At 41.8% G+C, this 576,716-nt stretch overlaps 3 protein-coding genes across 3 annotated transcripts; 2 read left to right on the top strand and 1 right to left on the bottom strand.

Moving 5' to 3' along the window:
- Positions 1–90,229: 90,229 nt before the first annotated feature.
- On the top strand, positions 90,230–167,684 carry SIPA1L1 (signal induced proliferation associated 1 like 1). Its single transcript, XM_009978920.2, has 20 exons — positions 90,230–91,727; positions 100,920–101,050; positions 101,698–101,886; positions 109,671–109,845; positions 117,035–117,138; positions 118,350–118,507; positions 122,108–122,684; positions 123,816–124,090; positions 128,582–128,857; positions 138,094–138,243; positions 143,322–143,446; positions 146,196–146,314; positions 147,770–148,209; positions 153,837–154,076; positions 155,147–155,312; positions 159,113–159,356; positions 162,454–162,600; positions 165,062–165,176; positions 165,656–165,737; positions 167,541–167,684. Exons 1-20 carry the CDS (start codon positions 90,230–90,232, stop codon positions 167,682–167,684), a joined length of 5,355 nt encoding a protein of 1,784 aa, XP_009977222.1.
- A 75,811-nt stretch (positions 167,685–243,495) lies between these two features.
- On the top strand, positions 243,496–532,038 carry RGS6 (regulator of G protein signaling 6). The gene is made up of 17 exons (XM_086613609.1): positions 243,496–243,588; positions 432,763–432,862; positions 470,569–470,619; positions 472,010–472,116; positions 474,418–474,469; positions 477,340–477,404; positions 480,387–480,463; positions 483,407–483,488; positions 483,997–484,071; positions 485,115–485,213; positions 486,919–486,980; positions 491,400–491,510; positions 495,579–495,704; positions 505,003–505,189; positions 519,564–519,653; positions 529,906–529,959; positions 531,877–532,038. Exons 1-17 carry the CDS (start codon positions 243,505–243,507, stop codon positions 532,036–532,038), a joined length of 1,584 nt encoding a protein of 527 aa, XP_086469735.1. The 5' UTR covers positions 243,496–243,504.
- On the bottom strand, positions 274,834–275,622 carry LOC147528596 (endogenous retroviral envelope protein HEMO-like). Its single transcript, XM_086612798.1, has one exon. It carries the CDS (start codon positions 275,620–275,622, stop codon positions 274,834–274,836), a length of 789 nt encoding a protein of 262 aa, XP_086468924.1.
- Positions 532,039–576,716: the final 44,678 nt, after the last annotated feature.

The following is a 576,716-nucleotide window of genomic DNA, read 5'->3' as shown; positions in this document are numbered from 1 at the left end:
TCTAGATATGAGCAAAGAAACTCTTATCTGTGCTTCACTGACACCAAAATATTTCAGAAAGCCAGAGAGGTGTAGGGAATACTTAAGATCAAAGTATTTTTGTGTTTGAAAATGACCTGAGAGTAAATTGAGACCCTGTTGCAATGTAAGGAAAGAACTGATTGAGCAGCATGATAGAAGTCCCTTCTCCTCTGGAGTAAACTTTGTGGTGTTATTGACAGTTTTTCTAGGGTATCTTACTGACTATTTTGGGTAAGCAATGTGCAGTCAGTTTATCTCGAGATAACGTTGGGAAAATTCTTGGAAATGTGTTAAAAATTTGTGCATCTCTAGAGTGCTGTGTGAACAGGATCATGGCAATCCTGTGCCGAGTATGTGTTTGCTGTATGATCTCTTCCCTGTGCAGCGGAGTGCTGTTTTCTTAATACTTTGGCTTTATGTGGCTGTGGTGGTGGAGACCCTCTGATGGGGAAGTCCTTTTAGGTCATCATCTTACAAAGTATGTGTTACCCTCTGAAATATCATAAAAATACCCATCTTTAAATTTGGAAGCATTCCCTTGTTGAGAAAAGACTGAATCAAAACTACAACTGCTAATTATTCCATACTCAAATACTGAAGTGATATATGGGATGGTGGATCTCTTTGTTCTGAATTTCAAATACCTTTTAATGTAACATAACAATAATACTGTATCTTCCAAATATTTGAAACTTGGCAACAAATTGTTCTTATATGTAATTTCTAGGTCACCATTTGTGACCTTTCTAAAAGCTAGTTCAGCAGAGCAGTTCTACATATGAATTATGAGATTACTTGCCATGGGTCAGGAGAAGATCCATTAACAGAGTGCACCAGTCTGGGCTGATTTGATTTGTTCCCCATCTGTGGGACATCAGGACTGTGGAAGGTCATCTCCAATTCCCCTTACATCAGTCATGCTGAAAGAAGGAAACTCTGCCATATTTGGCAACTAGATCTGCTGCATTTTTCAAATGTTTCTGCTGAATCTCTTGGAATAAAAGTCAAACTATATCCAAACCTAACTTCAGAGTGTATTGACAGATTTTAAGCTTGCTTATACCTGGTAAAACTAGTATTTTAGATAAAGTTCAGGTGTGCTTTCTAATCAAAATTGATGAATAATTGTCTGGGGTAACTAGTAAAGCCAGTGGAATGAGATCTTCTGTTTGGGTGTCTCAGAGCTCAGCCCTCTCTCTTGGCAATCGCTGTTGAAGCAGTGTTGGATGGAATCTGTGTTTTTCTAGCACAATTGAGAATTTTTCTGCTTAGAAGCCTAGGGTGCGGAGGTGCTGCCACGCCAGCCTGGCATAAGCCCATGCAGCCCCTGGAAAGTAGCATCTTGCTTCTTTACTCTTGCAGCTCCAACTTGGCTGGTCCTTCCTTACCACCTCTGCTTACAGATGTGTTACAGCTGCAGGGTGGGCTGAAGCAAGGGATGGATCCTGCTCAAAGCCAACAATTCCAAAGAAGGGAGAAGACAGCTCTCCGCCACTATCAGCGTGCACATGCTTTATAATGGGTTCAACTGGCCCTGTATGGCCTTAATAGGATGTTTCTGAAATCACTTGTCACTTAGAGTATGTCTGGGTTTTTTTTATAAGCAAGATTTAAGTTGTGCTTGTGCCCCACATCCTTGCTCTAGATTGTTTGAATTCCATGTGATGATGCATTACTAATATTTTCTTTCCCGTGCTTCCCCTAGTCCCATCAGAAGCTGTGATGCATTTGTAGTAATGACACTGTCATGTTGTTAGGATTGGGTAAAATCATTTAAGGCCTGCCTTAGGCTCTTCATAGACACTGCCAGTGGAGGTTAAGAATTATGTAATAATCCTATAGATTTTCAAAATGGGTCTCCAAATATATGGGGGAAAAAATTCTGGTATTGGTTAATTCAGATGGGCACAATGCAGCTGAGACAGTCTTTTCTGTGAATTATGTTCCTGTTTGTGAAACAGTTTGAAGCTTTGTTTGTGTGTTCTCAAGAAAGTGCGTTTTGAGGCTAATCTTGAAGAATTTTAAGTAAAGCTTACCAAGTTTTACTGCAGGCAAGCTTTGGTAGATAGGAATAATGTGGACAGTATCTCAGAATGACTGCTTGTCACTGGGTTTGTTCTTGTTTAAGGTAAGAGAATAACCATATTTAATTTTTTTTTAAATTAAAGACATGTACCTATATCTACATATTCAAAGGAATGACATGTCATGTGGAGTCCATAACTTCCATCTAATAGCACTGATTTCTAGCTCTCCTGTTAGTTTAGCTCACTGAGCTGTGCGACATTTTGATGGTCTGATACAAATGGACAAATATTTTTATGAAAAACTAAAGAATGGTGTGTTAATTTTTTCCCTCAAGATTTATAGACACTTTTTATTTTTTTAACATTCAACTGGTGGAATGTAAGCCTTTACTGGCGTGTTTATTTGAATGAATCACTGGAATAGGCTTTTCTTAATGATTTTATTTAGAAGAGTAGTCATGTTCTGCCCTAAAGGATACAGGGAAGCAGTCGAATTGATTTGTTCCTTTGTGTTCTTGACTGATGGACAATGACTCCAGTAGACTAGAGCATAAGATGCTATTTGGATTGTGAAATTGCTGAAAAAGAAATGTTCATTAGTAATGGGTACAGGTTTTGTGCTTCTATTACTAATTCTCCTTTTATACTTGAATTTTTTAGCCTGGCATAAGATCAGAGATTTTTCTCCTCTTTAGTACAGAGTGTCTTTGATTAAGAGATGGAGGTGGATAATGGATGTTTCTGGGGTGGTGGGTGAGTAGGGTGCTTCTGCTGTGGCTGAGATGAGCTGCTGAGAACACTATGGCTGCTGCTGATGGAGGTGTCAACGCCTCTTCCACCCCATTTCTGTGGCTTGGGGGAAAAAATCCAAACATTACTTACTGGTCTCTCTAGAATTGCCAGTGTTATGTTCCCCTGCATACTCTTTTTAGTTTTATATTCTGTAACATCTGTAGCTTCTGCAACTTCTGTAACTGCTGTTTGATTACACTGGCCTGATGCTGCAGGTTTGCAGTCACTAATGTTCGTGAACCTTTCCTTAAAGAGTATCTTTTTTTAAAGTAAAAGTAAACTCAGTTTTCTGCATCTAAACAAACAAAAACCCCAACAAAACCTACATTATCACCTTATGCTACAGCATTATATTAAATAACTTTTTTTTCTGTTCGTGTGCTTCTAGATTGTGTTTTTCTCCAGCACTAATGAATACTTACTGAAGTGTAGAATTTCAATTTGTAGCAACATGGAAACATTCTTGTACTTCATTAAGAATGGATAACCTTGCCATTTTCTTTCTTCATAATCTAATTTCCCATGTTAACAATTTTCTTATTTTAGTATCTTTCCTGGAATTGCAGTTTCTTTGGAAAAAAAGATGTCTAGTTTTTTGGTATTCCTGTTAAAATAATGAGTTGTGCAACAATGGATTTGTCTCTGTATCCAAGAGTGTTAGTGACAAAGTGTTTTAACTGCAGTGTTTGTAAAAAAACAGATAGGTTATTTTAGCACCCTCTCCCTGCTGCAAATAATAGCAACCCCCTCTCCGACTTCCTTATCTCTATCTCCTAACTTGAGTTCAATCTCTTATCTTGTAATTCTCATTTAACTTAACACCATGGTACTTCTAAAGATAATGTATTTAGTGTCAAGATCTGTCAGTGGTGTGTATTGTAGAACATGCTGTCCATCAATGCATCAGATACTTGCTTTGACAAAGACCATTTTTTAAAGACTCTCTACTCTCTATTGAACATACTCCAGAAATTAATTCCAAAAACTTAAAATAATCTACCTGCAGTAGCCTAATTTCTCAGTGCTGCTGGTACTAAGGGAAGCAGGAAAAAGGACATATTTGTGAATTCATGCTGCTTTGTTTACTGACAAATAAGAATCCTATGTTGAGAGCCACGCATTCAAAATCACTTTATTTTTAATAAAAGAAGAAAAAGTGTTGGCCAGATTGTCAGCTGTACCCGTTCCGCTTGGACACAAATAGTTCTGTAATAGTGAGTCCACCTTAAGAATAGTGTTTGAATAATTATTTAGTACATTGATGTGGACTGGGTAGTTTTTCTGGCGTTGAGTTGAACAGTTGAAGTTGGGAATAGACTTTCATGAATCCTTAATAGTTAGCTATATTAACAGTCTCTGGATTCACAAGGTACCTTCTAACTTTTCTCTTTTGGTTTGGGTTTATTAAAAGTAATATATTCAGAGTGTTCTGTAACTCTCTTCCCTTTCTTCCCACAGATGAATGAGCACTGAGTTCTCAAAATGTTACATCTCATCTTATTAGTGAAACTGCAGCAATTTTGGAATGGACAAGAATCAAGGCAGATTCCAAAACTAGTCTGTTCAGATAAAAATCTGGTGTCGAAGAGTCTGTTGCTGTTCGTGGCTGGGCATGTAGTTTGAGAGAAATTACATTAGTGTTGAATTTTCTTTATTGTGTGTAATTTTGCTAATATTGTTGGAAATTCAAAAGTAGCTGGTTCTGCTGCAACTCAAATATTTTTCTCATCTGAAAATGAATATAAAATCTAATTTGTTTTTCCCTCACCCTCTCTCCTCAGAGCTCTATCAAATTACTGTCTGTTCTAGATTCAAACTCTTCATGGAAATTAATCATTCTGACCCCTGTGAAGTAAATATTATTTTCATTAATGGGAAAATTGCAGAACAGACAAGTAAAATTGCTTGTTTGAATTATGCAGAGCTCTTAGACATGTGGTCAAATTGCTAGACTGTGCCTGTTTTAATAAATTCCTTACAAAACTTTTTAATGTAAGCTGTAATAATATTGATGCTGTCTAAGCAGTCAGAAAAATGCTTTTTTTTGTTTCTTGAAAAGTTGAGACCAAGAGGATAACTGTGAAATATTGTTTATAGGACAGTGTATCTTGATGTGTGGATAAATGAGTTATCTACCGAGAAGAGCACAAAACAGTTTGTAATTTTCCTGGGAAAACACACAAAGAACTGTTTTAAATTTTATCTTAACCTGTCAAAAAGCATGAAGGTGCTTGAATAGGTAGAGAAATCCCCAGTCTTATGGAAATTACCAAGTCTGCCAAGCGAGTCAAATGAAGATGGAGACGTAAGGTGCGTGTGTTTTACGGAATAACAGATTATCGGTTCCCATGAAACGCAAGTGTAACAGAGGCTTCTGCATAGAAAATGGAAACTTTGGGTGTGGCAGGAGAAGAGTGTCTTGCATTACTTTGGTCTCTTTCAGTAGGATGGAAATAATAAGTTCTGCTTTATTTTGAAGTTAGTATGGATGAATGTTCTCTTTTCCTTGAAGAAAAGCTTGTAACATAGAAAAGGAGAAGTTTGGTTACATATTGTCGTGGGTTAGACTGCTCCGGCAACCAAACCCTACACAGTCGCCCACTTACCTTCCCCCAGCCCCAGGGATGAGGGAGAGAATTAAAGGATAAACGGGAAACCCATTAGTTGAGATAAGAACAATTTAGTACAGATGATTTAATACACAGTGTAGATGTTCACCACCCCCTCGTATGCGAAGCCCATCTCGTCCCGAAGCTGCAATCCCGGACGAACGCAAGGCCCTGAAATAGAGGGGGAGAGAGAGAGAGTACTCCGATAGTGGGGAGTGCTGGAATAGGGAGAAAAAAAAAGGCAATAGAGCAAAAGTGCAGAAGCACAAAAGAGCAAAAGCAGCGAAAGAGCCAAAGCGCAAAAGCCCTTCTTTCAGCTGACCCTCGCTTTCATACTGGGCATGATGCTGCATGATATGGAATACTAATTGGCCAGTTTGGCCCTCAATCTTAAGTTCCACCACAAATCACAAGGGGAATCGTGGCCCCCTTGTCCCGGCTATGCTCCCCCCTTGTCCCACCATGCTTCTGCACTCTGGCCAGGACATGGCACACTGAAAAGTCCTTGGAGTTTCACTTCCAACTACAAACATCAACTTGCTATCAACATTCTTCTCAGAGCGAGCCTCTGAGTAAAACCAAAACATGTAGCTCTTCTAGCTGCTAAAAAGAAGAGCTAACTCTGTCCCAGCTAAAACCAGGACACACATGCAAACAACTTTCTAGTCTCTTTGTTTAAGTTGAATAACTGTCTCTTTGTTATAGTTGAATTTTGAATTGGGGTTAGAAGAAGACATGATTTATGGAGTGTGAAACTTCTTAGAGATTACTAGGATTTTCAGTTTGTCAGTTTCAGAGCTTTTGAAGACTGAATGAATTCTGCTCAATGGAGTGGAATTTTTCATATTCTTTTGGATATTTTGAAACTATAGTGATGTAGTTAATGCCTCTTTTAATGAAATTTATGGGGAATGTACATCTATACAACTTCTATTGTGAATCTTCTATGATTCTATGATTCTATGATCTTCCTTCTGTAGCAGATGTATCGTGTACATTTCTGGTGTGCTGTGAAGGGGGCTGGAGGCTTATAGAAGTGTGCTCACAACACATGTGCGGTTAACATAAATCTGTGTTTGGATATTCCTGGTTTAAAGACCTTTTGTGGTAAAGGGTAAAGTAGTGGAGTTTATGCAATATGCCAGTATATTGTGAAAAGCAGGGGAGATGTGATTTCATGTGTTGTTTGTTGATAGATGTTAGTACCTGCCAATGGGGACCCATTGGATCAGTGTGTGCGGATGTTGTTCAGTAACGCTGCTGCATGGCTTTTACTTTGTTCACTGTTAGGCAGTTCTCTGCCTTCTTGTTCTGGATGTCTGATTTGTCTAGCTAATGTATTGTTGCTTATGTTTTGAGTATTATGAGTTCATCAAAGTGCTGATGAAAGCCTTTATATAAAGGTAAGTTGTTACAGTCCTTTGCCATGGGTGCTTGAAGTTGGAAGACTAATATTTCTTAGAACCAATTGGCTAATGGATGACCTTGAGCAACTCCTTTTCTTTCTCTTGCCTTGATTTCTCTTTATTTGCATTTGGTTTAATGACATTTACCTTATCTGCAAAGCACTTTGAACCCTTATCAGTGGAAAGCTTCCTAAAGGCGGCATATTCTTTATGGTCCTTCCTCTGTTTTCATGGACAAACAGCTTTAAAATTCCAAATCTGGAAGTCAGTTGAGATACCAGCTTAGTTTTTAATTTAACAACAGTTAAATAGATTGAAATTACATAGGAAGCAGTGAGGGGAGCAAAATAGAAAAGGAGTGAGCTTTCAAATTGTGAATTTGCAAATTCTTTGCTGAATTTGCCCATTATCCTTGCTCCTCTGGTGTTTTCTGCCGTAGACAGGTTATTAGTTCTTTTCTTGGCAGCAATGACTCGTATGGCGGAAAATCCTATCCGCCTTTAATAGCCTAACTGACAGAAAGCCAGGCTGAAAAACAAGCAATAGGATAACAATAGGAAAAACTAACTTTTTAAAGAAGGAATATTGGACAGCAAAAAGGATGGGTCACTCCTTCATGTAAGGAGGTGGGAGGAAAAACTGGACTCTGGATTTGTTGGTTTTCTCCATTTCAAACTTAAGAATTTGCATTCCATACTTTCAAGTGCTTACTGTGGTCAGGAATAACTCCAAAGTTCATATTTTCGTGATTGTGCTCTGTAAATTCCTTGATGTTTCAGTTTGGTTAGCTCAGCACTGGACAAAAGCAGTAGCTCATAGATGAGAAACTCTGTCCAGTCAGCAGTATCTTCTTGGTACATGTATTTTACTTGTAGGATGTGCAGTTATATGAAAGGTAAATGTAAAGCCATTTATACGCTATGACAGTCATATGCTGTGTGGCCCGAAAAACTGGACTTAGTGTGAAAGCATGTAAGACATGGTGGTTGTGAATAATCAGGAAAGGTTATGGTTTACTGCTGTAAAATTGTTATGAGCATCAGAAGAAGCCTTTTCAGGTGAAATAAAATTAAATGAAACTTTGTTCCATTACTCATTTTGAGAAAAATGTTGAGAATTACAGTAATTGACTCCTGTTGACAGGGCAGCAAAGAAGTTAATGAATTAAACGCGATGTTACTAATTTTGATTGATACTGTGTAATTACGATGTCAAAGATATTTGAGTTTGTATCAGGCTGTAAATCAGCATCAGACTTCTAGTTTACTCGTGATGAGAGGAAAAAAATAACACACAAAATGAGAACTCAGACACTCCCCCCAACCTGAGCTGAATCTCTCTTCATTCAAAAATTGAGATATGATTCAATTTCACATCTCTCTATACTGCTGTTTCGCAAAAGGGTATGAGATGGTGAAAAGGTTTCACTAGTTTGGCTTTCTTCCTGGTTAGTAGCATATCTCTGGCAAATTCCTGAAGGTCTTAGTGTCTGAAAAGCAAAAGGTATTCTCTCTGAATTTTAATGTCAGCAGCAGCAGAGAATCCCCTGACAGCCCTCTGTGGTCTTCTAGGGTTTTTTTTTTCCCCTAAAAGCCTTAGTCTGACTGGAGATCTTACAGCCTGACAGTAAAAGACATCTTTCCAGACTGCCTTGACTGTTCTGTTCTCAGTAAGAAGAAATAAAACTTCATTTTACCTAAAAGTGAAACTTATGGAAGAATGCAAGAGATCAGATTATTCTGGCAGTGACTCTTGAAGCAAATGTTCTTTAGCTTGACAAGCTGAGCATGAAAGGATATGCTTTATTAGGATGCAAATTCTATGTATGTGCTTGATTCGTTGTGTAATGTTTTCATGCATTTTTGATTTATTAGAATTATGTGTGTATTAGTACGTAGAAAGGCTTTTTATTGAGGTGTCAAAAATAGCATTTCACTGTTCACCAGGGCGAAAGTCTAGATGGCTATAATTTCAAAGTTTAGTAGGAGTCTATGTACCTTCTTTTATAGTAACTGACTCCAGTTTTCCTTGAGTAATGGCTTTCAATTCTTACTACTTTGTACACATCTTTCTTTTTTTTTGTACTTGTTTCTACATTGCCTTACCTCATTTCTTGCTTCTGTGCTTTTACCATTTCATATTCATTGTTTCAGATCCTCCTTTTTTCTGAAGGTTTTACTGCTGCTGAGTTTTATACCTGCCTTTGATACTTGATCCTTTCATGCCTTTCTGACCCAGAAGAATTTGTACCTCAGTGAGCTTCAGGAGCAACTGTTTTCATAGATTCATGATTCATAGATTTCTAGGTTGGAAAAGACCTTAGAGATCATCGAGTCCAACCATCCCTAATCCCCATTAAACCATATCCTCAAGTAGATCATCCACCCTATTCTTAAACACATCCAGGGATGGGGACTCAACCACCTCCCTGGGCAGCCTATTCCAGTGGCTGACAACCCTTTCAGAGAAGAAATACTTCCTAACATCCAACCTGAATCTCCCCTGACTAAGCTTATGCCCATTTCCTCTTGTTCTATCACCCATCACTAATGTAAAGAGTCCTTCCCCCACCTCCCCACCATCTTTTCTCAAGTATTTATAGGCCGTAATCAGGTCTCCCCTCAGCCTCCTCTTCTCCAGGCTAAACAGCCCCAACTCCCTCAGCCTCTCTTCATAAGTTTTATTTTCCAGCCCCTTGACCAGTTTAGTCGCCCTTCTTTGGACTCGCACCAGGAGCTCAATATCTCTCTTAAAGCGAGGGGCCCAAAACTGGACACAATATTCCAGATGTGGCCTCACCAGTGCCGAGTACAGGGGCAGGATCACTTCCCTGCTCCTGCTGGTTACACTATTCTTGATACACGCCAGTATCCCATTGGCCTTTTTGGCCACCTGGGCACACTGCTGGCTCATATCAAGCCGGTAGTCAACCAACACCCCCAGGTCCTTCTCCGCCAGGCAGCTCTCCAGCCACTCTTCCCCGAGCCTATAGCGATGCTTGGGGTTTTTATACCCCAAGTGAAGGACTCTGCACTTGGCCTTATTAAAGCTCATGCCATTGGCCTCAGCCCAACGATCCAGTCTGTTCAAATCCCTCTGAAGGGCCTCCCTACCCTCGAACAGATCGACACAGCCTCCCAGCTTGGTGTCGTCCGCAAATTTACTGAGGGTACATTCAATTCCCTCATCCAGGTCATTGATAAAGATGTTAAACAGAACTGGACCCAGCACTGAGCCCTGGGGAACCCCACTGGTGACCGGCCTCCAGCCGGATTTAGCCCCATTTACCACCACTCTTTGGGCCCGGACGTCCAGCCAGTTTTTAACCCAAAGGAGGGTGTGCCTATCCAGGCCAGCAGTTATCAGTTTCTCAACCAGAACACTATGAGAAACTGTATCAAAGGCTTTACTGAGGTCTAGGAAAACTACATCCACAGCCCTTCCCTCGTCAACTAGGTGGGTCACCCTGTCATAGAAGGTGATCAGGTTTGATTGGCAAGACCTGCCTTTCATAAACCCATGTTGACTGGGCCTGATCACCCGGTTAACCTGTATGTGCTCGTTGATAGCACTCAAGATAACCTGTTCCATGACTTTGCCCGTCACCGAGGTCAAACTGACAGGCCTGTAGTTCCCCGGATCCTCCTTCCGCCCTTTTTTGTAAATGGGGGTAACATCCGCCAGCCTCCAGTCCAGCGGAACTTCCCCAGTGAGCCAAGACTGTCCAAAGATAATGGACAGGGGTTTGGCAATGACATCCGCCAGCTCTCTCAGGACTCTCGGGTAGATACCATCAGGCCCCATAGACTTGTGGGCATCCAGCCGAAGGAGCAGTTCCTTGACCCGTTCCTCTGGGATCACAGGAGCTTCGATTTGCTCTCCCTCCCTGCTCTCAGACACCGAAGGCCAGCTCACCTGGGAACTACTAACCTTATTATTAAAGACTGAGGCAAAGAAGGCATTAAGGACCTCAGCCTTTTGTGTTTAAAGAGTAATTTTGGGAGCTTAGCTGTGAATTCTAAGCGTGCTGCTTTTGCTTGCCGTATAGGTTTGTGCGAGTCAGTTGGCTTGGTGCTTTTTAAAACCCTGTTTTACCTATGTATCTGACGTGTATGAGTAATAGCCATTAGTGCTTAGCAGTCTTATAGTTGAAAAGATGTATGAAAATGGAGTTTACTTTGTAGTAATGTTATTTATAGTTTATGGCGTTTAGCATCTTCAACGACAGCATATGTTTGGCTGGAGATGAAACTTAGAGCCCTGTGAATGCTTTGTTTAGAGGTGGCCTTCCACAGTACTGGTCTGTAGGCTGTTCTCCATTGTGGCAGCGTACCGTGGGTGCAGGAATTTGCTGCTAGGTCATCTGCTAGACACAGGGCTTTCAAAACACCAGCCTGAAGACTCCAGGGAATTAGGTGCTCAAGTCCTATCTCCTTGTGACTGGGGTTCACAAAATAGGTTGCAGGCTGGTGTCCAATGCCATGGGAACAGCAGCATCTTCTTTTCGTTGCAATGCATCATCTCATGTTTGTTGACGTTTATGGGTAAAGCTTGCCCTGACTGTCTTCATTCCTCTGATAGTAATTACAGTAACAATTAGCTAACGCACATACGTCAAAAGCCTTTTGTTTTTATTATGAAGAGAGAGACAGACCTACTAAAAATATTTTCATAGCTTTATGATGGCACAAGAATGCTTTATGTAGGCTTCTTTATTTAGAAATTATACTGCATATAGGTGGTGCCTTCCTAAAGGAAACAGAAAAGGATATTTTCCATTGATGCTTGTTCCTTCTTTCTTTTGAAAATCTGGGTTAGTTAATAGGACATCCTGAGAAGCCTGCTAACTTTTCTTCGGAGGTGAGTGGACTGAAGGCTGTCTATGCTAGGGAGGAACATGTTTGGTTTTTTTCAAGTGTCTCTGAGACAGAAACATCTGAACTTCTTGTAGCTGTTTTTTCAGCGGTTTAAAATGCTGTTAGATTCTGCTGAGAATAAATGCTAGTTATACCTAGTGTTTCTAGAGAGCATTCTCTTCCCCTTCTTTTTTTTTTTTGAAATGGCTCTGGCTTCAATTTCAATACTTTGTAATTTTACTAATTCTGTAAGGCTTCTAAAGCTTTGAACTGCTGTTCTGCAGGTGACTTGCTGCTCCATGAGAATAGCTTTTGCAGGATGCGGCAGAGAAGTGGGGGAAGTGAAGGATTCTTTGGGTAGGTGGCAGATTCTGAAATCAGGGGGATGAATCTGCAAGGATTCCTCATCTTGCTTGTAGTACTGCATATTGACATCTGGAACATAGCAAACAATCCTTTAAATTCTCTTCAAGTAACACATTTTAGTTCTTCTAAGGGTGATGTAAGAAAAATAGCCTTTTTCAGTAGAACCAAGTTCTTTCTTCCCTCTCCCCTTACATACGCCTACACCAATGTTTTTTCAGCTCTGCAAGTGTGTTTTTTCTCACTCTCTCTGCTGTGTAGGCGGCCTTCCCAATCACAATTGAGCTTCACAGGCAATCTTTTGCAGGGGGGAAAAAAAAAGTTGTCTTTACGCAGCAGGTCTATAATTTAACACGAAAGAAAACGGAGAGTTCTGGGTTAGAATTATGATGCATTTTAGCAATGCTAGAATAGGTGAAGAATTTTGCCCTAAAGAACGCAAGGAAAGTTTTTCTTGACCGGAAGGTCACCGCCTGTGGAGATTATTGTTTACCTGCTGCCCAAGTAACTTGCCAAAATGTCAGCAGCAATCACAGGCAGATAGGTTTTAAACCTTTTACTTGCTTCATTAGACTGAGTTATAATTGAACTTTTCTACCCCCAAATTAGAATGTGGTTCTGCTTGAAAGAGACAGGCTCAGTTTGTTGGCAGTATGAAAGTTAAAATGCAGTTCTTCCTGGAATGCTGTTTCACACGAGTTTAGTTCTCTCGTACTTCTTGGAAATGGCTTTTGTTGCACTTGATCGTTTGTTTTTTTTTTTTGTACTGCACCTCTTTTAGTGATGCTGCTCACTTTTCCAAGGTCTTAATTTCACATGCTATTTTATAAATAACCCTAAACTGAACTTGCAATGAAAAAAAAACAACCCTGAAAGCTATATTATTAATTGCTTAAAAGAAGATAGTGATAATTACTTTCTTGAGGTCTGTTGATAATGCACTCTGGCACTTTTTAAAGCATTTTGGTTGATGCTAGTGTGTTTGCCACCAAGTATTCAAACTTTAGTCAACTCTGCCTAGAAGTAACTTTTGGGAGACTAGCAATGGATGACTTAAAATTATTGGCTTGTCAACCTATCAAGTTTCAGAGATTATTGTAATAAAATAGATAGCCCTTGTACCATCGTTTTATGTGCAGCTTAAGCTGGCATTGCAGCTGAAAGCAGCCATCCGTGTCTGCTTATCCTGTCCCGTGTCTTCTCTGCCTCGTGTTAGCACGAGTGCTTGTGTAGCCATGCAGTGAACTAGATTGGGGAAAACGAGGTTGGAGAATTGATCTAAGTCTTCTCCAGTCTCCTTAGAGTTGGATTCTAATCTGTTTCTTTGATATGATTCACTGCACGTCTCCTCTAACGCGTGAGCTTAGTGGGAGGAGAGGGAGACAAAAATTCAGTGGTGGTGTGTGCTCTACCTCCAGCTTGTGCCTCTGCAGAGTTCTTGGGACTGCAGCATAAATCTCCATGGTTACATCTGTTCGCCTAGTCTAATTTTAGAGGGCTCCTGTCATCTACAGATGCAAGCCTTTTGTAGCAATAGGCAGAGGTCAGATGTTAAGGCTAATGCTGAAACAATACTGACTTTATTACAGGACGTGGTAAATAAAAAGTTTCAAAGCTGGTCCTTCCTTTTTTGTCACCACTCTTGGAGACTTCTGAGGGGACTGCGTTTGGTGTCTTAAATAAATTCGCTTCTGCTGTCCCTTGTGTTTTGACATGTGTGATAGGCTTTATGTTGAGTAGCGAGGAAAAAAAGTGGGCCACAGCACTGCTAAATGTCCCCTTTCTTTCACGTGCAACCAAATGTTTCTTTAGTTTCCAAATGCCTGGCAGAACGTGTTCTGGGAGAAAATAACTTGGTTTAGAGAAAGGGCAATAAAAGAAAGGTTGTGATTGTCATCCAGGCTTTCTGAGATGAGTAAGTTTAACTGCAAAGACTTAGTAGGTTCATGGTTTTCTAAGTCTTCATTGTTGCTTCTGGCTTCTAACAAGCACAATTTCCACGATACCCTTTACCTTTTGAAAAAGATTTCACCCGTTCACTTCCCATTCAAATTTTATTCATACCTGTGGTCTTTCTGCTTCTAGATTTCACCGTGCTATGCTTCATCTGAAGCTGGTTGTGATAGCCACCGGGAATTTTGCTAAAGCTGCATGTGCCTGCCTCCTCAGGAATTTGGATAGGTAAGCGCATGTTCCGCTTTCTGTACCATCTGACAGTCACCCTTTGGAGTGCTGCTAGTTGCCACAGAATCAATGCTGGCTTTGTGACTACTGATACCACATAGTGTTTCATACAGTACAGAAAGGGTGGTCTGCAGCAGGATGGATTCCCCAGCCAAGTAGGCTGGCTGCTGCTGAGTGCCAGACTGTATCCCAGTCTGTCACTGAATGCATTCTCCATATACGAGAGCTTGTTTTGGGAGGGAGATACAAGGGGAGTAGATGGCTACTTCCTCCTCTCTTTCTACTAGGTATTTGTGGAAGTGTTCTTAAAAGCAGATTGGACTCTGTTCAGGCTGTGACAGAATGCCTGGTTTTGTCACATTTTCAAAAACACAGTAGTTCTTGTAGGTGGTTTCTTACAATCTACTTGTGAAACTAAACCTGTGTTGTAAGGAAGAAAGGGGATGATTATTCTGAATGTGCCTGATTCTTGAAAAGGACTGCCTTTTGGTACATGATCTATCCTTTCACAGAGAAATACAATATACTTCTAGGGAGTTTGAAAAGATAAAACGGATGCTGCAAGCCTGAGGTGCTGCAGTTCTGCCCATGCAGCCTTGCCCTCTGCCTTGTATCAAATGCAAGTCCTTTGTGGATATGTAATGACCTGGTTCAAGAAGGCTGGAAAATTGCTGTGTCGAGGTTTGGGGGCTGGAGGGAGGAGGGATAGGGAGCAGTTGTGTTGGCTTTGCAAAGATGGGCAGGGGTGGATTTGTGTTCAGACGAATTGTCTTCCTGAATGACCTCAACATGTTGTGCAACCATAGTGCTGCCTGAAGGGAGTTGACCAGAATACTTGCTAGGGACCGCAGGGAGAAAAGCATTGAGATCTGAACTTAGATCAGTTAAAGCTGATTTGCAACCAGGCAGTAAAAACGCAGCCCCCTCTACTGAAGAGATTTTAATGATCTGTTTATTAACAGATGTTGAAAGCTATTGGTGTGGAGTATGCAAAGGAAGTCCAGTCTGGAAGTGACAAGTGGTGGAATAAACATTACTGCTAAAGAAAAAAAACCTCCCTTGTAGCATCAGTTTGTCAGTCTATGGGGTGTCTAAAGAAACAAATAGGTTTCTTATCTGAGAGAATCTGCCCTGCAGTTGTTTTTGCAGTTGTTTTGGACAATGTCGTTGTATCGAAAGTGTCAATTTAAATCTGTTCTTCTGAAGTACTCTCAGCAAAGCTCCAGTGTGTTGGCAGAAGACTGCTTAGCCTCTGAGATTTGATTTATTGTTGCAACAAAACCTTTCCTTCAGAGAACATATATATCTCTCTATATATATATAGGAAACAAATGTGTGTGTTCATGTATCTAGAGGAGCCCTTGGAAAAGACTGTTTTAATTTTTTTATCTTTCCCCTTGAATCGTCTTACGTTTTTGCTTGGCACAATTTTTAGTGTTGATTTTTACATGCAATCATTATTATTGTGTTCTTTGATATATAACTCTCAAAGTTACAGACAGAGGAGAAAATGTTGTGTCCATCTCTTTCCCACTGCACCATACAAAAGTTTTTGGTTTTGATCTTATGGTTGCAAGAGATACATTTTGATTCTAAACACTGTGTAGTGGAGCATGGACAGTGAAAAAGGACTGTCCTGAGTGATGAAGTAAAAGCAGTCTCTTAGCTGTTAATTTAACTTAATAGTGGGAAGTAAGTGAACAGGTTTTTTCTCCCTGCTGTGTTTGGAATCCACAGTTTGGGGTTGTTTTTTGTCGTATATGTTCTGTAAAGAATGTCCAAGTAATTAAACTAATTTTGCCAGTGGTAGTATCACCATGTTGTACCACTGAAATACTTACTGTAAGTGGTAAGTTCCTTTTTATTATACACATGCCATTTTTGTTCACCAATGGAAGTTGTTTCCCCATGGAATTTTTTAAATTGTTAAATTCCAGCTTGTAACAAATCTATTTATACAAAGTTGTATTTAAAACTTAATTTGTTTCACTAGTTCTGGTTCAACAGTTCACTGTTTCAACAGTTCTGGTTGTTTATGAGCTTGTAAGTTCATGGTCCTATAGATCCTGTCTTATTTACTGAAATTCATGAGCAAGTTTTACAGTTGGGAGTTAAACATTTTAGTAAAGCATATCTGTGTTAACAGGTTGTATTTTTAGAAATAGTGACATGTTTCAATAAAGCTGATTTTTGCTTATGTTTCAAATACAGAATCTAATTGGATTTGTAAAGATATATAGATGCAAGATGTTTAGCAGCGTAGACAGTTTTGTTAAGAGTCTCCACATTCTTCTTTGTTGACAGAATAAAACTAGTAAAATTCTGCATACAACTTGACCTGAGACTGCTTATTTCTCCTTGACCTGCACTTTGAGGAGGACTGGGAGGAGGGAAGAGGAAGGGATGGTCACTGTGCCTGAGTGGATGATGTTGACCTTAAGTTATATTTTATAGGATAATGTTTAAAGCTGCTGGTTTTATCTGTACTATTCTTTTCCTGTTGACAGGTTGAAGCCCCATGGCTTCATTTATCACTGGTAAAAAGGCCTGGTTGCGTCAGGTGGGGTTGGAGTGGGAAACATTTTGCTTCAGCGATCCTTGCTCTTTCACAGGGCTGTGTTTAAGAGTACATAGTGCTGTGTTCCCTGTAATGGGAGATGGCAGCTGTGTGGGTACTGTTTCTCTGAATGGCCAGGAGATGTACAGAGTTGTGTTCCTTTCTTATGTTCTGCAGGTTTTCATTCTCTTCAGAAATTTCCGCAGGGTTTAGTCGGGTGATTGTACAAAGGGTTTCTGTTATTGGGATTTTGTAGGTCTGTACTTCAAGTGGTTTCCCTGAGGAGTATGAGGAAAGTTAGTATAAACCCCTGCAATTAGTGCTTACAGTCTTGACCTCCTTAGGTGTTGCTTGGGGAGTGCATGTATGTATTTTGTATGCATGCATGTACCTGTGCACGCATGCACCTGAGAGACAAAGGGAATAGGAATATTGGATATTCTCATTGACACATGTGTATTCCCAAGTTAGCAATTGTCTTCTATAATGTTTTGGTACTGTGGTATTGCAATGATAACTGCAGTTGTTATCTTTAAATGGAAAAGAAACAAAGTGTTTAGTATAGTTTATAGTTTAGTATAGAAAGTATAGTTTTACTTTCTTTTATGTTTAAAAACAGTGTGGTGAATTACTCGAAGTTGGCATGTGATAGTTGAGAGATTATTTACTGTACTCTAGAACTGGAGAGTTGCGATTGGACCGTTCAACAAAACTGAATACTGTTCTTCATAGCTAAATATGCCCATTATAATGGGAAATGGGCGTTCATGAGAAAAGTCTCACCTTCGTTTCATTGCGTACAAGACTGAGAGAATTGCATGTTCAGAAACTAAGTGTGTATGAGTAAGAGAAAAGCCTGGATCCATTAATTTCTGGCTACCTGTAAGGTGGCGAGGGTTTTATCTTTGATCACTGTTTTCTTAGTTTGGAATGAATGAGGACTTACTAGTATGGATTGTAATGATCAACGTTCTTTTCTGTTACGGGCACCTGTCGACTAGGCAAGCCGAGAATGAGGGTACATATGCTTTGTCTGCAAGCTTCCCGATTTCAAAATGGTTAGGCACACCCAAGTTAGCTTTAATCTAGCTAGCCTGGATTAAAAAAGATTGCAAGGATTTAACAGCATGGATTTAAGCTTAGCCCGTTTGAAGCTGTCAGGGAGTCTGGGTGCTTAATCACTGCAGTCCTATGCCCTGGAAATAGAGTGGGTTTTGTAAAACATGTATTATTCAGTTCTGTAGCTTGCATAAATGTGGAGAGCTGTGGTAAATTAATTACATATATTATTCTGTGTATGGGTTTTTGCTAGTTTTACCTTTAAGATATGGAATGTAGTATAATTTAGAACTAGTAACTATGTACTTAGTACTAGGTATGATTACAAATGTACACTGATTAACAAATAGGATACTTTCTGTAGTTAATCCTGCTGTAGTCACATTTTGTGGGACTGGCTGGTGAAGAATGAGCAACCCTGGTATTTTGAGTTTCTGTATGGCTCAGCTTGCGTATTTCTAAAGTACAGTGTACTATACTTTTTAAACTTCAATAGCAACTGATTTCTGCAGTTAAAATATTTTTCGCTTTTGCAAGTTAGTAATAAGAATTGGCAGTAAATTTCAGACATGGAACTGAAGTGGAATCTGTGAAGCAGCAAAAAAAAGTAAGTTCATGGACTGAATTAAAAAACATAAAAAACCCAAAGAAAAAGAAAACCCACAAAAAAAAAATCCAACAAGAAAAAACACTACTCCTCTCAAAAAACCCACACCAAACCCCCTGGGGCAAAACAAAACAAAACAAAAACATCACACAAAACCAAAAACCCAACAGAACGGACCATAAAGTAGCATAATTGGGACCTGTGAACTTCATTCCTGTGCTGCCCTTGACTGTTAGTGTTATTTCTCTGCTTTGTATTTTTTACCTGTAGAGGAAATACGCTTGATTTCTTTGTAAAGTGTTCTGAAAACACGTGCAACTGCTACTACTACAACTGCATTGACTGTTAGATTTCCTAAATTCATGATTCAGAACAGATACACCAAGGTGAAATTCAGCATTTATTTGGAAAGCATCCAGTTCCAATGAAAACATTTATGGGAATTGGGAAATGAGCAATTCTTTTGTTTTCAGATAGATGGAATAATTTAAGAAGACTCGTTTATAGCCTGAATTTGTTCTGGTGTAGTTTCCAGTCACTGGTGGTTCTTTATCTCTGCTTGAAGGAGAGATCAAATTCCTTTCTTCCTCTTGCTTTGTGTGTTCTTGCTGTAGACATTTTAATTTTTTTCTTCCAGTTTTTCAGCATCCTTTTCGCACTGTAAAATCAAGAACTAATTGCAGTTTCTCTGTGCTAAGGGAAGTAACATAACTGCTTTGCTCTCTTATTTAATATTCTTACGTTTTTGAACATTAGTGGATTGCTTAAGATTAGCCACAACTAGGTGTTGTGAGTTTTTTCTATTGTGTACACAATCAGGGAAGCTAACTAGTAAATTAGAGTAACGCACAAAGCTGTCACCTGTGAAGATCAGAGTTCACACTTTCCACTTGAGATCAGAGAAGATCCGTTTGCTTTTCAGTCTAATTGTATTCACAGCTTATGCATAATGCAAGAGCACAACTTAACTCTGCTCCATATGATGAAAGATCAAGATCAGTTTCTACTAGACACTATGATGCTATCTTTACAGATCCCGTCAGCATGAGGCATTAATCATGTATTTTTAAGTATATAACATAGCATGCATGTATTTACACATCATAATGTGAATGATGCTGTATAGCTTTTGCATTAATAGTAAAGCAATTAATAAATAGTGCTTCCTGTTAATTTATATATATATTTCTTTTTAGCATGTTGGTATATCTGTTCTTATGCCTTGTACTTGTTAAATTATTTATGTCCTCAGTCACTAGTTTATTTCATCGTTTCCACATATGAAGGCTTGGTACTAAGATATGGTTCTTCAGTACCTCGAAGCTATCCTATTTATTGACCTTCAAGACCACTAATATTTCATTTCACTGAGTCTTTTTCAAATTATGATTAATCGTATTTTTTTAAACAAAGGAAGCTTATTGTTTGCAGAAGTTGCAAACAATTTTCTAACTCAGAGTAGGGAGAACTCAGCTTTGACATTTATGTATGGTATTTTTACAGAAGTAAGCTGAATGTCTTGACATGTGTTTGAACTGCAAGTTCTCCCATGCCTGTACCTCTCCAATAGGAATAGAAAGGGGGAAGGAGCAAGTGATTTTTCATGAGATCTCATTAAGGTAAATTTTTGCATCTATATAAATTAGGAAATACACAAGTGGAGAATTTTCTCTAAATTGGGAAGTCCAGGATGGCAGAATCTTTTAAAGTTGAGAAATTGGTTAGGTAGAATTAAATTGAGATGTCATGTGGAGGACTTTTTTATTTTATTGCTCTTGGGTGTTTTGTGTGTGCTCAGACCTTCTTGGATTGTGTGAGGATGGTCCTCTCCTTCATCCACATAGGCTGTGTCTGGAGCAGTGCTGGCCTGGCCAGCCTTCGGTTCCTCCACTCTGTATGGAGACAAAGTAAAGACAGGAAACCTGCTTCCTCATCTTTTTGTTGGGCTAACCTGTTTACATGGTCCCATTTCTACTTGGGTAGCTGTGATACAAGAAACACTGGAGAAGACATCTTTTTCTTTCTTTTTTCTTCTTTGACTTTAAAAAAAAAAAAAAAAACAACCAACAAACAGACCACCAACCAGCCTTGTCAGTATTGGTGTAGCATGGCTCCTGAAAACCTTGATTTCTTTTTTTCGTGTGACAGTCAGACCTTAGGGGAAGAGCCACTGCTGTTCTCGCTTCCTCATGCTGCTGTGCTGTTGGTAATGTGTTTGTGAAGCCCATAGCCCAGAAGTGCTGTAAGTGTGTATGTGTGGTAATTCAGACAGGATTTTTCAGGATACGAGGGAAGCACTGAATAGTTATTGTTTAAACTCCAATTTAAGTTCAAAATAATTTATTTCTTTGTGCTCGCTCTTTTATTTTCTTAGTCCGTTCTTTTTCCTTTATTTTCTCTACTGCTTTTAGGCATTTATTTTTTTCAGTGTATCCTACCCTTTTTATTCCTCTCTTCTTCCCTTCTAGCACCCATGTTAAAGCTCTTTGCAGAGGCTGACTGAGGAGAAAGATTGAAGTTGAGAACCAGCGTACCTTTCCTTCTTCGGAGAAGGGAGTAGCTGCTGCTTTAATGTCTCTAAAAAGAAGTGGCTGTTGGGATGAGATTATTTGGAAAGAGGATGAGCTGCAAAATGACTGGGTCCTGAGTGCCTTCCCAGCTGCGATTAATTTAGAATCAGAAGTTTATAGCATTCTTTAAACATTTGCATGTGTGATGATGAAGGAGTGAAGGGAGACAGATGTGTGTTCCTTGCTATTTTTTACTCCTCGTGTCTCTCCTTGACTGTAAAAGGGACACGGGTCAATTTGGTAAGACTGAGAATTTGAGAGAGAAGAGTAGGTAGAGGCAGTGGCTATTTAAAATTTTTGGTGTGGAATGAACCTGTAGGCCAAGCACTCCCTTTTGGTTTAATCTGCAAAGCAGTTGTCATTTCTTCAGTAGTGAAGGCTGATGTGTTTTTTTTAGCTTTGCTTTTATTAAAACAACTTGGATGTAGAAAGGAATGTTGAGGCTCACAGCCATCTTTATAGATACTTAAAAGATACTCAGAAGAGCAGGTTAAATATTTGGACAAGTTGGATGCATTTTTCTTATACAGTAAAATCTTAACTGTTGTCTTTCATCCAGGAATCCAATGTTACAGTTTACTGTATTTGGTGAAATCAAAGTTCCCTCTAGCCTGGCGGTTCTGCCTTTGGCAGAGCACAGCAACAGATGCAAATAGAGGAATATAAGAGAGGTTTGTAGCTGTAGGCTTACTTAATGTCTGGTGACGTCTGGCTTAGGACTTTGTGCATCAGGAAATCCAGTACCTTTTGCTCTTTGCCCTCGTTTGCCTTGTAATTCTGCTATAGTGTGGGGGATTTTTTTCCTTCTTTTTTTTTTACTTGGGAAGAGCAGAACAACTGCATTTGGTACTGAAGGTCAAAACTTTATACAGTGGTATGACAAAAGATCAGCCTTCTTTTTGGAATAATTCCTAATCCCGTCTATGGCTGTTTTTTGTCCCCTGGTAAGCTCTGGAGTGTAAATTAATGGATACAGATGTCTTCATAGTCTTCAGTGTCGTGAATTCTGCAAGGAACTGAGAAATGCCAAGCAGTATCTGTAATGGATCTGCTTATCATATTTGTTTATCTATTTGGTACAGTCGCCTAACAATAGATGCTTCAGAGCTGTGTGAATCATTGCAGTATATAATTTTTCTAGGATTTGGACCCCTGTATTCATGGTTAGGGGTTAAACTTTCCTATGCTTACCGTAGATGAATAATAGCTCTACTGATATGTCCAAAGGCATGCCTACTGCATTTTTATTACCTGTTTTTATTGTTACTCCATGTTCACCAAATAATATGGCTCTGCATCCTTCTAGGATAGCTGTGCAGTTACATACCTTCAGTCCCTAGGAGTCTCCAGACAATGAACAAAATGATTGAGGTGCTCTTAAGGTCATTTCTGGAACTGTTCATCTACAAAGCAAAGAGGATTGTGGCTGATCTTCTTCTAATGTTTTTATATAATCAAGATCTAAGCTGTTTTCTAATTTTGCCTCTTCCTTAGATGAGTGATTTCTGAAACAAATCAATTTAAGAAACCTTTTGAGACCCTTAGAGCTTTAATGTGCATGTGGGAAATTGCAAGAGTGTATTAATACACACTTTGAAATTCTGGTATGGAAGGTGTCAACAAACATCACTGTTGGACAAAATTTTAAGGTCCTACAAAAGCTGCTTCGTCTTTTGTAACCAAAGAACTACAGTTACTGGTTTTGCTGTTTCCTGTCAGGAACCCTTTTTGGCCATAATTCCATTATGACAAAAATAGAAGAAATTTTCTTCCTTGTCCTTTAGCAAGCAGTAGAGAACTGACACCTTTCTCTTCCCTTTTTCAAATAGAACCAACCCTTGAGGCCCAGGTTTGGGTTTGGTGCTCCAGCTATAAGCCTTACAGAGACAGCTGCCTGTTCTCTCATCTCAACTGCAAATACAATCTAGCTACAAACCAACTTTATTCTGTGTTAATGCCTATGCTGTGATTATGCTTCAGTTCTAAATTGACCAGTGAGGCGTGGAAATAGTACCTCTTGCTTGGCATTTGGATTGTCAGTGCAGCTCAGGATCATCCTAATCATGACCAGTATGAATTTAAAAATGTCTGTCTTTCATGCTTTCTATTTCAGCTGATCCGTCTAGGCATAAAACATAGTTATCACCTTTTTCTTATTCAGTCTGTATTTGCTTGCTTTTTTACGGTTTCGTTTTGTGGCTTACAGTATTAGTTTATTTTTGCACCAGACCTGCAATTTCAGATGTTGTGTTTGAAAAACAGTGTTTGTACAGTAAGTACTTCTGACAAGGAATTGCAGAACTATATTGAGCTGTTATTAGTAGTAAGTAGTATCAAAAATCAGAAACTGCTGTGTCAAAATCTTCTTGCACTTTGTGTTAGAGGAACATACACGAGTACTTTTGGTTTCTTGTCTGTTTCATAGTACTAAAATGTAAAGTATATTCAAATGTAGAGGACACAGATGTTACCTTGTGTCTTCTGTTCCTAAAATATTATACTTCGAGTTACACAAGGAGGTGGTGTTTGGAGAGGTCTTGTTCCTGGTTTCAGCAGCTGATAAGCTCGTTTATATCTCCGTTGTGCCCCCCCTACACTTTTTGTTTGTTCTGTCCGTCGTTACTGCTCAGAAGTAAGGGAATCTCCTCGCATTTTAAAGTAGTGATGAAAACACTGCAGGTAATATAACTGTTAGGTAAGCTAAAGCTTGTTTATTTGAAGTATTTATTCTAGGTTTTGAGTCTGGAGCTTTTATTCCTGTGGTTAATTGTTTTTTTTTTCTGAATCAACTATTTTTTTTTTTTTTTATTTAAAAATAATAAGGAATTCCTTTCAACAAGACAGTGTTTCTAAAGGGGTGTTGGGGAAAAAAGGGCATCTATTTTAATTGGAAAAAAACATTGCAGGGATGTGTTTTATGAGGTGCTGCTTAGGAAGCAGTGTGGTAGGTGTCGTACTTTGTGGTGGTGGTCGTGTCTTCTCAGTGTTGATTGCGGTGCAATAGTGCAGATGTGCCAGTGAAAATCGGTATGACTGTTAGTACTTCTTTGCTGATGCAGTTTGGTTACTGCCGGGCACAGCTTGCCCTTTCAGTCCTTGCTTTGCAGAATGATAAATGTTGCACACTCTCATCGTTTTACAGTAGCTCTTCATTTGCTATATTCAGGGAAGCAATAAGCTTACATTCCTGCTTTTTTCCATGGGGCTCTTTATCACGAAAGTGTCCTACTTGCTGTGCTACTGACTTCTGTGTGGCTCTAGTTCAACTGTTACAGCCATTTAAGAATTTATGAGAAGGTAATTCTGTAAAATGTTTTTTCCTGCAAAACAGTTGATTGTACACAGAAAAATGTATCTGTGTTCCAGTGTATATTCAGGATTAATATCTGGTATGTATTATTTAACTTTGTAAATATAGACAATTCAAAACAGAGGAAAAAATAATTGGAAGATGCTTCCTTTTATAGCTTCAGTGTTCAGCAGTATGTTGTCACAAAGGTGGGCAAATAAAACATGCTTTGACTTGTTCTTTTGTTTGGTTGAGAGATTTTTGATGGGGGAAGTTTAAAACAAACAAACAACCTAATTTCTATGCTAGACAGAAATATTCGTACTTTTTGTGTATGTACTGTTTTTTAAACCTGCTTTAATGATGTCTAGGCTTTCCTAAGAGCTTTTGAACCTGCTGATTTCCGTCAGTTTGATGGATAGATACAAGTTTCAGTGATATTAAGTTCCAAATAGTTTGTGCACAGTGGTAGCTTGATAGGAGAGAAATCCAATGTATTGCCCTGATGGGGTGTGCAGTGTGAGCAGTTCTCAGGGAATGAACCTAAAAGTATTAAATTGTGGAGATGGAAGGTGCTTTGATGCATAGGGCACAAATTGATAAGAAACTGAGTTTTGTTAGTGTTTTGGACTCAGATTATTACCCTATATTTACTTTTATCTCATATGCACCAAATACTTTGTCTCTGCTTGTACCTCCAGCATTGCTCTAGGATAGCTGTGCAAGTAGTATTTTTACTAGTGACAGATGTGGATCTGGATGATCTCAGAGAGGCTTTGGTTATATAGGATACTGTTTTAACAACAGACAAGTAAAGTTCCCTCAAATTTTAAGGACAAGAGTCAGATTGGATGTTGATTTGGAGATCACATACAAAGAAACTGCAAATTGTGTTGAAGATGGAAAGTCTATGGGTTTGTCAGGTAGTAGAGAAGTTTGGAGAATATTTAGAAAGATATTTATATGTCTTCTCTGCCTCTCCATCTTAGGCAGACCTGATGCTTTTTAAACAAAAGCAACAGTTTCACTTGTCTTTAACAGTAACACTCTCTTGTGAGTTTACATGTATTAAAGATGACCCTGAGTGTAAGATAGCACTGTAAATTCCTTTGTTAGTCAGGGAAAGTATTTTTGTGTTACCAACAAATTTAATAAGTATTTTCTTAAGTCCCTTTTCCTAGTTTGAGAGTTTTTGCAGTGTGTGTGTGCTAGTGCATGAATTATATTGGTAAGAGTTTATAGGATAACGATAGATCTGTCAGTCAAGAACGGGAGAAACCTCTACATCATTTACCTTTATCATAACAGTATGATCAATATAAAACGTAACACATAGGCCAGTATTTTGTGGTTTTCATATGAACCAGATGATGCTTTCTTGTACTTGGAGAGGTACAGACATCTAAATCCAGTAATAAACTAACTTTTATTTGTTGGAATGGAGGCTAATGTAAAAGCATCTTTATTCTGACAAAATACTTTGAAATAGAAGCTTAACTACACCTACCCTCATCCCCAAAACAAAAAGAAAACCTCAATCCTAGGGAGTTTTATTGATGATATTTTAAGGCCTCTGGCTAATCTTTTCAAGACTGAAATGCCTTACAATGATGTAGGATTTCTTTTCTGGGCTTCAGTAGGTGTTTAGACAGCTGTTTATTCTGTGATTTCTTTTTTTCTTTCTTTCTTTGTATTCTGTGGTTAAGAGGGTGGATTCTTAAAGATTTACCTGATATGTAGAAAAACTGTTGTCTAAAAATGGAAATGATGAACCAGGAGCCCTGATCTTTGAATTATACTGCTGACTTTGCCAGAGACTAGTAATGCTACTGTCTCTCTTAATCATTGATCTCTCCATATAAAGTGTTTTTTGCCTTTTAGGGGCATTGAAACATAAAAAAATTCCTTCTTTTACTTGGGAGTCGATGGTTGTGAAGACTTCTTGGTAAATAAGATCAGTGTGGCAATATTTAAGAGCTCACCACTGTTTGTTCAGACTCCCAGTTTCCCAAACAATAGCAAAATGTAGGAGATAAATACTTTGAGAAATGATTTCTGATAGAAATACTATGTTAGGAGAAAGATCAGCCTTCTGTAGGGTAATGATAAAATTATCACTATTCCTTACTTTCCATAGCATCTGTCTTCCTTCAGGTGTAACGATGCTGCCCTATTCATGTGGATGTTGGTAACTTCTTTTATTTTAACATGTTGTTTTATGTTTTCCTCCAACTTGTTTGCCAGCTTCCCAATGTTTTCTCTGTTAAAGCAGATGTAAGCAAAAGAGCTGTAAAGAAAGTTTGTTTTTTAAAACCTCACAAAATCTGTTGTATGCACCAAATAGATAATTGGGGTTTTTTGGATTCTGTTTCTCAAGACGAGTGCTGGTTTATCTGAAAACACTGCATTCTGTCCATAGTATCAGAGAAATAGAGCTTTCTTGGATGTATGCCAGCAGTTACCTTTGTTGTTCTTGCAGTACTGCAGGTACTCTTTCTGTAAGTGGAGGATTTTTGCATTCCTTCTCTTGCATATCTGTTGGACCTGAACTTCATGATCTAGTTTCACAGATGATTTAGAATAGTCCTGGAGATGAAATCAAAGTGTTGTTCTGTCCTTCAGCAAATATTTTCACATGATATATAAGGAGTTTGGGTTTTCAAACTGCTTTTTCATGTTTTTCTGGCTTTTAGATCTGTGAAAGAGTAAATATGCTTACATATTTTTAAAGGAAAAGGGGAATGCTGTCTCTTTATAGTTTTACGAGCTTCATAAGTGTGTGTTTGCCACTTTGTTTTGATCTACCAGTTCATAGAAATTAACTTGTATATGTGAATAACTTACTAATTTTCTGGCAAAAAGGAATGTTCATGAAGGAATTGGGTGGTGGTAGTATAAAATCTAAACAGGAGTTGCTGAAAGTGAGTTCTTTAAAAGGCTGAAAGGTGGTGTCATACTTTGGTAGGTGCTGTTGGCACTTCAGCTCTGATAGGTGGTCTATCTGTACTGACATAAATACACATTGGGTTTTGGAGAAGTAAAAGTTGGAATATTATTACTGTTTCACAGCAAAGCTGAATAATAGAATCAGAGCTAAAATATATGCGTGCTGTGCTGGGTTCATGTGGTGGGGTTTTGGTAGCGGGGCAGGGGCTGCAAGAAGCTTCCCTGGCTTCAAAAGCAACCGGACCTGCCTCTGGCCAGGGCCAAGTCAATCAGTGCCTCTGCAAATGCCATATTTAAGCAGGAGACAAAGGAAGATAGTGAAGAGAGGTGGGAGGCAAGGGGGGGTCCTGTCCCCGGCCTCCCGTATGGGTGGCTGCCTTCACCAGGCTGCTGCCGCTTGGCCAGAGATGGCTGCGGCAACATGGCTCGGAGTGCGCTGAAGTGCCCCAGTCCCGGGGCTCCTGCTGGGTGGAGTGCGTTCTTGTTGGAGCTGCTGAGGCTTGTCAGTCCCAGCGCAACTGCAGTGGAGAGAGGGTTGAGACCAGAGAGAAATGGCTACACAGACACCAAGGTCAGTGAAGATGGAGTGGGAAGAGGTGTGCCGGAGTTGAGATTCCCCTGTAGCCCGTGGAGGACTCTATGCCAGTGCAGAGATGCGTGAGTTCAAAGGAGTTCATAGAGGACTGTCTCCCATGGGAAAGGATCCCATGCTGCTTGAGATTAGCGGTGGAGCAGAGATGCATTTGCAGTCTGTGGGAAGAGACTCCGCACTGGAGCGGGTGGCTGCGCCCTAGGAAGCCATGAATCTGTGGGAAAAGCCCATGCAATCTGATGGGTGAGGACTGCATCCTGTGGGAAGGGCTCATGTCAGAGAAGTTCAGAGAACTGTTTCCTGTGGGAAAGGACCCTGTGTTGTAGCAGGACTAGAGTGTGAGGAGTCCCCCTTAAGGAAGAAGTGGGGTAGAAACAGTGTGAGATGAACTGACCACAACCCCCATTCCCCATCCCCTGCACTGTTATGAGAGAGGATGTAAAGCTGAGAAGAAGGGAGGGGTGGGGAAGGTGTTTTCTAAGACCTGGCTTTGTTTCTCACTATCTTCTCTGAAGTAGTTGCTAATGAATTAAATTGATTTGTCCTCAAACTGAGTCTGTTTTGCCTGGGGCCATGGTTGGTGGGTGATTCCTCCATGCTATCCGTTCAGGAGGTTTTCCTCCTCTCCATTGCACTGAGGAGGAGTGAGCGAGTGGCCGTGTGTGTGGTAGCTTAGCTACTGGCTGGGTTAAACCATGACAGTGCATCCACAAGTAAAAGTAAAATCTAAATTGTTTCATATTAAAAGTGTAAGCACAGTGTATGACATGAGCTAGAGTCAGAATGTAACTACTTTCTAAAAGGAAAAACCCTCACATTGAAACTTGGTTTAAAATTGTAACTGCTTAGAGATAAATTGCCAAATGTGTAAAAGCAGTGAAATTAGTATGGATATCAGCATTACTGTACAGTCTGTAACTTTTTTAGTAACTGCACTAATTAATTCTATTTAAAGTATTTCATGTTAGTTTTACAAGAAGACCAAGACAGGAGGAAACTGAAGTTGTGAGGAATTTTTCTATTTGAGGAGAAGGACTTGAAGGGGAAGGGAAATCTGTTCATGCGTAGTGTCGCTTAAGTCACAAAAGTGAATTTATGCATAAAGACCACTTTTTATATTTTTTACATTTACTGTAAACATTTGAAAACTCTTGGAAAGCCAAATATATGTAACTATTAAAAAGGTGAGGTTTTGTTTTCAGTTGCTGTCCATCTGTTTTAAGTAACCTTAGAACCAAATTTTAGGATCTACTCTGTAGAATAAAGAAGAACTATCTGCATGGTATTTCAAAGAGGACAATGGTGTTAAGTAGACTTGAAATATTTACATCAACTTCTTGTACTCAGTAGTTGTAACACTTTCCAGAATGATATTTACCTTTCTGGAACAACATGTGTTTTATGACTCTTAATTAGTGTGTGATCCAGTACAGCTCCCCAAGTTCTTTTCTGCTTTATTACTTTTTAGATGGCTAATTCTGTGTGTGCAGTTGGGGTTTTTTATTATTACTTTAATTATCTCTTTCAGACTTAGACCGTTTTGTTCTCCTTTCACCTGCAAGTATTTTAATTCAGTTAACTTTAGAATCCCTGATTTCCCAAGCTAACCTGAAATTCGGATCATCTCCTCCGTACTTCTTGCAACACCTGCCACCCAGTTCAATAGCATTCTGTGGATTCTTCAAGGGGGCTTCTGTTTGATCGGCCAAATTAATACTGAAAATACTAAGCAAAACTTGCTGCAGGTCAAGTTCTAGCTGGACTGACCTGAAGTGCTTTCTGTTTTTTATACTGAGCCACTGCTTTAGTTCTCTGAAAGCAAAATTTCCAGTAGTTACACTTATCTACACTGATTATTTTGGATCTGCTCTCTCCAGGTCATGTTGAACAGTGTCAGAAGTGTCATTTACATAAACTACACTTGCTACTTCACTAACGTTTACCCAAGGGAGAATATTATATTGGCTGATGTGGCTTCCTGACTGTAATTTGTCTTTCTCCTCTAACTTAAACTGATTTTGACCCCTCTTCTTTTCCCCAGTAATACATCCAAATCTTTCTAAGCATTAGAATTAGGTCATTTGTCTTACTACTTCTTAAGTCTTTTCTTATTTCTTCACTGTTGTTAAAGGACATGTACCCTGTTTCATATTGCTCTGGGATCTCTCCTGTGCTTTGATAGTTCTAAAACCAAATCAGCAATAGTTTAGGAATTATTGAGACTAGTTATTTGTATACTCTAGTATGCATTATTGTAAGTAGGTGGATTAAACTTCATTTTTCCAATTCAAAGATCAATTGATTACTTTGGCTTTTGTTTTTTTTCAAAGGAGGATGTATTTTGAGTGTTACTTCTGCTAATGTTCTTGGCTGCTTCCTTGTGGAGCCCTAGAGTGTTGGGGTCTGTCATTATCTAGATGAGATTCTAAAATTGGCTGGTGATGCTATGTGCCACCACAGGTTTAACCTTCTCTGTAGGCTTTGAAGGCCTGGGTGAGATCCAGAATCAATGTGGGCTGTCTAAGCCAGCATGCTATTGAAAAGCCACTATTAAGTAACTCATTCTTAATGAATTTGAGAGTAGTGTTGTTATTTTTCAAAATTAAAAAGGTAACAAAAAATTAAAAAGGTAATTTTTTTGTGTGTTTGTTTTTGTTGTATGCAAGTGTGATTTGTAGCCCACAACCTCCAAAACTGTCTTGTAGAGCTTTGCTGGTATTTCACTCAGGAAGACTTGGAGGGAATAACTAATTCTGTGTTGCTATTGCTAACCACCTACTTGAATGTATGATGCTTTTCTGCAGTTGCTATCTGGGCAAGACTAGCACTGACTTAAAGGTCTTCTTGCCTGAGTCAGAACAGGAAAAAAAGAGCGCAGGGAAGGACATTCTTGGCTTGCAAAGATATAAAAAGCTAGACAAGTGAGTGGCCTATGTGATTATTTTTGTTGTACTATATCTGTTGTTTGAGCAGACTTGCTGTAACTTCAGCAGCATACAGTATTGCTAGGTATCTTATAAATCTGTGCTGCAGTATAAGTTTTGGAACTGCCTGTCTGATAGGTCTCCTCCTGTGATGACTGGAACCACTTAGTAGTGGTTCAAAAACTCTGTTCAAATAGCTGTAACACAAGTACATGTGCTGAAAGCTGAAGCCACGGTGACTGGAAACTATCCAGACATCTCTAACAATGACTATTTTCCTGAATGGTTGCTGTTTGACAAATTTCTTCTGTGAATTACTGATCCAATATTGGACATGGTCTGCTAATTACACCTCTCCAACAGCACACTAAAACCCCTACTCCAAGAAGATATTGTATCTCTTCCTTTATTTAATTCTATGAAATAGACTATACTAGTAAAATCAAGGCATTAAAGTGCAGCAGAAGACAGATAGAAATTCAGTCTGGTTCACTATTTTTTTTTTTTCGTAAGGGTTTTCTGATAACTTCTACATACATGGGGCTTCTTTTAATCTGTCATGTCTGGGAAGGCATTTTAAGTGCAAAACAAGTTAAAAAAATAGTTCAAAATGGCTCAAGAACTGAAAATGTAGTTGCGCAGCAGAATTTTACATTAGTTTGCCTTTTTTAACCAGAAAGAAAATTTAAGGATATTTTCTAAAAATAAAAATTGCAAGACCTAACCCAACAGAATTACATTGCTGTCTTTAGGAAAATGTTAACGCTTTTGAGTGAAGGTTGATTTTTCTTTTCTGTTTATGTTCCTTTCACCATCGTTAGTGGAATGAATCTCACTTGTGAACAGCTGTTGAAATAATAAATCCTGCTACTCAAGTTATAGTTTTAGTTGTTTTGTTTTCTTGAAAGTCCCAAGCAGATTTAAAAGCAAAACCAAAAACCTCAGCTGTTAAAGCCATCAGAGGATAAAGTAGGCAGCTTACACAACAGAAGTTGCAAATGGAAAAAATATTAAGTTAAATAGAACATCTTTGAGTATAGCATACACATTGATTCACTGAATGCTTTTAAGGTGGTGTTGTAGTTGGAAGGGGTCATCCTGGCTCGCTCCATCTGCTGATTTGATGGTTGTTTGAGGGTCATTCACCCAGGAATAGTGGGTGAGGATGGGGTGTTAAGTCTGAACGCCAGGGCACAGCACATGCACTTGTATTGCCTTGTTAAGCACAGGGGGCATCTCTTACATGTCTTGCTTGATTCAGCTAATAGAATATTTCATGGTGGAGTGTGTTGCAGTACAGGTTCTGATGCATTTGGATAAAACTGTCTCACCTAGTATCAAGTTGTACAGTTTAGTTCTTGAAACTGTTATGTCGGGGTTTGCTCGAGACTTTTTACTACTTAAAAATTCTTTTTCTCTGCCTGATGCATGAGGGCAGCATATCTTGAATTGGCTACCTACAGCTGCCTGCCCCCTCCTGCTGTGCTGAACAGAAGGCAGAGTTGCTCATCAGTCAGTCCTTCATTTGCTGAGGTTCTCAGCCTAGCACTGTAAGACAAGTCTGCATTGGTGATGGTTTGCTTTAAATGCCATTCTGGAAATGTTAGTGCTATCTTGACTCACTGGTCAGAGCTCTGGGACTTGCAGTGCAGGATAAAAAAACAGTTTAGCTTAATCTGCAGTTATTTAGATGAGTAGCTCTAGCAGTCCCATCACTTGGAACTTAGAGAGGGGCTGTTGTACTGTGAAAGAGCTGTCTCAATTTGAGCCCTTTTTGTCAAAGACTTTTAGCTCAAACAGATTACAGATGCTCATTTTAGGTTTACTGTTCTGGCAGCTAAGTTTGCTGAAGGACCCTCATTGTGCTTCACTCACCGGTTGTAGCAGTGGCTGGACTTTGCAGGGGCTGGTAGGACACCTGAGCTTACCCTGGTGGGTGACTGCCATGCCTGAGTGTGTCTTCTCCTCGTGTCACTTTCCTCTGAAATATCGGCCTCCGTGAGCTGTGAGTCTCCAAAATGAGAGTGCGGGGACAATCTGTTCGATACTGGTAGTGCTGTCTGTGTTGGCATCCAGCGTAGAGCGGAGGGAGGAAATGATTGTGATTCAGATACCAGAGGGCTGAAGAACAGAAAGGAAGAAGATGCTAGGCTGGGAGGCAGAGGGCTGGGCGCTTGGAGAGGAGGAAGGAAAGACTATAAGAGCCAGAGACTGTTTAAAAGAAAAAAAAGGAAAGAAGAAGAGGGAGAGAACAGGACAAGGAAAGGTGGGAGGAGTTGATTTAAAAGCAGCGAGCAGGAATGAGTAACAAAATGAGGTTCTGAGGACAGGGAAAATGCAGATAATTACTTGTTTGATTTTTAAAAAGTCCTGGATGGCTTGGACCATTCTTCTGTCAAAGTGCTCATGTTTGATTGATACTGCTGAGGTTTTGTGGCAGATCCTCTCAGTGGAAGGATCTTTTTTCCCAGGAGTATCATTCTCCAACTCATTGGCTCTCTAGATCTTGAATTAATTAACTGTGAACAAGAATATTTTATTTATATACTTTTGTTTAGTTTTGTCTCTATTTTATCAGCTGCTGCATCTTTGAAGAGAGATTTCCTGTGCCCTTCTTCAAATGCCTGTGATATTTCCAAGATGAACCATCTTTCTGTAAGTGGAGGTCTTTTGTATGGACAGATTTCTAATATGAATTAGTTGAATGCATTAACTGTGTGAGTGTGCAGAGAAGTCTGAAGAGTTTGAAAACTGGATGGTTTTAGTACATAAAAGTTTTCAGATTCATAATTGAGAATAATGATGGATGTTCAGGGGAGGCTGGCTTTTTTTTGGGGGCTTTGGTCATTTGAAATGAGTAGCATACTTGTATTATAAGCTTAGACAGTGATAATAAAAGCAGTACTTGCCTCTGTCAACATTCATGGGGAAAAAAGTCTCTGGAGATTTCTGAATGTTTTATTTAATGATGAGAATAGTAAATCTGTCCTGTGTAGTGTCTGGGTGAGCTGTCTTATATCAAAACGTTATTAATTGATTTTTATACTTTACAGCTGTGTTTTGGGAATAAGTACTGGAATGAAAGCCAAAAGCTCCACTCTGGATTGTAAGAACTGTATTGGAGAAGAATTAAGGGATTGATTTATTTTTCTGGTTTAGAAATTTTGAACAGGAGGAAAAGGGAGGGACTTGAGCTGCTTACTTAACTTGATTTGTGAGCAGCCTCAGAAGTAGTTAGATCATCACAGGATTATGGCTAACCAGATGTATGCAAATATCCAGGTGTGTGAAGATGAAGATAGGCACCCAGTGAGATCTTCGTTTGCACTTATATCCATTATTAACATTGAATTGTGCAAGTAGGAGTTTACTGGGGTTGCTGAAGAAGTGTGTATTTGCTTCTTTAGATATGAATACTGTGAAGGCCAGTCTTAAAAGCTTTTGTCTTCTAGAAATACTGATTTTTACACTCTGGATGCATTGTATGTGTTAATCAGTTCCTTAAACATTGTGTTTTGTCTTTGTTCTGAAACTTGTGGTGTAAGGTCAGCAGTAGTCAGTGGCTACTGAGATGGTGTTTGCAGTACATGGTACAGTATGAATAAAGAACTATGCATGCTTATAACAAAGCTTGCTTCAGCTTGAGTAAGAGGAATTGTGAGAGTTCTCTCTTCTCCCCAGTTTAGAAACGTATATTTTCAGGGAAATAAACAGCTTCACAAATAGCTATACAGTAGGAATTTGTGGAGGGAGTTGACCCTTAGATTTATTTTTCCTTCACAAGGAGACATGCCTTTGGGTGTTGTAATGTGAGCTAATTTCAATTTTGTTGAGCCGTGAGTTGTCTGTATACATGTGCTATAGATTGCTTTTTCTCCTCTAACTTGGAAGGAATACACAAGTTCTTAAAATCTTTAGGATATACTAAAGCTTAAGTCTGTAGACTTAAATTACAGCTGGTGGTTTTGCGTTACAGGTAAGCAGTACCCTGAAAGACTGAAGTCTTTGTTTCTGCTCCTCCTCTCTCTTCTGTTCTTCTCCCTAGTTCTCACACTTACTATGAGTTGATCTGCTGCATCATCTCAGCAAAGAGAGACTGATTTAGTTTTTGTTACTGGGTTTGTTTTCTACTGGTGTGGAAGTTGAATGTGTCTGTAATGCAAGGAGATGACTGTAGGCCAGAAATAGAGAAGGGAGGAATGGAAGAGGTGGGAGGATTCAATCTCCCTGTTCCTGGCAGTGGCAGGCCATCAACTGGGCTGAAGCTGTAATGTTGAACTGCAGCCCTGGGCTCAGCATGAGCCCCCAGCTCAGTCCCTGCAGGCCTCGTAGACCTCAGTATCTGTTTTGTTGCTAATACAGATTGCATAGATCAATGGTGTGGCATCTAGACAGCTCGAGAGTATAGACACATACAATCGACATTGTTTTGCAGTGCAGAAAATTACAAAAGTCTAGGAGAATACAGCTGTGTGTTTTCGCACTGTAAAATAATTCTCATAAATCCTGTGCTGCAGCACATTCTAGGAGACTGTTCAGATGAAACATTGAATTCTCTGGAATCATGGCTGTGAAGAGTTAAGACTGTGTGTAGTACCATAATTGTTTCCTTCTGTGTGTGTGTTGTGATGTGGGTTTCTCATGTTTCCCCAGCTGCTGTATGCTTGTGGAAGAGTCTTCCTGTTAGGACCCCATTGTGGTCTCTTGAAAATAATACAGTGTTTATCTGATAAAACAGTAATTCCTTTATGATAGGATGGGCCTACTGAGGACATGCAGCATTCACTGGAGAAGGATTTTCCTTTCTCTTCTCTTCAGCCCTTAGTTTTGTCCTTTCTGGAAGCCAGAAAAATGATGCTGAGCTGTGGGAAGCAGGAGACAAGTAGGGCCAAAGTTTGCAAGGGGGGAGTTGGGTTAGACAGAACCAGAGCTGCTTCAGCTGGACTTACGAGGATTGGAGTGGGAGAGAAAAGGGATGCAGAAGACTGTTTGGCTTGTTAAACTGGGGGAGATTTGGTGGCTGGGAGTTGCAAAGATCTGGGGCAAGCCAGAAACAGCTCTGCTTCCCCATCTGCTATGGTGCAAGAAGGAAGACAGGTCTGAATGTGAAGCTCTTGTGGAACTGTGGTGGTAATGGATTGATGTTGTGCTGCATCTTACTTGAATTGAAACATCTGTGATTGTGTACTCTGTTTTTGTTCCTACTTTTAACTAACAACTTATACCCAATTGTGTTTTTGTACATGTGCTGATGTTGGAAAGAATTGTGTGAATGAGGTTTTCTTTGAATGAATGGTGGCTGTTCTTTGTGCTAAGTTTCATGTAGAAAAAGAAGGAAGAGTGTGTGTTTGTCTTGTACTAAAAACAGACCCTCGTATTCATCTGTTAATAGGAAGGATCTTAATCTATGTTATGTAAATAACAAATAATTAAACTGAACAGTTTGTGCAGCACAGATAGCTGAAAACTGCATCCATGTGGCCTAGAGAATAGCTAAGGAATAGGACTTATCTCTCAAAATCAGAATTAGTTTGCAGATTACTGAAAACAGGAAAAGAAAATGGACTGTCTGTACTAGCTATCCTTATGTTGTTATGAAAGCAGGTGTGTGAATTTAATAGTCATAGTAGTGGTACCATAAAAATGCCAGTTGTGACCTCTATGCTTTCTGCAGAATTCAAATTTTAAAATTCTTATCAGGCTCTTTGGTATACAGAATGAATGACAAATATAGATGGCTTGCTGCATAAACCTCTCAATGGTAAAACCAGCAAATAATAGTGAGATTATTGAAGCCTCCAACGCAGAAACCTTTGACCTTTTGTCTCATCTAAAAAAAACCCTCTCCATGCCATTAGTGGCAAAAAAAGTTGAAGCCTTAGTTATTGGCTTAATTGCTTACATTTTATATAAAAGGATTTAACAGTATTTCAAGTGATCTGGTTTTCAGATGTAAAAGTTCAAGAAACTTCAACTAGAAGAGGATTTGAGAAAAGGTTTGATTTCAGTGGCTCCAAGAAAAAATGTAGAGCTTCCTTTTTTTTTCACCCACTTTATGTAAACACTCTGTGCTTGTACCAAAACTATTTTTGTTTCATGAGTATAATTCTTACCTGCAATTTCATCTCTTCATCCAGTGTTAATTTTAGTTTTTAAAAAATGCACTAAATTTTGTTTTTAAAAGTTGAGACTTTATGAACTTGAATACATCAAAAGAGTAGGCCAGTGATTGGGAAAACAGCCACAAACGGTGCAAAGTGTGGAATAACAGGAGAATGGCTAAGAGCTTGTGCTGTCACATTTCAGTTTAAAATAACTGGAGACATAAGGAAATAAGCAAATTATTTGATGGGTTAGCAATGAGCTTAGCTGGAGCAACTTGAAGAGAAGCAAGGGCAGCCAACAGCTTATCAATTTGATGGATTACACCTCAGTTTTTACTTTAAAAGAAATCATTAAAGAAAATCTATTGCTTTCATATGGTTTACCAGTGTTTGTTCTCAGGTTGTGGTGTGTGAACCAGCAGTGGAATTTAGAGCCTGTCCATCATGTGTAGACCAAAGTGTTTTTGATAACCATGCAATTGAGCAATAGGATAGGAATAATTCAGTATGTCTTACAAAATGCTGAACAAAATAATCAGAGAGAAAATAGAAAACTGAAGGTCAACTTGGAACTGACTGATAGTCGTCTTGGTGGTCCTGAGACTAGGCAGGATTTCTGACTTCTTATCAGTGGAGCTGCCCCCATTTAACTTTAGACATCAACCTACTTCCTTGTTTATATTTTTGCATCATATTGTGTAGAGCTTGTGCTGTGCGTGCTCATGGTGCTCTGCTTGCAGAAGGTGCGGAGAGTTTTGTGTGTTCCCCTCCCACCCCAACCGCTTGCATCTCCATGATGCTTTTCAGAGCTCTGCTCTTAGGTGTGTGTGTTTGACTGACGAGGCCAAGGGTGTTGAATCGGGGCTTCACGGAAGAAATGTCTTGAAAGAAGGCAGGTAGTTTTTAATGAGCTGGTGCTGACCACCCGTTTCCTCCCAGAATTTTACTGGGGAAGAGAGACCTCACCTTCTGAAGTTTCTGACAGTAAGGTGGTGTTTCAGAAAGTGAAGAGTGCTTTGTGAATTCTTAAAAGTCCTGAGAAGACTTTTCCTTTTGGTGAGCCTGTGTACCTGTTAATGGAAACTGTCTTGCGTATAAAGATACAGGAGAGGTTGAATCACAAATACTGATAATTCTGCTTTCCAGTTAGTGTTAGTGGAGACATGAAATATATGTTAGGGGTACTTAAAATGGCTGCATGTTTAAGAATATGCAAACAAACGTATTCTAATGAGGATATATTCACAGATGTAGGGATTTGAAGGTTTTTCTGTAACAAGTAATATACAAATACCCATCTGAAACTACAGCCAGTGAAAATTGCTACTGTAAAGTTTATTTTGATAAGTTTTTTTTCCCTAATCAGCCTTCTATTAATTTTCAAAACTTGTCAGAAACTATGGAGTGGATCTGCTTTACCTGTCATTAAATTTTCACTGCTTACAGCCATGTTTAATATTTACGGAAGTTGGCTATGATTATATCAAACTCTCAAAGCAGGATTCAGTTAAGAAGAATTTGCACCTCAGGTGCCTCCTTGATGCTTAGCAGCAGCATTTTAAATTGTTAGGGAGAATGAAAGCAGCTTCAGCATTGCATTGTGGCAGTCAAGTCTACAGTGATTCCAAGTGTAACCGCCTATAACCAAATACTCCTGATGTATGGATATTTCCATTTTTTTTAATCAGTGTAAAGTATTTTATTTTCTTCTTTATAAAGAAGTCTGCAGGCTGTTGGTGTCTTTCAGATGCCTGTCAAGGTATCACCACAGCTCTTTTCATGTATATGAATTAAAAGTTACTGTATCTGGGAGGGAAATATTTTAATTGGAGAACTTCCTTTTAAATTTTTGTAGGTAAAAATGTATCCATAAATTGCTTCCTCCTTAAAAATAGCAAATGCATTAAGATGTAGGCTAGATCAGAAATGTGGACTTAATTCACCTGGGCATCAAGTCACAATATTTATATCTTACTGTGCTATAAAATATCTATAGAATTTACCTTTTGTGGCTAATACAAATTTGAGGAACAGTAAGACTTTTCAAATGTAAGTTTTATAGCAGTTTCTGCATCAGCATAACAATGCATTTTAACTTGAGTATGTATTCATAGTGTGCAAGAGAAGGACCTCAGAAAGCTTTGAAAAAAGAACAGAAGGGATGGGCCGCAGTGGCTTGTGTATTAAATGGAATATTTATAAATGAGGTTTGTGTTGCATTTTATTAGTTTGTTATTGCCTTATGAATTCATATGTTAATTTTAACGCTCTTAAGCATTGCCTTAAAGAGCATGCTGCGGATGTTTTGGTTTTTCTCTTTTTTAGTTGTTTATTTTCCTTGATTAGATCTAAAGGGCTTTCTTGTGTCCTATTTAACTTAAGAACTATTAAACCTCATCTTTTCCTAACTCTGTTTTCTAGCTCTTTTGACAAGTTGTCTATTGCTTTGTTTCTCTTTTTATTGACACCCTCCAGGGCAGAAGCAGGGGTGAAGATGTTGCAGCTGGCATAATGTCCTCAGAACTTGGTCACAGTGGAGTAGTGTTATCAGGAATGTACAGTGTCAGTTTGAAAACTTCACTATGGGGCGAGAAGGTAGTCTGCTAATCAAGCAGTGCTTGGGTTCAAGGGGAGTCTGTGATCATTGCCGATTTCTTTCTTTACTTACAGCTCTGTGCACCAGACTGCCTGAAACGTGCAACTACAGCTTTTGGGTTTTTTTTTGCAATAGTTCCTTTTTATGTGTGTCAGTAACATTTTCTGTGATTGATGCATTTAGTAAACTTGTTTACTTTCTAAACTCACTGGGAAGAACTAGAAAAATAAAGAATTATTTTCATGATTTCAGAAATGCAGTGTTATCACACCTGTTTTTCTAATATTATCCAATAATTCATGGCATATTTATGTTGATACAGAAATCCTGTAGGCAACGAGTTGGCTTCTACGTAGTATTTTCTTAGCTCATGTAGGTGCGCAGTTAATTGTGTGTCCGTGCTGTGGAATGTCAAATCATAAATGCACTGTAGAAAATACATAGGAATGTCCACTGTCTTTTTTCTTACAACTTAGAAAAGATGAGATCAGTCTTGAAGTAAAAATATTCCTGGTAACTAACAAGATAAACTGAAAAATGGGCTTAACATTATGTAAGAGCATTCATGCACAGGGATGACATTGGCTTAACTGAGTCAGTACAGCGTGACTTCATATATTCAATTGCTGTCATTTGTACATATTGAACTCACTTCCCCCCAGGGTACTTACGGACAACCATTCGATCTGTTTTTCAATGTCAATTTTTTCCATGTTTAAGAATATCTTTGAATTTCACTAATTAAAAAATATTCAACTATGGATTTAAGCCAAACATAATTATTTCTGTTCTGTTGCTCTCCCTACATGTGTCCCCCATCATGCATGCACAAAGGGCATGCTTAACTTCATACAGTGGCATGAATTTTTGTTAGGTTTGGGGTTTTTTAACTGTTATATACAGTAGAAAAGTTGTTCTTCAGTGGTGAATGATTATGTGAAATGTGCTTTCTCAACTGGCACCCTGGTGAGTTACCATCCTCTACACAGAATTTGTAGCTTCAGTAAGTGTGTCAGGTAACCAAATGATGGAGAGTTTGACTTGAACCAGTTACATCTAATGGTTTTGTATGAGTGAGAGTACACTTTAAGTGACAACCATACAGAAGTTCAACACTTCACAGCTTGCTAGTTTCATTAGAAGTAGGTTTTAAATATTAGGAGAATAACGCTTGACAAAGTAAATAACTGGTACAAAGGTCTGAAAAGAAAAATGACAGTGAAAACAACTTTCAGTAGTGTATATAGCCTTAAAACTACATATCTGTAAATCAGTTCCAAGGTTCTTGTGGTGGTGATTACTTTTAAGAAAAAAAAAAAAAGGGCAATTAAATTGAATTAAACACTATGAATGGCTTGATACCACCTCCTCCTCCCAAGTGCTGAAATCTTTATGAATCAACAAATGCAGAAATTTGTGAGCAGTTTTTCTGAGAGGCAGATTAATGATGCCTGTGTTTCTAGTAGGGAAGAGATGATGGGCATGGGAGTAGCCTTCCTCTCTGCGTCTTGGAAATCTGCAACATGGGAATGTCTTGGAGACTTAAGCTTTCCTTTTGAGGAATTATCTGGAGATTTTTCATTAAATTCTCCGTGTGCAAGGAATCAGCTCATCTGTTGGGTTTATTCAGGGAAAATTAATAAGATTTGTATAGAATGCTCAAAGTACTTTACTTTCCTTTGTAATGGTATTATAAAATTATATTAGCCTTGGAAGAGGTGCTTTGCTGGCATGTACTGCAAGGATGCTCTTTTGTTTTGACTGGTTATCTGCTGTTGCAGCAGATGAATGCTGTTTCTGAGTTAGGCTGAAGAGCATCCTTCTGGTGTCTTCACACAGAATGCCCTAGTAACCAGCCTCCTTGTTGCTTCAGTCTCCTTCAGGTGATTCTTAAATTAAGAACATGTGTATTAACTCATTCCCTATGGCTATATCTAAGCAGAAAGGGCAATTTTTATTTATTTTGTTACAATAACAATATTTCCTGGCAACTTAATGAGTTTGTGCACAATTTCAGAACACAGGCTCATCAGAAGCTCCCGTGGCTCATGAACGTGCAACTTTTCATCCATTTTTATTTTTTTATAACAGAGTATTAAAAAATCCATACAAGCGTATATTACCAGAAGTGTTGTTTTTACCAGTAAAGCTGGAAAAATTTCTTGACGTTACTCGTTTACAGAGGTGTACTTTCTTTTATATGCTTCTGCTTCCTGATTGGTTAATTAATACCTGTTTCACTCAGACTCTCTTCTTGTGCGAACGAATTATTTCAAGCTGTCTTCTCCATCTATTGTCGGTTTTGGGAATGTGGCTTTCCAAAGTGCACCTGCATGTTTTCAACATGCTCTTAAAACATATAGGCAAAAGTATACCTTCTTACGCTTTTTATTTCTTTCGCCTATGTTGTTTTCTTCGTTTCTTTTGCTGGTGTGTGATGACCTTATCAGAAGTTTTTACTGAAAATGGCCTCTAGCTTTTATCTGAACATGCTGACTTCTTCCACTTCTGCAGATTTCACTGTACAGCTGGAATAGCTCTGCTTCACTAGTTTAATATGAAAAAGGATTCATTTATTAGCCTGATAATCTCTGTTTCTGGAGTTAAGTCATATTTGCATCTGGTGGAGTTTGTGGAAGGCTGTTTTCTCGGTACAGCGACTGTGGGAAATACATCATACATAATCTTCAAGAATATTATTTTCAGTAAGTGTCATATACCAGATGGCTTTAAGACCTATTAAGCTATCTGTTTTTGTTAATCTTGCCTTGCTTGCTTGAGACCTCAAAACTTAATTTCCCCACCTGCTGATAAATATAGGGTCATAGGAATTGCCATATTGGGCCAGACCATCTGTTCTTTAATTAGGAGTAGTAACAGATGCTTGGGATGATGACGCAAAAAAAATCTACAATAGACAGTTATGACAATAATATACTCCATAGTATATCTCTCTGGGATCCTGTTAGTTTGGCTTGTTTTGTAAAACTCAGACATCTGTATCTTTCCCAGCTCTTTGTTTTTAAATATTTTCTATTACGATGTAATTTTATCTTTTGTTGTCCCCTTTAATGCTACTAAGCTTCTGGCTTTGCAATCCTGTATCCCTCAGTGGTGTGTTCCTCAGGTAGAGGTATGAAAACATTCCTTCTTGTTGATGGTGAACATGTCAGCTTTCAATTTATTTGAATGCCTTCTCTTGCTCCTGTAATATTCTGGGAAGGAAATTCTTACTCTGCCTTTTGTGTGTCATTACCTATCCTTTTTTGGGGGTTTGGGGAAGAATCTTATTCTTCCTGATTTTCCTCTTCATATTGATATTCCCATGCTGCTTGTTATTTTTGGTTCCTGTCTTTACAAGGCTTTCAGCTAAACTGCAGTAACTGGATGACTGAAATTTCCCACCATGCTTCAGCTGAGAAAACACCATTGATTCCTGTGAGAGAAAATTTTTCTCATGCCACTGAAGATACATAATTTGTAGGAAATACTTGTGGAATTTTAGCTTTTAATTGAGGATTATATGCTTTGTTGTACTGGTGAAGGTGGCTTTGCAAGGGGAACATTGGCTAAACCTTTAACAGTGCTGCAGCGAAGTGCTGCTCTGAGCAACACGTGGCACAGGACTACAAGGCTAGGAGAGTCCCGTTGTGGGGATAGGAGGGTGTCTGTGCTTCCCTTGGCAGTCCTATACCCAAAATGAGAAGCAACACTTTTTTTTTCTTCGTCAGCTAGAGTGGTATTTAAAGAATTGATGAACTGAGGGCAAACGTTTTTGCTGGTAGTAGCAGCCATATATCTAAACAGCAATACCCAAACCAGGGGTTATGGCAGCTACAGATGGGCACAGAACTCAAAAGAAATTAATTTGTTGGTTTTCTGCATCCTGTGCTGATCAAGAGCTGTTGGTATAGAAACCAGTTGATGTAGATTAAGGTTATAGTTTTAAATATCTCTGCAAAAGGGGTCTTAGTTATCTTCATTCTTTTTGGTTTTCCAGGGAGAGGCTTACTTCTTGGTGGAGTATTGCTTGGGTATTGCCAGCCTCCTTAAATTGCTTATGTTTTCCTACATAGGTGCTTAGAAAGCTCATTAAACCTCAAGGTGAGTGCGAGTTAGTAGAAAAGGAATCGATAGGATTTGAGTGAATGGCCGTGAAGGCAAGTAAGAAAATTAATGGGGAGGAGAGATTCTTGTCAGATATGTTAGTAAAGGCAAATGAAATGTTGAACCCTATCCTAACTATCAAGGGAATGCAGTTCTTTTTCTAACCTGCTTCTAAGCATTAGAGCCAGCAGTCTTTGTTGTGTTGTGTTCAGGTTTCCAAGGAGATTTAAGATATTTTTGTGAAACTGAGAAAATGAGAAATCATGGAAAGAGAGGAATTTTAAAATGCATGTCTAACCACAAAATACAGAGTCAGGGAGGACCTGTAATATGCAGTATTTTAGGGGTAGAACTAAATGCCGTATGACTGGAATTGTCTTTTTCACCAATAGTAATGATTAGTGTTTAACTGAGAGCTATTTTAGGATGATAAACAACATTCCTTTCATTTTTAACTGCTTGGAGGGGAGACCAAGTGCCTAGTAATAGATGGTGTTTATTCCAAAGTCTGCAAGACTTCTTTACTTAGGATCAAAAACCCTAAATTGTTACTAAGAAATTAAGTTTGTTTAAAAATGCTGGAGATCTAATTCTTGAGCTAACTGTTTGGATTGAAAGTGTTTAATGAATAGATCTTACAGATTGAGCAACCCAGGAATGTTCTGTGTCTGGGATGTTAAGAACTATAAAAGACTATATGAAATACTTCAGTCAACTTCTTGAGGAAACTGGAAATTTTCAATTGACAACAGCATGTGTGTTGCATGCTATTATATTTTGCACGCAAAAAGTACTCAGATGCAGACTTAGGCTTGGGAGTTCTGGGTAGTTGTAGTGAGTTCTATGAAACTGCTGGAAGACTGGGCTAATTTTGCTAATTGTGAACACATGCCATGTCTTGTGAAAGACCTTATGAATTAATAATCAAGAGGTGGACTTCTGTATTGGTGGTGGCACCACGATTTTAATGTCATAGAATATTTTAGTGCAGCATTGTTAAGGTTAGTTACATGAGACTTCAGCAGATATCAACAAAGGGGAGACTAAGTAGCATCTGTGCTTACATAGTGCATATTACATACTTGCTGCTGTATGGCCTGTTTGGATTTAAGATTTATTCTAGTTATACATTGTTGTAGATTTGTTGTGATTCCGACTGTATTTGTATTTCATGTGTTTATTTGAATTCTCTTGTGGTTTCACTTCTGCACTGTGAATCTATGAAAATTCAGAAGGAGAAGATTTAATGGAAACTAAAACCACTACCATGCTGATTAGAATTTGAGCTGGAATCCTGGGGTGACTGCAGTAGGGACTCTAGGTAGTATTGGTGGGGAAAAAAGAGGAGATTTAATGGGTATGGGGAACATGTTGACTGCAATTTAAATATAGTTATTGCAGTAAATCAATCAGCAATAAACAGTGTGTCTATTGGAAATCAGTCTTTTTCAGTACTACTTGTTTAAGGGAGCCAGCAACCCATGGCATTGTTAGATCCCCAGCTGTCATAGTTTTGCTTCTTGTTTCTTGCATAGATTGATGAGAATTTTCTTTCCAAGCAGATAATAATGTGACTTTTAATATACAGAATACTTGATTTTTTTGTTTGTTTGTTTTTTCCAAAAACTATGTGGTTTTGGAACATCACTATGTTTTAGTTGGCATATCTCTTTAGGGTGGTTTCATGCTGATTTTTACTTTTAAGACTTGAGGTTTGTTTTACTGAATGTTCTGGGAAGAAGGATTTGCCTACGTTTACTTTGTAATATGTCAAGCCTTAATTTCATCCTGTCGCCCATTAAGATACTTGAATATTGTAAACAAGCAAGTGAGCTGAAAACTTATTTTTTTTGCATTCATGAAAATATTTGTCATATCATATTTGAAAATACTGTTGTTTTTGGGAAATCATAGAACACAATGAATTGCAGAAGTTCTGAAGGTTATGAATCGATTAGAGGATGTTTTATTGATGCAGAAAAGAGGACGTGTACCAACTCTTTATGATTGTGGTTTTCACTTAAAGATACCGATTTCTTAAAGTAGCAGGCCTCTGAACTGCAAAAATGGTGTTGTGAGCTTTGTCTTTGCTTGAATAATATGATATGTTTGAGACCAAGATAAGAGAAAAAAAGCTTGAGTAACTTCAAAAAAGGATTGAAAATGCAAGAGCTTTGGGAAGCAGTAACAACTAAATATTACTGAAGGTTACATTACCTAGTGTATAGGGGCAATTATTGAGTTGTTTCTCATCAATTTGGCTTTATATGTTTAGAAATGGTCGAAGTGTGTGTGTGGAATTATGTAGGGGCCAATTGGTGTGAAGAGTATCTTTTTTTTTTCTGTTGGTTTTGGCACCTGAGTTACCTAGTGCAGAGTGAACTTCAGTCAGCACTTCAAGTTGTGCAGATGTGCTTTCCGAACGTCACTGAAGGAAAGTGAAGATTATTCTTTTTTTTTTTTTTTTTTGTAGTGAATGAGGTTCCAGTGAAACCTCAAAACTGAGAGGAATTTCAAAAGGAAAATAAAATGATCATCTGTCAGGAGAGATTCATTGGCTGCTATTCAGTACAGAAAACTGTGCAAAATGCTTGTGGCCAGCTAAATGAATATGGATGTGTTACATTACTTTTTTTTTCCTTACATACATAACACAACATGTCTAAATAATTTTGGTTTAGACATAATTGGAGTTGGTTAATGCCCACTTTGTATTTAAAACTTTTCTGAAAGAAAAAACATGCTTTTTCTGAAAATCAGTTTTATGCTAAAGGAGTGATAAAACATCATTCTTTACATAACTGAATAGAAAAACACTCTTCATCTACCTCCCATATAAAACCAACATCAAGTTTCATTAAAGGTATGGTTTGCTGCTGTAAACATTTAGCTTGTTAAAGCATATGAGAATAGCCCTTCCTAAATGTACTTCTTTAATAATTTTATCCTTGAGGACCAGTGGGTAGGGTATCTCAAATTGCACACATCCTGTCCAAGGAAAGGTCTTGATTGCGATACATATTTTAATATAAAGTCAGAAGAACTACTGTCTATGTTAGATTTAGTAATTAAAATAGTAAATATAATTCTACCAAATGCTTTTATTTGCTATAGAAATGAATGCGGTGAATGAGGCAAAGATTTTGCAGCAAAAAGTGGCTATCAGAAGAATTAATTGAGCATTTGTATAGTAATAATCTATGTATTAGAAAAAAAATTGTCTAAATAACAATGCAACAGCTTTTCCAGATTCGTCTTTCAGTTGTGATGCTTTAGAAGCTTTATTTGGTCAGTTGTTTTAAAGAAAACTGAAGGTGGATTGCAGTATTAATTGCTAGGCTGCAGCAAAATGCTCTGGTCCCCACAAAGGGCATCTGTCAAGCACATCTTCTGACATACTTCTTTTTCTCCAGTGTGAGAGAGATTGCTGCTCTTCCCTGCATGCAGGTGTCATACAGGTGAATGAAAATTGGTACACTGAAAAATGAGTGCTGCTTGTGTAGCAATACATCAGCTGTCCCTAAGTCTGCCGGTTCCTGTATGAGGCGCTCTCTCCTGTCAGCGTGCACGTAGGTGTGCGCACCTGCGCTCTGGTGACAGGGCTGCTTCCAGGGAACTTCATGGAACGCAGCAGAGTTCTCAAGTAAATGGTTAACCCTTCAGCTTAGGAAGGTGGTTATGCACTACCCCTACAAAACAGAGCAGAAAGGAGGTCTATTGATAAGCAGTATTTTAACATGCACAGTGTGTATATATATACACACACACACAGGCTTAATGCTTTTGCGATCTGTCTTTTGCAGATGATACTGTGTACCTTTGCACAAGCTTTCAGCTTTGTTTTCAGCTGAGACAAGAGGGAAGGCAGCATGTTTTCCAGCTAATTACATTTTATACTTTACACAGGGACTTTTGTTTCACGTCGTACTTCCAGGAGCATTTCAGAGCTGCATTGCAGCTCTTGCTCTGGTATGGTCACTTCTCACCTCTGGCTCTGTCTTCTCCCTTGAAATGCTGCCAGGGGTTAGTTGAGTTGGAGAAGAAATGAGCTCAAATTTGTGTTCATAAAGCCATTAAGTAGGTGCATGCTTTAAATCTGGATCAGTTCTTCCATCCAGCTGCCTACATGTATCCCTGACAGTAGAGGAGAGGGAGCATATTATTTGGCTGCTGCTTTTGGTGGCAACGGTGACCTGTTCTGGTTTGAAGGGCTTGTGAGGTGGCAGCATCCAGATGCCATATTGCCTCCCTGGTAGTGACTGATGACATGCGAAGCTGTCATATCCTGGGAATTTGAAAGAGGGATGTCCACAGATTACTGTGTTCTGTGGAACTGTTATGTAGCAGCTGTTAAGCAGGTATAGCATATGCTCTTTGGTACTTTGGTTCTGGCAAAAGAAGTTTTGCTGGGCCAAGCAGGATTGCTAGCACTGACGTTGAGCCAAGGCACTGGAAAACTTAAAGCAGCTCTGAGTTTGTCAATGTTTGGTCAACTTTCAGAGCCTTTGTAGATATAACTTGAAATTCTCAATTTTTTTACTTTTTTAAAGAAAGATGTACTTTTTGCTTCACCTCTGTTTACTAGAATTTGCAGATTATAGTTGTGCAAGTGGTGATCATTCTCTCACTCTATTTCTGTCAGTGAACTTCTCCTTTTTCCTTCTAGCTGTTGTAAACTTAGTGCCGCAATGTCCTACTCTTTACTTGGGACTAAGGTTTTGTTCTAAACTCGTATCAGCTGTAGAAACGTGATAGAAGAATGCTCTTTTTACAAAAAAAATTCTGTATAGAGTGATGAGTAGTTAGTTTCCTCCTCTTTTCTTCCATTTCTTTTCCTTTGCTGCTGTCCTTTCCATGTGAATCTTGATGTATTGAGCTTAGTACAGACAAAAAATTGTTTACAAAAGTTGCTTACTACTTACTTACACTTTTTTTTAATTTAAAGGAGTAAGAACTATGAGAAAGGGCCAAAGACAGGCTAAGAATATCAAGTCTTTTATAAATATCAAGTCTTTTTTGCTTTCTTGATGTCTGATGTGATTTTTCATGTGTTTACAAGCAAAGATGTAACCCTAGTTTCTCTGATGACTCTGAGTTTTGTACATCTCCGGCCCTGATAGACAAGGCACTCAGGAAGTTGTTTTCCCTCTTGGAGAGCTCCATTTTGAAAGGACTGTCAATTTGGCTGTTTGATACGTGTTACAGTGCATAAGGTTGTCACTAGGGAAGAGAAACAATTTAGTTGGGTCTCTTCACTGACAATGGGAAAGTTTATGAGGTCATCTTTGAGGTGGACTTTATTGGCTACTGGCTTTAAAAAGAAAATGCCAATGGATTATGAGGAAGAAGGAGGGAGGCATACCTGTTAGGACAAGAACATGTAATGAAGTAATGTGATACAGTAATACAGAAAAGATTGAAAATGCAGTGGTGTGAGTCAATGCATATAAAAAATGCTGGTGAAGCAACATTGTTTTCTTAAGTGGTAGGACATTGTCCCCTTGAGATCTTGAATTTGGCCCTAACTGTGGTGGCACAGCATCTACATCTGCCTTTTTTCCTTGTCGTTCTCCTTGAGGCTTTCTATTACTGTGCAGTGAAAAAGTGACCTTTATGGTACTCCATGTATAGGGTTACCTGTGCTGTTTGCATTATTATTCAGTTTGTAAAATGAGTACCTCATGGATGTCTTCAGAGCTAATTAAACGTCCTTGCAGGAACCAATTTTCCGTAAGCAGAAACAGCAGAATCATGATACTGTGCTGCATCCCAGCGAGGATGAAGCTTTTTCCTAACTGCTGCTTCTGTCTTGGCTAACAAGTTATATCCATTTTATCAGTCTCATTTACATGCGAGAGCTCTAAGCAGAAACCTCGGGGCATAGTAGTGCTTAATGTATAATAAATACTATTTGCTTTTTTAATGGCTAAATGAAATGTGCGTTTTAAATTTTTAACAAGAATCTTTGTAAACATTTTGTACAGCTTTAAAACTAATCTTTAATGTGCTCTTTAAGAGGTCTGGTTAATAAAATATATTTTCTTACTAATGCTGTCACACATAGATTTAAACAACAAAAAAGAAGGCAGTAGCTGAAAGCCATTTAACAATTTCCTAATGGAGTGATGCTAAGAAAGAGAACAAGGATATTCCAGCAGTACAGACCTTTGGCAGTTTTGGGAGGTGAAAGTAAGTTAATCAGTGATGCCAAATCTGGAAGGTGACTGTATGCAGATCAGGACTGAGGCATATTGATGGGGCTCTGAGAGCCTTGTGGTGTTTGTGCACTGGTTCCAGCAGTCTGTTTCCTGTTAAGTTAATCAGATGCTTATGACTTTTTACAGCTGTTTAACCTGCAAAGGGCTAATTTTAGCTGCTTTATGATGTACAATAGGAATGCCAAATATTACTCTCATTCTTTTTTCTCATCTTTACAAGAAAATTAGGGAACTATTTAACTGAGTCTTACCTAATTCCTCAAAACAAATCTTTCAACAAAATATTACTGAATAAAAAGCAGGCTTTTTTTCCCTCCCTAAAACTTCTCCCTTGGCTTTATAGCATTCACCCTTGTCTTGTTTGTCATCAGCCTTCCGTTTGGTATGGTCTTTCATCTACTAATATGAATAGACAGTGGAGAAAACATCTTCCTTGTTCTACATCTGTTCCTTTCTTTACCTGTAGAAAAGTGTTTAGATCTATCTCTATTTCCTGAAGTTAAAAAAAAAAAGACTTGTTTCTGTGTAGGGAAACGACATTTTCATTTTCTGCTTTTAGCTCAGTGTCACGCTGCTGTAATGATTACTCACTGTTAGCCCTGTAGGTTGCTCTGGTGAAAGTGTATTTGCAGAACTTTTTAATGCATCTTAAAGAAGCTATTTGAGAGCATGTTTCAGGGTGTTGGGTTTTTTTTGTGGGTGTCGGTGGTGGTGTCGTTTGTTTGTTTCCCCCTCAAAGTGGTGTGGTTTAGGCCCAGCCAACAACTACGCACCATGCGCTGGTCACTCACTCCTCCCCCCACGGTGGGATGGGGAAGAGAAAATATAATGAAATGCGCATGAGTTGGGACAAGGACGGGGAGGATCACTCAGCGATTACTCTCACAGGCAAAACAGATTCAGCTTTGGGGGAAAAAATCAATTTGACTTGTTACAAGTCAAATCAGAGTAGGATAATGAGAAACAAAACCAAATCTTAAAACCACCTTTCCCCTAGCCCTCCCTTCTTCCTGGGCTTAACTTTACTCCCAAGTTCTCTACCCTCCCTCTCAGCAGCACAGGGGGATGGGAAATGGAGGTTGAAGTCAGTTCATCACATGTTGTTTCTGCTGCTCCTCCCTCCTCAGGGGGAGGACTCCTCATGCTCTTCCCCTGCTCCAGCGTGGGAGCCCCTCCCACAGGAGACAGTTCTCCATGAACTTCTCTGACGTGAGTCCTTCCCACAGGCTGCAGCTCTTCACGAACTGCTCCAGCGTGGGTCCTTCCCATCAAGTGCAGTCCTGCAGGAACATACTGCTCCAGCATGGGCTTCCCACAGAGTATGACCTTCTTCAAGTGCATCCACCTGCTCCAGCATGGGGTCTTCCACAATCTGTGTGAGGACTTCTGCTCCACCATTAATCTCCACAGGCTGCAGGGGAATCTCAGCTCTGGCACACCTCCTCCCCCTGCTTCTTTGCTGACCTTGGTGTCTGCAGAGTTGTTTCTCGCATCCCCCTCCTCTATCCCCGTTACTACACTGGGCATGACTGCAGCGGGCAGCTCGGCATGAGACCCCCACCTCTTTCTGCTGCAGGTTCCTCAGCAGTTGTGGTGTTTGTTGGTTGATTTTTTTTTTTTTTTTTTTTCCCCCCCTTCTTAAATACATTATTGCAGAGGCACTATCACTGTCACTGATCGGCCTGGCACTGGCCAGAGGTAGGTCTGGCTTGGAGCCAGGGAAGCTTCTAGGAGCTTCTTACAGGAGCCACCCCCATAGCCCCTCTGTCGCTACCAAAACACTGCCCCACAAAGCCAGTACACAAAGATACCACATGCTTCATATATGAGAGTTGTCAGCATTTGAAACTGTAGATTCTAGCAAACAAAAGGCACTACTGCTATAAAGTGAGTAATCTCTCTAATGGATGGCATGTGTTATGTCACGGTGTTAAGGAAATCAATTCCACCAGATGCTCAGCTGTCTGCTGGCCTCCAGCTCCTGCTTCCCTTATCCTTCATACCCAAATTGCTTGGAAAGTATTTGTGGTAATAGGGAAAGTGGACTTTGGTGTATTTTTGGCATCTTGGACTAAAAAAAGAATTTGATATTTCTTGCTGGGCTGTAGTTCTTAAGAATTTTGTTCCATTTTTAAATTAGGTGGTAACATTAGAAGAAAAATAACTAACAATCTAACAATCAAAAAGTGCATCCATTTCTTTTTCATCTGCTACAGAATTTCTTCTGACGTGTTGTCTTATGGGATAATTCCTTTCCTAACATGGTTCCTCTGTATTCTAAAAAAACCACACAAAAGCGGTTACTGTCTTTGGGGATGTATGTGTACAGTTTCCTTGCAGGCTCAGAGTGTTGAAAAAAGTTTTCTGCAAAATAAAATATCTCCTTATTTTTTGCTTTTATTTTAAGCACTATTCTGTACTAAAGTTCCTTACTGATGTTGAAGCGCTCTCATGAAGTGATATGTTTGACTCCAATTTCTTTTAATATCCAGTGAGCTATTAGTTTAATACAAAGGTGTCTTTAAAAAAAAAAATAAAATTGATGTCCTTATCTTCTCTGATTTTGTGTTACTATAGTTCTCATTGGCAGTTGTGAGGAATGGTGGAGTAAATAGTTAAATCCCTGAAGATATGTGGCTTAGTAATAAATTCAGAGATGACTTCAATAATAATACTGCATAGACAGTCTTTTTGCAAGGAAATTCAGTTCAGTAGTACCAGCGTTATAAATTGGTCTTTTCCAGCAGTCAGTATGCACGGCACAGCGGAAGAATGAAAAGTGACAGTTGCTTGTTCCTGTGTAAATGACACAAAAAATTATCTGTGCCAGAACTTTTAATTGATCTTTTTATACCTATTAATAATTATCCTGAATACCAAAATGAAGGTGAATATGAATGAAATTACTAAGATTTTTAGTTAAATGCATGGGTTTTTCTCATACCCTTCTCCCTGAAACAACACTTCTGTAGAAGCCTGAATTCAAAGACACTTACCCAGTTTTCTGGGATTCTCCTATTTAAATATCTAAAGTATTGTTGTAAGTGTATGTTAACATATTTGCAAAGCTATGGCTTCATTTATTTATTTGAGAGGTTCTTAAACTGACTTTGTGTATATGATTTTATATTTGGGAAAATCTGCCACCTTTTTCCCCTTTGGCAATATATTTTTCATTACTTTTTGTGGAGCTTTTGCTAATACTATAGTGTACTGAAATTGTTGTAATACTGTTGCTGCATAATGATGTTTATCCAAGTCTCTCTTCCTGGCCAACATTTTCTTTTAGGTGTCCAGTGAGCTATGTAGGATATCCGCCTGCATGTAGATAGTTGATCTGTCTTATATGTTTAATCTACATGGATATATCTACATTGATGTATCTGTGCAGAAATATAGTTGCAACTATTATGTATTTTGTAGGTATAATATAAATATTTTTTTCTGAAGCTTCTCAAATTGGCATCTTCAATTATTAGGTTTGTTTCTCACCTGCCTAATCTTTTCCTAGGAGTTGAAATAAATGTCAGTATTTGGTTTGCAGGAAGATAGGAAATGGCGAGAATAATACATAGAGAATTATTTTTTTAACTGTTGTTACTGTGCCATGTTCCTTTAATGAACCAGAATTTATAAGAGCATCTGGTTGGGTTGAAAGTTGTAGTTAACTAAAATGAGGTTCTGTAATAGAAGTTTTTGGCAGCCTTTGTGGTAGATGATGTTGATATCCCAGCTTTTAATGCTGCAGATGTATTTTTCGGAACACCTTTCATGATGAGTTATCCTTAATATGATTTATCCTTGTTTAAAATATTGATAGGTTTGGCAATTCACAAGGCTAGATGGACATGGCAACATTTCACACTCTTGGACTTTAAAACTAAGATTCCTCCAGTTCAAAAAGTGGAGCATATTAGAAGTTTTGGTTACTTTAAAGAGTTAACTTCCTTGATTAAATGGATTTTATGGTTTTGAGATTCAGAGGCTGATTAACAGCTATATTTTAACACATCTATCAAATTTTCTCTTCTGCTCTGCTAATCACTTGTGGAGCTTCACAATTAAGCTGAACGTGTCTCACTTTCAGGTTACCATTGCTGTGCCTTTTCTGAGGCATATGGATTTTTTTCAGTGTAGCTCATATTGCATGGAAAAGCCTTGGAAGGCAGCTACAGACAGGGTGAAGTGTTTCATGCTGGTGTGAAAGTAATGCTGTATCAGCTAAATAAATAGCCGCCCAGCTCACTTGTCGTTTTCGGCTGTTTGATATCTATGCCGGCTAGAACAGAGTGAGTATCCCTGGTTAAGTCTGGTGCTTTGGATGCACTTCTGCCCTGTTCTCTGCGTTACCGTGTCACACTCATGTGTCCTCTGCCATGGCTTTCTGTGTTTCTCTTTGAAACACTGCTTGTTTCTCTGCTTTTTGCGCTTCATCTCTTGCTGTTGCTCGGTACTTCCGCAGGGTATAGAATTACTCACCCCGATACATACTCCCTGTTTGAATGGATTCAGTTGCCTGCTTGGAACATCAGCTGACTGAGCTGATCTGTGATGACTTTTTTGAAAGGGATTGTTCTGTGTTATGATTGTGTCTGTGCATGTTTTGAAAATTGGTAAACTTGTGAACGGTATATTCTGTTATATTTCAAGTGTAGATTGTATAGTTTTTATTTTGTGCTCAGACTTTTTTGAAAAGTGAAGTTAATTTTTCTGGTGATGTAAACTGTTGGTAGTTATACATCATTTAAAACAAATGTTTGTGCTGCTGGATTTAAAAGCAATTTCTCTTCCTCCGTTGCTGTGCTAGACTTGATCATTGTTCTAAAAATATGGGTTGTCTTTTTTTGTACATTAAAAATCCTGTAGTTGTGTTGGTATAATTGCTTGCTGACAGAGAGGATGCAATTGATTTCAGAATTCTTGCTCAGCACAGTAATTTGATCTTCAAACCGTGTTTTGTACTTGATGTTTGAAAATGACCTTTTGGGGTCCCATCGGGAACCTGGAGTTCTGCATCCATCTAGAAAGCAGTGGCCGAACACAGGTAAACGGACCTGTGCTTGGAGCTTAGATACCTAAGGCACATTAAGCGTGCACTGTCAGGACAGGAGGCGAAGGAAAACTCCAGCCATTTGTGGTGCTTCTTCAGCTAGAGTACGCGGTTGCTGTAATTAACAGAACTATGAGCTGCATAAACATAAAACTGTATGCACTTGCGCTACGGTGGTAGGGTTTTAACCAGGACAGTAGTAAATCTAGCAAGCTGCTAAAAGCTTAAAAATGCATCTTGAGTATACATCGTTTTTAGTGCTTTTCTTCCCTGGGTTTCCTTGCGTATCATTTAACATCAGGAAAAAAAGACAAGGCTTGAGTAGAAATGTGTGTATCAAATGTCTGAAGTGCTTAGGAGAACAAAGAGCATGTGAAATGTCTGAGCTAACTTCATTACTCAGGCATTTTTTTTGTGGAAATTTATGGGTTTGGTTTTTTTTAGGGTCTTCTTAACAATTCACTTGGCTGGTATCTGTTAAGACTTTCTTCCACTGTCATTGAATCTGCTCGTTCCTGTCCAAGACTGTATGAGATGAAAATAATCCCAAATCTACCAATTTGATGCAGGAATTCTTCATGATCTGAGTTGCCAGGTCTTTGAGATGTCCAAAAGGATGTAGGGCAGAGTCTGGGCTGATGGGAGGTGTTTGCACCTTCCCTTCCTCTTCTTGGGACTTTATTTTTGCAAGGTGGGAGCTGTCACAACTTCCCTGATACCTCACAGGATGACAGTGTAGTTGCACAATGTTGACTGAAACATCCATCTAACTCTGTTTCCTTTCTAGTTCATCTGAAGGCTTTGCTTCAGGACTGCTGGGTTAGTAGGCCTGGTTTTAATTCAGGAAGATGACTTCGAGTTTACAAAGGCTCATTGACTCTTCTTTTGTAATTTAAAGATATTTCCTTTCCCTCCAGTGAATCAGAGGAAATTTCACCTTCTTTCTGTCTCCCAAGGATTTCTCTCATCTTTTCGATATGGTCTAAGCCTGCTTGAATCCTACGTTTCTGCTGCTACGTAGCCAAGTCAGTTGTGCAACTATTGCTTTATTTATACAGCAATAGAAAATCTGCTGTTTGATCTCCTTAAAGCATATGAGACATTCAAGTTTGTGGAAACATATCTTTATTTGATCATCATAGATAATAACCCTTCCAATATTTCACGAAAAGAAACGAAATTTCTCTGCCACAGGAAATAAGTTTGCTTTCTCATTTAGCAATGACATCAGTATCTGTTTCTAAAGTTTGGCTTTTTCTGGAGAAGACCCTACGTATCTATTTGGCTAGCAAAGTAAATCAGGCAAGCTGTGTAATATGTGTGAGTTAAAATAGCTTACTGTTTTTCTGATCACTGGGGAAATTACTAGTCAACAAAAATTGATGAGTTATTGCAGCTTTCATGTTTTTGACAGAAGAGCAAAAATTGTTGCTGATTTTTATTTAGCAAATTCAATGCTAATATTTGACTAACAAGTGTAACTGAACATCATGGCCTTCTCCAGCTTTCATTACATTAAACAATGGACAGCACTCTTCAACTTCGTATGAAAATATTCCAGCAAGTTAGGAAATTCAGGTGTCCCCTGGGAGTTTTGACTGAAGTGACTCCTAATCTGATACAGGAGTCCTTTGGGGTTTTACTCAATACTTTTTTCTTGGACAAACGTCTGTTTATACCCTTGAGTTATATGCTGTGTTACTAATTTTGTGATCTTTTTAGAGCTGTTTTAGATTCTTGATCACTTAATGGAATAAAGTAAGATTCACTGAGGTTAGCACTGTTTCAGTTTTTTATCCAACTCCAGTACTTTAGGGAAAGCTATGTGGTGGTGTTTGAAGTTTAAATGGCTTAATCCTTTTTTGCTGATGGTTGTTTGTATTGAGAAGTAGATAATAGCATGTTGAAACTGCTGTATCACTTTCCTGTTTGAAGATGGTCTTTACCATAAATGTTTTGCTGAATACAAAAAAATGAATAGTCAGAGTAAAATGGAAAATCTAATCCCTTTCCAGTGATGGGGAGGTAGTAAAATATTTGCGTGTAATGTGGAACTACACTGACTGTAAGCGGGCAGGCAGAATGGTATGTTCCATGATTTAGTGATGGGAAGAAACCATTTCATTGCTTGATGGCATTTTCTTGGTATACTGACTTCTCAGAGCTTTGAGAACCACTTTAGTTTTTCAAAAATAATTGCTTTGTAAGATTGTGCCTTTGGGGAGCTTGGGTCAGTAGTAATAATTTGAAAGAATGTTAAGGTTACTGAGTAGCAGATTTATAGATTGAGTTAAATCTTTAATGGTCGGTCGATGAGCTTTGCTTAATTTACCCTGTGTGATTTCATATGCGTGTAATTGCCTGGACCACCAAACCGGTGTCAAGTTGAACACCAACTTCTCTCCATCCTGCACATAATATGCCTTTTGAAATCTGGCTGTGCTGCCAAAAACAAATTCCAATGATGACTTATAAAAGTAATAGGTCTAGCAGATCTAAAACCAGAAGTTGGCCTAATTTGTAGTTTTTAACAAAATTTGAGAAATGCTGACAATAAATAGGTATATGTCAATGGTCAAAGAGTATGTCTGGCTTTACAGCAGAGGCAGTGTTTGTAATCTTATGAGCCTCAGAGTTGGAGAATGTCTGATGCTTTCCATCCCTCAGTTCTGGGTCCACTAACACATTATCTTGGCCTAAAGATTGACCTCACAGTTGAAAAATATTTATAAACGTATTCATGAACCTTAGTCTCAATACCTCTGCTATTACTCACACCTGAGTCACTATCCTTTTCCTAGAGCATCTTGTTGAAAAATAATTTGTGTCGTAGTGAGTATAAAGAATAAGTGTACTTGTAATCTTGGTGAGTTTTACGAAATGGCTGTACCCCACAATTTGTACTTTTTCTTAACTTTCAGGTCAGATGTTGTTCTGCCACAAAGACATAAGGTTTGTGTTTTCACTGTTGTCTCCAAGAAGAGAGGAGGAAAAAGACAAAATTATAGTAGTTTCATGAATGATCAGGGCAAACTTCTCTTTGGTAATGTCAAGTTGTCATTAAATGCTGCTTTCAAGGGCCTGAAGAATAAACTCTTCCAGATAAAAAATGCTTTAAAAATTCTGAGAATTTTTCATACTTGTCATCATCAGCCTAGATGGAGCTCTAAAGTACATTGCTGATATTAGTGAACTTTGACTTTACTGCAATTTTGTGAATTATGTAAAGTGAGTCTTTAGATTAGCCTTCTATTAATAGTTGTCTCTTGTTCTCATGTTTCAAGGTTATATTTGTCATTAGCATTTTTCTGTCTGAGCTCCAGTTGCTAAAGTATCTTAAAGGTCACAATTAGGGATGCTGTCTTAACATTTTTCATTGTTTAGATGTGTTTTCTATGGAGTACTTGATCTACAGTGCACAATGTCATGCTAAGTGTTTGGCAAAAAGTTGACCGAAGTTGTTCCTAAAGTGATGGCTCTCCAGTCAATTCATTGAATGGCAGCACAAAATTATATTGCTGGTTTGCAGGCACATGCTAGGTGTACTAGATTAAACAGTTAAACCAGCACTTGGTAGACAGTACAAATAGTTTACCGTTGGATTTCTGACCAGGTTAGTAACAATGCTTTTTACAATTAAGTTTATTTGAGGGTTCCTGCTGTAAGTGCGTGATTTCAGTCTCTTAAGTGTTTCAACTGACTTCAGATATGATCCAGCAACTTCCAGGAATGAACCTCAAGGGTTTGGGGTTTTTTTGTGTGTAAGTTGAAAAAAATGTATGTGCTGTTCTTTGAACCTAGACTATAGTTGTTTAAGATCTGAAGCAGAAACTTAACATTTGAAGGATGCTACGAGGGATGTGACTTTTTTCACTTTGCCTCAGTGAATTTTTTCTAGAAAAGTGATATCTTTGTAAGCCTTAAAAAATTGTTAGCATTTATGCAAAGGGCCTCTAGAGAGTTGAACCAGTATATCAGCAGGCACAGCCTCTACAGATTCTCTTTGATTCCTACTATTGACTGTACTATTAACCTGATTTCCTCTCTGCAGGGAAACTGAGCAACTTCCCTCATGTGTAGTCATTCAGATGTGTTTACTAATAATTCTGTAATGAAAATCTTTGATACTTGCTTTAAAGATATGAAACTTAAAACAGGAGACTTCCTAATTCCAGAAAAGGACACTACCCTTCAACCCTCTTAGACTCTGAAAATGATTGTGCGTTGGCTAAAGAGAATATTTAAGCCTGTGGTTATCACTTAAAACCATAAATTCCTGTCCTCATCCATAAACTGCTGATAAATACATGTGTGTGCGTTCAAATAAATCTCCTTGATGCTTCATCTCAGTTCTTGCAAAACAGACTCGATTTGCTTTATGTTGTGTTGATTAGGTTTTCTGTTTTCTTGGATATCTATTAAACCAGGATAGCTTCACCAAAACTTTTGGAAGCAGGGACACGCGAACTGGGAAGAGAGGTCTTGGCTTGTTCCTCTTTCTGCTGTGTATCCTGTAAGAGAATAGTTTTTGCCCTCTCTTAGTGGTGCTAAGCTTTTCTGGCATTTTCCAGCTGTGAGCTCCAGAGAAATTGCATGAGAATATTCCTTGGGAGCCTCTTAGAGGACACCTGGGTTTGGGAATTTAATGGTCTTGTGGAACAGCTGATTTGAGCAGCCATCCTCCTTGTAGAGGAATCAAATTTTGCTTCAGCTTCATGCTTCAGTATCTCCATCAGCATTTTAAAATGTTTACCTACATCTTAGGGAGGGATGTGATGCTTAGAGCAATACTGCCCCACATTCATTTAAATCTACAATGGAGAAAAATATTATATATCTACAGAACTTACAGGAGGATTTGCAGTGGGATTTTTTCCCCTTTTATTCTTACTTCTTCAGAGATATTTAGTTACCATAACATCATAAGATAATTGTTAAATGCATACTAAGCGCTTTTTTTTGTTTTAGCTTCTTTTGCTGCTTATGTTTGAAAGTATATGTAGAATAAAACCTCCTCAGTCACTCAGGAGCAATATGATAATTCTTCAAAGGCTTTTATTCTGAAACTAAAATATTGAATTGATAAATGTGATGAAATATTTAGGAATAGCACTATGTTTTTTATACTTTGAACCTAACCTGTGTTGTAGTGCTTATTAATGTGTAAATCTCGATTGAGGCTAAAAAAGGATGTAAAAAATATTGTCTGTTGTCGGTCTTTCAAAAAAGTAAAGTGTTAAACCATCTGAGATGTTACTACTGCTTACACAAGCAGAACGTTGTGATATATTGCAATTTGAATACTTAATCTCCCTGACTGCTTTTCAACTAGTAGTGAAAACTGCCTGTCTGAAATATCTGTCCAAAACCAGTGATGAAACGGACTTCTATACTTTTTCTGGTTTCTGGTGCATGCTGTTTGTGTCTCTGTGTGTTAGGGTAGAAAATGCAAATAATTGTGTTTAACAACAGTAAGCATGTTGTTGCTGCTTAGGAAACACTTTTGTTTATACGTTGAACTCAGTCATTGACACTGACTTGGGAAGATGAGGGAAGCACAACTGGTTACCAAACTCAACAGTAGTTAGTGATCCATCACGTAGCTGCATGGAGCAGAATGTGAAAGTAAGAAATACATCTGTTCTTTGTGTGACTTGGTAGTGGGTAAAGTGCTGTGTTGGCTTAACTTCAGACTTCCAGAAAGGACATAGCTATTGAGAATTCAAGCCAAAATCCGAAGTTTTGAAGGAAAGCAAAACGTTGTGCTTTCATTTCTGCCGGATGCTGAATCTGAGGAGCTGACATTTCAGCAGCAGTGATGTCTTCATACAGATGATGAGTACAGACTGAGTCATGTAATCTTCAGCTTCAAAAATTAAAATTAATCTGCTGTACATGAAGTTTTTCATTGCTGCCAGCCCACTCTGAAAACTTAGTTATGCCATATTTGCCAGTGTAATTGCAACGGTTTTGGCTGGCTTTTCTGTTTTTGTTTGGGTTTTGGTTTTCTTTTTATAGAAAAGAGTACGTAGTTTTTCTAGCAATTTGCTGACAAATTGCATCTAAACAGCTACAATGTCACTTTTTCTCTGAGTTACTATACCAGTTCTTATGAACTTCAGGCTTTTCCTCTTAGCAAGCTTGATTGATAGCTAATTCTATGTCATTAAAATCCAAATGAACATTAAAAGAGTTGTGGTCAATGGCCCGATGTCCAAGTGAAGGTGAGTGACAAGAGGTGTTCCTCAGAGATCAATACTGGGACCAGTGCTGTTTAACATCTTTGTCGGCGACATGGACAGTGGGATCGAGTGCACCATCAGCAAGTTTGCTGACGACACCAAGCTGTGTGATGTTGTGGACACGCTGGAGAGAAGGGATGCCATCCAGAGTGACCTTGACAGGCTGGGGAGGTGAGCCCATACAAACCTCATGAAGTTCAACATGTCCAAGTGCAAGGTCCTGCACATGGGTCAGGGCAATCCCCAGCACAAGTACAGGCTGGGTGGAGAATGGATTGAGAGCAGCCCTGAGGAAAAGGATTTGGGAGTGCTGGTGGACGAGAAGCTCAACATGAGCCGGCAATGTGCACTTGTGGCCCAGAAAGCCAACTGTGTCCTGGGCTGCATCAAAAGAAGATTCTGCCCCTCTACTCAGCTCTCGTGAGACCCCACCTGGAATACTGAGTTCAGCTCTGGAGTCCCCAACACAAGAAGGACATGGAGCTGCTGAAGCGGGTCCGGAGGAGGGCCACGAAGATGATCCGAGGGCTGGAACACCTCTGCTATGAAGGCAGGGTGAGAGAGTTGGGGCTGTTCAGCCTGGAGAAGAGGAGGCTCGGGGGTGATCTTATTGCAGCCTTTCAGTACTTAAAGGGGGCCTACAGGAAAGCTGGAGAGGGACTTTTTACAAGGGCATATAGTGACAGGACAAGGGGCAACGGCTTTAAACTGAAAGAGGGCAGATTTAGGTTAGAGATAAGGAAGAAATTTTTACATTGAGGGTGGTGAGGCACTGGAACAAGTTGCCCTGAGAAATTGTGGCTGCCCCATGCCTGGAAGTGTTCAAGGCCAGGTTGTATGGGGCTTTGAGCAACCTGGTGTAGTGGAGGGTTTCCCTGCCCATGGCAGGGGGTTTGGAACTAGATGATCTTTGAGGTCCCTTCCAACCCTAACCATTCTATGATTCTGTGATTTTTCTGGGTAAGTTACAGTCACTTTGAGGTTAAACAGTAATGTGGATTTTTTTTTTTTCATTCTAGAACATTTTTTTAAGGATTTTAAGCAAATATATTTTATTCAGCATTCGTATTTTGCTACAGGGTCAGTAATATAAGGGAGTCAGTTTTACGGTGTTTGATTTTTGCCTGAATTAAGACACATCCATGTCTTTAAATGACAGTATAATCAATTTGGGAAGGGCAAAACCTGTTTCTCTGAGCCATATTCTTTGAAATATAATACCTAGTGGTCAGCTGTTTCTGAAGTGGGGTATGTAATATCTTTGTACATCAGGATGTGTTAGAGGAACAGTTAGGGCATGATGTTGGATGTATGGAATGCTTTTGAAAACTAGGTGGCCAAGAGAAAATGAGGGAAGACAATTCAGTGCTTTGAAATTTCTACTCTCCGATGTAGGAAGTTCCTTGTTATGTTTCCATCATGATTTTTAAGGACAAAACAAATATTGGGAAAAAACAATCTGAAGGAAATGCTAGTAATAAGGATCAAGATACAAGTTTGCTTTTAAATTCTTTTGGTTCTGTTGGCATTTTCATTTATTTCTTACTTCACTTACTACAGTGATTGGCTTTTCATCTCAAGTTGTTTATATGTCTTAAATTACTGATGGTTCCATGTGGTGGTACCACCATATATGAATTTCCTGACATGGCCTATGTGCCTGGGCAGTGTTTCCAATTTCTTGCTTGCTAGCCTCTGCCTGCGTCCACCTCCTGTATACTGTTTTGTTTTGTCCTGGAGCTCAGTCAGGACTTTCCTATTTAGAATCAGAATCGTTTATGTTGGAAAAGACTTTTAAGATCAAGTCCAACCTAACAGTGCCAAGTCCCACTAAACCATGTCCTTAAGTGCCACATCTACACGTCTTTTGAATTACCTCCAGGATAGTATCACTGTTTCCTATGGGGTCACATCTACCAGTTCCCTGAGTAAGCTGAAGTCACCTCTTCCAAAGTCCAGGATCTTGTGCTCTGCTGCTCTTCTTCCTCACTCCCCCCAGGCTCTTAACTGCCTCTGTTTGTGGTCGCTGCAGCCAAGGCTGCCATTGAGCATCACATTCCCAGCCAGGTGTTCCTGGTTTGTGAACAGCAGATCCAGCTGTGCGTTAGCCCATCCAGTACCTGCATCAACAGCTTATCCCTGTTGCTCTGTAATTTTGCAATCAAGTTTGAAATAAAAACATTTTTCCACTGCGTTAGACACTAAAATGAATCCTAGTTGATTAAAAGAACATGTGATATTGTATAAGTAATGAATTGGTATATCCTGTAGCCGTTTGCTTTTCTGTATAAAATAGAAATTGGGGTCACCTCTTGGATGGTGATAAAAATACAACAAAGGGAATTTTTTTGTACATATCATCAGTATTTTGAGGCAGAAGCAGAGGCAGATTAACTGGAATCAATACAAGCTTTAGAATCAACAAATTATTTTTCATATGTGCTAAATAATCATGTGGGAGATATTCACTGCGAACAAGCTGGTAATATTTTTCTCCATGCAGGTCTGAAAAGAAATTTTTGTGGTAACAGTGACATTTGCCAATTTGATCCTAAATTACTACTTCCACTCTGCTAGAGTGTTGTAGTTTTTACCAACAGGGATTACACAGTTACTCTCTAGAGAGTCTTTTTATAGAGAGATGACTGTTAGTCTTGCCGGCCGTTTAAGTCATGTTTTTCTGTTGTTCTGGTGGATTCCTTATTTTTTAAATATCTATGTTCTCATAGAAAGAATTTGAAGAGGAAAATGATGAAACATAAAATTTAGCTTTAAAACTTGGTTATTTTACCTCTTCAGTTTACCGCAGAGTTTACACAAGAATCGTGTAATCTGTGGTTCACATTTTCAACTCAATGATATTTTATTGGAGGCTGGAGAAATCAATAAATGACTCACAGCCAAGAGGTGTTAGCATCATACTAATGCAGTTTATTTGGTGGTTTTTGGTGAAGAGAAAATGCTGAGGTATAAATAAATAACCTAATGGTTTCTGTGGGATTGTGAAACCTACATAGGTTAAATATCCTTATCACATGATACCTTCGTCTTTCAATTCAAGGTTGCCTGTAACAGAAGATCCTCTTGATGCATTAATGTTAAATATTTGTTATCTTGGTCCTGATAATTTTTGAACTGTTTTCTATTTAATAAATATTTATATTGGAGATACAGTTCAAAATAGTTGCTAGCTATGAGACTAAATAAAAGGCACTAGAGAAAATGTAACTTCAAAGTGATGAATATTTTTCCCAAGCAGTGATTATTAAATCAAGATGCTGAGCATCAGACCTGGAAGAGGATGGTAGGCGAAGAACTATGAAATACTGCGGTACCACCCATTTAACTTGCACATCACCTGTTGGAAGGTGAATGTGTGGCAGAAATGAGCCTGAGTTAAGAGGCAGCTCTTGGGCTGCAGTTCTCTGTCTCTTCACCACCACCACCAAACCTTCTTTCTCTTCTTTCGGAGTTGCCCATGTTTTCTTCGGGTCTTCTGTCTGATCTCACTTTCTGACAAAACCACCTATGATCTGGTGGTATTCTACGTGTACAGGAAGATGCATTTGTTGGCCAGTAGTCTCATCCATGGTGTCTCCTTTTCTTTTTAAAATGTACGTTTTTCGTACCGCTGAGTAACAAATGGGGTTTGGGCTATTTTTATCTTCCTAGGCAGACAACTTTGCTTGTTATCATCTTTGAGGGGGAAATTCAGACCTGTAGTTCTTGGTGTCTTTTCTTAGTCCCAACCCACTTGACCAGGTAGGGCAGTAATCATTTTGAATGATGACCACTGTCTTTTCAGAGCAACTGCAATTAATGTAAAGTGTTTCTTCTGTGCGACATAGGTCAGCTATCTTGTAGATTTGAAGTATGGAGTTTGTTTGGCTTGCCTCAATAAAACAATCTTAAGGTTGTGAGTTTTGGGTGGGTTGATTTTTTTTTTTTTTTCTTTTGTATACAGTATCTGACTCATCCCATGGAGCCGTTTTTTCTGCATTTGATAAAAGATGAGTTTTCCCACTGTAAATTTAGATTCTTTTCTTAGTATTTAACATAAGGCAAGCCTTAAAATTTGTATGGTTTTTTTGTCTTAATGTTAGACTTTTTCTTACAGGACTAATTAAATACATTGTGTTTTAAAATACCTTCTCTTATATGTTGGCTGCTTTTATGGTCTGTTAGTTACTTCAAGACTATTCTGCTTTAGTTTAAAATGGATAAGAACAATTCTCTTGGAAGACTGATCCTGTCTTAGTTACTTGCATCTTACATACAAGCTATTGAGTGATGATCTTGACAACTGTGTTATGTATCATGTTCCGAAAAATTTAACAAGGTGTTTTCTGCTCTTTTCCCCATCTTTCCCTCCCACCCTGACTGGGTGAGTCTTGATCTGCTTGCAAAGGCAAGATTCACACACTAGGGAAAATGTCACGAATTGCTGGTACATTTGGAGGGGAGGGGATTGTGTTCTGCTTTGTCATCTTGTGTCTTGACAGCTTCAGCTTTTAGCAGCTGCTGTACACAAAGGCTTGATGTTGGTACTGAATTATTCCCCACTACATAAGTATGAATGTTATTACTGCATGCTAAGTTGCAGGCTGTAGAAAATAATAAAATGAACAAAAAATAATATTGCATGCTGCCGTTTTAACCAGACACACAACTCTCTAGATAGACAATGAAATCCTTTGAAGTGAAGTCTGGACATCAGCACACCACAAGCTTGATTAATGTCAGCTTCTGTCAAATAGCGTGGATCTCGGGCAGCTTGCTGTAGAATGCTAATCTCTGCTTTATTTTTAGCAAACCATTAGTCTCTCACAGGGGAGTGTGGGAGTAATTGTCAAAGCTGGTGAAGGATTGCTATTAAACCGAATTGCCATAGCAGGTGTTGGGTGGGATCTCCTTCACTCTTATCAATTAGCAACTAGTGGCTTCACATTTTTAAAGACATGAGAAAATCAGCCCTGTCATGCAATGACTTCCTAGCTTTCCTTTTGGCATTGTTAGATTGGGTCTATTGACAAGTATTCCTTTTGAAGTTTTTGTTCTTCATCAACATACAAGAATTTGTACTATGTAAATCCTTTCCTTAATCTTTCAGCTCATTTTTTGAGAGGATCTTTTGTAGGGGACTGTGTTTAGCCTGGATTTGGTAAAGAACTGAGACTTTTGTAACCATATTTGCCCATCCATCAATCTCTTTCTTTTATCCCTCCTCCCTCAGTCCAAAAGGGAAAAAAAAAAAAATCCACCAACATTTTGAGTTTTAATTGGCTGCTGATTTCCATCCGTGGCAGAGGTGTAAAACTCTCAGGATAGAGTAAATTGTTGTGAAAAGTGGTGGTTAAGTAGAGGAGACAAGTCTAAACGTTCACTGAGAAACAGCTAAGTAAAAGCTAGACCATACCTATCCTGAGTGGCCACAGATGCTGCTGCCCCTTGCTTTGCCAAGGAAGGTACATCTGCAGGCTTGGTTATAGCTGTAGTGTTTCATGGTGTGGAAAGGATATACGGATGTATGAACTGGGGAGAGGAGGGTGCGAGGACTGTACAAATAAATGGAGCCTGTTGGTCTCAGAACCATCGGTAGTGTGAGTTGGGACTGCAGGGAAAGTGGTGAGAGGCTAGTTTCTTTCCATCCTGCATGTTGTCTTCATACCAACACTTGCTTTGTCCATCTTTTTCAGTCCACTTTGCTCTTCTGAAGCCAGCGGTGTTTGAGGGATCTCTTCCTTCAATTACCTTGAAAGTTGGAGCCTTTCCTATGGTTGCATAGAAAAGTCTCAGTTATCTTTGACTTATCATCATTGGAGTCCAATAAAAGAAACCCCAAACAAACAAAACAAAAAACCAAAAAAACCCCACAGAGTTTAAGAAAGGTAAGATAGGAGAGGAAAAGATCATACTGTGCAAAATGTAAGCCCCTTGTTTTGCATATACCTACTCCTAGTCCTGCGGTTTACCCAAATGGCTCCTCCGTTTGTTAGTATTGCAATCATGATCAATTATATTTAACAGGAGACTTATGTAACTTTATCGATTCCTTTATTCCTACCTCTCTGAGAAGCTTGTTACACACACGTGGATATTCAGGAAGCTTATGGCAGCACAAGAGCAACTCGAAATAAGCACAGTTCCTAGCAGGGGAACTCTTAATCAAGCACTAAGTTGAGAAGTCTTCTGTGGAGTGATGATCCAGCTTTTTGACGATGGAATCAGAGCTAATTAGGATTAATGCTCTCCTCCAGATCATAACTGCCTCAGCTTCTCTAAGTGAAAAGCAGCTGTTAAAGTACCATAAACATTTGTTAAATAGTTGACCTGCAGAGCCAGCTCCAGCACCTTGCAAATTAGGAAATTCTGTAAGTTTTCAGTTTATAAGGAATGGTAGAGACAGAATTCAGCTTGGAAAAATCTGGAAGTGGAGGTAATGTTTGTGCTTTTATTTTTTTTCCCTCTATCTTCATGTCAGAGGAATGGGTATCAGATAAAAATATGGTGGATAAAGCTGTTACTGTGTTGTAAGCTTGGATATTAGTTTGATGACCAGCACAAGTTCTGTCCATTACTGAGATTTCACACTTGAATGTTCCGAGTAGGATTTTAACGGAGCACAGGACTTGTACTTCAATCTCCTGAATTTCTGTAGCAAGTTATCTCTCGGTTACTAAACCAGGGCAAATAATACTTCTGCAAAAGGCACAGAAGAATTTGTTTCATACTGTTGTTCTCCAGTTTCAGTGAAGTTTTTGCCTCTTACTGTAAGCTCTTCCTCCATGTAGCCATAAATGTTTGAAATGCCACTGCCTTTTAAGAACTTTCTTGTCTCCTGCCACTGAAAGAGTGGATACACAGTGAAGAAAATATAGTACAGTACTAAAAGTTGAACCTAAAGATGAAGGTGGCATGATATGTAGGAAGATTAATGCCCCTATTGCTCTAATAGGATTTTTACATCATTTTTATTTAGTTCTAATGAAACATTAACATTGAAAATATACATTTCACTGGGATTTTTTTTTTCTGAAACAGGTTACAGTCTAGTTTTGAACCTTGTCAGGTTTGTCAAATAATGCGAGCAATCAGGCAGAGATAGTAACACTGACAATATTTGTTTATCTATTGCAATATATCAAAATATCTAATTTCACAGTGCAAAAGTTACCTGACACTTGAGATTTCTTTAGATGATTTAGTAAGAGGTTACTGGACAAACCAGTGTTTTCTGTTTTCGTTTCTAGTGTGTGCCAGTGCTTTATGTAGTAGAATAAATTTAATCTCTTAATTTGGAAGTATTAAAGAATTCAGTTACATTTGCAACTTCATCTTTCAAATACATGGTTGTCATGTTTCTATTTTATTTTTGACTTGGTAAGTTAATCAGAGTCATTCTCTTGTCTATTGTGAAAAGCTCTGATATGTTCCAGTGTCCATCCTTAGGAAGGAGCATGGAAAGAAAACCAGTTGCTGTGCAGGTAGTCAGAGCCACTGACTATAGTTTCTTGTCTCTACTTCACAAGAAACCTGATAGTATTCTCGATTTATTAATGTAGCGTACACACTTGTGTATGTCAATTGCATTTCTAGGGCTTGATTGTTTTGCTTTTTCTACTGAGGATTGCAACTTAATCCATGAAGTATTTTGTAGATACAGAAATCGATTTTGGCCTTTGATTTGGGAGAAGAAGGAAATAACACTGTGGTATGAGGTTACGGGAAGACTATTGAAAGTAAATGTATGTAATTATTTGAATATCCCTGCGTGTGTGTGTGTTAGGTAGAAGATGAACTGGTGAATCGTTTCACACTAAATTTTTTTTTTTCAGTTTTGCATTCATGGTTGACACTGCCTTACTTCCTATTTATAAAGTAAAAAGATACAGAAGTAACTCCTGTCTTGAATTGAAATCCATACTGCTAAGATGTCTATTTTTATTTTGGCTAATGACTTCATCAGAGAAGCAATGCATAGCATGTTGCATACCACAGTAACGTGTTCTCTGGCCAAAAGCAGAGCCTGTTGATAATGGGAGCTCCCTAGTGATTAACACCTTTTTTTTTCCATTTGCTTACAGAATTTAATACTTATCTATTGCACTTCTGTGGCACAGCCCAGTGTACGGCATGGCTGGCTTAAATACAAAGTGGTTATTTCAAGCAATTATTTGACTTAAAAGTCATCTATGTTATACTAAAAAAATAACTTAAAACTTTTTGTTAACAGCGGACAACCTGTCATCTTCATCCTCTCCATACATTTGTATTTTAAAGGTTTAACAAGTTAGAGGATGAATTATATTCAAGTTCTATCAATAAGGCTTTTCTATGCAGAAGAGTAGAGTGAGTATGGTTTGAAGACAAATCAATTCACTTTTTAAAAGCCAGTTGTTTAAGAGCCTGAAGTTTGATTTGGAGTTCTTAACCTGTTAGTTCCTAGACACTTGTCATGATGATCTGCTCTCAAAAAAAGACATTCCTAGTTGTTGGTAGTGTGATAAATGAGATGCGTGAAAGGATCATCAAGTCATAATGAGTTATGAGTATAACCGGAAGAAAAAAAAAATCACGCAACTTTCTGTATCTTTTCCTCTTCTTGCCTAAATGAAGGCTTTTAAAGCTAATACAAGTAGCTTTAAACTGCATTTTTGTAGTGTCCCTCAGTTTTGCAGTCATAACCCTTTTACCTGACAGCATGGAAACATTTCAAAAAGACTTAAAACATTTTCTCAAAGCTTCTAGGAGTGCAGAGGAGTCTTTTCAATAGTTTCTACTGTATATGAACTGATTTTTAACTGCAAATTACTGTAGCACTGTACTGTCTGCTTATGTTCTGGTTTGAAAGGTGATATGAATAATAATAAATTATTTACATTGCCAGTTCATGCATAAAAATACTGTTTTTTACTAAAGTGCTGTTTTCTCCCCCACTCTTGTTGCCAGCGTGTTTCATTTTGCGCAGATATTTCAAGCTATCTGGTAATTCTCTGTGTGCACCAAAGGCTTCTCTCTCCTCGTTTTCTCCTCTGCTGATTAGCTATTGATCATTAGCTGCAGGAATTATGTGCTAATACAGCATCTCTGCTGGAAGATAGGCTGTTGATCTAAAATATTATTTGCTAGGATCAATACCCTAAAATGCAGCATTTTACTGCTGCCACTTCTTCTCATTATCAGTCAGCATCTGTTCAGACTACTCACTGGATTGTTACACTAGCAGCTCAAAAACCAATGTAGTAATTCATTATCCACTGATTCTGTTGCTCACAAATGTGGGTGTAGTTTTTTTGTCCTGTCTATATAGGAATTCCTGCATAGGAATGATGATAAGGGTGTATTTTTATGGTATTTTAAACCCACACTTTTTAGCTGATGTGCTGGTACATTACTATTTCAGTTAAGAAATATCTTTCTTATTTATTAATATTTTAAATAGTTTTCTATTTAGGAACTTAATTTTTCATGCTAGATTTGAAAACTGAAAGCTACGATTTCTAGATGTACTCACACTTTCACAATTAGGTCTCATCATTGTTTCTGTTTCTCAAAGTTTTACTTACTCTCTGCACTGTGGATTGCCTTCTGTCTTTATAAAGTTCAATTTTAAGTCTCTGATCTATGTTCTTGATGGTTTTGTTTTCTTCTATGGGTATATCTTAAGGGAGCTCTGACCACTTGTTTGAGGACGTGTGAGGTAGGTGTGGATGCGTTGCTGTGGGTGTGAGTTGGGTTCTGCAGGTATCACTAGCACTGTGAGTTGAAGTACTGCAGCACTAAGTGTATCAAAATGAAAATAGTGTGCAAACAGTGGAAATAAATGAAACTTTTGAATTATTGTACTTTAAAATAAACTCTCTTTTTCAAAGTTAATTTGATCCCATCTACAAATTCTTTATTCAGATAAGATTGCCTTAATTTACTTTGAATATGTAATTTAGATGAAAACACAGTGCAAAATAAGAACTGAAGAATTAAAATATTCTTAAATATCTGAAAAAAATTTTAATCTGTACTAGGAACATTAATAGTTTTCACAAAGATTTCAGATGTAAGCAAGCTCAATAAAACTTAATTCTCACAAGAGCAATAGTCATCATATTCAGTCTATAAAATGTTATGAACTGGAAAATTTCAGCATCTTGTAACTGAGATTATTACATATATTCAAGGGGATGTTCTTCCGTGATTCCCAGATGCTGTGATCTCTCAGTGATCATTTGCAGCAGCAGTGGAAGGAGATCTGTTGGCTTTATTTGCACATCTATTAGCACTAATGCAGCATCCTAGTTTCTTTCCAAGTGACTTGTAGCCAGCCTTATCTTCTGCTTTTTTTTTTCCTTCTATCACTGTACTGTCTTCCTTTGTTCAGATTCCACATACACTTATGACTGAAATATTTTCTCCTTCCATACTTGGAACTGAGAACCTTTCTCCTTGAAGTTAAGTAAAAATAGAGTTAGTGGGGGTTGATGCAATGACTTTGTAAGAATGAGAAGTTACCATATAAATTCTAAAACAGTGTGGTTTGAAAAATGGCAATATCAGTCCGTTCCTAGTGCGCTGCTTGCACAGTTCGTGTATAATATGGCAACACCACAAACTGATTTTTTTTTTTAAATCAGTTTTCCAGTACTGTGACATAGTAGCAGTGCACATCTCTGAAATATCTCCTAGCATACGCAGATTTTTCAATTTAAGGTAGGTACTGTTGATGATGTAGCTTGGTATATAATGTACTTTTCACTTTAAGATCAAAGCTTTCCTTTTGTTTTAGAAAGGAAGCTTTGTAGTAGCTTCACCATTAGCTGTGATAAATGAATGGATGGGATAAATAACATGAAGAAAAAAAACAACAATTATGTTTCTGCCTTCCCCAGGCACATCCTTTTCGTTCTCTGTTTATTTTCTTCTTACCCAGATCCTCTTAGACTGTTAAAATAGTCTTGCACCTTTCCGTCTCCTCTGTTTTTGATTTGCATCTTCCCAGCATCTCACATGGCTTTGCAGAAAGGTCTTCTGTTTAGGAGCTGTGGGTTGAGAGTGCCACTAACTCTAGCTAATGTTAACCTAGCTAGTGTGGTTTTGTAAACTTCGTCTATAATCAGTGAGAAGAGCCAAAGTCTCCTTTAGGGGACAATTCAGAGAAGACCTGACTTAGATGCTCATGTTTTGGATTCAATAGGGTAAAGACAGACAAGGTTTTCAGGGAAAGAGCTTTTAGTTAGAGCAGTTCTTGTGTTAGGAAAAGTCCTTAAGCTAGCTTTTAAAATGCGGTTAGATATAGCCCTCTTAATGTGATTGCATATGTTTGCAAATTGCCAAAACATGAAAATGCCTATTTTTTGTGATTTGACAGGCAGTCTTGGGAATAGCTGACATCAGAGTAATAGATCTTAAATGAGTATTTTGAAGTCAGCTTAGTTCTGAAAGTAATTTAGTTTCTAGAAGCTGTGTTAGTCTGTACCTCCCCAAAATTGTTCTTGGCATCCTTTCCTAATACGCTCCTTACCTTGGGACTTTTTTCCCCTTTCTCAGTTTATTGACTGCTCTGACCTAATGACTCTCTTTTTTTTAAAATTCATTTCAGTAGAGAAGTGTGTTGGTTTGGGGAGATAAATTTGCAAGACAGAAGTAGTAGCCAAGTTCTTAGTACAAACTTAGAGTCAATGCAAATGTAATAGTCTATAAGGGCTTTACCACTGCTTTTCATGTGAGATGGTAATATAAATAACATCTGTTACTTTCAGCTAGTTTCTCATATTAATAAAACTTGATAGTTTAATAAGAACAAAAATAGCTGCTCTGAGTCAGGACAACTGCTGTATCTCTTTGTATGGAAGAGAAAGGTGGGAGCAAGCAAGTAGTTATACATATTGTGATATGTTTTCCTAGTTTCTAGAAGTCTGACTGAAGAACTTCCTCGACTGCATGTTGAACTGTTTGTACTTGAAGCGCTTGATGAGATTTTTCTTATATGAATTTATCTGAGTGCTTTGTCAGTTTGGAATCTGTAAGTCATGATTATGAGGTTCATAGTTGAATTCTGCGTACTTGTTGGTTGCTTTATGGAAATTTTCTGTTTCTAGGGTAACAGAACTGCTTGTAATATTTCAGTAGACAGACCGTGAGTTCGTAGCACGTAACTTCCTCCCCCATGCTCTCCCCCTACTCCCATTCCTTTCAGAATTTCTAAGATTCTTTTTGCTTTTTGGTGCACAGGAACACTGAACTAAGGTTTTCAGAGACCTATCTGCAATATCTGCAAATGTTTTCTTAAGTCACAAAAAGATGATTAGGGTTTACCATTCCATATGTATAGTTAGGGAATGTCTCTTTCCCCTTTGTGTGTTTATCAATATTGAAGAAGCAATAAAGTGACATAGGCAATTCGGTCATTATCAAGAGAGATCTCTGCAACTCTGCATTCCAGCTATTGTTGAATCTCTTCACTGTGGAATCTTTTGTTACGAGCTCAAATAACCATACGTCATCAACAGACTTTGATGTCTTACAGTCTTTTCTGAATTATACGCAACAGTGTTGAACTGCGTGTTCCCCGGTGTTGATAACTTCTCTGTGGAAGTGATCATGTGTAAGTCCTTTCCCTTACTATCCTGTGGTTATTCATTTAGTCATTCATGAGGACTTCCCCTTTCATCTTCTAATGGTCCTTTTTTCTTCCACAGTCTTTAGCAAGTTATCTTGTTAGAGGATTTAGGAAGTCAGTCGCATATGAAACAGACGTGTCTCATACTGGATGATTCCTTCAAAGAAATGTAATATATCTGTAAGGCAGGACTTCTCTTCCCATTACATCATTCTGTTTTGATCCACTAATTTTGGTGAAATTAATTAATTATTTTCTTCTGTTTAGTTTAATGATCACATAGGAGACTTGCAATTTTTGAGCAGTCAAGAACATGGGTGATATGAATGTCTTGTGAGAAATTTTACCCTCTGTTCTATTACATTCAGTTACATTCTGAAGCAGTAATATTTTTCAGATACTTTCTTGATGAATCTTGTCTTTGAAGTATAAAGGAGTATGAACTATATGTAAACAGTGAATTGTCTCAGGACTACGAACTCTTCTTAAACTACTTGTCATTCCTGTTAGCCTGTAAAGAAGGATGACTTTCAACCGTTGGCCAAGGAACCATACACAGTAGAGTGAGTTGCCCTGAGCAGTTGTTGCATCTTTAATAAAGATTAAAATGAATTGGAAACATCTTGTCTGGCTGTAAAAATTCTCTGGTGATGTTTTTACAGCAACAGTTTACAAAGAACAGACACTTAATTATGTATGTGAAGAAGTCTGAAGACTCAAAAATTTGTTTTGCTCCACTGCAGAATTTCTGCCTTCTAGTAATTGTATTTTTTTTGTTGTATTAAGAAAACAAAAAATTCAACTTTACTCCCTCTTCTGAGGTAATGAACTACTTAAGAATGTCAGAAATTTCATGTATTTAATTACACAGAGAGATTATTTATTCATTCTTCACAGTTTATATGTTTGAAATGTGCAACTAGAATGCTTGCTTATCCTCAGTGGAACTTCTGGCAAGTTTATATGAAAGTCCAGGTGACAAGAAATTTATCAAAAAGCTTTACTTTGAAGAAAACCAAATATTTTCATTATAAAAGTTAGTGTTTTGAAGAGCTACTGTGATCTTAGAAATCTGTGCTTACCAAGCGGTTTTAAAACTGTTTTTATTTTGAGCCATCTCTCACTACTCAAAACCCAATTTTTTGCCTTACTGATTTTGGTGGATGATGACTGGATGGTTAGGATCAAGGACAAAGTAGTAAAAAGAAGTAAGTATCTGTAGAAGTAGCATTACAGCGTTTTTTGATGTAACAGCTTTTTGCTGCATGTGACCTACTCCAAACAGATTTTTCTTTTGTAGTCTTACAGAATCATAGAATGGTTAGAGTTGGAAGGGACCTCAAAGATCATCTAGTTCCAACCCCCCTGCCTGGGGGGGTTGCCATGTTCATGGTAGGCTTGAGGATTAGAGGAGATTTTGTGAGGGTTACAACCCGAATTGAGCTGATGGGATCTGATTTTTTTTGTTTTCTCCTACCCTCCCTCCCCCCCCCCCCCCCCGCCCTCCCCTCAAACCTCCTCCAAATATATGTCAGCTTAGTTACACTGGCATCTTTGTGCAAAGTCCTAGAGATTTAGACTTACGTAGTATTGAAGAGAATTTCCTTCAATGAGAGGATAAATTATGTTTTAGGAGCTCTAGTTTTTCCATCTGTGTGAGTTGTTCATCAGTTGGAAATCTCGCTTCTCAGCAGGCCTGTGGAAATTCAGAAATTGCCCCCACTAGCAGTGAAGGGCTTTTTTTGTTCGGTCTTGTCTTGTGAGAGACACCTCTCATGTTTCTGCTTAGATTCAAAGGCTGTGGCTTGACGCCCTGCAGCTTGCTTGTGAAATAATGGGGACATAACAGAATTCTTAAAAGTGTGTAGAATCCAAATTTTGGAAGTCTGCTAGTGTTGTCACTGTCGCTGTGCACTTGCAAAGTACAGATTTTAAGCGTGACATTACTACTTTGGCCTGTGTTCAAACCCTCTGGTTTGGGGGTAGGTTTTGCCGGCGGATACTTGTCAAAATAGACCCTACACTGTTGCTATCGTAACCAAGGGGACGTTTTGCTTTTTGACAAAGACTTAGCAGTGCTAACATCACATTGGTTACTGAATCAGCTACTGAAATTAATTTGTCATAAGACAAGCATTTTTCTTAAAGGTTGCCCCCAGAAAAAGCTCTGTGTTGTAGTTCAGAAAGTGGAGTTGCTTTCAGCAGTGATGGTATCACCAAGCAAAGTTTCCTTAATGGAAAGACGTATAAGATAATTTAGTCTTTATAGGGTGAAATCAAGACCTAACTTATCTCAAAATGTAACAAGCAGATTGTGGAGCACAAGTACAATCCCTTTCTGATCAGAATTCCTACCAAGAAATTATGTGATGCTTCACAGTTGCAGAAATTTTCAAGTAGTTTTCAGATATTCATCTGCCTAATAGATAATATGCGATATTGATAAAATTCCCGCTTCACAGTAATGGAAGAGTATACAAAAAGCAAAAAAGAAAGTGTACATGCTTAAGAAAATGCAACCCTGCGAATCAAAGAAGGCACATTTGACTTCAAAGTACTGTTTGAGTTACTAAAAACTCTTGAGAAATCCCAGCAGGGCCTTCAGCTTGTGAACAGGAGATGTGGCTCCAGCTGGTGCAGTGGGAATCGTTTCAACTCTCTGTGAGCGGGGAAGGTACATTAGCCTTCAAAGTCTGCTTTCTGTAGAGGCTCTGCAGGGGCCTGGACATCATGGTGGCAAGCATAACCGAGGGGGGGTTTTGCAGGTGTCACCATACTCAGCGCAGGGATGAGCAGCAGCCTTTATACCAATGGATGATTCAAGCCGATTCCTGTGGTTTAAAGTTGGATGTTAAAGGTTTTACAAAGTTGTGCATGGCTGGAGAAAGTCAGCCCCCATGTGCACAACTCAAGGGTGAAAACTGGCGCAAGAATGGCATTTCTCTTTTTCAGAAAGAGTTGAGGAACGTTCTTGCTGAACTGTTATCAACGTGATTTTATATAATGATCCATAATCAGAAAGAGTATGCAAGGCTGATTAAGGCTGTTGATGCAGTGAAATAGGAATACACCCACACATGTACTTTCTGTAGGTAATTTGCTTTTGAAGGTTTAGTATTGGGATCTAAATGACTTCAAATCTGTTTTCGTTTTATAAAATGCTTTGCATTCATGTAAACCAGGAACACATGTATATACTTCCTTTTACTGACCATAGCCGGAAAAAAGATCACATAAGGCGAAAAGGCTTTTGCCTTGTACTTCCTTAGCTTTTAATGCAAAAACCTCTAGTAGACACACTGGACTATGTTTGTGATTGTTAGAAAGAGGTAGGTTTATTTTTCTTTTTTTCTGCCAGATATTGTAGCCCAACTTACAGCAAAGACAATAAATCTTCTAAAGAATAAATTCACTGGTCTTGGACTGGAAGGGCAGTTGGTAAGACATCTGTAGTGTTGTGAAACCTGGAGTGTACTGGCATGGACAGGTCAGACACGCACAAGTTTAAGTAAACTTTGAGATAACTAGTAACATCCTACCATCCACCTAAATTTGCCTCTTATGTTTAAAGATGTCTGGATGAAGTGCCAGTATGGCTGGCATATGTGTGCTTGTAATAGACTGATTCTTATTTAAATTGCAAAGTGTATTTTTTAGGTGTCAGTGCCACCTTGCTTGCTCTTTTCAGTTTGTATCCTGCTTTGCCAGCTTGACTGTGTGAATTCGTGACCAGAATTACTTAATGTTGCTTCATGCTGGTATTGCAGTTTGGTGTAGGTCGCTTTACAAAAGGGTTGTGCACAGATTTTCACAGTCACTCCTTAAGAGTTGATGTATGTGACCAGCTAGGTATTATTTTCCCTCTGTAGTTACCGGACATAACTCTGTACCTTTCGTGGGTTACTCATATAGCTATCTTTAAAATTTAAGTACTGCCTATCTGGATGTTTTCAATTGTTTTCATTTTGTAGTGTGTGCTAGAAGTATAGAACGTAATGTTCCTATGTCATCAAACCAAAGGGTAGCATCCACCTGTTGATCACTGCTGAGATACCTACATGAGAGAATTTCTAAATAATGAAAAATCCTTTCTTGATTTTTCCACATGTAAAGAGTTCTTCCACTATTTAAGTCTTCTGAAATCCAACCTGAACACCCACTCATAGCACAGTGCTCACAAGAAATGAATCAACCAAAGTATTTATATCTAGCTTTATAATTTTCTAAACCATAAATGTTGCAATTATGCAGCATGCAGATTTCTGCTGAGTAACTGCATTATTTTGGCAGGTAACTTTTTTCTCTTTCCACATTCTTTTATTCACCCGTATTAGGACTTGAAACATTTTAGATGTAGAATAATAATTTATATACAACCAGTCTGGCTTTTGTCTTGTGTACATTCCTGTATGCAAAAGGAGAGTGCTATTGGGGTATTCATTCATTTAGCAAAGTGCAAGGCTTGTGTAGTTGTGCTCTGTTCCCTGCTAGGTCGTTAGAGCTGTTTACTGGTTTATCCATCAGTCTTTTGCATTTCACATGGAAAACTTCAGACATCCCTTTCAGTTTCTAAGGTGATACCATTAACGGCTCTAACACACTCATATTTGTTAGCAGATGCCTAGTGCTCAGAAATTCATTTCAATTGTTTACAGATCCCATCTATATTTTTCTGATAGATTTTCATACCCCAAAAATTGGTGAATGCTTGCTTAAAACAGTGTTTCTTTTAGTCTTAATTTTAAAGGATGTTGGATGTATCTACAGGAAAATGAACAAGAAAAGCTATATAGAGTCCTATGTGGAGGCTGAGCTGTTTTTTTCCTTTATAGCCATAAAGATGGTATTTTGGAAAATAAATATGTAATACATGTGGTTGTCAAAGGACGAAAAGCTCTTTATATGTGTTTTTTCAAAAATAGCAAAGTGAGTTATCCCCAGGGATCTCTGTCATGCCTGCTTATGTTACATAAGAGTTCGAAGCCTAAAAGCTTTTGTTTCTATTAGATTTATGGTGCCTCATAAGTTTAGATATACACAGCATGTGTGTCAAATGGTAGCAAAAGATGGCTTTCCTTTTTGGTCTGTGAGATGATCCTCGTGCTTAACTCTGAATAAAACCAAACACAGCGAATAAATAAATACATTCCTCGGACAAAGATCACAACATTTTATTTTAGGAATATCCATTATATCAGAGGATTGAGAGGAGTTGCCATAAGCACCACGCAAACAATACGTAGTGACTTACTGAATTGGTTGCCATGCCTTCTACATAAACAATTTAATTGTCTGAAGAAAAATGTTATTTTTTCTGGTTCTAGTTTTTATTTGCACTTGTGCATGAAGTAGTCTTCAGAAAACACAAAGCATGGTTCCAGAAAGAAGATTGCGCCCCACGTTCAGTTTCGCTCTTTGGGGTGGAGTATATTGGAGAGATTCACCATACAGTGAACATTCCATCAACATTAGTACAATACTGGTCTAGATGTTTGCTAGTGGTAGTGATTTAGAATCCTTTCTAAGTTAATATGTAAGTAATTTTGAAGCTCCTTTCAGTGTTCCAGTGAAAGGACACCAGAGTCTGGCTTGTAAATGGGATTGCATGTCTGTGAGTTGAATGCTTGCAATCAAAGTATGAAGCTGATGGTCTAAGACAAAAAAAGGAAAGCATGGAAAACATGAGAAAGTGAAGAGCTGCTGGAAATTATTCTTGCTTTCATATAAAATCTGTTACTTACCAGTTTTTGCTTTTATCTTTTAAGATTGTTATCTAAATAAGAAGACAGAACTTTTTTTCCTTTAAGCCCTGTCTTTTATCCTACTTGTATTATGAAGGGGATTTTAATTCTTTTGGGTTTTTTATTCTACACTTTTAAATCAAGTTCTTTACACTGATATGCCAATATTCTTTTGAGGGCTTAAAAGTATAATAATACAAAACTTGTCATTTAAAAAAAGTAATTTGGCATATTGTTGAAAAGAATATTATAGATTTTTCAGGTTTTTTTCCAAAAAGATTTATAGTGGAGGATTAAAAATAAAACAAAACAAAAACCCCAAACTAAAACAACTCCGAAACACTGCTTAAGTTTTGCTTACAAGTCTGTATCTTCCTTTAAGGTTTTTAGTTGACTTCCTTTCTTGGTGTTGCATGCTTGACTGTATGTGGCAGTTACTTGAAACAGAAGCCACTGTACTTCTTGCAAGGATTATTTGATAATTTTCTCAAATTAATTTATATATCCTTTCTTACCTGTTCGAACATACGAACTGTTAAAAGGATCTCTTACTCTCTGTAGCCCTTGTATGACTTTACAGTCTGGACTATGATTTTTGGTATCATTGTTTTCACACTGTCTTTACCTGACCAAAGTTCGAATACTATGAATACCTAATACATTTTTGCTCTGGAGCCTATGCCAGGTTATTCAGTTCTGTAATTCAGAGTTTCCTGTAGAAACATCTGATAAAAACTTAGTGGTGTGAGGTTTAAATTTGTTTGCTTTTCTTCATATAGCAGTAGTGAATACAGTTTCATTAAGTGTGTAAACCATTTGTAGATTTGAGAACAATTGTTTAAATTACATTGCAATTAATGGATTAATTACAATGTTTGCTTATCTTATATTTATGTACTTTTGTCTCTAGTGTACTCAAACTTAACTTTTGAAAGATAGCATTGTATTGTGTGTAAATATATGTAGATATATGTGTACAAACATATGCATGATAGATATCCCTACACACAAACACAAAACACCTTGCTATCATAAAACAATACCATTCAGATAGACCAGTGGATGTTTTTTAATTAGGTTATATGAGGGGAACCTTTTTTAAGCCGTATGCTTTGAAAATACTGTATTTCAGTAATAGCTTGAATGTGTTTTTCACTTTACAAACATAGTACTTTTATCTCTGTAACTTCCAGTTGTTTCCTGGTTTGGGTTGGGGTTTTTTTTTTTCTTTAATCTACAGAAACTGTAATAGACTTGAGTAACAATCTGCTTAGTCCTTTCGGGTCAGTGGATAAGAAGCAAATTCATCGAACACATATTAGTTATTTGGAAGCTTGAAAAAATGATCTGTTGCTTGATGAGATGCTCAGCTGTCTTTTGAGTGACTTTTATCGAGGGAGCAAAGTGAGATGTGAAATTCAAATCCAACAGCGTTTGTTCTGCTCTGGAGATCGTGGCCAAACAGGCTGTGTGGCAGAAGTGTCTCTGGATTGAGAAGGAAGGATTTGAAGGGCAGTAGCTTGAGAGTGCCCATAGATGGGCTTAGAGTGCCCATAGATGGGCTTAGAGTGAAGGGAGAGTGTGGGACTGGCTGCTAGGAGGCCTGGGGTATGAGTGAAGGAGTGATGGAGATGCAGGAGTCAGGAACACCTGACGTGGGCATCTTGTAATAATCTCCCTGCTTCTGATCCTCCTCTCCAGTGCTGCAGTAAGACTTAAAAAGCAGGAGCAATAGTTGCAGGAGCATGTTCGGGCATGTGTGTGAGTAAGAAACACTCTCTAGATGGTTAGTACGGGGGTTCTGGGAATAAAGCCTATTGATTTTAGGTAAAATTTAACATTCACTTCTGAAAAGCTGCTTTTGTTTCTCCCTTAAACATGTGACACTGATCAATCAACCTATGGCGAAAAGGTACTCTGTGGAGGTTTGGGAGCTGGATGACTTTTCATGAAGATGGCAGAGTAGAGCCTTACAATTGTTTTGCCAAATCATGAGTTTAGTAGGGAGAAAGCAACTGCAGTGACAGAGCAAAGGAATAAAACTGTGTTGGGAAAAATATTTTAAACACTGGCTACATGATGTGTTTGTATTTTTTTACAATACAAACTATTTTTTTTTACTATTATCAAATTAGTGACACAGTCTAACACCTATCATACAAAAAAATTACCTTTGAGTTGCACTGCAGACTAATTAAAAGCAACTGGGAAGTTTAGAGTTCAAACATCCTCTTTCTCTCTCTTCCAAACTGACGTCTTTCACTCAACTCTGTTGTTTGCGGGATGTCATGAGACATGTGGTGATGACTGCTGGCACTGGTGTGCCAAGTGTGGCCAGCAGGAATGTAGCCGGTGGTGCAGCACGGAGACCACTGGCTGAGCTCTGTCTTCATATTGGTACCAAAGTTAAGCTGGAAACAGGCCTGTGGCCAGGCTGGCGGAGGAGTGCAGCATATGAGTCTTTCTGCTGTGGAAGTATGAGCAAGGATGCAAACCTCAGGAAAGCACGTCCGTGGTGCTTACTGTAATGTACAGCAGTTCCGCTGAACTGTACCCATACCAGCAAGTATCAGCCCGTTTCCTTAGGCGTTTGTTTCTTGGTCTGGGTTTTTTTTTGTGTTTGGTTTTGGTTTGTGACTATTCTTAGGTCAGAGCCTTGTAGCATCAGCAGTTAGTCGTTGATTAACTCAAGCACTTTACAGATAAGTAACTCTTACAAGAGACCATATATCAGAGAGCAGTCTTTCTGTTTCTGGAACCATTACCCAGGGATGAAAGATGTCAACAGCTAGAAACTGGAAAAGAAACACAGAAGAGAAACATCTCTTTAAAAAAAAAAAGGGGTGGGGGGGATGTAAGTGGAACTCTTTTATAGCTGCTAAAAGTTTACGTTCTTGAGAAATGGTATCTGGGAGCTAGAATATTTTGCTCTTGTGTTTTGGCACTGGTTTAGAGTTGCTTCCTAGACAGCAAGTGCTGCTATGAAAAATAAACTATTGTTGTTAATAATCTAATTCCAGGAATAGGCTACAGTATAGTACACAGTAAGACTTGTCTGTGGGGTTTTTTTTTTTTCAGATCTTGTAAGTTATCTTCCAGGAAAGGGGTTCTGTGTTTAATGAACTAAACGAGTGACGCTGGTAGCAAAATGCAACATGAAAGTTGAAGTGGGAATGACCACATGCAGTGCCTTTTCTCTCTTTCCCTCTCTGTCTCAGTGAAAAAGAGTTTTAAAGAGTTTGCTTCAGCAACAGTTACTTGTACACTTGAGTATTGTGATATCCTTGTCTTGATTAATGGTTACAAAATTGACGTGAAAACAGAGGACACAATTCTGACTTGAGATATTCTATTATTTGCATGCAGACTCTTGAGTGGGAGGTCATAATGGAACAAGATGTACTGAAATGCACAGGTAGAAGATTACCATCCTCTGCATTCCTATATATGTCTCACTTCGATAGCTTTTGTTATGCTTCATTTACCATCCTGTTATGACATGAACATTTTACCACTGACTGCAAGTGAGTATGATTATTGATTGTGACTTCATGGTCTTCTGCACAGGGAGGCCAGCTGGTTCGGTGTGCTCTGAGCCGACTGACGATTTATGACTGTGGTTAGCAGGGCTTGACAGCTGAGCAAGCAAATTCTGCTGAGTGCCACAGTGTGTGAGCTCAACCTCAGCACCCTTCTCCAGCAACTGCACACCTTCCAGTTGTTTCAGCATGTGGCAGGGCAAACTTGTGTTTGCCTGTAGAAAGACATACTGCAAGAGTGCAGAAACTGATGGTAGTAATCATATTAATTACTGTTACTTCTTAAAAATCAATGTAATCTTGCCAAAGTTCATATATTTTAGCATGACCTACTTCAGCAGTGAATGAAGCTAAGAATAAAGCACTAACAAATCTCAGCAGATCAGTGCAGGTGATCGTTGTGTATATGACAACAGATGGCAATCTGTTTCCTTAGAGCAAAGGCTCTCTTCCAAGGGTTAGGGAGCAAGGAAACACTCAGAGAAAAAGGCAGAAACACAGACTTGCTGACATGTAGATCAGCGGCAAATTTTGTAGAAAACATAAACTGGGGAGATGAGGGAAGAAGAAAGAAAAGTTGTAGAGAATCTATCTTTCATCCTATGCAGAGATGACAATTGTCACAAATTCAGTTAACATAAAACTAACAATTCCTCTAAGTGAAACAAAAATAAAACTGATAAGCTAGTAAAATATTAAGCGCCACTTATTCTTCACATAACCTTTCAGTTGATGAAAACTTCCTCTAAAAGATGAACCTTTTAACTTTCCTTCAGTTATAATGATGAAAGTAATCCTGGGGAAAAAAAGGAGAAAGTTAATAATAAGTACCCACAAATCCAAGTATTTATAAAGATTAAATTGAGTTTTTCTTCTCTGAAGGATTTATTTTATGAAATTGGACATTATTTTGTACATATAAAAACTTAATTGGCTGATAAATGAATGTTCCCCTGGGATTTAATCTGTATTATAATTCAGATAAGAATTTGTGGCAAATAGGTGAAGCTTTCATACATAAAATATTTTTCGTTGTTCCTATATTTCTGGTTTCAGAAGAGCTGCTAGTTTTCAGGTTTTATGACAATGCCAGTTCTTCTACAAGTAAAAGTTAACAACGGTTACTGTCAGTAACGTGTGAGTGTGTTGCACTGAGTTTCCTAAGTTGGCTAAACTTCAATAAACTCTGTGGAATAGACATTATTTCATTTGTTTTTTAAAAACTACCTGCTGTAAAATGCTGTTACGGCTATAAATGCTATTAATTACTCCTAATCTGACAGTTTTTGGTATTGTAAAATATCCCTGGTAATATGTTGCATTTGCCACCATCTATTAGGTTTTATTGTTTTGACTGGAGGATTGAGAGAGAGGGGTTACGGAGGCTTGGCAAAAGGGAGACTTTTCTAGAATTTGAAAACTGATTCCCTCCTTCCCAAATTTTAATTATAAAATGACACTTTTTAATGAGAGCTGATGGTGAAATATGAAGTCTTTCCTCTGAAATATTAGGAATCATAAATAATTTGCTGCCTCCAAATCAATCTCTGTCAACATTAGAGTATTAGGATCATTAGCATACGTAATCCTATGATCATACAGTCTGAAATCACAGCATGTTCCCAGCAGATAACAGAGTAATTAAGTCTCTTCAAGTAAGACTCAGTTGAGGGTAAAGTCACTACTTTTTAAGGAAAAAGAGCACAATCCCACATAAATTAAATTTAGGAAAAACTGTAATAGAAGGTCTCTGAATTGATGAATAAGGCTTGATCTCCTTTATTCCATTCATCTGAACAAGTGTAGAATCAGAGAATCATAGAACAATTTGTGTTGGAAGCGACCTTAAAGATCATCTAGTTCCACCCCTCATGCCATGGGCAGGGACACCTTTCACTAGATCAGGTTACTCAAAGCCTCATCCAACCTGGCCTTGAACACATCCAGAGGTGGGGCAGCCACTACTTCTTTCTTATATCCAATCTAAATCTACCCTCTTTAAGTTTAAATCCATTGTCCCTTGTCCTATCACTACACACCCTTTTAAAAAGTCCCTCTCCAGCTTTCCTGTAGGCCCCCTTCACGTACTGGTAGGCTGCTATAAGACCACCCCAGAACCTTCTCTGGGCTGAAAAACCCCAACTCTCTCAGCCTGTCTTGATAGGAAAGGTGTTCCAGCCCTTGGATCGTCTTCATGGCCTACTTCAACAACTCCATGTCCTCCTTGTGTGCGGGACTCCAGAGCTGAACACAGTACTGCAGGTGGGCTCTCATGAGAGCAGAGCAGAGGTGCAGAATCACCTCCCTCCACCTGCTGGCCACGCTTCTTTGGATGCAGCCCAGGATATGGTTGGCTTTCTGGGCCACAAGCGCACATTGCTGGCTCATGTTGAGCTTCTCATCAACCAGCACCTCCAAGTTCTTTTCCTCAGGGCTGCTCTCAATCCATTCTCCACCCAGCCTGTGCTTGTACTTGGGATTGCCCCAACCCATGTGCAGGATCTTGCACTTGACCTTGTTGAACTTCATGAGATTCACATGGGCCCACCTCTTGAGCCTGTCAGGGTCCCTCTGGATGACATCCCTTCCTTCCAGCGTGTCAACCACACCATACAGCTTGGTATCATCAGCAAACTTGGGTACACTCAATCCCACTGTTCATGTCACCAACAAAGATGTTAAACAGCACCGGTCCCAATACCAACCCTTGAGGAACACCACTCGTCACTGGTCTCTACTTGGACATTGGGCCCTTGACTGCAACTCTTTGAGTGTGACCGTTTAGCCAATTCCTTATGCACCAAATCCATTGAATCCATGTCTCCAAGTCCAAGGAGATGTTGAATTATCTTATTTGACTGCCTGAATTCCAAGATAGATTGATTAGTGTGCTGTAGTTGGATTTTTTTACTAACCTGAGCAGATTTGAGTGAGATGGTTTTTTTTAATCAACTGCTTGTGTTTGCTTCTTTGTAATCTGCCTCTGGATGAAATCTTGGCTGGTTGGTCATCTTCATTTTCCTGGTGACTAACTTCAATCATGAGGAATAATAAATCAAGATCTCGACTTACTTGCCTTTTAAGAATGATGTAGGCCTGCAAAACTGTCTTGCAATTTATCTCCAAAGACCTTGTAGTTTGGTCAGAATGGTCCTTTGTCCTATGACTGGAATTCCAGTTTTGAAGGAGGGAGCAACGTAGTGGAAGAGGTATAAATAGAAAGGGAAAGAATGAAAACGAGTTTGCTTTACCAGTTACTGCATGCAGTCTGATAAGCACATCATTGATTTTTCGAGCTTGATCTCTTAACTGGTTTTTAGTTGGTATAATCAGCACTAAATTTAAATTACCTCTTTTAGAAGTTTTTGCATGTAGTTTTCATTTCTGACTTTTTGTGTATGTAGCTGTTCATCTGAATATTTTGTTGGCCTCCTCAATAAGTTCAGATGAATTGGAGAAGCATAGGCTTTCCCTGGTTATGCTAGTTTATCCTTACATGTTCTGTTTGTATAGATATTCATAGCTCTACTTTGAATTACGTTTTTTTCTGTATTGAAATAGTAATGAAATTGGAATTATTACTCTTTGCAGCTACTGCTCTCGTCTTTAGAAGTAGGTACCATACTGCCTATTTTATAGTTGTACCCAATTTTAATAGACTACATATTTTGTATCAGCAATTCTCTTACTTGGTGTTTAACTTTTGACAGGTTTTCAAGTTCGTAATATCATCTGATTATTGGTAACTGATGGTCATTTATATCAACTATGATTCACCCTGTCTTTGATGCTGTCGTGTTTTGCAAGTAACGAATATGAGAAAATGTTACAGTACAGATTGCTGTTTCTTTTCCGTTAAATCCGATGATCAGTGTACTCGGGACCTAGACTTTTGGAGTTTTTGATGTTATTGAATACAATGTTCTCACTTTGTTTTGGTTGGAGCTAATCAAACCTTTTAGATCCAACTGTTAGATCTCAAATTAGACATCAGGGAAGGAAGGTCTAGGGAAACAACAACAGACAGGTAGGTACAGTCTCAAAAAAAAGTAAGTGATTTATTTCATATAAAAATAGACACAGGCAAAGGTGAAATTCAGTTCTTCAGGGTATATCAACTATTGCCTTAATCATCTATTGGCTGTATTCCAGCTGCTACAGCAGATGAAGTAGGACATTTGCAAAAACCTGCAGAACATGAAGCAGTTGGTCATCAGGTCGACATCCTTAATGCTGAGTCAGGAACAGAGGAAGTATTTCCTTTAGAAAATATACTGTGTGGTTGTCTAACTAATGACTGTACCGTACATACGACAGGTCAAGTTCCACAGACCACTTAGTTTTATTTTTTGATATATAATTTTTTTATAGCTTTATATACATATTTGTTTATATCTATAGATAACAGATATCTCCTTAATTATTTAGGATTGTTGTCCTTGAAATCTTTAAAGGGGAAAAAAATAATTGGGATGGAGGGGAACTGGTAGCATTTGGGTGCTTATATGGTTGACACTAAGCTTGGGACCTTTTAGAGCTGCTGCGTGAACTTCTGCCCTTAAGTTAATGAGAAAGTTGTACAAGGAGGTTGTCTATTTCTGGAAGGACCAACACTTGAGTGGGGCAGGAAATATATACTTGTGAAAGGGGAATGGTGAAGAACAGAAATCTTGGGATTCATTGCAGGCTGTGAAGAGGAGCGTGTGGTAGCGGACACTTAGAATCATAGAATGGTTAGGGTTGGAAGGGACCTCAAAGACCATCTAGTTCCAACCCCCCTGCCACGGGCAGGGAAACCCTCCACTACACCAGGTCGCCCAAAGCTTCATCCAGCCTGGCCTTGAACACTTCCAGGGATGGGGCATCTACACCTTCTCTGGGCAACCTGTTGCAGTGCCTCACCACCCTCTGAGTGAAAAATTTCTTCCTTATATCTAATCTAAATCTGCCCTCTTTCAATTTAAAGCCATTACCCCTTGTCCTATCACTACACGCCCTTGTAAAAAGTCCCTTTCCAGCTTTCCTGTAGGCCTCCTTCTTCTGCCTGTTTTGTGTTCCACCCTCAGCTTGGCTCTTCCTTCACTATCCCTTTAGCTTGTCTTCCTCCTGCCTTAAATCCAGTTCTCATTGTTTTCCTTCCATTCTGCCTATGAAAGCAAGCCTGTGTAGCCCTTTAGAAAGGGCTATGCAGTGTTCCCGTTTCACAGAGCTTATTGCATAAACAATATTTACTGCGGCGCCTTCAAAAAGCATAGACAGAACATAAGGTTGCGTGATGGCACACAGTGTTCGCATTTTTCCTTCCTTGATTTGATCTGTGCACAAAGTTATTTCACCAGCTTGATCAGTTCTTAAACTGGAGAGTGTTTCAAATTTGTTACAGTTACATTTGAAAATTCAGTAGTTTTGCAGCAGCTGAATGGATAGACTGCCTTTCTAAAGTTCTAATTGTGTAAGTAGAAAAAACCTATTGTTTCAGCGGTATCATTGTAGTAGAATTACAAGGAAAGTAACTGCACTTACGTAAATGGCTGAGCGGATACAATAATACCTTAGATCACTTGCGCTGTTCTTGTTAATGTATGATGCAATCAGCTTGCATTTTAAGTATTACTTTGTGTTTGGCTTTATATAAATAGCAGCTGCTTCAAAGGAGTGTTGTCTATGGCAAGTGAGGTTAAAACATGCCACCTTTGGAGGCAGAAAGTGCTCTGGCTTGATATTTAATCAGCACGGAGAAAAGTACTCCATAGTTTTGAGAAGAGGCTGCAGAAAGTACCGGTTCCCCTGGAAGCACCAGAAGGCCTTGATTTGTAGACAATACTGTATTGTCAACGCGGTGCTGGTTCAACAGCATCTCTCTGCACACATTCGGCAAATATTTAAAGGCTACATTTTGTGTAATTGGTTCAGCCTTTGAAAATTATTAACTTCTTTGTGTTAATACAAAGCAAGCAAGATTTTATCTTGGCAATCTCATGCTTTTGTCTTCTACCAGCAAGGATGTATTTGTGGATTACTTTTTTTAGCTCCTCAAAGGGTAGTATACTAACTGCTTTGTAATCACTTTGATACTAATGATGTATGGGAAAGCATTTAATTTCCATGGCTTTGTAAAGCTGGATTATACAGGAGCTGTGGCAGACAATGTTTTGTTAGCCAGGGAAATAAATGGAACTTTTCTTGTCAGGTTGTTTAAAAGTATATGTGTCTATTTAGCTTTAGTCTTTATATATGTTGTGAAATCTGGGCAGAGAGAATACATACTTGCTGGACTATCTAGCTAATCTGCAAATAAGGCTGTGCAAAACACAGAATAAATGTTACTGACAGCCATTCTCTCTGTTATAATTTTGTAATCTTTTTGCTAATTAGCTTCCTTCCTTTTTCTTGTTAGCATATCAGTTATTTACATTAATGGAAAGTTGAATAGGCATTGTTAAAACTTAATCACAATCAAGGATGTATGACTTGTAAATGGTAAATTCTTTAAAGCATTTGTATACAAAATTTGGAGTCCTGGTCTGGTTCCTCTGTAGTCTCTACAGGAAATGTATGCTATATGTGTCCTTCAGCTAAGGAAATTAGCTGCCTACTTATGCTTTGTAAAACTGTCCACTAACCGAACTAAAAAGTATCACTAAGCAGTTCATAAGGAAAAATCGTATTTAGGTATGGAATCCAAATGTAAAAGTGTTTTTTTCAGAAGGCAAACCAACAATATTGAGAAAACTCTTCACACTGTATAACACAGCTCTGCGTTTTTGAGATGATCAATGAGTTTTAAAAGCATGTTTGTTAGAAATATTAACTCTTTGTAATAATTAGTTTGATAGTTTCAGTTACGAAAGAAAGGTCTATATGAAATGATTAATGCTTTTATTTCCCTTTTCTCTGTTCTAGGATTAAAAGAAGCGTAAGCAATTGGATTACAACTCTGACATTTTGCAGTGCAAGTGATGTTAAAACAAGTTGAATGTATTGGAGCATGGCCACTTCTTAAAACGCAAAAGTTAAATGCTTATCAAAACCAACTGAATATCTGAATTTTCTAGACATCCTGCATTTAACTGTGTCCTTAAACGTCCATGATTAAGATCTCATGCAACCATTGTATATTTTGGAGACTATTCTCCAGAAGAGAACTGTGCATTTAAAAGGCAGAAATGACTGTGTTTTCTCTTGGAACTTACTAAGGTTGAACATACTGAAAGATCATGACCAGCTTGAAGCGGTCCCAGACCGAAAGGGCTGTTGCCACTGGGGTATCAGTCGGGACAGATGGCACCTCAAAAGTCCACTCGGATGACTTTTATATGAGGCGCTTTAGGTCACAGAATGGTAGCTTAGGATCTGCAGTCATGGCGCCAGTGGGACCTCCTCGTAATGAAAGTTCCCATCATGTTACCTCTACCCCTGGAGTCCCTAAAATGGGAGTTAGGGCAAGGATTGCTGACTGGCCCCCGAGGAAGGAGAACATCAAGGAAACAAGCAGATCTAGTCAAGATATTGAAACATCAAGTTGCCTTGACAGCATGTCTTCTAAAAGCAGTCCTGGGAGTCAGGGAAGCTCTGTTAACCTGAATGCTAGTGATTCTGTCATGTTAAAGAGCATCCAGAGCACACTTAAAAACAAGACCAGACAATCTGAGAATCTAGACTCGAGGTTTCTTACACCTGATGGCTATCCCAGTTCCCCAAGGAAAGCTCTTCGCAGAATAAGACAACGCAGCAACAGTGACATTACCATAAGTGAGCTTGATGTGGATAGTTTTGATGAATGTATTTCACCCACTTTTAAATCTGGACCATCTCTGCACAGGGAGTATGGCAGCACATCTTCCATAGATAAGCAGGGAACTTCAGGGGAAAGTTTTTTTGACTTATTGAAGGGCTATAAAGATGAAAAGTCTGATCAGAGAAGTGCAGGCACAACTAAGCTCAGTGAACTCCTCATTGCCAGTGGAAGCAAGGGTTCAGGATTCTCTCTAGATGTGATAGATGGACCTATTACTCAAAGGGAAAATCTGAGACTCTTTAAGGAAAGGGAGAAGCCACTCAAGAGACGCTCAAAATCAGAGACGGGAGATTCATCCATTTTTCGTAAGCTTCGCAATGCCAAAGGTGAAGGGGAGCTTGGGAAGTCTTCAGATCTTGAAGATAACAGGTCAGAAGATAGCGTCAAGCCTTGGACTTGTCCGAAGTGTTTTGCTCATTATGATGTACAGAGTATTTTATTTGATTTAAATGAAGCAGCAATCAACAGGCATAATGTTATTAAAAGAAGGAACACAACCACAGGTGCATCTGCTGCTGCTGTAGCATCACTTGTCTCTGGACCCTTGTCTCATTCTGCAAGTTTCAATTCTCCAATGGGCAGCACTGAAGACCTGAATTCAAAAGGAAGTCTCAATATGGACCAGGGGGATGATAAAAGCAATGAACTTGTGATGAGTTGTCCTTATTTTCGTAATGAGATTGGTGGGGAAGGCGAGAGAAAGATCAGCCTTTCCAAATCTAATTCGGGTTCCTTCAGTGGATGTGAAAGTGCCTCGTTTGAGTCAACTCTGAGTACTCATTGCACGAATGCCGGAGTAGCAGTTCTGGAAGTTCCCAAGGAGAATCTGATTTTACATCTAGACAGAGTCAAAAGATACATTGTTGAACATGTAGACCTTGGTGCATATTATTATCGAAAATTCTTCTATCAGAAAGGTAGGTAAATTTTATTTCTCCTTGTCTTTTATTAATGATTTTTGTTTTACCAACATAGAAGATTCAGTTGATGTGTAATAGTATTTGCAAGAATTATTTTTTATTAATCGTCAGTGCTTAAACATGGTATACTTTGCTGATCAGTACATGCTATGTTTTATAGTGTGTTTCACAGTGTTGGAGTAAAAAAAGGTGGATGATTTTAGTACTGATGTACATAACAATTAGCAATAGCTGCAAATTATAAGTGTCTTGAAACACAGTTTTGGTATCCATGGGAGTGCGCAGGGGTTGGCACTTGAAAGATTAAAAAAGAAAATAAAATGTTAAATTACAAGAACTTTCTTCCTTCCGCATCAAGACTCGATGTACCAAGGATTTAATGGTGTGCGCAGCTTGGAAAGTTAGCTTTTACAGTAATCTTTGGACATTTTAATATCTTACTCATCTGTTTCAAAACATGGGGGGGTTTTGATTTATTTTAAGTCAAAAATATCATCTAAATAAAAATAAAAATCTATCTTCCTCCTTCACTATTTTCATTATAGCCATCATTCTAGAAAGAAAATTCTAATTTGTCAAATTCTGCAGAAAGAAGCTCTCACTGTATATACCTAACTTTATAGATATACACACACACGTTAAAATGACAAAAATGTATGTGAAAAACAGTACAATTCTCTTATGTGGTTCTACTAAAACCAAGGATTATAATTTCCATTGGAGATATGCTGGGGAAATAAAAAAAAAAAAAATCAAGTCAAAGCTTTTTGAACTATAGAAACAAGCAACACACAAATATTACCCAGATGCCACCCCCCTCACCGAAATGATGCTGGCAGTGGGAGATGCAGATCATCCTGTCTGTTCTTCCTGATTCTAAAATTGATTAAAAAGGAGTGCAAACCAAAAAGTTCTTTAAAGCATAAGAGTTCTGTTTGCAGGGTTGCGTGCCTTGCCGTGGTATTTCCTGACGGATAGAACTGATCTAATGACAGACCTGAAGAGTGCTTGTTCCTTAGCTACCAATGATGAGGATTGGCTTTCATCTCTTTAGTGAAAGCAGCTCAAAAGAGCTTGTTTCCTACAGATTAAAGCAACAGGGGTGCCTGGTTAAAATAAGTGGATGGTCAGTTCAAAAAAACTTGCAACTTGTTAACTGTGTGTAACAGGTAATAATCTCATCTCCCATTTTTCCCTAGCCTCGAAATATGTACATCTCTTGCCGCCTCTTCCTTGCATTCTCCCTTGGGTGGGTGGCTCTTGTCAGGCTTTCCATAGTTTCTTCTTTCTGCAGTCTTCCTAGGGCAGAGAGGTAGCCTTTGCAGCATGGTTTTTGAGTGCTGATCCACGTCCTGTGGAGAGAAAGGAGTGAGGAAAACTGGTTTCCTGACAACAGTAAGCCAGATGCACAATATAGGATGAGGTATGTTTGGAGGGGAGAGCCTGAGATTAGAGACTTTTGCCTGCCATTACATTCCCATCTGTCTCTCTCCAGAGCAATTTGATTCCTTATCACTTGGGTGAGTTTTGTAATGAGCAACTAAAGGTGCAGTTTCATGTTACAGCTGACCTGATTTAACAGCATTTCAGCACTAAAAGGGGAAGACTTTATTCCTCCCCCTTCCTTGTCCCAGTTCTCTTGTTTTCTGAAAACTTGATAAGCTAGTTCAGTTTACTAACCAAGCAGAAGTTTTACCATCACAATAAATTTACTTCTTATTGCTTGGTTATTTCTCTACAGCTTTAGTGAGTCAAATCAGCTTTCCTTGCAGTCAGGGAAGTGCCAAAGCCTAGTGCCAGGTAAGCAAAGGGAGCGAACAGTAGAAGAAGAAGGAGGTTAGAGTGGGATTTCAGCCCTTAAGCAACAGCAATTTATTAGTTTGGTTTATCCTTAAGGGAAACCACACCTTCATGCTACTACAATGCCAATCACCATTATATCTCCATTTCTTTCTAGTTGCAATTAAGATGAATTAGATAAAATTGATATAACTTAGTCCTAAGGACATTGGTGAGGGGTAACCACATATAAAAGTGTCAGTATGTGCATGCAGTGGGTTTGAAGGAGTAGAAGAAGCTGTGATTTTTTTCCTTAAGCCCTAAAACTGGATTTTAAATTCACTGTGCTCATGTTCAGTCCAGCAGGCATGAGCCAGGGCATTGTTCCTACCCAAGATTCTTGTCTGAAAAGAGGTGTACTTCAGAAGCCTCATCTGATACGCCTAAACACCACAGTTCTACAAATACTAAACACATTTTGTTGACCACCCAGTGTATTGTCATCCCCCAGACAAACTTCATCACTATCCTGTCTCTTCCAGATTACTCTAAAAGTTAAAGCAGCATAACAGGGAAAAAAAAATCAAGGAAGTCAGTTGTAACTGAAAGTTGTGATGATAGTATGAAGCAGGTAATGATGCGGAAACTTACTTGTTTGAAGAGGAAGTTATCTTATAATATCTTTGATGTTATGAATGAATAAGCAATGATGAAAGACAGTTTCAGTGGGATCAGCTTGTCAAGTCAGCAGGCCTTCAGTAGTTTTATAGTATGAAGCAAAGAATTCTGATTCAGCAACAATAACTTAAAGATCTCAAACCAGGAGAATTTGACAGAATTGGAGAACTACTGAAGTAGTCCTAGAGCTTGTAAAGAATAAAAAGTGATGACCCGGAGAATTGTAATCCTTTAGTTTGTTTTCATTCCAATTTGAAATAACAAAGTAGGTAATTTGGGACCATATCAACAAAGAGCTGCTAGTTAAAAATCATTAATGATGTCAGTCAGCATGATTTAATGAAAAGTAGGTCTTGTCATAAAAAAAAATCCCGCACTGTTAGTCTTTTGTGTCTTATAAAAAAAAGACAACCAAAGCCATTGCATTGATATAGTCCATTTTAATTTCTCCAAGGTAATTTGGTAAGATGCTGATGCCGGCTTGACTGCAATCTTTATTTATATGGAAGTAATAGCTCATTCTTTACCGATACGGTTACTTGAATGATAGATGAATCTCAAATTTTAGCAGTGTACAGGGGAGGTATCAGTGAGCTGCAATATTACTAACATGGTCCAAAATGTTTAAAATATCTTAATCTAGTTAGTGTAAAATATTTTGCCTGTAACTTTTATGGATAAGTCTTGTATAAGTACATTGATGAACGCAAATGGCTGAACATTTGTACGTAAAGGAAATACCAGGGTGAAATCAACATATTATCTGACCTTTTACAGAGCAGTGGTGAAACTATTGGTGAATAATACTCTGGCCTGGAGTCTGGACTTCTAAATGTGAAAGTACTGATAGAAATATTTTAGTGGACGTTAGAAAAATGGTACAGATATTGGCAAAATAACTTTATAACAGTAGTTACCAAGGTTGGATTCAGCTCCTCTATTTTATATCTGAGCTGTTTGTTGCAGACTCCCTTTGTACTCAGTGTAGAGAAATGAACTTACAGGATAATACATATTGCAGTCTTACTTCCCTCAATTCACTACAGAAAGCTCATACACAGCTAACTCACATGGAGATGCCTATACTTATAGGAGATAAATGCTACTCTTATATTGCAAAAGATATATTTGCAAGGTGACTGTTTAAAGGTGTATTTCAACAGGTGTATTTGATAGGAGGCCTTGTAATTAGAAGTCTTAAGTCTAGATGTTTATAAGCACTGAGATACGTGGTAATGCTAGTGCTAAAAAAGAGCAGGGAGGAAGCCAGCACAAGAACAAATTTGTGAAAGTTACACGAATTTGACCTTGAAATAAAATGAAACTTTGAACAAAAAAGATAACTATACATGGGAAAAGCTTATTAAAGGAACTTGTTAATTGAGTTTTACGTGGCAGTCATGGTTTTTTGTATGATGTTCTTGCTTCTCTTAACTTCAGTGCCTGAAAAGACAATTTCTGAGCTGTTTGAGTTAACAGGATCTCTTCTGGCCTCTGTTTCTTAAAAGAAGGAACTCTGTTGGATTAAGATGCGTCTTTATTGGAGGCATAGATGTAGTAGGTAGCTGGACAGAGCAAGGCTGGCTTCAGTTCAGTATCGGTGTGCTTTCTCACTTGTGTCGTAAAGTATATGTGCTTTCAGCTCTTGCTGCTTGGTTGTGTCCAAGGGCAACTTTGAAATCTGGACCCTCTGGAGTGAAATTAGAATACTGGCTGAAATACATAAATAAGATCATTAATAACATTAAAAATGTTTCAAAGTTTGCTGGTACTGGGAAAAAAAATATTAAAAATCTGTGATTATTGAAATAAAATATTTTGTCTCTAAACATAGTGCATTTAGAATTAGAAGGAAAACGGTGTGGTTTTTTGTTGTGTTGTTTTGTTTTGTTTTTCCTCTACACAGTAGCACCACATGTAAGGGCAGGAGGAGCAAAGGGAGGATTTCAAGAAGCTACCTGTCAGTTGTTTTGGGGCTACTTTCTGGACTATTTTTTTCCTAGTACAGAATTCTAACATTTGTTTGTCCTGTGATTGTGATGAGTATAAAACCTTGCAACTAATGTTCTAAGAAAACACATGTTAAGACAGCTAATGAACTTTTGTTTTCATAAAAAGTATATTTTTTTGACAGAAACGAGGAACAAGTTGTTCAGGCCTTCTTACTGAAATGTGAGAAAAGATGTTTAAATTTTTAAATTGAAAAGAGGGCAGAGTTAAATTAAATTAATGTTTTTAAATTGAAAGAGGGCAGATTTAGGTTAGATATAAGGAAGAAATTTTTCACTCAGAGGGTGGTGAGGCACTGCAACAGGTTGCCCAGAGAAGGTGTAGATGCCCCATCCCTGGAAGTGTTCAAGGCCAGGTTGGATGAAGCTTTGGGCAACCTGGTGTAGTGGAGGGTGTCCCTGCCCATGGCAGGGGGGTTGGAACTAGATGGTCTTTGAGGTACCTTCCAACCCTAACCATTCTATGTGTTCTTGTGTGAGAAAGTGAGATTCTTACTTAAATACTTAACTTTCTATCCCCCACAATTAATTTTGTACTATTGACAGCAATGCTTTGGTTCATTTAAGAAAAAAAAAAAAAAAACAAACAAAAAAACAAAGAAGCAGAACCCTTGAACTCACTGCTTCTGGACATAAAATCACATTTCCCAGCAAAGGGAAGTTGTCTTAGGTCAACCCAAAACTTACAGTCCTATCTTTTGGCAAAGGCCAGCAACAGATACTGAAGGCAGAGTAAGAATAGAGCAAAGGCATAGCGATACTTTCCAGGTGTACTTTGCCAGCCTTTGGCGATGCATAGATAGTGGGCTACTTAACCTGGTGGTAGTATCATTTGTATTTGGTAGTCTTTGGACTTACTTTCTAGGCTTTTATCCAGCTGTCTGTTACCCTGAATAAACTTTATCATTCACAGTAGTCCTGCAGCAGCAAGGAGTTCTGCAGCTTGACTACATTGGTCATAAAGAGCCGTTTTTTATTGGCTTTGTCTGCTGCCTTCCAGAATGAAAACTAGGGTCATGAGATTAAACGGTCTCACTTCCAGGTGAAAAAGTTTGAGTTTGTGTTATTTTATAAACCTCAACTATACCTCAACTATATTGCTCCCCTCAATCATGTTTTGTTACCCTTCTCTGAACCTTCTCCAGTTCATATCAAGGCACAGTGTTTAAAACACAAGGAAAACCGCAGACTTCTGTAGTGTCGTGATGTTTTCCATTTTCCACTTAGATTATGGCCAAGCATTTGGAATTTCTATCATGGAGACTTGAATTTCCTATACATGGGTAAAAGCTTTGCATATATATTCTGGATGAAGTCTTAGAAATGTTTGTACATTTAGTTAATGGGTTAATTAATTAGCAATAAAGTGTTTTTTCAAGGAGAGACATGCTTATTAGCCTATCTGTAGCTTGATATTACTTGCTTATTATCAACAATAAAACCATACGGACGGAGAAAATTGTTTCCATCAGCTTGTCTAAATGCTGCTTTGAAAAGAGAGCCCATCACTCCGGACAAGCAGTCTGTTCTCTCTGTCTGTCTAGTTGTGTCTGGGAATTACAGTTCTAATAGAAAGAACTGAGATCATCCACTCTCAGGTGTTTTGTTTTTTTTTTCACTGAGCTCAAAAAATGCTGCCCTCTTGTTTCCAGAGAAATGCTGGGCAGGGTTTTCTTTCCAGTGCTGTAAATACTGTAGTAGGATTAGAGGAAAACACTTGATGCAGAGGTTCATTCTGAAGCTAAATGTTTGGGATTTTTACTTCTAGTCTGATTACACAAAATACGTCAATTGAACATGATATCCAAAGGTAAATAAGATAAAAACACAAAAGAACCTCCTCATTCAAAATCAAGTGCGTTTACTTGGATTTGCTTTGCAAGGGAAACTTGTAAATATCTGCCAGGAAAATGAGTATTTTCACTTTGGTTCTTTCACTGGAAGTGTTTTTTTTTTATTGTATAAGTATTTAACTACTTTTAAAAATATGTATAATCCGTTTTAATGGCCAGGTACAAGACATTAATTATTTCTTTTTGGCATGGATTTATGAATTAATTCATGCCTTTTGCTAATTGTCTCCTGCATGTCTTTTCATTAAATAACTTTTCAACAGTAGTTTAAATGAAATAATGTCAAGCTTGAGAAGTGTTACTTTCAGTGAGATTCTGTATGGGGTGGAGGAAGAATCTGTTTTCCATGCTATTCATATTTGGCATAAAATTCTTGAATTATAGTTGTGAAGTAGTTCCTGGTTTTACAATAAAACTCCTAATTAACTACCTTTAGATCGGATATTCAGCTTTGTGTATTTAAATTCTGCTACTGCTTTTCCTGCTACAGGAAAGAGAAAATGGTTGGATGCAAGGAAATTCAGGATGTAGTGGAAAATCAGTGGAGATGCAAAAAACTCTGTACCGCAAGGAGAAGATACAGGGGTATATGCTGTAGCTTGCAAAATGAATACAGAGGTGGAGTAGAAGAGGAGAAAGAGAATAAAGATGAAGTAGTTTAGTGTGGAGATGGCCAGGCCGTCTCAGGTTTTGAAAGCTGCATGATATGCTCATAGAAAATTGAGCTAATGTTCTCAATGACTATGCTGCTTCTGCGTTGACCATTTCTGCCGTAAACCATTTGAGCTACAAACATGCTGAAAAAAGCAAGTTGCTTAAATGGAGGAAGAAGAAAAGCTAGGGTGCTGATAAAATGGTTTGGATTTTAAGCAACAGATCTCTGTGGCATTTACAAGGCTCATATCAGTGGAGCAGTATAAAGATCTAATTAGGCTTATGTGGATGGTCTAATTTATTCATAATTTCCCCACTCATGACTAATTCAGTCACCCAAAACTTACGCCAATATTTACAGGATATTCCACAAGATAATAAAAGAATTTTGAATCTTAATTACCTCTATGCAGAATATTGGCTTTTGATGACTTGCAGAGGAATTTGGTAGAAAGCAAGCTTTATAATGCTGTGAGCATGTTTCTTTTGTCTTGCATGCTCTCAAATCTTAAATAGAAAACACTGAGGAAAAGGTAATAAAATACCAGATACTGGAGAACAGAATATACCCCCAAAGGGCTTAAAGGGGTGGACAACTGTGTGAAGACAAAGGTATAATTCTAGGGTGCAAGTTTGTAAGGCAAAAGCGCCTACTTGAAAAGCATTTAGTGTGTTGCAGGAAAGTATAGCAAGAACCAGTCAGTATAATTTTATAAAGAAGTAGAAGAGAAAAGGAAGCACTCAAATTTTTAACACTGTAAGTGATTATTCTTTGGAAAAATTACTGCCGTTCACTTTGGATGGAGTGTATTTCAATATCTACTTTTAGTATCTTTAAAGATGCCATTCTTGATATTAAAGTATTTTACATTTTATCTATATAGCAGAATAGCTCATATTAGACTGCTCTTAAAGTTCTTGTTTTAATGTTCTAGTTGTTTTAAGAAAAACAAGTAATCTGTATATAGTAGTTCAGGCAGTGTGGTTACATTTCCTTTCATGGCAGTTACATCTTTTTTTCACTCCACTGAATTTCACATTTCTTCTTTGATTTGTTGAAATTTACGATAGCTCTAACTTTCTATTTTTGTGCATGTATAAATTCTTTCATGTATGCAGTATACGGAAAGTAATGACATAGGATGTATTTTTCTTGTGCGATGCTTGACTTCTGTTTTTTACCGTTTCTCTTAAATTCTCCTTTCAGGTATTGTATGTTAAAATTAAGTTGTTGTCACTTGACATATGTGCAACCTAATGTACATGTTGCTGCATTCGTGGTGGTGTACCTCTGTCATTAGTCAGGATAGTTCATAACACTCAGAAGGCTCAATAAAAGAGCCTTCAACACTGATCTCTTAAATTGTTGAGCTTTGATTTTTTTTTTTTTTTAATGCACTTTTCTAATGTTTTTTCATGTAAATATTTTTTCATGAGTATAGTTAAACAAGCATAAAAACGTGTCTCAAACAATCTCCTGTTCGGCTAATGAGCAATTTCTCCAGCCCTGTGTTCTCTTCCCTGCCATTTTCCCAACTAGGCTAGTTTTAAACTTTTAGCACTTAAAACTTACTCTTTGGGCAGTTCAGTGCTTTATTGTTTAATATTTATGCTAGTCACTGTGTTTCTTGTGCTTTATTTTTCTGTGGTACTATGCTTTGGTTTTTTTACTATGAACAAATCTTTAACTTCTTTTTCAGCTTCATCATTTTCTTCCTCTTTTATAGTTGCGTCACTTGTTTGATTGTTTTTTGCTTTTTCCATACAAAAATAAATAAATTACATCCTTTGCTAAGTACTATTGTTTGCTGCTCCCATTTTAACATAGTGGTGAGTTTCCCACTTCGGTGCATTTGGCTTTCTTGTTTTTATTTTTAAGAGGGGGAAATGGGTTGTACTTATTCAGCTCAACGTGAATGAAACAGATTGCCATGTAAGAGCCCGTGTAAGAGGTGTGTCTTTTAGGCCTGTTTAAGGAGAGATACAATGTTGAATTACAGTCTTCTGGTACAAATGGAGCTCATTTTAGAACTGAAGCATGAGGATGAAATCCTGGTACTACGGAAGACATGCTCTTAGTGACTCTAGTGGAGCTGGCAATTTATTTCCGCTATAACAACTAAACGTTAAAATATAATTGAAGTGTAAAAATTATAACAGATTTTTAATTTTGTGGTTTTTTGTTGTTTTGTTTTGGATTTTTTTTTGTATGCAAGAACACTGGAACTATTTTGGGGCAGATGAGAACCTGGGTCCAGTAGCTGTGAGTATAAGAAGAGAGAAGCCAGAAGAAATCAAAGAAAATGGACCTCAATACAACTACCGGATCATATTCAGAACCAGTGAGGTAAGCAGTTTAGGAATGATAGTAGAAGAAGCTAGACATGAACGGGCAAAACCAGGTGGTATGTGTGGGGTTTGCAAGTTTTTCAGCATTGATAATAGATTTCTGCCTCGTCTATATACGTGTAATCCAGGAATCTCCTGACCAAGTTATGACACATGTTTATATTGAACAGAATATGAGTAAGTGTATCAGTAAGTGGGTTGTTCCATAACAACCAATACTGAGGAAACTCTGAAAGTTGCTTTGGTGAAAGCTTGAGAAACTTACAGGAGCTGTACTGGCTACAAGCAAGCAAAAAGGAGGAAAATGGACTTCCTCCACCTTTATATGTGACAGTGGGTAGATCTGAGAAGTGAACTTTATACTTCGAAATTCTCTGCTAGAAATACTACTAATAATCTTTTCAAAGTATTAGTTTCCTGTAAAACTTAAATCTGTTGAATCATTTGAAATATTCTGACTACAGTTAGCTCTCAGTCAGTGACATGTTGTGTTATCAGTGTGTTTCACGCAACATAAGTCACTTAATGTCCTCAATCTCTATTGAGAATTGGAAAAAGAGTATGTTTTACTCCACTGCTATTGCTAATCAGCCTTTTCTCAGTGCATGATTCAATATATAAGCTATTTTTGTTTTGTATGCTTAGCTAATGACATTAAGAGGCTCTGTGCTGGAAGATGCTATCCCTTCAACTGCAAAGCATTGCACAGCCAGGGGACTTCCCCTAAAAGAGGTGCTGGAGTATGTGGTTCCTGAGCTGAATATCCATTGCCTAAGGCTCGCCTTCAACACCCCGAAAGTCACAGAACAGCTTATGAAGCTGGATGAACAAGGGGTAAGTGCAGAGTTCTAGAATGATACAAATTGTCTTAAACTATCAGATTATTGCCATGAACTGCAACATTGCCTTTTAGCTTTAAGTGATTATAACCAGTCTATTAAAATGCCTCATTTATACTGAAGCTTGACATCTGTAGGGAGAGTTATGTTGCATGCCTTTCCCCAAGTTTTACAGCATGTTTGGTTTTTAGATTAATTTTAGATAAACATTATGGCAATTGTCCACTTTAATTTACTTTAAAAAAACAACTAAGTGATTGTTTTTCAAAGACTGTGGGGAGAAGGGAGTCCTGTTCTGGTTTTCTTATTGCTAGTATAATGAGAATAGAGATCTCTGGTGTTACTAGGTGTTTTGTTGTAATACTGTAGTGGCACAGCCATTACCAGGGTGCTGCCTGTGTATTTTTTCCCTTTTTTTTTCCTCCCCCCTTTCTTCCACTGAAGCAAATTGTGGCAAAATATTCTAAACCCCTTCTTCGTACAAATGGTTTTCAATTAATTGATAGTCCCTTGGTCTCTTGAAGATGGAACTGAGGCTTGTTAACTATATAGCTTAGACTTAGCAAAATGAAAGTCTATGAGTAAAGTGAATTTTATTATTAAAAACTTTGACAGTGACATTTAACAGCTCTGAGTACTGGGACTGTCTCTTTCTCCTGGTCTTTGTGCTTCTCATGATTATGCTTTCCTGCACAGAATTAACATCTATGTTGTTGTTTCTTCTTGCTGTGGGTCTAACATTGGCATCATAAAATTGAAAAAGGTATAATCATTGTCTGCCCCACAAGGGAGAGACTATAGCTGTTCTAAACAGGTTTTTGGGTGACTATCATGAAGATTTTGTCAGCCTCCTAGTGGTTTGGTTATTAAAATAGGCAAGATAGAGGATACCCCGATAAATACCTACTGGAAGCAAAACTTGAGCAAAACACTTCGTCCTCTAGTTAGTTTCAGAACCTCTCCTGTTTCACTGAGAACAGCAGCATACAAGAGGATGAAGAAATGGGTAGCCATAGCTATCACAGAGCATCCAGACTAACACAGGAGCGGTTGGTTATGTGTGGTCAGCCAAAGGTAGATGTGGCCCAGTACTGTCACTGACCATCACCAACAGTGGGTGCCTGACTAAGAATATGAGAACAGGGCAGGCATGGAGTGATACTTTCATAGCTCCTGATACCTTGTAGGCTTTTATAGGGCTCTCTATCCTACCCCTCTGCTTTACTAGCTTGACGAGTCCTAGTTTAGTGAGTCATTTCTCATGTAGAAGTTGTTCTGTACTTCTGATCATGCTTCTGCCTCTCTCAAGTTTTTCCAGTTCCCCTCCTCCCATGCCACATATATTGTAAATCAGTACAGTTTTGAAAATGGGGAAAAAAAATTGGTTTAGTATGTTTTCTTATATCTTTGCTCCCTAATAATTACTGATATTTTATTTGCTTTATAGTTGCTACTGAACACTGAATGTGTCTTCTCGTGAATGCCTAAGATCTTTTCTCTTAGGGGTACAAGTGAGAGCTCGCTGCTCTAGATGTAAAGTTGGGTATTTTTATACCACATGAATCACTTCAAGCTTTACTTGCACTGAGGTTCATTTGCCATTCCTTCAGCCAGTTATCCACTATCATAAGTTCCTTTGGTAGCTCTTGCAGCCAGTCTTCAACTCCAATACTGTAATGACTCAGTAATGTTAGCAAACTTAGTTACTTTATTATTCATCACCTCTATCAGATTGCTAAAGTGTGTGTTGAATACTATACGTCTAAGGTTGTAAAGTATAAACCAGTTGTCCTGGTTTTAGCTAGGACAGTTAGCTCTTCTTTTTAGCAGCTAGAAGAGCTCCGTGTTTTGGTTTTACTCAGAGGCTCGCTCTGAGAAGAATGCTGATAGCAAGTTGATGTTTGTGGTTGGACGTGAAACTCCAAGGACTTTTCAGTGTGCCGGAGTGCAGAAGCACGGCAGGATAAGGGGGGAGCATAGCTGGGACAAGGGGGACACGATTCCCCTTGTGATTTGTGGTGGAACTTAAGATTGAGGGCCAAACTGGCCAATTAGTATTCCATATCATGCAGCGTCATGCCCAGTATAAAAGTGAGGGGCAGACGGAGAGAAGGGCTTTTGCGCTTTGGCTCTTTCGCTGCTTTTGCTCTTTTGCGCTTCTGCGCTTTTGCTCTATTGTTTTTCTTTCTTTTTTTTCTCTCTCCCAGTACTCCCGCTCTCGGAGTACTATCTCTCTCTCTCTGCCCCTCTCTATTTCGGGGCCTCGCGTTCGTCTGGGATTGCAGCTTCGGGACGAGACGGGCTTCGCATACGAGGGGGTGGTGAGCACCTACACTGTGTATTAAATCATCTGTATTAAACTGTTCTTATCTCAACCCACGGGTTTCCCGTTTCTCCTTTAATTCTCTCCCTCATTCCTGGGGGTGGGGGAGGGGGAGTGACCGGCTGTGTGGGAGGGTCAGCCTAAGCCACGACACACATGAATCACTTCAAGCTTTACTTGCACTGAGGTTCATTTGCCATTCCTTCAGCCAGTTATCCACTATCATAAGTTCCTTTGGTAGCTCTTACAGCCAGTCTTCAACTCCAATACTGTAATGACTCAGTAATGTTAGCAAACTTAGTTACCTTATTATTCATCACCTCTATCAGATTGCTAAAGTGTGTGTTGAATACTATACGTCTAAGGTCAGATCTCCGCCTTACTCTGCAGATCATTTTCTTCAGCTCCTGTTTGGCTTTTAGCCAGTTACATGTCTAAGTGAGTTCCTTCTTCTGTACCCTGGCTATTTAGGGTTTTTAAGACTTTGAAGAAAAAGCTTAGTTAAACGTCTCCTGGAAATTCAAGTATGCTCTGTATCAGCTGTATCTCCTACATGTACTCACTGGCTCCTGCAGAGAACAAAACGGCGATAAGTCAGCAGTCATGTAAAGTTGAGAAAAGATGGGTTTACTGTATAGCCTGCTGAAAGAAGGATGGAATTTTTAGATGCTTACACTGCTCAATATAACTACTCTATTTCACATTAGGAGATCCTAATAAATTGGGCACCTGAGTGTTTTCCTTAGATGGTTAGAGCAGTGATTCCAAATATGACACATTCAGTGTTGATGGTTTGTTACCTGATCCTCAACCTAATCTGCCCTTCATCCACAATCAAGTTTGTCAGGCACTTGAAGACTCAAGGATGTCTCTCAGTCTCTTTCCAAAGTTTTCTATTTCAGCAGTGGAAAAAAGGAAAATCAATTCAACATGAGTCCATAAGTGAGCCTTTGGATTCAAGGATAAGTACCTTCCAGATATGCCCATAAAGAACTTGCAATCTCAATAGCGTTGATGGGAAAATTTTCACAAAGAAAATAAAATCTAGCAGTAATTTCTATTTTAAAAAATAAATTCCAACATTATTTCTAATAAGAACCTAATTTAAAAATTAATTTAGCATATTTTGCTTCAGAAGGCAGTTATGTCTAAAAAGTGTGAGATTAAATTACCCTTATTTCATATCCTGTATGGCATTAAGCTCCCACAATATGGTGTATAGTATGGTTTTCTGTTACTACTTAAACTTTTGAAAATCATTAAGGACAAGTGATAGTTAAAATTGTATTATCCACATCAAAGCATTTTCTGGTTTTGCGGTAATGAAACAGTTTGACACTTCTAACAGAAAAAGATAAGAACACTCTGTACTAATTAGAAGCTGCATTTTTTATCAATTCCAAGCTAACAGAAAAATTTGGGTAACAGCTGCTCTACTAATTAGGTACACAGAATGTTTATCACTTCTTCTTGCTGTTTCATTACAGCACAAACAGGTGCCCGTTTGATGTAGCAAATAAGATGTTTTGTAAATTTGAGAGTTAAGATTATAAAATGACCTTAGCCTGACTTAGCCATTGAATTTCACCCAGTAAGCCCTTCATTGAGCCGAATTCATATGCACCAGTTTTGATTAAGGTAGTCTGTTTTTTTTATATTTCAGTGAGGTTTTAAAGCAGTTGGTGGTTTTCATATTTAAGAATTTGCAGGTTTTTATTTGACTGTATGTGCTTTCTGCTTCCAGACTTCTCATATCTTTCTCTGCTACAACTTAAGAGTCATTTTGGTGTGAGATTTTTTTCCAGCAAAGGGTTTTGTGTGCAGTGATTAAATCATCTGTTGGTCTTGTTTGTGATAAACTAAACAGATTGCACTTTTCAAGCCTTTCACTGCAACATATTTTCTCTGAATTTCATATCACTTACGGCTGAGCTCTATCTCTTGTACTCTTTCCATATCTGCATATGACATCCAGTGTCAGAAAGGGAATATTCTTCTTGCCCCAATTTTATACTGGTGTTGTACGTCAGGTTGCATGTTCCTTACTTCCCCTTAGATTGCTAGAGTCATGGTTACATCTGCTGTTCTGTACATATGGCCCACATTGCTTGTCACCTAGCTGTTCTTTTATTGGCCTTATTGAAATGCATTCATTTGAATGGTTCTGTGTTAAAAAACAATCCAATCATTCCATAGGGCTGCACTGGCTTCCTGGCTAATTGCCATCTACTAATCTTTGTCTTGAATGCAGGGTTCATGGTAACTTACTTTAGGTTTGCTTTCAAATGTGATTTAAAAATTTGAATATCAGGGGATTACTGATTTATTCTAGTAGAAGTTTATGGCAATTCCTCATTCACAGGAGTACTGAGAAATGTCAGTTTGTTTTTCATATAATTCCATATTTATAATATAAACTTGTTGACTGGTTAAATCCAAGATGTGCTTTCTGCAGTCTTTCACTAGGTGCTAGACAAATACTTGAAGTGCACTTTTCCCACATATAGTAATGTGTAAATACTTTTAGATTATTGAAACGAAGCTGCTGCTTTAGGAGTTTTACCACAGCAGAGTTCATCCTTCAGATCCATTCTTAGCTTTTGCTTGGAGTTAATACATGTCTAAGGACCCTAGGTTTATCAGAAGGAGGTATAGTAATGGAGACTGCATGACTTTCTTCCCCTAGATCTGCTTTTTCTGATTCAGAAGTACCAGCTCGTGTTGTCCTTACAAAACTTTTTTTGAGGTTCAGCAAATCTAAGAACATAGCCAGAAGGCTGTTGATGAAGGCACTAAGTTTGATTTCTGTGAGGCAATTAGCTTGCAGTGAGCGAGATCATGTAGTTTGCTAGCAAAGCAGAGATCATAGAAATGTACCTGCAAACCTCATCTAGCTGCTGTGATTCCTGAGAAAATTTAAATCTTGAACAGTTGTCATGCAGAATGTTTTACAGATGGATGGCACAAGCTTTTTTCCTCTGTATCTGGATTGTTTTGATTGTTGTATACACTGGTTGTTTTCAATTTTTGTATTTTTTTAGTGAATGAGAAGAGGAAATAAATAATCATCATAATAAATTGTAACATTAATTTGCATGTGCTTGGTGTTTGTTTTACCAATAAATATCTTTGCTTTAAGTCTTAATATTTTGGTGCCCAAAATATGCAGTCTTCATTCTTAAAGGTGAATGTTTTGGTTGGATCTCTCATGCTGAAAAAGCATGTTTCCTTTATACTTACACAGAAAGCATTTCAAATAGTTAACAACGAGAGAAAGAAAACAGAAGCATTACTTCAGGATACAAAATTGGGTTTGTTTATTTTTTTCCTTTCATTTGCAGTTTTGGATGTTGGCCTGTAATGTTTTTTTCACGAGAAATAGATTGAGATGAGGACAGGCTGAGAGAGTTGGGGTTGTTCAGTATGGAGAAGAGAAGGCTCCAGGGAGACTTAGCAGCCTTCCAGTACTTCAAAGGGACCTACAAAAAAGCTGCAGATGGATTCTTTTATCAGGGCATGTAGTGATAAGACAAGGGGTAATGGCTTTAAACTGAAAGAGGGTAGATTTAGATTAGATATTGGGAAGAACTTCCTCACTCTGAGAGCGGTGAGAAACTGGGACGGGTTGTCCAGAGAATTTGTGGCTTCTCCATCAATGGAAGTGTTCAAGGCCAGGTTGAATGAGGCTTTGAGCAACCTGATCTAGTGGAAGGTGTCCCTGCCCATGGCAGAGGAGTTGAAACTAGATGATCTTTGAGGTCCCTTCCAACCTAAACCATTCTATGATTCTATGCTCTACTCATATTTTATCATAAGAAATTTGGACATACTTAAAAGATGTGAGTCAAGTAGTCACTGTATCGGATGAATAAAATAAGGGATGCTCAGAGTGACAGGCGAGGAAAAGAAACAGCCTAGAACTGTGACTCGTTACATATGCATAACTTCTTCAATGGGAGTAATCAAGCTAGGTTGATCTTTACCCTTCTTTTTTCCTTCATTATTTTCCTACTGCTAATACTTTATCCCTGTCACCATTCATCTTTGGTAATAAGACTACAGCAGTTTTCAGAGTTATTAAATTTTAAAATTTACTTTAATTAAGAACAGAATAGGACCGCTTCTAGGGGCTTTTAAATTATCTCACCATAAATATAAGAAGTTAAAATTAATAAATTTCAGTTTAATGATGTGTGTCCACATCGTCCCAGCAAGTTCCAAAACCTTTTGTCTCACTGACTGTGGTATAAGCTTTGAGAGCAAATCACAGTATATTCAGATGACTTTTCTTCCAGTGCCCTTGCAAATAACTGTTTTCACTTCTCACTAACCTGTAGCCCAAACTTGTAAATCTCGTGCTGGTTTCGATAGACTTTCTTGTGATGTTACTCTGGCACATCTACTTGGTATTTATTTAAAATGGAGCCTCTGCAGAAATCTGTGTGTGGGAGGAAAGATTATTTACCCTGCTATGATTATGCATTTTTACTAGATGAATTACATGCATAAACTCCACGGGTCTCCTTTGCGCTCTGCCAGACAGAATTCCCGCCTGTGAAGTTGGTTTTGGAGATGGTAGTAAATGGCTGTGGGTGCTGCTTTCATCCCTTCTTCAACTTCAGTTTCTGTAGTCCAGACATAAGGGCACAAATGTGGTCTGTGCATCAGTTTGGAATTGGTGGAAACAGTTTGCTTTGATGAATCACAATTATGGTTGGGTGAAAAATTAGTTTATTCATGTCTTCAGTTTCTGCTGTGTTAGGAATATCAAACACCAAATTAGAGGAAAAATTGAAGTAAAAAGCACAAATATATTTGAAAGTCTATGCTAGTAAATAGTATCTTTAAAGCATTACCAGCATTTCTCAATTTAGCTGTTTTCCCTGTTACTGCATTTTTAAGTCAGAGAAGGCCAACTGAATGCCATGGATTGTTTCAACATTGCTAACAGGTGAATGCACTAATAGGTGAATAGTTTTTATCTTATCTTTGATGTGAGAGTGTGTTAATTTTGTCACTTATTATAGAAATGAGCACACACCGTGTCCTGCCCTTCTGCGTGGAAGCTTTAGCATAGGATAGTAACCATGGCACCAGCCTAAAGTGAGAGTTAAGTTCCTGGCATTTCTCAGCCAACGCTTTCCATATGGCTGAGTGTAAGATGTTCACCATTTGCAAGCTGCGGTGTTGTCCTCCTGAAAATAAGGAACATAAATGTTTGTTTTACTTGGGAAAGCATTTTGACATCTTTGGATGAAATGTGCCATTGTTGAGGCAGTTACAGTGGGAAACAATGAGAGATTTTGGAACTAGACTAACATTTGAAATTAGACTGATAATTAGGTATTTTTTCTTCGTTAATTATGGGTTTAATAAAAAACATAAAGTGAATTCAATGAATAAGTTGCTGCATCACTTGGCATACATATAAGATTTTCATCTTTTCCCCTTTGCAGTTAAGTTACCAACTTAAGGTGGGTATCATGTACTGCAAAGCCGGGCAAAGCACAGAAGAGGAAATGTATAATAATGAATCAGCAGGTCCAGCTTTTGAAGAGTTTCTTCAGCTCTTGGGAGAACGAGTTCGACTCAAGGGATTTGAAAAGTATCGTGCTCAGCTGGATACAAAGAGTAAGGCTTTTTCATTTTTTTTTTTTCCCTTAAGTGAACAAAATGCATCATATGGTTACTAACAGACTTTTTGTTGAGAGTTCTTAACAACAACCTCTGCTATAGGAAGACAGTAGCTCGATACTAGAAGTGAAAGCAGAGGAAGTATGTAATTTGACCAATACCCATGTGGTCTTTCAGCTCTCATAATTATTGGATTTTTGTGCTAATTTGTTATGAAATTATCACCAAAGCTGCAACAAGAAACCAGTAACTATGCAACCATTATCAGCATAGCAAATCCATCATCAGTGTGTTGTTTAAAGAGAAATCAATACAGTTGGTATGTCATAATTTTTTTTAATAATATGCTAATAGACTGTCACAAAAAATTTTGAGAACCCGTCGGTATAACTTCACCTTGACAAGTTGATCTATTGCTTTTTTGCTGTGTCTGTTGCGTGTCTAGGCAGTTTTGTGTTCTGTTACCAAATATATTGTTCGTTCTGTGATTTTTCTTTTGAATTATGGAAATTAGAATGGTTTTGGCAGTTGCATTATTAGCTTTAACTGTAAAGCATATTGCAACAAAAATACAGTGGAAAGATGATCTTGGGTGACAGTATCTATAAAAGAAATTCCCTACTTCTGGAATCAAGCTTGTGAAATACCTGTTTATCAGCTAGTGCATGCTATATTCAATTTGTAAATCTGTTTTAAAATATTCGGGGAAATTCTGGCCTGTCTTTCATTTCTTTGAGTATTGGAACTAACCAGTTCCTATGGAAATCTTTTGTTATTTTGCCCACTTGCAGCAAAGGAAATAAAATAAGGAGTTGATTCATGAAAGTTGAAAAGCATTCATCAACTTCAGTGCAGCAAAACCTGTGCTTTTGTCATGGGTCTCCTATCACAGATACAGTAGCTTGGTGTGTTTTAGTGCTCCACCATTCTACCTTGTGTCCTTGATTCTTACGGGCATCGCATTGCCATCTCCTCAAGACTGTTCTTCATAAGCCTCATCATCTCTCCTCAGAGGGTTATAAAACTTCCTGTGATTTTTAAACCTAAATTAATGCCTGTTTCACACACATTTACCATTAAGCCAGCTTTCTTTTAGTTGCAATATTTATATACCCTCTTGTATTTACTCCTTTGAGTGCTTTTACACATTGCAGCTGTGTCTCCTCTATGCTTTTGTGATGGTACCCTTATGCCGAGTCTCTCTCATTGGTAGGGGAGACATGGATTTCCCCCCCACACACGTGGTGTTACCTGATAACCTTTCTCTGCACTGATCCAAGTTTGAATTCAGTCTCTATAATTTTAGTGGCTAGAATTATAGACATGATTTCAGATGAGATCCAGGCAGTTTCTTGCTGTAATATTTTCTCACCTTTACTGGAAATATATTACACAATAATTCTCAGGCTGGGTTTTCCTTTTCTGCATCTCTGAATTGTTATTTTATCAGTTATAAAAATAAGCTAAGTCAAAAATCAAATGTATATAGAAAATAGAAAATATTTATTATTTTATAGCTTATAGTTTTGTATTGTGATGTCCTTGTTACTTTTAGTAGTTAAAGTAAAATCCTCTCTTCCCTTTCTTCAGGTTTCGTTGCTTAAGATATCTGAAGAAAAACCCCTTTTTGGTGTCAGTCGACACACACTGGTTTCTAGACCATGTAAATGATGAATGATTAAGAGTTGAGTCATCTGCTCAGATATACCCATGAAAGCTGTAACTGTGTCTTAAGTACTTGTTTGAAATTTCCTTCTAAAAAGCAGAATTTTCCAGTAATGTTTGAGTTCCTTCTTGTTGCTTCCGGCTCAAGGAAAGAATTTTGTTAGGTTTTGATTTTTATGTACTACAATCTAGCACCTGTTGAATGCACACGTATGTAAACTTTTAGTTGACTGAATCTCTCCTGGTTTTTAAGGTTTTCTACTCCATGTTGAGAGCTGACATGTCTTTCAAGTTGCCCAGTAGACCTACCAGCTCCATTTTCTTTCAGTCAAGGTTTACATGCTCACATGTGTGGGACCTCATCAGCTAGAACTGCTTAGGAACCTCCTCAGTTGTCTGAAATCTTTCAGGTTATTATGTTGTTTGCAGGCTCGCTCAGGAAACACATGACTACACAGCATATGTGAGTTCTTAATGAGCAGGTTTAGACAGCAGCAAATGTGAACAACGGCAACAAACTTTTCTGATTGATCTCAATGGTGCTATGTTTTCCTTCATGCTAGTATGCAAAGCACGAACAGAACATGACGGGAGAGAAGGTGGTATTTTGGGGGCACAACACTAAGCTCCTTGGATAGCTACATTTGGAAACTGCATTCTACACGGGAAGTGGCAAAAAAAAAAGGCCACCTTGTGATAGGCAAAATGCTAAAGACTAGAGATGGTCGCAAGAGCTGCATCTCAGGTATGGGGAATACGTGAACAGCAGAATACAGACAGGCAATGCATCGTCGATAGCTGCCCTGAGTGATCCATCAGCCTTTTCTGCCTTGGCCTGACCACAGAAAGGCCTGCAAAGGAGGAGCCTGTGTTTTTTGCCATGGCTTAGGTTTATAGGATTCTGTTGAAACAGCTGGGTCTACAACTAGGAAGCGAGCTTCTCCCTTTTCTAGCTCTGTGCTCCTCTGTTGCTAGAGATCACTGTCATAAAATATTTCTTGCGGTCTCATTACTCAGGAAATTTTCCTGCATAAAAATTCTGTTTAATGTCAGCACAGTTGATTGCAAAGATGCCCTTAAAAATAAATGTCTGTTCATTAACTTCCAAGAAAGGTCAGAGAAATGTAGGCTATTTGGCTAGTTTCTATACTTTAGACAATACTTTACAACCTATGGAAAGCAGATGTATGATGTAAGAGAGGATGAAAGATTTTTATTTTTTTTTCAGTGTGGAGGGAGACTGGTTTGTATACGTACTCTGGAAATTTTCACAAGATATTTGTAATTTTTGCAAATTAGGAAAAGTAAAGTTGCTCTAGCAAAAGGCAGTTTCAGAACAGTTTTGGTTCTTAGAAATTTTTAGAATTAGGGGCCTAATTGGGTAAGTATCCATAACAGAGCCAGTTTTTAAAAGGAGGAATCTTATGCATCCTATTAACTGAAAGCCTATTTAAGTGTATTGAATCCTTCAAGGGCTTTAGCTTTGGATCTCTGCCAGTGCCACTGTGGAAAAGAGCTGCTACTTTTAAAGTTTTGTTTGTATATTTCTAGAATTACCAGAGGGGAAGCAGTCTATCTCCTGGCAGCTTGTAGGCTTTGGATAGGAAAGAGAGCTTGAAAATGTCATCTGTCCCACTGTTGCTAGGAAGTTTATGGGCACCACTTTAAAGTAATAAACATCACAGTAATCTTTCAAATTATAACTTCAATCATTTTGCTGTATGTTTTAGTTGTAACGCATGCTTTATTTCCCTCCCCCTCACTCAATCTTATTTCTCAATATTTTAAATTGGTAAATGGGATCAGCAGGATAATGCTCGGCCTGGTAACCTGGTGTGTGTGTGCAGCAGAGTAGTAGAGTGGTTGGTTTAGGAAATGGGGGAGATTGATGTGAGTTGTAGGAGTTTGTGAAGAACCTATTTGATGAGATTATAAACTGAGCTAATAATAGTAGCTTTCTGCATTAGATGTTTGTACTGCATGGTTAAGACATTAGAAGAATATGAAACTAGCACAGAATGTATGAAATAGATTTAAAATCTAGGGAATGAATGGACTTCAAATTGATGTTTGCGGTATACTGACATCTCCTAAATTAATGTTTCTAATTCATATAGATGTTACCTTACACTCCTTGACTTGTACTCTTTTAACATCTTTTCAACCACATAGAAGTAAGAATAGACTTACTGTTGGGTCTGAGGCTTTCACTGGGAGGCCGATAGTCAAAGGTCAGAGGTTCCTGGATTGCTTAAGAAGCAAAAATGGGGATGGAGGTGCGTCCATCTGCTTTTTTTATGTTTGTGTTACACATACAGTTTTGTATGTTACAAAATAAAGGATTCCATCCTCAGAAATAGCGTTGGAAAACAACTTGGATATTACAGAAGTTGAACGTGAGTGTGTGGTGTAGTCCTTATATATGACAGAAAGGAGAGCAGGTTTGGCAAGTGCTGAATTTGGGCCAATAAATAGGAGAAACTAGAAATAAGGCAGAGCTTTTTAACAGTGGTAGATGGAAATAACATTAAGCTCTGAAGCTTCTTGTTCTTTGCCTTTAATTGTGAGCACAGCTGCAGTTGGTATGGTAGCAATGCCTGTTGCTTATCTGCCTCATCATTATAGTTTATTTTTTCATTTTCCTACAATTCCTTGTAACATATTTTCCTTTGAAAGGAAAACTGAGTTTGATTTTCTACTCATGTTGGGTTTTGTACAGTTTTCTAGTGCAGAGGTTTTAAAAGCTGCTATAGAAGCAGGCTGATGGTCCTGTTGTTTTAGTGACATGAATTTGTCGTGCTGATGGTGTCAGTTACAGTTTTGAGAACTGGTGGTGTTGAAAAAAACCACTTAAATGGAATTGGTTTAAGATTGTCCTTATGAAAATAGCTGAGAGACATTGGAAGAGCAGAAGAATAAGGTGGATTTTTTAAGGTGAATAATGATGGAAGGTAAAGAAGATCAGATAAGTCCTCAGCGAAGTAACCAAATCCAGTAATGGGACAAGACTGAGAAGGCAGCATCAACAGGTATGCCATAAAGTGATGGCAGGAAAGGATGTCTTATTGTTAAAAGGTGCTAATGAATTTGTAGATCCCTCAGGTCTCTCTTAAATACATGAAAATCAAAGTAGATTGCTTACAGTTCTGACCTTGAAATGATGTGCACAGTCTTGAATTTTGCTCCAGTGGCAATGATTTGATTTAGAGCAAACACCTGTAATTATTTTGTTGTGCTTCAGGAAAAGTGTTGTGGACTTGTAAGAAAGGAGAAGTCTGAATGGTGAGAAAGATGTGCAGTCTGTAGTGGATACGGACTTCTGTTTGTGGTTGAATTTGAATAACAGATTTAAGCTGTGAAGTACTTGGAAATAATTGGAATTGTTAAACATATCATTTGGATTGTAGCCTTACTACTTATTTGCAGAACTGGTGCTGTTCTGAGAAAGAATCCTTTTCTGCCTGAAATGAAGTCCATCCAGGAAAGCTGAAAGTTTGTCTTAAATGCATAAGTGTTGTTCTAGCATATTATTGGTCAGAACTGCTTTATTCTTTTCTTCTTCCCTCCACCCCTTTTCAGCCCCTTCCCCTCTTTTCAGGCCTTCCTTCCCATCTCTGTTGTCTTACCCACTTCCCTTTCTTTTGCACCTGCTCCCCCTTTCCAGTTCTCTGTAATGTTTTTGTATGCTCTATTTGTGAAAGATGATGTACAAATTAGCGTATTCACAGCTAGACAAAAAAAAAACCCAACAAACAGGAAGGAGTTATGTTGATGTTTAGGTGACTTTCAGGTGCATCTGCCTCCTTCAGTGTGCATTGTAATATCAGGCAGATGATAGAGGCTGCTGTGAGCTGGGCAAAGATGAAATGATTCCCTTTCAGCTCTTATGCTGTTGTAATTAGCACTGAAAAGAAAATATTTAGCAGTTAGCTAGTTTTTTGAAATGGCAACATTGAGTGCTGGAAGAGAGCCCAATCTCCTTGAAACATCAACTGAGGGGTTTTTTTAATAAGATTCTATGAGTCTTTTTTTTTTTCCTAATTCCAATTTTATTCTATATATATGATTTGGAAATGCGAAATCTCTATGCAGCTATAATGTAGAAAACTTTCCATTTCATTTTATGGATGATATTTTGGTTTTTCATTTACAGCAAAGCTACCTCTATTTTATTATTCTGAATTTGACAAAAACCCAAGAACTTCTTGTCAAAGCTTATACCCAAAATGTAGGTAAATAAACTGTATATTTATGGTACTGTAAATGCCTCACAAACCTCAGAGCTACTATCTCCTTAGTAACATGATCTCTCTGCTAATAAAAAATTCCAAGGTGTAGTATTTAACAACTTTTTAAAAATACATTGATATAAATAGCTGAGATTATGTAATATAGCAGCATGTTTATATAACTTCAAATAACCAGAATGCTTTTTTCCATATATAAATCTAGTTAATTTTAAAATTCTGTTTGAAAATGGGCTTTTTGCACTGTGAACAGCAATTATATTTAATATAATATATTCACTATTTCAACTTTAAATGTATTACTACTTAAATTAATGGAACATTTTTCAAGGTCTTTTTTTTTGAGAGAAATAAGTAAAAACAGAAGTTCCCAATTTGTCTGTAATCAAGTGTTGTCTTCAACCAACACTTTGTAAACTTTAATAATATCCCCTCTTCTTTTTTTCTTTCTAAACTTCATAATCCTAGTTTTTATCATTTTCTCTCCACATGGAAGTCTCTCCATCCACGTATAATTATTTTTGTGGCCTGTTTCTGGATCCCTTCTCTTTCTTCTATAACTTTTAAAATAGGGTGGCCAGAACCCAAAACAGGTGAGAGTACCTTCGATTAATATACCAGCATCATAATGTCGTTGTGGGCTTTTTCCATCATCAGCTGTAAGCATGCTAGCATCTTATTTCAGTTTTTGACTTCTCCTATCCGTAAAGCACCTGTTTTAGTGAAGATTTTATGTGACTTCATGACAGTTAATTTAGTCCTGATATTTATGTTTAAAAGAACCCATTCTGTTCCTTCATATATTGTGGGTTATATGTCCATTGATATTTAATTATGCATGAGATCATTGTAGTCATTCGCAGTATCTGTCTACCTTCCTTCCTGAAGTCTTTTTCACACTCCTTACAGTTCAGTTTCGTTCCAATTAGCTTGAGAGATTAGATGGTGTCTGAAAAGTATTTCAGACTTTGTTACTACTTTTCTTGCTTAAATAGGCTTTCTTCAGGGTTTTCTGGTATAAATTCCCTATTCCTAACAAGTTCTTCATTGGGAAAAGTATGCAAAATTATACATGCCATCTGTACATGTCATTTGGTTTATCAGGTGAATAAACTCTAGGTAAGTTTTTACTTGCTGACATTTCAGCTAGGATCAAGGATTAATAGGTTTTCTTGTCTTGCCTGATGATTTTCTTTTATAATGATGAAACTTTGGTTTTAAACTTTTTTCTTAAAATAATTCTTTTACTTTCTCTTTTTTTCTTTAACCTGAAGCTGATTCAACGGGTACTCACTCTCTATACACAACATACAAGGACTATGAAATCATGTTCCACGTTTCTACTATGTTGCCGTATACTCCAAACAACAAGCAACAGGTAGGATGGACCATGCCTGTTTAGAATTCGTTTTTTTTTCTCCATCTCAAAAGTAGCTGAACTATTGAGTACTTACGAAATCTTTATTTGTTGCTAACAAAGAAAACACTAAGAATCAAAAGTAAAACTGGCCATCTCTGTCAATAAGATAAGCAAAGCATCATAGGAAGATGTTTAGTTTTTTCTCCATAGGACTGTTTTCTCTTTAATTATGCATTATTTACTGAAACTTTGATGTAAATATTATACCATGTCAGTAGCACATCTGTGTTACATAAATAAAGAGTTCATATCTTATGTCAAAAGGACCATAGCATACTTGACATGATTTTCAACCTTCTGCAGTGAAGTCCATTGCACTTTGAAGGATTATGTTCAGCAAATTGTAATATGCAACAAATCACAGGTGGTAAGTGGGGTGGTCCAGCACACTGCGCGAGAAGACATGAGACAAAATCCTTCGTTTATTTTTTTTATTTATTGTTCTGAAGAGCTACGTAGACTAACTTGCTTTGTTATTCTGAAGTACCTGATCTTGTTAAAATACTAGGCTATCTTGTTTATGGTGTGTATGCATTTTACTCTAGAAACGATGTTATTTTGTGTTTCTGCAAATAAAACAGAAATTTCCTTTAACAATAGAAGATAACGCAGCTTTCTTTTTAGTTTGCCTTTGTACTCTAAATTTTATACTACTTTGTAGTTTATCTTTCTCCTTTACTGTAGTCTTGGATTTACTGAAAGAAGCCTATCAGAAAATTATGGTAGTGTGTCTTAAGGACAATGATAACCCTTTTCAACTTGAAATAGAACCTACTTCTGGCTTGCAAAAATGTATCAAGTGGGAAATGTTTACCAACTTCCATGTATCAGTGATTACTCTGATACTAGCAGATGTTTGTTGTTGTTTTCGCTTTTTGCATAGCTTAAAATTTTCTCCAACGGGATCTTCCTGTATGTTACATGTAGAAATGAAATAGAAATGAAATCATTGTGAATATGAAAATGTCTGTGCCTGAAATTTATTAGATGAAGAATTAACATTCTGGTACTTGTCATATAAATCCTCAACTGTTTCAATTTTCAGCTTGAAGTATCATTTAGAATAAAAAAATTCAAACAATAGTAATTTATAATAATGATAAATAAATAAATAATTGAAAATTATGAAAAGATTGTGTCTTAACCTGTGCATCTTTTTTTTGTTAAAGCTTCTGAGAAAGCGACATATTGGAAATGATATTGTGACAATAGTTTTCCAAGAGCCTGGAGCACAACCATTCAGCCCAAAGAACATTCGATCCCACTTCCAACATGTCTTTGTCATTGTAAGAGTGCACGGTCCCTGTACTGACAGCGTCTGTTACAGGTAGCTACTGCTAGTTTCACTGGAAACTTGAAATCTGAGTGCAAAGAGAGGTGTCATTCCTCTTTTAAATTCTCAGTAGGAAAACATAGTGAAAGATAGAGGTTGAGGAGATTTTTAGTCATGTGATTGTAGGACACTTTCTAAAAAATAAGTAAACACGCATGAGTATGTAAAGAAAACAAACCCAGTGAGGAAATTAGTGCTGTCAGTATGTGTGTACACACACACATATATATGTTTTTTTATATATATGAAATCAAGCATTTGAGAATGATTTTAAAATGCTGTTCTCACTTTCTTTTTATTGTCTTCATTAAGAGTGTGCTAGAAGAGTATTTCTATTTTGATTCTTATGAATTCACTTTTTCTTCGTGTAACTTGGGCATCTGAGCTTATGTTCGTTTTTGAAATTAAGACAGCGAAAAAGTATGACTAACCTTTGAGAAAAAGTTAAGCTCTGGAATGTTTTGTCTGCAATATCTTCATCTCCTTCCTCATTTAAATCCAATAAAGAAATTGCATTTTGCAGTAAAAAATTATCTTAGTGTGACCTTGAAGTCAGTATGATTAAAATAGAAAATGGTAATTGATAGTAACAGAATTGCAAGATGAGATTCCTATTTAGCGTAAATTTTTAAGCCAGCTTGAAAGCGTATGGAAATCATGGGTTTGAGTTACAGTTCTTTTTATGATCAATGAAACTTTTTACCATTGTTATATCCTAAACTCTTAATGTATTTTTATTTTTAAATGTTGACTGATCTCAGCAAACGTTTCTAAACCTGCTTTATTTAAAATATGAAGTGTCAGAGTAATGGATTTAGAGTAGTTATCTTGAAATGAGGTAGCCTTAGAATAACTTGTCTTTACTGAAATACAAATGTTCACCTAAGTGTTTTATTCAGTCAAGTGCTTATTTAGAGCAAGAGCTAAGACTACAGGGTCTGATACGATGTGCTCATGTTTTTCAAATAAGTTTAGTAAGGTTTAAAGGCTTTTCCCTCCCCATAAGTTTTTGGTAAAGCTCACACAGCGCTTCTGGAACTGATGCTGAAATTGTATTAAATATTTAAAATGTAGTAAACTTTCCTGGATTTGGCCTGTTTGTGTTAATACTCATTTTAAGGCAGCTTATTGACAAACTCCACTGCCACATAATTTATGTGGACATAGCTCTGTTCTTAAATTTTAGACATATGTTTCAGCTCTCACTGTACAGAAACTGATTTTGAAGTAAAGGCAAAGTAGGAAATACATCCACAAGGGCTACAGATGCATTTTCCATTTGAATTGGATATTACAAACACAGAGAAATAGCTGCTTTTGGTTATTATTTTAAATATTATGACTGCATATTTTCAATTTCTTCCTTTTAAAAGGCATGGGAAAGATTTATACTTGTTACACAGTAATAAATTTAAATATCTCAGGGTTCTATTTCCAGCCTTCAGACTTCTGAATCGTTTTCATTTTTCAAGAGTTCACAACTACCAAGGGCTGGAACATTACTGGTTACTATTAGTGAATAAAATTTGAGAATTTCAGCTTTAGTGATGCTACAGGCTTAAATTTTAACGGTAGGGAGAGTAGGCAGGAAAAAAAATGTGAGAGTAGGAGCATTGTATATTCTATGTACTGTCCTTAAGATTAAAATCCTTTCTTTTTTTGTCCTCTCAGTGCAAACACTTGATTTAAATTTATAGAATTCCATTATGAAAAGTTTTTCTAGGAAACTTTTCAAAGTAAGTTTGACCTCTTTTCACTGAATTATTTGGAACAGTTTCATAGATTCATAATTCTAGACAAAACAGGAAGCCATATCACATAAAAATGTACTGGAATTTATATTAAAAACTACATAAAAGGAACAAAATCAAGCACTGTCTTGGCCAGTGACTCTCCCTCCCAACTAAGATAAACAATATTTCAAAAGTCTGACTTCTCTGTCGGCATTGTTTACTTTTTAAAACTTCTCTAGCATATTTCAAAGATCAAATTCTTATCCCTGTGGTTCATGATATTGAAAACCTAATCAAACATTGTCACTAGGAGTTTTTCATTACATTCAGTAATTGTGTTTAACACTTAAGCTTCTGTTTCTTAATAACAGGTCCTCTAGGACCATTGAAGATGATCAAGAGTCAGATGGTTGCATTGTGAGCACCTCCTGTTGCATATTTTTAGAAATATTGGCATACGTTTGAAGGAAATATGGCAGTCAATGACATCTTTCAATATCAGTTGCCAGAAAATATAATTTAAAACAAACAAACAAACAAAAAACCACACAAACAAAAACCAAACAAAACTCCCACCACCCAAAACCAGAAGATATGGTTAAAGATTGAGTGACTTAATTTTTATTTTTGGTGTTCCTGTGTGCACCACCCCCGCCCCCCGCAAAAGCTTTAGTAGTGTTTCTGCCATCTCAGTTATTGATATTTTTTTTTGAGTAATTTCTCTCATTATGCTTAAGGATTCAGATAAGTTAGAACAAAGTGTGAAAATTAATACCAGCCAGTCTCTCAGATGAATCACTACTTACATTTCTAGTGTGTTCAAGTTTCTTCTTATTTGTCTTTATAATCTCCATTACCATGATACTCTGGCCAAAATGATTTTTCAGATCTAGTTACACAAATGTGGTAAATCAGATTTGGACTGTTGGAGCATTTCTTGTCACAAAGCTGATGAAGTACAATTGTCAGTCTCTTCTTAGGACAGACTGCCAAGTGGATGGTAGTGGACTGGACTGGCAAATCTTCAATGATGCCAAACAATTCTCATTTGCTCTGTATCCAGAGAGAATTGACCAGGGAGAATCGCGAAGCTTGTCATCATTGCCTAAGGCAATCTTATTGTCAGTCCATCGCTTGATACAGAAACTAAAAGGAACAGTTGAAAAAGAAAGCATCTGTTTAATGCCTCCAAACTTCTAAGAAATTTCTTATTTCTAGTATTTTTGAAATCTGCTTCTATCACTAGCATGCAATATCAGCTAGTGCAGTTTTAGATCCAGAAATTTAAAACATAATCAGTAGTGTGATGTATATATATGCATTCAGTCACCAGAAGATGATTCTTGCAATGAAACTGGCCTTGTGGGATGACTTTATTGTCATTATCTTTTTAATGTGTCATTTTTATCTGTATCTCTAGTATTGATCGTGCATTTTGCATTGCTTTCAGGTGAGCCTTTCGCTTTAGGTAGCTAAATTATAAGCTAATCTTTGTAATAGTGTGTGTTAGAAATTTTCTTTTTATAGTAAAAACAGACAAAATTCAGAACTACTGTACATGAGTGATTACTTTATGAAAAAAAAGCACAATTTTGCACTTGAAGCTGTCTTTAAGCTGTGGTGCTAAGTATGATTCAAAAATGCCTAGCCGCAAAAATAAGTGGCCTTCTGTTTATACAGTAAGGGGGACATAATTTCCACACTGTCAAGATTAAAATGTAAATATAGACATATTGCTGAGAAAAGGAGAGAAAAATTGAAGGGTTAAGGAAAAAGGGAAATGTATTTTCTGTATTCAAAAACTGCTTAATTTGCATACAGTGAAACACTCTGCTACTTCTTTATTCTTTTATTTCTTTAGTGTTGCTGTGACAAGATCCAGAGATGTACCATCCTTTGGACCACCTATTCCAAAAGGTGTCACATTTCCTAAATCAAATGTTTTCAGGGACTTTTTACTAGCCAAAGTCATTAATGCAGAGAATGCTGCTCATAAATCAGAAAAGTTTCGTGCGATGGCCACCAGGACCCGTCAAGAGTACTTGAAAGACTTGGCAGAGAAGAATGTCACCAACACACCTATTGACCCTTCTGGCAAGTTCCCCTTCATCTCACTTGCTTCAAAAAAGAAAGAAAAGTCCAAGCCTTACCCAGGAGCAGAGATCTATAGTTCTGGTGCTATTGTATGGAGTATCCATGCAAAAGACTACAGCAAGGGTATGGAAATAGACTGCCTCCTAGGCATCTCTAATGAGTTTGTAGTCCTCATTGAACAGGACACGAAAAGCGTGGTGTTCAATTGCTCCTGTCGAGATGTGATAGGGTGGACTTCAACAGACACAAATATCAAAATATTCTATGAGAGAGGTGAATGTGTTTCTTTGGAGAGCTTCATCAGCAACATTGATGATATCAAAGAGATCGTCAAAAGGCTGGAGGTTAGAATGTGTTCTCTTGTTTGGTTCCCCTTCTTTGCTTTCTCCTCTCACCCTACCGCCAAGTAAGACTTCAGTTTAGGTAATGCTTAGGATGTCTAAAACTTCTAATTGTTTATAATGAAATCTATAAGGACTTCCTGCTTTTATTTCTCAAAATCCAATATTGCTTTCTTTTTTATTAGGTAACTGCCAACCTCAACTAGTTGTGTGTGTCAAAAAATGTCTCAACATATTTTTTTTTAAAAAAAAAAAGAAAGCAGGGTCTTCAGATGCATAAATTACTCCCACACAATAAGTACAGCACTGTCACTTACTTATTTTCCTTGTTTTCCTTCCTTTTCTGTGTTTTGTAGGCTTGTTGTATCTTGTTTCAAGTGAAGCTGTAATATCTTTGAGACTGACTTATTATGTTGCCAGCAGGGTGCAGTCCCAATCCCTACTGCAACCTTCAGATATTCTCTGAATGCATGTGATAAACTAAAAATGCAGTGAATCATGGTATCTGTCTATAAAACATCTGTCCATGCTCATTTTTTATCCAGTTAGATTATGAAAGAATGTGTTATATTTTTACTGTCTTTCCTGTAAATTCACATCCGTAGTTGTATAATACACGACTAGGAAAAAGGGAAAACCAGGCCCTATTAAATTGTTTTTGACAATATTCATGCTCATGGTACCTAGAAGAGTTGGCATAGACCCCAGTTTACTGTGCTTGGTAGCAGCATGCCACCACGTTCTGACTGAAAGTAATCTTGCAGTTACTAAAACAGCTATAAATGTAGAATGGTTTTTTGGTTACTGAAGTGTAAAAGATTACTTAGTAGAGTTGCTTGTGTAACGTCATGTGTTTTTTCTGTTGTGTGCTGCCATGTATCTTCTAAAATTCCTGTGGTTTCAGTAAAAATTTCAAGGCAGAACTTGAGTAACCAGACTCTTTTGAAAATACTATTTGGAGTGACAGAACCCATTTCAGCTGATTATGTACCCAGGACTATGGTATATATTCCTTCATCATGTCCCACCATTGTCTTGGATGTTGGTTGATTGTACAAAAATGGAGCCCTTAAACATCTGTTAGCACTGAAGGTCTCTCCATGCATTAAGTTCTGTCTTCATTTCAATTCACAGCTTGTGACTAAGGGCTGTGAAACAGTGGAGATGACTCTGCGTAGGAACGGTCTGGGTCAGCTTGGTTTCCACGTAAACTATGAAGGCATTGTGGCAGATGTTGAGCCCTATGGCTACGCGTGGCAGGCAGGACTGCGACAAGGCAGCCGGCTGGTGGAAATCTGCAAGGTGGCCGTAGCCACTCTGAGCCATGAGCAAATGATTGATCTTCTGAGAACATCAGTAACAGTGAAGGTTGTCATCGTCCCTCCGTATGAAGACTGCACACCACGCAGGTATTGTATAATAACTACATTTGGTCTGAAATTATATCTTGATTTGTGGGGTCAGGGGGGAAGAAACACCACAGAATACACATTCATCTCCAGAAACCATGGCATAGTTATACTATAGCATCCAGTGTTGTAAGGTGAAAGAAGAGGGCAGGAAAAACTGCCTGTATTCAGACTCTAGGCCCCACAAAATACTCGTTGAATACCACAGTTAAGTAAAATGTTTGAAGAACCTCATGTATCCTTTTAATTCATGGAATTTAACATGGAAATCAAGCAACTTTCTGTTGACAGTTGTGTGTTTATGATGCGTCAAAATTAATTGTACCTTTCCCTCCCTGCTTTCCCATTTCTTGGTGGTTTGCAATGTCTATGGATATAATTCTTGAAAGCTGTGAATAGACTTAGTCTTCTACTATCGCAAATAAGTAAGGCTGTAAATGATGACAGTATATCAAAGGTATGGATCTAGCCAGAGAAATTGCTGAAAATTGTAATTCTTTCCTCAGTAGTAGATCTTGCTGCATCTCTCTTGCTTCCCATCCCTGTTAAGCCTGAGGCTTGTGTCAACCGTATTATTGCTTTTATAGCTTCAAAATGTTACTTGATCAGAAATAAGCAGTAATATGTGCTTTTTTTTCTAATTTGAACATTAAGTCCCTCTGTTTTTCCTGAACTTGCACTAAAGCTTTTTACAATTTTTACTGCTCCCATCTGAACTCTCTGCAGTTATCTGTAGCATTCAGCCACATCACTGAATCTGATTCCCATATTGCTGACATCCTATATTAATATCTTGCAAATGCTATGTGATTAAAATTGAATGATTTTTAATGGACTAAATTTGCCTGCAGGCTAGCTCAAGGTTTATGCTAGATTTGCCAAGAAGAAGCAAGTACAGTTATCAAAGTTCCATGTGTTCCTTGCAGTGAGAGACTGAGAGTGCATTCTTGCACTGATGCTCCCTAATCAGGCAGTATCTTTGTAGGGGTAAATGCTAAATCTTTGTATACTTAAGGTTGGGGCTGAACTTAAAGGCACGTTTATTACATTGGTGTGAAATTGTGTCTCCGAGCAAAAACCTTGTACGTATGTAAAAGAAGAAACCATGTTTGTTTTTGCTGTGAGCTGTATGAACTCCTTTTGTAACTGGTAGCAAAACAGGAGCAGAGAGAGAAGAAAGATTTTGTCCTTTAGTTGTCAATGGAAAATTGAATACATGTCAGGGATTAAAATGAGCAGTGGCATAAGGTCACCCATGAGGTATTTGGAAAGCTTTTGTACAGTATTTAGCAGCCCAAGCAAATGGAAAGTTCAGCTGCAATCATAGCAAAAGGATTAGAGCAGAAAAATCTGTGTGGAAGGCACAGTTTCTATTATTCCTGAACTAAATTAAATACAGCCAAAAGCAGGCTTAGCTTTAGTGTGTCCAAACTCATAGCAGGAAGAGAAATTACTGCACTTTTTGAAATACTATAGTCATCATCAGTGAGTTTTGTTATTGTCTTGTAGTGAGCAAATGGTCACGGTGGGTTATTACCCAGTTATCGAATTTCATAAAGCAACTCTTTATCCTCTTTGCTGTATGCAAAACCATTAAGGTTTAGGAACTGTGTCTTGAATTTGTAGCTGTCCTACATATATTACTATAGACTTGGCTTAAATCTTTGCACAAAGCAGTTTTTTTGGCATTCAGTTTTCCAAAATTGGAATCTTTTCGTGTCCTCTAGAGGTCATTTAGTATTTTTTCTACAGTAACATCTACAGACCGTAACTAAAATGAAGATCAGTTCTGCTTGTTATAATACATTCATATGAGAAGCAGTCCCTATCCTAATAAATTGGTTGGCATGATGATGGAGGAAGAGCAGGGGTGCAGTTAGGTATCTAAGATGACTTGTCTACAGGCACATGTACGAGGTCAGTAGCAGATACAAAAATGTATCCAAATACCCTGATTCACAATCTAATACCCTACATGGAGGCAGGCCTTGCTATGGTTATATATCTACTAAAAAGTGGTCATTAAAACGTTGCCACTGAACTCATTTCGTGGACCCATTGCTGACCTTGAAGTTAAGCATACAGCAGCAAGAGGAAATTATGTATTCTTGCTTCTTAAACTGTGACTGTGTCTGCAAAAAAAGATAAACCCAAACTACTAAAGTATATAATCACTAGGGAAAGAATAGCAAAGACATAAAATATGAAGATAAAATAAAAAAGAGAGGTATCAAGATTTTAGTTAGATTGTGACTAGACTTTGAAAACAGATCTCCTGATCGTCTCCATGTACCATACAGTGCTTCACATCACAGAGTGGCCTGGGAGCAGACAAACAGTTGCTTTCAGATGAAGCTGAACCTACATAGAGTCATAGAATGGTTTGGGTTGGAAGGGACCTTAAAGATCATCTAGTTCTAACCCTCCCGTCATGGTTCTATTAGACCGCACAACTTGCTAATGTCAGCATAGCCAGATAACAAGTTATCTGGTTTATATTTGAGGTGGGAAGAGATACTGGTATTTCTCAGCGGTAATGGTGTAATCACTTAGAGGAGGAGCTAGAAGTAGAAAATTTTGCACTGATTGGTTTTTTTTCCCCTTTGTCGTGGTTTTTTTTTTGGACTGAGGGTCGAGACAAGAACCGAAAGGGAGCACCCACCAAACATGGTCTCGGGCAAAACATGACTCAGGCTTACTTCTCAAAACGAAATAATTTATTAACAGTTACAAGAGACACAAGGGAACAAGAAAACCGGTTACTTGAGAGGAGAAAAGAGAAAACAAGGCCCGATCTTAAAACAACAACCTCCCCACCCCCTATTTTCCTTTCGTTCCTGGCTCTGCCTTCCCCCCAGCGGCGCAGGGAGACAGGGAATGGGGGAGTACAGGTCAGTTCATCCATGTTGTTCACTGCCGCTCCTTTCTTAAAGGAGGAGGAGTCTTTACAACATTTTTCCCTTGCTTCGGTGGATCCCCTACTCACAAAGAAAAAGTCCCCAAACTTTTCCAAAGTAAGTCCTGCCCGCAGGATTGCAATCCTCCCCATGGATCGCACCAGTTCGGGCTTTACCAGTCTCGGCCTCTTAGGGAGCTGCTGCCACTCGCGTCGGCGTGGGTCGTCCCACGGTCTCCAGATGCCTCCACGACCTCGTCGTGCATTCCATGCCCCATTATCAACAGTACCTGGTCGCGCATCCCCTGCTCCACGACCTCTCCTGGGCTCAGGCATCTCCTTCCCGACGTGGGTTTCTCCACAGGCCACGAGTGGGTCGCTGCTCCGCCGAGTACACCCTGGCTGCAGGGGGGCCGCCTGCCATCTCACACCGATTGCAAGGGAAGCCTCAGCTCCAGTACACCTCCTCCTGCTCCATCTTTGCTGACCCGGTCGTTGTGGTTGTCTTCTCTTAGATATTAATCCTCTCTGGGGGAGCTCGGCCCGGCGGGCACCCCGGGAGCGGGGCGCTTACCGAGTCCCCCATGCGGCTCCCCCGGCGCCATCTTGAGCACATGGCGCCGGCCCGGGCCCGAGCGGCCGCTCGGCCGGGAGCCGGGAGCGAGGGCCGCGCCCTCCTGCTCTCTCCTCGCTCCTGAGCAAAAAGCCCCTCCCCGCCCCTTTGTCTCAACTTAAATAGGGCAATTCGCAGAGGCGCCGCCTTGGCTCAACCTCCCCCGGGGGGGATGGGACTCAGATCTGGTGGCACAGGGAACAAATCCCCTCCCCTGCCACCAGAACACCCCCACACACATCAAACTATCACACCCTTCCTGTTAGATAAGAGTGTGTGTAGATAAAGTTACCACAATAGAAAGTTCACGTAAATAAAAGTATATGCATTTGTCAAGAGAAACACCAAAATTATCCTCACCAAAGCTGAAGGTCACACTACTTTCCAAATCTCTCATTTTGAATGTATGCAGAAGTTTGCTATGCATCTTATGTGGACTTCATTAGCTCATGTCCTGTTTTAGTCCAGTTTTCAAGCTGTCCTGATTATACATCTTTAGGAAGCAAAGGGCATCTCTTGAGCTTGGCATCTACAATTTTTAGCAAGTGTGTTGTTTTTGTAATGTGCAAATTTATCAACTGAGGCACTCAAAAGTCAAAGATGTTTGAAAATGAAGTGTAATGCATTATTTCATGGGAATCTTGTCTTCTCATGGATGTCTGTGCATCAGAAATATTTCTCTCAAAAAGGACAAACATTTAAGTTCTTATTTGTCTGGGTGCAAGTAAGTTCTAAAAACCTATGACTTTTTTAAATTAGGAAGGGAAGATACAATTCTAGCAGATTTTTTTAGCTTTTATGACCCAGTAATTGGATGAAGAGCACCAAAATTTGTTAAAGATGTTTTTAAAAAGCAAAATCTTGTATTTACTCTTTCATAGAATTGATTCAGCTTCTGTCTTCAAATTTCTATCTTTGTGAACAGGGTATATTTATTATATATTTTTTTTCATAGCAGCATGTTAAATTTCTTCATTTCCAGGAGTTCTTCAGAAAACTACCGTATGCCAGTGATGGAATACAAAGTGAATGAAGGAATGTCATATGAATTCAAGTTTCCCTTCAGAAATAATAACAAATGGCAGCGAAATGCAAGCAAAGGACAGGGACCTCACGTGGCTCAGGTACCATCCCAAATACAAAGTCCAGTAACATCTAGGATTGGCACTGGGAAAGAAGGGAAAATGCCACCACCAGAACGAGCAGCCAACATCCCCCGAAGCATCTCTAGTGATGGGCGCCCATTGGAGAGCCGAAGGTATGTGTGTTCTACGCAAATGGCTTTTCATTGATGCTCAGAATCTTGTCTGGAAAAAAGCACAATGGATATATCTACGTATCTGAAGACTGCTTTTAACCTTGCTTTTAGTTAGTCACAATGTAATATGAATATAAGCGAAACATTAGCTACAACAGAACACCTTTCCTGGCATGATTAACCACAAAGTGTTACGGGATTGTTAGGCTGCGTTTCCCTGTGTTGGATGGTATTCTAAAACTGCTGTATTGTTATTTATGTTTTAAATGAGTTACAAAGTTTTACATCTCAGTGTTCCAGAACTTCTGCATTTTGAAGAAGTAAATCAAAATTTTAGCTTGTTTATAGACTTGGTGGAGTTGTATAAAGCTCCCAAGGCAAAAATAGCATCTAACAGGGTGTTTAGCAAGAGAATTCTGACCAGCACAGAAGGAAATTTATCTGATTGGGGAGTTTTCGAACGTTTTAGGCGAGAGAAGGGATTGTTTTAAGTTTGCATTTCTCCTGGGTGGTTTGGGGGTTTTTGTGGTTTTGTTGTTTTTGTTTTTTTTTTTAACAGGAAAGTGATTATTATTAAGATACAGGTATTAGATACATCCTGTCACAGAATTTTTATTCTTTCATGGAAAAAGATGTATTTGATAGTATTCAAATGAACTGTCATTGTTTTGATTATCTATACAAATTTGTCACTGTCTTTGCGTTTACAAAGAGATTTGTGGAGGGAAACAAACTCGTAGCTTGTATTTCTTACTTTGGACAATTCCTTAGGGGAAAAAAAAAAGCTGTAAAGCAGTGGAAATAAGATGCATGTTGTAGAAAATTTAAAGTGTGTTCTAATGAATTAACATACATCCTGAAGAACTGGGGATCAAAAAAAAAAAATGTTCAAAGATGATACAGCCAAGACTAAGAAACTATCAAAGTGAAATTGAAACTTGTGTGGACACTTGTGTAGGACACCTTGTTAAGAAATAGTAATAGTTGGTAAGGACTTCATTTTCTTTCTTTTTCATTCGACACATCGTACTTCTGCACTCAAACTGGTTAGAGAGTGCTCTCCCCAACTGTAGTTTTATGTAAGTTCAATAGATGTACACTTAAAGCTCCAATCAGTGTGAGTTGCAAAAGAAGATTTGCAACGCTGAAAGCACTAGTAATTTCACAGACAGCCTGATTAGATTGTCTGTGAAAAAGGTTGCAGAAGCCAGTGAGACACTGGACTTAGCTCTCTAAGTAGTATATTTGGACCAACATAAAAATTGCATGGTTTAATCCCTGTCTGCCTGTTACAGCTGAATACAGGCAGATACTGAATTTTGAAGGTATAGGAGCTTGGCTGCTGAGTGTTTTTGCTCTCTCCAGTGCTGTAGAATCTCACTCAGTAATTATGGAAGGTGTGGTAATACCTGGGCAAAGTTTAAGGCAGTGGCAGAAGGTCAGATTCAATTGAGTTGCTGATTTTTTTTCAGACTCTTCCATCTCTTCATGGTATTAATCAGAGTTTTGTCTAGAGTCTCGAGTTGGCTGTTCCACGACTTGAGCTGAGGAGAGTGAGCCTTTGGCTGCACTGAGAGATGGGGTTTTATTAACTGTGATTTTCTTGTGCATAAAATCCTATATGGGCAACATCGCACACGTAAAGCATCCAAGATTTATCCAGTCACTGGATGCTTCTAGAGGGGAGTTATGGCCTGACAAATGTTTGCAAAGTAAAAATTACATTTCCATATACTCAGTATTTGTTTCCAAAAAGTGAAACTGACTTTCCATTTCCTTCATTTTCAAGACATGTAGCTGGGGTTTTCTCCTCTAGGCATTCTTTTAAGTATTTTTATTACTATTATTCAAAAAGGATTCTATTGGACCCTTTCATCCTTAAAAGTATGTTATCAAAGTAGCTCTTAAGTTCGGGTGGGAATTTTTTTGGATGCCTGAAAAATGTCTTCTGTCTTATCTTCCTGATCTGCTAAAAATCTTAGTCTTGGCTGGATCAAGTTTAGATACAACAGCAGCTGCATAAGGTTAACGTGTTTCCAGTTAAAGTGAGGAAAAATACATTTTGGTCATTTTAAAGGAATACTGGAGAGAAAAAAAAGGCAGGAAGCTCGCTCAAGGACTCGTTTGTCTTTTCTGTGCATGATGAAAGCTTTACTTTTGAGGAAGCTCAGGTACATCAATTCTTATCATGTAAAATCTCTAAAAACATGAGATTTTCATAGCCCTCTTAACTACTGTCTCAGTTTATCACCAATAACTTTCATACTTCTCATAGTGTAAAGATCACCTGTCAGGAGGTGGTGGGACCTGTGTATGTTTCTGGTGCAAGTAGCAGCAACGGTGCTCCGCTGTGCTTTTTTGCTCCCTGCCATTTGTTCTTTGCTCAGCTCTCAATGGGTTGGAGAAATGGAGGATCATGGGTCCCTGTAAGGGGACCTCTAAGTAACATGATTAAAAACTTGAGCCTACTGTATACAAGATGACTACTTCAATGTCTCTCTCTCTCTGCAGTATTTATGTTCTATAGAGCAATTTTAAGGGATTTTAGAGAAAAGCACCTGTTGTTGTGGGTCATTAGCAAAGCAGTACAGATATCCTAGATTTCCTTACTACCATTAAAGCTTTACTTTCAAAAAGAAGATACTACCTAACTGTCAGTGAGGCTGGAAACTTACCTTTGAAGATCAACATCAATAAGTAATTTCAGTACTAAATTATAGCCGTAACCTCAATTTTAGTCTTTGGTTGTGGTCTAGGTATCACTAGCCTGTCTCTTGTGTTTCTGCAGTGCTGAGCCACGGTTCAGACTTGCTGATGTTTGACTGATCTTAACACTTAGTTGTTCTGAGACTGGAGCTGATGTTTCTCCTTGTGTACTCCTGCCTTTTGACTGCATGTTCTTTGTTTATTGAGCCAGGCGCAGTGACAGCGATGGCAGATCTCATCTGCTGCTAAGAAACAGCCATCTATAGTTTGTGATCTATGTTTTAAGGGACGTGGCACCTGAGAAACACGTAGTAAATTGATCCATGTGGCTCTTTGAGCTCTGAATCTGAGATGGTTTTTGGAACTATGCTGATAGCAGTTGCCCAGGACCACAGGAGGTCAGTACTGTCGTTAGCCATAGATCCAGCAGGTGGGATTTCAAAGACTGAAATAGAAGAGGCAGGCATTATAATATTTCTGATGTGTCAGAACTGACACGGTACTCGTTTTAATGGTAACATATCAGCAATAAATCCATGTCCACTTAAGTATTTAGAAGAAAATCTGAGGAGCTAAGGGGTTTAGTTTAAACAAAAACAGTTTAACAGACAAGTGTTTCCCTTTGAGTACAAAGTGCTCTCAGAGAACAGGTAGTACAGGTGTAACTCTGAGTTACCTATTAGTCATATTTGACTGATGATTACTGTATATAGCTCGAGCCTCTAAATATGCATACTGAGTGATATAAATGTGTGGTTTACCCCAGCCCATTTAACTACGCTAAAAATAAATAAAAGCACCACTACTGGTCCTGATAACAGGGTGGTTTCACCACATATACATAAAAACATCTTGCCTCCTTATGGAGACTGCTATTGTAGGTGGGAAGGTAGCTTGCTTGATGGTCCCTGATTCTGAGAAGGCAAACAAATGGCCAGTCCTGTGCCTGACCAGCAGAGTACTTAAATTTGCCTTTATTGGATTGTCTTCATCTATCTGTCTTACTAGCTTATACTTAAATTCTCCCTATTCCTCATAGTATCCTGGGTCCTTGAATGTATTCATGATTGATGTGCATATTTGTAGGCAGGAAAAATAACCCAAAGCTTTATAAATCTTAAAATAAATCTCTAATGTTATTGCAACGTTAAGATTGAAAATAATCTAATAACATAAATGCAATAAATTCCAAGTTATGGCTTCTTTCACAACATTAATTAGTCCACACGGGACACTATATAGCCTATAACCCAGAATAAATACCGGAGTGATACATTAAAGAAAACTACAATAAACCACATATATGTGAAGTATGGCAGAGCTAATGTTATTGGAGAAGATTTAATTTTAGAACTTTTTTCCGCTCAAAATTTTCAGGTTTTATTTTGTACACTTAGTTTCCAGACTTTATTAAGAAAATAATGTGCAGGGAAAGGAGATGAGAGAGTGTTAGATGATAATCTCTTTGTAATTAACTTACCATAAACTGGAACTAGTCTTAACTAAAACTTGGTTCAACAAATACTTGAAAAATGTGAAGACCCAGTGAGCAGAGCATTCTGCTGGACTTGGGTGCTTCAGTGTGCAGTTCAGTGCTCTTCTGGATGAAAGCTCAAGGCTCCAACTAGAAAATTTCTGAGCACAGTCAGTATTTTAAACCAAATGGAAAACTGAATTATAATACGACTATGGTCAAGCACTGGCCGTAAAATTCCACAGTATGACAGTATTAGAACAATATTAAGACCGGTTTTAAGTCTTACTGAGGACTGTGGAGCACAGTCTTGCCCTAAAAGTTCGTACTACTACTTTGAACGATGGCTGTGTGTGGTCAGTGACAGTAACTGTGCCAGTAGTAGTTTATAGGTTAATGTCTGTGGATAGATTCTGGTTTAAGCTGTTCCCATATTATATAAAAATCCTAATCTGCTGCTGCTTAGCCTGGATCAGTGACATTTTTCCTAATATAAACAAGCCAGTGTCTGTGCTCATCTTGCCACCTGTCAAATGAGCATTGTAGTGCATGTGTTGCTGACCTCACAGGGTTTGAGAATGTGTTATTTTAACGTTTTCTAAGTCTTCAAATTACAACACATAACTAACACAAGGTTATATTTTATGCGTTTCCTACCAGCACCAGGACCTAGAGCTGGATGTAGCAGTGGACAAAGATTTGTTGGTACACCTGGCTGTAGGACCAAACTCTTGTGTTCCAAAAACATCTGAGAAGAGCCATGCTATGTCATGTCAAGAGTCGGTCTCTCTTGTTTGACAGTGGCCATCAGCAGGGACCAGGGAAAAGCATAAGAAATGCTTACAAGTATAAAGGAAGACTCCTTACCAGGTCTGACAGTCTCCTGGCTGGCTGCTGTTTAAGGTTGCCTGGACATGGATGCACCTGTACTGCTGTGTTTAACAGCTGTAGAGGATATCTCTCCATCTAGGTGTATGCTTATTGGTCTCTTGAGTTGCAGGTCTCCTACTTGTTCTTTTGTCAGGAGGAATACTGAATATTCATTTTGTTTGCTTGATCCGATATAATACACGTTTGGATGAATAGAAGCAGGTGTGATAAAATTCTCTATCATCTGTGGAGCCATACAGCCTATTCGGTGTTTCTTCATATGGAATCCATCTGTACCTCTGGTTGTCCCATTGCCTGCCTCTGTATCTTTTCTTGTTTTAAACATATTTTCTGAGATGTGATGATACGATTGAAGAAAAATATTAAAGAAGGTAGACAGTGTGATGTGAGAAGGTTCAATATGACAGCATAATTGCATTTTTCTGTTTCATTCGCTATCTCCTTCCCCAAAATTGCTGATATTCTTTTTTCCTTTTCGAATGGTTTGGTTTACTTTTTAACATGAGCGCATTGAGTCAGTGTTTTCAGAGAACTGTCACACCTTGCAGTGTTGTTAGGATTGCAAAAATCAAACACATGGAAGGTAAGCATGCCAGAATTAAGGTTTGCTATGCAATTTTATTCAGAACTCTTGTGTCACTGTATTTTCTGATACTTATTTTGATTAAATTACGAGAATTTCTTTTAACACAGGACATCTGCCTCATTCAGTTCACACAGTGGATGCAGCTCATTAAAGAAAAGCTATTTAATATTTTATTCTCCTCTTCATTACTCTATCCCTTATATATTGGATGGCATTCAAATCCTGTTGTAAAGATGCAATTATTAATTCCCCTCTAAGCTTTGCAGTGGCACCCATTACTGTAGTTTCTGAATGTTTCATGGGTATTAATTAAACCTAATTTTCAAAACTCTTGTGTGAGACAAGATGTCTTTGGCCTTTTTCAGATTAAGGACAAAGGTAGAGAGAGAAATGATGTTCTAATCATTTGCTGTGTCTTATTTTGGGCATCTCATATTTGGAAGTGTGCCCAGTATTGTTAATATTTTGATCTATTCAGATTACAGCTTCAGTTGACTTCAGCTGCTTTGGTAAGTTTTTAGCTCAGAAGTGAATCAAATAAGGCCTGTGAGAAACTTGCAATTAGTGACAATGCATGAAAAATTTAACAAATATGGCAGTTGTCATGTTGGAGTGCTGCAGCAAGTGCAAGATAAGAATTCAGTTTGCTAAGTCAGCACTGAAATGCCTTGATTATCAGGCCATCTTTTCTCTTCTGCCAGCCTGCGTCTCCTTCACTTCTGAGCTGTGCAGCTCTTGTAGAAGTTGTAGCATAAAATAAAACTGCATGGGGCACTGGTTCTAAGGGAGAAAGCACCTGGGTATGGTCATATAGCTAAAGACTACCTTAGGCCATAGGCATAAAGTGTGCTAGACTGACGTTTTTCTTATGCTATGTATATTACATGCCTATGCATACTGAAGACCTGGGGAAAATTACAGCTAATGACATGGAAGTTAATTTATTAAGAGCAAAATGGATGCTTTTGATGTCTGTGTCATACTAAACAAAATAAACATACGCCCATCCCACTCACTGCCTTCACAAAAGGTGATTTTTTTTTTCCCATGCTTGGCAAGACTCAACCAGTACTTCCAGGATGAGCTGGATCTGTTAGAACTAAATCATGCATGGTATAATCCCAGTTCAATTGACTACAACATAATTGTATCTGTTTAATGCAATGGACGCTTGGCCTATTTTTAAATTCAATTATGAGACTCATGCACTTAAGTGTTTTGGAATTTCTTCTTAAAGCTGTCTTTTGAAATAGATAATAGCTTGGTTTAGCTTGGTTTTTAATTATAAATAAAAGACAAGCATAGAATATCTTAACTATAGGGGCATACTGCTAACAATACTACTTTTGTCTTGGGAAGTGCCTTTCATCAATACATTTCAAAGCAGCTCACTAAGTCAATTCGAACTAATTTACTCTAAAGTTCTTTTGTCTTATTTTTATGATTCACATAAAATGAAACATCTTGCACTATTTATGTTTGTTTAGTGCTATTATGAACTGTACCAACAAAATGTATTACTGCTTTAAATAATAGGATGTCCTACCTGACTGGTTGTTCATTGCTGTTGTTCAGATGACATTTATAATACAGTTTTGTTTGCCCTTGAGGACTTTCATCTTTGTAAACGAGTTATAACTCCATGACATAGTTCTGAAATCTTGACATTCCTTCTGAACAACGCTGTTGCTTTTTGGTAAGGCATAGGAAGTAAAGAAAAGGCATAGCTGAATCTGAAGTGAAAATGTAAGCATTTTCCAACAGGAAATCAATTTGCAGAAATTATTTGAGAAGTAATTAGTTTCCTTGACGTAAATTCGAATTTAGTATTTGGGGAAAAGGTCATACTTTTAAACTGTATATTGCTCTGCAAGCATAACTGAGTTTAAATGTGTGTGCGTATATGGGTGAGTGCATGCTCTTGGATGCACATATCTGTGTTGGTCAAACTTTTTTTTCCCTCCTCTTTATAAGAGTGCCACTGGGAGAATGAACTGCTTGGCTCTTGGCTCCCCAAGTTTCCAACTCTTGAACCATGTTCTTTGCAATCAAATATTTCAGAACTGTTGCTTCATAAATGTGAGAGAAATTAAATTTAGTTCAGTAGACTAGAAAGAAATTACTGGATTTGGTATGGTACTTGTGATGATCAGGCATTAGATCATTCCTTTCGTGTCTGGGAAAAACAGTTACTATTAGTCATATGCACTTCATGAAATTCCAGATGATCAAGATGTTTGGTCTAGTCCCTACTGCTCTTTCCATTTTAAGATTTTGCTAGCTTACGGCTTTTTTGCAAAGTACTGAGGAAGACAAATGCACATTTGATATAAATATATATTATACATACACACTCTCTTTGGATATATATATATAAAAGTAACATTAATCAGTGCAATGTTATTTTCATTTTCAAAAGAATTCTTGGACTTTGAAAGTTCTTCCAGCATTGTGGTGAGAGCTAATGAAAATCCGCCACTCCTTTACAGATACACATTGAGTGACTAGGCTATCTTGCAAACCTCCCAGACCAAGTTGTGTACTGAGGCAACTGTGTGTTTCACTGACGTTAATACGCATTTTTTAAATGTTAAAAGTTAAATTGCTATTTAGCTTGTGTAAGTTACAGTATTTTTCCTAGTTAAAATGGGTAAAGGTTTTCGTTCACAGTAGGATTTTGATGTTCATGGATGGTGTAATTCAAATGCCACTTAAATCACTGCAGGAGTTCTGAATGGATTCAGTCACCACCAAGTAGAACAAAGAGCTAGCTAGCAGCAGTGAATTTGGTTGGGGTTTGGGAAACAAAATGCACAAAGCAGAAAATAATCTAAAAAAGTCTTCAACTACAGCGCAGGATATACGAGTTGAGCAGTATAAGCCTGCTGCTTCCAGCTGTTGTGCCCAGGTGCATGAGTTACAATTCCAGCCCATTTATTTGCTGTATGGTTATTCTGACAGGATAAAGCTTCATATGACTCAGATCTGTATTTTCAAACAGAGTTCTGATATGTTGAGACAGTTTTATATTAGACTGTTAAGTTTTTAGAGGAGATTTTTAAGGTATTTATAAATAACTATATTTTTTTAGTCCTTGTGATTTAATGTGGACAAGTTTGGTGACATAGAGATAAGCCTGATACTCTTGGAAAAGTTCGCATATGCTACAGTTAGTTTAAATTCCAAGCAAGAGTTTGTTTTGAGAGTTAGAAATATTTTCTTCTGTTTGGTATTTGGGTGAGAAATGTCATGCTTGGTTATTCCTTACAAGCAATCTGTGAAAACAAATCAGAACTTGAGAAACTGGAATGTTTTCCTAGTGTGTTGGGATTTTCCTCCCATACTTGCATGTCTCCCCTTCATCCAGCTCTTTACAGCTGATTTTCCACAGCTTCCAATAGATTAATAACGGGAAAAAGGAGAAAATGTCTCGTTCTTCAGCTGACTTCATTTCTGCTGTCTCCATGATGCCGTGTTCTTTGCTGATGTGACAATTTGCATGATGCTGTCCCTCATGCTTTGCGCTGTGATACTGCTGTTCAGTATTGCTGATTTGACGGGCTCGTTTGCTTTGAACAGGTTGTCTCCCGGTTCTGATGTCTATGTCACGGTTTCATCTATTGCCTTAGCAAGATCGCAGCAGTGCCGTAATTCTCCAAGCAACTTATCATCCTCAAGTGAGACTGGCTCTGGTGGGGGCACATACAGACAAAAATCTATGCCAGAAGGGTAGGCACCAGACTTTTTTCATATTCTTTTTAGGCAGATTTTCTGTTCTCTGTTCCATTTGTTGTAATGTATATTAAACTAAAGGAGTGCTTCCTTACACAGCCTCCTGTCAGCTGTTGTTTACACGCATTAAAACTTGTTTGTTTTCAAATATCACTGTCATGCTTCTTGAAAAAGTCAGTTTTAAAAATCCCTTACTTCCACTTTTTCCCTTTGCGACCTAACCCCTCTCTCTGATTCTAGTCCACAACTGCTGAGGTTGCTGTACAAAGGAACCTTTATGTATTTAAAAATCATCATTAAAGGTACTGGTTTCATGTCGCAAATTGCTTCATTTCACAGGTTTAAATTCTAAAATAAAATAAGTAATAGGTTTGGGACTTGGAGTCTGTGCTAATAGTTGAAGCAAAGTAGTGTTGAGTGCAACTAAGACTTCAGATGTGTAGGCACAAAAGTGCTAACTAGTCCACGGCAGCATCTTTTTCACATATTCACAGTCATCCTATTTTAAGGCACTCTCTTCCAACTTCCCAGAAATCTTCAGACTCTCCGAAGTGATCCAGTTTCAACGTAAGGGGCAACTCAAAGAGGAAGAGATTAAATCTGTATCATTTTGAGAGAGCGCTGAAAGGAGCAATAAATCAAGCATCTCCAAGTAGGAAAAAAATAATTGGCAGCAGCAGAGCTGTCTGCCACATTCCACATTGCTTCCTATAGAGTAGATAAAGGGGCAAAACTGCTGATAGTTCACACTATAGAGCTTCCCTCTGAAGTCTTCTTGAGTACGTTGCACGTCATTGTGTGTAATTCATTGTGGTTTGGGTCTTCTATAAAGCAGAAGTATCTTTTTTTACTTCAAAAAATATATTATTAGTAAGGTTAAATGCCATTGACAGGAACTGCTTAGCACAAGGCCCTGTCTTTTACCTGTTTAGATGCCTGCAAGGGGACACTGCTCTGTGTCAGTCCAGAGAATGCAGTTCTGAGCATGTATTTGAAGAAGTGCTGCTTCTTGCTCTAGAGTACTGAAGATTTGTCCTCCCTGCCCTTCTCCTTGCAGCTCAGTTTGAGGTTTCCTGAAGAGGCCATCCCTTCTCTGCTGCATACCTTCATGAAGGCTTTTATTTGTGAGAATCTCAGGCCTCTTCAGGTCATTATATAAGTTCGTGCTTAAGTCCTACTGACATGAGGAGACTTGCTCTAAACCCATTAAACTGTGCTGTAATGAAAGCAAATAGAAGCGTGTCCAGAGCTCTGCAGCTGGAAAAAGCACTTAACTGCTTTATACACTGCATACTTCCTGGCTCATTGATGCCAGCAGCACTACTTACATGTTTCTTTGAATTTTGAAGAGCAGCTTGCACTCGCAGTATCTTGTCTGCTCTTTTCCAACTACGTCATTTGATCTACAAGAAAGATTTTGCTGCCATATGTCCTTAGACCATCACAGCCATAACTGCCTGAGTAGGAAGAGATTTTCAGACATGCTGGGGTTTTTGTTTTGAATTGGCCTCAGAGCACACCAGCACCCATCCCAACCCTTTTCCATCTTTTAAGTTAATTATACACGTATGTTCACTACAGCATTCTTTGAACATTTTGCAAGTTCAGCAAAGAGATGTGTCCTAGAAACCTTGTGTATACAGTCTTTTTTGTTTTGGAGTTTTAATTAGATGCAAGGAAGCACTGTTTAAATGAATAATTATAAGAAGTAATTAATAAATTAATTTTTGCATGCTCCTTATTGGATGCTTTTTAAAAAAAAAAGAAAAAATCACTTATTAAACACCAATTATTTGACTATTATGTTATATTCTTATAGGACAAGCACTTTGCCTCCTATACTGTCCTTGTACACATGAATTGTATCTACTCAGGACTTTCCAAACATTTTCTACCAGGCTAAATAGAAGAAGGAAACTTTCTCTTGCTGCAATAAGCAAAGTAACGTCTGTCACTTTACTAAAAATCACTGCAGTTCCATGTGCATCTTCTGTCGAGATTCATCTGAGACACCAGATTCAGGGCAGCTCTGTAGTGATGTTCAATGCACCAGGTAGAGCTGGTCAGTGATTACGCCGTATGTGTTGTTAAAATTGGGGGGAGGTATTGTAGCATTCAATTGCTAAGGTGTTGGAGAGAAGGACGGGTTGGATTAGTGCCCAAGGGGGGGGCACCATGTCTTGAAGGTAATCTTCCTGAAGCAAGGCTTCCCTGTGCTCTGGGTCTGCCAGTTCCTGAGATTTCCCAGTTCTGGAAATCTCAACTGCGTAATTTGTGTATAGATTTCTTTCTTGTTGCATGATGTGACAGATTTGGAAAGTTTGTGAAACCTAAATGACTGGAAGCATGGGTGTGAGTCCAGCCTCTGTCAGACATCAGTAACAGCAGTAACTGCTGCATCTTCCAAATTATTGGTCTATGTTCTGACTTGAGTATAGGCAAACACTTCACTGCCTTCAAGAATATCCAGCTTGGTCTTGATGTATCTGTTTCATATGCTTATCCTGTGTTTACCTGAAGGTACATACACGTAATAAATGATTGTAAAATGTAAAAATGAAATCCAAAAATACAGAAATAATGAGTTTCTTATGACATATATATATCGAAAGTATATTTGAACAATTTCACTGCTCTCTTAATCCAGATTGATTTCTCCTTCGAATTCTTTTGAGTTCATTCCTACATACCCTAATGTGCTATATATTTAAGCAGCATAGAATATAGCACCGCCTGCATTTATTGTTCATGCTTTTAAATACACTCACTTCATGTAAAAAGGCAATCGAAAGACGTTTCTTGCTGCTCAATTAGTAGAGCAGTGATTTTAATGCAATAAAAACAGAAACATGGTGGGTTTGTATATCTCTAATCTTGAAAAAAATCTCACATCATAAAATATGCCAAATGCAAAATTGACTGCTTCTATACATATGAATGTTACAGGGTTTAGGTAAGAGGACAACATATAGAAAGTAAAATAATGATGCAGTGCGACTTCATCACACCAGGTTTTCTTGAGGTTTTGGCTTTTTCTTTTTGATACCAAATTCAGCTTATTTTAATATTAAAAGATATTTTTCCCAAAATACTTTACAAGTCTTAAAAGTTTGAAAATTACCTCAGATCAGTCTTTAAAGAATCAATCAACTTTTGAAATGTTGTGTTTAGACTTTTTATGTGTCTATTGAATTGGTATTGAATTCATCATGTTTAATTTAGGTATTTGATTAAGTGAAATCCTAGCTAGTCTGTGTGAATAAAAAAGGAGAAACATTACTCACTTCACGCAATTTCAGTTTCAGTTGTGTATATTCAGAAGACAGATATATCCAGGCTTTCTTCACTTTTTTCATTCATCAAACCGTATGTTGGCTATACCAAGGAGTGTTGAACAAAAAGGAAGTAAGGTCATGTTTGGGTAAAATTAAGAAGACTCAGATTTCAAAATATGACATTTTGGAGCTGTGCTGCATGTACAGGCATGTTCCAGCTGCTTGTCTTTAAAAATGGGAGTGGGATTTTGTTGGTTTGAGTCATATGATGTATCTTTGGTGGGTTCATTTGAGTTAACAAGTACATGAACTTTCAAATGGGATAACCGCATTGAGCTTGTTCTGACAGTTGGGCAGATGTCTCTCTTACATTAGAGCTCATGTGGGGCAGTCTGTAGCTAGTGCAGTGAGTGCAAAACACAGTTTCAATATTTTATTTTTCTGTTATGTTAGACACTTGGAGCTAGAGAAACTCCTTGATATATAGAGAATTTATCAGCTTGTTGCAATTCTTTTGGGTGTTACTCTGTGCATGTAGAGTTTGGGATTTTTTTTTTTTTTTTTCCTTCAGGATATGTCTGTTTGGAAAAAAAAAAAAAAGAAAGAAAAAAAACACCCCAAAACCAAAGACAAACAACTAACCAACAAACCCAACACCAAAAGTAAACCTCAGAAATGCATTATCCTTGATAAATGCTTAATGATCGATCTGCTAATTCTGAACCCAGCTATAATTCCTATAGATTTATAAGTGATTTATATGTAATACAGAATTATAGATTTAATTCTTACAGGCTTTTAGGCATGTAAGGCATGTAGAGTTCAGTATGGCACAGAGGTGCTGTGTGTCTCCTTTGTGATTAGATTTTTCACCTTGAGTTTACTGTATCTTTATTGAGCTTTCCGAAATCCATCTGACAAATCTAGCAGGGTTTACAAAGTCCACCAAACAGTTTTCCTTTTGCTCTGTATACTTTCTTCTACAGCGACAGGTATACATGTCTCGCTGCTTTCCTATAGCTGTATATAGTTTACACAACAGTCCACTCAAATTTTATTATCAAATAAGTTAATTTACAGAATTTATAACCCCCAAGTTTTGGCAATCCACAACCAATACAGTCAACTTTATAAATGCTTTTTTAAAATATTTGGTGGTGTAATATTGTCCCAAATGAATCTGTTGTTTGCATACATGTCTGCATCACTTAGGTGTGACCTTACTAGTCTTTTGCTTAGAACCCAGGAAAGTGGCTGAGATACCATTGGATTGTCCCAGCAAACTTTCTGATGCTCACTTTAACTAGTTCAAGGCAGTGCTTTCCCAGTTAAAAGCATCCATTCTTGGTATCTCTTCCAATAAACACACCTCATTTCTTTATGTCGCTTTTATCCAAACTTTTAAGTTTTACTCATTGTTGTCAATTTTCTGTAACCATGTAATGGTCTGGTCACCTTTCCATGTAAATATCTATGTAAATGAAAACTAATAATTTTATTTCTGGATGTTTTGGTCTGTTTTTCTTTAATTGTATGCACTGTAACCAAATGTTCTTGATCAAAGATGCTCAATAAATTAATGTGTACTGTAATTTTACGCATTAAAGGTGCTAAGTGGGTCCTGAGAGCTGATGCAAAAATTAAATGGAAAAGCATTATAAATCCCTCAAGCAGTTGTGTTATGCATTGGTCTGCCCTGTCGTTTGACACTAGCTTCTTAAAAGTGCTCTTTTCCCCTTATGTGAGATTTATTTGTATTTAAAATCATTATCTGCTTTGTTTTTTGGGGTGTTACAACAGGTTTGGAATTAGCCGTAGATCCCCTGCTTCCATTGACAGGCAGAACACGCAATCAGATACGGGTGGTAGCGGCAAATCCACACCCAGCTGGCAAAGAAGTGAGGATAGTATCGCTGACCAGATGGGTAGGTAATTAATTCTTTACAATGAATAAGTGCTAACCACAAGGTGACTTTGGCAATACCTCTCTATGCAGAGGGATAACCCTCTTAAGCACTGTGTTTTCAGCGTCTTTGAAAGTTAACCTTGTTCATCGAGATGAATAATTAAGTCTGGAGCATGTGCTAGCTTCTGCAGTCTGTTTCCTTGAGACCTACAAGCATCACCTGAGGAAGAACTGATTTCAGTTCTTCATTTGATTGTGGGACTAAATCTACCTTAATGCTCTTAGCCTGAAACACTCTGTTCTTTTAGAAGTGGTTGAGTAGACGCATTTATTAATTTGTCTTGCTGTTGAGGACTTGTTTGACCTTACCTTCTCTCCCGAGTGGCTTGGCTTAGTTTAATTTTTGCTTAGTTTGTCTAAAGTGTTTATGATGCTCCCTTTCAAACGGTGCTATATAAATGCAAATTGATTGTTTGTCATTGAAGCTATATGTACAAAATGGAAAAAATGCAATTAAAGTTTAAATATTGAAGTAAATCTATAGCTTGGTAATGGCCTTCCACCAGTGTTTACATTTTCATTGCATTTGGCAATTAAGCTGTCAGCTGAGGGAACATATTAACTACATAAAACAGCTGGGTACTGAGAATTTGCTTTAAGTCTTCATTTGAAGTTTTTGCACATAGACCTTTTGCTACAGCTATGGCTTGACTTGAGTGGACACTAGTGAGATTGACACCAGTGGAAACGTCCTGTCTACAAACACCATTGATCCAACATGATGACTATGGTCAAGATTGCTAGATTGTTTTTTTTCTAACTTTGTTACCATAGATTAAACAATTCCATACTTTTTCTATTGCACATATAGATCATCATTTTACTGCATCACAGCTTTTGTTCTTTATAAATGGACTAATGTTGAACACAGTAAGGTTCAATGAGATCAGCAGGAGTTTGAGGCAAACACCAGCCTCGAGTTGTGGAGGTGCACTTTGTTCACATAGCTTCACAACCTCAGTGAGCCATGCCTTGTTACTGAAGCCATCTGTCAGTCCCTCCCTTACAACTTCCCCCATACTTCTTGCTAAAAAGCTGTGATTATACTCATCTGCAGTTCTCATTTTGACAGAACAGTTTTTAATTTTGTATGTTTTGTTACTGTGTGATGGTAACGACACATGTGAAACTGATCTTTTGCTCAGCATTACTTTTGCAGACCGCAGTTGGGTGTTGGTGTTGGTCCTGGCACTGAGTGGAGCTGCCAGCAAGTTCTGTTCTACAATGTCAGATGTCATGATGTTAGCAAAATAAGTAAGGCCGAAAAGAACAGGAAAAGTTGGGTGGTAAAGAGATGGCTTCAGCATTTGGCAAAGGCTGGAAATGCATGCTGAGATATAATCCCTGTATTTTATCTCTTGTGTATTGTCCTGCATTCATAGAGTTGCAGTTGGAAGCTGCATCTCTGACTGGAGACTTTATTGCCAGTCTGGTGAATCTAGGTGGAAGTTCAGTTCTATGACAATAAGCACATTTCTGATTGGGATAATCTGTCTCAAAGTAAGTAAGGCATTAGATGCAACACATCCACACACTCACTCCTTCCTGGCCTATTCTTAGCTACAGAAGACCTTTGTTCTTTGTGCCCCAGCACTGCTTGCTACCACTTGCCAGGGAGAATCAAGTTTGATTTTTTTTTTTTATTTAATATATTTAAAAAAAAAACTTTTTCATTTGTTTTTGCAAAAGCTAGTAATGCTGCAGATCAAGATGAACAAACAGTAGCTGTGTTAGGGAACGCACTGCTAATTACCATGGGTATTGTTAAGTACTTGATGTTCATAAATGCATATTCTACTTAAAAGCAGCATTTTAGAAGTGCAGAATATTGCATAACTACAGGAGAGAAGGTACATGTAAAAAGTCACAACTGAGAGATTCTTTTAAAAATACTGACCTTGGGCTCTGAGACGGGCTGTGTCAACACCCTCTAGACCTCTATAGTTACCTCCTGGGAAAATGTAAGTTTAATTTGCAAAGAGCACTCCTGTGAGTCTCCATGTAAGATGAGTGATTTGAATTCCATCCAGTTTTGTCAGGTTTAGTTCAGTAAGTATTTCTTTTGTACGTCTATACAGCTTCCGCATTCACAGCCTGCAATTTTTTAGGGACTATTGTGATTTCAACAGATTTTTTCTCTCTCTTCAAATAGACAACATTTATTTAACTCACCTTAACTTTGACAAGAAATATGTATAGTAGTTGTACTGGAGGAAACATGTTCATTTAAGTGATCACTGTAGACCTTTGTTATTGTCCTGCCTTGCGTAGAATACAGTTTAAGGAAACGTCTACCTTAGTTTTTTTTAATCTCTTGTCCACTGACAATGTGCTTATATACAATGTGCTTAGATACAAAGTCAATACACTGTGAAAATGAATATTCCGCTGTTTTAGTGCTCCGATATGGTGCTGTTGGACAATCTGGGGATGTTACCACTCAGGTTGTTCTAACAAAAGCCAGGATGGTGGCTGCTGTTTTTTGTGAAGTCTTACTGATTTACGCCAGGCAGGAATGGGCCCTCACTTACTCACCTGTGTTTTGTCACAATGTGTTTGTTTATTTGCAGTGAATTTCGTACTAAGATATCCAAAGGTTTTGACTTGGTAGTATTGGAGAAGTTGCAGTGTAAAATTAGGTTATGTATTTTCTTAAGTTTGTTGCACTGCATATGCTCTTCAGTACATTGTTGTGTGCTGTATTGCAGAACCAACATGCCATCTCCCAGCAGTATCAAAAGTGCTGCCATCCTTCAGAGAAAGCCCCAGTGGAAGACTGATGAGACAGGATCCTGTGGTTCACTTGTCTCCGAATAAGCAGGGTCATGTAAGTTATCCTAAAAAAGGAACGATCTAGTATTTTGCTTTTGCTCCACAAACTCTTGATACCAAAAGTGTTGTTCAAAGTTATATTTAGGGTGTCAGTTAAAAAGAGAAAGAAAAAAATCTTCAATCCCTGTTCGCTACTAGAACGTGGAGAAAGCAGTAGACCCAGACCTGTTGTTTCCTGAATCCTGCAGAAGCTAAGCACTGCCTACCGAAATGTTTATTAGTTAATAAAGATTTGTTGCTAATTGAACAGCAACTTCTTTTTTTTAATCTTGTGATAAGTAGAGGATTTGTGGGAGTTTACAAAGCTATTCCTAGGCCTCACATGTGAGACACAGTTTACTAATATATTTTATAATGCAATACTCAGAAAGCTGCTTCTTTAAAACAGAGAACAGTGATCTTGCTTTTGGTTTTGTATTTTCTCTATTTTCCTCATTTAGTATAACTATTGCTTTTTTTCCTTGCACACTGTTGGAAGACTTGGTCTGAAAGGTCTGCTGGAATCCTGCTGAAAAAAAATCGTTCTTGTTTTATTCATGTTTAAGGTGTAAATGATAAATTCTGTCTTTTCTGTCTCCGCAGAGTTAGATATTCACACCTTTTTGGAGACTGACACTTCCTGATTTATATACAGAGAGATAGATACCGAGAGATAGATAAATGCAGTAATGTTCATAAATTTAAAATGTCTTTAAAATTATTTATGACACTGGAATAAAAACAAAACAAACAAAAAAAACCCCAAAAAAACAGCCTTTAAGCTTTAAACTACCCAATATCTGTATCACTTGTGGTTTTTTAATTGCATTTATTTAGATGTGAGAAAGTCTTTTATTGATTCTTGTTATTCACTCCTGCTTACCAGCCTTCTTCTTTCAGTAGATTTGGCAGTGTTGCTTTTAGGTTAATTCATAACAACACATCTTTATTATTAAAAAAAAAACAAACACACCACCAAAGAAAAACCAATAACAACACACCTGTCCTCATATTCTTAGGAGCACACACTAGTTTTTATAGTTAGATTGACCTGTTTTCCATGAGATGTATTTGAGTTTATAATGATGTAATACATAACTCATTAGCTTGCGTGCAAAGTGCAGCATTGGAATTATTAATGCTTGCGTTCTTCTCATTTAGTCATTGTTAAAGTAAATCTTTATTATGTGGACAGACGGATGGTGGGGAGTGATGCAGTTCCTAATGAAGAGCAGTAACTTTAATTGGAGTTAACTAGGAGTCCAGATCGACTTGCTTAATATTCCTCCTGTTTTTTGTCAGTTCTGGCTTTTAATCCCCTTATTGTATCTATCCAATACCTCAAGGTAAAAGAGCTTCTATTGTGCAGTGGTGACTTTTGTAATCGTTTATTTCCTCCTCCTCCTTATTGCCATAATTCTGAAATAAACCTACAACTGTGGGTTTTTTTGGATTGTTGTTTCTTCTGTAGTCTGACAGCCACTACTCCAGCCATTCCAGCAGCAATACTCTCTCCAGCAATGCCTCCAGTGCTCACAGCGATGAGAAGTGGTATGACAGTGGAGAGCGCACTGAATCAGAGCTGAACAGCTACAACTACCTTCAAGGGACTTCAGCTGATAGCGGCATAGATACCACTTCCTACGGACCTAGCCATGGCAGCACTGCCTCCCTGGGAGCAGCAACATCTCCCCGTACAGGGCTAACAAAGGAGAAAGTGGCACCACTGTGGCATAGCTCCAGTGAAGTGGTCTCCATTGCAGACAGGACATTAGAAAAAGAGAGCCACATGGACCGAAAGACTGAGTCTTCACTGAGCCTGGATATTCACAGCAAGAGTCAACCAGCTTCCAATCCTCTAACAAGAGAGAACAGTGCTTACAGTCTTAGTGATGCTGTCTCACATACAAGGTAATTTTCACCTCTTAAGAGATTGACCCCTCCACACATTTTCCCTTTCTCACTCTCTAACCTGTCAAAAGTGAGAAGTGGATGTTGGAAGAGAGAGGGTTCTACTTATGTTAACCAGTGTTTTGAAAGATCTCACTGTGCAGAATGCTTGAAAATTAAGACCATCTTTAGTCTTTGCATCTGCTACTGCTGGTAACAGTAAAGAATGTCTTTGAGAGCATATTCCATACTGCTGCTACTGGACTAATGCAATACAGACGTGTCTGATGTGTTCATAAGGAATATCTTGCAACAACTGCAGTTCCTATGTGCATCAGAAAGGAGATGAGTCCATTTTATTGATGAACAGTTTAATATGGGTTTCTTTTTTAGTCTTGCAAATACACATTTCAGATGTTTTGCATTTTTTTCCCCCGTCTCTTTGTTTAGAAGCCTGCTTGCGGTCAGTATGATCAATACTGAGAGCAAGTTGCTTGGAAGTGCTAGCATGTAGATTTTAATCTCGTTCTGCTGCAGACTTGTCGGTATGACACATTACAGTCACCTTCCCTCTCTCCCTCAGTTTTGCCACTTGTAAAATTGGCAATATCAAGTACATGTATAATGTGCTTGAACACCTCAGATGGAAGATACCCACTTTACAAGTTAATCAGAGCTGCTAGAGACAGAAAATATTTTAGACCGTTTTCCTAACCCATTTGCCGAGAAGTATTCAGTGTGCTCTTTAAAAAATACTCATACTGTGTCACACTAGCAACAAGAAAAAAACACGGCTCTTCCATGAAAGATATGTGACCATCTTAATTTGTTGGCCTTGTGGAGCCTGACTATTGCATTTTTATTCTTAAGGTGCCTCTGTTCTGAGTGTGCAGCTATAATACCTACAGACTGGAAGTCTGAAGCAATTTTTGCTAATTGTTTTGAACAAAGCTACATTTATGCAAGGCTAGATGTTTATCAGTTTAACAGCTCCTCATACAGTAGCTGCAAATAGGGGGTTGTCATAGAGACTGTAATGTAGTGAATGATCTCGATGTACTTCATCATGGTAATTTTGACTAGATAATCTATTAACGGTGGTCCCGCTCTGGTTTTCTACCTCTCTTGGTTGGCCATTTTTGATACTAAAGCTCATAGGTATAAATCCCACCCAAGTCTTTGAGACTTGGTGTTTCTAGTAGCTATGCATGCATGAAGGACTTCAGTAAGTCTGTAGAAAACACTAAGCAGAGGGATTTACTTAGATTTTTGGGCAATGTTAGCATATGCCCCTTTCTTGAAGGTAACAATCTATATATGGTGGTTATGTACAGTTATATACCTTTTAAAGACAAGCATATTTATATGAATTATATGTCGTTTTTTTAACATTCATTAGAATTTACTACGTGCCCTGTGGTACTTGTCTGAATGTAACTAGCGGTAGCATTAAATGTGAGATTCTCATACTTGTGTTGTTGCGCTACTTATTATATGTGATAGCATCGTGTCTCCAAAAATGGTATTTTGTCTGGTTGCTTTGGATTAATTTATGTGATGTTTCTCTGATGATACTGAAATGATTCTCTGCATGGGTTTTTTTTTGAGCTGTTACTGAAATTTCCAGAGTTTTTCAAGTTTTGTTTAAAAATCAGGTATTGAAAATGCAGCTCTTTGAAAAGAGGAGAAGTAGCAATTTGTAGAACACACGGGGCATGATACTTGCAGTATTTCTCAATACTGCAACCCTTGCACCCATGTCATTTACTTTGGTGGAGCAAAAACAGACTGACTTTTGTTCCTTCTTTATTATTTCTTAGTTTTGAAGACTAGAACATGTGTTTAGTGCCTCACAATAAAGTGAAGGCACAGTATGGGCTAAAAAGCTTTCATTTTGTTTCTCATGGCATCCTCAGTTGGTGGTTTCACGCTGAGCAGCAGCGCTGCTGACCTGAGGAAACCCTAGGTCCAGGTGTTTGCTCCCGACTCTCCCATAGCTCTTTCTGTGGAGGCACAACAGCTTGGAGCTGGAGGCTTATTAAACCGGCACTTCCAAAATGTAACCACAGCTGCCTGCTTCAAGGAGATGAAGGAGGGGAGACTAAAGGATGATTCTGAACAGGCTTCTTTTCATGAGAAACGAACAGCTTAATTGGTGTGTTTCTCTATCAGTTTCTAAATTGTAATCCTTTGTTGCTTCTCACTTTTTTACCTTTTGCCCGTGGATGCCAGAATGACTGTGATGCCTTTAGAGTCGAGTTTCTGAGCAAGAAGAAAATGAATTTGGCCCTAAAAAGAACTCAGTGACAAAAAGAAAAGAAAATAACCACAAATTAGAGTGTTTGTGTCTGTAGAAGACAGGAGCGATAATTAGTGTTCGGATCATTTGATGGTGCATAAAAGAACTTGTACCTGAGAATTGGTGGCAAAATGTAAATTATAGTGATTAACTTTTACAGCAGAGCTTCTGGCTGGGTTTTATTTTTCTTCTCCACCCTCATTTCCAAAGTCCTTCCTGATGATTGTGCAGATTTCTCATAGCATCCCAGGAGAATTGTATTATGTAGGCCAGTAATTATACAGAATCATTATAGCTGAATGTCATTAAATGAAGCCATATGTGCTGATGGCATGAATTCCCTAGGAAAAAAATAAAATCAAACTTTCATTTCCACCTAAACTGTACAGTTTCTTATGGTCCTCTTACAAAAACTAAAAAGAAAATCATACCTACCTATTTCTAATCAAGTATCTTTTTCATTATTTCTAATAATTTTAAGATACTTAAAATCTTATTTAATGATTGTAGAATACTTTTATGAATCACTTATCTGCAATTCTTGCAGATTGTCATGTAGTATTGGAATCTTTCCTTAATTTAATCCTTGATGTCTCAATAATTGAGATGGCTATCTCTGTGTCCTGAGAATGAGGACTGAATTTCTTCCAGATGTAATCAAGGTGATCCCGGTGTCTGTTACAGGATGAGGAAGCCTCTGCATGCTTTCTGGTGTCGAATACTCCTAATACTTGCCGTTACTACCATAATGCTCCAGCTCCAATTCAGTTTTTCTAGAGTTTATCCAAAGCCTTTTGCTCCCCAAGTATGCTCTCAGTTAACAAGTGTGTGTTTCTGTCTGTCAGTATCCTGTTGACCAGCCTGTGTTTACTTGTAGGGCAAAAAGCTTCAGGCACATCCACAGTGCATAGTTCCTGCAGCAGAATATCCTCTCAGAATAGTATATTGTAAAACCACAGCTCAAAATATGCAATACACTTTAAAGAAAAGTGTATTTAAAATTGTTTGATAATTTTGCTTATTTGCCTGGCTGCTCTTGGCATCTATTATATGATACATATTATAATAAATATTAAAGTAATAATACTTAAAATACACAATATGAATATACAATATTATATATAATAAAATGTTAAAATATTTTATTCTATATACATATGCATTTTACATATAAATTTTATGTAGAGCATCCTGAACATCATTATTTACCCTCTTTGCCTAGTAATGTTAAGGATGAATACTACTAGCTTATCTAGGAGTTGTTACTGGTTTTTATGGAGAACTGTTTTCTCACAACTAGCATTTCCTTGAGAACTACGTGATGGATTAAAGAATTCTGAAATGTCATCAGAACTTCCCTTTTCCTACACTGAAGCAAAAGACTTCTCCACTTCTTGAGTGTATTTAGAAGGGGATAAAAATGAAAAAAAAAGAAATTAGCCTTATGTGTTTTCTTTAAAAGTGTGCATCTTCCCCAAGTGTTGGCAGTTTAATTTTGCAGTGGTGATGCCTCACAGATGGGCTGGTTTACTCAGCATGCGTAGGAGTTTTCTTTCAGTATTGAAAAAGAAGAGAGAAAGGGGAATGACAAGACGTTTACTGCCTCTCCCCCTAGCTCTTGTTTTTCTTTACTTTCTTGCTGTAAATTATATTTACTTGTATCTGTTACAAATAGGAAGGTTGTGATGTGCAGTGCCAAATATATGGGCTTGATAGACGGGAAAATGTCTTCCTATATTTTCCCAATCTGCTGTATTTTGTATAGGCCTTTCAAATGTACAGATGGAGGGAAGAAAAAGATAATTCTATAATACAAAATTTGTATTATTGTCGTTTGATTTGCATACATACGGGGGCATGCGTCTTGCCCCGATGTGAGGGACTTCACAGCCGTCCCCATGTACACTAGGCGGAATCATGGACTGCACCAGCCAGTGCTGTTTCGGGTGGGAAGACTACAGTCCACGTGGACTCCTCCTTAAATCCACAGCCCTTGACTGTTGGGAGTCGTGGTGCTTAATTTGAGCCATATGAAAATGAAACATTTCAAAGGTAGTTTTTTAGACTCCAACCATTGTCAATGGAGAGAGAGGAAAAACTCCAAAGCATTAATTCTGCATGTATATCTGAGACACCTAATTTAAAATGAGGAGAATCACCTCCTAAGGATGTTTCTTCATTGACTACAGCAGGAGCCAGACAAGTGGCATAGATTAGATAACTGACTTCTATAAGGCTAAATGTAGGTAAGATTATTTTCCCAGGTGCTAACGTACGTTTAACCTTAAATTCTTTTTTCTGTTTCAGTAAGAGAAAGAGATGTTAAAATGCATTACTTTATCATGATAAGAATAGAGTGGTGAAGAATTTTCTGTTAAGCGAAGAAAGAGGACACTATTCAGTGACTTTATTCAGCCTTCCAGCTAATTTTTATTTCTCAGTCAGAAACTGTTCTTTACCATGGGGCCATCTGTTTCAAATTCCTTCCCTGCAGTGTTGGCTAAAGGGATGAAAATGTGACTGAGTTGCATAGAGAACTGATAGAAAACTGGTCTCCAAATATATAATGCTATTTCCGTACTACGGCTGTACACAAAGTTTTCCCGTACTTAGAAATGCCTGACCTTTTAAGGTTGTTCTAGTAAATATTGTCTTAAGACCTAGTGCTCCTGATATTATGCGGTTGCATCAGATTCGAATATCAACATAACTAAAGAGTAGCTCCCATTTAAAGCCCCTCTCCTTCTTCCAACAATAAGCTGCAGTTGATCATCCCAGCTCTTTTTTCAGTCTAAACAAATTGTGATATATTTGCTCAGACTTCTCAATTTAAGAGTCTTTTTTAGCAAATAGTAGCTATGTTTCAGGCAAAATCCAGGAAGCCCTCTTTTGAAATATATATAGGATTCTTCTTTGATTTGTTGTGGGGTCTTAAAGAGATGTTTCTTGTTGCTTAAGTTCCTTCAAAATATGTTTTCTTCCACAGCCAGGAATTCCAGCAAGAAATTGGACTTGGGTTCCCTTTTGCTCGTTCAACTACAACTATTTATTACTTTTAATCTGCCTAATGACTGTGAACCCTTGATTTCCCATATGTGAAAGGGAATGGGGGGGACAGTGGTATGTCACATCCTTAGAGGTTGCTTACAAAATTTTTCATTGCTATGTGAGGTGTTTTTAATGAAACATTGGTGGAAGGCTCTTAAGAAGAGCAAACTGGTTTTGCTGCTCTACCCACTATTGATGAGAGTAACGTCTTGTGCCCAGAGTTCTGCTTTAAAAATAGTTAAAAAAGGTGCATGTACACACATTTGAGGCAAATGTTGTCTTTATTGTGTTTTTCTCCTAGTACTATGAGCTCACGACACTCTGCCAGCCCAGTTGTTTTCACCAGTGCCAGAAGCTCACCTAAAGAAGAGCTTCATTCTGCTGCTTCTCCACAGCTCGCACCTTCTTTCTCCTCCTCTTCTTCCTCCTCATCTGGTCCTAGGACTTTCTACCCTCGCCAGGGTGCTACTAGCAAGTATCTGATCGGATGGAAAAAGCCAGAAGGGACAATAAACTCAGTGGGGTTTATGGATTCAAGAAAGTAAGACTGTTTTTTGGTTCTCTTGTTTGGTTGTTCGCTTTAATGGTAAAGAAGCATTGAGATCTGTGGCACTCCTCTTTATAGAAGAGCTCAAGACTATTTAATAGAATGCTTAGTCTTCTGTAGAACTTAATCTCTAATCTAGAGTTCTACAGTTAGGCTTAAATATTTGATAGTCAGCTAATCTCATTTCCCTGTTAACTTTTAAAAGATTTTTTTCATCATTTCTGGAATGCTGTATGGATTTCAGTCCTCTTAAAGCTTACCTTTCCTTGGGACTTCTTAAAGGTGACTCAAACAGTTATTTGAGTAAATATTAAGAATCTTCTTAATGTAAGGCCTGAGTTTTCCTTAAGCCTCTCATCCATGTAGCAGTACTGTGCACGCTGTGCATTAGCTCTGTGACACTCCATGTTGCCTTGTTAAGATTGCTGCCAGTTTAACTGGCTTCAAGCAAGCCAAGGTGTCTCTGCATTACAATATGCAACCATGTCTTTTAGAAGAAATTGAGAAACAACTTACTAGTGAAAATGTTGTTCCTTTAAGTCTAGTATGACTTGGGAAACAAGTGGTTCAGAAAGCGCATTTCAAACAATTTATTCAACCCTTCTTGACTTTTACTGGGTCAAGCACAGTATCCCTAGATGGTACCAATAAATGACTGTCAAAAGGAAATGGTGAAACATTGTGATAACTACGCTATAAAAAAAAACAGTTAAAAGATTAAAGAGACTTAGTGATTTGCTGCTTTTGGCCTCATTGAAGACATTTATATTTTTTAGCTTTGTACAGAATATACATTATTTTAATAGATTCAGTCCCTTATTGGGAGAATGTATTACAGTAAGCTTTAAGTGTATTGCTAATTGATGTTTTTAAACAAGTTTATTGCTTCAACAGGCATTCGTTAAGATGAGGGTCTGCTGTATTAGTGAAACTCCTTCCCTCCTCTGTGCCACCTACCTAGGTTTTTTCTTTGAAAATCTTGAGGGTGCTATAATTCTTATTTCATTCATGCCTCCTGCCCTAGGGCTTTGAGACCTGAATGTGTCTGTTCCATTTCATTTAAGACGTCACCAGAGTGATGGCAATGAAATGGCCCACCCTCGGCTGCGTGCTTCAGCAAGAGATCTACGAGCATCACCAAAACGAGCATCCAAGTCCACCGTTGAAGAAGAGCTGAAGAAACTGATAGATCTTGATAGCCCAACACCTGAATCCCAGAAGAATTTTAAGGTATGTTAAAGACAGTTTGTCATTTGGCTATCTCTTATCACAGTTAAGTAAAATCTGAGAATGCCTGAAGAGTGACACACAGGTCCTCTTCTGATCCAAGTCATAGTTCTGTTGTTACAAAAATAGAAATGTGTAAAGTTACTCTTTATAAGAATTTGATGATTTTCATTGCTGCCTAGGCATATCAACTAATACAGCAAATGCTTCACAATTTAGAAAAGGAGGAAGGCCATGAAGCTCTAAGATTACTGTGTAGAAAATGCCGAGTGCTTTCAAAGCAGTCAAAGCTGAAGTGTTCTTTCATACAGAGGGTCCAGAGGAGGGCCACGAAGATGATAAGAGGGCTGGAGCACCTTTCCTATGAGGACAGGCTGAAAGAGTTGGGGCTGTTCAGCCTGGAGAAGAGGAGGCTCCGGGGTGACCTTATAGCCGTCTTCCAGTACCTCAAGGGGGCCTACAAGAAAGATGGGGAGAGGCTGTTCAGGAGGGCCTGTTGTGATAGGACAAGGGGTAATGGTTTTAAAATAGAGGGAGGTAGATTCAGATTGGATATTAGGAAAAAATTTTTTACCATGAGAGTGGTAGAACACTGGAACAGGTTGCCCAGAGAGGTGGTGGATGCTCCATCCCTGGAGACATTCAAGGCCAGGTTGGACGAGGCCCTGAGCAACCTGATCTAGTTGGAGATATCCCTGTTCCTTGCAGGGGGGTTGGACTAGATGACCTTTGAAGGTCCCTTCCAGCCCTAACCATTCTATGATTCTATGATACAGAGCTTACTGAGTTGGACTTTGCATTGAACTCCAGAGTTTCTCAGATAGGATCATTTGTATTCTTAACCATAACAGGAAAGTAAAATGCAAGACATTCCCTGAATTCTCATCATGAACAGAAAGTCATCCATTTGTCACAGACTTGTCTACTAGAGAATTACATTTGGGGAACAGTTTCCTTACTACAGTCACGTCAATATTGTTGCGGTTTTGTGTGCAAATTGAAAGAGATGAGATTGCATTAAAGGGTATGCCAAATTGCAAAGAACATTTAGGGCTGCTGGCTCATGGAAAATCCTGTAGTGTTCTTCTCTGATTGCATCACTAGACAGTGGCTTGTTGACAGTATTGAAACTTCTTGCAAAAGGCACGCTTTTATGCCTCTCTAATCCTGTTACTGCATGAGGACCAAAAATACTTCTTAAACAAATATTTATATAGAATAAATACTGAGAAACATTTCCTGATGTGTTTCAAAATGTGTATAAAAACACGAAAGTGCTTATGTTAATTTTAAAAATCCATCATTTTGAAGAGAATGTCTTGATTTCTACGGTTTCCATGTACAGTCAGTGCTTAACAGCTCAGGCTCATCACTGAGAGCCCAAATGGTTTCCACAGCAACCATGCAGAAGAGAGCACTGCAACTTCTTTCTTTGCTTGTAAAAACCCAAAGTGGCTTATTAAAATTTGTAAGTGCTAGGTTCCATATACAGATTATTTCAGATGTTACCTTTGAGGCTGGAGGGAAAAAAAAGCCTTGCCAATGGCAAGATGTCTTTTTCTTAGGTTTGTGGTGGTTCTGAGGGGAATGGAACATGGGCGATGTGAGCATCTCTTGTTGATTGGTTTGAGCAAGGGGATTGTTCTCATTCCAAGAAATTGCATTCTGTTTAAAGAGGTGAACTGAAGACCATGAAGAGTGTGTATGTTCCCAAGTTTGTTGTTTTTCTGCTTTGGGGTTAGTGAATCCATTCTTACCCTGATCTTGATTTCCTGGTGACTGTAACAAATATGTTAACTCAGGTTATACTTTTGATAAATTTCAGCAAGTTACTGACATTGTAGCACATCAATAAATTAAATCTTTTCCATTTGAAAAGTAACTGTCATTTCTGCCCACTGCGTGATTTATATTTCATATTACAAAAAAGTTGATCTTATGGAACAAAAATCTTTTGACAGTTTAAAAATAAAGAAAAATTATGATAATGCCCTTCATTACTTCACTGCACAAAGACCAAAAATTCTCCTCCTTCCTGTCTTTTGACTGCCAAAGGCTTTTGTTTGCTAGTAGAATTTGTTCTAGGCTGTGATTTTGTCTTCTGTGTCTTTTTGTCTTCCCAGCCTTCCTTATCTCCTTACTTACTACTTAAACATTACATCTTCTCAGACAGGTCACCCTTTTTTCTCTTCCTTCTGCTCTATTACCAGAAGACAATTCCTACTTGTATTGCCTCTGTGCTGACTTCACCAGATGTTCATATCTGTGCAACCTTTTCATCTTAAGGTCTGACATTAACTTGTGGTTCCAGGTCCTAATTCTTTAACACTAAATGAACTATACAACCCTCGAGTAAACACTGCTTGACATAGCAACTTTCTTTTCCTTTGCTGCTTCAGGACAACCGTTGGGAGATTTCACTGGCTTCTAATACAAACTTGCTGATAGAACTTTTAAATTTCAGAGTAGAAAAGCAGTTTGATCCTCAGTGCAACATAGTGCCAACTGTGTACCAGAAGTTGTCATTTCTGTAGTGTTAACTGTATATGCAAGGTTCATACTGTGATGGACGTGTCCTGAGGGAGGCAACGCAGAAGGGCGAAGTTGACTTTCCCATAGAAAGTTGGCATGGGACATGGCTTCTCTTTCCTTCCTCGTCTTTTGATGATAGCAGGTTTTTTGAAAGTACTCGTAATTGTTTCTGATCCTTAATCATAAAACCAAAACATGCAGCAATCTTTTATTATTAAAACTCTTCATGTTTTGGAAAAAAAAATTTCTGGCAGATTGTCTTCCACTGTACAGTACCAATAGTCCCTCCTCCATGTTCTTCTCCCACGTTGTAGTGTAGGTTTTTGATCACAGGAATAGAGTGCCGTCTGTTTAAACATTTTGTTTTCCTTTCTCTGAGAAGAGAGAACTAATTTTATGTGCAAATGAGCAACTCTATAATGTTTAATCTTTCCTGAGATTGTTATCTCTTTTTTTTTGTTTAAACTTACTTACAGAGCAAATGAGGGTGGTGAGGTCTTCCTTTCTGTTTGCCATTTCTCCATGAAAACCTTTGGACCAAATTTCAACCAAACAGTAAAGAAATGTTCTGTCTTAGAAATAGTTATGTTGCTACGAGTTTCATGAAAATCGGTCTGTCTGCTGCTGGGAATGGTACGCATTCTTTGGTAGCAGCGTGCTGACACTGGCCAGAGAGTATGTAACTCCTGGCTGACCACAGCATTGCTTTCTCCTGTGTGGAGCATGGAGGAAGCTGGGATGATGGTGGGGGTAAGGCACAAGTTCTCTTGCTCGTGGGACTGCTTAATTTTGATTCAAATCTTTCTGAAGAATCGAAGCGGTGGTAGGCGTTCCTGGTTGTTCAGTAATACAAGACTTTTAATTAGTTGGCATTTGCTGGGGCTCTGCCTGCAGGAAGGCAGCCTCCCCAGGCACAAGGGAAAACTCTGGTTTATGCAGCATCCAGTCTGTTTCAGTAAACATTATCTCTGCTGCACATCAGCTCTAGAATCCACAAGGGCTGCCTGAGGTTTCAGCTTCAGGAGAAGTTTGAAAGATATTTAAAACGTGAGATTGGCTAAAAAAGAAGTATATATACTATCTAGTTATAATCTCCTGCAAAGCAGAATACTTTAGTTCTTTTTCCTATCCACTCTGAAAAAATAGGTTAACACTTGCTTTCTTATTTATAAAAAAAAGTTTTAAAAAATTATTTCAGTATAGACTTCAAAAGCTTCTTTATTGATTTTTTTTTCTCATTTCTTCTTTTATTTGTTTTTATGAATGTATAGTCACACACTCTGTCCTGTCAGTCTCCCTTTCCCAGCACTCCTACCACAAGGCGTGCCTTGCAAAGGACTTTGTCAGATGAGAGTATTTACAGTGGTCAAAGGGACCATTTCTTCACCTCGCGGGCCTCGCTCTTGGACCAAGCCATGCCAAATGATGTGCTATTCACCAGCACGTACCCTTCTCTCCCAAAGTCACTGCCATTACGGAGACCATCATATACTTTGGGAATGAAATCACTACATGGTAAGTGTATTTCCCATTTTTCTACTTTCAAGTAGAAAATCAATTCACAAATTGATTTTGAAGTGAATCCCTTGTGAATCGTCTTAAGGGAAAGTTTTACAGCAATTAATACTTCCATCTTGATTTTGCTAAAATGAGGAGAGTCAAGTGACATGCCTGAAAACATAAAACAGGATCGGATTTTTTTGCTACCCCCCTCACTTATAAGACTGCATGACCTTGTGGAGGGAGCACAAAAATTTGCCTCATCAGCTGTAAGTTTTCACTAATTCTTCCAGGAGTCATCTGGACCAGTTGAACCAATGGGCAAAAACATATGCCTGATTATCCACCAGTGACAACTTCAAGTGTAGTTCCTTTAGTGTGGGATTATGGGAACCAAATACTATTAGGAAAATAATGATATAAAAGGGGATAAATACCAGTAGACATTTGGATGTACAGCTACACCAGATACAGCTTTTATTGCACCAGTGTGGTTTTAAATTCACTCCCTTACCATATTCATTTTACGGGACATACAGTTACTTAATTTTAGTCACACATCAACAGCTAACAAGAAAAAGTTACTTGGTAAACTCCTGTCAAGAAGGTGCTCAGTTTTCCTCTCTTAGTTTACTGAAAAATCTCAGTAGGATTATCTGACAGGCTCTGTGTTGCTGCACATGAGTGTCTCAGTTGGTGAGAAAGGGAATTTTCACAAGTTCCCACTGTACCTCGTAACTAAATGTGTACTAAATGTGTTTTCCAGAAATAGGGCCAGATCTCAGTGTAGGATTCTGCACTGTGTTGTGAAGAAGTACATATCCGCTCCGATTTATTCGTGTTTTCGTATGTTTCAAGAGGAAAACACAAGGCTATCAATAGATTCAACTCACATAGTGGGCCTTAAGCATAGTCTGTATTTAGATACTTGAGATACATTTGACAGTGCAGGCTGCTCAAGAAATCTATTTTAATTTTTTTTCATCTGCCTGTGATCACCAGGCATCAGTTCTCAGTGTTGAACCTGACATTTTCATGAGCTGTTGTTTCTGTATAACATGTTTCTTGCATAAGAGTTAGGAAACCGAGCTCTCTTAATTTCTGCGTTTTGTGCACTAGAAAAACTTCGCAGACTTGGTTACACTTGTAACTGGGTGATGGATTTGGCTTCTGAGGGCCCAGAGTCAGAAGATTAATGATCGCATCTGAGTAGAAGTGGAAAGAAGCACTTGGTCTCTTTTCGTTCAAATGCCTGTATTTTCAGAAAAGAAACCCACAAATCCTTCTTTCACTGTCACATTCTCTTCAACGCCAAACCGATTACTCCTCCTAGCGCATAAGCTTTATACATGTGTCAACAAAACAAGATTTTCCATTTCCTATAAAATGTAGGCCTGCATGATAGAAGAACCAGCTTTTTGAGTGACACACAAATTGTCTCCCCCCATGCACAACTTGCCTTTGCTGAGAGAAGGATTAAGTGGAGCTGGATATTTAATACCACAAGTATTTGTTGGCTTCCAGCTATTCAAAATTATTTTAATTCAAAGATCTTAATAACAAAGAACAGCCATTCCAGAGCACCTTTGTTTGTTTTGAAGAGGGAAAACAGTGAGCTAAAAATATTATTTACTCATCTGTCTTAACAATCCAACTCACACTGTTAAAACAGGTAATTTTTCAAATGGTTAGGTTTTTTTCTTCTATTTATCTTTTCACTAATCTTAAATATTTTCATGTTAAGAACTTCCCAAATAACTGCCCTCTCTTGGGGATATAATACAAGAATCCTCAGTGTTAATATTGATCTGAACTTACGATGATAAAAAGTAAACATGGACAGAGAAAAAGAAATAAAATTCAAGATTTTTGAGCAAATAAGTGAATGCAGTGTAGCTTTTCTGGTCGTCACTTCCTAGCAGCAATATTATTTAGCTAAAGCTATTAGAAAGTTATTTTAGTTACTAAAGTTATATAGTTATTAGACTATCAAAAAAAAAAAGAAGGAGGGGCAGGAGGTAAAAATAAGCAACACAACTAGTGATGCTTGTCTTCCAGTGGGCTTGTGTCCAGCCCACCATGCTGTCTTCCTGTTTGCTCTTGTCCCAGATGGATTCTTCACTGTACTCTTCTTCTCTACAGCCTCCTTCCAGGTGCCCAAGTCCTTCTTTTCACCCCTACATCTCTGGTGCTTCTAAAACCACCTATTTTTCAATTTTTTTAAATTTTTTCAAAACTTTCTTTACACCCTGACAGACAGCATGAGGAAGCAGGTTGTTGCTGCTTCTGAGCTTACACGTGTGCTGACTGACTAGGCATTGTTCTTTTTTTGATTGTCCAGCCAGTAAACTGAAATAAAGTGGATAATTGTTGGTTCACAATTTGGTCTTTCTCTAATTCGTGGCAATAATTCAAGTGTTTCACTTTGCTAGGCACCAGTTTGCCCAAAAGTTACAGGGATTTTCTATCCTTCTTTCAACCGTGACACCGATGTTTTTTCCATAGTGAGCCACTTATGGGTGGGTGTGGGTATTTTTCAGTAAAGATCAAGAGGTTTCACGAAATTGGTGAGAGATGTGCAATGTGGGAAGTCATTTTAAGGGTTTTCTTGTTCTAATTCACCTTGGTATGCCTAAGGCTGCTCCCATTGGTTTATGAGATTGTAAAGCGAGGAGGAAAAAAAAACCCGGAGTTTTGTACTTTTACAGGAGCAAATAGGTGCTAGGGAGCATAGAAGCCCCAGCAAGCATCAGAGCCCTCCCCAAGTATCTTCAGCTTGTGCAGAGGCAGGAATCATTGGGTAAAAGAGTACTGCCCCCAGCCCCAGTGCTGGAGGAAGGTAGAGATTGGCTTTTGAAGTGCTAAGCTGCTGAGATTCAGGCAGGTTAGAAAGGAGCTGAATGTCCTGGTGAGAAGCACTGTCTCAGAAAACTGGCTTGTAACATGCTGTATCTGATCATCTACAGTTGATCAAACATTCTACTGAGTTCTGGTTCCAAAAGTGCTATCCCAGAAAAATTAAAAATAAGAATGCAATACATTGGTATTAAGAAAGGAATTTTGAGTTTGGTTTTCTTTCATGGAGTTTATAATTTGTTCTGCATTACTCTAGGAGAGTTTTCTGCCTCAGACAGCTCCCTCACAGATATCCAGGAGCAAAGACGGCAGCCCATGCCAGACCCTGGTCTTATGCCATTGCCTGATTCTGCCTCTGATCTGGACTGGTCAAACTTGGTAGATGCTGCCAAAGCCTTTGAAGGTAAATTTTCAGAATGTAGTACTTAGAAAGCTGATCTTTGTACGTGCTTCATTAAGGAGTGGTTTTAATCTTGACTCTTAGTCTGAAGCTAAAGCTCATTTAAAATAGCAACTCAAGTCTTAACAGCGTAAAACTTCATATGAAATACTCAGATACCGTGTCTTTATACCAGCGTCCCTCTGTGCTACAGTTTGGCCAAATCTCTGTAAAACTGGCTACTTTTCATTTCATGTAGAGCAGTTGCAGACATCACAGCTAGAGTGGAAAAGACATCTGGCACAAAATGGTGAAAGTAAAGTCGAATAGCAGGGGAAAAGCATATGAGCACACTAATGATTGCTTGCTTTTACTGCACTAGCAAAAAGTTTCTGTAGTGCAGCTGAAGTGCACTGCCAAGGTAATTTGGGAAATATGCCTTGTTTGGTATATACTTTTCCATTGCCATTCTTCCCTTTACATACTCTGAATGTGTAGACTTGTGCATAAGTGTCGTTTAATCCTATGGCACTTTCCATCTCCTTGACACTTAGGAAACTGAAGAGAACTGTAAGCTGCCTAGATGTATTTGAATTCAAAATTACATACACTTCAGCCCAAAGGGAGTTTACCTTACAGTTACTGTAATCCAATGGAAGAGTCTTCTACGTGCGTTAAACTGAAGTGTTTTTTCCCTAATCTCTGCATAAATGCTGTCCCACCTTCATGAAAGTGTTTTCACTGATCCTGAATCTTTGAGACATTATTCTGCATGGTTGGAAAAGGCTGTGAAGTAACGTGCTTTCTTGGCTGTTCTCTGGTAGCAGCCATATACATCATTAGGACAGCTCAGGTCAAAGCTGGTGTCCAAGACGTACATGTGAGCTCTGCTCTATTGCCATAGGAGTTGTAGGATCAGCGTGTCTGATATTTCTGCTGTGCAGTATTGGGAAAGCATATTCAAAACAAACCTTAGTCCTCAAGAGGAGATGAATTCATAGTGATGGTTTTTTCACCACCACATAGGGATGAAACCCAGGTTTTAATGCGTTTCACTGTAGTTGGCAATTTCTGTTTAAAAGTTCCCCTTTTTTGGTTAGATTTATTTGACTGTCCTCATTAACCTGAATCCCTTGCTTTTGTAGGCCCCAAACTCACTTGTGTTTCTCTTTAGAAGTGTGAACAAAGTCAGGGTGGTGAAGGTAACAAACTGACAGCTCAGATGAAGGAAAGCTGGGGTAATGTGTTGGCTGGAACCTTCATCTCACCACTGTAAAAATATGTTCAGAGTTGACTTGTAGAGGGGACAGCTGTCTGATGTCAATATGATCCCATTGTGTAGTCTCTGCCAGGTGCCAGTAGGGATTGACGAGTACCACGCAGCCTAAACTCTCATTTTGTTATCCTGGGCACCTCTCTTCTACATCATTGGTTGGTGTCTTCAGCACAAGCCGCCGAAGTTACAAATAGTGATACCTGCAACCAGCTGAAACAAAAGCTGCCTGGATCCTTGAGCTACACCAACCTTCAGTATTTTCATTCAAAGGCAAAAAGAGAGGAGCAAAAAAATTCCATCAAATACCAAGGCACATTAATTTTAGCCTTTTTGAAAGCACTGAATAAAAATATGCCAAGCAGAAAAAAGACAATGCTGTTCTATTGCCAGTGAGAGACCAGCAGCTGCTGAGGGAGAGAATGTTAATTTATTAAACTAAAAGTGTTTGTGTTGCTGTTTGTGCTAGGAAACTCCAGAGGTAGGGGCGGTCAGTAGTTTACAGTTGCACCACATGTGATAGTGATTGAGAGATATGTTAAAACATCTGAGCAGTTACAGGACAAAAAAAGCACAGACACAGGGCAGGAAAGAGGTTTCACGTTTCAATCCGAAAACGTTTTCTAAGGCATAAGGAAAAAATTTTGGGTTCTGAAAAATTGCATTGGTCATTTTCCTTTCCATATGTAAATTGTGCACAGTGAGCTTTTCCTTCCTCAAGATGAAGGGATCCTTTATAGAGTGAAGGAAGCTAAATATAGTTCCTGAGTTATTGAGTAGTGTCATGCAGTTGTACCTAGGAAGTTCTGCACAGCACTTGTTCTTCCAGCTTGGCTTCTTGCCTCTCTTGGAACTGGCCTTGGGTGGACTCCACGAGTGCTGCCGGGGTCTCTCTGCTTTGTACTCTCTAGCATCTCCCTCCTGGAGAGCTTCCTAGCCTGAGGGTGATGCATGATCTGTGTGAGCCTGCAGTGCTGTGCCAGAGCTAGTGCTTGCTTTTGGAATCCAATACAGTGGACAAACTGGTGCAAAGACTTGGCATGCCAGTTTGCTTCTGTCAAGTGGATATTGGTGTGTCATATCATCACTTGATCTTGCTTGAAACAGACTTTTTAGGTTGCTTTGAGATCCTGCAGTGTAGCTGTTGTACTGTGCATGAAGAGATAATCGTTACTGCTGCTATGGTTATTCTCTGTACGTTTACCTTCTCAGTTCAGCGAGCTTCATTCTTCGCTGCTGCTGATGAAAATCACAGACCTGTGAGCGCTGCCTCCAGTAGTGATCAGGCTGAGGACCAGCTTACTGCACAGATAAAGCCTTATACAGGGTGAGTAAACAACACCAGACATGCAGGCTTCCTCAGCTACAAACTGAGGAAAAGAGTAGGAACATATTTATAAGCCATCTCCAGGCTTTGCAGAACTCTTCACAAGTTCTCATGAAGAGGATGATGGGAAGTGAAAACAGAAGAATTGTAAAGTACAGTTGAACCTTTTTGCAGGTTCTTTCTTGTTTGAGATGTTCATGAACGTGTCCAGAGCAACGGTATTTCAAGGCACATATAATGAGTAGAAGTAGAGAGAAGTCAAGTGATGGGATGGCCCCAATTAATCATGAGTTAATTCTGTTGATTAATGTGCTGCATGTGTTCCATGTACTTTTGTTCTTTTTGTTAATTTTGTGAATTCTTAGTGTACCTGACTGCCTACCTACATAAAGCCACTTGGTATAGCCAAGGCCATTAGCTACCTTATGTGAAGACAGTGGATCACATCAATACCTATTCTTGTTTCCTGCTTCCCACAGTAAAGAATCTCCTCCAACTCTCGCCTCTAAAGTGGACCAACTGGAAGGTTTGCTGAAGATGTTGCAAGAGGACTTAAGGAAGGTAAACATTTCATGTACAGAACATCTGTAAGACATGTATTTAGTGCTGATAGGTGATGCTAATAACTGTGTAATCCTTCTTTGCCATGCCTGAGCCTGTGACAATCTCATCCTTGTAAGAGAAAGACATTTCTTTAGTACTTTTCTCAGGCTATACTTCTAATTATGAAAGAGTAGGGTGGAGTGTCTAAATTTGTAGGCATTGGATTCCTCTGCTTAAATTAGGAGGGTGATTCAGAATACCTCCACTCCTAATTTCAGTGGCACTGTGAAAGGCTTGAAGTTAGTCCATGTAAGTATGTCCTTCTGATGTTGAAAAGTTAACAGTGTTATCTAAATATATCATTTCCACTGTGGAAACTTCCTGTATTCTGTTACTGTCTCCTTGGTCCAAGAAAGTTCTGCTGTGATCAGATGAAAAGTCTCTTAACTGGGGAAGTTATTTGCCGGAATATTTCCTACCCTTTATTTAGTCAACCATCAGCAGTTGTACGTACATGTTGTATGTACAGAACAGGGCATGCCCAATTTGTTTTCATTATTTGAGGAGCCAGCTTCTGTATTAAAATTTAATATAGAGAAATCCTGCTCATTCAAGCAAGAGTGAGGAATGAAACATCGCAAATATCATAGAAACATAGAATGGTTAGGGTTGGAAGTGACCTCAAAGATCATCTAGTTCCAGCCCCCCTGCCATGGGCAGGGAAACCCTCCACTACACCGGGTTGCTCAAAGCCTCGTCCAACCTGGCCTTGAACACCTCCAGGGATGGAGCATATACAGCTTCTCTGGGCAACCTGTTCCAGTACCTCACCACCCTCTGAGTGAAAAATTTCTTCCTTATATCTAATCTAAATCTGCCCTCTTTCAGTTTAAAGCCATTACCCCTTTTCCTATCACTACATGTCCTTGTAAAAAGTCCCTCTCCAGCTTTCCTGTAGGCCCCCTTTAGGTACTGGAAGGCTGCAATAAGATCACCCCGGAGCCTTCTCTTCTCCAGGCTGAACAGCCCCAACTCTCTCAGCCTGTCTTCATAGCAGAGGTGTTCCAGCCCTCGGATCATCTTCGTGGCCCTCCTCTGGACCCGCTCCAGCAGCTCCATGTCCTTCTTGTGTTGGGGACTCCAGAGCTGAACTCAGTATTCCAGGTGGGGTCTCACGAGAGCAGAGTAGAGGGGCAGAATCACCTCCCTCCACCTGCTGGGCACGCTTCTTTTGATGCAGCCCAGGATACAGTTGGCTTTCTGGGCTGCCAGTGCACATTGCCAGCTCATGTTGAGCTTCTCATCCACCAGCACTCCCAAGTCCTTTTCCTCAGGACTGCTCTCAATCCATTCTCTGCCCAACCTGTACTTGTGCTTGGGATTGCCCCGACCCACGTGCAGGACCTTGCACTTGGCCTTGTTGGACTTCATGAGGTTCTCACAGGCCCACCTCTCCAGCCTGTCAAGGTCCCTCTGGATGGCATCCCTTCCCTCCAGTGTGTCCACAACACCACACAACTTGGTGTCATCTGCAAACTTGCTGAGGGTGCACTCGATCCCACTGTCCATGTCACCAACAAAGATGTTAAATAGCACTGGCCCCAGTACTGACCCCTGAGGAACACCACTCGTCACTGGCCTCCACTTGGACATTGAACCATTGACCACAATCTTTAGATATAAAACCAGGTGTTACTGCGCATAAAATCCTTATACAGACTGAGACTCATGCTCGCTTAAGAGATTCTTGCCTCTCCATATAGGTAGGAAGCATGACCTTAAATGTCCACTAAGATCTGTATTTTTTTCCTCGTGCCTAAGGAAAAAGAGGACAAGGCCAGTCTTCAGGCTGAAGTGCAGCACTTGCGGGAAGACAACTTGAGGTTACAGGAGGAATCCCAGAATGCAACCGAGAAACTGAAGAAATTCACTGAATGGGTTTTCAACACAATTGATATGAACTGAGAACAGTGTACGGGGAAGGAAACTATCTGTTTTGAATATTATTACTGGGACTTAAGCTTTAATGCCACCTTAATCATGACATGTGAAAGTATAGTCAGAGCACTTCCCTGTTCTTCATCCTCCAATAACCCTTTTTCGCATCTCTGCGCGCACTCAGAACAATTGCAGATCAACAATCAATGTCTGCCTTTTGTAGAAAAAAAACAAAGTAAATAATTTTAAAAAGGTAAAATAAAAGTTTAACTGCTAAAATGTGAATGTCTATTTTTTGCACATTGTCTCTTTATCTGTTATGTACAAAATGATTTGGAGGCCGGATCAGGCTTGCTGTTCCATCTGCCTCTGTTTCCATTAACTCCTCTCTCTCTGTTTCAGGTAATCTGCTTTTCCTTGCAGCTTTGGCAAATATAATGACATCTAGAAAATTAGAAAGAAATGTTTATTTTACTGTTCTTCTTACATTGTTTTCTGAAGTATGCCACAGACAAGGGGATGTAATGCAATGTTTTAGGTGTCTCCTTAGCAATTTGCGCTTGATTGCTAGTGCTACCTTCCCATACGTTACAGAGAACGCGTATCCATAGTGTGTATGGTACAGTGCAACCAGCATCACAACATTTGGAGAGAGACTAGAGACGTGAGCCATGGGTGAGGCATATTATCACACATCTATTGCATTAGCATTTCCGGTAGCCTTTGTTTCCCGTGGAAACAACGGCTGCAAGTAACTTTACGAGCAGCAAAACCAGGCATGCTGCAGTTCATGCCGTGTCAGGCAGGCTGAGAGATACCGAGTGCTGTTGCTGTACCGCTTCAGGGCAATCCCCTTCCCTCCCAGGGGAATCTGTTGCTTGCATATGTGCAGAAGACTTGGGCTGAAGTTGTAAAGAGATTAAGATTTCTTTCCCACGAGCTGTTTCCATGAAAAACCACACAAACCATCTCCATGCACCTACCCTCCCATTCTATTTCTCTGGACTTCTCAAATCACAACAAATTTGAGAAATGTTTATTCCACTTGTGTTTTATTACACGAGAGGTCTGATAAGTCTTTTACTATGGTAGACAGGAAAATGTAAAGGTGAGTTAGAGAAGTGTATTTTTCAAAGTACTGGGGTAGGATTGGAGCTCTGAAATCCCCGATCCCCAGTGGAACTGTCTAGCATGAGATTTCACAAACTGCCTCATGCCAGGAAAGTTAATTTCCTGTTCTTTGAAGGAACAGCTGACTTGCCACAACATGTTACCTCTCCAGAAAATACCTTTTAGGTGTCAGAGTATGACATTTAAGCGCTGCAGTCTGCACAGACGTTGAACTGTGCAGCGTGCTAAGGAACCTTTTCCTGCTCCCTTCTGAGGACGCCGTCACTACCTTGATAAATATTGCCTTGCATAAAGTGCGGTGTATTTAGGGGTTAATTTCAAGAGCATCCACTCCCTCCCCTTTACCGAATTCTCAAACAGACAGATTAAAATCGTTGGGCATAGTCTTGTCACAGAAACTTCCAGGCTCTTTTCAAATCCTTTTTTCATGCTCTTTAATCTTGCTCCACACAAGTACACACTACACTTCAACCTCAAACTTCATTTGTGATGCTAATCCCCATGGAGTTCTTCTCTAATGTTTTGTCATGGAAATGGATCTCTTTGGAACTATTTCTGGAGTGCTTTTGTAAAGGTTTAGAATGTCTAGGGTTTTTTAATGACTTGTATGAAGGAGATTTATATAATGCCTCATATTATTTGTAAATGGGAAATATTGCTAACATCTCTGAGCATCCTGAAGTCTTGCTTTTATTCTCTTTTATTTTTAAGTTTGGTTTTTATTTTATTTCAAAAAATATTTTGGGACTTGGGGCAGACTATTTATTAGAGTTTTGCAACAGAGTTCTTCTTGTATGATGCCACTGAAGGCTACTTGTAAAATTCTGACAATAAAACTCATTTTAAAGGCTCTTCTAAACCATTTTCTTCTGATTTTGTTGGGTTTATCGTTTAAGACTTTCCAGTGTCCGTTTCTTCCTGTTTTCTTCTCGTACCGCTTTTCTCAGTGCTTAGCAATAGCAGAGTTTCATTCTCTATCAGATTTCTACTTTTTATCCCTTTGAAGGCCATTGCTTGGTATGTATACACACGCTTTATCCCTTGACTTTTTACTTGTATGACTGCACCAATGTGTTTTCTTCCCCCGTTTACAAGGTTTTCCTACGTTTAAGAGTGACTCTGAGCTTCACCAGGCTGATATGGTAAAGGAAGGGCAGAGAGTTTTTATCATTTATCAGAATTTTAGAATTTTACTCGGAAAAATTGAACCTGATTTAAGTCAAAACCAAACTTGCCTTGGCACATCTGCCCAAGGGCACACACAGCTTTCAGCATCCCAGAGCCAAACCTGTGAGTATGCAACATTAGATGTTAAGTTTGTTTTCCAGATCTCCTCCTTTGACTTAGGACATGACCTTGAACATGTTTTTTCAGCCTAGTGGATCAGTGTTCTGCTCAGCTCAAAAATGCGGGACTAGTTCAGTCTGCAGGAAAGCGTCTTCCAGGTTCACTGAATGGATCCTTAAAAGGCACGTGGGGAAAGAAAATGCATCTCTTTATCAGTGACATCACCCAAACAAAAGAAGAGCTCTTTTGCTTGGGTGATGTCACTGATAGAGAGATGCAGTGAGAGCAAATAAATAGAAGCATCTGATTCAAAAACAGAGGTTGACTCTTGGAAAGAAAACTAGCTGCTGTCTCACCAGTTGTAATTGGATACTGGTAATTGAGTTGAAGCAGAGAGTTTCCTGCAGGTCAAGCAGTTGCCCTGCCCACATTCATAATGAAGTCATGCCACAGGTTCCCACGCTCCACCATGCACACTGTGAGGTCAGCCTAGACCAGGGCAAGAGCTAACTTGCAGCATCTCCTTACAGCCAGAGTAGTTACTGGCCTGAGCAAAAGTCGGGTGACTGTGGGAGGACCATGGGTAACAGGGACTGCCTTACTGTTTCATCAGTTTCTTGGGAGAAATGGGTGTTTTATATTCGTGGAAACAGTTTTGTGTTCCTTGTTTACGCTCCAGTGCAAAGGAGCTCTTCTCTCTGTGATAGTATTTTGGATAGCTGGATGTGGCTGGTACAGCAGCAGGAGGCTGCCTGCTCTCAAAATCCCCACATCAGGGGGGTCACCATGGAGTGATGCTGCTTGCATGATGGATAATACTCTTTCAGAAGTGAAGCAGGGTGTTAGTAACAGATCAGAGGGTATTGGTCTGTGGTGAGAAGCGAGCTGAGGCATGCAGGAGCTGGGATTGTGAGGGGACAGGCTGGTGGGAAGGGGACTGGGGAGCTAGTTAGGGAGTTAGGAGAGAGACATTGTGGGGATGAAATGTTAACATGTTCAGGTTTTACTCCTCTAAAATCGTTTCTGTGGGAAGCTGTGTTCTGGCCCGAGGAATGGGTATTGTGAGGAAGCCTTTTCCCCAGCTTTTCCTTTTGTGGGAAAGGTCCCATGAACCAGGCACAACCTGGGAGGTTGTCGTGTCTGTTTTTAAAACCTTTACATAATCCTTCTCTCTTCTCCTAGTGTTGCCTTTTGGATAGATGGTTAACAAATCTCGTTATAAAGCAGTCGCTGTCTCCTAGCAGACACTTTAGCTGGTGTTAGTCCTCTGTGTGAGCAACTTGCTTTGTTGCAAGACAGCAGGAGAACAGAGGCAGTCTCTGTTTACCAGCTGGTATGGCATCCAAAATTGGATTCTGCTGTCCCTCCTCCACCACTGCAGCTGGAGCAGAGACGTGAGCTTTGCTGAGGCAGTTAGTAATGGACAGGAGCTGGGCAATGAGATAATGAGGCTTGTAAAGATGCCTTCACCTCTTCCCAATACTAGCTGTGGTGAGGAAATCCTTGCTGTGCTGTTTGAGGTGAAGCTGGAGGGGAAAGAGCTCATAGAAATACTTAACTTCCAGAGCTCTGCAGTAAGAGCTCCTTCCCCTCACAGAGATTTCTGCTTCACCTGGATGTGAGGGGAGCAAAGCTGAGGAGTGTGAGTTGGACTCATTGGAGGCCAAAGTCTGGATTTGGAGCCCCATTTCCCCAAGACACATAGTGGCTGATGGCACCTGCCTACACCCCCTTTCTGCAATGGAGAACGGCTGCAGTGACTGTCCAGGTCAGACAAACCCTCCCCCCCTTTCCATTGCAGCATCCTGGGGGAGTCACGCTCAGCTTTGGAGAGAGGCAGCTGGCTGCTGGGGGACCTTGCAGAGGGTTTTGCCCCACTTAGTATGCAAGGTCACAGCAGGCAGATTCCTCTCTTCAGCTTCCCCTGCACTGGCATGGACCTGTCTCCCTCCAGAAGAGGATTTCAGTATGTCATGACCAGCTTGTGTTTCTCGCAGAAGTTTGGTGTCTGAATGATTTCAAGTGGGCTGGGCTGTTGTGGCACAGCAAAGTGTGGACAACTCAAGCGGGAGCTCCCACAGGGAGTAAAACTGGGCTGCTGCAGCAAGCTACACGGCCTTCCCAAACCACAGGGGTAGGCGCTGCAGTATTTGTAGTCTATCACAAGGTAACTCAGATTGGAAGGATCTTCAGGAAGTCTCTAGTCCAACCTCCAACCAAAGCAGAGTCAGCTCTGAGGTCAGACCAGGTAGCTCAGGACTTTATCCAGCCAGGACTTGAAAAAAAAACTCCAAGAATGGAGACTGTACGGTCTCTCTGGGCACTGCATGACTGTCCTCATCATGGAAAAGCTTTTGTTTTTACAGAATCATAGAATGGTTTGGGCTGGAAGGGACCTTAAAGATCATCTAGTTTTCGCCCCCCCCCCCCCCCCCCCCCCCCGCCGTGGGCAGGGACACCCTCCACTACACCAGGTTGCTCAAAGCCCCATCCAACCTGGCCTTGAACACTTCCAGAGATGGGGCATCCATGGTTTCTCTCAGGGTAATCAGTGGGATTGTGTCACCTTGGCAGCAGTTGCAGGCTATGTTTTGCCTACGTTCCTCCAGGAGCTCATGGTGCAAGATTCTGTACCCTCCTTGAAAGCCTGTGTGCTGTCCCCTCCCTGGGGCCAGCAGCAGCAGAGCACCCACATTTGCTTTCCCTCTCTTGCTCCTGGCAGGAAGGAGGCCCTGCGGCTTGGTGCATGCTGAGCTTTGCTTGCTCCCCTAATCGACTTCCTACAGTGCAGTTCTGATTCTTCCTAGAGATTTCTCATTTCTGTACTCGATATTGCCTGTTCATGCTTTAAGCAAGGCCTGGACTGAGCCCCCTGGTTCTGCTTCACTCTGCACCGCCGGCGAGAAGGACACAGGAGCTGCCAGGTGGGGAGGCACAGCTGCTGGGCACACCGTGCTCTCAGCAGCCGAAGGAGGGACCATCAGCTTTGGGCACACAAAGAAGTCAAAGACTGAGAATAGGGTGTGTTCAAGGGCTAGGACTGACTGCGGTTTCCTAACCTCACATGATAGTGGCAAATGCCACCAACCAGTAACTAAAAGGAGGTTTCAGGCCACAGGGGCAAAAAAAAAAAAAAAAAACAGGGACTTGCCCTGATACTGTTTTGAGCTTCATTCCTGTTCTTCCTCTTGCTTCCTCCCACCTGCTCCTGTGCTTCTCTTCCGGTGGAGTTTGTTTGTTTCTTCTGGTGGCTGGTAACTGGTGTTCTGACGCCTGGGACCTGGTGCAGAAGGGTGACTGCAGCAAAGCTGTGACTGACTGCCTGTGCCTGAGCTGAAAGGTGAGAGACTGAGCTGAGCAGTTGAAGCACTTCCCTGAACAAAAGAGCTTAACTGCTCACTTGGTTTTGTGAAAGGAGTCGAGGCACATTTGCATCTTCTTTGCATCTCACACCCAAAATTGAGTTTGCTTAACCGGAGCTGGGAGGCTCAGCTGATAACTTCTGCGTGGAAGAAACAAGCTACATCATGCCCAAAGAGCTATGTCGCCTGGGATGTGTCTACCCACACGCAGCAGAAACAACCACTATGCGCTTGCTCAGTCCAGCTCTGCACGGAGGAGCAGCCCACAGCTCCACTGTGCCAGCTCCTGCTACAGGGATGACAGTCTGGGGAGATTTCAGCCTCTTTACTTCCTCCCTGACCCATCACATTTGATCCTAATTCTGGGATAATACACATTTATTTGTTTTAACATTCTTTGCAGCTCCTCGCTTTCGTGTTTTGGGTTGGTTTTTTTTTAAGAGGTCAGGTTTTTTTTAAGCTGTGCACAAGCATTTGACAAATGCTGTTCTTCTTGTGACTGCTTCACACTGGTAGATGAGTCAGCCACCACAGCCTGCAAGTCCTAGTAGTGTTACTGACTGGCAGATGGCTGTGACCTTGCTTTATATTCTTCCTCTGCTCACGCTCAACATGCAGCCTGAACTGAGGAAAAAGAAGGAACAAAGAGGGGTATGTAGAACTGGCTTCTTGCCTACTGAGTCTTTGTCTGTTAATGTTGATGCTTGCCTATGTTTTGCCATATTTAGGACTGTTGAAACTGAAAAATTTTGCATGCATGAAGTTTCCAATATGACCTGGAAATCCCTCATGGAGGGCAAACATTTGGGAGCTGCACCATATTCTGCTAACTGTTCAAGCACCAAGCAAGAAATCATCTCCTCTGCTTGATGAGAAGCTTGATGGGGTTACACCTATAGCGTGGAAAACATTAGTCTGTGATTTCTCTTTCAAGGCTTCCATTGCCTAAAAGCCACATGGAAACTAGCATTAGTTCCAGTGCTCTGGTTTGTTTGCCCTGGTTTCCTAGTTTGATCTCAACTGACATTCTCCAGTTAAAACCTGTAGGTTTTAGCCAGATTTGTTTTCTAACCGAGCCGTCTTTATTAGATGGTCAAAATATGAGACATATCTCAGCCTACAGAGAGGAAACTCATCAGAATCAGAGCACGTAGTGTGGGTCTCCGGTCTGCTGCAAGATGTCCCCCACCAAGTCCTGCCACTCCTGTAGGTCGGGTGCGCTACCGATGTCATGTCATCTTTGTGGCTGTAATGGGCAGAAATGATGGCAAGTGTCTCACAGGAGGGTGCTGGCAGGCAAAAACATCCCCATCTGAGGTCAAGAAAAGGCAGACAAGTTCTTCACACAACAGTCGAGAGGAGCCACAGCCAGCCTGGACAAGTGCCCTTGAGGTGTTTTCCCAGCAGCCGAGTGGCCAGCAGAACAGGAAAAACCAGGGCTGCTCTCTGTGAGACACCGACCATTTCGTGTCAACAGAAAAGGGAGAGGCAGACTGAAACTCTGCATGTAAGCACACACCAGTCTCCCTGTTACTGAAGTTTCCCAGGTGAGAAGTGACGTAGTCTTGGAGCTCGCCTTTGGGAACACGAGAAAATTTTGCTTCAGCTTCATGAGGTTTTTGGGAGGGGAGGGAGAGTTCCTTTGTTTTTTTAAGGCATACTATCCACTTGCAGCCTAGTCTGTTTTAAAATAGGCTGTATTTTAGAGGTTTTATACAGGACAGATTTGAAAAGATAATTGGTAGTATCTAAATACGCAGGTAAAGGCAGTATTGGTTTCACAAGGTGCTGAAGTGGGTGAAATGCTGAATTTCTGCTGGCTCCTGATCTTCACGTCTGTCCCCATGTGATGGGGGAATACCAACACAGTTTCCCCTTACGTAGCTCTGTATTTGTGGGCTTTATAGCCACAGTCAGCCAAAATCAGGAGGCTTGAAGGGAAGGGTCCTGCTTTCAGAAGAGCCTTTCTTTGAGTTGTGGAAGAAAGCAGAACATGAGCCATGGAATCATAGAATGGTTTGGATTGGAGGGGACCTTAAAGATGTAGTTCCAACCCCCTGCCATGGCCAGGGACACTTTCTTCTAGATCAGGTTGCTCAAAGCCTCATCCAATCTGGCCTTGAACACTTCCAGGGATGGGACATCCACAGCTTCTTTGGGCAACTTGTTCCAGTGCCTCACCACCCTCAGAGTGAAGAATTTCTTCCTTATAGCTAATCTAAATCTACCTCCTTTAACTTCAAAGCCATTGCCCCTTGTACTATCACTACATGCCCTTGTAAAAGTCCCTCTCCAGCTTTCTTGTAGGCCTTCTTTAGGTACTGTACTGCTAGAAAGTCTCCCCGGAGCCTTCTCTTCTCCAGGCTGAACAGCCCCAACTGTGCTCTGGCAGTCTTCAGCCTGCTGCTGGGTCCCTGGGCCGAGGCTCCAGGCTGAGCTTGGAAAAGCCTTGCTGACCCTTTTTTTTTTTTTTTTTAGACTATTGTGTTTTGGAGTTGTGGTTGTTAAGCCAAGTGCCATCGATCTTCAGGCTTGGGGGAGTAAACTGATCTCCTCTGTAGCCACTAACAAGCTTTCCCAGCCTATGCTGTGCTGGATGTGGTGAGAGGTTTTGTGGACTTTGCCACAGATGGGACCGGGTCCTCATGCCACGGCCTGAGCCTGCGCAACGGGTCCTGTGCTCCAGAGCCAGCGTGCTGCGCACCCGGCTGCACGGCTGCGCTGGGGACAGCCAGACTTCGCTCTCCTTTGTAAGCAGCGATGAGCCAGGGAGGCCTCGTGCTCCCTGGAGAAGCCCTCATCAGTGGAGGATTTGCTCCCTGCAAATCTACCAACAACTGCAGTTTGGCTCTGGCTCGTGTTTCATCTGCACCCTGTACTGAAAGATTTGGATGAATGTTTCTGGGTTGGTGGTGTCGCAGTGAGAAATAAACCAAGAGAGTGACTTAAATGAAGCTTATTTAGGCAGTTGAACATGATTGCTGTTGGATGCACACAAATCCATTATAGGGTTTTTTTTATTCTGTCCTGTGCTTAGACTTTTTAGATGCTTTGCTGAAGAAGGATGTGTTGATTCTCAGTGTTTCATAGCACTGAAGCATGCCGGTTTGCAACTAAACGTGACTCTTTGTATTGTAATTGCAGTACATTTCCTCAATCAGGGGATACATTAACTACTGAAATATGGATTGCTGTGTGTGTTTTAACAAGTCACATTCTGATGTCCACATTCTTATGTCAGAAAATGATGGATAATGCATTCAGTTTTTTAATTTGATTAATTTATATGCCCAACTTGTGTCCATTTGGATGGAAACTAAAACCTAGTACAACAAAACAGGAGATTTTCAGTTAAAAATAATAACATTAAGTAAGATACAATAGGAAAACAAATAAGTTTGTTAGACCTAACTTTCTGTTTGAAACAGAAAGGCATGATTTTTGGTTAGTTAAGTGAAATAATTGATCTAGGTCCCCCTATCCCATAACTTTTGGAATTGGTAAGTCTTTTTTTGACCTAGATTAGAAAAAACAGAGAGAAGCCTTCTTTCTTCAGTTTCCCATTGGTTTCTCAGCTTTAAACAAGCCGATCACTGCATTGCACTAATTGGAAAACAGAAACGAGGAATATGTTGTTTGCACCTGCATGAGGGATTCCTGTCAGAGAGAGACGGCTATAGAGCTTCAGGAAACATTGATTCCGTGTACTTAGTCAGTGGTTTACATCAATTCATTGGATTATCTGTTTTTTCAAGTGTCAGCAAAAATTATCCTGTGGAAGTTATTTTCATGTAACTTCAATACTGTTAGCAGACTATGGCATATTTCACATGTACCGGTCTATGTCGGCATTATTTTAAAATTGTAGGATGAGTAAGCTGAATTTACAAACATGCACAGTGCCGGAAGCAGGGACTGGGGAGCCAGGGTGGAAAGACTCCCTTTCCAGATCTGTTGTGCTCTGACACGAGACTGGAGGGGATGCCATAAAGCTCCCTTGCTAAAGCACTTGGTAGTTCTGCACACCTAGTCTTCAGCGCTCCAGCACTGATCACTGAACTGCCACTGTGTACTCACGAGGTCAAAGCCTTGTATGTAAAGCATGACCAAAAATCACTTCCTACAATGAATTTACAAATTTAGGCATTCAAAATCAGTAGCAACCTTTAAGGACATCTTAATCTTAGTGCCATCCACTTTCCTTCAAGTTTGCTGTGGTCTTGGTCTGGTAACACATCCCAGGAGCTACCTGACAGGCAAATTGTGGCATGTACAGTAATCCATTAATTATTTGTTCATACAAGGCTTTGGTGATCGAACTATTCAGTGCTCGTTATGCTATTTATCAGCCAGTCTTGCAGAGACTTCTTAAATTGTGCTAGCGTGTTTGCCTTTGCCTGCCATGGAAAAATGCATTAATGCTGAATCAATTTGTTCTCACATTTTCAGTGAATGATGCAGCATCATAGACAGAACCAGGCTGATTTTGAAATTAAAAAAAAAAAAAAAAAAAAATCCAAATGTAGAGACGTAGGATGTTATGCTTCTGGCCTGTCTGTAGCCTTCTATATATTTAATACCTCGCTGATGGCAGCTGAAAATTTCTTCTGCCGCTACATCTATGCTGTGAGCTAGGTTTGGTTTCATTTCTAAGACTAGATATATTAATAAATTAGTTCTTATTAAACCAAAATACTTTTTAGTTATCCTTGTCTGGACATGAATAAATACTAATGAAATATTTTTTTTAATTTGATATGAAGCAAGTATTCTTGATCTGAAGCAGTACTCCCCATGCAGGGCACATGTGAGCTCTCAGCGGGTTGGTAGTGTTGGGTGAGATGGAAGCCAGCCTGACTTGATGTTCAGCACTGGGTGTCCAGCTACAGATACAAAACCAGGGCAGATGTACAGGGTTATTCCCTACAACAGACCTACAGCAATTTGGTTTAGTGACTTCCTGACCAGCGAGGTCATGATTGCATGCAAAACTCCTCAGTGGATTTTCTGCCATGAACTTTTGTTTTATGTCTTTCAGAACCCATGTAAGCTTCTTGTGTCCATACTACAGTGTCTCTGCAGCTACCCTCTCGTTAGCTTATTCTGAGTTTCACCCACCAGTTCACCTGACTCTTCTCAGTTTATGCAAGGCAGGTACAGCAAATGATCACTCCCTATTTACTGTCCCCCAAACCATTCATGATTTAACATACCTTTATTGTATCATCCTTCAGTTGTTTCTTTTCCAATCTTTGTCTGGCCTTAGTATTACGTTTTGTATGGAAGCACTTTGAAATCTTCCCTGTTGCTCTCCTCCAAGCCCTTTATGTTCTGCTATGTCGTTTTGCTGAAGGCAGGACCAGAAGCTCGTGCAGTCTTTGGGATGCAGATGCACCACTGTGTTATCCTAACGTTCTCCATTCTAACTGCTACTGAACATAAACTAAGCTGATGTTATTTCTAAGAATCAGCTCAAGAGCCCATCTTGACATAATGAGGTCAGCACTACTTTTCCCATGTCCATTATTTTGAATTTCTAGGTTGCACTTTTTCTGCTGTTTTCTCACCTTGTCACTTGGTAGCATATGGTTGGTTTGCAGCTTTTCACAGATGACCCTTCTGTTTTTACTCAGCATGTCCTCATGCCACCAGGAGATTTGTCACATTTCTTACCCACTCATTTGCCAGGTAATTTACCAAGTCCACCGAACATCGCAGCTTTCAATAGTTATCCCTCTGATACTGCCCTGGTGAACTCCATTGTGAAAGATTGCCACTTATTTCCACCTTTTATTTCCCATCCTTTAATCATTCATCCACTTCTTATCCCATGAGAGTTTATATTCCTAGAGAACCTTTGGGGAAGAAGCTTGCTTCAAAGCCTTTCAAAAGGATAAGCAAATGCGTGTATGCACTGAGTCTTTCTTGCCTACGTACTTGATGGCTGCTTCAAAGACCTCTAATAGAGTTTCCAACAAGAAGACAACATGGGAGGTGGAAAGGGGGAGAGAGGGCGAAAGTGCCAGTATTACCTCCCTTCTACCAAACAGCCCAGTGGATATAGAGTTTGTCCAGAATGCTGAAAGACTGCTTCATCACTTTCTTTCTCTGAGAGGGTTCGATATTGCATCTCCCAGGGAAGCGCCCTAAGCACCAGACTATTACCTTAACTTGTATTTTCTCTCAGCTTTTCTTGTTAGATCTCTCTCATTTGGCTTAAAATACGCATTGACTTAGGGATGAGAATTTCTAGCCAGGTGACTGTCATTTAGGTTCCTTTTTATCTGTTGCTGTTTCAGTGAAGTGGAACCAATGACAATGAAAAGACTGGCAGCAGAATTACTTACAGTCCACAGACAAGGATACTTGATTAAAAGAGAGTGAGAATGAAAAGGCTTGTGCTGGCGTTTGCTGCACTGCCAAGTAGAAACCTCAACCACTTTCTTCACAGTGAAGTCCAGCCTCCATCATCCACCTACTCCTATTCCTCCCAGAGAACACCTTAATCTATTGAACAGTCTTGCTTTGTCTTCAGACACTTTGAGGGATGATGTGTATGGGGAAAAGTCTGGGGACAGAACTACTGGAAGTGGGAGCAATGCAGGGGTGTGTGCATCCAGAGCTTCTATGACGGGGGAAGGAATGGAGGCCCTGAAATCTAGCAGGCAAGTTGGAAGGAGAGGCCCCAGAAACAGAGAGGATTACCAAATCCTGCACTGAACTTGGAGGAGAAGTTGGAAAAACCTAATAAAAGGAAACAGGACGGGGAGAAGGCAGGTTTGGGGCACACACAGCTGACATGGGGGAGGGACCTGCAAGTAGTTTCTGGAATGAAGGACGGACAGCAGGCAGAAAAATAGGTAAGGGGGTGTGTTGAGGGAGACAAGAGTCCCTAGCTGGTGTGATATCCTGGGAGCCCCCTGTTAACACCTCACTGTGTTTCAGTGCTCTGGCAAGCTGCAAGCCAGTTTTCAGTCCCACTTTGGGCTGGAAGGAGAGGTCAGTGCCTGTGTTACTCTTCAGAGCATTTCCCTTTCTTGTGGATGTCACTGCTCTGAGCAAGCATGCTGTGGACATTCCCAACCCCTTGACCTATCCAGGTCCCAGCATGTGTTACAGACAGCTTCTCCAGCAGAGATATGGAAAGCAGGGATGAACATTGCCAGCTGATGGGGAAAAAAAGGATGTGACTGAAGCCAGGTAGTTATAGGAGGATTATAATTAAGTCAAATGACAGTTGATCAGCAAGGAACTCTTTTCCCTTTGGGCTTGCAGTAATAGTGTGAAGCTCTGAAGAGGAGCACTTGCCCAGCTGGGCTCTTCAACTCTCCTGTCCTTAGGACCTTGCAGATGGCAAATCAATCGCAAATGTCTCTTGCCTAGGTAAAACAAAGCACTTGCACTTATCCTACAGAAGCAAATCCTGCTGTGTTCCCCAAGGATGAGCTAGGCCTAATAAGATCTTTTCTGTATCTGATGTCTATGATAAAGCCAGAAGTCCTTAGTAGGGTATTAGCTGACACAGGGATGCTCTAATGCACTTCGTAATTTACTTTTTATTAATGAGGTCTGACAGCTGTTTCCAAAACGTGCTTCAGGACTGCATGGTCTCCTTGGAGAGGTTTCTTCTTGCTGTGTCAGGTACTTTGGGCATTGAGAGACAATGATAAAAATGTTTGTGTGTGGCAGCTTTCCTCCATGCTTTTAAGAAGGCAGGACTGAGCGGTCAGCTATTGCCAAGACAGAGCTAGGAACTTGGCTTCAGGACTCTAAATCCTTTGGCCTCAGATAATAATTTGGACCTCAGTGCTTCTCCTGTCAGTGCTATGATTTCTTCAGATGTTCTCTTGGAAATTGCCTGGTCCAAAGGGCTTTCTGAGTGCCACAGGCTGCTTATGTTTAACTCTCTGATCACTGCAGTTACCAAGCATCTGATTCTTGGAACAGCCTTGCGATGGCTGGGAGCTGCTCGGATAGGGGCAAAAAGCCCTGGACTTGGAAAGGACTTAGAGCAGCAGAGACGGTTTCCGATCCATGCCGGCTGAAGCTAACAGGAAGATCTGCACTGAATTCCGGATGTGCTGGCTCACTTTGGGCAGGATTTTGGCAGCTTGCATGGCTGTCAGATTGCAACATTGTGTGCCTTCAGTGGCAGACAGGAAGTGGGAGAAGAAGAGCAGATTGTAGCCGGCCAGGCAGCTGGGAGGTAGCTTGATGCGGTAGGAGGGATCAGGCAAGATTGAGATCACCAACTTTTACAATGATGAAGGGAGAGGTGGGTAGAAGCCACGAAACACTCCTTGTCTTTAGCATGTTTTTCTGACCATGGTCTGAAAAAAAAATTCCATTGGAAAGATGAAGAATGTAATACCTGAGAAATATCTAACCTTTGTCCAACAGTTTGTGTGTCTAGGGTTTAGGTGAAGGTAGATACTTTGTTAGAAATGTTAGTTTTTCTTAAAGTGCTTGACCTGAGCTGGAGAGGTGGCAATGGGTGCTCTGGACCAACACACAGGGTGTCATGTGCTCTCTGCTCCCATGGCAGCTCAGTGAGGCCTTCTTCTAGCCAAAGTCCACCGGTCCACTGAACACACAATCTTTGACCTTGACCACAACAAACAGTCCAGGTCCATCTGTGGGTCTTCTGTATAAGCGCACTTCCCATACTGTAGCTCACAGGTGGTGCTTTCAAGTGGGCCTGCTGCTCTTAAACAGGCTACTTCCAGTTGCTGCCGATTCAGCCTCCCTACAGCTTCAGACACTTCCGAAGGCTTTTCCAGCCATCCTCTTACCCGTCACAAGTAATCGAAAGTCTGAGTCTGCGTCTGCATCTGCATGTACACTTAACCTGCGAGACACACGCAGTGCTTTAGCAGGAAGCAGACTCCATGCTGGGTCAGGTGAGCAGTCCTTTCCCCCGTAAGTGTCACAAGCCTTCGGTGGCAGACAGAGGGGCTCCTCTCACTGCGGGCTGGAGACCGTCTCAAGCGAGCAGCGTGGAGCAGCCCAGTGGGGAAGACGTGCAGGGCTGGTTAGCTGCAGAGGAGAAACGCCCTGATAAGCCATGGGAAGGATGTTTTTGCCCTCACATGAAGTAAAATGAGAGGAAAGGGAGGGAGGCTCCTGCACTGCCACTACGATTCTGGGGGTGTTTGACTCCGTTGTGGTCAGTTTCATCACCGACAACAGGTCTGTAGGACTCAGTCCGCGAAATGCTGTACCTGCAGGATGGGCTGTATCCCCTGCAAAGCGCCTTGGCCCAGGGAGGGTGAAGCCCCGAGACCCAGGATCAGGGCAGCACACAGCCGGGCAGTGCGGGGAGCTGATGGTGCAGCAGTCACAGCCTGGGACCTCCCGGATCCGTGTCACCCCCCTGGGGACACTCCTCTGCGCACTCCTTTTCTCAGGCCAGGCTTCCTTCTCTCGGTCCCGCCACGGAGATGCCTGGGCAAGGAGCCGCCTTGTGCCAGCTTTCCAGCGGGGGATGATCCGACCCAGCTTTATGTTGCGCCCTGAGGAAAGCTGAGCGGCGGGGCGGCCGCGGGCGCCTGCGAAGGGCCGGCGCTCCCTCTGCCGGTACCGCCGCCAAGCGCAGCCCGCGGCCGCCGCGCCGCTCGGGGAAGGGCGCCCGGAGGCGGGAGCTGCCGGGCTCGGCACCGGCCCCGCGGAAAAGCTCGCCCGAGTCCGGAAGGCGGCGATGGGAGCCCGGCTCTCCCCGGCCCCCTCTGCGCTGCCCGCTGCGGGCCGGGCAGAGCCGAGAGGTGCGGTGCTGACAGGGCAGCCGGGGCAGAGCCGCTCTCTGGAGCCGGGACGGCTCTTTACCAGCCCGCGGCTCCTTCGTCTCCTGTCGCTGCCTTCTCCCTGTACATGGCCCTCTCCCTTCCGTCAGGTTTTTTATTTGTTTCCCCCTCTCTGCCACTGTCGCTCCCTTTCTGCTCAGTCCCTGTGTGAAGAACAGCCGCTGGCCGGACGCCTGTCCTCTCCTTTGCGGCCATCGCGTTTTAAAACCCAAGGGCGAAACCCCGAGCTCAGGGCTGTGCTGGCAGCATTGGCCAGGATGCTCTTGGGAGTGCCGTATGATAATCTGCCCTCCCCAAAAGTTGCCATCCACTTTTAGCATCCAGGAGGCCTTTTGTTCCTAATGGGCAAGAAAAATGCTATTATCTACCCACTTTTCTCCCTGAATACAGCCTCGCTACATCCCAGCTGGGTGAAAAGCTTGGCCCCTTGGATACAAGGGCAGGCAGCTGTTCCAGAGGTTTGTGCATTTTTCCCAGCAGTGTGGTCATTTTGAGGGGAATAATCTTGTGCAAGTCATTTCATGTCTCTGTCTTAGGTTCCCAGTGAGGAGAATAGTCACAGGAGCACTAGTTCCCTTGTGTTTTGAAATCAGCTTGTAAAGAAATACTTACATAAGATAATATATACTTATATTTTATACTTATAAATTCCTTATATAGGAACAGTGCTCTGCTCTCTGCTAACAAAAAACATTGCGTAGGAACAGTGTTACTGCTAACCTTGTGGAAGGAGACGGGGCAGCCGCACACTTAGGGGCTGTGTTGAAGCCCAGCTTATTGTAATAAACAGTTCTCCTTTGCGGGCCTGAATGCTGTCTGCCGGGAAAAAGATCCCGTTGCTTACAATTATGGTTTTTAATCTACGTGTCTACTTGTTACTTCAAGCATAAAAGTTGCAATTTGTTTCTTTAAGAAATCAGGGCTGATTTATCTTTGGTTTTGCAGCTGTGTTTCTGAGGGGTAACTGTGTGTTTCTCAGCTAGTAAACACTATTAATATTACGTAGCTGTCATGATAAAGAAGAAAGCATGCTGGTAGTTTGGCAGAAGTTCCCTGGTAAAAGAAAGCATGTAATGCTCTTATTGCATGATTTCTCTATTCTTCTCTTGCTTCACGTCTTCCACAGATGCAGGCTGGAGATGAAAAGAATTGCACAATCTGGTTTTCTTGCAGAACCCACTCACTTCTCAAGAATGCTCCTTTAACTTTTTGTAAGTGACAGCTCTGCTTAATCCCTGTTTCTCCTCCTACCTTTTTATGGTTGTAAAAGTGTTTTAGATGTGTAGCGTGGTTGTCATAGGCCACTTTCCTCCCGCTGTGCTGAATCAAGGCTGTAGACAACAGAGCTTCTTCTCAGCAGGTGGAATCAGCTGTCAAGTGATAAGAAATGTGCAGTTCCTGCTTTTTACATCTACTGTTGTGGGCTAATGGATGTGGTTGCTAATCTTAAAGCAGTAGCAGATGGAGAACATACCCTAGCTGTGCCTTAGTTTTTCTTGGGATGAAGTTTTCAGTTGTTCAGCTGGGCATAAGGTGGTGATAGGGTCAGTATAACCTCTAAGCATCATCTGTAAAATTGCTGCTGTAGGTGTTCCTCAGCTAGAAGAAAACTGATGACTGTTTTTTGATGTTTTCAATGAAGTTATGTAAGCATGAAAACAATGCTGAGTGTATTGTCCACATACAAACAGCTGGAAACCTGGCTTACTCACAGGGCTTATAAAGCAGAGCTTTCACCACACATAAGAGGTTCTTTCCTAGGGGCAGCTGGCAGCTCACTGGACCCAAGGAGCAGCTGGGTGCAGTGTGGGGCTGCTACTGCTCCCTGGGACCACAAATTTGCAGCCACATCAAGCACATTAATTAAGAAGAAAGGGCAACAGGAGGAGGTGTATCCTCTGTAGGCCTGTGCTCAACAAAGTCCTGAAGGCCAGCGTGTTCTTTCTCGTGTGTATGTCTCTTGCCATAACTATCAAATTCTTTCAGCTCTTTTCCTACAGCAGGCTCAGAGCTGAAGCACTCAGCTGTATTCCATTGAGCAAGCTGAAAAAGAACAAGCAGTTTGATGAGTGGTGAAAAATTTGTCCTTACAGATTTGGCTGGAGAACAGGCTACGTCAACGCTTTCTCCAGGGCAAGCAAGTCCAAGACGCAAGATTTGGTAATGGGTTGTATGTTGTACGCTCTAGTCTTCTTGGCAACAAGTAGCAGGAATCAGAGACAAAACTGCATTTACCTGCTGCTGGGAGCTCATTCTTCTCCTGCACCTGTCTTGATTCTGCTAAAAGGAAATGTGGATCAGCAAAGCTGGAGAAACCAACAAAAACTGACTCAGCTCCTACCTTCAAACTGAAGGTGAGTGAATGCCAACAGGTAGCCTGCCAAGCTAGTGTCTTTGGTGAACTTTGCTTCTTTCATCTTTGTTATTTTTCTTCTTGCAAGACATGTTTTGAGAATCTAGTCTGGCACTCGATGCCTAGTGAGCAAATGCAATTCCCTGAAGTCTTGCTAGTGCCGTGATGGGAAAGAGGCAGCAAAATAATGGTAGCAGGTCATGGAGAGTCCTGCCTGTCCTCCTGACAGCTGCAGCACTTTCCACTGTCACTACTGCCATGATGGCATGAGGTTATTACTTATCCTACCTAATTTTTAGAAATGCTGCAGCGCAGCAAGGAGGATGTAGGGTAATTAAACCCTGAGGTCTTTCTGCTTAGCTAATGCAAGTTATTTCAGGTTCCCTAGCTGCTCTTCTTGGGGATCCCATCAGCTTCCCCATGAGAAACCAAAGGGCCTGTCAGGAGGCCAAAGCTGATGCAGTCAGAAAGGTTGGTCCAGAGATCACGTTGACACTCAAGGGGACAGCTTGACACACATCAACTCATCCTCCTGCTGGGCTTATCCTTCAGATCAAAATGGTGACCTTTGGTGACTTCTGACAGATCACATTCCTCAGCTCCACAGAGCGCTCAGCCCTTGAAGTCAGGTTGAAAAGGCTCATCAGTCCCACACATACTTTGCAGTCAGTGTGTAGCCAGTACCATGCTGTATTACAAAGCAGAGAACAAATGTGTGTGTAATTGCAATTGAGAAACTTTACACCCTCCTATGACCACTATGTCTGAGAGTAGCTGTGGAGCAGTTTCTTAAAATCTAACACTGTAGGTCTGAGAGAAATGCGTTTTGCGTACATCCACACTGCCAAGGTGAGTAGATTATTAATTACACAAAACCAGCAGTTATCTTGAGCATGTGATCCACACCCGACCAGCAAGCCCAGGTTGGAACCACTGTTAAAAACTGGTGTAAATGTGGAGAGGAGATGTGGAGAGAGGCTGTTAAAGCTTATTTTAATGCTTAAAAGCTTATTTTAATGCTGTAGTGTAGGCATGCTTGGAATGAGTTCCCCTGACTTCTTACCCTCCTCTTCTGGCCCAGGTCCTCTCAGGGTGAGAAGCCTGTTCTTTGTGAAAGCCAACCTCGAGTGATCCCAGGCTCCAGCCCTCCCCCAGACCTCTGCAGTGGTGTGTTCAGCATCTTCCCAGCAGCCTGGGGGAGATGACTAGGAGCAATGGTGAGAGCAGAGAAGTTGCCTGATGTTGCCAGGCCTTCCATGCACTCAAATGTGAGGGAGGAAGGCATCAAAGAGCTCCGATCTCAGTTTCTGGTCAGCAGAGAATAGTGCCTGACATGCTTTGTTACACACCAACCTGAACTACCTGCCACAAGCGCTCGTTTTGCCTGCCTGCTGCAAGGTGCTGCAGATGCTTCAAGGGGGCACCATCGATTATAAATCTATGCGGCATCTTGCACGATTCAGATGAACTTTCCTGATGCTCTCACAGTATGAGCCTATCAAATAATAATAGTAACAGCACTCTGCTGTCTCACAGGATACAGAGTAATGTTTCAGATTCTTGCCTAAAAGTATGAGGATTAGATCATGAACTAAGAGCCATTTTGGCCTGGGTGGCCTGGAGTCATTCTAGCCTCCTGCAAAGTACATCTGAGGGTCAAGTCTTAACTGGCTGGTTTATGTGAGAATCACAGAAGTCTTCTCCTTCCGTCCAGGGTTGTTTGTGTCACAATATGCTTTTTTAATCTCCCTTTTGTTTATCCCTTTGCAGAAAGTGGTAGGCAGAAATCTACAACTATTTTTCAGTAGCCTCTAGCACTCAGTGATTTATCATCTGAACTTACCTCCTTCCAAAATAGTGCTGTACTTACAGTTTCAACCTTAAAGTATTTCTCTATACTGCATATGCCTTGGCCTTGTGTCTCTTTTGAGTTATTGTCTTCTTCCCGAGGGATCTGGCTGTTAACGTTTCAGAGCTGACATTAATGGGGCTGACCCAGACTGGCTGCCCGGGTGAGTCAGCAGAGCACGAGCACTTCTGCCCGGGCTTCCCATGATCCATTCACAGAGCCCCTGTATTGTCTGGCACAAAAGCCTGCCTGCCTCTGCCTGGTGCTAAGTGCCTGGGAGGGAAAGGCCAGGGCATGGGCAGAAGTGGTTTTTCCTGGCCCCCATCTATCGGGATATCACATAGTTATGCTTTGTGTGGATGTGTGTTCGACACACAAACTTTGATATACTGGACTACTGAAAGTAAGGACTACTTTTATTTGCAGCCAGGGTTCATGGGGTCAGATTAGCACAGATATGTTCGTGCTGTGCTACTTTTGGTGTAATAAGCCCTGCCTGCCCTTGGCTTTGACGGTCCCGTCATTCCCTTGCCAGGGCTATGTGCCCCACGTGCTCCTAGCCGGGCTGGGCAACCGGGGCTCTTGACCCACTGATGTCAACCCAGGGACCCTGGCTTTCCTTGCCTGGCCAGGACAGAGTCCATGCAACTGGCCAGCCTTTGTAGACACGCCCAAGGCAACAAACCAGCATCTGGCTTTAGCATTACAAGCAACAAGCTGTACTGGGTACAGCTGTTCTGTGGGTTCAGACCTGATTTCCCAACTGCATTACCCCACCTGGAGTTGGAGCAGCTGGAAGCTGGGATGTGATCTGCCCCTGAAGCACAGGGGTACAGGTCCTTCACTCAAACTCTTCCACTCTTGAGTTTTTCCTCTTTTCTGTCAGGGAAGCCTGTGTGGTGCCTGCTACTTGCACCCACTGGGTGGAGCAGCTCCCTGCTCATTGCCTGCTGCCTGGGTTTCCCCATCCAGAAAGGCTGAGCTCCAAAAAAAAAAAATCACAAAGCAAGCAGAGACGAGGAAGGGTCAAGGCGACGCTGAATGAAGAGCTGCTTCTGGCCAGCTAGGGACAAAGCTGAATTTTACCAGAAAAAAAGGCTAGCAAACGTCTCTGTATAAAAGCAAGGTGGGGAAAACAGTCTCCATGAACAGCTATTGCTTAATCAGGAGCAAAGGGGCCACTTGAGGGCCTCAAAGCCCCTTAAAAATCTGTCTTTGAAAACAAGCAAGCAAACATAAAAGCCAAAGTCCTCCCAAACGTGACCTTTGTAAGCCCCGTGACAGCAGTAACTTAGTGCTGTAGCACTAAGGCAGAGCATCTGTCAGAAAGGGCTCCGTGGCCGTGGAAAGAGCTAGTCAAGATAGTTCAATCCAAATAATTTTCTGTAAAATTTGGCCATTAAGGAGGATATTTAGAAAGGGTGTTAAATTTGGATTTTAGTAACAAATTCAAAAGTAAACAAAGCAAGGATAATAAAAGCATTTTGACAGGAATTAGTTTAAAAATCTGAAGGTAGAGTTTGTTTTTTTTTTTTTTTAAATGTTGGCTACCTGAAAAAGATCGACTTGAATGTTTTCCTCACCTTTGTTGTAGTTACTACAAAAGAATGAAAAAATTCAAAACATATTTCTTCTTTCTACTGTAGGGGAAGGAAGACACCCACCCCACATGCATCCTGTTACAGATAGCAGCATTTAAATAATGCTTGGGAGTTTTTTACAGTTTTTCTTTCTTTTCCCCTGCAGCTGCATGAAGCATCTAGAGAAGAGCCCAATGGAAGCAAATGATGCCGCAGCCACCACCACCTCCATCACACGGGGAAGGTGTCCAGCAGAGAAACCCAAAAGCAAGACTCAGGATGCCCAGGGCCTGCTGAGCACTGCAGGATCAGTGGTAAGGAAGTTCATCTTCAACACTGGTAAAGAAATGACACTCCTCTTATCCCTTTCTTTGTCTGGGTAGCAGCTAAGCGTCTCATATGTATAGACCTATTGAACCAGTCGTCTCTTTCAGACCTTTCTGCTGAAATAGGTCTACCCACAGGAGGGACAACAGCCTCTGAGGGAAAGCCTATCCTATTCTTCTCTGGTCTCCAGTGGAAGTGAGGGTCCCCTGAACCCACACTCTTCCTATACATCCTACTCTGCTTTGCCAAGAGGTGCCTGTACCTTTTGTAGAGACCTGCAGTAGATGTCTGTGAGACGGACAGGCTGATATGGTGAGTCTGTGCCTGTGACAGCATGGAAAATCCGTCTCTGTATCAGTCCAGCCCCAATGAGATGGGTGTCTCTTTGAGAACTAGGTCAAATTTTTCTGGTCTCAGGCAAGAAGATATGGTAAAGCTTTTCCTACAGGAGCCCGTGAACTTGGCTCAGCTAAAAAATAACTTCATGACTCACTGAAAAGGTAATAGATATCAAAGTCTCTGAGGAGCTATGAGTCTTCATTAACACCAGTGCATGTTCTGGGCCCAAGGCAACAATTATCTCCAAATTATTATTCCCCTAAATCCCCATATTTCTCATATCTACTGTGGCAGAAGGACCATAGAAGATAAGAGGACAGCTGGAACTAGAGCATCCTTTAGCATCAGGAGTGCCGTTGCTGGATTGTCCTGGCCTAGTGATGGAAAAAGCAGAGAATCATTTTCTCTTCCTTCACCATTGCATTTTTTTTCCAGTGCCCAGTGCAAGCCATAGAGCTGTCAGTCCCTTTCTTAGTTAAAATTCCAGCTTCCAAAATGGTTGACCTGTTCCCTATCGCTTTTATGCTGCAGGAATTTCTAGTAACACAGGAAAAAATCCAACCACCTACAAGTTTGATCTAAGCCATTTCAGAACAGGGAAAAAGCTAAAAGCTTTTCTTTAGCTAGGGTGATCAATGTGGAGACCATGGTAAAGATCTGTTCTATGCTTCGAAAAAATATTTGGTGTACTTTGAAAAAACATTCGTTGCACATTTTTGTACTGCAACATATTATGACTTCTGGAGGTAGATTTTCCTGAGGAGGGAAGTAAGAGGCAGACATAACTCGTGAGTGATCTTTACTGCAGTGAATGAGTATGTGAATGGAGTTATCCCAGCAGTATGATGGCAGACCCATGAATAGACAAAAACTTTTAGTAACTCGTAGCTGAAGGAGGCAGAACGTACTGAAACCAAAGGCAATGGAGGGTGCTGGGTAGGAGCTTGACAGCGCAGGACAGGGAGCAAGATGGGATTCTGGGTGCTGCAGAGTAGAGAGGCAAATAAGAGATGTAGCTCAGGGACAAGCTTGCTTTATGGACCCAAGGCAGCCAATATCTCCTGTGCAGAGAGTAAGCAGAGCCCCTCTGCATGACATTTAATGATTTTCTGGCAGTTAAGAAATGCATTTTTATTGTCACAGAATGCCTGTGTATCAACGCCTTTCTTCATCGCGTGTTCAAGGAATTTGGTTTCTCATCAAGTCCTCCTTGAAATGTCTGGTGCAGGCGAGGGAGAACAGCTTGTTAAAATTCTTTTGCTGTTTAATTTCCTTCGGTGGATCCTTCCCTGAAGAGCTTCTAATGAGACTGACCTTTATTAGCTAATTAGGCTCATTGAAATGGCACAACCACATTTAGTGTTTTTACCTTCTGTGGGTATTCCAGATTAAGTTCTCATCATTAGTCAGGTTGGAAGGGGACTTGTAACCATGTGTGGAGGTCAGCAGTGCAGAGTCCACTTCACCTTCCTGTCCCAGCCACTGATATTGGCGGGGAAGCTGTGCCTCATGCTGCCAAAAACCAGTTTTGACTACATTGTGATAGTATTGACTTTATTCTGTACCTACTTTTAGCTAGTTGCATGCTTATGTATGTGCAAAACAGTTGCTACATACCAGAGACCAACCCAGAGTTTACAAATAAATTCTCAGCATTTACAGTGTGATATAGTAAAAGCATCCTGTCACAAGAGCAGTCTAGTCCATCAACCTGTGCTGTGCTGTCCTGCTTGACCAATGAATGGAAAAAGGTGTGAAGATTTAACAAATATTGGAGTCTCTTTGAAGTCAAACTTCGACCAACCCAGGTTTGTCATGGTGGGCACTGCTGCCAATCTTTGATGGCTCTTCCAGCAGAATCCTTCCTGATCTCATTGATCTTTCCACTTATCTGGAAGTGGCACACGCAGCAGGGCAGCATGTGGTACTAGCAAGCTGGGAGAGCAGTAAAATCACGAGATGACCTCAGCTGTTATTTCCTGGTTTCTGCATCACTCTTTTCCGCTTTGGGAGCATCAGTGGGGTAACTACTGTACCATACACATTTATAGGGGAAAAAAAGATTACAGTATCCATCAGATAAAACCGACTTCGAGTCCACCTGCCAGTTTTTGAAAAGAATTCTTGCAAGATTATTCCATGCCAAGGAAAAAAGAAAAAACAAGGTAGTTTCCTTTTGATCATCACTGTTAACTGATGCCTTTTGTTGCTGATATTGTTGGTTTCTTAAGGACTTGTTGGTTTTCAGAGGATCTAAGCATGAATCAGTTTTATAATCTCAACTTTGGCACCTCTTTGCTGTTGAGAAGTTTGAACTGCGTTGCAGAGACTGTCGCAGAAATTTGTGTCTGAGCTCCCCCTAAGGACGAATGGGAAGTATTCCTGTGCTCAAGGCTCAGTCCCAATAAATTGGTTAACAATTTAGCCATCCACCAAAGTGCTTTAAGCATGTGTTTAATTTAAGGGCCTTGTAACCCTCTCGCGTTGCGTACTTGACTATCTTTTTTCTACACGAGAAGGACGACTTATCACAATCAACTTTAATAGGAAAGTTTTACAATAAAGCAAAGCCATTAAAAAGAGGAAATTACAGTAATGTAAAAAACCTTAGTAAATGGCTTGTACTTAATAGTAAGTGCCTCTGCTGTAACATACACATTAAGTGAATCTTAAGGGAATTAATGTAATTCTCCAAGGCCTCACTTTTTTTTTCTTTTGTGCAAAAGCGGACTGTGTTTCATTAACATTTTATATGTGTACAGTTTCCATACTGCTTCAATCTCTTCTTATTATCTTGTGTGGTTTCAGGTTTTTTTTTCTTTTGTGCAAAAGCAAACGGTTTCATTAACATTTTATGTGTGTAGAATTTCCATACTGCTTCAATCTCTCCTTATTATTGGGTGCTGTGGGCTAGACATGGTGCTGCTTCATCAGCCTACCTTCCTCTTGTGTTGATCTTGAGCTGCAGGATTGACAGCATCCCCTTTGAAGAGGGATGCCAGGGGAAGCCACTGCCAGTTAGCAGCTTGTCCATTCTGCCCACATGTGGCTCCAGAACCTCTTCACCGGTCTCTCTTATTTAGGGGGTTTGATGTATTGCCAGCAGACGTGGCATATAGCGTTTCTCCACTGACAGTAAGTCAGATTTATATTTATATGTAGTACCGTAGCAGAGAAATGAATAAATGTACCTCTCAGACTCCTTTCATCTATGACTTTTACATTGTTAACATCTTTCCCCTCTCTGCTATGTCCAGTCCTCACCTTCACAGCATTGCAGCAAGCGGGATAAGGATAAAATGACTGAGCCTCGTATCAGCTAGCGAGAGGCAGCAGAAAATCCTGGGTATTCTGGTGAGATGGCTTATAGTATGGTGGAATTACAGCGAGTAGCCCTGGTAGTGTGCAGTGAGTGCAACAAAGCTACTAGAAAGTTTCTGTGAAATTTCTTTATTAGACTTATTACTATGATTTTCCCCAGGACTAGAAGAACTTACGGAAGCCTTCCCAGTGATTTCCTTGCTTAGCAATGCTAATTTTTGGAAAGGCAACAAAAAGCCTTGTGTTCATGGAGAGGGCTGAAAGCATCACAAGTCTGACAATAAATGCAGACCTATTCATGACATGATCCAATAGCTGTAGAAACCACAAAGACTTCCAAAAAACCCTGGCAGAGTTCTCCCCCGCCCCAGATGGAGGAACTACAGTGTTTGCCAGAGCCAGTGGCTAATGCAGGTTCCTGGCAGGGTTGAGTCATGGTGAGCAGATTTAAAGCATTTTATTTACTGCTGGCTAAACCAGGGAATCGTTTCACATTTGCATGTCCCCCCCCCAGGAACAAAGAGGGATGGATTAACGCACAGACACCATATCTTGCAATCACATCCCTGTTCTGGAAGTGAGATTATTTGCTCTGAATTAAACCAACTCAGAGACATCCTGCTGGCTCTCCGGAACGCAGCCAGGAGAGCTGGCCACTGTCACACAGAGACATCCCCACATGCATGCCTGGTTCTGCAGGACCGGCAGCTGCCACAGCTCCATCGCAGGGACTCCTGGGTGTGTGGCACCAGCTCACTCCTGACTGATGTGCCATCACTTGGGAACCCTCAGAAATATTTATAATATTGGTTATTTTTATCCTCTTTTCAGAGGTAGTATGAAACTCCTTCATGCAAACATTTGTACTCTGATACATGCTCATAATTTACTGGTCTTCTTTGTACTTATCAGAGAAGCAGAAGACATCCTCTTATTTAATGAGTGACCTGAAAGATTTTCCTGTATGGCCAAGAAAGTTGATGGAAATGGTGCTTCCTAAAAACACAGGGACAACAGCATAGGCTGTCTATTGTAATTTATGCTCGACACTCGTTGTAATTCAAACTGACCACTGTAGCAAAAGAAGTCATTGCCCTATGACTCAATTAGATATCAATTTCTTTCATGTTCTCTTGCTAACAGACGTTCTACTGTAGCTATAGTAGACAGAAGATGATTATCATCTACAGTGTAAGTTATTTACTCATTCTACAGCTCACCTTGTTGCTGCTTGTTTGTATCACCAAAATTTTAAAGCTCTTTCCTGAATGTGGTCACTTGGCGTAACTTCTTAATAAAGTTATCAGAAGGCAGTCAGAGATCCCATTCACCGCAGTCAAGGGGTGCAAAACATCTTTTTACTACTAGGAAGTACTCTGTTTACACTGAATTTTCCTGAGCAATGTTGGCTATGATAGTCATTGCTGATTTCTTAAATGTAATCTAGGTCATCCACAGTGTTGTCCCATTGACTTTGTTGCTTCGGTGGAGCAGCCTGTAGGAACAAGAGATGATCCCCTATGAACCTATGCACTATCAGCGGGTGTTTCTTCTGCTTGGAAGATTCTCTGTGAGGATATTCTGTGATCCACAACTACCAGATTATTTCTAAATATTGCCTTGGTAAGGAGGAGGTGGAGCAGAGAATCAGGTTAAGGGACACTTGTAAGAAGAACTGACAGGACTTCTGTTGGGATTTGTATTGCTTGTGTTGTCACTGCAGTAACTCCCGCTTGAATGTATGTAGATTTTGGAGGTGATAGCCTTTATTCTTGCTCCCTTTCTCATTGCTCCTTCACAAAGTCTGTTTGCACTGAGCCCCAAAATAGGTGTAGCTGCTGACTGCAGGGTGTCAGCAGAGCTTTTGCTGCTTCTTGTAGACCAAGCAAAATGTGCACATGGCTCCATCTGAACATAGATCCCAGGACACAATGCAAACCAAGCTCTGCAGAGATCTTGAATACCACGCTACCATTCCTCTTCCCAGCCTTTCTGTTTTACTCTCATCTCTTTTGTATAATTATTTATATACTTTTTTTAATATAGTTTATTTCATAGAATCATAGAATCATAGAATGGCATAGGCTGGAAGGGACCTTAGAGATCATCTAATCCAACCTCCCTGTCATGGGCAGGGATGCCTCTATGAATATTTCATATGAAATATTCATACAAAAATTAATATTCATAAATAAAATTAACATCTAATATTTCATATGAATATTAGTGATTTTGTTGTGCTCTTAAATATGCTTAGGCTTTGGACTTCAGTGAGTACTTCAGCTTAGTATATTTGCTATCTTTTATATTTATAATCTTTCTGGATCCATTCTGAAAACTGTATTTCAAGGGTAAGTGTTGAAGAAGGGGTGGAAGGTGAATATCAGAGATTCTACATCAAACAATTGTAGTATTTGCCCACTGTTTGGATAAAAGCTGTAAAAAGCCCCAGGGATTTGTTCTGAGAATCATGAGTAACCATTTCCAAGACACATAGTCATACAGGTTTGACCTGCCTGAAATTTTTCTGAAACTCATTTGAAATCTGGACTGGTTTTGAGGTCAAACTATAGATCAGTCACGCAAAGTATGGCTCACTCAGTAAAATACTGAAAGAGCACTTCAGCAATCTGAGACAAAATACAAAGCTTTGAACTAGCTAGTAAAATCTCTGATGCCATTGGGTTTTGTCACTGTAGTAATGATGTAGGCTGTCTATGCAAGGAGGTCTGGGCTCCTTTGAGAGTCAAGATCTAGGTCTTGAATTTTGGTTTCACCTAGAGGAAAATCTGAAATTCTCCATTCTGAGATGTCACGTTAGCATCAGACACGTAGATTCCAAGGTCTGATATTGTTTAATTAGGGTGATTTAGTATTTGCTATCTACCTGCAATGTTTGGCTACAACTCCAGTTGCACTGTCTCATGCAAAGAAAACGACTTGGCCCTGGGACAGAGGATGTGGGTGGTGGGACTGGCTAGTGTGCAGCCTCACCATGGGGCCACCCTTTTGCTGCAGGACAGCTAGGCCACCGCAGTCCTCTTTGGCAGTGCCTCAGGGAGCAATGTCAGCTTCGAGGCTGACCGTGCAGCAACTCAGTGCCAGTGGGCTGGAGCTGCTTGCCAGCACGTGGCTGAGAGAGAAAAAGTTCCCTTTGCCCTTCGTCATCTTTTCCACTCCCCAAAGGAAATCTGGCCCTAAAAGCTGAGGGCATTTGATGTGCCAGTGGTGGCAGCAGAACTGAAAGCTGGACGGACCCTTAGGACAGGTTAGAGCAGATAAGCTGTCAGACATATAAAAGGGCATTAAAAATCCCTCCTACATCCTGTTCGCCACTGCCAGCTGGAATAACACAGTAAGAAAACTAAAAAAAGGACTGTGAATTATTTTAATTAGGGCACCAATGCTTAACAAAAGTGTAATGCAGAATAAATTATCTTTAGGTCTCCTCTTAGGAGAGCTCACAGGTGTTCCCTGAACTGGAAAAGGGTAACTGGATCTTTTTTCCCCTCCATGCGCTGCTTAGCCCTGCAGTCCCAAAGGGCAGTTATATTCTCCCAGCTCCCTGGCTCTGCCCTCTTTCCAGCACTGGCAATAGCAGTGGCAGCTCTTAAATGCCAGGAGCAGATTCAGCAGAGGGATGCAGGGATCCCGTTTGAGGACAGCACGTGCCCTCTCTGCCTGCTATTTCATCCTATGTGTTGCCTCGCTCTCAGATAGCGGCTTCTTATGTCTGCAGTGAACTTGCTTCAGAACGGAGCCCACCAGCTTCTTCCCTCCAGCCAGCACTGCCTTCAGCTTTATGCAACTCTCCTATGGTGGTTTTGCTATTCAGGTAATTCTCTGAAGGGAGAGCCATCACTTTACAAATCCGCCTCTTCTCTTTTACTCTGTGTGTGCATATATATGTATATGTGTGTGTCTCCCTCCTCTTCTTTTACTCTGTGTGTGCATATATATGTATATGTGTGTGTATACATGTGCATATATGTTTATTTGCCCTCTTCAGGGGCTGCTGAGGGCAGCAGCTGACCATTGTTTCAGCTGGAGCTTCCTGCAGACCAGTAAGTCCTGGCTGTGTTTGCTCCTTGTGTTGATGAAGAACCACAGGCTTCACTGGCTACGGGCACTGTTTATATCACACTGATTTGAGCAAGGGAAAAAAAAAATCCCACCACAACATTTTGCTAGTCTTCTCCAATCAGGATTAATTGCTCTGCTGAAATGATAGGGGAAGCTGGAATGCTAAATAATACTAAAGAACACTAAGTTCACCAATAAATATTTAGAAGTGGATGACAAAATAGATGTCATTTTTCTCAGAAGAAAAACAAATCTTTGCAGCAAAAGGTAGAAGAGAGGAGAGGGAAGGAGGAAGAAGGAATGCATTTTTTCTTCTGTATAATTTCGGATCTTTGAAAGAAGGACAGTATAGTGGGTGGACACTAGTAGATAATGACCTCAATGCTTTAACTGGCTGAAAGTCCCTTCTATTATTTAGATCTTGGGTTGTGAACGCATTTTTTTGGTCTCTGCTTTAATGCCCAAAGAGAAATGCCAGACTCTGCATGACAAGTCACTTTGCTGAATGGTGTTATCTCATTCCACACTTAGGGATGTGTTTTAAGTAAATGGAGAACAGATTTTGCACTCTTCAAAAACCCCCTCTGTTAGTTACAGTGTCTTGACCAAAGGTGTTTAAGTTGATGATGCAGAAAACTCATCTTATGGCTGTCCTGACTTTACAGGATAGACAGAAGGAAAAAGTGACAGGAGCATGTTTCATCCAGTAGCATGCCATTTTACTTGAAATACCCAGCTCTAGAAGGCTTGTTGAGCACAAACGTGACATGTTTTTCCCAGTTAGCATGTGTGTATGCAGTGGCACTTAGATATTTTTTGTTCTTGGGTTGGTGTCACTCACTTGAACTCCATACACAAATGCATTGACTCTTCTTTAGCATGTAATCTTTATATTTGCTTACACTTATGGAAAATAGGTTTTGAGCCCATATATACCTGTTAAGAGTTTTCCACTCACTGGAGAAGGAGGTCGTGTTATGCATTTATTTTGAACTCTCTTTGCCAAGACAAATGTCAGCATAACATGAAAGATGATGGAGAATCAGATAATAAAACCTTTTTGCATTAAAAAGCTTCTGTCAAGTCATTTTATTACCCTGTCACCCATAGACAACATACCCTGCAGCTGAAGCATGTAATCTGTTTGCTGTCCTTAAAGTTGGTACGATTTGCCCCACATGCTTTTAGCTCCAGAGATCCGTCAGTCCTTACCATCAGCACCTTGCCTTGTGAGACCTATCTATGTTCTGTGACAGATACGCCATTTTCACCAAAAGGGTTGCTATTTCTCCCAGATCACCGTACACGCCTGTATGTATGCACTCCAAAGCCACGCTTCCCTTTTGCTGGCAAACAGCTGTCTCTGATCATGTTGGCACAGAGGGTCGTGACCTGCCCAAGAATTTCTCTTCCGTGTTGTTAATACTGCACAACATTCAACTCCTAAAATTTTGCTATTTCACTTATCATTTTAAATAAAACCTCAAGGTGACAGTAGCATTGTCATTTTGGGAGTGTAGGATCTACTTTTTTTATTCTCAAGTGCCGCTACACATCGCTCGCTGAATGTGATATTTTTGTGTCATCTGAAAACATGTTTCTGTGGTAATTTGTTATGGATCTTTAAACTTGACTGTATCTGATGAAGGCAAATGATAGGATAACTGTGCCAAATTCCCATTATTTGCTATTTTCCAAGTTACTAATTATAAAATCATAGACAGGAAGAAGGTGAGCTTGGAAGACACTGGGTGCTTTTGGAGACCTCCAAGGCTACTGCTGGGATCAAGGAAATAAAACCTGGCATGGTGTCAAAGATGATGAAAACACCTGCAGGCCTTCAGAAAGGAGAAGGATGTGGGAGGTAAGTGACTATTTTGGAACAGGGCAGCAGTGCTGACTGTTCTGGGAGAGACCACAGAGGACCCGGAGGGTTTGACAGCAGAACTAGCAAAGCTGCATTCAATGGAGAGTGCTCTGCCTCAGCAAGTTTTTGCACCAGGAAGGAAAAAAAGATGTTTCTCCACAAATATGGACTAAACCGAGCTTCCCTTTCTAAGCCTGTGCTAGCCACACACACAGATCATCTCCAGTGCTTCGTAACACTACGCAGTGCCCATGGGGAGCATAGCTTGTTTGCCTCGCACATTCAATTCAACTTAAAAAATTTGTTGAGTGAACAGATGGCTGAGGCCCTGTATTCCTCTGAGTAATATGTTGCTGGGCTTAGTGCAGGATGAGAGTTGTGTCCTGGGGCTTCCTGGTGGACGAGGAGGAATTTTTCCCTGCATGTTTCTTTTCCCTTTTGCACAGCAGAGCAGGACAAGCAGCGCAGACATGAGCCCCGAGTTGTTTCAGCTTAAGACTATGAATACCCAATGCATACTCCTCTTCTATAGGCAGCTCCAGGGAACCAGTCAGGTAATTTAAGGCTCTTAGTAAATATAGAGTAAGGAGATAAACTTCCTCCAGCAGCTCTTCAGCTTTTGTACAAGAGGATGTCTTGCAGAGGGATGACAATCTGATGGTAACCCTTCATCAGAAGGGAGTGACGGAGAGAATCGTGATCCACGCAGTGAGAGTTGTGGCCATTAATTACCAGAGCAGGTGAGATGACAATCTTGTAGCTTCATTGCACCTGGTGTCCTCTGTCTGTCTTCCTGTAGCTTCCAGTGGTATTTCTTCAGCTTGCTTTCAAGCAAGTGCACTGTGCAATGTAACTGAGATAGTACAATTACTCCCATTACTAATGCATATGCATAATTAAATCCAGAGGGCTAATTCACTGCTTTGCAAGCTTTTTATCACCTAAGAGCAAAAATAGGATTCCCAGGCAAAGCTCACTTGCAAAGTAGAGGCCAAGTTATGCAGAGAACTTGATTTTAGTATTTCAGTGCTTAGTTCTTAGGTGCCCTGATGCCCAGTGAAATGAACAGCCTGGCTAAGTGGCTATTTAGGTGCCTAATTAGAGCTACAAAAGCTGCCATGCAGTCAGAGACTCTCTGAGATGGTCAGCAGCAAATGCCAAGAGAGGAGCCGGAGCCACACGTTTAATTTTGAATGATGGGGGCACCTTCCTTTTTTCATGCTGCTCATCCAAGACATCGATGACCTAGGTGGCTGGCCCAGCTGTTACCCATAATATTCACCAGGCAAGTTTAATCCTCCTTCTCCAAGATTTATGGTAGGGGTTTGCTGGTACGTCCAGGAGTGACAGAAACACACCTCAGCCAGCTCTTTGGAAATACTTTGCCCCTCTTTCTACCACCCTTTTCCTTATCACTGCAGTGGCAGTTTATACCATCCCACCACCCCATTCCTGCAGCTATGGTCTGTGCTTGCTCTGGGCTGTTGAAATTCCTATGGGATCCCAGTGAGCAGATACAGCTGCTAGAAGAGGAATGCCTTATCTGTGAATCCCTGGAGGACTGAAATATTGAGTTATTCAGTGCTGTCAGGACTCGAGTATGTTTGAGCAGGCCCAGAGGCAGTATTTTAAGCGACCAGAGAGCTTTACTGATGGGATCTTAGGTATCACGGGGATTCAGCCAGCTCCAAAGTTAGGCAACAGCTGAAAAGGGGGCTCTGAGGATTTGCATTTTGAATGAAGGAAAAATCTAAAAATCTCTCTGTAGATTTAGACTGCATAACTGTGCAAGACAGGAGGCCACGGGGAGCCAGCATTATATTATATTAATTGTCTGAGCAAAGTGAAACCTAAAATTCCCCTCAGTGCTCTTCTGTCTGTCAGAGTCCTTGTTCAATAGCTGAAGACTGTTTAATTTAGAAATGTGTGTGACAAAGTCCTCCAAGATGCAGTATGGGTAGCATTCCTACTCTGAACCTCAGAGAACTGACTGCTGGAAATGAACAGGACTTCCAATCAAGACCCTCTGTGACTCTGGGTTTGGAAACAAGGTAAGAAAGCACTACATGTAGTTGAAATACGTAAATCTGCTGCAAATAGGTTCTGCTTCGCAGAAACTTGGTTGCTTTCCTTTATTCTTGTGTATCAGTGTAATTGTGTTATTGAACTGGGAGCGTTTCTGGCACCAAAAGGCTTTAAGGCCTAATATAAAGTATGAAAGTCTGGATTCCTGCAGGACTTAACTGTGGAATATAGTGCTATACTGAGAACAGAGAGTGATGGGAGGAGCAACCAATGGTCTTTGAAGGATGACAAAGAATGTATATGTGAAAGACTCATTTTTATGATGCATTTGGAGGACCCCTACTTGACTGAGATCCAAAATTTAGATTTTAGTAATTTTTTTATGAGAAGGGGGCTAAAGCAGATAAAATATCTGTTAGTTCCCATTAGGGATACCTGTGATCAGGGCTGGCTCAAGGTCTCTCAGTGATTTGGACAAGGCTCAGCTTTGCTGTGGTAGAGTAATAATGTATCTGGCTGATTTATCCGGCAGAGGTGCAAAGATGGGCCAAGCAGGATGAGCAGCCAGAGAGGTCAAAGGGAGCTTGTTTGGTGTTGGTGTTCTGCTGCCTGGGAGGGGTCCTGCCGCTGGACCAGTGCCCTCCGACTGCGGTGCGCCTTGAACATCTCTCCGTCATTCATGTATGATGCACTGGGCAAAGGCCCGACTTGACCCTCATCTGAGGTTGGTCTTTGGGACCTTTGAGTACTTGTTGCCCAGCTGAGCTGTTTCACACAGCAGATTTTGGGAGAGGCACTGCTTCTGTTAATCAGGTCCTGCCTAGGCACTGATGTTGAGAACCTAAAACCAGAAGGGGTCACCTTCACGTTGAAGACAAAATATTTCTCCATCACATTTGTCAACAGGGATAAGGAAGTCAGTGACTGTGGAAACCAAGCCAGCGGCTTTCACTGCCCACACTGACAGCAGTGCCGGAACAGGCTGGTACCAACAAGGACCAGCAGCCCTCTTCTGTAGAAATTTGCACACAATTTCCATTCTAATCCTTAAAGGTGAGCTCTCTGCGAGTGAGGATTTTCACCTTGTCATTACTGTGCTTGGCACATGATGCGTGTTTGTATTGAAGATCTGCAGTTTTTCCATGTTGCTTTTTTTGTAGTTAGAAAGTGTCAGAGGTTACTGTGCCCACATGGAGATGCTTTTCCAAGCTGGAAACTAGGAAAACTAGGACAATGACCCTCTGGCATGCTGCTAGTAATGAACTGTGTTTGAAAAACAATGCTTTTTCTAAGGGACTGCACATAATTCTCATAACAGTATTTTGATTCTGGCATTTATTATCCTCATCTGAAAGTGGCTGGGGTTAGTGAAGCACGGAGAGTGCAGTCTATGCATCCAAGATGAGGTTGATACTGGAAGGACACCATAGGTCATGCTCAGTGCTGTGCTCCCTTGCTGTCAAACACCAAAAGAGGGGCCTCTAATTGTCAGAAATGGGAAATAATGGCTGAAGATTATCAGAGCAAGTGGAAGCAACATAAATAGATCAGGAAAAGCCTGGAGGCTGAGGCAAGACTGAAAACTTCATATAGATCCCTTCCTGATAGCTTTTGATTGAAATCTTTCACGTGAAAGTTTTTTGGAGTTTAACAGTCTTCCATGGAGTAAGTCAAAACTAATGCCCAGAAACAGCACACAATCAAACACAAACTTTTGGGGTTTGCTTTTCTAGGTAAAAATAATAATTATTATATCTTTCCCTCTACATCAATCAGTAGTTAGATTTTTAGTTTCCCCCCAGAAACAATGTTATTACTCTGCATATTCCAGAAATTTAATTGAAAAACCTGAAGCATAAAGAAATGGAAAATACTATGTGCTATCCTCTTGGCTTCAGCAGGTACAGTATCTGCTTTAATTAATAATGATGTATCTCTGCAGATCAAGAACAAAAATACAATCCCTGCTATCAATCCTTACATTAAATTTTTAAATGATCCATTCAATATTAACTAAATATAGCTACAGCAAAATAAAGAAGAAGAATTTGTTTGTTTATACTCCCACAACTATGCAGGACATTATTCTGTGTGTTATCTCAAAGATTTCCTTTCAAATTCACCTGATTTGAAAGGCAGAGTTTCTCCTGACTATGCAAGTCAGCAAAGAAAGCATCTGTATTTTATCAAATTCAGCTGCACTTTTCTTGCTGAAGCATGTTCAAAAGCCAACAGATCTATTTTTGTGATTCATTGCCGTCCATTCTGCTGCTGTTCAGTTGAAGGAAGCTATTTTTGTAATTATTCAGTAGAAAATTTGTGAATTTAGTCAGTAGTGAAAAAGTTCCAGACATCTCTCTGGTGAAGGTTGATAAATAGATCAGGAAGAAAACTGTTCCTCTACAAAAGGGAGTGAGCTGGCCTGGGAGAGGCTGGCACGCAGCTCTGAACTAGTGCCACAAAAAAGAAAAGCTCTACTTTGAAGCAAGAGAAGGACAAAGATTGTCTTTTGCATACATTGAGCCTTTTGCATGTAAGTTATTTAGTATTGTATTAGTCCATCTATTGTATTATGAGAGAGGTCTTGAAAAAGGTCTTGAAATATTAGTCTGATGGCTTTAGCCAGCTCAAAAAAAAAAAAAAATTGAGGCAAGACTGAAAAATGTGTAAGAATATCCCTTCTGGCTGCTTGAGGGAGATGAAACTTTTTTTTTTTTTAAAAGCATAGGAAACATGCCTCTCATCAGATTTAACTATGGTGACTATTAGAGCAAAACCTAACCAGCATCCTCAGGATTGGTTTGTGACTCCGTCTCCATTGTGGACTGATGAACAATGTACCCCTTCCAGGAAGAACACCAGTTTACTGCATTGGTTCTCAAGCCCAAGAGCAAGCAACAAGTTGTCGTTGTATTTAGCAAATCAGAAACCTTCCTTCTGGAGCTGTTAAAAAACTGGAGACCAGGGGAGAAAATATGTGGATGGGTTCACCTTTTGAGATGATGTGATCTACAATGCTCCAGGCATCCCAGAAACTGAGGACAGCTGCGCCCTCCAATCATCTCCACACTCCATAGGCAAGAGCCCTGCCAGGACTTCGATAGGTAAGGGAACACATCTTAGGAGATTGCCCAAGGATGGTGATAACTGGGCCCTGCTGGGTGGGTGGCCTTGCTCTGGGATGGGGTAGGTCAGGGTGTAGAGGTGGGACTGCAGCCTGGGGCAGGCTGGCAGCGCTGGACGGCAGTGTTACACAAGTTCAACCAGGTTTTCTTTCTTCTAGGTTTAGGACTAAAGACAAAGCATGCCATGCCTGTGACTGGAAATGTGTGTGTTTCGGAGGGGGCATTTGGAAGTCCTATCGTGACCAGATTCCCTTCGTTTCCTTCTCCCATCCTGTCTCTTTGCTTTGTGGACAAGTTTCCCATGCTCTTTCCTCCCAGCTCTCTTCCTCTTTTTCTCAGTGTGTACTAGAGTGTTTCCCATGCCTCTTCTGAGCTGACTGGGCACTGGAAAGGTCACAGAGCTAATCAGCAAGCTTTGCCACTGCAAAAGCAATATATAAAAACCCAACAACCATAAACCCAACAAAAACAATCTCCCCTCCTCCTTCCAGTTCTTTAGCTTTAGGCAGAAAGGACCAAGAGGGAGGAGAGTGCATTGGCACCAGCCCAGTATATGTGCATTTAACATTAAGCCTGCGAGAACAAAATATACTGCAGGGAAGATACAGAATTTGTGCAGCCAACAGTTTACTCCTGTTATGGAGTTTGCCTGTCACTGGTGATGGCACAGAGTAGTGATTACAGGGATGATAATAAGCCGGGGCAATGTGCCTGTAATCCCAGTACCGATATACGCACCAGCACTGTCACTTCAGAGACGTGTGGAACATAGCTTTGGCAGGGAGATGTAAGGCAGTAGAAGCAGCTGAATAGGTATCATTGTGGCTTTGTTCCACCTGCTTGGGTCCTGAGTTGGGATTTTTCTTCTGCTGTTCATCTCATTTCTCATTGTAATACCTGAGTCACACTTTCATACAGCAAATATAATTTACAGTGCAGTTACACTGTGTGACTCTGTTTCATAATACCTATAATTATCATTCATTCGTGTAGCGAAGAGGTTAGTTAAATCACTGAACGAATTACTTACCAGTCTGCTTTCTGAGTTACTACCTCACATTTTAATTGCTATGGTACTTTCTGCACGTATATCTGAGGGTTCCCTGCATGACAGTCACTTGTCATTTGTTAAGCTTGTGATCAAATTCAGCCTGTTTACAAGTATACGGTATTTGTTTGTGTGGCAGTAGTGTGTCAGGTCAATTAGAAAAGTTGAATGAATATCCAGACTGGTAATTCACACCTATCAGTCCTACCTGAAATCCCTGCCCTACTGAAACATGCGTGTACCCCAAAGAGCTTAAGAAGGGCAATGGGGTTGACTCTTGTTTTTAGGAGCCTCCCTGTTTTATGTGCCCTGCTTTAGAGGTGATCCAGAGCTGCCTACATTTTAAGTGATTGGCAAGGCTCGTGATGCATGGCAAATCCTTGGGATCAGGGGAAAAGTCATGAAGGCCATCGCTGTCCCCTTCCCGCTTCTTCTGTAGAGCCGTGGGTATCCTTCTGCTGGATTCAGCAGGGCTTGGCTTCCACTCAGGGATTATGGCTTTGCATTCCCAATGGTGACATTAGCTTGATGTAACTCTTTTTGTTTTAAATAAAAAGATCTTGCCCACTTTAGCAGCTTATGAGAATCAGTCACACTTCAAAGGGTTCCCAGGCTGAAGTCCTGTGGCCGTTTGATGTTAGAAGGTGGCAGGAGACAGCTCCCTGCTTCCTTCCTTCCCCTTCTCTCCTGTCTTTGTTCTTTATCCCAAGATAAAGTTGCTGGCTGGAACCAGCAGCATCAGCTCGGCCAGCAGTGAAGGTCTGCCATACAGCGCTGAAGAGTTTCCTCAGCCAGCCTGGAGCCACTGCAGTACAGCCAGGTCAATGAGCCTCTTCTTCCATGCTTTTTGTCTGTTTGACTACCTTCCTCCCTGCCAGGACCTCCTTCCAAAGCCCTGGACACCTCACTCTCCCCTTCACTTCGCTACTCCTTCTTCTCTCCCTTTACCCCCACCCCTCTTTTGCTCCTGCCAGCATCCTGAGCTGGATGTCCAGCACAGATCAGGATGGGGTGGCCATGCACAGCTCCTGCACAGCCAGCACAGGACCACAGAGCTGGCAGAAGTCGGTTGTACCTATTCTGCCTCAGACCTCTCTGTTACTTCCCCTTCAAATGCCTACAAATGCTTCATTGGTTTTTCAGGCAAAGAGAAAACAAAAGAAAAATAAGGAGAAAAAGGTATAGGAGGCAAGTAGAAAGCAGCAGAAAGACAGTGAAAGAGTTCTTTCCAGCTTTTATTCCTACTCTCCTCCTTTTGATACCTCCCCCTTCTCCTTGTCTCCCTGTTTCTGTTCTTTCCATCCTTCCCTCTTGTAATTCTCTTTTCCTACTTCACAATCTCCGTTTGCCTATCTATGTTCTTTATAACGTAGTACTTTTCTCCTGGGGAATTAGATTTCAAACCTAGAGAAAAACTGCCTCTGCACACTGGAGGAAATTGTCACTTGGGTTGTATTTCTTTGAGGGTTTGTGACTGTAGGATTTTCAGAGTACCTTGGAGTACAGAGGCACTCTGTAAAAGGCATTGGAAACTCATCCCCTAAATCTCCCATGAGTCCAGGACCCTGTCTGAAACCTTGGGATGACAGGTGCTGTGAAAGGACCATGAGAACACAAACCACTTCAGCTTGTCATGCCAAAGGGCCTGTCCTCAAGTCTTGCCTTTCTGCTTGGTAAGTACCAGCTGCTGGAAGGGCTAGTTGCCCTGGGGTGAAGGGAGGAAGAAGGACGCAGTGGTGGGAGCTGTGCCTCAGCCAGCTTGTAAACTGCCTTTTTACACTGTCATGGTTTTAGGCTGATCCAGCAACTAAAACTCACACAGTCTCTCCTTCTCCAGTAAAGTAGAGAGGAGAGAAAAAAAAACACAAAGGGACAGAGAGTTGAGACAAGAACAGAGGGAGCACCCACCAACCATGGTCCTGGGCAAAACAGACAGGGCTTTCTCAAAGCAAAACAGTTTATTAATGATTACTTAGAAGGACAAAGGGAAACAAAAACCGATTACTCGAGAGGACAGAAAGAAACAAAACCAGATCTTAAAACCGACACCTTCCCCCCCCGCCCTTTCCTTTTCCTCCCGGCTCTACCTCCTCCCCCCAGCAGCACAGGGGGCAGGGACTGGGGGAGTGCAGGTCAGTTCATTCCGTGCTGTTACTGCTGCTTCTTTCTTAAAGGAGGAGGAGTCCTTACACCCTTTCCCCCTGCTCCAATGGATCCCCTACCCACGAGGAAAAATCCACAAACTTCTCCAGCGTGAGTCCAGCCCACTGGAAGCAATCCTTCCCCACAGATTGCTTCGGTGTGGGCTTTACCACAGTCTCGGATACTTAGGGAGCTGTAGCCACTCGCTCCGGCGTGGGTCGTCACGCAGACTCCAGATGCCTCTCTGCCTTGTCTTGCACCCCAACACGACCATCCTCAGGCTCAGGCATCTTCTCCCCACGGGCTGCGAGTGGGTCTCTGCTCCACCGAGGCCGTCCTGGTTGCAGGGGGGCCGCCTGCTATCTCACCATCAGCCGCAGGGGAAACTCGGCTCCGGCACACTTCCTCCCGCTCCATCCTCACTGACCTGGTGTTGATGCAGCTGTTTCTCTCACATCTCAGTCCTCTCCAGGTGAACTCAGCCCAGTGGGCACCCCGGGAGTGGGGTGCCCCTGAGTTCTCCAGCTGGCTCCGCCGCCACCATTCTCCGTGGGCGGCGCCGGCCCGACGCAAGCAGCCGCCCCGGCCAGGAGCCAGGGAGCGGGGGCAGTGCCCTCCTCCCTTCTCTGCTCGATCCTGGGCGAAGCACCTTTTTCGGTTCCTTTGTCCTGACTTAAATAGGGCAATTCGCAGAGGCGCCCTATTGGCTCAACCCCGAGGGGGATGGCAGTCTGATCTGGTGGCCAGAACTAAGCCTAATCCGGTTCCAAAACCGGGGAGGTCGCAGGGAGCAGAACCCCTCTCCTGCCACCAGAACCACCCCCCCCTCCACATCAAACCATGACATACACGTACAAAAATTAAGATAATTATATCTCTTTTAATAAGAGGCCGTTTGTGTGCTGTCGCTTTTGATATGTATTTAGAAGTTTATCTAGAAGGAAATCACAGGGAAGTGCCTGCCAAGTATATCCCCAGAAATATTTTTGAAACTGTCATCCACAGGCATTGAATACTAAAGGCTGTTCAATCTCTCTCCCACTCTCTTTCTCTCCAAGCCCCCACCTCCCACTCTCTGGCCTGAATTTTGTAGAGAAAATAGTTTGGCTTTTTACTGCAGTGTAAAGAATTAGTGTATCACTATACTGGTCCCATTTGGTGCCACCACTAGTCCAGCTGATCTTTGGATCTCCAGTACTGTGAAACTGATGGATTTTTGGAGTGGTTATGCTTGTTCTATAGCCATCAAATACCTTAGTCATGATTTGCATTCAAGTGGCCATTATGAGTGACTTGAGGAAGTGAAATCCAGAAGGAAACCTAGAATGTGTAAGGAAACTGAGTCAGGTTCACGGCACAAACTTACCTAGAAATCTGTTGAAACTGTCCAAACCGATCCCTGTACGCCCATGTCCTGCATCTTGTGAAGGCGCCTGTGTTCATTGTTACCAAGAATAAAAAACTTGAAATTACCCGGACCTCCTGATGTTCACTGCAGTGAAAACAACTGGAAACTACAATATTGAACTGTCAAACTATACCATGAGGAAAAGCAAAGGTGACACCTTTGAAAGCAAACACGACACTCTCCAATAACCACTGACCAGTCAGTTGTATGCCTTAAAAACACAGCTTAGAGCATATTTATATTTGATGATAGTGAAAATATGAAGCATGATCCTAAACTGGAAGCAGGTGTAGATCAACTCATTGCAAAGCTAGAATACAGAAACAGAGGATCTGGCCTGCAATATCGGTATTCTCATATGTTACCAGGAAATCTTAACAGAGAAACAAATATTAGCAGAGGTAGAGGATTTTCTGACATCACACAGCATGCATAGTGACTTCAGTTTAAGAAAAAAACAGAAGGCAGCTCTGGTGCACACTCTTCCTTGCACAGAGGATGTCAGGCAAAAACAGCAGGAGGCCTGTATGGATGAACAAGGAGCTCCTGGATAAACTCAAACACAAAAAGGAAGCCTACAGAAAGTGGAAGCAAGGACAGGTAGCCTGGGAGGAATACAGAGAAATTGTCCAAGCAGCCAGGGATCAGGTTAGGAAAGCTAAAGCCCTAATAGAATTAAATCTGGTCAAGGACATCCAGGGCAGCAAGAAAAGCTTCTATAGGTATGTCAGTGGTAAAAGGAGGACTAGGGAAAACGTGGGCCCTCTCCAGAAGGAAACAGGAGACCTGGTTACTCAGGATGTGGAGAAGGCTGAGGTACTCAATGACTTTTTTGCCTCAGTTCTCACTGACAAGTACTCTAGCTGCACTGCCCAAGTCCCAAAAGGCAAAGGCAGGGACTGGGAGAATGAAAAAGTGCCCACTATATGAGAAGATCAGGTTCAAGACCATCTAAGGAACTTCAAGGTGCACAAATCCATAGGACCTGATGAGATGCATCTGCAGGTCCTGTGGAACTGGCAGATGAAGTTGCTAAACCATTATCCATCATAGCAGTCCGGTGAAGTTCCCACCAACCGGAAAAGAGGAAACATAGCCCCCATTTTTAAAAAGGGAAAAAAGGAAGACCCAGGGAACTACAGGCCAGTCAGTCTTACCTCTGTGCCTGGCAAGATCATGGAGCAGATGCTTCTGGAAACTATGCTAGGGCACATGGAAAAAAAGGGACTGATTTGTGACAGCCAACATGGCTTCACTTAGCGCAAATCGTGCCTGACAAATTTGGTGGCCTTCTACGATGGGGTTACAGCATTGATGGATAAGGGAACAATGACTAGTGTCATCTACCTGGGCTTGTCCAAAGCATTTGACATTATCCCCATGACATCCTTGTCTCTAAATTGGAGAGATATGGATTCAGTGGATGGACAACTCAGTGGATAAGGAATTGGCTGGATGGTCTCACTCAGAGAGTTGCAGTTAACAGCTTGATGTCCAAGTGGAGGCCAGTGATTTCAATTATTTCAATTTAAATATATTTCAGTCAGATATAAGGAAGACATTTTTTACAATGAGACTGGTGAAACACTGGAACAGGTTGCCCAGAGAAGTTGTGGCTGCCCCATCCCTGGAAGTGTTCAAGGCCAGGTTGGATAAGGCTTTGAGCGACCTGATCTAGTGGAAGGTGTCCCTGCCCATGGCAGGGGGGTTGGAACTAGATGATCTTTAAGGTCTTTTCCAACTCAAACCATTCTATGATTCTATTATTTCCATTGCTTATTCAGGACAGACACTTCAAGATCTATTGATTTCTTTTCCTACATGTTTTCTGTGATTCAGTACTTGAATTTCTATTAGTAATTTGGAGTCCTGAATATAAGAGGATCACCAAACACAGAGCCAGAACTGCCATGCTTTACGCCATCTGTGAAGTCTAAAGTGTGCAGTATACAGTTAAAAGCACAATCCGTCTGCACTTTGGAGTCACGGGGATTTTTCAATGGAATGAAGTGGATATACCAAGTTGGACTGAATGCGGTGAAAACTACCTAAAGAAGAGTTTGACTCAGACACCTCTACTTTTAATTGTGTTATTTTAAATACTTCAGCAAAGAATTGGATAATTTCTTATTCTGAGTTAATTTGTCCATCATTCATTATTTCTTCATGACATTACAGTTCATGTATTGGCAACTTCTGAATTTCTAGGTGAATGTAATAGCTATGAATCTTGGGTTCATAACTGGTTACAATGCATAGAGGCAAAAAAACCCAAGTTAACGGTCATTCTGAGGAACTGACTAATTTGCTCTCATAAGTGGATACATAAACATTAATTATGTTCTGAAGGGCTTCAGCTATTAAAACCAAGTTAGAAGGAAATACAGGACCGTCTAAATTATCAGTTCTGCTTTTAATAGGGATGGCCAAAACCACTGGTGACGCCGGTGCTCCCCCCTCCACACAGTGCCCTTTGGCACCAAGCTCACCTTGCATAAGGTTGACAATTAAAAGGTTGCCCACCACATTCCTTACCAATCTCTGTCACCAGACTACAGGGACTTTGGTCAGTGACACTTACTTACTTTTTTCTCTACAGTTCAAGTTTTGGAGAGAAGTTATCTCCAATATTATGGTTCAATACTTTACCTGACAGAGCAGGTTTTTTACTATTGTTATTTACTGAGTGCTTGCATCATGACTGATGCCATCTCTGAATAGGACAACACAGCGTACAGGGTATGTACCTGCGTGTATCTGCATCAGAGGTTGCAGAGATTGGGTTTGGAGAGGTGTTGCACTAGGTGTACCTGCCGTGCTTGGGAAATGCTGGTTACACAGGGCCAAGGTTCTGTGAGCAGGATGAGACCCTGCAGCTCTGATCGCTAGCAACAGTGAGAGCAAAGACATTTCCCTAGACCATAGGTTTTTGCTTCTTTTCGCAGATGAAAATTAGTAGTCACCAACCATAGCAATCACCTGTACTTGTGTCTTCCTTGACAGCTGAGTGAAAACCAAACAAACCCAGTCCTCGAGTCACTGCTCTGATGCATGTTTTGAGTAAATAAAAAAGCTGCAGTTATTTCCTGTCAGGGTTAGCGAGCCTTTCATTTGGGCAAGGTGGTGCATATCAGAACAGTCACCAACTTGTGTTTCCTTGCCTGGCTGTCACGCACTGCTTCAGCTGAGTGCCACAGTTGCCTCTCAGCTGCTGCTGCTGCATTTCTTCGGGCGCTGGGGCTGATCTCTGCTTCGAATGAAGCTGTGTTAAAATGCTTGGGTTTTAATCATGTTATTTTATGGTGCTCCTGGTTGCTTACATTTTTTCTCTTGCTCTGTGTTTTAAAGTGCATTCCTGCACTTCAAGAGATGGAAATGCATTCAGGATGAATGATGTCTGCAAGATAAGAATACAGCCATTTCTCATCCTTAGTTTACTATGACAACATACTGTTGATACATCTCCTTTAGCAAGGCAAAAAGCAATTTTAGTTTCTTTCAGCTCAAAGTTTCGCAAAATGTCGAAGCGGTGCTGAGTGTAGAGCAAGAGTAAGAGTGATGGCGGGTTCTCAGCCTGCTGCTGGATGAGGGTGCAGTGAGTCTACTATTGCAAGCTCCTGTAAGAAACCTGAACCTTGGCAAAAGGTCATCCAGTCTTTTAGGTCCTATTACTCTCCCTGAGACACTATTTTGTGATGTGTTGTCAAAAAATGAGCAGAACAATAATACATGTTTATTCCAGTTTTTAGCTCCTTTAGCAGAGTGACAAGAAGGATGGTCAGAGATGCAACATCTAATACAGGTTGTGTTTAATTAATTTCCAAATAAATTCAAAGGAAAGATAATTGAGTCTGTCCCTATAAGTAATAAAGTACATTAGAAAAAGGATTGCTATTTCTGATGGATTTAGATTTACCCTTTTTGGAGGTTATTGGGGGCACCCTGAGAGGAAAAGTGGGATAGGGTTTTCTTCTTCCCAGACACTGAAGTACTAAAGGAATACTGCTGCCCATTATGAGAGGAAAGTGTGAAAAGCTCTTTAAAAAATGTAATTCCCTACAAGTCTGGCACAGCATGGGACACTGAAGTTTTATTCTAAAGTATATCTTTCTGTGACATTACAAGCCAGAATGCTCACCTAACCATATCAAGACTGGAAAACTACTTTTCCTTTTGAGGTACAAAGCAGGGAATTAGTCTCCGAAATAGTTAATTACAGCTTTTCCGGGAGCAGTTGCATTCTCCCATCCTCAAAATCGGTTAATGGAGAGACCACCAGTGTATTTCTGCAATTCACAACCATTTACACCCCTTCCCTTTAGCCAGGAAGAGCCCCATGCTGGTTTGCAGTATTCGGGCCACAGAGATTCGGTTTCTCTAGTGGATGCAGGCTGGTACCACCAGCCACAAACACGCACGCTGTGTTTTGGCAGACAGAGCTGCTGATGTTCCCCATTAGGTCAGGAAATGTGTGGAGTTTTCCGGTCTCTGCAAGGTAAGTGCTGTTTTGGCCAATGTCCCAGGGCTGTGGCATCTGTGGAGGAGCTGCAGCACAGTGAGGAGGTGATGTGGCACTGCTTCCAGGCTTCTCCCTATGCCCGGTAGAGAAACTCCTCTGAGGCTGGGAAGCTGGGAGTTGTGAACCAGAGGGAAAATCATGTTCTGAACGAGTTTTGGAATATGAGCTAGCAGAAAATATACAGCCACTGAACCTGGGGAAGTGAAGAACAGCAAATATAGCTGCCTCTGGAAAAATACCTCATCTTCTCTCAGGACGCAGCCCTCAGTTCAGGCTACTCATCAGAAAAAATACATGAAACACATAATGGCCTCAAAACAGGTAATAAAATAATTTGGAGAATGGCAAGATTTCCATATGAGAACAGATGGAGAAGGTGAAGCCTGAATATTTCACTGAGAAGAGGAGTTACAGTGTATATGGTTTGCACAGTGCTAAGTAATACAGAGAAAGTACATGCGGGTCTGTGCAAGCTTCCTGAGCGCAGGAACAGGGGAGTGCCGAAAGAAAAGGGAGGACAACAAAAAAAAAGAGGGAAGAGTACTTTTACCCATTTCATAAGTACCCTGTGGAAATCCTTGCCATGGGATGTTCGTCAGGAGGTTTGTGGAATTCAATACCAGCAAACACTTAATTACACAGTCCCAGTTGTTTTCCTTGGGGCAGTTGAGTAACTGCATGACCACAAATGATGCTGTGACAAGCAAGGTTGTATCAGGATCCTCCTTGAAAGCCTTGGAAAGTGTTATTAAATAGTGTGTTGGGTGATATGAAGACTGCTGAAAGATTTTGTCTTCTCTTGTTATTCACAGGATGCCAAGAGTTTGGGAGGCTTCAGGTCCCAATTCCAACTTACCTGTGACAACACATAGTAGGTTTGGGGTTTTTCTAATTATTAATTTCTTGCTTTACAGGGTGCTTCAGTAAGCAGCTCTCTGCAGACAGAGATAGGAGAGGACAATCAGCGTGGCAGATGCTGCCTGTGGTTTTATTGGCCTTTCCAAGGAGGCTGAGAGGCTGCTGCTCTCCAGGAGCATTGGAGATGTCCCAGTGACTGTCCCCTCAGAGTCCAAAGCCCATACAGCATTCAAAAATCACTACATCCCAGCAGTCATATTTCGGTAACTGATGAGAGCTGAGGCTCCTGGTCCCTGCCAGAGAAGGCACTTGAACAAGAAGCATCTCTGAACTGAATGAAAACTGAATGCCTGAACTCCATGTCCACGTTCTACAGAATTTCAGGTACTTTTTACTGACTTATCTCTGTGCTACAGAGCATAAAATTCACTTTGGTTCACAGACACCCCCCCTGCATCATTGGGCTTGGAGTCCTCTCTCTGTCCCCATTTCTGGACAGATAAAAGCATTTTTCCAGTAGAGATGAGAAAAGGGTCATGTGATGATTTTGCTACCCCTTTTTTTTCCGTTCTTATTACAGGAAAGTATTCTTTGAGATTTTATTTGGCTGAATTCCCTTATAACCCTCATTTGTAACAACATGTCATCTCAGATTACAATCAGATATTTTTGCTGTAAAAAGCAAGGGGAGAGGAAGGGCTGGTGGTAGGAGAGGATGTATTGACTTGCCTATATTCTGGAAAGGGGTATACGCTGTCAGGGTTTAGCTTATACTCTGGAAAGACAAGAGGTTTAGATTTATCTGTGTATGTTCTGGACATGCCCAAGCTGTACTGTTTGTAGCTGGGTAGTCAGACCACCAAAAGCTTCAGAGACCTATTTACCACCTATTTCCAAAGAGCTGGGTCAGGTACCTCTCTCTTGTGCTTCGGGCAGACGAGGCAGCTGTGCCAGGTATGCCTGGACTTGTGTGCCAGGTAGAGCAGGAGAGCCTGCCTTAGGGCACAGGCTGTAAGCAATGCTGAGTAAGAATTGTTTACTTTTGTTAAAAAATGCCTGTCATTACAGTCCCTAGTCCCAGTCACTCTATGTCTGATAATATAAATGTTTAATGAGATCTTCTAACATTATTTTCTCCTCCCTTATGCATCCCAGTATTATTTTATGTTCACTGTGTCCTGAGGAAATGATGGCACCAATGAAGGCAGGAATAACGAGGATTGTTCTGTATAGCTGAGCATTGCAAATAGAAGGTAGTAATTTGATGGGGGGAGTATGAGTTATGAATCCTGTGTTTATGAGCTGTATTTATGTACTCTGTATTTATGAGCCATAGTTGATATATGAACATTCATTCTGAATTCAGAATATGAATTCTGCAAAGCTAGACCCAAATCTGTGTTTAGGAATGCTGTTACAACTTCTGGACAGTAAAGAAAATGAATGTGCAAGCATTTCTGGTGCCAGTCTTGAGACACGCAGTTTTGTTGCTCCATCATCAGCCGAGTTAGCAGTTTTCCTGTAAAGATGATGCAAGTCTCCCTGTTTCTTTTCAGAGAAATGCATAATTCCACGTCGACATTATGGAAGAAATAACTTACAGGACACGAGTGCCAGTGTTGTGAGAGCTGGTTGAAAAACTGGGAACTGCATATAGACAGCAAACAACAAAAGTGTTCAGGGATCCCCTTTTACCTGACCTTTCCCACATTCATCATGATCAGTGATGAACAGAAAGCGAAGGACCAGGCTGGCCTCCCTCCCGTGCTCTGACTGAAGTCCTGACACACCGTGCAGACAAAGTGAAATGGGAGACCGTGCTTTTATACAGACATGGAGGGTGAGAGCTGACCCTTGGTGATGGGGAGTAGTGGAGGAGGGGGCGTGCGGACAGAGTGACATCTGGGGAGAGCAGGTGTGTCATGGCAGTAGAGAATGACCAAATGGTGCCCTTCAGACTGAGCTTCAGTTCAGGGGATTACTTAAGAACAGAACTACCTGCTTTCCAAAAATACAAGATAGGAAAAAACTCTTGCTAACAGCATGGCAATTGCTTCCCAAATAAATAAAGAGAGAATGAGAAATAGGAACCCTGTCAGAACACAAAATAAGTCATGGTCTTTATCTCTGGAGGCTGTTGATTGCAGTAAACAGCAGCCTGCATTTAATGTCCCAGGTCTGTGAAAGCATAAATTTAAGTAGGGAAGTGCATTTCTTACAAAGGGGACATTGTAATATTCTTCTTCATAATGAGGTTGGGCAAAATGCGAGGTGCTGATAACCTACGTATATGTATTCTCAGAATCTATAATGCCTGTTAAAATTAAGGCAGAAGCACTGAAGGAAGAAGAGACTGAGTAAAACCTGCAATGTGCTGGGGAGATTTTGTAAAATGGTAGTATTTACACATATGGTAACCAGATGGCACAAAACTTCTGAAAAGAGGATTTTACTCTTCATTCTTGTTTCACTGGCTCTGAATATTTTTCAGCAGTTGCTGTAGAAGTGTTCTCTGTATAAATAAAGTTGTGGGATAGACAATGGGCAGCTTAAGACTACAGGACATTCCCATGGCCTCTACACCCACCATGGTATTTTTCCCTGCCTAAGGCTACTTAGGACCTTAATCTGGCTTAGACCAAAAATGCTTCCAGTGTGGAGATGGGTCTAGCTGCTATATTAAAAATACATAATTTCCAGCTATTTGAAGCTCCCTGGTAATGCAGTCTGTTAACATTTTGCCAAAGTTTTTTTCTTAAACTGCAATAGCTAAAACTTGAATACCCACACAGGAAACTTTTTTAAAATGCTGGTGCATATGCAGGGTTGCAATACTTCAGTAGGGAAAAAACAGCTTGAAGACAATTAGGTGAAAACTAGGAAGATATCTCCCTACAGTGGATTGTATCATGGCCATGATAGGATGGTCTAAGGCAGCAAATAAAGCGATCAGGAAGATAAAAATTGGGTTTCAGATTAGTCTCACTTCTGTTTTCATCTCTCATGGTTTTTTGCAGTTATCAGTCGTCAGGAATTTTTCCTGACAGTCCAGTGGTTCTAGCTAGCAAGGCAGTGTACAGGCACAGAAAATTTTCATCTGCAGGGACAGTCACAGAGCAAAATTCTTTGATATTATTGACAGACTAAGCCTATCCCTGCAGCCAATGCTGTGTGCAAAAAGTATCTTTGAAGCTGGTCTTATTTTTTTTTCTTGTGTAGTAGTTTGTCTTGCTTTTTATGAAAACTGTTATTCATTGAACAGCTGTTCTCATGATCTCATTTTAATGGTGGCTGCAAAGCAGGAAACCTTGGATTTCTTGAGCTCTCCTACCTGACATCTATGTGGATGTTGCAATATTAGGATATTTTTCCATATTCCTTTGTACTTTTTACTACTTTTCCTTTGAAAATATGTAACAGGATAAGTCATTAAATGTCAAAAAAGAAGCATTAAGCCCACAAGGATTAAGTGAGCCATGGTTCAGCACACTTTTTTTTATGCTTGCTTTCTCCTCAGGTTTAGGAAACAATCCTGAAGGCTAATTGTTTGTCTGAAACTTCCATGAGAGTTCAGAGTGCTTTGCAGAAACGAGTCCCTTCTGACTAAAATGCATCAGTCGCGTTTCTTCTCCTCCAGCTCCCACCCTTTCACAGCAGGTCTGAGCTGGTTGTCCAGGCTTTCCCTGAAAGAAGGAAGAGATGGTGTCAACTCCAGAGAACAATACCGCAATACCTGCTATCATCAAATCTGTATCTAAAACAGGAGAATTGCCCCCTCGGTGACCACAGAGGAAGTCAGGGACATTGCCTTAGAGGAGGACCATTTTGCCAGGCAGACATCCTAAGGTGAATGGGCCACTTAGTGCAGGAGAGCAGCCTTACTGCCTGGGTCCGTGCACCATCCCCATCAGGTAACACGGTCCTTCAAGGCTGAGCTGGAGAATGAGCAGAATATTTTTAGCTTTCTTTGGAATTAATTTCTGATAATCTAAATTACTGTGAAATTGATTGGAAGATTAAATTAATATACACATTGGTCTAGCAAAGACCAAAGGAGTGCATCTGTTTTTAAAATGATGCAGTCAGGGAAGAGCCAAGGCTAGGTTTTGTCATGGAACGTAGGATTTTAAACTCTAGATTAAAAATGAAACCCACTGAAAATTTTTAAAAGCAGACAACTAAAAATCCGTGGGCAGGGGCTTATGCATGGAGGCTAGAGGGTAGGAAGGAGATAAATATGCAGAGAGCGGGTGGAGGTAATGCTTTATGTTGCATCCAAAATGAGCTAAAAGCTAATAGCCTTTGAAAAAGTCAGTTGTGCCCCCCTGTTCCAGCTGTAGACATCATTTGTTGCCTTTGTTTTCCATCAGATCTGCCAGTCAAATTGACCTGTCCTGTGGCCATGTGGCCACTAGATTGATCGGATGGAAGCTCAGGGAATGTGTGGCCAGGACCTAGGTGAAAAGAGAGCCTTTTGGTAGGAGGTACCTGTTATATCAATTGTATGCTGACATTGTGCTCCTCAGCCCAGCAGACTGGTGGGCTTGAGTGGTTGGTAGAGGCTACATCCACGGGGTGGCCCCTGGTGAACATGCAGCTCCTTGCAGATGTGGAAAGAACTGTAAAAGTTTCATTTTCACTGAGAGCTCTCAGTGCTACAAAGCAAAACAAAAGCATGAGATGTAATAAGGAACAGAAGCTTGCCTGTCATTTCAAGGTGACGTCTGAGCTCCTAGCTAGGCTAGATCTCCAAAGGTGGCTGCTACACTTTTGATTCTTGGTGTTTTACTTAGAACTATTCAGTTTGGAAACTTCATGTATCAGACATACAGAAGTAAGGAAGGCTTAGCCCACTCAAGAGGAAGAGACGCTGGAAATACTTTCGTGTTTTCCCGATCATTCCAAAAACTGAATAGTTGAGCATCTAGGAACAGAGACTCTCCTTCGTGTCCTGAAAGGATGAGGAGGACCAACTGATTATAACAGAGTGAAAAAGCTCTCGGTTTTTAGCATGTGTGGGTAGATTATAGCTCACAGCCACATGAGCTGATCTGTGGGCCTTTTCTAAATATGTTCCAGCTGTCACGGAGAGTATTACTCCTTTGCATAATACGGGGTTCAAAAGAGAAAAACTGTAGCATAAGGTCTCTAAGTCACTGTAAATACAAAGATTTTAGTCAAAGCGAGGTGGTCCAATGGCGTATTAAGGACTTTCTTTCTCCATGTTTCAGTATTCATGTTTGTTTTCCTGCATGTTATTGCCATCAGCTGTTGAGCTAAAATGTGAGAAACCTTTTAGGAAAGGAGGAGAATGAGAGACAGGCAGTATCTAAAAGAGTGTCTGCCTTCTGTGAATGCTAATAAAAGTGAACCTCAAGATATTTACCCAATTATGTATTTGAATGAGACATGAAATTTGCTTCACCTCTGCTCAATCTTCTTGAAGTCTGTCCCATTAATATTTTAATAAAAGAACTTCCTGACAACAAGAAAAAAAAAGAAAAAATGAGTTTTAAACAACTATTTTGCAGAAGGTAAGTTATGAACTTGTAAATATTTGTACCAAAAACGTGATGCTGAGTTGCATTAGCAGACCATACTCAAAGAGCAGTTACAAACACTTCATTGTCAAAATGTAAAGATGAGTTGCACAAAGATCCACAGAGGATTGCTCTAGGTCTTGTAGTGTTCATTAAATTCATTAATGAGCTGGATGATGACACAAGGAGAATCATTATCAAATTTGCAGATAATTTCAAGCAGCAAGAGACTGCAAGTACATTAGAAGCCAGGATTAAAATTCAGTGATCTTGATAAATTGCAGATACGATCTGAAAAATGTGGGTATCATTCAATATGAGTAAGAACTACATTTAGACAGGAACAAGGAACTGCAGAAAAGCAGGACAGCAAAGAACTGTTTTCACAGCAATTCTGAGGGAAAATATTTAGCAGGCATCCTAGACCACAAATTGAACAGAAGGCAACAATGCTGGGCTGGTGCAAAAAAAGGCAACACCGCACTGGGCTGCCCATGCAGGCGCAGAGCGCTCTGCTCAGTGCTGGTGAGGCATCAGCAAGAGTGGTGTGCTCACTTGTGGACACAAGAAAAATATGGAACAGCTGCAGATGGTCCAGAGGAGAGCAATCAGATCGGGGAGACATTGAAAAAAACAAGCTGTAAGGAAATAAGATTGATGCTGTCTAATCTGGTACAGAAAAGTCAGTAAAAGTCTTAAAAAAATGTGAAATTCTGCTCTGAAGAGAGAAGTGATAGCCTACTTTCTACATCCATGACGGAGGACAAGAAGTAATGGGCTCCAATTTTAACAAGAGAGATTTATCTTCAATATTAGCATGAAACTTTGTACACATAGTGTTTCAGTAAACACTAGACTAAATTTCCTGGAGTGTCTACGGCAGCCCCAGCACCGAATGTCTTTAAGGACGTGTCAGGTATAACTTAGGCACAGCTGAGCCTACCTCGAGGAGTGGGGCAGACTCAGTGATTTTCAGTCCCCTTCTGTGCCACAGTTTGATAATCAGAAGCAGAACACACACCCCACACCCCCCCCCAAGTAATTTACATGTTTAGTTAAAATTAACTATACTATTCTGAATATGCATTACTGCAATCGGCTTCTGGGAAATTTAGGCTTCAATCTCTAAGAATGGAACCAGGAATGAGTTGAAAATGTCAGACTTTGTAACTTGTCAAAATCTGGGCAGATTTTCACAGAACAGCATAGCCTTGTCACCAAGGCCCATCTCCCTGATACATTTTCAACAATAACCTCTAAACACGGGCATATTCAGTTATAAGAATATATCTAACACAGGCAAAAGCCTTTTTTCACCAGATCTCCTTGGAGCAAGTTAAACTGGTTTTGCTGAAACATAAAAAAATTAAAGATAGAAAATAAAAAGCCAGCCTCACAAGAGGGAGTCTATAAGATGAAACATTTTGGCCCAAGCAGTTGCAGAATGGCAGAATTTCAACCATGCCTGCCATAGTTATTTACCCGCAAGTGGATTTGAGGACTCACTGTTTCATTAGCGTTTGTAATGCTCTTTGAGATCCTAACATGAAGTGTATTACATCTCTTAAGGATTTGTGGAGTTTTTAATGGTGATGCAGATCTGAAGCAGTTTCTTGGATAATTAGAAAAAAATATAATTAAACCCGTGTTTTTTAAAATAGACCCTATGCATTATTTTGAATTATGCATTGTGTAAGTGTGTTGTTCTCACATTCTAGTTTAACAGAGCAGAACAGTTTGAAATGTGTTTTAATTGAATGGGGCTGCGTCAGTCTCTTTTATTATCATAGCTTAGCAGGCTGGATGTTGAAGTAAGTAATGTGTTTCAAAGAGAGAGCTGCTGGTGAAGTTCTGGCCAGAGAGGTAGAAGAGGAGACCAGAACTGAGCCCTGGCCTCCACCTTGTAGTTCATGCTGCCGAGATTTGCAAAACTGGCACCTGGATTCCTGGCTTCATAGTAAAGGGAGATTCACAAAGCCTAGGGAAGGTTAACCGCAGTTCAGCGAGGCAAACCTCCTTACGGTCGTCTTGTGCTCAGCAGAGAGAAAGCAAAGTTCTTTCTGGCACAGCTCTAAGCATCTGAAGTTACACTCCAGCTTTGAAGATCCAGCTGTATCTACCCACCGTCTCTAGCGAAAGCCTAGAAAAATCAGGTTCACTAGGCTAATATCTCTTTTTTGAGTCCTCCTGCCTTCCAGCTCCCACTCATTTATTGAGTGCTGCACAACTGACCCCCACTCAGTCAGATCTCCTCCATGTGTAGTACTTTTTCAGCAGCAGACAAGCTGGAAAAATAATTGAAAAGTAATGCATTAACGATCAAGTGAATTTGAAAGTGAGTTTTAGGGACTTCTCTTATTCAAATTGTAGAACTGTTGGACTGCTCAGTCTTTACTGCTGTTAATAGGAGAGGGGGGAAAAAAAAAAAAGAAACAAAATTAAGTAACTGAATATTCACCAAAAGCAAATGCCAAATGTTAAACTCCCCTGCCAAAACCAGAAAATGCACTATGATGTTTAGCTACATAAATTAGCCAAAGAACAAGTGTCACCATGTGATTTAGATAAATCATCAACACCCTGCAAATTTTTCATAACCATTAGAGAAAAGATTTTATATATAAAAATGTGTGTGTACACAAAGTGAATATATATAGATACACAAACACACAGACATGCATTTCGATACTTGAACTGTGTTGGTGGGTACTAAAAATCATCCAAGTACAGAAAAGAAACATGTTTTATGGTGATGTTTGCAGTTTCTTCCATATGTTAAATGCTTTTCCAAAAGCCGGAGATGATATAGTTTCTGCTGTGACAAATGCATAGTTTAATAAGACACAGATAAATAGCAGCAAGAGAGAGCTATAGCATGCAAACAGCATGATCAGGGCTATGAAAGGCACATACTGTATCTTGCTAGTTTTAAGGGTTTTTTTAAACACATTTCATGCCTTCCTCCACACTTCAGGCTCCTCGTTCCCACTGCGCAGCAGCTCCCATCACAGCTTATGTAATTAATCATCATAAAACCTATTTCAAACAGAAAAAAAGTCCAAAGGAAACTTTTGCAGTATCGCAGAAGAAAAAAGACAAGGATGTTATGATTTATTCAAAGTAAGTGTTCCTTGTGCACCTTTTCCAGTCCAGCAGGCAAAGACTGACTGCAGAAAGCCCAAATTCTATGGGAATTCACACATTTCTGCCGCTTAGTGCTATCAGCTTTCATAATATTTGGACACTCAACATGGAAGAAGTGGAGGATCTACCTGGTCTGGGAAAACTTTACAAGTTCAGATCAGATGGACGGAGTCTGGGCAGGAGTCTGTTCTTGACTAAGGACAGAAAAGAAGAAACATCATTAATTACCAAGGAACTGATCTCCTAGTGAACTGAAAGAAGTGGTGAAGAGATCTTTGCAGATTCCTAGCTGCTATAGAAAAAAATCCCTAAAATTCCCTCTAAAGATCCACTTTTTGCAAAGGAAAGAATGAGACTGTGCTAATCTCCTCATTCAGCCAGTGCTCTGATTTGTTCAGATGTGAAATTTCCAAGGTGGGAGACAAAAGGATGGCTATACTTGGCTATGCTTGAGCAAGAACCAGAATATTGAGGAAACGGAATCTTTCCCCTTCTGATTAGTTGTATTGCTCTTGGTCTATTCTGGGACTCCAGGTGAGACAGTATGAGACCAAGCTTCTTCTACAAATCTCTGTTTAATACTTCCAGCAAATCAGGTCTTCTAGACTGTCCCAGGTGTATTTGCGAAGATTGTGAATTTTGCTTTCCCACAGTGTTCTTTATTGGTAAAATTGAACAGAGGGACTGTTACTGATGCTGTTCTGAGCTTTATACAAAAACCCAATTATTCTCAATACTTTTGGTTTTGTGATTTCCCTAGATTCAAGGCACAAGATCCTCCATGCCTGAAATTCATCACCGTGGTTTTTTTTTTTCCTGATGGTAACAAGTCAGTGAGAAGTTTCTCAGAAGTCATGCAAAATTTAAGAAGCATTAGATCTGACACAAATTTCATGTTTGCAAAGACAGCTGAAATCCCTTTGCATCAAGGGAGGAATTCAGTGAAGCTCCATGAGGCCAAAGCATGCTGGCTCTGAATGGTTCCTTTTAAGTTGTCTTTGTTCTTTAAGCTTGCACGGTTGTTGTAGATGTAGAAGTATACGTTTGGCTTGAAGCAGTTTAACTCATAGCTCAGAAACCGGCAGTATACGTTACCGGCTTTCTTCAGCCTGACATGTTCAATTTCTGCAAAACACGTTAACGTGGATCAAAGGAAGCCTCTTGTGGGCAGAGATCCCCATGGGAGGATTCTCCCTGTCGAGAAAGCACTCACACTCGTATAAACCTGGCAGATGTGGCAGCATCTCCTACGCTGGCTTGCCCTCTATATGGAGGTGTGCAGGAAGGACTCAGCATAGAAAGGCTCCCCATACTTGACTCTCCGATGACAAAATTTCCTGAGAATCTCTGAGATGGAAGTTGAAGGAAGAGCCAAACTTCTGCAGACCTAATGTGTTTTGGAGCTGCATGGGTGAAATGTTTTTCTAGTTTCTCCCTTTTTCTGCTGAATCCATATGGAACGTAGCATGCACAACAGAGTATTAGGAGTTTTTAAAGTATACAGGAAAGCTGGAGAGGGACTTTACAAGGGCATGTAGTGATAGGACAAGGGGCAATGGCTTTAAATTGGAAAGGAGTAGATTTGAATTAGACATAAGGAAGAACTTCTTCACTGTGAGGGTGATGAGGCACTGAGACAGGTTGCCCTGAGAAGCTGTGGATTCCCCATCCCTGGAGGTGTTCAAGGTCAGGTTGGATGGGGCTTTGAGCAACCTGATCTAGTGGAAGGTGTTCCTGCCTGTGGCAGGGGTTTGGAACTAGATCATCTTTAAGGTCCCTTCCAACCCAAACCATTCTATGATTCTATAATGCTTCCATAAAGACAAGCTAGGAATCACAGGGCAGTACAATGAAGCAGTAGTTGAGAGTACTGCATGTAGTGCACAGTAAAAGAGAGAGCAAACATCACTTGACCTGCAAGTTGTTGGTTGCAACAACAAGATGTAGAATAACTTTTTCCTTCTGGTAGATGAAGTAAAGTAAGCAAAATTAACAGCACCCCACAACTTGCTCCCACTGAATGCTAGCATGAGTCTGTACTGCTTGCAAACTTCCAAACTTGCTAGTCATTCTAGCCACCAATTCCATACACTTAATTGAATGTTTACAAAACAAAGGATCCTTGTGTAAAAAGGCTGAGGAATTAAAGACTGCTACTACAGTCTGATACTCAAAAAATACCATGAAACAAGCAAAGGTCTTTGAGCTGACATTTTAAAAAAACCTACAATATGAGACATAAAAGATGTGCTAAAACCTCCTTAAAACTACAAAGAAACTGTGCCGTAGTGACTGCCTGAAACAAAATAGGAGAGAAGAATTAATCCACCAGCTAAGGTCTCATTTAGTTTGCTTTAACAATGTCTGTAAAGCTTATTGCTCTGTTGTTCTAGTGATGTAGGCTAAGACATAGAGATAAGAACAGCCAAGACATCAAAAGCTGTTGTAAAACTAGGTCACTGTTAAATTAAACATTTTAGGAAAAATAGAACCTACCTTGAAAAACTCGGAAAACCTCTTTGCTTTTTTCATGCACTCAGCCAGAAAGAGGCACTTACTCCACTTTACTGCCTTCATGTGGAAAAAGCACGGGTTAGAGATGTCTTGGCACCCACCCCCGAGCCAGCAGCTCCATTTTTTCTTGTAATTAACAACTATTGAATATTTATGAAGTAAGTGCCACGGGGTAACACTTAGTCATCGGCTCAACAATGCTGATGGTTTGCAAACTGAAAGGAAAGCACTGGCCCTACCTCAGAGCACGGCAATCACCACAGCTTCTGCTCTTCAGAGTTTTCTTCAAGCACCAGGAGAGAAGAATACTACAGACAGAAAGTTAGCCATACCTTCTCCTTTTTTCAGACAATCACAGGAGAACATGCTGTGCTGTGTCTCCCTTCTCCATGTGAAGCAGCTCTCGAAATACCCTGGAGACTCCCACTGCTGAGCTGTGAGTGGGAGAGTTAGCACAGGCCCTGCGAGCACATGTAACTCTAGTGTCAGCCACTGTAAGCAGTGATTGAATGTTGTACCTATCTCGGCTTCTTTTGGTTTTAATGGTGTATCATTACTGACAGGTGATGTCCTATAATCAGTGTTGAGCATGGTGGTCTCTTCTGGCTTTAAGATCTCATTGTAAAGTACAGCGGACAGGGGACAACAAAACTCTTGACCTGGCTGGAAAGTGCGTAGCAGTCCTTCGCCACTCATAATCTCTGAGCATAACAAAGCATTGCCGATGGAAGGTCTATTTTTCCACAAACATTTCTGTATGCACTTAGTTCTCCATGAGCTAGAGATGCCCCACTGATCTAAATGGAACAGTTCCTGCATCTCTAATCACGCTTATCAAACTGCTGGACTCTCCTGCTGGGAAGGGGGTTAAACCAAGAAGTGATCTCTGTCATGAACCAAGCCTGACTACACTGTTTTCAGGCTCAATGTAAATACAAAGCTAGCTTGGTTTCTTTTGGTTTTAATTATGTATCATTATTTTAGTAGTTAATGCATGAAATTAAAAAATGTTACTGTGCTGTTTTTCTTTGCAGCAGTTATTTCCTCAAGGGATCAAAGAATAGTCATTACTTGAAAGAACTCACTAGACAGAGATTCGTTTAATTATAGTCTAAATGTGAAAATAAGACATGAAATATTATCCAAAACTGAAATACCATTTAAACTATTTTTATTTACCATTTATCTTTCCTTTTATTTGTACTTTTTGATTACAATCTCTTCTGTTGAGCACCACGAAAAAAAGCAGAGTGGTCACTTTTGCTTTAGTGTTTCCTTTCTCAACATCATATGCTGCCATAGTACAGTAATACTCATCGTGGAAACACTGCCAGGAAACATATTCATAATTTCTTTGAATTGCAATTTTAGTAAATGTGAAATACTTTCTATCAATCCTGTATTTTGAAAATGGAATTTCTATAGAACTTGCATTTTAGTCTGAGTTAACTTGATACATTCAAGCATTTAGACCGTTACGTGCTACACGTTCACTCCTTTGAGGCAGCTGGGAGAATAAAGACCATGCAGAGCAGAGATGAAACAGTTTTTTCTGAATGGACCTGGTATAAGACACTGAAATATTTCATCCTTGATGTTACATGAAGCCATACCCCAGCATAACTTGCTATAACTACTGATTGGAAATGCTTCGCTGAGAAAATTTCCACACACACACAAAAAATGTCTGTTTCATAGGTAGCCACTCTCTCCTTCCTCCCTTTGCCAGAAAACTTTGTGTGGCAAATAATGTATAACATGCTTAGGTTCATCTGAAGTGGAATGACAAGTAGTTTAAATTCAAACGTGATACAAATGTAAATATTTTTAGATTCATTTTATTTCAAAAAACTGTTTAAAACAATCTTGTGATCTTTCAGAAGTGCAATCTCTTTAAACAAAAACATCAGAGAAGTTCTACCAAGATTGGGAGGTTTTAATCTGCCACAGCTGAAATCTGAACCAAATCAATTGAATCAACACCCTGTGAAGTCCAGCAAGGTTCAACAAGCTCAAGTGAGGCACAACTTCGGGATTTTGCCACTAAGATTCAGTTTTGAGCGTGACAAGGAAATAAATTCACAGTCTGTGAAGATGAAGGACCTTTTTTAAGGAGTGAGCACGGGCAAGCTGCACAGGCTAGAACGTGGCATTTGCAAGACTAAGGGAGGAGCATCCAAGAATGGTAAAGATGGAGATATAGATCCAGTAGAAACGGAAGTGATGCAGAGTCGCTCCAGAAGTCTTTTTTTCTTCAGAATTTATCATTTGAATTATTGTGGCAGTTTCATGTACTGGTCATCACCAGAAAGTCACTGTGCTGGGCACACCACGACCATAACGTAACAGGACATCTCTGCACAAAATGGCTTTTGGTGTCCATCAACAGGCTTTATCAAATACAAGCTAGGTTTTAATAGCATTCAAATGAAGTAAATCTCCAGGATGTTTGGAAAGGGGAGAACGGGGACACCACACAGTGTACATAGGTTGGTAAAGTAGCCTTTCCCCTGTGGAGCTGGCAGCCTTGCGATGAAGAGTTTCAACTGCAAAAGTAAGTCTGACATGGAAATCCAACCTTGGAAATGAAGGAACTTTTCACACAGTGACGGATGCAGAGTCCTCCAGTCAAGGATCTGGTCCAGTGCTTTATAGCGTAGCGCTCTCAGACTCCAGGGTCAGTTTTGGGTGACTTGGGCTTAACCTGCTTTCTGGAGGACAAGGAAAGGAACGAAAGTCTTATCCCCTCCAATGGAGAAATTGATGGAGAATATCCATAGGAAGTGTCCAAGGTACTTTGCACATCTACTTAATGTATGGGAACTCATCCCGGCCAACAGCACTGGCTTTTCCCCGTGTGACACGTCTGCTCAGAAGAGCCGTCTCTCTCACCGATTTCTCTAAGCCGTGGTGCCTGTTACCAGCGATAACGGTGCGCCGAGTCCCGGGCTGCTCCCGACCCCACGCGTTAGCTGGGAAATCCTGGGTGCTCGAGAAGCGTGACCCAGGGATTAGGCTCTCATGGTTATGGATGGAGGAATTCTACTGAGCCCTTTAATCACGGGATACGGCACATAAATCAGAGTGCAAGGGGGACAGAAGGCCTGTCCTCGGCTCCTTGCCTGCCCTCGGAGCTGCGCCCAGTCGCCCAGAAGCAGCCGAGGTGGTGGGACGGGGTCGGGTGAAGTTTCTCCGCGGCAGCGGCAAAGGGCGATAGGCTCCACAAACGGAGGGAAAGCGCTTTCCGCCGGCGCCGGTGCCGGGCCGAGGAGGTGTGCCCGGGCTGCCCGCAGCGGGCGCTGCTGCGGCGGGGCCGGGGCCGTCACTGCCCCCGCGGCCCCGCCCGGACCGCCGCCCCCGCCCGCCCGGCGCGGGCTCGGCGGAGGGTCGGGCGGCGGCAGCGAGGGGCTGGCCGAGGCGGGGCGGGGGGTGGAGGCGCGGTGTGCCCGCGGCGCTCCGGCGGCAGCGTCGCCCTCACCGGCTGCGCCGCCGTCCCCGCCACAGCCTGAGGGGCGCTGAGGAGAGCGAGAGGTTTTTGGAAGAGGCGCGGAGGAGAGCCCCGCGGGAACCGCCAGCCCCGTCCGCAGCGTCGCGCCATGGTGCGGGCCCCCCTCCGTCCCTGAGGAGCGGTGAAGCGGGGGGCGGCAGGGGACGGCGGCGGCGCGGTTGCTAAGGTAATGGGAGCGGGCTGCGCCCTGGCGCCGGTGTTTTCCTCGTTACCCGCATCTGTTTGGCCGAGTGGTTGCTGCCCGGCTCTGCCCCTACGGCGGCGGCCCCGTCCCGGCCCCTCCGCGGAGAGCGGAGCCCCGAGCCCCGGCCCGGCGGGCGCCCCGAGGAGGGGCTTCGCTCCGAGTTGGCGGCAGTGGACAGGTGCAAGGCGGGGGGAGGCTGTGCCCCTTCCCGGGCGGTTCGGGACCCCCCTCCCCGAGGGCGCCGTGGCTGCGGTTCGCCCTCCCGCGGGGGCATCAGAGAAGGGTGCCCGGCCTTGGGTCACAGCCCGGTGGGGCGCTGGGGGCACCTCGGCTGCGCCCGGGCGGTGCGGGGGTGCCCTCCCCCCTCAGGGCTCGATTTGGGTTTAGGGGACGCGGTGTCCCAGCAGGTACGAGGGCTGTGCCCGGGGAGCCGGGGCTCGGTGGGGACACGGGGCAAGTTGTGGTGCCCTGGAACCGCGGAGCTTTTCGAGGGGGGGCTTGGAGAAGGACAAGGGGGAGCAACTGCTGGGGTACGGCTTGAAGGGGGAGCTGGTGCCCCGTGGGAAAACTTGGAAACTGTTTCGCTTCGGTAGTGTAAGGCATGATACACTTTCATCCGCCGACAAAGTGCGTTTGCATGAAGACAGGTCGGTGTGTGAGAGTAACGCTGCCAGGCGCTCTCCTCCCAGAGCCTTAATCTCCTGTGACACTAAAAGCGCCTTCTCAGTCACTAGCTGCGACGGCATAAATAGAGGAATAGGTTGCAGGGATAGCAAGGAGCTTCAAGTTTGTTTGTTTGTTTGTTTGTTTTCCTGAGGAAGATGCAGATTTTTGTGTAGTTAATGGCACGCTGCCGCTTGTACGGTGCAGACATAATAGCAGTCAGGGCTGCTGCTCCGAAGAGCTGACTACGCCTGTGCCTCTGAGCTTGTCGTCCCATCTCGCTGCCGGACGAAACCCTCGCTGGGACGGCCTGGGTGAGTTGGGGCTTGCCGCAGGTCACCTGCGAGGGGCTGGCCAGAACAGCATCCCAGTTGTAGCCTGTGTGCTACAGAGCAGCATGACGCTACCCAGCACTTCCTTGAAATTAAAGATTATGGATATGCATGATTGCTCTTGATTGTTTTTATATTATCTGACTGCCAGCGTGTAGGAATTGGAAAGCAGGAATATCTGTCTTTGATAAACAAAGCCGTACTGTAAAATTCACCTTTGTGTTGGCGTGTTATGCTGTGTACTGGTGGCTTCCCACCCCAAAGAAAGCTACATTTCATTTTTATTTGTGTGTTTCTGTGGGAAGTGCTTTGAGAGCTGTGAGTGTGAAAAGTGCTTTGTAAAGGTATAATGTTATTTGTAATTGCTTGCTGAAGAACATAGCGAAGGAGGTAAACTGTAGTTCAAAGCTTTGGGGATTCAAGGCATTTGATATCATCGTAAATATTCTCCAGGGTTGACTTGGGTTTATTTTGAAGTGGAAGATTGTGTATATTTGGTATCATCCATTTCTTTCTTTTTTTTTTTTTTTCTTTCTCCTTTGAATGCCAGGTTTATCCTAATCTTGCAGATCAGAAGAACTTGCGGTTGTTTGCTGTGTAGTTATGGTCCGTAATACTTTCTCACTAGCTGACTGGGAACACCTTCACTGTACTTCTTTGCAAATCTACTTTAAAATGAGGTCAGATGTTGAAGAGCAGTTATTGACTTGGGGGCATATTGTTACAGGCACAGGATAATAGTGTTCATTGCTTGAATGTGTGTCTTAAATGCTGAAGGAACTGTTTAGACTCAGCCAATATTGACTTTATTTTTAGATGAGCTGTTCCTTTTCCTCACAACCTGACTAATAGAATAATTAATGGCAACATTTCAACTTCTTTTCTAACTGGCCACAGATGTGGTGGAGTTAGCCCTTATTTTTTCCATTTTGAAAGGCAGTAGTGATCAGAAGGAGAAATAGTTACTTGCTAGGCATCTCGTACTGAGGTTTATAGTAACAGATGTTTGAAAATTACTGTTCACCTACCTGACTGATTTTTCTGGTTTCTTCTTGCTACCCTTCCCTTCTAAGAAAAGGCATAAAAAGAGGCTCCATATAGTCATTGTTGACACTGCTTGCTTTAGTTTCTCTCTGATGGTTCCTGTGATGCAGGTAGTGCAGATACCTATTTTAATCAATGACACCTGAGGATAAAAGGAGAAGGTGTGTCCTCTTAAAGCAGCAATTACCACCTTGCTAACCACTTACAAGATTGTTTCAGTGTCTAGCATGTAATGCTGGTGGAGCCCACTGGTACAGCAGAGGTGAGCAGAGCACTGTTCGTTCACGGGAGTAACCCTGCATTGATTAATGTTTCTGAGGCAGCTGGAGGAAAGCTGAGTGTGTGTACTGGAAATGCTAGGATCCGTCATCGTCCCTTAGAGCAGCCAGGAAGGGGAGAAAAGGAGAGGGCAGTCCTGTCCCAGCAGACTGCAGCAAACTAGCAGATGGCGGGGGAAGAAAAGAAGCTGCTGAATGTGGAGTAGCGGGAAGACAAAATAGCTGCAGTGTGTCATCTTAACACAGTGCGTTAGGATGCTATGTTAGTCTGTGGTGAAACTTCTGAATCTTACAGTGCCGTGGCTCAGGATTCCTAATGCAAATATAAGGGTGTTGTGGGGTGATTATTTTTTTACTGTTCTCGATAACAATATGAGTCTCTGGATTTTCAAGAATGAGGGATAACTAACCTGGAAGCTCTGGCTGGAGATACCTTTGATATCTAAATCAAACCCTGCAGTTGTAAAGTGGCAGCAGAAGGAGGGCGAGCTGCTCTTCCCATGCCCAATGTTACAAGAGTGCAGTTTTGCCCTTATGATGGGTTATTGTGTTGTGTGTGCTGATCACCTGAAGCTTCAGTCACATTTCTGCAAGCACACCTAGGCTGTCTAGAGGGGAGGTTGTATGAACAAACAGATCCACTTCACTGAGCAGCTCTGGACTGTTTCAAGGTACAAATAGTGCATCTAGTTGTCAGAACTGAAATGCTCCTGGTTCCTCATGGGACTCTTCTCAGCTTCTTCATGGCTGCGTTATTGTCTATGTCAATTCATACAACAGTATTGTAATTACAAAGAAAACTTGGGTACCATAAGAATATTATGTTGATGATTTGGAAGGGTATTTCTTCGCATCAGTCTTTGAACTGCTGTCATCAATGTTGCATAAGACAGCGCTCTGCCATCTGAAGTATCAAATGAGATGTAAGCGAGATAATGTGGCCCTGTGTTATTACTGAAGGTGTAGTAGTACTTTTAAGCCTGAACGCTTGTGGCTCTGCCTGCATATGAGAGAAAAGCTGACCAGACCTGTGCTGGCCAAGCACATTTGAGAAAAACGTAGGTGCCTGTAGGTGGTGATGGACACCACCTTGGGTTTTCGGAAGCATCTGGACGAGTCAGTCACTTGGTTCTTCTGGAGTTACACGTCTGACTTCCTCAGGCTACAAAACTTCCTCTTTGCCTCTTTGAGCACTTATGTATAGTTGAACATCTGTTGTTGTATTCTGAACTAGATTATTACCTTCCTACGTCTCTAACTTCTTTTTTTTTTTTCTGCCAATTTCTGCTTCTGCTCTTCATCTCTTAACTTGCTGCGTAGTGTACTTCGAAAGGACTGCTTGCGTTGTCATGGTGGTGGGTTTATGGGGGTTCAGAGGCAGCTAGAGTGCACGCAGTCTGAAGTATTTTGAAAAATGTGGTGTATCTTTATACGCTTGAAAAGGTAATGATAGATGTATCTGGAGAGTTCTAAACTATGTTTGATTACAACTTTCCTTTGGTAATATAGTGATTTTTAAAGTTTTTAAAGGATGATAATGTTAGTGAAATCCACAGTGTTTTCTTAATCTATATGAATTTTACCATGAAAAGACTTTTCCATGATTTCAGTTACTGTTTCCAGCTGGAGTAATAGTGTATTGTGGTGACTGGGGAATGAGCTAATTTCTGCTGTTGTGCTCTATCTGTGAAGAGAAGCAAGAAAGAGGAGCTAATTTGTATTTTCCTCGTTGGTTGTCAAGCTCTAGAAAGATTGTGGAGTCAAGAGATACTGCTGCTACCCACTTGTGTTGCATCAGATCTCATACTATTTTTTAACATCTCTGTAGCTGGTGGCAAAGAATGTGGAGAGAGAGAGAGAGAAAGAGAGGTATATTAAAATTTCAGTGAGCAATAAGGTTCTGACATTTTGATGTCCCAGGAGCTCTGCATTGTCAGCTATCTGTTCCTAGACTCTGCAGCGGCAGAGTAAGGCACAGGTACTGCACTTCGCCTGTGTGGGGGTGGTGGGGACCATGAGGTAGGGAGGAGGAATTAGTGCTGTATTTTGCTGTGAATCTTCAATTACACATTACAAACATCATCCCAGTGGAAAGGGACAATATTTCTTCTTTTTCACTGTGCTTATAGAACTTGGCATCAGCAGTGAAAGGTTCACGGGGTAGTTAAAAGCTCCTCAGATTGATTACTATAGACCTACTATGCTATGGGGATGTGTGTTGAGCGAATGATAACTAACAGTTTGGAAGTCAGGGCTTATATGTTCAATTTATTGCTCCGTCATCCATAATGTGAATATGGGAAATCACTTAATTTCATTGTGATTTAGTTTATCGTTTTGTAAAAGAAAATAATGTTTGCCTCTATCATGGATGAGTAACTAGTTTTAGATTATGCCTTCACTAGTGTAACAGCAGTCTGGCAGAGACACGTATTAAAGGAACACAATTAAAGGAACTGTCTTAACAGGAGTATGATAGTGTAACAGCAGTAGTAGGAAAGTATATTAGTATTTATAATGTACGTAGCATAGATTGGTATTTATAGTAGTCCAGTTCTGGCATTGTGGAGTTCAGAGTAGATGAACCACTGCAGTGGGATGTGTAGATCTGCTGAACTGTGTGGGTGTATGAACTTGAGCTAGCTAATTCAGGAGTGGCTTGGAATGTTTTTACATTGCAATTACTGAAGTGATTTGGACACAATTTGCATCTGAAAAGGCTCTTTGTCGTTTTGATAAACAGTAGGACAGTGAAATCGCCATATGTTGCATCATGTCATGTCCATGAGGTACACGGGATGCAACCAGTTGTGTTCGTTTTCACCAAGGGTTGCATGGTGCCACATCTTCAAAAGCACCTGTGCTTTTGGGCAGCAAATTTCCCATTTTATTTGATTGCAGAGTACTTGCAATTTTCCATCCTCTTGAGAGTGAACAACCAGCAAGAACTCAGCACTTTGGCGTGTTTTAAATGAGATTGTGCATTCACCGATCAATGCAGGGGTGGGTTGGTTGTTAAATCAACTTGCATTGAACTGTTTGAAGGGACCTTTATTTTAGCAAGCTCAGTTTGGAACATGGAGTATAGGTGGACCAGTTCTGAATTTAGAATCTAACAGGCACTAGGGCCTATGTATATATTATTAAAAAATATTTTGGTTTTTGTCAGCCTGTATTAGTATTCAATAGTTTGTGCTTCTCATTCAGTTTTCTTGTTGAATCAATCTTGTTCAGTTGTTTTCAACTTACTGGGTATGGTGTAAAATAGAAAATGCAGTCCATCCCCCAGAAGTAGCTTATCGTAGTTGCAATTAGTATTTTCTATGGTTCATAAAGTACAAGGCACTTCCAGAGATGGTGTTATTTGATGGACCAGCTTCATAGACAGGATGCTCTTAGCACACTTTAACTGATCCAAGGAAGATGATTTTTCAAATAAGGATTTATATTGGAGAAGAGATTAGAAGTCTACCCTCAAGCTCTGTGTTATCAGTGCTGTTACTCATTTCCACAGGGAATGATTCTGGCCAATAAGTTGGCATCATTGCAAAACAACAAGATACAGCTTCAGTCTCTGCTTTGCAACTGCTCCTTGCAGACTGATAGCAGTGTACAAATACTGCAGTAGTTTGGGATCACTGATTCAGACGAAGTTCAAAGTTGGGCTGTATCTGTCTCTTTGCATTTCTAAATTCGTACAGCACTGACACTTGTTTCAGTTAAATATTCAGCATATATTTGCTGTTACGTTCTCTGTAGCTATCCTTGGTAACAGCGTGTTGGCTCAGAGCCTTTCCAAGAGCCCTTGCACTCACAGCAGTATTATTTTATTGGAAGGTAGATTGATTACAGGTGGATACTGCATTTTGCTCTGAATTCTTTGGAAGAAGGATGGATTTATTGGAGGCAGTTTCTTCCTGGGCATAACATCATTCTGGTCCATTAAAAGTAAATTTAGTATGCAAGTGCCCATTTTAACAATTGATTTCATAATAGGAAAAATTTGCTTTGTTAATAAGAAATTCTTGTGTCAATATTCACTACCACCCATCCTCATTCCACTTTTCCTTTTGATTGTCTTGCTCTCCTTGTTTATCTGTCAAATAATAGATTGAAAACTCTGAAAGTGGGAAAGGTCTTCCTTTTAAGACAGCAATGCTTTCAGCACACCTTGAGTGGACAAAACAGAAAAAAGGTAGTGAGTATTTCTCTGTTCAAAAAAAAAAGAGAGAATACCTCTAATAACGCTTCAGAGAATTCGGGACCTAGTCAGTGTCAGATGCCAAGAAAGTTACTTTATCTTGGCTTCTACCCTTAGGTTTCCTGGATGTAACATTCAGTTGCAGACAGTATTTTCAGGGTTCTAAACCAGCCACAAACATCTGCAGGTTAGAAATATACTGAATCAAAATGGGGTGTGGCTGCCTGGGGAACGGGAGGAAAATAATCGACTTCCATCATTTATCAAGAAGCAGTCTGATCATCTGCCAGGTGACTGAGACAGGTCACCTGTGGCTAACACGACTGGAACAACTGGAACTGTCCATCCTTAGCGTCGTCTGTTATACAGGTATGTGACAGGGTGAGTACTACCACAGTTGTCACAGATGGAGAGAAAATTGCTCAAAACCACATAGCGTGCCCTTTGTTGGAGGTGGTGCAAGGCCTTGGTGGTCCCTCGTTAGCAATGTTCTGCTTAGAACACCACACCGTGAATATTTACTCATTTTATTAAAGGACATAGACAATTGGGAACAGCAAGTGATTGGAGAGGAGTACCTACAGAAACCAGTTGCTCACATTAGATTACACAGTGGGCTGAGTTTAAACTTGTAGACTGTGTCTATCTGCAGGAAGCCAAGTGACTTGGATTGCCTCGTGTCTGAGAGAGAGTTCTGTCTGAAAGATGGCTGTGTTGATAGTGCCTATCCTTGGCCAGAGGAGGTCCTCTCTGATATCTCTGTGGCCTGAAGATACAGTGGTCATTATGTGTGTTTTTTTCCCCAAGTACTGTGTTTAAGAAATGTGAGATTGTCCTGCAGTCCACCAGAAGAATGAGGTTATGCATCGCATGACTTAGGATGTCTTGGGAGGCTCTGTGGGGTTACAGAACATACTGAGAGAGTGCTGGAGGAATGGATAAGGAGTAAGGAGCCAAACCCTGTGTAAGGTCATCCATGCTTACTTTTGGGAGCAAGTGGTGATGAGGGAGAAACGTGTTCCCAGACCTATGTCCGCATACTGGTTTGGACCTCTACAAAACAGAATCTGAGAGCAAACTAGCAATTAAGCAGTGTGGGTGATCAGGAGCCTAGAACTCACTCCCTGTGCTAGTACTGTGTGGAAATGTAGACATACCTGTGGGATGTTTTGAGGCAAGTTTTTCACAGGAAGCACTTAGTTACATGCATGGAAGGGGACAGCACCTTTAGGAAACATCTGTAAGAGCAGTAGAAATTGGAAATCCCAGTTTTCATCAGGACCCCAGTTTCCCTAAAGAGAAGAAAAAGGGAGTGTCCTGGAATTGGATTCTTTTTCCTGCTCTTGCAGGGCAAAGCAAAAGAGTCTCTGCTGTTTCCATGCCTAGATATGCGCCCATCTTTCATCCTGGCGGTTGCAGAGCGAGAGATGTGTTGAGCTCCAGTAGTTCAGCACGGCACTCCCTGTGAGCTGGTACCTCAGAAAGAGGAATGGAGTCCTTTAGAATCCATAAATTCTCCATTATAAACAACACCGCTTTCTCACAAACAAAGAGGAATTAATTTGGCAAAAATTTGAACGTTAAGTGCAGTTGCTGGAAGTGTTTATACTTTATTCCTTAAAAAAGGCAACAGACTGAATGTTGTTGATAGTACTGCGGTACTCAGCATTTGCAAGGAGGGGCAGAAGGTCTAGGATCATCTTCCACCAGGAAAGTATTTTCAGAGCAACTTCAGTTACAATTTGATGTCTAAAACAGTCATTGGAAGGATTTTTAGCTGCTTTGGGAGCTGTACTTCAGTGATTGGAAGCAGACTCCCTTTGCTGCTCCTCCGTGCAAGGGAGCAGTGCCATGGTATCCAGAGTGGCACAAGTCTGTCACTACTAACTGTGGTGTTGCTCCCTACATGGGGATGCCCAGCCTCTGTTTCACTAGCCCTTATGTCTTCTTCATCTGGTTCAGGAGAGGAACATGCTTGCAGAGCCTTGTTCCACTGAGTGCAGTGGTCAGCAGTGCCGTGTGTAATACCAGTATTTCCCCCTCCGCACCAGTAAGGATACTGGAGGAGATGGTGGAGTTTTGATCTCAGCTTCAGTCTTCCTGGCTTTTGCCTGTGTAAGACGGACGTTGTATCAGCTCCTCTTTGGAAAGTTGTTTCACTAGTCATACAAGTTTACTTCTGAAGGAAGAGTAGAACTGATTGTGCAGTGCTCTGATTGAGCTACACTAGTTGAAAGCAAACTGCATAGCCCAAGTTGCATCTGGGCATCCTCTGGTTGCTGTACTCGCCTAGGTAAACAGGATAACTTCTACGATACTCTGTATGTTGTCCTCTAGTATACACACCTTGCTTGGCACGCCCAAGTCCTGGTTTAATCATAGAATGATTTGGGTTGGAAAGGGCCTTAAAGATCATCTAGTTCCAGCCCCCCTTCTGTTAGCAGGGGCACCTTCCACTAGGTCAAGTTGCTCAAAGCCTCATCCAACCTGGCCTTGAACACTTCCAGGGATGGGGCAGCCACAACTTCTCTGGGCAACCTGTTCCAGTGCCTCTCCACCCTCTGAGTGATGAATTTCTTCCTAAGATCTAATCTAAATCTCATCTCCCCTCTTTCAGTTTAAATCCATTGCCCTTGTCCTGTCACTACACACCCTTGTAAAAAGCCCCTCTCCAGCTTTCTTGCAGGCCCCCTTTAGGTACTGGAAGGCTGCAATAAGGTCTCCCTGGAGCCTTCTCTTCTCCAGACTGAATAACCCCAACTCTCTCAGCCTGTCTCCATAGGAGATGAAGTAATAGTTAACCAGGAGAGGAACATGAAGACAAGTTTCTTTCTTCTCAGTGCAATTCTAGAGAGACTTTTGTAATGGGTATGAAATATCAACTTAATGGGGACTAATTGAATTCAGAGTAACTGATTATTTTTTTCCCCCTGTTTCTTCCCTCCTGTCACCTTAAGAACATGATCTATTTGATCTAAATATTCTAGCAGACCAGGTAGGGATTTTTCCTATTAGGTAATTAACCACACGCTTTGCTGATCCGATACGTGATTTCTCAGGCATGTAAAAAGCCATGTAGTCTAGCTTTATTTCACTAATTAGAAAAAAAAAATAGCTAAGTATTAATGGCATGAAATTATATTTTACTCTGGGTGCTAAAGCTCTGAATCTTTCATGATTTGACATTAGCGCTACATGTCAATTACAAGCTACTCTTGAAATACATTAATTACATAGCATAAAGGTAGTTTCCACTTACTCTCACCCAAATTTGTATTTCAGCTGAGTGGTGCTGGTAGATACCTACATGGAGATTCATGTAGTAGATTCTATTTTCTGGGATTAAATTTTTGCATATTACAACAAACTGCCTCATTTTATCTCAGATGTGCAAGAAATGTTTTGCACTGCGAATTTTGCTTATGAAGTTGATAACTTATTAAAATGCAGGATAAGAGTTCAAAATATGACCTCATATTGGGTTGTTAAATCCAGGTGATATTTTCAAGAAATAGTTTGTTTCCCAGAATTTCTTCTAACTTCATGTTTCTTCTTTCTTTCTCTATAATCTATAAAGCCCAGAGTCTGTAAAGACTCCTAGATGGGGTAATTTCTATGAAGCACATTGGGTTTTGTGCCTAGAAGAGTTTTCTTACAGCAGTCTTGTTTACAATAGTCTTTTCTTACAGTAATCAAGGTGTTTGAGAACACTAGTGAGAATCTCTAAATTTTTTTCTTAACTGTTTTCATGGAATTTACATATACACAGAGATTAAATACTGACAGTATTTATGGATGAAAATATAAAGATTGTTCTCTTGAAATTTTATTGTTAAACTTCTGTATCAGAAACTCTGAAGAGGTGAGCTGTGGAAAAAAAATGGTTTTCTTGCTTTTTGGAGCGTTTTTTTTTTAGTTGTTTATTCCAGTTTAAAGGAGTTCACTGATCCTTTTGTAACATATGGGAGCCGTATCTCTTTGCAGCTTCTGGGTTTTGGGAGAGTTTGAGGAGCCGGATCGGATAAGAGAGAGATAAAACTCTTACCATGATGCAGTGCGTTTTGTCAGTGACTGCTTATCTAGTCCAGCGTGCTTATGTTTCTCAGGAAAAAAGCAGAACTGTTTTATAATGAAGAGTAAAACATAAAAAGAAAAAAATCAGCGAGAGGCAAATGCACCCTCTCTTTTTAGCATATTTTTGGGAGTATTATTTTGAAGGCTTAATAGGCCATCTTATCGATAAACAAGAAGTTGAAGACTGCTGATTTGCTCCTGGTGTGTGGCAGAGTGATAGAATGGTTAGCGCAAACAGTTTTCAATTTTTATCACTTTTGCTGCTGAGGAGTCTGGATTACTGCCAGCATGGCTATTGTCAGAAAAACAGGTGTAGGAAAACTGCATCTTTTGAACCTGAAAGATGGAATTCAGAGTCCATTTAGTTTTTGAAGATACACATTTGGGTTTAGATTGCTGGTGTGTGGATGCAGCCTGGTATGAGTTAGCCACTGCTAATGTAGTAAACTGCTTGTAGGAGTAAGGAGCTGACTGTACACTTCAGGTAGTAATTGGTGAGGTTCTTAATGGAGGCTGTGCATGAGTACTTTTAATTTTTTTTTTTTAAAACCTAAACAAAATGTTTGTTTTCGCCTTTCCATGCCCCACGTAGCTGTAATGTCTGTATAAGACCAAACAGGATTCCCTTTTGGCTGATGCATTGCAAATGTGTGCTTAGAGAAAGGTTCAGAGGGCAAACTCCGTTTTTAACCTGTGTAGTGACATAGGCTTGACTTTCTGCTTGTTTCTGTAGTAGACTGAGCTGGCAGTAAGGAAAAAATTGTGTAGAAAGAATAGATTTCACTAGGATCCCTTGGAAAATTAGTCCTGCAGTTCTTTTATACCAGACTATCAGTTTTTGAAGGTTTTTTGTGGTGTGGTTTTTTTTTTTTTTTTTTAACAGAGAACTATGGAAGTCAGATGTGGACTTTCACATACCATTATATTAATTTAAGGGTTGGCAATGCAGCACGACAACATAGTTTTAGGGTAGAAAATCTGTGCTTTGAATGCGGACAGTCTATTTGCGTTTGCAGCAGGTACCCTGCATCACTGGAGCCCTGGCTCTGGGCTCTCCGCCCTTCTACTTGGTGGTCTGTCCCATGGCTGAGATGGAGCGGTGCTCCCTTGGGGCTATGCTGATGTTGCTCCTTGGTGGGAAGTGTCGCTGCCATAGGCAGCAGTTTGTCTGTGTTCATCGGGCGTTAAGTCAGTGCCACAATCCTCAGGCTAGTGAGAATGCCCAGTTTGTGAACTGGCTTTAAACCAGGCTTTAGCATGGCAGGAGTGCAGGGAAGCAGTCCTGCATTGCTCAGTGCTGAGCTCTGCTCAACTCCCCTGTGTTAAAAAGCACAGGTGTAATGGGATCCATGGGGACCCAGCACTGCTGTGCTATCACCTGGAAGAGCCAAGAGCATGCCTGTGTCTTATCACTCTCTTATTTTCTCCAGAGTCTTTTTTTTCTTCTAGAATAAGAACACCATCTAAGAAAGGATGAGCCCTGACAATTCCTAAGGGCCTTGGTGGACCCCTGGTCCAGAGTCTCTGCTAAGGCTCATGCCAGCATCAGCAGTGCCTGGCCTGCGCAGTGGGGATGCCCACATCTCTCTGCTCCAGGGTGTGCCTCGATCCTACCTTGCCACCTGTGACATCTATCCTGCTATTGCTCCTGCAAAAGTGGCCCTGCTCCTGACTGAAACCCAGCAGGAGATGTTGAGCACCCATGGGAGGCACTTTGACAAATTTCTGTTTTCCAACAAGTTTGTCTATATTGATTACCTTTTGTAGATCTTCAGAGGCAGTCGGTGGTTCCCTCTGTCACCGCGAACAGCATGACAGTCGCTACTGCATATTGTGCGAGATGTTTTTGTCTTGTTGCACCAGAGTAGATGAAAAGCTTCATGATGTGCTATGGGGGAAAATCCTGAAGTATTGGAAAAGATCAAGTGAGCTGACAGTATAACAAGAACAACAGACTTTGTAAATGTAGACGTTCAAAGTCAATAATGCAATGAGTGAAGTGCAGCTAAGTAATGCTGCAGAGGGCTTTTTGATTAGAAATTGGAAATATCTTCTTTAAAGGAGTGTTACTCAGTTAATTGCAATTGTTTTCTTTTTAAGTATGCAAATATAATCTCAGATGTACTGTGTGAAGGGTGAACATGGTTTTTATATACTGCAGGTGAAGCTGAAACTCGGATGGCTTGACACAGACTTTCAACTCTGCTTTGTAATTGCCCTCAGAAAGTCACATAGATTCTCTACCTAGTTCCTACTCCACTCAGTTGAGTGGTGATACCTAGAGCCTCATTCTTCAGTGCCTTGAAATCATGACTAAGAAGTGCTGTGAAAATGCACATTAGTGTAAATAATTTGAAGCAAAAATTTTAAAATGCTTTACCATTTGAGCTAGAACTGTATTACTGAGTTTCAAAACTGGTACATGTGTGTACATACGCATTTGTGCCCATGTTCATGTGTGTGCATGCATACTTTATAAAAGAAAGAAATGAAGGAATCTGGATGAATGTAGGTTATTTATCCTTGGTGTCTATTATCTCTTGCTTAAAGGGATTCCTCAGCTGCTTCTGGCTTCAGTGGAGAATGCCATGTTACAGTAGTAGCCATTTTACTGCTGAGACAGGACAGAGCTGGGATGTGGTCTGAGCTTCTCTTATTCTAGCACTTGACTGGTCCTTGGGAGCTGATAACTGACAGCTAGAATGGCTTGGGGCTGTATTATACATGTAATTGTATGCTGTATGTGTATATGATATGCTGGGGCACTTTGCCTGTGGAAACGTGAAAAGTGGATATAAAAGGGAATAGGAAACTATCTTCTTAAGTAAGGGAGGTGGTTTAGTGGTGAACTGTGTTTTGAGAATGAATGTGTAGACTATGCATGTGTGAACATACTTAGACCTTTTTGGTCTCAGTTTTTAATAAAATATGTTGAGATGGGAAATTTCAATACTTTTAATGTTATAGAAATTGAGCTCATCAGACAGCTTTAGTGCCAGTGTCTGTAAGAGGCAATGTTCCCTCTTAGGCTTGGAAAGGTCACCACATGGCTCCACAGCAGCATCCAAACTAAGATGTATCTTGACAAATGTGCTAGTGTGAGCAAAATTTGAAATACAGCATTTGACTTAGAGTTTAAGGTGTCCTTACTGCACTGTGACTTTATTTTTTTTTTTTTAACTAATGTTTTTGCCTCAAGCTTGGCATGACCTGGAGGAGATAAGGCAGCACTTCTCCTGTGCTTTTAGAAGATAGTTTTGGCTAAGGAGTATTATGCATGGTTGCTTACCTGTATCCTGCTGCCTCTTCCGAGCTGTATCACGAGAAGTGACGGAAGCTGCTTACTCTGAGCGAGCAGCTATGCCTCCCTGGTTCCTGGCTGCTGCCTCAGGGTTCGGGAGGGCCAGAGGCAGCTCTAATGTCCACAGGCAACAATCATCAGCGTGCCAGACAGTCTGCTGCACTTGCTGGTTCCAGTGGGGTTTTGCTCTGTCTCACAGCAAGCTTTTTGTCCTCCTTGGCTTTTTGTCTGAGGGTACCTCAAAAGTTCTGAGAAAAGTCTAAGCCATTTGGGCTTTATGGCAAGGAAAGGAAGTGTGCGAAGTATTAATTGGTCTTGTGTTGAATGGGGGCTTGTGATAGAAGATCAGAACTGGGGGAGAAGTGTGTCTGTGTGATGACCCAAACCACAGCTGTATGTGACTTGGCGGCCCTCGCTCTTGGGGTATTGTGCTTTAGACAAATCAGTTCAAAGCATTTAGCTGTCCAACATGGTGTGATAAAATCCTGCACTGTGTGAAGTCTGGAGCATGTGTTCCCTCTGTACCGTCCTCGTCTGTCTGCGTTGGAGGTAGTCGCGTGTCCTCGCCATGCTTCCCTGCAGCCTGGAGTGATGCTGACTTTTTCTCCTGTCCTTGCAGCCTGAGCAACGAGAGGCAAACATGGCCCAAGCACCTGCTGATCCAAGTAATGTGGAAACCACTGACCCAGAGGAGAGTTCTCCAAATATGATAGTCTACAGAAAGGTAAGGATTTGGAGCTGTTTGCAAAAATATATTCTTATGTGGCTGGCTTATAAAAGGATCTCACGCTCCTTTTGAAGTCAACAGTATGTTTCAGGCTGCTTGGATGCATATCTGAAATAGTTTTCAAGAAAGTAGTTATTTTAAACTGAAGCGTTTGAGAGCTTGGAAGTCTTATTCTGTTCAGTGGAAGCATTTAAACTTGTTAGTATAACACATTTGATGACAAACTAGTAACTTGAAATTTATAATTTCTTGTGAATAGTTGTGATGTAACTTTAGCTGATAGTTCAAGTTTGTCAAGTCTAGCTAAAATGATTGTACATACCTTCCAAGTTTTGTGTCACTAAGCATAAAGCAGGTGGCATACAACGATATTTTAGTACGCTATCTTCTATGTCTCATGTTGTGTTTTTTGTTGCATAATTTACAGCTTGATTCTTTGCAGGTAGTTGTTATTACTTCCTATTGCTTTCCTTAAATTAAAAAAGAGGAACCTCTCAAGTGCCAGTGAAAAATTAATTAGACAAAGGTAAAATAACGGCAGTGCACTACGTCAAAGAACATTCTTCCATCATGATAAAATGTTTTATTCTGAAGTGATTTCAAGGTAGTATAAAAGATGAAGGGCAGCAATCTGTTGACCTATTTGCTAAGGCATTGCTTTACTCTGGTGTAGGTGTAGGTTATCTATGAAACTGAGTCTTTTTGTAATTTGATGAAATAATGTAAATATTTTTTATTTAGCCTGCAAAATATTTCTTATGTAGTGAAGAAGTGCTGTATGGTTCTGACAAAATTGAAACTTATTGCATGGCTTAAATAAGCTACCATTCTGTTAACTCGAGAGCTATAATGCTAGCTCAAATCAAGTTTCTTTGTGTAGTATGATCTTGGGTAAAATTTATATTTTCACTCATTTTTACACCTTACAAAATAGATATAAATAACTAAAATGTGTTGGGTGTATGTGGTACTGTTTTCTGCTTGCGTGACCGCAATCTCGATGACTTTCATATGCTGAGAAAATAATTTAGGTTTCATATAGAGCATAAGTTATTTAAAGTGTTACTTTTTGATAACCGTGATTTTGGTTTGGTTGTTGCATATTTGATTTGGAATCTGGAATTGTTAACATGGGAAATTTTTCTGGGTAACGTGTAGGCTTGTTTGTTTTGAATGTGTTATGAACACACTTTGGCTGCTAATTTGGAAGTAGCAGGAGTCGGTTAGTCAGATTATCTTTCTAGAACCTGTTTGCTGAGAGGTCCAACACCCCAGCACGTTGAAGCAGATTCGGGATATGAAAGAAGTTTTTGGTTGCATGACCTAGAATTAGGGCATTAAAGCTGTGACTCTGCAGAAAATCCAATTACCTGTTCTTGAAAACAGTATGTTTTATTCGAATGTGCCTCACTTCCTATTCATCTTATGGCATTTCTACTTAAGGATTTCTCAGTTTCTTCGCCTTTTACTGTTTCATGATTGTCATCGTAGAATAAGACTTGCATGTTCGGCGGTATCAACGGGGAATGTACTCGTACCATTTGATTCATCTCTCCTTACTGGTGTTCCTGAGATATCAGTATTATCAGCCCTTCATAATATATAATATAGTCATCTGTCAAAATACATAGTTTTCTTTGAGAACAACGTGCCCCATGCGTTGTTCAGTAGTACTGTATCCTGTATTGTCAATATTAAGCTAGTGCATGTCTGTTAGGTTTTTTGTTGAGGGTTTTCGTTGCTTTTATGAGTAGGGTTGATATTACCTATTCTTCAAAGTTAATTTCCATTGGTGATTGACTTTCTAAATCTAATTTACTGTTTGATATTAGTTATATGTATTACACATCAATTATATGTTCCTTAGTGTTGAGAAATCATGTGCAAAATCTGAGATAAGACTTATTCACTTGATTATCTCTCCTCTCTCCAAATGAGTGTTTAGCTCTTCATCTCTCATTTCCTTTCAAATGGCTTGATTGCCAGTAATGAATGAGAAAAACACTGCACTGGACTCCCTGAAATACAGAACACAATTTGCCAGTGTATCTTATAGTTCAGAGTTGATATTGTGTTACAGTAAAAGAAAAGATTTGCTTCTCACAGCAGGGATCCTGAGATGCAATTGTTGATGCCCCTAGGGAAGAAGTAGTAAGGGTGGGCTTCAATACTGGGAGCACAGTAATTCCTGCTGTGTCAGCTATTCTGTTGCTTGTTATAACTGTCACATTTGTGGGTTTCGAGAGAGGAAAGCCCTACAAGTACAACCCCAAATTGTTCATGCTTTCTTTACTGAGGCGCACTAAGGTCTGTTCGAAGTTCATAAGCCAAGAGGGTGGTTGTAGTAGCCTGGTTTTCTTTATAAATCACTAGCAAGAGATACACAGATCTAAAGGACAAATCAGATCTTCAGTGGTGCTGAGTGACCTCTGTCTGTTTCGTTTGTGGAGAAAAGCCTAGAAGAGGCTGTTCTCTTAAATAGGTAAAACTAAGTGGGACGGATTTTGGCCATGCAGAACAAAATAAACTAATTTATTTTGACTCCAATTAGTTTGTGATATTCTCTATGGACTCCTGCAAGAAAATGGATTCTAAGTGCTTTGATTGCTACAGCAGATGGTTTCAATGAGATAAGTCTTATTTTCTTCTGCCTTCAAGGTTAACCTTTTGGGGGCTGATATTTATCAAATTGAGACTTTTTTTTTTTTTTTAAATCCAAAATCCTCAATGTTGCCCTGCTGTTCTGGAAGACATCTGTGTGTGAATTAGGTAGTGCAGATGCACTCATTAGAGTAAGTAATGTTTAGGGTATGATTTGCCTCACCCTGCGCTTGTTAAAATGAATTGTACCCTGAACTATATGCGCTGTATTGACTAGGTCTCTGTTGTCTGTCGTGGGTGCCTGACACCTAGCTGTCAGGTACTTAAGTCATAGGGTAGACATCTATAATTAAGCACCCTGCATCCCACTCCTAGGATTTGTGCTTCCTCTCATCTCTCTGTATGTGTCGGTATGGGCTGGTTATAGGGCTCTGAGTAGTGCTGCAGTAAGGACGTGCTGTCATTTATCTCGCGTGGCATAGTGATATCCATTGAAAAATGTAAGGGCGCTGCAGAAATTGCATTGCCGTTTAAGTACTGCTCTATAAGTAGAATGTAGGAACCATGTTTTCTTTAATCGGTCTGACCACATCTGGAGAAGATGTTGATGTTGTTTTTGTTGAGATTACTACTGGAAGAGTGGTACACAGTGCTTAAAAAGACTGTTTGAAATGCGTTATCCTCCTTTTCATGGGAGCAGGTAATGCCAATACACAAGGGCTTCTGTGGAAGTGAGTGACATCCCAGTCCTCACTTCAGTCTGTGAGCATTGTGTGGGTGCTGCAGCATGGAAGGAAAAAAATGCAATAAAAAGCCAGTGAGAGGAGAAAAACACACTCCAAGCAAACAGTAACAGAAAATATCAATTGATTTTAAATGCCTGTCACTCTGCCTTGAAATCCAGCCACCTTCGATTGCCTTTCTGGCTTCCAAGTGCTGATTATTATGTCCCAGGGGCCCTTTGGCTCATCGTTCCAATAATCCAGGTCTGAAGGTTCACCTTCTGCAGGCTGTATCGAAAGACAAACAGTTCATGGACACCTCCTGGCACCAGACCTATTAGGCGACCTATTACCGAAATAATTTGACAAATCAAATCTTCTTACACAAAGGACGATACAAAATTGTCATGTCACTGAAAAAAAAGAAAAATTGTAGTATTTAGGGCTTGACAAAATAGGAACTGAAAATACCAATAAGGAAGAATTGTTTAGGACTACCTCGGGAATGTAACAAAAAGGATGAAAACTGAAAACACAGAAATTGAAATCTAGATTGAATAGCAAGGCGTACTTGTTCCTGAGAGAGATCTCTTAGGATGAGGAGGAGTTCACAAACTGTACTGTTAGAGATGTTTAGAACCACTGTGAGCATGCATGCTCTGAGGCATGTCAAAGGGTATCATCAAAGAAATGACCTGGATTATCTGATGGTACCTTTCCATCTTTGCTTAATTTTGCCAGACACATCGTCTATATCTGCTTGCTAACATCAGCACTTAGTGAGTTAAATTTTGAATTTTTGTGGTTACTCATCGTAAATCTTTTAAACAAGCAGGAAAATTTAATTTCCAAAGGCAATTACTGTTCTAAGTAAATGTAATACAAACTTGCAGCTGCCACAAGATGCTTTCAGAAAAATCTGAGTTGTTTGCTACCTTCAGTACTTGGCAGCCTTACCCTCTTTTTAAATGCTGCTTTAAGACCTGAATTATAATCATCTAAAAAAAAAAAAAACCAAACAAAAAATACAACCTTACATTAGCAGTTTTTCTCCAGACAGATTCCAGGGTTCCAGTTATGGCAAATAGCTGGAGCATGGCTGTCAGACCTGGTCCAACATGGTGATGGGGTGGGAAATGGGAGAACAAGCAGCTGTCAAGACGGATGTACCTGTGCAAAAAACGTATGTACCACAAAGCAGTAAGATGGGGGAAGAGGCTGTTAAAATTAGATGTTCAGATAAAAAAAAAAAAAAAAAAGCTAGTATTGGGAGCTAGTCAAAAGACCAAGACTATTTCTTTGCTCTTAAGTTGTGCTAAGTATCACGTGAAAAACTATCTTGATAGGACACTGTCCAAGCAACCGAAAGCAGATAAAACCCATAAGAGCATGGTCCAAATGATGACTTGTTGCAAAGAAAGAAAAAACTGCAGTGTGTTAAAATGAGATAGATTACATGCATACAACTTTTATACTTTATTAAATGAAAGCAGTCTGCATCTTTGAGATTTCCTTACCCTTTCAAGATTATGCTGTTCTAGTGAGAGACAGCAGAACCTAAAACGCGTTTTAAACTGTTGAATACTTTTGACATTCTTTTTATTTGTCTCTGGAGTTATATTTTAGGATTCTGCTGCATGTAAAGGTCTTGAACCTTATTTTTGTACATGAAATCTGAGATTCTCACACAATTGCTTCTATTTTGTATCTGATTCTTTTACATAAAATTATAAAATAGCGGTGATAATGCATGAATTGATAACACTGTAGACCTATAGTTTTCAAATTTTACACAAAGATTTTTTTCTGTACTGTCATTAGAGATTGCTTTATGGCATTTTAAGCCACCTTGCTCTTGACATTTCCTGATTTTTTTTTACTGTTTCCAGACTAAAGGCAGTAAACCAGGATTAAACTAGGACTGAATTTGAGAGTACATATCAGTACTTCAGGAACTGAAGTGCACGCAATTTTTAAGTAACCCCCAAACTAGCGTCATTAATGTTGGAAAAGAAGTTAAAACCCGATCTTGTTACCAATATGTGTTGATGTACAGGGTAGGCAGCAGGGCAACTTTAACTCTGCACTTCTGTTTTGCACATTGAAAAGGAGGTGTCAGTTAATTTATCAGTGCACATATTTGTATGCCTTGGCTGTATGGAAAAGTTGACCATTTCTTGAAACCTTGCTAACTTCTTTATCCAAGTGATCTCCTGTGTCAACAATTCTGACTGCATAGGGTGTTGCATAGAGAGGGGAAATGCCTGCGTGCACGATGGGCGGCTTCTTAAATTGTGGCTGCAGCAAAGGCAGAGCTGCACGGTTTTTATCTAGGAGGTTCCTTCTTGACATTTCCTGTAATAACAGGCGTAATATTCAATAATTCTCCTTTGCATACCTCATATAGCAAAATCCAGGGGAGAGGAATCACAGTAGTGGTGTTCAAATTTAATCCTATGGGGGGGGGGGGGGGGAGAGAGAGAGAGAGAGAGGCTGTGCTGTACAATAGGGGACAAAGATGAGAACGGCTGTGTGCAATGGATCTGTTGGGTAGGAGCAGCAGAGAAGAGAGACCCGGGTATGCTGGTAAGTCATAGGACAGTCATGGTCCAGTATTGCACTATGGCAGTGAAAACCACAAATATCATCCCAGAGTATCTTGAAGAAATGTTTCTGGGGGAGTGATAGGTGTCAATAGCATTACGCAAAGGGCTGGTGATCTGGCCTCATCTAGGTCACGATGTAGTCTTCTCTGTTGTCATCTTTTGTCTTCAGAAAACACAACCTAGTTACACAGAACGGACTGAAACCAAGTGGCTTATTTAGCTGAGCAAAACAAAATGAGGTAGGAGAGATGTAATTACTGTTCAAGAGTGCTCTAAGGGATAAATGGCAGGCAGGAAGAAGACCTTACTAAGTTGAGAATAGTACTGGTGTGCACACAATTCTTTATAAATTTCTGATGAATAAATGCAATCTGGGAATTAGGAGGTGGTTGCTAATTCGCAGAAAAATGGAGCTCTGGAGCAGCCGCTGCATGGAATGGTGCAGCATGTAGGCGTAGGCATGTTTTTGAATAGGCCTGTGTGACATCATCTCTTGCAAAAGTAGCGAAGGAGACACAATGAGCCAAGAAGTCTTTCTAGCTTTATGTTTGTACCTTCTCCAGGTTACTTTGAATAGGGACTGTTGAAAATACCTGCAAACATCCTTTATTCATGCAATAGCAAACAATTTGTACCTCTGAAGTGAGACACATGTAGGCGTCCTTGAACAAAGCTAATGCTACTGACCTTGACTATAGCTGTCAAGGGAACCTTGGGGTAAAGCTGGGGACTGAGAGTTTCATTTCCACATCTGTTAGATCATTAATCATTCACACACGTCTAAGGCATTAGCGTAAAATCGCAAGAAGTTAGTGCTCAGAGGACTTCAGAAGCTAACTTGCATCAGTATCATTGTTTAGGCACAAGTAAGGCTGCCCTACAAGTGGCAGAAACATGTTTTTAGAGTCAGGTGGAGGTGCTCCACCTGCAAGGAGGGCTTTTGGACACTTTGAGGTTTGCTGTTTCTTTCCATCATTTGTTTTGCAGAGCTCGTTAAGACTTAGCTGAGGTTAAAGATTTGGCTTAGCAGGTGGTGTGCAAAGTTACAAATAGGGAAATGCATGGAGCATGGTAGGTAGGTAGACCCCAAATAACTGTTTTTCTTGTTTCTAGATATATAAATAAATACATATATGTACACACACACGCTTATATGCCTTTGAAGTACTGAGGATGAACAAATAACCTTTATAGTTTTCCTGGCCATATTGCTTAGCCTAATATAGGAGATACATAAGATAGATAAATATATCTTTTTTTATATATGTTCTAAGAATATATATGTGTATATGTATGATATATATTCTGATATATCCCATATGCCTGAAATATTTCCATTCAAATAATGCATGCACAAATAATTCTTGTTTGCATTTTACACGTATGATTCTCTTTCTGGTCTTGGAAAAGGTGGCCTTAGCCTCAACTGTAAAGGTGGCCTTAGCTCTCTTTGTAGTTAGAGCTTTTGGTGATAAGCCTATAGCTATCTTTTTTTTTTTTTTTTTCTTGGTAGTTTTCTCCTTATTCAGAAGCAGTTGTCTATCTTTAAATGTATTTAGTTTTCCTTCCTCTCTGGATCATCTTCTCTCTGTTCCTGTTTGCAACTGAAACAAACTGTCTCTTGCACCCATCAGAGTCTAATTACGGTGATCTATTACTTTAGCTGTTCTCAGAGGCAGAAAAAAGATGAGCCAGGACCAATAGCTATGACAACTTCGAAGTATATTTTTAGCAAAGCACCAGTGCAAATTTAGAATACAGAGATAAAAAGGAAAGGTTCAGCTAGAGGGTAAGATTATGCCATTCTAGCTGTAGCACTTTGTGCCTTGCGTTTTTGGAAACGGTTCTCTTTTATTCCCCTGGCATCTTTCTTGTGTCATTCTTTGTGTATTTGTTGTTGTCAGCATTTTAAGTTACTGGTCTTGAAGTATTTTCACTATGTTTGTTGATTTATTTTTGCATGTTGTTTTGGGCAAGATGCTGAATACGAATGTTTTCTTTACACCTAAAGAATTATTTTAGCCATAGGATTGTTTCATTTGTTAAAACCAAAACAAAATGAAGTAGTGAAGTAGTAGAGCTGCCATCCCTGGAAGTGTTCAAGGCCGAGTTGGATGAGGCTTTGGGCACCCTGCTGTAGTGGAGGGTGTCCCTGCCCTGGCAGGGGAGTTGGAACTAGATGATCTTTGAGGTCCCTTCCAACTCTAACCATTCTATGATTCTATGCCAGTCCACCTTGTTCCAGGAGGCAGCTTCTGCCTATTTCACATGCAGTCTTAAACGCTAATATTCAAATGGAAGAGAAAGAGTTTGGATTGAAGTGGATGAAGTGATCACCTTCTATGACAGGGTGACCCGCCTAGTTGACGAGGGAAGAGCTGTGGATGTAGTTTTTCTTGACCTCAGTAAAGCCTTTGATACAGTTTCTCATAGTGTTCTGGTTGAGAAACTGATAACTGCTGGCCTGGATAGGCACACCCTCCTTTGGGTTAAAAACTGGCTGGACGGCCGGGCCCAAAGAGTGGTGGTAAATGGGGCTAAATCCGGCTGGAGGCCGGTCACCAGTGGGGTTCCCCAGGGCTCAGTGCTGGGTTCCAGTTCTGTTTAACATCTTTATCAATGACCTGGATGAGGGAATTGAATGTACCCTCAGTAAATTTGCGGACGAAACCAAGCTGGGAGGCTGTGTCGATCTGCTCGAGGGTAGGGAGGCCCTTCAGAGGGATTTGAACAGACTGGATCGTTGGGCTGAGGCCAATGGCATGAGCTTTAATAAGGCCAAGTGCAGAGTCCTTCACTTGGGGTATAAAAACCCCAAGCATCGCTATAGGCTCAGGGAAGAGTGGCTGGAGAGCTGCCTGGCGGAGAAGGACCTGGGGGTGTTGGTTGACTATCGGCTTGATATGAGCCAGCAGTGTGCCCAGGTGGCCAAAAAGGCCAATGGGATACTGGCGTGTATCAAGAATAGTGTGACCAGCAGGAGCAGGGAAGTGATCCTGCCCCTGTACTCGGCACTGGTGAGGCCGCACCTGGAATATTGTGTCCAGTTTTGGGCCCCTCACTTTAAGAGAGATATTGAGCTCCTGGAGCGAGTCCAAAGAAGGGCGACTAAACTGGTCAAGGGGCTGGAAAATAAAACTTATGAAGAGAGGCTGAGGGAGTTGGGGCTGTTTAGCCTGGAGAAGAGGAGGCTGAGGGGAGACCTGATTACGGCCCATAAATACTTGAGAAAAGATGGTGGGGAGGTAGGGGAAGGACTCTTTACATTAGTGATGGGTGATAGAACAAGAGGAAATGGGCATAAGCTTAGTCAGGGGAGATTCAGGTTGGATGTTAGGAAGTATTTCTTCTCTGAAAGGGTTGTCAGCCACTGGAATAGGCTGCCCAGGGAGGTGGTTGAGTCCCCATCCCTGGATGTGTTTAAGAATAGGGTGGATGATCTACTTGAGGATATGGTTTAATGGGGATTAGGGATGGTTGGACTCGATGATCTCTAAGGTCTTTTCCAACCTAGAAATCTATGAATCTATGAAATCAGGGAACCATTTTTTTTTGATTTTGTACTGTAACTTCAACTAAACCTTATTCTATCTTGATTAATAAAATATCACTTCAGAGAATTATGAACTTCTTTCATAAGGCTCGAGAGAAAGTTTGAGTGGGAAGATTCATTTCAATAAATAGAATTACATGTGCGGGACCATGAAAATATGCAAATGAAGTTCCATTTAAAAACTCATGTTTTGCATCTTAAGACATTTTGAAGCACGCTTTCTTTTTTTCATGAGAAGCTGTCATACCATGTTCAAGGGAAAGCAATTACTTTTATTCTTTTTTTCTTTATCACTGCTGTTGTCCTGTATCATCTTTTTCCTTGTCTCTCCAAAGTTAAATGAACTGAAGAAAATTAACAGTAAGCAGTTAATCAGACACTGGAGTGCACAGGTCTGCTTAAAGAATTGTATTCTCATTCTTGAGTATATTTTATCTACTTAAAGGCTACGTGTCTTTGAGGGGGAGGAGAAAAATGAGTAAAGGTCTTCATTTAAGTAAGATGTGTCCCTACTTACTTTTCTTTGATGTTAACGGACCTTATTAATATTATCTTGCATTAAAGTGTTTCAAAATTGTAATTTGGGCCAATAATTTGGTGCCTTTGAAGGTAACGTGATACATATTTGTGGCATAGACAAGAAGAAATGACAAAATACTATATGTATTTTTGTAATGCTTTAATTGAGTAGCTGCATGAATGGAATAGGTAGGAAGAAGAATTTAATCATGGAACACGTTAATGAATTACTCAGATCTATTTCTGGGTTGAGAAAGAAAGCTGATCAACTCCAATTTTTTTTTTTTTTTTTAAATGGGGTTCTGCAAGATTAAAGTCAAATAGAAATTGTTCTGTGGTTATGTTTTTAAACTCTAGATGGAAATGGTTTTGTGTACCAGTCTTCTCAGAGTATAGTGCTGCAGGTGTCACTTCTGTTCTCCTCCTCTATCAGCTATTTTCAGTTGTATTTTTTCCCCATTCGATCAAAATCAGTTTGGTGGCCATTGCATATTAGGAATTTTCCTCTCTGGCTGTGTTACCATTTCCCATGTGCTTTCCTTATGTCTTCCATTAGTTGGCAGTTTTAGCAAAGACACCTGGAACTGGAGGGCTGTGGAGGCTGTTTAACGACCTCTGTATTTGTAAGCACAATTCTCCTCTGCTTGCTGGCATGACCATGGCTGCAGGAGCTGTTTTGGTGATGCCCCAGATAAAGGGAATATTTCATTCACTGATGCTATAATTAGATGTCTTTCCTCATCAGTAAATCCACACAATTTTCATAAACATGGGCTTGTAGCTATGTACAAATTAGCTCATTCAATAACTTGCACAAGATGTCATATAAACCTTGGCAGCGCTGGGTTCTTGTCACTTGCAATGTTCCCCACTGGGCTCTTAATAGTAAAATTAACTTGAACTGTGTTAATTATATTTTTTCCATGCGTGGTAAAACAGAACTACAATAATGGCACTACTGTTGTCTGTTCACTTAAGATAGTCCAACTATTGACGTGTATCTGGAATTATCTATGAAAAAAAAAGTGGCTAAACACACTTTTTTTTGAATAATGTGAAAGCATCTGTTCTTCGGAACCAAGGAGCTGAAGTGCTTTTTTCCTTAGTCCTGTTACCAAGAAAGGTGACCTACTTTGGTAGTGATTTTTTTTTTTTAATATTTTTGACTGGAAAGCACTTAAAACTTCTTGAGTTAGAACAGGTTTTCCTTTCTACATGCAAGAAAGAAACCTCTGTTTTCTTTTTCAACAGTAGAAATGGTATTTAAGTTGTCCATAGTGTTTTTAGCATCGATGGTGCTCTGTTCCTCCCACTTGAGATGGCCGAGAGCTTCAGGGCGTGTAGGAAAGACCTTGACCCAAACTTGCATGAAATTGTGGCAGGCTAAAAGTTTTGTGGTGGTGGCCTATACTCTGGTTCTGTCTTTGCTAAACTGTTCGTTTTGTGTGCATGTGATTGACATTCCTGGGTAATTGTGTTTAAAGGAAAAACGGGATTCAAGGAGAATGCAACAAAAGTAGGCAGAAAGGATAAGTGAACTGGAAGGGTGATGCATTTTGGAGAGAGTTAGGACTGCAGATTGCTTTTAAAAAACAGCATTTGCTGACTTAGAATTGCAAGAGATATTTAGAAGTACTTAAAGCAGTTTTTCAGCCGTCTTAAAAATATCTGACTTCACTTGCTGGCTGCATGCAAGTTCTAATTTTAGTCTGTTGCTGTCACTGTTGTCTTTAATTGTATAATCTTGATGTATTTGAGAAACATTTGGCCAAAGAACGAGGCCCTGAGTCCCCTCTGAGGTGCAGGCAAAGGCACGCTGAAGCTATGTCCTCCTACTCCATTTTGAAGTTTCCGGATTATTTTAAATTTTTCCTTTCCCCCAAGTCTTCCATTTGACTTTACTGTTCTGAAAGTGTAGCTGTTTTAAGTTGTAAGTTTGGGTGCCCTTTAGGCCACTGTTGTCTCAACAGCACTGATTTCAGCTGCCAGGCTGAGGGACAGCAAGGAAAGGGAGACGCGGTCATGTGCTGGGGCATATACCCTGTGGTGGGCACTGCTTTACTCACTTGATCTTGATGCATTCAGTTGAAGTGCTGAGAAAAAGACTCAATGACCAGAGAAACCATTTAAATATGTCAAGTTGCAGAGAGCTTCCTGCAGTGTTCAAGGACAAGCAGCTGAGATGCTTCTTTCTAAATGAATTACAAAAACGTGCAGGAATTAGTAAACCAACTCTATTAATTATTTTCTCTCTAGTGTCTTAATTTTTTTGCATACTTATTATGGCAGTTGACCAGCTTTCTCTGTGGCAGCTGTGCCACTGCAAGAGTGTTTTGAACAGGGCAAGCAAAATCCTTAGGCTGAGAAACTGGTTAATGGAGGGAGATTGCAACGGGAGAGGAGGTGGCTGTTTTAGCTTCTAGGCTTACACCTCGCAGCCGGACTTGAATCCAAAGCGTAAGAAAACCATGACAATTTGTCACCTCTTTGTGGGTCTGTTGAAAATAATTTAATTCTGGTTGGTTTTGTAGCAGACAGACATCCCTTGCAAAAGAAATTATGCTGGAAACGCTGAAGTAGTATGAATAGACATGTCCAGAAAATACCAGTCTGTCTGTTTTGACTCTGATGGTTTTGGGTTGTGTCAGGACCTGACAGTTTGATCCTGTGGGAAATTAGCAGTTTAGAAGGGAAGACAGCAGCTTCAGCACAAAGGAACCCCTTGGCTCCCTGTGCACCCCCTCACCTTGCCAGAGTTAACTCCTGAAGAGGCTTCTCAGATGTTCTTCTGGTCTTCCCCATGGTGCTCACCAGTTTGGATAAAAATACCCAGATCTTAAGTTATCTTTCAATTTAACTTCAGCAGAATTTGAGAAGAGCTCTTGGAAAGGTCAAAATCCATCTGGAGAGTGCCTGGGAGGTGCATGAGGTACCCCTCATTGTCTGTGGTATTGCCATCCATGAAGTCAAAGCTTTTTTGAGTACTGGCTGCTGATGATGTGAAAAAAAACCCAAAACAACAGACAACCAACCAAAAGAAAATCAAGAGAAAAACACCATCAACAACTGAATAGAATGAAGCTGATGGTGAACATGGTAGTAAAAGCCTAACCAAGTGATGGGAGATTGCTGGAAAAGGACTTTTCCACTGCCTATAGTGAGCAGTTTGTAACTGCTAAGAGCAACAAGATGACAGTCAATGTGGCTGTTTTTTACGTGGAGCACTGAATGTTTAATCTGGTTTATTATATTCTGTCTTTAGTAACCCAGGGACCTTGCTGTCTCTGTCCTTGTGTATTTACTAAGTTTCATTTTTGTGTGGAGTGAGTTTGTTTTGTTTTTTTTTTTTTTCCCCCTCAAACATTGCTGCCTTAGATCTTAAGCATTCATTGCTAATGCTGGAATCTGATCCAAGAAATGTCTTTTTACCTCTGTGGAATGCTTAGTGTACAAAACTTGAATTACTGCTGACAAAATGTTTACTAATGGAAATTAGTATTGTCTTCCCGGATTCCTAAGGATCAGACTTTTGAAAGAAACATCTGAAATATTTAATAAGAATTGTTGTTAGTTGTTGTTAATTTAATTACTTGTTGTTAGTTCGGTAAATTTGCAAGCAGCTGAACAAATAGTTGAATCATTATAAAATGGCTTTATAATTCATAGAGGAACAAAATGTCATGAGGTACATTTGTTTGGGGATATCAGGATGAGAGTTTTTTATTTAAAGAAACTGTTTATGAGAACTTGTGTGCAAGGTATCAGTAAGGATTTTTCTTGGAGTTTCTGGTGGTGTGTTTATCAAATCCAAAGATGAAGACCTAGACTGGTCAAGTATTGAGTATTGCAATGCATCCACCTAACACATTGCATTGATATAAATTCTTTTGCTGCCTCATTGAGGGCAGCTATTTGAACCCAATCCTGTGGCATCAGGTGTGTGTTGCCACAGCTGGACTCCTGACTTCTGTTGGCTTTTTTTCCTTCCTCCTGTGAGTTGGTGTTTTTTGGTTTTGTGTGGGTTTGTCTTTCTGTTGGTGTGTTTTTTTTTTTTTTCACGTACCTTTTCTGCTTTGTGGAATGAAACAATATGTCAAAACCATTACCTTTTTTAGGAAAGCAAACTTGTTTATCATCCTTATGAGACCGTTGCATCAGTGATGGGCTGAAGCAGTGGTGTAGGAACTTTATTTCTTTCATACTTACAGTGAGAACCAGGGACTGGGTAACTTCAGCATTTTTTAAATTCGTATTCTGGTCTGATGACTTCTTGATGTTGGAAATTTTTCCAGAAACATGACAAGAAACAGATTCTCTTCTGTGTGGCTTCCTGGCTGAAAGTGGAAATGTGTAGGTGCATGTCTGAAACTGTCCTCCAGATCTTGACAGACATAGCAGGTCAACTAATCAGGGAGCTAATTGAGGCTATGTTATCACTAATTGTTTACTCAGGACTGCAGAGAAGAGCTCGGAAATGAGCAAGTGGTCCCACATGATGGAAGAGCAACATAATGAGGAGAGGTGGGTTAAAATTGTGTAGGAAGAGCCTTAGGCATAATTAGGTGCTCAGGAAGGAGAGGAGGGATGGAGTAACACTTTTTTCCCCATCAGATCATGTGTTGAACCTGACTCATGGTAACTTTTAAGGTAATGCTCCCATAAGAATTGGACATTCCTGTTTGGTGTGGCTAATGGTTCATTCTTTGTCTAACCTACCCCACACTCCAGAATGACTAAAGCATTTCTGTGCTGAAGCAGGTGAAGCTTTCAAGATCTTTCACCCCCCCACACCTTCTTACCTTAATTAAAGCCAGAGTGCTCTTTCTCTTAGGTTTATACAGAAAGAAAACAAAATTTTCCACAGAGTTCTGTAATGGAAATATAGCTCTCATCAAGTGCTGTGGAAATCAGGTTAAGTAAAAGCAGGGGCTTTTGGCCTATTTTATACGGGTTCTGCTAGTACTTTGGGTCAGAGCATGAGTATCCAGGCAGTGGGTATTTGAATTTTTTTTTTGTACGGAATTTGAAATTTTTTTTTTTTTTTACACATTGCTGAAATAAAAGCTTCTCCTTGCTGAAAAATTAATTACTGAGTGTTCCAGCACCTTATAAGATATTTATATGTTCTCCTGAGTCCTGTCTCTTCCTGTTTCAAAGTGCTGTCTTGAGAGCAGTTCAGGCAAGAGAACGGCTCAGCTGCACTTCGTAATCTTCCGCTCTGCCAAGAAGTCTCAAGACAGCACTCGAAAACAAAGAGACATACTCTAGGGAAAGTATGAATACTAGATCACTCTGGTTTAATCATTTGGGACACAGTGGCCTCAATTTATGCATCTGACGTTTTGGGGCGGGTTGTTGTTGTGGTTGCTAAAGTACATCTCAAAATTGTTAAATCTAGGGTTCTTAAAGGCATTGGAAATCTCAGATGGGTAGGTAGTGCTGTTGTGGTACTGTTGTCCAAGGTCTGTGTCCAATGTATAAAGAATTTGATGACAAAATCACTTGTCTCTTATTTTAATGGCTTCTTGTAGTGTTTTCATTGTGTGTGTTGTTTTTTGATATTTTTCCCCTTGTCTTTGAAACAGAGCAAAAAGACTAATTTGCTGGTTTTGCTTTGTTTGGGAATGTGCAAGATAGATGGTGGCCTGATTAAATAGCATCCTAGAGTTTCTCGTTCTTAAAGGGGAAGTAGTCGCTAGCATCAAATCTGTTACATAAAGAGATAGCCCTTCAGTAAAGTGGGTCAGAATATTTGTTCTGGCTGTGTTGGAGTGGCAGCAGTGAATCGATGTACTTCATTGGTGCTGCTGTAGAGCTACTTGGCTCAACTCTGTTCATAAAGTTGTTTTCCAGTGTTGCAATCCAGATGTTACCACTAACTTGCCTTGCGTTTGTTACTCTTGACCTTCTTCATGGTTTATCAGTTTCCTTCAAGTCAGCTACCTTAGTGCCTCCTCTGAATGAGTGAGAAGCTGTCATGAGTTTCCAGCATCTGAACATTGTGTAATGTAATTATTTCTTTTATTCAAGACTTCAACAGGAGGGAAGAAAAAAAATATTTGCATCTGATAAAGTTTGTCAGATTCTGCATACTGAGCTCCATGCAGCAAGATGGACACATCAAATAAAGACCCCAAATCTACTGGCAGTGATGCTAGTAGTTAAGTGCTGATGTACAAAATATGTCTTTTGGAAGCAGTGTGTGTGCAGAACTAAAGTGAAACCTCTTATGAAATACCGCATCATGGTAATTTACAGAAACATAAGGATTACATCTTGTTCTGTGGAGAAGCAAGAAGACAGAATAATGGCACAGCTTAATAGGTCCCTCAAAACCAATTTCAAATATGAAGGAAAAGCTGTAGATCATCTTTTTTCATGTATTATGACTGGCTGGGCCGGCAGCGTAAGGTAAGACAGCTGCTGTGTGGTAGTGTTTGAGCATATCAGGCCAGAGCCACCCCCCCTTCTGTTGGATCTTAATCCTCAGAAGCCTGGTGGAGTAGGTAGGGATGCTCTCTGTAAACGAGCACAGGGGCGCTGGGGGGAAGGAAGCACGTGCAGATGGACAGCAGGGATACAGGGGGACAACTTGCTCCACTTCTCAGGTGACTCCATTGCTGCAGCGAGTGCTGTCCCAGGGCGGCAGCTGAATGAAGAGTGTGTGAAGTACAGCCAGAGTCTCTGCTGCTTGTTCCCAGATGTGCCTTCAAAGTTATTGTCTTGACACCTTACATAAGAGTGGAGGGAAACTGAGGTTCGTGGCCTTTCCTGCTCTGAGATGGTGCAGGCAATGTTATGTTAGGACATGCACGATTTGTCTCTGCCTCCTCCAGCTCCTCTGTGCAAGAGGTTCTTTATAAGTAATGTGGCATAAGAATAGGTATAGGAGGATCCAGGAGGCTGTTTAGTCTGCGCATTTGTTGCCATGTTGTGGACCTCAGTGTCCATCTGTGCCTGCCTTAGTCCCCAAGTGGTATGTGAGAAGCTGGGAACACATTTTAAAGCTGACAGGTCTTTTAGCTTATACAGAAGTTTGCCCTGTGCCTGTATCCCAGTGAAAATGTCTGAAGTCCTCAGGCAGAAGCAGCTGACGCTATGTATTTGTATGCAAGGCAGCTGAAGCATCGGTAATACTAACAGTGTCAGTGGTCTTGGTAATCTGTCTGGTCTCTGTCAAAGGAGCCTTTGAGAGCAAAGTTTCAAAGATATAAATGCGAAAGCGTTGTGTTGCAGTAGTGGGTAGTGAACGCGTTGAAGGTCAGTTAAGCTGTTTGACATCATAGTAATGCTGGGGCCAAAGGGTGGCTTTGTAACGTTGGGAATGAGGAGAAGATAAGCTATTTTGGGCTGTACAGGGTGAACTGTCCTGCTGCCTTCCGTATCATATGTGCTTTTCCTCCCTGTAGGTCATGCTGCTGTCTCTGTTCTGTGCCCTGCCTTTTGAGTTACTGTGCCTTCATTCATGGTTTTGGATTGTCTGTTTGTGCAAAAGCAGCATGTTTGGATCCTTTGTTCTTGCTGATTGAACTAACATCTTTGACATCAAACTTGCAATATGAAGCTACAGAGGAAATTAAGTGCGTGGCATGCAGCTTATTCTTAGTTTCCTCTACTTTTGTTTTGTTTTAATGATTTTGGGAGTACTGAACTAATTAAAGTGGCCAGTAGCTTTCAGTATGTAGTTTAGTCTCAGACAAAATTACTATCTTGCTTCAGTCTGCTATAATTCTGTAGGAAAGTAATTTAGCGGTAATAATGTTAAAAAATCAAAGCTAAATTTGTTGAATTGGATGTACCTCTGTAGAATGGGGCTTCTTTCTAACTAATGGATTCAAATTAAAATGAAATAAATACCCATAATGTTTATAGAGATTTTACTGTACATAACGATTTCATAGACTACTGAAACGCAGCCACTCTTAGTTGAATAAGCATAAGAGTTCAAAGCTGAAAGCTGCTTAATAGCAATATGAGAGCTGAAAAGGCGTCCTGTATGCAAAGACGCTGTAGAAAGATTCAGCTGGATCAAAAGCTAATAACTCAAATTGGAAATTGGCCTAGATGCTGGGACTGATACCTTTGCTGTCACTAACAAAAATAAGCATTCGGTCAGTAGCTGGCATTAAAGTCTGAGAGCTGACTTAATACCATGCTGAGCAAGGGATTTGATCGTACCCCGTGTATTACCAGCACAGCTTCTGAAGCGCACCACATCTACTTTGGAGTAGTTCTACCTGCTAATTGGACTTTTCCTTGCAAAATGCTAATTCAGATTTGGCTGTCTTTAGGATTGTTAATGGCTTAATCCAAACCCAGTTAAAGTCATTGGATATGCTCCCCTTGCCTTTAGCAAGGTTTTGATCAGGACTTACGCTAGTACAAATGAAAAGGCTTGTGAGATTTCACCCTAAATAATTTTCTTGTAAATGAAGAAAAGTGTATGTGTGTATATGTATGTATATTTTGATCATAGAATCATAGAATGGTTTCAGTAAGATGTTCAGATAAGTGAAAAGTTAAAGTGCATTTTTACTGGAGACTAACTCACGTTTGCTAGGAACCAGCATATTCTTGTGTGATTTTTAAAGTTAGAGCAATATCATTATTAAAACCCGAGATCCACCACTGCTGCGACAGGTAGCGAGGAAGATAAAGCTTGTTTGTAGAGAGCTTGAAGTCCAAATAGCATGGGCTGCCAAGATGGTCAGGAGTCTAGACCATGTGTCCCATGAAGGCAGGCTGTGGGAGCTAGGCTTGTTGAACCTGGGAAAGAGGAAATCTAATAGCAGCTTACAGAGGATCATAGAATGGTTTGGGTTGGAAGGGTCCTTAAAGATCATCTAGTTCCAACCCCCTTGCCATGGGCAAGGAGACCTTCCACTAGATCAGGTTGCTCAAAGCCCCATCCACCCTGGCCTTGAACACTTCCGGGGATGGGGCATTCACAACTTCTCTGGGCAACCTGTTCCAGTGTTGTGAAGCTGAGCCAAGCACTTATTGGTCGTGCCAGATGAGATAACAAAGGACACAGGCTCTGAATTAGAGCTTGGAGAGTTCAGGTTGGATGCTAGAGAGAAAAAATTTCCCTTAGGAGGGCAGTGCTGCACTGGCTGGGTTACCAGAGGAGCTGGACCTGATGTCCGGGGAAGTTTTCTGTCCATGGCAGCCTATTCTGGGGGAACCATGGCCGAAAACACCCTGCTGTACTCCCTCCTGGCCAACTTGCCTCTAGTTCTCTAGGTGCACTTCTGAAAATGGGCAAAAGGGATTTGTGAAAATAAAGGCTGTTGCCCCTCCTAGACGTATGTAAAACTACCTTTTGCATATATTCTGTCTCAGCTTGTAGGAAGGGGCTGGCAGCTGCTGCTATCACTGTAGCGCATTATTCTAATTTGCTTTATGAAATGCAATTATTTTACCTTTTGATTATTAAATCCTTTTGGACATGTCCAGCAGTAGTATAAATTCTCTCTGTGATTTTGCAACAGAAGACTGGGCCCAATTTTTTTTTAGCTGTTTTAAGCTTAAATCCTCTACATGTAATTTCTGAATGTTAATGTGCTAAGAAATTAAGCAGGAAGAGGAAATTTAAGAATAACCGTTGGACTGTTGGATATAAGCAATACAGAAAATGTCCTCTATTAGTAAAAGCTATGTAATATGTATAATATTCATGTATTTGAATGTATAACATAAAGGTGTGTGCATACGTATGTGTGCATGTCTGGGTTTTGCATAGGTACAGTGTATGAATATGCATGTGCATGGCTGTAGGGTTTATCTTGCTTGAAGAGATAGGAAGAAATATCCTGGGATGTAGGTAGTGGAGAGAAATTTCACAGATCTGGGATTCTATTTTTCTTTCTTACTTCAATTCTGTTGACTTCACTCTGCCTCAACCTGTTCAATGAAAAATATCAAAAGCCCTACTTTTCCTGTATCATTCCTTTCCTTGATCAGTGACTTCTTGCTAGTACAGTTTGCCAGAAAACAGCTCATGTTTTCTTTTTGAGAAGGCTTTGGCATTTCTTTCTGTTATGGTGCCAAGGAAAACCAAGATGCTATAAAAATAGCAAAAATGAAATGGAGATGCTACTCCAGAGCTGCTATCCTGGAATTAAAATGAAGTCATAATTGTATAGGCAGTATAATCTTATAAACTTACAGTAATAAAAAATTTATGGTATGTTTGAAGTATCAGAACACTTACTAGGTGAGTATCCTGTCCTGGCTAAACTGTCCCTGGCACGGTTTCCACTGGCCCTGCAGGCACCTCAGGAGGAGCCCCCCAGGGTCAGCACTGCTGGAAGAGCTCTGCCCCTTGGCAGAGGCTATCCTCTTTGTCCCTTAGTCACCAGTATGAATCTGCATTAATAAATCGAAGACATCTCTCTCTGTATTTGTATTTTCCTGTATCTAGGCAGACTAAGTCTAGCCTTTTAACCTGTCGTTTTGCTTTGTCATTAGGTAAACTGGTCAATTCCTGCTGTGCATATGAATGCTTTTCTCGTTCTACAGCCTTCTGTCCATGGGCCTTCATTCTTTTTCATTAGATATTTCTTTTTGCTCCACCTTACATAGGTTAAAAGCCTTAGTTTCTAAAGCATTTAAAAAAAATAAAAAAAAGCTCTGCAGAAGTCTGTTAGCATTACTACATCCCCTCTAGCATCTTTTGTGTATATTTTCTACCTACTCTTTAGAAGAGAAGCATCCTTTCTCCCTGTGCCTGTGCGGCACTTAGCCTAATGGCCCACGACTTGAGCTCGATCTTGGTTTGGATTTGGGCAGAGAAGGAGCCCTATCCCAAGGGAAGACCCTTAGGATACTTTAATTACAGCTGTCTTGTAAAATCAGAGTAGCATTCACCTCCTGATGGGTTTGGATTTCTGGAGATGCACATGTGGTTTATCACGTAGATATAATTTTAAAGCAAAACAAAGTGTTCTCGAATTCCTTTAGAACTAGAAATCAAATGAAAGAGTAACTGAAATCCTGAATAACAAAAAAAAACTTATGTTCTTTCTTCTACACAAATTTAAAACATAGCTAATTTGCCTGTCTACCTCCTGTCTAGTGGTGACAGAAATCTGACATTGAAGTGAATTTGCAGTTTGAATACTGAGGTTTGTGGAACTACAGTTTAAAGCCAGTGGAGCAAATGTTTGCAGCTTACTGGGATTAATTGACTGCGTTTCTGAACCAGCATTTTGGCTTGTGGAGCTGACTTCTACCAGCTATCTCCTCTTCACCATACTCCCTAGTGCTTAGCAGCCAGCAGGTGCAGGTACTCCACCAAGTCTTAAATGTTCTTAACTACTGAGTCATTGCTCTTCAGTGGCAAATAGTATGAAATGATCGATGCTTTATATTTCTAAATGAGAACTTGTTCTCTAGAAGAAACTGATAAATGTTTCTCCTGCAGTTCAGGCTGGGCCTGAACCATCTTCAGGTGTGCAAAGAGAAACAGGAGATAATGCTGAGTTCCAACTGCTGCTTTCTGGGTTTTTTTTTTTTTTTCCCCCCCTTGAAGTATTGGTGGAAGTTTCTACTGTGACAGTATTTGAGTTCAAAGTCCCTTGGTTAAAATTCGATGAGTTCTCCTTCTGTTGAGGTTCTCCTCCATGTTTGCATGTACTTTACAATAGATGGTTAAAATTTCCATTTCTTCACAGTTCATCACTCTCCCCTGAGACTGCCAGAGATAACAATTCTTATGCTAAGTAAGGTGTTAACCGTGTTGGTGTTATGACTGGTTCCCAGTTACACAATGGCAACCCCACCAAATCAGGCCATTTGGATTAGCACTTGCTTAAGGAAAATGAAATGCCTTTTTTCATATTTACACTCTCAGCACCAGATTCAGAGCAATTATATGGAGGTTGAAGGCTGTATATATAAATGTGTCGAACCATGTATTTTTACCAGTGTGTTGAGCTCTTTCTGTCCAGATTAGCTGTCTTCATTTCTGCTCCATTTGAGGAGAAAGAAACAGTGTCAAATAACCAAATCAGAGAAAGAAAAAAAAAAAACAAACAAACCAAACCCACACAACCTGATAAAGTGTTATTTTCAGGCTTCTGGAGTGGTCTTTGTAATTCTGTGGGAGCTGGAGCTATTTGAAAGACAAAACCTACAGTTTTCATGATTTGGAAAACTATCAGAGCTGCTGTTTTCCTGGAGTTGATATCTATTTAAGTAGCTAAAACTGGCCCCTTCCCACCATATTTTAGCCAATTAATGAAACAACATTAACCTTACTTTGATATGGACTTGCAAGTCAGTGAACTCAAGCACTTTCCTATGTTTTGGTCATTAATCTTAAAAGAAAATGCTTCCCTTATCAAGGAGATCAGTATTTCATTTTAATGTTTACAGAAATGCCTAAGAAATTACTGGAGAACAGAAAATGGAAGAACTTTTAAAAGTCAGTGCTAAATCCCTTTTCAAACTTTAACACAGTTTGCTAAAGATTCCTGCTTCATAGTCCACATTACATAGGCTAGATCGTTATTTTTGAAATAATGATGCCTTTGCCTCTATTGTCCTAATTTATCTGAATTCTTATTGTAGGACACCTATAGGAGATTTATTAACAATACCTTAAAGAAAACAATGAACTGCAGACAATATTTTTTTTGTTTGTTTGCTTTGCTCCAGTGAGTCTGTCTTTACCTCAGGAGAACTGGTGCAGGCAAATTACCTCCCCAGCAAGTTTCCCTCTCATCTTGCTTTAGTTGTCCTTAGAGGAGGGAGCTTGGCATCTGACTGCAGAGCTTACTCTAAACACTTTGGGTGGTGACTTAAACCAGCAGTAGAGTAGAAGAAATTAAGGTTTTATACTGTAGCCAGAATTTTAAAACACCACTCTGAAAATCTCAGCCTGTAAGTTTTTACTTATATATCCAGGTATGGCAAAGGTGTGATGCCTTGGAGCCCTCAATGAGTTCAGAAAGGAAACTCTTGAGTGTGCCGTTTTTGAAACTCCATGCTCTTAAGGTCCTAAACACATAAGGTTTCCTCAGTGTCTAAATAAATGCTTTAAAATTGGCAAATTTAAATAAAAACAGTACTTGTAACCATGCGGTTGGCATAACACATAAATAAAATATGTTGGATAAATCTGTTCACTACCATGCCAAATAGCTACAGTGCTAGCAAGAGACAGTTGTTGTCAGCTGTTTGGACTCCTGTATAGTTTAAAATGTCAATGCATTATTGCTGAATAGTGGAAAGGAAAATGTGTGCTCAGAGTCCCACTCTAGAAGTGTACTTTAGAGAGAGAGAGAGAAATGTCAGGATGCAAGATCAGATGGTGAATATCGTAGGATTTGGCTAAGGTGCTTGATATGTAATGACATCTTAGAGTTATATTGATTATTTTATTGCTTGTGCCAAAAAATGGCAGTGTTCTTGCCTGGGTTCTTGCTGAGCAGGCAGATTCAGCCCGAAATGTACTTCCCCCCTTTTATTTCACTGCTTTGTGTTTGTTATTAATTCCTTGTCCTTATCTCATCTGGGAACTCAAGAGAACAAATGCATAAGAACCTCAAACCCCTTAAACAGGGAGAAGAACGCCTGAAACATTAGCAGTTTTTGTGATCTTTGAACTTTAGGAGGAAGAATTATATTTTTAGCATATTCCAAGATTTCCATCATTGGATCAAACACAGTCTAGTTCATTCTCCTCTGCCGGTGTCTGAACACTGTCTGATATCAGCCCTATCAAGGCCATGAGAGTGCTGTCAGTTACTGCTCTAGCATGCATGTCAGTGTGTGAACTGTATTGTTGCAATCATTTGGTTTGCAGAATTTGCCAGAGCTGCATAGATGGCAACGGAAAAGACCTAGAAATGGCAATGCCCTGGTCTGAAAGTCTTGACTTTGGCCTGGTTGTTTCCATTCAGAAGCTTGGGGATAATATGAGAAATTGTTGAGATGGTCCACCAGGAGCTGGGTCCCTGTCATGGTTTGATGTGGAGGGGGGGGTGGTTCTGGTGGCAGGGAGAGGGGTTTGGCTCCCTGTGACCTCCCCGGTCTTGGAACCGGATTAGGCTTAGTTCTGGCCACCAGATCAGACTGCCATCCCCCTCGGGGTTGAGCCAATAGGGCGCCTCTGCGAATTGCCCTATTTAAGTCAGGACAAAGGAACCGAAAAAGGTGCTTTGCCCAGGATCGACCAGAGAAGGGAGGAGGGCACTGCCCCCGCTCCCTGGCTCCCGGCCGGGCGGCTGCCTGTGTCGGGCCGGCGCTGCCCACGGAGAATGGCGGCGGCGGAGCCAGCTGGAGAACTTGGGGGCACCCCACTCCCGGGGTGCCCACTGGGCTGAGTTCACCTGGAGAGGACGGAGATCTGAGAGAAACAGCCGCATCGACACCAGGTCAGTGAGGATGGAGCGGGAGGAGGTGTGCCGGAGCCGAGTTTCCCCTGCGGCTGATGGTGAGATAGCAGGCGGCCCCCCTGCAACCAGGACGGCCTCGGTGGAGCAGAGACCCACTCGCAGCCCGTGGGGAGAAGATGCCTGAGCCTGAGGATGGTCGTGTTGGGGTGCACGGCAAGGCAGAGAGGCATCTGGAGTCTGCGTGACGACCCACGCCGGAGCGAGTGGCTACAGCTCCCTAAGTACCCGAGACTGTGGTAAAGCCCACACCGGAGCAGTCTGTGGGGAAGGATTGTTTCCAGTGGGCTGGACTCACGCTGGAGAAGTTTGTGGATTTTTCCTCGTGGGTAGGGGATCCATTGGAGCAGGGGGAAAGGGTGTAAGGACTCCTCCTCCTTTAAGAAAGAAGCAGCAGTAACAGCACAGAATGAACTGACCTGCACTCCCCCAGTCCCTGCCCCTTGTGCTGCTGGGGGGAGGAGGTAGAGCCGGGAGGAAAAGGAAAGGTGGGGGGAAGGTGTCGGTTTTAAGATCTGGTTTTGTTTCTTTCTGTCCTCTCGAGTAATCGGTTTTTTGTTTCCCTTTGTCCTTCTAAGTAATCATTAATAAACTGTTTTGCTTTGAGAAAGCCCTGTCTGTTTTGCCCAGGACCATGGTTGGTGGGTGCTCCCTGTGTTCTTGTCTCAACCCTCAGTCCCTTTGGTGTTTTTTTTTTCCTCTCCTCTCTACTTTACTGGAGAAGGAGAGACTGTGTGAGTTTTAGTTGCTGGATCAGCCTAAAACCACAACAGTCCCTAAAAATGGGAAGGTCTATTCCTCAAGCGAGATTTCTTTTGCTTAGGTTTCTTTGGTGACTCTGACTTTCAGGATTTTGAGATTGGAGATGGACAAAGCAGAGAGGGCTTCATAATTAAAAAAGAAAATATTCATGTTGATCCACGTCCTGTTTTATCTTATTATATGGAAGCAACTAGAGAGGACCAAGTTATCACACCAAAAATCCCTTCCCCCAGAAAGGTGGTCAGCTGTAGCTGAAAACATGTCTCTGTGTATTTGACCCTGGTTTCTTACAGCAACAAGTCTTTTATAAACTTTTCATTGTGAAGCTGGGGATCATAATCCTTCCTAAATCAAGCAATGAATAAATCTCTGTTCAAATCCAGTCTGTCACCTTTGAAAATATTGCCTCCAAGTAGTTTAAGCTGTGCTGGATATGCCATGAAGTGGGAAAAAAAAAAGATTAGCCTTCCTCTGCTGTCTAAATAAAAGAACAAAGTCCTACACTGCATGTTAAGGGAAAGAACGAGGATTGTGTAAAATAGGTCAGAGACTTATTTATTTTTAAAAGGCTTGGATTGAGAAAGGAGAGAGAATAAAATTTTCCATAAATGACGATCAGGTAACCCTAAAGTGCAATGGTTATGAAATCATTATGCCCCAGAGGGACTGGAGGCATCCGCCATTGCCTGCTGCATTGTACTGCCTCAGGGATGTGATTCACTTACGATAACTAAAGTTCTTATAGTGGAAATACAGTAAGAACATGGAGAGTCTGAAGAAGTTTCAAGGTTGTGGCTTGGTACAACATCTACTGTTCATGTTAACCTATGCTGTTTGCTCATCTGTAAATATCCTCTTCTTTATATAGTTTCTTTGTTGTTTGACCCTTGGTGGGTGGCACCATAAGTGAATGTTTCCTGGGACCTGAATGATTTTTCAGTGCCTTGGGCACCATTAGCATGGTGCTACTGCTCAAGTGACTATCTGAAATGTAAATATGCTTGATAAGGACTCTAACAGCTTCACTACTTGCCGGTTTTAAGCAGCATGGAGGTGGGGATCGTACTCATTGTGGTCTTCAGGACAGTAAAGATGTGTAGAGCATGTATACTGCTTAGAGAGGACAACTTCCGGATGACCCTAGCTTTTGTAAAGTACAGTTGGTACTAAGTAAGAAACGTCCCTATTCTCATTTACTTTTGTTTGGTGTGGGTGCATGTATAAGTGGAGGTCTCCCACTCCTCAGGTATAGTCCAATAGAACCTTTTACAGCCTACTTTCTTTACCAAAAGTACTCCCATCGGTTTCCTCTCAATTCTGAGAAGACGATTCCGAAGAAAATCTTGTAATTTTTCACAATATTAAGAATGTGAAAAACAGGGGACCTTGTCTTCACAGTGGAGGCGTAGCTAAGATATTAAGAAATCTAAGTGTTGAGAATTTAAAGTGCAGTAGCTATTTTATGATTATTCTCAACCTGGTTATTACACTCCCTTTCTGTAATTTCACATAATCCAATTGCAAATTGGATAGACTTATCTTAGACAAAGAAGTTACTGTGGAACAAGAATGTCAATCTGAAAAGAATCACCATTTGAAAATCAATTTTCTGAATTTTTTCATAGGTAGGTAACTTCTTACATTCTTCATGAAAACTTCTTTCTACTTCATATAAAACATATGTATTGAATACAAAAAGAGAAACATAGTGGTGTCAAAGTATAAATTTTCCATACATGAAATTCTGTGAAGCACTTTTTCTGTTTGCATTGCACCGAAGACCATAAGCCCATCAGCACAACAGAAGTGCAGTGTGCGTTGGCAGTGGCTTCATTCATCTGGTATAGTCAATATATTTTTCTGAAGACACATCTTAGTTGCTTTTACCAAGAGAAAAATGGTGTATTTCAGACTATGTAGTGGTGCAAGACGTGCCTTACCGATGTGTTTTTACTTCAGCGACTGTGTATTAGAGTTTTAGGGGTTTTGCGTCTTAACCACCATGGATATTGTTTGAAGTATTATGGGTAGCAGCAGATTTACCAGAGGCACACGTTTCTCGAGAGGACAGTTTGGAGACGGGTTGCTCCGAGTAGATTGACCATAGAAATTTGATGTTCTCTATCGGATGTAGCAGTCGGGTTCACTGGCACTGTGTCAAGTGCTGGGCTCTGCCTGCCAACTGCCTTTGGGTCAAACCTTTTGGGTGACTTCTTTGGTGACTGATGTCTGTTGTGAAGCTGTCGTCTATTCAGAGAGAAATAACTGATGATTTTCTTGCAACACCGAAGATGCACTGCTGGTGTCTGCTGACCTCTGCATGACCTGGGGATGGGGTAGTCATGCTCGGTAAGTTGCAAGATTTACTTATTACTTACGCTTCAAATGTAGGCTAATTTCTCTCTGAAATCTATGTAAGCAAGATTCAGGTTTAGATGCTTTTGACTACCGCAAAGTTAACACTACTTGCTTTATTCAGAAATGCTTTAGTGTTGAAGTTGTCAGTGGATTTCTCAAGAATGTGTTTCACAGAGATGCAATCTAGCCAATGACAAAACCTAACTATCTTATGTTACATTTCCTTTTTCTTTGATATAATAAAGTTCTCTGACATGTATATATCCCTAAGTACAACCAGGCTTGTGCATATATATGAAAACCAACATCTTTCTATGCTTATTTGTGTTTATTGACTATAACATGGGATATCCATGGTTTCTTGAAAAGATGTTTGTGTCTGTTGTTTGTCTTTGGCATGGCAGCACTTCCTTGTTTGCAGGTTGGTTGGGTAGATGATAATCCTTTCACTCCTTGGACTGGCAGGAAGGAGGATATGAGGCATAACTTCCTACACAGCTGAAGTACGCTGGTTGTTACCTAGACTTAAAGGAGTTGGACTTGTCACATCATTATTATATTTCTTTTCCCCCCTGTTACTTGCTGCTTGCTGTTAGTATTGGAGGTATGTTGAGATCATTATGAAGAACTTTGAGGCTTTTTCTACTTTTAAAGGGATGAAGATGGTGTTCTTACTTTGCTTCTTCACCCTTGCAGTGGAGACCACCAAAATGCCTGAAATGTAATACCTATGGAGTATTACACTATATAATATATAGTATATAATATATGTATAAAATATATATATGTGAAATACCTATATAAAGAGACTAATAGCATAGTTTCTGATTGATTTCATGGTTTGATCTTCTACTCAACGCTCATAATCTGACAAAATTAAGCTGTATCACTCAAAATTGAAACTACATAATGAAGACACGCTTTTTTTGCTGGTTTAGAATCATAGAATGGTTAGGGTTGGAAGGGACCTTAAAGATCATCTAGTTCCAACCCCCCTGCCATGGGCAGAGAAATCCTCCACTACACCAGGTTGCCCAAACCCTCATCTAACCTGGCCTTGAACACATCCAGGGATGGGGCATCCACAACTTCTCTGGGCAACCTGTTCCAGTGCCTCACCACCCTTGATGTAAAAAATTTCTTCCTTATATCTAATCGAAATCTCCCCTCTTTCAGTTTAAATCCATTGCCCCTTGTCCTATCACTACACGCCCTTGTAAAAAGTCCCTCTCCAGCTTTCCTGTAGGCCCCCTTTAGGTACTGGAAAGCTGCTATAAGATCACCCCGGAGCCTTCTCTTCTCCAGGCTGAACAGCCCCAACTCTCTCAGCCTGTCTTCATAGCAGAGGTGTTCCAGCCCTCTGATCATCTTTGTGGCCCTCCTCTGGACTTGCTCCAGTAGCTCCATGCCCTTCTTGTGTTGGGAACTCCAGAGCTGAGCACAGTATTCTAGGTGTGGTCTCACGAGAGCTGAGTAGAGGGGCAGAGTCACTTCTTTTGATACAGCCCAGGATACGATTTGCTTTCTGGGCTGCCAGTGCACATTGCCGGCTCACGTTGAGCTTCCCATCCACCAGCACTCCCAAATCCTTTTCCTCAGGGCTGCTCTCAATCCATTCTCCACCCAGCCTATACTTGTGCTTGGGATTGCCCCGACCCACGTGCAGGACCTTGCACTTTGCCTTGTTGAACTTCATGAGGTTCTCACAGGCCCACCTCTCCAGCCTCTCAGGGTCCCTCTGGATGGCATCCCTTCCCTCCAGCGTGTCCACAACACCACACAACTTGGTGTCATCTGCAAACTTGCTGAGGGTGCACTCAATCCCACTGTCCATGTCTCCAACAAAGATGTTAAATAGCACTGGTCCCAGTACTGACCCCTGAGGAACACCACTCGTCAGAGGCCTCCACGTGGACATTGAACCCCCAAATGTAAAAAAGGTACAATTAAAGTTGATTTTTGCCTGGGATACTCGAGTTTGCCAAAATTCCACTGAACACAACCTTCACCCAAAGCATTCAGCACCTGTCATGAATGCTGATGAGAACAATTTGTTGCTCAGCTGAGGCACTTGGAAAACATACACTAAAATCATATGTTGCATTAAGCAGTGACAAAGTAAAGGATAAATCATCAAATACAGTTTTGAAACCAAAAAGGTTTGGGAACCAAAGTTCAAAGGCAGTTAGTATTTGCTGAATTTGTGGATTTTTCCCATTCTGGATTTCTCATTGCCCATGGCAGGAGTCAGCCCTCAGGCAACGAACAGAAATGATCTCGCATGGCTATGAATAAAAGCAGGACCTGCATAGTGCTTGAGAGATATATACGCCTGCTCTTCCTTATTGTCTGCTCTGCATCAGTATTCCCACGCAGCACTGAATGGTAACCATGCACTGCTTTAATAAGAGCATAGCCAGCAGACTAAGGAAAGGGGTTTTCCTCCTCTGTCCAGCATTTATGAGATAAATCCGAACTACTGTGTCTAGTTTAGGGATCTTCAGTACAAAGAGACAAACTACAGCCAGACAGGTAGAAAGGCTATCAAAATGTTTAAGGGGATGGAGTACATGGCATAGGAAGTGAGGGTGAGAAAACCAGATTCATTCAACTTTCATATCATGTTTATACCTTTTTATACCTCTGCTTACCCTGGACATGAGTTAAATGGGATGGAATTAAGAGGGACTATTCCTGGGCTGTAGCAATTGTATTCAGATCTGTACCAACAGCTTAATATGATGGCGCTCACAAGAATGACTCTACCATGCAAATAAGCTTCCAGAAGAAAAGATACTACATTTTAATTTAAGATCATCTCCTTTCCTATATGCTGTGGTGCTATTTCGTCTTGGTGCTTTGGGCTCGTCTGCCCAGGCAACATAATGGTTAGCGTGGTGAGCTGTGAGCTTACAGAGTCTTAGCTGCCTTTCCAGAGGTGCTGTAGAAAGAGTCTTTGTAAACATGCTAATTTCCTTCATTTTGAAAGCATGTGTTCATCTATAAGTATCCTTGGGAACTGGTGGAAAAAAGCCAGTAAGCTGTAAAGTCGCTCCTCAGCTTGCCATTCACTACCTTACCATGTCGTCAGACCCCGCTGTTTTCTCCAATCCCGGGTTCGTTCACCTGGTGTGCAACAAGACAACCCACACACTGAGCTGAGATATTGCTTTATTACAAAGCTGTGCAAGTTTGGGTGCCTGTCCCAAGGCAGCACACTCCTTCCAAAATTCAGTGTACACTTAAACAGCGTGTATTAATATATTGTATTATTCTCTTAGACAATTAGTGAATTTTCTTTCACCTAGCAAGTAAATTAGTTCACATGCTCAGTCCTTTGCCTCTGTCTCGTCCTTTTGAGTCTGAGGTTTGTTTTGGGTAGGTGGTCTATGCATCGGTGGTCGTGATCTCCTCCTGCTGCATTTACCTTTCCCCTAGTTGCTGCTGTGCATGCTGACAGTCCAAAATGTGATAACAAAGTTCATACATTTTCTGGGATAATCCCCCTTCAAGGACAGCCAACTTTTGATAGGGAGTTTCTCAACTAATCACTCTTGACAACTTCAAGAACGGTCATCCTGTTCTCAGACCTTGGTGCGTCTCTGTCTTCTTTAGATACGTGCAAACAACTTTCTAAACCCTTCATGCAATTCTTTCACAAAATTTAACTCCTTCATTGTTGGATAACAATTTTCCCCTTTTGAGACTTACCTAATTCCAATTTAGATGAATCTCACCTTTCTTGTGGTCTTTGTACAACATTTTCCAATACATTGTATAGCTACATATATATACACAAAGATAATCAACACCATGAGCAGAGTTCCAAGTAGCTTCTTAACCCATAGGCTCCAGTCAGGAAACCAGAATGTTAACCAATTCCATACTTCTTGAAATCCGTAACAAGTGTCATCTTTTTGTATCTCCTGAAGAATTTTAGTCTGTTTCCAAATTTCTTCTAAATCAGTCTCTATCCTTCCGTTCTGATTGACATAAACACAGCAACTAGTATTGATTAGGGTGCAAACTCGCCCTTCTGATGCTAACAGCATATCTAAGGCAAAGTGATTTTGAAGGGCTGTTTTCCCTACTTCTACCTGCAAAGCTCTAATAGCATCAACTGTTCGATTTTCTATAATTTCTAATGTTGCTGATATATTCACTATGGCCTCTTCTGGTTTGCTGACTCCTAACCATGGTATGAACCTTCTGGCAAATGAACGGAATCCTGTTGGTCGCTCAGTCAATGGATTGTTTCTCTTTTGCCTCTTCATGTATGATCTTAGCCATAATTGATTTTCCCCTTTTAGTTCTTTTATCATTGTGATATTTGGAACTATAGCTCCTAAAGTACAAGTTCCTGACCAATTAGGGTGTAAAGTTTTCCAAGCTTTATTACCACAGAGCCAGTACCATCCACTTCCTTTAGGAACTCGCCAACCTGTCTTTTCCTTATTAGGCCATTGATAACCAATTTCAGGTATACGAGAACAGTTAGCATAGCTTCCCATATATTTTGCTCCAGTACAGTTAACAGGTCATTTCCCATAGAGAGAGGTTTTTTCCCACCATTTGTTATTATTGTTACATCTCCTTAAACATTGATAATAATTTCCTGTCAAGCTATAGACTTCCCATTCTTGTTCAGTGTCTTCATTGTACACAGTTTGGTCACTATCATTTCTTGCATATTTTACAAATTCCAAAAAAGAGAAATTAAGAGGAACTCCTATTAAAGGGATACCCATATTCGAATGCTCCAGAAATTGAGTACAAATCCAACAATCTGTTTTGTTAGCAGCTTGTACCATTTTAAGAACTATTTCATGATACAAATTCCAGCTCCGTAGATTTCCTTGACTTAACTGAATCTGTGAGTTTGCTATACCACACAACAGTAGGAAAATGAAAATAGAATACATGATAATACAAATAATGAAAAAAAAATAAAAAAGAACAATTAATACATAAACAATCAATATAATTCCCTGAGTACAATCTAACTCAATATATGATGTAGGTCCAGACCCGCTACAATTCATGTGAGCCTTTTTAACTCCAGTGGTTTTATTTCTTCTGATTTCCACTGGTCTTCAGGACTCTTCTTTACTCACATGTAATGAATCCAAGAGTTATTCCATTGACCTTTACAGCAGTATTTCTTACCAGCAACACCATATGTTGTCCTTTCCACTTCTCAGTCAATGGTTCATTTCTCTATGTCTGAAGGCACACTTGATCTCCTGGTTTGAAGGGATGCATAGGTGTGTCCAATGGAACAGGAGTTCTTGTCTGACTGTACCTGTGAAGAGAAGACAAGGTTGTGACCAAGAATAAAAAGTATTCTTCAAGTATCTGATTGCCTGAGATATGCATCTGTTTATCTCTTTCTGTTAAATTTACTTTATAGGGTCTACCATAGAGTATTTCAAATGGGCTAACTTCTTTAACCCTTTCAGTGATACAAATATGCATGAAAGCTATAGGTAATAAATCTACCCATTTCGAATGGGTTTCCCGGCATAATTTTGTTGCCTGTCTTTTCAGGGTTTGATTCATTCTTTCTATTTTCCCATTCAATCACGGTCTCCAAGGGGTGTGTAAGTCCCACTTTATCGGTAAAAAAATTTTGAAACTCCCTGAACTACTACTGCTACAAAATGGGGACCCCTAACAGATGAGATCCCTTTTGGTACCCTAAATCTGGGAATTATATCTTTTAACAAAAACTTGACTATTTCCCTAGCCTTGTTGGTTTGACATGGGAAAGCTTCAGGCCATCCTGAGAAGGTCTCTGCTAACACTAACAAATATTTATACCCATTGATTTTGGACAGTTATTCAGAAAAATCAATTTGCCAGTGCTCTCCTGAAAGGGATCCTTGTTTTGCTTCTCCTGGAGGAGGCCTCTTCTGTATTTTTGGTTTATTTCTGAAACAAATTTGACACTGCTTAACAAGACCTTCTGCATACTGAAGCATTCTAGGGCCAGCTGCATATCTCTTAATGCTGGAAACCAATGCATCTGCTCTCATACAAGTAATATTATGTGTCCCATTTAATAATTCTCTCATAGTTTGAGGAGTAACAATACATTGTCCATTTGGCATCACCCACCAACCATCTTTGGTCTTAGTATGTTTTAAAAATTCAGCTAATTTGTTCTCCTTTTCTGTATATCTGGGAGCTTTTATTTCAATCTTTGTTTCTGGAATTAGACCTCCTATTATTTGATTAAAGGAAACTCTTTTCACGGCCTCATCAGCTTTCTGATTATGTCAGTCTGTCCAATTTGAACTTTACAGTGTATCACAGAGACTTCTAGCAAATTTACAGCTTTCAATAATTTTAAATTTCTGTTCCATATTTCACAGGAGTTCCTTGAGAGGATAACAATCCTCATCCTTTCCATATTGCTCCATAGGCATGCACAACCCCAAAGGCATATTTGGAATCAGTGTATATATATTTACTCTTTTCCCTTGTCATAGTTCTAAGAGCCTTGTCAAAGTAATTATTTCTGCTTTCTGTGCTGAGGTGTTCATGGGTAGAGAATGAGATTCAGTTTTCTCTTCTAAAGTTACTACTGTGTATCCAGCTTTTCGTTCTCTATGTGAGACGAAACGACTGCTACCCATGAACAAAGTCCAATCTCTTTTTTCTAAAGGTATATCTTTTGGATCCAATCAGCTGGAATACACTTGTTCAATAGTCTGGAGACAATCTTGTGTTAGAGTTTCTTCACTGGCAATTGGTAATAATGTGACAGAGTTTAAAGCAGTGGAGGTTTTTAAGACTACATTGGCTTGTTCCGCTAGTGGAGCTTCATATCATACCATTCTATTTGAGGACAACCAATGATGCCTCTTTTATTCTAGAACAATCAAAACTGCATGTGGAACAAATAAAATGATCTTTTGTCCTGTAGTTAATTTCTGGGCCTCTTGAATCAGCAGTACAGTTACTGCCACTGCTCAGAGGCATGCAGGCCATCCTTTACTTACTTCATCCAGTTGTTTAGGGAGGTAAGCCACTGGTCTCTTCCAGTCTCTCAACATCTGAGTTAAAACTCCCAAAGCCACATGTTTTCTTTCATGTACGTACAACGAAAAGGGTTTGGTCAAATTAGACAACCCCAAGGCCAGAGCCTTCATTAGAGGTTCTTCTGGTATCATCAAAGCCCTCTCGATCCTCCACGGTCTACTCCTGGACTTCTCCTGGACCTTTTAGGGCTTCATACAAAGGTTTGGCCATCAACCCAAAATTAGGTATCCAGAGTCTTGCAGCAACCTGCCATTCCCAGGAAGCCTCTGGGTTCCCTCTTTGACTGTGGAGGAGCAATTTGGCAAATTGCTTCTTTGTGGTCAGTTCTCAGCTTCCTTTCTCCTTGGGAAATTTCAAATCCTAGATACGTTACAGTCTTTTTGAATATTTGTGCCTTTTTCTGGGATACTCGATATCCAGCCAATCCCTGAAAATTCAGCGAGCTAATATTTGTTTCTTTACATTGTTGTTCAGTATCAGTTCCCAGAAGTATATCATCACATACTGCAGAAGAATAATAGATGGATTCTTACCTTGACAGTGTTCTAGTGCTAATGCATTGCCGAACAAGGCAGGACTATTCTTGAATCCTTAGGGCAAGACTGTCCACCAAAGTTGTACTTTCCATCCAGTCATTAGACTCTCCCATTCAAAGGCGATTAGTTTCTGATTTTGTCTTTTGGCAAAATACAAAAGAAAGCATCCTTTAGATCTAATACAGTGAAACAAACGTTCCTGAGGAATTGCAGTTAACAAGGTATATGAATTTGTTACTACAGGGTGAACATCAATCACTATTTGATTAATTGCTCTTAAATCCTATACCAATTGATATTCCTGGTGTCTTGGTTTTCTTACAGGCAAAATCAAAGTGTTAGACTGGCATTATCTCAAAAGCCCTTATTTCAAAAAATTAAATTTTCTCTTAATGTTTCTAATCCCAATGTTGCTTCTAATTTCATGGGATTATGTCGTCTTCTTACAAGTTTTGTGTTGGGTTTTAACTCTACTTTTACTGATGCTGCTGCTTTCATTCTTCCTGGTGCCTTAGTAGTCCAAAGCGTAGGAATAACAGCATTCACAATTTCTTTGGGTACCTCAGAATTCTTAACTTCTTTTTCCTGTAAAAGACACAGCTGGGCTTTCCAAGCCTTATCTTGTGGGATATGAGGTTGAATTGAATTTTTAGAAAAGGTTATTTGTGCTGTCTGTTTACTTAACTTAACTCTTCCCAAGAGAAGCACCAGACATTCAGGCATATATAGAAATTCATGTGTCAAAACCTTATTCCCGATTTTATATGTCATTGGTTGTAAAAAGGATCTTTCTTCTCACTTTCCCGTGACCTCAGCAATTGGTATAGAAAATTTATGTGCAGGTCCCTTACAGGTAGTTACTACTGAATAAGTTGCCCCCATATCAACTAGAAAATCTACAATTTTGTTCCCTAGCTGTACTAGAACCAGGGGATCGGCGGGGGAAATTTTCAAATTCACCCCTGGTCCCCTTCATTCAGAATTGTAGTTCCCCATCATTAATAAATCTGCCTTGGGCACTTGACCGCTGCTTTGTAGGTGATCTTATTCCCTATTCCTCAATTTCGGACAATCCTTTTTCCAACGTCCTTTTCTACAGTATACACAGTGATCCTGTCCAACCGACGCATTACCTGGGGGTCGAGGAATGTTTCCTTGATTTCTTCCTCTGAGAGCATCTCTCCTAAAATTTCTTCTTCTGTCTGAGGCATCTACTGTTGCAGCAGCTGTCAGGCTTGCTTGCAGTCTTCTGTCCTTATGCTTTTCTCTCTGTTTCTCCCTCTCTACTTCATCCTGCCACCGATCTAACAGTGTCCTGTACAACACTTTGCCCTCCTCTCACACCAGTATCACTAATACCACTACTTTCACTCTCCAAATCCTTTTCTCTTTCTCTGCGTTTAGCTACCAGCAATTGATCATCCTCCTCTTCCTCATTCTTCTTAACGCACCCTTTTGCAATATTACATGCAGAACAACACCTCTGTCTTTGCTTCCTCTGTCCACTTTCAGCTAATATAAGTATGCCATTAGAATCATAATCCAACAACTTACATTTCTTTCTAGTCTCATGATCATTTCGCAAAGTAAAAACCAAATCCACATAGGGGGGTACTTCTCACTTATCCGTTTTTCCACAAAACAGTATTAATTGCAGAATAGTATTATAATTTAAGGATCCCAATTCAGGCTATTTTCCCCCATCATCTAATTTATACATTGGCCACCGTTGTTCACAACAACACATTGTTTTTTCTTTTGTTAGGGGATCTCCTCCAGATTTATCCCTATATTTCAGGAGTACGAGGGGATACTTCAGTAGAGGAACCAGATCCCATATTAGTTGACTATCTTATTCAAGATTATCTGAATACAAATGCAAATACAAATTGTTTCTCTACCTTTCCCACTCCAACAGTATCTCATCTTAGTGTTACACCCTTGTGTTACTTACCGTCGAGAAAGGGAGAGGAACTTGTGGAGTCCTTGATCAATAAGTTGGTGCACGCTGGAGTCCAGTCAGTCACTTCTCCTCGCTGGCTGCGGCAAATCGATCCGGGCAAGGCTTTTCAGCACAGTCCCACCAGAGTTGCCAAAACTATTATCCCAAATCCAGGATTCGTTTGCCTGATATGCAATAAGCCAGTCCACACACTGAGCCAAGATATTGCTTTCTTACAAAGCTGTGCAAGTTTGGGTGCCCGTCCCAAGACAGCTCACCCCTTCCAAAATTCAGTGAATGTTTATACAGTATGTATTAGCATATTTACATATTCAGTGTTATTCTCTTACACAATTGGTGAATTTTCTCTCACCTAGCAGGTAAATTAGTTCGCATGCTCACTTCTTTGCCTCTGCCTCTTTCTTTTGAGTCTGGGGAACGTTTTGCGTAGGTGGTCTATACGTTGGTGGTCGTGATCTCCCCCTGCTGCATTTACTTTTCCCCTAGTTGCTGCTGCGCATGCCGACATTTCAAAACATGATAACAAAGTTCATACATTTTCTGGGATAATCCCCCTTCAAGGACAGCCAACTTTTGATAGGGAGTTTCTCAACTAATCACTCTTGACAGCTTCAAGGATGGTCATCCTGTTCTCAGACCTTGGTGCGTCTCTGTCTTCTTGAGATATGTGCAAACAGCCTTCTAAGAACCCTTCATGCAATTCTTTCACAAAATTTAACTCCTTCGTTGTTGGATAACACCACCACATGTGAATGGGCTGTTTGAGTACAGTGCAACATCTGAGGCACTGGAATACCTTACAAGTCAAACCATCAGCCCTCATTGAATCCCTCCATTTGGCTATTAAGCAGGATAGTTTGATGTTTGAAGGCATTTCTTCTTTTCCTTTCTTTCTTCGTTCTTCTTAAAATCATTTTTAATGTGTTTTGTTTCTGTCGAGTAGAGAGTAGCTTCCATAAGCAGTTTCAAATACAGTGCTTTCCCACGGGGGCAGAGGTTAGCCAGCAACTATTGCCCAGCTCATCTGTAGGCCTTCCCACTCTCCTTGGTGTGAAGGTCTGAAAACTCTCTGACTTCTGTTATACACTGGGTAAAGTTGTTTTACAGTGACCTTCTGATGCAGATACCAGACCTGCATTTACCTGAAGCCCCTTGCCTGTTTGAATTAGTTGGAGCCTTTTCCTTTTTTTTTTTTTTTAAGTCCTATTTTTTGGATCAGACTGAGGCCAAGAAAGCTTGTTTTGGAACTGACTACAACAATGTGCAGCATTTTTTGGGAAAGGACCACTGAAATGCTCTGTTTACAGAAATTGTAATCTTCAGATGTTGTTAATGAAATTGTTGATGTTAACTAGGTGCTCAGATACTTTTATGAGTCCTAATTTGCCACTGAGTGCAGTTACTTAAGCCTGGGGAACTTTCTTTAAAAGAAAAATTCAGCGACTGCAAATTGACTCAACCACCTTTGAGCCTTTCGGTCCAACTCACTCTTTGTTCTCACTAGCCTTCATGCCATGTTTAACTGACTCTGGATAAAAACCACACATATTGACCTCCAGGCAGCCAGGAGTGTTTTGTCTGAAATACTGTTCCTGAAAGCTCCCCTTACTAATTATTTGCCGTGAGGCTTTCAAAGACTTCAATTATTTTGCACAGTAGAAATCTTACAGCTTTTAGACTTGGAGTACTTAATCAGGTCTTTATGGTTATCTTTATTTACTTAACATTGTCTTAAAAAGATGAAGGGTAGCTTTGTGTTTTGCTTTCCTGGATGGTACATGTATCTCTGTTTTTTCCTGTGGAGAGACCTGAAGATGGCCAGCCATCCCATGAAGGCTGGAGAGCTGGCCATTCTACTTCACATGAAAAAAGAAGAGGTTTGAGAATTTTTTTCCTTCCACATTGATTCTCCAGAAAATTTAGTTTGAATGTGGCATAGTATCTCCTTTTAACAACACTAGCATACTTCGTTTCAAATTTTACCATTTGTTAATTTTATATTATATGATCAGGCTTATTAGGTATTTTAGATTTTTTTTTTTAAACTGCAGTGATAATTGGTGCTATAGTTGATACAACGGAAATGTAGAAATAATAAAAATAAATTTATATCATAAAGTTGTGTTCAAAAATGAGAAATGAAATGAACTGTGGTGCATTTTAATTCGTCGTGGATCTATGCTGAAAGATTCAAATGGACATTTGTAGGATTTAAGTATCTAAAATGTAGTGGTTTGACTCTTTCTGCAGCAAACAGCCCTTTTATTGTGCATCAAACTGAAGCTGGATGCAGTAGTACTCAGGTGCAGCAGATCAGAAATCCTGTTACAGGGTTATTGGAAATCTGTAATGAAAGGAGTATAAAAATGATTAGTCAGGAGAAGTCCACCTGTGCTGCTAAGTGCAAAACTCCATACTGTGCTCTTGCATGCTTTTATTTCTTGTTCAACTGCAATTTATTGTGTTTGCAATTTATTGTGTTTACAATTTATGTCTGCCTCAAAAGAAAGCTGGATTTTTCTGGTGAATGTTCAAGGGTACTGTTGCTTCTGTCTTGAGGAATACATCTAGGAACCACTCGATCCGAGAGTATGTCAAGGTGTCAGTACTGCCCAATGTGCCTTGCTATATGTCCTCAAAGCAGTGGTGAAGTGTTGGGAACATGTAAATTATCTGTAGGTTTCAGTGCTTCTTTGTCAGGATGGATCATATCATTCATAGCTGTCACAGGCTTGCCTTGGGATTGCTACTAAGCATGATGCTGCTATGGTATTTCAAGCATAGTTTGTGTTTTCTAAGTCATGTTCATAACAATGAATGGAGAAAAAAATGTTTCAAACTTCAATTTTATATATGACAGCTCAGTCTTGTTACAAAAGCAGGAGTCAGGTCACTGTATATAGGCAGTGGTGATTTTATGCTCTTGTTCCTTCTAGTCAGTGTCTACCTATGATTTGACCATATATATATAAAAAAAAATAAAATATAAAAACCCCAAACCCTCCAAAACCCCTAGATTGTTACTTTAGCGTTGTAAGAAGGCTACACCCTTTCCTCTTTTTTGAGGCAGTGCTAGGGTTCAAAAATGCAACGGCAAGCATAATAGGATCTTCATTCAACTCATGGTACATCTATGTGGGAGCGCTCTCAGAAATAGAAACCAGAGGTGAATGGGCAGTCACGAGGGCTTAGATTTTGTCACAATGCGCCTCAAACTTGAATGCAAAACCAAGAACTATGTTAAAGGAAATATAACGGTGCCAATGGCAAACTGCTTCCCCTCAATGCTGGGGAAAAATTCCACACTAATGACTGTATTTGTGGTGCTACGTAAGAGAGTAAAAGGACTGACAAGTGGTTCCTGATGAAGATCTGAACAGGTAATATGTGGTTTAGTCCTGTTCGTACTGATGGAAGAACTGAAATGACAGGTTCCGATAAGACTGACCTTTGGCAGTTTGCCTGCCTACCACGTATTGTAACTGAGTAAATAAAACAGCTTTTGCATAACACAAATGGCTGAAAAAATGCATGTAAGCATTTTGCCATATTCACCATCTCTAATTTAATATTTGAGCTCCAAACTTTAGATAAAAACTTCCTGATTTTTTTTTTCCTGTTCTTGTCCAGGAAATAGAATACTTTTGTGATGATAACAACACATTACCCTGAACAATAAACATGCAGAGCTTCGGCCTTCCTTGTAATGCCTTAGGAGCACTCATGTTCTAATAAGGATGTAGTAATCCCAGATTTTAAGGTGAGGCGTTTGACGTGCTGCTTTGTGTTTAACATGGCCCGGTAGTCACACTTTGATGATGGAATGTTGAAGAGCGTGTATGATGTCGTAAGACCAGCTAACCTGCATCTAATTTGTCTTCTCTCTGCTTTGTCCTTGTCTAGAAATGGTGAACTTTTGTGGGGGGCTGATCAACCTCTGCTTATTATCCTTTAAGATCCTTTTGACTGAACTGTTGCTCATCATCAGGAGAGCTCAGTCAGGAGACTGCAGCAGGGCACGCTTATATGTTCGAAGTGCCCTTGCTGTGATGAGCTGAGATTCTTTGGACCTCATATTGTGAGTAGAGTTCAGTGAGAAGGACTCACAGAAGTGACATGGAAACAAGTGGATGTAATGTCAAATGGAACTGATGCCAGCTCAAGCTTAGAAAATTGTATTCTTCACTGTTTTCATGTTTTGTCCTGTAAGCCAATGCAGAGAGAAGACATGAGATTGTTTGGACTTTCTCACTTTCAAGGGCTCTTTAAAAGAGAAGGATCTGTCTTAAAAAAGAAAACTACCACTAACCAAAACCACAACACAAGATGTTAGTCAAAACCTTTCTGTTTTCCAGTTATTTTCCTTCTTGTTTATGTTACCATCTTTTCCAGAAGTTGTGATGTACTTTGTTCCTGGAGACATCTTTTATGAGCTGATGCAGTTAAGTGCTCTTCTGTGTTGAAAAAAAGAATAATTCTGCTGTACAAATGCACTTTACTCTTGACTTACTGTTGTCCTTTAACCTGAGCTTTTCAGGTTGCTTCGGTTTATGTTGGCCATGGAAAAAGGCATAGAGAAGAGAGAGCTCACATTAGTGCTCTTTATGCACAAACATGTTTTTTCGAATGCTGGAAGAAGAGTCAGCAGGCTTAAATTTTTGTTGATGCTGGCTCTGCCACTGACCATAGAATTGTTTCAGTTGGAAGAGACATTGAAGATCATAGAGTCCAACCATTAACCTAACGCTGCCAAGTCCACCACTAAACCATGTCCCTAATCACTGCTTCTACACATCTTTAAGTACGTCAAGGGATGGTGATTCAACCACTTCCCTCGGCAGCCTGTTTTGCAATGCTTCACCCTTTTGGTGAAGAAATTTTTTCTCGCATCCAATCTAACTCTCCACTGGTGCAACTTGAGGCCACTTCTTATCATACTGCTTGTGACTTGGGAGAAGAGACCGACACCCACCTTGCTCCAACCGCCTTTCAGGTAGTTGTAGAAAGTGATAAGGTCTCCCCTCAGCCTCCTTTTCTTCAGACTAAACCACCACAGTTCCCTCAGCTGCTCCTCCTAAGATTTACTCTTCAGACCCTTCACCAGCTTTCCTGCACTCCTTTAGACACACTCTAGCACCTCAGTGTTTGTCTTGTAGTGAGGGGCCCAAAACTGAACACAGCCTCACCAGGGCTGAGTACAGGAGGACAATCACTTCCCTAGTCCTGTTGGCCACACTATTTCTGATACAAGCTACGATGCTATTGGCCTTCTTGGCCACCTGGCCACACTGTTGACTCATGTTCAGCTGGCTATTGACCAATACCGCCAAGTCCTTTTCCACCGGGCAGCTTTCTAGACACTCCTCCTGAAGCCTGTAGTGTTGCATGGCCTTGTTGTGACCCAAGTGTGGCCTGACACTTATCCTTGTTGAACCTTGTACATTTGGCCTTGGCCCATTGGTCATCCTGTCCAGATCCCTCTGTAGAGCCTTCCTACTCTCAAGCAGATCAACACTTGCACCCAATTTGATGTAATCTGCAAGTTTACGGAGGGTGCACTCAGTCCCCTCATCCAGATCATTGATAAAGATGCTAAACAGAACTGGCCCCAATACTGATCCCTGGTGAACACTACTTGTGACTGGCTGCCAAATGGATTTAACTCCATTCACCACCACTTTTTTGGGCCTGGCCATTAAGCTAGTTTTTTACCCACTAAAGTGTATGCCCGTCCAAGCCATGAGCAGCCAGTTTCTCCAGGAGAATGCTGTGGGAAAGTGTTAAAGGCTTTACTAAAGTCTAGGTAGACAACTTCCACAGCCTTTGCCTCATCTGCTAAGCGGGTCACCTTATCATAGAAGGAGATCAGATTAGTCAAGCAGAACCTGCCTTTCATGAACCCATGCTGACTGGGCCTAATCACTAGATTGTCCCATACATGCTGTGTGGTGGCACTCAAGATGATCTGCTCCATAACCTTCCCTGGCACTGGGGTCAGACTGACAGGCTCGTAGTTCCCTGGATCCTCCTTCCAGCCCTTCTTATAGATGGCCATTATGTTTGCTAACTTCCAGTCAACTGTGACCTCCCTGTTTCGCCAGCACTGCTGATAAATGATGGAAAGCGGCTTTGGTGAGCACTTCCACCAGCTTCCTCAGTACACTTGACTAGATCCCATCCGGTGCCATAGACTTGTGTATGTCTAAGTGGTGTAGCAGATCACTAACCATTTCTCCATGGATTACAAGAGCTTCATTCTGCTTCCTGTCTTCTAGCTCAGGGGGCTGGGAACTCACAGAACAATTCATTTTACTGTTAAAGACTGAGGCAAAGAAGGCTTTAAGTACCTCAGCCTTTCCTCATCCTTTGTCATTATGTTTCCCCCTGCATCCAATAAAGGATGGAAATTGCCCTTAGCCTTTCTTTTGTTGCTAATGTATTTACAGAAACATTTTTTACTGTCTTCTATGGCAGTAGCCAGATTAAGTTCTAGTTGGGCTTTGACCCTTCTAATTTTCTCCCTGCATAACCTCACGACATCCTTGTAGTCTTCCTGAGTGGCCTGCCCCTTCTACCAGAGATCATGAACTCTCCTTTTTTCCCTGAGTTCTAGCCAAAGCTCTCTGTTCAGCCAGGCCAGTCGTCTTCCTTGCCAGCTCATCTTTCGGCATATGGGGACAGCCTGCACCTTTAAGATTTCCTTCTTGAAGAACGTTCAGCCTTCCTGGACTCCTTTGTCCTTCAGGACTGCTTCCCAAGGGACTCTGTCAACCAGGCTCCTAAACAGGTCTAAGTCTGCCCTTTGGAAGTGCAAGGTAGCAGTTCTGCTAACCTTCCTCCTTAGTTCTCCTAGAGCTGAAAACTCTATCATTTTGCGATCACTATGCCCATCACATCATCCAGAAGTCCTTCTCTGTTCACAAACAGCAGGTCCAGAGGGGCAACTGCTCTAGTTGGCTCCCTCACCAGCTGTGTCAGGAAGTTATCTTCCACACGCTCCAGGAACCTCCTAGACTATTTCCTCTCTGCTGTATTGTATTTCCAGGTAAGTTGAAGTCCCTCATGAGAACAACGGTTAGCAATTGTGAGACTTCTCCCAGCTGCTTATAGAATATTTCATCTGCCTCTTCATCCTAGTTGGGTGATTTATAACAGACTCCCATCATGATATCTGTCTTCTTGCCCTTCTCCCTGATTCTTACCAATAAACACTCAAACCCTATTGTCACCATCATTAAGCTCTAGACAATTAGACAATCAAAACACTCCCTAAAATGCAGGGCTGCCCCACTACCAGCTGAGACATCTTCGCAAAGTGGTTTCACCTATTTTCTCTCTGTTTCCTGAGCCCACAGAGTAATTGTAAAATGTTGTGAGATGTTCACTATTGAGAACTGGTTTTCTGTATTATTCGTCTTACTATTTGCTCTTTTACTGAATTGCCACAGCATTCATCGTTTTGAGAGCCAGGTCCTTAGAAGGGAATGCTCAGGCATGCTACAGTTTGAATAGGAATGAACATGAAGAGTGACTTATCAGTAGACCTATTGAAATCAGATACAGATTTCAGCACAAAAAGATGAAGTAAGTGTAGAAATGGATTTATATTGCAGTAATATAGTTAACGTTCTTAGGAAATAACATGAACCTGCATTTTTGACAGCCCAGCTGGATACTTCTACGTCAGATGTAAATTAAACTTACTGGCATTTAGTACTGTGCTCAGAAGCGTGCTGCACTCTGAATAAATGGCACTTTGTTATTCTTGGGACTGCAGCAGTTAGCACTTCTAAATCTCTGGAGTAAGGTATGCCCCTAACGACAGAGCACACAGTGCTGGCTAAGCTTGGCAGGTTTTCTGCTTGATGGAAAACTGGGTTGCCCAGAGCTCTCTAAGTATTTGCTAGCTGGGGATCAACGAGCAGCTCACGGCGATAACGCGTTCACTGATGGGAACGTACTCCCCGATACGGGCTTGCCGTGTGCAGGCAGATGTGAGATTGAGCACGCAGTTGTGCAGGGCTGGTGCGGTCCAGTTACATTCCTTTAAGGCTATGGTGAGCCACAAATGAAATGTAATTTCAATAGCTTTTGATGTATATAGTTGTAATTTTTTTTCTTTCTGTGAGTGTAAATGCCAGCAACCTACACTGCTTGGGTGTTCAGAAGAAGAAAACTGCAATTGAAATAAATGTTTTCAGGGAACTGAGGTCCTTGGTCAGCTCTGTGTTGCGTTGAATGCTTAAAATAAGGCTCAAAAAAGAACAGACGAGAATGCAGTAAACTGTCCTGTGATATGGAGAAAGTCCATGCAAGTGTTTTGCTGCTTTCCTAGTAGTTTGCTGTTCAGAATTTGTTTAACGTTTGTTAAAAGTTTTACTAAATGAGCACATATGCTCCATTACCGTAACTTTTACATAGGCTCTGTACAGCATTTTATGTTTTTGTTGTTTTAATTTTTAATAGAATCCTTGCAGTGAACAGGGTTTGGAAAATGCAGGTCTTAGTATGGAGCTAAGGGACACTACGGAAGGTTCCTCCAAGTACCCAGTACGTGTCACCATCCACTTAGTGCCTGCATTCTAGTTATAACAGTTTCACCTTAGATTACAGAAAATAGAAAAAACTGGGCTGGAAAATTCTGAGACCTTGCTGGAGAGCTTCGAATTTCTATACCCTGAGAGTCTGCTGTTTGTCAGCCTGGAGTTCCTCATTTTTAAATCAGTAGTTGGGCTTAAAAGGGGGTCAGGAGGACTCCCTGAAGGCATCTATTTGCGAGAGAAAAGATATGAGAGAGACTTGAAGAGTTCCTGTTGCTTGAGAAATCTCTTATTTTTCCAGAGGGCTTGTAAAATGAAATTGTAGACTCTTCCTCTCTCTCTCTGAAATTTAATGTGATGGGTAGAAAGGGTGGAAAAAGAGGAGGTCTGTATCTAGAGCTGCTTGGCTTTTCTGCTGGGAGGTGGTACAAGGGACACAGGAAGAGTGACTTCTATTTACGCACCTGTTTTGCTTTTTGTTAAAACATTTTGGGATTTTCTCCCATTATTCAATTGCACCACCATATAAATTCTTCTTGCTTTCTATTAATTTATAGAAAATTTCATTTTCTTTAAACAAATTTTCTCTGGAATTGGAAGACAGTCCAGAAATAATTTTAGCACCTTCTGTGGAGAACTGCACAGTCATAAGTGTAATTGTTTTCAGCAAATGTGCTGCAGCAGTGCTTGTAAAAGAAAACGCTACAGGATTCAGATAAAGAGCGAGCAGCACAAGTGAGAAAAGCTGTGCCACGTTATTGCTGTTTTCCTAGCGTCATCCAGGGCTCGCAGCATCAGGCAGAACGTGGTAGCCCCATGTGCTGAATTCAGGGTAGCTCTCTTCTGCTCTTTAGAGGCTCTGTGAGGCCTCGGTCCTCTCTGGGGATGGAGAGGGAGCAGGTTCCTTCCGCAGACTGCGTCCACACCTGCCGCTGCCGTGCATCCCACCACCGTGGCAGATTTATATATTTGTTAGGAGGATTAAGCTGGTTTGGGCTTTCAGCTGGAGATAGATTGTGTGTTGTCTTGCCTTTTTTTTATTTTTTTTTTTTTTAATTAAAAGTGATGGGTTTGGGTTTTGTTGTGTGGAGCTTTTTTCCCACTTCCATAAGTATTAACTGTCAAATTGCTCAGAAACTTTTAATGTTAAACCAGCCCTGATTGGGCTGGACAAAGTGGACAGGATTAAGGTGGCTTGGTCAAAGGAATGTACTAAATGCAGATTTTACTGCAGAAATAAAAATATGTAACATAAGGATGTCCTCTATCACTTGTGGGTTATGTTGAGAGCGTTTCAAAAAATATTCTTAATCATTATGTATTGAGGACAAGCTGCTGATGGAATAAATGATGAGGGGTGCCATGAAGCATCCTAAATGATTGGCTCTGAGGGCTTTTGTTCCCCATGAAAATCAATTTTAAGTTAAAGGGCCTGATTATTTCCATGCAAGTGAAAAATATTACTCGGTGTACATGTTGCGTACTCTCTGGTACTTCAAAAGCATTCGAGCACTTCGTAAGCACTTCATAAGACGTTCAGGAACAGATAATCCTGTTTCATATGAAAGCTGTTTTCAAACCTTACTTCAGTGTGTAACTGAGACTCTTCAGCTTTATTTTTTTATTTATTTTCTTGGGGAATGAAATCCCTACCCTGATTCTTCTGATACTCACACAAATGTGGGAGACATTGGTCGGTAGCCTTGCAACCTCCTCGAGTTAGGCTGTGACAGTCTGTTTTAATCTTTCCTGCTGGAGCTATTACACTTGGTATACATAATTAAACAGTCCTTAAGCAAGAGAATGGCTTAGGCCCTGGTGTATGAACAGATTAACCCTTGACGAGTTGAGCTGTCCTGATTTTAGAAATCTATCTGCAGTGGTTATTTGCCTCGTAGCCTCACAAGTGTCAGATATCAATGAGCGTTTTACTTCATCTTTCAGATAATCATTTAATTTTATGCCACTGGATTGATAGGGAAGCCATGTTACATGATTCTGTAACAGTCTGCTGTTCTTGCTTGCTATGTTACAATAAAGAGGGAAAATAAACCAACTGCTGTAAGGTTTGTATGCTGCTAAACAGGCATTTAATTTTATGCGAGACTGTCTAGAGAGATGTTGCACTACAGTAACAGCACTAATATGGCTTATGAATTGAGAAGTGGTGCTGTTTAAAGGTGTCTGCAGAAATAAAAAGAAATGAAGATGTTTATAGCAAATGTCTGTCTGACTGACAGCTTGAATGTCGGCAGCAGGAATTGCTATTAACTCTGACAAAGAGGAGAGATGTAGCCTTGTAAGTGGAGGCTTCCCTCAGCTGTAAATGAGTTGTATCAGAAAAATGGAGCATATACAAGCACTTCAGAAACCATTTGAATTAATTGAAAATATCCTATTAAGGCTGCAACTATTCTTTAAAAGAATAATTAAATCACTAAGTGAATAAATGGTGTATTTCAGGTTTTCTCTGTCTTTATTGATTGATTTAGATGTCTGAATCTCACCACAATCTCATCTGAGTGATCAGCAGCAGTGGTCTTTGAGCACGGTGGGTCATATTCAGACAGGTCAGGAGAGGTTACAGTTTTTGCCGTCCTCTGTATGACCTCTTTGCTTACATCGGGAATGAATTTGGCCTTCTGCCTCTCTTCCCATTGCAGCCTATACTTCTGTCCTGTACTATCAATGAGTAATTACAGCAAGAGAGCTGCTCTATTGATTTTTAAACCCTTCATGAAAGAAGCTTCTTGAAAGGTTTTGGTGCAGACTCATTTAAAAGGTTTTGTTGCTGGTTTTCATTCGTATTGAGTCTGCCGTCACCGGCCTGGTGGGTGCGTACTGGTCCCAGGCAGCCAAATCTCTCTGCCAAGCAGCACTGAGAACAGGGGCTTCGAGCTTTCTCTCACCCAATTAAGCCACAAGTAGGCTGAGAACACAAATGCTGGGCAGTTTCAGCTTCTCAGTTTTGTGTGTGCTGGGCCAGACTCAGTGTGGCATAGACTTGGCCTCTGGCCAGTTCAAAAGTTTCATACCTGGTCTCTAGATGCGCATGGCTGCTGTCGTGCTGCCATGGATGTCCTTCTCGAGGTAGATCGGGATTTCTGTTTTTCTCTTCTCCACCATGCTTTGCAGGGAAGAATGGACGTCACCATTTAGCACTTACAGGGTGGGGAACAGCTGTGCAGCCTTTCTAGATACAGAAGGTTGATGCCTGTTGGGACTCCAGGAGGCCACGGCTATATGTGTGCATTGCTGCTTCAGAGAGTCATTAGGTTACAGCACAATGTAAAGCTCAGCTGGTGCGAGGACGTGTTTTCCCCAGCTTCGTTTGCCCCTCATTCCCGTGCCTGGGGTGCAACAGACAGGTTGTTATTGCTGAACCGCAACTTTGTGTGTAAGCATCTCTTATCAACCAGCGTCAATCTAAAAGCTCTCAGTTCTCCCGTATGCATCTTCATTTCGTGAAACTGAGGCACGTGTAATGCAATGTAAGTCGTGAAATTGCTAGGAGAAAATCCCTCATCAGTTGATGGGAGGCCTTCTGTTCTGCCCGGTAAACCATTCTTTTACTTTGGAAAGATCACTGCTTGAATCCATCCTTTGGTGGATCCTGTGCTGTCTCTTCATTAGGGCTCCTCTTACATGCAGGAGACAATGATGAAGAAATCCACATCAACTAATGGCTGTAGTATTTGCACAGGCCTGAACCTCTATGACCACACTTTAAACTAATTTGAAATGCAGGTGCTAAGTAATAGCTACTACATAATAACAATGTGGTTTCCATTTAGCCATAGAGTAGATGTGTGGCAAGTGTAGGCTAATAAATGGCAAGTGCTTATTCTTCTCAGCGACATCCGCTACGTGTGACACGGGTCAGCTCTGTTTCATTACTTTGAGTTTTCTCACCTTTCAAAAAGTACTTTTCCAACTGTCCTGGTGTGGATTAAAATACCCACTTGCCAGAAACTCTCTCATTAACTATATAATTTTACAGCTATTTTCCTGGTTCAAGGTAAGTATTGATTTGTAAGAGCATTCATGCTAATAATAATTCTATATAACTGTTGTTTATTTTTTTATATCTAGAAGGCTATATTTAGAATTTATAATGGCTTTATCTGTTGCTGTCCTGAAGGACGATTTCATAAAGGCTTTGATGTGCTGTTGATTGCTGTGCTAAATGCAGCAAGGGTAGGAGGAAACCTGAGGTAGGAGTGAGTTTGGTTTGGGTTTTTTTGTTGTTTAAACCAATGATGTGTTGATTTTTAAAATAAGTAGAAAAAAAAAGATACAGTGATAAGGAGCTGATGTTTTGAATGAAGCTGTTCTGCTGATTATTTGGCCAGTGTTTAGGAATGGTCTCATCCACACTGTCATCATTATCAGTAAATCAGGGTACTGAGAACGGGCTGTCAGTAACTCAGATCTGGAGTTAATGGAAGAAGTAATTCAATTCCCAGCAAAAAATAAAACATAATGAAATGCAATTTCAAGCTAATATTTAAATAATCTTTTTGCTGTGGCCTCTCAAAAATAGAAATATAACAGTTAAAAGTAAAGGTTGAAGAGGAAACAGAAAAATGAATATTTAACTTACATTTCACTTCAATGGTCTTTTAAGTTTTTTTCTGATGTTTGTATTTGGTTTTGGGCATAATACAGAGTAGACTACTTCTGAAAGTACAGTAGTTTTGAATAATTTTATCCTGGAAGATGTTTTGCCAGGATATAGCAGTTCTGTGATGATTTATAGCAAGAAAAACATCATTCTTTCCTTTCCTTTTTTGGGGATGGAGTGGCTTGGATGACTACATGAAGTTGAGAGTTTTAAGCAGTATAAGCTATTAATTTTTAAAATTCTGAAGTGGAGAGCATGACTTAAGTTGTTTTCACCCCTTATGCAGAGAAGCATTTGGGGCCAGATCATTTGGTGCTTTGAGTTGACAGAGCAGTTCCAGAGTTCACTGGTGGTTGTGCTGAGGTGATCATCGAGCGTTTGGATTAATTTCCATGTGTTGGCTCATGGTATGGCAAAGAGATGAGTAGGCATTTATCCTAAGAGTAGATCACTGTAAATTGGTAATATAATTTCTATAGAACAGATAGTGGATTGAAACCCCCACTTTTCCTCTGAAGTTAAAAAGTTAGTACTTTACAGAAGACTCGTCTGGTGGATTTTCAGAAGATTAGCAGTCCTTACCTTAAAGCAATTAAATAATGGAATTAAAGTCTAGTTATAGAAAATAATAATGAATAACAGCAAAATAAATGTACAAATCACTTGGGTTTGGATGCTCTGGCTGTTTCAAAACACACCCTTCCTATTTTCCAAAACGCTTACAAAATTAGACCATTCTGTATTACTCTAAGTTCAAGGAATTGAATCACCACATTAGAGGAGACCGTAGGACAAGTTGTCTGGTAGTCTATGAGGCACAAATTGCAAGATCTGTGCTTCCCTGGTAATAGCATCATGTTCATGTTATAATCGAAAATGTTCCAGTTTATTTCAAATTACTCTAAGCAACAAGGCTCTGTACTGCTCCTCTGATAGACTGCTACACCATCTGAAATATTAGTGTTAGCAAGCATTTCAACTTGCTCAGGTGTCTTTCAGCTCATCTGCTTAACCTCAGCAAACAGTTTCTTTCCCTTTATTAATATGATTCGAACAGGTATGTAATTTCCAATTCATGCAGCGCGCAGCAGTATGCTGCTGTTACAACAAGCTGTAGAGCAAGGATGGGGAGCCTCTGGCAGAAACCTGTCTGTCCTGGGCCACCTCAAGGCCCTTGCCTTCTTTCTGGTTGCCTCCTTGCTCCTCATCTGCTCTCTGGTTACTGCATGGCATTCACCATGGTTGCTGCACAGGTGGCCACGGGACATGTGAGTACACTAATATTTTTGGGCTGCACCAGCCTTGCTGTGAAAAGGGCTCCTGAGGCAGCCATGCAGACCTGTCCTTGTCCCTCAGAGGACAGCAGGTGTGGATGCCATCATGCTAGGAGAACTTCTGTAGGGATGTCATCCTGTTCTCCCCCTCCCACAGGAGAAGAGAGGGCTTTGCAAGACCAACCAAAGATGACTGGGAAGGAGGAAGGAAGGTGTAGGTCCTGATTTTACCACTAAACACTTGAGATTGATCCCTCAAATGGAAGTGGAAATATGAGGCCTTCTGGCTTATGCCCTGCAACAGGATTATAGCAGGGAAACATGCTGGGAAGCATAAAGTTTTGGAGAGAGCTTTATCTGGAAAGTGAGCTATTTGTTACTGTGTGCTGTTCTGAATGCACGCTGCTTGTGAGCTGCCACTGAGCCAGCTTGGATCTGGGAGCTGTAGGTCAGCATGTCTGTAGACATGTGCTGATTGTGCACCCACCAAAGATGTTTGAAAGTCCGGTTTGGGCTTCGGAAAGGCCATGCCTCACCTAGGGATACTGAGGTTCCCCAAGATATCCAAGATGAGGAAGGAGGTTGCAGTGATGAACGGGCTTCCTCAGGAACGTGTCTGCTAGCTGGAGGTGGTGTGGTTTTTTAAATGTTGCCTGTGCCATAGATTGCCAGCATTACTGTGTTACTGAATTGTGACAAATGGATTTTGGAATGGAAGCTAGATGGAAAGAAAAAAACCATTAGTGATATTATTTATAAAGCCTATTTACAAGATTTACATTTCTCTGTCCTCTTTCTGCCAATGATATTAGTGTTGATGAATTCTTATTTAAAGAAACATAGATCTTACTATATCAAGGGGTAAATATGCAGTATGATACACGGGGATTAGCTGCACGAGTCATTATCTTTGACATGCTGTCTTTAGTGCTGCTACTCCTTCTCAGCAAAGGATCTTTTCTATATTTAAATAATTTTAGCTGAAGAAAAACAAGATGATTACCATGCCCTCAGATCTCGTCTAATGATTTTTTGCCAAGGTCAGAACAGACATGGTCTTGTGAAGGAGGCGTTTGCTAATTTTGAGCATATATTGTACGTTTGTAAAACAGCAACTGCAATGGTATTAGTTCATCTCATTTCTCTGGAGTGGTGACAAAGCTAATAGAAGACTGGATCAGATGATTTTTATATAGCAAACATTTGCTGCTAAGCAGCCTACTGACAAAATGACATAGTCTTTTAAAGCCTTTTAGCACATGTAAATCCTTCAGCATTTAGCTGATTTGTATGAAAGTGAATCTTTCCCAGAAGTTTCCCCCATATAACCACACTTCATTTCCAGAAGGTAATTATACCCTTAGAGATGAGCTGAGTTGCAGGAGCTTTGTGCCACAGAAAATCCTGAAGGTGGGATTACCTGTCTAATGATGATAGCTACTCCCCTTAACGAGCTTCTTATTGCCAGCGTTAGGGTGTCCTTGGTAAACTGTATTTGTAGTGTTCCTTGCATCCAACGATACTCTGGAGGGGACTTGCTAACAAGAAGCTCTTCAGTTCTGCCATCAAAATGACAGAAAGACTAGGGTGATTTTCCTCCTCTTGCTGGAGTTCAGCTTTGCTGACTAAAGTTAAAGCACTCTGCCAAGGATGAATCATCGGTGGCTCATAAAAATAATTTCTCCAGAGAAAATTTTTGGCCTCTGAAATAGGCAAAGCTGTGGCAGGATTTCCCTGAGGGAAGGTGCTCCTTCCCAAACACAAGGCTTCATCCTACTTCCAATTATCCAAGCTTGAATGCTTTGACTTTGCCTGTATATCTAACGAGTTTCAGCGTAAAAATGTTCTAGTAAAATGCCAAAAACTTAAAGGTATTCTTCATCACTGTCTCTGTTTGTTAGGGTCTAGCCTGCTTAAATGAGGAAACAAAGAAGTGGGTTCCCTGGGCTTTCGTTTCTCCGCTCTGCCAGCACTGCTGTGCCCTGGTCCTCCAGCAGGAAACTGCACCCCACTTGGGGTGTAGTGCTCTCAGGGAGCCCTGTTTTCATCTTTGGGCTGCACATTGTTGTTGGCTTTTTAATTCTGCTCCCAAGAGTGCAGGTTTTCTTAAATGTCTAAAAACTTCCACAATATTTGACCCCTGCATTTTGCTTATTTGTTTTTATTTTTAAAATTACTTCTGGCAACACTGTGAAATTCAGCCCTTTCGATTCCTGAGAAGCCAGTGCAGTGTGATTCAAAAGCAAGACACACGCATGGTCTAATGTTTGTTTGCCTTCTTAAAAAGATTTATGAAGCGTAAGGCTCATTATTGTCAAGGTGTTTGGATTTGGTTATATGAAATCTCACTTTATGGCTAGCTGTAAAAGGCACCAAGATGAAATTGTGAGGAAAAGTAAGAGTGTGTATGAGACAGATGAAAGACAGTGATGTACCTGAGGATGCTCAGGGAATAATTTTTAGACTGCAATTAAACTTCAGAAGGCTGTGACTTCCAGTCCTACACTAAAAAAATTGGCTTTTCTGAATTAAATTTGCAAAGATGTTACCGTTGTCAGCAGCAGTGGCTCCTGGCTCTGTGCCTAGCCATGCTTTTGCTCAGGAAGAGATGTTAGGCTGTTGAGACAGTGTTTGGGTACCACTTCGAGGTAGGTTGTGGTACAACTGGATCGCGGTTTGGGAGCCTTCTACAGCTCTACTGCATCTGTCACATCTTTGACATTTGATCAAAGAACAAAGGGAAAAATAAAGGTTGTGTTTCTGAGGCGCTTTAAATGTACTAATCTGGAGAAAAAGTAAATTTTTTTTAATTTTGATTATTTTTCTGTTGTAATGTGAATAAAACAGGTATACTACTGGCAGAATGGTAGCACAAATGCACACAACTCTGAAATATTGCTGAGAATTTCTGTTGAAGCTTTATTTCTTCATTAAAAGCACCTATGCTTTCTGCTTACAGAATACTTCTTGACAAGAAGGTTGATAAAATACTGATTTGCCAAGATTTGACAGTTTGAGTTGACGGAAATTTGCACTGTACTGGAAATCACAATATTTCAGGTTTTTCCATTCAGAATTGGAAAGAAAAGCAGCATGTTATCTGTTTCTGTCCTAATACACAAACTTATTTTGACTGTCATGACATGAAAAATGACATAATAATTGCGTATGTCACACGAAGGGGGACGATGGTAATGAAGCCAACTGTTTGACTGTCAAAATATTTAGTTTCATGATATCGTTTCATGATTAATTTGGATGGCACTTCATTAAATATTTGCTGAAATCCATGTGTATCCCATTTTCACTCTCAAACGGCAGATAACCACGTTGGAGACTTCTAACGGGATGAACATACGAGGGTGACTGTTTGGTCACCAGCCCTCTGACACTAACGCTGGCTCGGGCAGCTCTCGTTGCCCTGGGGCCTGGTGCTCTGCTAGGTCCATGCAGTAGAAAGATGGCTAAGAGAACTTGTGAGGACGTTTTTAGCCTGTGAAGGAGGGAGTAGAGGAGCATAATGAGGGAGCCATGTTTGACTTTGAAATGCTCTTGGGGGTCATATATTTCCACGGCTGGCACTACAAGATTTACCGCAGCCCCTAGGAAAGAAGGACTGGGTAATGCCAGGCTATTAGATCTCTATTAGATCTGGTGCTAGAAAAATGATGCATTTTATGAGTAACTATTAAAATATATTTTTTCTTTCTAATCACTGGAAACACACATCCCTTTCTATGTCCCAGCCAGGGATTCACAATAAGCAGTGAACAAGCCTTTGGTGTTGATGTGAATGGGGTGTTTTGACAAACAAGAGATCAAGGCTTGGCCCTGTTGATTTTGCAGGGCTGATCGGTGAGTCTAAAAGTGAGACCAGTGGCAGCTGAAACTGCATCACTGTCTCATACAGAAGAAACCAGAGAACTCACTGCTGCTTAGTCTTTAATTTTTGCCAGGGTATTAGAAGACATGATAGCAGCAATGCCCAATATGTATCGCAAGTGGTAGCATAGTTTATCACAGATGGAAACAAACTCATTTCATGTTCAGTAGACTATGAAATGAGTCGCAGCTGTTCTCTCCCTGGCGCACAGTGACACACAGCTCCTGGTATAGAGCATCCATGGTACAGCTTTTCAGCTACTTCCGTCCTTTGCTTGACGCGCATTCCTAAACACCTCTCTGGGAGTCAGAGGCAGTGGGTCAGCTCCTGCAGAAAGGACCAGCATGGTTCATTGGTTTGGGGCTTGGGTAAAGGGCTGAGGAAGCTTTGTTTCTAAAACAGTAATTAATATGCTTTTCTGTTCAGAAATTTGAGTGTAGTAATACAGCTGTAAGGTGCAAAATCTCTCCAGTGAGCTTTTTTAGTGATAATGTTTACTTCTGTAGTGTCTCACAACCAGGTATTGTTTCATAGAATCATAGAATGGTTAGGGCTGGAAGGGACCTTCAAAGGTCATTTAGTCCAACCCCCCTGCAAGGAACAGGGATATCTCCAACTAGATCAGGTTGCTCAGGGCCTCGTCCAACCTGGCCTTGAACGTCTCCAGGGATGGAGCATCCACCACCTCTCTGGGCAACCTGTTCCGGTGTTCTACAACTCTCATGGTAAAAAATTTTTTCCTAGTATCCAATCTGAATATTATTTGTATCGTTCCAGTGAAGCTACAGCTCCTTGAAATGGCTAGATCCCAGGACTTGTGTGGCCTCATGATGTCTGAAGGCCCTGGGCAAGAATCTTACTGCTTGCCACCTTTCCTGTGCTGCTATCCCTGTCTTTATGAGATGTGACAGTCCGTAGTTTTATACTTTACCTATGGCAGTTTAAAATGCAGAGATTCTTCCCCTGGTTTTCCCTGCATTGCTGCTGGCACGGCTAACTCTTGCACACCACCTGCCAAGATCCTTATCATGACTGGAAACTGTTTCTCCTTTTGGGGTTTATTAGGCTGCTTACTAATAAGCAGCAGCAATAAGTTAGCTCTGTTACTCAGCAATCCCAGCTCCCCTGGCTCTGAGCAAACCAGTGAAGACATTAGGGTGGTATACATTAACTCTGGCTTGTTTAAGGAGTTTTCAGTACACAAGCTCTGACTGTCAAGAGCGGTGGTACTTTCTTTGATTTTGTTTCTTCCTTTAGCTCAAGTAGTCATCTAGTCCTATTTGTCTTTTAATTAGATCAGCTTTTGTTCACTATTGGAAGATTAAAAACAATAGCAGTGAAATAACATTCTGATTGCAGCACCTGGTGCTAAATGCTTGGTCTTGGATGCAGGTGGTCTTGGTCTTGGATGACAAGTATTGCCCAATTTCATAGAGCTACCCAGTTAATGAAGTTGTATTATCCAAGCTGTGCCATTTTACATGAAAAAGAAAGCGGGATCCAAGTCATTCTGTGTTTTTAGACTCACCTTGCAATAGAGAGTTTATCCTGTGTTGTGGAACTGTGCTCTGAATTTTAAGATTTTTTTCTTGTTGCTTAATTGTTCCTTATGCTCTTGGAAGAAAAACTTGAAAATGTATACAATCTGGAAAATGCTTCAGAGCATTCAGTCTGCAAGAAGTTTGAAGCAAAGTGTGAAGGTGTAAGCTTTCCTGGTGGTGTTACAGACTTTGTAGTGTGTTGCGCTGATGTTGAATGTTTTTCCAGGCTATTGAGGAACGCAAAAATTTTTCCAGGGTCTGGACAGACCCTTGTGGTTTAGATGGCAGCTCAGGCTGCCCTCCTGATTGTTCAGGAATTGGGCAGAAGGCATGAGTCAGGAACTGGAGTTCAGGTGGTGGCTGGGGGTCCTTGAGCAGCCTGGACTGCGGGGTGAGCTGAGTGTGCCTAGAGGAGGCAGGATCCCTGAGGATGCCCATCTCCCTCTTTCTTGCTCCAGTGAGGAAACAGAAGGAAGCCCTAATCTGAACTGTTTAAAATCAGCAAAGTATGAGGATATAAGAGTTTCTGACTCCAGTCCCTGCTTTTGCATCTCATATAATGCCTTTCATAAAGTAATCAATCTCAAGTTTAAGCGTGTTTAGAAATCCTCTTCACATTTCTAGGCTAAGCTTTTTAATGGGCAAGTTTACACCCATTTACTCCACCGCTGTCATTGTCCTCTGACTTAATCATGCTTCCCCCCTCCCCAGTGGTTATGCTAGAAGAGCAATCCTGGCTTTTCTTGGCTTTCAGTCCACAGGACTAAACAAATCAAGCTTGTAATCTGTAGAAAAATGTGCTCTTCACTTCCCTGATTATCCTCAAATCCTCTCTTTGCACTTTTTCCAGTTCAGATACTTGTTTTTCAAACAGGAGTGACCTGATTAGAAAGTATTTCAGATGGGGCCTGTCATGGTGTAGGCCCAGCCAACAACTAAGCACCACGCAGTCACTTGCTTGCTCCTCCCCTCTGGTGGGATGAGAAGGAGAAAATATTACAAAAGGCTTGTGGGTCGAGACAAGGATAGGGATGGATCTTTCACCAGTTATGGTCATGGGTAAAACAGGCTCGACTTGTGGAAAAAATAAATTTAATTTGTTAGCAATCAAAGTAGAGTAAGATAATGAGAACTAAAACCAAATCTTAAAACCACATTCTCCCCACCCCTCCCTTCTTCCTGGGCTCAACTTTGCTCCCGATTTCTCTACCTCCTCCCCTGCAGTGGCACAGGGGGACAGGGAATGGGGGTTGCAGTCAGTTCATCACATGTTGTTTCTGCCGCTCCTCCCTCCTCAGAGGGAGGACTCCTCACACTCTTCCCCTGCTCCAGCGTGGGGTCCCTCCCACAGGAGATAGTTCTCCATGAACTTCCTTGACTTAAGCCCTTCCCATAGGCTGCAGCTCCCCATGAACTGCTCTAGTGTGGGTCCCTTCCATAGGCTGCAGTCCTTCACCAACAGACTGCTCCAGCGTGGGCTTCCCATGGAGTCATGATCTTCTTCAGGTGCATCCACCTGCTCCGGCATGGGGTCTTCTATGGCTGCAGGTGCATCTCTGCTCCACTGTTAATCTCCACGGGTGGCAGGGGGGCCGCCTGCCATCTCACCATGGGCTGCAGGGCAATCTTGGCTCTGGCACAACTCCTCCACCTTCTTCACTGACCTTGACGTCTGCAGAATTGTTTCTCTCGCATCCCATTCCTCTCTCCCCACCGCTGCACTGGGCCCAGCCAGCCTGATGAACCTTGGCGACCCTGATGGGACGAGCTCTGGAAGCGGGGAACTTCAGAGTGCTCCCTGAGTTTCAGTTTAAGGGGAAGAAATGCCTTTGGCTGACACCATTGGGCTGCAGGGGACACTCGCCAGCCCATGGCTGCAACTCGTGCCTCACCCCTCTCTCCGCTGCAGGTTCCACCTCCATTTTTTTATTTTCCCTTCTTAGATATGTTACTCTAGAGGTGCTACCACTGTGGCTGATGGGCTGGGCCCTGGCCAGAGGTAGGTCTGACTGGGAGCCAGGGAAGCTTCTAGCAGCTTCTCACAGGAGCTGCCCCTGTAGCCCCTCCCTCACCACCAAAATCCCACCACACAAACCCAATATAGGGCCTCACCAGAGTCTTGTATGGTACTGTCTCTTTGGTGTACCAGAAGATCAAGTCAGGCTGTCAGACAGCATGGGTTCTCTTTTCACGTTGAGCAGGTGTGTTATCCTCTGTGCGTGATGGCTTGGGTGAAAGATGCAGAAACGACGGCTCGGTCTTCGGAACCAGAGATGTGGCTTTGGCTGTTAATTTCTCTGTGCCAGATGGACGGGGCTGATCAATGTGTCTGGCTATCGTAAAGTTAACTAGAGATAATTTTTATAACCAGCTAGTCACCTAGCGGTTTCTTGTGTAATTTTGGTGTGCTATTCTTGACAGATATATCAACAATTGCCAGCCAAATATTGGAATTATTAAATGCCCAGAGCTCTTGAGTGACGCAGTCCAAGTCACTCTACTGTTTCAGGTAATGAAACCTTAGATCAAAAATGTACATTCATATTTTATGCTGAGAGCTGCTGGGTATCTTTATAGTTTTATATGATTGCCTTCCTTTATGAAGGTCACTCATTTCAGTAAATATGTGCATATGTAATTCTGCAAAGTTTTGAGCTATTTTTGTGAGTGTGCTTTTATGTCTTCGTTTTTCTTATGCACTATCATTCTCAATATAACATAGGATCATTAGCAAAAGCATTTCATAAAAGAAATATGGAGGGATTAATAAGTAATGGCATACTCAGAATTCAAAATAAACAAAGATTGAGCACTTGAATTTCTGTGTTGTTAACCCAAGCAATTACAGGAGCAGATACTGCATTGGTTAAGCTTGGAGAGACCCAAAGCTGTGCCTACCACAGATGTATATTATAGATTATTTGTTCTTTAAAAAGTCCATAATTCAGTTTTCAGAATAAATACCGTAAGTTTGCCAATTGTTGGCATTTTACACTTCAAATACTTTTTCTCTAGATACCTCATTTGGTCATGTTGCTGTCTTTGAATGTGTGGGATGACACGTTTTGGATTTTATTTCAGTCATTTTTCTTTTTTTAAGTCTGCACTGCGTAAAATGAGATTCGTGTTCTTATGACATTGTTTACTTTAATCTTGCTTAATTATAAGATAATGTTCACAGTGGAGGAGTATGTGAGGCAGGGAATGGTGTTTGCAGGTGATTAAATGTACAATGAAGCTAAGACACTAGATAATTACAAAAGCTGTTGGTTGTGATTGTATTCCAGCTTTGCAAACATTATTCATGTTGTACGGAGAGGGGCGAGAAAGAGGTAAACTGCAACAATTTTTATGCCTTTTTTGGGTGGTTGCATTGCTTTTTCTTTGCATTTGCCTTAGTTGCCACTGTAAGGGCAGGTGGGTTTTTTAATAAAATATACATTTAAAAGTCTGAAATCTTCCCTTAAAGCTTGAATCTTTTAAAGTTTGGTCCCTGCCTGAATATGAAACTGATTCTTCTTAAGCTGGGGAAAATTGTCTAGTATTAATTCTTAATAAGTTATGGTACATAAAATTAAAATTGCACTTTTACTAGGAAAACGCTCGATTTCTCAGTTTTAAAAATTCTGCAATCCCTTTTATACAGTTCTGTATTTACCATCCTGAAATCTCCAATACTTATCAAGGATAGCTGGCAAAATGGAGCGAATGTATGGTGGTATTTCAGATATAGCATCTGACCACATGTTTAGGCAGAGTATGATCCTCAAAAGGGGAACATTACAGATTGAGCACAGCCTCAGTTTAAGATGTTTGGTAATGGGATTGTTGGAGTAGCCTTAATACTCTCATAACAATTGATTATTTTTTCTTAAAGCTTTTTCACTTGTAGAAACAGCAGTGCATTATGCTGAAGAAATGATACCTTCTATTTTTACAATTAAAGCTGCATTTCAACTGACTTGGGGAAAGGTGACCTTTTTTGGTGATGCCTGTCCCTTTCTGCCATCCAGTTATGTACATCGTCATTTATCATCCTCCTGGTTTGATAAATGATCCAGTGGCTGCTCTGAATACTGGAGGATCATTCAAGGATGACTGGTGCAGGAGGTGGGATGAGAAGGTTACTCTCTCCAGAGCCACATCAATTTAAGAATGTAATCCTGCAAGCTCTATTTTCTGTGAAGAGGAGTAAGAAAAGTGTAACTCCCTGGTTTAGGTGGTACTATAGTTCATACCAACCCAACTAGTCTTTTGCTGAATTTGAGCCTCCTCTGCTCTTCTCTGGCTGCCGGGGCAGCGGGGAGAAATACTGTCACTGCTGTTTATGACTTCAAACCTTCTGATGCTTTGATTTGGGAAATTGGGAAAGGTTTCTGTCAGTGAGTAAGTTCTGGCTTTCAGCATACCCGATGGAACTTGTCTCATGACTGCGCAGTGGTCCAGTACAAATTAGGAAGAGGACTACTCATTTTTAAGGATGACCTGCAATCATTTTGCATCTGCTACAGTTTATTTTTCATTTTGAACATCCTGGGAATGCTTTTATCCTGCATCAGACAGGTATGAACAGCTCACCGTAGCTGGCTGTAATTACAAGCATGATTCATTAACACTAGTGGAGAGTGTCCTTAATACTTTGTTTTCTGAAGTGAAACAGAAAAAGTGGGAATTGCACAGTGACACTTACTGTCTGGCTAACCCAATTTTTTTTTTTTGTCATAGCAACAGTGATGACATAGAACATTAAAGTAATCCTCATTTTGGAGATTATTTTTAACAGGGGCAGTGTTGCCAATAGCACAATAGGCCTTTGATCTTCAGGAGTTGCTATTTTTTGACCTCCTCAAGTATGGTGTAAAGCTCTGCTGTAGGAATGTATTCTCTCAACTGCAGAAAATCCATCATGGAGTAGGGAGCATTAAGGGATATAACTGATCACTAATTGAATCTAATTTACCTAAGGTATATTATAGAAAATTATTCTCATTGTTAAAGTATGCAGACAATATCTGTAAAGTGGATTAGTGATCAGATTTTTTTTTTTTTAGGTTCTCTTCCCATCCTCAAAGGGAAAAAGGCAGAGGAAAAAATGTATTGTGGTGGTAGTGTTTGTTTTGGTTTGACCAGGTTTCCAAATTTTGAATTTTTAGTTTCATCTATTGGGAACTTCTGCATATTGCTTTCAGTCATTCCCCTCCCTGTGTGTTTAATTCTCCTTCCTAGATATTTTTTTTTTTGCTAGATTATCAGATGTTTCATGCGCTGGTGCCTACTTTGGGGCCTCAATGAGTTAGTTGAGCACAGTTACAGCTCCTTCTAGGGCACCACATAGCCACTCTGAAGCTTGTAATTCTTGTTGTTAAATAATGTTAGGTACTTCTTTGCACTGCGTCATAGCACCAGATAGGAAACATTTGATCAGTTGCAAGGAGTTTTCTTTCCCTTCTGGTATTTTCATAGAATCATAGACTACCAGGTTAGAAGTGACCTCAAGGATCATCTGGTCTAGACTTTCTTGATAAAAGAATGGTCTAGACAAGATGGCCCAGCACCGTGTCCAGCTGAATCTTACAAGTGTCCTGTGTTGAGGAATCCACCACTTCCCTGATGAGATTATTCTGATGGCTGATTGTTCTCACTGTCAAAAATTTTCCAATTGGAATATCCCCAGGAATAACTTGTACCCATTACCCGTCATCTTTTCCGTGTGACTTTTTGTAAAAAAAGAGTCTCCATCTTCTTTGTAGCTACTCTTTAAATACTGGAACATGGTGATAAGGTCTCTCCTAAGCTTTCTTTTCTCAAGGCTGAACAAACCCAGTTCTCTCAGACTTATATGGCAGGCTTGCCAGTCCTTTGATCATCTTTGTGGCCCTTCTCTGGACCCTCTCCAGCCCGTCCACATCTTTTTTGCATAGTGGGGACCAAAACTGAACACAGTATTCCAGCTGTGGCCTGACAAGTGCTGAGTAGAATGGGATAATGACCTCTTTATTTCTGCTGGTGATGCCCTTGATGCAACCCAGCATCCTGTTGGCTTTCTTTGCCACAGCAGCACAGCATTCACTCATATTTGGCTTGCTGTCCACCAGGAATCCCAGGTCCCTTTCCACAGAGCTGTTTCCCAGCTGGGTAGATCTCAGCCTGTGCTACACTCCTGGATTATGTTTTTCCAAGTGCAAGACTTCACACTTGTCCTTGTTGAACTTCTTAAGGTTCTTGCTAGCCCACTCTTCCAGCCTATCCAGGTCTTCCTGCAGGGTAGCTCTGCCTTCCAAAGTATCCACTTCCACGCTCAGTTTGGTATTGGCAAACTTTATCAGGGTACACTTGATCCCATCATCCAGGTCACTTATGAAGATATTAAAGAGCGTTGGGCGCCATATCGATCCCTGCGTGACCCCATTTGCGACAGATTGCCAGTTTGAAAAGGAGCTATTTACCATCACCCTCTGGATGTGACCTGTCAGCCAGTTCCCCACCCACCACACAGACCACTCCTCTAGACTGTAGTGCATCAGTTTGTCTAGGAGGATGCTATGGGAAACCGTGCTGAAAGCCTTGGAGAAATCCAGGTAGACAATGTCCACTGCTCACCCTACATCAAGTAAGCAGGTTACTTCATCATAGAGGGCGATCAGGTTTGTCAGGTACGGTTTGCCCTTGGTGAATCTGTGCCGGCTTTTCCCAATCACATACTTCATTTGACTTGTGATAGCCCCCAGGAGGATTCATTGCGTAACTGAAGTGGAACTGATGGGCCTATAATTTCCTCCATCTTCCTTTAAGCCCTTCTTGTAGATGGGGGTGACATTAGTCTTCTTTCAGTCTTCTGGGAAGTCCTCCAGTCTCCATGACTTCTCAAAGATTACGAAGAGCAGCCTCACAATGATATCAGCCAGCTCTCTTAACACCCTCGGGTGGGTATTGTCAGGGCCCATCGATTTGTAGGGGTCAAGCTGCTGTAAAAGTTTATCCCTCTCCCAACCTCGTGCACTCCATAGAGTTTCTTATCTGCTTTTTGGTGTTTGTTTTTTTTTTTTTTTCATGTGAATTACTGGAATGACACTCTGCTAGACCCTGTAGAAGGCTTTTGGCCAATTTTTGTCTCCTTAAAGTAAGAATTTATCATCCATTTCTTCACCACCAGCCCAATTAGAATAATAGTGTATCAAGACACAAGCAATTAATTAGTAGCGTAGGGCTGCCTGGAAAGTGAGAAGACGTTTTCCTGTTCAGGAAAAGAGCATATCTGTATGTCCTGCCCTAACTCAGGTTGAGACTGACTGCCCTTTTTAAATTAAGGTTATGCCTCCAAATATAGCGATGTTATGTGAACTAGTTAAAATGACATACTGAAACTGTACATTCTGCAATGGATTACACATTTTATTTCCGATACTGCAAAGCCAAGCAAAGAAGTCCTCAAAAGAGCAAATTGTATTGAGCAGACAATAACTTTGCCTTTAGGCTTTCTCCGTTTTTACCACCTACTATAATTTACATTTATCATTTATGCTATTATTATAGTTATTATTTATCATTGTTATATTTAGCAATTATTATATTTATTCTTATTATAATATTTATCATTATTATATTTATAATTTATAGTATATTTGTATAGTGGCAATGTAAGTTATTTACTGACTCGTTCCAAAATTTGGCATGTTTTTGTGGTAATTTCAGTAAATAGATAATTTCTTAAACTTTAAAACTAGAAAGGGCTTTGAGGTGAGCTGATTTGACCACATATATAACAGGCAAACATGTTTTACAGAATTACTCTTTCATATTAATCTCTAAATTACACTAAATCACTCCATCCTCAGGAAATTAAACATAGGAAGCGGACAGGAGAAGTGATGCTGTGTAAAGCTTGTTAATAAATGAGCCTTTTCAAATGCTGTTTTGGAGAATAACATTTCTCAGGTAGTCATTTCTTCCCATCTGTTAATTAGGCTATTTACGCAATCTTGAAAGGGTTTTTATTAAAGTTAAAACTGTCACTGTGAATTTATTATCTCCGAGTTGCTCGTATAGTCCTTTCATGGAACAACAACAAAGCCACCCTGAAAGGAGGTATTTTGAAGGAGCTCTGTCATGCAGATGCTGCTATGGATGGATACAATCAGAGCAGCCTTACCAGTGCCTTCTGAGTGCTCCAGAAATGTCTAGGGACGTAGCTTAACTGCCAGATCTGCTGCATTTCCCATCCGTGCCGTTTGGCCGAACCTGGAAGTGACAGCTCATTGAATGACAGTGCTTAAAGAAAAGTCCCTGCAGAAGTTCTCACAGGTGAGTTCTTCTGCCTCACTCTGGCTGTCGTTGATCCCCTGCCAGCACAGGAGGGTGTCTGCATTAGTGACTATTGGTGTTGCAGCAGTTGACAGCATCACCTTCATCTTCCATGGGATTACTTTGAAATGGCAGTGTTTTGCAATACCTGCATGACTCACTAGATCGATAGGGAAGAACAATTCAAGGTGTATGTTTTGTGGAGGAATTCCAGTGCTTTCTCTCCAGGACCTCTAATGCTCAGCAAAACAAAATCCTCAGATGTATGAAGTGGAAAGGGGAGGACACATCAATACAAGTTTTGAGCCTGGAATTGTGCAGGCTTAATTGAGACCAGTGCAACACTGTGTGGATGCCTCAAAAGGCAGTGTGAGCATAGATAAAACTTGAGTAGCTCTGGTCTTGCAAAATCAAGCATTATCAGTGCCTAAAATATACGAAAGATTGTGTATTGGAGTTAGGTTTTAGGATGACTTAGAAACCTTGAGGTACCTATGCGGACATACTTCTAAACCACGTACAACAGTTGAGCGCCTTTGTTTACGGGATTAGTTTAACAAGTTTAACAAGGCTGTTATCATGGAAGTAAGGGTAGATAGAAACATCCTCTGTTCATTGCACCACAATGATGAAGACCACGCAATCTGTATTGTGGACTCCTGAAGGGCTCTGCCCACGTGCCCACCCAGCACCTGCGGTCAGCCCAAGAACCTTTTCCTAGCTGTGCTGTAAAACTAATGAAGGCTCATGCCTTTGGGCAGGAAACGGTCTGCTGTGGAATGACACGTCTGCTCAGGAACACTTCATTTTTCAGTTCAAAATTAATTTCCTTTCACTGTGGGTATGAGCTAACTATTATAGGACGATAATGAGCTCGTGGCAGCTACCACAGTTGTCATGCAGCTGAAGATGTCAGGCATGGCTTAGTAGCCCGTGCACAGCTATTCATCATGATCACATCAGTCTCTGGGCTCTGGTACCTGCAGGTCCATTAGTTCCTAACCTCTCCTCTCTGCTTTTACTGAGACCTTCTGCAGAGGTGCATTGCTTTTTGGGGGTGGCCTTTTTATCTAATCTTTTTTAAGACTTTCTAATTCTGAAATGTTTTCTTATTTTTAGGCTGGTTTGGTGGCAGATTGAGCTCTACTATATGCTCTGGATCATGGGTTTTGTTGTGACTTTCATTCTAATCTTTCTGTTTGTTTCTAGTTGGAGAAATATATTTTTGTATTGTTTAGTAACAGTTGTGGGTTTTTTTATTCTGCTGCTATAATCAATATTTGTTTTTTGAAGCTGTGAATCAGTTTGTAGGGATATACAAACACTGTGGTCACAGGCTGTGCTTCCCTGAGTTGTCAGAGCTGAGGGCAATGCAGATGTTTATGCAAAGGCCACAAGGTAGAGGTGTGGGGAAAGCACCACTTTCTGCGGTGAGAGTTCCAGTACGAAACTAGACTGGGAAAGAAAGAAAGAAGCCCCGCACCTTCCCTTTCCTATTCCAGCATATATTTAAATCACATCCTGCTTGTACTGTCTGAAGGATGTGTAGGAACAGGATGTATTGCTAAGAATAAGTAAGACTGAATAAAGAAAAAGGCAATTTTTTTGGTTGTTCTTGGAAAGACAAACAGTTTGACTACAGAATTTGTCAACTGCCACTGAGTTAATTGCAACTGAGTGCATAAGCAAGGAGTTGCTTTCAAGGGCTTTCTGGTTTGGGGAAATATTTTACACAAACTTTTTCATGTATTTTCCATCTTCACTAGTTGTCTTGAGTTGATTTAAAAATTATTTTAGAGGTTTTAATCACTATAAACCCAAGATTTTCTGATTTTAAGCTCTAAATTCTGTCCTACTGTGTGAAGTTCATGCTGGGGGAGTCTTAAACATTTCCACCTCAAAGCTCTGGCCAAGTTAGGGTTTTGCCGTGGGAGACAATAAGTTCATGTGGCCACAGGAGTATGAAACAGAGCTTCTGAGGAAGCTTTCATCTGCAGACCTTGCAAGCTGAAGCCTTGGGGTGCAAGTGCAAGCATCTCATGACTTGAATACTGCAGGGTTCATTTAGCTCTATTTGTGATTCCTCTGTAGAAACATGGTACTTAAGAAAAGAGGAGCAATGCTTTTTCTTTTTTTGCAATTTTTTTTGTTTCTGACTGTTAGATCAATGAAACAACTACTTGTCATGTCTAATTCTTTAGTGCTGTTTTGACCTCTGAAAAAGTTCTTTTGCCTTTTTATTAGTTGACATTCATATGGTGCTGTTCGTATGCAGCACTAGACTTGGTGAGATGGAATGTGTCTCCGTAAAACACTATGTCTGCAGTTAAAACGGTATTAGTTATTTAAAATAATATTTTAGGCATGAGATATCATCTATGGTATGGCTATATATGTAAGTAATAAGAAAGCTGTGCCATGGATTCACAGGTCATTGATTGCACCACAATTCCTACCTCTCTCTCTGTGTACTTATCACATGGTAAGTAGAAGGTAGTTTACTCCACTCTGTTTTGCACTTATAGTAGGGTAAGAGTAGGCTGAATTTTACCCATTCCCCAACCTTTGCCCTCAGCAGCATAGCCAGGGCATCCTTGAAAAGCTATAAACTTTTTCTCCTTCTCCCAGACTGTATCACTGCCCAGCTGCAGCAGAAACCTTAAAAAAACAAACAAAAAAAACCAACCAACCAACTAAACAAACCACACACCCCCCAAATCCACAAAAAAAACCCACCAAAAAAACCAAACAAACCCACAAAAAAAAAAACCAACAAAACATATAATATCTTTATGAAAGTAAGTAATGGTCTAGACTAGAAAATGATATTTCCAGCAGTGACAAATACACATGGATAGTGCTGCATGACTAATCTCTGTCTTGAAACTTTTGTTACAGACAGGTATGTTCCAGGTCTGACAAATGAGTAATAAATTTGTTTTGCCAAAACTGCACTGTCTGCAGCAGAAGCTCACTTAATGGCTGCAACGTATTAGCTGTTATTATCACACACTCACAACTCCTCATTTCCATTCCTGGCTCCAGTGATTTTCTGTTGCCTGATTAAATAAGACCTTAAATTAATTTTTTAAAACTTAATTTAATAATTAATAATAAGAAGTTTAACAAAAATAAATAAGGTTAAATAAAAATTGTCTTGATCTGTTTAGCTACGTCAGTTTGTGCTCAGTTGTCACGTTGTGTACGTTTTGCATTTGAATGAAATTGAGATACATTTTGGACATAAATTGCACACATTTCAGGTTTCATTGCAAGACATCTCAGAGCAGATCAACTTCTGATACATGCTATAGAGGGAGATAAACTTGTTGATATTACAATAAGAAGTTTCAAAATAGCATTCCCAGGAGACCTTACTGAGTGTGCTTCCAGAAATCGCAGGGAAACTAGATGACCTGACTAGATACTTACCTAAATCATTGTGGTTCCTGTTTGAAGACAGATACAACACTAATAAATACTGATTGGTGAGAATTAATATGTACTTTCTGATTATTTTTTTTTAAACATAAAGTTTAAATCTGTGCATCCCAGCAGCCTTTCCACTCTTCTTATCCAGTGTTTTGCTTTTCTGCATGTCTGCTACCAGAAAGAATTCCCCAGATGTTACAGTTCCAGTGTTCCTGCTCTGCTGTGGCTGCAGAACTGCACTCTTTCTCCCTTAGGCACACTACTGCCCAGACACAACAGTATTTGTTATTTATATTATTCATATAAACATGAAAAAAAAGTTACTGAATAAAATACTATAGATAGCTTCTAAAGAACAAGTTTGTTTTGTATTTTCCCTGGTGACCTGAGTACAAAATGCTCAGATGACGCAATGCTAACAGCTGTATAGTTAGTATGGGAAAAGACTGGGTAAGCTTGAAGATTAGAGCAGTAAAAAAAAAAAACAAAACTGCATGAAACTTACTTGTCCAAGGTGCAAGCCTGTGCATGTTGAATCAAACCCATTAATTTCTTCCTTCATCTGTATTAAGTGCATGCTTTGAAGAAGGTGAGAGTTTAGTAATCATAAAAGGAGCCATGAAGGACCAATGCGATGTAACAAACCAGATGAAACTGGGATCATACAGTGTTCTAGTTGAGGACTGAAAACGTAAGGCAAGATTTCTGCACTCAAATACAGTTCTCCATCAAGACCTCATCTTTAATACCTTGCATTTTCAAGAAAAGTATACTAAAGCTGGAAGTGATATAGAAGAGAGCTTGCAGGAAAGGCAAGGATCAGAGAACCATGTGCTGACAGCTGGTAAAAACAGAGAGAAGAACCTTTCAGTGTAGTAGAAAGTGTGGCTGTCTGGAAATGGATAGCTGTAAAAAAATTTGGGATAGACTTTGGAGGACGTTTCAAAGGAATGAGCTCCTCAAGAGTTTTCCAGTAGGAGGAACGTGGAATTTGTAACTTCCCTAACAAAAGATAGTCTGCAAAAGCACAGGATCGAATGCATAGACTCGTGAGGTTTCTTCTGGTTTTCTGTCCCTAAAAATGCATAGCAGCTGTTGAGCAGTCTCTATATTTGGCTGAGAACCTGTGTTTAGTTTTAGTTAGAGGGTTACGTGTTGGAAAAATGTGGGCAACTCATTTTATGTTCAGTTAATCACATCCTCTCTATTTTCTACTTTTCCCACAGCATTTCGTGTTTTACCAGATTGGCATCTTTCAATGAAAAAAATGAAGTAATGTCATTCCTGCCCTGCTGTTGTGGGAAGAAACTCTGAGAAAACCAGAGGAAGGAGTCTAGGGCTATAAAGCCACAACTTCTGGCTAGAGTATTTATAATTCTAGAATTTTTGCACCAGAACGGAGAGAGAAATCAGCTGAAATCAGCTATATACACTTGAACAAGATGAGAGAAATTGGTCATGAAGGCTTTTGTCAGATATACTGAGTTATCGGGGAACAGACAATCTTGACTTTGGCACTTCTATGTAACTTGCAATCAGTAATGAAAATAAAATTGCATTTAGCAGTAGAGAAGAAAAACATTGTCTTGCTGGCAGGCCTATAGCTAATTGTACTAGCAATCATTTAACTGCTTTTGTGCCCACTTTTTTCTGCCGTATATACAAAATATGTAGAAGTGGAGCAGCCCTGAAGCATATCATTGAGATGAAAATGCTGAACTTCTGAATGCTTACTTCCAAGGGCAATCTTTGTGTTGTTTTATAGCTTAGAATTGACAAGGAAGACAAATTTAATAAAATGTTCGTACTCCCTCTCTATTAGTGACTCTTATTGTTTGCAAAGATCGTATTCCAGTGTAGTCAGAAAATGTTTGACCAGCCTAAGCAGATGATTTAGTGACAAATTTCAAACCTATTTTTTACAGTAAAGGATCTGAGGTCTGCAAGAAAACATGGATGTTTTTACAAAAGTTCAACTTGGAGCTAGGGGAAAGACTGTTGTTCAAAATGCTCGTTCATTGAAACTGAGGCTTTTCATGAGGATGTGTTGCTTTTGACTGGTTTTTGCATAAGATATTGAGGTCTGGAATGAAATGTCTTCTAAATAAATTGAGACAAACCTGTGATGTTCTGTAAAAATACTTTAACTGCAGAATAACCTGCTAATTAGGAGTCTGCTAGGATGTAGCAGATTCCTGTCCAGCAGCATGTTCTGCCCCGTGCAGCCCACAGCCTTTGATCTCTCTCGTTGCACCAATTTCTCCACTGTTTTGTCCTAAACCAGATTTGTAGCTATATTTCCTACTGTTGTGAGAGGGACGAGGAGGAAAGTAGGGGACTTCTGGATTAGCACAGATGATTATGTGAGACTCTTTCTTCTGAAAGTCCTTGTAACTCTCTGGTTTAGTATACATCCAAGTTTGCATGATACATGTGTACTCGTTCATTCTGGAAGGAAGAACTCCAGAGCTTCCTAGATGTTAGACTCCAAGTCTCTAACCGTTCCTCTTGACATTTGGGAACCTTTCAGATATTGAACACTAAAAGGTATGGTTTAGAGCTGGCCAGAGCTTTTCGGAAGGTGGCAGGACATACTTGTGTCTCCTGGAAAATGCCTGTAGTTAGTGCTCTGTCCACTGCTGCTCTTGTACCACCTGCGAGAGTCATTACCTAGGCTTACCAGAAAGAGTAACATGCTAATATGGTGCCAGTCTGGTAGAAGTGGCTACTTGTGGAGGAGAGCCCCTCCTCCCAGACTCTAAGGCTTTTGCGGCTCAGAAACTGAAAACCAAGCTCCCCTCTCCCTTCGGAACCAGTTGTTCTTACAATCCCATCTGCGGGATGCAACAGCAGCAGCAGTTCCTTGGGCATGTGTGGGCAATGAAGCACTGAAGCCTGGATCTGCCTTAGAGGTACTGCAGAAACCAGTCCTGTGCCAGTGACAATTTGATTTTCAGATCTGCCAAGAATCAATACAGTGTTTACTGAAAATGATCATTTTGTGAAGATACTAATTTTTCATCTTTAGGGGTGAAAGCAGAACTCTTTTAAGGATTAAATATTGCCATTCTGCACAGGAGGGATGCTGGTTCCAGTGTGCTCTGTGTGGGTTATTTTTAGGCGTGGAAAAGTCTGCCCAATATGGTTTATTTCTCATGTTTTTACCCGGTGGGGATGCTTAGCAACTCTATGACTCTGCATTCATTTTAGATGTAAATGTTGTAAAGCTCTGCTTATACTTTTCTGTATTATCTGAAGCTATGTTTCTTGTTTGGGTGACATCGCTAATTAGAGACATCCTTAGGTTTTATTTAAAACCATGAATAAGCTAGACTCAGAATTTTGGCCCTGTTGTTTGCCAGCTTCTTTCAGAATCTGGAGATATATCTGTGATGATGTTTCTTTCTTTTAAATTAATTCTGAAGTTGATGAATTATTTCATGTTGGTTTGTCTCGTGATACTCTGATAGATTGGCGATAGTATGGATTTATTACAATCAAATAATTTATTTTTTCCTGGAGCCCTTGGTTAACCGAATGCCCTAACCTTTCTGTTCTCACTCTGTATTAGATTTCAGTCTTGGCTTTGATAGCCTTCCTACTATCATAATTAGATTTCTCTATGTAGACCTATTCTGAATATATGTTCAATTTATGGTGTTGTCGCAATGCATGCATTTTTAGGATCCAGCGTGTTGCCATTTGCCAGTTTGAACCGTACAGTTTCATTCATACTCTTCTGTTGTGATAACTCATATACTTATCCCAGTTCATTCATAGCATTAAACTTACCTCTCTGAATAATTGTAATTTGTATTTTTGTTTCTTCTGTAAACATTTAAAAAATAGTCAAAGTTTTTGGAATCTCTGAAAAGTCTTCCACTGTCTCTAACCAAATGGTAGGTAGGGCTGAGGAGTCTTCTTGCAGGCTGTAAATCAGCATCTTTCTTTGCTCTCAATTTTAAGATGGTGATCAGGTGGACTGTCTGCCTGAAGAGCCAATTGCCCATCTCTTTAACTGGTGGGAGACCAAAGTAGATGCTGATCTGAAAATTACAACCATATTAATAGAGATGTTTTCTGTCCAAATTGTTCTGATGCAGCACAACTTTGCCTGCTATCGGTCTATTTTGTGAACTTGGTCAATGCAAAAACACTTTTAAATTTTCTAAATGTATTTTTTATTGTGTTGCTTTTTAAAGTAATCTTCTGTTTTAAAAACACTTCGGTGGTTAGGCTATCCCGCCTGAGATGCCCAAAACCTTTCAGGGGGATTCCTGAAGCTGAGTCTTAAAGGAATTTTACTCTAGGACCATTCTCTGCATCCTGAAAAGCAAAAGTGGCAAATGTATGATAGATAAAGGGAGTTACACCATGGGAATGGTAAAGGTCAAAGCTTCAAACATTTGCTGTGATTACACAGTAAATGTGTTGAGCCTGTTCTCCGCCTGCTTGCTTGGCACTTACCAGCATCGCACAACATTATCACGCAACCTGGGACCCTTGTGATATCAGTAGGGTATATGGGAGTGTAAGCCAGGGTAGGAACTGATCTCATACGCTGACTTGACCAAAGAAGCTGAACTTGTGGCAGACGTAACATCTGCCAGGTAGTACAGTTCAAGAGTGCGAGCTGCAAAGTTCATGAAGTGGTATGGTGACAGTTTGCTCTTGCTTAATTCCAATAAGAACTGGATCACTGGATCTTTCTTTTCAATTAAAAAAACCCAAACAAAATGTGCATTAGCACTCCTGCCTCCTCCGTGAACAAACCTAAATGTTAAAATTTAAAAAATCAAGAGCAAAGCAGTGGTTTGGGACATTCTTCTTTTTTTAATTATGAAAATCTATAGATTTTTTTCCCACCATGTCTCATTTTCTTTAGGTGCCATCTATGTTTAAAGCCAGGAGTTTTAATTTGAAATACACTGAAATTAATCCTGTGGAGCAGGAAGGATATCTGAGGCGTGAAGGGTAATAGTATTTCTTCACAGTACAGAGAAAATTATTATGTTCACTTTCTAAGGAGACTTTACTATAGTGTCTCGTAAGTGCTTTATGAAAGAAGCCACAATACTTGTCCTTCATGGACGAGAAATCGTACGTTTCCTGGGATTACTGCCTTTCTCTAATCCGTTTCGTTATCAGCTATTGTGAGAGGAAAAGAGCAGCAGGGGTTTTTGATCCTCCTGCAGCTGAAGAAATGCCAGTCTTTAAAGGAATCTTTCAGGGAAAGTAAGGGACAGCAATTACGGTAATGATTCTGGCCCTGGTTTGACGATGGACGGAAGCCCTTGCCATCTGCTGCAAAGAACAGCCGTTTCCCATGACCCACTAATTAAGCCTGCACCAACGTCATTAATGGCCCTATTTGTACAGGACAGTCTATCTGTGGGTATGTGGGAGCGTGTGTCTGTTTGCATCAGAAGAAATTGTTCCTTTACGTCTGCAGCAATCGGCTTTCTTGCAGAAATACTGGCCTTCATGACTGGTGGTGTTTTAACTGGATATGTGCAAATGTTGCTGGACATGTGCATGTCATACAGATGGTCACCGCTGAAGAAACGTCATGAGATCTTTGAACTCCCACACTAGTGATTCATGTTTCTGCACGCTGAGAGAACAGAAGGGGCCGTGAATGTGAATGCAATTTGTAAGGTCCTGAATCCCTCCTTACCACTGTCAGAATAGCAAGTGTAGATGAACCGGTCTCTGAAATCTAGAGCTTTGGCTGGTGATGATTTCTTTGCACATGCCTCCTTTTACTGTTGGATTGGAGAAGTGGGCTACCACAGCATGGAGGTTTTGGAGGTGCTGTCAGCACTGCGCTGCCACTCAGGGACCTCCTGGTATGCTGTTGGGATCTGAGTATTGGGAATAGTCTGATCAATCTGTGTTTGGACACATCTCAGAGTGAATTCTAATGCATGGGTATGGGGGGATTCTTTTAACCCTTTTAAGGAAGGATCAGCAACTTTGAGATGGATGCAGAGTCCTTAAGACCTGAAGATAATAATCATTACCCCTGGAGGAGTTAGCAGGAGAGCTGTCTCTTCCCTGACAGCACAAAGATTAAAAAAAATAAAAATGTCAGAGTATCCTAGTTGGCATCCAAAGTGAATGAGTCACTCCTAATGCTACTAAAAAGCTAGTTCTGCCTTAACTTCAAAGAAAAACATCAAAAGCAGTTTTGCTGTTTATCCAGGTGCTAAAGAAAGAGCTTTTTCATGCTGCTGCTACTCTGGCTGAGAGTACGGAAGAGTGTCATGCTTGCTTGCTATTGATATTGAAATCGTTACATTCAAATGAAGCTTATTGAATGCTTTGCTGACACAAGCAAGGCAACTACACCAGTAGTTTGACAACTGCTCTATGATTTTTACGGAAGATAAACCACAGAAGAGAAATAAGGCAGCGGGAAATCAGGCGATGTTCGCTGATTTTCCTAAACAGCAAAGATAATATTCTTCATGGGGTTTGTTCCATAACTTGCTGTTATTGCACGTTTCTCCTTTTTTTACATCCCCAAAACCCCTTGGCCTTCTCCATCGCTTAGTCTTTATGCATATGCTGTCTTGGCTGTGGGTGGCAGTGACCGTCAGGCACAGCAGTAGACTCCTTGGCAGTTTCTGCAGACCCATGGTAGCTGGATTCACCATCTGGCTGCATGTGTTCCTCAGAAAATGTGAGGTTCTTGATTAATTTTTGAAGGGAAGATTAATTAAAAATACAAAGCCAAGTGAAAAGTGGCATTTGGAAGATTCTTCCAAACTCCTTATAGATTTCTTTGAGAATAAATAATTTTCTATGAAGTGAACTGTAGTAGTGCTTATCTTTGTGCACTTCATTAAAGCATTTGAAATGGAGATGCATGGGAGAGGATGGAGATGAGTATGAGAAATTGATCACCTGAAAGTATAACATTGGTTTGAAAGAAGTGCTTGTGAGGAGGAAGATAGTACTAACAAAATTTGTCAAAGACCAGTTCTGAGAGCAAATGTAGTTAGTATTTTCATTTACAGTCTTTGAACAAAATCAAGGAATGTGTTTAATGAAGGTGGAATTAGCAACAGTGTTATGATTATTTCATTTAAAACTATACGCTAAAGAAGTATTTTGGTTAGGCTTGAGTAGTTTCCTGAAAGGTAATACTTGAAAGGCCCTGATCGAGTAGAAGATGATGATGATGACAAAAGATAAATAAAAGAGAGCAGCAGCTTTCTTTTTTCAGGTAGGACTTCACTCAAACGTTGAGGCTAGAAATATATATAAGACATTTTCTGGAAGATGTGTAAATTATGAGGATATAGGAAAAGAATCTTTTACATCAACTTCCTAGCAAAAGTGATGAATTATATGAAAGTGACTATTTAGTAAGCCTGAAAAAAAATGAGTAGAAGAATGAAACTTGTTTTCTTCCGTAATTTACCAACACTGTGTCTTTGGTTAGAGAGCTGCTGGGATAAAACATTTTACTTTTGCTGCTGTGCTCTTTGAATTGTATTTTAAAGATTTATTTCATGGGTTTTCTTTCTCTTTTTCTGACTTTCATGTTTGAGAACTCTTGAAGTGAGAAGTTTTTTTGTTGCCTGGTGCATCCAAGCTATCTGCTAACACAATCTATGTTCCCATCCTCTAGCTTGTTTCCTTGCTGAACTGTAACATAAGCTGTGTTTTTAGCCCAGTAAGAGATGACCTATAGTGCCAAACTGATTTTCTCATAGTGATGTGTAGACTGAGCTCACGATACCGTTATTCATTTTTCTCTTCAGTTGTGACCTACGGCTGAATTTGAACCTGATCCATGTGGTGAATTGCATCAATCCTATATGCTCTCCCTTCTCTCCAGCCATCTATATTGAAAATCCTCTATACCATGTCTAGCTTTTTGCCAGAATTATTGTTTGTGCTTTGTATCAATAATAGAGGTGTAAAGTATGTTCACAGGATGAGTGAAAAAGTAAATGTCATGGTGGACAAAAGTGTTTTCAGCCAGTGATTTAAATCAAGGATGGGGGAGTTCTGAAAAATATGAATAAAATCAAAGCTGCCTTCATCTCTTGAAGATAATATAACACATGCTGCAGGTGGGTTAGATTTTGGAAATGCAGCTGGGGAAACCTGAGATCTTAGCACTTTGGAAAACTAATGTTTCTGCTCTGTACTTTTAGCTTGCTTATATCCACATTGAGGGATAATATTTCTCAAATACCTGCTGAAACTGAACAACTTTTTGCAGAATCTTTGAAGAAATTTGACTAAAAGTGGTCTGAAAACTTCCTAATTCAGTGTCACCTCTCACTGTTGTAAGGTGAGCTTCTACTGCTCTGAATTCAGGGCTTAGGAAGAAAGATTGCCTGCTAAAGTCAGGAAAAATAAAGCATACCTAGACTCAAAGGGGTTTATGAATACGCCTCATTAGAGAGGTTCTAAATAAAATTGGTGGAGGGAAGAGCAGAGCCAGCCAGTCTCACTATTTAATTTCATTGTTTCTCACTCATCCTTGCATGTGTATGTGCAGACAGTATGTTTTCTGAATAGGTCTAAGTATCATTCATGGTTTCTGGAGCTTGCTAAACTCAGGAAGCTTTCGAAGTGCAAATATGCTTTTTTGGAATTGATCGTATTTCTGCATATAATGCTTTTTAATAAATGAATTAGTCTGAACTTTGGAGAAAAACCCCAAATCCTCAAAGGTGATATTCTCTCTTTGTCCATGCATATTTAGTACATACACACTCTATTCTAATAGAATTTGCCTGCCTACATAAACCTAACTATATAAAACATACCGTAGATGACAATAGCACATGTAGAGCCAGAAGGAAAATGAGAGTTCTTCTGGTCTAGCATTCAAGGCAAGATCGAGTATAACTACATCATTCCTGATGAACTTTTGTTTAATGTCCTTATCTCCACGGGTGCGTATATCCTGAGCAATGTATGCTCATCTTGTGGTATACTTTTTGCTAGAGAGTTTTCTAATGTCTTGCTTGCGTCTGTGGTGACCCGCTCAGAGCTTGCTCGCTCCGCCCAGGCTCAAGAGGGATGAAGGGAGGGCATAGCAGAAAGGAGAGCCAAAATGCCATGGGCTGGATGTGAGCATGCCTGAAGAGAGACGGGGAATGAAGAACGTGTCCATGGCATGTGGAGCGAGCAGGAATGAAAGGGTGGCACATGGAACGGAAGGACATAAAATGATGGAGCATCCTGATGATGCACGATGTATGTGCAACAAAGGAAGACTTCAGCATCTTGTATGCTTCCTATACCCACTCCTGGTTTAAATTATTTGGTAAGTCGCTCAAGTGGAACTGCTTAACTTGGTTCAGTTGCCTGAGTCTTCCTGCGTGTAGAATATTGTCTCTGTTGGAAGTTAATTATATGGACTGAATAATTAATGTTCACTTTTAGTATATCTAATAAAATAACAAAGCAGATCTCTATCTCTGGTACAATTTATATAACAGAAAAATACTTTCATGTACAAGCAGAAAGGCTAAAACAGCAGAAGAATCGAGGTATTATGATGTTTAAATCATAAAAAGCATATATACATTTTTTTTTTTAAATCCAGGGTTATCTTAACTTTTTTTCTCACTGCAGTAAATGTATGTGGTTATGTGCTCTATTACTGTAGAGTAGAATTAAACAAAGAACACAAGATGATTTTTATGATCACAAATGCATTTCCATACATACAAGCTACTAATAAAACTACCAAGTGTAAGGAAGAAGGCAGTGGAGAAAGAAATTGCATTGTTTTTTATATCACAGTGTCTCAGTAATACCTGAAGTGGTATTTGGAAAGATCATCACCCAGAGATGAGGTGTCTCACTGTATGTTTCTGTCGCTTCATGTCTCCATATGTTAAGATATACAGCCATGATCACTGTTCATGTCTCTTGAAAAATAATCCTAGGGATTATTTTCATTCTCTTGAGATCCTTCTCTAGAGTCATACTAATGCCAGTGAAACGGGTAACAGCTTTCACTGTTCATTTCTTTTTGTTTTTTGATTTATTTTTCGTAATTTATCTGTATTTTGGAAGTCATGGAATGTTTACAAGAAAAATTAAAAAAATCTGTAAAATGCCTGATCACATTTTTGAGCTTAAAAGTAATGTTGTTGCCAAACACATTTTTTTTTTTTAGGAATAATTCTTAAATTAATATTTTGTGGCTTACGAATATTCCTCCCCCAACACTTCAGCATTGCCAGGCTTTTTTTTGGTCTGTTTTGAAAGTAATATTTTTACAACAGTTTTTACTTCTGAACTGTATTCTCTAGGAGTTCTCTGCTGATTTTCCTGCCTGCTTTATTACATTCCGCATGCATTGGAGATTTTACATTGATTTGAGCTGTATCAGCCACCTCTGTGTTTCCGCCTTGATGCAGATGGAGGCACATGCCTGCTCTGAAACACATACCTAGTGGGAGTGGCTCATGTGTTAAAAAGTGAGCACCTCCCTGCCTGCTTAGCTCCAGTATAGGTCACTTGCTCATAAGCACCCTGAGCAAACCAGAACAATCCACTGTCTTAATGCATATTGCAGTAAATGCCTTTTGTAATCAATTTCTGGGGTCTATGGAAACACCACCATGATGTTTCCAGGCCAGTTACCTCTCCTGTCCTTAGATGGCTGGCTGGCTGCAGAGGGCTGTGCTGGACACACAGAAGGAGAAAAGGTGCTGTTTGCTGGCAGGCGCTTGTGCCTATTCTACAGTCTTAGTAGTATATTTTAAATAGAAAATCTGTGTCTCTGATAGAAAGGTGCCGTAAGTGTTTAGGAGCAGGCAGAAAAATAACGTGTATAATCCCGAAGCAGCATTGAATCAAGGTCAATTTAAGAATGTTAATGAAGGTATTTTGTCCCACTGCTTTAATCTTCCTGTTCCTTGTCCTCTGCTGAGCCCCAAGCAAACACCACAAACAGAAGCACTCCAGTGGCCTGTATGGTGCCTGTTGCACCAGTGAGACCACAGATTCACAACTGAGAACAGGAGACGGCAGGTTTCCTCTCCAAGGCATTTGCAGCATCTGTCAGCATGGGAAGTCCTACTGCCCTGAGGCCGAGCGGCTCTGGAGCACCCTAGTGGGTTGTTCTGCCCGTGGTCTGGCTGCACACGCAGCAACACCAGCAGCCTGGCTAGTGGGATGCATCTTGTACCTCTCCAAAGTATTGGTGTGGCTGATATTACTATAACGTATGACTCTGGATTAATTTCTCCCTTCTAGGATCTGAAGCTCTCAACTGCATGCTAGTTTCTTTGTATTTGATTTTTGAAAATACAGGTTTGCAATGAATAATGTTTAGTATCTGTTCTGGTGACTGTTTATTCTTGTATCTCCTGTTTTAAGTGCGTGGTGGAAAAATACAGTGTCATTATAAATGGAAATATTTAAGCAATTAAAATTGAGCAGTAGTGTTTTCGTGCTTTTCACTTGTATGGGTATGTACAGGTACTTTAGATAAAACATTTCACCTCCAGCTTTAGAAAATCGCTATTAGGATCTCCGAAGCAACTTCTTTTCTACCCAAGCACAGAGTGCTGGGTTCTAGCAGCTAACCATGACACAATAGTCCATTACACAGATGCAATTCTTGGTTTGTGTAATGAATTCATGCAGTCATAGAAGAGTTTGGTTTGGAAGGGACCTTTAAAGGTGACCTACTCCAACTCCCATTTTACTTTGTCTTTTCCTCCATCCCAATGTTTTATTTTGGGTTTGATTTCTTTCCATTCCTCCCTCAGCTGCAGGAGACATGACGCTCTGCAGCGCTTTGTTTTTATCCATAGCAGATAAAGGTTTTAGCTGTAGACAGACTCAAAACGTGATCCCTTTGAGATACTTGATATGAATCACATTGTTTCAGGGATGCTTTTTAGCTGTCCCAGGGCTGCGCTTTCAGTGAAATACTCTCACATAACACTTATCAGCATTTGCAGGTGCTCGCTTATTTTTGATAGGGGCAAGGGAGGGAAATTCTGCCTACTAAGTAGGGTTTCATGCTGTACATTGTGTAAGGAAATGCTACTGGGTCTCTCCACAACAATCCAGTATCAGCTGCGTAGTTTCCATTGCCTGATCCAGGCTCTTTAATCCAGTAGTTGGAAATTTTTATTCCCTGTCCTCTCTCTACCACCTAGCAATGTATTATAATAGCATTATGTTAGTGAAAACTCAGTTAATGTTCAAATACAATTATAATTGATACCAAGTCAGCTGTGTTATTTGGAGTAGGAGGATGATATTCTTTATGTGTAATATCTCTTAGTGTCACTACACCTTATTACTCCTACTCCCTTTTATATATAGGCCCTGCATTATAGCAAGAAGCACATGTGCTACTCTCTCATTCGGGGGTTTTACGCTAGGTGTATTGTGAACTGTGATGCCTCTTAGTTGTTCTGATATAGGAGATATATTTGTTTTGTTTTTAAGAAAAGCTGTTTGTGTTTTTTTCTCTTTTAATTATTCTGTTATTGAAAGGAAATTTTCTATGAATCCTGATCTTGTTTCATTTCTACCCTCATCAGACATAAAGCAAGTTTAATGACAAATTGTTTGAGACTGGGAGAATGTTTTGACAAAGTGTCAGGGTATGCTACTCTGGCTTTTTCACTCTTCCTCAGACATTTTCTCCTATGTAGTATGAGAGGACCAGTATTGGACTGGACAGACTTCTGCTTTTACCGCGGGTGACCAGTCCTGTATTTCAATGTTTTGATACAACCTTTCCTCTCACCTTCTAGAAAGATACTGTCTCTATGAGAGATTGCCTGAGATCTAATTTGGGTTCTTTATATTTGACATTTCTAAATTTTACACAACTTCTTATGACTGACTTGAAAATAGATAAGGGAGAAGAATGGGATTTCACTTCTCAATGACACAAATGTCATTGTGGTGGGCAGGTGATTTTCAGATAGATCAATGTATGTTTGCTTTCCTGCTGAGCCTTGGAAGTTTATTCTACCGTAAAGGTACTCTAAACTGTAAGCAAAATTTACTGTGTTAAACTGGCATTGTTTTTCTTCATTTCAAGCTTTTAAAAAATGAAGGAATTCCAACTAGCTTGCAAGAAAGTATGTGGTTTTCCTTTATAAAAAAATCCCAAATCTCATTGATTTTCATGAATAACTGGATTGCAAAGCGTTAAAAATCAGATTTGACCAATCTTTGTACCTGTAGGACTCTCAGACTTGTTTTACAAATGGAAGGGGGGTGAAAAGGGGGAGGGGAGTAAATAAGAGGGTGAAAAAGCAATTATAGTAAAATTACTTTTTGATTTTTAAATTTCATTTCATTTTGTTTTTAAATTATTAAAGCTGACTAGGACAACTCTAACTGTAAAGGATTAGAGAAAGAATATTTAGATTGTTTCTAAGTTGCTTACGTCAGTGTTTCATCGGTATCTCTCTTTATTCAGGTTTGTTTCTTCTATTGCTTATATCAGACTTCCATAAAGAAACAAGAAAGGTGCCTTTTGAGTTCTTTCTGTACCTACCTAATAGTGGTGGAAGTGGAAGGGTTTGGCACTGAAGGATGCAAGCTTGGAAGGAGAATTAGGGTCTGGGAGGCTGCAGCTCCCTGTCAGAAACAGTACTCCTGGGCACGTAGGGCTTCTGCATATGGGAAGGGAGCTGCTGTGCCAAAATTCGCTTCCCAATTCACTGTGCCAGTCTGTCCTGCCCTGCTGCTTTCCCTGTGTGAGTTCCTCAGTCATTCAAATCTAGAAAGTTGATGGTCCAAGTAAATGGTTTTCGTTGTTGTTATTAGGGTTTTTTTTTTGTTTATTTGATTGGGGTTTTTTTTGTTTGTTTATTATAAAGGAAATACAAATCAGAGAAAAGCTTTCTGCACAGGTGTGCTTGTTCTAATATTTGTTCTGTGTCTTTTCTGTATACTCTAAAACATACAAAAGTCTCCAAATAATGAGAAGGCAACCATCCGGAAAGTGCCTCCCTCCCCAGTCTTCCTTCATACATGGGTACAAGAGACTTTTATGTGGTCAAAATTTGCTAGCAGTTAGAAGAGCTATGCTGAGATTACTAAGCTACTGCATAACATGAGTAGCAACATGGAGTTGTGTGGATGTGGTGCTAGTTCCCTCACTTTCATAAGCTCAGTAGTTTTACAGCACTCAGCACTGTGAAGGATTCAGAAGGGTACTGTCTGTCTGCACAAGATCACGCATGATCAGACATTTCTGGTGTTGGGATTGCCAGATAGATGACCAGAATACGAGACCTTAAAAAGAACTGTTGTCTGGTAGGTCTTCTGCTGCTCTGCATTACTGCAGTACTGGGGCACAGTAATGCAGATCTCCCTGGCTGAACTGTTCAGTGAAGAGTTTGGATTTTGGTCAGGGAGATAGCCACAGTGGCTTCAGGGACAGCTGCTAAATATGACATATGCTCAGCTAAATCTCTTTGTTTCAGTAAAACTCTCTAAAATCCATGATTAATATCCAGGATCTTAAAAAATTCGATGTTTGCTTCTTGTTAAACTGAATTCCAGTTTGGTACTCTGCTGTGCAAGTGCACGGTCCTTGCACGGTTTCTCCAAGCCGTGTTCAGAGTGGTTATTAGTAGGATCTAGTTAGGTCAGTGTCCTGCCTGTAGCTCTGGTTTCTCCGGAGCAGTAATTGAGGCATACAGTATTGCTACTATTGGGGTTTCTCTGTGGGAGTTATTTTTGCTGATTTTAAACTTGCCTCGAGGAGCTGAATGCCCTCTCACCACCCTGTCTTTTGAAGGTAAATTCTCAAACCAGTTTATAAATACTGATAAACCCATGTGCTGTGTCGTGGGATAGAAGATTGCTATCCCTACTATACAGATAGGGATATAAAAGATAAAAGCTGCTTCTACTCTGAATTCCTATTTTTGCATGTTCTTATACTAAGCTGCTGAATGTGCAAGTATACACAGCTCAGCAGAGTCTTGATATAATCACAGAAAAGCAATTCGGTTTCTGAAACTCAAATACTCCGTATGTTTTGCAATACTGGAGCAGAGCAGGGTATATGTCTAATGGCTTTCACGTATGTACGATTCTGCTGCCACCACCAGTGGCCACGCAGCACAGCCAAGGGATGGTGCAGGGCTGCATCCCCCGTCTCATGAAGTGGGTCCTTTGCCCATGGCTGCATTGATTTAAATGTTGATTCTTTTAAATGGTGTCCACTACAGTTCAAATGCAGATATTAGTCGTGTTCTTACAAATGTTCAAACCACTTAAATCCTTCTAATTTATTTGCCTGAATGATTTCCTCTGGCAGTGAATTCTCCTGGTTAATCCTCTGCTCTGCTAAGGAATGTTGCTGTTTTATCTATTTTCAAGGTTGCTACCTTTCAGTTTTGTCAGTGCCCCCACTTCAGGTTTCTCTGTAGAGTTGCTCTTTGATTTACCACTTGATGAAAAATATCCTTGCCTAAGGAAAGAGACTTGAATTTGGCAGCAAGTGGAGTGGGTGGGTATAACGTCTGCACAGCTACAGAGCTGTCACTCGGGCTTCTGCTACTCTGTGCAGGAGGTGGAATATTTCCTAATGAATTAAATCCCTTGAATCAGGTCACAACAGGAGAATTTTGTTTTCCTGCTGAACAGCAATGACAAAAATCTCTATTTACACTTAGTGTTTTAAATTTTCTGTTCCTGCTCTCCTCATCCACTGAAGACACTAATTAAGTTATTTTCGAGCTTGGTAAATGAAAGGTCTTGAATGAAAGTGCAACAGTTTTTTATACATCAATAGAATAAAGTAAATTGCATATGTCTGACTTGGTCATAAAATTATTCGGGTGAATGAGGAAGGGTTGGTTATCTGGAGAGCCACTCAGTAAAAGTGGTGCAGAAGCCTGTCCAAAACTGCACAGGCATTAGTTGAGATGCCGCGTGATTATCCTGGGGAAAGGTTAAAGGCCGATGGCTTTAAGGCAACACCCACTACACAGCATGTGGCAGGAAATGTTTGTACCCTAAACAAGCTGTTCTGTGGCACAGCAGCTCCTCCGAGGGCTTCAAAGGACTTGTTAGATTTCCCCAATGTACAAATAAGTGCTCTGGTAGAGGGGGAGGGATCCCTGACATCTGAATTTAAGCGTCTCTGTGGCAGTTGTTTGAATATTCTGGCTTTTATTTAATAATTTTATTGTGTCCATCTTGCGTTCCTGTATAGGCAATGGAGAGGAAGAGGCACATTTAAGGGATGCTCCGTCTGACCTGGTTTTGCTCCCTGCAGAGGAGGAGTGTAGATGAGCAGCGGAGGCATGAGCCTCTGCCCTCGCTCGCAGGAACAGCTGCCTTGAAGCCATGCCTGCCGCGGGCTGCTTTGGGGGGTAAGGAACATCTAAAGATGTTAGGAGAAACGGAGCAGTAGTAGTAATCCTGACATGGACTGGTGGCTTCGTGGTAGTGCATCCACCCTCCTTCCCTCCAAAGTGGTTCTGTTGTGTTTAATTGCTTATTTTAGAAGATGGAGGATACATCTAGGGAATACTAAAGCAGTGGGCATCAAAATAGAGGATCCTTTACTACATACAGATGATGCAGCCCGAAAATGCTCTCTCATGTCCATTGGTGATTTTGTTCATTTTTTGCTCTTTGGATCCATGGATAGCTGTAAACAATCATCTTGTTTCTTCTTGCTGCGCTGTTGTTTCATCAGAAGCCTACATCGAATAATAGTCTTCCCTATCTTTGATTTACATTAATTTTTATTTATATGTGTATTTGATCTCTCTCCACACAAATACGCGTGCATATATGTGCTTGCATGCGCGCTTAGTGTAGTGGTGCCTGACCATCTGCTTTGAATTACTGGAAAGGAAATTGTATGTAAAGGCCGTCCAGGGACTATTACAGAGAGAGGCAGAGGGAAAGAACACTCTCTAATCAGCAGTTCATTAAATAGCAACAACTTGTGGCAGAATTGTGCTTGTGAGACTGCTGGGCACTTAGGTATCCTTAATTGTTTAAACTGGGAATTTGAAAACTTATTAGGATCTTGGATAACTGCTTCTGAGTCTTGGCAAGGTAAAAAACCTTGTCAAAGTACAAAAAGTAACATGTAGCATACAGGGGTGAAGCCATGTCCAAGAGAAACATAAACATTTAGAAAATCATTTAAGTTACATAGAAAAGGCAAAAATCACATGGCAGAAACCAAACAAAAGATGGCCCTGACACTGTCTGTCTGTGGATGGATTTATGAGTTTGTGAAATAAACCTCTTTGGAGAGCCACAAAGGTGCTGGGGAGCTTAAGGGAACGTATTTGGAGTCTATAAAATAAAAATAATCATAATCAGTAAAGCAGGCTTTCCTGAAAGTAACTCTAGCCAAAGATGCAAAGTCAGCTGTATTTTTAAAATTCAAGCGACGTAGTCAAGGATATAATATTTGCTGCATGCTTTGGGAAGAGAAAGATAAGGATACCGTAAAAATCCTGCTTTCAAGTTTAGCAGGAAAAAGTAGGTCAAGAGTTTTTCATCCTTCCTTTACTTTTACCCTAAAGGGATTAATCTTATTTCAGATCTAGCAATGCATACAAACCCGTAATCTGCAGAATATTTTATGTAGGAAACTGTAGCATTTGTACGATCAGCATTTAATCTCAGTCTCTGTGGTTGGAGAAATACATCCAGCAGATGAATGCGGAGTCATTAACTCAACATTAATAATGTATTAATAGGCACCTATGGACCTCAAATTTTCACATTCTTATCCAATGCCAAGAAGTCTGAAAGCTTAAACAAAACAGACAAGAAATACCATACCCTAAAACTGAAATTCTGAAAATGGAATTTGACTAAAAGACTGAGAATTATTTCAGTACATGAAATATAAACTGGATGAAATGTCAGGGTGGCAACCCTAACTCTAGCTACTCCATCATGCTTTTATGAACTTGGCCATAAAGATCATATTTCATAAAAGCTAAGATCAAATTTTTTTAATGTCAATGCCTGAAGTCAAACAATTGAACGAATGGTCCAACTTTCTTAAAGGTACCGGTTGAAGACTTGCTACTTGAATTGGCTTTGAGCTGTGGAGACACAGGTGCAACTTGTTTTTTTTTGTTTTTCCCCTAAAATAGGACTACTTGTGTAGGTTTCCAGAAACAGTTTTCATTTCAGAAAGCTGCAGACTTCAGACTCTGGAAATGGGAGGGCGCATGGAATCTCCTCTGGGTGGTAGTAGGTTACGTTGCCTCCAAGTTGCCTTCTCTTACACTGCTGAGGTGTAACACAGCAAGCTACCACAATGGTGGCCAATTTGCTGGGTGTTAAGGTATGTTTGCAGAGACAGTGTTGAGATTTGTCAGCAGAAGCAACATCAGTTGAGTAATTTAGAGAAGCAACAGCTGGGGAAATGGAGGTTTTTTGTATTTTCTGTCCAGAAGCTTTCTTCCAAGTTCAAAGATGAGGACATGGTGGCAGAGTTTCTGGTCGTATAGGTCTAATGAAGCAGGATGTGTAGGGATTGTTCAGGAAAGGGCAGAAAGGATTTGAGGGAAAACCTATTTGCTCCCATCCTTCTTATAACTTGCGTATTTCCTCTTATGTTTGAGAAGTCCAAAACCACTTTGCAATCTCTCTTTTGAAATATTCAAGGACTGGGAAATTTTGTTTTTATGTGACAGCATTACTCTGGCTCTTGAGAAGCTGGGTAGCAACATTGCTGAAGATCTTACAGCCATGATTTCATAAGCAGGATCTGCTGCTGTTCTCCAAGTTACCTTTGCACGACAGATGCACAGGTTGCACAAGCAACCTTGCAGTGCCCCCCCAGTCTGATCCTGTGGAATGCTTGTGGAATAATAAGACAGATAAGCAAATTCAGACTGACAGGTGGGCACTTCAGTTGTCAGTTGGAGAAGGATTGTTTCAATGCAGGTATTGATAACCGGAGTGATAGTACACCTTGGATTTATTTGTGAGAACTCGTACCTTGCTGCATAACTTACTGGTTCTTGACACGGTCTTTTTCATATAAAGGAGATCAGAGATTGGCCAAACGGCGGAAGATTTCCTAAGGCAGATTTCCTGTGGCAGTACCTCCTCCCCAGAGAAGGGGATATGTTTTTTGCTTCACAAATGGGCTGAAGCAGTATCGCTTCTCCCTGTAGAAACTTCCATACCATGCCGTTGGGGGAACGCCTGAGCACCCTGCTTTTACTGTTGCTCCGACAGGGAAGTGGTTTCATTACAAGCAATGGAAGCAAACCAGCTGAGGTGCAAACAGGTTGTCCTGATGATTTAACTTGCTTTCATTTTGTCAGTGGTGAACAACACAGGTTATGCAGTAAACCGCACAGTATAGTGTTTTCTGACAAAAATAATAAACTGAGGTGCCTGTCATCTGCTGTAGGAAATACTGAAAGTTAAATAGTAGTCATAAAATGCGAGAGTTGTTATTGATCTTTTCTGTCTCCTCTGAAGAGTCTAGGAGACATGTAAGTTTAGTGTAGGTAGTCACGTTGCCTTTGGGTTTTTTCCCTTGAGTCACAAAATTTCATATTTGAGTTGGTGCTAACTGACTGGTGCTGTACCTTTGGTAGATGAGAGGTGAAGGTTGCTCTGAGCCCAGCAGTCCCTCCTTGTTTGAGGAAAGACTAAAGAGTTTCACTGTCTAGCAGGTGGCTGCAATTTTGAAAATAGCTTAATAAATTTTCTTCCCCCTGGTTTTTGTCTGACATGCTAATTAAGCTCACTAGGGAAGTGAGTGGCTTAGGTTCCTCCTTTGCTCTCAGCCTCCTGCAAATAGGCAACAAACGTAGATATATTATGCAATTGTGGCAAGGGAGAAGGTGTCCAAATTCTTGACCTGTGAACGTACTGAAGCATTTAATCCAAGAGAAGGGAAACAGGAGCATGCTGTTCCTGAGGCACTGTGGGCAGGGCAGGAGTGCTAATGAATTGGAAGTCTAGACGCCCCAGAAGAGTGTGGCAAGTGTGTGAAAAACAGATTGTGTGAGTAATTACTTTTGCATACCTTCCTGACCATTATCAGTAGGACTGGATTTTTGATGAAAAAAACTTAATTAAAAAGTTTAATTTTTTCCTCTTAAGAAAACTGCACACAAGGGCTTATTGGTGGGTGGAATTTAGGACTCTGATTAATTGCTTTCAAGCGATCAGCTGCTTGAATCCTGCTAAGATGAGAGAAACAATAAAAGGTGGCAACCTGCTGGGCTAATGGTACAAATGCTTGAGCACCATTTCTTAAGTAAGGCTTTTCTGACGACTTCCCCATCGTTGCCATTGCAGGTAGGTGTTTGCTGGAAGAAGGGACAGAGGAGACTCTGGTGTGCAGCAGCTGCAGCAGTTTTGCCATCTTATATCCCCTGATTATTCCTGTCTGATTATTTCTTTACCTTTAGGAGCCTTCCCTAGTGCTGGCTCTTAAATAAGGTGCTGCGCAAATGCAGACCTGGCATTGTCATGGTTTAGCCCAGCCGGCAGCTGAATGCCACACAGCTGCTCACTAGCCCTCCCCCACCTCCAGGGGATGGGGAAGAGAATTAAAAGGGAAAAGAGAAGGAGGCTCATGGGTTGAAATACAAACATTATTTAATAATAATACGAAATTAAAAGTAATAATATATGAATATATGTGTGTGTATAATTATAATAATATATACAAACAAGTGATGCACAGTGTAATTGCTCACCACCCAGTGACCAATGCCTGTCCTGTCCCAGCAAACGATCGCAAAACAGATAAATCCTGACTCCGCAATCCTGGACAAGTGAGAGACCCAAAAGGAGAGTGAAAGATAGCACTCCAGGAATCTGAGAGAGCCCTCTGAAGAGAGTTACCAGAGGACCGAAAGCCTTTGTTTCTGGTCAACCCTCATCTATATACTGGGCATGACGCTGCATGATACGGAATACTCCATTGGCCAATTTAGCCCTCAATCCTAAGTTTAAGTTCAAATCATAAGGGGAGTTGTAGACCCTTTGTCCCGGCCATGCTCCGCCCCAGCCTGTTGTGCTCCTGCACACTGGCAAGAACACAGGAAGCTGAAAAGTCCTTGAGACCTCAGTGCCAACTATAAACATCAGTGGCTATCAACATTCTTCTCATAACAAATTCCAGACTAAATCCAAAACACGGAGCTCTTCTAGCTGCTGAAAAGAAAAACTAACTCTGTCCCAGCTGGAACCAGGACAGGCATCTTTCTTCTACAGTAATGCATTGCCCCCTGAGCCTGTGAATGTAATTGACTGTGGCACAGGGCCTTGGAGCCAGAGCCAGGATTTAATTGCATGAGGTCCAGGCTGCGCTACAGACGAATGTGAGGGGAGACAACCCTCTGTCTTCTGTCAGATGCATGGTATTTGACAGATCTGCAAATACCAGGCAGAGATCTCGACATAGAGACTTTGCTGCATAACAGTCTCTGACAGACAGCGGGACGCTGGTTGCTGTGGTTTTCATGTCTATATTAATATAAATGTAGTAGTTAAAACAGCTAATAGAACCCAGTAAGGCTATGTGTTTTACACGGCATGTGCTATGGCTGCATGGCAGCATCCACTCTTAAGAACCATGTTTTTTCATTCCTTCCAGGCTTACATTTTGGTTCATTTAAAATGCTGTGGCATCATTCACTCTTCATATGGGTTCTTGTGGGTACAAACCCCACCATGTTACACCATAGCCGGTCCAGGGCAACTTAAATGTTTTTTTTTCTCTAGAATGGACAAAAGCTGAGAGTTGAAATTTGTGTGGTAGTTTACAGATGCTCAGCTTCATCCAGTCTATTTCTTGAAGGCATCTAAGAAAAGTGCAGTTATCACTGACCTCAAAGTGAGAAACATAAACACTTGCCAGACTTCACACAAATAAATTGGCAACTGTGGTCCCCTTTGACACTGGTGTCTTGCATTGCCTTTCAGCTCTCCAAACTGGAAGACAGCTTCCCCATAGACGGGAGGTAACATCAGTTGTCTCCAACGCCTTCTGCTGCTTTTTTCCTCGCCAGCTCTGCTTCTTCATTTCTCATTCAACGCACAGCAGCAAAGTCAGAGAGCCTGGAGCACTGGAGTGAGACAGGAGGCAGCAAGCGAGCCTTTCCACTGCTGCAGTGTGCTGGCTTTGCTTTCTGCACTTCACTGCCTGGCTGCAACCATTGCTTGGCAGCTCCATCCCTCCCACCCAGCCCTGCCCCAGCCACCTCTCCTGATCTAGGAAGCAGAATAGGTGCCTTCTATCCTGCTCGAGGTAGTTCTGAAAGAAGACCCCATCCTATATGTTACCCTCTCTCTCAGAGCTGCATGTCCAGAGTTTGCCACCCAACTCTGTTTAATTCTTGATGATGTACTAATCTGTGCTGCAGATTTATGATCAATTGCTGTTACTCTAGAGCAAGGGACACTCGACCTAATTCCCCCTTTCATCAGTCTTTCTAAGCAAGCTCTCTGCTGACTGAGAGCAAAGACAGCATAATTGGGACCTGCAGCCAAGGCCTTCTGCACTCAGATGTCACTAAGGAGCCAGAGGCTGGCTGGGTTAATCTGGCCGTATCACCAAAGGTACCCTGTTGCTTGCAGGGAAGTGAGTCTACAAAATTCAGGAAGTAAAACTTTTACTAAGAAGCAATGGCTGGGTGAGGAGGAGAGGGGCAAAGAAGAGGAACAGACAGCTTGTGCGTTCGTGTCAATAGTGAGTACTATCCAGAAATGCATGTTGCTTGTAGCACCTGAAGGGAGAAACTGTGACTGACTGCATGATGGGCTGCTTCCCCCAGCAGCCGAGCTGTGGGGCAGAGCAGAGCCATGCTCTCCAACTCTTTGTATTGCATTTACCTTTCATCTCTTCTTTAACACATTGAAGATTTCCCAGTTGCTTCCTTACACATACTTTGGGTGTCCCTGAAGTTTTCAGACAGCAGGGAGAGTAAATGGGGTAATGTGGAACGATACTGCTTCCTAACTGAGGATTATTATTTCAGTACAGCTTTCTGTGCCTCTGGGACAAGACAAAGAGAAGAGGTGGAGTGAGAGGAATAGTGGAGGAGTGCAGTAGTTGGCGTTTCTGTTGCATCCTGATGTTTCTGTATTCATTCGAGTGCTTTGTGCCAATCCTGTGTGCTGTATGCACTGCACACTGGATACTTACGGCCAATTCAAACACCTTCTGAAACCCAACTTCCCAGTGAGAACAGTGCATGTTGCGTGATGAATATGAAGAAGCAGCAGAAAGGGTCACAGGGTGCCTGTCCTGTAGCTTGTTTTAACAATGCTCTAAAGCATTAGTCATACAACAGTGGTAAAGAATCACAGAAAGACAAGCTTTCTTCTAATGCTAAACAGAGAAATTAATTATGATAAGGCCCAGAGCATTATTCCCTGGGCAACAATCTCTCAACTTCCCAGCAGAGAGATTAGAGCTGGATTTTTCCTCACTCTGGTTCGTGCATGGCTTCTCTGCTGTTTTATTTTGTTTTGAAATACAGATGATTTCAGAATACTGATTTTTTCCTCTTCTTCCCTTACCCTGGAAAAGCCTTGCTAGATTAAGGAAAGCTGCTGTTTAGCATGTCACCATCCTTTATCATTCTTGCGGTATGTGTCTCTCTCTTTTCCCTGAAGTATCCTTCACCCTTCCCTTGCAACTTCTCCTTTGCCTAGCAGTGTCCATGCTTTCCTTCTTCAAGAATTACATTTAATGCATAATAGCACTCGGGACCCAGCGTTTTTGTGTTAAGCCAGTCCTGTTGCTTTCATATCCCATCATGATGGTCAGTCCCTCTCTTCAGATCCACTTTCTTAGTTTGAACTTTTCTTCCTGAGTGCCTCCTGCCTTTGGCATGAGCAGCCTTTCTTTTGAAATGTGCCTCTTCACTGTGCCATTCTCCTCTTCATTCATCATCTCCAATTTTTTTCTTATGGCTTATTCTCTTCTCTCTCACATCCTCTCGCTTGTGTTGCTCTAAGTAAATATTTCTCTATTTGGAAAAAGTTGATAGTACTGGGGAAGGATGCAGTCCACGGTATTCCAAATATTAGAATTTTAGTCTGCTTCCCTCTTGCCAGTATGTGGAAATGCTAAAAGAAGAGAATTGCAGTAATGAGGCGTAGTGTAAGATCCTGGTAATAAAGTGAGTGAGGTGAGCAGCAATCCTGATTCAAGATGCCTCCATTCAGAATGCATCCTCACTGTTCTCCTACCTCTGTACCCAAGTTCCCCTCATCAATATATATAATATCAGGATATCCAGCTCTTATACCTGAAGAGTGTTATGATTGGAAGAGCATTGCTTCCCTTGCTCTATTGCCTTATTGATTTGCAGAGAATGTACTGTATTATCAAAGCTAAAAATCAGGAGTTTTAAATGTATTGAATCTTCTGCAAATAACTTGAAGAGTCCACCTCAGACTGTATGTAAACTCTAGATGTAGCAATGTACTTTAAAGCTCAGAAAGCCCTTTTTATATGAGGAAGGCATATTTAAATTAACTCCTCCTCCCCTTCTTTTCCATCCCTCTCTCTTCCATCCTCCTTCTCCTCATGATCTGCTTGTTTATAGCAAGCCCAAGGAGAGAATAATGATTCCCAGTGCTTCAAGGGCTTGATCTGAAATTCTAGCTGCATAGACGCTTGTATTGATGAAAGCAGCTAAGTTTAAATTCTCGGCAGGATGTCGGGTGAAAAACACATTTCAGTCAAGCTTAAGGATGCAGTTACATACAGAATAAGTGCATTTTGCCCCCAAGTACACAGAGAACCAAATTGGCAAACCTCATTGCAGCTTAAGTGACTTTAAGGAAATAGTACTGAAATAGTAAATCTGGTACCTTCTGGACTGTTTTTTCTTTTTAATAAATTGATTGAGATCCTAGACAGTTCTGTTTTTCTCAGGCAGTAATTCAGGGCACAGAATGATCATAAAAGCTTGATGAGTTACTTTTACCCATAGATACTGACTAGCAAGGTGGTACTTCAGAAATAAACACAAAGTTTCCTGCCTACAGTGAAAAGACGTGGTTTGGAAAATTGATGCCATCACTAAACTCAAGCGTATCAATGTTTTGTTTAGTGACTTCCCATGCTGAGAGTTTGGAGTCACTGCTTATAATACTTGAGTTTGTGTTGATGTCACTTGGTCTTAACGAAAAAAGCAGGATTGGTCTCTACCTGAAAAGGGATATATATTGAAAAATCTCCTTGTAAAGTTGGAAGGGACCTCCAGAAGTCGTCTAGTCCAGCTTCCTGCTTAGAGCAGGATTAATGTCGTAATTAGATCAGATATATCAGAAGAGACTGAAGAAACAACAGAGTATAAACACATTAAGGACTGGGAAACCTTAATATATTGCCTATCTAATTATTAAGACTCTGTTTTCAGGTCCTTATAATTTTTGTCATGCTTAACTGTTTAGGCTGGAGTTTTCTGTGCTAATGATTATGTCTGAATGGACTGCTCATTTCTGAAAGAGAATTACAGAGTATCTTCTCTCCCTCATATAAATATTTTGATGAACATTCCTTTTAAGAACACTAGCAATCCTATACTTTGGAGCAAGAATATAACTTTCAGCTATGACTTTGGCCTTTGTACAATCTAGTTGGAAGTCCATGCAGTGTGCCCTAAATTCTTTGAGTTTAATAACTGAGATTTCACAAGATTGAGATTTCACTGTCCCTGCTTCTGCAGCCCTGGGCTCCAACGCTGAGTTTTGCTCTAAAACCATCACTGAGGATGAAACCTGCTTCATTCCTAAACTCTCTGGGTTCCCATGCAGTGTCTAGGAAAAGGCTGTCTAACTCAATTACAGATACCACAAGATTTAAACCAGAATTGAGTATTGATTTTATGCCATGTGATGCGATCTTTGGGCTTTAAAAAAAAAAATTGCTCTATTAAAACCCCACAGAATTTCGTAGATTGTTACGCAGGTAACAAGGTAGCTCCAAAGAGTATTATTAAGGCTATAAAGGCCACTGCTCACAGAACTACGAAATGCCAGAAGGAAGGGTAGCTCCATGACCCTGCTTTCCCCCCTGTTGTTTCTAAATTGTGATACAGTCTTTCTACCTGGATGATTGCACTCTAAATTTTCCACAATACTTTGGTCTCGTTTATAGTACACAGCGGAGGCCGTTGCACTCACTGTATTTGCCTCAGCAGCTGAAAAGCGCACAGTGACTGAGGCAAGAGACTGGGGAAGAAATGATACGGTTCAGGCAGACGAGAGCTGCATCCTGTTTCTACCTGTTGCATCAGTTTCCTGAAATGGCTTAAACCAAACTTCCCGCTGGTTAGTAATGATAAGATCCTCTCTTAATGGATGAGATTTGGGTCCTGGTTTGCAGAAAGGTTAAGCACGGCAACTACAAATGAAGTCATAGCTAAACTAGAGAGAAGATCATGTCCTATGCTTCTCAGGTGAGGTTCCTGAAAGTCAGTGGATTTATTTTTGACCTTGGTCTCTCTGTACGTCAGTTACAATTACGTAAAACATGGATGATACAGTGCAAAAAAGAACTAATATTTGTGAAGTGGTTGGGTTCATTTGTGATGGTAACACAGGCACAGTCGGAAGGAAATTGGTATTTTGGGCTTCTGAGCAGAATGTGAATAGTGTGCAGTATGCAAGACCTGCAGCAAATGTGGAAGTATGATGAGAAAGCAGTCACACTTAATAGTTGTCTAGTAGCTAGAGAAACTCTAGTTTCTATGCACTGATTGAGGGAAGGACCTTGTAGAAAAAAACTATACGAGCATTTAAAGTTTGTATTCCAAAGTATGCCTGATAGCTGGATTAAGGCTGCTGAAGCAACTGTAATTCTGACATCTCCTTAAAGCTTTAAACCGCAAGCTTTGAACTTGCACAATCTTATAAATGTAGAGTTCTTTTAATAGTCTTCCATGTATAAGATATATTTGTGAACTTCACAAGGACTGACTCTGTTCACTCCAAGTATCTTTGTCCCATCCTAACTTTCTTTTGAATATCTAGGCAAATTTCTAATGTAAATGGGCTTTGGGGTGTTTTTATATGTATGCCAATGCATTGTCCAACAGATTGACTGTACTGTTTCTTCCAAAACACAACAGGCTTGCACCATTTGAGACGTTTACAGCAGTGCAGATGACTGTGTGATGTAGGTAAAATGCTGCTGCATCAAAGAAGTGATTCTTACACCATCGATATGCTTCACGCTGATGTAAATGACTGCAGAAGATACAAGGCCACAGGGAATCAAGCTCCATATTTTAGAACAAAATATGTAGTTTTGCTGAAAATGATTTACAGGCAGAGTTTGTTTATGCTTCCCCTGCCATAGTAAATAAGCAGTACTGTTCTGGATGCTCCATCAACAGTGTTGGAGGTTTGTGAAATATCGGGCTTGCTGTAACAGGAGACGGGTTTTTTATTTTAGAATAGTTAGCGAGCTAGCTTCCTTCACAGATACTTTTCACTGCCTGTCTTTATAAATTTTATTTAAATACATCGGAGGGGGCAAATTTTAGCCTGTGCATGGAACGCCATCAGAAGTTTGTTATCTAGAGAGAGGGGAACAGTCCTTGTTGCGTGTTACACACATGATTATCTCCTGCTTAGGCATGGACACAGGCTTGAACGGTGCGGAACTGTCTCCTTGCTTGACTGCTGTGAATAAATCACTGCTTCTGTTTGTGTTTCCCACACATAAAGTAGAAATTATATTACTTAGCTCACCTTGATTTAAAAAGGTTTTTTTGCGTGAAAGTTGGGGATGGAAAGCAGTTCATATCGTTAGTTGCTTTTAGTTCCTTGAATTTATTAAACTCTCAACCTAAAGAAAAAAACTACAGCCCTAGAAGAAGCTTAAAAAAATAGAAACCAGTCAAAAGAGTATAAAATTAACCAGGGTCCATCCAGGCTCTTTACTTCCTGTTTTTTTTCAGGGGTTTTAAATCATTTAGGAGCTTAGACCTGAAAGTCTTGTTCATCAGTTTTCTTCCATTCTTCAGCCTCTCACACCATTTGTAGGAACTCAGTCAGCACAGGCCGCCTGTGTGCCCTGGCCAGTGTGCCGAGAGTCACCGACTCGTCCTGGTGTGGCGTGCCAAGTTCCTTTCCTGCTCTCAGAGGAAAGCTCAGTTTTGGAAGAGCATTCTCAACTTGTAGCTACTTAGAACATTCGCACTGTGAGGGGAAGGGTTTGGAGGAGGGCTTGGGGCCAGCTGGAGTCTCCAGCCGGACTCAACTGTTCACACAGAGTTCCTCCCTGGGAACTGAGGACTGAAATGGGGTAGGAATTTCAGAAAGCAAAATGCACCTGTTTAATTATTTCATAAATTGTGTGTGCAGAGCCTTAAATATTTCCAGTTCCTGGCATTTTTCCTTCCCAAGAAAGGGGACCCGTACACTTCTAGTCATTAGCTTCTGTTCTTGCACATATGCAGCAGATAGTGCAAACATGAAGTAAAGTTGCAAAGTGGAGCATAAAACCCAATATATTACTTAGATAATTAATTACTATAGAAGTTAAAAGTTGCTTCCTGGTGAAGTTGTATTTCAATCTGAAATAGAAAATTTCATTGGTTCTGAGTATTTGTTCAGGTGAGTAGTAAAGCCTTTGGGTCAAACAAAATAAGTACTGATGTAATAGCAGGGAAACTTTTGGAAGTTTCTGCAGAGGAATAAAGCACATGCTAAATTTAAAATTAGGGCAGAACTACTGACCTGACGAGACCCATGACTGATAAATCTATGTCTTAAAATACAAACACACATCTGTATCTTAAAATATAACTAGAAAAGAAGAGAGTGCTAACTAAGAACATGCCACTTGCAGTCTAAGATCTGTATTTTTTTTCATGTAGATGCAGCTCAACATGTGAATATAGAACAAACTGTCTGTCTGGCCCAAGGAGCAGACTCAGTGTGATGGCACTGGTGAAAGCAAGGGGAGTTTAGTGGATGTTCCTTGGTGTCTCACCCCAATGGGACAAGAAGCTCTTTGCTGTGTGAGATGGGCAGGATTTCTGCTGAGCACTTCTGTCACGGATGCAGAAGCAGCCTGTGGAGATCAGGCTGTGTCGTGTGGTTGGACTTTTATCTGTCTGGTCTGCCGGCATTTGAAAGCATATTCCTGCAAATTTGGTTCTGAACATGCAACACGTGCTCACTGGGAGGTGAATGGCATTAAAAGAAGTTGCTATTAGTTCTGAGTAAATATTAGTAAGCAGTGCTTGCTTGGTTGTTTTTTTTTTTCTGTCTGTTCCTCAGAATTCACCCAGGTCTCTTGCACAAGAGAGCTGTAATTAGAGTGGAGCAGAGCAACATGTGGAAAACAGGAGCACTTATTCACTGGCAGGTAGACTTCTTCTCCTTGTGACTTCAAGTTGTCAAGACCGCTTTTCCTGATGAGAGCACTGCTGGGCTGCAAGTGATGGGTTGCTCTAGGAAGACAATCATGATCAACAGCAAAAAGGAAGCTGATCCGAAACTTTTTCCTAAACTCAGTGTTGATCAGAAGCGTCTGACGGCTAGCGGAGCTGGCTACAGCTAACAAAGAGGCCTGCCAACATTAGCAGGAGAGGTTTGGTAGAGTCACATTTCCTACTCTGTAAACGTTCTGGATCCAAACCGCTACTGCTGTCTTACCCAAGAAAAATTACGCATGCTTGGGCAACCGAGTACCATTTCATTTTCCAAATGCAGAGGAATGCAAGTCACATCTCATAAGATGGAGGGGCACTAGAGAATTGGGATGATTAAAACACTGCAACTCCTTAAAGAGTTTTATTTCAAGCTGTTCTAATTGTGGCAATTTTTCACAGAACAGAGGATGAGAAATAGTTGGTGATGCTGTTTTTTCTAGATTCTCTGCTGACATGATTCCCTAACAGTTCCAGTCGTGTACCAGGGTATTTGTTTTGACTAAAACTAATTTTCCAATTTCTCCTGGAGAAAGAGAGTAACTTATTCACGTTTTAGTCCAAACAAGTGTGCAAACTCAGGTATCTAGGCCAAAATGGTGGGCACTGTAGTGCTTCTCATCAAAATTTTCTCCTGTTGAAGAAATAACTCCACTATTTTACTACCACTATTGTAACATGTTATATCAGATTACAGTTCTCTTGTTGATCTGGAGGCCAGATAGACCTACGATTCTAGTTAAAAATCTGCTTCTGATGCTGCCTCCAGATAAGCGTCCTGGGGTGTTGGCTTGTTTGCACAAACTGTCTGTGAAGACAAGGTGATATGGATGCTGGTGTACCTGAGTGGCAGTGCCTGGGGAAAGAGGGTCCTTTGGAAACGAGGCAGCTGCATTGTTGCAGGGACTTCAGGAGGTGGTAAGCTTGGGAAGCGTGATGCACTCGGGCATCCCCATTTGGCATATCTCTTCCAAAGTGTCCACTAGCAGAGCTTCAGAAACAGAAATGAAGGAACTGTCTCCCTGAAACACTAAGTCTTCCTTTGCTCTCAGAGAGAAGGAGAAATGTGTTTGCAGTTATTGTTTTGCCTTCAGTAGATCCAGCCGTTTACCTCCACATAATACTGCCACAAAAGTCACTACGTACGCATTTCTACAGGGGCTCCAGGTTTCTGGGAGCATTGCTCATGGAAGAGGATTTCTGTATACCTACTGTATGCTTCATCCTGTAAACTCAACCAACTGCTTTTGAAAGCTCCTGAAACTAAATCACATTTATTTTACAGTAATACAAGAGGCTTTAATTAATGAGACAGAAAGTTCGCTCGTTAGGAATGTGGTCAATTTCCATTGCATCTCTGTTACAAAGTTGGCATAATTTTAATATATTGACTGCCTTCTGTCTTCCAAATGCATGAAGTCTCATTGTATTTTAAATACCTTTTGTGGTGTGTGACTCAGAACATGAACAGTACTCTGCCACTGTGCAGTTTTTTGTTCCAGCTTCATCTGACTCAATTGCATTTGGCATGATTTCACCAATTTTACTTTCAAGGTTTGATGAGCACCTAGCTAGCTGGTTGTCTTGGTATATCATGTTAAAACTTTGGCCTAGATGCAGAATAAAATGTACTTGTCTGATCAGCTATATTCAAATAAATCAAGATGAGTAATTCAGGAATCTGTTGTAAAGCTTATTTAGTATGATGCATACTGCTTTCCAGATGTTCCTTCTTTCTCTTCTAATAATTACTTTTAATTCTTTGCTGATTGACATTGAGAACAGAATTCAGCAGAACTGAAGAGAAAGAAAGGAAAAAAGACTAAGGTGAGAAAAGATGCTGAAACTAAGGAGACTTACTGTCAAATTAAGGCATTTGTGTAAACTGCCTGGCTGCTCTCTGCTCTCTAATCCTCAACCTACAGAGCAGGGGCAGACTCTTATGCCAGCAAAAGTGCCCTACAGAAATAAAAAGGTCTGTCAGGATAAAGGAGAACGGGTGGCTGTGATCATTCCTTCCCTGTGCCACCTACTTTTTTGCTTAGGGATAGAATAGAATATAAGCTGCCTCTAGGACATGCATCAACTTTCTTAGATGCATTAGTCGTATTCCAGCTCTTGGTCTTGCAAGCGTGATGCCTCCAGTTTTATCTGCAGCTGTGCACCTTCCTCTTGGTTCGTGGCCTGTCTTCAGGCTGCAGCAGCATTGGTCAAAGGAGGCTGCTTCTCAGGCGGGGCTACCATACAGCCCAGGCTTTCTCACAGACCTGTTCTGGTTTTCTACTCTCCAAGTTGTGCCTCGGTGAGTTTTTCATAGCAGCAGCCTGGCTTTTTGGACCACCCCTAAAGCCACTGCAGAGAAGATCAAGAGGGCATGGGCTTGTCTGGCCACATAAACCAGCTGGAGGAGGCCAGGGATGGAGAAAGCTGAGAGAGGACTGGAGGCATGGGGGTGTCTGGGGCAAGAGTTCAGGCATCTGAGTAAGGAAGTATTTTTGGAGGTAAAGGGATGTGGGCGCTGGGTTGATAAGGCCAGGTAGGCCCAGAGGGATCCGCAGGGTATGATGAGTATTTTGAGGGCCAAAGGGGTGAGATGGTGGAGGCTTTGAGGAGGGAGTTACGAGGTAGTAAGCGAGCACTGCCAAATGGCGTGCTGTTTTGGCACAGGGTCATATGCACAGAGCTACTGCCAGGTAGTGAGTAGCTAAGTTCTTGATATTAACTAGTCTACTAAAAGTTTGTATAAACCCATAACTTGGTAAAACCATAGTTCATATAAACTTTTACTGTCTCTTACTCATTGTAGGTGTTCAGGGAATTTGGGACAGCTTCTACATGAGCAAGGTGTTCCTGGGATTTGTTTTAAAGGTCATAAAGATTGGACAGCTCTAGCTCTGCTTTAGAAATGAGTAATAAGACTTCTTTGTCTATTCCAGAATGAAATGTCTTTCTTCTTACAGCACTAGTAAGAAGTTTCTTGTTTCTGAGCAAAATGGCAGGTTGAAAAGATGTTATGGATGAAGAACAAACTAGGATGCTAACTTCAGGGCCTTTTTTCCCTTCTGGTTAGAAGGAGAGAGTTGGGGAATGATGGTAGGTGCGATGACTTAACATCTCACCATTGCTTGGGACAATATTCATACTTGAGTGTGAAGATGGATGGAGCCTGTTTACTCATCATGGAGGTTTTGCTTCAGTGGTCTCTTCTCTGAGATGATGGCGTTGATAGCTGAGCCGTTATCATTTCAGTTCTCCTGTGTCTTGATGTTGTGCTGCCGTACAGCTTGTTTTTGTCAGTATTTCAGATAGGCTCGACTTAATCCAGCAAATCTATATATCCTGTAGTGTCCACGTGAACCTACCTAGAAGGACAATTACAGATTTCCCCCAAAAATTACAACCCAAACTTTTCAGAAGTATTCACTAACCTTCCTTGGATATTTGCTCAGAAAAACAGATTTCCAAGAAAATGGGATTATTTCTTGCATAATTTCATCCACCCTTCAGCAAGTAAAATAGGATGGAATGTGTACAGAACAGTTCACTCATTGTGAAAGTGGTCATACTGTCAAAATCTTGAAAAAGTAAGGGGGGAAAAAGGTCCAGCCTTCCAAAGGTGGAAATTTTCAGGTGAGGTACTATGTGGATGGTCTGCATTTTGCAGGTTAGTTTTATTCTTTATCTGTAGAATGTGTTGATACTAAATGATGTATACCATGTTTTGTTCACTTTGCTGTCTGATGAGACCTTATTCAGACATTCACATACATATTGAACAGATTAATTCTGGGAAAAAAGAAGTCACCTTCCTCATGAGGTTCTTGTTGTGACTTAGCCATTTACAACTTGCATATAAATTTAAAAGGAAGGTGTGGAAGGTTTATACATTCCGCAGATTCCACGGAGGTTAATTGTTTTCATTCTTCAAGGAGCTCTTATCGTGCAGAAGCAGAGTGATTCCAGTGAAGAGCTAAGTATTTGAGTCTAGCCTAAACACCAGCAGAATGCAAAATGTTTTGGATGAAGAAAGATAGTGTAAGCTTGAACTCTTACCAAGCTACAGTCAGGCTTGCTTGAAGTAGGTTGCTAACGTTATTGATCTAACAATATAGAGATAAATTAGGCATTATGTTCCTGCAGCTGGCATGAGCAATGAGGATGGGATGCCGCCTCTGAGGGGTTTAGTGAGCCCAAAGTCACGTTCTCTGTGAGATGATAGAAATGTTTGCCTTGTGCAGTTTTCAAGTTCAGATAAGTAGATTTGAAAGCTGGGCCATTAAGATTGTCTGTTCCAGCTTGTACATGTTACAGAGCATAAAGCTTCGTGGAACCAAGCAGAGGATTTGGGCTTTCATTTGGTCTCAGAGGGTATTAGGAAGTGGAGACTGAGGCAGGAGTATTTCAGTGGTCCACCTCTGTGCATTCATAGACTCTTCCAAGGCCACCCATGGTGGAGCCTTTCTGGCTTTGGAGATGGGGAAAAGATGTTCTTAAATACTCAGCTGTTAATTTCAGAATGAGTGTTTTTACAAAATACATGTTTTTTGGTGCCATTTTTACCAGCATCAGGAAAACATTTTTGTACTTTGAAGCCAAATGAAGTTTGATGATTAAATACATTCAAACACAGACCCCAGCCTCTGAGTGGCATAATCTCCTTCAGCCGTCTGTGGAGTTGGCAATGCAATTCTGAGCCTTAAAACTGCTTTTTATGCAAGAAAGTCTGACATTGCCATAGCTCGGCAAAGACCTTTCATTAAAACTTGGGGCCCCCTTTCCCACCCTCCCCACCCATGGCTTCGCTGTGGATATCATTACAAAGCTGGTGTGGGAATCACCTTGTATTCTGTATGAACTTACGCAGATTTTGGACTAGTGGTCAAAATTATATCCTCTGCAGTTCCAGTCATTTTTCTGTTTGCGGTTTTATTTTTGATTGAACCTTGACTGCAAAATGACCCACGGTCAGGGGAGCGCTTAAGTCCTGCACCTGTGTGGACTGAAATCTGTGAGCTATTCATGCTGTAGGCAGCATGAGGGAGAAGAGAACTTTATGAATTTGATTTCGCAGGAGAGGCATTTTTAAGTCCTGTTGAACCGATGTTAGCAATATTGAGTACTTCAATGGAGTCAGCCTGCCAGTTGCTGACAGTGTTTTCAGCAACTTGCCATCTTGCTCAGCCAGAATCATTTAAAATTGACATGGTGCTGAAAATGAGGAGGCTAAGGAGTCTGGATTTGCTGACATATCCATATGTGGATATGTTTTAAATACATCAGGATAATCTTACTTGGGGGTTCTGTACATCAATGCTGCCTGTTTAGTGCGTTAGAAAATGGGATACTTGTTTTATTGGGACACTTGTTTCTAGAAACATCAGAACATCTGCAAGCACCTTTCTGAGCTGTTACAAAGTATGTAAGCTACACTCTGCTGAATGGGACGCAGCACATTGCTTGTCTTTGGTGATAATTGAATTACAGGTTTCATTTTACTAGGAGGAAGCTTTCGGGGCTAGAGGATGTGTCTTCTGCTCCTGAAGACCTCAGAAAGTCACCATCTAAACAACCATTTCACCTATAATAGCTACAAGATCATGCACACTTATGCCAAGTGTGTTTGACAGTGCACTTATTCTGTCTTGTGCGCCCTTGATTATTTTATAACCCATGGATTTTTTTCTCGAGTAGTGATTTTTAGTACTTTTTATGTTCTTACTCCAAAAAACATCCAGTGGATCTGCAGACTATTTTGGGAATGTCAGCATGAAATTTCAGTTTCCAAAACACAAAGGGTTAAAATAGGCTCATTACATTTTGAGATGTGTGCAATATGGCAAAACAAGCTCCTCTGGGTGTTACATAAAATAATCACAAATGCCATAGTCTTTCTCCAACGAATATGTACAAAGGATACCTTGAGACTTGGGTGTTGGATACTGACTTGGGTGTCAGCAAGGACACATAGGATTCCTGGACAGAGTAATTAAGAGAAAGAGATTAAATTCTGTTGTTCCGAATTTCCCCTCGGAGCAGCCTGCCTCTCTCTCCAAGACAAGAGAAGGAGCTGGCAAATTAACCGCAGTCACTGTGAATGCACCCCTCTGTGTCCTGACCATAAGAAATGGCACAGACATGCCTTCAGTGTGACAGTAAGGATGCCGATTTCAGTATCTTGGCCATGTCTCAGTTGTGATAAAGGCATCGTTGATTCACCTCCTGTTTTAATTGGGTGAATTAACTTCCTTTCCAGGAAGAGTACTGAATTGTGTAACTACGTAACTACCTAGCACAGAAAGATTTACAGGATCCATCACGGAAAATGGAAACTGCAGCTGATTTTACTGCTGTGCCTTGACAGCTGTACACATCTATCACGGAAAGGGCTGAGCTTCTGTTTGCCTGGTAATAGCAGGCAGGTTTGGGAGGGGAGGCCTGCGGAGGTGAGAGAAGAAAAAGGGAGGAGGTGGATTGTAACTCATTGATTAAGAAAAGATGTACGTGACTCACCCTCTTCTAACGGCACCGGGGAGGGAGAAGGAAACCAGTCCTTTAATTGTTCTCATAGCTTCTGTGGCCACCCTCGTTCTCAGAGGTTTAAATTAAAGGATCGAATGTACAATTTGGGAATCTTTCCAGAGACGCTTTTGAAGCACTATTTGACTGTTGCAGAACTGGTTGCGCTAATCAAAGGGCAACCTCTCTGTCCCTGCACTAGTGAACGGACACTTCTGGCTGGACTTCCTTGTCCCCAGTCATGGATTTTAGTTATTTTCCATGAGAGGACTCATGTAATTCTGAGTTACATCCCTGAGGTCCTCCCCAGCTTCCTGCTGTTTGCTTTGGTGCTTGTCTGCTGTCCTGTGTGAGGAGGGGAGGGCAGACAAATACTTCAAAACCTCCTGAGCAATGTAGGTGCTAGATAGTTAGTTATTCATTATCGCTAACTTTCTAAAGCAGCCAGTGTTGAGATGTGTCAATGTGCCTGGCTTCCCTTTTGTCATCTCTCCAGACAGGGCAGCCTGGCTGGGCCACAGCCTTTTATTGCAAAAGGCAGAATCTCCTGCCTGAAACATAAAGCTGGGATCTTGGATACCAGCTCTTATTAAAGAAGCTTTGTAAATAAGGAAATTTTAAATTTGCATGTGGGCCTGACTTCAGTTTCGTATTAATTTCCTAAAATCTCCAGACACTTTAAATGAGTTAGGGTGTTCTCCAAATCTAGTGTTAAGCTGCTGCATAACAGCACTCCGTGTAGTACCACCCTGGAAGTAATTAATTTTGATTGATAGGTGAAGTGATATCTACACCCCTCCCCGCCCAAATGTATCTCAAATATGCATTGGTATAATGTTTTTAGATCATTTGAGGTTGTGGATAGAAACTTATCTAGATGCACACGGTGTAATTTTTCTTCTCTGGGGATTTCTGGCAATTTGCTGACAGAGATAGAGCACTCAGTGCAGCACAGTGCTTTTTGTTTACTGGCCTCTGCAGCTCTGCTACTGTGCTTGCTGAGCATAAAATAATATGCAGTTCTTGTAGCATCACTCCACACAGTGCTAGACATAGGATGGCACTCGAGTGAATACAAACTTGAGTCATTTCTTTGATCTTCCCAGACTTCCCACAGGCTGCTGTTGCAGATTTTTTCAAGGTCATCGAGTGTTGGTCATAAAGAAAACGCTGTTTTTCGTGCCTGTGGTTGGCTGTCTAGAAAACACACCAGTCAATGAGATGATGGAAAAAAATCACTTTGTTTAGCTCAGACACTTGTTAGGGATGAGGAAAAATAGTTGAGGGCAAATTGTATCTTCTGTGTGTAAAAATGGGTGATAGCAACCAACCTGGTGTCCATATAATTGTGGAGTCTTAATCTCTCTGTGGAAATGAACTATGATTTCAGTAAATCATGATGCAAATGTCTCTTCAGCTTTAAAGCTTAGGGGGCCTTAAGATAATAAACATGTTTGGCAATATAGTCCAGTTATTCTTCTCAGATTTATAGTCTTACAGCTTCAGTTGAATTTTACCACTGAACGAACAAGATGAAATCCAGGGTATTCATGTATTCCCAGAAGTTACTGTGAGATAACTCTTATTCCCAGCTGTTATCAGTTCTACTGAAATAGCCTTTTCATTCAACCTAGCCAACAGCCTTTAAGCCAGAGATGAGACTTCAGCTGTTTTATTCTTTCAAAAAGCACAAGGATTGTGTCTAAATGCTAGTTTGAAGGAAGACAGCGTAGTTATGTTAAATCAGCAAGTGGTGATGCCACTGAAGTACCTCTCATTCAAGTGAAATGTTGTTTGCCAGTGGTACTGGGGTATAAATCCTGGGATTGCTAAACAAGAAGGCTATTAGAGAGAATGCATTAATATTCGTGAAGCACTTTGTGATTCCTGGAGGAAGGATGCATTATAAATACGTGTATTATTATTAGAAAAGTTTGTTTATGTGCTTTGAAGACATCGTTTGTCAGAATCAGATTGCTGCAAGGCTGAGTTCACTGTTCCACCCAGAGTCACGATGGGTCTGGGCACCATCATGCTGCACTTAACCCAAGTGGGTTGGCAATGCTTGGGCTCATCCTGGCCAGCTCTGTTCAGTCACCAAGTGTACCATCTCTGCTGGACTTGCCAAGAACTTGCTTATGCAGTGGAAGTGCCCTGCCTAAGCTATGTTGGTGTCCTAAAGTCATGTGAGTGCCTAAATATTTCCACCTCTCTTTGTACAGAGAAGCCTAGAAATAACAAGGCTTCAAGGAGATATTTGTGGTTTTCTTCAGGCTTTGGTAGGTGTGAATGCAAGGTGTAAGTCTAGAATTTCTAGCTATTTCTGGAGATGCAGTATTCTTCCCATTTTCTTCTTGTCTCCTTCCCTTTATTCAAGGTTTTCAAAATTGGATGTAGAGCCACTGTCAGGTGGCTTCTAATACTGCACGGGTGGAAGACTCCAGTAAAATTAGTGGTGTTTCTTCCAAATAGATAAAAAAGAATGACTTAAAACATTATCTTTGGCTAAAATAAAAGAAATTGCTCTCCTCAGATGTGTTCCTGACAGAAAGGCTGTAGTGTCTTTTCAGTGAGGTTATTGAAATGATCTTTTATGTGCAGTACATGAACAAAACCCAAACTTAAGCTGTATTATTCTGATCTTTGGGAAGACGCATAAGTGAGAAAGTCCAATCAAGGTATGTTAAAATATGCATTTTAAAGTAATTCCTGAGTCACCAAACAGCAGGTTTTTAATCAATAAATACATGCAACTGACTAATTTAATCCATCTTTAATCAGATTCAATGTGATTTCTTTTTTATTTTTAACACCAGAACCTTTAAGTAATTTTAAGCTTTGGGAGGGAGGCAGTGATTCCTTTCCTTTCTTCTGATCAGCATCAGAAATCTTTTTTTCCTGGCTGCAGGAATCTCTCTCTCTGTGCATCCTGAACAGCTTTTTGGCAGTCAAGAATAACCAATCAGCTGTCTTTTGTGATGCATTGTCTCTTTATTTGTATTCAGCCAGTCTGCAATTTGCTGCCTTGGGAGCAGCAAATATTCATCATGTTAATTCATTTCTCTTGTTCTGTGCTGTTTCAGAGACATTAGTTCATTCCTTTGCCCATTTCACGTCTGATTAAGGACTACTACTTCCAATGTAGAGGTGGAGTTGAGGAGCTGGGATCTCCTTCCTTAGGCAGAATAGCTGTGTAATGTGGTCAGGATAGTACTTACAAGCAAGCCAAAGGATAGTTACTGAGTCTCAGCCAGTGGCGACACTGTTTCTATAAACAGCAATGTAGAAGTTACTTTCTTTGTAAAAAGGACCTGGAATCTATTTTTCAGGTTAATTTCTAAAGCAAATACAAACATGCCAGACATAGAGCTATAATCCCCATATCCTGAGGGGAAGAGATGTCAGAGAAATTCAGAATCAAGACAAAATACGTGTAATGCTGTTTGCACATACCTCATATGAGGATTTCTAGAGAAGGCTTAACGTTTGCATTTTGTAGCCTGTTCCAGGCTGAGATTTCCAAAGGTGATTGCACTACGAGTTATGTGCCTACCCAAAAAGTATCTGCTGCAGTATAGATGTTCATATCCTATAGGCAGTGCTCTAGGTCAGGTGTTAATAAAACCTACTGTGCTGTCCTGTACATGTACAAGAGTCCTATACCAGGACTTTTCAATTATTTCACTGCCCTCCTATGTACTGTTCTCTCACGCTCTCAGATCTCAGACTGTGATTAGCTTTAAACTGATGCTCTGTTTTTTTCCCGTTTGTCCCATGAAGAATCTTAAAATCTATATTACTTTGAGATCCTTTCTCTAATTGTAAGTTTTAGTGATGAATTTTATGTGCCTGAAGGGTAAAAGTAGCAGCTTTATTCCGTTGAGCATTCTCCTAAATTAAGTCTCACATCTATAGCAGAAAAGAAACTTCGAGTTTTATTTTCCTACTTCGTGTTCTTGTGCTTGAGAATGGAGATAGTCATATTCTGCCAAGTGATTCATACATTCTGCAATTTATAGAGATAAGATAGAAATGTAAGAACATAAGAAAAACTAAAGTAGAAAACACATCTCTTAATATAGTGTCAGCCATTATTATGGTACCATAACTTATTTATTATTTATTATTTCCCATAAAGGGAAATCAAGTTAACATTTTAACTTCATAAAATGAATGCAGCTTTTAAAAGCACAGAAGATAAAAACAACCTCAGCCAGCCCTGAAGACCCCATGAAAAGAGCTGGAAGGCTTCTGCAGTCCAGCATCAGATCTCAGCTGGAGCCACACATGCTGGCATGAGATGATCACCCTCAAGAAGGTCACCAAGCACAGCCAGCCAGGATGGAGAAGCTCTCCAGAACAAAAATCTGACTGTGCTGTGCACCTCAGCAGCCGGGGCAGGAGATGGTACCATCTCTTTTCTCTTCTTATGGCTGTTTCTTTTCATCTCACTGGAGCTGTGCAGAGTGATAACTCACATGTGGACATATCTCCATGGCAATGATTTGAAGTTATACCCTGGCTGAAGGCCAGATCAACTGGAGAACAGCAGTGTATGACAAAAATGTTTTCACTGGGGTCTAGGAGAAAGGTTTAGTACCCTGTACTTTTCCATCATTTGCTTAAAGCTGCTGTAGTTTTCCTTTGACAGCTGGTCATACCTGTATCAAACACGTTTCATGGCTCTCAATTCATAACTCATGAGGGCAGTGGATATTGTCTTTGAAATTAGCTCTTCATCTTGTGACTCTGAGTAAAAATCTTTGGCCTAATGCACAGAGGCTTCATCACTTGAGAACCTTGACCATAGACCTTTGTCTGTATCGTTTGTTGCTGTCCTCAGATTATGTTGTTATCTATCCAAGAGCCAGGACTAACACGATATGCTGAAATACTATAATGTTATGTTTACAGAACAATGATGTTAAAAAAACTAAGACTATTTAGTTAAAATTCTGATAGCATACTGAGTCTTGAAAAAGATAGCTAGTAATGCACAAAGTGTTGAAATATATGTACATTACTGTCTATTTTTTGATTCTAAAACGTGAGAGTAATGCCAGGCAATATATCAGCAGCAGTTATCAGCTGTCACTATTTGTTTGACAAATTACTAATTGCTTTATTTCAAGCAAATGTTTTCAAAGTAAATGACACAAATAACTGACTTTTGCTGTTTATTTGGAGGCTGTTTGTTTTATCACAAGTAATTCCAAGAACACGCAATACTGGCCAGTTAAGAGAGTAAGACAGCTTTATTTTGTGTAGAAGCTTTCATGCAAACTGTATCCCCAGATGCTTCATGGTTTTGTCATATGGTCTGTTTAAAAAAAAAAAAAAAACAAACAAAAAACGGGGTGAACCCAGTCTGAAGGATCTGGGTTTTGCCTTGTGTGCCTGTAGTTTTGAAGACATTGGTTCATGACAGCAGTTTAGGAGTATGTTTGGGTATGAAGGACAAACCAGCCCTACATGCAGTGGTATCACTTTCTCAATGATAAAGAAAGGAATTTAGTTTTGAGCAAGGAGAGACAAGATATGCTCCCAGATTTTTAAAAGCAACTGATTTGATGAAAAAAAAGTAGAAGACTGTTCCAGATGGCAGGATTTGCAGAAAGAAAGGCTCCTGTATTTAACAGCAACAAGATTAACTGAGTGGGCCAACAAGAACCAAACGTTAAATAAAAATGGAGAGCAGATAGACTCGAGATGCTGAATGTACAAATTGTCATGAGCTACAGCTTGAAATCAGTACGTGACTCAGAAGTTGTTTAAGAATTGTGCAACATGGTCGTGCTTCTGTGCAAAAGGAAGAATGAAAGGAACAGCATTTACTCATGCAAGAAGCTGAAATCTGAAAGGCGAGCTGTAATCGAGAGAGGAAAGGAAAGTGTTGATAAAGGTGAAGTCCAAGACCTGAGGAGGTGCTAATGCATATAGAGTTGCAAGCATAAAAAAGAAGGAAAAAATAGTGGCCTTTTGTGTTGTCAGAACCTCTAGGAGTTTTTCAGTTTACCTTTCAAGTAATCTATATCTCTTAATCTTCAAAAATCATAAGTGAGACTTAAAGGTAATCATGCCCATCATTTGAAAGTTTGTGATGTTTTCCAGTGGAGCCACCCTTCTGACTGGTGCAGCCACTGAATGAAGCAGTGGTCCCAGTCCCTTTCCTCCTCCTTGACACGGCTCTTTGCTCATCTTAGTCAGAAGACCTGGAGTTTTGGAAGAAATAGGTGTGTGAAGCAACCCAGTGCTATACCAATCTAGTGGAAGTTGTCATCTAACATCTGCGGGTCTCTCAAAATGTTTGTGTAGGAGTGTAAGCGCCAAGGCAAGGGCTGCATTTCCTGCAGTTCTGTCAGACTAGATCAGGGAAATGAAAGTGAGCGAATCCCCCTGTGCATCCTCCTACATTTGTGCATGAGCGTAAGCAGAAGCACAGAAGCAAAGTTGGATATGAGAAAGGGTTAAACATTTGAAATGTGAAGTTACGGCATTAATACCGTCTAATATAAAATATGCAGATGAAAATGTTGTGCTGTGGCAGTATTTGTGCAGTGTTTCTGTGCATTTATTTTGGTGTCTGGATCTATCTGAATTACGTCTGCCCTCAAAACTGTCTCTCATCTTATATGTTTGAACTGTGTGTTCATGTCTAGCCTAGATCAAAGCGTGAAGTCATAATTATCTGTGGACTTTCTTGTATATTTGGCTTATTAGTGGACCAGTGATCTGGCCTGTAACTGTCAGCACAGGTCTGTAAATTACCATTAGGCTACTAACAGGAATAATTACAGGCAGTAAGGCTGGTAATAAACTGCATTTTTATGTTATTCAGTAACAGCAGTGTTTTATCACTCATTTATTGAGGAAAAATTACTACATACAGTTCCTGCCAAAAGCACGGTATGCAGTTCACCGTTGACATGTAAGTAGTACATCAGTTTATAATATTGTAGGGAAAGAGGTAGTTTAAAGGATATGAGTAATCTAACAAAAGATTAAAACAATGAAAAATAAAACCGGAGCGTAACAACTGTAAACAGTCTGAAATGTACGGCCTTTGCACTGATGCAGAGAGCGTGCTCCTTCCTTCTCACCTCTACTCTGCCTACATGTAAGCTCTGCATGTTTCAGTTCTTTGCCTTTTCAAAGTGTATAATGATTTCTAAAAGACATAACAAAGGAAACTAAAAGCTTGGGGAGTTCATAGAGATGGCAGGAATTTTCACTACAGGTGCTGTGAAGAATCCCGATCGCTTTTACACCCCCTGCCCTCCCAGGAGCACTCACCACATTACAGAGTAATGGCTGACAAGAGCCAATTATAAGTGTTGTCGTTTAACCCCAGCCGGCAGCTCAGCCCCACCCAGCTGCTCGCTCACTCCCCTCCGGTGGGATGGGGAGAGAATTAGAAGGGTAAAAGTGAGAAAACTCTTTCGTAGAGGTAAGGACAGTTTAATAAGTAAAGCAAAAGCCAGGCACACAAAGCAGAACAAGAAATTCATTCACTATTTCCCATGGGCAGGCAGATGTTCAGCCATCTCCAGGAAAGTGGGGCTCCGTCACGCATGGCAGTGACTTGGGAAGACAAACACCATCACTCTGAACTTCTCCCCTTCCTCCTTCTTCCCCCGGCTTTATATGCTGAGCATGATGTCATATGGTGTGGAATATCCCTTTGGTTGGGTGAGGTCAGCTGTCCCAGCTGTGTCCCCTCCCAACTTCTTGTGCACCCCCAGCCTACCCGCTGGTGGGATGGGATGAGGAGCAGAGAGAGCCTTGGCTCTGTGTAAGCACTGCTCAACAGTAGCAAAAACATCCCTGTATTATCAACACTGATTTCAGCACCAATCCAACACATAGCCCCATGCTGGCTACTATGGAGAAAATTAACTGTATCACAGCCAAAAACGGCACATAAATGTAAAAAAAACCCCAAACTTTTATACATGATTTTATGATATGCAGGACAAAAGAGCTTGTGACATTCATGCATTTTGCTAAAACCTAGTCAAGTTTAAAAAGGAAATGATTTAACTTGTTACCAAGTTAATGGCCTGTCTACAGAAATAGAGGTTGAGAAGCTGTTGTTTATGGCCAAGTGTCGTACCTCTGAAACTGTAGACTTTGTTATGAGATTGCTGAATACATAGCTATAGTGTCAATAGTGAGAAGCAAGATAATAAATGCATTTTATGTAAGATGTTATTAAAGAAACATTACTCTGTGCTATTTTTTATTATTATTATTCTTTAAACTGTGCTATAAGGAGTCAGTTCTTGCCTTCCAGCCTCCTCTTCAGCTATTATGGGACAAATGCCTGGTGCTACTGGTGTAGCAAGCAACTCCCACAACACATTGATGCCTTCTTTTCTCTCACAGAAAAGCCTTGGGTTATCCCCGCCCATGACGTGCTGAAGTCGTAAATGCTGGAAATGCCAACACAGGCTCTCTTGGAAGAAGAAAAAGTTGCTGGCTTGAACCAGGACTTTGTCTCTGGTAAATTCTCCAGTATCCGTGGCACAACTGCTGACAGAGGGAACAATCTACATGTTCATTTGTTTCCCTTTGTCCTTCCATGGGAACAAACGCTTGCTCCTAACTTTACCCAGGAAGAGAGGGAACAGATACCATTTGGGACACATTTTACTCCTGAACAAGTACATATAGGAAGACCAGAAACCAGATTAACTAATGCCTTGTGTCTTGTGGTTGAGTGATAGTGTTGCCTAACATGAAGCTACTATTTCAGCAGACTGCATGATTGGTGCATGATTGAGAGGATATGCTGGTGCTCAGTAATAGTCGAGGATAATATTCTCTGCTGTAAAAGGCCTTTCTCTGAACTGTTGGATCATTTAAACGCTGATATATTCAGTGATGCACTCCAGCTTAAGTCCATGTGGTTTTTAGACATGTTCCGATGAAATTACATTAAAAGAACACCATCAGGTAAAGTCATTCTGGCTTACAAGTAGGGTAACTCTTGCCTAAACTGTGGAGTATGAAATGAGCATCTGTAACTGATCAAGTGTTCGAGGTAAAGTTTTATTTCATGGGCTGTCTGGAAAGGGGAACAGGGTGGGAACATTAAGCCCACTGTCAAGGAGACGGTTGAAGTCCTTGTCCTCAATACAAATGTTAAGCCTTGTTGCATGATGTGTTCGCTTATCTTGGCACAGGGTCTGTGCTCTGGTATTTGATGGAGGTAAAAAGAAAACCATGAATGAACTATGGTCATTACAACATGGCAACTCAAAGCTACTGTGTGGAGTTAAGCATGTGTTTGGGGACTGAATGTAGAAGTACTCCTGATCCACCAGGTTCCCATCTCTCCCCTTCCAGAAGGAAGTTGGATTTCACAGCCAGCACAGGCCAGCCTCTCACTGGGAAAAGCTTGGCTCAAATTTCGTGTTAACTGCTTCTTTCCAGCCCTGCTTGCCAGCTTACGCTACTGATTTTATAATGTGCTCAGTAAAATTAAGCCTCTGAAATGCTGAAAAATTCTGTTTCGTTTTAGCTGAGCTAAAAATGGGGAGGTTCTGAGATGACCTATTTCTGGCTGGAGTGCAGGACCATTTCAGCCACATGTTCGTCTTCAGAGCCTGACCTCATTTTAACCTGGCAGAGCTGCTTAATAGTGAAAGTACATTGTGGAGAGCAGCTAACGGGTAAATAAATGAAGAGAAACTCAGCTATCATGAAGCAAATCTACACAAATGCCTTCTGATACAGATTTCATACCAGAAATGGTATTTCTTAGACTTTTGCTACAAAATTTTTCCCCATGAAGACAGGCAGGCAGGGGAGAAGTTGTCCAGAGCTTGTGCCATGTCCATCCTTGGAGGTTTTTGAGACCTGATGGGACAAAGCCCTAAGTAATCTGGTCTCACCTCACAGCTAAGCCTGGCTGGAGGACAAGATTGTACTAGAGACTTCCTGAGGTCCCTTCCAAACAGAATTTTCTTGTAATGCTATGAAAGTCTTCAAAGTAAACTAAAACAACGTAAGAATGGTGGCTTAGGAAGAGATGTGTTTAATGTTGACGAACTGCAAAATTTCTCTGTAACTCATATAACAGCTCAAAACTGCAACTTCATTAAAACTGTGTATTGATTGCATTCTATGTCAGCTTAGCAAAGCAAGTTCAGGGACTTTCGATCCTTCCATTTCAGTTGCAATGTTTCCAAATTGCAAGGAACACTTGCAGAAGTCATCTCCAGTTACATTAACAGCAACTCTCTTTGTATTGTCCCTATGGCAATCAGTGTGTTGGTCTGAGGAGCAGCATGATATTGGTGGAGAAGAGCTGAGGACTGACTTATAACACTGGAAGTAGTTTATACGTTCGCAACTTTTCTGATTTGTACTTTTCAGTTGTCAGGACACAGTGATGCGGTCTGTGATGACATCTACAAGTCAAGCGGGGAAGTTGCTATGAAATGGGTTTTAACAGTAGCTGGAGTTAAACCTTTAGTGAGGATTTTCAGAAAAGCATTTGGAGTGGAGGTGAGCTGCTGACTTGTGTTTAAAGCAGAGAAAGGGGAAAAAACATGTCCTTGCCACCTGCAAGCCCCATTTATCAAGCCGCCAATTGGAATAGATTTTGGAGATAAGACCCCACTATTAGGAAGATTTCCTAAATTTTTCTAGTTCTTTCCTTGTTTCAATTCTATTTCAATATTTTTGATTCTGCATTTATGAACCATTTGTTTTCATCCTAAGGGGTGATCGTTATGTGACCCCTGTTTTCAGGAACATGTTGGGTCAAACTTCCCTTGTTAATTTTTAATCTGTCCTTGCCAGGTGATCTCTCTTATGCTTTTAAATAATTTTTGTTCTTCCAGAAATCGCCCCAAAACCGAAAGCTTGTACACAAAGCAGCTTCCTTAATATAAGCAAATGATAAAAGTGAACAAGACACTTTAGAAGTCCACAACGTGTACAGCTTGTTGGTGATGGAAACAGACTGACACTTCTCTTTGCACAAAATCGAAGTTGTATAGGTGCATAAAGTGCTCATGTTTCGTGTTTGTTGAATAAAATCAGTGATATGATAACAGTAAGATGATCATGATGGAGGTAGTATGCCATTATGTTCTTTTCCGTTAGCAATTTTGCTCAGGAGCAAACTGGCCTTTTGAAGAGTGATTAGTAAAGCTAAATGTCCTTTGAGAGATAAAAGCAAAGCCACTACGGCTTGCTTTGAGATAGCAGCAAAAGTTCACTGCAAGTCTGCTAACAGTTTGTACGGTCGTGAAGAGACATAAGGAGATAATCTTTCATAACACAGACCTCAAATGAGGCCAGTGTTACACACCATGTCCTGCCTATGCTACTGGATGCTTTGCATGAATAAGATGTTAATGAAATCATTGCCATTCGTTTGAGCCTGACTTGGAAATGAAGGCTTACCACTTTCTGTAGTGTCTCACAAAGCATTTATCCTCCTTTCTACATGCAGATCAGCACAGATTTCCTCGTAATGATCCTTTTGGGAAGCCATGGAAGTCCTTAAGGGGCTCTCATTTCATACGCAGTTCGTTTAAGTGTGTATCAGCAAAATGTTCCTCAGAAGAAGTGCTAACAAGTTGCAATCTGAGGAGCAGACAGTCCCGGGACCATTGTAGGTCATGCTCGAGGTCTCTGCTTTCAGCTTTCTCTATTACCAGTACAGGGTGTAGGACGTGACATAAGTGAAACTGCACAAGTACTTGGGGAAATCCCACTTGCTTGTCAACAGAATTGGATGATAAACATCCAGAGACCTTTCAGTCATAAAATATTTTAAAACAATATTCCAACCTCACTGAGATCAAAACATTTCTGTATGTCTGTATTTATATACCTGGACATATATATGAATATACATACAAGTGCACACATGTATGCGTACATGTGCTCATTTGAAGATCCATAAAGTAAGAGAGGAAGTTTACACTGTCAGAAATTTTTTTATGATTGTCTCAGTGACTGTTGTGCTGTGCTGTACAGTAGAAAAAAATCTATGAAGAGGCAGGTCTTGGCATTTAACCAAACATGCAGTGAAACCTCAAGCCCTGTTTGTTTTGAAATGCTACTTCATAGAACTCCATTTGGGGGAGCTCAGCTCTTTCCTCCAAAGAAGCTGGTGATTATCACAGTCAGAAAACTAATGGGCAAGAAGTGCCAATGAAACCCAGTGTATTATTGTTACGTGTCTTGCCTTGGGATCAGAGCTGTGTTTGGGCAGATGATGGTGCCTGGCAGGAATTCTGGAGTATAGGGGGTGTATTTGCGCCTTACCCTGTGTTGGACATGAGATAGGAACACAGTTCAAACTGCTCCCGACCACGCGGGAAGACATCCTGGTCTCCCTGTGCATTCCATGAAGACCTTCCCTGGCCCATGTGCAATGCTGCAGCTCGTTTGTGGCTCCTCAAGGAGCAGTGATAATTTGAGGAGCTTCAAGGAGAACATGAGCATTTCTGGCTCTGGGAGAATAAGGGAGTGAGAGGCACCTTTTCCCTTCATCACTCCCATCTTCTTCTGTGCCTCAGCTTGGGTGTAATACAGGTATTTCTGAAGCCATCAAACAGCTCCAGAGCAGTGAGCATCACCAGGGAGCCCAGGCAGTAACGTGGCTGGAATGGGAAGGATCAATGCTGTGGATGTATTCCTCTGAAAACATGCTCTGTTATTTCCTTTACAAAAGTCTACTAGCTGTTGTGATAGAAGGCAATTTCCGTTTGTATGTGCATGGAATATAAAATGAGTCATGTGTTTGTTTGGAGGAAAAAAAGACCCATAGTGTATTTTGTACATTTCGATACACTGTCAACATAGATAATGTGGAGCTAAAATTACATGTGTCAATGGTGCATCGAAATGTGCAAATCGTTTTGCTTAAATTAAACCCACAAAATGATATTACATTAATATTGATAGATATTAAATGGGAATTTGGTGCCTACTTTTTGTTTTCTCTTGACTCATCATCTTGTACACCAAGGATGCGTCTGGTTTGTCTGTGTCACTTGTGACAAAGATGTCCTGAGCACGACTGTGTAATCTTTGCTAGCAACCAAAAGTCTCCAAAGGGCATCCCACCTTTCAGCATGAAATCAGCCCTGTATTTTTTCAGCCTGCCTTCTCCTCCTCATGGGAGGATCATATGTAAAACCCATTGAAAGTTTGTGGTTTGCAGCTAGGACCCTCATCATGTGAAGATACAAAGTCTGCCCCTGAATTTTGATTTTTTGCCTTTTTTAGGGTGATTGGGCAGTTGCTTGAGTGTCCTCAGTTTCTTTTCTTTCCTGGCTCTGTTTCTGCACCCTTAAAACAACTGTGTGTGTTTGCGGGCGAGGAGGACCACATTCAGCAAACTGTGGTGCTTCTAAGTGCCTGTCGGTATGTCAGCTCAGGGAAGGCAGGCGGTCCTCTGCATATCAGTTGCTTTCTGCAACAGCCTGGGATCTTCATGGTGGGCTAGAGGCCACAAATCAAACCTGCGTGTATTTTTATGACAGTGGTTTTTTTTATGGAAAAAAAGCCAGGCAGTCCTGAAAGCATAGGGGAGCAGAGATGAGGCTATTTTAATAGTTTCCTTTTGCTGAGAAGTGCTGCAGTATCATCGTTTCAGAAAAAGACATGGAGAAAAGCTTCAAAAACAAGTGGCTAAGAGTGAATGATTTGTACTTCTATGGCATCCTTAGTCTTTGGTGACGTTAATTTTATATTCTTTATCCATTTTGCCTGAAAGTATCTTGCTGGTATAAATACTTTGTTGTCCATAACTTAGTATTTGGGACTTAGACCAAGGTTATTTTTAGGCACTACAGGAAATACATGTACAAAATTGTGGGTAGTTCAGCATTGGAACAGGTGCCCAGCGAGCTTCTGCAGGCTCTGTCCGTGGAGATTTCCAAACCTGATCTGCCTTTGAGGTTAGCCCTGCTCTGAGAACAGAATTGGACCAGATGTCCTCTCCGGGTCGCTCCCCAACCTGACTTACTCTCTGCTCCTATCTAAAAACAGGATCTCCTGGAGCTGCCTTAAGCAAGTAGAAACCAGGGCAGCTGTCTACAGCCCCGGTCTGGGGAGACTCAGTGTCCCGGTAGGCTAAATTAAATATCACATAAGTCACTGAGTTTGCAGAGCTGGGAAGGGAGAAGCCCAGGGACAGCCTCTACCAGGACCTCCCATGAGCCATACTGGTGCCTCGTTTGTTTTCCATGCCTACAGCACTGCTTGTGTTTCTTTGAAATGTTTTTCATGCTCCAGGGACAGACTGTGTCACCTTTAACTCTGGTAGTAAATCTTCCAGTAACTGTAGCTACAGTTTCATCTCAGGTCACTGTCCTCATCCACTCATTCCCACAGATGGTACCTCACACACATGCTCTTCTCCTGGGTTAAATTCACATGCTTCTGTTTTCCATGAAATTCATGTTTTTAAGTGCACAAGTGAACTCTTTAGGCTCATTTGCTACAGAACGGTTATGCTTTTATGTACCTGCACTAAACTAGTGAATAATTCCAGTTAACTTTAAACAGTTAATATTCCCAGATAATAACCAAAATAGATAGACACAGTGCATAATAAATGATCCTTGAAATATAAAATGTTGGTTCAAATAGATTTGCTGTTTTACTGTATGAAGTCAAACTAAGATGCAGCGTGGGACTTTGCAAGCTGTTGTCTCAAGATATATAAATAAATAAAACGAAATTTAAGAGCCTAAATTTTGATGTCATTATTTAACAGATCATTGCAAGTAGCCTGTCCTTGTGCAGGAACCTTTATCTGAGGGTTCTAAAATTAAATCTTGTCGAAGGAACAGATCTTTCTGAAAATCGAATAAAATTTGAAGAGCTTTTGAGTGATAGATAGCTGCTGAAAGAAATATGAGAATTATAAACCTGTACAAGATTATGGTAAGAATTTGTAGCTTTCAGCTGCAGTACAGAAAAATCACAGATCCTGTGGCTATTTTGGATATGTAAATCACCAGCATTCAGTCTTAAACTATTAGAGTCATTTTTCATGTCATGGTTAAAGTAATTTTGCGTGTAATTGTATAAACTCTTTTGTATTCTTTTGACACCAAGGGTTAAACATTGTTCTCAGCACAGTAATACACAAGATTTATTTTTATTTTAGATTTCCTTGCAATTTAGTAAAATATCAAAAAGTAATTACTGGAACTAATTTAAGACATTTTTATACATCCCAGAAAGGGAAGATCCTATTTGTTAAATCTCTCCTAATGTCTACTAGGATTCTATAAGATTATCTATTATGAGACAGGTTTTGAAGCACTTTATAATAAGTTTCAAACACATGGAAGTCTAAAATATTGAAAAAAAAAGAAGTTAGAGATGAAGAAAAATGACAAAAGAGGAACAAATGCTCTTTCATTTAGTTTGAAATTGTATCTCTCGGTTTCATTGAATTAACCATGTTTTGGGCAAATACTTTTTATTTCAACTGGCATTTTTTGAAAGAAAACTTTCGTGAAATTTCAGGTTTGGCTCTTATAGTGCAACTTAGCATCCCAGCTAGTGATAATACCCTGTTGTATAAAGTTTGATGAATTGTCAATTTTCTGAACTGCCAATTGCTGTGAATTTTGAAACCGTGCTCTTTTAGGCAAGCATGACTACAAATACTGTATTAATAAAAATGGTGGTATTTAAATATCTATTTTGAAATGTATATTTTTTTTGAAGAGGAAGACTTGCTGCAGCAATGTCATGGGAGGATGGAACCACCAAGAGCCAGAACAGCAACTGAAGATGACTGGTTTTGTTTTGCTCTTTTGTTTTGTAACCTTCCTCTGCAAACTCCCGATACCCCGTTTCTGCAGAGCTTGGCAGAGGGAGTACGTCTGCTGTCAGGAAGTGTTTTGTGAAGCTGCCAAGCAGGCAGACCGGTCCCTGCTTCCTGTAATCTCTGCCTGCAGACAGCTACGGCTGCGGGTCTTTGCCTGGGTAATGTATTTTGCCCGATGGGGAATCTCCTTCATGCTGTTGCAAATTGCTCCCTCTTCACTGACAAGCCAGTCAGTGAGACTAGTTAGAGAAGACTTGTTAGAGTTAGACTAGACTTGCGAAGTTAGGACTAGCTTTGGCAGATGGCACTATTTTTCTTTACCTTCCACCTTTAGGGCAGAGGGAGAATAAACAACAAAGTTTACTTGTATTGTCACTGACATTACACGTTTTTGTTGCTAGAATATTTTCCTGATTTTTTCGAGGCGTTGGCTTTCAGATGTCTTCTATTGTACAGGTGGGATCTAATTTTATTCTTGTGCTGCTTTATATAATTGCTGTGTTATTGATGAGATGGGGCTGTTAAGACTCAGAATAAGGTGAATACTGTCTGAGTAGTAGGAAAACATCACCTTACTGTGGTAGGGAAAAAGAAAAAGGACATCAGTTATCATTACGTGGGTTGAATACCTGCGATGTATGGTCATGGTTAGATATTGCTACAGTATTTGAAATTATGATCCTTCTTTAAAGAGGATGATTAAGAAATAGTTCTGTGAGACAAAACCCACAAAACCTACGTTGATGGTAATTGTCCAATGATGCTAAGTTTTGCATTCCCCTCCCTGCCTTTCTCTCAGTGTGCCACTCATGAGGTTTTCAAACTCTTGCACCTGGTCACTTTTATTTTCCAAACACATTTATAAGCTTGACGGTTTTGGACTCTTGACAGTCTGGTTAACTGGGTTGAAACTGGCCAATTGAAGAGTAAGAGATCTAGAAGACAGACACAGGCTGATGCGTAGACCATATTACCACATGAGCATTGCTTCTTCAGGAAAAATTAAGTCTGAAAATAACTCTTTTGAGGAGAGAGTAAAACTGTGTAGATTAAATACCTCCACGATAATTTTAGCACATTTGATAAAATAAGAAAAAAGCCGATGTCCTGTCCTGATTCACTAGAAGTAGAGCTAGTGAGGGCAATCTCCTTTTGGAATGAGACACTTAAAATGATGAGAATGACAAAAAAAAATGAAACTGGAACAAGTCTTGGTCTTGGGATTAAAAAATCAGTTTTGAGTAGTGCAAGGTCTGAGGAGTTTAATGGGGAAATAAATTCACTGTTTTGCTGACAATACCACCAGACTCGTAGCAGCTCTCCCCAAGCTGTCCTTCCTTTGTTACTTTGACCACTTCAAGGGGTGGCAGAGGAGATATGAGTATGTTTAGACCACTCCATATTTCACCACCCTGCAGAGAGAGGCTGACAATCAGAGTACCAAACATGGAGAGGAGATAGATACAGAAATATTTCACTGCTCTTGAACTTTAAAGTGCTACTAAAAATGACTTGCGTCCACAAGAAGTCTGATGTCTTGCATCTGGCATTTGTGACCAACCCCTTTGGGAATATGGGGCCAAAACCAGATGCCTGGCACTGGGTGGGAGCTTCTCCCAATCATGAAGGTAGTAAATGCACTTTTTTTTCTAGAAGTTTCTTATCTTTAAATTTTGTACATCTTATGCATATATATGTTTATACAGGTATGTAATCTTTTCTGATCTAAAAGATCATCAGGAAGGCCCATCAGCAATGCCTGTCAGAACTATATTGAAAGATGGAAAAGAAAATGGATTGTTGACATTAGAAAGCCTCATGGCGCCATACAATGCAGGATATCAGGTTTGGACATAGCTTTGTGGTGTGCGATCCCATTCCAAGACTAAAATCAAACTCAGTTATTTAAAGTCACATCCATGTAGTTATAACTGTAAAGATGTCTGAGAGTACCCACTAATTTCTTGCGAGTTACTGAATAGGCTTTTATTGCCTTTTAGTGGACATACACTCTATGTTCATCACAGCAAATCATCACCGTGTTAAAGTAATATATGCACATATATGCACACCCTTGAGGATCAAATTGGTATGTAGAAAGTGATGCCCTTACATCTCTCTAGAGGGTGGACCTCTAAACCATTTTCGTAATAGCATTTTAACAATCCATTAAGAGCCTCCAATCTTTTCAGCAATGAAATCCATCACTTGCTCAGCGTGTGTCCTTTAATGCAGCAGTCCTGCTTAAAATCACTACTTATCCAATTATTTTTTTTTTTCACTTGGTTTACAGCCAGTATCAAAAAGTATAATGTCCACTTGCCAAGCAAATAGAAAAATTCGTCTGCCCCTGTTTCCATTTGCCAAGTCTAGGGTATTATCATCACGTTTGGGCTTTTTATTTTCCTGGCAATAGCAATGTTTCAGTTTGCACTCAAGTTTAAATACAGATGTAAATTCATGCATTTGCCAGTGTTATTCAGTGAAGTCTGTCATAGGGTCAGTGTTTATTTAGCCTACCCAGCTACCTAGCAGTTAGCAAGCTTAAAAAGCTTTTCTTCTTAATGATACCAGCAGTTGCTGGAAGAGCTGATCATCCCTTTACAAAGAACAGAGTGGCCGTATTTCACCTTATATCTGATGCTTCCCAATCCGAACCATGACAATAAGACATGTCCGATGTTGCTCCATATACTAGTTCTTGATTCTGAGATGGAAATAAAGATAGAGGTGATGCATTTTCATGTTTCTCTGGGCAGCCCTTTTCCGGTATGAAGAGAAGGAGAGAGTGAGTCTCCCTTCCAGCGATGTGGGGTTGGAGGTGAGCAGTTGTTACTGAGCCATGCTTATGCTTGCTGTTTTACAAGTATCTGGAAGATAGTGTGGCTCAGATTGAAGTTCGGTTCATAACCAGTAAATTCCCATGCTTATTGCAGTGTTTAGACAAAACACTAGGTAAATGACGGGGATAGACAGGGGATCGTAGGACTTCAAATGTAAGATCCTTGATTCCTCCTGCTTTCATTAAATACTCACTTGTAAAATTGGGTACATTTATATACATCTCTTTGCCACGTTCTAGTGCAGAAATACTTGTGAAATGTGTAATCCAGCAGTGTGGTCCCCCATCACTGCTCTTACTGGGTGACAGTTTGTGTGTCTCTCCATTGCTTTTATATGTCATAGCTGGGGGCTCATGAGACAGGCTGCCAAAGCCAAGAGATATTTCTCCCAGTCTTCCTTCATTTGTTCACTGCCCTCCACCATCCCAGGCATATGCCTTCACTGTGCCTCATGGAAACGCTGTGGTAGATTGTCCCTACTAGCCTGAGTCAGAAAAATACTATTTATCTCAGGTGGTCACTTGCTAACAGGGGCTGCTAAGGTGCAGGAGCGACCCAGCTGGTGATAGAAGTGCTGCAGGAAAAATACACACAACAAGGTTGTGCAAACAATTTTCTTAAGTAGAAATTGCAAGTATTTGGCATGGAATCCAGTTTAGCTGAAAGCCAACACCATTCAGTAATAGCAAAAGAAAAGAAAAGGACAGTGAGGCAAGCCCTAGATTATGACAGTTCTCGGCTTGGGACTAGTGTAGGTCTTAGAGCCTGTATATTTTCCTTAATCGACATCTTGTGTAAGTGCCTTCAGAACTGCTCCTTTCATGTGTTAAATTAAACATTAAAAAATGACACAGCATGATTTTATCTTTTTTATTCCTCAATATTTTCTTATCAGTGTGCCCATCCATAAGATAATGGTTTTACTTGTCAGATTCTCATATTCAGCCTGGGATCTGGAAATGAAACTGAGTTGCCTTTTTTTTTTTTAAAGTATATTTTATTGTCAGTAATAAAATTGTTTCCATAATACTTTGTGCTTTAGTTACAAAAGATACAGTACTCCAATTTTCATGGCTGTTGGCCATCAGCGTTGCTTGTATGCAGGTCTAGGAGCTCTCACTTATTTCATGTACCATGTGTTTCTTCGTATGTCTGAAATGAAGTTAGAGAGACCTTATTCTGTTCTTCTTGCAAAATGTTAAGTATTATGGGGCTCTCTTTATGTTCAGGATTTGGAAGCAGGCTATTCGCTCAACAAAGTTGCATATGATCAGAGCTATGTACTATAAGCCAACACCTGAACCCTTGGGATGGTAAAAGTTAAAGCTGTCACTTAAGTAATAGCTATTGCTTGAGGAAATACAGTGGAGGAGAAATACGAGTGAAAATACAGTATTTTGGTTATTGCTGCACAAGACACAGCAGAAGATAAAATAATTGGAAACACATAAAGAAAGAAGGAAAATTAGGCGTGCTTTTGTGTGTATAGATACACATCTACAAACAAGTCTTGATTGGAAAAACTAGGCCTAAGCAACAGAAGATAGGAGCTCCGTGTTTTATGGGGAATTCTCATTCATTCCTTCCAACAGCAGAACATAAAACATACAGACTTTTGTCACACACTTGCACATTAGTGGAGTGCTGCAAAGCCTTTGACACTGTCCCGCACGACATTCTTCTCTCTAAACTAGAGAGGCATGGGTTTGATGGATGGACCACTCGGTGGATAAGGAATTGGCTCAATGGCCGTACTCAGAGAGTAGTGGTCAACGGCTCGATGTCCATGTGGAGACCGGTCACGAGTGGCGTCCCTCAGGGGTCCGTGTTGGGCCCGGCCCTCTTCAACATCTTTGTCGGTGACGTGGACAGTGGCATGGAGTGCACCCTCAGCAAGTTCGCTGATGACACCAAGCTGTGTGGTGCCGTCGACACGCTGGAAGGGAGGGATGCCATCCAGAGGGACCTCGACAGGCTGGAGAGGTGGGCCCGTACCAACCCCATGAAGTTTAACCAGGCCAAGTGCAAGGTCCTACATCTGGGTCATGGCAATCCCAGGCACAATTACAGACTGGGTGGAGAATGGATCGTGAGCAGCCCTGAGGAGAAGGACTTGGGAGTACTGGTGGACGAGAAGCTCAATATGAGCCGGCAATGTGCTCTTGCGGCCCAGAAGGCCAACCGCGTCCTGGGCTGCATCAAGAGGAGCGTGGCCAGCAGGTCGAGGGAGGTGATTCTCCCCCTCTACTCTGCCCTCGTGAGACCTCACTTGGAGTATTGCGTCCAGTTCTGGAGTCCCCAACATAAGAAGGACATGGACCAGTTGGAGAGGGTCCAGAGGAGGGCCACGAAGATGATAAGAGGGCTGGAGCACCTTTCCTATGAGGACAGGCTGAAAGAGTTGGGGCTGTTCAGCCTGGAGAAGAGGAGGCTCCGGGGTGACCTTATAGCGGTCTTCCAGTACCTCAAGGGGGCCTACAAGAAAGATGGGGAGAGGCTGTTCAGGAGGGCCAGTTGTGATAGGACAAGGGGTAATGGTTTTAAAATAGAGGGAGGTAGATTCAGGTTGGATATTAGGAAAAAATTTTTTACCATGAGAGTTGTAGAACACTGGAACAGGTTGCCCAGAGAGGTGGTGGATGCTCCATCCCTGGAGACGTTCAAGGCCCGGTTGGATGAGGCCCTGAGCAACCTGATCTAGTTGGAGATATCCCTGTTCCTTGCAGGGGGGTTGGACTAGATGACCTTTGAAGGTCCCTTCCAGCCCTAACGATTCTATGATTCTATGATTTGAAATGCTTAGGCTATTGCTGTCTCTTACTGTCACTGGTCTGTTCTCCCTTCTTTTCTGTCTGCAGTGGCATTCGTACCAGTTCCTTGTTTAAGGCAAATAACGTAATGCAACAGCAAGATAGCAACAGAATTTATGGGCCTGTTTTAATGAATGTGTTCAAAAGGTGGGATATCTGCTCAAGGTCAGTCCAATTACATTTCATCAGTGCTGAAAACTGATGCAGTGGAAGGATGAATTAGGCTCCATGCTTTTATTTTTCATCCTTTTGTCAAAAAATTCCGTGGTTGATAGCTGCAACAAGAAAGGAAAAGGGGTGTTTTGGGAGTTGGAGAAGAAAGGTGAATGAGTTCAAAGAATCATTTGACATCAGTTCTAAGTGGTAATCTGTGTGCTTTGATTGACGGGTATGCATCAGTCAAAAGCAATCAGTCCACTAAGAGACATGCTACCCCTTTTTTGTTATGTTTGGGTTTTGGTTTTTTGGTTTTGGTTTTTTTTTTTTTTAAAGTGTGGATGTCAAAAACAGTGAAATGAATATGAAATGAATGGACTAACCTAATTGATTGGCCTCTTTCTTTTTGCTCTTAGATTAGCCCAACTCTAGTTTTATCCAGATGTGATTTAAAAAATCTTAGTGCCATTTATATTTCAGAATCATTTCCCATTTGTTTTTCTATAAAGTGAAAGAATTTTTTTCTTGACGTAGATCCAAGCTTGGCGGAGGGTGAAGCAGAAATAGCTGCATAAGCTTAAGTGGCTTTTAAATTAATGAACACTTGAAGAGATGGAAATGTCAAAGATAACCAACACTTCACCAGCGTGAGTTCAGTTGGTGGGGAGGACACTGCGATAGCCATCGTCGTGTAAGCCCTCGGGCTGCAGACGCAGCCCTGACCAGGAAGGTAGGCTTTTCCTTTGCAGCCATCCCCTGATGAAGCATTCAGATGCCTTGTTTGCGTAGGAGTGTTGAGTTGTTCAGTGAAACATCATACGGCTCAGGCCACTTGAAATGGGGCTGGGAGTAGAGAGCCGCTGGTGATGACATTCATTCCTTTTGATAATTGAAAGGGAAATTACAAACTCCAGTGCTTCACTGTTCATTGCTACCATCTGCCAACAGAGTGGCTTTTTCTCTGCGTATTCTGGGCTCTCTCTCGTTCTCTCTTTAAGATTATATTACATTTGTTCTCACATTCTCTATTTGGCTAGAATAAAACCTACTCAGCAGTGTGTCAGATCATTCCAGGTCTTTCCCAGATTGTTTTTACGGTGATAGGTTGATGTGAAAAGAAATAGTGGTCTACCATGGGAGCATTTCTTACTATATGGCATAAGCCTCTCTAATCAGACATGCTATGCTTTTTTGTACTGTACGTAGTGCTGCAGGACATGAAAAGCAAAGCTTCTGTATGCAGTCACGCAATGGTTCAGAATCTCAGAAATTAAAAATGAGAAAAATCCACTAAGCCATCTCACCAAGTCCCCTCAAGCCCATTCGTTCTGTTCCCCGTGGTCTTGTTTCCCTGTATGCTCTGTAGTCTCATCCTCAACACATGACGTGATGGGCTTCTGCTCTTCCCCTTGGGAGGCAGCGGCAGGGCCCAGGGGTCTTGCCGTTAGAGCACTTTGGATGATACCTTTGAGAGCTGTGCAGAATCTCCCTAGCTACTGTGCTGCTTCTCTGGGGTGAGCCCTGCCAGCTCCTTTCCAGGTGTGACTACAGGACTGGCTGATCTACCATACCAGATTAGACTGCCTTGTTTAAAATATACTAGGGAGGAATTGGCTCAAAATATGGATGTGTTTTGGTTTCTAAAGGCGATGTTCTGGTATACTGTAACAGGCACCTTTAAAATTTCCTTATACGATTACTGTTCTGGTGCACTTGCCATTGACACTCAAAACAATCATAATCTAAATTTCATCCTTTCTGTTGGTATGTTGTAAAGAACTGGGGACTTTGAAGGACCCCTGCCAAAGTAACTCTTTGTACAGATGTAACTGCGTTGTTCAAACATGCACGTGTTCTATGGGCACATGCTTAAGACCAGATATTGAAAAGCTTCTTGTAATGTCAAAGGAATAAAAAAAAAAAGGGAGAATATTTTTCTTCTCTCTTCATGCTCTTTTATTCTATTGCGGAAGGAATTACCACTGAGTTGTAAGCCAACTGTTTTCCCTTTTGAGATTTTGGTGCAAGTGAAGCGCATTGTAATGATAAGGCAGAATTACTTTCCTATTTTGTAACTGGCAGAAGCAGAGTGCATGGAAATGACTTGTCAGTGGGACAACTGAGAAAATAATTCATTATGTTTAATTATTACTAGTAATAACAGGAATAAAAATTATGATAGCCTTTAAAGATCCTAATTAGCACTGTGGCTTGACTATACTGAGAACTTTGCACAAATCCATGAGTTGGAGACTTAATGATTCAAAGGTGCAAGCATCTGAGGGGTAGGGAGGTGCACATAAAACACCCAAGCAAAGAAACGTGGTAAGAAAGCAGTACAACTCTGTTATGGGGTAGGAGAGAGTGTTACCTGCTTGAAATTTGAGCTTGTGTACCGCTGAGGAGAGCAGCAGTGGACTAGGAGCCCATTGTGCTAAGCACAGCACAAACACTGAGCAAAAGCTACTCCTTGACCCAAGCTGCAGTGCAGGGAAGTGAGGCCACTGATGCTGTGCTCCACTGGTTAGCAGCTGCAGGAGCCATCTACTTGTTTATACCTTCTTGTTAATACTCCGCTGCTTCCCTTCGCTTCCTTTTCCCAAAACGTAGGAAATTGAGGAAGGGGAGGGTCACCAAGACATAAAAAACTCCAAAATCAAACCAGCTCAACAAATTTTGACAGAAGCTTGTCTAAATTGTTCTTTAAATCCTCCAGGCGGATGGTCTTTCCAGATCCCTTCCAACCTAGGCTGTTCAGTGGATCCACACAGTGTTGTTCTTACCACTCATATCCTCCTTCTCATGAGCCAAGGGGTCATCTTTATGCTATGAGTTTGTGACTAACTCTAGTGTTGCTCATATGCAGTATACTTGGGGTATCAGAGATGCCCAAGCTCGTTACCACAATTTACCCGGAGATTCCTAGGTAATTCACACTCTACTAATACACTGCATTCCCATTACTTGAATAAAACAAAGAACAAAGACACCTTTTACACAGAGGTTAGAAAAACAAAATTAAGATGTCCTCACACAAGTTGCAGCTGCGAGCTACAATTTTTCAAATTGCACAAACTGGTGGAAATCAGGCTGAAAATACAAGAGTGTTTGATCAGAAATATGCTAATTTATTCCCAGGCTCATACAGAGCCAGGAATTTTGTAACCTACATCTTTGTGAAGTGTTTTGATTTCTACAGCAGTAAAGTGCTTTGGAAGTGGAAAGTGTTACTGTATTGTTAATGCTACTTCAATTAGGCAATTCAATATCCTTGATTCACTGAAAAGCAGAATAGTTTATGCAACTTTCCCCACCTTTAGCAGAGATTCAGCACCTTCATCCTAATGAGGGAAGCCTGTGGTGTGCAGCAAGTGAAAACCTGGAAATCGATGAATTAGGGATTTCCTTTCTGTGTGGCAAATTACAGAACAAGCTCATCTGCCTGACATAAAACAAATGCTTCCTACCGAAATAAATCATCTTTGGCATGTGAGCATGAATCATCTGTACCTCTGTGAATTATTTCAGTCCAACTGCTCATGGCACCAGAGGTCAAAGTACAGCGATACTCGTTCTCGTGGTCCAGGTACACTGCTGGCGCCAGGCTCTGAAGACTTGGCTTACCTTTTCCATAGCACCTGCAACTAGACAAATACTTATTTTGTCATCTTACCTGGCTCTCAGAATTGCCATCAGGATGAAACCTAAATGTCTGTGTCTCATATAGCTACTCTAGTTTGCTGAACAAACTGTTATTATCAAAGGTTATAAAAGAATCCTGCTCAAAATAGCTGATGGTCTGAATTCAGTCCATTGAACCCAGATGAATCGGTCACAGGACTTCATTTCACTGCATGTTTTCCCTCAAGAGTTTATGATGCATTTCCCAGCTGCAACATAGAGTCTTCTGGATTTCAAACGCCGTGGAAAGGTAAATATCCTCTCATCATTTTCTAACAACTATATTGATATTTAAATTTCTTTAAAAAGCTGGTGAAGAGAAAACAATTCCTGAAAAGTGATAGGAATACTCTGGTTTCATTTTTTTCTGAAGTAAAGAGATGCTATTCGTAAGTATTAGCATTTAAAAAAAAAAAAAAAAAAAGTAGTCCCATAAAAAAGCAGAGGGTTTTAAATGAAATTAACCTAATTAAACCAGTCTTCTACAGCACACAAAATAAACCAATCTCCGCCACCTTCCGCAAATTTTCATTCTAAAGCAGACTGATTTTTTTATAGAAGTATCACATTATAAACTGCACATACTGTGCTGTCTGAAGTACAACAGCCTTGTACAATCCATAGAATAAGAAAAATTTGAATTATTTTAAAGCGTGGAGTGCTGAATGTCTGTAAGTCTTGCCTAGTCTATGATGAGGATATTCCCTGCTCATCAATGGACATCATTGGTACATTGTTTTTCAAGACATTTAGCAGTGGGACCGTGATTCACAAGAGAAGCCTGCATTACAGTTGTGCCTTTCAAAGGGTTCCAGAGCTGTCAATCCATCTCCTGTCATTAGTACTACGTATTTTTACTAACATGTGAAAATTGGCTGGTTTACAGCTGAAATTCCTGAAATGTGTGGTCTTTACCTTGACACTGAAGAGTGCAGGCCAGGCTGAGAAGGAGGATTATGACATTGTGTCATCTAGCAGTGACAAGTTAGATGTTTAATTTGAGAGGTAGATCTCATATTTTCCTCACATGCTTTGCTTTAAAAAAAAAGATAAATGGTCAATTCCTGATCCCTACCTGGTTCACTTGCTCTGAGCAGGTTTTGATCAGCCACTACTACGATTCTGGCTCTTTCATCCCGTGTCTGTGTCTTTTATGGAGCCCTTCATAAATGTGACAAGATTGGCCCATAGGAATATAGTTTCATAGAGGATACTGGCTTTATTCAATAGGCAGCTACTGCTTTTGTAGAGTATCTGTTGTACAGTACAAAGTATGGTTAGGTTTAACTTAATTTTACCTAAAAGTATGAGGGGCAGAACAATCCTGCAGGTATGGACACACAGCCAGATCAAAAGAAGGAAAATGCTGGTTAGAGAAAGATGTGCTGAGACAAAATTAAGGGGAAATAAAAAAAGAAAAACACTTCTGTCCATATGGTCCTGTTACAATGAGGAAAGTGTAAGGAGAGCTCAGGCTTTCCCAGACTTCAGTTAGGCAGTGTTTTATAATTTGCCAGTCAAGATTAACTCCATATGTCCCATTTCTACAGCCACTGATGTGCCCTGTGGGGAAGCTCTTTGCCCCTGTGCAAAGACTCCCTGGGGGAGTGAACTCCATCACTGGTGTTGAGGCTTGGCTGAGCACATAAACTGGGCTTTGGGGAAAAGCTTTTTGTTGTTTCCAGTCCTTAATTTTGTTATCACTCTGTTTAGTGTAGTTGTTGTGCTGAGAGGCCTGAGCAGTGTGAAAACCAATCTCCTTGCTCTTTTTTGAGGATAAAGAATCCTCTAAAACAGACGCTGACTTCCAGAATGGCACGGCACAATACCCATTCCCCAGCACACCTCCCGCTACATGCCCTGGAAACAGGTGCCAGGTATTCCTCCTGCCCTGCTCTGTGTACATGAAGCTAGTAAAATGTTGGATATAGTTAGCATTAGTCTGAATGTGGACTGTAAATTGCTCAGTAGATCATGTTCCTCAGCTTAGCCAAACAATATGTGGTCTTATGTGACCTCTCAGTTCTTTTTCGCTTCCCTGCCAAAGGATGCCGCCCCCAAGAAAACTTGTCATGATGAGTTGTAATCTTGTTTTAAAATCTGAACTGCTTAATGAATTTTCTGTCTTCTAAGAGATCATAGAATTGTAGAATGGTTTGGGTTGAAAGGGTCCTCAAAGATCATCTAATTCCAGCCCTCCTGCCGTGGGCAGGGAAACCCTCCACTACACCAGGTTACGCCTTGAACCTGGCCTTGAACACTTCCAGGGATGGGGCATCTACAACTTCTCTGGGCAACCTGGTGCCTCACCACCCTCTGAGTGAAAAATTTCTTCCTTATATCCAATCTAAATCTGCCCTCTTTCAATTTAAATCCATTTCCCCTTGTCCTATCACTACATACGCTTGTAAAATGCCTCTTGGCTTCATGCAATTGCTTCCTCAGGGGGAGAGTTATATTTTCATTCAGCATAAATGCAGTTTCCACTGTGTGGTGGGTCATGTAGATTAAGAAACCTTTTCAGAAAGCCAGAAACCCCTCAGAACAGCCTTTTATGCCCTGCAGTTGCTATAAGGGCTGATGGAGTTACCAACCAGGCTTACCTTTGAGCATCCTAACGAGGGCAGTGAAGACAGGATATCTATATGCATCATGCAGCATAACACATTGACAGAGGCAGTCATACCTGATCCAGAAAAGTGACATCCACTTTTTATTTACAAGAAGAATCTGGAAGAAAATAGATCTTTTCATGATGTGTGCCATGATTTGATTGCAGTCAGTAAGTGTGTGTTTATTTAACTTGAGTGTACTGGTCTGAATAAGATTGTTTGTCTCCTTAAGGAAAATGAGTCAGTGAGAATATTTTTTAATAATGTGCTATTGATTTAAGTAGTGTCAGTGTTGGAGGGGTAGCCGATAGCGGTGAAATGAAAGAACTTCTGAGTATGAAAGCCCAGTGGAGAAGAAGGAATAAAGAAATGGAAGTGCTCTCAGTGATTATAGGTACAGGCCGGTATTTCTGGTTGCTTACTCTTAGCCATGAGGCTGATTCCCTCCATGAGGATGGGTAAAACACTTAACTCTTCTGTGCCCTGCTGCGACAGCAAAAGGCAGGTACTACAGGTTTGACAAGAACTGCACCTCTACTTATAGCATTTGACATGGTTGTGTCTAAATTGTCTCTCAAGTATTTAAAAAGCAACTGTTAGTCATTATGTTCCTTTTTCTAAAGGCCAAGAAAAGAGTGGAGTAGTGGCTACCTACATTAGTGCTGCAACATTCCTACTGCCAGTCATAACATTACCTGCCAGCTTCCCTCCTTGCTTTTCTCTGCCTTCAGGGGAAGAAGAAGTCCTTAATGGTGTGTGTATGAATTTGTGTGTGTGTTAACCTGTGACTTCAGATACACATAATTCAAAGAAACATTACTTTTATATGTTGTCCTGAAAATGGGAAAGCCCTGACATGGTTTAATCTTTAAATACGTTTTGTAACTTTTAAGGGCCACCAGAGTTGTTTTTTTGTTACCTGCAAGCAATATTGTACAGGAATTCACAGCTCCACGGAAATCTGACATCTGGCTGAGAAAGAGGCATCGGATAGAGGTTGGGGAGGGAGAAGTCCATCTGCATGGATCCCGTATCATGGCATAACAATAGCAAGGAAGTACTTTTTTAAGGAAACTAGGTTCAGTAAGCTGTCAAGGGCTTCCTGGAAGGGAAGGGCATTCATTGTGCTTTTCCCATCTTCTAGTTATTAAACTGTGAATATTCAATTTCTTTTTAGATAGAAAATGCATTTTAATCATATTAATGAAAAAAAAACAACTCAATAGTGTTAGGAATGCATCTCTTGACCTGTAGTGGTATCAAAAATTCCTTTCCTCTGCTCACTCTAGGTTAACAGGGACAGGAAACAAAGAAAGCACTTTGATTTCCTCAGCCGCAATGCCAGTTGCTGGCTTCAGCATTCATCTGTCCCTCTCCCAGCTCGAGAGTCAAGGTCAGTGACAGATCAAGGTCATGACTGAGGCTGAGCCCTCAATAGGGCTGGTCCCACTCTCCTCCTGGTAGAAATGAACAATCTGTTGAAACGACCTATTAACCTTGGTATAAAACATCTGTAAGGCAGATCAAGTTCAACGTTGTTGGCAAACCAGCAGACAAGAGTTCTCACATTTTGATTCCCTTGAAGAAACACTGATTTAAGCATTCCTATTTCATAAATATTTTACTCTTTTGTTATTGTTCTACTGCATTTTTTGAAAGAAGGTGACTGGAAAGCAGCGCACATCAGTGTACAATGTATACTGTATAACCAGGCTTAAATACTCTATCTTGAATCACTTTCTTCAAGAGAGCAGTTCTTGGCTGGCTGAAAATCTGTCGGGAAGTTACAGATCACACTGTAGTAAGATAGAGATGTTACTGATTTCTAAGTAAATCAGAAACAGGCAAAAGAAGGGAACAACAAAATCCTAACCACTTTTTCTAGGCAGTTCTGCTGTCGTCAGGATTTCTGTTAGTTACAGTTTTTCCTTTTGGTGAATGTATGTACTTTGGTAGAAAATACCAATATCTGTAAATTTACAGTCCTCCTTCCTTTTCACGAAGGAGTGCATGTGCTTAATCAAAGAAGCTCAGTGTCTTTGAGGTGTGTAAGCCTTTTCTCATAGCTTGGTATGTATCTGGGGATTGGAAAAAGAAAGCATCTTCATAGGCCAAGAGTAGTACTTGGACTGCTTAGTCTGAAATTCTAATCCGAATATTGACTTAACAATAAAATTCTAATTTACTAGATCTAGTTACAAGTCATACCTCTCTAGATAAGTTAAAGAAAATATGTAATTTATAAAGCACATTATAAATGGCAAGCAACTGTGAACATTTGATACCAGCATTTTAATACCACTCTGTAGGCCCTTGACCGATTACTTGGACATCTGCATGGGTTGAAAATGGTGGGTGATGTAGTTTGTTGGGTTTGGAAATGCTTTTTAGAGCAGGAAGTTTTCATGAAGTTTCATTAAATATTCATTTTCCAGATGCATGGTTATGGAGGTTGATGCCTGTTCCAGGAGACAGGAGGTACTGTCTTAGGAAAGAAAAAGAGAGAAAGCAAAAGGGAGAGCGATAAGCGGAGCCACAGCAAGCAGAAAGGCATTCAGACTAATGCATTGCCACAGATATCTAACGGTGCCCTGGGTGGTATATACGGTATGTTGTATATGCTGGACCCATGGCAGCAGCCATTGCAAACCCACTGTGGGGGATACTCTTCCGACAACCTGAAACAGGTGCCAAATAGCAGACTGATAAGGGGGGAGATTTTTAAAAGACTGTCTGGTTTCAGGCCATGTCTTTAGCACTGTAGCAAGCAGCAGATAGGACTTCGTCAGGTCAAGTACTTCCCTTGCCATACCCCAGAAACAAAATAGTAATGAGAAGAGAGAGGTCTGTCTTCCTCTTTGCACAGCTCCTTGTCTATCCCCTCCCCAGAAGAAAAGGTTACTCAATAAACAACAGGTCACTCAGCAACAGAGACAGGATCTCCTTCCATCTTTTCATACACCTGTACTCACACAGATGCACTTGCACAAAAGATGGAGGTTTATAGAGATATAAAATGAAAGCTATAGAACAGCTTTTATTAGTAGAGTATGAAATTGAAGCATCTGGGATAGGTAACAGTAGAGCCAGGGCTCAGGGGCACCTGGGAGATGGTGCCTATGAAATGATCTAGGTTTTTGAAGGATATAAGATGCCAAAGCCCTGCTGTTCCTTGCAAACAAATCTCATCTTGCTTCAGTGTTGGTTTTAGCTGAGACGGCATTCTGCGCATAAAGCCAGCGTGTGGCCCTGCTCAGACAGAAGATAACGTAGTATATGCTGTTATATTGACCGGGAATATATGACTTCCTTTCTAAGAGCATGGCCTGAACCATACATGGCAGTTCTGTCATGCAAAGAGATTGAAGGGATGTCAAACTCTAAAAGCTAGAACTGGAGGTTTTAAATTCAGTGTCGGGGAGAGCCTCGGCTGTCTGACTACATCCACAGCATCCGAATGATTTTCTATTCTCTTCAAATGACTACAGTAGTCAGAGAGGAAGGAGGCCTGCAGTGCTGGTTTAACCTCCTACCTCAGTTCTTTTGTTTCAGGCTTAATGAAACATTTTAAATTAGTCACTAATAAACGAAGAAACAAATACCAACATGAGGTTTACAGTCATGCAAATCAGTTGGCATGTAACCCTGATGATAAGGAAACGATAATTAACGTCTGCTATAAATAAGAATGGTTTGGTTGCAGGAGGTTGCAAGAAATTATAAACTTGAAGACAGCTCCGAGCTGAGTGTCAGATTTGATAGTTTTGGTGGGTGAGTGATTTCTCACCCTTGTTGTCATGACACGGGAGGAGGAACGGGTAAAAAGTCCACCTTGGGGGGGTAAGTCTGACGCTTATTAATGCTCAGAGTCCCATGTTAATTATAGCTTTTAGATGCAGATGAATAAAAATACCATTGTCATTTACCCCAATTCACAGAAACCTTCTGTCCCTGTTTCAGCAGGTAGCTCATAAATTCACCCTGTCTACCCGAGGAGCATGAAGCTGGCTCCCACAGTCAGAGCGGACGTTGCTTCAATGTCGACGTGTGTATGGCTGGCTACATGGGGACAGGTGTATGTCTGCATGTAGATAAATTAGAGGGCATAAAGGAGAGAAATGGAACTAGCAGGTGGTCTTGGTCTTCGGGTGCTGGAGAGACCCACCAGCTTCCCTGGGGAAACAGAGCAGGGATCAGTTTTTTAAGAGGTGCCTCCCAGCTGGAGAGAGGCAGAGAGAGGATGAAACCAGATCTGCCTGCTTTGGGCTGCAGAAGCTTTTAGCTTCAGTGGCGGTTGCTGTACCTCTGGAGATGAAGGCTGAGGGCTTTCATTGCAGCTTTTTGCACAATCAAAATTTGCTAATAACTCTGTGTGTTGTCAGTAACGGCAAATCTTTTCCACTTCCCTATCTTCACCATTCACTAAATATAAATCTCCTTTCCTTTAAACAAAAGATTGGCCTCTGTAAGCCTAATACAATGATTTGTGTAATGAGTTATTTAAATTCCTCCCATGCTTTATAAAGTTCCTTCTTTATCTTTACACTGTAGTTTAGATTTTTATATTTTAATATATCGAGTAAGAAACTGAATGGGAGAAAAAACTTCCTCTGTCTTGTTATTTGCAAAGCTTTTTGAAGGGCAGATTTAAAGAACAATGTTTAAAATAATGCAGTCTTGCTAAACTTATATTGTTAGGGTCAGCTTAGAAAAATCTTATCTGAATTGTTATGCCTACATAATCACTGATTGTAGAGCTATAGAAAAGCAAAAGTCCTAAATAAGACATATGAATAGAAGCAAAACCTCGTGCCTCACATTTTGACAGTTCACATAAGTAACGTGGATTTGTTGGTGTCCTCACCTCTAGTTATCTTTCAGGAAAAGCTCTGGGCTTTTGGTTGAGTTCATAACTGCCACTAAGAAATAACTTTTACAAACTAATATTTGGTTTATAGGTTGAATTATTACTGTAAGTAATAAGTGATATTTATGAAAGGAAAATTCCATTGAGCGTGTTCTGTGATTTAGGTTTATGTCCGCAGATATTTTGTAACATAAATTTCCCTTTCTCCTTGAGTCTTCCAAACCCAAAAGCCACACTCGACCACTAAATAGATGTGACACAAGAGAATCACAGCAGTTCAGTAAGTTATTTGCTGAGCATTTCCTTGTACATTTTTATAATTAAAGTGTATTTTTCCCTAGCTTTGAGGGAGAAATGGGTATAGTGAGGTGTTTTTTTTCCAAGCTGCCAAGCCCTGTAAACTATTGGCTTATGGCATATTAGCCAGAAGGTTTGCTCTTTGCTAGAAAATATTAATTACTGTGTTAGGACTGTGCAATCAGTGTAGATAAGGCTTACTATTTTCAAGATGGCATGAGAGTGTTCGTTGCTTTTTCTGGTTTCTGTGGTGGATGGACTGGAAGAGGGGATACAGGTGAGGGACAGCCCTGTGCTAACAGGAGGCTTGGGCAGTGGAGATTTTTGAAAAATTCTATTCAGATGTCCTTACATTGTGCATCAACCTCTAATGCTCTTGCTTGCATCAAGAGACTCTACATACTCGAAAAGGATACCCAGCCCGCTCAGGGAAATAAAGGGAAAGCGTGTTGAGGGTGGGATACTTAAAGCAAGAAGTATTTGCAAAACTTGGTTCAGTTTAAAACTAAGATCAATAACGTTGTGGTTTAGGCCGGACAGCAACTGAACACCACACAGCCACTCCGAGGGAATGGGGAAGAGAATTAAAGGAGAAAGGGAAGAGACCCGTGGGTTGAGATAAGAACAATTTAATACTAATACTACTACTCGTATATGAATATATACCTATGTATAATGAAAATAATATATACCAACAAATGACGCACAGTGTAATTGCTCACCACTCGATGACCAAGGCCTGCCCTGGCCTGGACTAATGATCCCAAAACAGGTGAGTCCCGACACCGCGATGCTGGACGAGCAAGAGAGATAACACTCTGAGAGTCCGAGAGTGAGAGCTCCCGGAAGAGAAAAGGCCCTTCTTTCCGATTAGCCCTCGTCTTTATACTGGTCATGACGCTGCATGATATGGAATGCTTCATTGGCTAGTTTGGCCCTCAATCCTAAGTCTAAGTACAAATCATAAGGAGAGTCGTGGACCCTCTGTCCCGGCTCCATTCCTCCCTATTCTGTTGTGCTCCTGCACGCTGGCAAGAACATGGGAAGCTGAAAAGTCCTTGAGACCTCAGTGCCAGCTATAAACATCAGTGGCTATCAACATTCTTCTCAGAGCAAGTCTCAGACTAAAACCAAAACACGGAGCTCTTCCAGCTGCTGAAAAGAACTAACTCTGTCCCAGCTGAAACGAGGACAAATAAGAAGGGACCTGCTAAAATCAAATTATGCCAGCTGCAGAGTGGTGGCGTTCCTATTGTGTAAAATGCTCCCTTTATAATAAATTGTATATTAAGTTTGAGAAGGTTTAATCACTTGAGAGTACTCACTCAGTGTGTGCGCTTTGGAACTGGGATCTGACTGCTTCTTTTAGCAATGTCAGACCTCAGTTTGGGAAAGGAAGTAACCCAAGTTACTGCAAGCCAGCTCCTATTCCTCTGGAGACACTGTTTGCTTTGTAAGCAGGGATTCTTTTTATTTTTGCATCCCTTGCCAAAGGTACAGATACTTTTAAACAACCCACCTCATACCATGGCCTTGGCAGAGACCTGTTGAGCTCTAGGATTTGGGGGGAGAGGGAGAGAAAGAGAGAGTGTTTTAGTGTTATTCTGTTCATAAGAATATCATTGAGATGCTGCTTATCAGAATTTTCCTGAGGAGGGTCAGTATTGGCTATGAGCCTAGGAGAAGGAGTTGTGCTTTTCAACAGTCATGCCTGGCTACATCAGTTTGCCTACAGCTGCTGCAGAGAGACCACAGGACATGAAGCACTCACACCATAAAGGGTTGTCAACCACTTTCTTGTACCTGTCCATCAATCTGTGTGTGGCCTCACTACCAAGATCAGTCCAATATATGCCTTGAAATTGAGTGTAGGAAAATCAGGAGCCTTCTGTATTTTCCAAATACATCAGTATTTTGACTAAAAAGTAGTTGGGCGTGATGATGGCAACAAGGAAGCAGCTAGGATTATTTGTCACAGACACAAACATAAGTGCTTTCTTACAGACATGCAACAAGGAGAAAGATGAGTGCCTCAGGCATATTGAGGCTGGCCTTGGGGCGCCTGCCTTTGGCAGGACTCTTTAGCCCAAATTCCCTTTTTCAGTCCCTTCCCCACCAGAGCCTGGCTAATGCCGGACCAGCTCACGTCCTGGGACTGCTGGAGGGCACTGCCACCACTCTGCTCTTCCCAGGTGCTCACAGCTGCCTTAGGTGTTGGAGTCTGCTGTCTCCTGGAGCCTTCCAAATCTTCAAGCCACAGCTGATCACCAACAATACCTTGTAGCACTGGGAGTGCAGGAAGACAGAGGTGGCTCATGCTGCTTGGGCTTTCAGTGGAAGTGGGCTAGTGCCTGACTCACAGCGCCTACCCATTTCCTTCTGTCTAAGCAACAGACATACGCCAGTGACATGGGAGGAAGCACGTTACTGCAGAGTATTTCTCCTGCCTTCCCGTGAGAGATTGCTGTAACAGAAATAACATGCCTGAAGCTCGCAGTGGCCAGCCGTGTTCAGCAACTTGACATGTTCACAATCATTTTTCTGAGGACAGTAGTGACTAAATATTTCAAAACCGCAACCGCCGTCCTTTACGCTGTTTCCTCCTGCTCAGGAGAGCCTTCTAAAATACAGAGTCCAAGAATTGCAGGAGTAGGCTGACAGAAAATAAAGCTCTCATAGCAGGCAGTGGCACCTGCCTACAATCTGTTCTTGTGATGAGTGCAGTGCACGACTGTGATTCACGTCCCCATGGCTCGGGGAGCAAGAGCAGGATGTTGACTCATGTCGGGACCATGTCATGGGCGTTTGGTGGTGTTAGCATTGGTGGTCTCTCAAGACTCTTGAACTACTCCTAGTATTTCTGCCTGTGCACACAGTCAGGTCTTTGTCTATGTACGTGTACATGTGAGTAAAGGATACACAAGCACGCTGGCGGAGTACAAATACCTGCTGTGTCTGGTGGGCCATGTGCTGACCACCGGCAAGTGCAATGTGCTGGGCTGCCGCTCCGGATGAATCTCTGATCTCTATGCCAGTTGCTTTACACAGAGTGGTTCAGAAGAGTGGTTCAGCTAACTCAGACAGTTCGAAAGGCAAATTTACCTAAATCTACACACCCCACTCAACTGTGGCTCAGCTTCCTTACATAAACACAAACCAGCATCCAACATGTCAAACTCCAGCCCTCAGGACTTAGATAGCATACATATTTCTAGAAGCAGTGAGAGGTGCAACATCAATGTATTTCCCTTCCTTCAGTAAGCACAAAATCTGTTCCATGCTGAACAGGAATAGTTTTAACCAACTATTTGATACATGGTTTTCTTTTTGGTCTGCTACAAGTGATTTAATTATGTGAAATTGGAGTATTGACTATTAATTCTAAAATATTATATCACATAAACAGTATCTGATAAGCTTGCTCATCTTCACTATTGCGTCCTTACAGAGATAATGCAAATTGGTTCAAGTAACAGAAAAACACTGAAATATACCTGAACATTTTATATTTAAATGGCACTATTTTCTCTCTTGTATGTATCTAGTTATGCTTCAATCATTTCTGTTTCGAGGTTTCTTTGCCCCCTCAGGATTTTAACTGAAGTGCCTTGATGTCCATAGTTACACTAAAAGAGATATAAGCACAGACCTAATAGCTTACTTCTCACTCTGATGAAGTGCTTGTGTTAAGTGAAGTCGTGTGCTCTTCCACCAGACACACATAATATTGTGTTGGAAGGCATATTTTGGCAGCTGAGAGCGTATAAGAAATTAAACTGTTTTGAGATCAGTTGTTCTTCAGACATCCCTTCTTTGTATCGAAGCATCAGAATTTTTCTAATTCTGGAGGTACGAAGTTGACAAATCCTTGCTCAGTTCATAGTGGTTCGCTTAGCTCTGTCTCACAGATGATTATGGGTATTAGATGGTTTTTGTAAGCTGTCAGTTGCTGGAGTAACTGAGAGTTTTATATGGATTAGCAACACACCCAATCCCCAGAAAGGGAACCCAGAAAAAGACTCTTGTCTGAGCCTGCTTCATACAGACATAGGGTAACCACTTCTATTTTGTGTTGAGGAGGTAAATAACTATCTGTTCATCAAGATTTGGTGTCATGATGATTGAGAACATCACAGGGGAAAAAACTCTCAAAACAGGTCCCTTTCTTCAGCACTGCAAGACAGGATTGTTACTGCATACCTCTGGGTTGCTGGGTGGCTGGAACGCACACACCAGGCACCTGATTTAAATAAGCAAGTAAATAAACCACTGTCAAGAAATAATTCAAAGGTTTAAACTTTAATTCCATAATTACCAGCTTCCTTTTAATTAAACAGTTGAGAATTCACAAAATAGAAATACAGATGATAAGCACAACGGAGAAACCTGAGCAAATATTTCTTGCCTCAAAAGGCAGAAGGCAATGGGGCTTTCTTCTCTGGACAAGAGCGGTGGGAGTCACCTGGTACTCAGTCCCTGCTCTGCGGGCTCACGGCATATGATGGTAACAAACCCCAAATCATGAGTTTCTCAGAAAGTCTGCATAACCAAGTGTTGTGTCATATTTATTGTTAAATGCATTGATAGCCCTTAACAGAAAGAGCACTGGAGATGGGGTGGAGCAGCAGCCTGAGTAAGAACCTTGGATAAAGCCTTATCCCTTAAGCAGTGTGCGTTCTGGGCGGTTGAGTGCTGGGGAGGGGACATGGCAACTCAACCCTCAGCTGCCAAGTCCTAGGCAGAGCAGCCGTGAGCATTCGCACTTGTATCCAAACTTTACCTCGGGAGGAATGTAAGGTTGGAGAGGTGTGGACAGAGCTCAGGAAGGATGCAGCTGCTCTCCGTGGTGCCAGTCCGTGAGGCTTGGGGTGATGGAGGAGATCATGGTGATGAGTGGTGGAGCCAAACAAGGGGTCACCTCTTCCTCAGCTGGTGCTCAGGTTGTGTTTTGTGTTCGTTTCCCTCATAGCCTTGTCTTTCCAGACTCGTATCTAGAAATATGATCTGAGTTAATCTCTGCATTTTTCCACTGTGAAGCCTGTCGAGTCCTGGAGGGGCTGATGGAGGCAGGAGAAAGCAGAGGAGGGCAGGTGCAGGGTTACAGCACCAGCAGAGCCAGCACACGAAGGAAGGAGAACAGTGCTGCCTGTGCTGAAGCATTACCAGGGACCCCAGAAGGCTTAGGGGAGTCCTGCCTCTCTGTGCTGCCTTTGGCAGGGTGCTCTGGGGACAGTACTCCCAAGGAGGTAGAAGTGAGCTTCCCACCCCAGCTTGCGGCGCCAAGGCTACTCCTCAAACCATGCCTGCTGAATTCTTAGCCCTTTGTTACGGAGACACATTGCTCTCAGAGTATAGCAAGTTAACTGAGAGCAATAATATCATGGAACAAGCTTAAAGAAAAACAGATTAAATTTAGCAAAGTGGTTCCTAATGTTGTGTGCAAAGCTATGATCAGTGTTACAAAAGGGAAATCTGAAGCAGTAAATGGGAGTTCTAGGTAGTGCTGAAAGATGGGTCCCCCCAGCTGCTCCAGTAGCTAAATTGATTGGGGATTGGGAAGCTCCCATTTTCTATCCCAGGGATGCTTTGTTCTCCTGAGGTCTCTCTGGGCGAATGAATCCTCCCTACATTTGCTGAAGACAGAAGGCCTTTCCTCACTCCCACTTCTATTTCTTCTGCAATAATCTCCTGATTCTTTAAATTACATAAATGCAGCTTCAGTAGCACTAACAACTTCTATCATGTGTGATTCTCTGCTCTTACAGTTCCTGTTGCTTCTCTTTCAGGATGAGTGAGTTTGGGGAGGTTACAGCATCTTTCAGATAACCACTATACTTTTTATACTTTTATGAAGTATTTTCTATATATGTCTTCCCAGCACCTATTCAAACTTTATACTTGCCTTCAATTCTTATAGTGATCGCATAAAATTAGTAATAATATAGATTACATTCTTGGTATTTATATGATTTCAGAAAATATGTCTTCCCTTACCTTCCTACTTACCATTTTTCTGTTGTCACAGGGATTAATATAGTCCCATGGTTGCCTGACTGTCCTGTATTACACTTGTGTATGACACTTGAGTCAATTAAAATGTCAGGTTTTTCATTGCTGTTAATTAAATTTATAGCATAATGATTAGCAGCTGTTTTTGCTGTTGTTTTCATTATTAATTATGTTGATAAAAAGTTCCAGTGGTAACAATTTCCACCAAGAATTCTAGGCTTGAGCATCAGCCAAAGGAAGAAATATTCACTCGAACATAAAAATGTTTTACTACCAATTTGGAGATTTTAATGCTTGGATGGTGGTTTGGGAGTCAATCATTTCACTCAGCTTATGACTTTGGTTTACATAGTAATTTTCGTTACTTAAGGAAAGTAATCATGCCAATTGCCTCAAAATGAATCTATATTTATGTCCGCTTGCAATAAATTTATTTGTAGCTGGTAAGCAATTAAAATGTTTTAGACAGATGCTTTAAAATAGAATAACGGCAAAACCTCTGCTTTCCACCCTCCTTGCAAAGTGTTCTTTAAAGAGAGGCACATCTTCGTCCTTGTAAAATGCATACGTACCCCTTTGCGTGTGTGTGTATATATGCTTGCTCATCACCTGTGCTAAGCTAGGAAGTACATGGTACGTTCCAGGGATCTCCTGCAAGTACAACCAATTCCTTCACATCCCTTCGCTGTCCCTATTCTTTCATAGTTTAGCACAACTCCAAAGTGTGCTCCAAACTCCAAAAAAAGTATGAGAGCGCTCCATTTTCCTCTCTCTTCTAGCAGGCCGATCACACAATTAGCAATATTATGTACATGTATAATTATTGTACTGGACTGAAGTTCCCTTTTTTCACTTAGCAGCCAGTTCAGGGGACAGGTTACCAGCATCACTGATGAACTGGTAAATCCAGGTCACTTCCATGGTAGTTATTGTTTATGTTATTTGTTGAGTGCCAATAATAACCAGTGGTTCAGCAGCCTTTTTAAGATGAAGCATGATTTCTGAGAACAGTAGCACTCTTGAAAAATATTTTTACAACTACGAAGCAGGTTGCACCCTTTTTGTGGGGTATCTACCAACGTCCACGCAGTCGTTCCAATGAGGCCGTTTTCCAAAAAGCCCCTTTTTTTTGGGACCCGGCCTGGCCTTAGCTTGGCTACTTACTGCTCCAGGACACCCTTTGGCTAGATAATTCTCAGCTTTGTAGGAACGTCCTTCTCCAGTGCTGAACCACCCTCAGGATGGAAAGATACAGTAACTGGCCAGATCATTACTGTGGTCCAAAAGACCCTATGCTAGAGTAGTACAGGTTATTAACGTAGCAGTTCCCACCTTGTCATGGAAGGGTGATTAAATTTTGTAAACACAACAATGTCAGACAAAAAGTACACAGTGTATCCAAGTACTGCCTCCTTGTTGGGAAAGTATGTATTTGATAAAGTGCTGTGTGATGTTTGAAACAAATTAGTAGTGGAGCAGTATGTGCTTCCTTGTTACTACCAGTAAATTTTAACTCCAGAAGGATGTAACTGAGTCAGAAAATGCTGGTATTGGTGCCTTTAAACGCTGAGTCACCTTCTGTGGCAGAGGAATTAAGTTAAATTTAACCTGCCCTTCAGAAAAACAAGACATTGTTAATTAGCTGTTTGAATTTCAAGAGGTGAAAACACAGTGTGCCCTCTGGTAATGCAAAATTGTGTGGTACATTTCAGGATTTCATTTTGGACATTTTAAAGGTAGAGGTAGCTGTCTGCCTATTTCAAAATAATCTGTAATTCATGGTTCTTGGTCGGGTACGTATAGACATCATCTCTAGGAAGGCTCCTGGAAAGCAACTGCTCAGGTGAAATCAATGCAGGTAATTGAGGCTGCCCTTTTCCTGGGTGTGGTTAAGATTGGGTATGTAGTCCCCTCCCCTCACCTTTCTTAGGTGTGCTCTGTGCATGAGCTGTTGCTCTGAGCATTTTTTTTTTTTTTTTTGTGGGATCTTGGTGGTCTGGATGGATGTGCAGGTGAGAAAATAGTAGTCTTCTCAGTTTAAGAATCAACCTTCAAACTCTGTATTTTGTGATGGTAGTTAATATTTTGGAGCTGTAGCTTATTTAAAGCTAAAAAGAGTTTTAACAAAAGATAAGCCTTAGCAAGGCTGCCTGCAGGTAGGTATGTGAGAAAGGACTGGAGAATGTTCCTGTTAGCATAGGTTGAATTTCTTGTTCAGGAAAGTAATCTTCTCTGTTAAAAGCTCTTTGTTTGCCAGGAAATGTATTTGCAAAGCAGAATAGAGTCTGTTTACCTTGGTAATATATAAGTGGTGCTATCATATGTATGTACAGTACTATCATATGTATGTACAGTATTATATGAAGCATAAAATAAATACATTCTATGTTATGAATGCTATACACTTTTTTATTCATCTGTTATTCTTCTGAAATGAGAGAGATGTTGCCTGTGACAAAGCAGAGGATAAGCTATGGAGAGGAGGTGAAAGGAGAAGGAAAAAGATTGTTCAACTAAGTCAGTGTTAGTACAACTGTCTTGCAATTCAGATAGTAGCACGGTTGTTAGTGTCTGCAATTATGTGCTTTGAGAGTAAGGCTGAACTTTCCTCGGCCAGAAAGCCAGCTGTTGGAAACTGGGAGTTTCAGAAGTGCACATGGCATGTCTTAGTTTTTTGCCTTTCAAATTAAGAGATTGCAGTGACTGTTGAGTATCACAGACGGGATTAATACAAGTCTGCTTTTGTGGTAGTAAAACGCTGTTTTTTTCTATGTATGAATATGATCACTGATTTCAGTAGTTCTGAGTTAAAACCTGGTTATTACACAAGTGAATCTTGGCTCGTTTGAGCCCTTGGGTTTTCCAGACAGCCTCAATTAGAACATCTCCTTACAGCTTTATTTATAACAAAGTACAAGATAGATAATTGAAATGCCTGACAAGTAAGAGAATGGGGGACATACCTCACAGCTAAGGCTCATTATAAGTGACACTGCATCTCTTTTTGGATCTAAATTACATACAGGCCATATAAATCTACTTCTATCCAGCTATTACAATATCCGATTATAAATCACAGAAGCACAGACCTGCTTTTGGATTCATCCAATGTGCTTCCAAATTAAGCCAGAACCTACTTTTTTTCCTTTCTAAACCTACATCAGTGCTTGACATAATGAATTATGGTCTCATGTTTCTGGTCTAAAAATACAAGAGGGCTGTACTCTTCTTTCTCCATGTAAACATTAGTAGAATGAACTTCTCACTTCATGGTTCCCAGCCCCTTGAGTTTGTCCTTTGTCTCCGGACAAATTGAGAGAGTTGTGAAAGTAACATCTGTGACAAATTTGCTGGGTTTGCATTGATAGGAAAAAAAAAACCTTTTCCACTGTTTCCTTTATTTTTCTGGGGATGGGGGAGGATATGAGCCATTTGCAGTTTCTGAAATCCACCTGCATGCAATGTGGCTTTGAGAGTATTTTCACTAGATCATTTTCCTTCCCTGTTAAAGTACCTTCACTGCTGGCAACAGGTGTCAGCAGACATCTTACCAGGAAATGCTGAAATGGCTGAGATTCCTCAGTTTGGAGAGAAGGCTGAAGGAGGACTGATCTTGTTTTACGGAGTCGTGAAGGCAGTGGCTAAAACGAGCGCAGAGTTACTATTTAGATCTGTGTTAGTTTGACTTGGTGGAGGGTTCCTCTGACTCCATGCACTGTTTTCAGCTGGCTCTGCTGCTTTATCACTCTATGGAGTGCCTACTGAATGCTTGCATCCTTGGGAGGAACAGATACTGATGTGCTCTTGTTGAAAGAGTGTGTGAAACTTTGCTGTGGACAGTCCGACAGGAAAGAAATAGTGTGTGGCTGAGTGAATTTAACTTACGGAGAAGGCAATAGCTCTGTCCCACAGAATGTGATGTTATAAGAAAAAAAAGCAATTTTCAAGCTTCCTAAAGTCTTTCAAGTGTGTTCACTTGTGCACAAAGTCCTCATTGTCCTTTTAAAATAAATTCCACAGCCCTAGACAGTGCAAGAGTTTCTTAATCGGTTGACATTGTAATTGTTTAAGGGTAATCTGTTTTCACATGCAAATTCAGTTCAAGATGCTGAAAAGAGATTCATGCAGGCTGCCAGAAAACTCATGGGAAATCCACTGTAGCTTTTCCAAAACACTTAAGCAAAAGAAATTCTCAGGCAGTGGGGGAGAAACTCCCACTTGTAAGGTTTTTTTGTGCCAGAAAAAACCTATATCAATGGCAACAACCCCCACTCCCAAACCAATATATAGAGTGAGAAAAACAGTACGAATGTGCTACCAAACACCTATATCTATTTAAAAATTTAGATAGCCAAGTTGTGGATTGGGTCCTTGCATGTCTTCCTTCCTTTCAGATGTTTTTCATCATTGTGCATACTGTGAACATTAGATTATGTGGTTTAATAGAAGACAGGCACAATGTGAATGAAGTAGTAAAGCTGGAAAATATAAATCAGCTAGATCAGGCTGTGCAAATACACTACGTTTGATATATTTTGTCCTTTAAAAAGGCATTTAAGAAATTCAGTGTATGTAGACTGAAATGTCCGTATATCCATGGTAGACCAGGAGGCTATTAAGAACGGTGTGTCTTTCCGGGTTGTCCCGAGAGAGGCAGGCGTGCTGCAGTTTAAAAGCACGGAGCTCTCGCCCCTGAGTTTGCCTATGAATAACGTTGCTTCTGCTGGGTGGCAGCCGGAGCCTGCAGCGTTTGTTCGGGTTCCCTCCAGCAGTTCAGCTTAAGGCCCTGCCCAGTTAGCTTGTATGGTGGGGTGTGTTATTCCTGAAAGACTCTGAATTAATTTCCTTTGTGGTTACGTTTTATGAACTCATGTAGTTATGGCATCAGCAGACCATCCCCCTTGAAAGGGCGGTAAATATACACAGAACTCCCAAAATAAGTGATTCAGAACCAAAGCAGGTGCTTAAAGTTAAATACACACTTAAATGCTCTACTTAATAGGAGTGGTGTAGGTATATGCTTCTATGCTGTTCTGAATGAAGACCTTAATGATGGCTTTGTCACTGGACAGTTAAACAGGCTGTGCTCACAGCACTTCACAGACTGTTACCTTGATTTTTGTCACCATCTGTAATGCCATGTCTATGAAAATGGGGGACTTTCAGGCATAATGTGAAGGCAATGTGTCTTTAATTTCTCTAGCTTTTTTTGAACGCTTCATGAGTGAAGTGTAAAAGTAAGGATAGACTCTGGTTTTAGAGCAGAATCAAAACTCTGAAGCTATGGACTTGCTTTGAACTTTCTTGCTAGCTTTTCTCATAGCCGTGGGCCAAGTGATTCACTCTCTCTTTAGTCCCTCTTTTTCATTTGTCAAAGTAGCTTTATGAACTCATCTGGGTACTGGAAGGCATACCTTAATTACAAAGTGGCATGAAATTATGAGCTATAACATTATTGCATTACAAGGGGCAGTTGGAACAGGGATGATGCTTGCTCTGTCAAGTGCCATCCCAAAGATGTTTCTGCAGTCAGTGGAAAGGAGTCCTTTTAAAGAAAATGAAAAAAAAAAAAAAATCCCTCAAGCCTAAGTACCAAATAAAATGTCCGTGAGTCACAATTATTGCACAGGAGTAGATTTAGAAGTATCTTTGGCAATTGCCTAGTCCTGCGCTTTTCTCTAACATGTGCTGTTGGCCAGTGTTTCAGGCAGGGTGCAGGAGTAGGTGGCTTTCTAGTCTGATCCAGAACTGTTGGGTTTGTGTTCTTGCATCATGTGTTGTACTGCTTAAAAAGGAGAAGTCACCCATGAGTCCCCCTTCTTCATCTGAGTCCGAATTGGAGAAGACTGTGTGGGCTATGGCAGTGCGGCAGGACTCCTGTACCTCCCTGGGAGGTACCAAGGCCAGCCCCACCTGATGTGCCTCCCAGCTGCTTAAACATTGCACAGCAGCGTTTCATCTGATGTCTCCATAGCCTCTGGTCTCTGTGTCTGCCTCTTTCTTCCTCTGCAGGAAATGGGTTCAGTGGAAAAGGTTATCTGGTTGCTGTTGTCACTTACATGATTGCTTTTATTCTAGAAGAATTAGACCAATTAATGTATGGGCAGGTTTATGGCTTGATCTCCAGTTTTGAAAACTCTTAGCTCCTTTTTAGGGCTTGATCTAGAACAGAGTGAACATTGCTCCCTAGCCACCCTGTCACTGAAAATCTGGACAGAAACTAACACAATTTGTGATGTTAGAAAGCAGACATTACTTTATTGCAGTACCAGGTGCATGGAGGATATATCCACCTAGCATGTATGCCCAGCCCAGGACGGCAAAGTACTTAAATCATTATGTATAGCCTTTATGCAGGCACATAAGCAATAAAATTTATCATACAGGCGTCTCTGGTGGCCCTGAAAGGTATTATTTCTTATCTTTATTGTCTTTTTATGATCAGGTTGCCACAGACAAGATCTGCTGTTGGCCTTGTCCCTTTTAATTCTTGCTCATTGAAGCAAATGAGGAACAAGAGGGTCTTCAAAGAGCAGGAACTCAAAGTTGCTGTTGTGCTTCAGGTAGCAAGGATAGAGAACTTTTGACTGCAACAGTAAGTGCAGACTTAATTAATTATCAATCAGGGTCTTGGTTCTAGGCAACAGTGCTTTGCTGTGCTCACCTGTAACAGGCACATGTAACAGGCATTTCCATCAAAAAGTTCCTGCTCTTCAGTTAAGTGGTTGGCAAGTGTCACAACTCAAAAATAACTTGTTAATTTCTCATGACTTGTGCTATAGCTGTAAACATTTTTCCATAGTTCAGCCTACCATGTGCAAGATGCAGTGCATAATTCCATTGAAAAGTCTCTGAAATCATATAGTCCATACATAGACTCTTACCAGACATCTGCCTCTAATGTACATTTCGTCCTAAGTCCTAACAGCCTAATTTTCTCCTCATCCTCACAAAATCAGAGCAGGATTTTGTGGAGACTACCAAGACTGTAAAACGTGAACAGCATACAGTTTGGAGATGGAGAAACTTGCTTTTCTGTTGCTTCTTGCTTAGACCAGAGTATGTTCTCACTGGAGAACTGCACAGTGCCAAAGGCTTGTTTCTCCTTCAAGCTCTCTTGTCGTGATGCCTGACCTCACCTTGGTGGTGGTGGGGCAGCGTGTGCTGGTGCTGTGCCCTGTGGGTCATCCATCAGCTGGGAACGGGAATATCTCATCAGTGTAGCAGCCGTGTCTCCCTTGGCCCTGATATCTCTAAGCTTAAACCAGGACTAATGGGAAGAAAACCGGTATGAGCAGACCAGCTGCCAGACAGAAAATTGTTCCCTGGGAGGCTACAGTTACACAGAAGGAAGAAATTGCTGGTTACTTTTGCATTGCCTGTTTTTTGATTTGGGAAAATATTTGCAGTGTGCATCCTCGCTACAGTGATGTGACAAAAATTAAAAGGCAATTTCTTAATCTTACTCTCATGCCAAACTCAACTTGACATTTTGAAATTACACACTTGTTTTGAAGGACTAGAAAATATTTTTAAGTTCTTTCAAGGATTATGCAGAAGGCAAACCAGTATGTGTTCCTAAATACCCAGCAGAATAATTAAGTCTTTCAGTTGTAAAGAACTGAAATCTTCTTAAAAAAAACAAAAACAAAAACAACACATTTTTTGAAACGAGATGGTAGAGCTTGGTATTTTGCAGAACTAGAGTTTGGAAGCACTTTGTCTGATTCTACGCTGCTTTAAGCTTGTTCAAATCTGAACTAATTCCAATAAAACCAATGAGATTTGATCAACGAGAAATAGGATCAGATGCTGCTGAATCAGATCCTGTGATATTTAATCAGTACAGAGCTAAGTGGACATGGGGAATGTCTACAGTACATAATGGAGCAAGGGTTGAGCATCCACCCACGAGCAGGGAGCTGAGGCAAGCAGGACACAGTGTAGTACTGCAGGGCTTACTACCTGCTCAGCAGGACGTAGTGGCACAAATTCATGCACAGCTGATTTTGGATTAAAATCCCAGAAATCCTCAGTGTGGTGTAAGCCTAGTGGTCCCTGTTTCCACTTGGTGCGTGTGCCCTGAGTTTTAGCTTATCTGTGCTGATACAAGTTTGGAGTAGTTTGGTGAAGTCAATAAAATACTAGTGATGTGCATGAATATGGTCAGAAAGCATTCTTACTACTTCAGGAACTTTCTGAAATGTGGTACGAGCTAAACCTAATGAGAATGGTGCAGATCGTGTGAGGAGCTGCTCTTCTAGGTACTTTTTAGAAATATTGAGATCCAGAGGAAAAAATACATTGATTTGAAGCACAGTAACTCAGATAATAATGATTGTTTTTTAATATAGAAACTGTATTTGGGAAAATTTTCAGTAGTCATGCAAGTTCCTTAAAATCCAACTGAAGAAAGGTTGATGGAAAGTTTTATCTGAAGTGTGTTGTGAGAAGATAAGATTTAGATAAAAGAAACTTACCTCTGTTAAAATGTGACAGTAGTAAAAAGAATGACCTCATTTCAGAAACTCGGCAGAAAAAGAACCTTAAAACGCCAGCTGTCACCAAGAGATGTGATCTAGGAGCCTCGACAGGTAAAGAAAGAATTCTTAGAAGTGCATGTTCTCCAAAAAGTAGAAAAAGTCAACATTACTCTCATAGGTTTCAGTATTGGCAGGCTCTTAAAAAATGTTCTCTGCTGTCTTGAACTGTGCTTAAGCTGCCAGTTCTGCACCTTTTTTTCAGAAAAAGTACCTGGCTTTAAATGGAAAAACTGCCTATATAACCACAGAGGAAGGAACTCTGAACCTTAGCGTCCCAGAAAAGTGTACTAGGGTTGCAACTGAAAAAAAGTCAATGACATTTCATGCTATGTTTAGAAAAATGAGGAGGATGATGGAAGGGACTTACATCAATCATTGCAGTTGCCTCTTTCTGAATTTGAAAGATCACCAGGGGCTTTACCTCAGTGTTTCAAATTAAAGTCTACTTTAAATGCATTTTAAGGAGGTGGGAAAAAAAAAACCCACAATGTGTTGGAAAAAGGATATTCTTCTCCTTCTAGGCAAGAAATAATACATTAACTGTAATAGCATTTCTTCCATCATTTTTCAAGGTTGCCTTCTGTTTATGGAAGGAATCAGAAATAGCTTAATTATTGTCTTTCTATTCACTTAAACAGTTAAAAATGCACATTTTTAGCCATTCCACCAAAAATGGATAGAAGGGAAAATGACCAGATGAGTATTTGAAACCAGATGTGAACTTAGGTTCAGATCAGTTTATGATAATGCAGAAGCGTGGGGTTTTTATAACTTTTGAGCAAGCCGTGGTAGTGCCCAGAGTTGAGCCCTGGCAGTTTAAGCATGATTCCTGAGCCTGTACCAAATGTAGCTTTGTACTTTCTTCTATGTCCTCCTGCATCCATCTAATGGCAGCCATTGGACAGAGTTCCAGTATCTATAAAGATCCCATATACCTCTTATTCTGGAGTGAGGCTTTGAAGTGGCTGTGAATTGCTTTCACATGTTCTCTCATCCTCTTTGCAATTGCAATGTTACTCTGCAATTTATCATTCCCTACATGAAAACCTTGCAGAATTGAGTTCCAAATCACCTACAGTAAAAAAAAAATAAAAAAATTATGTTAATGCTATTATATTAGCTCCTTGTACCTAGAAAGGGGAAATTTTCCCAGTTTTGGTCAGGATACAAGCAAAAGTCAAGTATTCATGAAAACTATTTTCCCGAACTGTCTCATTTCAGTCACTCAGATCAGTGTGTGGAGAGGGACTGGAGAACTCCAGAAACTTAGCATCCCACTGTGAAAATTCTCTAAGCTAATTTGACAAATTATTCTTGTTTTTTCTAGCAATTTCATCATTGGTCATAACTTTGATTTATCCTTGCAAGCCTTTTGACACTTTATATGACATAATGCTGGTAAACTAGCCTGGAACAACTCTATCCAGTATATGTTCTCCACTGTGTCTGGCGTTTGTTCATTTTCTGCAAAACTAAAGTGATCATGTTACAGGTTGACTGGCAATTTAGACAGTAACTGTAAATAGTTAAACAATGTTGGCATTAAAGTCTTGCTCTTAGAGCTTTCGGATACAGTGCAATGATGGAATATTGTTATTGTGGTTAATAAGAGCTCCTTGCCACCTGTGCAGTGATATTGCCATAAAGAAAAAACGTATATTTTTCTGCCCCACTTTCATGTCATTTGTTATTCATATTACGTTTGAGGATAATAAATTTCATTCTTCAGGGGGTGTTTCCCGTATGACTTTATCTGTTAACTATTATGGAAGTCTGATAAATCTTCAGGATCCTTGTACACTTAGATTCTTCCACTCTTTCCGCTACAAACAGTTTTGTAGAAAATAAATATTTCATCACAGTGTGTGTGTGGAGATATTATTGTGGGAGCAGCTCCCATAATTTTCAGGCTTAAATTTTCTACAGCAACCCTGTAACTGTTCCTCTCTGGGTCAGCTTGTTGAAGTACGATTTGCTGTGCACAAAGACTCTGCAAGCAGGATGTTCACAACATTAAAGCATAAACAGTTATTTATTGGGCAATACACAAAGTAGATGGGTAGAACTTGGAGCTATTGAGCCAAACAGTCCTAGTAGGGCATGCAATGAGCTGGGCAAACTGCAGTTGGTACAGAATGGGCTCTGCAGCCCCTGGAAGGGGCTGGTCCTCTGTGTTTGCTGAGTTGTGGTCTTTCAACTTCATGTGTTTTCCTGAAGAGCTTGATGTCTTTTCATTTCAGTGCTTTTGCTCCAGAGCTTTGGATGTTAAATGCTCCACAATCTTACCTCTGCCTGCAGTTGCACCTTTTTCCCCCTCTATGTCCCTTATTCTTGAAGTTTCTCACAATGTAGCAGTTCACTCATAAGGTCATGCCCGACTTGTTGCAGAAGACAGAGGATGAGGTTATGGGCTACCATTGCTTTGTCTTCTTCTGCCCATGTAGCTGCTTTCTGCCTCTGCCATGGAGTTCCCATGTCATGGTGAGCAAATTGTTTGCAACAAATAGTCATTAATTGTGTTCTCCTTATTTTATGGAATTTCATAATTCCTGGGAGGATGACTTACAGCCTGAATGTAACTTTAACCTATCCACCACCTGTACAGGGCAAGGCACTTGAGCCTATTGCAGAAAGGTATAGATTAAAAAAGAAAAAATCTAGCCCAGCCACTGTGGAAAGAAAATCATAAATGAAAGTTAGCCAATACTGCCTCAGTTCAAGAGGATATCTGCTTGTGGACCCTTTGTCCCAGCCGTGCTCCCCCCTATCCTGTTGTGCTCCTGCAGACTGGCAAGAACAGGGGAAGCTGAAAGTCCTTGAGGCCTCAGTGACAGCTATAACATCAGTGGCTATCAACGTTCTTCTCATAATGAATCCCAGACTAAAACCAAAACACAGAGCTCTTCTAGCTGCTAGAAAGAACGAACTCTATCCCAGCTGAAACCAGGACAAGTACTTGGGTTTAATGGTGTTTATTTCTTTCTTATTCATTAGTAGAAAAGGAAGTTTTCTAGCTCTGCTATAGCTACAAAAAAATCTTTAATGTGAAGTGAACAAAACCTGCATTTTTAAATAGTTTTAATCAACAGGCTGTGAATGAACTCAGGTTAAGTGTATGTTAAAAATAGAGAAGGCAGAGACTAGAACATTTTTCTACTAATTTTCTGTTAATAATTCATAGAACTTCAGCCTTTTCCAACTATCTCTTTTTACTAAAAAAGAAGCAGAAGAAGTGATAAAAGATTCTGATAATTATTTGTGTTGAATTACTGCCCTACATATGATTTGTCATAATTCGTATGATTTGGCTGTATTTGTAACACTTACCTTGTTTTGGAGAAAGATAAGAACAACTGTTTGTAAAATACTATGGAAAAGAAGTTCTTTCTTCACCCTGTAGGCAATCGTGTTATGCCTTGAAGCGTGGAGATTTGATTAGCCTGCCCAATTGTATAAGATTGCACAACTGCAAATTTTATTGAATAATGGTACTCTCTATAATGCCCGAATGCAGCTTAATATCTCCTACTGTGACTTGGAGAACTGCTAAGTCCTGGTGTGATGCAGGAGAGACAAGGCTGCAATGTTTTGACCATGCATAGCGGCTCTTGGGTCATCATGAAGGACAATACTATAACACTTTGTAGGCTGTATGACACTACCGTTCCATTTTTCCACAAGTTACTGACTGGAGATCATCTCTGGTCTCTGCCCCTCCTTTGTTGACTACCAAAGGATCCTTTCCCTCTTCCCCCTCGTTTCTGTAGGATTTCTTTTCTTCCCCTCAAAAAAAGAGGAGTAAGAATCATCTTTGTAGCTCTTGTCAAGAAGGTGTTTCCTGTGCAGTCTTGAATTTTATCATGGAGTGTTCTTTCAATCAATCCTTTGTGTATTATGATATATTATGTCTAACATTTAAAAAGGATCACCTACCAAATGCGTAGGCTTCAGGAGAGCCTACTATGATTGCTCATCACTGTCACACGGAATCACTACATCTCCAGATTGTAGCACCCTGCTATATTGAATTCACCAGCTTCAAGAAAACTGAATTATGTTTTATGGAATGTGGTGTCCGCTGCCCTATTTACATGCAAATAGAATAAGATTGTGCTGGACCCAGAAAAGTTACAGCTCAATTCAAAAGAAAAAACAATTGCATGCATTTAAAGCAAAATAAAGCATGGGATGAGAGGAATGTGGAGAAATGTAGCAATATGTACTTTAAGGATTTTCTCTTGATTCTAGATTTTAAACATTCGTTTCCCCAAGCAGACTTTTCCCCATGTGATGAGGAAGAAGAGTGCGATGAGTTCTTTTCTACACCCTGTCAAGTGTGAAGAAAGTAAGTTCATTCTAGCAATACAACCTTTTCAGGTTGAATAATCTGTGTCTCATCTGTCTGACGCTGTGTAACTAGTGGTGCATCACAAAGCTGTTCTGGATAGGAGATCAACAAATGCTCAATGAGCTACACTCACTCAGTTGTCCTTGGGTAGTATTTATACCTCCCATGTATATGGCAAGCATGGCTGGAGGCCCTGTGTGCTACCTACGAAGTGAATGAGTGGTTCTTGCTAGAATTAAGTTGTTAGTATTGACAAAAACTGTGTCAGAACCAAGCATTTGCCTGCCTGTGTCTGGTAGGTATTTTAGATACTTTTTTCCACTTATTTTAATGAGACCATATTGTCGTAAGCACTTTGCTCACCTTATTAATTATTTGGTAGAGTAGATTATCTATTTGAGGTTGAGGTGGTAGCAAGAGCTAGTGTAAGACTGGCACAAGCTTTCTGTCTTTTGGTGAGTTTTCATTTATAATATTTGTTCGTCACTTGACAGTGCTTCATCACTTTACATCCCCATCCTAAAAAGGTGTTGGTTAATAAACAGTGGAGAACACTTCAGTTTAAGCTTTTCTTTCTAGTGTCATGCACGCTGCAGGGACTGACATGGCTGACTTGTTCTCATTCCTCCCTGCTGGCCCCTAGCCCTGTTCCCTTTCCTCTGTCTCTCTCAAGTTAGGAAGCAGTAAACTTTCTTGAAGTGTTAACGTATCCAGATCTGATAACAAATATGGATGTGGAAAAGGCTCTGCATCTTCCTATTCTGGGTGGCATGATGTCAAAGAATACCTTCACCTGGTGTTGAGATTGACACGTCTGTCAATTGCCTGCTTATGCATTAAATGAGTCTGTAGCGTACATGAGATGTGCGAGTCCGGCTGAATGTCCTCACTGCATTTAAAGCTGGTGTCTGTTCTCTGCACAGGACAGCATGGTCCCATCAGGTCTGTGCCTCAGCTTTGGAAATCCTAAGGCTGACTGTGATGGCAAATTGTTTCTAAGCTCCAGTAGGTTCATATGGGCAGGGAAATGCTTTTCCTTGAAGAGAGCGAAGAGAGGATGGTGTCCTCTTTACATATACACAGAGCACAAGAAAAGATCTACAAGCACACCTTTAATGCAGTTTCTTTTTCCTCTCAAAATATGTTTCTTCTATAGGGAGTGATGGGCAATAAAGAAACAGTGGCCTGTTTATTTGATGTGTGTATTTTTTGTGGGTAGTGTTTTTGTTGGTTTTTTTTTTTAATGTGTTTGGGGATGCCTGATCTGATATTATGAGTGATCACTTACCAGGATCATGCAGCAAGTTGTCATTGTTGTTATCTATTTCTAATGTAGATCTGAGTTGCAGAAAGGGAATAATTCTGGGAAATCACAGGAAAATTCAAGTAAATGCCAAACATATATTATTTATAGAATTAGAAAGGCTATAGCTGAAGTCATTCAGCTGAAGTAATCTTAGAGATTGCTAATGAGTGTAGTGTATGAGCTGTTTTATTCTAATGTGTATTGCTAATTATCATGCTATAGATAGGGCTTGTTGTGACCTCAGTGTCAAGCAACCAACTTAGGTTAAATTGACTGATGGACATGCTGTAATCACCACAGAGGTAAACGCTGGGTTGGAGGGTTGGGAGTAGCACACTATAAATTGCTATAATGTCCAAGTTCTTTTCTAAGCATGTATAGCACTGTAAAATGCCAACTAAAGCATTAGTTGAGTTTTCATTATTAGGATCTAAACATTTATTCTGAGATGAATTGTACTGGGAAGACAAAAATTTAAGCGGCCAAACGTAGCTTCTTGGAATATGTCTAACGGGCAAGTGCATACACTGAGAGAAGAGTTAACAGATGCTATGGGCGCTGGAGAAATGCATTCAATTGTGAAGTCCTTTTTTACTTGTAATTACAGCTGGGAAACAATCTCCAACAAGGGCATTAAATTGGGTCAACAGCTAAAAAGGCTTGAGACGAGACATGGGTGGTAGCAAGCGGTGTATATACAGGAAATGAACAGCAATGTGGTGCTGGGCGTGACAAGCTTTTAAATGCTGTGAGGGTGCCATTAACACATAAGTAGTAATACATTAGAGAAAATACGGTTATCATGAGATGATGAATAATTCTCAGATGTTAAGGCATGAGGCTCAGCAGACTGCTGCTAATCTGTGGGACTGATTACTCTGTAGTAGTCATATCCCTGGAATCATCTTGTATAGTAGCTATTATAAAATGTCTTAACTCTTATTGCTTAAAGAAGCTATGTGGATGAGTGCTGTCATCATTAAAAGACTGCAGGTATAAGCTTTTCAGACATTTGCTTGTCCTCCAATCACCCCCTGCTAAGTTCTTGCAGAGCCAAGCTGAATCCCGGTCTATGATTAAAATTTAAACAAAAACTCCTGTGTCAGGTATTCAGGTTCATGTGTGGGGCAGAGCAAAGCTGTCACTTCAGATTCACAGTGCACAGTAACTGTGGGACTGGAGGATTTGACGTGTTACCTATTTTAAAGATGAGGAAGAGTCTCCTGCCTCTGGGTTACCTTTCAGAAAAAAAGCAGATAAGACTTTGTCAGAGAGAGAAGTTTGGAGGAGCCAAGGCAGCTGGGACTGCACACGGAAGTCACTGAGACTGAGCAGTGTCCAACCTGAAGAGTCTTAATTTTCCCTAATCAAAAATTTTACCGGTGCTTTTGTGCTCCAAAGCGATGCATGGGAACAAAGGAAGTCTCAGCAGCTCCATTAATGAGTTTGAGTGATTCTTGGGATTGATGGTTCAGTAACTAGGCCCACATCACAGCTCCAGCACCTATGGTTCCTTGCCCTGTTAAGAGCCCAGCCTCCCACCTCTGTTCCCTACCTGCCTCCAGCCGTGGTGGTGAGCTCCCAGGGCAGCCCTTACCTTCCTCACCAGCACGTGCCTCGCTCTTGCCATACCCTTTTTGTTTGGTCAGTTTCCAGTGGGGTCTTGTCTTGTTTGCTACTGATATGTGTTGGGGCTCATTAGTAAATGTAAATTTTACTGATCAGTAGAAAAGGTGCTTTGAGTGATCTTGGAGAATACTGGATGAGGGAGCAGCACGCTGTGCGGAACAGCTTGGGCCTCTGCCACACCATGTGCTGTGCTTCCCTCCATGGTTTATTTACATTTAAGTGCAACAATTGAAGGACCACTAATGTATTTGTAATACCTGTCTATGCCTCTTGTAGTATTTGGAACTGAAGGCTGCTTCAGGTTTTGTGAACACTACGTTGATCCTGAAATTACTTGAAGAGGGGAGAGTCACTTGTACCCAGTCACAGTGATATTGTTCTCTGAACAGTTGCATTTGAGTTTGATGAATTGTTATTCCTACAAACGTGACTAAGAGCTCTGAGTCAGACATGATGTAGGCAGTTTATGTGCGAAGTTTCCTTCACAGCTCTGCCAGTGCATCTGAATCCTGGGTTTTAGCAATTCCTTGTGCTATTTCAGTCTTGGACCTCCTTCCCACCATGGCCATCACCAGGCACATGAACAGATGCATACGCACGGACAGCTCTGGCAGCGTGCCTCCCTTCTTGTGCCATGTTTTTATTCCATCCCAGGCTTCCAGACTGATCTGCCAACATAACTGAGATCTGATCCTGTCACACAGCTTATCGCCAGTCATAAATCACTGCGCTGATGTCCAGGTCTGCAGTACTGTGGCAGAGGACACAATGTAAATTAACATGGAGAGGAAAAGGGTGGATAACCTCGTCTTACTAGCCAGTTAGCTTAAATGTATGCATATCTCTTAATGCTGTTACAGAATCGTAATCAGGAATGACAGGGCGCTGTACTAGTGATAGATAGTGTCCAGGAAAAAGCAATCCTGAAATTTATGCTGATAATAAAATGAAGCAACATAGTACTCCTCAAATAGTGTACTCGCATGTTTGTGCTGTTGTTTGTGATCAGTGACTGTGGCACTGAAAATGGATAAGGGTAATATATTGACCAATTACAGGGAAAAGAGTGCCAAGGAATGAAAAGGTGCTGTTGAGCTTGTAGAGTAAATTAGGTGTGAATTTTTTTTCTCTTCTGAAACTTTGAGAAATCCCTGTCACATACTTGTTTCGGTTGCTGTAACTGTAGGGCAAGAGAAATCCTGGTAGGCCCAGCCGGCTTCACCTGCCAGCGAGAGCATGGGCTGGCTTTAGGCTTTCTAAGTCACACTGAGTGAAATTCCAGCACAGAGCAAGACCTTGATTTTCTTTGCTTTGCTCTGATGTAGTGAATATTGTCAGTAGTAACAGATATGTGTGTTGCACTTAAAAGGTGCTTTTTTAACTCTACAGTTTTCTGTTAAACTTTTAAGCAGTTTAAATACATGCTGTTGTTAAATGTCAAGAGTTTGATAGTAGCCTTTCATGCTTTATTGTACATTTAGATAGTTTGAGGTCTCATTTAAAGTAAGTGTGCAATTTTCAGATGTTGCTTTGAATGAGGAAATGCCTGTTATCTAGATGTTGAATCAGACTAGAGTGTTCAGGGTAATATAATGCATATACATATTTAATTACTTCCTATGCTCTCACTGTTCTACCTGAGTACTTAAAAAAATAATCTGTTTTGAGTGGGAAGAAGCTGACAGGTATGGAGTAGTGTCAATGAAAATAAAACCAAGGGGAAACCAAAGTGTAACAAGAACAAAATAGAGCATCTTTTTTCATCATCGGGGCTGTCAGGGAAGTGATATGACCAGAACATTGCAATCTTGCTGTAATCAGTTAGATCAGTCACTTCTCGGAACACTGTCAAAGAGACTGCAGCTCTGCCAGACCTTTGCCAAAGGTGGTATGTACATCCTCCATGGACCAAGGAAATACGCAGCTAAAGAAAGCAAGCAAATCCTCTGAAACAAGGTCTTTAAGTGAAATGCTTGATTTTTGCTAGTGCAGACTTTTTTGATGAACTGGACAGATTATCTCCCAATTAAAGACTTGTACTCAAAAGCAAATTGCTGAAGTTGAGTAGTTCAAAGGAAGTTCAAGTGACTGGAGGCTTTAAAGGAGGCCGAGGCACTGAGAACAGTGAGGCATTTGCTTTTTCTAATTACTGTGCGGAGACGATATGCCGTATGTGAGTCAAGAAGTTCCTAGGCATTAGCCATAGTATGGGCTTTTTGTGAGCCTACTCTCAGCTGGTGGACTTCCTCCTGAGGGAGGAAGAGAGGTGAAGGATCCCAAAGAGCAGACACACTTGCTCTACTTTAATCTACGAAGCCTTCTGATGCTTTTGAGTTACTAAATTTGGGGTTTATGGTGCTTAGGAACTAAAGTTAACTGACTGCCATGACTCACTGCTTACAGGATGGTGTTTCCGAAGTCACCTGCACAATAAGAGACATACTAACAGCCATACCTGCTACAGTCCGATTGCAAGTAGTTAATGGCTTGAAAAGAGGAAAGCTAAGGGTTTAGCTGGTAAACTGGTACTCTCCTTAGAAGCACTTAGTGCATTGCTGGAGGTCAGATCCAGAGGAGGAATAGAAGATAATAAAAAATGGCTGTGTTTGCTGGTGTTCACTGCAGGCTATGACGAGGTGAGGGTGCTACAGATGAGGTTGAGGGGAACCTTGCTAGAGTGGCTTCAGATAACATCCAGAGTAATAATACCTTCTGTATGAGCGACTGGAAAGAATGTGTGCTAAGCCTTAGCTGCACCCCTTCACAGCTGTCATGGTTCAATTCTTGGCTGGCAACTCAGCCCCACTCAACCACTCGCTTACTCTCCCCCAGTGGGATGGGAGAGAGAATCAGAAGGGTGAAAGTGAGAAAAACTTGTGGGTTGAGATAGAGACAGTATAACAGGTGAAGCAAAAGCCATGCAAGCAAAGCAGAACGAGGAATTCCTTCACTGCTTCCTGTGGGCAGGCAGGTATTCAGCCATCTCCAGCAAAGCAGAGCTCCATCATGTGTAACAATTACTTGGGAAGACAAACGCCATCACTCCGAATGTGCCCCCCTTCCTTCTTCCCCTGTCTTTATATGCTGAGCATGATGTTGTATGGTGTGGAATATCCCTTTGGTCAATTGGGGTCAGCTGTCCCACCTGTGTCCCCTCTCAACTCTTTGTGCACCCCCAGCCTACTCACTGATGGGGTGGAGTGAGAAGCAGAAGAGGCCTTGGCTCTTCAGTAAGCAGTATTGTTCAACATAGTCATCAATAACTTGGATGAGGGAATAGAGTGCATGGTCTGCAAGTTTGCTGATGACACTAAATTGAGAGGAGTGGCTGACACATTGGAAGGCTGTGCTGCCATTCAGAGAGACCTGGGCAGGCTGGAGAGTTGAGCGAGGAGAAATTTAATGAAACAACAAGGGCAAGTGTAGAGTCTTGCATCTGGGTAAGAACAACCCCATGTACCAGTACAAGTTGGGGACTGAACTGTTGGGGAACATCACAGGGGAAAGGGACCTGGGGGGTCCTGGTGGACAGCAGGCTGACCATGAGCCAGAAGTGTGGCCAAGAAGGCCACTGGCATCCTGGGGTTTATTAGAAGGGGTGTGGTTAGTAGGTGGAGAGAGGTTTTCCTCTCCCTCTACTCTGCCCTGGTGAGGCCGCATCTGGAATATTGTGTCCAGTTCTGGGCCCCTCAGTTCAAGAAGGACAAGGAACTGCTTGAGAGAGTCCAGCGCAGGGCCACAAATGATTAAGGGTGTGGAGCATCTCCCTTATGAGGAAAGGCTGAGGGAGCTGGGTCTCTTTAGCCTGGAGAAGAGGAGACTGAGGGGAGACCTCATTAATGTTTATAAATATGTAAAGGATGACTGTCATGAGGATGGGACCAGGCTCTTCTCAGTGGCATCCAACGATAGGACAAGGGGAAATGGATATAAGCTGGAACATAGGAGGTTCTGCTTAAACATGAGGAAGAACTACTTCCCAGTAAGGGTAACAGAACACTGGAACAGGCTGCCCAGAGGGGTTGTGGAGTCTCCTTCTCTGGAGATGTTCAAAACCTGCCTGGACGCGTTCTTGTGTGATCTGATCTAGGTGGTCCTCTCCAGCAGGGGGATTGGACTAGATGATCCTTTGAGGTCCCTTGCAATCCCTAACATTCTGTGATTCTATAATGAAAACATCCCTGTGTTATGAACTCTGTTTTCAGTACAAATCCAAAACATAGCCCATACTAGCTGCTATGAAGAATATTAACTGTATCCCAGCCAAAACTGGCACAATAACCCAGCATAATTACATGAGCTAATCAATGACATCAAGATTGGAGGCAGCCTAAGCTGCAGGAATCATGCACTAGTGGAGTTCACAGTCCTGAGGGATATGAGTCAGGCGAGGAGTAAAGTCAGGACCCTGAATTTTAGGAAAGCAAAATTCCAGCTATTCAAGGAGTTAGTTAATAGGACTCCCTGGGGAAACTGCCCTCGGGGATGAGGCAGCAGAACGGGGCTGGCAGATCTTTAAGGATGCATTCCATAGAGCACAAGAGCTCTTGATCCCCAGGTGTAAGAAATCAGGAAAGGAAGGCAAGAGGCTGGCAAGGATGAGTTGAGGCCTGCTGTTCAAACTGAAAAGGAAATGCACAGGCAGTGGAAACAGGGACAGGTATCCTGGGAAGGGTATAGAGACATTGCCTGGTTGTGTAGGGATAGAGTCAGGAAGACCATGCGGCTGGAGCTGAACTTGGCAAGGGACACAAAGAATAATAAGAAGGGCTTCTACAGGTATGTCAGCTAGAAAAGGAAGATCAAGAAAGTGTATGCTCCCTAGAGAATGTGACTGGCAAGCTGGTAACAGATGAGGAGAAGGCTGAAATACTCAAGAACTTTTTTGCATCAGTCGTCACTGGGAACCTTTCTTCCCACACCTCTCGAGTGAATGGATCGCAAGACAGGGCTGGGGGAGCAAAGTCTCTCCCACTGTAAGAGAAAATCAAGTTTGTGGCCACCTGAGGAACCTGAACCTACAGAAGTCTATAGGACCTGATGTGCTGCATCCCAGAGTCCTGAGGGAGTTGACTGATGTAGCTGCCAGCCACTCTACATATCTGGAAAGTCATGGCAGTCAGGTGAAGTCCCTGGTGACTAAAAAAAAAGGAAACATTGCAGTTTTAAAGAGTAGAAAGGAGGACCCTGGGGAACTACCACCTGTCAGCCTCATCTCTGTGCCTGGGGAGACAGTGACAGATCCTCCTAGAAGCTATTTAAGGCTCATGGAGGACGGGGATGTGATTCGAGACAGCCAGCATTGCTTCACCAAGGGCAAGTCTTGCCTGCCCAACTAATGGCCTTCTATGATGGAGTGACTACATCAGTGGACAGGGAAGAGCTATGATGTTGTCTATCTGGACTTCTGTAAGGCCTCTGTCACAGTCCTCCACAACATCCTTCTCTCTAAATTGGGAGATCAAATTTGATCGATAGGACTGTTGAATTGAGGAATTGATTGAATGGTCACATCCAGATGGTAGTAGTCAATGGCTCAATGTCCAGATGGAGATCAGTGAAAGTGATATCCCTCAGAGGTTCTGACTGAGACCAGTACTGTTTTAATATCTTCATTAATGACATAGTGGGACTGAGCACACCCTCGGCAAGTTGCAGAGGGACATCAAGCACCTGAGGGACAGGATGTCATCCAGAGGGACTTGGACAACTTGAGAAATGGGCCCATGTGAACCTCATGAGGTTCAACAAGGCCAAGTGCAAGGTCCTGCACGTGGCTTGGGGCAACCCTTAGTACCAGTACAGGCTGAGGGATGAAGGGATTGAGAGCGCCCTGCAGAGAAGGACTTGAGGGTTCTGGTGGATGAAAACAGCTGGACATGAGCTGCAATCTGTGCTTGCAGCCCAGAAAACCAAACGTATCTGGGGCTACATCAAAAGAAGGGTGGCCAGCCACTCAAGGAAGGTGATTCCACCCTTCTACTTCTGCGCTTGAGAGACCCCCCCCGGAGTATCTGCATATGGCTCTGGGACCCTCTGCACAGGAAAGACATGGAGCTGTTGGAGCATGTCCAGAGGAGAGCCATGAAAATGATAAGAGGACTAGAACACCTTTCTTATGAGGAAAGGCTGAGAGAGTTGAGGTTGTTCAGCCTGGAGAAGAGAAGGCTTGAAGAAACATTTATTGTGGCCTTTCAATACTTAAAGAGGGCTTATTATAAAGGTGAGGACCAGACATTTAGCAGGGCCTGTTGCATTAGGACAGGGAATAATGGTTTTAAACTAAAATAGGCTGGATTTCACTAGGTATGAATAGACGCTTTTTACTATGAGAGTCGTAACATCGCACACTTGCCAGAGAGGTGGTAGATGCCCCACCTTGGAAACAGACAAGGTCAGGTTAGATGGAGCTCTGAGCAACCTGATCTAGTTGAGATATCCCTCGTCATTTCTGGGAGACGGGACTATATGACCTTTAAAGGTTCCTTCCAACCCAAACTATTCTATATATATCTTAAAGCTAATCTGAAATGGAGTTTGTGCTAAGATGTCAGAGCATAAACAGCAGTGTAAGTACGATTTGCTGCTGTAGGCTTTGCTGGGAGGAGTTTGCAATTCCTATTGCACATACAGGTAGGAGCATCAATATTCTACACTGCTGCAGTAATGGTTTTATTCAGTTAAGTGTGAGCTGAAGCACTCTGCGTGTGCAGCAGACACCCTGTATAATCCTCCTGTAAACTTGCAATCCCTGAAGCATGATGTTGTGCCTGTTGGCGTTTCTGAAGGGAGTTACGACTGCTAGAAACTATGAGCGTGATTTCAAGAGCTGTAACTGTGGTAGCAACCTCACACTGTCTGTGACTGTTCTTCTGATCAGGGAAGATCATGAGCTTGCAAATACCGAGCGACTGCTCGGTGTGGAGTGATAGAGACAGGGCAAGGAAATGCAACAGCTTGTCCTTTGAGACATGGCGTTATGCTTGGGGAAACCTGCTTCTTTCAGCTGGGGCATTTTTCTCGTGAGAAATACCATTTCTTAGTTTCTTGGAAGAGCCTGTCAAAGGCTGTGTAGAGCGAAGTCCTCCAGAGAAGAGCTGCACAGAGGGCTTGGCCGGGCACCCTGCAGGAAGCTGTGGCAGGGGTAGCATTGGCCCTTGGTGAACTCCAGGTTTCCTCACCTTTTCTGTCCCCAGAGTGCTCTTGTGAAAGCGTGATTGTGCGCGCAGCTGCACCTCACAAGTAAGAGCATGTGAAAAAGGCGTTTAGTTTTCATTAGCTAGGATAGTTGCCGCTAATTAAGCATGTAAAAAGCCTCAAGTGGGGGCAGATTGAATTTTCCTTTTAAAGACTCTAATGAAGATGTGTTTCTAATTTAAGATACTTTGCTTTGGCTAGGTGAGAGCGTGTTTACCTTGCTGTGCCTGTGCAGGAAGCGTATCCATTTCCATTACTGTCCTATATGCACGGATGAGTCTAACTTGATTCATCCACGTTAACCCATGCAGCAGGTTCCAACAGGGCCAGGAGATGGCACAGCCTGTCCCTGGGTCCCCAGTTTGCCTGTGGTGAGAACTAGGGGCTGCTTGCCCTTACTCAAAAACATATGTGCTTTTTCTTTGACGAAGTGGCTGGGGACACTTACTGGCAAAAGCTAACCAGTCTCGGGGAGCTGCTGGAGGGGTGGTGGCCTGTCCCGCTCCCTGAGGCCCAAATGGGGCACGGGAGGAGCAGGAAGGGTGACAGCCCAGGCCCTGCTCCAGCTTTAACTTGTTTAGTCGAGTGATGTTCAGGCGTTCAATTTTAGTTGTGTTAGCAAAGCACCTTTAAAATCCAAGGGAAACGAGCAAGCAATTGTCCTTGTCATCTCTGATTCCTGTCTGTGACTTGGAGCAAACAGCAAGTTAGTTTCCCTGACCTGTGTCTTCACTTTGTGTCCTGAGTCGGTGAGGCTCTGTATCTTCTTGGGATTTGCTTTTCCATAACTTCTCACCCAGCTGTGAAGGTCATTGACTATTTCTTACCTAGCTGGCAATGGGTTTGTAAGGCAACTCTCTTCTCCCTAAAATAAAGTTTGATGCTCATTTCTCATTCATTTAATTAGAATGAAAATCCAAAGTTCGTGTCAATTGCAATTAAAAGGTCCCTGGACTAAGTTTAGACTATCAATGCTAATAGTGATAGCGGTTGCTTTTGTGTTTGCTAGGTGCTTATGAGTGATGATAGACCAAAGTCATAAATGTGATTTAGTGCAATATAAGCAGCAGAAGTTTGATGAAACAGCATCCTGTAACTTGTGTAGTCACAAGTTATTTGAAAAAATTATGCAGACAGATAAAGCTGAAAAGACAGAATATCAGCTCCTCCTAAATTCTATTGTTTAAAAAGATAAAAATATGCAATTCATATGTTTTTACGATTCTTGAGATCCTTATTGAGAAAAGAAAAAACTTATAGAAGGGCTGCTACTGATTTAAGAGACCAGATTGTGATCTGATCCCATACCGAAAACTCAGCATAAGGTTGATCTCTCAACAGCTTTGAGACAGTGTCTCAAGTCCAGATGCTGCTTGGACAGCCTCGTTTGCCCTGCTTTGGAGGGCAAAGCAGGCCATAGGAGAGGGCTGGCCCAGGAGCTGTGACTCTGTCCCCACTTGACCTCAGCCACCGAGGCTGGTTGGCTGAATAAACTGCAGAAAGGGAGGGATTTCTCATTTTGCTCTCTGCGGAGGAAATTCTGATAGAGAATTAGTGGATAAAGCCACAAGAATGACGATGGGAATACCCTATTGAGACTAAGTGAAGCTTTTGAAAAATAGTGGCCCAGGTTTCTGTGAAGCAGGGTCTCTTCCAGCAGTCCCCCCAGGCAGCACCTGCTCGTCTCTGCCTGCATATGCAGCTGCTGCCGAAGCATCTTACTGGGACCTCAAACAAAAGCAAGAAGGATGTTTATACAGTTTAGTTTTCATTTCCTAGAGGAGCAAAACAGAGGACTCAGTGTAAAAGAATAGGTTTTTCTTGTGGCTTTTTTGATTATTTCCATTTAGGGCTTTGGACAGAGTTAACCAGCGACGAACCCCCATGTGTGCATCGCTAAAAGACTCTTTGGGTTGAGCTCAGCAACTAGGACATGCCAGGAGTTTGCCTTTAGCATCGTTCTGATGATGCAAATGCACCAGTTATGCGTAGCATTTTTAAATGCCTGAAACATCATTAAAATAGTCTTAAATAACACGCAAGATTGAGCAAGGCTGTAGTAAAGAGAAACCAAAAGCATTCAGAGTAATACAACTTCTGGTTAATTCATTTCTGTATTACCATGTGCAGAGCATATAGCAATAGTTGTTGACTCACAGACTTTCATTAGCCAAGCATAGCTGTTGGCAGTGGCAGCCAGCCTAGTTCTGTGGTTTTGCGTGAGTATATCCCTGCCTCCTACTCATCACGGATCCTTTAACTGTTATATGCAGCTCGGTAATACTCAACACAACTCTAACATGGACAACTCAGTGTATGAGTTATTACACTTTAATAGAAATAATCATAAACAAACTTTGATAAACTCATCAATGAAAATTATAAAAAAAAATTATTTGCAGCTGTGAATGTACACTGTCATCGAGTTACTTTTTTAATACTCAAGGAATAATTTCTTAAAATATTTTGTGAACTGTTGTAAATAATAACTTCATGGCCAAATTCCTGTTGAAACTCCTATGAACATGAAAACCCCCACAGAATTAGAAAGAGAAACACGGAAGATACTGTATGAAAACTGAGCAGTTGATTTCTAAAAACAGGGGAGGAGCCCCAGCTGCTACTGAAGTTATTTGGAGATGTTCAAAATTATTGGAGTCACTTTTTCTTGAATCTGGCATATGAAATGATGTATGGAAAGCAGGGGGCGGGGGGTGTACACCTGTATTTATACTATGTGAATGGGTATTTTCAGTAGATATTTAGTAAAACCACAAACATGGATTCCTGCAGTTGTTCGAAGTTTCTAGTACAATGCGCGTAATGATAAGCCAACATTAATTAACTCAGGTGGTACCGCAGTGGTACTTACCTATCAAGAGGGTAATAGTACTTTTATTTTTTCTCTGTGATTGAGATATGAAACATTTATTGTTCTTATTGAAAGCTATGTAACTTTGTTGTTGTCTGAAATTGAGGACAAGATTCCTGTGGATTTCTTCACAGGCAACCTGGTACGTTTTAAATAACAAACTTTAGAGTGTTTTTCTGTACAAGAATTTGCCCTCCTCTGCCCGCGTCCCCCAAATGGCATGTGTAGAAGTAGTCACCTTCCAACATTGTGCACTACAAACAGGTAGAGGTTTTTTTTCTGTGTCAGATTTGCAATTAATTGTGTTGGTACCCAGGCAAGGGCAGAATACTCCAATGGAGGGGCAAGGACAAATAGCCCCGAATTGAGATGGAGGAGCTGCTGGTCTTGAACTGAGACAGGAAAGGCAGGTCTGTTAAGTATTTTGGTGAGCAACAGAAGCACAGCTTCTCTCAGGTTTGCATCTCCAAGTTGACTGCAAGTTTTAGCAGGAGCTCTTCCCATATAGATGGGTCATTTAAGGTCTCAGTTGTGTGGGGATTGTCTCAAGGCAAATGGGTGTTGAGTGTTCACTGTAGCAATTCCTGCAGCTGGGGCACTGACGTGAAAGATGAACTCTCTCTAATATGTAATCACTTGTTTTTGTAGAACCTGTAGAATTGTAGTCACATCTGGTATCTCCCCTCCCCACCAAATGTGGGCCGATGGGTTCAGAAGTTGTACAAACTGAACTTCAGAGGGAGATCAAATATATAGGCAGCAAAACTGAATAAGCTGAGCTTTTGGAGCGCTCTCCCTCTTGTGCATGTATGGTACCCTCAGAGAGCTCACCAAGCTTAGGACTGGGGAGTGAACAAGTGCTCATACTTTCAGAGGTGCATGGTAGGGAGCAGGATGACAAAGCAGATGAGGAGACTCATAAGGTGCTCAAAGATAGAGAAGCAGGAAGCTGGGTAGTAACCTTCCCTGAAGCCCAGGGAACTGACAGGGGGGACCTACATGTACTGAAGTCGGGGAGGAGCTGCATGTACTGAAGTAAGAGGATTTGAATTACTCTCTTAGCACATCTGGAAGCAAAGGCAAAATGCTTGTGGCCAGTCAGTCATTCCTAGCAACTGGGTAGTGGGAAGGACAGAAATCTAAATGGGATAGCAAAACAGCAAATACCAGGAAAATGAGCACTGAACCTTCAGGATGACTTGGACTTCAGAGGGTGACAGTATCATAGAATGGTTTGGGTTGGAGGGGACCTCAAAGATCATCTAGTTCCAACCCCCCTGCCATGAGCAGGGACACTTTCCATTAGATCAGGTTGCTCAAAGCCTTATCCAACCTGGCCTTGAACACCTCCAAGGATGGGGCATCCACAACTCCTCTGGGCAACCTATTCCAGTGTTTCACCACCCTCATTGTAAACAATTTCTTCCTTACATCCAATCAAAATCTTCCCTCTTTCAGTTTAAATCCATTGCCCCTTGTCCTATCACTATATACCCTTGTAAAAAGTCCCTCTCCAGCTTTCTTATAGGCTCCCTTCAGGTACTGAAAGGCTGCTATAAGATCACCCCGGAGCCTTCTCTTCTCCAGGCTGAACAGCCCCAACTCTCTCAGCTTGTCTTCACAGGAGAGGTGCTCCAGCCCTTGGATCATCTTTGTGGCCCTCCTCTGGATCTGCTCCAACAGCTCCATGTCTTTCTTATGTCGGGAACCCCAGAGCTATGATTGTGTACCTCAGTACTGTGATTGTGTGCTACAAAACTTGCTCTCAGGTGTGGTTGATGAAGTGTGCTAGTTCTTAGTCCCAGGAAAATCAAAAAGTTGCTGACTTCATGGAGTGATGCATCAGGATGCAGAATAGCAACAGAAATGACCAGACAAATGATATGTGGAAGCTGGTGGTGAACCTTTTGTCTGAATAAGGACTATGAGCAACAGAGAATAGAGACTTATAGATTATTTGACTTTTGGAAAGCTTTTGCAGCATTACTTGTCTGATCTGCAAACCCATTAGTAGCCTATAATATCATGAGCCAAATTCTGATAGGAGTGTCAAATGTGAGAGTGCAGTCAGACCACCCTGCATATGAACTCGAATCCTGAATGTGAAAGGAGAAGAAACGATGTTGAGTATCTGGTAGAGACTGTCCCATCTCCCTATGAGTGTGTTGGAGATCTACTTGGGGTATGGGATGCAGTTTAGAGTAAGCCCCTTCCAGCAGCTCATTTATGTGCTGGGAGGACACCAGTAAATACAGGGTGGCCATACTCACAGAAACGGCCCTGAATGTTCTCAAGAACTCCAGCTTTGAAATCACTATGCAGTGTGCAGTTCCCTTCTTCCCTCTAGCTGTTCAGACATGCATTATTGATGGCCTTCCACCACCTCCTCTCACCCTGCTCCTGCAGAGCCTTTGTGCACCGCTGAGCCAAAACAGGTGCAGAGACCAGCATGGAGCCTGAGCTGCTGATCTCCAGGCTGTCAGGTCTTGTTTCTTTTCATGCATACTTCCTAGACGCTAATAGGAACCACTTGATATTGGCACCGAAACTGAAGAGGACTTGTAGAGAATATTTTTTTTTTCCCCTTCTTTATCCAGTTATTCAGTTGTTAACTCTTAGTGTTTAATATCTTACTGGTTGGCTGGGTAAGAAATGCAGAGCTGTGTCTTGCTGAGTTGACTGCAGGTATAAGGGGTTTCCACCATCACCCCTCACAACTCTGTTTAAGTAACAGATTATGGTGTCTTATAAAGCCTTTCTGCCTTTGTGCTTCAGACGACTGGCACTGTAAGACATGTTAGATGAGAGTTAAGTGTCTAATTCCTGTTGATTTTCATCTGTATTGTTATTTTTTATGAAGTTAATGTTAAGTACCAACTCCTGCTCTTTCACTTTTGTTTGACTTGTGTAAAATAAGTAGAGAAAAATCCGTCAGTACTATTTATTTCAGAGGTTTCTTAAGTTTCTCATTTAGTCACATTTATGTAGGATGTAAAATTGATACTTTTAAGCAATGTAAAGAGAAGTAGTTCACTTTGCATTAATCGTGCTTGTGGAAGTGTGAATAGACATAGCGTTCAAACAGGTTAGAGTCTAAAAAAATTTCAGTTCATCACACTCATTCATACTTGAAATTTTTTGATTTTTTTTTTACATTGTACGCATGTGCATATGCATATATTTTTCATTAGCTAAGTGTGTTCATACAGGTAAGAATTATGTGCATCTGTCTTTACAGAGGCATTTTACTTGCATAAAGCTATGAATACTTACTTCAAGCTTGCTGTATTCATGCATTAATAGAAGGATCCACATTTGGTCTTTCCATGTCTTACAGAAAAGGTGACATCATGTCAGAGCAAGAAACTGCTCTTAGATTGTAGGAAGCAAGTGGCATAAGACGAGTCACTGAATTGCTCTGAATAGTTACCTGAAGCTTACTGCCAAAGCTTGTTACCTAAACTAGATTAAAAATATGAATAAACATTTAGGTTCAGGAGCTGGTCACAATGAAAAAATGTTCATAAAAGCTAGGTTCTAGCTTAAACATCTTTATCTGCTCTCTGCTAGCAGGTTAAAAAACAAAGCCTTTCTGAAGTTCGTCATTAGGCTATTTTAACAGGGGAAAAAAAATCTAATTATGGTGTTCAAATAATGTAAGGGACAAATATTAAGACAAGTTTTTGATAGTTGATTATTTATCTGTGCCAATCTACTCTGCTAATAGACACAGACTAATAGCATCGTAAGCTTCCCAAACCTAATAAACAATCGGAGTGTGTATGGCTCAGAGCCCAGCCATTCCATTCTCTCTGCTGCAGAGTCTGGGACCCAGGCAGCCTGAGAATCTTCTTGTCTTTTAAATAGTAGTCAAGTGCCCACACCTTTGGTCCTGCAGAAACATTTTTATCTACCATTTACTGTCACAGCACCGTCTTCAACCTCCGCATCAGCAATCCAGGAGGAAGCAATCATCCACTGCAGCACTGATGTGAGCTGCTACATTTGGCTTTCAATTGAGAAGGAGCTTATGGTTATTGTGCTCTTCTCCTTCCCTAGGAGAGGTTTTTGATCAAAGGTTGCTGAGCCGCTTGTCTGGTTCTGATGTGCGGAAAGATGAAGACAGTAAGACTTAAATGTGACACCATATTTCAATACATACAGCACTTATGCCTTTAGAGTGGGATGTGCTCAAGTCCTCGGGTAACCTGCACAAATGAGAGAGGGAGGTCATAGTCACAAATGCTGAGAGGCAGGAACTGGTGGCTGGATGGAGGAGCAAGCCAGGGTGGACAAGAGACTGCCAAGCAGGGAGGAACATGAAGGAGGTGCTCTGGAGTAAGTTTGTGGTGGTGATGTGTTTTTTTCCTTACTTTATGAGTAAAAAAAACCCCACTGCTGCAGGACTACATAGATTGTTTTAATAAGGTAGAATTTATGGGTAAAATATATTATTCTTTGTGAGGCTCTAAGGAAGTTTTTTTTTTGTGCAGGATTGTCCTTACTTACAAGAACTGTTATTGTACTTTTGTTTCTGTCTATTATCGACAGACCTATAGCTATATTGCTACAAAAAGCTCACTGAAAGATGAGTTGCCGGAAAGTGTGTTGGTTATCTTTTAATTCTGTTTTAGAGATAATCATGTTGCTTTGCAGTTGGATAGAGAAGAAAATTAGAAGGTAACTTTTCTAAAAAAGTATGGAACAGGGAGACTTTTGATCTGCCTCAATAGTGAATATTTCATTACTTCAGTGACTTTAGTAATGACTCTACCTGATAAAAAGATGACTTTATAGCAAGTGAAAACCCCTTAAACACTTTTGTTAATAATTTGCCTTTGAGTACCAGCTTCAAACTTGAGCATTAGTAAGATTTGACAGCATAGAAGCACAAGTTAGGACTGCTGATATGTAACTCCTTTGTATCTAAATGTCGAAGTCCTATTTCTGAGCGTCGTAAGTGTGTTTATAAAAAAATTGAAACAGGAAAATAATTTAAAACATCATAAAACAGTGATCCTAGTGGAATTCTAAAACCATAAAATGTATTTCTCATCTATGTGTGGAGTTGCTTCTGTTCCACCTTGGAATGATGAAGGTAAATAATTTTAATGTAGACTATGATTTATATTGTAACTTACGTGCTTAAAACTCATGTTGTTTGTATGTGCTGCTTAGTATGTTATTCTGTTTCAGTATGTTAGATAGATATAACCTGTGACCAAATACCCCATCTGTCTCTCAGTTAACATTTGACAATTAAAAAAAATCTACTCTTGCAACATAGGTGTGTATTCAACAATTTCATCTTTCAGCATCAAGCACTTAATGTAGTGGAAAAGATGTTCTGGCTAAGCATTCTTGTAGGCTTACGCAACTGAGATGTATAGGTATATAACTTTTTTAAAAAAAAATCAAATAATGTCTACAAGTAAAAGTATACGAGTGCAGAAACCATTGCTTTGGAAAGTATGATAGAGCGGAAGTCAAGACCATGTTGTACAACCAGTTGTTTATGTGTAATAAGATTTAACATGTTTATGGTGGTGTTACCTGTGCTAGATATTCTCCTTCCATGCCATGAAAACATAGTTAATTGAACATGAAATCCAAGAGAAAAAATTACCTGTGTCATGCAAAGGATTATTACTATTTATGTGTTGGAGCAAATGCTTTCTGCATTTAAAAGAAAAAAAACCACAACTGTATGTAGATACAGGTTATCGCACGACAGTGATACAAAAAAGGGTAAGGGTAGCTGTTTCACGTTCTGGAGGTCGCTCACTCTCATTTGATGCGTTCACACGTTGAAACAGCCACTGGGCCGTAGCCACAGGATGCAGTGTGCTCCTTTTATTTTGTTCTGTCCTTTCTCAGCGGATAAAACAGCGACAGGGACAGGCTTTTGTATTTGTCTGCTGGCAGGAGAGGCAGGCAAGAGTGCCTTGTTCTTCTTGCTGGCTAATTCTGCGTTGTGAGCAGTGTCTTTGATTGTCTATTGCACAGGCCCCTGTAGAGAAGATGGCAATAGGCTACCAAGAGTAAACTATGTCTGTCTTTGTAGGATTTCTAACTTTGATTCTACAGGTAACTCTTTCCCCCCACCCCCGAATGAAGAAAAAATACTGGTTAGGTGTCAAGAGGTAGAAGTCTTTAAAATTGGTGTCTCTGGCAGGGTTTGCAGAAGTAGTAGCTGTTTCTGATCAACCAAAGTGCACTTGTGTATTGCAGAGCTGGGACATCTCTGACCCTTTCTGGCAAGGTTTCGATATGTATTGTAAAATAGAGGGGTTAAAAGGAAGAGCAGAGCTCCAGTTGGGCATTAGGCACCTTAAATGCCGAAGTTGAATCAAACAGCAGTTTGCTGAGATTTGAAAGCCAAGCAGACATGGCATCATTTTTATTAACTGCCACAAGTTTACTGCAAGTGATGTGCTCCTTGATTCATTGTTAGCAGAACCAACAACTTTGTTGGGGGAAGTAGTTTGGCATGTCTTTTTATTTGAACAAGGAAAATTATTCTTTTTCCAAAATGTCGTTATAAATTGTTTTGTTTAAGGATTCCTCTTAGCAAATCGACAGTATCGTTGCTATCAACTGACAGAGCTAACAGTAGTAAAACTGTTTTCCCAAATCTGACGTTCATTCACTTGGTGAACGTTCAGCCAATACACACACAAAGCTGAGATACTGCATCATTACAAAGTGGTGCAAGTTTGGGTGCCTCTCCCAGGACAGCACAGCACACCCCTTCCAAAATTCAGTGAACATTTATACAGTATGTATTAGCATATGTACACGTTCAGTGTTATTCTCTTAAACAATTGGTGAATTTTCTCTCACCTAGCATGTAAACAGTTTGCAAGCTCACTCCTTTGCCTTCACTCCTTTCTTTTGGGTCTGGGGAACGTTTTGGGTACGTGATCTGTGAGTCGGTGGTCGTAACCTCCCCCTGCCAGAATTACCTTTCCCCCAGTTACCGCTGTTTCTTGCTCACTCAATGTTTGTGGTATTCTTCCAATCTCATTAACTTTTTCTCGTAACAAGAGGTTTTCCTTATCAGTCTTTGAAGTCCTTACTTTGACTCCTCCTTTAATGATTAATGACTAGCAGAGTCATTAACACTTGCCAGATGTTTTGGACTTAAAAGGACACTTGTCCTTCTCTTGACGTATATTTTAAGGCTCCTCCACTATCCCTTATTATCTTAAAGGAAGCAAAGTCTAGTAAATTTGTGCATCAATTCATATTTTTCCAGGATGTTCCTCTTTTAAGGATGACTTGACAATTCAAGGATGATCATCCTGGTTTCAGACACTATGTACATATTTGCTTTATCTAAGTGCACGCAAACAGGCACTATGTACATGCAAGCAGGCCACTTAGTTAAGTCTTAGCAGATTCAAGCAAATTCTTCACTTAAACGTTTAACTTTTCCATGGCCGGACAACAAAAGGGCTGAAAAGGTATTTGTAGTGTAAAGATGGACGTGTAAATCGTAAGACAGGACTTCTACACTGCGGACTTCTTGTTTCAATCTGAGCTTCAGCAAAGCACTATCAACTGCAGGCAAGCACAGATTAAGATGAACTGAGAATATTACAATTTAATAAGAAATGCAGTGTACCATCATTTTCTATTGATTTTTGCAAAGCTTCATAAACATGTTCTTGCCTTCTCCCACAATAATGAAGCTACGTGGAGCCATTCAGAAAATAGCTCATAAGCTATTTCCAGCATGAGATGCACAAGTTTGGTTTTGTTGTTCCCTGCAGGAAAGGTGTATCACAGGTACTGAATCTCTACCATTACCTTCCCTAATGAATTGATGAGGGAAACTATCCAGCATATCCCTTCTTTCTATTTTGGTAGCTGATGGGCTCCTGTGGCTTAGCTAAAATAATCAGGCAGAAAAATATATATGCACACACACACTTGCCCTAAATTTTGTCTCTTCAAAACAGCAAAAAAGTAGGGCTTCAGGAATTGTTTTTTCTGTTTGTTTTATTTTTTTTAAGCATTCCTCTGTGTATATAATACTGTGACACATAATACAGTGTGACAGGTCATTTTATGCATCATTTAACTCTTTGCACTGCAAAGTGCCTTACCGCAATAAAGATTATATACACTCTCCCTCACCCCCAAATGCTGTGAAGTAGATGCAAAGCAGAGCAGTTTATAAATTACAGGAATAGGAGGAAACTGTATTCACCACCATCAAAGGTTCTATTTTGTTTCCCTTGGCAACCTGGTGTAGTGGAGGGTTTCCCTGCCCATGGCAGGGGGGTTGTAACTAGATGATCTTTGAGGTCCCTTCCAACCCTAACCATTCTATGATTCCCTCACTCTCCATGTGATAGTGTCACCTTGCAATTTTTTTCTGTAACTTTTTTCTACGTAAAATTAAAAAATAATAAAGACACAGGAAAAAAAAAATTCCACCCAGGATTTAAAGGTACCACTGCAAAAGGAAATGTTATTTTCTTTTGAATTTCAGAACAGAGGGAAGAAAGAGGCTTTGTGAAGGCTTGTTTTTTTGGAGAGTGAAAGGATGTAGATTTGGATTTTTTTTATACTGTGCAAACTATGTCTTTTCTCTATATTGCTTTTTAATGTCTTTTGAATACATATATCAAAAAATTGGTAATTTTATGATCACAAAACAGTACTAGATTACCAGTGTCGGAAACTGAGGACCTTGGTTTAGTTCATGAAGAGACAAAGCTGAAGTGTTTAGCACTGTAAGACTTTCTGTACTAGTGCTGGGAAAGAGTTCCAGACAAGACAGTGACGGGCAGGGCTGGTTTGTCCACCCACACCGTATCTAAACACACTGAAAGATACGGATGCCAGTTTTTAGTGAGGTGGTAGGGTTTGGGCATTTAGCAATTATCAATAAATCTTTTTTCAAGTGCTCTGCTTCATTCTCTGATATGTTACTGAGCAACAGTAAAATTAAAAGTATTCGATAAATTTGAAATAAATCTGAGTATTAATCAAATCAGATCTGATACTATCTGACCAAAGTTATCTTAATTTCAGAATTAATTTATTCAAATATTCTAAGTTATGCTGATAGGCTAATTTGCATAACATAGGAGTCCCAAAGGCTCTTGAACTGAGCCCCTCAATTGCTTTGGCCCTTGACTAATAGCAGCTATTGCTAGAATGAAAAACCCAAACCTCACATGGCTAAATAGAGTGCATTAATTAAAATGCGCATATGATTCTCACAACATGATTATCATTACTGGATTCATTCATGTTTTCATGCACTGCAACTACCATTTATTTTTCTAAGACTGACTAGTGCTTTCCCTTTGGCAAAGCCAATGTTGCAAATCAAACAGTAGTAAGAAGTTCTGTCGTGACTCAACTACACTCCTCACCGTGGGTAAAGTTATTTACTTCAACATTGATTTTTATGGTTTATTCGGTGGTTCTGTTATCTGGTCATGGAGAAATTAAACCTTCAAGTGAAGGATTTGATGAATTTACTAAAACTTAAGTTAGTGGCCTGCTTGCATGTACGTAGTGCCTGTTTGCGTGCACTTAGATAAAGCAAATATGTACATAGTGTCTGAAACCAGGATGATCATCCTTGAATTGTCAAGTCATCCTTAAAAGAGGAACATCCTGGAAAAATATGAATTGATGCACAAATTTACTAGACTTTGCTTCCTTTAAGATAATAAGGGATAGTGGAGGAGCCTTAAAATATATGTCAAGAGAAGGACAAGTGTCCTTTTAAGTCCAAAACATCTGGCAAGTGTTAATGACTCTGCTAGTCATTAATCATTAAAGGAGGAGTCAAGTAAGGACTTCAAAGACTGATAAGGAAAACCTCTTGTTACGAGAAAAAGTTAATGAGATTGGAAGAATACCACAAACATTGAGTGAGCAAGAAACAGCGGTAACTGGGGGAAAGGTAATTCTGGCAGGGGGAGGTTACGACCACCGACTCACAGATCACGTACCCAAAACGTTCCCCAGACCCAAAAGAAAGGAGTGAAGGCAAAGGAGTGAGCTTGCAAACTGTTTTACATGCTAGGTGAGAGAAAATTCACCAATTGTTTAAGAGAATAACACTGAACGTGTACATATGCTAATACATACTGTATAAATGTTCACTGAATTTTGGAAGGGGTGTGCTGTGCTGTCCTGGGAGAGGCACCCAAACTTGCACCACTTTGTAATGATGCAGTATCTCAGCTTTGTGTGTGTATTGGCTGAATGCATGCCTGGCAAATGAACCTCAGATTTGGGACACTTTCATAAGGGTATGGACATGAATCTTAGGGGCTTAAATCCAAGTGCAAATTTAGGCCTTACAGTTTTAAACAGAAAATAATCATTTTAAAGGGGAGGTACTTTCTTTTTTTCTTCCTCTGCATGTGGAATACGGTCAGGAATGCAACAGATGTTGGTTTGTGGTGTGTGTGTTTTTTTTTTTTCCCCCTCAACTGCAGAATTTGCTCCCTATTAAAGATCTGTTAGTGGGGTAGAAAATCTGTTTTGCTTTAAAGTGAGAACCAGAAAACAACACAATCATCTCCAAGTGTTTGAGGTGATATAATGACATTCCCTGCTTATCATTACTCAGATTTCTAAAGACAGCAGTAGCAATGCCAGAATCCTGATCAGGCATCCACCAACTCCATCCTCACTTCTTATCTGCTTAGTATTTATGTCTCTGTATTTCATTTCAATAAATAATATATTTAATGAAATACTTCAGATTAATTATTTAGCAGTTGCTGCATTTTGTAGCGAGGGAGTCAGCGTCACTCATGAGGAACAGCTTGTCTTTTTATACCTGCTCAGCATTGTTTAAACAAAAAAAAGTATATTTTCTGTTGCACCCTGAAATGGCCTTTTCTACCCTCGTTGCATGGGAAGGCTTCTTTTCACATGCCAGTGGCACCATGAAGGAGGTAGTTGGATAGTCCTTCCCTCCCCAGCCTTGCATTGAAGGCAGGCAGGTGGCACCTCTGTGTTTCCAACTCCAAAGAGGGATGGTGAGCCTTGAGAATATTGTCCGATTCCCAGCTTTGGGAAGGTGCCAATGGGAGTCTGCTTGGGTTTGTGGGTTTGGTTTGAAGTGGTTTGGGTGCAGTTCATAACTGGCTCTTCATTTTTGTCAAGATTTGGGGAGATGCGAATTCCTGTATGGGAACAGATTGGTGATCCACTGAAGTCCAGCACTTTTTGGTCTGGAAGTGCTGCATATTTGATGCTCCAGAGGAAGTAATCTTCCTGTGCTGTGCTTATCAAACCACAGTTCAGCATCACAGAGGAAAGAGGTGTTGCTTCCTCATGCCTGGTCATGCAAAGACCACTATAGGCTGAGACTTAAAAAAACCAATGTACACGTGGGATACAGCAATGATAACTGTGTCTAGATTAACATCAAAGGCATAGTGGCAGTGGAAAGCCTAATGCAATATTACCCCTAGCCTGAGGCTGAACAGGAGGAGAATACTCTTTGCTGGGTGAAAATTTAGTGTGTTTTTTCTCATGACCAGCCTTATCCCGACTTCCACAGTTAATTTCTGCAACCTGTTTGCTACTGCTCATTAACCGTGGTAGGGAAGAGAGCACTGTCTTGGATCCCAAGTGAGTCTTTACAATGAATCCAGGAATTAGTATCTAAGTGCAGCGCTTGACTGCTGTGGTCACCTCATCCATTGATTATTCATGTAATCTAGTGTAACTCAGACTCTTCTGTGCTTCTTCTAATCAGGCTCAAAAAGCTGGCCTCGAGTTGTGTTGCAAATTAGGAGACTCAGCCTGGTGTTGTTGGAGGATTTAAGATTCCTGGAGCTTTCTCAGTTGTTCTAGCACAAAACCAGGTTTCAGCATACTTTATTTTGTGTGAGGATTAGTTCACGGCCAGAACTCAAAATGAAGTTCAGGGTGTGGGAGCTCACCTCCCAAGGAGGGCAGTCACGAAATCAAAGTTGTTGAACTAAAAGTCTCTTACTTTTGGCACTTTCCAACTTGAGCAGTTTGTACAGTGTTATTTTAGATGGCAGCCAGGTCACAGCTTTGCTTCTAGACGTTCCTGAGGCTGGGTAATGGGCTTCACCCTGGTGCCCTGCCTATGGTGGGGGCAGCAAGGGACCCACATGCGTGTATCTGGAGTGAGGGGAGCTGGCACCTAAAGAAGCTCTGTCATGTCATGTATGGAGTTTACTCTTCCTACAGTAGTCCCCATGCAGGCCGTGTAGGCCCGTCTCCTCCGCTACTTCTCATTCATCACTGTACGAACAATCTGGAGACTTGCATAGTTTTACTTGCGGTGCAGTGATGCAACAGAAAAGAAATCTCTACTGTTTCCAAGGCAACTTGTGCGTCAGACCTGGCTGGAGTGAGGCAGCAGGATGCAGTTGGTGGCTTCAGTGAAAGCGCATCAAAAGAAAGCACATGCTGTCATGGTCACCCCCAACCACCCTTGGCTATTGACTTAAAGGGACTGTGGTGAATAAATTACCATAAGTGTAGCTCTGGATTTCCTGTTATAGCTTATTCCTTCATATTTCAATCCATGCTGCTGCTTTGTTTTGATTCGGTCTTATATCTGCAGATGGTCACTGAGAGCCCTTCAGGATTATCCATTCAGATCTTGCTGAGAATGGTGTGGTCAGAAGTAGTTAGTACCTGCTGAATAGTGACCTCTGTAAAATGGCCTGGAGGCTCAATGCCGTCACTAGCTGACAGATACCAACAGCCCAGATGCTGTCAGCATGAGTGGATCTCTTCGCAGCACTGTTTAGGGACAGTGGGACTGAACTTTTTTTTTCCCCCCAAGCAGTTCCTCCAATTCAGGTTGCACATTGAGAAACAGTTTATAGATGATTCCACCCTACAGTTTTTCTGGCTGAAACAATCTGTGTTGTTTATGTATCTGTGCATAGGTTGCATATGTGTTTGCATAATTCATAAGTCACACGAAAGCCACCCTATTCCATACGTACTGTACTGTATGGCAGTAATGATATTTCTTTCATTGAAATGAGACTTGCATCACACCTCAGTGATAATTCTGTGGCCATTTGGTTCCATTGAAGTGCTTTATTTAAAATTCACATCATCTTCACTGGATATTTATGATACTTTCCTACAGTCATAAAAAGCTTAACACTTCTGCTTATGGAGCAAAGTAATATTTGATCTAATTTGCTGCTAACCTGAGAAAGTTTCTAATTAGAGTGACTGCTCTAAAGTGGTGTAAGATCTCTCAGGCTGATGAACACATATATGTGACATCTTTACCATAACTGTGGCAAGCGTGTGGAAAAAATGCACCACTTTGTTCACAAGAAACTCCTGTTACACTGTAGAATGCGACAAAGAATCTCAAGCATTTGCGACTGTTATTATAGTTGCATAATCAGTAACAAGAGTTCACTTTTCGTATTTTACCCAGCTTTCTAACACACCAAAATAGCCTCCTCTTCTAAGCAATTGCAGCTTATGTAGAATTTGAGCTCATTGGGAGTTGTCTGACAAAATGTTTTTAATGAAAAATTGGGTTTGCGTAACACTGACGCATTGATGTCTTTTGCTTCTGTTTGACAACTGATGGGCTAAAAAGCTTGATTTTGGGGAGGGAGAAAACTGCATTAGTTCAGCTCGTTTGGAGAGCATCTGTTTGCTGAATTAATTTGTTAAGCTTTGTTTTTCTGCTGAATATTAAACCCTATTTTCCAACTGTGCATATACTGCCTGAGGGCAGTATAGCTTCAGCTCCCGTTTTCTGTGACTCCGTTTTTTTTTTTTTTTTTTTTAATAAGGCAGCCCAGGCTGAGCCAGGGGTGCCATGCAGAGCTAATACCATGGGCTGTATTACGAGGAGGGATAGTCTGACCAAAGCTGCTGCCTGGTATTCCCCAGACTCTGGTGTTGCACTTCAGCAGCTGAATAAGGAGTATCACAGTTTTTCCCTAAGCACTGTTTTGGTTAATTCAATTGATGTGGTGAAACCTGTCCCTCCATGTGTCCCTACTTGGCTGAGTAGATACTTTGTGAAGCTCTAGCTACATTAGCAGCAGTATACAATAATCGCGACGAGTGCCTTGGTAGTTGTTTCTTCACTGATACCCTCCTATTCTCTTCACAATAGATACATATATATAAATGTTAAAGCATGTTACCAGTCTCAAGATGATACTATTAGCTCTGTTTCACCCTCCCAATTAACATCTGAAGAACATAGGTGGTGTTTGCTTTTTTCCTTGACACGTGCTCAAGTGTGAGGGAGATATGTGGTATATGCTGCCTTGCTCTGAAATGTAAAAAGCAGCAGAGGTAAAAGCTCCATCAGGAAAAGAACAACTTCCATCAGCGCTCCTGCCCTCAGCTGTGATCAGAAGGCAGTGATGTGGGAATGAGCCAAATGGCCCTGCCAGTGGACACATCGGTGCTCTTCCACACTTTGGTTTTGTCGTTGTCACTGGGATTGTGAAAGGTTGTCAGCAAATCCTTCATAGTCATGTAGCATCCACTATCTGAGTTGCTCCAAGTCCTTCTGTGACATCTTTGAATTAAGTTTCACTGCCCTGGTGTGATTCAGCATTATCTCCATTATACAGGAGAGGAGCTTGGACAGAGACAGATGAAGTTGTTTGCTAAAGGTCACACAGCAGTTATCTGGCAGTGCTGCTCTGCTGCTTCCCAGTGCTGTCTTGGAGGCAAGGTTGTCCTTTCTCCCTTGAGAGTGCCCAAGGGAGGTGTATTAGCCCTTTTTTTTTTTTTCTATCCTCCTCTTCCTATGCTTGAACAGAGTGGAGTTGTCTGGGCTAGTGAAGCAAGTTGGTTGCAGACATCCTGTCAAATTAACTTCCCTTGTCTGTGCGTGCACAGGGCTGCGGTGCAGGAGTCGGCAGGTGCAGAAGGCACAAGCACACTGGTGGTGTCGGAGCTAGTCAGAGGTGATTATGGGACTTGTAGGGGTTGGGAGTGGAGAAATGTTCTATTTAAACTTATTTTTCAATCAAGAGTAAAGAATCAGATCTGTTTATAATTGTTGCCATCATGGTCACTGGCAACAGATTTGACCCTTTCCTCCCATCTACCATCCAGATCCACCAGTATTCGTGAGAGCTCTCATCTGCCAGGGCAGAGAGGATATTCAGCATCACACAGAGCTGTCCTGTCCAACTCTGTACGTTTAATGTCAGAGCTGATGTGTGATGCACAGAACTCTTCAGCCACAGGTTAGCTGGTGACAGGAATCCCCAAGAGCAGGGTACCTGCTGCAAGTAATCAGATGGGAACCTGATGCATGTTGAAATATTCAGAAATAGGCAGCAGGACATTTCCTGCAGGATCTGAGGAGGTATGTGTGGCTAACTCAGAGGCTAGAATATGAAAAGGATGCTGTTTCCCTCACTAGCTCACAAAATGAACTGGAAAAACAGGACCATGGTGGCCTCTGGCATCACTATGTGGTATTGCTCAGTTGCAATTAAACATGTTCACCTGGGTGTTTCCAGTAAGATGATGTTAGTGTCCAGGCATGGGGTCTTGGAAAGTGGAGCTGTTAGCTTTTCTTTTTCATGCATTACTTGCCCTTCCCTCATTGTGTCACCTCCTAGGTCAGCCTTGACCATGAGCAGGGTGCTGTCAGGGCTCAGCAAGGCTGTGCATGCTAGCTTGCTGCGATCTGGGTGCCTGCTTGATTTTTGATGAAGTGGAGAGTCATTTTCCATCTACAGTGGTAACACTGGGGACCTTGTGTGGCACTGATCCAAAGCTGCCAGGCTGTGATCATTACATTTGTTGTTGTGTTACGATTTATTTATTGTAACACAACAACAAATGTAATATTTTATTTTCCCTTGACTCAGAAAAGGGACTTTTTACCTCTCAGTGGTAGACATATCAGCTCTGATGGAATTCAAGGTGGTCTTCTTCATGCCTTCACCCTCCTTAAGCTAGCAAAACTGCTGGTAGTGGAAAAGAAGGTCTAATGAATACCAGCAAATCCTATGTATGCATTAAATCCCCAACACGTTCTGTGTAACAGAATACATTGGTACATTAAGCTCTCGTAAACTACCTGCTGTAGAGTCCTGTCTCCACTGATAACATGTTCCTGAAGCCAAAGCCCTTTCAATGCCTTGGAAGTAGGGTAATGTGAAATAAAATCATTCTGGACAATGTAGGGAGCCGAGTTGTCAGCAACCAGTTAGCAGGGAAAAGGCAGATCTTAGTTTTCGAGGTATACATTACAGTGCGTAGCTTACAGTGACAGCAGAACAGAAATTGCTCTGGCTTTCTCAGGGAGATATGGACCCAGAATCCACTCAGAGGGAAGAGTAACAGTTCCCTTTACTGATGGAAAATGAGACCAGCTTGAAATAGCAGTGACCCCCATAATAGAAAAAAAAAAAAAAACAAACAAACAAACCAGAAAAACACAAAACGTTGCCTGTTCTTACTGTTAACTTTATTAGGCAGAAGTTAGTTTCACCAAAGCTCACTCATTTAGGAGAGATAAATGTGAGAAATGTTTAGTTTTACTAGTTCCTGCCTCCTAGACTGATGAAATGAATGATCCAAGAACTCCTATTCCCTGCCTGCTGGATAGGGAAACCTAAAGGGTATTAATGACATGCAGAAGCTGAAGGGAGAATCATTAGCAGTAAAGTGTCGAGGTAACTCTCTAAAAATTAGGATGAAAAGCTTCAGTAAGTGACCTTCACACTTGATTCCCTCTTGACTTTTTCCACATTTGAAGCTCTAATAATCACTTTTTTCCACTTTGATACTGTATCCCTTGTTTCATGAAATGTTTCCATAGCTAGGGGAGGAATTTGGATCCAGGGTGGTAATATCTGCAAAGGTTGAGTGGATGAAAAATACAAAGAAAGGCTGGTACAGAGTCAGATCTTCTCTTTGTAGTGGTCTGAACAAAAACTTGACATAAAAAAAATGTATTTTGCAACCTAATATTTTATTTAAAACTTCATTATAACTTTAATGAAGGCTAAAACATTCATCAATATTTCTTCAAATGAGCTATGCTGTTGCCTTTGAGCAGTGTAAAAATTTGCTGGAGAGCACAAGAAAGCACATTGAGAATGGAAAGACTGTGTACAACCAAGAGGCTGTAACCCAGCAGGCCCTCAGGCAGCAGACTGCAAATGCTGATGTGCTGTTGGAGGAGATGTATGTAGTCGTGTCTGGATCAGATGAGAGGACAGAGAAGGAAGCAGATGTGGCATCTGAGTAGAAAGAGGAGGAGAGAAGAAACATCCAATGCTCAGAAATAAGAACAGATGTGCTAGTAGTCAGGCTGGAAGACAAGAGGAAGAAGGAGTTATCTCTAAGGCAGTTTTGTTTATTTTTATTTAAAATTGCAGGAGACTCCTTTAATTGTGTCTGAAACCCAAATTAATGGCCCTCATTTGAGACACCAGTGCCTGCTTGATTGCTTGAAATGGAGATAGTTGAGGGAAAAAAAACCACATAATATTTTGCTTTTAAGATAATTAAAGATATATTTTGCTTGAAATTGAACTTTTCTTGCGATGATAATTACATAAATCATGTCTTTAGTTTACAGTGAGCAAATATAAGAAGTTTATTTTCCTGCATCAAACAGTTATTTTAGCTTATTTTTCATTCTGAACTTTTATTGAAATAGAAAAGAGCAACCAACAATTTTACCAAAAAAATATGCTTGCGTTTTTAAAACCCTGAAGTGTTCCTGGAGGTGTGGGACTCATAACATGTTCTAGCATAGTTTCCTGCTAATACGCATGGAAAAATCTCTCTGGTGACAGCTGCAGGTGCGTAGGGATGAAGACATGTAACTAGTTGGTCACAGGGAGACTTTTCATTGCCTTGTTGAATTGGTTTTAGTGTGACTGACCCTCGTGGTCCACCCTTCACAGGCAACCAAGCCATCCTGTTGCCCTGGCAGGTCTGGTGTCAGAGCATTGTATCCTTGCATGTCTGGGTTCATGACAATGGATCCTGTCACGCCCCTCTCAACATCATGGGGTCCAACCTGAGAGGAGCAGTTACTCCTCCAGGTATTCTCAGACTGGAAGAAACTGTTTGATCAGCAAATAACCTTCTATAAAGTTCAAATAAAGAAGAGAAGGAGGTATTAATTTTCATAGTGTTTGGGTTGGAGGAAACATAGCATTATTCCATCACAAATTAGCTATAGATACCCAACCCTCCCATGATCTATTGAATATCTCAGGATATTTTCATCTTTGTGACTTCATTCCTGCTGAGAATTTGTTCAGGGCATGTGTTAACTTAAAAAATAATATATAAACAAGGTGTGAACAGTTCAGTTAAGCAATAGCTTGAGGTTAAAACCACAGTGATCAAATTCGATGTCTGAAGTTGGCAGGGAGGTTGTCTTACCGCCTCAGGAAGACTTGAAACTAAACTTGTTTTTAAGTGTAGGTGTTAGTTCCATGAACGATACTCACTCGCACATCTAAACGAAGCCAGCGTTTCAGAGTTGAAGAGAACTGCTTGAGCTCTCAGGCTGCCTTCAGGAGAGAGAGGGGCCATGCTCCCACCATGTAACCTCTCTGCCAAGGTTGTGCTTCATAGCATCTGTGAAGAGAAAATCCTCAGGTAAAATCAGGGCTGTGCTCCCTGTCTGACCGATGTCGGCCTCAGGCCCTTGTCACCAGTGGCAGGGGCTGTGCTGTCACCCACTTGAGTTGGCAGAGCCAACAGCTTCAGGTTTATTTTTGTTGGGCTTCTGAGACCTTGTTAACTTGAAGAGAGTGTTTGGAGATACTGAATTTCTGCACTGTGCTGCTCTTCAGCTTTTTGTTCTCCCTGGCGTTGTCTTGAAGTAAACGCAAGGAGAGGCAGCCTCAAAAGAAGCAAAAGTCCCTTCCTGTTTTAGAGTAACCGGGAAGAGGATTAAGCTTCTTTCCCTAGTAATCAGATCCTCTGATTGCCTTGGCTTTTGAAGATGATCGTGTGTTTTTCTGTATGTGATGGATTATGTATGTGCCTGTAAAATAAAAGTTAACTTGACTGTGAAAATCTAATGAGTTTTTCTCTGTGATTGCTCTGCTTTTGGTTGTTTACTTCATGTGATGACCATGGACATGTACTGTCCCAGCCCATGGCATGACACAGGGGAAATTGTCCTGCAGTTGTTCTGTCTCATGCTCTTGTCAAGCCATAGGCCATTGGTGACTGTCTGGGACCCTTTGGAAAATGAAAACCCTCCCAGCATCACAGTATCGAGGATTCAAATGAATGTGGGAGAAGAGAGGAAAGTGGACTGGACGGGAAGCTCATTAAGCTGGTTGCAGTACAGAGTCCAACCCAATTCACATGTGGACCAAACAGCACCTTTCTCTCAACCCTGCACAGTTGCAGTTGGGTTGTCAGTATCCAACCACAGTCTTCCAAGCTGGTCTATGTTGCCTTGTGATTTCTAGTCTCAGGGTTGAAATTTGGGAGGTGGTACCTGTGTCTCTAGGTCTGTGTTTGTGCACTAATACACATGGTATACTTGAAGCCCTTGCTACCAGCTGGGCTCCAAAGCACTCACAGTATATAAAGAGTACAGTTGCCGTTTTGCATAAACCACTAAGTCTTTCCTTCTTTTGACAGATTGAAGACATCATTACACGAATGCAGGATGACAAAACAGGTGGAGTTCCCATCCGCACTGTCAAGAGCTTTCTGTCCAAAATCCCCAGCGTCGTCACCGGTAAGGACCCCGGTTAGCAGAGAAGAGAGTGTGAGCTGGTACTTGCTGGCTTCAAGCAAACGCACTACTAAAGCCACAAAAGAAAAGGAATGAAAGAAAAAAAATGCTCCCCTCTGCTTATTTTTTTTTTCTGCATGTCGTTGTTATGGAGTGAGTATTGAACCAAGGTTTCTTAAGTCTGTTTAAGTAAGTAAGCATTTATATTTCTTTGAGGTGAGTTATATTTTAAAATGTTATATAGCTTTTGTGGCTATCATAGCATAACCAGACTGAGTTGTTCCCTGTGACAGAAGTAGGAAGATCTTGGGGAAGAACTCGGGAAAGAAAGTTGAAACAATGTTTTCTCACCCACACCTAGATACTCTGATCAGACTTCTGTGACAGGTGGAGGAATGTGAAATACCTTTTATGCATGTGTGCTGTTGTATCAAAGCTGTATGTACAAAAGTGTGGACATGCAGGAACTGGGAGTCAGAGTACCAAACTGTTCCTACCCTTATTTCCAGATAGAATATCTTCCAGTGCAACAAATAACTTGGCAGTTGATAGATGATGTGTTTATTCAGGGTAATGTAAAACGCTTGGATGATTTATACTTGGGTTTCTGGTACCTGCTTTCACTAACTCTATAGCATCATTCACTACAGTGGAACAAACCCACTGTTTTCCTTCCCCTGACCTGTAGACCATTGCCTGTTAGGAGATACCTAACTACTCCTGTGACTTATAATTTAGGATGTTGTTTATCTCTGCAAAGTAAATACGATTTTATCTGTCCTGCGGTCTCTTTCCGAATCAGACCAGATACACACACTGGTCTGTTTAGGGAAGTTTCCCTTCCTGTTCTGAGAAGCGAAGGGCTTCCTTCTCTGTGGCTGCGACTTCGCTGCAATAAAAATCAGATGATCGCTAAAAATGCAAAAATTGCATTGCTGCATATGAGCAGCACACTAGTAACTGAGAGAAGACTGGCAGTTCAAAGGGACCTCTCTTGCTCTCGGAGACTTTATACTGTTGTAAAATAATAGAGAAATATCTCGTGCCGACAGGGATGCTGGCAATGCAGCTGGCGTCAAGCCGTAGCAAAGAGGATTCCCTGCAGTGGAGCGTATCTGAGCTGAAGCACTTCAGAAATATCTTTACTGTGAGAATGGCTGGATTGAGCTGAGTTTGAGGTTCTGCTGATTGATTCAGGGATGTGATGTGATATCCTTGTATCAGAAAAATGTCTAACTTAAGCTACAGGGATGGAATGCAAATCTGCAGAGTTCTCAGGGATGTGCAGGGAATATGGAAATTGGAATGAAGTTTTTACTTAAATAAGGTTCAGTCCAGTTAATGCTTTTTTATTGAGCAACAGGCTTTTCTGTCTGAAATGGATTTCAAGGTGGCGACTCAGTGTAACTGACAGTTGCGAGATTAGGATTTTACTGTGGAAAAGAAACCTGAATCTGGAATGAGATGTGAAAATTGTGTTACTAAATTGCAGGTTATGGTGGGAACAGGCATGAGCTAACTGTTCTTGAAGGTTCCTGAGGAAAATAACCATTTATCTGATCTAAGAACTTGTTCTATGAGCTCAAGTCTGCAATACACAAACTGGATGTCTTAAGATTTATTCAACTAAACCAGTTTTCTGATATTCCTGTTAATATTCATGATGTTGATTAAGCAATTGATCTAGTCATCAAGCCACCACCTGTTACTCAAACAAAAAAAGGAAATGGGAGATCTCAGAGCATCTTTAAACTGGTTTATACTTATCCTTAGGTTGCACCCTGGCTGGCAGCTCCCTGGTATGATAGAAACTGTCCCCTTATACTCTGCTGTTCTGGAACAGCAGCTGCATCACCTTGAAATGGCTGGGAATAGCGAAAAGGTGAAGATAAGAGCAAAATCTCCCTCCAAAGCTCAGAGAAAATTCGCAGATTTGGAGGAGAACAAACTCGGTACCATTCTCTTCAGGTGATTTGAAGCTCCCTTGTGATGCACCAGGCAGCGCATGAAGCCTCTGAGTTTGAAAATTATGGGAAAATAATGGCTCAGCAGAGAGCCCACAGTTTCCTCCATTACTCATTTCTCCTTTGAGATGTATAGACTTGCCTATTTGTAGACCAAACCAAAAGAAATTTGTGTAAGATTTCAGTATTTGTGATAGATGAGTAAAGAGCTGGAGCACCTATGTTTGAGCAGAAGCCAAGGATGCTGGGTTTGTTCAATCTGGAGAAGGGAAAGCTGATGAGGATGAGAGGGTATAGAGAAGACAGGATCAGACCCTTTCTCAGGAGTGCATGGTGGAAGCACGAAAGACAAGGTACACAAGTTGCAGGAACAGAAATCCCAACTAGATTTTAGGAAGAAAGATGTTTGTGGTCAGAGCAGCTGAGCATGGGCCCAGTAGCCTGGAGCAGCTGTGGAACCAGCATTTTGGAGCTATTCGGAAACCCCTGAGCACAGCTGACCTAGACAATTTGACCTAACCATGCATTTGGCCTTACTTTGGATGGAGGTTGGACTAGATGACCTCCAGAGAATCCTTGCAACCTGAATTATTCTTACAATCGTCAGATACTCAGTTTTGATTCTTGTCTAGTTCCACTGAGTGGTGTGAACACAAGAGAAGAGCTTGTATTTTCAAAAACATTGGGCCATCTCTTGGGAAGAGCTTAATTTCTAGACTCTGACATTCTCACGCTTTTTATTTCTACCTGAAAAATGGAACAGCAACACTGAGACGTGATTTATTTGGCAGGCTCACAGTGACTGATTTAACAGGGGTTTATTTTTGCTTGACACTTCTATTGTAATCGCTTCTCACAGGAGAAATGTAAAATCTTAAAGAAAAAGAAGCATTACAGCAGTGCCTTGGTGCTCTAAACAGGCAGCTCTGTTTATAGTACCGCAAAGTGGGTGTATGATTTAAAGTTTGAATACCAGGGAAAGAATCGCTCATCTCTATTTTACTTTCATCTGTCCTGGTGCCGAAGTTGTGAATGAGGCATTGCATAACACGAGGAGAAGGAGCCTCAGGGAAGTTATCGTTAATGGTCCTCGCTCGACAACAGGAATCTGGGGAAAGGATGAAAAACCTCTTTCGAATGTATGATGTGTCTGTGTGGGGATGCTGTGCCAAAGGCATGTTTTAATCTGCATTGGAAGTAAATGTGTGTATCCTGTTCCTTGGCTTTTGGCTCAAAGTAGGTTAGTCAAAGGAAGACAGGTCACACTGTTATCTCCTTGGTTAAGTCTTCATTTTTATGGGCAAGCTACAGAGAATGAAAGTAAGATGAAAGCAGTCCGTGTGGCATGTGTGTGCGTGTATATGATGTTTTCCAATGGTATGTTTAGAGTACAGCACAAACACAATGGACTAATGAAAGGAAAAGCTGACTGAGGGCGGGTAATGAGTAGTATTGTGATCCATGCCCAGACTGGATCGTCAGCCAATGCACATGATGATAGTTGCTGCGATAAATGGAGTTTCATGTTTCTCTCTTAGTGCAAAAACAGTTTCCTCAGCAATGACTTTATTTCTGTGAATGAATCAGCATTTCTCCATTTTTCCAGTCATCAGACTCTTGTAAGAACAAATAATTATACTAACCAGTAACAAAACTGGCTTTCTAATATTATTTTTTTTATTTCTGTACAATTGCATCTTAAAACTAACCTCCTGCTTGATAGAAGAACTAAATACTTTCTTCTCCCACTGATTCAGACCTGGTCCTACACAATATTGCTGAAACAAGTCAGAAGGAAGTCAGTGCTGCAACAGCTGAGCTTTCCAGTGCAAAAAGCCTCCTTTGTGCTCTCCAATCTGCCTGCAACCCCATTCCAGATTTCTCCTAGTCCTGTGTACTGTCTAATCCTGTGTACCAGCATCTTTGCTATCGCACCCCAAGGCAGGCATGCAGTCTGTACACTGTTCTGCCCAAAAAGTTTCGATACAACTTCATCCTTACCCATAACCCTGTTTTGAGTGTTAACCCCTCCTTCCAGCAGCAGTCCCCTAGCTGGCACCTTGCCCGCGTGCTGCTCCTCACCCTTACCCCAACACTCACTCCTCGTCTTGCTCTGCTCCCAGAGCTGCCTGTGCGGCTGTGAACGGATTGACAGGCGATGTCCTGGCTGTACCGGCTTGGGTTAAGTGCTGCCACGCAAGCTGCACGCACGCAGCCCTGCCAATGCATTTCGCTCCTGACCTGTCATGTCTGTCTTATTTAAGTCCCAGACCTCTCTGAGCAGAAAGTGCCAGTATTACTGAAATGTGCCAGATGGCCTGTCGTTACTCGAGACTCGTGATCTAAACCAAGTTTAAACTGCCGTGTGTCTCTGTCTGAAGAAGCCAGCGTGTGTCTTGGCAAATGCCTACGGAGTTGTCCCAGAACACATCAGAATGTCACTCGCTCAAAGAAAACGCCTTTGGCTAGAGTATGGAAATCCCATAGTGTTGGGAAAGAGAGAATTTATTATTGATAGTATTCCCTGACGGTGTAGTTCAGGACAGCCAAGTTCTGGTGGAGGACTTTGTGCACCCATTGTGAAATAAGCTCTCGCAGTGCCATTCTGAGGGTATTCATTGCCTTTTCCCTTCAGAGAAACTTGAACATGTCTCTCATCAAGATGTGGCAGCCAGAGGTGCAAGGGAGAAGAGCAGGTTCCTCATCTCCAGGGTTTTGAAAGGTCCCCCTTCAGAGGAACTGTGCAAAGAAAGAGGTTGGTGGCACGGGAACCAGGACCAGGACTGGTAGTGCTGACAAGAGCCAGCACCCATCACCTAGCAGGGCCAGCAGAGCAGGCTGCAAGGCTGAGTGCTTTGACATCAACGTGCGCTTTCTTAATGCTTTTTCTCAGGGGTGGAACTTGCCTCGGTGCCTTAAAGAAACTGCTTTCATTGAGACCACATAATTCCATAAGATGGCTGCACAAGGATTTGGCTATGCTTGAGCTGTCTGTCCAGCTGCTTGCATTGTCTGACCCTGTAGGATTTTAACTAGAGGACTGAGTTTCCCTGAAATCTGTAGTTTTGTTCTAGATCTAAACCGCCCATCCCTAAATCTGGGACAGCGCTGGTCTCTAAACCTGAACAGCTGGAATGTTTGTCAAAATGAGTGTCTGAATCTGAACTTTTAGCTGAGGTCAATCTCTTTGTTTTGTTTTGTCTTTCCTCTCTCCCCGTTTTGCTTTGAGAAACAGGAGAACTGAAATGCAGCATTGACTGTTTCAGGCAAAATTAGTAGATGCAGATAGTCCCAAATCTGAACCAAGTGCAATCTTTTGCTTAAATGTGAGTGAGCCCATTTAGTCAAACAAGAAGAAAAGTTTGCCAAAACTTAAGTCAGTACCTGAAATAATTTTGAGTGTGTTTACTGATTTATAAATGATAAAAAGAACAGGGTCTTGGGTTAAAATTGACATGTATTTATACATAAATGTATAGTACTGTATGATTTCTAGTGGTTTTCCACATTTATGTATAGCAGATGGTACACAGTAAATTCATCAGTGTTGTGCCATTGTGTGGTGGAAACTGGCTTGCAAACACTGGTCGAGCATACAAATCGATTTGTTTCTCATGAAAAATCAATTGCTCTGAGCAAGTTGCATTTAAACTAATACAAGTCAAGACTAAGCATCTTCATCACATTTTTTCTTCTTTTTCTTCTTTTATGCATCTCTTCGTCAAATTGCACCCAATGGAAATGTAGTCCATCCTTCCCTCAATAAGAAGGTTGTTATACCTTTTAATCTAGTATTTCAAAGCTACTGTGAATCACATAGCATTAGGCATGTCAGCTATGACATGAGTAGCGCATACTTTGCAATTTTTTTTCTCCTATAGCTTTCTCTTAAACTCTCTATACCCATGCCAAGAGATAAATTAACCCAGTTAAGGAGCCGAAGATTTATGCTGTCTTCATCTGCATCTCCCTCCTCCCTCCCTTTTTTTGTTTAAGTGTGTCCAGCTTCCTACCTTTCAAAGGGTGAGAGAGATGGGGGAGGGAAAGACTAAAATCAGCTCTCTGAAGCACAGCAATTCTTTGCCTGTTGTTAAGATGCAAGTCAGCACCTTGTGAAGCGAAAGTTTAAAGTTGTTTATTTTTAGAACACAAGGGGGATAGTAGATTAATTGAACAGGATATGTTTGTCAAAGAAATAAAAGAAAAGAATCAAAATTAATATTTTTTTAATGAATATTCACTATATATCTCTGTGCATCTGTGCATGCATACGCTTAAATACATGTAAAGAGTGTGCAATTTTTCTGAAGAGTAAACCTAGGAGCGGTAAGTGTTGTATGCTAGAAATAAGGACAGGCTTCTGCTTTTGTAGGTGCTATGCAGAATGAGAACTGCTAGTGTCTGTGTATCACTGCCCTCTGCTGCAACCAAGCTATAGCTCACTTCGTGCAGCTTCACCTTCATCCTGAGCCACACTGTGCTCCTCCAGCACAGGTGTGGTTAGTGTGATGCGTTTTGTATGCGGCTCGTTCCATGGTAGCGGTCCTCCCTAGCTGAACCCAGCCTAAACACTGCGGTATGCCTGACTCCACAGCTGCTCTGAACTTGGAGAGGAAGGATGGTTTTTGTAGCTGGCCGTCAATGCCACTTCTATGTGTCTCGTTCAGAGTTCTCCATTCTCTTTGGGACTGCTCATCTCTGCGCAAGCGTTGCTCATACATCACATGAAGCTTACGCATCCCTTGAAAATGTGTGCAAACATTATAGCATAAATCCTAAATTATTAAATATAATTCAGCATCCCTTTTAAAAATACGAAAGTTGGCCGTTCTATGTAGCCATGGACTTTCATATGACAGCACTTGAAAGCAGTCATACCTAAGGTGGAAAACTCTAGAGGAAAAGCACATCTCAGCGGTGGGCGCATTAAAATTTGGCTTAGGCTACTGCAGAGAGCTTATGAAACACATCCTGAAGCTTTAGTGTTCAGTCAGTAAAATGGCCTCTCAAGTGCTATCTAAAAGCATTGAATATTATGATGAATTTAGTTTCCCTAGGATTAGAATTGTGAAAGTCCTTCTGGGTCCTACTTGTCCTTGCTGGATTTGAACCTTTGCATCCAGCAAGTGAAGATATGAGAAATCAGAAGCTTAAATAATCATTCTACGTGGTTATTCCTATGGCAATAAAAAAAAATGCAATGAAAAATCACCAAAATCACCACCAAATGGTTCAGCTTTATCTTTCTGCAATGACTTGTCTGCTCTTCCTGGTCACCAGAGATGCTGTCTGTCATGGTTTGATGTGGAGGGGGAGGTGGTTCTGGTGGCAGGAGAGGGGTTTGGGTCCCTGTGACCTCCCCGGTCTTGGAACCGGGTTAGGCTTAGTTCTGGCCACCAGATCAGACTGCCATCCCCCTCGGGGTTGAGCCAATAGGGCGCCTCTGCGAATTGCCCTATTTAAGTCAGGACAAGGGAACCGGAAAAGGTGCTTTGCCCAGGATCGAGCAGAGAAGGGAGGAGGGCACTGCCCCCGCTCCCTGGCTCCCGGCCGGGCGGCTGCCTGCGTCGGGCCAGTGCCGCCCACGGAGAGTGGCGGTGGCGGAGCCAGCTGGGGAACTCGGGGGCACCCCACTCCCGGGGTGCCCACTGGGCTGAGTTCACCTGGAGAGGACTGAGACCTGAGAGAAACAGCTGCATCGACACCAGGTCAGTGAGGATGGAGCGGGAGGAGGTGTGCCGGAGCCGAGTTTCCCCTGCGGCTGATGGTGAGATAGCAGGCGGCCCCCCTGCAACCCGGACGGCCTCGGTGGAGCAGAGACCCACTCGCAGCCCGTGGGGAGAAGATGCCTGAGCCTGAGGATGGTCGTGTTGGGGTGCACGGCAAGGCAGAGAGGCGTCTGGAGTCTGAGTGACGACCCACGCCGGAGCGAGTGGCTACAGCTCCCTAAGTACCCGAGACTGTGGTAAAGCCCACACTGGAGCAATCTGTGGGGAAGGATTGTTTCCAGTGGGCTGGACTCACGTTGGAGAAGTTTGTGGATTTTTCCTCGTGGGTAGGGGATCCATTGGAGCAGGGGAAAAGGGTGTAAGGACTCCTCCTCCTTTAAGAAAGAAGCAGCAGTAACAGCACGGAATGAACTGACCTGCACTCCCCCAGTCCCTGCCCCCTGTGCTGCTGGGGGGAGGAGGTAGAGCCGGGAGGAAAAGGAAGGGGGGGGGAAGGTGTCGGTTTTAAGATCTGGTTTTGTTTCTTTCTGTCCTCTCAAGTAATCAGTTTTTGTTTCCCTTTGTCCTTCTAAGTAATCATTAATAAACTCTTTTGCTTTGAGAAAGCCCTGTCTGGTTTGCCCGGGACCATGGTTGGTGGGTGCTCCCTCTGTTCCTGTCTCAACCCTCAGTCCCTTTCGTTTTTTTTTCCTCTCCTCTCTGTTTTACTGGAGAAGGAGAGACTGTGTGAGTTTTAGTTGCTGGATCAGCCTAAAACCACGACACTGTCAAAAGAGAAAATAAAACCCAGAAGACCTTCCAGCCACCCAGGCAGAAGTTAGAACAGTGCAAAACTGTAATTTCTCTTATTGAATAATGTAAGCATAAAAATTACTGAGCTGGAAGGCATCAAATGAAAGCTATGAGCCTGGAACAAAGCAGGTCTATTAAAAATGGTTTAATTTTTCTTTCAAGAATTGCTTTTAGGCCTTTCAGTAGAGACTCAAAGCTGGAAAAGAGACAGATTTTATGATAAATTACCTGCTGAACTCCAGTGTTTAGATGAATTGGTAATTCAGCCACAATAACAAAAACTGTTACATATTAAGAGTGTTCTTGTTGCTGACTGCAGTTTTATTCTGAAACACAGCGTTTAGCTGATGGAATATTGTGACTAATGAATAAAGCATTAAAAAGAAGTCAAGAATATTTCAATGCCTGTAGAAATTCATAGAAGTGAATGATTAATGCTTTTCTGCGTTCATCTTGCTATCTTCAAAAGCGCGGCATTATTACAAAAGTTTATTTCCAGATCTGAATGACACAGTAAAAGGGCAGAGATTAATTATAAGTACTGCGTGGCTTTGATTTTTGGATGGGAGTGTTGAGCAGACTGCACTCAAGCTGCAGTACTTCACCTCTCCTGTCTTTACTTCATAGCAACCTGGGAGTTGCATGGTGAAGGATCTGCCAACGCAGTTTTGTTTTTTTTTTTCACGCCTCTCACTTTGTTTATGCCCTGCCACCAGCACTCCTGTAGCCTGCTGAGCGTCAAATACCCAGCAGAGCAACCTTGTTCCCGCTGAGCCTGAGAAGCCACATTCCCACCAAGGCCTTTGTGGAGATCTGACCCTTAGACAAATCATTTTTACCTTGAAGTACTGCAGAAGCAATGATATGCAAGTGCCCAGTGGTAATCAATAGCAACGTGAAGGAGCAAAAAGAATAGGGTGGATGAACTACTTAGGGATATGGTTTAATGGGGATTAGGGACGGTTGGACTGGATGATCTCTAAGGTCTTTTCCAACCTAGAAATCTATGAATCATAGGATGGTTTGGGTTGAGAAGGACCTTTAAAGGTCATTTAGTCCAACCCACCTGCAATGAACAGGGACATCTTCACCTGTTACTTCGAATATGTTGCTTTAATTCAATGTCATTCCAGCTATTAGAAAAGCAAACCCCTCTCGTTATTCAGTGAATACATCTGCCTCGTTATTCCATGTATATATTCTGTTCATTCTTATCCATCATTCTTTGGCTTTTTGACTAAAAGGGTATTATTTATTGAGCAGATTCTTACTTGCATTTTAATTAAAGGCCTTATATTGCAAAACACAACAGTTTGTTCTGGAGTTTAAATTTCCTGACTTTAATCAAAGCGTTGTTCTAATGAAATGCAGAACTTAACTTTAGTAGCTGTAAATCCAAATAATTTTCTATTCTTTTTACACATACATTAGGTTTAATAGGTGGATGATTCTTCTAAGCATTATATCTCTGTTACAATTGAAGTTACCATTAATGTAACTGTTGGGGGTGCGGCGAAAAGGAAGGGTTGTTTTTGGTTTTTTACTCTAAATAGGACACAGAATTACATAGCTTACCAGCTCATTTTTACCAGCCATAAATAGTGCACCAGTCAGAAATCACTGTTGCTGAAAGCTGCACTGGTGACAGAATACGTCTCTAGAAGATGCTGTAGCTGAGGAGGATTGGCATAGTGCTAGAGTGGACAAACTGTATTACCTGGTTTGTGTGAATACCCTGAACGATTGACAAAGAACTTGTTTTATTCCGCCTCTTCCAGTAGAAATACTCAGCAGTTTGGTCTGTTATGTGTTTGCATCACATAGCACCTGAGAACGCCATAGATTTGACTTTAGAACCTTCCATCAGAAATGACAAACCAGAAAATGAAAAAGCTTTCAGGCTTTCCATACGTATCCAGCATTATAAATAACATGTTTTGCATGTTTTAACTTTTTTTTTCCTGTGTGAATAAATCTCTCAAAATTGCGTGCTGGTTTCCCATGGATTTGTTTTGAGTGTGGTGTGAATCGATGAGCTTGGATATTTTTGATGTATGATTCACTACCACATGCAGGGAAGAAAATTATATTTTGGTCCTGCAGAGAAATAAAAATAAGCAATTAGGTCTTTGTTCAGTTAATTCCTATTTGATAGCTGCATGCTTTCCAAGAAAAGAGTCTCAGGATTCTACTCCCTTACAAGGTCGCTTGCACAATAAGGATTTTCTCAATCCAGATACCTCCACAATAGGGCCAGAATTGCAGATTAACTCATACCCAGAAATGAGTAATAAAACATGCAAGAAACTTTGAGAAGTTGGTTAATGTTAAAAGGCTAATTATACTCACAGGAAAAAATGAAGAACATAGACTGATAAGAAAAGTACTGTATGTCTGTAGCAGCGGAAGGTTTTACATCCAATTATTGTAGGGTTTTGTGTTGTATTGCATAGAAAGTCTTATCCTATTCTTTTTGTACCTATTTTTATTGTGGATAGGATTGCATCTCTTTCTTGTTTGTTTGTTTTGGAAACGTCCAGTGTTATTTTATTGAATGCTGTCTACATTTTTCTCCTACTAGAGACACAGTGACAGGTGAGTTTTCTAAGAGAACAGTAGTAGCCACAGAAAAGAAATAAACATTACTGTATTCTCATACAATTTCAAGCACAAGGGTATTCAAGGCTGTCATTGCTGAAACTAATGAATTGGCAGTGACATATTCATCTAAGTTTATTTCTTTTGTCAAGTTGAAAAAAGAGAATCAGAAGACTAAATCTATTAAAAAGTGATTTATTGTTTTGCATTGTCGCATCATCTATTCATCATTTACGTCATTGCTACATAGATATCGCATTATGGATTTTTAGTGATTTTTTTTTTTTTTAAGTAGGAAGAGTTGATTCTAGAGTTCCAAAGAGTGTCAGGTCCTTGAACGCTATAGCTTGATTTCTTGGAGAGCTGTAAGACGTACTTGGAGATGACATATGCCTTTGAAAAGACAACAACTTGAAACTGTAAAAAAAAAAAAAAAAAAAGCAACCAAAAAGACAACCAAAAAAAACTTTCAAAATGAGCTTGTCAGTATGCCTTTGTTCACTGATCTCAGAAACTTGCTTTGCTGTAAGTTTGGTGTGTCTGGGGACCATATTGTGCCCAGCGGGAGCTGACAGGAATCAGCTTAAAGGCTGCAGCCATGTGCCCAGCAATAAATAACACAGGTGTAAAGGCTCACAAGCCTCATTGTGGGTCCTTGAACTGTTTTAAGTGCAGCATGTGTTCCCAGGTGGAGAGGGCTGACCATGTGTGGGCAGAGGAGGAATGGAGACCTTTGCTCATTGTGCTGACCTGGGCAGAAAGAGGTTGTGGTGGTCCTTGCATGCAGCTTCCATACAGCTTCCCTGCCTCGAATCCTCTTTACAACTGTAAATCTTATAGGAAAGTATCCAATTTAAAAAATGGCTGGCATAAAAAAGGCCTTCTCTAACCTTTAAAAAAGTTATTGCCACCCTTAAAGTAGTAGTATGCCCAAAAGTTGTTCCTCATCTGACTGTCCAGATCACTGTCTGATATTGAACCTGGTGTTATAGTTGATGAAGATATCTGTTCTCCACAAAAAAAGATAGTCACTGCAGTGAAATAGCTATGTCACTTTGCTTGTGAAGTTTTTAATAAACTGTGTCCCTGAAAGTGTGTCTGACTACAAAGGCTTTTTCCAGACCTTTAATTCCTCTTGTGCTTCTCCCCTGGACCCTCTCCCAAGTTTTTAACAACCTGTTTGAACAGCAAGCACCAGAACAGTCTGAAGCTTTCCATTAACTGCTGTGCTGGTGCCAAGTGCAGAGTTAACGTAACCTCCCCGATCTCAGGGGGAAGGTAATTCTGGAGCAAGAAGTGGAGCACCATGCTCACCACTCATGTTACCCCTTTGCCTACTGGCTGCAGATTCCCAACAGGAAGATGCCCATCAAGAAAGGGTCTGGTAAGCAGTCTAGTACTTTTGTTCTTATCCATAATACAGAAACAAATTAATGAGTTTCTGCTTTTTATGTAGTATATTAGTGTGTCTCAGCACCATCTGTGTCAACGACTTACTGCTCATTTGCTCCCTTTTGAGCTTTTTGTTCCTATTGTCAGCAATGGTCCTTGTGCATCAAGTTGAGAAACATACCTAGTCTACAAACATGATTTCATGCCGTGGCTTCAATAAGAGAGCACATTGGCACATTACAGTCTGTCTTTGCAGACTGTTCTTTCCCATTAACTTGTGTGGGCTATCCCATGGAGACTATCTCACTCATTCAGATCACTGAAGATCTCTGTGCGTTCCCCTGATTTTTTGTACAAGACAGCTGAGTAGACATCCATGAGTGTATTCCTCTCTATTTGGATATTTTTACCTGAAAAGGAATGTATTTCTCTGCCCCAGTGGAGAATAGCATAAGGAAAAATTAAAATAAACATAACCAGAGCTTTCTTCTTGCAGGGTGCTGTATTTTAAGAAAGTAACATTTTGGCTGATTATAGTTAGCTTTCATAGAGCCATTCTTAATTAATGTGTTATATGTGTTCCCTTATATTGTTGATCCTTTTGGTGGCTTGGGACTCAGCTGCAGGTACTTGTTCTGTGTGTGAACATCAATAAATTCAAGATGGAGTGGCGTTCATGTTTTGCAGATTCCCCCGCGTTCCCCAGTTTGCTTTCCTCAAGTGCTTTCTGGGAATGCAGGGGCCTGTTAGGCAGAGGTGCTGGAGGCAGAGGGGTTACGGTAGCTGGTACTGCAGGAGAGAGCATCCCCCTCCCAGCTCCTCAGTCCCCAGGGCCAGGTGCTGGCTCAGAGCAGACTGGCTGAGGACGGATGCAAAGCCTTGAGCTCTCACTTGTCTATACTGGGGGAAAGTTCTCAGGCTGCCTTGACACCCTGTCAAAACTCACAGATGAGGCCCTCTGCATTTTTATTCTGCAATGCTGCTCTCCCTTCCCTTTTCCTGGTGAATTTGTCAGTGTTGTGAAATTAAAGCTGGGGAAGAGCGGGGAAATCAGAACAGTATCTAATGTAATCAGGGCAATAAAGCTCAAGAACGTACCTCTTTGCAGCCTCTCTACTGTGTTCAGTCAGCCTGTTTCTTGAGCCCTGTGCTAGTCAGGTTTGAGCATATCTTCTAATTAGGTATCTGGGTCATGTTTGACACACTCTCGGTTCAGCACTGACGTTTCCATGCTCCTACTTAGCTCTAAATTTGCCAGCTGTTTTCCTTAAATAATTCCACCTGCCGTTAAAAGATTGTGTCTCTTACGTAATTACAGCCCAGTAGCATGAGGGCAGTCATAGGGACACAGAGGCAGAAATAGCTCGGTGTTTTCCACCAGCCTTAACGTTCCTTAATTGAATCATTAAAATTTGAATTCACACCTCTGCTGTGACGAGGTTCTCTAGCTCTGCTGAGCTCTCATTCATAATGTCTAGACTCTGTCAATTTAGGCACAGTTCTGGAAACAGCTGTCCTTTGTGCCACCGAGTCCTCTAGTCCTTGCCTGTCAACTGTTTAATCCAGAAACGTCAAGATTAAATCCCCTTTCATTATCTCTCTTCAGCAGTCAAAGGACTCGTTACTAGTTTGGGTAGATTCAGGGATGAGTTGCATGTATTTTCTTCGAAATAGTCTCAGACTATGACGCATTTTCTGAAATAGAGATACACATTATGTGAGTTAAAATGTACCAACATTATAAAAGCAGATTGTGAGAGCGCTGGAAAAGTCATGCTAGGGTGTAGGATACCAGACTAAGAAAAAAAGCTTTGCAGCTGCAGTGTCAGGCTGGAGGTTTGTCGGTCTGCGACTCGTGTTGTTAGAGTAGGGTTCTCTCCGTTAGGGCCCATGCTATCAAAAGAGATGATCTTAAAAAAGTCTTCTGGTTTTGTCACCACCCACTCCTCTTTCCTGGGATTCCTAGGGCTAGTCTGTTAATGGAAAAGGGGTTGCCCATTTTAGGGGCAGCTTGTTAGAGATTTGCATTTGTGTACTGAAGTACGTACCTTACTAGCACCTTTTAAAAAATTCTTCTTTTTTAAAAATGAAGAAATTGTCCTCCTAGTTTACTCTTCAGCCCTCATCTGCTCTTTTTGTATTTGAATGTGGTACCTCCCTGCATCTGGCAGATTCTGCGCAGCCTTGTCCACTGCCATCCTGTTCACTTCAAGCCCACAATCATTTTGTTCTGCACTGCCCATGGCGCTTGGTACCATTAACTGCCACCACCTTCTCATGTCCTTTCTCCTCCCAGCTTCACGCTTTCTTCCTTGCCACTTGAGCAGCCTCTCACAACCTGCATACCAGGTGCATTGATGATTATCAGAACGATGCTTTCAGAAAGCCTTTGCCTGTTTCCAGTGCCTTTCATTTTCCAGGAATGAAAACCTGTATTAACCACTCTGACTCACCGATGGGGAAGTTTAAGACAGGCCAGATGCAAGCAGCTGAGCTCCTTGCCTGTGGTTTCATATGGGCTTTCTGTCTCTTGCATTGCTAAACTCTGCAGGTTGACAGTGCTCTTCTGAGGCTTTATTATATCCATTGATGCAAGCAGCGAAGATAAGTGAGTGACTTGCCTGGTGTTAGACATGAAGGCTGTAGTGCAGATGAACAGAGAAACCTAGGTACAAGACCGTCCCTTTCCTTGCTATGACTGCAAGAAGGATGTAGACATGGCAAGCAGGATCCTAGGCAGGGGCAGATTAAAACAGTCCACATTTCTCAAGGATCAGAGCAGCTGTGTGTGGCAAGACAGCACATAGGAGTGGGAGCTTGAGGGATCTGTGAGGAGAAGTTGAAAAGCCATTGCATCTTGATTGTTATGGTTACCTGCAATCACGTGTTTTCACTTCAGACTACTTCTGGGTAACAGTGATTGTCAATGTGGACCTGGAGGTTCACCCTGTAGAACAGGAGGGTGTCCTTGCAAGTAATACTGAGAAAGATGGATTAATATGCTGCCACAGAGAGAGGTAAAACCCGCAGCTGGTTTTGCGTCATGTCTGCATGGGTCTGTCAGGCCACCTTGCTGGCTTTACTAAATTACAGGGAGGTAGCATCTGCTCTTCAGCTGTGTCACTTGGCAGTGCCTCATCAGCCTGACCGAGCCTCCGAGACTGTTTCTGCCTCTTCGCTAAGGGAGGGAGTCACTTTCAGAGTTCATCCTGGTTCGTCTCATTGCATAGCAAACTTTATTTCTTGACTGGTGTTATTGAATTCCACTGTCCTACCTCTAATGAAAACCTATATAGACTTGCACATTAACATAAGTGGCAGCCTGCATTTTTTTGTCACATAACCTTATCTTTTTTATTATTCAGCTTTATAGGTTAAGCTTTTGATGCTGAAGATGATAATTTCATGGTATGTTATGGGGACACAGGGTAATACACAACCTGCTCTCTGCAAATAATCAAAGCTGCCGGGTAGGGCTGTAGTAATGATGATAATGTGCAATACTATATTTTGGGTAAGAACATGCTGAAGGGGCCTTGAGGTCTAGAGGGGCCGCACTATATCTGATTAGGGAATTAGCTGCAAGTGCTCTGTTTTGAGATAAATTTCTGCAGCGCAGCCACAAGAGAGACTGTGCAGAATCTCTGCTGGTGTTGGAATACTAGTATTCTAAAAGGGTAGCTTCCAGTGAAGCCAGGCTGCTGTGGACATCCATGTGTGCAGCTGCCCTTGGAGCCATGATGGTGAAGACAATACCTCTGCAAGCCCCCTGTAGGTGCTGGGAGGGACAGAAGATAAGGCATGTCCTTTTCAGTTGCGTCCCTTCCCTCCTGCTTCTGCCTTTTTTCTGGTCGTACCTAATGACATGGGCATACAGAAGATTTCTCTGAGGTGAGACTTTTAACTAACAGGAAGCAAGTCAGCAGGGGTGAACTGCAAAAGGTAGGCTCTAAAGGATGTAGTACTCTGAGTCAAACAACGCCCACCAATACTCTGTCAGGCCATGGATCCTACAGTGGATATCTAAGATAGCATGTAAGGAAAAAAAACGATGTATAGCAACACTGTGGTGATATATTCCTCACTCTCCAGATGTCTGCTAGGAGGGTCCATAGGGCCATGGTCAGATGTTTTGCCGTTCTGTTCAGATTTGATTGTGTTTTCATTTTTCAGAATTGCAAAACAAAGGTTTTTACCTCACAGTAAAGATAAAAAAGCCTTCTAGGAAATAGTTTGGAATATGATTATAATTTTTTCAGCGTTTTACATTGGCATATGTAAAATCCTGTAAAGATACACACAATCTACTTTTTACCTTGTGTATGACATATACAAAAGTGTGCTCTCATAGAGCTGTGTTTGAGTATTTGACCAAAAGAACATTCAAGTTAACATGTAGATATTTAAAGTAGTCTTTTGCTTCTAACCTGACTAATATAGTAAGTGACAGTCAAGTAACTATCTCAGTTACTTTGACTGAAGATGAAGAGGCTGGCTGAGAACATGCCTTTGTAACTGGAGGTACCGCTAGTGCCGTGGAGAACCAGCTGCTCTGGGCAGGAGGATACTGCACTGATTACCTTCAGCAGCTAGGACATCTCACCCTTAGTGTGTAGGCGTGCTTGAAAGTTTTGTCTTTTCCTGTTGTTCAAGGAAGTGATTTCCCCTTTCTTATCCCAACGCATCCCACCTGGATGCGCTTGACCTGTTCCGCTGTACTAACCTTGTCTGCCACTTGCCATCACCCGTTTTCTCTTCTCATCTCTGGGCTATGCTTAAGTCACACAGATGCTTTTTAGCCTTTTATGCTTGATTGGGATCGTGCTCAATAGTGGTATTTTGATGCAAAACTTGTTAACATTTTTTTTAGATTTCGGATTTATAGATATGCCTGGAATGTACCAAAAAAACCCCATGTGTCTACTATGGTCTAACAGTGAGTGGCTTACAGTGAGCCAAATATGTGAACTACAGAGTGCTTTGTCCCTTTAATGTTGCATTAAAGAGTACTTTCATGGAAGGAATTATCCACTTACCCTTAAGGGGCAATTTTGGTACATATCATTGATCATTTTAGAAGAAATCTTTGTAATACTGGAAGACTGATGTGAATTACATAAAAGTTTATTTTACTGTGTATGAACTAAAATGTTTACACATTGTGGATGTTTTTTTTTAAATATAGGTGAAAGTGTAACTAGAGAAAAAATATGGCCAGGTTTTCCCAGAAATCTTAATCTGTTTTACAGAGTGCTGACTGCTGAATTGTAAAGGGAAAAGAAAGAACCTGATGAGTTATGAAACTTAGTCTGGGGCTATATGCCAGCTCAAGAAAGGTTTGAATGCTTGAAACCAAGGGCAAGCTCCTCCAGTATCTATGTGGCTAGGTGAAACACCTGAAGTGCCTTTGAAAAAGTGAGTCTCCCGTTAAAAAAAAGTTTAAAAAAAGTTCTAACTATTACGCCAATACATATTTGTTGAAAGCCAGTAGGATGTAGGCTCCTGAGGGCCTTTCAGTTTGAAAATGGAACAAAGGAGTTCAGTCATTTTGGCATTTTTGAAACTTGTGTCCAATACCATCTTTTAAAAATACAGAAAGGTTGTCTGTAGGACACCTTTTTGTTGCATGGGATTTTTTCTGGGGTTGATGTCCTTTATAGTCAAAACATGTAACAAATCTGTCTAGGGGAAATTCTCAAAAGCATTAATGGTTATTAGGCTGCCATGGCCCGGTAATAATCAGAGGGAAATGTCCATGTCTTTGTGTATTCAGGGAGGCAAAGGGATGCAAACAATTAGAGAGAAGAAAAGAAGAAGCAGGCAAGGAGGTGCATTGTTTTGCTCTCAGAATTACTACTTTACAATACCAAATTACAGACAGCGTACAAATACCCAACAATTTAGTTTCATAAAAGGAAGCATTCTAAACCAGTGTAATCCATATAATTACTCCAAAATAGATTTAAAACAAAAATGTGGATTTAATAACCAGATGATAAAATGGTAGAGATCTTCATGGAAAAAAAAAAAAGTGTCTGGTTGAATCTAAGCCAATCTGGGAACGAACTAACCTCCATTCCTGATAGCCACTGATAGCCTTCCTGCAAAAAGGATAACAGCAAGATGATAAACTCCCCCCTATTTGTTGTTGCTATAGGTCAACTTTTCTTGCATTATTTTAAAGCTAAGAAAGCAATTAAGGCACATTAACAGTGTGGCTGTTTTCATTAGCATGTGCTTAGGCAGGGGCTGTTGTGGGTTTTGTATGGAGCTCTCCGTCTCCTCAGGGAGGAATTCATTAGTGGTCGAACTGGTCTGTATTTATGGGCAATTATATTCTTCCTTAATAGCAGAACTTAACCCAAACAGCTATTGCCCAGCCAGGACAGCTTGATGTAGTGACACATCAAAGCATTCCCTGGGCTGGCTAGGCAACTCTGGTGCTAAGGAGTGGGTAACAGGATCATGCCAAAAGATGGGAGGCAGCCAACTTCCTGACCCCATTTTATAAGCCTTAGAAGTGTAAGAGTTGGAAGAGCGACTAGCAGGTGGAGGTGCTCATGGCCTCCCATGGTACCCGCTGCCCCATATGGGCTTTGATGGCAATTCAGGGGTACAGGCACTTTCTCTCCTGCAGTCAGGTATTTGGATGACCTAGAAGCTCCTGTGCAAGGGAGCCCCCCAGAGTGGAATCTCACTTGAACCCCTCTGGCCAGGGACATCAAGGGTAACAAGAAAAACTTCTATAGATATGTCAGTGATAAAAAGAGATCTAGGGAAGGTGTAGGCCCTCTCTGGAAGGAAACAGGGGACCTGGCTACCTGGGATATGGAGAAGGCTGAGGTTCTCAGTGACTTCTTTGCCTCAGTCTTCACTGGCAAGAGCTCCAGCGGCACAGCCCAAGTCGCAGAAGGCAAAGGCAGGGACTGGGAGAATGAAAAACCCCCCACTGTAGGAGAAGATCAGGTCTGAGACCATCTAAAGAACCTGAAGGAGGACAAGTCCATGGGACCAGATGAGGTGCATCCGTGGGTCCTGAGGGAACTGGCAGATGAAGTTGCTAAGCCGCTATCCATCATATTTCAGAGGTCGTGGCAATCTGGTGAAGTTCCGAATGACTGGAAAAGGGGAAACATAGTCCCCATCTTTAAAAAGGGGAAAAAAGAAGACCCGGGGAATTACAGGCCAGTCAGTCTCACCTCTGTGCCTGGCAAGATCATGGAGCAGATCCTCCTGACAACTATGCTAAGGCACATAGAAAATAAGGAGGTGATTGGTGACAGTCAACATGGCTTCACTAAGGGCAAATCCTGCCTGACTAATTTGGTGGCCTTCTATGATGAGGTTACAGCATTGATGGATAGGGGAAGAGCAACTGACATCGTCTACCTGGACTTATCCAAAGCATTTGATACTGTCCCACATGACATCCTTGTCTCTAAACTGGAAAAACATGGTTTTGATGGATGGACCACTCGGTGGATAAGGAATTGGCTGGATGGTTGCACTCAAAGAGTTGTGGTCAACGGTTCAATGTCCACATGGAGGCCAGTGACAAGTGGTGTTCCTCAGGGGTCAGTACTGGGACCAGTGCTATTTAACATCGTTGTTGGTGACATGCACAGTGGGGTTGAGTGCACCCTCAGCAAGTTTGCAGATGACACCAAGTTGTGTGGTGTTGTGGACACACTGGAGGGAAAGGATGCCATCCAGAGAGACCTTGACAGGCTTGAGAGGTGGGCCTGTGAGAACCTCATGAAGTTCAACAAGGCTAAGGGCAAGGTCCTGCACGTGGGTTGGGACAATCCCCAGCACAAGTACAGGCTGGGCAGAGAATGGATTGAGAGCAGCCCTGAGGAAAAGGACTTGGGAGTGCTGGTGGATGAGAAGCTCAACGTGAGCCAGAAATGTGCGCTGGCAGCCCAGAAAGCCAACCGTATCCTGGGCTGTATCAAAAGAAGCATGGCCAGCAGGTCAAGGGAAGTGATTCTGCCCCTCTACTCAGCTCTCGTGAGACCCCACATAGAATACTGTGTTCAGCTCTGGAGTCCCCAACATAAGAAGTTCCCCTGCTGGAACGAGTCCAGAGGAGGGCCACAAAGATGATCCAAGGGCTGGAGCACCTCTGCTATGAAGACAGGCTGAGAGAGTTGGGGCTGTTCAGCCTGGAGAAGAGAAGGCTCCGGGGTGATCTTATAGCAGCTTTCCAGTACCTAAAGGGGGCCTACAGGAAAGCTGGAGAGGGACTTTTTACAAGGGCGTGTAGTGATAGGACAAGGGGCAATGGATTTAAACTGAAGGAGGGCAGATTTAGATTAGATATAAGGAAGAAATATTTTACATTGAGGGTGGTGAGGCACTGGAACAGGTTGCCCAGAGAAGTTGTGGCTGCCCCATCCCTGGAAGTGTTCAAGGCCAGGTTGGATGAGGCTTTGGGCAACCTGGTGTAGTGGAGGATTTCCCTGCCCATGGCAGGGGGGTTGGAACTAGATGATCTTTAAGGTCCCTTCCAACCCTAACCATTCTATGATTCTGAGTGCCATATGGCCCAAAAGGCATAGGCTGGCCACCCCTGCAAGAAATGCTTCAGATGGGCCTTACCAACAACTGTCTAGCTCCTGAGCATCTGCAAATGTTTGAAAACTGCTTTTTTGTTGCCTGCATTAAGCCTGCTGTATGCCTTTCTGCTTTGCTGTCACTGTTCTGCTTCCTGGGCTTGATTGCATGTCCTGAATCAGCCAATTTTCTGCAAACTTACATCTGAAATGGTTGGGAAATAAACACATCCTTACTGTTCTGTGTTTGTTTGAAACAAGGGATAAATCTGTTCTCCCTTGGCTTTCCTGTCTAGATTGGGGGAACAGTTGAGTTTCCCATGGGCTGGAGGAAGAGCAGGAGAACAGCATAACCATGTTAAAGTAAATGTCTTTTACGGTTTAAATAATTTGTGCTTTTTGGATCTATTTATGGTCTACTCATGAGACTACAAGTCTGTTGGCCTTTTCTGTATTTTTCTGGAGGCTTTTATGATAGCAGTTTTGACTGATGTATTGAAGTGCTTGTTGTTTACTGGGAACTGATATCCTCAAGGGAGCCTCAGAAGACCAGCTGTTGCTGTTAAGCCAGGTGTTTGTGAGATCCAGGTCTAAACCTAAGGAGAGTTAAAGTCACAATATGAAAAGCATCTCCAAGGGAAACACAGTCATTTGGCTAGACCAAATGCTGGGATTTTGTAGGTGTAATTTGAAGAAAGCTTTTTATTTTTTATGGGACATAGAGAGAAAGCTGGAGATGCTGACTGTGGCTTGCAACTTTAGGTACTCGAAGCATGTGTTGAAGTAAGATGAGATGTCATTGGTGTGAAAGATGTTTCTTTAAGAAGTGGGTCAATAATTTGTCATGGTGTACTGTACTTTATCTTAAGGCTATCATCTCCACAACTGTGATGTGCCTTTCTGTTCATTTTCAAATTTAAACACATAGAAGACCCTCATGACTTTCAGAAGCAAGTATCAACTCTTGCTTCAGTCTCTTCTCCTCTCACCAGACCAGCTCCTGGCAGCAAATTGCTGGTTTAGCCATAATCTGGCAGCCTTCGCTTAAAGTTTGCAGCACGGGTGGTCACAGTCATGGAGTGAAGCTCTGTGAACTCATTGTCTGAGACTGAAGCCTTGAAGCTGTGCAGTGTTTAAGAAGAACAGAGTCAAATAAATGATATGGTCCTTGGCTGAATGAGCTTAGTATCATTTGTAAGCACTCAACATATAAACACTGAGTAATGTGTTGTAATGATAAAGTTACTTCAGTGGGATCTTGGTTTCAAATTTACCTGGCCTTATAGGCTGATGGTTTGTACAAGACAGTCTGTGAGTAAACTGGTGAGAGAATGTAAATATTGCCCTTTCAATTTGTTCTCCCAGGTTGGAAACAATATTCTGAGTTACCTGCCTTGGGACTTACTGTGGTTTGCTCTGGGCACAATGCTAGCAAAATTTGCAAATCACTGACAGGTTTCAGTCTGTGAAAGTAAAACCAGAAATGAGCGTTTACAAAGTAGGGACTCCGTACAGGAGAGCAGGACTGGGGAACACCATTGGTAGGAATTGGTACTGATGTTCAACACGCTGTGAAGTTGTATGGTGGTTTATGTTTTCAAAGCGTTAAGTAAACATCAATTAATTAATCTTTACAATCCTGCTGAGACACACATGAATATTATTATTGCACTTTTTTTCAGCCATATAATTGACCTGCAGGAACATTAAATGGCCTTTCCAAAGCCATACAGCAACATACCAGAACTGAAGCTTGGCCATTCTTGATGCCAAGCTCCCGTGTACTAGATGAGGAAGTCCAGATACAATGAATAGCAGAAAAGGACTTTGTCATCTTTTGTGTTTCTGACTCACATTCAGGTATATGCAGGAACACCTGGCATATGCAGGGACTCTTCAGTGGAAATTATGTTCACATATTTCAGAGTAGCATTTGGACCATTTAGGTTTTGCAAGCGTAATTTATTTTTGCACAGCTATCATTGTTTTCAACATCTATGTTCTTATTCCTTGGGACTGGTTTTTACACGCTTATCCTCTTGCTCCCTGAACGTTTTTTCCACTCAATTCTACCCTTTTTGCCTTCAAACTGCAAGGCAGGAACAAACCTGAGCTGGCAGAGGAGAGCGTGCAGCTCTGCACATCTGCACTTGCCTCTATACGTGCGGCATAGGCTACTGCTAATTGGAATATGAACAGGCTGAAGTTTATTTCAGAATAAATCACTATATTGGACAGAATCTGCTGAGTTTGTGAGATGTGACCAGCCATGCTTTTGACTGGCTTCAGCAGAGTTATGACAGTGCCATTAGCAGTGCAGTCGGTACAAAACCCAAAATGCTGGTAACAGCAAGGGAGGAGAAGGCACAGCCAGCACTGGTGGTGTGATTGCAACTGCCTGAAGAAACTTTGTTTGCAGCTTTTGACCAAGGAATATGAGGTATGGCCACAAGGTTATTCTACATACATCACTGAGAGAAGGGGGAGGAAAGAAAGAATAAAAGAATTTGGCCTTTATGGGATGTTTTATATCAAAATTGCTTTTCTTAAAATTTCTTTCAGAATTGCTTGTGTGTGTGCTGATCTGTGGCTTGCTCAGCCATGGAAAAACTCCTTAGGGAAAAACTTTAACATCACAAAAAATTGCAATTGTTGTTGACACTCTTCTTGATAATGCCAAGTGGCCAGAAGGCAGAGTAAGTAACCCTCCCAATCTCTGTGAGGTCCCACCAGGGAGTTTTGGTATAGTGGTAGTCTGGGAGAAGCTCTACAGGGTTCCTGCCTGTACTTTGCTTTTAGCTGAAGCTTAGGTATTCTGTCTCTCTCACTCTTTTTTGTCTGTAAATATTGAGAATAAAATGCACAGCGGATAGGGAACAGAGTAAGGGAAGAATGGTCAATGCCAGCTGAGCTTTACAGGTAGCATGACAGCCTGCATAATTTCCTGATTATACTTCACTTTGGAATCTCTTGTGGTTGAGATATCTAGCCTGGCAGTCCTGAGAGGATAGATCGAGGAAAGGCTTCCCAGTAGCCACCAAACATAGTTCTTTTCCAGTATAACTACTGATTTGGGACTTGGCAATTGTACCTTCTCATAGAAAATACTTAGGAGGCCTTTCCTATGTCAGAGTTGATTGGATTTGTGATTTTTTTATATGGTCTTTGGAAGAGTATTTTATATTGAGATCTATGTAGTATTTATAACATTAATACATGTATTCAGTATTGTTATGCTTGATCAGCTGTCATGATTAACCGCCACTGAGTTACCTTGCTTTTGTACCATGGGGTTTCTGGTCCCACTTCTTCCAAACATCTCTTTCCTACTTGTTCCTGCAGCGAGGACCATAGAATGAGCAATCCAGTAAATTACTCTCTAACCTGTGCTCCTGAGGAGGGATTGTATAAGTATGTGGAGACAAAGCCGTGGGTTCCTGTGTGACAAAACGTTTTGTTAGGTAGAAGTGACTTTTGTCTCATTTTTCCCCTTGGATTTACCATGATTTCTTTTAGAACTGATTTTCTTCTTTACTTTACTAGATGAATTTGCTGTAGTACTTTCAAAACATTTTTTTCTTCAAAACCCTTGTTCCTTTCGATACATTCTATATCTTTTGCTGCTTACATTTTCCCTCTCAAGTGATACAGTTTAATTCATAAGGTCATGACATCAACCCATTTGGTTTTGGGTGGGTTGATTTCCTCTGAGAGGACAGAATAAGTTCAGGTTATAGATGTTCATACCTCTTTTCTGCTTGAGTCCAGGCTCTTTTACCTGATTGCGTTTGAGAGATCCATAGAAATAAAAATTTTCCTTTGCCTCTCCAGTAAAACAGAAGTGAATACATTTATAAAAGGCAAGGTTGATAGTGCAGTGAAAAGCTCGGCATTGCCACTAGGTCTTACAAATATTTCCGTATGTACCTTACTTTATTGTGGGAGTAGGCTGGTGAGCTGGCTGCACTGGGACGGGTGACAGACACCGCACTGTAGCTCTCGCCAGGCCGATGGTGCGGTCATCGTGGTTCCAAGTCTGCTCTGTCGCCATCTTTCTCGGGGACTGTTGGTGCAAGATGCTGATGACTCATTCAGGAAAACAAGGAACGTCGCATATCCGAGCGTGTTCCTTGCGCAAACGTGGTCCTGAGGTGAAAGTGGAAAACAAACAGAAAATAAACAAGGCCTTTCCTCTCTCTGCCGTTCCATGCCTGTTCCCAGATACAACCTGATGATGTGACCTGTTGTATTTTACTGTGAGGTTGTAATTCTGCATCTTAATTTCTTGAGACCTTTTGGTCTCACTTCTCTTGTACCCTGCAAGTGACTTCAGCGGAGACGTGTCTGTCTCCCGGGTTTCTCCGAGGGTGGGGAGAGGATGTGCCTGCTCCTCCCCGCCTGGAGACTGTGCTAGTGTCGTTATCTGCAGAATGAGTTACATCTTGAGATCACCAGCGGCGCTTTCGAAACAGGTGCGGGTGCCATCTGAACTGCCAGCAGCCTTGCCTCCCCCTTGCAGCGTCCGGTAAGCTGGCGTCGGGTCGGGACGCCTGAGCCTGGGAAAGGCGCTGGGCCATCCCCAGGGAGGGCCAGTGACGTCGGCAGCCGAGGAGCTGCCGAGCCCGCGGTGGTGCCGCCCGTCCCGAGCCGCGGGGAGCGGGGCGAGCGGGGACGCGCTGCCCGCCCTGCTGCCTGCTATTCCCTGGGCAACACCACCACCTCCCGGCCGCGCCGGGCGGCTGCCTGCCTGCCCGCCGAGCCCCTGCCGCATCCCCTCCCGCTTCCCGCTGACGGGAAGCCCCAGCGTTGTTTCTCGCCAGTCAGGGCCGGTGCTCGGTGAGCTCAACCTCCCAGCTGCTCCCCAGAGGTTTGGGGCAAGGAGGAGGGAGAATGGGCAGAAGGTGAACCGAGGGAAGGAGCAAGATGTGTTTTAAATGAGAAGTGTATTGGAAGAATGTTTGTAATGCCAGGAAAGGTTTGTTTTCCTTGTAATAAGCGTTGATTTGCCATAAAATCCCTGTGGTATGGTCCCTATTCTGTGGTCGGTGCCTGGGAATTTCTGAAATAGGTTTGCAGCGGGTGTGCTCACAGCCGCAAAACAGCGGCTGCTTCCCGTCGCTGCTCGTTGAAATGTAACTGTTGCTCTGGCGTCGCTGTCAGCCAGCTCCCCGCCGCGCTGGAATTCGGAGGCAGGACTATGTGTTTGCACAGCGCGGGCTGGCGGGACCCTCAGGATATTGCAATATCAGTGTGAAACAATTGTTACTACTGGAAAGCAAATGCAAAAGTCTTGTGACTTGTGAAATGTAGTTGCCTTGATTTATTTTGATATTTTCCAGAAAGTTTTTTTGTGAAAGCATTTACATTGCTCTAGTTTCTCCAACTAGTTGTGAAACTCTGTCCTCTGAAAATCTTTTCTCCCTTAACATGGAAAAGTTTCTGATGAATTAAAATACTTCCCAAGACCTTACAGAACACAGCGTTGCTGGCTTTAAAAAAGGGTTGTTTTTTTTTTACACAGAGATGATTTTGAGCTTTACCTGTTTGGAAACTAAAAGCGCCAGAATGTGTTCTGCTGTGTTATACAGCAGCTTTGTGCAAATTTGGCCAGGCAAACTGTGCCCACTGAGGAATGCTGTGAGGTCCGAGGCCATTCCTGCCACGCTGGGCAGGGCAGGGCTGAGTTCAGAGCGCACAAAGCGGCTGATGTGTCCGATGGCACTGTTTCTAGAGAGCCATACCAGACTGGGTTTTGTCAAGAGTCAACAGTGACAGTCAACAATGTCTCCTCACCCTCATGAGATTTCTGGAAGGAAGCGAGTGAAGCTGCTGGTCTTCAGACGGAGGTGTTGCTGGATGTAAACAGGTAAGCAGCAGCACTGTCTGGTTGGTCCCACTGCTGTCAGGTGTTGCACCGTGAAGCAATCCGAGGACCTGCTTTGAACGGGGCTGATCCTCACCGCACGAGGAATGGCTTTATGAAGGCTGTGCTTTGTGCTCCTGCTTGGGTCACAACCAAACACGCCGCTGTGTCTGCTCTGAGCCCATCCCACATTTGGGGCCTGCTGCTCTCTGAAGTCTTCGCTGCTTCAGAGCAGCCCCTCAGCTTTTCTAAGTCTAGACCCATAATTAGATGAAAAGCAGTTAAATAAAACATTGGTCTTCAAATTCTTAGAGGGGGGAAAAAAAAAAGGAAGGGAAGATGTTCAAAACCCGCCTGGATGCGTTCTTGTGTGATCTAATCTAGGTGGTCCTGCTCAGGCAGGGGGATTGGACTAGATGATCTTTTGAGTCCCTTCCAATCCCTAACATTCTGTGATTCTGCATGAAATACTGTGCTAGATATTCCTTCTGTCTTCGTATGGAAACAAAAATACGTTCTAAAATTCATATAGACAGATACTTTGCAGTTCTGAGCTCCGTGGTATTTTGACAGTAGATTCAATTATTTAAACTGAATGGTACTTGTTTAATCCAGCTTTCAGCTTTTTAAAATGCTTCTTACTTTCAGAAGTTATTTATTAAAATAAACTTCGTGTATTTACCAGACAGGAAATGCAATTTTTTGTGTGTACATATTTAAGAGAAGCTGATTGTTGATTTGACTGCTTCTGTTATGTGCAGTTCTGTGAAATCCATAAAAATGTAAGAAAGAGCGAATAATTTACCTGTTTTGAACTTGTTACTTAATTATGAATACTAACAGATTTGTGCGTGTTGGTTGTTTCAGCGCTGTCATTAAATTGTTCTGTGCGTTTAACATTCCTACAGATACATATCATTTGAAATGCAGCAACGAGCTGTTGCCAGCAATATCAGCTGCTCCTTGCCAGTGTAAGCACCTTTAACATATGGTCTACCAAGCCCTGTTTAAAATACAGCCTAAAGTGTTAGTGCCAATACTGTCTCGTTGTTTAGCATAGCAGTAAGTAAATTGTCAGCAATTGCTGTATGATCATAATTCATCTGGCATTACCCTTGACTAAAAAAAATTGTATGTGTAGCCTTAATCTCACTGGAGAATTATCCTTGATTGACTGCTGCACCAGTATGGAGCTCCAGTGAAGCCAGCCACACTCCAGTGCACCCTGTGTTATAGGTGATTGAAAGGCCTAGCAGGGAAAGGGAAAAAAATCTGTACAATACCGATTATTTCATTATCAGGACAATGAACTCCTGGAGAGAAGAGAGCTGCAGATGTCAGGTTATTTCATTTTCCAGGTAATGTGACCGTTACTGCATCACCGCAAACACTATGTGTGGTGCTTGACCATTCCTGAAGAACGAGAGGCTAAAAAGTAGCAACGTGTGAGGATGAAGTTAGTTTCTTAGAGAGTTTGCGATGCTGATTGTCCTTATCTGTAATAGAGAGAATGGACAAGAATGTTGCCGCAGTTAACACGGAAGCATGTCATCTTGTAAGAGAGAGATCTGTTGTGGCCAGAGCTCTTTAGGAGGCTTGAAAAATCGAGTGGTTCTGCAAACAGAATTACTGTGGAAATTCATAGCAACCCAGTGTAGGTGAGGACTACAAGGTCAGATCTCTTAGTAAATAAATACTGTGTCAAAATCATTAAAACGCTGAAGCTTTCAGAGCACTTTACTGTCTTGTACCAGTTGGTGACATTTACACCTTTGCAGGGGAGCTGCTGTAGCAGGACCTTGATGTGACAGCCTTTGAAACCCGCTTCGTGAGCAAGGGTGCAGTGTGAAGTGACCTGACAGTCGCATGCTGAAATACACAAGTCGCTTTCTACATTTTATCGATCTTCCTCTTTTCTGGAGAAGAACATTTACTATTAAAAAATACTAATATGTGATTGAAATGACAGAAAGATTGCCTTTGATTTAAAGGCTGTGTACATGAATTGCATAGCAGTAAAAATGTTTCAGCCCTAACAAGATCTGACATGGGAATCTTCAAAAGCTCTGATTCCAGCAGTGCTCAGAGTTGCTTCCCTTGCTGTTTTGTTGCTGAATCATTTTGACAGCGTGAGGAACAGCATCTAAACACTACTATATGGCAGAGAGCCGAACTGCTAAGCTATATGAGCCACTTCGTTAGGCGGCTGAGTAATGCAAAGGCAGAGCAGCCTGAAAAGCAGCTGTAAATTTATGATCAGTTGTAGATGTAAAGGTACATCTTGAGGCATCTGCAGTTCTTAACAACTTGTAAAAGGAGGTAACTTTGGATGCTACTATGAAATGCTGGAAATATTTCTGCTGGGAGGCTGGGGCTGCAAGGTATGATTTTCTTGGCTCTTGTATAGCTTAACAGTGGCTCAGGTTGCACACTATGTCTCAAATTTAGAGCAGGCCAAATTCTAGCCAAGTGAAGCAACGGTGGGGGAGATTGCACTGGGGTTATGGTATATTCTGGTTCTGGAGGGGGCGTGTGTGTGTGTGCTTGGCTCTGTCAGCATGTTTATTGATGTCAGGCCAGTCTGTAGATAGCACAGACCTGATAGCAGCTCCCATTTGCCAAGGCAGACGAGGAATGTTTAGCACAAGTAAATAAGTGTGGCTGCTCCTGCGGTAAGACTACTGCTTGGCATCTCTCATTGCAAGCAAATTATAGAATCATAGAATGGTTAGGGTCGGAAGGGACCTTAAAGTTCATCTAGTTCCAAGCCCCCTGCCATGGGCAGGGAAACCCTCCAATACACCAGGTTGCCCAAAGCCTCATCCAACCTGGCCTTGAACACTTCCAGGGACGGGGCATCTACAACTTCTCTGGGCAACCTGTTCCAGTGCCTCACCACCCTCTGAGTGAAAAATTTCTTCCTTATATCTAATCTAAATCCGCCCTCTTTCAGTTTAAAGCCGTTGCCCCTTGTCCTGTCACTACATGCCCTTGTAAAAAGTCCCTCTCCAGCTTTCCTGTAGGCCTCCTTTAAGTACTGGAAAGCTGCGATAAGATCACCCCAGAGCCTTCTCTTCTCCAGGCTGAACAACCCCAACTCTCTCAGCCTGTCTTCATAGCAGAGGTGCTCCAGCCCTTGGATCATCTTCATGGCCCTCCTCTGGACCCGCTCCAGCAGCTCCATGTCCTTTTTGTGTTGGGACTCCAGAGCTGAAGGCAGTATTCCAGGTGGGGTCTCACGAGAGCTGAGTAGAGGGGCAGAATCACTTCCCTTGACCTGCTGGCCATGCTCCTTTTGATACAGCCCAGGATACGGTTGGCTTTGTGGACTGCCAGCGTACATTGCCAGCTCATGTTGAGCTTCTCATCCACCAGCACCCCCAAGTCCTTTTCCTCAGGGCTGCTCTCAATCCATTCTCTGCCCAGCCTGTACTTGTGCTGGGGATTGTCCCGACCCACGTGCAGGACCTTGCCCTTAGCCTTGTTGAACTTCATGAGGTTCTCACAGGCCCACCTCTCCAGCCTCTGTCAAGGTCCCTCTGGATGGCATCCTTTCCCTCCAGCGTGTCCACAACACCACACAACTTGGTGTCATCTGCAAACTTGCTGAGGGTGCACTCAATCCCACTGTCCATGTCTCCAACAAAGATGTTAAATAGCACTGGTCCCAGTACTGACCCCTGAGGAACACCACTCGTCACTGGCCTCCACGTGGATATTGAACCGTTGACCATAACTCTTTGAGTGCGACCATCCAGCCAATTCCTTATCCACCGAGTGGTCCATCCATCAAAACCATGTCTTTCCAGTTTAGAGACAAGGATGTCGTGTGGGACAGTATCAAATGCTTTGGATAAGTCCAGGTAGACGATGTCAGTTGCTCTTCCCCTATCCATCAATGCTGTAACCTCATCATAGAAGGCCACCAAATTAGTCAGGCAGGATTTGCCCTTAGTGAAGCCATGTTGACTGTCACCAATCACCTCCTTATTTTCTATGTGCCTTAGCATAGTCGCCAGGAGGATCTGCTCCATGATCTTGCCGGGCACAGAGGTGAGACTGACTGGCCCGTAATTCCCTGGGTCTTCTTTTTTCCCCTTTTTAAAGATGGGGGCTATGTTTCCCCTTTTCCAGTCATTGGGAACTTCACCAGACTGCCACAACTTCTGAAATATGATGGATAGTGGCTTAGCAACTTCATCTGCCAGTTCCCTTGGGACCCGTGGATGCACCTCATCAGGTCCCAAATGAGGTGTGTGTCCCAAATGCCAGTGTGTAAGCAGTCAAAGGTGCAGTGCGTCAGGCGCAAGGGTTGGGCCGATGTGACAGAGCTCTGTCCAAGAGGAGTGAGAACAAGGCAGAGGTGTGCCTAGCACCAAACGCTTTATATCAGTGCAGGTCAGCTGGAAAAAGACCTTTTGCTGGTATTGCTTTTTTTCCACTTGAGGACTTCGTTTAAGCTGTGCCAGCAGACCCCTTTCACTGGGATTAACTGTGCATCCATTAAGAGCTTTGGTAACACGGCCTTACTAATACTGCTGTAGAGCAATCACCTTAAATCCAGAGTTCTAAGCTAGTGGCATCATTCTGCTCCTCAGAGCTGTCTGTCTGCTTGTAACTGATGTTGATGGGAGGGTATTGCAAGCCAGAAGCCTGTCTTTGGATATGTCTTCTGCTACTCGCTTTCACACCTTGTAAACCTACATGAACTATTTTTAGATGGGCAATGCTGTAATGGAAGCAGTCTGGCCGTGGTATCTCTGGGATCTTACAATCTAATTTGTCTTTGTTACCTGGGTAAATTAGCCCGCACAGAGCTCTGTGCTGTCATGTCTGATCATTTATTGATTTCTGTCTAGTGAAAAATCTCTCTCTACGGATCTGCATCCTAGAGGGTACATGTGCTTTGGTAACCTGGCCAATTTGATGAGAAGGCAAAAATCCCTCCAAATAGCTGTTTAGAAGAAGCAGCTATTAACAGGGTGAAGGTACACAAGGAATTTGAATTTTGCAAATCCAGATCTCCATCTTTCATATCTATCTATAATTTAAAATACAGGCAGGAGAGATTTTGTGTTACACGTAAAATACGTATCGGAGGCAAAGATCAAATTTACACTGCAGTGCTGGTGGTTAAATTCTGAATTTGCAGCCCATTACTTTGTAAGCTGTTTGAAAGTGCATTAGCACTGGCGTGCTAGAAATTCCTGTACAGTTCCTAGTTAGGGCATACAAATAGCTCTGTGGCTGTGGTGTATTGCCCTCCACCTCGTCTCATTCCCTGAGCTGATGCTCTCTGCTGCTCATCTTCTTTTCCCACTGTGACTACAGGAGCCCAAGGCATTTTCTCTCTCCTTGGAAGGTTATCTTCTGTCACTCTCCTAACACCACTAGTGTCTATCAACACCTTGTAGTGCAGCTGCAAGTCTGGATCATTACTCCCTTTTGTGAAAAATAAGTATTAATAGACTTGCTGTTAATTTTTCTTCAGAGACAAGAATAAGCACGAGTCAAACATGAAAACTGTGAATTTTAATAGGTTTTTGATAAATCTGTGATTGGATTCCCATGCTGTTTTGTTTAAACAGATACGGACACTTATGCAGAAGAGGTACAGCGTGCTTTCTAAGTTCAAAAGCAATACGCAAAAAAAAACCTATTAGTATTTATATGGGACTCGTCTCTGAAATAGTGACATTTGGTATAAATGGGAAATCATACTGAACAGCTTTCTGTAGATAATGCTTTGTAAAGGAAACAGAGGAGGGATGAAGAAGCGGTTGAGATGGCATATCAGCCCAAACACTGTGATAAATAACCCACATTGTTGTCAGGAAGAGAGAGAGGGTTGGAGATTTTGAACTCATTAAATTTACAAATATTCTGTCCTTACCATTATTTTATCATCCTGCAGTGCTCACGTGCAGCTTATCTATGCGCTCCTTTCCACCTTGCCAACAAAGAGCATTCTTGCTTTACACAAAATGTTATATTTTCAAATTTTTTATTACAAGAAAAGTAAATTGTAAATTGAAGCACTTAAAAGTTACGATAAACAAAAAGACGTTTTTTGGCAATGTTTCTGCTGCTAATGATTGTTAATAATTCACAAACAAGATTTAAAGTGAATATAACGTAAAGGAAAACTGCTATTGCTAGAAGCTCTAAGCTGTTGTAGCTTTGATGATGCTCCTTGCTGACACTGAGTGGTGCAATTACCACATGCTGATGGAGGAGAGCTGCAATTACCATGTTTTCTGAGTCAACTGCTGAGGTTTTTCTTTAGAGGGCATTGGTATTTATTTATGTGCTTATTGTAGGCAAATTCTATTAAGTGCTTCCCCGATATTATTAACATAGTACTAGGGAGAGATCTAGATATTTCTTTCTTTTTTCTTTCCTCACTGTAAGAATCAGAACTTTGCATTAAATCCCTACTGTGAGCAGGAGTCTATACTTCCAACCTAGCTGAAATCACTGTGGGAGTCAGTGGGGGGTTCTGTAGGAAAAATAGTGGCAGGGAGCGCAGGATGCCTTGAGAAATTTTGTATGAAATTGTTTTGCCTTTTATCATGGGTGATGTTCATTTGTTTATTTTTGTAAGCCCAGCAGTAAATGTATGGATAATCGGTTAACCTTTTTGTCCTGGATTTACCAAGGACCCAGTGCTGTTTGGGGTGGACCAAAACACATTATTTCTGTTTAATAGTGTGATTGCGGCAATTGGCATGATAGAAGGCAACTTGAGTGACTGCTCAGCACCTATGCATGTATTCTTATAAGTCATTTTGACTGTTTGTGATTTTTTTTTTTTTGTTAGTCTTGCTTTTCTGATAGAAATATTTTAAGATTGGTCTGAGTTCAGGAGCAAATTGTTTGGAAAATTTGGTGCTAAAATGGGTTCATCTGTTCTCAAGAATGAAGTGACAGGAAGGAGAACGTGTTTTCACCCATTCAGCAAAGTACTGTCTGAACCTTGAGTTTGGAGACGAGTGACAACGGAGGCTAGGCACGTAGCTTGTTTGCCCATAGAGTGTGTCGTGGCATGTGTAGATAAGGTCTAGGAAGGAGCTGAACATTTCACATTTTTCATATTCCTTTTGCAAACTAAAAACCACTACTACTATGCAAAAATATTTACTATTTTAAAAAAATATTCAAACATATTCAGAGAACGTTAGGGTTACACTAACACTGGAAAAGGCAGGAAATAACCAAGCAGTCTTATACAAATTATTTCATAAGATGATCAGGCATATATGACAAATTATTTCATAACATGATCAGACAGTATTTTTTTATTATTTTTAAGACTTCGCTATCTTTAGTGTTAGTATTTGTCAGTGAGATGTGAGGTTGTGTAACTCTCCAAGATCCAAAGCATCCCACGTCATTGGCTGTAGATGCTGGGTGGCAACCAGTGATCAGGGCTCAGCTCAACAACTCCCATGAAGAAGGACATACTCTAGTCCTTGGTCACTGGTGCCACACCTGGGTAACACGAGACATCCCGTGTCAAATCACTGTGGAGCTCCACTTGGCAGCTCTACATTTTCCAAGCAAGTCCTGGATTTTCTGGAAGAGGTAGAACAACTTAGGTTGAGTAGAAAAGCTATCAAATATAGTGGTGATGACTCACCTCATTAACTGCATCTTGCCGATGGCCTCACACCTTGTGAACTTTTTTTTTTAATTTATCGCTTTGTGGCTGGCCACTCATTTGTCGTGCTGACAGGCAATGGCCTTCTGAGAACACCACCTACTATTATGGGATCACTGAGGCCAAACAGAAAATGGAGGAAATAGCAAGAAATATAAAACTGCTAGGCTGTCTCTAGGTCAGGTAGCCGGATAAATGGTCTTTGTGAATCTGTTTGAGCAAAAAAATACAACTATTCTGTTGGTATTAAGCAACTTGATCTACTTCAGCTTCAAAAAAGAGCCTAAAGCAAAAAGATATATTTCATTATAGGTGAGGAGGAAATAGATGTTCACAGGCTGTTGACTATCCTTGAACAGAGCACACTTACTCAGAGGAAATGTAGATGTATGGTGAGGAGCATAGAGGAGATGGGAACCCTTCCTCTACCTGGATCCAGCAATGTTTTCTATTATCAAAACATGCCCAACTATTTGTTTACAGAAGGTCTCAAATGCCCTGTTAGTGTTTGGTGGAAACATGTCAGGGTCAAGGGTTTCCCTCGGGTGTCCTCTGAAAGAGCATGTGAAATGTGAAATCTGAAAATCAGCCAGAAAAGATCTTTTTGGGGACATGAGTTGTGTGAGGACTGTCTATCAGGCGTAACCTACAGGAGAGGTTAAGATGAAATTTTCTGGAAAACTTAGAGATAAAGGAGTCCGTGTCTTGGTCTGACAGAGTAGAGTCTTGTAAAGGATTCACTCAAGTCTCCATTGTGTCTTATAAGGATAAATCTGAATTTTCTCATTTGGGAAAGGGTATAAGTAGTGTTTCTAGGTGGACAAAAGTAGGTTGCAGTGACAGAAACAGCCGCAAGCAGAGTCAAAGCCAATGTGTGAGGATAACCCTAAAAATTGAAGGTGGTGTGGGAGATGGCAGAGAAGAGTTTTCATTATGATTGAATATTAATTAGTGACATGGCTATTAATGATGACAGTAATTAACAGAGGAAGGAAAGACTTGTCATTGTCCCGAGGGTGAGTAATCAGTCTTGGCAGGTGATAAATAATGGTTCAGCAAACTCAGCAGAAAGATAATCTGTCTGCCTCAGGACAACTGGAGAACAGCTATAAAATCTTCCAGGCTCTTGGCAACATTCAGGAATGACTTCATGTTTTTAATAGAGACAAATTAAAATCCCTGGTCTCAAGTGCTGCTTGTATTCCAGAGCGGCTGGTCACAGGAGTTCTGCTTGAGTTGGTGCCTTCAGTTTACTTGCCCCTTTAAACCTTTCTTTTTAATCTTAATAACATGGGGAAGAAAGACTGGTGAACCAGCTTTCGGCATTACTTGAATTTTTCATCGTAGTTTGGTGAAAATTGAATGGATTCTTCAAAAGGGGTGTAGAGCTGGGGACACGATAGTTCTATGTAAAAATGGGGTGGGACTTCATCCTGCATTAAGTATTTCTGTATGTCTGGAAAGGGACCACGCAAAATCCACTTCACCTCCCTTGAGCAAAGCAATGCACTACTCTAGATGTTTTTCAGATATCAGCTGTCACATCACTTGGCAATGAGATCCTGCAAGCCTGTAATCCAAGACCAAAATCAGGAGAAATAGTGGACTTTTTAGTTTAAGAGATGAACAGAAAAACCAGAAAAGATTCTGGTTTGGCTTGAACCAAGACAGCATTTTGTGAGGTTTTGTTTTATTTCTAACGATACAGAAGCACTTCAATTCGAGTTTTCTTGAAATTGTTTTCTAGCCTAAAATGTTTTATTCTATCTTTAGGATATTTTTGTTTTGTACAAGACAAAAAGGAACATCCATGTTTATAAAATATAGTATTTTCTTAACAAACTTGTCAAAACAACAGTTACTGGCTCTGAACATTTTCCCCGTATGTTATTCAAGTAGCACTGTTTACTAGACATGTTCTCATCTGGCAGGTAGTGTTGGACCCTTCAGACATCTTTTTCTGAGTAAATTTACTATTCGCAAAACAATGATGTGACTTTAGTACACACCTGGCAAGCTGGTTTCTGTAGACACAGCAAAGTGGTGGCACCATTGCCAGAGGCATTGATTAGATGTTCTGCAAGGTACTGCCTGCAGTTCTGGTGACCCTAGTGCAAAGAGATGGAACTTAAATTTGAAAAGTTGCTGAATGATAAAGTAGAGGGACAGACCATCTCAAGAGGACATTAAAACAGTTTGGTGGGTTTAGTGAAATGGAAGTAGGGAGGCAATGCCTCAGCCCTCTATAGAAAGGCTCAGGAGGAACTATCAAGAAGAATTCTTTCCATTAAATTATAATACAGGAATGATATCAAATGCATATCAATTGCCTATTAATAAACTTAGAGTTCCATCTATCAAAATATAGATATATATGTTTTGAAAGGCCACAATAAGGTCTCCCTGGTGCCTTCTTCAGGCTGAAAAATGCCAACTCTCTCAGCCTGTCTTCATAGGAGAGATGTTCCAGCCCTAATCATTTTCGTGGCCCTGCTCTGGACCCACTTCAACAGTTCCGTGTCCTTCTTATGTTTGGGGACCCCAGAGCTGGACACAGTACTCCAGATAGGGTAGTACTCCAGAGCAGAGTAGAGGGACAGAATTACCTCCCTTGACTTGCTGCACACGCTTCTTTGGATGTAGCCCAGGATATGGTTGTCAAATCTCACCTTCTTCTCCAAGACATTGCTTGTCTTTGACATAAGCAAGACTTTCCTGTTTTTTTTTGACTGATAACTCAGTTCTGCACTTTTAGATTATTGCCTCTGACATTACGGGTGCAAACTGCCCGTAGGTGCTCCTTCATCTCCTCGCTAGCTAGTGCTTGTGGAAACGTAACTCTCTGTATGCGGAGGTGAGAGACATAATTGGGAGAGAACAAGTTACATGTAACCAATAGAGTAATATCTGATTTAAACTATATCAAGTCTCCTATCGCACAGAATGCTTCTGGGACTTTGTACCTGTCAATAACTGTATAACTATAGTGTGGCGCAAGGAAGAAAACCAGTGTGAAACCTCAGTGGAGATAAAAAGGAAAACGGAATAAAATTCATGTCAGTTCTATTATATCTATTTCAATGTTATCTCTTTCTAGGGCTCTCGGAAAGCCTGTGGTCTCAGTGTTTGATGCTTTCTTCGCTTCTCTTTTTGCAGGTGCTGATATTGTGCAGTGGCTTATGAAGAACCTCAGCATTGAGGATCCAGGTAAGGTGACCGCAGCTGGGGAGGAACACATACTCGATCTGTATTGTGTGTGCTGATAGACAATAGATACTATTTTGCTACAGTCCAAAATAGCAGTAGAACATCAAGGTTGGTTTAAGCATTTGATGGGAAGGAGGAGGGAATGAGGATAAGAATCAACATCTTAATTAAGTCTAATACCTTACGCTGCAACACACAGAAATCACTTTGTAGGAGTCTTAACCTGTCTGTGAAATTGTTGCTGCCTAAGAAAGACTGATTGATTTTAAAGTTCTTCCCAGACTTAGAAAGTTGGTGGATTGTGTGGTTAGGCAGGCAAATGCAGTGGCAGATTTCCATGGTGCGGAGAAAGGTAGCTGTGACTGACTTGACATTCTGGTCAAGAATGGCACAGACCCATTGTGGGATCAGATGATGGCTGCTAATTTATTACAGCAGATAGATAAATGGATAATCAGCCATAAACAGTGATCAGTGCATGGGCACAGTTCAAATAGTTCACTCTTCAGAGACACCAAAATCATGCATAGTTAAGAATTGTTGGGAAAAGAGGAAGAAAAGATCTGCAGGTCCAGAAGTTTTTCCTTTTCTGAAAAGGAAAAAAAATCAAGCATCTCTCCTCCCAGTTTGTTTCTGCTGCCTACTGTCACCATGTAAAAGGAGAGATAGAGGTGGTGTTATCTCACCCAAGACATCCCTACACTCACATCCCTCTCGTGAGTCCAGTCAAGTCCCAAATCCGAATTTTATCTACAGACAATAGCTTTATTATCTGCCTGGGGGTGCATGAGCCACTGATATGTATTTTGCAAGTCTGAGAAAGTTGATGCAGCTTTTGACAGCTGACATTTTTGAAAACCTGCGCAGGTGTACCTCTGCGCTGGTGAAGCTTACCCTGGCAGTGCTAGGATATGTACTCCCTTTTACCTCAGCACCTTTTCCTCTAAGGAATGGCAATCCTATAGTGTCAGGATTTGTCTTTATGCATAAACATGCTGCTAATGACCTGGTGCTGCAGGTGTGTGTTAGATTTTGTAGAGGCAAGTGGGGGTCACTGATGGAACAGGTTTCTTGTCAGGTGTCACCTCTGGTAGATAATGTGCTTTCAATTGAATTTCAGACTCCAGTGCTGAACTGGTGCGTGACATTTTGTAAACATAAAACTAGTGGGTTAAACATTTGAGCAGTGTTTCATCTGTTTTGTAAGGCTGATGTCTGCTCTCCTGCTTTGCGCAGCTGGATCGGAAGGTGTAAGGATGCGGTGTGGTTGCAGAGTGGCATGTGTGCACCAGGTCTTCACGTGAGTCAGTGCCAGAGCCACTGCTGAAGGTAAAGGAGTGTGCAGTGCACATCTTCCTGATACATCCCTGCTGGTTTCTCTCTTTTGCAGGGGAAGCAATACACTTGGGAAGCCTTATTGCTGCACAGGGTTATGTCTTTCCTATCTCAGACCATGTCCTTACCCTGAAAGATGATGGGACGTTCTATCGTTTTCAGGTTGGTGAGCCCTCTGCCTCCCTTGCGGTCCCTTCTACTGTACCTGCAATAATACTGCTGAAATCCACCTGCTCTTTATCTCTAAGCACCTGCTAGGTCTATGAAGGCAGGGATTGAGGCTATCTTGATTGAGGCCTTAGGAAGTTATGAAGTCCCTTCAAAAAGATCTGCTTTAGAATCCCATATCACTATCTTCTACCTTCTGACCCAGTTTTTACATAAATGAACAAATATGTCCTGTGATTATTTTTTAATACATTACTTCAAGGCTGTTGTACTCAGAGTTGGACTAAACCAGTAGAAAGAAAATGGCTTCTAACCCCGGCACAGAATTGAGTAGCGACCCTTCTGTGCAAAAGAGACCAAGACACACTTTGGAGTTAGATGTTCAAGCTCTGGCACAGCAGAAAATTCACGTTTTTATCTTCTCTTGGTTACAAGAGATGTAGGAGAGGGCAAGCTTCAGGCTTTGGCTCTTTTACAGAGGATATGTAACCTTGGCAGTCACCTAAGCTGGGACATCTCTAGCCCTCAGTGTCCCTGTGCCTCCAGATGTCTTAAATGTTTAAAGCATCCTGTGCTTGAGTTCCGTGCCCTTCCAAAAATTGCTGCTGTCAACCTCTGAGTGCTCATGCTGCAACAACTCCATTTGGACAGATTGTAAAAGTTTAAAAGAAGCAATAAGTTCAGACCTCGGGTCCTACTTCCTAATCTTGCTGACTGAAATTGTGTATTTCTGTTACATGATCCTCACCAGCTCCCTTGTCTTTCCTGTGACCTCTCTGCTATTCATGCTCCTGTTTCTCTTCTTCATTTGTTTTCTCTTTTTCAGTTTTTATTTGAAAAGCCCGTTCTCCTCTTTGCATCACATGGTGCTGCTGCTCATGCTCACTGATATACTGCTAATGCGGTGTTGTGTTATCGCGTGAGACCAATGGCACAGTGAACAAAGCCCAGGAGATCACAGACCTCCCCTTATCTCTCCCCACCTTCTGCTTACCTGGCATCATTCAGACTAAGGTTTTTCATGACAGTTCCCTTGCTGTTCTAAAAGTCCTGATTCTCCTGCCACGCAAGACTTGACAGAAGCAGGGGCAATACTGATTGCCCATTTAGTTGTATTTTTCTCTATTTTAAAAGAATGACACCATAAGAAGTTGTCCTGTGAAGCTGTCAGGAGATAGATTTCAAAAGCAGAGTATAATTTAATTTCTTTTCCTTATTTTAAGCCTGTGTAAACCACATCATCAAATTGTCTTGACTGCTTATTGACTTTTCTTTCTCTTATCTTTTCCTACAACTTTTGCTTATTTGCCTATTGTCATTTCCTGCAACAGTTCTCAACCGTTTTATGCAAAAATAACCTGATAGAATATTTTTTCTTTTCAATTACTCTCTTCTTGCTGCTTTCTACCTCAACGTCAGTCCCTCCTTTTAACAGTAGCTCATCATCTTGTGAAGTTCATAAGGTGTGTATCAGTGAGGAGCGTTGAACCTTGTATTGTTTGATCCCTTCATGTTTTGTCACTGTACTTTATGTCTTTGTGTAAGTAGTTCCTACGCCTGTTTGTGGTATTACGTCAGTAACCCAAAACAGTGTTCTGTAATTTGTGTGATCACAGCGACATTATTTTTCATTCATGTTAAAACTGAAGTACAGCTACATGTAGTAATTAATTCAAGATATTGTAGCAACCACAGTATGCACACCTGGATGGAAAACAAAAGCAGTAAGCTTAGCAGGACTTCTGCTTTCAGAGCAACTCTAATCAGCTGAGTTTTGACCTCTGCCATCTGTTATATTTAAAAAGTAAATTGTTTTGTAGGGTACCAACCACACTGGTAGCTGCTCAAAAAAGCAAGTGGTTTGTAGCTTATAGAAAAGGCCATGAGGTTTCTCATGCTTCTAAAAAAAAAAAAAAAAAAACCAAACAAAAAAAACCAAACAATTCAGATTGCCTATGAATTCCTGGGGGAAGAGGAGGTACTGGGAATAGAGGGTAAGAGGTCATCATTTGGATGAGATAGAAATAGTGTCTAAAATGTCACCAGGATACTGCACATCCTCCTCAAGAGATGCTTGTATTACAGTATCTCTCTTTACCTGAGATGAGGAACGTTAAAGATGAGACCTTCCTGGAAAAGCATCCTCACTTTTACTGAGGTCTGTAGCAGTGTTTCACCTGAGGGCAGAGACTAGGCCATAGACTTTGTGATTCTTCTTTTTGTACTTGTAATGTTTTTCTGCATTTGAATTGTTTTTCATCTCTTAAATTACAAAATGTATATGTTGTTTCTTAGGCACCGTACTTTTGGCCTTCGAACTGCTGGGAACCAGAAAACACAGATTATGGTGAGAGTATAGTTATTTCATTTGTGAAAGTTAGTACAGAAAATTTGTGATGGAAAAAATTGTCCTGTTGGCCATCTAAACCCTTCATCAGCAGTTTCTTGTCAGACTGCAGCATCAGAGGCAGATATGTGCCCATCTGAAATACATGAAGTGAAATCCCAGAGCATTTCAAACCCACGGAGCTGTAAACCATCGAGTTCAGCGAGACCAGGAGTTTACCTACCGTTACCTTCCTTCTCCTGTAGCTGTGTTCATTTCGGCTGGATTTATGACAAGCAGAATACTGCTCCTTGGGAATCTTAAATAATGCCAGTATTGCTTTTGTGGGAGAACATACTCTGATCTGTAGCTGAATCTGATACGTTGATCAATAAAAAGTTACCTCATCTGAGCACTCATCTGGCTGATCAATAAACCAGTATATAACTGATGGCAACCCATAGTTAAAAGTTCTCTGATATAGGACATCAGACTTATTTTTCCCATTTTTTTAAGATTACCAGCCAATAGATGGTAAAAAAGAGAAGACTGAACATGGTTTATGAGCTAATAAAGTGCAACATGGTGTGTTAAATATGTGAGTGCCTGCAGACAGCGATAATACATAAAGAAAATATGTCAGTGTTGTTATCTTTAGCCATCTGCATTCAGTATTGCTGTCTCTTCCAGAACTGCGCTTCTTTCACAGTTAAATGGTAAAATCAATTGTTGCGTCCTGGTGTGGCACTAGAGGAGGAAGTGAATCCATGTGTGTGCTCATAGAACAGGAGCTTCTGGAAGTGCTTCTTCTGAAATATCTCATAATCTAAGATCAGTTTAGAACTCCTTCCTGAATAATTAGTGTTTTTTTTCTTTCCCAAGCAATAATTACTCATCGTTATGGATTCTGGAAGTCATTTGCTGGAGCAGAGAAGTAGCCTGCAATGGTGTCTGTCGTGTTAGTTCATTTTCAGTCCTCATCTGCAGGGAAGCTAACACAGACTTATGTGTTTATCCCAGTGAGGGAACTGCTTAGGAGAAAACATGATGCTATTTGTTATATGCCAAATAATTTCCAGATTTTACAGTCACTATGTATAACTGTCTGAACTGTGCCAAATAAGTATTCTGTAAATATCAGAATAGCAATCTGAAGAGGGAAGTTCTTGTTTTTCCTATGGTATCTGATACATAGATCTGTTTTCACAGTCAGATTATTGTGCTGCAAAGGCATTGAGTGGAACAGTATACCTCAAAATAAAGCCCTATATGAGCTGACCCACAGCTGGACAAAGCTGCAGCTGCATGAGCTCTGAGCCCTGCAGTGACAGATTTTCGTCTGTCCCAGAAATCTCTAACATATGCCTATAATCTGTCTTTGTATATCAGAGGTCTGTGCAGATAGAGTCTTTCCAATCCTCAACTAGCAGTAGATCCAAATAAAACTGAAATCCCAGCAGCTTTTCATACTCTTTTTTATTTGCATGGATCCACTCACAGGACAGGAACTAACTTGCTAATGGCAGGTCACTGCCTGGCATGAAGAAATACTGTGAGATGACTGACTCTCAGTTTATTTGGTGTCGTAAATGGCTTACAGATGAAACTACTTTTGAGATGTATAAATATACATGAATTGATCAGCTCTGGTTACCATGCATAATATTGGATTATTATATGCATGTTAGAATTATAGGAATATCATAAAATAGAATTACATGAGTAGCACTGCTTTTTTTCATATATTTTAAATATAAGAATAGGTTTTCAATGGAAAACATCCGTGAAGGTGTCAGAAAATTATATTTGTCAGCAAACTAAACCCCCATGGTTTTCAAAGAAAAGCTGAAATTTTCTAGAAAAAATTTATTGCTGTTTTCTGTAGATGATGCTTTGCCTCCTGCCCTGCTCCACTTTGGCACGCTGTTGGACAATCAGCACCTGGTGCTGCAGCATGAGAGAGGGGGGCAAAACACAAGGAAGCTATAAAATTCACATCTAGATTAATCCCAAAATGAGAGCACTGGACCTCTGTTACGTAGTTCAGGCCTGACTGTATACCCAGGGTGTGCTGGAGACCTTGTGTTTCAGCCTGTGATGGAAATGGGGTGAGGTAGCAGTCCAGCCGAGGTTTTCCCAGAAGGCAGCCTGGGACTGGTTTGGTATCGTGCTCTGGGCTCATCTTGACCCTCAGAATCCCAAACCACTTTAGTTTCTTGCAATGTCTGCCTATGGTGAAATGTGAGAAGGCTTTTCTTAACCATTTGACATGTGTAGAATAAGTGGGTGGAGCATATGAAAAAAAGGTTCTGATTATACCTTTAAGATCACAGAATAGTTTGGGTTAGAAGGGGCCTTAAAGATCATCTAGTCTCAACCCCACTTCCATGGGCACAGACACCTTCCCCTAGATCAGGTTGCTCAAAGCCTCATCTAACCTGGCCTTGAACACCTCCAGGGATGGGGCATCCATACTTCTGGCCTGTATTTCTGTTTTAATTTCAATATCCTGACTCTTTTTTTTTTTTTCTTTAAACAAAAGGGGAAAAAAGTGTAAGGCTGCTCACTTTGGCAAGCATGTTCCCAAAGTGCTGAGGGGAACAGGTTGCTAATGCTAAATCTTTTACCAGTCCCAGAAGCAATTGTGTCTTTCTCAGACATCTTGTTAGGTCCTGGCGTCTACTCTCAGCACTTGTAAATGAGGTGTCCCAGATGTTTAAGGCCTCTGAGATTACTAGTGGGTAATGTCAGCTGGATATTCAGCCCTCTTATTCCTTGGCGTATGTTGCTTTCTGATGAGAACAAACAGCCCATGGACCACTTTTTTCTTTTTTAAGATGGAGCACTAGTAGTCTGTCTGTAATTGTTTTCCGTTCTGTTTCTCCCTTTAGCCATCTATCTTTGCAAACGGACCATGCAGAACAAAGCCAGGCTGGAGCTGGCGGATTATGAAGCTGTAGGTACACTGCTGCTAGAGTTTAAAGCTGGGGGGCGTGGATAGAGCTTTGCTTGCCAATTGAATGCTGCCATTTTGTGCTCTGGTGTCAGCCTTCACTGTGTCTTTTTCTAGTTGTCAGAATTGTGTGAAGGCTGATTTGGAGACAACATCAGGAATGTGATTGGGGAACATCCTTGGCTTCACAACGTCTCAAATTAAAGCATCTGCTGTACAGCCAGCCTCCAAGATTGGGGCAAATTACACAGAAGCTTACATTGTTTTTCTGTTTCCAGTTAACAGTTCCTGGTTTATATAGCAGGTATTAACACACAGAAATGATGAATTTTCAGGTGCATTATTGGGCAATTAAATTGCTGGTGACCCATTTAGTTATGAAAGTTTTCAGATATTAGACTTGGACTGTTTTCAATATGCCATATAAAAAAACTATTACTCAAGCTTATTCAGGGCGTGTTTTCTGTTACGAAATGGTTATCCATTAAAATATCCCCAATCTTGGCTTCAGATTGTGCAGGGTTTGGGCGGAGAGGAATGGGAAGACGGAGGCAAGAGGGGCAGGGCTGGTGTGAGTTTCTTTGAATACCAGCAGTGTAATCTCTGACCAGCTGAACTTTTCTTTCGATGATACTGACTTTTTTTTGTTTACTAGCTCAACAGGTTAACAGCTGAATTTCAAATGTGGAGTTTTTCAGTGGAGGGTTTGTTTACAAGTCTGTTTCTGGTGGACTTCTGTGTTCATGTTTAATTACCATATTTAGTGACATTTATATTGCATATATTTTAAGGTTTTTTTTAAGGGAATTATCTTTTTCCCTCTTCCTTACCGTCTACATTTTCAGTCTTTTGTGCACATGGATATACATAAACGCCATTTGGTCTTTCCAGTGAAGAGCATGCAAAAATTGCCACTTATCTAGTCCACCCTGGAAATGCATTCAGATCTCCCAAGAGTTCTAATCTTGAAGTACAGGCATAAAGGAAGGAATATAATAATCTGCATGCACTTACACATCCTTTTGCTGAGTTTTCTCTTCTGCATATTGTTGATTTCATTATTAAAATGATTAAAATTGCTCACAGCCAACCAATTAACTGTAAGTACTCTAAAGATCCATCATAAAGCAACAAAAGGCTGTTCAGGAGCGCACACACTCCCACACACATGCAGCGAGGCTATGGCTAAGTACTTTTGCACATCGTTGTCTACTGAGAGTAGCAATGCTCCGGTGATGGCAAATAATTAGATCTTGGCAGTCTCTCATTTTTCTTGTGAATATTACATTGCACAATTAGAGATTGCTTCTGCATTCAAACTTTGCTCTCTTAATTAGAGACAATCAGATAAGAACAACACCGACTCTTCCTAGTCATTATGGGAGCCGAAGCAGATCCAGCAATGGAGATGTAAGCTGAGCACAAGTGAGAGAAACAGGCTTACAGGAGCAGGAAGGAGCCCTGTACATTTCGTATGCATTTTTGGAGATGTAGCCTGAGAATGCCTCTCAATAGGCATCAGCACTGGCCTGGAGTTTTCAAAGAGAATCGCTACAAAGCATCTCAGAGGATATCTTCTCATCTTTAGGTTCTGCTTGCAGCACTCATAGACAACCCCGCATCCCCATTTATACTGGTAGTGCAGGGGTCTTGATGATACAATTAAGCTTGCATAATTGCATTCACTTTTGTTTATAATTGGCCAAACTTAAGCATGATTCAAATATTGCTTCAATTGGTGATGTTTCATTGACTTCAGCATATTTACTCCAGAAGGCACATGTAAACATAATTTAAAATAAAATAAAATAAAAAAAGAAACCCACAAAAAATTGTTTTCGCAGATAACTACAAGTAGTTCTTCCTTGTTGCCACAGTTAAGGAAATCATCACAGTTCAGCACAGCTGTAAATCATTTGCTTAAATGTTTTCCTCCATGTATATGGACTGAAACTCCTACAGGGACTTGGTGGTAACAGGGCCAAGCTTTTTATACTTTGTGTTATACAAGAGTTTAAAGTAAATAACAGGAATATGCATTCTAGCATCGAAAGACGTATGCTTAAGCACTTGCTTGAAAGAAAGGGAGTAGGTATAAAAAGAACAGCAGTAGGACTAGTAGTGTTCATTTTCAATGAAAATTTGCAACAGTTGAACCAGCTGTAATGGAGAAGAGCGTCGAGTTCATGGTCTTGTAGGTCTCCTCATCAGGGTGGGTGTGGATGTGTGGCTTCGGGGAGTGATTTGAGCCCGAAATTCTGGCCATGTCTCGAGCTTGACCTTGAGCTGTGGTGAAGTCGCATCCACCTCTAAATGTTCAGCTCACAACGCTCTCTGTAATGGGTCTGGACCAGAGCTGGTGCTTTAGATGTAGAGCAAGGCTGCATCTGGACCCAGTCTTTGCTATGATATGACCGAGCCCAACTGTGTTTATTGTTTGGGCAAACAAGCTGTTTCCTTCTATGAACCATCCTGGCAATCCCCAGTCTCCAGTAATGCTCTCGATGGTGACCAGGACTGAGAAAAGCAAGGGGTGCTCGGGCTTTGCACCTTAGCAAAAGCCTGTAGAGAAAAGAGGGAGGAAGGGAAAGTGGGAATGAGAGGGAAATGTACAGGTGGCAGCCATCTGTGATCTGAAATGAAAGTTGTCAGCTTCACAAAGCTTCTCAGTGTTATCTTTTGGAAACAAGTCCATCTTTATTTTCATAGTAGAGCTTGGGCTGTCTTCATCGCACTCCATTACTGCTTCCTGACAGGGCCCTCTTGGCTGCAGCCATGGGTCTTCAGCCCGAAAGGGTGGGTTACAACTTTGCTTTGCCTGCAGGATAGTTTACCTGAAACAACACTGACTTCTATGTGTTGAGTTTTCCCGCTTAAAAAAATAAGTAAATAAATAAAACAAACACCCGACATACTAACTGTGCTCTTAAGCAGTTGTTGTAATTACAAGGATTAATTATTCTTACTGTTTTCATCTTTTGTCAGGAAAACTTAGCAAGACTTCAGAGAGCATTTGCAAGGAAGTGGGAATTCATCTTCATGCAAGCTGAGGCCCAAGTGAAGTGAGTAATCCTGGAGCACTGAGCTGCACCGGTGTTTAGAGCTGGGAAGGGGATTCTGTAAAGATAAAATTTCTCTGTCAAAGTCTTTACTGTGACTAAGCTCAGAAGATGCTGGTGAATTTTAATCACCAGCAGACTAGAAACAATAGACAAGCAATTCTGAAGGTTTCTGCCAGAATCTGAAAGATGTATTTAATTATCTGTATGTGGAAATGTTGGTGAGGAGCTCCTGAGCCTGGATTCACCATGGCAGCTTGGGCGATTCACTTGCCCATTCTGCTTCTACTGTTGTGTAGTATTTTTGTTTTGTATAAACTGAAAGAACAGAACTTTGTCATCTGTCTGTGTTACTCTGTGCTTGTGAAGTATTCCTGAGTTTAAAAATACCACCACTTCAAAGAGATTATAAGAGTGGGTATGTACAGTAGACTAGATTTGGTTTTCTCATTTATACAAATCCCCAGTTGACTCCATTGTACCTCTACTCTCTGCAGTCTGACTTGTGCTACTAAATTAGTGTAGAGAATTGGGTACTGCTTACATGAAACTTACTTGGATTTAGTATTTGGGTTTTTTCTATCCTCTGCTCATAGTTTAAATTATGTTTTTTTATCATCTTCCCTTGTGAGAACAGTTTGAAGCTTCTTAAGGTTTTAAGCATGTTTTCATTATTGCTGCAAAATGGGTACGGTCTAGGGTGCCTAAAACCCTACGTGTCCATTTTGTGCATGTAGTTGTCACCTATAAAATGGAAAGGTTGGTGAAGAGGGTGCCTGAGAACACCAGTACTGACACTGTACCACTAGAAGGAATTTGCACTTTCAGCATTAGATGCTAAAAAGTTAAGGAGCATCATTTCTTGAGGGCGTGGCTGAGGTATGTGTCTTTATCTTTGATTAACTCATTGGAGTTTTGATTAATTCTTCACTTAATAACATAGTAATTATGCACTATTTAAGTACATGGTAATTATCATTTAAATTACAAGGTAATGAAGGGATTTTTTTCTGACCAGAACACCAGTCTTCTGTTTGGAAGACAAAATTAGAAGTTACAATAGCAATTGTACTTTCAGCTACTTAAAGGTTTATTGCCAAGATGGAAAAAAACCCACAACCTTAAGTCAAAACAAAACTCTGCATTCTGTCTACAGCATACAATTATTACATAAGAAAGAAATGTAAATATCGGATTCTTTGTGATCATTGTTGCTTATTCATCTTCTCTTCATTACATTTTCTTTGAAACATAACCATGGACCGGCCACTATCAAGATTTTTTGCTCGCTAGTTTCAGCTTCTTGGTTCACAGTTCATGCGATGGTTCAGTCTTCAGATTTCCAACAAGGCAGCCCTGAGTTAACTAAAAAGGAAAAGCAAACAAAAATAGCTGAAAACATTTCTTCTGCCTAGCAAGTTCTGCTCCGCCTTCCACGTCTTTGTTTGCACAGAGAATACCATTGCAGTACCTACATTGCTCAAAAAACGCAGCCACAGAGCATCTATGTTGTATCTTCTTAGCTTAAAATATGAAATACTGGGTTTATCAGTAAGTTTGGGGATTTGAGCCAAGAGCCTGGGTTTAGCACAAAGCACCCGTGAAGCCAATCCATGGAGCCTCCAAAGGGTCCCTCTAGTTTGTGCGCACTGTGTGGTGTGAGGGTTGGCAGAGGACTTCACCTTCCCCTTTGGCCAGGCACAAAGGGCTTGCTCAAAAAAACAGACTTTTCGGGCCAGGTGTCTACGTTTGCAGCACAGCACAGTGACTGCTATCAGACAGCAGAGACAGAGCCTGTGCAGAGCTGGTTGCTCATCTCAGCCTTGCAGGGGGGATATTCAGAGAGCAATACTGAACTTTGGAGGACTCGGGATTTTTGTGGGAAAGGGCGTTCAGAAACCTCAGTTTCGGTCCTCCGTTTTCTGTCCCCTTGGTAGAAATGTCTAGTGCAGACTGAGCCAAGGATCCAAAAGACAAACAAGAGAGGGGAAAACCTGATGGTCAGAAATCCCAGCTCGCTTGGGTTTTTTCCTCACTGCTTTGATTTTCCTGGGTGGCAGCAGCACGGGAACCCAGCACAGGGACACTGCCAGCTTTTCAGTCCTGCTCTGGAGGAGAAAGCAGTTCCTCCGTTCCTGTGCCTCATCCAGTGTCTCTGTGGATAGATCTGGAAAGCCGGTGGTTACTTTGCTGTGCTCATGTGTAGAGCTGAGCACCAGACACGCATTGCTCTATGCTGCCGAGAGACGGGGAACGGTTGCTTTGAACAACCTCTGGCAACCCTTGATGTGTGTGCTGAGTGAGATGATGTCACTGGCTGCGTCAGGGCTGAAATTATTGAGTTGCAGTTGTGCTGGCCCAGTTGCGTGTCTCTTGGATGGGCGCTGGCTCGTATGAGGCCGTGCAGCAAGCTTGTCTCCAGTCACCTGTCCTTGTCACCCCTCACTCTACTAACACCAGGACAGGCAGGCAGAGCTCAAAGAAGGGTGGTCCCAAGTGCTGCGTGTGCTGTTGCTCCTGAGAATGCCTGGGATAGCTGCCCCTTTGCAATCTGTGCTCATACCAGCTGTGCTGCTGGGGCACCAGGGTGCAGTGGGACCTCCCAAGAGCTTCACGTGGAGTGAAGAGGTCCAGGGGGGTCTCCTGACAGAGCCCAAGCCAAATGTGAACTTCCCCAGCCTGCCAAATCAAGGTCTGGGAACAGAGCATCAGGAAAGGTTGTTTTCCTCACCAGATGAAAAAGCAGACGTTAAAATAAATTTTCCGTCTTAATAGGAAAATCTCTTTTGACTTATATTGGAGCAAACATCAGTGATATTTTGTTCATGATGCGTGACCTTGCAAGCAGGAGTGTGACATTTCTGTGGAGTTAAAACCCCAGCTAGGAACTGTAACAAGAAAGCGTTACTCTTATGTTGACTCATATGTTTATGCTTTTGTTTTCAGAATCGACAGGAAAAAGGATAAAACAGAAAGAAAGATTTTGGACAGCCAGGAAAGAGCATTCTGGGATGTGCACAGGCCTGTGGTAAAGCTCTTTTTCAATGACGAGACTTTCCAGGTTTTGACAGGAAAGTTTTAATACTGGTAAACACTGTGCCATGTATAGTACAGAGACATTGCTTTGAAAGTCACCACATGGATTTTGCTCACAGTTCAAAACAAGCCCAGTGTCTACAAGATTATTTTAAACATTCTAGGTTTGTGCATGCCTAGAAGTATTGATTTGGAAATATATGATAAACTTGAAGTTTTGAAGATTATTTAATTGTGCATACAAAAGAAAAGCAGCTTAGCCAGTTTGGCTCAGGCTTCTTAGAAAAAGCTCTCCTCTTAGTTGAGCGATTTCCTTTTGGTGCCAACGTTATGAGTAAATGGATTTGATGCTGCGATGCTGTCTTCGGGTATATGCACTCTCTTGTTTAGCAAGCATGATTTATGGAACACAAACTTGGACAAGATCTAATTGTTTTGGAAAGGTAAGATAGCACGTGGATTGTAAACAGAGGAGTAATACGGTTACCATCTCTTTTCAGCCGGGCTGCGTGAACACCACAGAAATGGACATTAGAAAGTGTCGTCGTATGAAAAACCCACAGAAAGTGAAAAAGGTCAGTTTGAGTTTCTGGTTTGGTTTGATTTTTAAATGCAAATCACACTTGACGCTTACAGTATATCGGAGTTTCCCAATAGGAACCAAAAGAAGTGTTTTGCAAATAGCAGTTCTGTTTTGTTCTAATCTGTGAATTTACTATTCCTGTTTTACCAGCAGAGCGGTACAGGGTGGGTGACTGGTATGGCTGGGAAGGGCATTAAGGAGCTATGTGTCCCAGATGTCTACTGGCTCTGCACTCCCATAAAATTAAAAACAATTGGCAAAAGTACCTAGGTCCCATTTTCAGAAATCATTTGGGCACAGATTTTTCAGAGCTATTTACTTGCCTTAATCATTTCAAAGGCTGGATCACTAGCAACTTGGATGCCTTTGACTTCTAGCAAGTTTTAGCTCTTCTGTGTATATTTTAGTCTTGGAGGTGACACTGGACTCCTGAACCTCCGTTGGAAGTTACCTTGCAGCAGAGCTATTCATGTCTCTTACGAATGTGAAATAAAAAGCAGAAGCAGTAAACAAAAGGGTAAAGTGATACTGCTTTCAGTGCAAGTCTGTGTCCTAAAAATGAAAGGCCACAAGTCAATCTGCAGGTTTTCATTTTGAGAGGTTCGTTTGAACCTGACCCACTAATACCTGGTTAAGCTCTTTCTCCAAAATGTAGTTTTATCACAAGACATTAAACCAAGTGGAAGAAAATGGCATAGGATTAGGTTCTCGTCTTTTCTTTCTCTACTTGGTTCACCACAATGACCATTCCCGGCGTTCATCCTGCAAGTGTTGACGTACACAGCCCTCAGAGCTCCTAAAAATTATCAGCTGCATTTTAACATTTAAATCTTGTTTGCAGATTTAATGGTGCAGGCACCTGCAAGCACAGACTGATCTGTCAATTTTGCTCCAGGCTGAATGATTATTGACCTATGTGGATATAAACAGTAGGAAATCGCTGGCTTGTTACTTTGCTGTTTTGCATACTGCGCTTTTCCTCGTTGCATGGCAGAGAAAAATGCTGTAATCTCTCCTGTGTGTTTCTCTGCACAGTCAGTATATGGGGTTACAGAGGAGTCTCAGCCCCAAAGCCCTGTACACATGCCCTCCCAACCTGTACGCAAAACTACAAAAGAGGATTTCCGGAAACAAGTAAGTAGATGGCTATACAGCAACTCTTCTGAGAACTGTTATCTGCAAAAACAATATATATATATACAGTTATATCGTCGAGAGAGGTTCTCCCCCCCCCTCTACTCTGCCCTGGTGAGGCTGCATCTGGAATATTGTGTCCAGTTCTGGGCCCCTCAGTTCAAGGACAAGGAACTGCTTGAGAGAGTCCAGTGCAGGGCCACAAAGGTGATTAAGGGAGTGGAGCATCTCCCTTATGACGAAAGGCTGAGGGAGCTGGGTCTCTTTAGCTTGGAGGAGACTGAGGGGGGACCTCATTAATGTTTATAAATATGTAAAGGGTGACTGCCATGAGGATGGAGCCAGGCTCTTCTCAGTGGCATCCAATGATAGGACAAGGGGAAATGGATATAAGCTGGAACACAGGAGGTTCCGCTTAAACACGAGGAAGAACTACTTCCCAGTAAGGGTAACAGAACACTGGAACAGGCTGCCCAGAGAGGTTGTGGAGTCTCCTTCTCTGGAGATGTTCAAAACCTGCCTGGACGCGTTCTTGTGTGATCTGATCTAGGTGGTCCTGCTCCGGCAGGGGGATTGGACTAGATGATCCTTTGAGGTCCCTTGCAATCCCTAACATTCTGTGATTCTGTTATGGAAGTGTCAGCAAAACCAATTGTATGCATTACCTGTCCTTGATTCTCACATACTTAATGTAAAGTAGTAAATATTTGAAGATAGGTGTCCCTGCCCATGGCAGGAGCGTTGGAACTAGATGATCTTTAAGATCCCTTAAAGATCAAACCATTCTATGATTCTATATGTATACTAATTGAGCAGTGCAGTTATATGATGGGTAATACTGACCTTTGAATCTAATATTACTCTCTCTCTGTGCCAGTAGACAGATTAATTTCTACATCACTGAGGATATCTGAAAAGTGGGCAGTGACAAAAGCTAGGGAAGAAGCCAGCATACTGGGGCACAGGCTGGGGATGGGCAGTGAGGAAAGGCATTGTTTGGTGCATGACTGTTAGGCTTACAGTCAGAGCTTTTAGGGAACTGGGAAAAATTTATTTGCATAGTCACTCCGAGCAACATCCAGCCAACTCACACATCTTTGCCCTGGCACAGAGAGTTCTCTCTTGAAATTACTTTCCTGCAGCACGCAGCACTCTCTGAAGTATAGGCAGGAATCTCTAGGTCAGCATTTTAGTAAAGGCAGTTTTAAACATGTTTCTTAGGCAGCCAGTTTTAGGGTGGTCTTCTGAACTAAATCTGAACACTAAATTTCTTGAGCTTTTTCCATCATAGGCAACGTAAGCTGCAGAGCAACGTGAAGAACTAGCTCATAGCAGAGTGCAAATGTGCTGTAAAACGTTATTGGCCTTGTGATGCCAGTCAGTTAGAGAAATGGAAAAGAGGAGTGTGGTGTAAAAAGGGGGTCACGTTGCACTCTGAGTAGTCTAGGAACCTCAGCCTCAAATACGTGCCTTTCCTACTTTTAATTATGTCTTGTGAAGCTTCCTCTGGGGCTTTGCCTTAGGAAATGGAGACTCCTGTTGGAAGCGGCTAATAAGCTTCTTCTAATACCTAGGGAAGGGTCCCATTTCCTTCCGAGTTATTTTCAAGCTGTTTGGAACAAGAAATCAATAGCGTGCTGGGATATGATCAATGCATGCTGTAGAGCTCCTGGATTGTTAATGTCCTTGTCATCTCTCTCTTCAGATAACTTTTCTCAACATGCAGATAGAGAGACATTGTTTAAAGATGTCCAAAGTAGCAGAAAGGTAAGTCTTACAGTTTGCACGATTTCCCATTCTCTCCTCATCTCCAGTTTGGCGTTTCCAGAAACAGAGAGCGGGCAGGAACGCACAAAAGCTGGCCCCCTTTCTGTGCATCAGTCCTTCCCCCTCCTTGACCGGCCATGCTGCCTGTCTGCTGGCCGCTGACACTTCTACACTCGCTCTTTTGCCACGGAGAAAAAGTGGGTGAAAAATGAGAATACTCTCATGCTATAAAAGCAAAAGAAGTATTATTCACAAAAGAAAGAACCCTTGCAGTACTTTTGTTTCCCAGCCGTTCACAGAGTTTATTTACCGAAAAGTCATTCCCATTTCAATTTGAAAATACCCTTTTTTCTTTTGTGGGTGAACTCTCAGTGCTCTCTCTTGTTAGCCTGGCACAGCTCTGGGGGAAGAGCTGCATTTGCGTCTTGTTGCGTGTGGTGTTCATGTCTGTGGGGTTGTAGGGCCAGTTTCTGCTCCCACATACATATGTGAAACCCTATGGGAAATACTGGGGTTGTACCTGGACTACTCAAGGCAGTGTTTTAAGAGGCGGATTTCTTATAGAGGCAAATCAAGGCACAATTTGACTTGCAGAATATTTAGTTCTAGTAGGAAAGTATGAACAAGTAAAGAGCAAGCTCAAATTTGAGAGTGACAGCCCCTTTACAATATCTAAGTTAGTTATGCGCATTTGCAGGGGAATCACTGAGACAAACGTAAGGGTGGTCATGCTCTTCGGTAACATGACTTGTAGAGCAAAACTGTGTTGAACATGAGGGATGTGATAAGGGCTGGTGCCTTGCAGAGGAATAATAGAGGAATTTTTATTTAAGCAAATTAAAAAGAGATTACTCTATGAAATGTGCTTTGCAGTGCCTGCACCTGTAATTAGCATGGGTGTGCTAAACTAGGCAAATTAAATGGCAAGAGCCCCGAAGTAAATTCCTATTGGCTCATAAAGTTTAGCAATTAAAATGAAAATTTATCCAATTAAAAAGAAAATATTCAGAGGCTCCCTGAAATCCTGCATACACTATATTGTACAATTGAAATTAACACATTCATATTTATGTCTTAGGCTTTCTGGATCTTATTTATTAAGAAGATACATTTGTGCATTTTGTGGTGAATTTACTTACAATGACCTTAATATACTGAGACAGTAGTAATTTCCAGGCTTATAATTTATAAGCAGGCAGTTTGTTTTGCTTGATTCTTTTCTAGGTGGGTATTTATTCAACAAGATAGACTCAGTAAAACTCATTCACTTGTGAACACTGAATCCTGTCCACATAACACACCTGTTGTTCAAGTTCATACGGTGCTACTGTCGTTATAAATGTAACATTGTCAAGGCTGAAAAACCCTACTATTTTTCAGTAAAACTGGACAGAAAATTTTCCTGGTTTGAAAGGACTTGGGGCTTTCTTTGTTCTTTTTTTTTTTTTTTTTGGGGGGGGGGTGTGTGTCCCAAATTGGATAAGAAAATGTTGCTATCAAAACCTGTGCAAATTGATAACCAGGAGAAAAGTAAAGAAAATGAGAACAATCTATAAGTTCTTTTCGCCTGTTTTGAAAAATTCATTTTGAAATTATAAAGAATGAAAATCATTGGGATATTTGTGTCTTGTGAAGAAGTGTTCAGTTATGCGATGACTGTGGGTGGCAGCTTTGCCGGAGGGCCCCGGGGCTCGATGTGGAGAGTGATGGGAAGCACAGGCTGGATGTGGAGTGTCACAGAGCAGGCAGGAGGGAAGTAGAGAGGCTGTCCAGTCCAATGGCTTGGGAAGGATGGGGATAGGTGAGGAGGAAGGAATGTGGATGACCTGAGTTGAACTATTGCCCGCAATAAAAACCTGTGCGGCCTGAAAGCCCGATGTAAAACGCTGAATGCACAGGCCAGGAACAAATCTGCTGCGTAAGAGAGGTGCCGTTACCAGCAAGTCACTTTTCAGGCTGGGTTCCGCTTTCAGGACTAGTTTAAGTGACAGTGTGGCAGATTGGGGTGCAAGAGATGACTTCTCAGCATGCTCCTTCTGACAGCCAAGACTGGCACCAGCACCACGTGCCACTTTCCCAGTGTGACGCAAAAGCACTTCCAGGTAGGATGAGGAAATAAGGCAGAGAGCAATGGGGGAAACAAGCTGCTGTCTAATCTGGAATAGAATATAAATTATTTTAATAGTGATAGACACATATCACGACCACATACATTTTCCATGAATGCATGCTATTCCATGGGATACCCCTTGTCCAGCAGAAGAGGAATGGAAAGGCTCTCAAAAGATTATCCCCAGCTCCCATGACATAAGTGCCCACTGTTAAAAGGTTTGCTTTCCCCCTCCTCCTCCTCCTTTCCCTTCCTGGACCAGATTTGCAACAGCTGTGGGAGCAGGCGCCTCTCAGCTGCTCATGGCACCTTGGAAATGGTTTTATCCTCGTTTCTTCCACATCTTTTGTCCCTGCTTGGGACCTGCACGCTATCAGGTTTAGGATTAGGAAATGAGATTTGAGGACTATTGAGCAAAACTATGTATTTTACCTGCTGTTTTTCCTGACTGCATCATGCAATGTTGGTGCAATCCCAGTACAGAAATGGCTGGGGAAAATCAGAAGCTACCAGAAGCAATCTCAGCTCCCTAGATGAAAATCTGTCAGAAAACTGTGCTATCCCCTTGGCTTCTCAAAGTTACTGTGAAGGCTCAGCTGGGCCCCCTGCTTGTGAGACAGTCAGTCTCATGGCAAGCTCTGCACCCTTTGGTGAACTCTTCCTTCCCACCACCTCTTCTACAAGAGTTGCAGTGCTTCACCTGAAAGGCCAAAAGTCCAGGTTTGCATTTTGAGAGAAATGCTTTCCCTGCCTGTAGTCTTCTTTGGACAATGAGATGACTATTTCGCTGCTGTCATTATACTGAATCAGCAAAATATGCTTAGCGATTCCCCTATGTTTCATTTAACTTAGTTTTTTCCCTTTTATTTTTCCTAGTACTTGTACTAGCACCTCTGATGCCTTCTTATTATTTTATGAGGAGCAATTCAAGTTTCACAGCAGATATCTCCTGATTGATCCTTTTTGTTGTGTGGGGGTTTTTTTTAACCAACTCTCTCTCTCATTGATGTCTCAGGGATTGCTGCTGCTCTCTGAAATTGGACGCTGCTCCCTCCTCCAACCCTTGACCCACAGCAGTCATGAAATGTAATTAATGAAATGAGATGAGACAGCCCTGAGTGCCCTGAGGGGCAATGGGAACCTGCTGTGGTTACAAAAGTGTATGATTTTAATGCCTCATGATAAGAGCTAGGACAAACAAAAAGAAATAATTACTGCAGAGCGGGTCAGGGAAACTTTCTGCCTTTTGTGACCCTTTGTTTCACAGGGTCTTTTCATTCTCCTGGCCTTTTTGAGGTGTAGAAGAGCAGAGGTAAAGTTTTGCTTGGACAATCACAATGCAAGTAGATTAGTTTTTCAGTATGATGAGACTCAATTAACTCAATTACTTGGCAGACCTAGGCAAAAAAATTGAAAAGTGCCTTAGAGTATTTCCAATATAGACTGCGACAAATTTCTTTTGATTTGTTTTATATATACTGCTTTTCTTTTGTAAAATCAGCCCCCTAGCCCCAACCCCAGTGGAATTCCTGAATCACTTATGCAAGCAGACACAGTCCTTTTCCCAAGAAGCTCTTTGGATCTCATCCTAGTGAGGATTAGAGGCTATGAGTCTTATCTGACTCGTCATGAAGCAAGCCAGTATAAATGCCAGGTGTTTTTCCAACATGCATATCATTTGCTACATTCTAAGTTAATTATTATAAACTACTGTTGAAGTATTTTACAATAGTGCCATTAGACTAAACGGTATAGCAACATAACAAAAAATGATCTGTAGCCTGAAGCTTTGGTGCTTAGGACTGTGATCCTCCAAAGATTTAGCTACAGCACATGACCCTATTTAGATGAGTTACTCATAATGCATGAAGTTAAGCGGGTGCAAAAGTCTGCAAAAACCAAAAGGGCAAGAGGCAATAGCAACATGCAACAAACAAAGAGGAGGATACGCACTTCACAGTCATCCCATGGCACTCTGTGGCAAGTCCTACCATAGCAATCCAGTTGTTGCCTCATCAGGCTTTTTGCGGGCTTCTTGACAGAGACGAGCTTGAGGAAAATTCTGTAGTGAGCTGGTGGGTGCTTGCAGAGAAATCCTTGCATGTACCATCCCTGGGAAAAGGGACTCCTGTGGTTGCTGAGAAACCGACTGATCCCTACAAAAATAAAAAAAAGTACACACACAGAGGAAAAAAAATAAAAAGCTGTACCTCTCTGACAAGTGACTGAGCATTCAGGCCCTGATTCTTTTTTTTTTTCTTTTTTTTTTTCTTTTTTTTTCTTTTTTTTTTCTTTTTTATATCTGTCAGTTTAATAGCTTACACAGAGCAGTATGTGGAATATGACCCCTTTATAACTCCTGCTGAGCCTTCCAATCCCTGGATAAGTGATGATGCAGCATTGTGGGACATTGAAATGAGGTAAGAATTGATAGTTTTAAGTAACGTTAGAGTTGTCTCATCATTTGATTCGTATGCTCTTCCCACTGCCCCTGTTTGGATAGGAAGTAGTATGTCTAACTTTACAAGATAAATTACATAGCTAAGGTTTAAACAGGAGCTTATGCTTTATCACTTCTTCTGTGAATTATTCAGCCCTTCCACTTGCATATGGCTTGATGTGTGGTGGTCTGTAAGTCAGGTAACAGACAATCTCATGCCTGTCAAGTATATGCACAGACTTATGTCTTAAGAGTCCACAGATATAGGATGCTGCTAAGAGATACTTGTTCCAGCACATCTCCTTTGACCTGGAAAGCCTGCTCACTGGTCCTCCTCCAGCTGCAGTGCTCCAGCCCTGCTCCTCTCCTGGGATCCCATGAAAGATGCCACTGGCAGACTAGGATGAGTTATAGGGCAGTGGCCTATAATCCCACTGTGGATTTGGCACAGGAGCCAGAGAAGTGTAGTGCACACATAAAGTGTGAGACTTGGCAGGGCAGAATTATATATAAACACCCCCCCCCCCCCCATCCCGTTCCCTTTCCTTTTCCTCCCGGCTCTACCTCCTCCCCCCAGCAGCGCAGGGAGCAGGGACTGGGGGAGTGCAGGTCAGTTCATTCCGTGCTGTTACTGCTGCTTCTTTCTTAAAGGAGGAGGAGTCCTTACACCCTTTTGCCTTGCTCCAGTGGATCCCCTACTCACGAGGAAAAATCCACAAACTTCTCCAGTGTGAGTCCAGCCCACAGGAAGCAATCCTTCCCCATGGATTGCCCCAGTGTGGGCTTTACCACAGTCTCGGATTCTTAGGGAGTTGTAGCCACTTGCTCCGGCGTGGGTCGTCACGCAGACTCCAGATGCCTCTCTGCCTTGTCGTGAGTCCCCAACACGACTGTCCTCAGGCTCAGGCATCTCCTCTCCACAGGCTGCAAGTGGGTCTCTACTCCACCGAGGCTGTCCTGGTTGCAGGGGGGCCGCCTGCCATCTCACCACCAGCTGCAGGGGAAACTCAGCTCTGGCACACCTCCTCCCGCTCCATCCTCACTGACCTGCTGTCGATGCGGCTGTTTCTCTCAGATCTCAGTCCTCTCCGGGTGAACTCAGCCCAGTGGGCACCCTGGGAGTGGGGCGCTCCCCGAGTTCCCCAGCCGGCTCCGCCGCCGCCATCCTCAGTAGGCAGCGCCGGCCCGACACAGGCAGCCACCTGGCCGGGAGCCAGGCAGCGGGGGCAGTGCCCTCCTCCCTTCTCTCCTCGCTCCTGGGCAAAGCACCTTTTCCGGTTCCTTTGTCCTGACTCAAATAGGGCAATTAGCAGAGGTGCTGATTGGCTCGACCCCAAGGGGGATGGGAGTCCGATCTGGTGGCCAGAACCAAGTCTAACCCGGTTCCAAAACCGGGGAGGTCACAGGGAGCAAAACCCCTCTCCTGCCACCAGAACCCCCAGCCCCCACACACATCAAACCATGACAACCTCAGAGAGTTTCTCCAAACAAGCACAGCACAGCAATTTAAATCATCTTTTTCCCATGTGATGCTGGTGCAAGGAAAATCTGGCCAGTGTCTACATCTCTTGCCATCATAGGCTATCCACAGCCCTTGTAGTGGAGCTGGAATTGTCCTGCCTGGCTCTATGCCTAGCAGCTATTGCAGCAGGTTTGAATGAAATCACCATGTGCCATGTATTACCTTCACTACTCATGTCCTGTGGCCACCTACTGCAAGTGCTCCACAGCTTCTCCTAGTGTTTAGCTGCTGCTGTTCGGCACCAAATCTGAACTGTGAATTCACTTTAGCAAATCTTTGAAAAGAGAATGCCAAAACTAATCCTGTCTGTTCTTGAATAATAACATAAAGTTTGAGATGCTACCAGCCTAAGAAAGCTAATTCATAGTGACTTAGTGTTCCAGGAAAAGGGCAAGTTATTTCCCAGTTTAAAACCCATGTGGTCTGGGATGTGAAAGATGTTTTCACCTGCTTCTCTGGTAGGCACAGAAATCTGTTAGTTCTATAATCTCTGCCCCTTGTCACAAAATTTCAATATTCTGATTTCCTTCTTAGTTTCTCTCATCCTCCCTAGCAGGGCTGGAACCAGATACAGCCCCTGCAAAAGGCTTCTCCGGAGGAACCCCCACCCACAAGGTAATCCAGGCATCTGTTATTTCTACATCTGTTGAGGTAGCTGCAAATCCTAGAAAAGATGTCTATGTCCCTGAAGAATACAATTAACTTGATGTCACGGCCTTTGTAGGAATTTAAAATAAATGCTTGGCTTCTGTGATGATTTCAGAGTTACAGAAGGTGGTTCTACTGCTGATTAAAAAGAGAAAATTGCATTCTTAGGAGGTGGAAGAACAAACAGCTCTGTATTTCCATTTTATTCTCTATTTTAAGAGAACTCACTGCATCTGCATCTAGTTGCAACTTGCATGAATAATTAAATGATCCCCGAGAGCTGCGGTAGCCCTTGTGTTGCCTGCAAAGCTGTTTCCTCAGTTAGGCGAGCAGAGCCTTTGCTCAGGAAAACAAAGAGCCTCTCACTTCTAATGGTAAGACCAGCTGCTGAGTATGGCAGCCCTGTGCCACTACAGTCCATCTTCCACGGCACGCAGGACTCAGGAAAGGCCATGGAAAGCCTTCCATTTCAGGCAGCACTTTGACTTTGTTCGTGCTAGAACATTGTGCAATGGGAGGAAGAGCAGCTGCAGATCTCTGGGTTCAGCAAGAAAGTCCCCTTGCTGAGCTCGTGCGTAGCTCTGCGTAAATGTGGCTCTCCTGTCCCTGTGCCTGGGCTGGCTCGCTGAGCAGGTGGGCTGGCATCCGCACCCTTGTCCGCAGCGCTGCTGGCTCCTGCTTGAGCACAGGAGGAGCCATCCTGAGTGTTCTGTGCTTCGAGTGAGGACATGCCCATCAATTTTACTTAGTCTTTACACCAAGAGGAAATCAAAGCGGGCGTTTTATTTACCCCTTTGGCTTGTTTGTCTTCAGCACAGATCGCCACTGTCCCCTAAGGCTCTAGGATTAGGAATCACTGTGGACATGATGAGACATGTAGTTTAATAGATACGTACTGTTAACAATGGCTCTACTGTCACAAATGTGAGCAGCTGAGCTGTATTTTAATGGTTGTCTCGTAGTATGACGCCATCACACCAGAAGCTTTCAAACACTTTGTGAGCCCAGATTACACTGTGATGCGGACTGTCTCGTAGGATCCTCGTTGTGATTTCCAGGCACTGCCTCTCCCCATAGGCATCTCTGCAACATGTCTGGCAATTCAAACAACAGCTTATGTAAGTGGGGTTGTATTAAGAAATAATTTAGGAGAAAGATTATTAGTGATTTTGAGTGCCTCTGCATCTCAGTGTCCCAGCTGAGACACAAAATAGAAGTCTGATTATCATGGAGGGGAGGAGGGAGATGCTTTTTAGTCTTCCAAGACTTAGGCATCTGAAATTCAGAGGCACTGAAAATAAAAGACCACAAACCAGTAATCATTTTTAGAAATCTTGTCTGCACTGCTTCTTAGTGAAACTGCTTTTTTAATGCAAATATGGAACTGAAAACCTGAAGCCAGTTCCAAGTGACCAGCCAGCGCTGTATGGGACACAAGGAGATGCTCTGGAGCTTACCTGCGGCCCAGGGAACACTGCTGACAAATTTCTGCCTTGACATGTAAGAAATTCCCAAGGTACATTGGAGGAGACATATAAGAAGTACATAATGGATAATCATTCAAGTACGATATGCTGTTCTTTACATGAAACGTACCAGAAATTACTCTGAAACTCATATCATTCACTGTCTTTCTCATTTTGCCCTGTACGTAGCACCCAGATAGGACACTTGCTTTAATGATGACCCTGCTCTTTATAGCTTCTTTTTGTGTGTTGTTTGCGAACTTGTATTTCTGCAAAATCTTGAGGAAAACAACACCATCTCGTCATCTGATAATCTTCCTTCCTTTGCTGCTTAGCAGAAACAGCAGCAGCTGCTCAGACAGCAGGCAGAAATGCGCATTCCATCTGTTTTTTCCCTTCTCTCTCCAAACAGCAAGGAACCTAGTCAGCAGCGTGTGAAAAGATGGGGTTTCTCCATGGATGAGGTGCTGAAGGACCCAGCAGGACGAGAACAGTTCCTTCGTTTCCTGGAATCAGAATTCAGCTCAGAAAACCTCAGGTGAGTCCTTTTTTTGACTTGAGCTAAATGAACGTAATCCCACTCTCTTGCATAGGTGAAATGCAACGCTTGGTCTGTCTTGAACTGCTAAAAAACATCCGTTTGAATACAGTTGAGAATGGCAGGATTTGGCCCATAGCACTGCCATGCATGCCTATACTAGAACCATGTAAGTAATCTTAGGAATAGTGTTTAGGAGAGCCGGTGTTGTCAAGTATCATACGCAAAGAGTTGCCAAGTTGTAGTAGTGTGACGAGGCTTGGCATATCGCTATTAAGCCCCTTAACAATGTATAGGATTGACACGTGTATTTGTGGCAGGGGTCGTGTGAGGGAAACATAGTGTGGTGACCGTGTGGCTAAAAACTTGTAGTACTGGCACTCGCCAAGTCGGGTTTGCAACAGCTGCTTTTAATCGTGGCACCTCCTAACTATTTGAGAGCTTGACTCTCACCTTAATAGTGTGCTCTCTGTGTGGGGATTCTGAGTAACTGGCTTCTCATGTTGTGAAGAAGGCAAAACTTCTGTTATGAAACATTATGTGGACACCCATGTGATCCTACATCAGACTGAGAGTCTATAAATCTGTTGTGCACAATTCTGTTACTTCAACATCAGCAGGAATAGGCAGCAGTAATGAGTTGCCATTGTTTTGGTGAACCAATGCTAGATGAAGACAGAACCCTTCCTAGAAGATCCAGCCCCTCTGGCCTTGTCCATAACACTATTCTAAACCGAATCTCTGGCCCTAGCACATTGGTCCAAGATGCAGTCTCATTGCAGAATTGATGAAAAGACGTTGAAAGTGCCAGCAGCATACTTCATTCTGGGTTAGCAGTCCTTCAAAGAGTACGCCTATCTCTTTAGCCCTTCCAGCTGCAAAACTAAGTGCTAAAGTCAATGCTTCAGGATTCATTAGTTACCTCTGTGTACCTCAGAACTAATGTATGAAGCCATTTTCCCTTATTGATACCGGATATCTTCTCACACTGACAGGAGAAGAGAGGTCTAGCTAGATACACCCCATAGGCCCTAAGCTAAACCCACAGCCCTGCCTACATAGCAAGAATCTGGGTCCCCTGTGTGTCCTAGCATTAATCAGTATATAGCCACAGATTTTATCATCCTTTTCTTGGATCTTAACTCTAATTCCCACCCGAAGTTGAAACCCTGAAGTTAATTTTAGGGAAAGTAGCTTTTCTGCTGTGGAGAGGGTGAGGTCCATGGAAGAGCTAGTGTATTGCCGTATCCTGCAGATACAGCCAAACCACAACAGGTCCCATAACAGCAGAAACAAATATACTGCAGTGAGCTCTGAGAAACTGGGGTTCCCGGGGTTATGCTTGAAAGAGGGCTGGGGCAAACATTGGAATTAAGTGTTTAGGATTGAAGATGTTTAAACGCTAGCTTCATCTCTTGGTGCTGCTAAGTCCGAAGAAAACGGGAGAGGGCTCGTGCCAGCCGGAGAGGCAGCCTGAACAGGTAGAAGTTGATACTCTGCAGCTGAGGTTATGGTTCGGAGTCTCGCCTGCAGGTGACAAACAGCCAAATTTAGTCCCACGTTCATCCATTTGTGCAGAAGCAGGAAGATGGTGGTTAGCAGCTGAGCGGATGACGTGTGGCTGGCAGCAGGGCGGGCTGCGGCCACTGGCCTGTGCTGAAGGCCAGGGTTTGAGCTGATGTCAGGGTGCCAGTCTGCTCGTGTGTGGGGGATCCTTAACCTTGCTCCTTAACCGAGGTACAGCAGGTCAGGGGCACTCACGGATATATGCAACAGTCCTGCTCTTTCCCATGGTTAGTCCTGGAGACACAGAAGGGTCCAGCAGTGGTGTAATTTCACTGCCCTAGATATGGCAGTATCCAGTAAAAAATGCTTTTTTTTACAGAGTCTGAATTACTCTGCAGAGGCTCCATTGTGGTGCCCCGGTGCCATCTCAGCACATGGATGGGCGCAGGGACCAGCTCACCTGCTTTCTTTGGGGGCAGCCCTGTTCTAGGACACCCAACGATCGTTGGCAGGGGCAGCCAAAGAGCTCGCCGCTTGCCTGGCAGATCTGTACCTGCTCCCAAGATGAGGAAATGTGCTGTCAACTGAGCATGCAGTCAGTCAGCTTTTGTGCCTTTGCTGGTAGTGTGCGGGTTTGATGTTCTTAATTTACACCAGCTGAGAGCCTGCTTGCACAGCCTTTAAGTTTGTGTTTTGTTAATTTTTCTCACTTAGAAAATCAAATACATTGATAAAGCATGTAAGCAATTGGCACTTTAGTATAGCCTGGGAGATCTGAAAGAGAAATTCCCCAGAAGGTAACTGTAAACGACATTGAAACTGACCATTGTATTTATCAGATTGGCCTGTTTGAGGAGAAATACAGAAAGCATGGCAGTAGTAAAACAGTGAAAAATCAGTGCACTTTTATGTTTCTTATTTTTAAATACCTGAAAGCTAACTTGTAAGATAAACAAGGGAGTGTAACTAAATTACAGAAATGAGCTTGCAATTTTATTGCTGAACAGGTACTGAACTTGTATATGCCTACTGCACTTAACGTACAGCTGTGCTCATTTGCAATTAAATTGTAGCGACGAAGTGCAAAATTAATACACTGTATTGAAATACTCCTCAAATGAGTTTTCTGAAATACATTTGGCATTGCGCTAATGAAATCCAGCAGGTTTTATGATGACCAGGTGTCTCCCACATTCATCCTACTCAAACAAGTGGAGAAAGTTTCATTATGAGAAGACAAGCATGTACCTTCCTCGGTCAGTTGGAGCTGCTTCTCCTGCTGATGTGCGTTCTCTTTGGTTTTGAGATTGCTTGTAGTGAAGGGAGGCTTGCGAGTCCGTGGGCTGGGATAGAGAGGTTAAATCCCACATCCTTTTTGGAAAACACTGGCATCATTATTAGTTAATATGGGAACATTGCTATCGTTCTTATGGTATCATTACTATCTAATATTGGATCAGTATTAACAAGCTTGCTTAAAGCTTTAAATAACAACAGGATGTAAAGACAGAAATATTAATGAAGAAAACTGGAATAGGCTAGGCTGTTAAAAGTGGTGCTAGAGAGCAGAAGGTGGCTCTCTAGGGTTCAGGTGTGGCAGAGAAAGGTCCTGAATTCTCTTTCGGAGCGTGTGGCAGAGAAAGGTCCTGAATTCTCTTTCGGAGCGTGTGGCAGAAAGGAAAGCAACTGCTGGATGCTTAAACATGCCAGCAAAGTTTAAGTTACACCCAACAGCAAGGCTGGGATCTGTCTCACCTAAGCTGGCAGCTTGGAAGCACTTGCTTTCTTCTGTATCGTCCAGGCTTCCTTTAGAGTGAGAGGAGAGAAGCTGACAAGGAGTCAGTGAATCGCCTGGGAAGGATTTGTTTCAGCTTTAAGTGGAAACAGAAATAAAAGCACTTAAATTACACTGTAAAGCGCCTGTCTCTCTCCCTCTATAAGCCTGGAGAGACTGATTCAAATGATGGTGTCTGCATGGTAGACATCTACAGTTAGGTGACATGCATCCCACCCAAACCCTGGGGAGCCGTAAGGAACTTTCTGAGGGCACAGCATCTAGCACCTTGCTAGAAAAATTACATTTGCAGTTATCTTTTAAGGACTCTTAGTAACTATCCAGAGATCTGGGAACTGTTGCAGTGGGGATATATTCTCTCTTGGGAAAATCACTCGGATGGATCTTCGTCGACACTGGCGGGAGTCCTGTAGGCCCCTCTGTTGTCCTCAAGGCAGATCTGAGAAAGTGACTGCTGGAAAACCTAGAAATTCCTGGTACTGCTAGAAAAGATCTCATGAAGTGTGCACTTGAGAATGCCTTGAAATGAATGTAATTCAGTGGTACAGCAAGGGAATCAAATTCTGCTCTTATACCTCGTGGTGCAAGTCCCAAATCACAGAGTTGATTGTGGTGGGGTATTTCCATACCTTCCTAGCTGAGAAAAATTGGTCCCGGTGGGGGTCTCGAGTGAGGCACTGCCAGAGGTAGCAGCAGACTAGACTCGGTGACCTCCCGGGTCTCCTTCCAGCTGTGTTTCTGTGTTCTAATAAACTTGCAGGATCATGTCCACCAGTCTCCTGGGCTTGGCTGAGCCCTGTGACTTATTTATTTACTGGCTGTCCATTATTTATGTGAGAGCAGAAAAGCCAGTCAGTTACTTATTTTTCTCTCTGTTTTTCTTTTAACTCTTGTTCTTGCTCTTTTTCTTTCTCCTGTCTGTTGCTATCTTTCATCTACGATTTGTTTTGACTCTGTTGATTTCTGAAGTACCCAAAATATAGCAGACAAAATGCCAAGCTTCAATTTAAAAAAAAAAAAGGGCAACAGAGAGTTGTTATACATTTTTTTATAACCTGGAAATCTCCTGAGACATGAGACATCTCGAGATTGCTAAGATGTTCTTCTAACTCTGGTGGATTGATTTTTTTTATATATATATTCCGCGCCCCCCCCACCCCCAACTTCAAAGAGTGTCAGCTGGAAAGAGAAACAACTAAGTGGGAATATGGGATATGGGAATTTTACTTGGAGGGAAAGGAGACTGCACACCTGTTTATAGACCTAAATAGAGAATACATGATGTTTTATAGGAACGCAGTGTGATGCGTGCAATGCACGAATGCAGGCGTTTTGTACGTTATTGTCAACATATGTTGAAAATCGAGTTATCTGGAAAAGAATTTTACATGCAGAAAGTGTTTACATCTTATATAACCCTTAATGGTTGAAACTTGATGCCAATTTTTTTTTTTTTTTTTTTTGTTTAGTTTTCATCAGGAAATGAAAAGTTCGGGCACTGAGGAGAGCAGATACATTAAGTAAAACCCACCCGTGTTTGCTAAATACAAAGCTGTCCCACGGGAAGTTTCTAACGCACTCGCAAAGCCACCAAAACAGCAGGCGCTGTACCGAGCGTCTCAGACGCCTTTGCTCCTCGCTGCCCCGCGCAGCGCCGGGGGTCGGAGCGCGGGATCGGGGTGAGGTGGGAGCGGGAGCGGCTGCGGAGCGGAGCCGCGGGCGGCGGGGCAGCTCCGCGCCTGGCCAGCAGGGGGCAGGGCGGCTCCGCGCTGGCTGCGGGCGCCGGGAGGGGCCTGCGCGGCACCGGGGGCTGGCGGGGGCGGGGGGTGGCCGCGCTCCTCGGGGAGACCGGCGTGAGCAGGCGCCGACGCTGCGTGCCGGCTGTCTTTCGTGAGCAAACCGGCGTCTTGTTGACTCGCTGGCCAATGATCGAGTGCTGCCTAACTGGAGAGAGACGTTTCCTGCCCCAGAACACTCCAAGAGGGACTTAGAGTTCGGACGTGGGGCGCACAGCGTGGGAGGGGAGAGAGGGGGAAGGACGCGGGGGGTAGAGGCCGGGGGGGGCAGGACGAAGCTCGCCCTCCTTCGTGCTGGCGCTGCGATGCGCTGGGGAGCGGTGCGCTGGCGCAGGGGCCGCGCTGTGCCGTGCCCTCGGCGCGCAGCCTGGCGGCGGCCGTCCGTCCTCGGCGCGCCCCGCGCAGGACTGATTTCTGCGGGTCTCGGCCACGCCAAGCTCACCCTACCAAGGACCTGGCTGTTAAGCGGCACAAAACCGTAAACGTTTCTCTTGTCTGATCTCTGTGTCGGTTTATACCTATTACCTTCATTCGTTTTGTCTTCCAACCGTGATGTTAAATGATGGTTTGGGTTTTTTTTTGTGAAAGGAAAGGAGAACAAGACGGTGAAGGGTGAGAGATGTGAGACAGGAGGTGCACCAGGTGTTTACATGGAGCTACTGAAGCAAGGAGAGAGGAGAGTACTGGTATTTTGAACTTGGACAGTCACTTGGTGGTTCCACTGTCAAGCTGAGGTATTGTGTCCTCCCCCAAGATGGGGATACAGCACTGTCCTCATGTTGACAGTCTCTTCTCAGTCTCTGCAGTCATCCATATTTTGGCTCTTGGTCAGGTTTTAAAATTAATTTTTGTTTTACAATATACCTCAGAAGCAGCCTCCTCTCCTTCCCCAGCAGCCTGTACACTGAGAGGTGTCTGCGAACAGCAGCCCACAGTGAGTGAGCACCTCCGCAGTGCCCTGTGGGAAGGCAGAGCAGACACGCTGAGGCCCCGGAGCTCTCTGTGCCTTGACGGGGCTGCATAGGATAAAGCGCCATTACGGGATATCTCCTGCAAGTGACAGCAGCTTAATTACATGTTGGATGAGGCTGGAGTGGTTTATGCCTCTGACAACAGTTTAGGACACCATATTATCAGCCTTCTCCAGATTGTACATGCTGTTTTATAAAGGGCAAAGAACCTGTGATCAATGCTGCTGTTGCCTTGGTGCAGACAGTCCTCGTGCCAGTCCTGCTCTGCTTATGCGGCACCTGCAGAGAGGGCACACACAGGCATCTCCCTCATCCCCTGACCTGTGCAAGAGGTGTCCACCAGAGATCTGTCCCTGCACCTCCCAGAGAAAGAGGGGAGGCAATGCAGGGGCTTTTCCTGACTCTGACTCTTTGTGAGCGTGGGGCAGAGCTCACACTTCAGAAATTGCAGGACTAACTCAGGGAGTACATTTGCACTTTATAATTGAGCACAAAATTCCAGCACAGCTATCATGTGTCTGCTCTTTTCCTGGACAGAAATACCCACTTCTCTCTTGTAAGTGCTGTATAAATCCCATAGGAAGTCCTGCTTATGCATTGGCTTCAGGATGATTCCTTGTGGCAGAGAATTTGCCTTGGAGTTGAGGCTGCAGGGCTGGGTACCCCTCTTTGATGTTCCTCGATTTTCAGATACCAGCTGTAGTGAATAGCTTTGAAATTTTTACCAAGACAAAACTCCCCTTTGCCTTGAAGAGGACATCCAGCCTTGGGCATGAATTCACAATCGCTCGCAGTAAAAAGAGCTTGTTCTTGTTAGTGTCAGGTTGGTCTGGTTGGTTGGTTTTCAGATTGAGCCAAATGGTTATTAAAATGGATGGTGCTCCTGTTCTGGCAAGCTTCACTTCACAGCGCGCCCGGTTCTCTCACGAGCGTGCTTTCCCAGCCCGCCTCCCCGGCTCCAGGGGCAGAAGATAAGCCAGCAGAAAATGTACTCTCTAGCCAAGTGCTTGTCTGAAGTGTCCCAGCTATTCTGGAATGATTAGCATCTTTTCTCTTTGTGCCTTTTCTGCGTTCACATGTTCCCATCCCATCTGAAATTGAATGATAAAATATTTTCGAAGTAAAGAAAGCCACATATGGCATCAGATTGTTGCACAGCGAGTGCCACCCTTTACTCTCTGCGTGCATGTGATAAGCGGCAGTGTCACTTATGGTTCAAATAACGAGGCAGGGCATCAGGCACGCTTAACATCTTGAAGATGGAAAAGGGCCTACCACACACCCCTCTGCCAACCCTGGATACTCTATTTCAGCTTGTAAAACTGAACGTCGCTGTGTAAGCACCACCAGTACAGGACTCTGCAGGTATCGGCGTAGTCTCTGAGCGTATCCTAGGCTGTATGAAGGAATATGATGAAGTGGCTTGTGTGAGTCAGGGCTGCAGTGTTAGTCCCCAGGCATGCTGCAGTGCTGCAAATGCTGGAGCACACTGCCAAGGGCAGGCAGTCACTCTGCCAGTTACTGGTGGGGTCGGGCAGCACGTCCTGCCTGGACAGGGTCCCAGCTCCCAGCACAGGGGTGCAGCCTCCTATCTCGTGCAGGCTTCACGGCTGGATTAAGCACATTATTTGAGTGAGAGAGAGGGACAGTACCAACAGGGGAGAGCACAAGATGGGGCTGGCTTAGCAGCAGTGGAGCAAGAGACAAAACATGCGTACTTGCAGACATGGCCCGCTCATGTTGGAGGCGTGGGTACAGGGAGCATCCTTAGCCCACACGCCTGCCTGGCAGGGCAGGAACAAGCAAGGAGGATTTAGGCTGGCCTTGCACACAGTGCAGATGTCTGTTTTCCCCAGATTGATCGTTTCCCACTGGGGGCCCAGTGTTTCTGGGATGGTTAGGTACTGCCAGCAACTGGCAAGGAAGCAAGGGTCAAATACAGCACAGGAATCACCGGGCTGCTGGCTCCTCCACCCACCCTCACTGTCAACGGGATTTTGGTTTGGAAGAGACTGTATCTTCCTCCTTCCACCGCGGGAGAATGTTTGCCTTAGTGGCAGCAGGCTGGCACCATTGAATCATTAGGGGTGGGAAGTCAGGCTTTCAGTTAAAGTTCAACTGCTTTATTTAGTAGTCTCCCATAATGAAAAGGGGGGGACTAAGTTATGAAGCTCTTGTAGATGCCCTGAACAAGCAATGACCGAGACAAACCCTGTCCCCACTGCATGATCTCCTGAGCAGAGGCGGGTATGTGAGAGCGGTGCGTTGCAGGGATAGCCAAGGCGAGCCCTGCCCTCCTTGTCATCACTGGGCCATGGGCTCCATTGGCATGGGGTAGGAAAAAGCTGGTTATTGCAGGTGGCTGCGAAGGTCCCTTCTGTACCTGCTCACCTTGTAGCCCTTGCCGCTCCCTGCAGAGCACTGTTATACCCATTCAGATGGATTGCAGGACCTGAGTACCCAGGGCAGAGGTGGTGGGGAATATCTTCTTTCAAGAAGGCTGAGCTGGCCAATACAAAAGATAATGCACGGCACTCTTTCAAAAATATTCCGTGGTTGTTTGTTTCGCAGATCAAGATGTGGATTATGCTCTTGACCATCAAAGAGATGATGTTCTCAATGTTTGTGAACTTATTGTAGTCTGTAAGTTGGTCCAGTCAAGAAAATATTCCTATAAAATTGGAATATGGGCATAACAAGGTTCTATATTGATCCTCTCCCATGGCATCCGTCTGAATGCTAGTCAGTTTACAAGTCAAAAAAAAAAAAAATTCTCTGAGTACCAGTGCTACAACTTAATGGAAATGATGCAAATATTGAGTCTGTTCTGCATTTTTCATCCGCTCCGGATGACTGATCCTGCAGGCAGGAATGACCAGCAGATTGCGGTAGGGCTGTGAGAGGCAGAGCCCATTCCCCTCCTCCAGTGACACCGATTCCGGAGGTTTCCTGTTTGTGTGTAACGTCACACTTCTGCAGGGGCGGTTTGAATAAGAATGTATCACTTGTTAAAGTCGCTGTTCTGATCTTAGCTGCAGTGTAAGGGTTTGGTGTAAAGTATATCACACCTTCCCCTGAAATCACGCTAAATGGAGGTTCTGTGAATTCAGCTAGATGCGGGGTTAGGCTCTACGTCTGTGCTTTGGGACTCTGCCCAGGCTTATCCACAGTGTTTTATCTAGATTTCTCTCTTTTTCTTTTTTCTTTGCTTTAATTTTTGCCTGGTACAGGTTTTGGTTGGCTGTCCAAGATCTCAAGAAACAACCTCTACAGGATGTAACCACCAGAGTGGAGGAAATCTGGCAAGAGTTTCTAGCTCCTGGGGCCCAAAGTGCTATCAACCTGGATTCCCACAGCTATGAGAAAACAAGCCAAAATGTCAAAGACCCAGGGAGATACACATATGAAGATGCACAGGTTTGTTTTGATTTTATGGAACTACTGCTAATAAAACTCTCAGTTTTACTGTGATATTCCACTGTCACATTGTCACTGCTCTCTTGTAAGAAAAAGGAGAGGCACAGTTGGAAGTTACTTTGAGGATATCTTTTCAAGCTGAGTAAATGATATTTTCTTTGAATCTATCAGTTATAACAGGCTAATGCTCCTCTGGAACAAATGTTTCAAAATTTACAAGTCTGCAAAGCGCAGTGAGCTGGAGCCATGTCTCAGAGAAAGCAAAGATGAAAGAGTTCTGTAAAGTTCAGTTTGACTCTGTACTCCCTGTCACCAAAGTCTGTTGTATTTACAGAATGGCTGATATCATATCAAAATCCTGGTTATTACACTTTTTTAATCATTTTTTTATTTATAGCTCGTTATATCCTCCCGCCAAACCCCAAATGCAGCAGCTCCCTCCAACGCAGCTCAAAACTTGTCCACCAGACAATAGCTTAGAATAATGACAGGATAGTAGGCAATGCAGTGAGCTTAATCCTTCCCTCCTAAGGGCCTCAGATTTATCAGGGAAATTTTACAGATAAACTGCACACAGAAAATGCCTTTAGGAAAACAGATAATTTGAGAAAAACTGCTACAAGCAAGCATAAAGCTGCATAACCTTCGGAGAAAGTGAAACTATCGTTTTATAAAGGCTGAAAAAGGAAGAAAGGATCATTTGACAAATATTACCAGGGACACAATTAAAAGGTATCCTGCTCATAATCATTTTTATCAAAAGCATGTAGTAAAACCAACAGCAAATGAAAAGAATCCCTGTTCTTGTATTTTCTTTAAATTGGCGTTCAAAGGCAGTTCTTCAAAATACTCCACTAACAAAATATTTCTGTCTCAGGGGAGATGGTGTGGACCACTTATACAAGGTTAGGCAATGAATTTTTCAAACCAGCATCAAATACTGTATTTTCCTGAATGCAGTCTTGCTCCTTGGGACCAGCACATAAGGAATGTACGCAAAGTTTCAAGGCAATCCCCGGTGAATATCAGGCAACTTGAATGTTCTTTTTAAAGCTGAGAAACACAGGAGTATGAAGACATTCTGGCTGAGATGTATTTTTTGCTTTGCAGTTTTAGTGAACAAGAGCTTCTGCAAATTTGCATCACCTGAAAAAAATGATGATGGCAAAATGCAGGCTAAAGCAGATAGGTGAATAATGGAAGAATTGATTAAGTTGATAAGTAGAAGTACTGAGAATAAGATAGGTGTTTAGACAATGAGTTTTTAATCAGAAGAAGACACGGAGGATTTAGACTTGGACTGATCAGTTCACAATGTAATTGCCATTCAAAGGAGAGTTGATGAAATCAAGCTGGAGCTCTTGTAGTTAGACTGCAATTTTAGCTCCTTGGGTTAATTTTATTTCAGAGGATTTCTATGCTGATGGATGTCCTCAATTCATCTGTTTTGGTTCACAGACACAGAAGTGTAAGGCAAAGGTAGACCTTTGGGCCCACTTATGATCCTCTTGGAGAATGAACCTGTGCTGAGAGAGGATAGGGCGATGTGAAAGGTGAACCCAGTTAGCTTTGTGTGCAGTGGACTTCTGGTAGCTCTCCAAAGGCCAAGCAAGCTGTTTCTGACTGCTTGACCAGATAGCTAAGAAGGCTGTCTAAGAAAAGCAGGGAGAAACAGGACACTGCTGAAGGGTGTAGTGCCCAGGCAGAGCTAGAGCAATATTGGCTTTGACTGGCTTGTTGTGGAGAGGGGACGTTTTTGTTTGCACATCCACTTCACGATGTAGATCCCCCCAGCATGCTCTTAACCTCCCAGGTACTGTCCTGGCATCTCCCCCAGATCAGCCCTGCCACCTTGGGGGCTCTGTTGTCCACAAATCTGCAGCAGGTCATAGTCCAGCTGCCTTATCTCAACGCCCTGGCACCAGGAGCCCATGAGAGCTCCCACACATCCCACATTCCTAGGGGCTCAACCAGACACAATCACTCAAAACACCCCATTGTGGGAGGAAAATATGAGTGTTGTCCTGTCCTGTGTAGCTTTAGCACAAAGAGGAAAACAACTGAAATGTCCTTGTGAATAAAGAGAAAGAAGAAACTTAGTTTACTGAACAGCACATTCTTTGAATGCCTGCAGCTCTGAGACACTAAGACTAGGAGGAAAGAAGAGGGCTGGCTGAACTGATAAAATGAAATTGCTGTTTCTGCAGTGGAAAAAAAAGGAGAAGATGATGTGGTGCTCCAACCCTTATGCTGACCTGGGAGACCTGCAAAATGCTGGTTCTGTATGAAAAGCTCTGGGAATGAATGCATTGTTGGACTTGGGAAGGGGAAGGCGTAGCAGAGCACAGGATACTTCAGGCTAGTGAATGTGTTATAAGTCAGAAGCAAAGCATCGTCTGTTATCAGGTGCTTAACAGTCTACATGGATGTGCTGCTTTGCACAACCTTGGCGCCATGCCCCAAAGAGCTCTCCCAGATGCTGCATGACCATCTGGAAAGAAAATGCCTAGAAGAAAACAGGGAGAAAGGGAGTTCCTGACAAACATGCCTCTCACTTAAGACCTCTTCATCCAAAGACCACTCATGCTCTGAAGGCAAATGTTCCTCTATTTAGGAAAAGTGACACAGAAAATCCCAGCTCCAAACGTCCTCAAAGGGCGCTTGGTCCAAACCTGAATTAGGGGTGCATTCATTATTTTGGACTGAGCTCTCTCTAAGATGGGTTCCTGTGTTACAAAAGCAAGTGTTTTGCCATTTCCCCATCTCAGCCTCAGATATTTGTCCTAGTGTATGTTTCTCACTACTGCTGCTGCTGTGCTCTGCAGTCCTGCACCGCTCTGCTTGCACAGAGCTACCTTCTTCTACTGCATCTCCTAGGTTGTGCCCTGGCCTGCCTCATGCCCGGCTCAGGCTGTGCCACCTTGCCTGGGCTCTGAGCAGAGCATGGTGCCAGCTCAGCCCGTGCTCGCCTTCCCCAGCCATCCAGTTTGCTAGCATCCCCCATCTCCAAGCAGCATGGCCCCTGCTCCCAGCTCTGTCCTGATCGTCAGCTCTTCCAGCTACCTTCACCTGGAGCACCTTTTGTTGTTCTAGTGCTGGGCCCCTCCAGAGGTGAGCCTACCAATTTAGCTGATTACTTTCTGCTCTTAAACAACTGTCCGCTGAGTAAAATATGATGATTATCAAACCATTTTCACTGGGGAGTAAAGCAGCTTTTAAAACAAGGGGCACCATCGGGAAAGGTCAGTTCAATTAAACAGTGAACTACTTAGCAGGATGTAAGCTCCCACAGGAGTTATCAATGTCGTTGAACAACCAATGTGGGGCCCTGCAATATGAAGCAGGCACAGCCAGCTCTGGAAAGTAAATAGGTTTGGGTCCACCTGAATGGCCTTTTTTGGCTAATGAAGCTGCTGACAGCCAAAGTAATTCATCTTTAACATGGGACCCAGAGCTGTGAATGTGATAATTATGGCTTATCTGTGCAACACGTTATTAGTTTTCAAACATTTTGCACACACACACCCCCATTCCACCTTCAAGCATCTCCTTGCCTCCCTCAAAATGTCTTTCTGCCTTCCGCAAGTCTTTAATCCCTGCCTCGGTCCCTTGGCGTTGGGAAGTTTTATCGCAAGTATGCATTGTGTCTCCTGATAGTAATGTTTGCTTGTAGGGGCATTTACTGGTGCGCTGAAGAGCCAGGTATACTGAAGTAAGGTAAGCCACGTAGTTGTCTTTGGAATTAACTTTCCTGTTTACTTTCTTTAAAATAGAGTTTTAGATGGACGTTCCTTTACCTGAACTAATCGGCTATTGTTTCTCTGAGAATGGTTTGGGGAAATTCAGTTCTAATCCCAGCTCAGTTAGGGATTTTAACTGTGCTGTGCAGATCTTGGCTAATTCCAGAGCAGATTTAGACCATAATGCCAAACTCCAGGCTGCTCAAACCAGAAATGCACCTGGCCCAGATTCAGACCCCGTTCATGCTCTCAGCTGCCCCAAGTGTTGGTTCAGTTTGTTCTGGACTGATAGAGATACGAGCCCTTGCAGGATTTATTAGTGATCAGTCCTCAGTTTGCATTCTAGTCCCATCAGAACGCTGGGAGCATTGGGAGAACTTGACAGAATCCTTTGAATTCAAAAATAAACTCCAAGTGTGAGCAAGGTTCTCTTGGTAGTGGAATGTCATTTTCTAACAAAAAGGGGAAAATGAGGATTGACCTTTCTTCCACTGACTTTGTCTTTTCAAGCATGCACAGGATGTGAAAGCAAGCATATAGAGCAATGTGTGCCCGGTGCCTGTTCAGTGGGCATACAGAACTCCTTTTGTAGGTCTGGGACAAAATCACAGCATGGAAGGCACGCGTGAAAAGAGTCGTTCGTTGTGCATCTGTATCACCTTTCATGTCAGGACCTGAAGAAACATTACTCCTATTTTCTTAAAGTTTCACCCAGTCCCCCGGTTACATGCATGCCTGTAAGGACAGTAATTAAGGATGGAGAACAGAGGTAACAGCAAAGCAGCTCTGGTTGGCAGTGCGGGGCAGTCAGCAGGGGGGCATGGGGCAGGCCCAGGCGCTCTGCTTTGGAGTGGGGTTCAAGCCCACCTGAGCCAGCACTGCTCGGAGACCCGGTGCTTGTGCTGTGAGGGACTGAAAGCACTGCAGTGCTGCATCCATATGTGTACATGGATGATGCCCAGGCCTCCTGGAGGCGTTGACAGCCTGGACCTTCCTGTGAAGGTCAGGGACTGCACGAGGACTTGGCCTTTATTCTCTTCTCTCTTTGGCTCTGATTCTGTGAGACTGGAGGAGAAAATCCTTCCTTACGCTGTACTATGGTGGCCTTCCCTCTCTGTGGTTTATGATGACTGTAGAAACATCCTTCACGGGAAGCCTTACTGTTGCTGTGTATTTGTTACACACACAAACAAAAATGCAAGCTCCTTCCCTTGTAGATTTCACAAAACAGCCTACAACCAAACTGAATCTAAAACCAAGAGCCCCACAAATACACCCAGAAGAGCAATTAGGTCTCTGGAGCAATAATAGGAAAGTGATGGTGGAGGCTTACACTGGCATGGCTGATGCTATGCAGAGCAAGAAACAAAAGACTTGCCGAGGTCTAAACAGGAGCAGATATTCAGTGTTATTACTTTCCCGGGATTTTTTTTCGAAATGGACATACGCACCTCACATCAGAAAGTACTTCTTTCATCCTTTGCCTTTTGTTTTAATTTGTGGTCTAGTAGTCATGTTATATGAAAACCATCTAACATCCAGCCTTTGCCTTGCTGTTGCCTTTCTGTCTCTGAAGGCATCAGAGATCAAACAACTGTCTAAGCTAACGCCCCTCTGTTACACATGGGCAGGAAACGGGCTAGAAAGAGTCACAAGTGAGCTCTCTCCTTGCACGTACAGTGACAGAAGACAGCAGCTATCTCTCCAAAGGAAAGATCATGAGAATGGGGTGACAAGAACAGCCAGCATATTCCCACAGGACAATAGTCTGCCTGTTATTCACTGTGTTGATCCTGCCAAGCTGGCTGGAACCACATGCACGAGCAATAACGGTGCCTCATGTGCCAGACATTTCCTAACTCAAAAAAATACCTTTAAATGGGATGCATGGGAAAGTCTCTAGCTTGCTTAAAAATTGCGTTCAGCATTCAGGCTCTGGGGCTCTTGTGCCAGTAGTGTGCACTGTGCTTCCTGAATGCAAGAAACAACTGCATGTCAAATCCAGAGCAAGAGCATTTCCTCTTCTTGTGAAAGTCAGGAAGCAGCTGACGCTATTCTGTTTCTCCCAAGCAGGGAGTGAAAGTGCTTGCAATTGCATCCCTTTCTACCCAAGAAGCCAGGACTCCACTTCTCTGGATGATGGGTGAACGTTCTTGCGGATGACTCAGTTCCACCCCTGCCAAACCCACATGCTGCAGGAACACTGCAGTCTCATTTTTTTAAGGGTTTGTTATCTCTTAAAGTGTTCATCCTTCTAATTTTTAAAAAAGTATGTCTCTGGGGAGATTTATCAACAATGCATTTCACATCTCCCCTTCTCAAACCACAGCAGGTACAAATGCCATGTGCTGCCTTGATGGGGTTCATTGGAAAACAGATGTGAGATTTTGAAACGCATTTGTAGCGTGGACTCCAAGAGCTTGAGCTCAATCACTTAAAAGGCGGTCCAAGGTGATATAGCAGTGGATATCCTACTGCCAAAATGTTGATGAGATGTGGAAGGCTGGTGATGTATCCAGTGTATGTTCTCTAGGTAGGGCAGGTGGTCCCTATCTCAGCATAGCCACCTGTGCTCAGCAGCTGTTTACTGCTTGTTTCTATAGGGCTGGCTCCTGCTCTGTCACTATTTCCTATGGGATACAGACTGCCCCGGTGCAACAGAATTTCATTTCTGCTGTGTGAGGGATTCTGCATGTTCCTCTCCATGGCATGACTCGGCTTTTTTTGCAGGATTTTCGTCAGAGAAAACAGGAAGAGGAAGCTGCAGACTGACCTACAAGTGTCAGGATGTTGGCCAGAAAGTTGAGTAGTTTCATCTCGTGCCTGTACCACAGCGTATATAGGAGCGCAGAAACCCATCTTCATTGCTGCAGCTCCTAGATGTTGTATTGTTTGGAAAAAGAGATGCTTCACAGGGTTGTCCCCTCCTCCCAGGCAAAACCTGTTCACTTGGGCTTTTTGCCAGTAGCCAGGATTTGGCCCTCATTGAGAGAAACAGCCTCTTAGCCACGATCGTTGTTCTCAAAACCTAAAGCTGCTCATATGGCGTTAGACTCCCAGCAGCCCGCTCTTGTCTCCCAGGATAGCCCTTGCTATATTTAGGACTAAATCCTCCTGCAGTACCAGGCTGACCCCTTAACTGTGCAGCGCTCGACAGCCCTTCGCCTCTGTCGTCCTCCGCACTGCATCTGCCACGGACCCCCCGGCAGCCCTGCCCTCCCATTTGTATGTCTGAAGGTATGAAGCAAACCAGTTGCCTCATCAATTTACAGAGGAGCCAAAGCTAAATTTATGTGTTACTTTTATCAATGCACTTTCCCACAAAAGATTTACATTGTGTTTCCAACTATGTATCTACAGGGCTAAACAAAGGATTTCTGTGTATTACTCAAAATGAGCTCTCATTGCTTACAGTTATCCCTCCTGCTAAAGCTCTTTCTTACGTTCCTGTGCCTTCAGCCCAGTGTAATTTCATTTGTGGCCTGAAAAGAGGTTTTACGCTTTTTAGTTTAGCAGGGAGGTTAGTCTATATTACAGTATAATTATTCATCTTTTTTTTTTTTCCCTTAGTAACAAAACCAACTTGGTTGAACATGGAGAAAATGCACCAGCTAAAACTGTGGGTGTAAATAATTGTGTCACTTAAATAACTTGAGAGCGGCCAAAAAGGTATTGCTCAGATTTTCCAGAGTAATTCACACTCAGGCCAAGACTCTTATGTGCCATTTACCAACCTGAAACATTTCTTTCCTAAACTGTAGATCAAGGGAAGCCTAGCACTCCCTCCCGCAGCAGCCGGAGCACCCGCTCACCCCAGCCCTGCTAGAAGGCAGTACTGCCAGGCTCTCCAGGGTTAATGCATGCAGACACCTCAAAGCCGGCAGTATAGCAGTGTTGAGAAGAATCCTAAACGCAAGACCAGAATAAGCAGATCCAGAGGCATTCTGAGTAGAGATTTGGAGATATTAAGGGGAATTTGAATAAAAAAAAAGTGTTTCCTTGCCTCCTCCCTCTTCACTGGTGTTTTCCCATCAGGTTCAGTCAGGGCAGGTGTGAAGGTCTTCTGCAGCTTCTTCACCACTTGTCCCGTCTCAGCTGTGTCTGCTACCAACTACTTCAGCTTCTAGCACTGATGCAGCATTCTCTTCTGCTTTCTCTAAAGTGTGTTTCAGTGCCATCAGTTAGACCCGGTGGCAACTGATCATAATTGCTCCTAAAACCTGGTGCATTCAGTAGCGGCACAGGTATCTGCTAAAGAGGAGCAGGTCTCCTTTTCTTTATTTGGCATAGACTTTTTCAAGACTGCTGGTGGTGGTGTGGGAAGGGGTCCTGCCAGTCGGGCAGGATTCCTGAGGATGGGCTGAAATGAGTACAGTGGAGTGAATAGGACATGTCTCCAAAAGCCCCTGGAGAGCAAGTTTTACTGACGGCAGTAGACGTGCGTGCTGGCACAGGGCTTAACCTCAGCCCCTCTGCCACAGACATCCGCGCAGAGTAGAGGTGCCGACAGAAAGGCGTTAGGCTGCTGCCAAGTCTAATTGGAAAGTGCAGCAGCCGCACACCGTATGCTCAGAAAACCATCTCCCTGTTTTCTCCTTCCCACGTCCTCTTTGTGCTATGGAGACAGCTCTTCGAAAAGCAAACCCTGGGCAAGTTTTCAGCTGGCACCCCTTATCAGCCTTCCAGTGGAGGCCACAAGGCGTTCTCTGAGGCACGGCTCTCATATGTGCGAATCTGCAGTAAATTTCTCCCCTGTGCCCAGCACGCAGGTAGAACAAACATTAACATTCATTGCGGTTTGCCGTTATTCGTTTAATCTACTGCTTTATGTTGCTCATGGACTTTTCTTCTAATGGATTTGTCTGACGTTCTGCAAATCTCCTTCGCAGCCGGCCAGAGGGGTGGCTACTGCAGTTCACATGCTTGCAATACAAAGAGGTCTCCGAATCAGCTCTCGCTAGTTTAATGCCAGGTCTTGGTGGCAGGGTGGCAGTGTTCCAAAAGAGTAGGATAGTTAGAGCAAGGAGGTTTCTGACCAGTTTACCAAGGGCAAAGTGGGCCCTTGGGGCTCAAGGGAATCTCAACAGCTGTCTAGCCTTACTGTAAGACCCCTGGAATGGGCTAAAAATGTTCTAAATGAGAAACCTGTGCTTGAAACAAGCAATGAATTTGCAATTTCCCCCTTATTCCCCCTCATCACCTAAAGCTTATGGCTGTGTTTAGGTAGATACAGGGAAAACTTTCTATCAGCAAGTTAAAATTTAAGGGCTTTCTGGAATCTAACTGATGTTCAAAGATCATGAGAACATTGTGCTTGGCCTTCACGACCCCCAAAAAGTCTCAAGCCTGTCACAAAGTGTCACAGTGGGTAGGATACAGGTGGGATTAGAAATGGATATGTTTAACCAGCGGCACTGCTTTTGTCCAATATTCATATCTCAGAGGAAAGAACCAAGATTTTCTGCTTAAAAGAATTGTTCTTAACAGGGAACACAATTCCTGAGGTCTGCCAAGTGCTTTGTGCAAGTCAGGTGTTGTTATTATGTTTTTATCATTCAGGTTTTTTTCCCACATATTTGTCGGGTGTTCCCAAGGTCCTGCTCGGCTGCCACCCGTCCCTTCCTCAGGGTCACTGCGCTTTGACTGCGAAGGGGCAGAGAGACCTGAGATCGCATTGCAGAACATTGATTTGAAGCAGGTGCAGCGTTGAGACAGTTTCTGCTATCTCAGCCACCTCCCACGTTCCCGTCTGGATCGCAAACTTACTTCTTTTTTTTTCCCTCCCCCTTTCTCCTCTTGTCAGGAAAATTTACAGAGCTTGTCCTTTATCTCCTTCCAAAGATAGAGCTTGTGCAAGGAAAACAGCCGAGAGATGCTGAATCTTATCAGGGTTTATTTCCCTGCACTTAAGCTGTCAGCTGTAGCTGGGGCGGGATTTCCTCTTGGTTTCCTGAAACCGTAGAAAATATTTTTTTTGTGTGTGTTTTACCTGGCTGTTTCCTTCATTTTCTAATTCACAGAAGTGACAATGTTTGCCCCTTTAAAGTTTACGGTTTGTTCTCCTTTATATCGTGCAGTGGCGATGGCAAGTGGAACGGTTACGCTGTCTGAAGTGTAACTCTTATGATAGAAGCCTTGGTAAGGAGAAGATGCTCAGTGGAGCTCTATAGCCCTCAGGCCCACAGCGTAGTTCTTCCTACCACAGAATAGATGCGATTCAGGTGCCCAAAACACAAAAGTGGGTCTGCCTTTTTCTTAAGAAGAGATGCATGCAGGCCCCATTGCCTCTGTTACTTGGTTCAAGATTTGAGGAACAGCGGTTCTGGGGATGTTTGACAGCAAACCCACTCTGCTTGCTGAGGTCTTGTAAGGGAATTGTTTACTTTCTGGAGATGAAATCCACCGTAATTACAAAAGCAGGTTATCGTGTCACCCTCTGTGTTAGACTGACATTTCCGAATGTGCATTCATCCTTGCAGGGGAAGCATCAGTACAGCCAGCACTCATCAATGGCGTGCTGTGTGGAGGGATCTGAGTGACCGCTCAGCTCAAAAAGCCAGCTCGCCAGGGTTCGCTCACACGTCAACTCAGTCTCTGTCTTCACTCGCAGCTGCCACGCAGTGGCCTGAGACAGCGGCTTGGTGCTCAGAGGTGGCTGGCAGGGCTGCAGGGAAGACCAGTGGGATGCGTGATGCCTGTCAACTTCCAGCCAAATCTTGAAAGCTTTTTTTTTTTTGCCTGCTTGCTATCTGTTTTAAAAGCAGGTCACTACCTTGTTAATGGTTTAATAGATCAGTTGGGCAATTTTGTTAGAAGTTTGTTTTGCGATTTGTTTTTGCAGTGTGTCTCTCTAAAGGATTGCTGTCTCAAGTCTGGAGCAGGGAGGTGGGAGTCTGAGCCCTACCTGGGAAGCGGTTACCCAGCAGTGGCCGGGAGATGCTGCACTGCCTGGATGAAATGTGGCTCCTGCTGTTGTGCACATGTGACACAGGAACTTCCCATGGCACTTGCAAAGAAATGTCGCAGTGATAATTCTGGCCAGACTGCTCGCAGTGCAGGAGATTGTAATGTCCAGAGCTGCAGCTGTGTTGTTAAAAATTACACAAGCAGTGGATTTGCTTTGTGTATTCAGGGAGCCAGTAATAACAAGCTCATTACCCTATAATAAACAACTTTACAAAATGCAGAGTCCTCTCAGCATAAGGATGGGAAGGCTCAAATTTCTTGCTAGCAGTGTCAGGTATGTCAGGGAGTGTGCATGTGTATGAAGTGCATCACTAGAGATTCTGGCTGCGGTTGGAGATTTCAGTCTTTGGTGAGATTATGCTCCCTCTCCACCGTGTGATAAAGAGGAGAAGAAAACAGCTGCTCAGTAAAATAAGAAGTGAGAGACCAGTGGTTGCAATTATCCAAAGTGAGTTAAAGACCCATGATAGAAGGGGACAAGCCACTTCACACAAGTTGCGCAGAGCCGCTAAATCCATGCAGACGCCTCTGTGGATAGGCTCGTTGCTCAGACTTCTTCAGAAGAATATGCTCAGTCACTAAACCTCCAGTAGCTTTCAATGTATTTAAGAAATGAGGAGCTGCCAAACGCTAGCTGCAAATTCTCCCTAGCAAGTTGCAAATTTTGAAAGTATAGTAGAAAATATCTTGATGGCAAAGAACAGAGCAGGCTAAAGATCAAAACAAATGTCCCAGCTTCTGAATGTTCCTGTCCTGCAGCGAAGCTCCTTGTGTCGCTGGGCTGAGCACTTACTGCAGCCACAATTTTAGCAGGAGCCTTCATGGTGCAGTCTCGGCGGGGATTTTGGCAGCAGCAACATAAGCTGTCCTGTACTGTTGCAAATCGGGAGGCAGTCTTGGCTGACCTGAGCAACTGGCTCAGGTTTCCAGTGTTCAGAAATGCAGCACTGTAGCATAAATGATCAATGTATCATTCGTGCATCCAGTCCAGAGCTTCTTCAAAGTATGCCCTTGAATTCTTGCTATTAAGCAGCAAAGTTTGCGTCTGAAGCTATGCATGTCCCTCCCTTCCCCCTGTGCCCAGCCTTCCTTCTTCATTAACATTCAAAGCTTAGGAGTAGTTGTTCCCTGTTTGATTATCTCTCTGGTGAACAGCTGAAAGGTAGTGGTGTTGCTGTTCAGTGATTCCAAGATGTGAAAAGCAAAGAAGATGCTTCGTACCAATTAGCTAACCGTGGTGGCGGTTGGGCTGTGGGTGTGCATAGTCCTGTTTTTCAGGAAGGGCTTCAGTTAAGAAGTCAGCTGGTGGTTTATTTCATCTCGGGATCGAAGTAATTTTTGCCTTTCCCACAGCCAGATATTGAGTTATACCGTTTTAAGGTCGAATACATGAAGTCATCGTGACATGAGCGAGAATGATAGCTGTTGCTGGCGTGCCGGCAGGTTGTATGACCAGCCAGGCTCGACTTGGCTGTGTTCTGCTTTGCCTGCAAACAGCTCATGTGGTCTGTCTGCATGGCAATGAAACTGAATGTTGTTTTCCAAAATATTATTACTGCCTTTCAGAGCAGATTCAGTTTTCTGACCACAGGTAAAGACACCATTTGGAGTCGAAAGGTAGTAAAAAAATTTAATGATGTGTCTATCAAAATGTTAATCAAAATACCCCTGTCACGCACTGCCTTACCTCAGCCCCACAGCACCTTCCTGCCCACCTCAGCACCCTCTCCCACCAGCACCCTGCATGTACTGGGTGCTGCGAGGGAGGATTGCTAAAAGGAGCAAGGCTCTGGAGACCCCTCAGGCCCTTTACTCTTGATGAGCTACAAGGTGGCTGCCCCACTTACTCATCAGTCTCCTCATGGTCCTGGAGAAGGAAGGAAAGAGACTTTTAGGTATACAGTTAGGTGGGTTTTTTTCTCCAGGTACTGTGAAAAACTCTTTAGGAGGACAGGGAATCTCCTTGAGAAACCTTAAGAGGTAGCAGTACAGATGAACTTGGTGCTATGTGGTTGGGTTTCAGTCAACTGAACCCCAAGTTTCTGCTAGTGAAGTATTTGAGAGAGAGCTGAAGTTGTAAATCCTTATTCACGCCAGAGAAGTAAAAATCTTTGGATGTCCATATCCATGACGTGCATTATTTTCCCTCTTCTTGTCTCAGTGCATACTTGGCTCATTCCATCCTGAATAAATAGAACAAATGTCCCACATCTGGATGTGAAAGCTCGTGACAGGTGCCGTAGGTGAGAAGTATAAAACTGTGCCCTCCCTGGTGTTTTCTGCCGCAAGGAAGGGTGACAGTTGCTAAATGGCTTTATATGAGCATTTCTGTTACAAAATCTTGCACTATCCTTCAGATAGATAGTGCTACACAAATGAGAGTTTGTCAGGTCTAAAAGCAAGTATGAAATTAGCTGGTAAAAATTGTTCCACACCAGGTTGTAGCTCAAAGGATACATTTATGCCTGTGTCGTAGGAAAACCAGTAGCAGTTATGTCCCTCTTAGGACTACACCGAATAGTGCAAGAAAGCTGAATTAAGCAGTTCTTCTGTGTATAGACAGGTCATCGCTAATTACCCATGATGGTGAAGATAAGGGGGTTCTGCTTGGCTTGTTAACACTGTGAATAAACTATGCGACTTCAGCCTGGTTTCGCTGTTCTAAAGTTTCATGTACAATGGCTTTAGGGCAGGAGAGAATATTTCCCGTTGTACAAATCAGTATAGATAAAATTGCTCATTAACTCTATAAAGTGTTTCCTTGGGCAAAGTCTAAGAGAAATGTCCAGAGTGCCTGTTTTTTTCTTGAGTTCCTTTCGTGTTCTCAGTCTTATTTGGTCAGAGTATTTTGATTTTGATTTTCTTGGCGTTTGGATAATATGTATTACAAATCCAGGGATAATTAGGAGAAGAAGAGCTGACTGTGTTAAGCAGGAAAGTAAAACTAAGCAAGGAAATGGACAAGGGTAGGCATGAAGTTCTGATGCAATGAAACACCGCCTTGTAAGTTTGAAGATGCACACAGTAAGTTGCTCTCAGAGCAGAATGATAACAGTAGTTTGACTCACTAGGAGAAGAGAGACTCTATGGGAGGGACTCATCAGACATAGCTTATACATCGTCACCAGAGATGGGGGCTTTTTCAGGAATTAACAGGTTGACGTGCTTTAAGTATGTGTCTTAAGTGTAGATGAAGTGTGTCCAAGTATCAGTTCCCCTCCATGAACAGGAGGGAAACGCTGGGTGAGAGTTCAAGTATCTATGAGTGGTAAAATGCAACCTAATCTATGGGACAATTTCTGGTGTTTATTTCTTCCTTCTTGAGACATCCCAGTAGTTTCAGCCTGGCTAGACACCTGCTTATGATGTGGGGACTTCAGAGAGTTGCAGTCTTTGCAGAGTAACTCCGATGACTGAATAATGTGTGCCAGCCTTTGGGGTGTGGGCCATCTCTTTATCTTGTGTTCATACAGCCCCAGACTCAGCAGGGTCCTGCCCCAGCATGGACCTCCTGTACACTACCACAACACAGATAATCAATAATAGCAGACTTAATTAGGACTTTGATCAGTCTCTCTTCCTTCTAATTTGCTGTGTTTTAAATCCCTGTGATGTCTAAATGAGGTTTGATAACAATTCTCTGTCTCTCATTTCCTCCCGTCCCACAGGAGCACATTTACAAGCTGATGAAGAGTGACAGCTATGCGCGCTTCCTCCGTTCGAACGCTTACCAGGACTTATTGCTGGCGAAGAAGAAGGTATCTGTTGGAAAGGATGTGCTTGCATCTCTTAGACCCTCTTGAGTCTCGCCTGCTGCTTGCTGCTAGTGTTGAAATGAAAACATTGTTTCCCTTTTCCCCCCTCCCTTTATTTAAGAAAGGAATGAGCACTTTGTTTTCTTCACTGGGGGCACAGGGTATGGGCATCCGTATGTGCAGCCTCAGCGTGTATTTTGGGGAAAACTTAGTGACCCAAGGTAAACATGATATGAAAAAGTGTTTGTTTTGCACAGCTGTCTCCTGAACTTGGTGCAGGCAATTAAAATTGTCTCTTCCTCATGACAAAGATGTGTCTGATATGAGAAACAAACCCCATCAATTATTCCTTACTGGTGCAAATTTCACACCATTCTGATGTTTACCTCCCTAGCCTCACCATGTGATCTTCCTTTTGGATGTCCTACCTATAGACCCCCTTGCAGTGATTCCCGTGCTCCTTTTCTCCCTTTCCCTTGCTTTAGCTTCCCAGAGGTGTTTCCTTTACCTTGGAGATGAGAAATAATTGCAACCCATGCAGTAATCGAGAATTCCAGCCATTGTTTCTCACAGGAGAACTGAGTTGAGCTCTGTTTAGCCTTTTTGGTATCTGCATGCGCTCTGCCAGGACCCCTCAGTTCAGGGTAGCAAAGGAGTGGTTACAGAGAGTTACGGCAGCTCCTGTCCAAGCATCCCTTCTTTCTGAGGGTGCCGGGAGATAAACTGCTGATCTCTGCAGTTGTGGGTGTGTTCAAATGCTTCCTGCACCTCCTGACTTATTCCCGTTAAGTTTGTGTGTCCGACTGTGTGCATGTGCATGCAGGTACACGTGTACGTTTTGGCTTCCAGGACCATACACAAACTGACTCCTGACTCCTGCGCTGAGTGTGTGGTTTCCCGTCCCCGTCTTCCCTGCTGTTTTTTCTGCTGCATTCTCTGTGTGCTGCCAAATTACGTTGCATTGGCACAATTACGATGAAATCCCAGTGCATTTTTGTCCTGATTGTCACTGTGTGCCCTAAAAGCGTGCACATGGTGACAAAAGGAGGCAAACCCCTCTGTCTGCTGTGCCTGGGACTACTGGCAAGTGGGTTAGGGGAAGGTAATGGAGGGCAGCAGTTGTTCTTATGTTTCAAAATGTCTGGTTTGAGACAGCATAAACCAGTGCTGCTTATATCTGAAAAGGTTAGACCTGGCGTAGAGTTCAGAGGCTGTGGGGGAAGAAGGAGGTGCAAGGAAAAAGTCTTCTGATGGTACCAAGTACAAAAATCTTTGCCATCTTCCTACCCCTATCAGTTTATGGTGACAAACCCCGTCCTCCTTCCCAAGTCTCTACTGAGCATGTGAGGGTTCGTGTGCTTCAAAGCAGGACAGTTTTCTCCTCCCGGCTGAGCCCATTCAAACTGGAGGTGGTCTTTTTTGGTTTTTGGTGTGGTTTTTTTTTGCATTCCTTTTTTGCCGTCAGATCAAGCCCTGGATGTGTCAGCATGACGTCCTCATCCTCCCCTACAAACTGCCAGAGGAGCAGGTTTTGTTGTCATGTTAACACAGCCGTGAAAGTAAGAATCAAGTTTCTTTTAGAAAGAGCTGTGAGTGCACGAGTAAACAGTGATGCATAAAGAAGGCGGGAGCGGATCTGTGTAGATGGGTTGTTCACCAGCTTCACACGATGCGGGAGGGGAGTAGATGTTACTCCAGAATCTGTAAAGCTCTTTGCTGTCACATTGCATTGTGTCGGCCAAGTGAGCATTTCTGAAGCAGTGTAGGTACAGAGATGCTGACAGAAAGAACGTGAAGTCTCTTAACCCTGAGCTACGCAGTGAGATCTTTAGTACCTTTAGTGCAGCTTTGAGAGGTATCCCTTTAAAATTTGTCTAAATAGCTGGAAAGCAGAGGGAAGGAAAAGAGAAACCCAGTGGGATATCAGAGCCTGTGTACAAAGTCCTGGATTCACTGATGTGAGTAGAAATTCACTGCAGTTGTTTAAGACTCGATGAGTACATCTCGCCGGGGTGTGTCTTGCTCCAAAGATGTTTTCCTAACATTGCCTGTATACCACACCAATATGACGTTCCCTTACTTTTATTGCTGAAAGTAAGTTCTGTCAGAAGCACAACATGATGGACTGATATCTGCTGGAAGGCCTAATCAGCCAGCCACCCACAGTCCAGGAGGTTCCTTCAGTGCATTGATGATAACTTCCTGATGCAAATGGTGGATGAGCCTACTAGGAGAGGAGCGCTGCTGGATCTTATTCTCACTAATAAGGAGGGTCTGGTTGAATCGCTGAAGGTCGAGGGTAGCCTTGGTTGTAGTGACCATGAAATGGTGGAGTTCAGGATCTCATGTGGCAGGAAGAGAATACCTAGCAGAACTAGAATCCTGGACTTCAGTAGGGCCAACTTTGATCTTTTCAAACAATTGCTAGGAGAAATCCAATGGGACAAAGTACTGGAAGGTGAAGGGGCTTAAGAGCTCTTCTGAGCTCAAGACCAGTGCATCCCAACAGGTAGGAAGTCAAGAAAGGGTACCAAGAGACCTGCATGGTAAATGGGGAACTGTTGGGCAAACTCAAGTGCAAAAAGAGAGTGTACAGATCATGGAAGGAGGGGCAGGCCACTTGGGAGGAATATAAGTCTGCTGTCAGAGGATGTAGGGAGGCAACTAGGAAAGCTAAGACCTCCTTGGAATTAAACCTTGCAAGAAAGGTCAAGGACAACAGAAGGGGCTTCTTCAAATACATTGCAGATAAAACTAACACTAGAGGCAATGTAGGCCCACTGGTGAATGAGGAGGGTGCCCTGGTGACAGAGGATAAGAAGAAGGCAGAGTTACTGAATGCGTTCTTTGCCTCAGTCTATACTGCTAGAGGCTATCCTGATGAGCCCCGAAACCCTGAGGCTCCTGAGGAAGTCAGGATAGAGGAGGAGTCTACCCTGGTTGATGAGGGCTTGGTTAGGGACCAGTTAAGTAACCTGGCTGTCCATAAATCCATGGGTCCTGATGGGATGCACCCGCGGGTGCTGAGGGAGCTGGCAGATGTCATTGCCAGGCCACTCACCATCATCTTTGCTAAATCGTAGGGAACGGGAGAGGTGCCTGAGGACTGGAGGAAAGCAAATGTCACTCCGGTCTTCAAAAAGGGCAAGAAGGAAGACCCAGGTAACCATAGACTGGTCGGCCTCACCTCCATCCCTGGAAAGATAATGGAACAACTTATCCCTGGTGCTGTCTCTAGGCATATCAAGGTTAAGAGGGTCATTAGGGGCAGTCAACATGGCTTCATTAAGGGGAAGTCATGCTTGACAAACCTGATAGCCTTTTATGAGGACAACACCCAGGGGGTGGATGATGGTAGAGCAGTGGATGTGGTCTATCTTGACTTCAGTAAAGCATTTGACGCAGTCTCCCACAGCATCCTCACAGCTAAACTGAGGAAGTGTGGTCTGGATGATCGGGGTAGTGAGGTGGATTGTGAACTGGCTGAAGGATAGAAGCCAGAGAGTAGTGGTCAATGGGACAGAGTCCAGTTGGAGGCCTGTATCTAGTGGAGTCCCTCAAGGGTCGGTACTGGGACTGGTATTGTTCAACATATTCATCAATGACTTGGATGAGGGAATAGAGTGCATGGTCAGCAAGTTTGCCGATAACACTAAACTGGGAGGAGTGGCTGACACACCTGAAGGCTGTGCTGCCATTCAGAGAGACCTGGACAGGCTGGAGAGTTGAGCGGGGAGAAATTTAATGAAATACAACAAGGGCAAGTGTAGAGTCTTGCATTTGGGTAAGAACAACCCCATGTACCAGTACAAGTTGGAGACTGAACTGTAGGGGAATAGCACAGAGGAAAGGGACCTGGGGGTCCTGGTGGACAGCAGGATGACCATGAGCCAGCAATGTGGCCTTGTGGCCAAGAAGGCCAATGGCATCCTGGGGTGTATTAGAAGGGGTGTGGTTAGTAGGTGGAGAGAGGTTCTCCTCCCCCTCTACTCTGCCCTGGTGAGGCCACATCTGGAATATTGTGTCCAGTTCTGGGCCCCTCAGTTCAAGAAGGACAAGGAACTGCTTGAGAGGGTCCAGCGCAGGGCCACAAAGAGATTAAGGGAGTGGAGCATCTGCCTTATGAGGAAAGGCTGAGGGAGCTGGGTCTCTTTAGCTTGGAGAAGAGAAGACTGAGGGGGGGCCTCATTAATGTTTATAAATATGTAAAGGGTGACTGTCATGAGGATGGGACCAGGCTCTTCTCAGTGGCATCCAATGATAGGACAAGGGGAAGTGGATATAAGCTGGAACATAGGCGGTTCCACTTAAACATGAGGAAGAACTTCTTCCCAGTAAGGGTAACAGAACACTGGAACAGGCTGCCCAGAGAGGTTGTGGAGTCTCCTTCTCTGGAGATGTTCAAAACCTGCCTGGACGCGTTCTTGTGTGATCTGGTCTAGGTGGTCCTGCTCCGCCAGGGGGATTGGACTAGATGATCCTTTGAGGTCCTTTCCAATCCCTAACATTCTGTAATTCTGTGTGATTCTGTGACTTGGGCTAAAAGAGTTGCTTGCACAAAGCAAATGAACATCTCTATGGCTTAAGATTCACACAGGAATATTTTATGGGTAAGTTTATGTAATTTGAGGTCTTTTGCCCTCCAGCACTGGGTTGTGGCAAGCTGAGAGGGCAGGAGAAAGGGAAAGGTTGACTGGTGTGCCTAGAGCACAGGACTGGGAGCTGCAAAATCCATGTGCTTCCTCTGGTTCCCCCACTTACTTTCTTGTGTGACCTTGGGGAAGAGAAGGTTCAATTTTGTCTGCCTCATACCCTCTTCTTTGTCGAATGAGAATAATAATAGTGACCTGCTCAGTGGAGAGGTGGCAAGGCTTGTTTAGTGCCTTGAAACATGCTTGACATTTTTTGAGATTTCTAAGATACTGTAAGTTTGAACAGTTAATTTTTTTCATACCGTACAATAACCACAGATGTGGGAGCTTCCCCTCCCTGCTTTGGGAGTGCAGTAATGGAGAGGAGGGAGGGAGGAGAAGTTATGGGTCGGGACTGAGATACAGTGACAGAATTACAAGAGGGATTAGGGAGGATAAAAGGAACATATTCTTCACACCACTAACTGATGCAAGACAGTGAACATAAGCTGCATACAGACCAGGCCATACATACTTTGTTAATCCATTTTAGATTTTTTTTTTTTTCTCCTTTCTTCCCAGTGTCATTATGACAAATAACCACAGTATTATTGGCCTCAATCCTGCAGATTCATGGCGCTCAGCAGGGAACATGAGGTTGGCCTCCAGCGAGGGTGTGATTGGAAGCAGTGTGCTGCAGAGGGGGAAAGCTGGGTGTAGGTCCCTGCCTCGCACAGAAGCCCTCCTCCCCTGCTAGGCTGGAGGAGAGGAGGGATGAGGGCAGAGCCCTGTCCTCAGGAGGAACAGCTGTATGCCTGGCCAATTCAAGCTCTGTACCTCCATGCCCAGCCTTCCCCCTGCAGCAGACAGAAATCACAGGGCCACTCGAGGTTCCGGCTCAGCGGTTGAAGGGCTGGATGGTGCTGAGATCCCTGACCGACTCGTCACATTTTGTCTAGCTACGCAACATGCCCCACTCGTGCTGTGCAGTCGAACATCGACCTGCTCCTATTTCCGCTGACACGCACATTACTGCAGGCTACTTTACAGCAGGTGATCACCACCGCATCACCCCCCAGCCCTCCTCCACGGTAGCCAGAATGGTGGCTGGATGTCCTTAGATGGCAGCGAGCTTCATGTCAGAACGAGTACCCTGACAAACCTCCTGGCTCGAGGCAAGGAGGAGTTTGGGATGGGTGCCTTGGCTGCAGAGAAAGGGGGTTATTCCCTGGGGAAAGAGCAGTGTAGGTTAGTTAGTGCACTGTTGAAAGGGATGGATGTGCACGGGAGCTTTGTTAAGGGTGAAGGAGCAGCCAGACACGTTGCTCTGCTAGTTATTTTTGAGAAGAAGAGAAAGAAAGGAACAGAAAAGACCTCAAGGCACTTACATTACTCTCCATAAAGGTGGAATGATGACATTGGTGGGCATCTCTGCATTAGTAGGCACCTGACTGCCACCCAAAACGGCACGTGAGCTGTCACGGCCCCAGTGCTCATGGCAGCCTGGCACGGGGTGGCTTCCCGCTGTCCAACTCTGCCCACAGGCAGGGGAGCATCCCAGAAAGGCAGCCGCAACTGCAGTGCAGGCGGACTGCAAAGCCACGGCGTGAGTCCCGTCGCATCAGGGGAAGAGCAGGTTGATATTGGCTTGGTTTAGAGCATTGCTTTCCTCTCCAGCTGGTTCAGAGAAGGGTGACTTCTCTGTGGTCCTGCACAAATGGACACAAACCAGATGCAAAATACTGTTCCAGCCATTTGGTAGCACTGTTCATGCCCTTTGCTTTCTCACTTTGGACAGGTGTACATGACTGCCTGAGAAGCCCAGGACCTGCTCCTGGCCGTTTTCTGAGGCAGGGTCAGGGAGGAAGTGATTATCCTTTATTTTTGCCTGACACCATTCCCTCTGGAACATGTGCTTTTCACCAAGTTAAAGTTCAAAACCACCCCACCCCAAGCTCCAAAGTCTCATACCAAAAAAAAAGAATTCAAGAGCCAAAAGCATGTATCCTGGGATGGAGAGAGGGAGGGAGGAAGAGGTTTTTGCAGACCTGCAGTTCAGAAGACCAAGCTTTTGGATGTATTTCCCTACCCCTTTTCAGATCCCTGGCAAAAAGTGTCAGCAAGGCAATGGTTAGGAGCTTCACGCGTGAGGGGACAGGCTCCATTTTCAGCACACCACCTTTTGAAGCATTACTTTTGTCCTGACCCGCTGTCCCCACTGCTCTGTATTGTCCAGGAAGATTCCTACTGCAGATTCCGTCCCCGTCTCAGTCCCATCAGGGCACACATGACCAGTTTGATTCAGTGGCAGGACTTGGCTTGAATGTTTTAAAAATGCTGAGCAAATTTTCTCGTAATTACTTTTAATAATCAGTGTCAGCTGGTTTCTTAGGTTTTTTCTACTTACTCTGCTCTGTGCCAGCAGAATCTACACAAAGGAACTTAAAATTTGGATGGCTGGGTACATAATTAATCAGGAAAAAAAAGGAAAATTTGGAGGAGACATTCAATAATTAGTGAACAGCTCCGAAGTGGTAAGATCTATTTTTCTGCACCTATCTGGGCTGAGAGGTTTTCATCTGCAGCGGGGGTGGTTGTTTCGTATTTTATCCAAGCGCAATGTCCTTTGCCATTAGCTGGTAGAGTCTGTTGGTGTATTTACTGGCAAAGATGGCCTTTTTTGCACCTCGGAGGACTGCTTGACCTGGCATGCACATGTGCTTCTCTGCCTTTGCCCTTTGCACTCGCAGCGTGTGTTTGTGCAGACACTGCTGTGATGCCGTAGCAGACACAGCTCCAGGGCCCACTGCCTTGTCAGACGCTCCCCGTGCAGGACCCCAGATCTGCTCACAGGATTGAGAAAGGTCTGACTCAGACTCTTTTTTTTTTTCCGCTTTCTCACTTTGTTATTTTTAAATTTCCCTCCTCAGCTGTGCAAGGCAGCTTCCACGCTGTGCTGGAGGGATGCAGGCAGGCGGTCACCCTCCGTGTCAAGCTGCCAGCCACAGGGTCTGCAGGCAGGAAGAGCCGGAGAGACGTACAGCCAGCACCCGCACCCACGGCTCTTCACTCTGCAGCCAGCCCGCCTCAGCTGCTTTTTATTTACTAGGAAATGTCATCCTTTGACTCAGAGCTGGAGGCCATGGGGATGAGTTTTCCACACATCCAGCTGGCCCCAGTCTGCTGTCCCATGCCAAATGTGCAGGGTTGCTGCAGCCTGTGCTTGCAAAGCGCTTTCTGTGGGGCACCGTGGGTGCCCTCCGTGTCTGCTTCCCCACACCTGTCTTCAGCCATGGTAGGGAGACAGCCTTGTGTGTGGCCCCTGAGCTGGACAAGCTCTCAGCACCTCATCAAGGTACTCATCGTCTTTGCAGACCGCTGTCCTGCCTTCCTGCTGGGTGGGAAGCTGCATCACCTGGCTGGTGGCAAAACCAGAGACACTAGATTTTGACGGCAAGTGCAGGGGCACAGTGTGGCCTGTTTTCAGCAGCTCCCTCTCATTGCCTCCCAGTGCACACCAAAGCTCCACTTTAAAATGCAGTTGGGCCAGATGCTGCTTTTCCAGCCTACAGCAACACCATGCTGCAGACTGCAAGTGCCTTTCTCCCCTAGAGAGCCTTGCAGAATGCTGATATTTCTTCTCCCGGGTGAAATTGTGCCTTGAATTTGGCTGCCAGTGGCTCTTGCCACCCTGCAGAAGACCACCACGGAGGCGCAGCGCTTGGCTGTGTGCTGTCATCCCCAATCCCGCTCATCACAATGTGTTCAGCCAAGGCGGCAGGACCTCAGCCTCTCTCTGTCACCACTGCTGCCTCGGGGTGCGGGGACACTTCCAAGGCTCCTTCAAAGAGGGGATCCGCGATGCTCTGAGCACTCGCACTGCCGTTACGCTCAGCAGAAGGGCGAGGCTGACGTTTCTTTTCCCTTGCCTCTCCTTTCATGTGCATGGAGAGGTAACTAACCCCAGGGTTAGTGCATATTAAGTAGTCCTTTGGGGAGCCTGGGTCTGGGTGCGTTACTGCCTCCCTGCCAGCAGGAAGCCTGCTCTGTCGCTTGGTGCGTGCTCTGAGGCCTTGGCATCCTCAGTGTTGGCTAAAACAATGCGCCTCTAGCTTTCACTTTTGATACTGCTTTTGGGACCTAAGAGCTGATGGTGTGGCTTCCTCAAGTAGTTGTAAGTGGGGAGATTGCTTGACTCTTTCTTCTGGACAAAGAATGTTGCTTGTCTTAAACGGACCTTATGTTCTGGTCTCCTCTCTGGCGATGCGGCCGGGAGAATCAGCCCCACTTCTGCCTGGGATGCTTCAGACTAACCTTGTAGACATCAGAGAGCTGTGGCAGCTGTGATGAATGTGCAGAAGAATCAAAAGGCTTTGCCTAGACTCACCTACACAACTTCTCATCCAGTTTATCTGATACGATTTTGGCTTCCTTACATCTTCTCTATGTGATTTTCACACTGGTGCTTTGTCCCGCAGGTTGTTAGTGCAGCTGAATCTGTGACAGATGATGTGGCAGGGAGGCACCTCTGATGAGCATCTCCAGTGCAACGCTTGTTTCCAGTGCGCTGTAATGCACCATCATTACTGTGACTTTCCCGTGTATGTAGCTCCTTGTCCGATTTGCTGCAGTTTTATTGCCAACTTACCATCTCAATTTCACTAGCTGACCACATTAAAATAAGTTTCTCTCCTGGAAATCAACAGTGCCCACAGCTTTCTGACTGCAGTGAGCTTTCCTTCATATTACCGAGTTTCTTCTCCATAACAATTTTTTTTCTCTTAGATATTCCAGCAAACATGCCAATAAATTATTTAGTTCTTCCTCATTAGTGACAATTAGATCTCCCTTGTGCCAAATGAATGAAGCGCTGCAGTGAGCAACCTTCTCAGGGATACATTAATAAAGCCGTGATGCACACGCTTGTCTTCTCGCAGTGAAGTTGAATGTCTTCTTGCATATAAGTAGTTCTGTACTCCAGATACAAAAATATCAGTGCCCCAAATCTGCCTATATCTTTCCGTGGCCTTGCACAGGCATACATATGCTGTCTTGCGTTTTGATGTAGCCAAACTTACTGGAAATGTGTTTCTACCCCCTGGATAAATAGAGGAGCGTAGGTTCCCTGATGATAAGTTCAGTGGTGGTTTTCTTTCAGTGCTGTATTCACTCACATATCACTTTTTAATATTGCAAATGTTACTGTGGGGTTTTTTTGTCTCTCTAAGCAAGTAGATGGGAGCCTCCGATCAGCTGTTTGGCAGATGTTAACCAGAATCAGAGGTCCCAGCTCAAACAGCCACAGAAGGAAAATTCAATGAACAAGAAATCAATACCAATAGCTGTGAGACACAGCAATGCACAGACCCAGTTGAACCTTTCAAAAAAGTCACAGGAGGAAAGGTGACATTCTCCAAGAGTAAAAGTAGTGATGTCTCTCATTCTTTAAGGGGCTTTGGTTTCTTATGTTTGCTATTGCAAACATTGATTTCTGCTTTTTAAATTTTTTTTACAACTTTTTCCCCTTGCTGCTTCCTTATATTTTACTGCTGTTTTGAAAAACTGCATTTAAGCTGAAGGGTTTTTTTCTGTATTTTCTTCTCCCCACTTCTTTCCCTGTTAAGCCAGAGAATGAGCAAGGTCGTAGAACTTCTCTAGAAAAGTTCACTCGCAGCGTGGTAAGTTCCTTTTCTTTTCCCTCCTCCCTTTCCTCAGAACTTCATTTTTAGTTGGGGGAACATGGATGCTTGACTTTTTATTTCATCCTTTATTTTTGCAACTAGCATCTTGGAAGCTTCTCTTTTAATACTGTAGCTCATCTAAATAGTAGTTCTAAAGAAGGGGTGAGAGGGGCGTGGGAAGAAGAATTCCATAATGCTTGTTCTAGCTCATCATCACTGCAGAAGCAAATTGATTTTTGTCTAGAATTAAACGCAAGATTGTCTTTTTGCTGCGTTCCCACTACAGTATTTGTTGTGGCTTTTCCTTGCGCAATGAAGTAGAAGAGCATGGTTTTCATAGCGCCATTGCAACAGTATCCATATGGTTGTATAGTGCATGGTTAATGACACCGTATGTATATACACATACATATCCACCCACAGCGCTGCAGCCGCTTCCTCCGTTGCCCCCGTCTGTCAGTGCTCATGTAAATAGTGATGGGCAATACCCTTTGACTCGCTCATGATACCAATACTGGGAAAGGAGTGCAGTAACAGCAAGAAACACGACACACTTAAAACTTTTAGATAAGGGACGATGGGACATCAAGGGCTGCCCACAGGCATCCTCTCCTCCATTGTCCTTCACCAGCCTCCAGACAGTCTAATGGCAGGGGGAACTGGTCTGGCTGCGGAGGGATGCTGCAGCCAGGGCAGCATTGGGCATCGGCCAGGGCTGCTTCTCTCCAGCTCCCAGGGCAGGACCCCAGAACCTGGGCAAGCCCCACTCGTCCCACTTGTTTTCAGGGATCTACATGTGCAGTAGATTTTCTAGAGAATTGGAAGATCAGGGAGAAGGGGGCAGGACCAGAGGCGGGAGCTGGAAGTGGGGCGGAGGAGCAGGGATACTGGGCAGCACAGGGTGGGACAGGCTGTGCGCATGGGGTGGCACAGGGCAAGCACAGGGCTAGAGCTGAAGATGCAGCAACTGGGTCAGTGTGGAATTACCCTTGTGCTGCTCAGCATCAAGTACATTTCGACTTGATATGTCATATGGTTTTGGCATACTGCTGTGGTCTTCATGTATCGCCCATCATTAGTAAGGTGGTACCGTGACAGCAGTTATCAAGTAGTTGATTCCCATAGAAGCTGCTGTACAGAAGAGTATTTCACAGAAAGTTTGTATACCTTGTTATGGCTTTATAATGGCTTTAATGAAGACATTGGGCTATGTGTATATACCATACCTACGCTTGCATTGTGTGTGTATGTATATTTATATATACACTGTATACGTACACATGGCATATAAATATAAAACATTTGTACATACAGATAGAAAAGGGGAAACTGTGCAGGTAAGCGTGAGCTGTCATAGGGCAAATAAGCCTGGAGGGGTTCTTTCTGTGCTGCTGTGCTACTGCACGAGCAAACCCAAATGTAACACGCAGAGCTTTGTGGTATATCCACTGGCAGACTTCCTGGGGAATGTATTTATATAGCTAATGCATATGCACACATTTAAAATATGTTGATATAAAATATATCACTGTGCCCATCTGCATATTTACTACTTTCTAAGAGTCTGCCAGAAAGAGAAATATTTTTTTCTTTAAACAAACTATGCAGAAATATTTACACCGAGTGGTAAATTCTGCTCCCAGATTTGCCAAATACGTGGAGGAGTAACTCTCACTTTACTAAGCTGGCTGGGTTTATAGTAACACAGCCAAGGATGGATTTTTCTCTTGCATTTGATTTGAAGGGTAACTTGACAAACTCGGTTTGGGATGGTAAGATTATAATGCAAGTACCTGTAAAGAAAATCGTAGATTGGTCGTCACTTTAGTTCATTTTTGTCTTACTGGCTAAGCATAGTGTAAACATTTTGTTTCATTTTTCTTAATACAGATACAAAATGTCATCCTCTTGTAGATACAAGAACTAGGAAGGGTTCTGGATTTTTTTTATACTTTGCAATATGGCAGTTTGTTGCTACCATCAGATGAGAAGATAGTCACTATGTTGCTGTGTCATAATGTCCTCGGAGGACAGAATTACCAAAGTGGTAACTCCATGGCGTACTCAGGGGACTGAATTAAGACGAAGTTAATTCCACGTGCTCTAGTTCTCAAAAACACACTGCAGTTCCCCAGCTGCATAGGAGTGGAGCCGTTCAGCGGCCCTTATTCCCAGAGCTCCACTATACTTTAGTGGTTGCTCATTACAGGATCACATATTCAAGCTGACCCCACACAGGCACACTGAAGTTAAACGTACGCTTAAGGTTTGGCTGGGGCAGAGCCCGAATGCTCAGCTCTCTTCAGTGGGGAGCCCTAAGCTTGTTTTGCAAACAGAATAATATGAGGTCACATTTCCAGTGATGGCTGTAAGAGGAACATCCAAAACAACCAGGGCTGGAAGTTTATTTGCCATAAGAGCCATCGCTGAGACACTGTTGTGGCTGCTAGACTGGCTGTACTATAAACTTGCCCGTGGACCTGGGCTACCTCTGGCCTGTGCTGCTCTCTTCGGCACTGGGGGGGCGCAGCAGACCCCCGGGGAAATTTTCAGATTTGGCTGTGGCACATGACCCAGCAAAAACATCAGGAAAAGTATTCGTCGAGGAATACTTCAAGGCACTTAAAGTGGGGAATAAAGTGACCTGGCTGTGTTTGTTCTTTCTGCACCACCATGATTATTAGTAAGATCATAAGAATATTTAAAATGCGTCTTAAAATACAGAGCAAATTCTTTTCCAGCATCAATCAGTTATTTTTTCCTATAATACTCTGGCACTTCCGACCCCTTGAGAATCTCCCTCCAATAATTTTTAGCTCATCGTTTCTTCAAGTAAAGCAGTTACTATTGTTTAAAATTTGCTAAAACTTTTCAGCTGTTATAAGCAACACAGAGAAAGCACATATCTAATGATGTTATGGTTTCCTTTTGCATCACTGTACTCAAATTTGGGGAACTTGGTTCGCTAATGGTGTAGGTCGCTTAGAACTAGAGCAGGAGCGTGGAGATGGAGGTTCATGACCCCTTCCTTGTTCATGATGCGGCACTTACAGGAGTGCTTTCTCTACCAGAGAAGGCCTGTTTGTAGCCAGAATGCCAGACATCCCTGACTCGTTAGACAGTGCGTCTTCACTGGGGTGAAAAAAATGAGACTCTCTAGGTCGCCTGTTCTAGTTGCTTGGATCTCACTATCTCTTGTTTGAGAAAGACAGGAAAAATATACACCACTTCAGAAAAAGAAAGTAGTAGTAAAGCCTTGTTGACAAACTGCAAGCAATATTGCAGACTTTTCATCTCTTACTTGGGTTAAACTCCTCCTCATAAAAATCTTTCAGTGCTTTTGAATTGCTTTCCTGCACTGGGTGGAAAGCTGTACAGTTTGGCTTTGGGACTTCAGACTTGGAGCAAGTGGAAGTCATCTTACCCACAGGGCTCTTGCTCGTCTCCGAGTCACAACCCAGGAGACAGAAATTAACCCCAGACCATTGACATCCTTTAGAAAGACTCCGTGGAGCCATGCTAGCCAGCCAGAGGCTTGACACCTTCAAGAGGATCAATGGGGAATAAGAAAGAACAGAGGTTTACAGGTTTTTTTTTCATACTACTCCTCAATTCCTACAAGACCCACTGTCTCATCTTCCCTGGCTTGGTATTTTTGACCAGGAGAAGGCAACTCATTAGTAATGAATGCACTGAGTTTTTGCACTAAATCTTCCTTGAGCTATCTGGTCTACGTTAAGCAGGACACTGACAGCAAGATTTTGCCGGGAGACTTTTCACTGAAGAGATGGTTCACCTTTTACTTCCAGGGCCTTTCAAAGCATCAGCTGATGCCTTTGTGCAATGGCCAAGAAGGGGGTTGTGCCCACTGCTGGTCAGGTCCCCCTGCAGCAAAGGGCATAGTTTGTGGTGCCTCCTGGTCTGGATTTCCTTTGGAGCAAGGGGACATCTGTCTGACCCAGCACCCAAAATGCCAGACATCCTCAACCTCCTCAGCTCACCTGCCCGAAGTCTGCAGCTGTGGCGTTAGTGTGTGTTTCGTGGCAGCCACCCACCACAGCCTGGGCAGCAGCTGTGTGGTCCCAGGACCCATCGAGGTCATCATTCATCTGGTGAACACCAAAGGGCCACGTCCACATGATGGAGCAGATCACTGCAGAGCACACATTGCCCAGCACTGCTGGAGCAGAGGGGCAGCAGGTTTCTTTTCTGTTCAGGTTTTGAGGAGTCCTCAAAATATGTGGGCAGCACAGTGGTAGAATAGACATCACGATCCCTCACCCCTTTGGCCCTATGCCAGGCTCTCCTGTGCTGTGAAATCGCAGGTATTAAGCTAGACTGGCTCTCCCATGCACTCCACGGGGTCCCTGGTGCAGGGTCGATCTCAGGGAGTTGCAGATCTGACAGTCTATTGCATCGGACCACTTACTGATCCACCTCATTTAAAAAATGATGGCACGGCACATGGTGGCAGGTTTATCTTATTACAATTTTCCTTTTGAATACGGCCAAGATTGACATTGTGAAAGCAGAGTTAGCCTGTCTTCTCTCCCAAGTGAAGATAAATGGTGTTATAAAAATCAGACATCATGTATCATATATGTTATAAATAATACCTGATATTGAGGTAATAACTTAATTTTAAAGACACACATACACACAAATCCATATATCTATATCCCTCTCTTCTGTCATATTTGATCATCTTACTAATTAAAAGGAGCCTGCTGTACTATTTTTAGCCATGCAGTCTCAGTTTAGCTGTTTAAACCACTGTAGTTTCCCATCTGCTTTAGAAAAGATTTAATAATCAGATAGACAGAAGCTTAGTTCTCATAAGCTGAGATGATCCTTCAGGGCCAAGAGCAGAAGGAAAATATATTTTAATGAGTACATTTAGAGAAACCACTGCTGCTTTTGTCTCGCAAAGGAAGCCACCAAGTCTCTTCCTGTCTTGTGCTGGTGGCCATTTACATTTATAAAGGGGAAAACAGGGGAGGTTCCTTTCTTCCATCTTGCAGCGTCTCGAGTATTGTCTCTAAAAGCAGCAATGGTTACTCCAGCCATAACAGGGATTAAACCTATGGATACCAGCCTCGGCAGGTAACTTCAAGAGATAAGCTTGGGCCATGATACTTTGACTTGAATTCAACTTTCCTAAAATTCCCATATTCCAAGGAAGGAATTTCCCCCATAAGCAAACTGATGTTAATGTTTCCAACTCAGTATCAAGGCGGTGACCCAGTGCTGAGATCATCTCTGTGTTTTACTCCCAGCTGACATTCCTTCATGAACAAAAGGCACACACGCGTACAGCTTTTGAGAGGATCAGAGTTCTCAATCTTCATGCTTTAAAAGACAAGAGAGTGACCAGACCAGTGATAAATTGTTTATTCTGAATTTTTCTTGTCTTAACTGACTGACGAGGCACGGTGTTACATGACGTTCCTGGACTGGAAAAGCTCTTTACGTGACGAAGGTAAGAAGCTCTTGTGCATCACTTCCACTGCCTGAGCGCGGAGAGAAGAGTTGCACGACCTAGGAGAAACGAGAGGCGTTTCATGGCCGAAGCCCCTCATGAAACTCAGCCCAAGCCATGGCAGGACCTGGCAGCTCCAGGCAAAACTGGCAGCCTCAACCAGAGAGTGCTGCACAGGACTGGGGGGCGAAGATGCAGATTCCAGGCTTTTGGCTGGATATTGGAGTGGTGGGAAATCCCTTTCCCAATCTTTTCCCTGCCTTCTTCCTCAAGCCACAGTGGCTCAGCGCAGTGTATGTGGAAGCGTGATGTGCGCAGGCACGCTGTGCCGGAGCTGCTTACGTATGTGCTTGTGCATGGTGAGCTACAGGCTGTGTTTTGTCTTTCATCATTACAGTCTGTAATGAATGTAATACTTAACGGGAAAAGGAGCCCTCCTGTTAAGTCCTAGAGGAAATGTGAGTATGCAGTGAGACTTAAAAAACTTGGGAGATTTATTTTAATGTCAGTATAATAGAAGACACCAGATGCAGAGAAGACATGTGGTGTCAAATGTGTTGAGGAGTCAGGTATGAAGAAGCAGGGACCTTTTCCAGGTGGTAAATTCAGCTCGGTGCAGAAAAAGAGTAAGGTGAAGGAAGAGGTGGTCGGTGTTCAAGCTGCATGGGAAGTAGACTGTAGATTATGAATATAAGAATAAAAGTTTTCTAATGAGCTTTCTGTAAAGAATCCTGGACATTATGGATGGAGCATTTTGTATGGGACAACAAGTCAATGAAGACTGAAGATTGTCTCAGTTCTCGAGCATAGGTGTATAACTGAATCGACAGACTAGCCCGGCTTCATTAACCACACGAGACTGAGCTGCTGCAGGCAGAAGCTGGTAAGCAGGAGCTGCTGTAGTCCTTGCGTCAGCAGCAGCAGGGTGGTTTTGTATTCTTATCCAGAAGCACTGGGGACAAAGTCCCACATTACATCCTTAACGATTGTGGAGCCAGCGTCCCACCTTGGTTTCTAGTGCAGGGACGGCTTTTCCAGGAACAAGAATATGACTGGAGATCTTATATTTGATATAGTTGTCATGCTCAGTGGCCAGGATGCTTGCTGTCTGGAGCCTAAAACCTCCTTCTCCTCCTTGCAGTGGTGCAAACTGGCATTATCATGGCAGCATTTCCTCTGCTTTAGTTTTCTGGTATCTTTTGGCTATTTTGTGTTGAATTAACCTTGGCTCACGACTGTAAGTGCATCCCAATTCAGTACCCAGTGAAACCCAAAGTCCCACTTCTAATTTCAGTTCCCTGTGTATCTATTCATTTTCATTATACAGCCATGAAAGCCTTAGTGTCTACCCTGCCTGCCTGGCTGTCCCTTCCTAGATGCTGTCAGCGGTTTTCTCTTCCAGCTCCATGTTGTTACCCTTGTTTTTCCCTGCTGCTGCTTTCTCATCTTACTGATCCTCAACTTCATCCGTTGGCCACTGCTACTGCCTCGTGCTGGTTTTTATGTCCTCTCGCTTTGTCTGCAGTTGGATCAGAGTCCAAGTCGCACCCTAACTATCGTGGTCCTATTTTTAATTCCTGAGTATGGTGTCACACACATGAAATGTGTTGGTGGGATCTTATCTTTCCCAAGTGAACTGTGTGATATTTTACACAGTTGTATATCACTGTGATGTATTACCAATACTAACCATGAACACAGTGAAGAAGACATAAGGCTGATTCCTTGATAATCTCATAAAACTGTTACCAGCTTTCCCACGTTTTTGCTCTACCAACTTGCATAAATAGGTAACATTTGAGGGCATGGAAAGTATTCACAACCTGCAATGTAATAAAGACAAAGGTTTAAGCCATTATGGGTAGGGAATAGTGGTAGAAAAACTGGAAAGCATAAAAAGGTGATATTATAATATTTTTCTCCTCTCCACTTCACTAGGGGGAGAAGTGAGGGGCTGTGTGGAGCTTAGTTGCCAGATCAGCCTAAATCACAACACACTGAGATGCTGGTGAAGTGGATATCAGAACAGACAGCTAGAAAGGAAAGGTATAGGAATGGATGCCAAAGTTTCTTAGATTTGGCACCAAGAAAAGACATCTGGGAAAAGGGTTATTTCTATCTTCGGAAGATATTTTACTTTTTTTTAAAAAAAAAAAGTTTGCTCCACTACTCTAGTGATTACCAAATACTGTCTTTTACTGGGAAAAGGTACTTTGCATTACATAGATGGGAAGCATCAGAATGTATGGGAAGCATCAGAATGTATGCGAAGCATGAGGGTATCCAGTCAGCATTTGCAGTGTGTTGTCTGATTGTTCTCTTATGTGCGATAACTAGTCGGTGTCAGTACCTAACACTGCAGAGGGCTGGGTGCATGGCCTGTACAGTGCTTGTATGGACTGGTTGCTGCGTGCTTCAATACATCACACCTATTCCTGGTATCGGCATAGCACCGTACCTGGAAAATATCTGTGCTGTGTAGGTTTACGCTGCACGCTTCTCAGTTTGGTAAGTGGTGAGTTGCGCGTGTTGCATATGTGCTGTGTAGTCTGTTCTGTATACGGGGGCTCCTTTAAAGGATGAGTATTCATCATATCTAGTGGGTAAGTTATTCACTTCCCTTCCTAAAAACATGGCTGTGTAGTGCTGCTGGTGCAGAATGGCAGCTGCCTTTCGCCCCTGAGGTCACTACCTTCCAGTGATGGGTGAGTGATCCTTGTGTGTACAGTTTGTGAAGTGCTTTGAGATCCTTCTGGATGAAAGGCACTCTGTGGAGCTTAGGATATACTTACTATTCATTTACTGTCTTTTATTCTAGCCACGTACAAACTCTGGAAGATAAAAGTCGGTACCTTCCCGCTACAGACAGGTCTAGCTGCCCACTGCAGATACCGAACCAGGACCTTAGAAGGTGTTCTCGGGGGGGAGGGCAGGCTTAGACTGTGCTGTGATTTCAGCCAGGCTTATTCTGATGCTCCAGAGGGGGTCGATATTTCAGTGGTGTTTCTGTTTTCCTCTGACTGTGCAAGGTATTTACACATCTGGTTCCCAGTCTCGCTGAAGGCAGTTAAACAAACTGAGTCCGTCGCGCACAAAGGGAAGAACAGAATTGCACCCTGCCCAAGAGCTAGACCAGCAGCATGCAGTGAGGGCATTTTTCTGAGGTGACTTGAAAAAAACACTCTACTACTCCATTGTATACCAGCTGCAGTGATCCATCTGCACCTCCGTCTTCCCATTTTTTGTTGGAGGGAGGGATGGGCCCTGGATCTGTAGCCTGAGGCAGCCCACCTGGTAGGGCTGTGCTGATGTTCCCTCCTGCAGTGTGGTAAGTTGAAGCCTTCCGAACTGATGCCAAAATTGGCTGGAACGCTTTCTCAGATACAAGGAGCCAGACTGCTCCACAGCAGAAGAGGATCTTCCTCCTGGTGTTGGTGGGATGGTAGAGGAGAGCTCTGGCAGTTACGAAGCTGGTTTAGGACTGGGTGAGTACAGGGCTTGTGTCAGCTCCCCGTTTGTGCCATAGGCAGAGGTGTGCTGGTATTCCTCAAAGCGAAGTGCAATGCCTCGCTTAGGAAGCGTAGGAAATCCTCACAAAATAAAATGAGTACGGATGACACCGATTGTAATGGGAGTGCGTGCAGCTCTGATGCTCCCATAGTGATATAAACTAGAAGAGAAAAAAAGCAATATCAAATGTAGGAACCTAACCCACGGTTGCTCAGCATCGCTGCCATCAGCAGTAATGGTGAGAAGCTCAGGTCGCTTGTCAGTTGAGCCTTACAGGAGGAGTGGGCCCCGCTCGGCAGGAGCTTGGGGTGAACTTGTGAGACTGATGATGATGGTGAGAATGAGGGAGCACCCTGCACACCGGGAGCAGCCGCTCCCCTAATTAACCTCTGCAGCCACTTTGCAGCTCCTGTTTTCAGTCTGTGTCAGCGTGTAACTGGTGGTATTGTCCACCGCATTTTGTGTGCTAATTTATGTTATATATGTTCATATTTTACGCATCTGTGTTTATTTTGTGTTGAACTAAGTTATTTTCCTTTATTGTTTATGTTTTTAACTGTTTCATATTTAACTTCATTTATTTTTGTTACTTTATCTTATGTTTGCAATGTATCTTTTCATGAAAAAATCGAATAAAAAGAATATATTTAAAATGCCACAAAAATAAAATTTCCCCAAGATCTGCAGTGTAATATAACATTGAAAACCAAGCAGTGCTGGCAGGGCTAGGGCCATGGCAATCTCTTTCTTCAGAAGTAAAGTTTGGTGCCAGGATGTTGTCTGCCTACTGCCAAAACTCTGATAGTGTGTTAGCTAAGAGGTAGGAAATCTGAGCAGTGCCTGTCACCATGTGAAAAACCTCAGAATCAAGCTCCAGTGGAGATGCAGACCAGCCCCAGTCCTCTGCTGGGGATCTTACACGGGGATGAGGCAACGCCGCTCCCCAGGAGATGGCTTCTCCTCCAGCAAGGTGACTCTTCTGGCCGGAGCAGATTGGGCAGCCGGCTGGGAAAAGGCCAGCCCTGAGTGAAAAAGAGAAGTAGAAAGCAAGAAGTGGAGTTGGCTATAGCAAAGTCCTAAGCTGGTGGGTGGAGAGCATGGAGGTGAACAGTCAGCGTGAAAGTGCTTTGGTCTGTATTGACATGGCAAAAAGGGGAGCCTGTGCTGACGTACCAGAAGCTCCCCACATGCTTCCTTTCCCCCGTCACTGCAGCCACCAAGCTCTCTACGAGATAAATCCTGCCTGGGTGGTCAGGTAAGTTGTTGACGGCGGGCATGGGAGTGCTGGCTCGTGCGCACTGAGGGTGCTGAATGTCTGCATGCTAGATGGGTGAACTGTGCTCTGGGCTGGGCAGAGCACGTCAGTGTTGTGTGAAACCACAAGTACTGGACAAAACTAAACTTTCTGTATTTAAAATTAGTTTTAAAAGATAGTTCACAGCCTTTGCCTTCTCCCTAAACTGTGCAAAGTGCTGCCTTTGGTAGATGAAAGCAAAGAGCAAGATAGAAACTCTGGTGCTTATACAGGAGGTTTGAAAGGAGTGCTGTTTCCTTTTTGTGTCAAATCCCAGACATTTTTTTTTTTTCGTCTTGCTTGGCTTTTTGCCTGTGATAAATTGCTGAATTCTGATTCATTAAAATAATTGCTAATTGCATTTTACACTTCAGTTTAGTCACTGCTCAGGAAAGGCTCAGCCGTCAAAGATGCTAAGCATCTCCCGTGACCTACAGGTTAATCTTCACTTCACCGGGCCTCAGTGAGAGCCCTGATGGTTTGCAAGTGCCAAGGTCTAGTCCCCTGCCTGACATGTAGCCAAACACAAGGATGGGCCTCATACTTGGAAGTCAAATTCTGGGAGGCAGTTTCATAAGGTTTATTAAGGGTTCCCAGCATCTTCCTTAGGTTACTCCAAATTGAGATTTGCACTGCCTCTAGAAATCAAGGCTCCTGTCATGCCAGTGGTCAGGGATAAAAAAAAATCATTCATTCAGCTGCATAGAGAGAACTGGACGTTCCTTTACCAAGACATGGTGAAGCTGCACATGATCCTTGCCTGAAATACGTGTTACAGCTCAGCTGCTCACAGGGAATGAGAGAATAGAAAGCCTTCCTGCATCCAACGAGACTCACAGCATATGCCCTACAACATATGCCCTACTGCTTGTGCTACACTGTTTGAGCGACAACAGTCTGGGGTTTTAATTGTCGTAACCCTAATTAGTAGTGATAAATATTTTGCAGCTGGAGGACTGGGGATTTCTGTATAAGCTTTAGACCCCATGTAAAAAGTTTACTCCTTACATCCGCTCTAGTCTTGCCTTAAGTTATTCAGCATATGTGTATGACAGAATGAAAGAATCACTGTAGTGTGCTGAGCTTAAAATCATAGGCTTTCCAAATCCCCTGCCAGCACAGCTTAGATGATATTTCTTCTGGAAATAAGGCAGGAGCTGTTGGCATTTTCTTTCAGTGAGGAAAGGGGAGGTAGAAGTGTGGGGCCAGCCACTGGTTTCACACTAAACAAAGATGTGTGGAAGGATAAATCACTTATTTTGGTTGAACCTTTTTAAAGAAACTAGGTGTTTGTTGTGCCAAACTTTCACATCGTAATAATCCAAAACTTCCTCACTCCGTCAGAGGTCTCCCCAAGAGAATTCTGGCTGAGTGTCAGATGACACCCAACATGACCTCTTGGGCCTGAACTTTTATTGCAATTGCATTTATTGCACCCAACTATGGACTGATTTAGCCACCTGCAGCCTCTCAGAGCAGCCCTTCACCTGGCTGACTCGGGCGCTCCCACCATGCCAGCCTCAGGGAAGAGTCGCAGAATCGCAAAAAATACAGAGGTGCGTCTCACCTCTGCTGCCTCGAGGCAGAGACGGGCCACCCTCGCCCGGTCACCTGCATGCCTCTTTTCTGGATGCAGGAAAGCGATGACGTTATGGCACACTGATGCCATCCTGGGACCATTTGGCCATGGACGCCCCCTGGTGAGCAGGGGCAGGTGGGTTTGTACGGATAGGCTGGGGGTCCTGGGGAGAGCGCTGGCTGGCTCATCCCAAAGCAGCCGTCGCGTGTGCTATGCTCTGGCTTTTATCAGTCGACTGGCACAAACCTCTTATGTCTCCTGCTGGGCTTGGTGCCTGAGGAGCCCTGGGAGGGCTAAACCAGAGACCGTGGACCAGCCCCTCAACTGGTGTAAATCCGCAGCAGTTCTCCAGAAACAATTGAGTCACCTTGATTTACAAGCAGATCCCACCTGGCATTTCCACATGTGAGACAACAGTTTACTCCCTTGTTGTGCATTTCAGAAACAGGAAGTAGATACCAGTTTTCCTAATGAAATGCAGTTTTTTCCTGATCCTCTTTTTTAAAATGAGAATCCTGAAGATGAGAGGATCCCAAACCGAACGCCTGCATCCCACCCACCTCCATCCTGCAGATGTTTGTGTCGCTCAGACCCACACTGTGAGGCTGACGCTTGTCTCTGCGTTGAGTTGACACGAAATCCTCTACATCAGTAATGCTGTAGTCAGGGGCCGCTTCGGTACCAAAGCTGAACGTTGCTCTTACTTACACCTCCCTCTACAAGCCCCTGCTTGTAGCCAAAAATTTCACAGCGTTAATCCCTGTACGTGATTCCAGGGATCCTTTCGCCATCTGTCTTACCACAGGGGTTCATATGACAGCCAAGCAGACAACATCACTGCCTGCTTCTTGCTGTCTTAAAACAGAGCTTCTTGCACCCATCTCTTTGCACGAGGCTGTTCAGCACCTTGCACTTCCCTGATGCCGTTATCCTCCCGGACAGCCGGACTCCGTGCTGGGGACTCATCCCAGCATGCAGGCGGGAATTTTGCTGCAGCACCAGCAGGCGGATCTGGGGTCCCGGGCTAACACCTTTCCTGCGAAATGGGGGAGCTGCAGATGGAGGCCACTGCCTTTGACCATGATGGAAACTGGTGAGCGAGGCTTTGCTCTGTGCAAGCCACAGCCATCGGCTCCGTTTCTGATCTGCTGCCTTCTCCAGGGCAGCCTTTCTGTCAGCTGCCCCCTCCCCTCTACCTGGCCCGGCACTGCCGTTTTCTCCTTCCCGGTTTGAACACATGCATGTGGAAATCGGGGCTGGATGTGGAACAGCATTTGCTGCTCGCTCCCTGCTGGACCCTGACGTGGGGAGCTGGCGTAGCCCAAGGTGCCTGCCTGTGAGAAGATAACAATTGGAACTGCCTGTCGCAGATTAGTTGGAGTCTGACTGAATAGTCATTACACAAACCAAGGCTTATTTGTTTTCTTCCTAAGGAAGTATCCAAATATACGTGGAAACTTAACTTTTTTTTTAAACCAACTATGTTATTCTTCCAGAAATTAACATCCACATCTTTACGTTCTTCTTCCTATAAGTCAGATTCAGGAACTAGTAACTCCTTAGCACTCTTTTCTGGTATTCCTTAACAGCAGCAAAATGATAGCTGTGATTGCAGACCCATGCGCTGCCGTGTTGCCCTGCAAGAAGGAGACATGGCCACCTCCTGGGGTGGCACAAGGCTGAGCTTCCCAAAGTGCACTTGAAAATAATAATCAAGAATTGATTTATATTGAAATCAAGCACCTTTTCCTTAAAGAGCAGCAGTGCTGGTGTGTCTGCTGAGCTCCGGAAGGGAGCTGGTCCTTCCTGACCTGTGCCCTGGGTGTGAGCTCCATTGTAGAGACGGAGGAACTGCAGAGCCATGACGATGGTGCGTCTTCCAGGCAGGACGGTCCAAATGATGACAGCATTTCAGCAGCCACCTGCTGAGGTACAGAAGCGGCCAGATTCGGCCGTGTGTGTTTGTGCAGCCAAGCAAATTATTTGGTAAAAGGCACACATCTGAGTAACTAAATTAGGCTTCTCTAGAGAACTGTTGCATCCTCCTGGAGCAGCCCTAAATGGGAAGAGATTAGAAATCAAAGCGAGGGGAGTGTTCTTTTTTCTGTTAAGCAAGGCTTATTTCAGATGACCTGCTAAATTTTACATTTCATATTTCCTACGCTTTGCATGTACTCATTTTCACTGTATAATCTGTTTCTTCTGCTCTTTGTGTGGATCTTTCTTTCAAACAGCAATTAGTAAGACTTTCTATTGCAAAGAAAATCTTGGCTAAATATAGTAACGCAGAGGAGGTTGTTTGGGAGATCTGCTAGGTATTCCAAAGCTCCCTGTATTCCCTGGATCTTTATTTCAACCAAGACTTTTTTTTTTTAAGAAAAACATCATTTTTCAAAGAGGAAAGCTAACTAAAAAACACAGCAACTGGTGCAATACCTGAAACAGTTTTTCTCTGTTGGATCAGCAATTGCAAAGCCATCGGTATCTCCTGTGGGGATACACTCTTCCTACTGTGTGTGAACGGAAGAAGACCGGCTGTAGGTCCGCCCTTGCTCGGAATGAAAGCAGGGGCTGCATGGCCTGAGCCAGTGGAGGGATTCAGATGTACAGGCTGCTGCGGCCACACATCTGCGTGGTGGCTTTGAGGGAAGCACGGGGAAGGCAGGAAGGCCAGGTGGGAGCAGATAAGCAGCAACCAAGGGAGTAAGAAGCAAGCAAAGTGGGATGGAAGCAGGGCAGAGGCAGGCTAAGCTATTTCTAAAATCACTTTTTTCTAGATCTGTTTCCATGGATGACGTGCAGGTGATACTGATTCACAGGCTGTAGGAAGGGCATCCCAGCTTCACTGCAGCCTTGGCATTGCAGCCCTTCCTGGCCCGGCGTCATACTCTGCTGGGGAGCCATGGCTGTGCACCGGCAGGACGAGTAGCGGCGAGCATAGGACAGGGCTTTGCTTTGACCGGTTCCCGTGTAACAGAGAAAGGAAACACCTTCCCAAGACAGTGTCCCAGGGCACAGCTGACCACATTGAGCCATAGCCACCTGGACATCACTAGCCACCACCCCTCCTTGCAAAACCGCCTGCCTGGGGCGAAACTGCAGGCACCCAAAATGCTGGGAGCATGCTCATCCCACCATGGCCCGCCTCCAGTTGGCAGGGCCAGGGTGGGCAGCTATGTGCCCTGCTCTGGGGAAGGCCCCTGCCCCCACTTCCGGCCGAACCATCCCACAGGGTCACTCATGCCTCCGGGTCTCTTCTGTCTGTCTGTCTGTCTGTATGTCCCCTCCCTCCAGGGAAAGTCTCTGGCAAGCAAGCGCCTCACAGGCCTGATGCAGTCCTCCTGACGGCTTCAGCCGACCACCCCGCGGGAGGCACAACCAGGACCGCCGCCAGGGACAGGGCGTTCCAGGGAGAGCGGGTCCCCGCGGGGGAGAGAGCCTGAGCCAGCGCAAGTGGGGAGCCCTGCGCCGGGGGAGTGCCTCTCTTCACAGTTTACATCGACACTTTCCTACCTGTAGAGCTTCGTAAGGACGCCAAGCTCTGTGCAGGTACCTTGTTTCCCTCTGGGGTTTGGAGGAACACACGTCACCGTATGCAGAAGGTCGACAAGGCAAGGGCTTGCTGTCTTGTTATTTAGGGAAACAGACCCAGCTGCAACTTGGAGAAAGAAGAGCCGAGAGAGATCAGTATTTTTCCTCCATCTCTTCACTCCCTGGCACAAACGTGTCTGTAATAGATGCCGCTGCAATCCCACTTGCTCCCTTTCTTGTGGCCATCTGGATCCAATAAAATATCTGCTGGAAGCTGCTTCTCTTTTCTCACAAAACCTCAAATGCATTTCTCCTGCAGAGTCATTGACTTTAGCTTTGTTTTTCTTTCCTATCTCTCCTTTAAAGCAAAAAAAAAAAAAAAAAAAAAAAAGGCACTATTTAAGTTCGTCACTCACCATCCTTCCAATAGCATGTAGCATGTCCAGATCCTCAGCTGAAGTCAGGAGAGTGTGAGTGGTTTTCATCACCTGAGGATCTGCCCCGTTGAGTCACACACTGATCTTGATGCAAATCCTCTGATGTCGGCGGAATCGCTCTGCATGTGCGTGTAGTGCAAATGTGATCAGTCTCTGCCTGATGCTCAAAAAGTCGTGTTTTAGATGTGTAACGCACACACAAACACATGCGTGGTATTTAAGTGAGTTGTTTTACATCGTATTTGATTTTCTATTTATTTAAGGTTTTGCATACTTACTCAATGATAGATGTTCAAGCTTTATGACAAGTAGATAGAATTGAACCACTCAGAGGAGACTCCAAATCCAATCGCAGAGGGCCAGAACCTGCTCAGTGTAAACAGGGAAAGGCAACTCTGGTGTGGGCAGGTGTCAATATTCAGTCTACAGTGAGGAGGGAATTGATGGAGATGGGACCGGCAGAAGCAGGGTGCGAATGGGCAGGGTTCTGGGTGCCAGGTGACTCTTCCTGAATAGCAGCACACTCAGCTGTGATACAAAGCTCAGATAACTGAGTCTGCTGAGAAGCATCATTGTAAGAATAAATTGTACCATTTGCAGAATGAGCTTCCACTAAAACTCATCTGGCCCACAGCCCATGAATACAATTGCGAGAGATGACCCTGTAGCTGGTTTCAAACTGTTGAGAGTATGGAGGATAGGATGAGCACAGAACTGAAGTGACTTTAATTAAAAACCCCACGAATACTAGCTGCGGATATGAAAATGAACTGCATTCACCTACAGTATATTGCCTATATATGAAAATTTCAAGATTCAGTTGACTTACTGCTGCAAAACCTCCTGTATTTCGCAAGCAGTTCAGTCTGAAGCATAGGTGAAAATAGACGTTTCTTGGTCTTCTTCACTCAAGCTAAATCGGCTTTTTGTAACAGGTGGTAGAAATTGCTATATGGCTACAAGTCCACATTCTTATCTAGGTAAAACATCTAGCTAAGTAAACAGCTGGCTATCAACAATATTCACTTCTGAGGCAAGTAGTAGTCTAATATCAAAGGCCTATATATGCCCAAAATCAGACCAGCATAGTTTCTGTCAGAAAAAGGACCTTCCCTCTTTACTCGTGATATTTCCTGGTTTGATACCTCTTCATTTTTTTTCCCAGAAAACTCCTATTACCAATTTACCTACAGTCCATAGGACCCTCTACAACTGCATGAATGTACAGTAGAGTATTGAGTATGATATTTGTTCTTTACACATGCCTATTCCCATAAACAGCCTGCTGTCTGAGGTCTTCAGACCAAATTCATGCTACACGTACATGACACACAAGCAAGTTCCAGGACTGCAGAACCATAGTGGATGTGCCTGTACATTCATGTGGGTGCCCAGCCTCTGAGGGACATTTTATTCCCTCCAAATTGTCACTTAGCTGTCCTTGCAGGACCCATTGGTCCTCTGTTGCCCACCCAGCCGAAGGGTCCCCTTGGGTAACAGCGGGTCTTCGGGTAACAGACCTGGTTGTCCATTCATGCACATTCGTATATGTCCCTTGCGTCATCCCTTGCGTCATTATGGTTGGACTCGATGATCTCTAAGGTCTTTTCCAACCTAGAAATCTATGAATCTATGAATCCCTAGGAAAATGCAAAGGTTGGCTCTTCTCGGAGCCTTGTTGACAGTGTTTTCATCCGTGTCAAACCCGCCATTACTGTGCATCACAGGAGCTCTGTAAACCAACAGCTGCTCACACCCCAAGCACTCTACTACCAGTGCTGCCTAGGCTGAGGCATTTCCCACAGGTCTGCCCTGCGAACCCTGGCTGCCCTGCAGAGCATTCCTGAGCAGCATATATGCGTGAAACTGGTGTGTGCAGCAAGAAGCAGGGATGGCAAAATGTTACCAGGGGGGTCTCTGCTTTGCAATGAGGTCCAGGTCTTCTCCTGCAGGAAGGTTGGGGTAGCTCCGTGGAGGTACTCCTCAGTGTCCTGCAGCATGGGGGCACATGTGGGCAGGACTGGAGGGTGCTGGTGAGTGCACAGGACAGGTGGAATTTAGGTTATGGCCTGTGCAGGGGGTGGCAATGCCAGACTTTACCTTGGAGATGTGCCGCTGCCCAGTGAGTGAAGCACCCAGCTCTGTCTTTCCCTGCTCTGTTCCTGCAGGACTGCCGCGTTGGCTGCTGCAGTGTTCTGCCTGTGGGGAATATGCTGTGTTTGAACAGTCGAGTGCATGGAGGGAAATTTTTACAGACAGAGAGAGCATGCATATGGGTGTACATCAGGGGGCCTGGATGCTGAACAGCTTACCATTTAAAGCACGCTCGTGCAAGCTAATCTGCTCAGTAATGGCTAGCTGAGCGGACAGAGCTGCATATTCTCTGTAGAGAAGAAGGTTCTGCTCCTTATTTCCTGACTAAATTTCTCTAAAACAAACATGAGAGTAGACAAGGCCTCCTCCTGGGAACACATATGAACTGCTCTTCACGTGTCTTATACTTCACATATGATGATTCTAACATGTAACTTCTTCCACATGAACTGCATCCTTGAATTACTGCTTTTTAGTGACATTGCTTATTCCAAGTGATGCTACTCTTGTACACTCACCAGTATCCCATGGAGTATTGCAAGCAGTAATCCGCTGCTTAATAAGCATCCCATGTCTTCCAACTACCTCATCGTCCTGAAGATGAGTTAGGAAATCAGCTTCCACCTCTATTTATGTTCTAAATGGCATTGTTCAAGGAAAGGCAATCTGGAAAGCTTTTACAATGTCCATACTGTGCAAGCTAGCTACAAAGCTTTCCATACTTACAGGGCTATGGCTGTGAAATATGGCTGTACACTGTTATTGGATAATGGCGTATCCAGAGCATTTGTGGCTATTGTGGCCAGGTGGCACCAGGACAAGCACTGGGAAGGTGCGACAAGCCTGTGCAGACAGGTGTAGGCTAAAGCAAATGGATTAATGTACTCTCGTATAACTCAGCACTAAGATCCCATAGAGGACTGTAATAAAATGGTAGCAGGCAGCCATAAAAGTGGGCAGTAAGCTGACATAATAATACCAGGATAAATGTAGCAATAAGGTAACATAGGCTGCTGCAGTAAAGTAGCATTTTGATAATGCAGCAATAAGACACAACAGGGCACTGCAGTAATTAGTTTTGGGGAATAAGGCAGTAATAACCGGTGTGTGCGGACAAACGGTGGCACATTCGTCCCAGGTACTGCAGCCAATAAAGATAACACAAGGTGTCCTAGTAATAAGTTACTACAGTAACAACAACATGATGCACTGTAAAGTTTATATCAGGGTGCTTCCATGCTGCAGTCAAATCCTACAAGGGTGGTAGTGAGACAATGAAGACCAAGCACACCCCGTTCAGACTGCAAAACGAGTTGGTTTTCTGCACAGTAACCCAAATTCTGGAATGATCTCAGCAATACCGTTCCTGTCACTCTCCACTTTCAAGGAAGCTGAGGCAAGAGCATTCCCCCATCCAGTCTATTATTTTGGTCTGAAAATACAAAATTGACTCACTTGTCTCTTCAGCCAAATTGCCCACAGACCGGGTGAAGTTCTTCAGTTAGTTCCTACTCAGGTGAAACCCCGGTGATTTCGGTGAGTCCTTTGCCTGGAAAGGATTTGGCTCTCTCATCTTCTGTCATGGGTGATGCTTTAGTCTACAATTATTTCTGTTTTGGGGTGGGGGAAGGGGAACCCAGGTACAGAACATCTGACTGTACTGGTCTGTCTCCTGAAATGCACAAATAATGAGCATCCTGGAAAAGTCAAAGCAATAAGGACCAAATCTGTTCTGTCTGTCATGCACGTATGCGCATGTGAATAATCCTGCTGGAATTGGTGTGTCTTGGATGGGTCCATAGGCAGGGCTTGGCCTATCCCTGTCCTCAGTGTCTCCAGCTGAGTGACAGAAGCAGTGTGTCTTCTCAAGTTTATTTTTTTATATTATCTCCTTTCCTGCTTTTCCATATGTGTTTTTTTTTAAAAAAAAAAAAAATAAAATAACCTCACCTCTGTATGAATGTCTTTAGAAAAGAATCAGTTTGCCATAAGACAGTATGCAGCACGATGGGCAAAGAATACGTGTGTCCATTTGCTGTTTTGTAGCCTTCAGTGGAGGGTAAAGTATTCTGGAAAATAACCAGAAACCACTGTTATACTCAATAATCATCAAGCATAAGGGTTTAGTCAGAACATCTATGCCAACAGCAAGGCTTGAATGGAGCGTGTGTGCTAGATGACAAGATGGTCTCCTTGGAAAAGGATGTAAATAGGGCACCACTGCAGACTCCTGACTAGCGTGAGCAACTCACAACTGGCTCTGCCTCCGTTGTCCAGTTCAAACAGATAAGAATTTCATGCCACATCTTTCTGACCCTTTGCACAACAGCTCTGCTGTCCCTTTATGTGGCTTCCTCTGTCTCTAGCTGACTGTGCTCAGTTCAAGTTTTGAGCAGTGCTCTGATACGCCTTGGCTTGGCTCTTGCCTTAAACTCCTTGGCTTGCTCTTATTGTGGTTTAATGATTAAGCAGGATTATTAAAGTAGAGCTCACAGTAGGGTAAGATAGGCTAGGTTATCATGATTTCGTCATTAAGCTGTGAGCAATTTTGCAGCTTCTCAACACTATTTATAACCTGAGATGCAGAACAAGCGAGGCAGCCTGCTCAACAGAACAGTGAGCTGGTGAACAATACACTATCTTCATGCCATACGTACGTTGAACCTACTGGTGAGGAGAATGCTTTGTAGTGAGAAAAGTAATCTCACGGCAGGAGGGAGTCAGACCTGATCAACTTTTTCATGTGATACAGATTTTGCTTTGCCAGCCCTACCATCTGCAAAGCTCACAGCTAAGAGCCAGCAGCCTTCCTAATCCTGCTGCTAAGCATTTGGAAACAAGCTTTTCAAAGGCTGTCTTTACACAGCAATGATATTACTGAAGCCTTTAATGTGAATTTATGGCTCTTGCCACAGGTGTCAGTGTGGTTGCCCTTTCGCATTTGCAGTAGGAAACTGCAGATTCACCCCATGCAGAGGGTGGATGTCAGTGGTCAGAATTTAGGGCACAATTTGCAGGCTCAGGGCTCGAATGAGTTGCACGTGAAGAGTCTAATGCTGTTTGAGATGGTCAAAAGTGCTCAGGTCATCCACACGAGCTTGACAGCCATGACACTGGATTTACCAGTGTATTCCTATCTGAGGACCCAGAAGATATTCTGAAACATCTTGTACGGCAGAGGAAAACTCTGCTGTGGGCAATGGCATTGGTCTGAATATTCCTATCTGTCAGCAGAGATACTGAACTGAGCTTCTTTCTCTCATCTTTGGGACTTAAATCATGCCATCCTTCCGTAAATAGTAGGCAACAGCCAGCCCTGAGCAGCAACTTCTGTGGGTGGACTAGGAAATACTCCTCTGGACTGGTATTTCAGGACTGATTGTTCCCTTTTGTAATCCTTGTCAAGATTTCTCACGTCCGTCCACGTGCAGGCTATTCCCGCTGCCGTTACTGCTTTCATAGCCTGGGCACCGTGGATGTCTGATCCTTGTCGTAATTCAGCATGAGCCTGATGCCACATGGATTAAGACACACCAGATAAAAAATTCAAACGATTGCTTTGTAAAACACGTGATTTCCCCTAAAAGCATCTGAGTTTCTGAAATGCCACACTCTGCTCTTTGGAGGCCGTTTGGGCCAAACACGGAAAAATGAGGCACTGTGGGATTTTGCTCTACAAGGAAAAAATCTGAAGGGCTTCTTACCCCTATGGTGTGATTGAAGGCACCCAGCCCAGGGCAGCAAGCTCGGCCATGGGGACTTGCCCAACACCAGAAGCTCAGGGTTTCTCTCCAGGGCCATGTCCCTGTGCTGGCAGAGGGCAAGCTCTGGGGGGCAGGTGGAGGGGAGTCCGGGGAGTGGCTGTGGGGGCTGTGGGGGCTGCTGCACGAGGAGCATGGAGGGGAGCTCGCAGAGGGCGAGTGGGACCTATGAATCCCCACAGCAGGGGACATGAACCAGCATCCCCAGCGCCGCCCCAGGAAACAGCCAGGGCAGGGCAGGTGGGAGAAAGCGTTGCCTCGTGTAAACGCGCTGTCAGCTGCCCTCGGTCGACAAAACTGAGGAAACACGGAAAACCAAGGCTTCGCTCCGAGCTTGACAGCTCTCAAATGGCGGGGGGAGTGCTGAAGCCACCTGGTTTCCCTCAGCCTACTTCGGGTGCTGCTGTCAGTTGCACTCTCCTCTGTGACCCTCTCCCTTCGTCCTGGGCACCAGCACCCTGTGGAAAGGCCTTGCTCCCCCCAGACAAGCTGGGAAGTGGCCCGTCGGCAATCGGGGGGAGCAAGACCTGTGGCGGACCGCAGCTCTCAGCTTGAAAGGTCCCAGGGCTAAGAGGTGTTTGCAGCTCAAGCTCTTGACTTTGGCAGCATCAGCCCATGGACGCCTGGGCGAGTGAAGCTGCAGAGCTACGAGTATGTGATGGCCAGAGACCCTGCTCCGAGGGCTGGTGCCGCTTCCCAGACCTGCCTGCAAGCCCCCTCACTGGGCCTAGTTTGGGGCCTCTGGGCTGAAGGGAGTTACTGGTTTCATCCTTCAGAGCATCTCTGTTTTCCTGTGTGCCATGTGTCTCTGCAGGACTGGTAACCTTGCTGATTTTGAAGCAAGGGACCAGGCCCATGCCAGGGAAACGGATACCATTCATCAGCTAGACCCCCCTTATTTCGCACATGCAAGAGTCCATCTTTAATATCTTGGAATTAGACTGATCTCGTTGCCATGTGCTGTCCTTTTTCCTGCAGGACAAGGCTTAATTGCTTTGTGTATTCACCTTCAAGCCATCCTGCAGCTCTGCTCATCAGAGCATCGCTGCTCCTTGGTGTGTCATGTTGCCGGCACACTGCATCGCCGTTACACCGGCTCTGCCCCACATCCCGTTCCTTCAGCACCTGCAGTTTCTCAGCTGCCTTTCCCCCTCAGCACTCCTCACTCTCGTTTTCTCTGACCCTCCCCATGCAGCTCAGGAAGGGGTGGTCAAACGGACATCTCACTCCTTAAGCTGGCTTGAAGAATCAGTCTCTTCACTAAAAGACACTCTCCTCAAGGGCTGCCACATGCAAGGCTAATGAGCTCTATATCTGCTCTGCAATTAACAGAAACAGGAGGATGGAGATGCGGCACGTGGGTTTGGACTCACCTTTCTTTGAATCTCAGCCCAACGGTGTAATTTGGGCCAATAAACAGGACTGGCACATCCTGAGCTACAGGCAGAGGCAGCACCTTGGCAAAAGCAAATTTGCAGCATTCTCCTGCACGCTGTGTTCAGGACTGCTTGGCCATCCTGTCAGCTCTGGGGCAGCTGAAATCTGACACCATTTTCTATATGTGTGTCTGTCAGTGCAGCTGCATCTTTGTTTATACAGATGGCAGGCAGGGGAAGGCCTCTAGTCCTTCCCTCAGTCGATGGCTGATAGCAGATGTTTGATCCTCCATGCTGGGGCAACCGACAGGTTTTTGGGCATAGTCTGGCCAATTCAAGCTAACTAGAGCTTTCCACAGTCTAGAAAAAGCTTGTCTTTGCCAGTACCAGAAAGGACCCTCAGCCAGCCCTGCTCATACAGACACTCATCCAACGCATGCGAAAACCCCATCTTTCTGTGCTCAGTGTGATGGATCATCAGGAGGGCCACCTGCAAAACTGCAAGCCCTGTCCTGTAGCCAAACTCCTGAGTTCCTGCATTCTGCATACATAGCTACCCTACCCAAAACACCTGTCCTCCTGTGATGACCTGCCTCTGGACACAGAGCTGTTCTGGCCGTGATGCCAAACCTCTGCTGCACCCAGCCTCCCTCTCTGCAAAACAGCCCTCTCTGCCAAAGCCAGACAGAGCTTAGCTGCCTTCTGCCATCCTTTAATTAGAGTTGCCAGAGCCTTACGGAAAGCAGCACAGCAAACCACAGACTTCTAAAATGTGGAAGCAACAACAAGAGCAGTGCTAGAGCTACCTGCACCAAATAGGAAATGAAATTGGTTGTGTGGGCTTTCTCTTTCTCACCCTGGTATTACTGACCTGATGAATATGTGGCAATTTGTATCACCATAACAGTGGTTTGGGTATGGCCTTTCGACTCACCTGCCAAGGCTTTGAGGTTTCTAATGGGTCACAGGAGTGATGTGCCCTGGCTGCAGGTGAAGGGACCTGGATTGGCATCCTTCTCTTGGCTCCCTCCTGGTCGTCGGGGCATTGCCGCAGCCCACCCTCGTGGGACTTGGCCTTCCCTCCCTGGCTTTCTCTTCTAACCAAGCAAACAGTTCCCAGAAAACAGTCAGTTGCTATATTAAGGTGATCCTGCCCTCAGTGTCTCTTTGTTTCTGGGGAGTCTTAAGCAAATCAAGTTGTGGAGTATACACAGAGCACCACAGTCTCCATGTCAGACGAAGGAACAGTCCAAAAGGAGAGAGGGGGCAGAGAGAAAGCTCTGTGTTGCATTCATCTCTGACATGATGGATTCCCCCTTCCTGGAAGCAGCCTTGGCATAAATAAAGCCAGTAAAGGCTTTTGTGCGAGAACTCCCTTCACTACCAATAGTCATGGAGTTGTAGGTAATAAAAGACCTGGCAGCTCATCTTGCATTGCGCCCTGTAATCAGCAGGATTTTACCTACTGAATATTCACCAAGGTTGCTCTATCTAGCAGGCCTCTGAAACCTTCAGGGATGGGACCTTAGCAGATGCCCTCAGGAACATGTTTTTCCATACTTGAAGCATTCTTACTGCAAGGGAAAAAACAAGTGTCTGATGTACAACATAAAAAAGCCATCTCTTGAGTAAGTTTGAAAACAGTGAGAGCCATCTGTAGGCCACAATAGCAAAGGTGTTCAGCACTGTAGATTTTTTTTCCTCAAGTATTTCACATAATGTTTTTTTTTTTGCATTGGCTTGAGTTTGTTGCACTTAAATCAACATTGACTCTTCGTCGTGACATAGTATAGATATTTGTCGACTGTCATGCCTCTTTTCAGCCTTATCCCCACCTTGGACTGTAACGGCTGAGGTTCTTCTCATATGCCAGTTTCTCAAAGATTGCTATCAATTTTGCTGCTTTTCTACTTTCTTTAAAAGATCACTCAGGAAAAAACGTAATGATGTGAAGACAGGAAGGGCTGTGTTCGTCCATACGGCACAATTACCCAGTCATTTGCGTAAGTGAGGTATCGCCCTGGCATTGTGCTCTCGGTGGCAAACTACATGCATGTGTCACACATGTTGTGGTGTAACATATTTGTTAAATTCTATTATTGCACATCTTTGACCACTTTACCCTACCTTCATCCCACACTGCCATCTTTTCTGTGGCTGCCACCCCCCATCCACTCTCCTGAGTACCTATGGAGGCTGCCAGGAAATGGCTCCCTCTTTTTCTTGCCAAATTTGGAATTTCAGTTGCAAATTTACCCTAGCGACAGTGCCAAGGGGAGATGGAGTCACCTGCCAAAACCCGGCTCCAGCTTTCCTGTTGGGCACGTTTTCAAATCTGTCACAGTAGCTGAAAAGAGGAGCCGACTACCATCAGAAAGGGGTTGTGCCCAGCACTGCAAGAGGAATCAGCAGTTGTGCCCAGTCCAGGGAGAGCAGGTCATCAAAGACTTTAAAACTGTTATATCTGTAGGATCAGAAAATAATTCTATTATTGACACACATGACATTCTCAAAACTCTGTACATTTGCCTCACGGAAACTAATGCACCTGGCTGCAATGAGTGAAAGTCTTTTGAAAACAGTTTCAATAAATGTGTTAAAATCACCTAGATCACTCCTGGAATCGTTTTTCCACAGAACCAGCTTGCGTAATAGCCACAGGGATTTTTGTCTGCATGTAATACAACCATCCTGCAGACATTTTAGAGAAAGCTTATACAACGCTGTACCATCACATTTGGTCAATATATACGTGTGTTCAAGCAGATATTTCCAAAGTCGAGTAGAGCGTTCTATGCACAAGTTCCCCATAAACAAAGCAATGTGTTTTTTCCTTTAGTATAACCTTGCAGGTGCTCTTACCTGGAGATAATATGTGCTCCCCCTCAGCACTGTACTAGCACTGCGACCAGCCATGAGACATTGCTGAGATTGCCAGCCTGCTCCTGGTGACTCATCCCAGCTGAGCATTTGTGTGGGAGCACACTTGAAATGATCTGATTTACTTGTTCCCCTGAAAGGCCACAGGAACACCTGCTGCAGTGGGGTCTCTGCTGACAATGAGTACAGCTGAGGAAGTAGAGCTCGACCTGGTTCATCTCAGCAGAGCAGAAGTAGGCTCTCCACTTAGGCTGATGGAAGATCCCCACAGGAGAGAAGGTTGAGAAAGAGGTCCCAGCAGCCCCCTTTCCCACTCTCTCTGTTCTGTCCCTTGGAGGCAAGGACCCAGTTGATGAGCTGGTGACTCAGAAATTCCTTTGATCTTCCTGGCCTGCTGCCCTCCCACCATCTCAGCTCCCCTTGAAGCTGCTGAGCTCCTGTGCGTGTAAATCTTGGCGTCACCTCCTGCTTCTTCCATCGTGCTTGAATAACGGCCCTGGAATACAGGATCATTTCTTTAAGATAGCACTTGCATCAAGAATGTGATTTATGATTGTCATGGAGGGGAGATGATGGGAGATTTGAAAACACTGGCAGAGCACAAAGTGTTAACCTCAAACAGGCTGAAGGCACCTGTCCCTGCCCCAGCCACCTTCTGAGAGGTCACTCACCCATCCACACACCTCCCTCCAGGGCCAGGTGGGGACATGCACCTCCTGGCTGGGCTGCTTTGAGGTTTTACAGGGGAACTTCAAACGGCAGTATGCAGACTCTGTGTGGGCCCGGCAGAGGGGCGAATTCGCTCCCAACAGGAAGCATTTCTCTATCCCCTCGGCTAAACTGTAAATTTAAAAGCAAACACAAATTACACTGGCTGTTTTCAACAATCACACGCCAAAGAAGTGTCAAGGTCTGTGATACCAGGCAGAAGTTAGTGCCCAATATTAGAGATGGAAAATTAATTTCTATTAGCCTATGAGGCTGTCATTCTTGGGCAAAGATGTCTTTGATGAATTCCATCTCTTCTTGTATTAACAAATTGCCCACAAGTAGAGTTGCAGTATCTCCAAGATTTATTCACTATTTAATATACTTGCCAAATATTTACTTGCCAGAGAGTTATTCTTGGAGAAATTCTTGATCTACAAGCTCTTCACAAAGTGGTTGCTACAGGCATGCGATAGTTGAAATTCAAGAAGTTGTGCTTGGACAAACAGATCACCTGGTATTGTCTTTGCCACCCAAAAATATGGATACAACTGTTATTGTCAGGGTTTGCTCAGCCTCTCTCAGATATTTCTTTTAATTGACTGTTTCAGAAACCTTCCTCTAAGGTCAAGTTATAACTCAGACTATGCCTGGAAAGAAAATGGGTGTGAAAACAGCCAAACCTCATTAATCGTTTATTGCTGAAAAACTGTAGTCGGTGTCCATTTGCTGTGCTCTGAACACGGGGGATTTACAGGGTTATATCAAGCTGCAGGGTAGGTCCTTACAGTATTTATGCAGCTAAAACTTCCATTAAAGTTTTTAGGGTCTCCTTGTTTGGGCAAAACCAGCAAGCCTCTATTCCAGCCTTGCCACCCAGGTGGTTTTTCCATTTGGACAGATAATAATTGTATCTTAAGGCTAGTAGAAATAAACCAATCCATAATTAAAAAGGCTGCTGGTTTTTAATGTACATAGAAAAGGCCTACACACTCGCTTTAAAGGTAGACAATATATCATACAGCATTTTCTTGCCACCGGCTAGCACTTTATTTCCCTGAGAGTTGGCGCCACTCCAAGACTCCATTTTTGGGAGGCAAAGAGCAACTGTTGGCCCCCTGGACTTCAGGGAAGATGTGGTTGATTATTTCTGAAAAAAAAAAGAAAGCCCAATTCTTCTGTTAAAAACAAGCAACATGTCACTGATTTCAGTAGTTTCTTTTGTCTTATTCCATCCATCCATCCATCCATCCATCCATCCTTTACTCAAACTTAGGATAGACACTTTGGGAGGAAAAGGACCTCTTCTCCCAGCATCTTGATCAAAAGCATGTTTTTACCTGAGTTTCTTTGGAGTTAACTCTGTGGTTGTGTCTTAATCCATTTCAGTGTCAGGCTAAGAGCTATTTGAAGCTATGTGCAAGTACTGCTCTTGTTTTACTGGAGCAGCAAAATGAACTGACTTTTGATATGAGATCAATGCCTACTCCCATTTTTACACCATTCATTAAAGAGACATAAGACACATTTTAGTTAGGGTTGTGCTGAACCAACCAGCTGACTCTTGACATTGTGACAAAGTAATTTTCAATAAAAGGCTGAGACCCACGGCCCTTCCCTAGCAAGCTTCTGCTGACTGACCTAGACCTGCTTGGTTCCCAGAAGGACAGGGCAAATCCTTTGGTTAGTACAAACCTACAGCCTTACCCTACTCATCTGTACTCAGCTGTGAATGGCCCAGCACACCACTTTCTCCTCCCCGTAATTAGGAATGAGTATGTTCTCTGCCTTGGTCTCTAAAATATATATGCTGGCTGCAAATAAGGAGAGCTTTCATGGAGACTCCACCAGAAGGCCATCAGGCTACACGGCTGTTGCATGGTGGAACTGGCTTGTTTGTAAATGTGGAGGATGCAGATGATACAGTTGATGATACACCTTGCTGGCTTGGAAAAATGAGAGGACCAGTAGCCAGTAGACCTAGAGTGACCACTTCCCCAGAACTGAATAGTATGTAAGCACAGCCCTATCTCTCAGGACAGACCTGGACAGGTGAGGAGGAAGCAGTGTGATATCCTCACACAGAAAAAAAAAAAGAAGTTAGGCAGCAGATAAAATGACAGAGTTTATGGTGAATGAAGAATAGTGAAGAATTTCCTTAGCAGTGGGAAGGCAACATGTCTTCTTCAAGATTCTCTTACCGTTGGAGAGGGCTGAGTTTGGAGGACTTGCTGCAGTTGCATGTTGCAGTGAGAATATGAATGGGCGGTATCTCTTATAGAGGATGCCTATAGACTCTTTTATGAGCCCTCCCCCCGCAAGGCCCTGCTTTCTCTTCCTTGGGTGGGGGTCAACACTGGCCACGTCGTGCTTTTGGGTGTATTGACCATTACATAGAACCAAATGCCAATCCTCCTCTCATACCAGTGAAGGTGTCACCCAGTCTCCATATGACTATCCTACCTGGAGATGATGCGCTCGCTCTCCATGCTCCTGGCTCTCCATCAGCTTGTGGTTGTGAGGCAAAAATCTAGACCTCCTTGTCCTTGAGGATCAATGCTCACAGGTACATAAAAAATATCCGTAGTCAGAGCTTCCACAAATGATGGCAACTGTACAGTCTGTTGTACCAGCAAAGGCAGAAAGACGTGTAACTCTCAGGTTACTCACTAGTGATGGCACATGTAGTGACAAGACTGTGTGTCTGCATATGTTAAAACATTTTAAACCCTTGTTTGGGTGACATGCACTGTGAGGCAGCATGATTTCAAAGAGGTTTTAACTAGAAATTTTGTAATTTATTGGTGTGCAATGCAACCACCCTCATTTCCTCAAGATCTCTGTGAAGGCAGCAGGCACGAACTTTCCTTTCCAAGCTTCCTTCTAAGAAGTAGTATACTTAAGATTATTAAAACTTCAGTAATTTAAAAGTTTCAGTATTAGATGTTGTATGGTCTGCCCGGTTTGTGTTTTACGGGAATATGCAAATAATTTCATTCCCTGTGGTCCGATGTACCTGTTGTTGTTCATCCCAGCAAGAGAAACAGGTTTTAAACAGATCCTGTGCAGCTGGACAGTGTGTGTGTAGGTACCATCTGAGTATGGCCTATATGAATGGTGGCCTTCGCACAACCTTTCCTGTGCCATCCGTACAGCAACTGGCTGGTAGCAGAGGCAGCACTGGTACAGGAACGTACTCTGCAGTAACAGGCCAACAGCCTGGATTTGTCGGATTTATGAAATAAAAATTGATTAGGGGTCTGTGTCCTGGAAGACAGCAACTCCTAAGAAGAAGATTGCAATCATCACTACTTTTGTATAAGCAGAGCTTTAACTGCACTGTAGATGATGGAGCAATACTGGGCTTTACCTGAGCACCATGTAGCAGGTCGTTGGGTGAGAGCTGATTGTAGGACACTGGGTGGGTGCCCACGCTACCCGAACCACCAGCCACTCAACACAGACTGGCCTCATCCAAGTCCTGCCCCAGCATGCTGTCCCTTCCCTGTAGAAGCACTGCAAACAAAAAGCTGCTTATTATTTCTGACGCGTCTTTAGGCCGGGTCAATGTGCTTATTCTTTTAGAAGGATCACAGCACTCCACTTACTCCTGGTTGGAGGCTGAGGGACACAGATTTAGGGAGCTCCTCTGAATAAGTGGCAGGAGGTTTCCAAAGAAGCACAGAGATCAATTAAATCCTAAGAAAAGTTCTGTCAGCAGCACTGCTTATGCAAAAAAACTGTGCCAGATCTCACCACCTTTCACACCCCCCCTCTCCAAATCACTAACACAAGCTGGCAAATCATGTGAGAAGCTGCGCAGGAAAAATGACATTCAGGTGGTGGTCCAGATGGTGCCAATTTTGAGGGAGACATGCAAGTGCATAATAGAGCCCCGCACGCTCCGAGGCGTGAAGGGCAGCGCAGGTCCGCCAGCACGGGGGACGAGGGGCAGCCATGTGTGAGCCATCGGAGGGGCCCAGGCGAGAGGTTCAGCAGGAAAACTTCACCGTCATTTCTCACCCATCGCAGCAGCTAGTTTTTCATGGGCTTTCTCTGCCTAAGAGGCACTTTCCTTGTTAGCATCTTTGTCCAGCTGCAGCTGGGAGAGAGCCCATAGGTGGGAATCAGCATTCACTTCCCTGTCTCCTCACGGCAGCCAGGCAAGGCATCAGCTTGAAATCTGCATGCAGCCTAAATGCTTCATCTTTCCTTTCCTTCCTCCCCCTTCGAACATGCTGCCTCTGCGTTCCCACCCAAACTGCAGCATGGGCCAGTGAGGAGTCATGCAGAAAGGGCATCTTTGGAGCTCATCTCTAAAGCAGAAACACGGTTAAATTAGGAGTCAACATGGTACCAAACCAAGAGCCATCATTTCTGCCAACCCTTGTACATTATGTAGGGCTGAATTTCCAGTAAGAAAGTCAAAAACACCCAGGGAGACTGAAGGACTCTCTTCTGTGTGGGTGCCCACCTCACTGGGCCTCTGCCCACTCAACTGCTCTCTTGCAATATGCAAGATGCATATCGAGTAACAAATAAGGATGCTAACATTTTTGTAAGAGACAAGGTGAGAATTTGCTCTTTGGCGTTTTTTCTAGATTTATACATGTATCTATTTTGAACATTTATGAATACTTTTTTGAGTAAAATCATAATAAAACCTTGGATTTATTTAACCCTCTTGGGTTGTCAGCCACTGGAATAGGCTGCCCAGGGAGGTGGTTGAGTCCCCATCCCTGGATGTGTTTAAGAATAGGGTGGATGAGCTACTTGAGGATATGGTTTAATGGGGATTAGGGATGGTTGGACTCGATGATCTCTAAGGTCCTTTTCCAACCTAGAAATCTATGAAATCTATGAAATCTCTGTTTCTGTACTCCATGTTTTTCCAGCGTCAAACCTTGTAGTCCTCAGCAGATTTCCTGTACCTTTTACTTCAGCATCGTGAATCTGTCAAATGTCAGTTGGGTTCCTCCAGGGACAAGGCAAAGATCTCATGCTTTCACAAGGCATCTTTTAGGTGCTATCATTGCTCCCAAGAACTATGTAGCAAATGATTTTTTTTTTTCACTTGAGGGTGGGACTTTCGTGCCTTTAAATTGTTCTTCTGCTGCAGAACGCAATGAAACAGAAAATGCCTAGTAATTCTGAGTTAAGTTAGGTAAAAAATTAACTTTGATTTTGATGCAAGTGTTGGACTTAGGTAAAAGGAAATTATTTCATTCTACCTTTACTTTTTATTATATAATTCAATTTGACATTAACATCATTCAGATAAAGCTATTTAAAGTGTGACATTAAAGATGATCAAAACTGAACATTTCAAGTTGAAATAACTTTTTTAATCAGGATTTTTTTCTGTTTGTTTGCTGGTTTGTTTCGCAAGAGTTGGTTATCGAGTGTATTGTCATCTTTCTGTGGAAAATTTCAGGTTTAGTTGAATTAACATTTTCTGACAGAAAAAAAAAACAACACCTTTCTGCAGGAAAATGTCCATTATCTCACTTGCTCACTAAAAATTTTAACTTTATTTATTCTAATGACCTGCACTGCTTTTCAACTTGTAGTGAGGCATTTCCATAAAAGCTGTTACTTCTTTGAATGTATGTAGATTATCTATAGCACAGTTTCTTGAAATAAGGGTAAAAAACCCACAGAATAGTACAAAAAAAAAAAAAAAGCAATAGGTTATTGAAAAGATAAATAAAATCCTAAGTTAGTTTCACGGCATCCTGGTGGTGTCTTTCCTGAGAGAAACAATGTTGTGAAGTTGGTCTTGACTATAGTTGTGGAATCTAATTAAGTTAATTTATTTAAGTTAATTAAGCCTTATTTTATGGGGTTAGGCCAAGGGGAGTGTTGGTATTTAAGTTGTATAAGGGTTCATTTCTAACTTTGCTTCTCAGTTGCAAGCATTAGCATAGCCCAACCATTGTCTGGCGGACGGTATGGGACACGGCTGCAATGTATGGACGTGACTGCAATGCATGGCACACAAGCTGGAAAGTCTCAGCAAATGCAGTGGGGGAAGCCGATGCTCAAAAACTCAGCGTCCTGAGGCTCTGGTCACAACCAAATAACTTCCTCCAGAAAGGAGTTCATTTCTGGTCTGAAGTTTCATTGTGCTTCCTTATGTGTCCTGTCATGCCTGAGCACCTAATAGCAAGGTCTAGGAGGAAAGGCATTCAAGAACATTTTGGGATTTTTAAGTGCCATCTCTCCTTCTACCCGCCCACCTCCGGTGGTTGGAACAAGAGACGTCTTCCAGTAGGTTGAAAAAAGCACTACCCTCCACCTCAGTAGGAGAAAGAAGTTCAGTCAGGGAAGAAGTGGTTCATCATCACTAGGAATAACAGAAATGTTGAAATTCCTCTTCTCAGTTTACTTGAAAACCATACTTAAAAAAATACAGTTTAGGAGGTAGTTATTTAACTGAGATGTTGATGGTTCTCATCAAGTTCCCTACAAGAAAAAGTCACTTGCTCCCCTTCTGGTCCCCATCCATGGCTCACTCAAGCGCTTGTCTCTGCTGAGTCTGGTTAACTCATTCAGTCACTCGTGACTGAGCAATGATATGGAAAAATGTAGTATGTAATGGAAACCATAACCTGTCAACCCATGTGGGCTGGTGCCAAGGAGGCTGCTAATTATAGCCCGACGTGTAATACTCCTGGAAGATGATTGTACTTATTTGGACTAGTGCAATATTAATTAAATACTTTGATTATTTCTAAGATAGACTTTGGGAAGGAGGAAGAGAGGTTGTTGAGGGGATTAACCTTTTCCTGCTGAGAATAAGGTTGTCTTCCCTGCAAACTACAGAAAAGGTGAAGTCTGAGTTTTCCTCCCTCTTTTCTCTTTCCTCCTGTCTTTGACCTACTGCCCTGACACCTGCCATCATCATCTGCTTGCCCTTGGTCTCCCCTGGCTCTATGTTCGTGCCAGCTCCTTAAGATCACAACTCACCTGCTTCCTCGAGCAGGTAGAAACCCAAAGGGAGGGATGAGGAAGAGCTTCTGGCAGGGAACCAGGGTGGTTCTTTGTCCGAGGCCAGAGCCCCTGGCTGCCTGACCTTCCGCATTCACAACATTCTCAGTGGCGCCTGTTTCTGGAAAGCCAGAAGCAGCCAGCTTCCAGCTCCTACCCAGGTTTCCCAGCAGCTTCAAAGTTACCAATACAAATTGTCCCTCCTGGCTCAGGCTGCCCCGAATTGGTGTCACGGTACCTGTTTTAATGCACACGCCTCCTCAGCTGCACAGCGCCACTTACAAAACGCAAGTCTCAGCCCCAGCTTACAGCATCTGGTGTGCACAGAACATCGCTCAGCCATGTGGGGATGGACATCTGGGCAAATGCACCTGTGCAGCTGGGAAAGGTGGGAGAGGGAAGGGGAAGCTGGTGTACAAACCTTCAAATGAAGGAGGTGGGACCACCTCTGTGAAAAGTGGCTGAAGCTTTGATGGTGCAGAAATGCCAGAAAGTTGCCACTGCCTGCCTGACTCGTCCCTAGGAGAAAATGAACAGCAGTGACGTTGCTATGAGAGGCAAAGACTAAGAACAGCAGTGGCAGTGAAGCCAAGGAAAATATATTTGGCTTTTTAGTTCATGCAAGACACAAAGCTAAGCTAGGCACAGCTGCAGGCTGTCTGGGACTGATGGGATGTTTCACAGGGGTCCTGGGTTTGTAGGGAGCCTGGGGCTGCCCTACAAGCAAGTCAGCTCAGGTGGAGGTAGGCTGCAGTCAGCACTGGGCCAGGTGCATTGGTGGGCAAAGCAAACTTCTCAGCCTAGAGCTAGCTTTCAAGCAAGCCTCAGGCCACATTTCAAATGAGCTTGTTGTTACCTTTTGAACAACTCTGGCAGGAGGTGTAGAGCTACTGAGTCCAGCAATATCTTTGAGTGACTTTGGGGACAGTGTTTTTCAGCAAGTCTTCATTTCAAGTGAGCCAAAGCTTTGGTTGAATGAGCCCTCTATTACAGTGTATGGCCTTGGGACCAACACATGTTTGCATCATTTCAGCGCAAACTAACCTGCTGTTCTCACACCTTGCCATGTGGCACACCATAGTGTGCCTCAGTTTTCTCTCCACTGGGTACCTGAGCAGTATAGCCCGCCTGCACACACGCAGTACCAGAAAAGCAGGCAGCATGGAGCACCCAAGTCTTACACCTCCCAGGGATTTAGTACCCTGTGGAGGGTCCTGTTCATTTACACATGGTCCAAGCAGGCAACCTGCACTGTTCTGGCAGTACCAAAACCACCTCTCCTAATTGTCATCAACGTACCTGAGTGGGAGCACCGAGGGGGAGCTGAATCAGTGCCTCTGCGGAGAGGATGACAGCTCTGCTTTACCCACATAACGACCTGGTCTCCCATTCATCTTTTCATTACAGTCTGTAGGACTGGGGAATTCAATCTCTTGTTGGAGCAGATAAGTAGAGAGATGGTTGTGGGTCAGAGCTGCCAGTAATGCACTCTCAAGGACTCTCTGCAGCTGCACAGCATTGTCTTGAAGATACAGGGGAAGGACGAGTGCTACTTCTGCCCCGGGAAGGCAGAAGACGTTTAAATCAACATAATGAGAGCTGATGAGAAACAATAGAGGCATCAGGACAGCACAGAGCAAGGGAGAGTTATGAGACCTGGATGTGGGCCCAAGAGGCACAGGGACAAGCATGCTAATTTCTCCTTTCTCCTGCAGCCCTACGGACCACCAAGTGCTGCTGAGCCCTTGACTCCTTAAAAGCAGTGCTGCTTGGAAAGGATGGGGCTGTGCTACTGCCAACAGCCCCTTTTGAGGGGTGGGGTGCCAGTGCGACCTGCTGTGCAGGATTTCCAGCTGGGAACATGCTGGGGACACCCTGGCTGAAGGATGGCTGCAGACTTCTTTCCCCTTGCCCCCACAGAGGGCACAAACCCTGGAGGCAATCGCTGGGGGATATGCCTTGTGCAGCAGCAGAAGCTCTCCCTCTGGATCACAACTTGGCAAATACCCACGGCAAAGTGCACAAAAACAGTTCCTCACACTGTTTCAAAAAGCTCTGGTCTTGCTCCAGCCACTTTCCTCGGGGCATATTCCCTGGCCAGCAGCACATTCATCAACCCTCCTGCCCCCCCAAACCACTGAAGACATGCAGGTTCTTCATCATCTGTATGTGAGTGAAAACAGGACAAAACACAGGAGAGCAGTACAGGCCAAAGACAAAAGCCCAGGCTCAGGAGGAGGTGCAGAAACACCAGGCATAAACCCAGAGATGGCTGTGCTAATCCTAAATGCCTGAAACAGGAAGGTGGAGAGGAAGAGAGTTTTTTCCACATAGTCCTTTTTCGAGGAAAAGCAGCCTGAGTTTGATGACTGGACTTGTAGTTAAAGGGTTACAGCCTCTCATGGAGGCAAATGAAAACACGAATTGATCAAAGCTGCCATTTTTTACCGATAACTTGTTTGTTCAGCAGCACTAGCCGCTCTTCATGCTGATTGTCTCACTGGGTAATCACCATCAGCAGCTTCCCTCGCCCTCTCCTAAAGATCCTCTGCATGGATTTGTTTTCTTTCCAATTGCATTTCCGGGGACGATAAGAAAGTTGCAGCATAAATTAAACACGACGCCTGGAGACTCCGATTCAAAAATAACGTAGCTGAATTCCTGAGTGAGAGGGGAAGAAAGAGCGAAGCTAAATGCGGTGCCTGCCTGACAGCTTCTCCCTTGCCACGCTCACACCAATTAAGCGTAGCTGCACGGATGGGGTGGCCAGGAGAGCACCTTTGTGCACACATGCTAATTTGTTCACAGGCTGCGGCGCGCAATTAATAAAAGTGCCGCTCCATACATTCCCGAAAACAAAGAAGGAATGCCACAAACATTTGGAGGCACAGAGACTGAAAAGGGTACACAGGCGGCTGGATCGAAGGCGAGCTGGATTTAGGGAAGGTTTGTGCTGTTCACCTAGCGCTCACCGACAGGATTACCGAGCGCTACCAATTTAAGTCCCCGTTCTGTCATTCAAAACTTTATGCTGCCAGTACCAAATAAGTAGAGGGGAGACGGAACTTTTAAAGGCCGGAGAAAGAAGTGCAGGGCCATTGAATTTAAACCCAGGAGAAACGGGTCTCGGGAGCCTTACACAGAGTCCTAATGTCAATGCAGGCTAGAGAGATGGCTAGGAGAAATCCATCGTCACAATAAAATGCTGGCTTTAGCCATGATGGATGGCCAGAGACTCAGGTTACTGTTTCTCTACTCCCTCCCTGCTCTTTCCCCTTTATTAGCTTAAATTTGGGTTTTTTTTAAAGGACAGGAACAAGCAGAAATTAAATGCTAACTCTCAAAATGAAGCTGACATGAGCCTCTGGCTTTGAGGACAGATTAGTTTTGAAGGCATACTATGCACAAAATGAGGCTGCTGAGGGCTGGCAGTGGAATTCCCAGTAGGGACAGGTTCCTTTAAAACACAGATTAAACAGGGAGGAAATGCACAGCGTATGAATATGAATTGATGCCGGGCCTTGCCTGGTCTCGCTTCATTTGATAAAGCGCGTTTCCTTATTGCATGTCAATTATTTACATTATTTAAATATGTATCATCAGATGAACATGTCAGCCCTGAAACAGATACACAGATGCCCACAGAAACGCACACGTGCACCAGAGCATCAGGAAAGGATGCACGCACCAGATATCGAGCGGCCACTCCTGCGCTTGGTGAGCTGTGAGCAAGAACCCCCTCTCTGCCTGGGCCCTGACGCCTCCTTGGTGCTGCCCCTGCCAAAAAACCTCTCCTCTCCTCTCTCCCCTCCTCCTCCTCTCCTCCTCTCTCTCCTCTCCTCTCCTCTCTCTCCTCTCCTCTCTCCTCTTCCTCTCCTCTCTCTCTCTCTCTCTCCTCTCCTCTCTTCTCCTCTCCTCTCTTCCTCTCCTCTCCTCTCCTCTCCTTCCTCATTTGAATGCAGGCTCTGCTCAGCACCGCGGGAATGTCACCACCTGGCAGGAGCCCTGCGCCTCACCGATGCCTCTGCTAATCTCCGGTACGTGGAACTGCTTGTCTGCGAGATAGTTATTATTCTTCCTTTCATCTGGGCGAGTTCACAGCAAAGGAAACGCAGGAGAGCTACATTTAAATTGGATAAAATCCCTGCGCCCAGCAATTCGTCAAAGTTAGTGTTATTAGTAAAGACGTTAGTAGTCGATATCGCACTGTTCTGGCCTCTAACACTGTATAAAAACCTGCTCTGAATTCTCCTGCAACAAAATCGGTTTTCTTACGTGATTCCCATTCTTTTGTGGAGTTTCTGTCCAAGACTTCTGCTCCAGGTGTGTGAAGGTCTGAGTATGGCACAGGCTTTGCAGCAAGTGCTGCTGCCTGTGAATTCTGCTAGTTGCCCCAAGTCCATGAGGCAAAGTAAAGTTGTACTCTGAATACCCTGACAGGGCACCAGCCAAAATGCGGACCCAAATTTTGCAGTTTGACTTGGCTGCACACCTGGCTACAGGAGGAGTCCAATCCTTCCAAGAGCCATCTGTGCAGTGCGAGGGCAGAGAGCGCTGCGCACAACTGTCTTCCTGAGGAAGGACACTTCTTTTCACAAGTCCTATTGCTGAAATGCAGGCCACCTCTGGAAACGCTGAAGGCTTGGGCATGGATGGACTATGGGTATTTGGACAGGCCCAAGAGAAAACTGGATCCTCCTAAACTTTACACTGTGTCATTCCTCTGCCCCAGATTCCTCCCAGCTCTGAGAAGGTCTGGAACAACAGGGATGTTGACTGGATTTAGCTCTGGTGAAATGTTCCTAAAGAGCAGGTAGGGCCTGGTGTAACAGGTGATTTTGCTGATGTATTACACTTTTATTAGTGAAAGAAGAACTAAACACTTCCCTCAGCACAAAATTTGGTCAGATTTTTGGCAGGTGTAAAACAGCATAGCAGACTCAGTGGAGGTACTCTGATATGAACCAGCTGAGGTGTTCACCAGAAGAGCTGACAAAGGCAATTACATTTACCCTCCTGTGCTCTTGGCCTGGTGCTATCCACCATGAAATTTCCAACAGACATTTTTATCCTTCAACCACAGTGTGAGAGAGGATACTCCATGAGCAGCAGCAGAAATGACACATTGTTTTCTATTGCTTTGTATGGAATTCTTCAAAGCCTTTAAGATGCAGATCCAATTGCAATTTTCCATTCAGCTGGGGCATTCATGATTTCTCTCTCGTTCCCTGGTGTTTAATATGGTGTAATGTCACAATGTGTCCTTTCCTTCAGAAGGGACTAACAAGATGTTTCACAGTCCCTCTCCTTCCTCTGCTCATCTGCATGTTTTCATAAAATTTGTAAAACCCTAACAACTACATGGTTTTATCATACTTGGCTGAAATGACCAAGAAGTTTAGAAATCATTAGCTGGAAGCAAATGATTTCATGACAGTGCTAGTCTTCTTTCGTTTGGAAGATGGGCTAAAACCAGGCAGGAAACGCAACAGAAGTTATTAAATAACACTGGTAAGACAGACAGATGGCCATTAACACTCCCATCACCACATTTGCTTCCAGAGAGATGGGGATCTTTGCTTCTACTCTGCCCTGCCACAGCAACCCAAAAATGATCTGATAGAGGGTGAGTCTCTGGACTGTTTTGGGTGCTGGGGAAAGGTGTTGAACTACAATTCTTCACCAGACAAAGCCCAATTTCCCCTTCCTCCTTAAGATTTGGGGTTTTTTTGTGGGTTTCTTTTTTTAAGCTCAGCAGATATCAAGGCAGCTCTGTTCATTTGCATCTGATTTGGGTGCTGACAGCCCATGGTGTCAGCAGAGCTGTGGGAAGGACATAATTTCTTTTGATAGTGGCTGCAGCAGCAGCGTGGGGAGCCGCCAGCCTTCCTTTACCTCTAAACAGCAAATCCACAAAAACATTGCACAACCCCTACAGGTGCTTTGCATAATTGATGCAAAGTAGCATCCCACTGTACAAATCTTCTCCCTGCAGTCAGGTAATCTTCCGTCCCCAGCCCCATCCTACAGTTTCTTCTCTCCCACTTTCCATCTTGTTAAGCTTCCTCCTACTCACCCGTCACCATCCCTCATTCCTAACCCCCCCCAGCTTCTCTTCACACCAGGAACCTGATACCTCCACTGCGTCTCTCCATCTCTCTGCTCTTCCAGCCACCTACCTACCACTCCCACTGGCAGAAAGAAGAACCATGGGAAGTGAGGACATTTAACATAAAATGGAAAAGAAAGGAGAGACTTTCTGATGTGGTCATTACCCATCTGAGAAATCTGCCAGACCCTCCAAGGCAAATAGCAGCAAAATGTGTTGTTGGAGAAACTTACGCAGAAGCTGAAGCCTTGGTTTCAGATGGTGGCAAGATGACAGTCACACATGCCATCTCAAAACACAAGGCTTTGCCTGGGACTGAGCACTCAAGCTATCCACGTAGGTGGCTGTTCTCCCCAAGCACAGGCACAGCTCTCCGTGCTCCCCAGTAAGTGCTACTGGGGGCATACTGGGTGAAACTTTAAAAAATCTAAAAAAAAAACCCCATACCCTAAAAAATAACACCAGCACCAGCATTTATGCTTTAAATTCTGTGCAGTTACCAGCAGGCCAAGTCTGGAGCCAGCACGCATCTCTCCACATCCCTGTGCTGTTAATGGGCTGCTCTGCCGAGCTGTGCTCAGAGCCTGCCACACTGGGACGCGCCCGAGTGGTGCATGGACATCTGTCCGCCTCTGCCACCTTCAGCTGAAGAAGCTCAGTGCTCCTTGGTAAATAATTGCCTGGCCAGCTGCTGGCAGCCTGGGGAGAAGGGCTCGGGAAGGGCACAGAGCGACTGCAGAGCCTCCCGCAGAGCACAGTGCCTCGTGCCCGCTGCCTGTGGCACACGGGCTCCTTCGGGCCCCTCTGGGCTGTGACTCCCCTGCCAGGGCAGTAACGCGCTCACCTCTCCCGCTCCTTGTACAAAGCACAGAGGCAGGGATGAGCAGCACGGCTCCCGGTGGTGCCGCAGGACAGTGGCCCTCCTCGCCAAGGAGCAGGGGCTGGGGCTGCCCCAGGAAGATGCTGAAGGACCACATGGCACTTGAGTGAGGGTGGCTCCTGTAGCGACCTGCGCCGAAGGAGGTTAGTCCGTGGTGGGAAGAAAGGCCCTCTTCTCCTGTCTCCCCATCAGAGCCTCCCTGGTAGCCAGAACAGGGAATGTCTCCCAGAGAACAAAACGCAACCTCTAATTCTCCCTGCCTGCACTCCCCTTGGTTCGGATCGGCGTGCTCTCCTCTGTGGCCCTTTGCCTTTCTCCTTTCTTTTAAAATCACTCATGAGTCTCCTGCTGCTCCGGGCAGCTGCTGGGGCTTTGGCAGGGCCTTCTGATGGGGTGAGACAGTGGGCACTGGGGGAGACCAGCCTGCGGGCTGCTGCCCGCTGCCTGCCTTTCGGGGTGGGGGGAGGCCACGGGCCCCAGGCTTTCCTCAGCAGAAGAGACGGGGATTCTTGCTGCTGAGTCCCTCCCTCTGGCCAGGCATCCTCCTGGAAGCGAGGCTGCCAGAGGCTGGCCAGCTGAGCCATGCCAGATGCTGCCCAGCAGCTCAGCCCACCTCTCAGACTGTCAGAAGCACTGGGGATTAAATACACCGTCATGTGTGAATCCTGTGTTTGAACAAATAATTCTCTGGGAATAACAGGCAGGCTTTTCCACATGAAGCGAAGCTGACACCTGACTCTTTGCCTGGCTGCTCCCAGGAGAACATTTTAATGAGGCCCACAGCTGTAATATCACAGAGAGAACATTAACAATGCTAATTACCTAAAGTTTAGCCCATGAATACTCAACCAACCCCACCTTGGAGACGAATTGTTGTTTTGGCCCAGATGAAGCACCGATGGCTTGCAGAGTGAACCAAGGCTTGCGAGAGCATCAGACATGAGGCGGTGGACCTGGCAAGGCAGCCTCCACAGCAGAGCTGGGAAATAAAAGAGGTGCCTGGACAGAAGGCAAATCTGAGATTGCAGAGAGAAATTGCCCCGAGGTGGCCAAATCCCTCCTGACAAAACGCAAAAGGTGTTGATCGGTCTCCCAGCATCATCTCGCACAGGATCTGCGCAGAGAAAGGGGGGTTATTGGAGGGATTCTTCTGCCAGGCAGCCGCAGCTGGCCCTGGCTAAGCCTCGCACCGCACAGGGAGAAGCCAGAAGCCCGCACAGACATGCAACGCGCGAGCGAGCTCTCGCCTGGAAGAGATCCAGGGCCTTTGCTTCACACCATATGCACAGTCATTCTGCAGCTCAAGGTCACTGTGGAGGTGCCTGGGTGTGGGATGGCTGCTCTGAACCCACTGACTTCGCTCGCTCAGCTTCCAGCGCCGAGCTCAGCCTGCGGCACGGTAAATAGAGTGATGCGTACTCCGCTCCGCCGCCTTTACCTTCAGCTCCCTATCACAAATGCTGCAGGGCGGTGTGCGACAAGGGCCGTTGTGTGGCAGAAGAGGAGGCTCGGTCCACCCAGGTGTCTCTCGGAGGGAAACGTGGATTTTTAGCAGCCTGTGTTGCTCAGCTCTAATTGAGCACAAAAACATCACATGGCAGGCAATAGCCCATTAGCAACACTGCGTGCTGAGGGGCCTTTTAATTATTTTTGCGTTCCCCGAGGACTACAGAATGCTCTTCGTAAGCATGGCACGGGAATGCCAATTAGGTGGCCTCCAGCCCTGCTAGACAAGGTCCGGTCACATCACCTTGCGTCACAGGCTGAACCCTGCCCTCCATTTTCTCCCCAAGTCTGCTGTTTTCCACCGTGAAATATTTATTAAAGGGAGCTGCCGCCTGTCGCGAATGTTGAGTCCTCTGTCTCCTTGCCAAGGTCAGGCTACCATGGAGGTACTTTTGTTCTTGGTAGCTTCTCCTTGAGACTAATAGGACTTCCTTCCATTCAGTGCGGCATGCAGACTTGGAGAGGAGGCTCTTCAATTCTACGATTCTTATTTCCAGGAATAATGTGGGCATGTAAAAAAAAAATCATAAAGCACAGGCTGCACAGCAGGGAGCTATTGTGGTATCAAAACAGATGTTGCCTAGGGCCTTTTGGGAACACCTAATAAAAAGCCATTAAATCAGTTTCTACTGTTGCAAAAGGCCATCTTCAGTCCTTGTGATCACCGTTGTAACTTCTTACGAAGCTCCTACACTTAGAGATGAAATCTTGATCTCACAGAAGTGGATGAGAATTTCACCCTCTGCTTCTGTGGTGCTAGGCTTGTGCCCCCCGAGGTTTAGCTGTGGTTTGCTGAGTTTGGCCTTACTGTTTCATACAGTTTTTGTGCCAGAAAAATGCTGAAAACTTCGACCACAAGCTGTTTGATAACCTTTTATCAATTGTACTGAATGAAATAAGCAGGCACAGCATAACTTGCTCAAGAAGGACTACGGTTAAAGTGTCTAATTCATTTTCCTCCTCCAGTATGGGCACATACTAAAGTGGGAGGAAAACATATCCAGGAACAAAAATAATCTCTGCCTAATATAACATGTGAGAACCAAAGCACCGGGCTGGCCATGGAAATACCTTCCCTAACAATGACCTCTAAAGGAAACTTGGGGGCCAAAAATATGAGAAGCAAGGTACATATGGAGCATGCATCCCACAGCTGGGCTGTGTCCACTCAGCTGCAGGAAGCCAGATGCTTCGGTACGTCTGGCACTGAAGGTGCAGCTCCTTCACTGTGGCGGCTGGTTCCTGGCAACCTGCAAACCTGTCTCTAATTTGCCATCTCTCTTGACAGCCAACAAGTCCCAGCACATTTGTTCTCTCCTTGCATGGAAGCTGCCTCGTAGCACCAATGCTTTCCGGCTGTCCCCTGTGCGTCTTCTGGCTCTCCTGCAGGCTTTTTGGATGTGTGCTGGGCTGCAGGGATGGGAGGGTAAGGGCATGGAGGAGCTGCAAACACTACTCAGCACAGGACCACATCACAGATTTATGCAGGGACATAATGATGATTTCTGTTTTCTTTTTTTTTTTTGTCCCCTCCTAGTAATTCCTAACATTTTACTTGTTTTTTGACACCTGCTCAGCCTTGACCTGTCATTTTCTCAGAATTAGCGACAACGTCGAGATCATTTTCCTGTGCAGTGATGGCTGATTTAGAGCCCCTCATTATGCATGTATAATTAGGGTGGTTTTCTTTCCCCAGAAGCATTACTGTGCATTTATCGACAGTAGATTTCATCTGTTGTTTTACAACCCAGTCTCTCATTATCATGAAAAACTTCTGCAACTCTTCACAGTCAACTCTTGTTTTGACTGCCCAGAACAGTTTTTCATTCTCAGTAAACTTCTCACCTCACTTTTCATCTTCTTTTCCAAATCACTTGTAAATAGATCAAAAAATACACGTCCAGCTTAGATCTCTGGGTAATTTTCCTCCTTTGTGAAAACATATTGTTTATTTACACCTTTATACTTTACTGCTGCAACTACTCTCTGTGTCTTTTATTGGAACCACCTCATTGGCAACCACACTAGTATTCAATAGAGTTACACTGGAAAAAATGTAGACAGATATTACAGAAATAAAACCAGCAGCAGTCCCATTTTTAAGACTTAGCAGACAAGCTATATTTGTTTTGATCTGTGTTTCTAAATTACCTTGTAAATTCCCATCACTAAATTTCATCTCTCACTGTATGTAGCGTGCAATATATCTTTTTTTCTAAATGTGTCACCACTTCAAAGTTCATTAAGCCATTCCAGAAACTATAGCTGATAAAATCCTCATCTGGATTCAAGATATTAGCAGAAAGACTAACTCTTCAAGTCTCTGGCACCAAGGCAACGTATTGTCATAAATCCATAGGAAACCAGATTTCATTAGTTCCCTTGGTCATGGAACTAATTGTTTGCTCCTGCATTGGGCACCTGATAGTGGCTGTAGGCAGCAGGAGAGCCAGCGGCATTTTAATGTTGTTCTTCTGCTGTGCTTTAGTTGATTTTTGTCTCAGGATTATGAGATGCTGGGGATGTAAAACAGTACCGGGAAGATAACAGCTGCCAGAAACACCGCCTTCTGCTTTGTACTTTGAGCTGCACGTACCATGTAGAGTTAAAAAAACAGTGCTTAGAATAATTTAAAGCAGAAATCTGTTACGTTTCTTCAAAATTACCCGTGCTTGGTTTAATAGATGCTGGATTAATTGCGTGCTGTCTGAGAGCTTTTGTTCCTCTCCAGAGTGGCTGTGGTCTGTGCCACAGAGGTGAATGCTACCCTACTGTATGGCAAATTTGACATTGAAGGGCTCTTTGTAGAAATAAGACTGCCATTCTCTCCCATTGTCTCTTTGATTAAACAGTCCCAGCGAAAGAGACAGTTTTGATGGTTGTTTTCGTATTATGGGCATCTGGCTACTGAGAGCTGGGCTGAGATCACCAAATCACAAGCCGCTTTAGAGACGTCTGTTTACACAAGCCGATCCCACATGATGTGATCCAGAAAAGTATTTGGATATGCGCGTTTCATGGGGGAGGGAGAAAAACAATTTCTGGGATGTGTGGTGAGGACTAGTTGTTGCCTACGCGTGCAGCCATTTTCCAGAACCCTTCCTCCAGTACCCAAACACACAACTTTCTTGTACTCCTGAATAATCCTGGACTGTGGATGCTTTTCCTCCACTTTTACATCAACGGCTCCCAGTGAGCTCTGAGGTGCTTTGTGATAAAAAATAAAAGGAAATCTAGCGTATTACACAGTGGACTTGTTCATTAACTCATCCTCAGTTACCACTCCTTTTGTAGCTGCTCACATCTGTATGAATCACCACTTAGTGATGGCTCGGCGATCCCTTAGATGCTTCGGCTTCGGTTGCAGGGGACTCCCCTAGTTTATAATATACACTGGACTAGGTTGCTGACATCTTCTGTTTGCCGAATAAACTTCAACATCCAGAGTCCTTCCCAGAGTTTGATCATCTCTTTTGTTAGTACCAAAGCAAACAGGGAAGATCTCAGGAAGAGAGCTCTTCCCTCTCCTTCCACCCATCTGTTTGGATGTACAACAAGGGATACAGGAGCATTTTTCCTTGTACTTTAATTGAAGTGCTTTAATATAAAAAAAAAAGTACATACAAGTTCTAAACTCTTGTTTTCTGCAATTGTTTACACTTTTTCTAAGTTGCAACAGAATATTAGCTACGTAGGTAGTCAACACTGCTAACAAACTACAGTACAAGTTACTAATAACAGTACAAGATGCTTGGAATACATTCTTGCAAATGTGTATGAATACCAAAGAAATCCTGCAAAGTTGAGAGGTTTCCAACACGCATTGCCCTCTTCTCTCAACTTCTGTAAGATTTCACTCACGGGTTTCCTAACCACCAAAACACAGAAGGGCTGATCCTTGGCTGGTGCAAGCTGTGGTAGCTCCATTTGCGTCCACGGAGCAATGTCAGTTGTCGTGAGTGAGGGGTTGTGATTCACTCTGTGCTCAGACAGGCACCTTCAGACGGGAGAGAAACATCATGCAAGTCTCCAGGCATGACAAACTGATGGGCCTACTTGGTCAGTGCTGGTTTTTAGCATTAAGCAACATATTTTTCTGAGGGTTTCAAGACTGATCTGTTTCTCCTGGAAGAAATCAGATCAGGACGACTGAAGAACAGTCAGGAGCACCCTGGATTATCATACCGCTCTAGGTAAAGCTGGGCAAATTTCCCTCAAAAAACACTCAGTTTTGAAGAGTAAGAACCCACCCCATCACCTCTCCCTCCCCCGCAAAAGACTGGCAAAGCTATCAAGCACTTAATAAAACTGAGTGTAAGATAAGAGGAGCAAAGGTCCTTCACACAAGCCATGTCAAAACAAACCTCTACATACTCACATTGTAACGATACAGTCACTTCAGAGTTCAAAAGAAAGGTTCACACTTTACAAAGGAGGGAAAGGGGAAAAAAATAACACCAAAAGCTGTCCTTACAATTATGTACTGGTTCCCAAACCTGTAACCTTAGTCTGTGGCCACCAAAAGTAAACAAATACCAAGCAGCATAGTGTAAACTCCAATGAGGCCTCCCAGGGGGTAGCAACAGGCAACCTGGAGGTAGCGTACATAGCTGAAAAGGA

The sequence above is a fragment of the Tauraco erythrolophus genome, chromosome 6 (genome assembly GCF_009769465.1).
Source record: "Tauraco erythrolophus isolate bTauEry1 chromosome 6, bTauEry1.pri, whole genome shotgun sequence".
NCBI classification, from domain to species: Eukaryota; Metazoa; Chordata; class Aves; order Musophagiformes; family Musophagidae; genus Tauraco; species Tauraco erythrolophus.
Note: the sequence above shows the minus strand (reverse complement) of the source record. Positions and strands in the feature narration are given on the sequence as shown.

Coding starts and splice junctions, on each gene's coding strand:
- RGS6 (XM_086613609.1), top strand. CDS start 243,505: ATGGCCCAAGCACCTGCTGATCCAAGTAATGTGGAAACCACTGACCCA. Junction 480,464..483,406: donor CAAGCTGAGGCCCAAGTGAA/GTGAGTAATCCT, acceptor TTTTGTTTTCAG/AATCGACAGGAAAAAGGATA. Junction 485,214..486,918: donor AAGAGGATTTCCGGAAACAA/GTAAGTAGATGG, acceptor CTCTCTCTTCAG/ATAACTTTTCTCAACATGCA.
- SIPA1L1 (XM_009978920.2), top strand. CDS start 90,230: ATGACCAGCTTGAAGCGGTCCCAGACCGAAAGGGCTGTTGCCACTGGG. Junction 154,077..155,146: donor GGGTTTATGGATTCAAGAAA/GTAAGACTGTTT, acceptor ATTTCATTTAAG/ACGTCACCAGAGTGATGGCA. Junction 155,313..159,112: donor AATCCCAGAAGAATTTTAAG/GTATGTTAAAGA, acceptor ATGAATGTATAG/TCACACACTCTGTCCTGTCA.
- LOC147528596 (XM_086612798.1), bottom strand. CDS start 275,622: ATGGGAAGCTATGCTAACTGTTCTCGTATACCTGAAATTGGTTATCAA.